The sequence below is a fragment of the Ranitomeya imitator genome, chromosome 4, assembly GCF_032444005.1.
Source record: "Ranitomeya imitator isolate aRanImi1 chromosome 4, aRanImi1.pri, whole genome shotgun sequence".
Classification (NCBI taxonomy): domain Eukaryota; kingdom Metazoa; phylum Chordata; class Amphibia; order Anura; family Dendrobatidae; genus Ranitomeya; species Ranitomeya imitator.
In genome coordinates this window covers 85,848,235-86,424,950 of record NC_091285.1, presented here as the reverse complement: position 1 = coordinate 86,424,950, position 576,716 = coordinate 85,848,235, and the positions used below count along the sequence as shown (strand labels likewise).

At 45.1% G+C, this 576,716-nt stretch overlaps 5 protein-coding genes across 6 annotated transcripts in view; 2 read left to right on the top strand and 3 right to left on the bottom strand.

Moving 5' to 3' along the window:
- Positions 1–7,112, bottom strand: part of LOC138675535 (A disintegrin and metalloproteinase with thrombospondin motifs 2-like) — a 705,150-nt gene extending 698,038 nt beyond the window's left edge. The window contains exon 1 of the mRNA XM_069763862.1: positions 6,701–7,112. Within this exon, the coding sequence (XP_069619963.1) occupies positions 6,701–6,944 (244 nt within the window). The 5' untranslated portion in view covers positions 6,945–7,112. The remainder of the gene's footprint in view (positions 1–6,700) is intronic.
- Positions 7,113–130,243: 123,131 nt separating this feature from the next.
- Positions 130,244–132,752, top strand: LOC138673955 (uncharacterized). The gene is made up of 4 exons (XM_069761968.1): positions 130,244–130,459; positions 130,966–131,075; positions 131,168–131,314; positions 131,787–132,752. The coding sequence occupies exons 1-4, from the start codon at positions 130,343–130,345 to the stop codon at positions 132,706–132,708; spliced, it is 1,296 nt and encodes a 431-aa protein (XP_069618069.1). The 5' UTR covers positions 130,244–130,342; the 3' UTR covers positions 132,709–132,752.
- Positions 132,753–133,552: 800 nt separating this feature from the next.
- On the bottom strand, positions 133,553–136,798 carry LOC138674458 (uncharacterized). The gene is made up of 4 exons (XM_069762298.1): positions 136,766–136,798; positions 134,692–134,833; positions 134,435–134,585; positions 133,553–134,351 (listed from the first exon to the last, which is right to left on the bottom strand). The coding sequence occupies exons 1-4, from the start codon at positions 136,796–136,798 to the stop codon at positions 133,697–133,699; spliced, it is 981 nt and encodes a 326-aa protein (XP_069618399.1). The 3' UTR covers positions 133,553–133,696.
- Positions 136,799–143,588: 6,790 nt separating this feature from the next.
- On the bottom strand, positions 143,589–253,386 carry CTNNA1 (catenin alpha 1). 2 transcript variants are annotated; one of them, XM_069763860.1, is made up of 18 exons: positions 253,262–253,386; positions 216,759–216,862; positions 212,494–212,689; positions 208,229–208,395; positions 208,006–208,125; positions 204,851–205,114; positions 203,481–203,684; positions 198,284–198,364; positions 189,964–190,116; positions 187,418–187,510; positions 179,419–179,575; positions 175,986–176,186; positions 173,432–173,583; positions 172,946–173,056; positions 155,314–155,495; positions 147,742–147,847; positions 146,825–146,959; positions 143,589–145,117 (listed from the first exon to the last, which is right to left on the bottom strand). In XM_069763860.1, exons 2-18 carry the CDS (start codon positions 216,858–216,860, stop codon positions 144,830–144,832), a joined length of 2,712 nt encoding a protein of 903 aa, XP_069619961.1. In that variant the 5' UTR covers positions 216,861–216,862; positions 253,262–253,386; the 3' UTR covers positions 143,589–144,829. The 2 variants fall into 2 exon arrangements, with proteins under 2 accessions (XP_069619961.1, XP_069619962.1); XM_069763861.1 differs by lacking the exon at positions 253,262–253,386 and adding an exon at positions 252,909–253,018.
- Positions 253,387–298,027: 44,641 nt separating this feature from the next.
- Positions 298,028–524,029, top strand: ANKHD1 (ankyrin repeat and KH domain containing 1). The gene is made up of 33 exons (XM_069763859.1): positions 298,028–298,408; positions 380,884–381,031; positions 386,956–387,109; positions 394,008–394,155; positions 401,672–401,819; positions 401,895–402,128; positions 412,305–412,399; positions 413,587–413,824; positions 413,944–414,135; positions 416,784–416,893; positions 427,938–428,025; positions 429,585–429,712; positions 436,188–436,331; positions 437,449–437,536; positions 439,836–440,543; positions 441,644–441,783; positions 441,870–441,981; positions 456,975–457,120; positions 457,289–457,431; positions 457,542–457,755; positions 459,870–460,045; positions 462,301–462,463; positions 462,983–463,078; positions 493,690–493,806; positions 495,182–495,344; positions 506,117–506,561; positions 507,285–507,428; positions 507,508–507,657; positions 508,703–510,153; positions 517,677–517,847; positions 518,178–518,420; positions 519,300–519,472; positions 523,412–524,029. The coding sequence occupies exons 1-33, from the start codon at positions 298,172–298,174 to the stop codon at positions 523,472–523,474; spliced, it is 7,170 nt and encodes a 2,389-aa protein (XP_069619960.1). The 5' UTR covers positions 298,028–298,171; the 3' UTR covers positions 523,475–524,029.
- Positions 524,030–576,716: the final 52,687 nt, after the last annotated feature.

Sequence of the window (576,716 nt, the reverse complement as noted above, 5' to 3'; positions counted from 1 at the left end):
TGCCGTCATAGAAAGTGAGTTCATGATATTTCTTCTCAAATATCCCACGATCGTCTGCAAGGATTCTTGAATAGTGGAAGGAACCACAGCATCTCAGCTACGAAGTGGAACGCCACGTAAACTAAGGGCTCCTTTTCACTTGCGAGAAATACGTGCGAGTCTCGCATGTTAAAACCCTGCTCTGGCACCGACACTTGGGAGCGGTGCGTGCAGCTCCATGTATTGCTATGCAGCTGCACTCTCCGCTCTGGAGTGCCGGCGCCAGAGCAGGGTTTTAACCTGCGAGACTCGCACATGTTTCTCGCAAGTGAAAAGGAGCCCTTAGGCCGGTTTCACACGTCAGTGGCTCCGGTACGTGAGGTGACAGTTTCCTCACGTACCGGAGCCACTGACACACGTAGACACATTGAAATCAATGCATCTGTGCAGATGTCATTGATTTTTTGCGGACCGTGTCTCCGTGTGACCTGGTGGTTAAGAGCACACGGAATGACCTGATAGTTACTGATAATAAAGGACGAGCTCTGGGACGTGGGAACTCTGCTGACCGCAATCCCTAATCCTATCAACCACACTAGAAGTAGCCGTGGATTGCTCCTAACGCTCCCTATGCAACTCGGCACAGCCTAAGGAACTAGCTAGCCCTGAAGATAGAAAAATAAAGCCTACCTTGCCTCAGAGAAAGGCAGCCCCCCACATATAATGACTGTGTAAAGATGAAAATACAAACACAGAGATTAAATAGATTTAGCAAAGTGAGGCCCGACCTACTGAACAGACCGAGGATAGGAAAGGTTGCTTTGCGGTCAGCACAAAAACCTACAAAAAGACCACACAGAGGGCGCAAAAAGACCCTCCGCAACGACTCACGGTGCGGAGGCGCTCCCTCTGCGTCCCAGAGCATCCAGCAAGCAAGACAACAATAAAATAGCAAGCTGGACAGAAAAATAGCAAACCAAAGAAATACAAGCAGGAACTTAGCTTCTGCTGGGAAGACAGGTCACAAGAACGATCCAGGAGTGAACTAGACCAATACTGGAACATTGACAGGTGGCATGGAGCAAAGATCTAAGTGGAGTTAAATAGAGCAGCCAGCTAACGAATTAACCTCGTCACCTGTGGAAGGAAGCTCAGAAACACCCACAGCCACCAGAGAAAGTCCATGGACAGAACCAGCCGAAGTACCATTCATGACCACAGGAGGGAGCCCGACAACAGAATTCACAACGGGAGACAGCGCTACAGTAAGCGCTGTTCCCCCCACTGGTGCTGAAGCCGCCATTGATATCTTCCCTGCAGCAGCATTTGCTGTAGAGAAGATATGAATACGGTATTCTTTTTTTTTTTTTTGTTTCTCGTGTTTAAAATAAATATCCATGTCCCCACACCCCTCCCCCCCCCTGTGCACCCGCCCGCTGTTCTTAAAATACTCACCCGGCTCCCTCGCTGGCTAGCGCTGCTTCCTGTCCTGGCCGCACCTTCTACTGTATGAGCGGTCACGTAGGGCCGCCGATTACAGTCATGAATATGCGGCTCCATCTCCCATAGGGGTGGAGCCGCATATTCATTACTGTAAATGAGCGGCCCCACGTGACCGCTCATACAGTAGAAGGTGCGGCCAGGACAGGAAGCAACGCCAGCGAGGGAGCCGGGTGAGTATTTTAAGAACAGTGGGCGGGTGCACAGGGGGTGGGAGGGGGGTGGAGACATGGATATTTATTTTAAACACGAGAAACGAGAAAAAAAAAAGAATATTCATATCTTCTCTACAGCAAACGCTGCTGCAGGGAAGATATGAATGGCGGCTTCAGCACCAGATGCAGGGGACAGCGCTAAACCTTAGCGCTGTCTCCTGCACGGTGTTTGTGGTACCCAGTGGGCACACGGGCGGCACACGTGAGCCGCACGTGTGCCACACTGATGTGCCACAGAAACGCACGGGCACACGGACACTGATTCCGGTACCGGAATTATCTGGACGTGTGAGACTGCCCTTAGAGTGAGGTCGCCAAGTGTTGAGACACAGAGCCCCAATCATGTTTTTTGATCTTGAAGCCACTTTTCTTTTTTTCCCCTTCTAATGTTGTTCTCGCTGATGTTTTCTTTCACCGAACTCTTCAAAACGGCACATACGATTCATAACATTTGGCACAAAAGCAAAACAGCTCTTTATTCTTGTCTTTAACCAGTTTATGTGACTTTTCCACCAACCAAAAATCACAAATGCTTTAAAAAGTCAGAAGTTTGTCAAAAAATGCACCAGATGGAAAACTTTGCCTAAGGCTTGGACTGGAGTGAGATGCACCCCACAAAAAAAAAAAAAAAAACATTTGTTAAAAGTCACATTTCAATAAGCTGGCTACCACATCTGGACAAAAATGGCAACCTAAAAAGATGCAGTATTCATATGGAGAATAAGGAGGAGCAGCACGGTGGCGCAGTGGTTAGCACTACAGCCTTGCAGCGCTGGGGTCCTGGGTTCTAATCCCACCCAGGACAACATCTGCAAAGAGTTTGTATGTTCTCTCCGTGTTTGCGTGGGTTTCCTCCGGGCACTCCGGTTTCCTCCCACATGCCAAAGACATACTGATAGGAATTCTAGATTGTGAGCCCAATCGGGGACAGTGATGATAATGTGTGCAAAACTGTAAAGCGCTGCGGAATATGTTAGCGCTATATAAAAATAAAGATTATTTATTATTAAGGAGCAAATTACTCCAGAAAACTGGAGCAACAGCAATAATGAACTGGGCCATTGTGCATAAAAGTTACCAACGTTCTGCTGACTATAACCTCCCAAGCCATTTAAGACTACTTTCACACTAGCATCGTTTGGGATACGTCGCAATGCATCGTTTTGGGGGAAAAAAAACGCATCCTGCAAAGTTGTCTGCAGGATGCGTTTTTTCCCCATAGACTAACATTAGCGACGCATTGCCACACGTCGCAACCGTGGTACGACGGTTGCGTCGTGTTGTGGCGGACCGTCCGAACAAAAAAACGTTGCTTGCAAAGTTTTTTTTGAGCGTCGGAACTCCGCCCCCACCTCCCCGCAACTCACAATGGGGCAGCAGATGCGTTGGAAAAATGCATCCGCTGCCCTTGTTATGCGGTGCTTCCACAGTATGCGTCGGTACGTCGGCCGAGTACGACGCTAATGTGAAAGTAGCCAAAGGGAACCTGTCACCCCTGCAGTGCGCAGGCGCCAGGAAAGGTCAGAGAGGCCCAGCACCTGCGCACTGCAGCACTTTACACTGCCCTCAACAGGGCAGACAAAGTACGCCTGTGCCGGAGCCGCAGCGTGAAGACAAGAAGAGGACGTCATCCTATGAAGATGGGAGGCCTCGGACCGCGATGCCCATCGAATTGGACCGCCCACCCAGGTGCGTATAATCTAACCTCTTTTTCTCATCTTTCAGGATACATCGGGGGCTTATCTACAGCATTCCAGAATGCTGTACATAAGCCCCTGATGCTGGTGGGCTTAGCTCATCTTCGATTTTGGGGGTGACAGGTTCCCTTTAACATCCGCACAAACTGGCATTGGCAGATGTACAGTGTGCAATCATTACTCCGCCAAGCATCAGATGGAGTGGAGTAACGCGCACCGCCACTGTACACTGGAGCAAAGGAAACGTGTCATGTACAATCCTGAGGAAGCGCACTTCTCTACCTAGCACGCGGATAGACAAGCATGGGTTTTGCAAATACCACAAGAATGTCATCTGCCTGACTGGTGGAGGAGGATTGATAACGTGGGGTTGTTTTTCAGGGGTCAGCATCGGCTTTTTAGTTACAGTGAAGGGAAAATAGCAAAGTTTTAGCAAAACACCATATTTTGGACAACTGTATACCTCCACCTTGGTGGCAATATTTTTGGGAAGGGCCTATTTCAGCATGACTGTGATTATGCACTGGGGAAAGGTCCATTAAGATATGGTTGAGCTGGATCCAGCTACCTTCACAACGACTGCCCCTCTGGACCCAGCTCCAGCTACCTTCACAACGACTGCCCCTCTGGACCCAGCTCCAGCTACCTTCACAACGACTGCCCCTCTGGACCCAGCTCCAGCTACCTTCACAACGACTGCCCCTCTGGACCCAGCTCCAGCTACCTTCACAACGACTGCCCCTCTGGATCGAGCTACAGCTTCCTTCACAACGACTGCCCCTCTGGACCCAGCTACAGCTTCCTTCACAACGACTGCATCTCTGAACCCAGCTACAGCTTCCTTCACAACGACTGCATCTCTGGACCCAGCTACAGCTTCCTTCACAACGACTGCATCTCTGGACCCATCTAGGATTCCTTCACAACGACTGCATCTCTGGACCCATCTACAGCTTCCTTCACAACGACTGCATCTCTGGACCCATCTACAGCTTCCTTCACAACGACTGCATCTCTGGACCCATCTACAGCTTCCTTCACAACGACTGCATCTCTGGACCCATCTACAGCTTCCTTCACAACGACTGCATCTCTGGACCCATCTACAGCTTCCTTCACAACGACTGCATCTCTGGACCCATCTACAGCTTCCTTCACAACGACTGCATCTCTGGACCCATCTACAGCTTCCTTCACAACGACTGCATCTCTGGACCCATCTACAGCTTCCTTCACAACGACTGCATCTCTGGACCCATCTACAGCTTCCTTCACAACGACTGCATCTCTGGACCCATCTACAGCTTCCTTCACAACGACTGCATCTCTGGACCCATCTACAGCTTCCTTCACAACGACTGCATCTCTGGAACCATCTACAGCTTCCTTCACAACGACTGCCCCTCTGGATCGAGCTCCAGCTTTCTTCACAATGACTGCCCCTCTGGACCCAGCTACAAATAAGTCTCTTGACCCAAATACAGCTCAGCACAGATGAAAATGCTCCTCTCCACATGTGGAAATAAGCATTTCCATGACCTGTCCACGCCTGTATGATGTCAGCTTCTTGTAATGTCTTCATAGGGAACACTAGCCCTTATCCCTCTGCTGGTAGCCACTTCCACACATCTCCAACTTATCACGCATGGCCCAACTTGAAGGGTTAACTTGTGAGCAGCATTACTTTGCATGACTGCATTGTCAGGTGGTGTGTTTTTAATAAAACGTCCAGCACACCTCAGATGTCCGCCCCCGGCACTCGCCCTGTAAGGGTATGTTTCCACGTTCAGGAAAAAACGCAGCGTCCAGATGTTACAGCATAGTGGAGGGGATTTCATGAAATCCCGTCTCCACTATGCAGTAAAAGACGCAGGCGGCAGATCCACAAAAAAAACGCACATGCGGCGCGCATCTTTTAAGAACGCAGCATGTAGAATGTAAGCCTGCAAGGGTAGGGTCCTCGCCCCTCTGTATCAGTCCGTCATTGTTAGTTTGTTTACTGTAAGTGATATTTGTAACTTGTATGTGACCCCTTCTCATGTACAGCACCGTGGAATCAATGGTGCTATATAAATAAATAATAATGTCCTTACATTGCAGAAACAACGCAAGCACAGCGCAGGTGACCTGCCAGTGACCTCAGGTGCAGATTTGGTCAGGATTTTACCTGCATAAAATCCTGACCAAATCCTGATGCAATCCTGAACGTGGACACATACCCTGAGATTTCACCATCCCAGCACTCGCCCGGTAAGATGTCACCCTCCGGCACTCGCCCGGTAAGATGTCAGCCCCCGGTAAGATGTCAGCCCCCCCGGCGCTCGCCCGGTAAGATGTCAGCCCCCCCGGCGCTCGCCCGGTAAGATGTCAGCCCCCCCGGCGCTCGCCCGGTAAGATGTCAGCCCCCCCGGCGCTCGCCCGGTAAGATGTCAGCCCCCCCGGCGCTCGCCCGGTAAGATGTCAGCCCCCCCGGCGCTCGCCCGGTAAGATGTCAGCCCCCCCGGCGCTCGCCCGGTAAGATGTCAGCCCCCCCGGCGCTCGCCCGGTAAGATGTCAGCCCCCCCGGCGCTCGCCCGGTAAGATGTCAGCCCCCCCGGCGCTCGCCCGGTAAGATGTCAGCCCCCCCGGCGCTCGCCCGGTAAGATGTCAGCCCCCCCGGCGCTCGCCCGGTAAGATGTCAGCCCCCCCGGCGCTCGCCCGGTAAGATGTCAGCCCCCCCGGCGCTCGCCCGGTAAGATGTCACCCCCCGGCGCTCGCCCGGTAAGATGTCAGCCTCCTTCACTCGCCCGGTAAGATGTCAGCCCCCGGCGCTCGCCCGGTAAGATGTCAGCCTCCTTCACTCGCCCGGTAAGATGTCAGCCCCCGGCACTCGCCCGGTAAGATGTCAGCCTCCTTCACTCGCCCGGTAAGATGTCACCCCCGGCGCTCGCCCGGTAAGATGTCACCACCCGGCGCTCGCCCGGTAAGATGTCACCCCCCGGCGCTCGCCCGGTAAGATGTCACCCCCCGGCGCTCGCCCGGTAAGATGTCACCCCCCGGTAAGATGTCAGCCCCCGGCGCTCGCCCGGTAAAATGTCAGCCCCCGGCGCTCGCCCGGTAAGATGTCAGCCTCCGGTCCTGCCCGTTATCAGCCTCCGGTCCTGCCCGTTATCAGCCGCATCTGTGTTGCTACAACTCGCTAGGACTAGTGCCGCCAAGTTTTGGCATCAGAAACTTTCCAAAGCTAGAAGCCGCGGGGCTCGGAGTGTTGCTGCCGCCCGCACCCTGCAGAATAGCGCTCGCAGTCGGGCACCGGGCGGCGCCACTCACCTTCGTCCCTGGAAATGTACAGACAACTGGCCGGCAGAACGAGCGTCCAGCACAGGGCGGCACAGGTGAGAATCCCAGTGACGGGCTCCATTGCAGCCGGGCTCCGGCTGAGCGCAGGAATCCAGCGCTGATGCGAGAGTCGGAGCTGCGGGCTACAGCCGTGTACTCCACCAGCGGCAGCTCCGTCTGCAGCGCACCTCCAGCTGTACACCAGTTCATCGCAAGTTGACTTGTCATCCGCCATGCGATTGGCTCTCCTGTCGGGGGCACGATTGGCAGTTGTAAAGCGTCCGCTGATTGGCCGCTGTCATTTCCCCTCCAAGTGGATGTGGCAGTGACTTGTGCGGCGCGGTCATTGCTCAGTGTGGAATTATCAGCTGCCACATGGACAAGTGATGCCTCGTGCCTGGCACCAGGGCACAGCGCTGCTCACCTTCTGGGGCACGAGGATTAACTCCTTAAGGACAGAGATTTTGTCCCTTCTCGCTCCCACATTTTCTGACAGCGCTTTATTATTTCATCGCTGTGACTTTCCTCGTTTTGCAGGGGGGAGCAGTCCCCTTTTATGCGCAGTGCCCCCTTGTAAAATAAGACATCACACACTGGTCTCCCCACACTTGCCGATCCAGCGATGGCGACTCGCCCGGGGCTCGTGTGACGTTATGCTACGTGAGCGCTGCTACCAATCAGTGAGGGCAGCAGAATAGTGACCACTGATTGGCTGCAGGGCTCACGTGGCACCATAATGTCATGTGACTCCCAGGGGACACGGCGCCAACATCGGAGGAATCAGTATACAGTGGGACTACTACATTTAACCCCTACACACATTGGCCATTTCCCGCTGCACCCCCACCCCCCTCTTGTTTTTTGTGGGATGAGGAACGAGGAAACCAAAAAATTCTAAGTGAGTTAAATTTGCAAAAAAAAGTGCAATTCCAGACAATTTTGGTCTTTTTTTATTTACCATTTTCATTATATGATAAAAGTGACCTGATACTATGATTCCCCAGGTCAGTGCGAGTATGCAGATACCAATCATGTATAGTTTATTTTTAGTGTAACCCCTTAATGACCATCGATGCGCATTAAAATGGCGGCTGCTAAGGGGCCTCATTGCCTCATAAGGGAATAAGGGTATTGCGCCCCCCAGAGTCTGAAATCTCCAGTTTTGCAGACCCTGGAGAACACAATCGGCCGTTTTTCTCCGGTCTCCAATCACATGAGCGCAGTTATTCAATGAATAACAGTAATCATGTAAGAAAATCATTTATCTCCCTGCTAATAATGTTAATACATAGCATTTCACATGACTACTTTACATCAGCAGAATTTTGGAAGTTTTTTTTTTGCTAGGACGTTATAAGGGTTGAAGGGAACCTGTCACCCCCAAAATCGAAGGTGAGCTAAGTCCACCAGCATCAGGGGGCTTATCTGCAGCATTCTGTAATGCTGAGATAAGACCCCCGATGTATCCTGAAAGATGAGAAAAAGAGGTTAGATTATACTCACCCAGGGGCATTCCTGCTGCGGTCCGGTCCGAGGCCTCCCATCTTTCCCGGATCCGAACCGGTGCCGGGCCCTCTGACCTTTCCCGCTGCCTGCGCACTGCAGTACTTTGCTCTGTCCTCAACAGGGCAGATAAGTACGCCTGTGCCAGAGCCGCGGCGTGAAGACCAGAAGAGGACGTCATCGTAAGAAGATGAAAGGCCCCAGACCGGACCGCCACACCCATCCGACTGGAACGCAACACCCATCGGACTGGAACGCAACACCCATCGGACTGGACCGCGACACCCATCGGACTGGATCGCGACGCCCATCGGACCGGACCGCCGCAGGACCGCCCCTGGGTGAGTATAATCTAACCTCTTTTTCTCATTTTTCAGGTAACATCGGGGGCTTATCTACAGCATTCCAGAATGCTGTAGATAAGCCCCTGATGCCGGTGGGCTTAGCTCATCTTCGATTTTGGGGTGACAGGTTCCCTTTAAGTGTTGACCAGCGATTTCTGATTTTCCCAACAAAATTTACAAAACCATTTTTTTAGGGACCAGATTTGAAGTCACTTTGAAGGGCACATATGACAGAAAATTCCCAAAAGTGACACCATTCTAAAATCTACACGCCTCAACGTGCTCAAAACCACATTCAAGAAGTTTATTAACCCTTCGGTTTATTCACAATAACTGAAGCATTATGGAAGGAAAAAATGAACATTTAACTTTTTTCACGGCTGGCACTATGGCAGGAAAGCCAGACACGGCTGGTGCTCTGACAGGACAGGTACTGACTAGGTAGGGACCGGAATAGAGGCAGGTATATGGAAACAGGTAGGGATTTGTTCAGACAGTAGGGTATATGGGAACAGGTATGAACCTGACCTGTAGGTTGCAGAATGGAAATGGAGCGGATGCAAAGCAGAACCACAGGAGGCGGAGCTAAGAGCAGAAATGTATGAGGCGGAGCTAAGAACAGAACCACAGGAGGCGGAGCTAAGAGCAGAAATGTATGAGGCGGAGCTAAGAACAGAACCACAGGAGGCGGAGCTAAGAGCAGAAATGTATGAGGCGGAGCTAAGAAGAGAACCGCGGGAGGCAGAGCTAAGAGCAGGACCACAGGAGGCGGAGCTAAGAGCAGAAATGTATGAGGCGGAGCTAAGAACAGAACCACAGGAGGCGGAGCTAAGAGCAGAAATGTATGAGGCGGAGCTAAGAAGAGAACCGCGGGAGGCAGAGCTAAGAGCAGGACCACAGGAGGCGGAGCTAAGAGCAGAAATGTATGAGGCGGAGCTAAGAACAGAACCACAGGAGGCGGAGCTAAGAGCAGAAATGTATGAGGCGGAGCTAAGAACAGAACCACAGGAGGCGGAGCTAAGAGCAGAAATGTATGAGGCGGAGCTAAGAACAGAACCACAGGAGGCGGAGCTAAGAGCAGAAATGTATGAGGCGGAGCTAAGAAGAGAACCGCGGGAGGCAGAGCTAAGAGCAGGACCACAGGAGGCGGAGCTAAGAGCAGAAATGTATGAGGCGGAGCTAAGAACAGAACCACAGGAGGCGGAGCTAAGAGCAGAAATGTATGAGGCGGAGCCAAGAACAGAACCGCGGGAGGCAGAGCTAAGAGCAGAGCTGAGGGAGGCAGAACAAGGGGCCGAAACGTAGGAGATGGAGCTAAGAACAGAACCGCACGAGGCAGAGCTAAGAGCAGAGCTGAGGGAGTGTAACGCTCGTGCCGAGACTGGTTGGTGCGGGCACCTGGGGGTGTAGCCCCACTGGACCACAGACCGAACTTCCCTGGAAGGGACATAACTAAGTAGCTTCCTAGGTGTTTGCTGGAGCCTCTGATGGTGAGGCCAGACTTGTGCAATAGGAAGCTACCAGGTACCACTCCAGGGTGGAGTCGGACTGTGGATGCTGATCCCATCGGGGACAAGACACGGGCAGGCAGGCACGGCTGTGACACTGGCTGACAGACGGGTATGGCAGAGGCCCTGACGGGCGGACTGGCTTGACGGAGATACAGGCAGACGGGCGCGGCTGGCACTCAGGCGGACACGGCTGGCACTGGCTGACAGGACTGATACTCTGGTAGGAACTGGTATTCAGATGGATGTGTGGAAGCAGGTAAGAACCTGTTCAGACTGGAGAATATAAAGGAACAGGTAGAGACCTGTATGGAAAGTTGCAGAATAAAGAAAGAGCAAGAGTGGAAGCAAAGCTGAATCGCAGGAGGCGGAGTACGAGTAGAAGGTGGAGCTAAGAGAAGAGAAGGAGAAGGCAGAGCAGAGAAGGAGAAGGCAGAGCTAGGACGGAGCCGCAGGAGGCGGAGCCAAGAGCAGAGACCCTGGAGGCGGAGCCAAGAGCGGAGACAAGAGCAGAGACGCTGGAGGCGGAGCCAAGAGAGGAGACGCTGGAGGCAACGCCAAGAGCTAAAGACGTAGAACCGCAAGGAGCGGTGCCAGGTGGAACCGCAAGGAGCGGAGCCGTAGAGCAAAGCCACAGAGCGGAGCAAGGTCAGAGAGCAGAGCTGAGAGACACAGAACCACAGGTTGTAGTAGAACTGAGCAGAGAGAAGCAGAGCCACAGACAGTGGCGAACAGAGCAGAAAGATAAGGCAGAGGTACACACAGCAGAGTGGGAAATGACTAATGACAAAGAAGGAGCAGGGACGGACATAGACCAGAGTACAGACAGGAACGGACACGGATACACAAACAGAACACAGATGAAGGCCTGCAATAGTGCAGCCCTCAGAGACAGGAAACACACGACCTGGCAGCTCAGTAGCAAATGCTAACTGAGGGGAATAGTTTGCTCAGGCATCCTCCAATGGGTGAGGATGCCTTAAGTATCAGAGGCCTCAAGGCTATTGGCCAGAAGCACCTTAGGGAGGTCCACACAGTCTCAACAAGAATCCGGAGTGGCTGGCGCCGCCCCCCTATGCACACAGCCAGGAAGTGTACACAGAGCAGGCCGCCATGAAGCACATGGCATGGAACCGGCAGCAGACAGATCTCACAGCATGGCACTGGGTGAGTGAGTAGATGTAACAGGCAGGTGGGGAATGGAAGGCCATGCAGTGATGCCGGCAGGGTTGTTACAGTACCCCCTCCTTTACGCCCCCTCTTCTTCAAACCCGCTAAAGTGATCCATAGAAGAAGAAAGAAACCACTCACAGTCCAAGTCATAACATTTTCAAAGTAGGATAAGGCAAACTTGTCACCAGGAATCTCAGAAGATAAAGTCTCTTTCTGCTCAACTGGGTTAGCTTCATCAGAAATCTCAGATAGCAAAGTCTCTTTGTACCCAATCAGGTTAGCCTCCTCAATGGACTGGACCATTTCCTCCGGGTAGACAAGAAGCAGGGACTTGGATGCTACTGGTTTGATATCTTCACCAGCCGGCCACTTAGAAGCCGAAGGAACACTCACAGGATATATCTTCTGCCTTATATCCAGAGACAAATTTTCAGGTAGCAGAGATGTCTTGAAATCTTCACCAGCCGGCCACATGGAAGCCGAAGGAACACTCACAGGATACACCTTCTGCCCGATATCCAGAGACAAACTTTCAGGTAGCTGAAATGTTCCAGAGCACTGAACACAGGAAAAATCACTGGAGCAGAGGGTGGACAATAATAACTCCACCGGATCAGGAAAAAATTGAGAGGAGAAAACTTCTGTTTTGGAATCTTCACCAACCGGCCATATGGACGATGAAGGTACCCACAAAGGAACCATTTTCTGCCTATTATCCAGAAAAAAACGTCCTAGAGGCGGAGGTATTTCCACGAACAGGTTACAGGTATAGTCATTAGAGTAGTGAGGAGAGATTGTCACCGCTTTTCCATCTTTGGTAACATCAGCACTCCTTGACTCGATGACTAACGGGTTCCTTGTATAGTCACTGGAGACGTGTGGAGAGATTGTCACCGCTTCCCCATCTTGGGTGACATCAACACACCTTGGCTCGACGACTAGCAGACCAGCTGAAGAAGAAGACAACACAGTTGACTGTCCTTGACGCATGGGAACCAGACACCTCTCATGACTAGGTAAATTCAAAGCATTTTGCAGGAACTCTTGACCAGAGCGAGTGGTAGAGTCCCAGGCTCAGAATGACCCATGGGCATAACAGACAGCATACGGTAGACAAACTTCTTCGTGTATAAGACTCCAACTTGGAGCTGTAGTTGTCCTTGCAGGACTAGACTGCTCTTGAGTAGGGCTTGACCAACTTCAGACAACGCCCTTACCGGGTTCTGGAGCTGTATGACAGAGACCACACACCGACTCCGAATGCTTGGCAACTTTACCACACCAAAGCTCCCGGAAAACAGAGACACAGTCTTTGATTTTAACCCCTTCATGACCGTGGGATTTTTCGTTTTTCCGTGTTCGTTTTTCACTCCCCTCCTTCCCAGAGCCATAACTTTTTTATTTTTCCGTCAATTTGGGCATGTGAGGGCTTATTTTTTGCGGGACGAGTTGTACTTTTGAACGACATCATTGGTTTTACCATGTCGTGTACTAGAAAATGGGAAAAAAATTCCAAGTGCGGTGAAATTGCAAAAAAAGTGCAATCCCACACTTGTTTTTTGCTTGGCTTTTTTGCTAGGTTCACTAAATGCTAAAACTGACCTGCCATTATGATTCTCCAGGTCATTACAAGTTCATGGACACCTAACATGACTAGGTTATTTTTTACCTAAGTGGTAACAAAAAATTCCAAACTTTGCTAAAAAAAAAAAATTGCACCATTTTCCGATACTCGTAGCGTCTCCATTTTTCATGATCTGGGGTCGGTTGAGGGCTTATTTTTTGCGTGCCGAGCTGGCGTTTTTAATGATTCCAATTTGGTGCAGATATGTGCTTTTGATCGCCCGTTATTGCATTTTAATGCAATGTCACGGCGACCAAAAAAACGTAATTCTGGCGTTTCGATTTTTTTCTCATTACGCCGTTTAGCGATCAGGTTAATGCTTTTTTTATTGATAGATCGGGCGATTCTGAACGTGGCGATACCAAATATGTGTAGATTTGATTTTTTTTTTATTGATTTATTTTGATTGGGGCGAAAGGGGGGTGATTTAAACTTTTATATATTTTTTATTTTTTTCACATTTTTTTTAACTTTTATTTTTTTACTTTTGCCATGCTTCAATAGCCTCCATGGGAGGCTAGAAGCAGGCACAACTCGATCGCCTCTGCTACATAGCAGCGATCTGCTGATCGCTGCTATGTAGCAGAAATGGAGGTGTGCTGTGAGCGCCGACCACAGGGTGGCGCTCACAGCCACCGGTGATCAGTAACCATAGAGGTCTGTACGACCTCTATGGTTACCATCCTGACGCATCGCCGACCCCCGATCATGTGACGGGGGTCGGCGATGACGTCATTTCCAGCCGGATGCGGTAGTTAAATGCCGCTGTCTGCGTTTGACAGCGGCATTTAACTAGTTAATAGCGGCGGGTGAATCGCTATTTCACCCGCCGCTATTGCGGGCACATGTCAGCTGTTCAAAACACCGCGGAGCCCTGCATCAAAGCAGGGGAGCTGACATCGGACGTACTATACCGTCCGATGTCAGTAAGGGGTTAATGGAGAGGAGGTACTCTCACCTAGGGCATCTTCTTCTGGCCCAGGGTTTTGGAGTTTTAGATCTACAGGGCAGAGACCGTCTGGATGTTCCTTGCACCTGCAGCGATACCGCGTTCCCTTCTTGCGGCTGGATTTGGGCTGCTGCTTTGCCAGCCCACTTTTATCAGCCTTCTGGGGTTTTGCTTGGGTAGCTTCTGGGACAGGTAGAAGAACAGGTGGGTCTTGGACGGACTTGGTCTGACGTGACGATTTCTTTGGGGGATTCGCTCGTCTAGACCGCCTCTGGGATCTGGTGAGGGAAGACTTTGCAGGAGTAGCAGGTTTAGGTGCTTTGAAGGCTTTAACCCCTTCCCGACCTTTGACGCATACGCTGCGTCATGAAAGTCGGTGCCATTCCGACCCATGACGCAGCATATGCGTCATGGCGGAATCGCGTTCCTGCAGGCCGGGTTAACTGTAATTTCACCCGGCGTGCAGGGACAGGAGGAGTTGTACTTTAGCCCAGGGGGGGTGGCTTCACCCCCCGTGGCTACGATCGCTCTGATTGGCTGTTGAAAGTGAAACTGCCAATCAGAGCGATCTGTAATATTTCACCTAAAAAACTGGTGAAATATTACAATCCAGCCATGGCCGATGCTGCAATATCATCGGCCATGGCTGGAAACACTGATGTGCCCCCACTCCACCCCACCGATCGCCCCCCCAGCCCTCTGATCTGTGGTCCGCTCCCCTCCGTCCTGTGCTTCGCTCCCCCGTCCTCCTGTCCGCTCCCCCCGTGCTCCAATCCCACCCTCCGTGCTCCAATCCCACCCCCCTGCACTCCAATCCACCCCCCCCCGCACTGCGATCCACCCCCCCACGCACTCCGATCCACCCCCCCGTTCTCCGATCCACCCCCCGTGTTACGATCCACCCCCCCCGTGCTCCGATGCCCCCCCCCCCCGTGCCCTGATCTCCCCCCCCCCCCCTTATACTTACCTAGCCTCCCGGGGTCCGTCCGTCTTCTTTCCTGGGCGCCGCCATCTTCCAAAATGGCGGGCGCATGCGCAGTGTGCCCGCCGAATCTGCCGGCCGGCAGATTCGTTCCAGAGTGAATTTTGATCACTGTGATAAAACCTCACAGTGATCAAAATAAAAAAAAAACAGTAAATGACCCCCCCCCTTTGTCACCCCCATAGGTAGGGACAATAACAAAATAAAGAATTTTTTTTTTTTCCCCACTAAGGTTGGAGTTAGAACTAGGGTTAGGGGTAGGGTTAGGGTTAGGGGTAGGGTTAGGGGTAGGGTTAGGAATGTGCACACGTATTCTGGTCCTCTGCGGATTTTTCCGCAGCGGATTTCATAAATCCGCAGTGCTAAACCGCTGTGGATTTATCGCGGATTTACCGCGGTTTTTCTGCGCATTTCACTGCGGTTTTACAACTGCGATTTTCTATTGGAGCAGTTGTAAAACCGCTGCGAAATCCGCAGAAACAAGTGACATGCTGCAGAATGTAAACCGCTGCGTTTCCGTGCAGTTTTTCTGCAGCATGTGTACAGCGATTTTTGTTTCCCATAGGTTTACATTGAACTGTAAACTCATGGGAAACTGCTGCGGATCCGCAGCGTTTTCCGCAGTGTGTGCACATACCTTTAGAATTAGGCTATGTGCACACGGTGCGGATTTGGCTGCGGATCCGCAGCGGATTGGCCGCTGTGGATCCGCAGCAGAGTTCCATCAGGTTTACAGTACCATGTAATCCTATGGAAAACCAAAACCGCTGTGCCCATGGTGCGGAAAATACAGCGCGGAAACGCTGCGTTGTATTTTCCGCAGCATGTCAATTCTTTGTGCGGATTCCGCAGCGTTTTACACCTGTTCCTCAATAGGAATCCGCAGGTGAAATCTGCACAAAAAACACTGGCAATCCGCGGTAAATCCGCAGGTAAAAAGCAGTGCCTTTTACCCGCGGATTTTTTCAAAAATGGTGCTGAAAAATCTCACACGAATCCACAACGTGGGCACATAGCCTTAGGGTTGGAATTAGGGTTGTGGTTAGGGTTAGGGGTGTGTTGGGGTTAGGGTTGTGGTTAGGGGTGTGTTGGGGTTAGGGTTGTGATTAGGGTTACGGCTACAGTTGGGATAAGGGTTAGGGGTGTGTTGGAGTTAGAATTGAGGGGTTTCCACTGTTTAGGCACATCAGGGGGTCTCCAAACGCAACATGGCGCCACCATTGATTCCAGCCAATCTTGTATTCAAAAAGTCAAATGGTGCTCCCTCACTTCCGAGCCCCGACGTGTGCCCAATCAGTGGTTTATCCCCACATATGGGGTACCAGCATACTCAGGACAAACTGCGCAACAATTACTGGGGTCCAATTTCTCCTGTTACCCTTGAGAAAATAAAAAATTGCTTGCTAAAACATCATTTTTGAGGAAAGAAAAATGATTTTTTATTTTCACGGCTCTGCGTTGTAAATGTCTGTGAAGCATTTGGGGGTTCAAAGTGCTCATCACATATCTAGATAAGTTCCTTGGGGGGTCTAGTTTACAAAATGGGGTCACTTGTGGGGGGTTTCTACTGTTCACAAACAGTGGTTTACCCCCACACATGGGGTATCAGCGTACTCAGGAGAAACTGGACAACAACTTTTGGGGTCCAATTTCTCCTGTAACCCTTGGGAAAATAAATAATTCTGGGCTAAAAAATTATTTTTGAGGAAAGAAAACGTATTTATTATTTTCACGGCTCTGCGTTATAAACTTCTGTGAAGCACTTGGGAGTTGAAAGTGCTCACCACATATCTAGATAAGTTCCTTTCAGGGTCTAGTTTCCAAAATAGGGTGAATTGTGGGGGGTTTCTACTGTTTAGGCACATCAGGGGCTCTGCAAACGCAACGTGACGCCCGCAGAGCATTCCATCAAAGTCTGCATTTCAAAACGTCACTACTTCAATTCCGAGCCCCGGCATGTGCCCAAACAGTAGTTTACCCCCACATATGGGGTATCACCGTACTCAGGAGAAACTGGACAACAAACATTGGGGTCAAATTTCTCCTGTTACCCTTGGGAAAATTTAAAAATTCTGGGCTAAAAAATTATTTTTGAGGAAAGAAAACGTATTTATTATTTTCACTGCTCTGTGTTATAAACTTCTGTGAAGCACTTGGGGGTTCAAAGTGCTCACCTCACATCTAGATAAGTTCCTTTCGGGGTCTAGTTTCCAAAATGGGGTAACTTGTGGGGGGTTTCTACTGTTCAGCCACATCAAGGGCTCTGCAAACGCAACGTGACGCCCGCAGAGCATTCCATCAAAGTCTGCATTTCAAAGCGTCACTACTTCACTTCCAAGCCCCAGCATGTGCCCAAACAGTGGTTTACCCCCACATATGGGGTATCAGCGTACTCAGGAGAAACTGGAAAACAACTTTTGGGGTCAAATTTCTCCTGTTACCCTTGGGAAAATAAAAAATTGCGGGCTAAAAAATCATTTTTGAGAAAATAATTTTTTTTTTTTATTTTCATGGCTCTGCGTTATAAACTTCTGTGAAGCACTTGAGGGTTCAAAGTGCTCACCACACATCTAGATTAGTTCCTTTGGGGGTCTAGTTTCCAAAATGGGGTCATTTGTGGGGGATCTCTAATGTTTAGGCACACAGGGGCTCTCCAAACGCGACATGGTGTCCGCTAATGATTGGAACTAATTTTCCATTTAAAAAGCCAAATGGCGTGCCTTCCCTTCTGAGCCCTGCCGTGCGCGCAAACAGTGGTTTACCCCCACATATGGGGTATCTGCGTACTCAGAACAAACTGGACAACAAAATTTGTGGTCCAATTTCTCCTATTACCGTTGGCAAAATAGGAAATTCCAGGCTAAAAATCATTTTTGAGGAAAGAAAATTTATTTTTTATTTTCATGGCTCTGCGTTATAAACTTCTGTGAAGCGCCTGGGGGTTTAAAGTGCTCAGTATGTATCTAGATAAGTTCCTTGGGGGGTCTAGTTTCCAAAATGGGGTCACTTGTGGGGGAGCTCCAATGCATAGGCACACAGGGGCTCTCCAAACGCGACATGGTGTCCGCTAACAATTGGAGCTAATTTTCCATTCAAAAAGTCAAAAGGCGCGCCTTCCCTTCCGAGCCCTGCCGTGTGCCCAAACAGTGGTTTACCCCCACATATGAGGTATCGGCGTACTCGGGAGAAATTGCCCAACAAATTTTAGGATCTATTTAATCCTATTGCCCATGTGAAAATGAAAAAATTGAGGCGAAAATAATTTTTTTGTGAAAAAAAAGTACTTTTTCATTTTTACGGATCAATTTGTGAAGCACCTGAGGGTTTAAAGTGCTCACTAGGCATCTAGATAAGTTCCTTGGGGGGTCCAGTTTCCAAAATGGGGTCACTTGTGGGGGAGCTCCAATGTTTAGGCACACAGGGTCTCTCCAAACGTGACATGGTGTCCGCTAATGATGGAGATAATTTTTCATTCAAAAAGTCAAATGGCGCTCCTTCCCTCCCGAGCCTTACCATGTGCCCAAACAGTGGTTTACCCCCACATGTGAGGTATCGGTGTACTCAGGAGAAATTGCCCAACAAATTTTAGGATCCATTTTATCCTGTTGCCCATGTGAAAATGAAAAAATTGAGGCTAAAAGAATTTTTTTGTGAAAAAAAAGTACTTTTTCATTTTTACGGATCAATTTGTGAAGCACCTGGGGGTTTAAAGTGCTCACTATGCATCTAGATAAGTTCTTTGGTGCGTCTAGTTTCCAAAATGGGGTCACTTGTGGGGGAGCTCCAATTTTTAGGCACACGGGGGCTCTCCAAATGTGACATGGTGTCCGCTAAAGAGTGCAGCCAATTTTTCATTCAAAAAGTCAAATGGCGCTCCTTCCCTTCCAAGCCCTGCCATGCGCCCAAACAGTGGTTTACCCGCACATATGAGGTATCAGCGTATTCAGGACAAATTGGACAACAACTTTCGTGGTTCAGTTTCTCCTTTTACCATTGGAAAAATAAAAAAATTGTTGCTGAAAGATCATTTTTGTGACTAAAAAGTTAAATGTTCATTTTTTCCTTCCATGTTGCTTCTGCTGCTGTGAAGCACCTGAAGGGTTAATAAACTTCTGGAATGTGGCTTTGTGCACCATGAGGGGTGCAGTTTTTAGAATGGTGTCACTTTTGGGTATTTTCAGCCATATAGACCCCTCAAACTGACTTCAAATGTGAGGTGGTCCCTAAAAAAAATGGTTTTGTAAATTTCGTTGTAAAAATGAGAAATCGCTGGTCAAATTTTAACCCTTATAACTTCCTAGCAAAAAAAAATGTTGTTTCCAAAATTGTGCTGATGTAAATTAGACGTGTGGGAAATGTTATTTATTAACTATTTTGTGTCACATAACTCTCTGGTTTAACAGAATAAAAATTCAAAATGTGAAAATTGCAAAATTTTCAAAATTTTCGCCAAATTTCCGTTTTTATCACAAATAAGCACAGAATTTATTGACCTAAATTTACCACTAACATGAAGCCCAATATGTCACGAGAAAACAATCTCAGAATCGCTAGGATCCGTTGAAGCGTTCCCGAGTTATTACCTCATAAAGGGACACTGGTCAGAATTGCAAAAAATGGCAAGGTCTTTAAGGTCAAAATAGGCTGGGTCATGAAGGGGTTAACAAAGGCTTCCAGGAAAGCCCCAAGGTCTGAAAGGATTGGATCCCTTGCTTCCCAGAGAGGGTTCATCCAATTCAATGCATCTCCTGCTAGATAGGACAAGATAAATCCTACCTTGAACTCATCAGAAGAAAATTCGGAAGGATTAGCTTCGATATACATCAGACTACGCTCCAGGAACTCCAGGAACTCCTCTGGATCCCCGTAGTATCTAGGCGGAAGCAGTTTTTCTCTACTGGCAATGTAATCATACAACTCTCTAGAGATTATGAGTGGACCACCAGGAGTAGGTGTAGGCAGATCTTTCAACTGAGTATAAAAACCTTCCGGGGGCCAATACAGGCTAGAAGAGAGTTAATTTCGCTCCAAGAGCAGCGGCTCATGGGACTCAGCGGGGACCATGGCCTGAGCAATCTGTAACGCTCGCGCCGAGACTGGTTGGCATGGGCACCTGAGGGTGTAGCCCCACTGGACCACAGACCAAACTTCCCTGGAAGGGGCGTAACTAAGTAGCTTCCTAGGTGTTTGCTGGAGGCTCTGATGATGAGGTCAGACTTGTGCAATAGGAAGCTACCAGGTACCACTCCAGGGTGGAGTCGGACTGTGGATGCTGATCCCACCGAGGACAAGACACGGGCAGGCAGGCACGGCTGTGACACTGGCTGACAGACGGGTATGGCAGAGGCCCTGACGGGCGGACTGGCTTGACGGAGATACAGGCAGGCAGACGGGCGCGGCTGGCACTCAGGCAGACAGGCGGACACGGCTGGCACTGGCAGACAGGACTGATACTCTGGTAGGAACTGGTATTCAGATGGATGTGTGGAAGCAGGTAAGAACCTGTTCAGACTGGAGAATATAAAGGAACAGGTAGAGACCTGTATGGAAAGTTGCAGAATAAAGAAAGAGCAAGACTGGAAGCAAAGCTGAATCGCAGGAGGCGGAGTACGAGTAGAAGGTGGAGCTAAGAGAAGGAGAAGGCAGAGCAGAGAAGGCAGAGCAGAGAGTAGAGAAGGAGAAGGCAGAGCCAAGGACGGAGACGAAGGAGGCGAAGCCAAGAGCAGAGACCCTGGAGGCGGAGCCAAGAGCGGAGATGCTGGAGGCGGAGCCAAGAGCGGGGATGCTGGAGGTGGAGCCAAGAGCGGATACGCTGGAGGCGGAGCCAAGAGCGGAGACGCTGGAGGCAGAGCCAAGAGCGGAGACGCTGGAGGCGGAGCCAAGAGCGGAGACGCTGAAGGCGGAGCCAAGAGCGGAGACACTGGAGGTGGAGCCAAGTGCGGAGACGCTGGAGGCGGAGCCAAAAGCGGAGACGCTGGAGGCGGAGCCAAAAGCGGAGACGCTGGAGGCGGAGCCAAGAGCGAAGACGCTGGAGGCGGAGCCAAGAGCAGAGACGCTGGAGGCGGAGGCAGAGCCAAGAGCGAAGACACTGGAGGCGGAGCCAAGAGCAGAGACGCTGGAGGCAACGCCAAGAGCTAAAGACGTAGATCCGCAAGGAGCGGTGCCAGGTGGAACCGCAAGGAGCGGAGTCGTAGAGCAAAGCCACAGAGAGCGGAGCAAGGTCAGAGAGCAGAGCTGAGAGAAAAGCTGAGAGACACAGAACCACAGGTTGTGGTAGAACTGAGCAGAGAGAAGCAGAGCCACAGACAGTGGCGAACAGAGCAGAAAGATAAGGCAGAGGTACACACAGCAGAGTGGGAAATGACTAATGACTAGTGTTGAGCATTCCGATACCGCAAGTATCGGGTATCGGCCGATACTTGCGGTATCGGAATTCTGATACCGAGTTCCGATACTTTTGTGGTATCGGGTATCTATCGGTATCGGATCCATAGTAATGTGTAAAATAAAGAATTAAAATAAAAAATATTGATATACTTACCTCTCCGGAGGCCCCTGGACATCACCGCTGGTAACCGGCAGCCTTCTTTGTTTAAAATGAGCGCGTTTAGGGACTCCCATGACGTCACGGCTTCTGATTGGTCGCTTGCCGCTCATGTGACCGCCACGCGACCAATCAGAAGCTGCGACGTCATTCTCAGGCCCTAAACTCCTCATTCTAGGAATTTAGGACCTGAGGAATGACGTCGCGGCTTCTGATTGGTCGCGTGGCGGTCCCATGAGCGGCACGCAACCAATCAGAAGCCGCGACGTCATTCCTCAGGTCCTAAACTCCTCATTCTAGGAATTTAGGACCTGAGGAATGACGTCGCGGCTTCTGATTGGTCGCGTGGCGGTTACATGAGCGGCACGCGACCAATCAGTAGCCGCGACGTCATTCTCAGGTCCTAAACGCGCTCATTTTAAACAAAGAAGGCTGCCGGTTACCAGCGGTGATGTCCAGGGGCCTCCGGAGAGGTAATTATATCAATATTTTTTATTTTAATTCTTTATTTTACACATTAATATGGATCCCAGGGCCTGAAGGAGAGTTTCCTCTCCTTCAGACCCTGGGAACCATCAGGATACCTTCCGATACTTGGTGTCCCATTGGCTTGTATTGGTATCGGGTATCGGTATCGGCGATATCCGATACTTTTCGGGTATCGGCCGATACTATCCGATACCGATACTTTCAAGTATCGGACGGTATCGCTCAACACTACTAATGACAAAGAAGGAGCAGGGATGAACATAGACCAGAGTACAGACAGGAATGGACACGGATACACAAACAGAACACAGATGAAGGCCTGCAGTATTGCAGCCCTCTGAGACAGGAAACACACGACCTGGCAGCTCAGTAGCAAATGCTAACTGAGGGGAATAGTTTGCTCAGGCATCCTCCAATGGGTGAGGATGCCTTAAGTATCAGAGGCCTCAAGGCTATTGGCCAGAAGCACCTTAGGGAGGTGCACACAGTCTCAACAAGAATCCGGAGTGGCTGCCGCCGCCCCCCTATGCACACGGCCAGGAAGTGTACACAGAGCAGGCCGCCATGAAGCACATGGCATGGAACCGGCAGCAGACAGATCTCACAGCATGGCACTGGGTGAGTGAGTAGATGTAACAGGCAGGTGGGGAATGGAAGGCCATGCAGTGATGCCGGCAGGGTTGTTACAGGGAGGCAGAGCAAAGGGCAGAAATGTAGGAGGCAGAGCTAAGAGCAGGACCACAGGAGGCGGAGCTAAGAGCAGGACCACAGGAGGCGGAGCCAAGAGCAGAGCTGAAGGAGACGGAGCAAGAGCTGAACCGCTGGAGCCGGAGCCAAGAGCAGAAAGGCACAGATCCATAGGTTGCAATGAGCAGAGCAGAAAGGCACAGAGCCACAGGTTGCGGCAAGCAGGACAGAGAGGCACAGAGCCACAGGTTGCAACGAGCAGAGCAGAGAGGCACAGAGCCACAGGTTGCAACGAGCAGAGCAGAAAGGCGCAGAGCCACAGGTTGCAACGAGCAGAGCAGAGAGGCGCAGAGCCACAGGTTGCAATGAGCAGAGCAGAGAGGCGCAGAACCACAGGTTGCGACGGGCAGAGCAGAGCCGCAAAGTGAGCAACAGAGACGAACAGAGTAGAGCTGCCACTTTGCCACAAGCAGAGCAGGAAGGCACAGAACCACAGGTTGTGGCGAGCAGAGCAGAGAGGCACAGAGCCACAGGTTGAGGAGAGTGGAGCAGGAAGGAATGGACACAAGGGAACGAACAGCTGAGTGGGAAAGGCAATAGACAAGGAAACAACAGGAGGCGATATAGACCAGAGTACAGACAGGGACAGGAACGGGACAAGGCACAAAGACAAGGATTCTGACCCGGGTACAAAGCCCCACTGGGTGGCTGAGACAAGACACAAGGTTCAGGCCAATGTACAAAGCCTCACTGGGTGGTTGAGACAAGACACACAGGTTCAGGCCATGGTACAATGCCCCACTGGGTGGCGGAGACAGGACAGGACCTGTCAGCTCAGTAGCAAGACACTGAGGGAGAAAGTTGCTCAGGCAATGGGTGGGGATGCCTTAAGTATCAGAGGCCTCCTGGCAATTGGTGGTGGACACCTTAGGAAGGTGCACACAGTCTCAATAAGAATCAGGAATTGCCATCGCTGCCCCCCTATGCACACAGCCAGCAAGCATGCACAGAGCAAGAAGGAGACATGAGGCACACAGTATGGAACCGGCAGAAGACAGAACAAATAGCATGGCCCGGAGTAGAGAGAAAGTTCATGTATCAGGCAGGTGGGGGATGGGAAGCCATGCAGTGATGCCGGCAGGGTTGTTACAGATGTCATGTCACAATTGGAGAGCCCCTAATGTGCCTAAACAGTGGAAACCCCCCACAAGTGACACCATTTTGGAAATGGTATAGTTAGCATGTTGAACTCACAGGTAAGACACAGAATTTGATAACATTAGATTGTCATATTGAATTGTCATAAGCGTTGCGCGCAAGTGCTCGCTGCTCCAATTTGCATTTGGTGCTCAGGTTTTTTTCCCAAATATCACAGGTGCTTGAGCGACATACTCGAGTCCCTGCTCCGCATATTTTGCAGCTGTTAGACACCCAAGAAAATGTGGGGATTCATAATAATCCGTGCATACCTGAGCGCAAACTTGAGTAACGAGCACTTACGCTCAACACTAGCTGTCATATTGTCATCATTTATTTTACTTTTCAAACAAAAAACAATTCTAACTCCAGCCCTAACACACCCTAACCCAAATCCTAACCCTCCCCTAACGCTAACCCCAACCTTAATTGCAAAGAATGGAAAAAATGTAAAAAAAAAAGAAATTATAATTTTTTATCTAACTTTGGGAGTACATATTTACATAGTTACATAGGTTGAAAAAAGACCTATGTCCATCAAGTTCAACCTTTCCCCACCAATAGTTTTCTTGTCACTAAGTTAACTATAATCCACAATGTGATGTGTACTGAGGAAATCATCCAGTCCTTTTTTAAAAGCTGTTATAATGTCTGCCATTACTACCTCTTGTGGTCGGCATTCCACATTCTGACTGCTCTAACTGTAAAGAACCCTTTCCAATTTAGCTGTCATAATTACCTTTCTTCCACCCGCAATGAGTGCCCCTGGGCCTTAGTATGGTCTTTGGAAGGAATAAGTCATCCGCCAGTCCTTTGTACTGACCCCTAAACGCAACATCTCTTGTATCTCTTGTCGCATCCCCTCTCGTACAGACTCAGGGACGCGGAAGGAGTTTTGTCGCAGAAGGGTCTGATCCTGGGTCTCAACCTTGTGTTGTGCCAGGCGAGTGTACCCTGGTCTCCCCGAAAACATCCTCTGTTGCTGCCTCAACAACTCCTCCGCCTGCTGTCTCTCCTGGGGGCCTAGGTCTTCACCCAAGTGTAACTGGTCCCATGTTTTAGACTGAGTCCTTTCCCCTAAGACATCCGGCAAGGGAAGTCCGGCTAAATCCTCTGCTTCAGGTGCACAGATGGCCACTACATCTTCAGGGCACTCTGTTGTGAATTCTGCTCTTGGGCTCCCTCCGGTGGTTATGAGTGGTAGTGCTGCGGTAGTTGGATCGCAGCATTTATCAGGTGTTTCTATTTTTTGCAATTTGGGCTGGGCTATTTAGTCCTGCTTTATCCTTTAGTCAGTGCCAGTTGTCCATTGTTTTTGGAGGATTCTCATCCATACCAGGTCTCTTCTGTTCTGCTGTTCATTTCATCAAAGATAAGTTCTGGCTTTGTTTTTGCTGTCCACCTGCTGTGGACCTTATAGTTCAGTGCATTTTCTTGTTTTGTCTAGTCCAGCTTTGTCTGTGAAGGATTTTTTGCAGCCAAGCTGTGTCTCTGGAGATGCAGATATATCCTCCATGTCTTTAGTCAGATGTGGTGTTTTGTATTTTCTGTGGTGGATATTTTCTAGTGTTTTAATACTGACCGCATAGTACTCTGTCCTATTCTTTCTTTTTAGCTAGTATGGCCTCCTATGCTAAATCCTGATTTCATGTCTGCGTATGTTATTTCCCTCTCCTCTCACAGTCAATATTTGTGGGGGGCTGTCTATCCTTTGGGGGTTTTCTCTGAGGCAAGATAGGTTTCCTGTTTCTGTCTTTAGGGGAAGTTAGTTCTTAGGCTGTGTCGAGGGGTCTAGGGAGTGTTAGGTACCCCCCACGGCTACTTCTAGTTGCGCTGCTAAGTTCAGGGTTTGCGGTCAGTACAGGTACCACCTTCTCCAGAGTACGTCTCATGCTGCTCATAGGCCACCAGATCATAACAGTACAACTGGCCAACAATGAGTTAATTGCATCTCAGAAGAAGGGAGGAAAGGTTTTGAGCCATTTTTTTATCCTTAGCCTGTTTTGTCTTTTCCTCCCTCTTAATCTCTGGGTGGCTACGGAACTTAGTAATAACATGGATGTTCAGGAGTTAGTTTCTCAGGTGGATCAGCTTGCTGCTAGGGTACAGGGTATTTCAGATTATATTATTCAGACTCCTGCCTTAGAACCTAAGATTCCCACTCCTGATTTATTTTTTGGTGACAGATCCAAATTTTTGAGTTTCAAAAATAACTGTAAACTGTTTTTTTGCATTGAGACCCCGGTCCTCTGGTGATCCCATTCAGCAGGTTAAAATCATCATATCTGTTATGAAAGGTAATTCAGTACCACAATGGACATAGAGGTCAGCGCACATACAGTGACCTGGCAATAACCCAAAAAACAAGAACGAGCTCTGAGACGTGGGAACTCTGTTGACCGCAATCCCTAATCCTCTCAAACCACACTAAAGGCAGCCGTGGATTGCGCCTAACGCTCCCTATGCAACTCGGCACGGCCTGAGAAACTAGCTAGCCTAAAGATAGAAAATAAGCCTACCTTGCCTCAGAGAAATACCCCAAAGGAAAAGGCAGCCCCCACATATAATGACTGTGAGTAAAGATGAAAAGACAAACGTAGAGATGAAATAGATTTAGCAAAGTGAGGCCCAACTTTCTGAACAGAGGGAGGATAGGAAAGGTAACTTTGCGGTCAACACAAAACCCTACAAAAACCACGCAAAGGGGGCAAAAAGACCCTCCGTACCGAACTAACGGCACGGAGGTTCACCCTCTGCGTCCCAGAGCTTCCAGCAAGCAGTAAAAACAAATTGACAAGCTGGACAGAAAAAACAGCAAACAAATAGCAAAGAGGAACTTAGCTATGCAGAGCAGCAGGCCACAGGAACGATCCAGGAGGAAACAGGTCCAATACTAGAACATTGACCGGAGGCCAGGATCAAAGCACTAGGTGGAGTTAAATAGAGCAGCACCTAACGACTTCACCACATCACCTGAGGAAGGAAACTCAGAAGCCGCAGTACCACTTTCCTCCACCAATGGAAGCTCACAGAGAGAACCAGCCGAAGTACCACTTGTGACCACAGGAGGGAGCTCTGCCACAGAATTCACAACACATATCCCTGCTGCGTGATGACCCACAGGATTGGGCATTTTCCCTGGAATCTGGCAATCCTGCTTTGCTTAATGTTGATTCTTTCTTTCAAGCATTGGGGTTATTGTATGATGAGCCTAATTCTGTGGATCAAGCTGAGAAGATCTTGTTGGCCCTGTGTCAGGGTCAAGAAGCGGCAGAATCATATTGCCAGAAATTTAGAAAATGGTCTGTACTGACTAAATGGAATGAGGACGCCTTGGCGGCAATTTTCAGAAAGGGTCTTTCTGAATCCGTTAAAGATGTTATGGTGGGGTTCCCCACGCCTGCTGGTCTGAGTGATTCTATGTCTCTGGCCATTCAGATTGATCGGCGCTTGCGCGAGCGCAGAGTTGTGCACACTGTGGCGTTGTCCTCCGAGCGGAGCCCTGAGCCTATGCAGTGTGATAGGATTTTGTCTAGAGCTGAACGACAAGGATTTAGGCGTCAGAATAGGTTGTGTTTTTACTGCGGCACTTCTGCTCATGTTATTTCTGATTGCCCTAAGCGTACAAAGAGAATCGCTAGTTCTGTTACCATCAGTACTGTACAACCTAAATTTCTGTTATCTGTGACCTTGATCTGCTCATTATCGTCATTTTCTGTCATGGCATTTGTGGATTCAGGCGCTGCTCTGAACTTAATGGACTTAGAATTTGCCAGACATTGTGGTTTCCCCTTGCAGCCTTTGCAGAACCCTATTCCTTTAAGGGGCATTGATGCTACACTGTTGGCTAAAAATAAACCTCAGTTTTGGACACAGCTGACCATGCGCATGGCGCCAGCCCATCAGGAAGATTGTCGTTTTCTGGTGTTGCATAATTTGCATGATGATATTGTGCTGGGTTTTCCATGGTTACAGCTACATAATCCGGTGTTAGATTGGAAATCTATGTCTGTGACTAGATGTCAGGGGGTTCATGGTCACGTTCCTTTGATGTCAATTTCCTCTTCCCCCTCTTCTGAAATTCCTGAGTTTTTGTCAGATTTCCAGGATGTATTCAATGAGCCCAAATCCAGTTCCCTTCCACCACATAGGGACTATGATTGTGCTATTGACTTGATTCCAGGTTGTAAGTTCCCTAAGGGTCGACTTTTCAACCTGTCTGTGCCAGAACATGCCGCCATGCGGAGCTATATTAAGGAGTCTTTGGAGAAGGGGCATATTCGGCCATCTTCTTCACCATTGGGAGCAGGTTTTTTTTTGTTGCCAAGAAGGATAGCTCCTTGAGACCGTGTATTGATTATCGCCTCTTGAATAAGATCACGGTCAAATTTCAATACCCTTTGCCTTTGCTTACTGATTTGTTTGCTAGGATTAAGGGGGCTAGCTGGTTTACTAAGATTGACCTTCGAGGGGCATATAATCTTATTCGTATTAAACAGGGTGACGAATGGAAAACTGCATTTAATACGCCCGAAGGCCATTTTGAATACTTTGTGATGCCATTCGGACTCTCTAATGCCCCATCTGTGTTCCAGTCCTTCATGCATGATATCTTTCGGAGTTATCTTGATAAAGTCATGGTTGTATATTTGGATGATATTTTGATTTTTTCCGATGATTGGGAGTCTCATGTGAAACAGGTCAGGATGGTATTTCAGATCCTCCGTAATAATGCTTTGTTTGTGAAGGGGTCGAAGTGCCTTTTTGGAGTGCAGAAGGTTTCTTTTTTGGGCTTCATTTTTTCTCCCTCATCTATAGAAATGGATCCGGTTAAGGTTCAGGCCATTCATGATTGGATTCAGCCCACATCTGTGAAGAGCCTTCAGAAATTCTTGGGCTTTGCTAATTTTTATCGTCGTTTCATTGCCAACTTCTCCAGTGTGGTTAAACCTCTGACCGATTTGACGAAGAAAGGCGCTGATGTGACGAATTGGTCCTCTGCGGCTGTTTCTCCCTTTCAGGAGCTTAAACGCCGATTTACTTCTGCCCCTGTGTTGCATCAGCCGGATGTTTCTCTTCCATTTCAGGTTGAGGTTGACGCGTCTGAGATTGGGGCAGGGGCCGTTTTGTCTCAGAGGAATTCTGATGGTTCCTTGATGAAACCGTGTGCCTTCTTTTCTCGGAGGTTTTCGCCTGCGGAACGCAATTATGATGTTGGCAATCGGGAGTTGTTGGCTATGAAGTGGGCATTTGAGGAGTGGCGTCATTGGCTTGAGGGGGCCAAGCACCGTATTGTGGTCCTGACCGATCATAAGAATCTGATTTACCTCGAGTCTGCCAAACGATTGAATCCTAGACAGGCTCGATGGTCCCTGTTTTTCTCCCGTTTTGATTTTGTGGTCTCGTATCTTCCTGTGTTGTGAATTCTGTGGCAGAGCTCCCTCCTGTGGTCACAAGTGGTACTTCGGCTGATTCTCTCTATGAGCTTCCGTTGGTGGAGGAGAGTGGTACTGCGGCTTCTGAGTTTCCTTCCTCAGGTGATGTGGTGAAGTCGTTAGGTGCTGCTCTATTTAACTCCACCTAGTGCTTTGATCCTGGCCTCCAGTCAATGTTCTAGTATTGGACTTGCTTCCTCCTGGATCGTTCCTGTGGCCTGCTGCTCTGCATAGCTAAGTTGCTCTTGTGTTATTTTTGTTTGCTGTTTTTTCTGTCCAGCTTGTTTATTTGTTTTTTTTTTTGCTTGCTGGAAGCTCTGGGACGCAGAGGGTGTACCTCCGTGCCGTTAGTCGGTACGGAGGGTCTTTTTGCCCCCTTTGCGTGGTTGTTTGTAGGGTTTTGTGTTGACCGCAAAGTTACCTTTCCTATCCTCGCTCTGTTCAGAAAGTCGGGCCTCACTTTTCTAAATCTATTTCATCTCTACGTTTGTCTTTTCATCTTAACTCACAGTCATTATATGTGGGGGGCTGCCTTTTCCTTTGGGGGATTTTTCTGAGGCAAGGTAGGCTTTTTTTCTATCTTCAGGCTAGCTAGTTTCTCAGGCTGTGCCGAGTTGCATAGGGAGCGTTAGGCGCAATCCACGGCTGCCTCTAGTGTGGTTGGAGAGGATTAGGGATTGCGGTCAGCAGAGTTCCCACGTCTCAGAGCTCGTTCTATGTTTTTGGGTTATTGTCAGATCACTGTATGTGCTCTGACTTCTATGTCCATTGTGGTACTGAATTACCAGCCATAACAGTACTGGAGGCCAAAAGTACTAATGATTCCCAATAGAGGGAAAAAAGAAGTTCTGAGACCATTTTTTCTTCTCTGCACTGTGTTTTGCCTTTTTTTTCCCCTAGACATTTGGGTGGTTCAGGACACAGGTGTAGCGATGGACATTAAAGGTCTGTCTTCATGTGTGGATCAGCTCACGGCAAGAGTACAAAATATTCAAGACTTTGTGGTTCAGAATTCTATGTTAGAACCAAGAATTCCTATTCCTGATTTGTTTTTTGGAGATAGAACTAAATTTCTGAGTTTCAAAAATAATTGTAAACTATTTCTGGCTTTGAAACCTCGCTCCTCTGGTGACCCAGTTCAACAAGTTAGGATCATTATTTCTTTTTTACGTGGCGACCCTCAGGACTGGGCATTTTCTCTTGCGCCAGGAGATCCTGCATTAAGTAATATTGATGCGTTTTTCCTGGCGCTCGGATTGCTGTACGATGAACCTAATTCAGTGGATCAGGCAGAGAAAAATTTGCTGGCTCTGTGTCAGGGTCAGGATGAGATAGAGGTATATTGTCAGAAATTTAGAAAGTGGTCCGTACTCACTCAATGAAATGAAGGTGCGCTCGCAGCTATTTTCAGAAAGGGTCTCTCTGAAGCCCTTAAGGATGTCATGGTGGGATTTCCTATGCCTGCTGGTCTGAATGAGTCTATGTCTTTGGCCATTCAGATCGGTCGACGCTTGCGTGAGCGTAAATCTGTGCACCATTTGGCGGTATTATCTGAGCATAAACCTGAGCCTATGCAGTGCGATAGGACTTTGACCAGAGTTGAACGGCAAGAACACAGACGTCAGAATGGGCTGTGTTTCTACTGTGGTGATTCCACTCATGCTATCTCTGATTGTCCTAAGCGCACTAAGCGGTTCGCTAGGTCTGCCACCATTGGTACGGTACAGTCAAAATTTCTTTTGTCCGTTACCTTGATCTGCTCTTTGTTATCTTATTCTGTCATGGCATTTGTGGATTCTGGCGCTGCCCTGAATTTGATGGACTTGGAGTATGCTAGGCGTTGTGGGTTTTTCTTGGAGCCCTTGCAGTGTCCTATTCCATTGAGAGGAATTGATGCTACGCCTTTGGCCAAGAATAAGCCTCAATACTGGACCCAGCTGACCATGTGCATGGCTCCTGCACATCAGGAGGTTATTCGCTTTCTGGTGTTGCATAATCTGCATGATGTGGTCGTGTTGGGGTTGCCATGGCTACAAGTCCATAATCCAGTATTAGATTGGAAATCCATGTCTGTGTCCAGCTGGGAATGTCAGGAGGTACATGGTGATGTCCCTTTTCTGTCTATTTCGTCATCCACCCCTTCTGAGGTTCCAGAGTTCTTGTCTGATTACCGGGATGTATTTGATGAGCCCAAGTCCGATACCCTACCTCCGCATAGGGATTGTGATTGTGCTATCGATTTGATTCCTGGTAGTAAATTCCCAAAAGGTCGACTGTTTAATTTATCTGTGCCTGAGCATGCCGCAATGCGGAGTTACGTGAAGGAGTCCTTGGAGAAGGGGCATATTCGCCCGTCATCGTCGCCATTAGGAGCAGGGTTCTTTTTTGTGGCCAAGAAGGATGGTTCGCTGAGACCTTGTATAGATTACCGCCTTCTAAATAAGATCACGGTTAAATTTCAGTACCCCTTGCCGCTGTTATCTGATTTGTTTGCTCGGATTAAGGGGGCTAGTTGGTTCACCAAGATAGATCTTCGTGCTGCGTATAATCTTGTGCGTATTAAGCGAGGCGATGAATGGAAAACTGCATTTAATACGCCCGAGGGCCATTTTGAGTATCTAGTAATGCCATTCGGACTTGCCAATGCTCCATCAGTGTTTCAGTCCTTTATGCATGACATCTTCCGAGAGTACCTGGATAAATTCCTGATTATATACTTGGATGATATTTTGATCTTCTTGGATGATTGGGAGTCTCATGTGAAGCAGGTCAGAACGGTGTTTCAGGTCCTGCGTGCTAATTCTTTGTTTGTGAAGGGATCTAAGTGTCTCTTTGGTGTTCAGAAGGTTTCATTTTTGGGGTTCATTTTTTCCCCTTCTACTATCGAGATGGACCCTGTTAAGGTCCAAGCCATCCATGATTGGACTCAGCCGACATCTCTGAAAAGTCTGCAAAAGTTCCTGGGCTTTGCTAATTTTTATTGTCGCTTCATCTGCAATTTTTCTAGTATTGCTAAACCATTGACCGATTTGACCAAGAAGGGTGCTGATGTGGTCAATTGGTCTTCTGCTGCTGTGGAAGCTTTTCAAGAGTTGAAGCGTCGGTTTTCTTCTACCCCTGTGTTGTGTCAACCAGATGTTTCGCTTCCATTCCAGGTCGAGGTTGATGCTTCTGAGATTGGAGCAGGGGCTGTTTTGTCGTAGAGAAGTTCTGATTGCTCGGTGATGAAACCATGCGCCTTCTTTTCCAGGAAGTTTTCGCCTGCTGAGTGAAATTATGATGTTGGCAATCGAGAGTTGCTGGCCATGAAGTGGGCATTCGAGGAGTGGCGTCATTGGCTTGAAGGAGCTAAGCATCGTGTGGTGGTCTTGACGGATCATAAGAACTTGACTTATCTCGAGTCTGCCAAGCGGTTGAATCCTAGACAGGCTCGTTGGTCGCTGTTTTCTGCCCGTTTTGACTTTGTGGTTTCGTACCTTCCGGGCTCTAAAAATGTGAAGGCGGATGCCCTGTCTAGGAGTTTTGTGCCCGACTCTCCGGGTTTATCTGAGCCGGCGGGTATTCTCAAAGAGGGAGTAATTGTGTCTGCCATCTCCCCTGATTTGCGGCGGGTGCTGGAAAAATTTCAGGCTAATAAACCTGATCGTTGCCCAGCGGAGAAACTGTTTGTCCCTGATAGGTGGACGAATAAAGTTATCTCTGAGGTTCATTGTTCGGTGTTGGCTGGTCATCCTGGAATCTTTGGTACCAGAGAGTTAGTGGCTAGATCCTTTTGGTGGCCATCTCTGTCGCGGGATGTGCGTTCTTTTGTGCAGTCCTGTGGGATTTGTGCTCGGGCTAAGCCCTGCTGTTCTCGTGCCAGTGGGTTGCTTTTGCCCTTGCCGGTCCCGAAGAGGCCTTGGACACATATCTCTATGGATTTTATTTCAGATCTTCCCGTCTCTCTAGAAATGTCAGTCATTTGGGTGGTTTGTGATCGCTTCTCTAAGATGGTCCATTTGGTACCCTTGTCCAAATTACCCTCCTCCTCTGATTTGGTGCCATTGTTCTTCCAGCATGTGGTTCGTTTACATGGCATTCCAGAGAATATCGTTTCTGACAGAGGTTCCCAGTTTGTTTCGAGGTTTTGGCGAGCCTTTTGTGCAAGGATGGGCATTGACTTGTCTTTTTCCTCGGCTTTCCATCCTCAGACTAATGGCCAGACCGAACGAACCAATCAGACCTTGGAAACATATCTGAGATGCTTTGTTTCTGCTGATCAGGATGACTGGGTGTCCTTTTTGCCTTTGGCTGAGTTCGCCCTTAATAATCGGGCAAGCTCGGCTACCTTGGTTTCGCCGTTTTTCTGCAACTCTGGGTTCCATCCTCGTTTCTCTTCAGGGCAGGTTGAGTCTTCGGACTGTCCTGGTGTGGATACGGTGGTGGACAGGTTGCAGCAGATTTGGACTCATGTAGTGGACAATTTGACCTTGTCCCAGGAGAAGGCTCAACGTTTCGCTAATCGCAGACGCTGTGTGGGTCCCCGACTTCGTGTTGGGGATTTGGTTTGGTTGTCTTCTCGTCATATTCCTATGAAGGTTTCCTCTCCTAAGTTTAAACCTCGTTTCATTGGTCCGTATAGGATTTCTGAGGTTCTTAATCCTGTGTCTTTTCGTTTGACCCTTCCAGATTCTTTTTCCATCCATAACGTATTCCATAGGTCATTGTTGCGGAGATACGTGGCACCAATGGTTCCATCTGTTGATCCTCCTGCCCCGGTTTTGGTGGAGGGGGAGTTGGAGTATATTGTGGAGAAGATTTTGGATTCTCGTGTTTCAAGACGGAAACTCCAGTATCTGGTTAAGTGGAAGGGTTATGCTCAGGAAGATAATTCTTGGGTCTTTGCCTCTGATGTCCATGCTCCCGATCTTGTTCGTGCCTTTCATATGGCTCATCCTGGTCGTCCTGGGGGCTCTGGTGAGGGTTCGGTGACCCCTCTGTTATGAAATGCAATTCAGTACCACAATGGACATAGCGGTCAGAGCACATACAGTGATCTGACAATAACCCAAAATAATAGAACGAGCTCTGAGACGTGGGAACTCTGCAGACCGCAATTCCTAATCCTCTCCAAACAACACTAGAGGCAGCCGTGGATTGCGCCTTACTCTGCCTATGCAACTCGGCACAGCCTGAGAAACTAACTAGCCTGAAGATAGAAAATAAGCCTACCTTGCCTCAGAGAAATACCCCAAAGAAAAAGGCAGCCCCCCACATATAATGACTGTGAGTTAAGATGAAAAGACAAACGTAGAGATGAAATAGATTTAGCAAAGTGAGGCCCGACTTTCTTAACAGAACGAGGATAGAAAAGGTAACTTTGCGGTCTACACAAAACCCTAAAGAAAACCACGCAAAGGGGGCAAAAAGACCCTCCGTACCGAACTAACGGCACGGAGGTACACCCTTTGCGTCCCAGAGCTTCCAGCAACAAATTAGACAAGCTGGACAGAAAAAATAGCAAACAAATAGCAAAGAAGAACTTAGCTATGCAGAGCAGCAGGCCACAGGAATGATCCAGGGAAAAGCAAGTCCAACACTGGAACATTGACAGGAAGCCAGGATCAAAGCATTAGGTGGAGTTAAGTAGAGAAGCACCTAACGACCTCACCAGATCACCTGAGGGAGGAAACTCAGAAGCCGCAGTACCACTTCCCTACAGAAGCTCACAGAGAGAATCAGCCGAAGTACCACTTGTGACCACAGGAGGGAGCTCTGCCACAGAATTCACAACAGTACCCCCCCCTTGAGGAGGGGTCACCGAACCCTCACCAAAGCCCCCAGGCCGACCAGGATGAGCCACATGAAAGGCACGAACAAGATCGGGAGCATGGACATCAGAGGCAAAAACCCAGGAATTATCTTCCTGAGCATAACCCTTCCATTTAACCAGATACTGGAGTTTCCGTCTAGAAACACGGGAATCCAAAATCTTCTCCACAATATACTCCAATTCCCCCTCCACCAAAACCGGGGCAGGAGGATCAACAGATGGAACCATAGGTGCCACGTATCTCCGCAACAATGACCTATGGAATACGTTATGTATGGAAAAAGAATCTGGAAGGGTCAGACGAAAAGACACAGGATTAAGAACCTCAGAAATCCTATACGGACCAATGAAACGAGGTTTAAACTTAGGAGAGGAAACCTTCATAGGAATATGACGAGAAGATAACCAAACCAGATCCCCAACACGAAGTCGGGGACCCACACGGCATCTGCGATTAGCGAAACGTTGAGCCTTCTCCTGGGACAAGGTCAAATTGTCCACTACATGAGTCCAAATCTGCTGCAACCTGTCCACCACAGTATCCACAACAGGACAGTCCGAAGACTCAACCTGTCCTGAAGAGAAACGAGGATGGAACCCAGAATTGCAGAAAAATGGCAAAACCAAGGTAGCCGAGCTGGCCCGATTATTAAGGGCGAACTCAGCCAAAGGCAAAAAGGACACCCAGTCATCCTGATCGGCAGAAACAAAGCATCTCAGATATGTTTCCAAGGTCTGATTGGTTCGTTCGGTCTGGCCATTAGTCTGAGGATGGAAAGCCGAGGAAAAAGACAAGTCAATGCCCATCCTACCACAAAAGGCTCGCCAAAACCTTGAGACAAACTGGGAACCTCTGTCAGAAACGATATTCTCTGGAATGCCATGTAAACGAACCACATGCTGGAAGAACAATGGCACCAAATCAGAGGAGGAAGGCAATTTAGACAAGGGTACCAGATGGACCATCTTAGAAAAGCGATCACAGACCACCCAAATGACTGACATCTTTTGAGAAACGGGAAGATCAGAAATAAAGTCCATAGAGATATGTGTCCAAGGCCTCTTCGGGACCGGCAAGGGCAAAAGCAACCCACTGGCACGAGAACAGCAGGGCTTAGCCCGAGCACAAATCCCACAGGACTGCACAAAAGCACGCACATCCCGCGACAGAGATGGCCACCAAAAGGATCTAGCCACTAACTCTCTGGTACCAAAGATTCCAGGATGACCAGCCAACACCGAACAATGAACCTCAGAGATAACTTTATTGGTCCACCTATCAGGGACAAACAGTCTCTCCGCTGGACAACGATCAGGTTTATTAGCCTGAAATTTTTGCAGCACCCGCCGCAAATCAGGGGAGATGGCAGACACAATTACTCCTTCCTTGAGGATACCCGCCGGCTCAGACAAACCCGGAGAGTCGGGCACAAAACTCCTAGACAGAGCATCCGCCTTCACATTTTTAGAGCCCGGAAGGTACGAAATCACAAAGTCAAAACGGGCAAAAAACAGCGACCAACGAGCCTGTCTAGGATTCAACCGCTTAGCAGACTCAAGATAAGTCAAGTTCTTATGATCAGTCAATACCACCACGCGATGCTTAGCTCCTTCAAGCCAATGACGCCACTCCTCGAATGCCCACTTCATGGCCAGCAACTCTCGGTTGCCCACATCATAATTTCGCTCAGCAGGCGAAAACTTCCTGGAAAAAAAAGCGCATGGTTTCATCACTGAGCAATCAGAACCTCTCTGCGACAAAACAGCCCCTGCTCCAATCTCAGACGCATCAACCTCGACCTGGAACGGAAGAGAAACATCTGGTTGACACAACACAGGGGCAGAAGAAAAACTACGCTTCAACTCTTGAAAAGCTTCCACAGCAGCAGAAGACCAATTGACCAAATCAGCACCCTTCTTGGTCAAATCGGTCAATGGTTTGGCAATACTAGAAAAATTGCAGATGAAGCGACGATAAAAATTAGCAAAGCCCAGGAACTTTTGCAGACTTTTCAGAGATGTCGGCTGAGTCCAATCATGGATGGCTTGGACCTTAACAGGATCCATCTCGATAGTAGAAGGGGAAAAGATGAACCCCAAAAATGAAAACTTCTGCACACCAAAGAGACACTTTGATCCCTTCACAAACAAAGAATTAGCACGCAGGACCTGAAAAACTGTTCTGACCTGCATCACATGAGACTCCCAATCATCCGAGAAGATCAAAATGTCATCCAAGTACACAATCAGGAATTTATCCAGGTACTCTCGGAAGATGTCATGCATAAAGGACTGAAACACTGATGGAGCATTGGCAAGTCCGAATGGCATCACTAGTTACTCAAAATGACCCTCGGGTGTATTAAATGCAGTTTTCCATTCATCTCCTCGCCTTATTCGCACCAGATTATACGCACCACGAAGATCTATCTTGGTGAACCAACTAGCCCCCTTAATCCGAGCAAACAAATCAGATAACAATGGCAAGGGATACTGAAATTTAACCGTGATCTTATTTAGAAGGCGGTAATCTATACAAGGTCTGAGCGAACCATCCTTCTTGGCTACAAAAAAGAACCCTGCTCCTAATGGCGACGATGACGGGCGAATATGCCCCTTCTCCAGGGATTCCTTCACATAACTGCGCATAGCGGCGTGCTCAGGCACGGATAAATTAAACAGTCGACCTTTAGGGAATTTACTACCAGGAATCAAATTGATAGCACAATCACAATCCCTATGCGGAGGTAGGGCATCGGACTTGGGCTCATCAAATACATCCCGGTAATCAGACAAGAACTCTGGAACCTCAGAAGGGGTGGATGACGAAATTGACAGAAATGGAACATCACCATGTACCCCCTGACAACCCCAGCTAGACACAGACATGGATTTCCAATCTAATACTGGATTATGGGCTTGTAGCCATGGCAACCCCAACACGACCACATCATGCAGATTATGCAACACCAGAAAGCGAATAACCTCCTGATGTGCAGGAGCCATGCACATGGTCAGCTGGGTCCAGTATTGAGGCTTATTCTTGGCCAAAGGCGTGGCATCAATTCCTCTCAATGGAATAGGACACTGCAAGGGCTCTAAGAGAAACCCACAACGCTTAGCATACTCCAAGTCCATCAAATTCAGGGCAGTGCCTGAATCCACAAATGCCATGACAGAATACGATGACAAAGAGCAGATCAAGGTAACGGACAGAAGAAATTTTGACTGTACCGTACCAATGGTGGCAGACCTAGCGAACCGCTTAGTGCGCTTAGGACAATCAGAGATGGCATGAGTGGAATCACCACAGTAGAAACACAGCCCATTCAGACGTCTGTGTTCTTGCCGTTTAACTCTGGTCAAAGTCCTATCGCACTGCATAGGCTCAGGTTTAAGCTCAGGTAATACCGCCAAATGGTGCACAGATTTACGCTCACGCAAGCGTCGACCGATCTGAATGGCCAAAGACATAGACTCATTCAGACCAGCAGGCATAGGAAATCCCACCATGACATCCTTAAGGGCTTCAGAGAGACCCTTTCTGAAAATAGCTGCGAGCGCACCTTCATTCCATTGAGTGAGCACGGACCACTTTCTAAATTTCTGACAATATACCTCTATCTCATCCTGACCCTGACAAAGAGCCAGCAAATTTTTCTCTGCCTGATCCACTGAATTAGGTTCATCGTACAGCAATCCGAGCGCCAGGAAAAACGCATCGATATTACTCAATGCAGGATCTCCTGGCGCAAGAGAAAATGCCCAGTCCTGAGGGTCGCCGCGCAAAAAAGAAATAACAATCAAAACCTGTTGAACTGGATCACCAGAGGAGCGAGGTTTCAAGGCCAGAAATAATTTACAATTATGTTTGAAACTCAGAAACTTAGTTCTATCTCCAAAAAACAACTCAGGAATAGGAATTCTTGGTTCCAAGAGCTGATCCACAAACGAAGACAGACTTCTAATGTCCATCGCTACACCTGTGTACTGAACCACCCAAATGTCTAGGGGAAAAAAAAGGCAAAACACAGTGCAAAGAAAAAAAAATGGTCTCAGAACTTCTTTTTTCCCTCTATTGAGAATCATTAGTACTTTGGGCTTCCTGTACTGTTATGAAAGGCAATTCAGTACCACAATGGACATAGCGGTCAGAGCACATACAGTGATCTGACAATAACCCAAAATAATACAACGAGCTCTGAGACGTGGGAACTCTGCAGACCGCAATTCCTAATCCTCTCCAAACAACACTAGAGGCAGCCGTGGATTGCGCCTAACTCTGCCTATGCAACTCGGCACAGCCTGAGAAACTAACTAGCCTGAAGATAGAAAATAAGCCTACCTTGCCTCAGAGAAATACCCCAAAGGAAAAGGCAGCCCCCCACATATAATGACTGTGAGTTAAGATGAAAAGACAAACGTAGAGATGAAATAGATTTAGCAAAGTGAGGCCCGACTTTCTTAACAGAACGAGGATAGAAAAGGTAACTTTGCGGTCTACACAAAACCCTAAAGAAAACCACGCAAAGGGGGCAAAAAGACCCTCCGTACCGAACTAACGGCACGGAGGTACACCCTTTGCGTCCCAGAGCTTCCAGCAACAAATTAGACAAGCTGGACAGAAAAAATAGCAAACAAATAGCAAAGAAGAACTTAGCTATGCAGAGCAGCAGGCCACAGGAATGATCCAGGGAAAAGCAAGTCCAACACTGGAACATTGACAGGAAGCCAGGATCAAAGCATTAGGTGGAGTTAAGTAGAGAAGCACCTAACGACCTCACCAGATCACCTGAGGGAGGAAACTCAGAAGCCGCAGTACCACTTCCCTCCACCAACAGAAGCTCACAGAGAGAATCAGCCGAAGTACCACTTGTGACCACAGGAGGGAGCTCTGCCACAGAATTCACAACAGTACCCCCCCCCTTGAGGAGGGGTCACCGAACCCTCACCAAAGCCCCCAGGCCGACCAGGATGAGCCACATGAAAGGCACTAACAAGATCGGGAGCATGGACATCAGAGGCAAAAACCCAGGAATTATCTTCCTGAGCATAACCCTTCCATTTAACCAGATACTGGAGTTTCCGTCTAGAAACACGGGAATCCAAAATCTTCTCCACAATATACTCCAATTTCCCCTCCACCAAAACCGGGGCAGGAGGATCAACAGATGGAACCATAGGTGCCACGTATCTCCGCAACAATGACCTATGGAATACGTTATGTATGGAAAAAGAATCTGGAAGGGTCAGACGAAAAGACACAGGATTAAGAACCTCAGAAATCCTATACGGACCAATGAAACGAGGTTTAAACTTAGGAGAGGAAACCTTCATAGGAATATGACGAGAAGATAACCAAACCAGATCCCCAACACGAAGTCGGGGACCCACACGGCATCTGCGATTAGCGAAACGTTGAGCCTTCTCCTGGGACAAGGTCAAATTGTCCACTACATGAGTCCAAATCTGCTGCAACCTGTCCACCACAGTATCCACAACAGGACAGTCCGAAGACTCAACCTGTCCTGAAGAGAAACGAGGATGGAACCCAGAATTGCAGAAAAATGGCAAAACCAAGGTAGCCGAGCTGGCCCGATTATTAAGGGCGAACTCAGCCAAAGGCAAAAAGGACACCCAGTCATCCTGATCGGCAGAAACAAAGCATCTCAGATATGTTTCCAAGGTCTGATTGGTTCGTTCGGTCTGGCCACTAGTCTGAGGATGGAAAGCCGAGGAAAAAGACAAGTCAATGCCCATCCTACCACAAAAGGCTCGCCAAAACCTTGAGACAAACTGGGAACCTCTGTCAGAAACGATATTCTCTGGAATGCCATGTAAACGAACCACATGCTGGAAGAACAATGGCACCAAATCAGAGGAGGAAGGCAATTTAGACAAGGGTACCAGATGGACCATCTTAGAAAAGCGATCACAGACCACCCAAATGACTGACATCTTTTGAGAAACGGGAAGATCAGAAATAAAGTCCATAGAGATATGTGTCCAAGGCCTCTTCGGGACCGGCAAGGGCAAAAGCAACCCACTGGCACGAGAACAGCAGGGCTTAGCCCGAGCACAAATCCCACAGGACTGCACAAAAGCACGCACATCCCGCGACAGAGACGGCCACCAAAAGGATCTAGCCACTAACTCTCTGGTACCAAAGATTCCAGGATGACCAGCCAACACCGAACAATGAACCTCAGAGATAACTTTATTGGTCCACCTATCAGGGACAAACAGTCTCTCCGCTGGACAACGATCAGGTTTATTAGCCTGAAATTTTTGCAGCACCCGCCGCAAATCAGGGGAGATGGCAGACACAATTACTCCTTCCTTGAGGATACCCGCCGGCTCAGACAAACCCGGAGAGTCGGGCACAAAACTCCTAGACAGAGCATCCGCCTTCACATTTTTAGAGCCCGGAAGGTACGAAATCACAAAGTCAAAACGGGTAAAAAACAGCGTCCAACGAGCCTGTCTAGGATTCAACCGCTTAGCAGACTCAAGATAAGTCAAGTTCTTATGTTCAGTCAATACCACCACGCGATGCTTAGCTCCTTCAAGCCAATGACGCCACTCCTCGAATGCCCACTTCATGGCCAGCAACTCTCGGTTGCCCACATCATAATTTCGCTCAGCAGGCGAAAACTTCCTGGAAAAAAAAGCGCATGGTTTCATCACTGAGCAATCAGAACCTCTCTGCGACAAAACAGCCCCTGCTCCAATCTCAGACGCATCAACCTCGACCTGGAACGGAAGAGAAACATCTGGTTGACACAACACAGGGGCAGAAGAAAAACGACGCTTCAACTCTTGAAAAGCTTCCACAGCAGCAGAAGACCAATTGACCAAATCAGCACCCTTCTTGGTCAAATCGGTCAATGGTTTGGCAATACTAGAAAAATTGCAGATGAAGCGACGATAAAAATTAGCAAAGCCCAGGAACTTTTGCAGACTTTTCAGAGATGTCGGCTGAGTCCAATCATGGATGGCTTGGACCTTAACAGGATCCATCTCGATAGTAGAAGGGGAAAAGATGAACCCCAAAAATGAAAACTTCTGCACACCAAAGAGACACTTTGATCCCTTCACAAACAAAGAATTAGCACGCAGGACCTGAAAAACTGTTCTGACCTGCTTCACATGAGACTCCCAATCATCCGAGAAGATCAAAATGTCATCCAAGTACACAATCAGGAATTTATCCAGGTACTCTCGGAAGATGTCATGCATAAAGGACTGAAACACTGATGGAGCATTGGCAAGTCCGAATGGCATCACTAGATACTCAAAATGACCCTCGGGCGTATTAAATGCAGTTTTCCATTCATCTCCTCGCCTTATTCGCACCAGATTATACGCACCACGAAGATCTATCTTGGTGAACCAACTAGCCCCCTTAATCCGAGCAAACAAATCAGATAACAATGGCAAGGGATACTGAAATTTAACCGTGATCTTATTTAGAAGGCGGTAATCTATACAAGGTCTGAGCGAACCATCCTTCTTGGCTACAAAAAAGAACCCTGCTCCTAATGGTGACGATGACGGGCGAATATGCCCCTTCTCCAGGGATTCCTTCACATAACTGCGCATAGCGGCGTGCTCAGGCACGGATAAATTAAACAGTCGACCTTTAGAGAATTTACTACCAGGAATCAAATTGATAGCACAATCACAATCCCTATGCGGAGGTAGGGCATCGGACTTGGGCTCATCAAATACATCCCGGTAATCAGACAAGAACTCTGGAACCTCAGAAGGGGTGGATGACGAAATTGACAGAAATGGAACATCACCATGTACCCCCTGACAACCCCAGCTAGACACAGACATGGATTTCCAATCTAATACTGGATTATGGGCTTGTAGCCATGGCAACCCCAACACGACCACATCATGCAGATTATGCAACACCAGAAAGCGAATAACCTCCTGATGTGCAGGAGCCATGCACATGGTCAGCTGGGTCCAGTATTGAGGCTTATTCTTGGCCAAAGGCGTGGCATCAATTCCTCTCAATGGAATAGGACACTGCAAGGGCTCTAAGAGAAACCCACAACGCTTAGCATACTCCAAGTCCATCAAATTCAGGGCAGTGCCTGAATCCACAAATGCCATGACAGAATACGATGACAAAGAGCAGATCAAGGTAACGGACAGAAGAAATTTTGACTGTACCGTACCAATGGTGGCAGACCTAGCGAACCGCTTAGTGCGCTTAGGACAATCAGAGATGGCATGAGTGGAATCACCACAGTAGAAACACAGCCCATTCAGACGTCTGTGTTCTTGCCGTTTAACTCTGGTCAAAGTCCTATCGCACTGCATAGGCTCAGGTTTAAGCTCAGGTAATACCGCCAAATGGTGCACAGATTTACGCTCACGCAAGCGTCGACCGATCTGAATGGCCAAAGACATAGACTCATTCAGACCAGCAGGCATAGGAAATCCCACCATGACATCCTTAAGGGCTTCAGAGAGACCCTTTCTGAAAATAGCTGCGAGCGCACCTTCATTCCATTGAGTGAGCACGGACCACTTTCTAAATTTCTGACAATATACCTCTATCTCATCCTGACCCTGACAAAGAGCCAGCAAATTTTTCTCTGCCTGATCCACTGAATTAGGTTCATCGTACAGCAATCCGAGCGCCAGGAAAAACGCATCGATATTACTCAATGCAGGATCTCCTGGCGCAAGAGAAAATGCCCAGTCCTGAGGGTCGCCGCGCAAAAAAGAAATAACAATCAAAACCTGTTGAACTGGATCACCAGAGGAGCGAGGTTTCAAGGCCAGAAATAATTTACAATTATGTTTGAAACTCAGAAACTTAGTTCTATCTCCAAAAAACAACTCAGGAATAGGAATTCTTGGTTCCAAGAGCTGATCCACAAACGAAGACAGACTTCTAATGTCCATCGCTACACCTGTGTACTGAACCACCCAAATGTCTAGGGGAAAAAAAAGGCAAAACACAGTGCAAAGAAAAAAAAATGGTCTCAGAACTTCTTTTTTCCCTCTATTGAGAATCATTAGTACTTTGGGCTTCCTGTACTGTTATGAAAGGCAATTCAGTACCACAATGGACATAGCGGTCAGAGCACATACAGTGATCTGACAATAACCCAAAATAATACAACGAGCTCTGAGACGTGGGAACTCTGCAGACCGCAATTCCTAATCCTCTCCAAACAACACTAGAGGCAGCCGTGGATTGCGCCTAACTCTGCCTATGCAACTCGGCACAGCCTGAGAAACTAACTAGCCTGAAGATAGAAAATAAGCCTACCTTGCCTCAGAGAAATACCCCAAAGGAAAAGGCAGCCCCCCACATATAATGACTGTGAGTTAAGATGAAAAGACAAACGTAGAGATGAAATAGATTTAGCAAAGTGAGGCCCGACTTTCTTAACAGAACGAGGATAGAAAAGGTAACTTTGCGGTCTACACAAAACCCTAAAGAAAACCACGCAAAGGGGGCAAAAAGACCCTCCGTACCGAACTAACGGCACGGAGGTACACCCTTTGCGTCCCAGAGCTTCCAGCAACAAATTAGACAAGCTGGACAGAAAAAATAGCAAACAAATAGCAAAGAAGAACTTAGCTATGCAGAGCAGCAGGCCACAGGAATGATCCAGGGAAAAGCAAGTCCAACACTGGAACATTGACAGGAAGCCAGGATCAAAGCATTAGGTGGAGTTAAGTAGAGAAGCACCTAACGACCTCACCAGATCACCTGAGGGAGGAAACTCAGAAGCCGCAGTACCACTTCCCTCCACCAACAGAAGCTCACAGAGAGAATCAGCCGAAGTACCACTTGTGACCACAGGAGGGAGCTCTGCCACAGAATTCACAACACCCCTCCTCAAGGGGGGGGGTACTGTTGTGAATTCTGTGGCAGAGCTCCCTCCTGTGGTCACAAGTGGTACTTCGGCTGATTCTCTCTATGAGCTTCCGTTGGTGGAGGAGAGTGGTACTGCGGCTTCTGAGTTTCCTTCCTCAGGTGATGTGGTGAAGTCGTTAGGTGCTGCTCTATTTAACTCCACCTAGTGCTTTGATCCTGGCCTCCAGTCAATGTTCTAGTATTGGACTTGCTTCCTCCTGGATCGTTCCTGTGGCCTGCTGCTCTGCATAGCTAAGTTGCTTTTATGTTATTTTTGTTTGCTGTTTTTTCTGTCCAGCTTGTTTATTTGTTTTTTTTTGCTTGCTGGAAGCTCTGGGACGCAGAGGGTGTACCTCCGTGCCGTTAGTCGGTACGGAGGGTCTTTTTGCCCCCTTTGCGTGGTTGTTTGTAGGGTTTTGTGTTGACCGCAAAGTTACCTTTCCTATCCTCGCTCTGTTCAGAAAGTCGGGCCTCACTTTGCTAAATCTATTTCATCTCTACGTTTGTCTTTTCATCTTAACTCACAGTCATTATATGTGGGGGGCTGCCTTTTCGTTTGGGGGATTTCTCTGAGGCAAGGTAGGCTTTTTTTCTATCTTCAGGCTAGCTAGTTTCTCAGGCTGTGCCGAGTTGCATAGGGAGCGTTAGGCGCAATCCACGGCTGCCTCTAGTGTGGTTGGAGAGGATTAGGGATTGCGGTCAGCAGAGTTCCCACGTCTCAGAGCTCGTTCTATGTTTTTGGGTTATTGTCAGATCACTGTATGTGCTCTGACTTCTATGTTCATTGTGGTACTGAATTACCAGCCATAACATTCCTGGTACTAAGAATGTTAAGGTGGATGCCCTCTCTAGGAGTTTTTTCCTGATTCCCCTGGGGTTCTTCAGGAATTTCAGGCTAATAAACCTGACCGCTGTCCAGTGGGGAAACTGTTTGTTCCTGATAGATGGACTAGTAAAGTGATTTCTGAGGTTCATTGTTCTGTGTTGGCTGGCCATCCTGGGATTTTTGGTACCAGAGATTTGGTTTGTAGGTCCTTTTGGTGGCCTTCTTTGTCGCGGGATGTGCGTTCTTTTGTGCAGTCCTGTGGGATTTGCGCGCGGGCTAAGCCTTGCTGTTCCCGCGCTAGTGGGTTGCTTCTGCCTTTGCCGGTCCCTGAGAGACCTTGGACGCATATTTCTATGGATTTTATTTCTGATCTTCCGGTTTCCCAGAGGATGTCGGTTATCTGGGTGGTTTGTGACCGGTTTTCTAAGATGGTTCATTTGGTACCTTTGCCTAAATTGCCTTCCTCTTCTGATTTGGTTCCGTTGTTTTTTCAGCATGTGGTTCGCTTGCATGGCATTCCGGAGAATATTGTGTCTGATAGAGGTTCCTAGTTTGTTTCTAGGTTTTGGCGGGCCTTTTGTGCTAGGCTGGGTATTGATTTGTCTTTTTCTTCCGCATTTCATCCTCAGACAAATGGTCAGACCGAGCGAACTAATTAGACTTTGGAAACTTATTTGAGATGCTTTGTGTCTGCTGATCAGCATGATTGGATGGCTTTCTTGCCATTGGCCTAGTTCTGCTACCTTGGTTTCGCCTTTTTTTTGTAATTTTGGTTTTCATCCTCGTTTTTCTTCAGGGCACGTTGAGCCTTCTGATTGTCCTGGTGTGGATTCTGTGGTTGACAGGCTGCAGCAGATTTGGGCTCATGTGGTGGACAATTTGGTGTTGTCTCAGGAGGAGGCTCAGCGTTTTGCTAACCGTCGTCGGTGTGTTGGTTCCCGGCTTCGGGTTGGGGATTTGGTCTGGTTGTCTTCCCGTCATGTTCCTATGAAGGTTTCTTCCCCTAAGTTCAAGCCTCGGTTTATTGGTCCTTATAGGATTTCTGAGATTATCAATCCAGTGTCTTTTCGTTTGGCCCTTCCAGCCTCTTTTTCCATCCATAATGTTTTCCATAGATCTTTGTTGCGGAAGTATGTGGTGCCCGTTGTTCCCTCTGTTGATCCTCCAGTCCCGGTGTTGATTGATGGGGAGTTGGAGTATGTGGTTGAGAAGATTTTGGATTCTCGTTTTTTGAGGCGGAAGCTTCAGTATCTGGTCAAATGGAAGGGTTATGGCCAGGAGGATAATTCTTGGGTTGTTGCCTCCGATGTTCATGCTGACGATTTGGTTCGTGCCTTTCATTTGGCTCGTCCTGATCGGCCTGGGGGCTCTGGTGAGGGTTCGGTGACCCCTCCTCAAGGGGGGGGGGGTACTGTTGTGAATTCTGCTCCTGGGCTCCCTCCGGTGGTTATGAGTGGTAGTGCTGCAGTAGTTGGATCGCAGCATTTATCAGGTGTTTCTATTTTTTGCAATTTGGGCTGGGTTATTTAATCCTGCTTTATCCTTTAGTCAGTGCCAGTTGTCCATTGTTTTTGGAGGATTCTCATCCATACCTGGTCTCTTCTGTTCTGCTGTTCATTTAATCAAAGATAAGTTCTGGCTTTGTTTTTGCTGTCCACCTGCTGTGGACCTTATAGTTCAGTGCATTTTCTTGTTTTGTCTAGTCCAGCTTTGTCTTTGAAGGATTTTTTGCAGCCAAGCTGTGTCTCTGGTGATGCATATATACCCTCCATGTCTTTAGTCAGATGTGGTGTTTTGTATTTTCTGTGGTGGATATTTTCTAGTGTTTTAATACTGACCGCATAGTACTCTGTCCTATTCTTTCTTTTTAGCTAGTATGGCCTCCTATGCTAAATCCTGATTTCATGTCTGTGTATGTTATTTCCCTCTCCTCTCACAGTCAATATTTGTGGGGGGCTGTCTATCCTTTGGGGATTTTCTCTGAGGCAAGATAGGTTTCCTGTTTCTGTCTTTAGGGGAAGTTAGTTCTTAGGCTGTGTCGAGGGGTCTAGGGAGTGTTAGGTACCCCCCACGGCTACTTCTAGTTGCGCTGCTAAGTTCAGGGTTTGCGGTCAGTACAGGTACCACCTTCTCCAGAGTACGTCTCATGCTGCTCCTAGGCCACCAGATCATAACAGCACTCACGTGGAACATGCGGATAATCCTGTGGTCGTCACAATCGGCGATATTATAGGTTGTGTCAGCTATTTTTCTCACTACCTGGTAGGGCCCCTGCCATGCAGCTTGGAACTTGTTCTGCCTAGTGGGCTCTAACACCAGGACCTTCTGTCCTATTTCCAAGGTGCGCTCTCTAGCCCTCCGATCGTACCATACGTGCTGGCACCGCTGGGTCGACTGCATATTCTCACGTACAGCCTGGGTCAGCTCCTGTAGGCGGTCCCGGAATTCCAGCACATAGGGTACAATACGTATCCCTTCTATGAGGCCCTCCCTTTCCCAGTGTCCTAGCAATAAGTCTAGGGGTCCCCTTACCCCTCTCCCGTATACCAGCTCGAACGGGGAGAACCCCGTGGACTCCTGGGGCACTTCCCGATACGCAAACAGGAGGTGTGGCAAGAATTTCTTCCAGTCCCTGTAGGTCCTGGTAAAAGTCCCAATAAGCTGTTTTAATGTCCCGTTAAGCGTTCACACAACCCATTGGTTTGCGGGTGGTACGGGGCGCTTCTGATGGACTTTACACTGCACAGCTTCCACAGTTGGTTGATCACCTCTGCTGTAAACTGGGTACCCTGGTCCGAGATAATCTCCCGGGGAAATCCAATCCGTGAGAAAACCTGGAGCAGGGCGGCTGCCACCATCTCTGCCAGTATGTTAGGTAACGCAACCGCCTCTGGATACCGTGTGGCATAATCTACCACTGTCAATATATACCTTTTCCTGACGGACTGGGTTTGGCTAACGGCCCTATCAGATCGACCGCTACTCAGCTAAATGGTTCCTCCACAATGGGGAGGGGGCGTAATTTGGCCTTGCATCGATCCGCCCTCTTGCCAATGCGCTGGCAACTGTCACAGGTCTGGCAGTACTGACGAACATCATAGGTTACCCCCGGCCAAAAGAAGTTTTGTGTCAGACGATGCCTGGTGCGACTGATGCCGAAGTGCCCGGCCAAGGGTATGTCATGAGAGATTTGCAGTATCTCCTGCCTATACTTCTTGGGAACTACCAGCTGTCGTTTTATAGTGGGGCTCGTCCCTGTGTGGTGCTGCTCTGTGATCCGGTAGAGGAGTCCCTGCTTCCATACAAACTGTTCCTATTCTGCCACCGATATATATGTGGATGATGTATCTGAGGGATGTGATCATGAATCGCTATATAAACAATGGCGGGTAGCGTTACTCGCTAACCTGTGCTCCTAGTCCTTATCAGCTGTGCGTGGTGATCCGGAAGGATGATGCAGTGATACATTCAACAGGTTTTATTTACAATACCTTGGTGAGATGAGGTGAGAGTGAGGACTGTAGGTTAGAGCTGTTATAGAATCACCAGATATATATATATAATAGAAGCTCCTGGTTAGAGGTAACAAGAGAATCCTTCTCCAGCTCTGCAGCACATGTGTATTCCAAGATGGCACGGAGTACAAAACAGGAAGAGAAGGAAAAAGATAGGAGGAGCTATGACAGAAAAGTATTGTGGGGAAGTACCATAACAAATATTACAGTGTAATACAGAAAAGTATAACAAATACAATAAATGATAGAACTAGGTATATTAGCATTACATAAATGTCCATGTATGACTGAAAGTCTATCAGAATAAACTGAACAGCACACTCCCCGTCTGAAATCCTTGGATTTTACTATACCATCAGTCTCGAATTGGGAGTGTTTAACAGAAGTGCATGGAGGGATACCTCAACCTGTTATATAAAAACAAGGCATGCAATGCAACAATAACATATTGTATAACAAGATAGACGAATGTCTATAACGAGTTTCTGAAGTAATCCAAAGAATAACCCATGTTCAGATTGGAGAAGCCGCGCTAGGCCATACTGTCTCCAACCCATTTGTAATGCAAAGGTTCAAGTTCCTTGAAAGAGTTCCTTCTGATTGGATGGATAATCAATCCTCAACCGGTATGAGTAAGATAATCTCTGATATAGGCCTAATAAATGAAAGATTTAGGGTCACCTTGCTTAGTAACTGTCACTTCTATCTTGCGTACCTTGCCATCGTCACTTGGAAAGGTTTTAGATATAAGTCCCATAGGCCATGCATTTCTTTCCTCCTTCTGGTCTTTCATGATGACAATATCTCCTATTTGTAAGTTTGGCTTTACTTGTTGCCATTTTCTTCGTTTTTGGAGAAGTGTCAGATACTCCCTCTTCCATCTATTCCAGAAACAATTAGCCAGACGTTGCACATATTTCCACCGTCTCTGATATTTGTTACCAGACACAGAGTCTTCAGGCGGGTTAGGAACAGTTCCAAGTTTCTGGGTGAGGAGAGTTGCCGGAGTGAGAATTGTAGGAGATTCTGGATCCGTAGATATGGGTACAAGACTTTACTATAGCAGAGACTTCTGCTAAGAAAGTGGTCAAGGTCTCGTGAGTGAGTCTTGAAAGATTTGAGTCCATCAGCATAGATTCCAGTATCCGACGGGTAATGCCTATCATTCTTTCCCATGATCCACCCATATGGAAAGTATGAGGAGGATTGAAGACCCAGGAACAGCCATTGGTTGTCAAGAAGTTCTGGACTGGTGTTGAATTCAGTTGTAGTTCTCGACAGGCACCTACAAAGTTTGTTCCACAATCAGATCTTAATTGTTTTACTGGTCCTCTGATGGAGAAGAATCGTCTTAGGGCATTAATGAAACTGGAGGAATCCATGGACTCTATCACTTCTATGTGTATTGCTCGTACACTCATGCACGTGAACAACACTGCCCAACGTTTACTTTCCGCGTGCCCGCCTCTGGTTCGACGTGCAGCGACTGCCCATGGACCAAAAACGTCCAAGCCAACATAGGTAAATGGAGGCTCTGTGCTTGTCCTATCAGCAGGCAAATCAGACATCTGTTGTTGTTGCAGTTTTCCTCTTGTCTTACGACACTGAACACAATGATGAATTAAATGGGAAACCGGTCTCTTTGCTCCCACAATCCAGAAGCCTGCAGCTCTTAAAGCTCCTTCAGTGAAGTGTCTGCCTTGATGTTTGATTTTTTCATGGTAATGTCATATTAGTAGAGTGGTGATATGATGATGACCAGGAATAATTAGAGGATTCTTTTCTGCCTCATCCAATTTAGCTTTGTTTAAACGACCACCAACTCTCAATAAACACCTCTCGTCTATTACTCGGTTCAGGTTGACAATGGGGCTGTTTTTAGGAACGTCTTGTTTTTTACGTATACATTCCAGTTCCTTGTGAAAAACATTCTGCTGCACATTGCGTATCACAATGAGTTCACTCAGAGCAATGTCTTCTGCAGAGAGAGGCTTATGGCAGATATGCCAACCGTGACAATCAGTGTTACTGTCCTTATTGCGATAGCATTGTACAATGTGTACTAACCTTGCAATGGCACGAACCAGCCTCGTCCATCTTGAGAAGCGATCAAAACGCCGACAGTCCAAGCCAACCTTCTCCTTGAATTTGGTGATGAAGGTGCTGATATCAGGACGGATCTCTGGGTCGACATCTGGATCCTGAAGGTTGAAGCTGTCTTCAACGGCAGTCTCTTCGCATTGGTCGTGAAGGAACTTGGTCCTTGTGTCCGTTTGAGCAGATCTGTGGCTTCTTCCGCTGTGGGCAGGGATTTAAGACCATCGTCCATGTAGAAGTCTTTTTCAACGAACTGTTGGGCATCCTTCCCGAACTCTGCTGCAGCATCGGAGGCAGTCCTACGTAAGCCGTATGTAGCGACTGCAGGAGAAGGACTGTTTCCGAACACGTGCACCTTCATGCGGTATTCGGCCATTTCCTTGTTGGTGTCGTTGTCTCGGTGCCATAGAAAACGGAGATAATTTCTGTGATCTTGTTGCACGATGAAACAATGGAACATTTGTTCGATGTCGGCGGTAATGGCGACCGGTTCTTTTCTGAATCTCATGAGCACTCCCACCAAGTTATTAGTCAGGTTCGGACCAGTGAGGAGAACGTCATTCAGAGATACGCCGTCATGTTTGGCGCTTGAATCGAACACCACTCTGATTTGTTTCGGCTTTCTTGGATGATACACTCCAAAGGAAGGTAGATACCAGCATTCTTCATCAGCTTGCAATGGTGGAGCTGGCTCTGCGTGATCATTGCAAAATATCTTGTCCATAAAAGCTATGAAATGTTCCTTCATTTCAGGCTTGTTCCTTAATGTTCTCTGCAGTGAGATGAATCTAGATAAGGCCTGTTTTCTGTTGTTAGGAAGCCTGGTCCTTGAAGCCTTGAAGGGTAAGGGAGCAACCCAGCGGTCAGATTCATTTTTTAAGAATCCACTGTCCATGATTTTAAGAAACTCCTTGTCTTCTATGGATAAGGCTACTTTGTTGCCATCTTTTGTTGTGTGAAACACTGTTCTCCCTAAGTAATCACTGTAGGGAGTGGGAATGATGTCAGGCTCCTGGATGCAATCAGAGAACCTTTCTTTCACTTCGTAGTGATGAGGGCATGGCTTAAAGTGAGTTGCGCGACCATTTTGGAGCACATACGTTTTACAGGCGTTGACTTCGGATGCCTTGTGACTCCTATCCAGACATACATCGCCCACGATTACCCAGCCTAGGTCGAGTCTTTGGGCATATCTATCATCGTCTGAGCTGTTGCATTGTTGGCGCACCTTGTGGATCTTCAGAATGTCCCTCCCGAGTAAGATTAGAATATAAGCATTCGTATCCAGAGGAGGAATTTCATTAGTCAGGTGCCTTAAGTGGCGATGATGAAGCGCAGCTTCCGGAGTGGGAATCTCCTCCCTGTTATCAGGTATCTGGTCACATTCAATTAGGGTTGGCAAGGGTATATGCACGTTTCCCTTGATTGAAGAGACTATGTACCCAGAGGATCTCCTGCCAGAAGTCTCAATACTAGAGCAGATGTTGAGGGTGTATGGAGTCGTTTGTCCCTTTATGGCGAAGATCTCAAAGAATTTGAGCCTTGCTAGAGATCGGTTACTTTGCTCATCTATTATGGCATACATTTTGGAGGCCTTGTCGGGTTGTCCTTCTGGATAGACCTTAACCAGACATACCTTGGCACAGCATTTAGGAACATTCCCTTCTCCACATACCTCAGTACATGAGGAGGAAACAGCAGTTGGGTCAGAGACTTGTGGCTCCCCGCCATGCTTTTGAGCAGGGTTGGATGCTGCAGAAGGTTGTGAGTTGTGTGGAGCTGGCGTGGGATGCATGGCTGTGACGTGTTTATCACTGCTGCATTCAGTGCACTTAATGGCGTCCTTACAGTCCTTAGCGAAGTGGTCTTATAACTTATAACATATCCCAAGCTCCTTGAGGGTATCTTTATGCTCCTGCAAAGTCCTTGCTCTGAATCCACGGCATTCTTTAAGTGGGTGAGGCCTTTTGTGGATAGGGCACATACGGTTACTGTCCATGACTTTAGGAGCAACATTATTTGTTTTAGTGAAGGCAGGTGTAGTAAGTTACATAGTTGCATAGTTACATAGTTATTAACCCCTTTCTGACATCAGACGTACTATCCTGTCGAGGTGGGATGACCTATGACCACCGACGGGATAGTACGTCATACGCGATCGGCCGATCGCGGCCGGGTGTCAGCTGCCTATCGGAGCTGACATCCGGCACTATGTGCCAGGAGCGGTCACAGACCGCCCCCGGCACATTAACCCCCGGCACACCGCGATCAAACATGATCGCGATGTGCTGGCGGTACAGGGAAGCTTCCCGCAGGGAGGGGGCTCCCTGCGGGCTTCCCTGAGCCGCCCGCAGCAACGCGATGTGATCGCGTTGCTGCAAGGGTCTCTGTTCCTCCCTCCCTGCTCCAGGTCCGGATCCAAGATGGCCGCGGCATCCGGGTCCTGCAGGGAGGGAGGTGGCTTCACAAAGCCTGCTCAGAGCAGGCACTGTGAAGCCTGCAGTGCTCTAAGTCAGATCGGTGATCTGACAGAGTGCTGTGCAAACTGTCAGATCACCGATCTGTGATGTCCCCACCTGGGACAAAGTAAAAAAGTTTAAAAATTTTTTTCCAAATGTATAAAAAAAAAAATTCCTAAATAATGAAAAAACAAAAAAATATTATTCCCATAAATACATTTCTTTATCTAAATTAAAAAAAACAATAAAAGTACACATATTTAGTATCGCCGCGTCCGTAACGACCCGACCTATAAAACTATATCACTAGTTAACCCCTTCAGTAAACACCGTAAGGAAAAAAAAAAAAAAAACGAGGCAAAAAACAACGCTTTATTATCATACCGCCGAACAAAAAGTGGAATAACACGCGATCAAAAAGAAAGATATAAACAACCATGGTACCGCTGAAAACGTCATCTTGTCCCGCAAAAAAACAAGCTGCCATACAGCATCATCAGCAAAAAAATAAAAAAGTTATAGTCCTGAGAATAAAGCGATGCAAAAATAATTATTTTTTCTATAAAATAGTTTTTATCGTATAAAAGCACCAAAACATTAAAAAATGATATAAATAAGGTATCGATGTAATCGTACTGACCCGAAGAATAAAACTGCTTTATCCATTTTAACAAACGCGGAACGGTATAAACTCCTCCCCAAAAAGAAATTCATGAATAGCTGGTTTTTGGTCATTCTGCCTCACAAAAATCAGAATAAAAAGCGATCAAAAAATGTCACGTGCCCGAAAATGTTACCAATAAAAACGTCAACTCGTCCCGCAAAAAACAAGACCTCACATGACTCTGTGGACCAAAATGTGGAAAAATTATAGCTCTCAAAATGTGGTAACGCAAAAAATATTTTTTGCAATAAAAAGCGTCTTTCAGTGTGTGACGGCTGCCAATCATAAAAATCCGCTAAAAAACCCGCTATAAAAGTAAATCAAACGCCCTTCATCACCCCCTTAGTTAGGGAAAAATTAAAAAATTTAAAAAATGTATTTATTTCCATTCTCCCATTAGGGCTAGGGTTAGGGTTAGGGCTAGGGTTAGGGCTAGGGTTAAGGTTAGGGTTAGGGTTAGGGCTAGGGTTAGGGTTAGGGCTAGGGTTAGAGTTAGGGCTACAGTTAGGGTTAGTGCTAAAGTTAGGGTTAGGGTTGGGGCTAAAGTTACGGTTAGGGTTTAGATTACATTTACAGTTGGGAATGGGGTTGGGATTAGGGTTAGGGGTGTGGTTAGGGTTACTGTTGGGATTAGGGTTAGGGGTGTGTTTGGATTAGGGTTTCAGTTATAATTGGGGGGTTTCCACTGTTTAGGCACATCAGGGGCTCTCCAAACGCGACATGGCGTCCGATCTCAATTCCAGCCAATTTTGCATTGAAAAAGTAAAACAGTGCTTCTTCCCTTCCGAGCTCTCCCGTGCGCCCAAACAGGGGTTTACCCCAACATATGCAGTATCAGCGTACTCAGGACAAATAGGACAACAACTTTTGGGGTCGAATTTCTCCTCTTACCTCCGGGAAAATACAAAACTGGGGGCTAAAAAATAATTTTGGGGGGAAAGTTTTTTTTTTTTTTTTCCACGGGTCTGCGTTACAAACTGTAGTGAAACACTTGAGGGTTCAAAGCTCTCACAACACATCTAGATAAGTTCCTTAGGGGGTCTAGTTTCCAAAATGGTGTCAATTGTGGGGGTTTCTACTGTTTAGGTACATTAGGGGCTCTGCAAACGCAATGTGACACCTGCAGACCATTCCATCTAAGTCTGCATTCCAAATGGAGCTCCTTCCCTTCCTAGCCCTACCATGCGCCCAAACGGTGGATTCCCCCCACATATGGGGTATCAGCGCACTCAGGACAAATTAGACAACAAATTTTGGGGTCCAATATCTCCTGTTACCCTCGGGAAAATACAAAACTGGGGGCTAAAAAATAATTTTTGTGGGAAAAAATTTTTGTTTTATTTTTACGGCTCTGCATTATAAACTTCTGTGAAGCCCTTGTTGGGTCAAAGCGCCCACCACACATCTAGATAAGTTCCTTAGGGGGTCTACTTTCCAAAATGGTGTCACTTGTGGGGGGTTTCTACTGTTTAGGTACATTAGGGGCTCTGCTAACGCAATGTGACACCTGCAGACCATTCCATCTAAATCTGCATTCCAAATGGCGCTCCTTCCCTTCCGAGCCCTCCCATGCGCCCAAACAGTGGTTGCCCCCACATATGGTGTATCATCGCACTCAGGACAAATTGGGCAACAAATTTTGGGGTCCAATTTCTCCTGTTACCCTCGGGAAAATGCAAAACTGGGGGCTAAAAAAATAATTTTTGTGGGAAAAAATTTTTGTTTTATTTTTACGGCTCTGCATTATAAACTTCTGTGAAGCCCTTGGTGGGTCAAAGCACTCAAAACACATCTAGATAAGTTCCTTAGGGGGTCTACTTTCCAAAATGGTGTCACTTGTGGGGGGTTTCAATGTTTAGGCACATCAGTAGCTCTCCAAACGCAACATGGCGTCCCATCTCAATTCCAGTCAATTTTGCATTGAAAAGTCAAACAGCGCTCCTTCCCTTCCGAGCTCTCCCACGCGCCCAAACAGTGGTTTACCCCCACATATGGGGTATCAGCGTTCTCAGGACAAATTGTACAACAACTTTTGTGGTCCAATTTCTACTCTTACCCTTGGGGAAATAAAAAATTGGGGGCGAAAAGATAATTTTTGTGAAAAAATATGATTTTTTATTTTTACGGTTCTGCATTATAAACTTCTGTGAAGCACTTGGTGGGTCAAAGTGCTCACCACACCTCTAGGTAAGTTCCTTAGGGGGTCTACTTTCCAAAATGGTGTCACTTGTAGGGGGTTTCAATGTTTAGGCACATCAGGGGCTCTCCAAACGCAACATGGTGTCCCATCTCGATTCCAGTCAATTTTGCATTGAAAAGTCAAATGGCGCTCCTTCGCTTCCGAGCTCTGTCATGTGCCCAAACAGTGGTTTACCCCCACATATGGGGTATCGGTGTATTCAGGACAAATTGTACAACAACGTTTTGGGTCCATTTTCTCCTGTTACCCTTCGTAAAATAAAACAAATTGGAGCTGAAGTAAATTTTTTGTGAAAAAAAGTTAAATGTTCATTATTATTTAAACATTCCAAAAATTCCTGTGAAGCACCAGAAGGGTTAATAAACTTATTGAATATGGTTTTGAGCACCTTGAGGGGTGTAGTTTTTAGAATGGTGTCACACTTGGTTATTTTCTATCATATAGACCCCTCAAAATGACTTCAAATGAGATGTGGTCCCTAAAAAAAAATGGTGTTGTAAAAACGAGAAATTGCTGGTCAACTTTTAACCCTTATAACTCCCTAAAAAAAAAATTTTGGTTCCAAAATTGTGCTGATGTAAAGTAGACATGTGGGAAATGTTACTTATTAAGTATTTTCTGTGACATATCTCTGTGATTTAATTGCATAAAAATTCAAAGTTGGAAAATTGCGAAATTTTCATAATTTTCGCCAAATTTCCGTTTTTTTCACAAATAAACGCAGGTACTATCAAAGAATTTTTACCACTATCATGAAGTACAATATGTCAAGAGAAAACACTCTCATAATCACTGGGATCCGTTGAAGCGTTCCAGAGTTATAACCTCATAAAGGGACACTGGTCAGAATTGTAAAAATTGGCCCGGTCATTAACGTGCAAACCACCCTTGGGGGTAAAGGGGTTAAGGTTGAAGGAAGACTATAAGTCCATCTAGTTCAACCCATAGCCTAACCTAACATGCCCTAACATGTTGATCCATGGGAAGGCAAAAAAAACCCATGTGGCAAAGAGTAAGCTCCACCTTGGGGAAAAAAATTCCTTCCCGACTCCACATACGGCAATCAGACTAGTTCCTTGGACCAACACCCTGTCAAGGAATAATATATATAACCTGTAACATTATACTTTTCCAGAAATGTATCCAGTCCCCTCTTAAATTTAAGTAATGAATCACTCATTACAACATCATACGTCAGAGAGTTCCATAGTTTCACTGCTCTTACAGTAAAGAATCTGCGCCTGTTATTATGCTTAAATCTTTTTTCCTCCAGACGTAGAGGATGCCCCCTTGTCCCTGTTTCAGGTCTATGATTAAAAAGATCATCAGAAAGGTCTTTGTACTGTCCCCTCATATATTTATACATTAAAATAAGATCACCCCTTAGTCTTCATTTTTCCAAACTAAATATCCCCAAGGGTAATAACCTATCTTGGTATTGCAGACCCCTCAGTCCTCTAATAACCTTGGTCGCTCTTCTCTGCACCCGCTCCAGTTCAGCTATGTCTTTCTTATACACCAGAGACCAGAACTGTGCACAGTATTGTAAGTGTGGTCGAACTAGTGACTTGTATAGAGGTAAAATTATGTTCTCCTCATGAGCATTATTTTATTTGCCTTTGTAGCAGCTGCCTGACACTGGCCACTGAATATGAGTTTGTCATCCACCCATACACCCAGGTATTTTTCATTGACGGTTTTGCCCAGAGTTTTAGAATTAAGCACATAATTATACATCTTATTACTTCTACCCAAGTGCATGACCTTACATTTATCCCCATTAAAGCTCATTTGCCATTTATCACCCCAAGCTTCTAGTTTACATAAATCATCCTGCAATATAAAATTGTCCTCCCCTGTATTGATTACCCTGCAGAGTTTAGGGTCATCTGCAAATATTGAAATTAATAATAATAATAATAATCTTTATTTTACTTTATTTTATTCTACTCTGAATGCCCCTGCAAGGTCATTAATAAATATGTTAAAAAGAAGAGGGCCCAATACTGACCCCTGTGGTACCCCACTGCTAACCGATACCCAGTCCGAGTGTGCTCCATTAATAACCACCCTTTGTTTCCTATCCCTGAGCCAGCTCTCAACCCACTTACACATATTTTCCCCTATCCCCATTATTCTCATTTTATGTATCAACCTTTTGTGTGGCACCGTATCAAAAGCTTTTGAAAAGTCCATATAGACTACATCCACTGGGTTCCCTTGGTCCAGTCCGGAACTTACCTCTTCATAGAAATTGATTAAATTAGTCTGACATGAACGGTCCCTAATAAACCCGTGCTGATACTGGGTCATGAGGTTATTCCTCTTCAGATACTCCAGTATAGCATCCCTTAGAATGCCCTCCAGGATTTTACCCACAGTAGAGGTTAAGCTTACTGGCCTATAATTTCCGAGTTCAGTTTTTGTCCCCTTTTTGAATATTGGCACCACATTTGCTATACGCCAGTCCTGTGGTACAGACCCTGCTATTATGGAGTCTTTAAAGATTAAAAATAATGGTCTATCAATGACTGTACTTAATTCCTGCAGTAATCGGGGGTGTATCCCATCCGGCCCGGAGATTTGTCAATTTTAGTGATTTTTAGACGCCGCTGCACTTCCTGCTGGGTTAAGCAGGTGACATTTAGGCTATGTGCACACGTTCAGGATTTCTTGCAGAAAATTCCTGAGAATTCCGGACATTTTCTGCAAGAAATCCGCAAGAAAACCGCATGCGTTTTTGCCGCGATTTTGCCGCAGTTTTGACGCTTTTTTGCCGCGGTTTTGACGCGTTTTTGCCGCTTTTTTTCCGGACACTTCCCAATGCATTTTGGAGTGGGAAATCCGCAAAAAAAAACGGAAAATTAATGAACATGCTGCGTTTTTTGCCGCGATGCGTTTTTTCGCGGAAAAAAACGCATCATGTGCACAAAACATGCGGAATTCATTCTAAATGATGGGATGCTTATTGTATGCGGTTTTTTTTTTGCGGTTTTATAGCGTTTTTATCGGGAAAAACTGCAAAAAAACCGCAAAAAAAACGCAACGTGTGCACACAGCCTTAATTGCGAATTTTTATCACTAGTCATTTTGTCTGCCATGGGATTTTCTTTTGTAACATAGTAACATAGTTAGTAAGGCCGAAAAAAGACATTTGTCCATCCAGTTCAGCCTATATTCCATCATAATAAATCCCCAGATCTACGTCCTTCTACAGAACCTAATTGTATGATACAATATTGTTCTGCTCCAGGAAGACATCCAGGCCTCTCTTGAACCCCTCGAGTGAGTTCGCCATCACCACCTCCTCAGGCAAGCAATTCCAGATTCTCACTGCCCTAACAGTAAAGAATCCTCTTCTATGTTGGTGGAAAAACCTTCTCTCCTCCAGACGCAAAGAATGCCCCCTTGTGCCCGTCACCTTCCTTGGTATAAACAGATCCTCAGCGAGATATTTGTATTGTCCCCTTATATACTTATACATGGTTATTAGATCGCCCCTCAGTCGTCTTTTTTCTAGACTAAATAATCCTAATTTCGCTAATCTATCTGGGTATTGTAGTTCTCCCATCCCCTTTATTAATTTTGATGCCCTCCTTTGTACTCTCTCTAGTTCCATTATATCCTTCCTGAGCACCGGTGCCCAAAACTGGACACAGTACTCCATGTGCGGTCTAACTAGGGATTTGTACAGAGGCAGTATAATGCTCTCATCATGTGTATCCAGACCTCTTTTAATGCACCCCATGATCCTGTTTGCCTTGGCAGCTTGTAAATACTGATGAAAAAAAGTCATTTAGCATATTGGCTTTCTCCTCATCCTCATCCACCATTTCACCCAGACTATTTTTAAGGAGGCCAACACTATCATTTTTTAGTTTCTTACTATTTATGTAGTTAAAGAATATTTTGGGATTATTTTTACTCTCTCTGGCAATGAGTCTCTCTGTCTCAATCTTTGCTGCCTTGATTTGCTTTTTACAGAATTTATTTAATTTTCTGTATATATTTAATGCCTCCTCGCTACCTACTTCCTTTAATTCTCTAAATGCTTTCTTTTTGTCACTTATTGCACCCCTTACAGCTCTATTTAGCCATATCGGTTTCCTCCTATTCCTAGTATGTTTATTCCCATATGGTATGTACTGTGCACAGGTCCTATCCAGGATGCTAATAAACGTCTCCCATTTTCTTTGTGTATTTTTATGTCTCAGGATATCGTCCCAGTTAATTGCACCAAGATCCTCTCTCATCCTTTGGAAATTTGCCCTCCTGAAGTTTAGTGTCCTTGTAACCCCTCTATTACACATCTTTTTAAAGGATACATGAAAACGTATTATTTTGTGATCACTATTCCCCAAGTGACCCCCAACCCTTATATTTGCTATGCGGTCTGGCCTGTTGGTTAATATTAGGTCTAGCAGTGCCCCCCTTCTTGTTGGGTCCTGAACCAGCTGTGAAACGTAATTGTCTCTCATAGTTGTCAAAAACCGATTACCTTTGCTGGAACTGCAGGTTTCTGTTCCCCAATCTATTTCAGGGTAGTTGAAGTCCCCCATAATAATGACTTCTCCTTGAGTCGCAGCTTCATCTATTTGCTTTACGAGGATATTCTCCATTGCTTCCATTATTTTTGGAGATTTATAACAAACCCCTATCAGTAATTTATTATTTTTTCCCCCTCCCCTTATCTCCACCCACAGGGATTCTACATTTTCATTACATTCACCTATATTATCACGCAGGATGGGTTTTAAGGACGATTTTACATACAGACACACCCCTCCCCCTCGCTTATCTGTACGGTTATTTCTGAACAGGCTATAGCCCTGCAAGTTAACAGCCCAGTCATGGCTCTCATCCAGCCACGTTTCAGATATCTAGATACCAGTGGCGCTTGCTATATTGGATTCCTGCAGCAGATAATGACACAGTACCACTTCTCTGCGTCGAAAGAAATTTTCTTTAAAAAATAAATAATCGTATATCCGCGCTGGAAGTAATCCCTCAGAGGGATTTCATAGAGGTAAAATTTCAATGTCGCTAGAAACTCTTTACCTCTTGTGGCTCAGTTAGCTCCTCCGTTCCTCAGTCTTTTTTCCAATAGTTCCTCATGCAGAAGATCAGGGTATTAGATCTTATTTCTTGGAAGCCGATGTATTCACGGTGAGAGTGCGGGTAGTGAGCACTGCCCCGGCCGGCGGCAGAACTCACCAAAGCCAGCACTTAGTCCTGTCAGCATGAAGAACTATTGGAAAAAAGACTGAGGAACGGAGGAGCTAACTTAGCCACAAGAGGTAAAGAGTTTCTAGCGACATTGAAATTTTACCTCTATGAAGTGTTTAAGGTTCTTAACATGCTATAATTGAAATGCATATGTATTTTGTTGATAGATATTTCATAATAGAACCGTATCCCTTAGCATATATAGAAGATCTGGAAGAGTTTAATGTGTATCATAAGGTAAATCTCAATATAGGACGTGTAATATGTGGTAGACCATAGTGGGTGTGCCCCTAAATATTAGCGGTAATAAAAGAGGGATTACTTCCAGCGCGAATATATGATTATTTACGTTTCAGATATCCCCACCATGTCATAATTATGCTCCAACAACATTAGTTCTAATTCGTCCATTTTGTTGGCGAGGCTTCTGGCATTAGTATACATGCACTTGATGTTCCTCTCTGTACCTCTATTCTTTCTTAAATTATTAACTGTTCTAACCCCACCCCCCATGCCACCGCCACCTCCAACTTCCTTATTTGTGCCCAGGTCTCTGTCTGCACTATCTTCCCCTCCTATAAAATGAATACCCTCCCCCCCAATTCCTAGTTTAAACACTCCTCCAACCTTCTATCCATTTTCTCCCCCAGCACAGCTGCACCTTCCCCATTGAGATGCAGCCCGTCCCTAGCGTAGAGCCTGTAGCCAACTGAGAAGTCGGCCCAGTTCTGCAGGAACCCAAACCCCTCCTTCCTACACCAATTCTTGAGCCACTTATTAGGCCGGCGTCACACACAGCGTATGAAAATACGGTCCGTATATTACGGCCGTAATACGCTGAAAAGTCCCGAAAATAGTGGTCCGTAGCTCCTCCGTAGGCAGGGTGTGTCACCGTTTTTTGCGCATGGCATCCTCCGTATGTAATCCGTATGGCAGCCGTAATGCGTGTTTTTATCGCAGGCTTGCAAAACCGACATACGGCTATACAAGGGATCCATGTGTAAAAAAAAAAAAAAATCCATATATACTGTATATATATATATATATATATATATATATATATATATATATATATGTCAGTAGACACATATATGTATATATATTAATATTTCATCCAGCGCGATATAGCACAAAGCCGGTAATTCAATTACCGGCTTTTGCTTTCTCCTTCCTAAACCCGACATGATATGAGACATGGTTTACATACAGTAAACCATCTCATATCACCATTTTTTTTGCATATTCCACACTACTAATGTCAGTAGTGTGTCTATGCAAAATTTGGCCGTTCTAGCTAGTAAATTAAGGGGTTAAATGGCGGAAAAAATTGGCGTGGGCTCCCGCACAATTTTCTCCGCCAGAGTAGTAAAGCCAGTGACTGAGGGCAGATATTAATAGCCTGGAGAGGGTCCATGGTTATTGGCGCCCCCCTGGCTAAAAATATCTGCCCCAGCCACCCCAGAAAAGGCACATCTGGAAGATGCGCCTATTCTGGCACTTGGCCACTCTCTTCCCATTCCCGTGTAGCGGTGGGATATGGGGTAATGAAGGATTAATGCCACCTTGCTATTGTAAGGTGACATTAAGCCAAATTAATAATGGAGAGGCGTCAATTATGACACCTATCCATTATTAATCCAATACTAGTAAAGGGTTAAAAAAAACACACACACATTATTAAAAAATAATTTATTGAAAAAATCACAAAGGCTGTTGTATTTATTTATTCTACTCTCAATCCACTCACTGAAGACCCTCGATCTGTAAATTTAAAAAAAATAATAAACCAACAATATACATACCTTCCGAGGATCTGTAAGGTCCAACGATGTAGATCCATCTGAAGGGGTTAAAATATTTTGCAGACACGAGCTCCGCTAATGCAGGCTGCTCATGTCTGCAATACCCTGGCGAATGAAGCTAAATATAGGTCAATGACCTATATTTAGCTTCATTTGCGGTGAGGCGCCCTCTGCTGGCTGTTCCTAGATCGTGGGAACTTACCTAGAAAGCTCCCTTGCTCGAGTTCATATGAGGACAACCAGCAGAGGGCGCCCTCTTATGATCTCGAGCCTGGGAGCTTTCTAGGAAAGTTCCCACGATCTAGGAACAGCCAGCAGAGGGCGCCTCACCGCAAATGAAGCTAAATATAGGTCATTGACCTATATTTAGCTTCATTCGCCGGGGTATTGCAGACATTAGCAGCCTGCATTAGCGGAGTCCGTGTCTGCAAAATATTTTAACCCCTTCAGATGGATCTACATCGTTGGACCTTACAGATCCTCGGAAGGTTTGTGTATTGTTGGTTTATTTATTTTTTTTAATTTACAGATCGAGGGTCTTCAGTGAGTGGATTGAGAGTAGAATAAATTAATACAACAGCCTTTGTGATTTTTTCAATAAATTATTTTTTAATAATGTGTGTGTTTTATTTAACCCTTTACTAGTATTGGATTAATAATGGATAGGTGTCATAATTGACGCCTCTCCATTATTAATTAGGCTTAATGTCACCTTACAATAGCAAGGTGGCATTAACCCTTCATTACCCCATATCCCACCGCTACACGGGAATGGGAAGAGAGTGGCCAAGTGCCAGAATAGGCGCATCTTCCAGATGTGCCTTTTCTGGGGTGGCTGGGGGCAGATGTTTTTAGCCAGGGGGGGCCAATAACCGTGGACCCTCTCCAGGCTATTAATATCTGCCCTCAGTCACTGGCTTTACTACTCTGGCGGAGAAAATTGTGCGGGAGCCCACGCCAATTTTTTCCGCCATTTAACCCCTTATTTTATTAGCTAGAATGGCCAAATTTTGCACATACACACTACTAACATTAGTAGTGTGGAATATGCAAAAAAAATGGTGATATGAGATGGTTTACTGTATGTAAACCAGGTCTCATATCATGTCGGGTTTAGGAAGGAAAAAGCAAAAGCCGGTAATTGAATTACCGGCTTTTCTCTCTAACAGCGCTGCGTATTCCTCGCAAGTCACACTGCTGGTCCGTGTGTAATCCGTATTTTTGGGGCTTCCATTGACTTTATTGACGTTTTATTTGCGCAATACGGTGACAAACGCAGCATGCTGCGATTTTCTACGGCCGTAGAAAACCGTATAATACGGATCAGTTTAATACGGCAGATAGGAGCAGGGGCATAGAGAATAATTGTGCCGTATTTTTTGCGAGTTTTACGGACGTAGTTTCTGCGCTCTTACGTCCGTAAAACTCGCAAGTGTGACGCCGGCCTCAACCTCCCTAATCTCCCGTTGCCTCTCTGGCGTGGCACGTGGTACAGGCAGTATTTTGGAAAATACCACGTTGGAGGTCCTTGCTTTCAGCTTGCGGCCTAATTCCCTGAAATCATCTTTAAGGACCTTCCACCTACCTCTAACTTTGTCATTAGTGCCAATGTGCACCATGACCGCTGGGTCCTCACCAGCCCCTCCCAGTAATCTGTCCACCCGATCAGTGATGTGTCAGACTCGAGTGCCAGGTAGGCAGCACACCGTTCGACGATCCCTGTCTTTGTGACAGATTGCCCTATCTGTTCCCCTAATAATTGAGTCGCCCACTACCAGCACCTGTCTGGCCTGCCCTGCTCTCCTATTTCCCACCTTACTGGAGCAGTCACTCCTCCGGCTTTCAGAGGACATGCCTGGCTGCAGCAGTGCTACCCCTGTACTGGCACCCCCCTCATCTGCCAACTTAGCAAACTTATTGGGGTGTTCCAGATCAGGACTAGCCTCCCTGGCACTCTTCCCTCTACCCCGCTTCCTAACTGTCACCCAGCTTGCTACTTCACCATCCTGCAGCTCCATCCTACCATCCCCCCCCCCCCCCCATCTGTCCCATTGAGTGTCTGCTCCGTGAGCAGAAGACTCCTCTCCATATTGTCTATGGATCTCAGTGTTGCCAGCTGCACATTTAGATTCAGAATCTGGGCTTCCAAATGCACAATGTGTTCACATCTCGCACAGCAGTATGCACCCTCGATCGGCTGATCAAGGACTGCATACATGTGGCAAGATGTGCACTGGGTGGCATTAACAATAGTGGAGCACATTTCCTAATGGGGATTGTACCTGACAGAACCGTTAAAAAATAAAAAATAAATGCAAAGTATTAATAAAACACAGACAGCAATTCAGTAATTCTTCCCTTGGAAACTCCTTGACTCCAAAGTCACTGAATCACAAGTCACACTTACCGCCGTTCACACTTACGCTCAGGTCACACTCAGCTTGTTCACACTCGCTATGCTGAAGATTTAGGCCGGCGTCACACTTGCGAGTTTTACGGACGTAAGAGCGCAGAAACTACGTCCGTAAAACTCGCAAAAAATACGGCACAATTATTCTCTATGCCCCTGCTCCTATCTGCCGTATTTTACTGATCAGTATTATACGGCTTTCTACGGCCGTAGAAAATCGCAGCATGCTGCGTTTGTTACCGTATTGTGCAAATAAAACGCCAATGAAAGTCTATGGAAGCCCCAAAAATACAGATTACACACGGACCAGCAGTGTGACTTGCGAGAAATACGCAGCGCTGTTACAGAGAAAAGCCGGTAATTCAGTGCGGTGTACAGTAAAATCACACTGACAGCTTACAGTAGAATAGGTAGAATAAATATGTACACATATATATACAGTATATATATATACCTATTCTATCAGATGTTTTTAGCCGGGGGGGCCAATAACCGTGGACCCTCTCCAGGCTATTAATATCTGCCCTCAGTCACTGGCTTTACTACTCTGGCAGAGAAAATTGCGCGGGAGCCCACGCCAATTTTTTCCGCCATTTAACCCTTTATTTTAAGAGCTAGAACGGCCAAATTTTGCAGATACACACTACTAACATTAGTAGTGTGGATTATGCAAAAAAAAAAATGTGATATGAGATGGTTTACTGTATGTAAACCATGTCTCATATCATGTCGGGTTTAGGAAGGAGAAAGAAAAAGCCGGTAATTGAATTACCGGCTTTTTGCTATCTCGCGCTGTATGAAGGAATAATATATATATATATATATATATATATATATATATACAGTATATATATATATATATATATATATATGTGTCTACTGACATATATATATATATATATATATATATATATATAGACAGTATATATGTTTTTATTTTTTTTTTAACACATGGATCCCTTGTATAGGCGTATGTCGGTTTTGCAAGCCTGCGATAAAAACACGCAGTACGGCTGCCATACGGATTACATACGGAGGATGCCATGCGCAAAAAACGGTGACACACCCTGCCTAAGGAGGAGCTACGGACCTCTATTTTCGGGACTTTTCAGCATATTACGGCCGTAATATACGGACCGTATTTGCATTCGCTGAGTGTGACGCCGGCCTTATAGATTTTTTTTTTCTTTTTCCCCTCAGCTGCAATCCACCTTGCTGCTCAATGCACTTCCAAAAAGGACTTGAGCCCCAAAGATAAAATTATTGGCGTCATTCAAAACTACAATTTGTCCTGCAAAAAACAAGCCCTCATATGGCTATAATGACAAAAAATAAAAAAATCTAATGGCTTTTGGAAGAAGGGAAAGAAAAGCAGAAATTGAAAAAAAACAAACAAACAGAAAATAGCCCCGTTGGTAAGGGGTTAAATATAACTGGCTTTGCACTAGACTTTTGCTTGTCTGATCCCGAACAATGTGCTATTTCAATAGCTAGAAAGTCAGAAAGTTGGGAGACTTAGTAATCTAGTGCTGAGTGCTGGCATAAGGATCTCTGAGATTGCCTTTTCCAAATTTTGAAAAGAATGGTCTGAGGGTGATGAATCCTCCCATACTGATGGCAGCGGGGATTATGCCACCTTTTGTTTCCTTGAACTTTTCATTGTTCTCTTGGATTGTGAATTATGAATATATTTGTCCATGCTGTTACCAATCAAAAGCTAATATACAGTTTTTGTTTGACTTTAATGAGTTTTGAGGATAGCAGTGCACTTACTTTGACTGAATTTCCATTACAGTTGTTGAGCTGTGGTCTCCTGTCAGGTTAAATAGACATGTTTATTAAAATTAAGAATTTTTTTGCATTGTAGATTGTGAGCCCTCGTGGGCAGGGTCCTCTCCTCCTGTACCAGTTGTGACTTGTATTGTACTTGTTTTTATTATGTATACCCCTCCTTACATGTAAAGCGCCATGGAATAAATGGCGCTATAGTAATAAATAATAATAATAATAATTTTTTAAGTTCAGAAATAGAGCAGGAGCTGTAATATGCTATTTGGCCACCAGATGGTGCTGCTTCCTTACAAATGGAAATCTCAAATCTGCTAAGTCACAAAATGGAGTTCATTCAGTGACAATGCAAGAGCATGAAATCCACCAAGGGCTTTTCCAAATGTTTCACCTCCAGTATGCAATAAGATATACAAATACACCTTGCAATGCGCCTCCAGTCGGCTCACCTCTCAACTTTTGAAGATCAGAAAGAGGGACAAATTATGCAAATTTTGGCCACTCCCCCAATGCATACCCATTTTGCATTTCTTTCTCCCCTGGCAGGAGGAGATGTGAGAGGGGCGCTGGCAGTGAGGGATATTCAGCAGACACCCAAGACTGCAGGGCGTAGACCCAAATCTGGAACAGTTGGGACTAGAGATGAGCAGATGGATTCCCAGGTCTCTGATCCAGATCAGTGGTACCTGTTGGCTGGACGGAGGTCGCGAATCTCTAACCTTCCGGCATCCCCAGCACGGCTTTTGATTAGCCAGGGCTGGTGCAACGTCATCTGTGCATCCTGATCATCTCTAGATGAGACCTAAGGATTTATTTTTTGTTCCTTCATTCAGGGTTGGAGCCGCCAGAACTTTCTCATCTTTCTGTGGCTTTTTGGTGTAACATAAATACTGCGTTTTTGCTTTCTGCTGGTGTCTGCGCCAATATACACAATAACAATCTTCTCTGATTATTGCATATTTGCTGCATTTTTTAGGCCTTTTGCCCTGATGCATTTCTGGTGCAGATGTGAAGAAATGTTTTAATGTGTTTTTCATAGTACAGAAAATCTTTGATTCTGCACAAAAAAGTAACTGCAGTTTTTTACATGTTTTTTTTAATGCTCCTTAGAAGACAGGAGAGAGGGAAAAAACGCACAGTTCAGCAAGCGTCTTTAAACCACAGGGGGCACAGTTTTCTTGAAATCATATACACTTTGCTTGGGCAGTGAAAACACAAAAGATATGTTCAAAAAAAGCAGCAGAAAAAAAACAGCATTTACATTACATGTCAACATGGTCTAAATGTCTACGCAAAGTGGATGTGAGTTCGTGAAATCTCCTCCCTCGGTGCGTCTAAAGATGCTGCTGATCTGTGCGGTTTTGAAGCTTTTTTTCTCTACAGGATTCTTCTGAAAAAACGCATGAAAAAAAAATTTTTACATTTTTAAGTGCAGTACCAAAGCTTTTCTCTGTACTATTAAAAAAGTGTTTTAAAAGTCTGCGTCATATCTGCACCAAAATCGCATCAAATAAGGGGGAAAACGCATAAAAAACAAAGCAAACTAATAATCAGAAAAGATTGTTACTGTGTCGTGTAATAATGTGGACACCTGCACAAAAGAAGCAGTAGAGAGAACGCAGCATTTACCCTAATTGTGAACACGGCCTCAGTGTTTTATTTGTATTACATTTTTTATGGGTTTAATGGAGAAAATATATCAATCACGCCATTGTTTTACGCCATTTAATGATCCCCGTAAATAATCTGATCGCGGTGTTTTGCGGGTTGTTACAATTACAGAGACATGAAATATGTCTGTTATTTGCTGATTTGTCATGTTTATTAATAAAAAAATAACCCATTAAAAAGGACATTTTTTTTATTATCAATTGCTTTTCATTATCATTTAGTAATGTTATAGGATGAAAAGATCTTTCATTCTCCCTCTAGAATCCAGGGACATAGAAATACTCTGCTTTATACAATGTATCAGCATAATATGCATGTGGAGTCAGAGCCTGCAATACAAATCAAGTGTACAAAATTCTCCCCATTACATCACCAGAGCCTGGGGCTCAGTAACCTTTGCTCCTGCATAGAATGTTGAAGTAACAAATGGTCATATGTGTAAAAAGGGATATGAACTAACACCAAAATCTACAGAAATACTCCCATAGAAAAAAATAATATGAAACAATTTTATTGAAACAATTAACAAATACATAAAAACAGATAAAAAAGGAGAAGTCATGCTGAGAAATAATCATAAGGTATGGTAAGTATATTTCTAATTAGTCCTAAACCACTCAAAAAATCAGTTGAACGTACATGTAAGCAGCTATATTGCATCTAATATGCCCATGTGGAAAGATAGAAATAATACTAATAAATAATAGCAGATTTAAACATATATATTTTTGTTTCCTATAAAAATACACATCTATATATTAGTATGCCATAATAGAAGATAAAACCTCATTATCCATATAAAAATTATTTTCAGAATACATATATGAAAAAGTGCATACAAGTGATTTATCAGATGGTGACCGTCACACAAAAATACAAGCAAAATAAAGTGACAGTGTATAAAAAAAAGTGTCCATAAAGTACATATGACACAAGGAATATGAACTGGTCACTGCAAAAAATAATCCCACAAAAGTAGGTGTAAGGGCAATGGGGTACTCAGTACCGGGTCCTTCAGTTCCCTCAGCTGGGATGTCACGGTGGCCCGACCCGGACCATGGCCCTATGAGGAGCGCCCAATAAAAGGGGGGTAGAGTTTGTAGATAACGGTAGTGTTCGTGACGCCACCTGTGGTATTCGGTCAGGCTGACCGATGCTGCTTAGGGGTCCGCTGGGTGATGGAAACGGCAGCTAGATGGTATACCTTCCCACAGGTGAAGTATGTCCCCAGGGCTTCCCAGAAGTGTAGATGGTGATGGTGGATGGTGCAAGGCGCGGGGAATAACGAGGACACAATGGGTGCAGTCTCTTTACCTTTACTGAAGGCTTCAGCATCCACAGTCCAGAGTGCCGGATGACAGGGTAGGCAGAGTCCGGCCGGTCTGATGGCAATTCCAGAGTCCCCTTATCCAGGTGGAAATCAGTAGCCTTCCCCTTGCGCACAGTAACGTAGTAGGTCCCTACGTGCATTAGCTCCCATAGGGTCCTCACTCTTGTTACTCTTCTCTCTGTCCCCCAGATGGATAGGACAAACCCGTATGACGGTGGTGGCCTGAGGCTATTTTATAGGGACCCTAGCGTCGCCCCTCCTCCGTGTTGCCACCTTGTCTGCTTAGGTTCTTAGGTCGGGCAGCCAACTTGGAATCGACTGTCCTGCCAGTCTCTGAAGTAAAGCGTAGAGTCTATTACTCCCTTGGTGTTTCGGCTACCGGATCTGCGCTCAGTGGGAGGCAGCCTGCTTCTAGCTGGTCTCCCACTGGTGTTTTACTCCTGTTGCTACGGCTTCTGTGCTCACTCACTATGGCACACTTCCTTTCTTGTCCTTTCTTAGGAGGCTGCCGCATGGGTTGCAGGCGCAGCTCCGTGTCCTTCTTTCCCTTCCTGGGCTGAGCCCAGTCTGCTCCTCTCCTCCTGACAATCTCCTTCTCTCTCCAGTCAGAACTGCCTGACTTCCTAACCAAACCCCCAGTTTTACCCAAGTGTGAGGAGTGGCCTAATAGATAGAACCTTTTGCTTCCCCTGGTGGCCGGCGTGTGATGTGTGTGTGTGTGTGGCTGTGATATCTGGCAGGGTGAACTCCTTTGGTGCCATCAGACGTAACATCGCTCCCCCTGGTGGAAGAACGACATTACTGCAATGACCAGGACTCTGGGGCGCTGCAGGTGCATGTGCAGTTAAAGTGACAGTGCGTTCCTAGACCCAGGTCTGCAGGACATATCTAGCATTAACCCCTTTACCCCCAAGGGTGGTTTGCATATTAATGACAGGGCCAATTTTTACAATTCTGACCACTGTCCCTTTCTGAGGTTATAACTCTGGAACGCTTCAACGGGTCCTGTTGATTCTGACATTGTTTTCTCGTGACATATCGTACTTCATGACAGTTGTAAAATTTCTTAGATGAGACTTGCGTTTATTTGTGAGAAAAACGTAAATGTGGTGAAAATTTAGCAATTTTCCAACTTTGAATTTTCATGCCCTTAAATCATAGTAACATAGTTATTAAGGTTGAAGGAAGACTTTAAGTCCATCTATTTCAACCCATAGCCTAACCTAACATGCCCTAACATGTTGATCCAGAGGAAGGCAAAAAACACCCATGTGGCAAAGCTCCACTCTTGGGAAAAAAATTCCTTCCCGACTCCACACAGATGTGTCACACAAAATACTTAATAAATAACATTTCCCACATGTCTACTTTATATCAGCACAATTTTGGAAACAATTTTTTTTGTTAGGAAGTTATAAGGGTTAAAAGTTGACCAGCGATATCTCATTTTTACAACACCATTTTTTTTAGGGACCACATCACATTTGAAGTCACTTTGTGAAGGAACAAATTATGAAAGATTCTCCATTTTGTGCTTTGACTCCATTTTGTTGTTGGTTAAAGATAAATTCTGTTATTTACTTAGGTAGAAGGTTACAGCTGCTATGAAATAACTCTGTCCTGTTTCTCACGAAGATAATATTTTGTTATTCAGCTAGTCTATGGTTCATAATTGGTATAAAGACCTTGAGTATTCTAACTCGAGTGAGCCAGATAAGAGTCTCGTGGGGGTATCGCTATACAAGACTGAGGTATCTGTTAATATGTTTTTCTATGCCAAAAAGACATGACCATATCTGTAGTTTCCATTTTTCCTGTATCCTCATGGGTTACGTTTTTCCTGTATTCTTATAGGTTAAGAACTGTGAACGTGTTCTTATGCTGATTGGTTGAAGTATAATTTCTATGACTATGAAAACTCATACACAATAAACGGGGGCCCAGAGATCTGCTCGATCCCCCACACAAAGGCACGAGTCTCCGTCTGGTCATTTTCAGTTGCCGGCAACGCCCTTTAGATTAATTTGGAAATCACTGAGTCAACCTTCAGGATCACTTTAGATCCTCCCTCAACAGCTTGGCGCCCGAAACGTGGGGCCCCAACCAGGAACGCCTCTGCCCCCCGGAGGACAACCAGACAAAGGACCCTCGGAGCGGACACGGGCACTGGAAAATTGGGACTGATCATCCCCCACAACAACCACGGTAAGTTGGCAGTTATACTGTCCAGACTGACTGTTTGGTGTGGTTTTCCTGTGTTTGTTGCTGCAAAGAGGATCTGAGGTTTGTCCCCGATGGTGGGTGATTTTTGGGTGGAATCATATAGAGGTGTAGTTCCGTTGGGAGCCCAGTGCTCGAACCGTACCTCATAAGGGACGGACACCCCGGATTGACCAGTAATGTAATTCTCTTTATAGTCAAAATATCCTGAATTCCTGATCATTGTTAGAATCAGGCGCGGTGAGGTGATCGAAGATTGGGTAGGATACGTAACTCAGAAATATATAGAAGTATACAGTATATATATCCAGAGGTATTCGGAGGGAAGTCTAAGACGCCCTCCTCCTTTCACTGAGTACCGCGTTTTTGGGTTGTCCCAGCGGGGGACAGAGAGACCCAGTGGAACAAACCGTAAAGGCCTCTCGGTATTGTGCACAACTAGATAAGGATATTTAGCTCTAAAGGAGAATCATGTTTCCATGGAAGTAAGAGAAGACTTTGAATTTGTGTGTTGAATCTGATACTGTTAGCCCAAAGATGAGGAAAATATTCTCAATCATTGGTTTTTCTAAGGTGTTCTGGCATATGAATTGTGTGATGAAGGTTTTGTAGAAATTAATTAAGTCTGAGAACTGCTGTATTCTGTTTCTGTGTAGATTTCTCGATGGGAGGGGTCAAACATCTGCGCTGTGTCTTTCTGCTTTCTGTGCTGAGGAATGCTGTAAATTCTTATCTCTGTGTCTCTGGTATGGAGGGGGCACAATGCCGCGTCCTCTCTGAATTTTCTATCCTTGTGTAGTATGTGCAATAGTACAATATTGTATTGAAGTAGAAAGAAATATTGTAAGTTTAAAGTAAAAAATGGCGCCTAGTTTTAGAAGGAAACTTGAAAGAGATGGTTATCAGTGTGATTGAAAGATTGGTAAAAGATTCACCTGCTTCAAGTTGAGTGGTTGATATATAGCAAATTAAGGATTAACAGAGAAAGTGAATTCGGATTTGTTTTTGTTACATTGAAAAAAGGAAAGTTGTCTATTACTATGACAAAAACTGGATGTTTGTGGTGCAAGAAAGAACTGAGAAAGTGATTGAGGGTAATGTGTTAGAAAGACAAACAATTAAAAATAATAATCTGAAACAGGGGGGCTCCCTGCTAGATGATAAGGTCCCTCCCCAGGAAATCAAGCCTCTTCTCCCGACTGTAAGCTCTGTGCCCCTTAACCCCAAAGCTCCAATATATCCTGGGTTGCCAAAACTTAGTGCGCCCCCACCCTATGATCCTGCCGGGTGGATTTGTGATGTATGCAGAGTTACTAATTCTCAGTGGAGAGACGTCTGTTACAGTTGTGAAGCAAGAAGATCCGGAGTTGTAGCCCCCACCTTTCCCTTGGTAAACGCTGACAGCTTATCAGCCAGAAACATCCCCCATGGCCTTCTATAGACAAATAGCAGCGAATCGAGAGATTTATTCCACTCCGGACGATGCATTAAAAGTAGTACAAAGTTTCCAGAAGAACTTAATCCATTCTGTATCAGCAGCTGCGCTCTCTAGCCCCCACCGCTCTCAGCCCCTTCCCCCCCCACAGCTGCAAGGACACAGCTCCCAGCTCAGTTCCTTATCAGTGGCCCAAGCTGAAGACTTCAGCTCCAGCCTCCCTCCCTTACACAAATCCAGTCTCATACTCCAATATTCATTTTAACCCTGTGTCTGGAAATCTCCCTTGCTATGTTAATTCTCAGATCAAGAGCTTGTTTTTATTAGAGTAGATGACAGACCCAATAAATATACTCTCACAAAACCCATCCCTGTGGGACCTTTCCCTGAAGTTACTGCTCAGTTTGTAATCTCTCCCTCATGTCCGGTAAATTTACTGGGGGCAATTTTATTATCACAGTTCCGCTGCAGAATACAATTCCAAGATGATGGTCAAATGGTATTTACGTTATATAACCCCTATGCAGATGAACATAATGAGATCTGTATCTTACACGTCCTTTCCACGGTTTTGATGGCCCTGATAGGCCCAGATTCACCCCAATAATACATGTAAAACCAGTAAAAGTGTTTCTCAAACCTGGTGCCCCTTTTCCCAAAGTCCATCAGTACCCTTTGAAACATGATCAGGAGCGGGGCCTCAAGGGGCAAATACAAACATTACTCGATAATGGTGCCCTGGTACCCTGTGTTTCCCCATGTAACACGCCCTTGTTTCCCGTTAATAAAAAGACCCCACCCGGCCAACCCCCTGTGTACCGGCTGGTACAAGACCTACGGGCAGTTAATGCAGCTACTGTTCTAGAAACTCCAGTGGTGCCTAATCCACATACTCTTGTCCCAGATATCTCAGGATGCTGCTTGGTTCACAGTTATCGACCTCGCCAATGCCTTCTTCAGCATTCAATTACACCCAGATTGCCAGATTCTGTTTGCATTCACTTATCAGGGATGACAATTGACGTGGGCAGTTATGCCACAAGGGGCCCAAAACAGTCCCAATCAGTTTGCAAAAAATATGGGCCAATGTCTTTTACCCTGGCAGTTAGAATATCCTTATGTCACGCTGCTTCAGTATGTGGGTAACCTTTTGTTGTGTGCACAGACAGAGCAGGAAGCCATTGTTGCCACTGTTAGCCTTCTCAAGTATCTGGCAGATCTGAACTGTCGGGTTTCGGCCTCGAAACTTCGGTTCTGCCTTGGTCAAGTGATATTTTTGGGTCACTGTCTCCTTCAGGGTGCCAGACACCTCACAGAAGAAAGAAAAATAGCAGTCAGCTCCCTTCCTTTCCCAAAAGATGAGACTGAACTCCAGCGTTTTCTTGGACTATGTACTTATTGTTGTCAGTGGATACCGGACGCATCCTGCATAATGCAATTTCTCTACAAGGCCCTGAAAGACTGTTCAAAATATGGTGATGATTTTAGCAGATTCCACACCGGATACGCTGTTACTACGGAAGACACTGTAGTGCACGCAGCTGCACTCCCTCCCTCACTGTCAGCACAAGAAGTAGAACTTCAGGCTCTGTCTACTGTATGTGTTCTGGCCAGAGACAGGCGGGCTAATATATACACGGACTCACAGTATGCATTTGGTATTGCTCATGATTTCGGAGCCCTATGAGCCAATCGAGGGTTTGTTACTACTGCCGGGACTCCAGTGAAGAATGCTGAAGCTGTTAAAACCCTTATGGACTCAATCAAATTACCTACTCAGGTGGCCATTATCAAAGTTAAGGAGCATGGTACTATGAAACAGTCCACAGACTGTTGGTAACACCTTTGCGGATATGCAAGCAAAAGCTGCTGCTCTTCTACCCGTTGAACCGCCCATACCAGCTATGGTGACCACACGCTCTCAGCGTAAACAGTTACAAGAAACACTGACTCTACAGGAACCTGATGATCCACGACAGACTGAGGTTTTCTGCCGAACTCTGCGAGACCGCTTAATGACGATGCAGAGAATGTCTCCAAAGGAAGAAGTGAAGCAGTGAAAGGCTGATGGAGCATGTATGGACAATGGCCTCTGGAAAAAGGACCAACTTGTGTGTCTCCCTAAGCGGATGTACCCTGCTATTGCCACGTGGGCACATGGGCCCACATATCGAGGAAAAAAAAAACAGGCCCTAGCCCTGGTACAAAAATTCTACTGGGCTCCAGGTATTTCTACAGTCCTGACAGCACTCAACCGTATATGTAATATCTGTCAGACCTGCAATCCCGGTCAACTTCAACGTGTACCCCCGAAGCACCTTGCTAAGCCCGACTATCCTTTCCAAAGGCTCCAGGTGGACCACATCACGTTGCCTAAGTCTGGAAGGTATGAATATTGTCTGGTGGTTGTCGACATATTCTCCAGTTGGCCAGAAGCATTCCCCGTTACCAACATGACTGCAAAGACCACAGCAAAGAAACTGGTGATGGAAGTTATATGCAGATATGGTGTTCCAGAAGTTGATGAAAGTGACCAAGGCCCGGCCTTTTCTTCTCATGTGTATCAGGAGGTTCTGACAATGCTTGGATCCACTGTAGCCCTCCATACTCTGTACCATCCACAATCCAGTGGGAAAATTAAGAGACTGAACGGCACACTGAAGGGACAATTCACCAAAATGATGCAGGAGACTACGGCTCCATGGCCAGGGCTCGTACACATTCGTACTACCCCTATTGCAAAACATGGCCTGTCCCCATATGAGATATTGTTTGGTGCTAGGCCCTCAGTTACAAATTTCCAGTCTCAGTAGTTATCAGAAGAAACTGACCGTGCTGTTCAATATGTTATTCAGCTTAGTAAAAATGTTGCTAACACCCATGTTTTAGTTTCTTCTTTCCTTCCAGATTCAGCAGAAACCGACACTTGTCACAATTTGAAGCCTGGTGGTTTTATGGTCGTGAAAAGCTATGTCAGAAAACACGGACCCTTGTATGACGGTCCCTACCAAGTCCTCCTCATTACTCCTATGTCAGTAAAGCTGGAAGGAAGGCCGACATGGATCCACGTATCGCACTGCAAGCTGGTCAAACAGACTAGTAGCAAATAAGGGGACATAATGTTTTGGTTTTTCATATTTCCATATAATAATATTGATAACCGCATGGGACAGCCTAAATTCTCCAACATCCTTGAATAATAAGTTTGTACAACATCATGAAAGATTAATAGTACAGATGGGTATAGCCAATAAAATTGTCAGTTCTATTTTCATTTACCCTATGATTACACAAATGTGGGATAAATTGCTTAGGGCCACAGATTATCCAGATGATCAAATTTGGGGATATATTGGATATACTTAATATTACTGTTGCTGTCCAAAACTAACTTATCATAGTCACTAATCAACACACTGTAGTACTGGATTACTTAACAGCAGTACAGGGTGGTATGTGTCAGATTATTGGACCCGCATGCTGTCATTATATAGAACCCAATAGTACAATAAAGTTAAAGTTAGAGGACATTCAAAGATTTAGAGATCAATATGATTAAGACAATGACCGTAATAAGGACAGTTGGTGGGCAGATATATTCTCCTTTCTTAATCCAGCCAATTGGTTTGAGGGACTTGGGGGCTGGATAGCTGGAATCTTACAAAGTTTGTTACACATCGCTGCCTTTATCCTTGTCATGTATGTAATACTAAAATTTGTTCTTTGGTGTATTTCTGTATGTATTAGGAAATTCTGCACTAAGACAACTAATGATGAAACCAAAAGCGTTGCCACCCCTGCTCTTCTCTACACCGATTTCACAAAGTTACCTGATGAAGATGTTGAAGCCAAGCGCATGGCTATCTTCAAAAGATCCCCACCACCATCATCAACAATTGTTATTCGTAAATTCTAGCATACAGGGGGGACGGGTACGCCGCAACAGCCATGGCTGGTAACATGGCACCAGTCATGTGAAGACCAGTACCCCTCGAGCTTATAGCTTGGGATAGTACCTCTGATGCTGGACATTAATTAACAAAATTTATCTAGGGGGGAATGTGAAGGAACAAATTATGAAAGATTCTCCATTTTGTGCTTTGACTCCATTTTGTTGTTGGTTAAAGATAAATTCTGTTATTAACTTAGGTAGAAGGTTACAGCTGCTATGAAATGACTCTGTCCTGTTTCTCACGAAGATAATATTTTGTTATTCAGCTAGTCTATAGTTCATAATTGGTATAAAGACCTTGAGTATTCTAACTCGAGTGAGCCAGATAAGAGTCTCGTGGGGGTATCGCTATACAAGACTGAGGTATCTGTTAATATGTTTTTCTATGCCAAAAAGACATGACCATATCTGTAGTTTCCATTTTTCCTGTATCCTCATGGGTTAAGTTTTTCCTGTATTCTTATAGGTTAAGAACTGTGAACGTGTTCTTATGCTGATTGGTTGAAGTATAATTTCTATGACTATGAAAACTCATACACAATAAACGGGGGCCCAGAGATCTGCTTGATCCCCCACACAGAGGCACGAGTCTCCGTCTGGTCATTTTCAGTTGCCGGCAACGCCCTTTAGATTAATTTGGAAATCACTGAGTCAACCGTGAAGGATCACTTTAGATCCTCCCTCAACAGCTTCGAGGGGTCTATATGATAGAAAATACCCCAAAGTGACGCCATTATAAAAACTGCACCACTCAAAATGCAAAACCACATTCAAGAAGTTTATTAACCTTTCTGGTGCTTTACAGGAATTTTTAGAATGTTTAAAAAAAATTAACATTTAACTTTTTTCACAAAAAAATTACTTCAGATCCAAGTTTTTTATTTTCCCAAGGGTAACAGGAGAAAAGAGCTCGGAAGGGAAGTAGTGATGTTTTGGAATGCAGACTTTGATGGAATGGTTTGCGGGAGTAATGTTGCGTTTGGAGAGCCCCTAATGTGCCTAAACAGTGGAAACCTCCCACAAGTGATCCTATTTTGGAAACTACACCCAAAGGAACTTGTCTAGATATGTGGTAAGAACTTTGAACCCCCAGGTGTTTCACTAAAGTTTATAACACCCTGGCGTGAAAATAAAAAAATCATATTTTTCAACAAACATAATATTTTAGCCCCCAATTTTTTTTATTTTCCCAAGGGTAACAAAAGAAATTGAACCCTAAAAGTTATTTTGCAATTTGTCCTGAGTACGCTGATATCTCCTATGTGGGGGTAAATTACTGTTTAGGCGCATGGCAGAGCTCCGAAGGGAAGGAGCACTGTTTGACTTTTTCAACGCAGAATTGGCTGGAATTGAGATCAGACACCATGTCGCGTTTGAAGAGCCCCTGATGTGCCTAAACAGTGGTAACCCCCTAGTTCTGACTCCTACCCTAAGGGTACCGTCACACAGTGGCATTTTGATCGCTACGACGGCACGATCTGTGACGCTCCAGCATCGTAACAATATCGCTCCAGCGTCGTAGACTGCTGTCACACTTTGCAATGTACGACGCTGGAGCGATAATTTCATGACGTATGTGTGATGTAGAAGCCGTTGGTTACTATGCGCACATCGTATACAATATCGTGCACACCTTTGTTACACCATGCGATCATGCCGCCACAGCGGGACATTAGACGACGAAAGAAAGTTTCAAACGATCTGCTACGACGTACGATTCTCAGCGGGGTCCCTGATCGCAGGAGCGTGTCAGACACAGCGAGATCGCTGGAACGTCACGGATATATCGCTGGAACGTCACAAATCGTGCCGTCGTAGCGATCAAAATGCCACTGTGTGACGGTACCCTAACCCTAATCCCAACCGTAACCGTAATCCTAACTTTTAGCATCAACCCTAAACCTAATATTTTGTTATTTTTCCATAACTAGGGGGGTGATAAAGGGGGTTTGATTTACTATTTATAGTGGGTTTTTATAGCTGATTTTTGTTTGGCAGCTGTCACACAGTAAAAGACGCTTTTTATTGCAAAAACTAGTTTTTGCATCACCACATTTTGAGAGCTATAATTTTTACATATTTTGTCTCAGAGTCATGAGAGGTCTTGTTTTTTGCGGGACGAGTTGCTGTTTTTATTGGAACCATTTTCGGGCACATGACATTTTTTGATCGCTTTTTATTCTGATTTTTGTGAGGCAGAATAAACAAAAAACAGCAATTCATTAATTTCTTTTGGGGGGGCGTTTATACCATTCCACGTGTGGTAAAACTGATAAAGCAGTTTTATTCTTCGGGTCAGTACGTTGACAGAGATACCTCATTTATATCTTTTTTTATGTTTTGGCGCTTTTATGCAATAAAAACTATTTTACATTAAAAAAAAATATTTTTTCATCGCTTTATTCTGACAGCTATAACTTTTTTATTTTTCCGGTGATGGAGCTGTATGTTGGCTTGTTTTTTTGTGGTACAGGATGACGTTTTCTGCGGTACCATGTTTATTTATATCTGTCTTTTTCATTGCGTTTTATTCCACTTTTTGGTCTGCATTTTTTTTATGGTGTTCACTAAAGGGGTTAACTAGTGGGACAGTTTTGTAGGGCGGGTCGTTATGGATGCGGGGATACCAAATATGTGTACTTTTATTGTTTAGATTTTTTTCACTCAAATATGTATTTATTGATAGAGTAAATATTTTTTTATTATTTTTTTCGTTAATTTCGTTATTTTTTTATTAAAATATTTTTACAATTATTTTTTAAAAAAAATTAAATTCTTTCTTAGTTTTACACTGTGTCCCACTATGGGACACTCATTTTTTGCAGGCTGATCGTTTCTATAACATGCAGATCTGTATGCTATAGAAGCTGTCAGCGCTGCAGCTTCTGTGCACTAACCTTAGAGACTTCCTTCTGCGCATGACAGGAAGTCTCATAGCTCTGGAGACTCGGATGTCATCTTGACAACATCAGGATTCCATGGCAGCGACCGGGACCCCGCGGCGTGCCATGGGGTCTCCGATCCAAAGGCAGAGGGGCTGTCAGCCCCTGTGCCGGCTCCGGAACCCTGTGATCATGTTTGATCACAGTGTTCTGGGGGTTAAAGTGTCGGGAGGGGTCCGCGACCACTCCTGGCACTTAGTGCCGGGTGTCAGCCGTGACGCACACGAATCCGCAACATGGGCACATAGCCTTAAACAGCAGAATTTCGGTGCAAAAAAGCATCAGAAATAATATAGCATTTACTCTCTATGTGAACACGACCTAAATGTTTAAGCAAAGTGGATAATTGGTAATAGGATAGGAGTACTAGTCTGGGCTTCTCTGCAAAAATCAAGAAATCTGGAAGGCATAGTGAGGGATTAGAACACGTGGTTTATTATTCTAGCATTGCACTGCATTATACCTATACTAAAAGCTTCTGACACCATGCTGTGAGCAGGGCGGCCACTAAGAATTTTAGAGCCCCATACTGGCAAAATTTGCGGGGCCTTCTTGAGAGTCCGCCAAGGCTCCACCCTAGCCATGCCTCCACCCCTCGACCTGTCCACAGTCCCACCACCCTTTCTTGGAAAAACTCCACTTCTGCACCACATCCTCACCAATCACACATTTACAGTTCCTATCACCACATACATAGCCAGCAGCTTTTGTTTTGGCCAAAAGATTTTTTTAATCCGCCACCATGACAAGGTAGACTCTTTTGGCCGGAGTCTACTGTAACTTACTGAACATTTGTTAAAATATCCAATACAATTTCGGTATATTTTTATTTATTTTTCAATTTTTAAAATGACAAATTATATCACAAACAAGGAACAAAACCACCGTACCATGACCAGACCACATATTACGACCACAGTGACTGAATAATACCACATACAAGGAACAAAAACCACCACACCATGACCAGACTACGTATTACCACCACATAGTGGCCGAATAATACTACATACAAGGAACAAATACCCCACATCATGTTCAGACCACATATTATCACCACAGTGACAGAATAATAGCATATACAAGGAACAAATACACAGGAGATCTGTGCTTCGTATGCAGTGTCAGTGTACAGGCAATATACAGTGATCACCGGTGACATTATACACAGGAGCTCTGTATATAGTATACAGTGTATAGTGTCAGTGTACAGGTTGTTATGATAAGGTAATTCAGTACCACGATGGACATAGAGGTCAGAGCACATACAGTGACCTGACAATAACCCAAAAACATAGAACGAGCTCTGAGACGTGGGAACTCTGCTGACCGCAATCCCTAATCCTCTCCAACCACACTAGAGGCAGCCGTGGATTGCGCCTAACGCTCCCTATGCAACTCGGCAGAGCCTGAGAAACTAGCTAGCCTGAAGATAGAAAATAAGCCTACCTTGCCTCAGAGAAATACCCCAAAGAAAAAGGCAGCCCCCACATATAATGACTGTGAGTTAAGATGAAAAGACAAACGTAGAGATGAAATAGATTTAGCAAAGTGAGGCCCGACTTTCTGAACAGAGCGAGGATAGGAAAGGTAACTTTGCGGTCAACACAAAACCCTACAAAAACCACGCAAAGGGGGCAAAAAGACCCTCCGTACCGAACTAACGGCACGGAGGTACACCCTCTGCGTCCCAGAGCTTCCAGCAAGCAGGAAAAAACAAAAAGACAAGCTGGACAGAAAAAAACAGCAAACAAAATAGCAAAGCGGAACTTAGCTATGCAGAGCAGCAGGCCACAGGAACGATCCAGGAGGAAACAGGTCCAATACTAGAACATTGACTGGAGGCCAAGATCAAAGCACTAGGTGGAGTTAAATAGAGCAGCACCTAACGACTTCACCACATCACCTGAGGAAGGAAACTCAGAAGCCGCAGTACCACTTTCCTCCACCAACGGAAGCTCACAGAGAGAATCAGCCGAAGTACCACTTGTGACCACAGGAGGGAGCTCTGCCACAGAATTCACAACAGTACCCCCCCTTGAGGAGGGGTCACCGAACCCTCACCAGAGCCCCCAGGACGACCAGGATGAGCCATATGAAAGGCACGAACAAGATCGGGAGCATGGACATCAGAGGCAAAGACCCAGGAATTATCTTCCTGAGCATAACCCTTCCACTTAACCAGATACTGGAGTTTCCATCTTGAAACACGAGAATCCAAAATCTTCTCCACAATATACTCCAACTCCCCCTCCAACAAAACCGGGGCAGGAGGATCAACAGATGGAACCATAGGTGCCATGTATCTCCGCAACAATGACCTATAGAATACGTTATGTATGGAAAAAGAATCTGGAAGGGCCAGACGAAAAGACACAGGATTAAGAACCTCAGAAATCCTATACGGACCAATGAAACGAGGTTTAAACTTAGGAGAGGAAACCTTCATAGGAATATGACGAGAAGATAACCAAACCAAATCCCCAACACGAAGTCGGGGACCCACACAGCGTCTGCGATTAGCGAAACGTTGAGCCTTCTCCTGGGACAAGGTCAAATTGTTCACTACAAGAGTCCAAATCTGCTGCAACCTGTCCACCACAGTATCCACACCAGGACAGTCCGAAGACTCAACCTGCCCTGAAGAGAAACAAGGATGGAACCCAGAGTTGCAGAAAAACGGCGAAACCAAGGTAGCCGAGCTGGCCCGATTATTAAGGGCGAACTCAGCCAAAGGCAAAAAGGACACCCAGTCATCCTGATCAGCAGAAACAAAGCATCTCAGATATGTTTCCAAGGTCTGATTGGTTCGTTCGGTCTGGCCATTAGTCTGAGGATGGAAAGCCGAGGAAAAAGACAAGTCAATGCCCATCCTACCACAAAAGGCTCGCCAAAACCTCGAAACAAACTGGGAACCTCTGTCAGAAACGATATTCTCTGGAATGCCATGTAAACGAACCACATGCTGGAAGAACAATGGCACCAAATCAGAGGAGGAAGGTAATTTAGACAAGGGTACCAAATGGACCATCTTAGAGAAGCGATCACAGACCACCCAAATGACTGACATCTTTTGAGAGACGGGAAGATCTGAAATAAAATCCATAGAGATATGTGTCCAAGACCTCTTCGGGACCGGCAAGGGCAAAAGCAACCCACTGGCACGAGAACAGCAGGGCTTAGCCCGAGCACAAATCCCACAGGACTGCACAAAAGAACGCACATCCCGGGACAGAGATGGCCACCAAAAGGATCTAGCCACTAACTCTCTGGTACCAAAGATTCCAGGATGACCAGCCAACACCGAACAATGAACCTCAGAGATAACTTTATTCGTCCACCTATCAGGGACAAACAGTTTCTCCGCTGGGCAACGATCAGGTTTATTAGCCTGAAATTTTTGCAGCACCCGCCGCAAATCAGGGGAGATGGCAGACACAATTACTCCCTCTTTGAGGATACCCGCCGGCTCAGATAAACCCGGAGAGTCGGGCACAAAACTCCTAGACAGAGCATCCGCCTTCACATTTTTAGAGCCCGGAAGGTACGAAATCACAAAGTCAAAACGGGCAAAAAACAGCGACCAACGAGCCTGTCTAGGATTCAACCGCTTGGCAGACTCGAGATAAGTCAAGTTCTTATGATCAGTCAAGACCACCACGCGATGCTTAGCTCCTTCAAGCCAATGACGCCACTCCTCGAATGCCCACTTCATGGCCAGCAACTCTCGATTGCCAACATCATAATTTCGCTCAGCAGGCGAAAACTTCCTGGAAAAGAAGGCGCATGGTTTCATCACCGAGCAATCAGAACTTCTCTGCGACAAAACAGCCCCTGCTCCAATCTCAGAAGCATCAACCTCGACCTGGAATGGAAGCGAAACATCTGGTTGACACAACACAGGGGCAGAAGAAAAACGACGCTTCAACTCTTGAAAAGCTTCCACAGCAGCAGAAGACTAATTGACCACATCAGCACCCTTCTTGGTCAAATCGGTCAATGGTTTAGCAATATTAGAAAAATTGCAGATGAAGCGACGATAAAAATTAGCAAAGCCCAGGAACTTTTGCCGACTTTTCAGAGATGTCGGCTGAGTCCAATCATGGATGGCTTGGACCTTAACAGGGTCCATCTCGATAGTAGAAGGGGAAAAGATGAACCCCAAAAATGAAACCTTCTGAACACCAAAAAGACACTTTGATCCCTTCACAAACAAAGAATTAGCACGCAGGACCTGAAACACCGTTCTGACCTGCTTCACATGAGACTCCCAATCATCCGAGAAGATCAAAATGTCATCCAAGTACACAATCAGGAATTTATCCAGGTACTCTCGGAAGATGTCATGCATAAAGGACTGAAACACTGATGGAGCATTGGCAAGTCCGAATGGCATTACTAGATACTCAAAATGGCCCTCGGGCGTATTAAATGCAGTTTTCCATTCATCGCCTCGCTTAATACGCACAAGATTATACGTACCACGAAGATCTATCTTGGTGAACCAACTAGCCCCCTTAATCCGAGCAAACAAATCAGATAAGAACGGCAAGGGGTACTGAAATTTAACCGTGATCTTATTTAGAAGGCGGTAATCTATACAAGGTCTCAGTGAACCATCCTTCTTGGCTACAAAAAAAGAACCCTGCTCCTAATGGCGACGATGACGGGCGAATATGCCCCTTCTCCAAGGACTCCTTCACATAACTCCGCATAGCGGCGTGCTCAGGCACAGATAAATTAAACAGTCGACCTTTTGGGAATTTACTACCAGGAATCAAATCGATAGCACAATCACAATCCCTATGCGGAGGTAGGGTATCGGACTTGGGCTCATCAAATACATCCCGGTAATCAGACAAGAACTCTGGAACCTCAGAAGGGGTGGATGACGAAATAGTCAGAAATGGGACATCACCATGTACCCCCTGACAACCCCAGCTGGACACAGACATGGATTTCCAATCTAATACTGGATTATGGACTTGTAGCCATGGCAACCCCAACACGACCACATCATGCAGATTATGCAACACCAGAAAGCGAATAACCTCCTGATGTGCAGGAGCCATGCACATGGTCAGCTGGGTCCAGTACTGAGGCTTATTCTTGGCCAAAGGCGTAGCATCAATTCCTCTCAATGGAATAGGACACTGCAAAGGCTCCAAGAAAAACCCACAACGCCTAGCATACTCCAAGTCCATCAAATTCAGGGCAGCGCCTGAATCCAGAAATGCCATGACAGAATACGATGACAAAGAGCAGATCAAGGTAACGGACAGAAGAAATTTTGACTGTACCGTACCAATGGTGGCAGACCTAGCGAACCGCTTAGTGCGCTTAGGACAATCAGTGATGGCATGAGTGGAATCACCACAGTAGAAACACAGCCCATTCAGACGTCTGTGTTCTTGCCATTCAACTCTGGTCAAAGTCCTATCGCACTGCATAGGCTCAGGTTTAAGCTCAGGTAATACCGCCAAATGGTGCACAGATTTACGCTCACGCAAGCGTCGACCGATCTGAATGGCCAAAGACATAGACTCATTCAGACCAGCAGGCATAGGAAATCCCACCATGACATCCTTAAGGGCTTCAGAGAGACCCTTTCTGAAAATAGCTGCGAGCGCACCTTCATTCCATTGAGTGAGTACGGACCACTTTCTAAATTTCTGACAATATACCTCTATCTCATCCTGACCCTGACACAGAGCCAGCAACTTTTTCTCTGCCTGATCCACTGAATTAGGTTCATCGTACAGCAATCCGAGCGCCAGGAAAAACGCATCAATATTACTTAATGCAGGATCTCCTGACGCAAGAGAAAATGCCCAGTCCTGAGGGTCGCCACGTAAAAAAGAAATAATGATCCTAACTTGTTGAACTGGGTCACCAGAGGAGCGAGGTTTCAAAGCCAGAAATAGTTTACAATTATTTTTGAAACTCAGAAATTTAGTTCTATCTCCAAAAAACAAATCAGGAATAGGAATTCTCGGTTCTAACATAGAATTCTGAACCACAAAGTCTTGAATATTTTGTACTCTTGCCGTGAGCTGATCCACACATGAAGACAGACCTTTAATGTCCATCGCTACACCTGTGTCCTGAACCACCCAAATGTCTAGGGGAAAAAAAAGGCAAAACACAGTGCAGAGAAAAAAAAATGGTCTCAGAACTTCTTTTTTCCCTCTATTGAGAATCATTAGTACTTTTGGCCTCCAGTACTGTTATGATAAGGTAATTCAGTACCACAATGGACATAGAGGTCAGAGCACATACAGTGACCTGACAATAACCCAAAAACATAGAACGAGCTCTGAGACGTGGGAACTCTGCTGACCGCAATCCCTAATCCTCTCCAACCACACTAGAGGCAGCCGTGGATTGCGCCTAACGCTCCCTATGCAACTCGGCACAGCCTGAGAAACTAGCTAGCCTGAAGATAGAAAATAAGCCTACCTTGCCTCAGAGAAATACCCCAAAGGAAAAGGCAGCCCCCACATATAATGACTGTGAGTTAAGATGAAAAGACAAACGTAGAGATGAAATAGATTTAGCAAAGTGAGGCCCGACTTTCTGAACAGAGCGAGGATAGGAAAGGTAACTTTGCGGTCAACACAAAACCCGACAAAAACCACGCAAAGGGGGCAAAAAGACCCTCCGTACCGAACTAACGGCACGGAGGTACACCCTCTGCGTCCCAGAGCTTCCAGCAAGCAGGAAAAAACAAAAAGACAAGCTGGACAGAAAAAAACAGCAAACAAAATAGCAAAGCGGAACTTAGCTATGCAGAGCAGCAGGCCACAGGAACGATCCAGGAGGAAACAGGTCCAATACTAGAACATTGACTGGAGGCCAGGATCAAAGCACTAGGTGGAGTTAAATAGAGCAGCACCTAACGACTTCACCACATCACCTGAGGAAGGAAACTCAGAAGCCGCAGTACCACTTTCCTCCACCAACGGAAGCTCACAGAGAGAATCAGCCGAAGTACCACTTGTGACCACAGGAGGGAGCTCTGCCACAGAATTCACAACAACAGGTAACACACTGACTCACCGATGACTTCTCTAGTTGAAGTCCTTCATCTTTGCTTTTCATCTTCATCCTGCGCACACTGCCAACACTTCTTCCAGCCAGGGCTCGTCTCTGCAGAAAATAAGTTATCTAGAGCACATTCCCCAATTTTTCCCCAACCTCTATATTATGCCAGATGAACAAAAACGTGACTGTGCAGGACCTCTCCTTCCCCACACTGAAAACAGTATCCTTAAAAATAATATCCTTTAATTAGCCCCTACAGTAATAATGTGTCACATTCTGGACCCCACGTCTGTTGTGAATTTTGCTCTTGGGTTCCCTCCAGTGGTTGTAGGTGGGAATGCAGTCGTCTCTGAGTCACAGTCCTGGCCAGGTGTATCTGCTGATTGCTGTTCTGACTGGGATATTTAAGTGTGCAGGATTCATTAGCCCTTACCAGTTGTCAATGTTTCTTCTGAAGTGTTGGATCACTTTTTGGCTTCTCCTGCTCGGCTGTCAATTCAGCAAAGATAAGTGTCTGGTTTTTGTTGCAGTGGCACACATGCAGTGTGCTTATATTCTGTGCTATTCATTGTTTTTTCTCTTGTCCAGCTTAGACTGTGTCAGTGTTTTCTCGGTCTTGTTGGATTCTCTGGAGATGCAGATATACGCTCCACATCTTTAGTTAGATGGTGGAGTTTTTGTATTTTCTGCTGTGGATATTTTTGGAAGGATTTTTAATACTGACCGCTTAGTATCCTGTCCTATCCTTTCCTATTTAGCTAGTGTGTGCCTCATTTGCTAAATCCTGTTTTCTGCCTACGTGTGTCTTTTCCTCTACTACTCACAGTCAATATTTGTGGGGGGCTGCATATCCTTTGGGGTTCTGCTCTGAGGCAAGGTAGAAATTCCTATTTCCATCTATAGGGGTATTTAGTCCTCCGGCTGTGTCGAGGTGTCTAGGTTTTGTTAGGTACACCCCACGGCTACTTCTAGTTGCGGTGATAAGATCAGGGTTTGCGGTCAGTATAGTTACCACCTACTCCAGTGAAAGTTTTCATGCTGCTCCAAGGTCATCTGATCATAACACACGTCCTCCCATTCTGCCTCATGTCTCTCCATACATCTCCTATGTCTCTCCATATTGCCCCCATAGTCATCCATGATAGTATAATATACCCCATACTCTTATAATGCAGCCCCATAGTAGTATAATTTACCCTATAGTCATAGTATAATTTACCCACATAGTAGTATACTGCACCCCCAGTCTTGTATAGTATAATGCACCTCCATAGCGATATAATACAGCCTCATAGTGTAATGCACCCCCATAGTGGTATAATGCACACTCATAGCAGTATCATGCACCCCAATAGCAGTATAATGCACCCCATAGTGTTAGGGGTCGAGTTCCCGCCTCTGCACAGGGGGAATCTCGAACCATCTCCGCTGCAGTCTCCCATTCTTCTCCAGCCAAGGTGGAGCCTGCTCAGCGGAGACATCGGTCCCAGCATCTGGCTCAGCCTGATACGGTGCGGATAATTACTGCTGCCTTTCCAGGCTCAGCTATTGTAGCCAGTACTGGTCAGCAAGCAGACGTCTCTGGGACTAAGTCCTGCTTTTCCCTTTCTGAGCATGCCCAGGGTAAGACCTCTCATTGACTCAGAGGTCGAGGGTCACATGCTCAGGTACTGCAGCAGCTCTCATTGGTCCTCTAGGAAGGTCCTGAAGTTGCTCAGGTACTGTAGCAGCTCTCATTGGTCCTCTAGGAATGTCCTGAAGTTGCTGCAGCTATAAATGGTTTGCATGGCCGCACGGCCATGCACTAGTAATAACCTAAGTTATGAGCTCAGCGCCAATGTGGTTATGCTTGCATGTTGTCAGGGTTCGGCTGAAATAAGCCCCTAGAATTCCGGCACCTCTGGTGAGGAGATTGTGTATGTGGATTCAGGGTTTGTCTGAAATAAGCCCCTAGAATACCGGCGAGGAGTTTTGTGTGTGCAATGCTGACTGCATGACCACTGTCGGCTCTATTAGGTAGCTGTTCCCCTGTGAGATTAACAGGGCACAGCGTTCTCTTTCTCAAGCAAATCGGTGAAGTAACAGAGTTCGCTTATACCGCCATATAGTACTGTCTTTTACTAGCAGCAGGTTCTCTCCTGCACGGTGGACCCCGGGTTGCGAACGCACCTACTACTCAATATATATGTATACTTGGTGCGTTCCGCCAACCCTAACACATAGTAGTATAATCCAGCCCTATAGTAGTATAATGCACCCCATAGCAGTATAATGCAGCCCCATAGTGGTACAATGCAGCCCCATAGCAGTATAATGCACCTTTATAGTAGTATAATGCAGCCCCATAGTACTATAATGCACCCTTATAGTAGTATACTACATGCCCATAGCAATATAATGCACCCCTATAGTAGTATAATGCACCCCATAGCACTATAATTCTTTACTGTTAGGGCAGTGAGAATCTGGAATTGCTTGCCTGAGGAGGTGGTGATGGCGAACTCAGTCGAGGGGTTCAAGAGAGGCCTGGATGTCTTCCTGGAGCAGAACAATATTGTATCATACAATTATTAGGTTCTGTAGAAGGACGTAGATCTGGGTATTTATTATGATGGAATATAGGCTGAACTGGATGGACAAATGTCTTTTTTCGGCCTTACTAACTATGTTACTATGTTACTATGTTACTATGTTACTATAATGCAGCCTCATAGCAGTATAATGCACCTTCATAGTAGTATAATGCAGCCCCATAGCAGTATAATGTGCCCCCATAGCAGTATAATGCATCTTCATAGTAGCATATTGCACCCCCATAGTAGTATAATGCATTCCATTGTAAAATGTACCCCCTTTGCAGTATAATGCGCCTCATAATATAATGCAGCCACCATAGCAGTATAATGCAGCCCCATAGCAGTATAATGCACCCCATATTATAATGCAGCCCCATGGCAGTATAATGTATCCTATAGTACTAAAATGCACCTCCATAGTATAATGCACAGTATAATTCATCCTCATAGCAAAATAATGCACCCCCATAGTATAATGCTGCCCCATAGTACTATAATGCACCCTTATTATAATGCACCCCACAGCATTATAATGCACTCCCATACCAGTATAATGCAGCCTCATAGTACTATAATGCACCCTTATAGTAGTATAATGCACCCCCATAGTATAATGCAGCTCCTTTCCTTCCCCCCACCCCCATAGTAGTATAAAGCACCCCCGTACCAGTATAATATGTCCCATACCACGGCTTTGCAAAAAAAAAATTTCCTTAACTGTTCGAGCTCCAGCGGTGGCCTTCTCTTCGATTCAGATGAGGCGCGCAGCGTCGTTCCGGCGTATGACATCAGGTGCCAGCCTGTGATTGGCTGGCGGCTGTTAACTGTTGCCATGCCAGGGGAATCTCCTGCACAGCAGCAGATTTTAACTGATTGTACATCAGAGGATACATGGGCCATTACTGAAGGGGCAGGATCCTGCAACTGGGGCCCGGTGAGCAGAACAGAGGGGGCCCACTGTGGGCTCATCGGGCCCCATATGCCAGTAAGGACAGTAATTCCCTCATAGCGGCCCTGGCTGTGAGAATGGTCTAAGAAGGTTTCCACAGCTTGGTGATCCAGGGCCAGTGGCGGCATTGACACCACTCCTGGCTGTTAGTGCAGAAGCTCAGCCACTGGCAGTGCTGAGCTGCTACACTGATCGGGCAAGAGGTGCTGAAATTTCAGCATCTCCTGCATGATGATGCTGTGATCAGTCACAGACTTGTCACTTAGTGTTTACACGCAGTTGCAGTGTAAATGCATGATGGACATAGCCCGTGGTGCAGGAACTAGCACCCAGCCTTGACAAGCTATGTCCGTCATTGGACGTTAAGGGGAATCTGGCAATAGAATTCATCCAGAAGTGTTCTTCACTGGCAGGAGTAGGTTTATTCCTTATCAAAAAGATGTAACTGTCTGGCGGCCTTGTATATATTATAAAGGTCTTAAATCTGAGATTAGTGGCAACAGATATTTATTTGATCATCCTAGTGGTGCAGGATTTTCACCAAGCTCAATCTGAAAGGAGCACACAACCTAATCCACATACACCAAGGAGATGAGTGAAAGACTGCTTTCAACACCTAAGACGGTCACTATGAGTACTGTGTTATGTCATTTGAGCTTAGTAATGTCACAGCTGTCTTCCAAGAGTTCGAGAATGACATAAACCGAGACCTTTTTGACTCTTGCATGGTGGTTTATCTTTGATATCCTGGTCTTCTCTCCAGATCTGCCTTCTCAAGGAGGAACATGTGCCAGGTCTTGCAAAGACTAAGAGAGAATCACCTGTATGCTAAATTTGAAAAATGCATATTTGAACAGTCATCTCTGCCTTTCCTAGGATATATAACCACAGGTTTGAAGATGGATCCTGAGAATGAGTCTTCAATTCTCAGTTGGCCACGTCCTGCTGGCATTAAGGCAATTCAGTGATTTTTAGGATTTGCAAACTATTACAGCTAGTTTATTCCTCACTTCTCTTCTCAGATTGCCTTCATTTCAGCGATGATCTGCAAGGGTGCCAATCGAAAGGTTTGGACTTCGGAAGCTGAGAATACATTTCTCTCCCTAAACTGGGTCTTCTCCTCCGCTCTTGTACTACATAGGCCTGTGATCAACCAACAATACTTCCAGGAAGTGGATACCTCATCCTCTGGAGCAGGTTCTCTTCTCACATAGAAGTCTTCCTCCGGTCGGATGGTCACCTGCGGTTTCTTCTATAAGAACTTCTCTACCCCTGAACGTAACTACTCCATTGGCAATAGAGTTATTTGCGATTAACATGGCTTTAGAGAAGTGGCATTACCTACTTGAAGGGAAAATTCACCTGGTGATTATATACCACAAGGCTTACCTGAAGTCCACATAAAGGCTGAATCTGCGCCAAGCTAGGTGGTCGCTGTTCTTCGACAGCTTTGAGTTCGTCCTACATGTTCGGTCGGCCGTCAAGAATGTCAAGGCGAATATGCTTTCTTGGTCCTTTCTACCTGCTGAACAAGAAGAGGAACCCCAACTTATTATCAAGTCTTCAAAGATGGTTACTGTGTCTGTTAAAATTTGTCTCAGATTCTTCCAGGGAAGACTTTAGTGTCAGAATTGGATAGGAAGCTGTAGGAGTGCTCTTCAAAAGTGGCTGGTTATGCCAATCAGAGAAAGACTTTGCAACTAATCTTGCATCATTAATAGTGGCTAATCATGTGTAAAGACATTGTCGACTTCGTTTTAGCCTGTTCTAGCTGTGGTCATAACAAGACTCTTAAGCATCTTCCATCCGGGTGACTTTTACCACTTCTGGTACCTTCGGCTCCCTGGCAGCACATTGCCATGGACATTATTACGGATCTGTATGTGTGATCTGGATGCTGTCTCATACAGGCGGTGGTAGACCACTTCTCGACGATGGATCACTTTACCTCATTGCCTGATCTTTCGTCTGCTCGCTGAGAAGTTTATTCAGCACATCTACTGCCTTCACAGGTTTCCTCTTCACATTGTGACCAATAGGGGCATCCAGTTCACATTAAAAATCCAGAGAACCGCTTGTAAACTTTTGAATGTGGTCTTCGACTTCTCTTTTGCGTGCCATCCTCAATCCAGTGGTCAAGTGGAGAGGGTCCACATAATTCTATCTAATTTTCTTTGGCATTTAACAAATGCGCACCACAACGTCTAGGTCAAGCTTTTGCCTTAGGTGAAGTTCTATAATAATCATGTAAGCAAGGCATCTGCAAAGTCACCATTCTTCATTGTCTATGGTCAACAACCTGGTATTCCTCTCCTGGTGTTGGTTGCTTCTGGCATTCTTGCAACCAATACACTCTAAAAATTTCTCCAAGATCTGGGAGGACACCAAAGCCACTCTTCCTTTCAGAAATTGTCCAAACGAATGAAAAGGCATGCTGACAAATGCCACATGGATCCACCATGTTTTCATGCAGGGGATAAGGTGTAGCTCTCCTTGACATACATCTGTCTCAAGGTCCCTGCTTACATGTTGGGTCCTCACTGCAAGTTGAACCTTCCAGCCTCGTTACGCCTGCCTAACTCTTTCCGCATATCTCTCCTCAAGCCAGCCATCTTGAGTAATTTCTTCAGACATCCCAGTTCCAAACACTGGCCTGCCCTGAGGATGTCTTTGATGTAAAGGGCATCTTGGCCATGGAGAAGGTGAGGAGTAAAACATTTTTCCTGGTGGAATGAAAAGGATTTGGTCCGAAGAGAGATTGTAGGAACTCAAGGAGACTATTCATGCCCCACTTTTCCTGAAGAGGTTCCTTTCGGGTTTGGAGAGAAGGGTGTGTAAAGAGGGGGGAATTGTAATGTGACATACTCACAGCGTCTCTTGCTCCGATCTATGCTTTCTGTCCCAGGTCTCATGCACATCGCGCAAATTTCCTGGAAACGCACTTACAGTGCACTCGCTCTCGACGCTTCAGGAATTGTGGCATAGGCACACTGCGACTCAGAAGGGCTTTGGGAATGCAAAATTTGGATATCTTTTGAGGGCGAAGAGCCATAGCGCTTTTCCAGAACCTTTGTGCTACCAGTAACGTGGAAGCCCCCTATATTCCCATTGAAAGATAATGGACCTGGGTGGGGACTTACTTTGTTTTGTAGATTAAGCTGAATCTTGGGAATATTTTACAGAACATTTTGGATCACATTTATCCTGCATTCTATCCTGCGCACTTAGGCTATGTGCACACGATGCGGATTTACTGCAAATTTTTCCACGCAGAAACGCTGCAGATCCACAAAGTGATTTACAGTACAATGTAAATCAATAGGATAAAAAATGCTGTGCTAATGGTGCGGAAAATTCCGCATGGAAAGCGCTGCGGATCAACAGAAGGAGCATGTCACTTCTTTTGTGCGGATCTGCAGTGTTTCTGCACCCTTCCATTATAGAAATCCGCAGGGGTAAAAAATGCATGAAATCCGCACAAAAAACGCATCAAATCCGCACCTGCGTTTTCTGCCAGGAGATGCAGATTTTGTGCAGAAAATTGTGCACCCCAATCTGCAACGTGTGCACATAGCCTTACAATGTAATTTCCAGCCAAATCTCTGAATGACAATTCAGATGAAACTGCTGAGGGATGCAACCACTATAATAAGGCGGGTGTATCACTCTGAAGTCCATCTGTCCTCTGATCAGCGGTGTCCTTCTTTTCAGAGGTCCACAAAACTGAGGCCGACCACACTTTTGTCATGTCGGTTGCTATTCACACTAGGGCGACCGACAGACAGCGGTAATTCTGCATTCGTCCACTATGCGCTCAGTGGCGCCGGCTAGATTTTATCTAGGTTGTCCGGGGTTAATCTAGCTGGTACTCGGATTGGAGGCTGGGGCACGCCCACGGCCTTTAAATAGTTCTTCTGAACTTTGGGCGTCGCCGATTATAGCTTGTGTCTTGTGCCTGGTGATCTCGGTTCGGAGTGGTGGTCTTGGAGTGGAAATATCATATCTGGTGGTGTATGATCCTTTGTCATATTTCTCCTTCCTATATTCGTGTTTTGTTTTGCCCTGTGCACATTATAGTGTATTTGCAGCGTGGTGCGTTTTTGGTTTTCCCTGTCTGTGCTTTCTGTAAAGGTTGGTGTGAAGATTATCACTGGGTGGAGGGTGGAGGTTTCAGTTTAGTACTGAATCAGGAGTCAGGGTCAGGCCTGGCGGCTCAGACAAGCACACCATCAGTGTAATCTCTGGGAGAGGGACAGACAGGGTGTAACAGGGTCTACCAAGCTGGGGTACCTCTTTCAGCACCCCCCGTGTTTCAAGAGGTCCACTCTGCTTTTGCTAGATTCTGAATGAAGGACGCTGGCAGGAATTTCTTGATTACATGAGAGCATATAAAAGCTGACTGCTTCTCCATGTATTTCCAGTCTAAGAACACCCTTTATTTACAGCACACAGAATATATAACACAGATACACAAGGCAGGCCAATAGGAAAACAGCAGGCCAGACATACATTACAATAGCCGCAGGGGGCCGGAGCCTGCCGATATTTACTGTGGGAATTACAAAGGTGGGGGGAGGTCAGAAAGAGAATATCTTGTCCAGGGGCGCAGCCTGTGGACTGATGCATTTCACATGGAAACTATTGTACATACATATACTGCATAACATTCTTGGTGCTGGGGCGTTCTGTAACACGGCTCCCCTTTAAAGCGACGCGATCAGCATACACAGTCTGATCCTTAACGGATCGGTTTGGGGATGACCGAAGTTTATGGCGTTGGTACGAGTTCCTTTTGTCGACTTAGTCCATCTGCATTACCGTTTTGTTTGCCGGGTCTGTAGTGGATGGTGAAGTCCAGAGGTTGTAGGGCTAAACTCCACTGCAGTAATCTAGCGTTGTCTCCGGAGACCCGATTAAGCCAGACTAGGGGATTATGGTCCGTTAGGAGGGAAAACTGTCGTACATACAAATATGGTTGTAACTTTTTGAGTGCCCATACTATTGCCAGGCACTCCTTCTCGATGGCCGCATAGCTCACTTCACGGGGCAGTAGTTTCCGACTCAGGTAAGCTACCGGGTGTTCTTGGCCATCCAGCCCGACTTGGATCAGTACTGCCCCCAATCCAAACATAGAAGCGTCTGTGTGAACCAGGAAACGTTTAGTTGGATCGGGTGCAGCCAATACAGGGGTATTGGTGAGGGCATCCTTTAGCTGGCGGAAGGCTTCCTCACACTCTGGGGTCCAGGTTACCTGGCGGGGTTGGTTCTTATGGGTCAGATCAGTGAGGGGCTTGGCTACGCTGCTGTAATTGGGAACGAATTTCCTGTAATACCCCGCTGTCTCTAGAAACGCCATGACCTGGGTTTTAGTGCGTGGGGTGGGCCATTTGGCTATGGCCTCAATCTTGGCTGGTTCTGGTCTCTGTTTCCCACTTCCCACCCAATGTCATAAATACTGAAGCTCTGCTTTGCCCACGTGACACTTGTTTGGGTTCAGGGTGATTCCGGCATTGTGGATCCTGTCTAATACTGTCTCTAGGTGATTTAGATGCTCTTCCCATGTCGCGCTGTAGATGGCGATGTCATCCAGGTAGGCACACGCATAGTCCTGGAGACCATCCAGAAGCTGGTCAGCCAGCCTCTAGAAGGTCGCCGGGGCAGTCTTCATCCCGAATGGCATAACTCGAAACTGGAATAAGCCAAACGGGGTGACAAATGCCGACTTGGGAATAGCATCAGGACTAAGGGGAATCTAGCCTTTGCATAGATCGATGGTGGTCAAATACTTTGCCCCTGCCAGCCGGTCTAACAAGTCATCCACACGCGGCATGGGATACGCATCCGTCACTGTTTTCTCATTGAGCTTACGATAGTCTACACAAAACCATGTAGTCCCATCCTTCTTGGGCACTAACACTACGGGGGATGCCCAGGGACTATCTGACTCTTCAATGACCCCTAAAGGCAACATCTCTTGTATCTCTTGTCGCATTCCTTCTCGTACAGACTCAGGGACGCGGAAGGGGGGTTGTCGCAGGGGGGTCTGATCCTGGGTCTCAACCTTGTGTTGTGCCAGGTGAGTGTACCCGGGTTTCCCCGAAAACATCCTCTGTCGCTGCCTCAACAACTCCTCCGCCTGCTGTCTCTCCCGGGGACTTAAGTCTTCACCCCAGTGTACCTGGTCCCATGTTTTAGACTGAGTCCTCTCCCCTAAGACATCAGGCAAGGGAAGTCCGGCTAAATCCTCTGCTTCAGGTGCACAGATGGCCACTCCCGATAGGGCTTCAGCATATTCACGTGGAACATGCGGATAACCCTGGGGTCGTCACAATCGACGACATTATAGGTGATATCGGCTATTTTCCCCACTACCTGGAAGGGCCCCTGCCATGAAGCTTGGAACTTGTCCTGCCTAGTGGGCTCTAACACCAGGACCTTCTGCCCTATTTCCAAGGTGCGCTCTCTGGCCCTCCGATCGTACCATACGTGCTGGCACCGCTGGGTCGCCTGCATATTCTCACGTACAGCCTGGGTCAGCTCCTGTAGGCGGTCCCGGAATTCCAGCACATAGGGTACAATAGGTACCCCTTCTATGAGGCCCTCCCCTTCCCAGTGTCCTAGCACTAAGTCTAGGAGTTCCCTTACCCGTCTCCCGTATACCAGCTCGAACGGGGAGAACCCCGTGGACTCTTGGGGCACTTCCCGATAGGCAAACAGGAGGTGTGGCAAGAATTTCTCCCAGTCCCTGTAGGTCCTGGTAAAAGTCCCAATAAGCTGTTTTAACGTCCCGTTAAGTGTTCACACAACCCATTGGTTTGTGGGTGGTACGGGGCGCTTCTGATGGACTTTACGCTGCACAGCTTCCACAGTTGGTTGGTCACCTCTGCTGTAAACTGGGTACCCTGGTCCGAGATAATCTCCCGGTGAAATCCAACCCGTGAGAAAACCTGGAGCAGGGCGGCTGCCACCGTCTCTGCCAGTATGTTAGGACATGCAACCGCCTCTGGATACCGTGTGGCATAATCTACCACTGTCAATATATACCTTTTCCTGACGGACTGGGTTTGGCTAACGGCCCTATCAGATCGACCGCTACTCAGCTAAATGGTTCCTCCACAATGGAGAGGGGGCTTAATTTGGCCTTGCATCGATCCGCCCTCTTGCCAATGCGCTGGCAACTGTCACAGGTCTGGCAGTACTGACGAACATCATAGGTTACCATCGGCCAAAAGAAGTTTTGTGTCAGATGATGCCTGGTGCGACTGACGCCGAAGTGCCCGGCCAAGGGTATGTCATGAGAGATTCGCAGTAACTCCTGCCTATACTTCTTGGGAACTACCAGCTGTCGTTTTATAGTGGGGCTCGTAACTGTGTGGTGCTGCTCTGTGATCCGGTGGAGGAGTCCCTGCTTCCATACAAACTGTTCCTATTCTGCCACCGATATATGTGGATGCTGTATCTGAGGGATGTGATCATGAATCGCTATATAAACAATGGCGGGTAGCGTTACTCGCTAACCTGTGCTCCTAGTCCTTATCAGCTGCGCGTGGTGATCCGGAAGGATGATACAGTGATACATTCAACAGGTTTTATTTACAATACCTTGGTGAGATGAGGTGAGAGTGAGGACTGTAGGTTAGAGCTGTTATAGAATCACCAGATAGATATAATAGAAGCTCCTGGTTAGAGGTAACAAGAGAATCCTTCTCCAGCTCTGCAGCACATGTGTATTCCAAGATGGCACGGAGTACAAAACAGGAAGAGAAGGAAAAAGATAGGAGGAGCTATGACAGAAAAGTATTGTGGGAAAGTACCATAACAAATATTACAGTGTAATACAGAAAAGTATAACAAATACAATAAATGATAGAACTAGGTATATTAGCATCACATAAATGTCCATGTATGACTGAAAGTCTATCAGAATAAACTGAACAGCACACTCCCTGTCTGAAATCCTTGGATTTTACTATACCATCAGTCTCGAATTGGGAGTGTTTACCAGAAGTGCATGGAGGGATACCTCAACCTGTAAGATAAAAACAACGTATGCAATGCAACAATAATATATTGTATAACAAGATAGACGAATGTCTATAACGAGTATCTGAAGTAATCCAAAGAATAACCCATGTTCGGATTGGAGAAGCCGCGCTAGGCCATACTGTCTCCAACCCATTTGTAATCCAAAGGTTCAAGTTCCTTGAAAGAGTTCCTTCTGATTGGGTGGATAATCAATCCTCAACCAGTATGAGCAAGATAATATCTGATATAGGCCTAATGAAAGATTTAGGGTCACCTTGCTTAGTAACTGTCACTTCTATCTTGCGTACCTTGCCATGCGTTTCTTTCCTCCTTCTGGTCTTTCATGAGGACAATATCTCCTATTTGTAAGTTTGGCTTTACTTGTTGCCATTTTCTTCGTTTTTGGAGAAGTGTCAGATACTCCCTCTTCCATCTATTCCAGAAACAATTAGCCAGACGTTGCACATATTTCCACCGTCTCTGATATTTGTTACCGGACACAGAGTCTTCAGGCGGGTTAGGAACAGTTCCAAGTTTCTGGGTGAGGAGAGTTGCCGGAGTGAGAATTGTAGCAGATTCTGGATCCGTAGATATGGGTACAAGAGGTCTTGAGTTTACTATAGCAGAGACTTCTGCTAAGAAAGTGGTCAAGGTCTCGTGAGTGAGTCTTGAAAGATTTGAGTCCATCAGCATAGATTCCAGTATCCGATGGGTAATGCCTATCATTCTTTCCCATGATCCACCCATATGGGAAGCATGAAGAGGATTGAAGACCCAGGAACAGCCATTGGTTGTCAAGAAGTTCTGGACTGGTGTTGAATTCAGTTGTAGTTCTCGACAGGCACCTACAAAGTTTGTTCCACAATCAGATCTTAATTGTTTTACTGGTCCTCTGATGGAGAAGAATCGTCTTAGGGCATTAATGAAACTGGAGGAATCCATGGACTCTATCACTTCTATGTGTATTGCTCGTACACTCATGCACGTGAACAACACTGCCCAACGTTTACTTTCCGCGTGCCCGCCTCTGGTTCGACGTGCAGCGACTGCCCATGGACCAAAAACGTCCAAGCCAACATAGGTAAATGGAGGCTCTGTGCTTGTCCTATCAGCAGGCAAATCAGACATCTGTTGTTGTTGCAGTTTTCCTCTTGTCTTACGACACTTAACACAATGATGAATTAAATTAGAAGTGGCCTCCTGTGCTAAATCTTGTTTCATACTACGTATGTCATTTCCTTCTCCTCTCACAGTCATTACATGTGGGGGGCTAATCTATCCTTTGGGGATTTTCTCTGAGGCAAGATAGTTTTCCTGCTTTCTTTAGGGGTAGTTAGCTCTTAGGCCGTGACGAGTGTTGTGAATTCCGCTCTTTGGCTCCCTCCGGTGGTTGTAAGTGGCACTTTTGTGAGTTCTGCTCTTGTGCTCCCTCTTGTGGTTTCTAGTGGTATGGCTGCTCCTTGGAGTTAGCTGTCATCAGCTGCCTCCACTTATCGTCCGCTATTTAAGTCTGGCTCTTTCTTCAGCCTGTGCCACTTGTCAATGTTTCCTGGCTGGATTCACATCTCTGCTTGGATTCTCCTGGTTTCCTGACCAGTTCTGCTAAGATAAGTTCTGGCTTTGCTCATTTCAGTCCACATGTTGTGGACTTATTGTTCTGTGCATTCTATATTTGTCCAGCTTTTCAGTATGGATTTTTTCTGTTAGCTGGAAGCTCTGGGAAGCAGATTTACCCTCCACACCTTTAGTCAGGTGTGGAGATTTTGTAAACTCTGTGTGGATTGTTTTGTAGTTTTTATACTGACCGCACAGTATCCTTTCCTGTCCTATCTATCAAGCTAGACTGGCCTCCTATGCTAATATCTGATTTCATTTCTGCCTATGTTATTTTCCCCTCCTCTCACCGTCAATATTTGTGGGGGGCTATCTTTCCTTTGGGGATTTTCTCTGAGGCAAGATAGGTTTCCTGTTTCCATCTTTAGGGGAAGTTAGATCTTGGGCTGTGCCGAGGGGTCTAGGGAGCGTCAGGTACCCCCCACGGCTATTTTTAGTTGCGCTGCTAGGTTCAGGGTTTGCGGTCAGTACAGATACCACCTCCTTCAGAGCTTGTCTCATGTTGTTCCTAAACCACCAGATCATAACAGTACAAGTGGCCAAAAATGAATTAAATGTATCTCAAAAGAAGGAAAAGAAAGTTCTGAACCATTTTTTTTTCTGTGCTTTGGTTTGTCTTTTTTTTTTCCTCTTGATATCTGGGTGGTTCAGGATATATGTTTTGGCATGGATGTTCAGGGTTTGTTTTCTCGTGTAGATCAACTTGCTGCAAGAGTACAGAGTATCCAGGACTATGTTGTCCAGACTCCGGCTTTAGAGCCCAGAATTCCTACTCCTGATTTGTTTTTTGGGGACAGATCCAAGTTTTTGAACTTTAAAAATAACTGCAAATTGTTTTTTTGCTTTGAAACCCCGTTCTTCTGGTGATCCCATTCAGCAGGTGAAAATCATCATATCCTTGCTGCGTGGTGACCCTCAAGACTGGGCTTTTTCTCTTGAAACAGGGGATCCGGCATTATTGAATGTAGATGCATTTTTTCAAGCGCTCGGATTATTGTATGACGAACCTAATTCTGTGGATCATGCAGAAAAAACCCTGTTGGCCTTGTGTCAAGGTCAGGAAGCGGCAGAGTTATACTGCCAGAAATTTAGAAAATGGTCTGTGCTCACTAAATGGAATGAAGAGGCTCTGGCTGCTATTTTCAGAAAAGGTCTTTCTGAAACCCTTAAAGATGTTATGGTGGGCTTTCCTACGCCTGCCGGTTTGAGCGAATCTATGTCTCTAGCCATTCAGATTGATCGGCGTCTGCGCGAGCGCAAAGCTGTGCACCATATGGCAGTATCCTCTGAGCATAGTCCTGAACCTATGCAATGTGATAGGATTTTGACTAGAACAGAGCGGCAGGAATTCAGACGTCAGAATAGGCTGTGTTTTTACTGTGGTGATTCGGCTCATGTGATCTCTGATTGCCCTAAGCGTACTAAGAGAGTCGCTAGGTCTGTTACCATTAGTACTATACAGCCTAAATTTCTCTTATCTGTGACCCTGATTTGCTCATTGTCGTCCTTTTCTGTCATGGCATTTGTGGATTCAGGCGCTGCCCTGAACTTAATGGACTTAGAATTCGCCAGGCGCTGTGGTTTTTCCTTGCAGCCTTTGCATAGCCCTATTCCTTTGAGGGGCATTGATGCTACACCCTTGGCCAAGGATAAACCTCAGTACTGGACACAGATGACTATGTACATGGCTCCTGCACATCAGGAAGATTGACGTTATCTGGTGTTGCATAACCTGCATGATGTTGTTGTGCTGGGATTTCCATGGTTACAGGAACATAATCAGGTGCTGGATTGGAAATCTATGTCTGTGACTAGTTGGGGTTGTCAGGGGGTTCATGGTCATGTTCCTTTGATGTCAATTTCCTCTTCCCCCTCTTCTGAAATTCCTGAGTTTTTGTCAGATTTCCAGGATGTATTCGATGAGCCCAAATCCAGTTCCCTTCCACCACATAGGGACTATGATTGCGCTATTGACTTGATTCCAGGTTGTAAGTTCCCTAAGGGTCGACTTTTCAACCTGTCTGTGCCAGAACATGCCGCCATGCGGAGCTATATTAAGGAGTCTTTTGAGAAGGGGCATATTCGGCCATCTTCTTCACGATTGGGAGCAGGTTTTTTTTTTGTTGCCAAGAAGGATGGTTCCTTGAGACCGTGTATTGATTATCGCCTCTTGAATAAGATCACGGTCAAATTTCAATACCCTTTGCCCTTGCTTACTGATTTGTTTGCTAGGATTAAGGGGGCTAGCTGGTTTATTAAGATTGACCTTCGAGGGGCATATAATTTTATTCGTATTAAACAGGGTGACGAATGGAAAACTGCATGTAATACGCCCGAAGGCCATTTTGAATACCTTGTGATGCCATTCGGACTCTCTAATGCCCCATCTGTGTTCCAGTCCTTCATGCATGATATCTTTCGGAGTTATCTTGATAAATTCATGGTTGTATATTTGGATGATATTTTGATTTTTTCCGATGATTGGGAGTCTCATGTGAAACAGGTCAGGATGGTATTTCAGATCCTCCGTAATAATGCTTTGTTTGTGAAGGGGTAGAAGTGCCTCTTTGGAGTGCAGAAGGTTTCTTTTTTGGGCTTCATTTTTTCTCCCTCATCTATAGAAATGGATCCGGTTAAGGTTCAGGCCATTCATGATTAGATTCAGCCCACATCTGTGAAGAGCCTTCAGAAATTCTTGAGCTTTGCTAATTTTTATCGTCGTTTCATTGCCAACTTCTCCAGTGTGGTTAAACCTCTGACCGATTTGACGAAGAAAGGCGCTGATGTGACGAATTGGTCCTGGCTGTTTCTGCCTTTCAGGAGCTTAAACGCCGATTTACTTCTGCCCCTGTGTTGCGTCAGCCGGATGTTTCTCTTCCATTTCAGGTTGAGGTTGACACATCTGAGATTGGGGCAGGGGCCGTTTTGTCTCAGAAGAATTCTGATGGTTCCTTGATTAAACCGTGTGCCTTCTTTTCTCGGAAGTTTTCGCCTGCGGAACGCAATTATGATGTCGGCAATCGGGAGTTGTTGGCTATGAAGTGGGCATTTGAGGAGTGGCGTCATTGGCTTGAGGGGGCCAAGCACCGTATTGTGGTCCTGACCGATCATAAGAATCTGATTTACCTCGAGTCTGCCAAATGATTGAATCCTAGACAGGCTCGATGGTCCCTGTTTTTCTCCCGTTTTGATTTTGTGGTCTCGTACCTTCCTGGTACTAAGAATGTTAAGGCGGATGCCCTCTCTAGGAGTTTTTTTCCTGATTCCCCTGGGGTTCTTGAGCCAGTCGGCATTCTGAAGGAAGGGGTGGTTCTTTCTGCCATCTCTCCTGATTTACGACGGGTTCTTCAGGAATTTCAGGCTAATAAACCTGACCGCTGTCCTGTGGGGAAACTGTTTGTTCCTGATAGATGGACTAGTAAAGTAATTTCTGAGGTTCATTGTTCTGTGTTGGCTGGCCATCCTGGGATTTTTGGTACCAGAGATTTGGTTGGTAGGTCCTTTTGGTGGCCTTCTTTGTCGCGGGATGTGCGTTCTTTTGTGCAGTCCTGTGGGATTTGCGCGCGGGCTAAGCCTTGCTGTTCCCGCGCTAGTGGGTTGCTTCTGCCTTTGCCGGTCTCTGAGAGACCTTGGACGCATATTTCTATGGATTTTATTTCAGATCTTCCGGTTTCCCAGAGGATGTCGGTTATCTGGGTGGTTTGTGACCGGTTTTCTAAGATGGTTCATTTGGTACCTTTGCCTAAATTGCCTTCCTCTTCTGATTTGGTTCCGTTGTTTTTTCAGCATGTGGTTCGTTTGCATGGCATTCCGGAGAATATTGTGTGCGATAGAGGTTCCCAGTTTGCTTCTAGGTTTTGGCGGGCCTTTTGTGCTAGGCTGGGCATTGATTTGTCTTTTTCTTCCGCATTTCATCCTCAGACAAATGGCCAGACCGAGCGAACTAATCAGACTTTGGAAACTTATTTGAGATGCTTTGTGTCTGCTGATCAGGATGATTGGGTGGCTTTCTTGCTATTGGCTGAGTTTGCCCTTAATAATCGGGCTAGTTCTGCTACCTTGGTTTCACCTTTTTTTTGTAATTTTGGTTTTCATCCTTGTTTTTCTTCAGGGCAGGTTGAGCCTTCTGATTGTCCTGGTGTGGATTCTCTGGTTGACAGGCTGCAGCAGATTTGGGCTTCTGTGGTGGACAATTTGGTGTTGTCTCAGGAGGAGGCTCAGCGTTTTGCTAACCGTTGTCGTTGTGTTGGTTCCTGGTTTCGGGTTGGGGATTTGGTCTGGTTGTCTTCCCGTCATGTTCCTATGAAGGTTTCTTCCCCTAAGTTCAAGCCTCGGTTTATTGGTCCTTATAGGATTTCTGAGATTATCAATCCAGTGTCTTTTCGTTTGGCCCTTCCAGCCTCTTTTTCCATCCATAATGTTTTCCATAGATCTTTGTTGCGGAAGTATGTGGTGCCCGTTGTTCCCTCTGTTGATCCTCCGGCCCCGGTGTTGATTGATGGGGAGTTGGAGTATGTGGTTGAGAAGATTTTGGATTCTCGTTTTTCGAGGCGGAAGCTTCAGTATCTGGTCAATTGGAAGGGTTATGGCCAGGAGGATAATTCTTGGGTTGTTGCCTCCGATGTTCATGCTGACGATTTGGTTCGTGCATTTCATTTGGCTCGTCCTGATCGGCCTGGGGGCTCTGGTGAGGGTTCGGTGACCCCTCCTCAAGGGGGGGGGGGTTCTGTTGTGAATTCTGCTCTTGGGCTCCCTCCGGTGGTTATGAGTGGTAGTGCTGCAGTAGTTGGATCGCAGCATTTATCAGGTGTTTCTATTTTTTGCAATTTGGGCTGGGCTATTTAGTCCTGCTTTAGCCTTTAGTCAGTGCCAGTTGTCCATTGTTTTTGGAGGATTCACATCCATACCTGGTCTCTTCTGTTCTGCTGTTCATTTCAACAAAGATAAGTTCTGGCTTTGTTTTTGCTGTCCACCTGCTGTGGACCATATAGTTCTGTGCATTTTCATGTTTGGTCTAGTCCAGCTTTGTCTGTGAAGGATTTTTTGCAGCCTAGCTGTGTCTCTGGAGATGCAGATATACCCTCCATGTCTTTAGTCAGATGTGGTGATTTGTATTTTCTGTGGTGGATATTTTCTAGTGTTTTAATACTGACCGCATAGTACTCTGTCCTATTCTTTCTTTTTAGCTAGTATGGCCTCCTATGCTAAATCCTGATTTCATGTCTGCGTATGTTATTTCCCTCTCCTCTCACAGTCAATATTTGTCGATGTCTGTCTATCCCTTGGGGATTTTCTCTGAGGCAAGATAGGTTTCCTGTTTCTGTCTTTAGGGGAAGTTAGTTCTTAGGCTGTGTCGAGGGGTCTAGGGAGTGTTAGGTACCCCCCACGGCTTCTTCTAGTTGTGCTGCTAAGTTCAGGGTTTGCGGTCAGTACAGGTACCACCTTCTCCAGAGTACGTCTCATGCTGCTCTTAGGCCACCAGATCATAACAGCGTCCGTCGTGCACTGGATCAGTTGTGTTTTGGCGGACCGTCGGCACAAAAAACTTTCAATGTAACTTTTTTTGTACGTAGTGTCCGCCATTTCTGACCGCGCATGCGTGGCCGTAACTCCACCCCCTCCTCCCCAGGACATAGATTGGGAAGCGGATGCATTGAAAAACTACATCTGCTGCCCACGTTGTGCACAATTTTCACAACGTGCGTCGGTATGTCTGGCCGACGCATTGCGACGGCCCCGTACTGACGTAAGTGTGAAAGAAGCCTAACCCTAAATTTAGCCCCAACCCTAACCCTAAATTTAGCTCCAACCCTAACCCTAAATTTAGCCCCAACCCTAACCCTAAATTTAGCCCCAACCCTAACCCTAGCCCTAGCCCTAACCCTAGCCCTAACCCTAGCCCTAGCCCTAGCCCTAACCCTAGCCCTAACCCTAATTTTAGCCCCAACTGCTCTTCTCCTGCCGGCCGTCAGATGGCGACAGATGGGGGGCGCACTGCGCATGCGCCCGCCATTTTCTTTTGCCATGAAGACACCGGCGGCCAGGAGGAGCAGCAGGAGGACCCAGGGACACCGGTAAGTATGACAGGGTCCCCGAATCCCCCTATTTCTCTGTCCTCTGATGTGCGATCACATCAGAGGACAGAGAATTACACTTTGCTTTTTTTTTTTTTTGCGGTCGCCGGTAAACAGTTAATTACCGGCAATCGCAAAACAGGGGTCGGTAAAACCGACCCCGATCATGTTCTTTGGGGTCTCGGCTACCCCCGGCAGTCGAGACTCCAAAGATTTTCCCGGTGCCGGCCGGCGGGCGCACTGCACATGCGCCCGCCATTTTGAAGATGGCGGCGCCCATCGGGAGCCACGAGGAGCACCGGGGGAGACAGGTAAGTATTGGGGGGCTACCTGGGACCCCATTTCTCTGTCCTCTGATTTGCGATCACATCGGAGGACAGAGAAATTAAAAAGAAATCGCGTTTTTTTTTTGCGATCGCCGGTAAACGGTTAATTACCGGCGATCGCAAATGCGGGGTCGGTAAAAAACCCCCCGAATCATGTTCTCTGGGGTCTCGGCTACCCCCGGCAGCCGAGACCCCGGAGAAAATCCGACTCTGGGGGGCGCTATTTACTTTTTCCACAGCGCCGTTAATTAACGGCGCTGTGGTTTAAGTACCCTTAGCGGCCGCCGTTAAAAGGCGTATCGGCGGTCGTTAAGGGGTTAAAGAAGCTGGAACAAATTCCTTCCTTTCTAATTGTTGCACATGTGACTACATGTGTTCTGTGCTCCTGCACGCCACATGCCCCTGCAGGTGAGCTGGTTGTTTTTCACAAATTTTTGCACAATACCTCATTTGTGCCTGCTTAGAGGAAGTAACTAGTTCAGCAATAAAAAAAAGTCCAATAAAAAGTGGCCAAGAACAGTAATACTGCATAATATGAAATAACCCATTTTTCAACAAGACCGTAGCCTGTCCAACGAACCGAAGGAAACCGGTCTCCTCCTATCACGATTATGCATGCCTCTACGAAAAAAACTTAACACTTGTCCAACAAAAATTCCTTCATTACCTCTAGCCCCTGCAACTTAAACAAAATTGCTGAGGCCACCACACACTGTGTCCTTGTCAACAATGATCTACCTCTGACAAAATTGTGGCCAACTACAGCCAAAAAAAAGAACTGATCCCTATTCAAGGAACCAACTTTCGCACTCATACCTAAAACTTCCCATATTTCTCTGTACCAGCACCACGTAGCGCTGCACACCAATTGTTTATTTAATGCAAAACTACCCTGTTTCCAGACTGCATAACCAGCTGAGACATTTCACACCCACATTGTGCACCCATGGAACCAGACTCCAAAGCCTGTTGAACTGAAAACAGAACAACCCACAGCTACCTCATTGGGCTTGAGCCCTGCTATGTGTAGCAGAACTGATCATCTGCTATAAACGCCAGCCACTGGGCGGTGCTCATAGCAGAGTGGCAATGACAATCACAGGGGTCTCAGTCAGACTCCAGGTTGTCATGCCAACATATTGGTGCATGGCGATCATGTGACTGGGGCACCAATGGGCAGAGAAAACTACCCGCTTCCGGCGCGATCATGTTAAATGCGGCCGTCAGATATTGACATCGGCATTTAACATGTTAACAGCTGCGGGTGGATCGGCTGTTATGAGAACATGCTGATGAAATGAGCTGTCATGTGTCAGAAAACATGCAGGCTCAGGGCTGGAGCCCGATTGGAATGCAAGGACATGACCTATGACATATGCATACATCATAGGTCACGTATGGGGTTAAATCTAATTTTTGGCCAATTTTGCTTGAAGAAAACAAGCTAATAATTCTCTACGCCTTGATAAAGGGTGTTGTATCCCTAGGCCACACCCTCCCTCATTAAGCAAATACACATCACCTGATTTGCTTCATCCAGTAATCAATCAAGTTTGTACAGCTCGCAGTTGGTAAATATGCAAAAGGTAACATCCACATGTTCAGTATTTGGTCCGTATTTCACATCACTATTTGATAGCCAAATTCAAGAGTGGGTGAAAAATACAGAAGTGATGCACGTTTCTATTATACTTTACCTGACTGTTCCACTCTTGATTTTAGCTTACAATTACGGATGTAAAATACTGACCCAATCCTGAACGTGTGAATGTGGCCTAAAAGTGATGATATACTAAAACTACAAAATTTTTCTAATAATTATACACACAGTGTAAAAAAGTAGTAATTATTGTGAAGGCCTGCTCCTGGTCTCTTACACAATAGATTTCGATCCATAGAAGATCAACTTTTGCTAGTTTGATACCTGGGACCTTAGCAGTGCCAGACTGGGACAAAAATGCAACTCTGCCTTACACAGGAATAGAGATGAGCTAACCTTTCAAGGTTCCTGAATGCCATTAGATTCAGCGGGAGGCCAAACCAAATGTAAAGCACAATATCTTAAGAGGTGACCAAAAGCTAAAATTAGGGGCAGACACCATGAAAAGTGGAATCAATTGAACCACAGTAGAAATTTGCAAATGACACAACAGCAGTCAGCCATGGGCCATGCATGAGGCATCAGGGTCTGGCCCTGTATGCCACCCTCCCATGGCACCTGCCTGTGTGACGACAGTCCGGAAACTTGAGATAGTTATACCTTCCGCATCCTCCCCTGCTTCCACATCATCCTCTACGGCCACCCCCTCCTCACGCAGAGTATTCAAAGTGTGATCCAGCATGTAGATGATAAAATAGTAATGCTGATGACGGCATAGTCAGCGCTAACCATCTTAGTAGCCATTTCGAAACTGTGCAGAAGTGTGCAGAGTTCCTTCATCTGTGCCCACTCCGCAATCTTGATTTGCACCACTTTCCTACTGCGTTGGCCCAGGCTATGCAAAAGGACATAGTGCACCAGGGCTTGTCGCTGCTGCCACAGTTGCGGCAACATGTGCAGAGTGGAATTTCAATGTGTCGGAACGCCACAAATCATACAGTTAACCTGTAGGCCAAAAGACCTCTGTAGTGATGCAAGTTGATGACTTCTGGGGTGCAATCACTTGAAATGAGCACACAGCGACCGTGCTTTCTGCAGCAGCACATCCAGGCCGGGATGGTGGAGAAATTGCTGTACCACCAGGTTGAGGAAGTGAGCCATGCAAGGCACGTGTGTGAGATTGCCCTGGCATAGGGCCGCCACCAGGTTTGCACCGTTATCGTGCACGGCCTTCCCTGGTTCCAAATTCAGTGGAGACAGCCATTGCTCTAACTCGGCATGGATAGCTGTCCACACCTCTTGAGCTGTGTGACTGCGATCTCCAATGCATATTCATTTGTAAACTGCTGGATTCGAAGACTTGTGGAGCAGCCCCATTACCGCCTGCACCCACCACCACCAGAGTCACCCAGTGATCAGTCAGTGATATGTAATGCCCCTGCCTGTTTGCTCGTCCAGGTGTCAGCAGCAAAATGCACCCTGGCAGATTTTTTTCAGGGAACAGGTGATGTTGTCTGCGACATACTGGTGTTTCGCAGGCACAGGTTTCTTAGGCTAGTTTCACATTTGCGGTTGTGTCCGCAGCGTTTGTGCCGCAATATTCCGCATGCGTCGTGTATTCCTATCTTTGACATTAGGGACGCAGGTGTCTGCGATTGGTTGCGTTTTGCAGCATTTGACGACGCATGTGTCATTTCATCGTCTGCAGCTTGGTGCGGTAAACGCTACATGTAGTAATTTTAGAGGCGTCAATTTGCCGCCTAGAAACGTATACAGTTGTTAGCGGAAGGAATGCGGCAAAAAAAAAAATGCATTATGTCTATGTGAACGCATGCGCTCGCAAGCACATGCGTTTGCTTGCGTTTGTGAACGCATGAGTTGCACCACAGGAAAACATGTCTAGACACTGATTAGCCACCCCCTACATACAAAGTGATAAAAGGAGGGAGTGGGCATTTGCAGTCCATAACTAAACAGACTGGGAACAAGAGCAGACAGACGCAGGAACCTGGGAGGAATCAACACTCTGAACAATGTGAGTATCAAAGCCAATGTCTTTATTTTCTATTTTCTGTCTCTATATGTCCTAATTTCTGCCATTTTTTTCTTTCTGCATGCATCAGAATGTCATCTTCTTCTTTTGGAGAGCAACGGCTTGGGCCTGCACAAGGGGAAAATGTCAGTGAAGTGAGTACTCCCCTCCTCAGATTGGTAAGTATTCACTGTCACATCTACACGTGACAAATTTGTTTTCCCTTTTTTTAGAGCAGTTCTTCCACTGCAGCAGAGGCTGAGCAGGAGCAGTGGGGACACGGTCGGGTGGCAAGCGGGCAGCGTGTACGTATACCTGGCTGACTGTTTATTGCATCCTGACTTTACAATTCTTGAATGTTCATTTCTTTACTTTCCTCTTTCTTTACCTTTTTTTTCTTGACTTTCAATATTCATGCAAGCTTTCTGTCTCTGTTTTCTTTCTTTTCCTTATGTTAATGTCTCCAACATTAACCCCTTAATGACAGCCAATACGCCTTTTAACTGACCTGACATATAAGAGAATAGCCTCCCCACACAGGTGACAATCCAGCAGCTGTCGGCTGTACACTATAGCTGACAACTTTCTGCATCAGCCATGATCAGTGTTTGCACCATCCAAACCTGTTTAACCCCTTAGATGCTGCTGTAAATTTTGACTACATCATTATATATGGTTAACAGAGTGTGGGGGTTTCCTCTTTACCCCAATTGGTGCCCTCAGATCATGATTGTGTAGTCCTGATGTTTGCCGTGGAAATTCATGACTAAATAGCGGCCTTAGAGTCTGCTTGCTGTTGTAATCTGTTCAGAAGTTAGAGGCATTTAGGTGTAAAAGTACACATTTTCATTTCTGTCATATCACTTTGCATTAATTCCTGTAAAGCACCTGAAGGGTTAATAAACTACCTGACAGCAGTTTTCGATATGTCAGGGGGTGCTGTTTTTAAAATGGTATCACGTTTGGGGGTTTCCCAATATATGAGACCCCTAAAGTCACTTCAAACATGGATAGTTCCCTAAAAAAATAAATTTAGTAAATTTCCTTGAAAAAATGAAAAACTGCTGCTACATTTTTAAACCTCCTAAAATGCTAACAAAATAAAATAACATTTTACAAATGGTGCTGATGTAAAGCCGACATGTGGGAAATGTTATTTATTAATGGTTTGCTGTGGTATGACCATCTGGATTAAAGGGATAATCATTCAAATTTCGAAAATTGCTAATTTTTTAACATTTTTCTTAAATTTTTGATATTTTTTTATAAATAAACACAAAACATATTGACCTAAATTTACCATTGTCATAAAGTATAATGTGTCACGAAAAAACATTCTCAAAATCACTCGGATTTGTTGAAGCGTTGCAGAGTTATTACCACATAAAGTGACACTGGTCAGATTTTAAAAATTTGGCTCCGTCACTAAGGGGTTAATGTCTTTATTTATTTTTTAGGTTCCAGAACGGAATGAGGACCTCATTAAAAATGACCTCCTAATCTCCCTGGTCCATGAGCGAGTCCCGTTGTGGGACACCCGGGTTCCGCAGCACTCGGACGTGACAATCCAGCGGCTATGGAATGAGGTGGCCAAAGCGATGTGGGATGGCTGGGACAACGCCCCGACTCGGGTCCGAAATGCATTTTGTAAGTATTGCAATGCGGTGTGCTGCAGCAGTGACCTTAGCCGGGATCACACAACTGTGTGTGATGAGAGATACTCTCAGGAGTTTCTCTCATCACACACAGTTGTGTGATCATGGTCAAAAGTGCATTGTCTAACCATTATATTTTTCAACAGTGCTCAAAGTGGTTAGCACTGCAGCCTTGCAGCGCTGTAGTCCTGGGTTCAAACCCACCATGGACAATATCTGCAAAGAGTTTGTATGTTCTCTCCGTGTTTGCGTGGGTTTCCTCTGGGTACTCCGGTTTCCTCCCACATTCCAAAGACATACTGATAGGGAATTTAGATTGTGAGCCCCGTCGGGGACAGCAATGATAATGTGTGTAAACTGTAAAGCACTGCGGAATATGTTAGCGCTATATAAAAATAAAGATTATTATTATAAAACACTTTGGCGTTCGATGAAGGATAGCTTCAACAAGGACCTTCGTCAAGAGAGCCGGGTTCCTAGTGGTTCTGGAGCAAAGATTCGCAAATACAAATATCACCGCATCCTTGCATTTTTGAGACCGGTCCTTGCCCAGAGAACGTATTTAGTAACATAGTAACATAGTTAGTAAGGCCGAAAAAAGACATTTGTCCATCCAGTTCAGCCTATATTCCATCATAATAAATCCCCAGATCTACGTCCTTCTACAGAACCTAATAATTGTATGATACAATATTGTTCTGCTCCAGGAAGACATCCAGGCCTCTCTTGAACCCCTCGACTGAGTTCGCCATCACCACCTCCTCAGGCAAGCAATTCCAGATTCTCACTGCCCTAACAGTAAAGAATCCTCTTCTATGTTGGTGGAAAAACCTTCTCTCCTCCAGACGCAAAGAATGCCCCCTTGTGCCCGTCACCTTCCTTGGTATAAACAGATCCTCAGCGAGATATTTGTATTGTCCCCTTATATACTTATACATGGTTATTAGATCGCCCCTCAGTCGTCTTTTTTCTAGACTAAATAATCCTAATTTCGCTAATCTATCTGGGTATTGTAGTTCTCCCATCCCCTTTATTAATTTTGTTGCCCTCCTTTGTACTCTCTCTAGTTCCATTATATCCTTCCTGAGCACCGGTGCCCAAAACTGGACACAGTACTCCATGTGCGGTCTAACTAGGGATTTGTAGAGAGGCAGTATAATGCTCTCATCATGTGTATCCAGACCTCTTTTAATGCACCCCATGATCCTGTTTGCCTTGGCAGCTGCTGCCTGGCACTGGCTGCTCCAGGTAAGTTTATCATTAACTAGGATCCCCAAGTCCTTCTCCCTGTCAGATTTACCCAGTGGTTTCCCGTTCAGTGTGTAATGGTGATATTGATTCCCTCTTCCCATGTGTATAACCTTACATTTATCATTGTTAAACCTCATCTGCCACCTTTCAGCCCAAGTTTCCAACTTATCCAGATCCATCTGTAGCAGAATACTATCTTCTCTTGTATTAACTGCTTTACATAGTTTTGTATCATCTGCAAATATCGATATTTTACTGTGTAAACCTTCTACCAGATCATTAATGAATATGTTGAAGAGAACAGGTCCCAATACTGACCCCTGCGGTACCCCACTGGTCACAGCGACCCAGTTAGAGACTATACCATTTATAACCACCCTCTGCTTTCTATCACTAAGCCAGTTACTAACCCATTTACACACATTTTCCCCCAGACCAAGCATTCTCATTTTGTGTACCAACCTCTTGTGCGGCACGGTATCAAACGCTTTGGAAAAATCGAGATATACCACGTCCAATGACTCACCGTGGTCCAGTCTATAGCTTACCTCTTCATAAAAACTGATTAGATTGGTTTGACAGGAGCGATTTCTCATAAACCCATGCTGATATGAAGTTAAACAGTTATTCTCATTGAGATAATCCAGAATAACATCCCTCAGAAACCCTTCAAATATTTTACCAACAATAGAGGTTAGACTTACTGGCCTATAATTTCCAGGTTCACTTTTAGAGCCCTTTTTGAATATTGGCACCACATTTGCTATGCGCCAGTCCTGCGGAACAGACCCTGTCGCTATAGAGTCACTAAAAATAAGAAATAATGGTTTATCTATTACATTACTTAGTTCTCTTAGTACTCGTGGGTGTATGCCATCCGGACCCGGAGATTTATCTATTTTAATCTTATTTAGCCGGTTTCGCACCTCTTCTTGGGTTAGATTGGTGACCCTTAATATAGGGTTCTCATTGTTTCTTGGGATTTCACCTAGCATTTCATTTTCCACCGTGAATACTGTGGAGAAGAAGGTGTTTAATATGTTAGCTTTTTCCTCGTCATCTACAACCATTCTTTCCTCACTATTTTTTAAGGGGCCTACATTTTCAGTTTTTATTCTTTTACTATTGATATAGTTGAAGAACAGTTTGGGATTAGTTTTACTCTCCTTAGCAATGTGCTTCTCTGTTTCCTTTTTGGCAGCTTTAATTAGTTTTTTAGATAAAGTATTTTTCTCCCTATAGTTTTTTAGAGCTTCAATGGTGCCATCCTGCTTTAGTAGTGCAAATGCTTTCTTTTTACTGTTAATTGCCTGTCTTACTTCTTTGTTTAGCCACATTGGGTTTTTCCTGTTTCTAGTCCTTTTATTCCCACAAGGTATAAACCGCTTACACTGCCTATTTAGGATGTTCTTAAACATTTCCCATTTATTATCTGTATTCTTATTTCTGAGGATATTGTCCCAGTCTACCAGATTAAGGGCATCTCTAAGCTTGTCAAACTTTGCCTTCCTAAAGTTCAGTGTTTTTGTGACTCCCTGACAAGTCCCCCTAGTGAAAGACAGGTGAAACTGTACAATATTGTGGTCGCTATTTCCTAGATGCCCGACCACCTGCAGATTTGTTATTCTGTCAGGTCTATTAGATAGTATTAGGTCTAAAAGTGCTGCTCCTCTGGTTGGATTCTGCACCAATTGTGAAAGATAATTTTTCTTGGTTATTAGCAGAAACCTGTTGCCTTTATGGGTTTCACAGGTTTCTGTTTCCCAGTTAATATCCGGGTAGTTAAAGTCCCCCATAACCAGGACCTCATTATGGGTTGCAGCTTCATCTATCTGCTTTAGAAGTAGACTTTCCATGCTTTCTGTTATATTTGGGGGTTTGTAACAGACCCCAATGAGAATTTTGTTACCATTTTTCCCTCCATGAATTTCAACCCATATGGACTCGACATCCTCATTCCCTTCGCTAATATCCTCCCTTAAAGTGGACTTTAGACAAGACTTTACATAGAGACAAACCCCTCCTCCTCTCTGATTTTTACGATCCTTTCTAAACAGACTGTAACCCTGTAAGTTAACTGCCCAGTCATAGCTTTCATCTAACCATGTCTCGGTTATTCCCACTATGTCAAAGTTACCTGTAGATATTTCTGCTTCTAGTTCTTCCATCTTGTTTGTCAGGCTTCTGGCGTTTGCGAGCATGCAGTTTAGAGGATTTTGTTTTGTTCCAATCTCCTCACTGTGGATTGTTTTAGAAATGTTCTTACCTCCCTTCTGAGTATGTTTTCCTGGGTCGTCTTTGATCGAGTCTAATGTTTTTCTTCCCGTCCCCATTTATTGTGGTATAATGGGTTGTGTTGGATTGCCTAATCTGTATTTTTCTATTCAACAGGAGTTGGCGCTTTAGTATTGTAAATGTTTTGTATTAATGTATTTTTTTCTTCTTTTTTTCACAGCACATGGAGCAGCACTCTTGACCCTGGTTCTGGAGCGGTCTTTCAACAGCCACGGACCCGTCCCAGCCTCCCAGCAGCACTGCAGCAAGTGGGCCTGCCACACAGGCTGGAGACCAGGAAGCTGGTCCATCAGGTGTTCCCCTGTCCCAGTCCTCTGCCTCTTTTTTTGGGGGGCTCTTCCCGGGAACGGCAGAGGGCCTCAGACAGGTCACTCATGCCCGAGCTTTTGCACTTGAGCTCGGTCTTTCATGATGGACACAAGGCGATGGGTGACCGACTGGATAGTGCCATAAACCTTATGAATACACTTTTCCAGGAGGTAACCAAAAGCCTTGATCAAGTGAAAGCCGACCTCCAGAGGCCAGCACATCATTTTTCAATCAAATAGAGATGGGCATGTTGGAACACCTTACTCCTGATCTCCAGCTTAGTGTCATGCAGGCCTGCAATGCTGCTTACGTGCAGGCTATGCAGCAGAGTCGGTATTTTCAGCAGACAGTGGCGGCATATCCACCTGTGCCAACACGGTCACGCTTGACCTCAATGCCGAGCTCTGCTGCATACCACTGCACAGCCACCTCCATTCCAAGCACTGACGGACACCACTACAGCACCACCACCATGCCGAGTGCTGTTGGACAGCCCACCGCCACCACGACAACTGCTGCTCCAGCTTGGACCTCATCCACTGCCACCACCATGTAGCAGCAGCACCCTGGCATGGCCTTCCGCTCCACTATCACCACGATGCAGCAGGACCCAAGCATGGCCTTCCCCACCACCATGCAGCAGCAGGACCCTGCTGCATGGCCTTATGCTCCACTACCATGCAGCAGCAGGACCCTGGCATGGCCTTCCGCTCCACCACCACCAAGATGCAGCAGGACCCAGGCATGGCCTTCCCCACCACCATGCAGTAGCAGGACCCTGGCATGGCCTTACACTCCACCACCATGCAGCAGCAGGACCGTGGCATGGCCTTCCACTCCACCACCACCACGATGCAGCAAGACCCTGGCATGGCCTTCCGCTCTACAAGCACAATGGACTCTGGCATGGCTGTCCGCTCTACGAGCATAATGGACTCTGGCATGGCTGTACGCTCTACGAGCACAATGCAGCAGCCGGACCCTGACAGGTCGCCCACCACGACCAGGCCGCAACAAATGAGCCCACCGAGGCTCCCCAGACCACGTAGATCCCAAAAAGGGAAAAAAACAAAAACAAAACAGCGTACTATCTGTATTCCTCCCCCATCACCTCACAATGTATCTGTAATGTCAGGTTTGTCTCACCCTTCCAGTGTGTCTCAGGCCTCTCATGTGTCAAGCCCCATTCCCGAACTCCCAGACCCCACTACTTTAATTGCCCCTTCTCCTGCCACCCCTGCATCGTCCACACTTAAGCAGGCCTCACAGCCCCCAGTTCTGTCACTCTACCCCAAGCAGGCGCAGTTATTATTTATTTTTCAACAAAAAAAAAATTAATATTTTTTGCCCCCAAAATGTTTGGTTATTTGTGTATTTTGCAGCCGGAAACACACACCGTGCGTCTAATAAAACACTGCGCCGCACACTATATTTTTTTGCCAACTCATAGCTCCAGTAGTTATGAAGTACAACACTGCAGCTTTGTGTTTGGTATAGAGCTATGAGTTGTCAAAAAAATATTACTTGTATTTTCTCCATAATTTAAGTCTGATTAATCTGTGTCGCAGACTGAAGAGAAAATGGCGGTAATACAAAGCAGAACTATACTCAACAGGTCATGTGTCATAAATAGTGAGTTCATGATGCACAAAACTCTGCGTCTTGAACTGATTATTTATGACACCTGACCTGGTGAGTAGAGAACTGCCTTGTACAACCTCCATTTTTTCTTCAGTGTACGTAATCTATTTCACACAAACTGAAGAGACGATGGAGGTTATACAAGGCATATCTATACTCACCTGGACATGTGTCAGAAATAGTGAATTCATGAGACTGTTATTTGTGCATCATGAATTCATTATTTGACACCTGACTTGATGAGTGTAGATCTGCTTTGTATTATACCTCCATCATCTCTTCAGTCTGCGTCCAATAGATACTGCAGAACACAATCAGGACGTAATTTCAACTACCTTATCACTAGCAACCTAAGTGGTTTTTAGAGGAAATACATAGGAGACGCGGTCAAGATATCAAAACACGAACAAAAAATATTGTAACATATAATATAGTAATTATAGTTATGTTTAATATGTTCACAGACTTTCAAGAACTCTGATATGGGCCAACGTGTGTATGTCAAAAATTTTAATTTTCCACTGCCACGACCTCTCCCCATAACAAATGGGATCGGTGGGCCTTGAGTGTTGGGGAGAGGTCGTGGCAGAGGAAAATTAAAATTTTTGCCATACACACGTCGGCCCATATCAGAGTTCTTGAAAGTCTGTGAGTCATTGCCACGGCCAAAAGCTCCAATGTCCACGGTGATGAAGCGACAGTCCGCATCTGCTATTGCCATGAGCACAACAGAAAAATATTTTTTGTAGTTGAAGTACTCCGATCCAGTTCTGGTGGGTTTGATAATGATGTGCTTTCCATCCACCGCTCCCAAACAATTGGGGAAATCACACACTCCAGAATTTTTCTGCAATTTCCATCCACATGTCCTCCGTGGGTAGGGGTATAAATTCATCCCAAAGAACGTTCCACAAAGCCCAGCAGGTGTCCGCAATTATTCCAGACAGGGTGGAAATTCCAAACCGGTACTGAAAGTGGAAGGATGATAAGCTCTCTCTGGTTGCCAGAAATCTGAAATAAAATAAAAAAAATAAAATTACAATCAATTCCATTTATGGTGGTGTTTAGCTAAAGACATAAAGGAAAATACAAATAATACATGGCAGACCAACAATACTGTAATTATGCCATCCATTTGTTTAGAATTATTACGTACCTTAATGTAACCAGGAGACGTTCCTCTGCTGGAATCGCTCTACGGAGCTGGGTGTCCTGTCTCCGGATGGCTCCTTGGACAGGACCAAGCAAATCCCTAAAAGAGTCTTGAGACATCCTGGTATATTCCAGGAATTTGTCCGGGTTGGCACTAAGCTCGCCATATAGCGTTGGATAGGCTCCACGGCTCTCTCGGACTTCAATAGTAGGGAGTCTCCAAAAACACCTACGCAGTGTCCTTCTCTGTCGTTCTCTATTTCTTTGTTCCTCCCAAGCAAATGCACAGGCAAGAAACAGCTTGATGCTTAAATCGGATACAGTAGCAAACTATTAAGAACGCCATGTTTTTTTAACCGTATGCGTGGATTTTCGCGAGTTTGAGGTTGCGGATTAAACGCTGCGGATTGTAAAGCAAATGTGAAACTAGCCTTAGAGAAGTAATTGCAACTGGGCATCTAGTCCTGGGGGTGTGCGACGGCCATCAACTTTCTGATACCTTCTGTATCCATCAGGCGGAAAGGCAGCATTTCCATGGCTAACAGATTGGAGATGGTGGAGTTCAAGCTCTTAGCTTTGGCATGTGTAGAAGGAAACATTCTTTTAAGTGACAACAACTGCAGGACCAAGGGCTGGTTGCTCTGCTAAGAGAGGGTGGATTTCGAAGGTCAGGACAAACTGCTGGACTGTGAGTGAGGTGCAGGCGAAGATGTTATTGTGGATTGAGAAATATGTGATGTGCTAGGTGACATAAAAACATCAGTCATGTTCACTTCAGAAGAGCTGACAGGCTCTCGCTCAGGGGGTAAAGAAGTGGATTTTCTGAGGCCGGAGACTTGTGTGACAAGACTTCGCATGGTGACGGAGGAAGAATCAGCAGATGGGGTTAATGGGGTGGCCAGTGGTTGGTGAGGCTCGCTAGTCCGTATTTTAGCGCAGTGAGATTTCCACACAGACATTTGCAGATGACACTAAACTCTGCAGGGTAATCAATACAGAGGAGGACAATTTTATATTACAGGATGATTTATGTAAACTAGAAGCTTGGGCTGATAAATGGCAAATAAGCTTTAATGGGGATAAATGTAAGGTCATGCACTTGGGTAGAAGTAATAAGATGTATAACTATGCGCTTAATTCTAAAACTCTGGGCAAAACCGTCAATGAAAAAGACCTGGGTGTAGGGGTGGATGACAAACTCATGTTCAGTGGCCAGTGTCAGGCAGCTGCTACAAAGGCAAATAAAATAATGGGATGCATTAAAAGAGACATAGATTCTCATGAGGAGAATATAATTTTACCTCTATACAAGTCACTAGTTCGACCACACTTAGAATACTGTGCACAGTTCTGGTCTCCGGTGTATAAGAAAGACATAGCTGAACTAGAGCGGGTGCAGAGAAGAGCGACCAAGGTTATTAGAGGACTGGGGTTTTTTTTTGCCTTCCTCTCAGTAGCGTAGCTACTGGGGGGGCAGAGGGGGCCATCGCCCCGGGCCCTGTCACATGAAGGGGCCCACCGGGAGCCAGGGCCACTTCTGTGACGAGGCAGAACACAGCATAGGAGCAGAGCAGTATAATGACTGCTCCTATCTGATGGAGACTCTGCAAGCTGGCTGGCACAGTGGCCGGCTGCAGTCTCCCCCCTGCAGTGAGTGGTGTCGCCGGTCTAACCTGATCATGAAGCTTTTCCCAGGCTGCAGTTTTCTTCACTCTGTGCACGTTGGGATTGGCTCAGGCACACTGGGTCCTAGTGCCCACATCTTGCATTTCACCTAGACACTTCCTGGTCCTGCCTGCAAACTTTATCAGTAAGTGGGGGATGGAACATTTTAGGTTTATTAAATACAGGTAGGTCACTGTGATGTGAATGTGAGACCATTGAGGTATTGTGGGGGCTGAAAGTGGGTGAGGGGGACAGGGTACTGGGGGGTGAATGTGAGGCCATGGGGGCATTGCGGAGGAGGGGAGACAGGGCACTGGGGGGTAAGGCTAAGTGCACACGTTGCAGAATTGCCGCGGAAATTTCCGCGGCAATTCTGTGCCTCCTGCCGTGGGTATATCGCATGCGGAATTGGCATGCATATTCCCGCAGAAAACTAGCGTTTTGCAAGCATAATTAGCTTGCAGAATGCTAGCGTTTTCCAAGCGATCTGTAGCATCGCTTGGAAAACTGATTGACAGGTTGGTCACACTTGTCAAACAGTGTTTGACAAGTGTGACCAACTTTTTACTATTGATGCAGCCTATGCCGCATCAATAGTAAAAGATAGAATGTTAAAAATAATAAATAATAAAAAAAAATGGTTATACTCACCTACCGCAAACAGCCGATCTCCTCAGCGGCTTCCGTTCCTACAGATGGTGTGTGTGCAGGACCTTCGATGACGTCGCGGTCATCTGACCGCGACGTCATCAACGTCATCGCGGTCATGTGACCGCGACGTCATCGCAGGTCCTTCACACACCATCTACAGGAACGGAAGCGGCCGCGTGCAGCGCTGAGGGGCAGGAAGACTCTGGGGGCCATCGAAGGTGAGTATATCACAATTTTTTTATTTTAATTCTTTTTTTCTAACAATTATATGGTGCCCAGTCCGTGGAGGAGAGTCTCCTCTCCTCCACCCTGGGTACCAACCGCACATGATCTGCTTCCCGCATGGTGGGCATAGCCCCATGCGGGAAGTAAGCAGATCAATGCATTCCTAGGTGTGCGGAATCCCCGCGATTCCGCAAATTTAATGAACATGCTGCGTTTTTTTCTGGAATGGGAATCCGCTCAGGAAAAAAATGCAGCATGTGCACAAAAAATGCGGATTGCATTCTATTAAATAGGATGCTTAATGTGAGCATTTTTTTTGCGGTTTTATAGCGTTTTTATAGCGAAAAACCGCAAAAAAAAATGCAAAAAATCTGCTACGTGTGCACACAGCCTAAATGTGAGACCATAGGGGTGTTGTGGGCGCTGAAGGTGGGTGAGGGGGGACAGGGTCTGAGTGGGTGGATGTGAGTTGATGGGGGCATTGGCTCTGAAATGGGGGAGGGGGGACAGGGCACGAATATTATGTTTTGTTATGATATTATATGTGCTCCATCACGTAATATTTGCTGTCTGGGGAGGCTGGAGATGGGGGGAGGGCAGGGGGCTTTTGATATGTACCACCTGGGTCTTTTATGAGTATTAGTATACGAAGCCCCCATACAGTAACCAAGAGCTGCATCACATTTAAAGCACCACTTCTGCATTTTTTTTAATTTCACTGCTGGAGCGGTGCTGAAAATCCAAGTCCCCTGCCCCCAGTCTCATAATCACCTTCTGGCTTCTTCATCTGTTTTAGTCTCTGCTCGGCTCCGTCTCCTGCAGTTTGTGAACTGTCCGCGGCCCGTGTTTCATGGAGCAGCGCAGAGGTCACTAATCAATGTGAGTCTATGGGAGCCTCGTTCTGGCCTCTTTCTCACTCTCAGGCTATGTGCACACAGTGCGGATTTGGCTGCGGATCCGCAGTGGATTGGCCCTGCGGATCCGCAGCAGTTTTCCATGAGGTGTACAGTACCATGTAAACCTATGGAAAACCAAAATCCGCAGTGCACATGGTGCGGAAAATACCGCGCGGAAACGCTGCGTTGTCTTTTCCGCAGCATGTTAATTCTTTGTGCGGATTCTGCAGTGTTTTACACCTGTTCCTCAATAGAAATCCGCAGGTGAAATCTGCACAAAAAACACTGGAAATCAGTAGTAAATCCGCAAGTAAAACGCAGTGCATTTTACCTGCGGATTTTTCAAAAACGGTGCGGAAAAATCAGTACACGAATCGGCAACATGGGCACATAGACTTAGGGTTAGGGAACTAGAGTTAGGGTTGAAATTAGGGTTAGGGTTGGAATTAGGGTTAAGATTAGGGTTAGGGGTGTGTTGAGGTTAGGGTTAGGCTTGGGATTAGGGTTGGTTGTGTGTTGGGGTTAGGGTTGGGATTAGGGATAGGGTTGGGATTAGGGTTAGGGGTGTGTTGGGGTTAGTGTTGGAGTTAGAATTGAGGGGTTTTCATTGTTTAAGCACATCAGGGGGTCTCCAATCACGACATGGCGCCACCATTGATTCCAGCTAATCTTGCATTGAAAAAGTCAAATAGTGCTCCCTCCCTTCCGAGCCCCGACGTGTGCCCAAACAGTGGTTTACCCTAACATATGGGGCATAAGCGTACTCAGGAAAAATTGTACAACAATTTTGGGGGTCTAATTTCTCCTGTTACCCTTGGAAAAAAAATGGGGGTTAAAAATTATTTTTGTGTGGAAAATAAAAGATTTTTTATTTTCACGGCTCTGCGTTATAAAATTCTGCAAAGCACTTGGGGGTTCAAAGTGCTCACCACACATCTAGATAAGTTCCTTGGGGGATCTAGTTTCCAAAATGGGGTCACTTGTGGTGGGTTTCTACTGTTTAGGCACATCAGGGGCTCTGCAAACGCAACGTGACGCCCGCAGACCATTCCATCAAAGTCTGCATTTCAAAATGTCACTACTTCCTGTCCGAGCCCTGACGTGTGTCCAAACAGTGGTATACCCCCACATATTGGGCATCAGCGTACTCAGGACAAACTGGACAACAAATATTGGGGTTCAGTTTCTCGTGTTACCCTTGTGAAAATAAACAATTGTGGGCTAAAAAAAATCATTTTTGAGGAAAAAAATGATTTTTAATTTTCATGGCTCTGCGTTATAAACTTTTGTAAAGCATTTGGGGGTTCAAAGTGCTCACCACACATCTAGATAAGTTCCTTGGAGGGTCTCGTTTCCAAAATGGGGTCACTTGTGGGGGGTTTCTACTGTTTAGGCACATCAGGGGCTCTGCAAACGTAACATGACACCCGCAGACCATTCCATCAAAGTCTGCATTTTAAAAAGTCACTACTTCCCTTCTGAGCTCTGCCATGCACCCAAACAGTGGTTCACCCCGACATATGGGGTATCAGCATACTCAGGACAATCTGGACAACAACTTTTGGGGTCCAATTTCCCCTGTTACCATTGTAAAAATAAAAAATTGTGGGCTAAAAAATAATTGCTCACCACACATCTAGATAAGTTCCTTGGGGGGTCTACTTTCCAAATTGGTGTCACTTGTGGGGAAGTTCAAATGTTTAGGCACACAGGGGCTCTCCAAACGCGACATGGTGACCGCTAACGATTGGAGCAAATTTTTCATTCAAAAAGTCAAATGGCGCTCCTTCCATTCCGAGCTTTGCCGTGTGCCCAAACAGTGGCTTACCTCCACATGTGAGGTATCAGTGTACTCAGGAGAAATTGCCCAACACATTTTAAGATCCATTTTATCCTGTAGCCAATGAGAAAATGAATAAATTGAGGCTAAAGGAATTTTTTTGTGAAAAAAAGTTCTTTTTTATTTTTACGGATCAATTTGTGAAGCACCTGGGGGTTGAAAGTGCTTACTATGCATCAAGATAAGTTCCTTGGGGGGTCTAGTTTCCAAAATGGAGTCACTTGTGGGGGGAGCTCCAATGTTTAGGCACAGAGAGGCTCTCCAAACACGACATGGTGTCCGCTAACAATTGGAGCTAATTTTTCATTCAAAAAGTCAAATGGCGCTCCTTCCCTTCCGAGCCTTGCCGTGTGCCCAAACAGTGGTTTACACCCACATATGAGGTATCGGTGTACTCAGGAGAAATTGCCCAAGAAATTTTAGGATCTATTTTATCCTGTTCCCCATGTGAAAACAAAAACTAAGGCTAAAAATTTTTTTTGTGAAAAAAAAGTACTTTTTCATGTTTACGGATCAATTTGTGAAGCACCTGGGGGTTGGAAGTGCTCTCTATGCATCTAGAGAAGTCCCATGGGGGGTCTAGTTTCCAAAATGGGGTCACTTGTGGGGGAGCTCCAATTTTTAGGCACACGGGGGTTCTCCAAATGTGACATGGTGTCCGCTAAAGATTGGAGCCAATTTTTCATTCAAAAAGTAAAATGGCGCTCCTTCCCTTCCGAGCCCTGTTGTGCGTCCAAACAGTGATTCCCCCCCACAGGTGGGGTATCGGCGTACTCAGGACAAATTGTACAACAACTTTCGGGGTCCAATTTATCCTTTTACCCATGGGAAAATTAAAAAAATATTGCTAAAAGTTCATTTTTGTGACAAAGTTAAATGTTAATTTTTTCCTTCCATGTTGCTTCTGCTGCTGTGAAGCACCTGAAGGGTTAATAAACTTCTTGAATGTAGTTTTGAGCACCTTGAGGGGTGCAGTTTTTAGAATGGTGTCACTTTTGGGTATTTTCAGCCATATAGACCCCTCAAAGTGACTTCAAATGGTCCCTAAAAAATATGGTTTTGTAAATTTTGTTGTAAAAATGAGAAATCGCTGGTCAAATTTTAACCCTTATAACTTCCTCGCAAAAAAAATTTAGTTTCCAAAATTATGCTGATGTAAAGTAGACATGTGGGAAATGTTATTTATTAACTATTTTGTCTCACATAACTCTCAGGCTTAACAGAATAAAAATTCAAAATTTGAAAATTGCAAAATTTTCGCCAAATTTCCGTTTTTTTCACAAATAAACGCAAAAATTATCGACCTAAATTTATCACTAACATGAAGCTCAATATGTCACGAAAAAAAATCTCAGAATCGCTAGGATCCGTTGAAGCGTTGAGTTATTACCTCATAAAGGGACACTGGTCAGAATTGCAAAAAATGGCCAGGTCATTAAGGTCAAAATAGGCTGGGTCATGAAGGGGTTAAACAAGGCCAGGCTAGGCAACCCTTGCTGCCCCTGCGAACTGCACACTTGCACTGATGCTGGCCACTGACAGTTGGGTCTGAGGATGCAGTGCTTGTTGTGGTTGCATCACTTCGTGTATGTTTGGGAAGCCACAACATAACCTTGTCTTCCTCCTCCTCTGCTGAGCTACTTAGCTGCGTACCTCTGGGTTTAGACCAAGTGGGATGTACAACCTCATCATCAACCACTCTGTTCTCACACTCCTCACTGAGTGACACCACAGTATGGTCTGCATGCGCCTCTGGTATCTGAGTCTCATCAAGATCACCTCCACCCTTGGAGGTTAACGTCTGCTGACAAGGGTCTGGATTCTGCTCCGACCTTACTTTGTCCAGCCTCAGATCCAACATGAAAAATGTTGGCATCAGTGCAGATGCTTTCCTCCTCTGTAGTCTGTGAATCTTTGGAGCAGACCCTGATGCCAATGGAATAGAATGTGCGAACAGCTCTGCAGAATGGCCTATATGAGGTTCCCCACAGTCAATTGGGCGTTTGGAAATTTTTGACGCTGGGGGAAACAAGAAGGGGGATTGGGGTGCCACCTCTGAGGATTGCACTGTGTGTGTGATGTTAAGATGGAGAAAGAGGGGAGGCCACTTGATGCAGCACTTGTCATCCACAGGAGCACATGCTCTTTCTGAGCCTCATCTACAAGGCGTACCGCTGACAAAGAAAGGGAGTTGAGTAACCCGTCCAGTAATAGATGTGGTCAATGGTCTTTGGATAGGACGAGATGGTGTTTGTTCAGTTGAGCTTTCATTTACACCTACCCCACGTACACATCTAACACTAAACCTATCTACCCCCCCCCCCCCCCTTCCACCACGAGCTCGTTTTTTCTCAAGCATGTTTGTATGTAGCCTTCTCCTCTTGTAACCTGCTGTTTCACAACATTAGGCCCACAGTGGTCAGTTACCTGACACTAAATGAGCAATCACTATTTATTTTCTTAGATAGGTGTAACAGTATTATTCAGACACTTATGTGGAAATCTGGCTTTCTGATTCATCACTGAAACAGTTTTATCACAAACGATTTGGATTAGGGTCATTCCATGTCAAGTGAATCAATGATTTTTACCACTATATTTTTAATTCTTTTGAGATTTTGCTATTTGGTAATAGTGTGTCAGAGAATACAAAATGTGAAGAAAAAAAATTTCTAGATTTTTTATTGATTTTCAAAGTTCGGAAAAAGTGCGAATTTCGGTGTTGCCTGCCTTTACATTTCTCCCCATAACTCAGGCTAGAAAAAAGATAGAGAAACAAAATAAACACCATTCTACTCAGAACTGTACAGGCTTTCACCACACATGTCACAAGAGTGTCTTTGATAATATTGTACCTATGCAAACGCAAAACTTTAAAACGCATTTCCGAAAAAAACGTTTAATGTAAAAATTTCAAAAACTGCACATGTGCCTGCTATGCTCCTAGCCACATCTGTATCAAAATACAAGCTGGGATCGTGATGGGATCATATTTTAAAAAATAAAACTATACAGTGTCAATTCGAAAATCTTGAATTCAGATGTGTTCAGCCTGTGGTCTAACAGTGTGGGGTCTGTATTTACCAAATAATCCATGATTTTTAGATATTACTGTATTATTTTATTATGTTACAGCTTAGAAGCAGGAGAGGACAGAAGAGAAAGCTTTGTTAGGGCTGAGAATGACCAGGGGTAGACAGTAAAAATGCAGAGCAGGTGACCGGCCGGAAGCTCCAGCCTCCAGAGGCCACATTCACACCAAATCTTACCACCCAGGAAACTCCTCAAATGGAGGGAGAAAAATATTCTTAACATCCAGTTCATGTATTGTACAAACCAGGACTATGAAGAGGAGGAGAGTTTGTGAAAACCTCGGTTACAGGAAGCAGAAATGGGACTCAGCAATACCGCACTGTCATTCCATGCAGTGAAACAGAAATAAAAACAAGGGTTTTTTCATTCAGCAAAGAGAGTGACGTCCATGACGTGGTAGAAGGCGGCACAAGATCGGCAATGGATGAAAGAACTGGTGATGTGACCTGTGAATATGATTGGCGCTGGTGGCGGCTACTGGACTCTCCAAAGATTGTGAAAATGAAGACGTAGAAAGGACTTTTCTGCAGCTTCTGGTCCAGCGCCGTCCTTTGTGTAGCCAAGAAAACCCGACATTGTAAACGTTAACAAAAATCAGATATAACTCAGGTGGAGCCGAGCACCATGACCGGCCGCACATACTCTGACACAGAAGGAAACGGCCACTGCTAGTAAGCGCTTATGGACAAGATGACATTTCACCCACTAGAAGGGACACATTGATGATAAAAGGCCGTGTAAAAACCTACCATTAATTGTTTGATTAGTTCATATTTTATAAAACGAGGATTTAATTACTGTACTATTCTTCTTAAACACTTCATAAATTACATGTTTAGTGATATATTAGAAAAAAAATTGTTACATGTATAAATAGGTGGTAAAAATATTGGTTCTTTTAATCTTGTTTTTAACATACTAGGATGAGACTGTATTTGGACAATCACACTTGAGGATATGATCACCTTTATTCTTTTGGCTTGTTCAATGAATTCAGGTTGAAAATGCTGAGCAAGTTGTGTTATGATTAAGATGTATTTATTCTGGCACTTCGGTATTTGTTTTTTTGCTTTTCTTTATTGTTGCATATAAATGTTGAATCCAATAAGTTGTAATTTGAAAAGAAAAAGGGAAGAAACTCACAAACATAAAATCAGATAACTCAAGGCTTAAAAAAAATAAATACAGATTTGATAGGTCCCAAGTTGAATCCCTGTACAAATATAAACAAGAACACAAGTAACACACATGCATGTTTTCACAATTTTAAAACATAAGTTTTTTTCGCAATTGCGCATCAAAATTTTGAATTTGATTTCTCCAAAACAAAATATCAAGAAACATAGTCTTGTGACATATCAAATGAAAGCTGGTACTGTTCTGAGAAAAATGATGCCTCTCCCACCTCTTTATCTTAATTCTAGCCCGAGATATGATAAAAAAATGTAAAGCCATACCAGACCAAAATCCGCACTTTTTCAAAACTTTAAAAATCTGTAAAAAATGAACTGATGAAGAAAAAAATTCTAAACTTTTAACTTGTAATTAAATAAAGTTGCACTTCAAAAAAAAAAAAAAAAAATCTAAAGACGTCAGGTAAAAAAAATTTTTATATTTGGATCACTTGATATGGAATGACCCATTAGCAAATAGAGCCTCTGAAGACTGCCACACCGTTCTTCCAGCATAACTAGATTGTGCAAAAACTATTTCACACAGGACAGGATCCTATCTAGCTAACTGACAAGTTCACTAGCCGGATTAGCTTCTCTGCACTGTGAGGGTATGTTCACACGTTCCTGATTTCCCTCCTTTTTTTTTCAGGACTGAAACCGCAGCTCTTTGCAGAAAACGCAGGTGCGGTTTTTGGTGCGTTTTTTGATGCGGTTTTTAGTGCGTTTTTTTGATGCAGTTTTCTCTGCAGATTGTCTGTGTTTGACACAAATAAAGCTTACTGCAGTGGGGGGAAAAAAAAAAAATGATGTAATTTCCTTGTCCAACCCTTTTCTTCTTCCATCCTCCATTTTGGAACTTACACATCAAAATGAGTGGACGTGCTGAGCGTAGGCCAGATGACAGCCCGCGGATCCAGCTCCGCACGCCACACCGGATTGCGATCCTGGGGTTGATGCTTCTAATCCTGAATCGACATGCACGTCAGGTAAGCCGATGTCTGTTTGTTATATATTGGGTTATGGGTACATGTCCACGTTCTGGAAACGCTGTATGTTTGGCGCTGCGTGTGGCCGCAGCGCCAAACATGCAGCGTCCACATGTAACAGCATAGTGGAGGTGATTTCATGAAATCACGTGTCCACTGTGTGTCATCCGTCAGCCCTGCGACTCCGGACATGCTGCGCGTCTTTTATGATCACAGCATGTCCGTGTTCCTTGTTGAGAAGCTGCGGCTCCGCAAGGAATAAAACAGGGCCCTATGCGTGGGGTGCGATGATGCCGGATTTGTACAATGAACACATCTGGCATCATTGCGTCCCAGAAGGGGGTGGGGCTTTGCACATAGCGGCTTTGGCGCTCCAACGATAACGACGGCCATCCTGAATGTGGACACGTACCCTTACATAATCCGCATTGCTTTCCAGGCATGTTTGATATTTTTTTCTCATTGTTGTGTTTTACAAAATATATATATATATTTTTTTACTTTAGAGGCAGCGGCGGCAGAGAAGACGTGCGCAGAAAAGGATGTGGGTGCACCCGCTTGTAGCAGACCGAACAGAGAAGGGGCACTTTTATGTGCTGTACAATGATTTGAGGAGGTAAGTAGAAATATATCGAATGACAAAGTTACATTTTTTTGCTAACAATACTTGTGAAGTAACCCTTTTTGTGTTTCTTTTTCAATTTTCAGATATCCTGAAAAATTTATCTCTTTTTGTCGGCTACCAATTATGGCATTTGACAGACTGCTCACCATCCTGGCACCCCATTTGACACTGCAAGACACTGTGATGAGGAAGTCCATCTCTGCAGAGGAAAGGCTGCTCATCACCTTGCGGTAAGTAACAATTTTTTGGGGGGAATGTCGTTAGGTCTCTATTTTACACGTCTCTGTGTCCAGTATGTGTGATTAAACCCACCCAGTCCTCCTGTTGGACGGGGGGCACACACACACACACACACTTGAGATACGGGTGAGTGTTGCATGGTAATCCCCGGCCCTGCCGCCTGCACTCTGGAGCAGAGTGTGCACCCACATACCAATACATGGAGCCGCACGCTCCACAAGGGAGTGCATGCAGCAGGTCCGGGGATTACCATGCAACACTCGGTCATATCTCGCATGCGTGTGTGCACAAGTCCCATCAGGCCTTTTATTAATGTTTTTTTACACCCTTTGTGTTGTGCTGGGTGTTAATGCCATCATTATTGAAAGGTGCTGGACGCCTATTATAGCGGCCTTAACTTGTGACATGTTGTAATTACCTTTTTGTGTGACATTTCTAATTTTCTTTTTTGTTTCTTTCCAGATTTTTGGCCACAGGAGAGAGCTGTACATCCCTGCACCTCCAATTTAGAGTTGGTAAATCTACCATCTCTAACATTGTGAGGTGTACATGTACCGTCATCTGGCAGAAGTTGCAGCCTATAGTGATGCCTTCCCCAACCGAGGAGACTTGGCTGCAGGTTGCAGCAGGCTTTCAGTCTGTGGCCAATTTCCCAAACTGCATAGGTGCAGTCGATGGTAAACATGTTAGGGTTCAGCAGCCCCCACGATCAGGATCACGCTTCTTTAATTATAAGAAGTATTTTTCAGTGGTCCTGATGGCGGTGGCTGATGCCCATTACAAATTTGTTGCCATTGATGTTGGTGCCTATGGTAGTACTGGGGATTCTCGGGTGTTGCGAACGTCACAGATTGGGATGCAAATTCTTCGAGATGGCGCCACGCTACCAGCCCCAAGACCTTTGCCGGGTTCCACACATCCAGTGCCCTTTGTGATGGTATCGGATGAGGCGTTTCCCTTAACGACAACCCTGCTGCGCCCATACCCACGAAGGGGACTGGATGCCCGACGGAGGATTTTTAATTATCGGCTGAGTCGTGCACGCAGATATGTGGAATGCACCTTTGGGATCATGACTAGTCAGTGGAGGATCTTTCACACTGCCATTCAGTTGGACACAGACACCGTTGATGCTGTGATAAAGGCTTGCTGTGTACTCCACAACTATGCTCGTGAGTACAACACTGACGTAGATGTGGAGTACCAGCAGCCAGTATTTAATCCAGTTGTCAACGGGGGTCTGGGCAGGCCGTCCAACTCTGGTGTGCGTGTAAGAGAATCCTTCACTGACTACTTTATGACTCCAGAAGGTGCCGTGCACTGGCAATACTCCTGTGCTGGTGTTGAGCTGCCTGACCTGCAGAGAAGGATGCATCTACACTGACCGTCCCCAAAAAGTTGCCGACATCGCTGCTAACAGTTTTGAAAACATCCCAAAGAATGATAAACGACAGCAATCAACACAAAACTTTTTTTTTTTTAATTTTTTTCATGTTACCCAAAAAAAAAAAAATTTGGTTGTAATATAAATAAAAAATTTATTTTGGTTTAATTTGTTTTGTTTTTTTGTATGTCAAAAAAATGGTTGGTGTTTTCATAAATTAACAGCAGTATGTATACAATAGTTAACACATCAACCCCTAAACCACTAATCGATAGCCCATAAACCCAAGACAGCGGCCTTGTCCCCATTGTCTAAAAAGAAGAGAATATTTTGTGAAAAATAAAATTTATTGTAGAGAACACAAATTAGTGGTAATTTTTACAAATGATTTTTCAATTTGAAAAAAAAAATATAAACAGCCCCTTTCAAATCCAACAGGCAACTGGAGCTAAAAAACAAAAAAAGCTCAGGTCCGGACACCATAGTCATAGAAAAAAACACAAGAAAACCACAAGAAAAAAGAAGTACATTATATCTCGGATAATCATTAAAATTGTCAGTTTTTTGTTGAATATTAAAAATGACCAAAATATGACAGAAAAACCGTATTAACTGAAATATTCGAATATTAGGGAACGGGTGCACCACAACATCCACTATCACATAACAGGAGGGGAGAAGGGCAGGAGTTGTCAAAGGAGTTATGTGTCCCTGTACATCTCTATTGAGACCTCCAGTGCCAGTACTCAGTTATATTTTTTACTCCTTTGACAACTCATGTCCTTCTCCCCTCCTGTTATGTGATAGTGGATGTTGTGGTGCACCTGTTCCCTATTATTTGAACACCAATACGGTTTTTCTGTTATATTATGTTTTGTTCATTTTTATTATTTTCAATAAACTGATAAGTTTAACGATTATCACATATGATGTACTTCGTTTTTCTTGTGGTTTTCTGTGCAACTGAAAACTTTTGCCCAATTCACGTTCAATTAAGAAAGGTGTACTCTGGAGAATAGAGGAAATTTGTTCCCTCAGTTTGATACGTTGCTCCCCCCAGCTGCTGCGAACTGCCTCTATCTCCAGAACTTCCTTGGCTGTTGGACAAATACAGGGGTCTTGTAGCTGGTGTTTCAGGTGTTCTGTGTCGGGGCCTGAAAAGTCCCAACACCCCCATCAGAACCTCATTGTATGGAGAAATAGGAGCAGGGTCCTCCAGAGCAGTGAGGGACATCTGGACCATAGACATAAAAAGAGATTGTCTATCCGGTGGCAGGGAGCGTGTTTTACTGGCGACAGTTAGTGCAAAGGAGTCGCAATGGTCATCGGTAGTTGATTTTTTTAATAAATCCAATGTGTCACAGGCAATTTGAACCGTTTGGTCCTCTTGGTGGTTCTTTGTTTTTTTCTCTGCTGCCACCGGATAGACAGCTCTCTTCTCCACTCTCACAGCTTCTACGGAATCAGATGCTTCAGCAGCTGCTGAAGCAGATGTTGATGCAGCAGCTGCTGAAGTGGATGTTGATTCAGCAGAAGCTGTGGGAATGGAGGGAGAGATGGTCCCTCCCATTCCAGAGGAACTGCCTGCTCCATCCTCTGTGTCGCTGTCCTCTAAATCAGCTGCAGACATGTTTCCTTCCGTCCTGTGGGGGGAAAAAAAAGATCATTAATACAATTGCACAACATATTATATATAAATAATCTTGTGGAGTGGATTTTAACTTACTTTCTCAATGTCCTGCTGGTCACAATAAACTGTAGCTCTTCACTGAAGGGGAATTTTGTTTTGCTTGGCGAAGAGCCACTCTTTGAGCAATCATTTAGAAATTTTGTGAATCGGTCTCTGATGGAGCGCCAACGTTGTCTCACATCTTTATCTACCAAAAAAAGGTTCCAAAAAAAACAAAACAATTTTTTAGAGATCTAAACAAATTATATTTTTAATATACTCAAGGTTTACTAAATAAATGTAATTATAATTACCTATTTTCTGCTGTGTTGCCCCAGGATATTTGTCCCAATCCGGGAACAAGTCGCAAACTATTTTGGTCCACGCAAGTTCCCTGAAGTACTTATCCTTATAGGATTCATCGGAAGGGTCCCACAGGGCCGGATAATCACGAACCTACAATGAATACAATAGTGTCATCTCATAATCTATAGCACGACCAAGTAATGTTACACAAATGCTTTTAAAAAGTTGAAATATATCAAAGTAACCCCTAATAAATGAACACAAGCACAAACTGAAAACACAAACACCAATAAAAACGTTCGTGTGCAGTTGTTTTACTACTAGCTCTGGCGCCGTCAATCCTGAGCGGTGCGTGCGCCAATCAAAAACATTAAGTAAAAAACACACTATAAAATGAAATAGTTAGGGTAGGGTTAGGGCTCATAACCCTAAGGACCCTACCCCTAAAGGGATCCTAACCGGAAAGGGATCCTAACCCTACCCCTGAAGGTATCCTAACCCTACCCCTAACCCTAAAGGGATCCTAACCCTACCCCAAACCCTACCCCTAAAGGGATCCTAACCCAAAAGGGATCCTAACCCTACCCCTAAAGGGATCCTAACCCTACCCCTAACCCTAAAGGGATCCTAACCCGAAAGGGATCCTAACCCTAACCCTAAAGGGATCCTAACCGTACCCCTAACCCTACCCCTAAAGGGATCCTAACCCTACCCCTAAAGGGATCCTAACCCGAAAGGGATCCTAACCCTACCCCTAAAGGGATTCTAACCGTACCCCTTACCCTACCCCTAAAGGGATCCTAACCCTACCCCTAAAGGGATCCTAACCTGAAAGGGATCCTAACCCTACCCCTAAAGGGATCCTAACCGTACCCCTAACCCTACCCCTAAAGGGATCCTAACCCGAAAGGGGTCCTAACCATAACGGGATCCTAACCGTACCCCTAACCCTACCCCTAAAGGGATCCTAACCCTACCCCTAAAGGGATCCTAGGGTTAATGATAGGGTTGCTATTGTAAGGTGGCATTAAGCACGGTTAATAATTGAGAGGCGTCAATAAGACGCCTATCCATTATTAATCCTATTAAAGGTTTACTATAATATATGTGGACCCCCTAAAAAAAAAAATACATAGGGTCCCCCTATATTTTTAGTCCGGAAAGGCTAGGCAGACAGCTGTGGGCCAATATTTGAGGCCCGGGAAGGGGTTAAAATACCCATGGCTGTTCCCAGGCCATGAATATAAGCCCACAGCTGTCTGCGTAACCGTTCTGGCACTAAAATATAGGGGGCCCCGAAAAAAAAAAAGTGTTGGGGTCCCCCTATATTTTTAGGCCAGAAAGGCTACGCAGACAGCCGTGGGCTTATATTCATAGCCTAGGAAAGGGGCCATGGATATTTGCCCCCCCTGGCTACAAATATAAGCCCGCAGCCGCCCCGGAAAAGGCGCATCAAAAAGATGCGCCAAATCCGGCACTTAGCCCCTCTCTTCCCACTCCCGTGTAGCGGTGGGATATGGGGTAATGAGGGGTTAATGCCACCTTGCTATTGTAAGGTGGCATTAAGCCCGGTTAATAGTTTACTGGCGGTCATTGACCCCGGCACTCTCGCTTAACGGCAGTGCTGCGTGGGAAAGTTCAACGCAGCTGTACTGCCGTTAACCGAGACGCCGGAGCCATTGAACTCCGGGACAGTACGCGATACACTGCTAGGAGCTTCGCTCCTGGCAGTGTATCGCCGGAGAGCAGCCGATCGGCGTGGGACACTCGTTTTATGGATTCTGCGGACAGGGAGTATGAATTTTATTTTGGGATTTTTTCCTGGAGGATCGAGGGCTTCGCCTACAAGTGTGCTGTTGGTGAGTATATACTCTATGTTATGTGTTGTATGTACTGTACTGTGTGTCATGTATGTGTATTGTGTGTAGGTGTTTTGTGTAACTTTACAATTGTGCTAAGTCGCCGGACACAGGGACAACTCTCCCATCCTAATACCGGATGAGAGTAGTAGTCCCATACGGCGACTTAGCACAATGGAGGCACTATCGTCGCATGGGGACACACACACACACACACACATACCAAATTAATCAGACGCCCGACATCGATCCCCATGCGACGGTATGCCTCCATGACAGTCTCTTCGGGAACGACACTCCGCCCACGCACTTCCGCCCACGGACTTCCTCCCGCTTCCCCGCACTTCCTGTAGCAGCGGTTCTGCACCACAAACCGCAATAAAACCCGCAGATATATTTTTGATCTGCGGGTTTTACTGCGGGTTTGACCTCACAATGGAGGTCTATGGGTGCAGAACCGCTGCTGTTTCGGAAAAAGAAGTGACATGCTCCTTTTTTACCGCAGCTATTCAGCGCGGCTTTTTATGGGAAATTCAGGATCATGTGCACAGCGGTTCCTGTTTTCCATAGGGTTACATTGTAATGTACCCTGCATGGAAAACAGCTGCGGAACCGCAGCGGCAAAACCGCTGCGGTTCCGCAGTAAAAAACGCACTGTGTGAACATGGCCTGACAATGAGGAAATGGCGCCAGCAAAACAAGATGTCCGCTTTTTATATGACCAGGGACATGTGACCTCGGCAGCCAATCACAGAAGACCTTGTATCATGAGGTTGTGGATGGTTTCTGCGCCCTGATGGGCTGTCAGAAGCAACACACAAACTTAAGGAAGGAGGGGGAATAAAAAAAAAAAAAATGCCGCCCCTCTAACCTCTCTCTTCAGCATACAGCACCACTATCATAGCCAAAGTGGTAACAAAAGCATTAGTGGAAATGCGATAACTTACTGAACTGTGATAATTTGTCCGACTTAAGACTAAAAATGTTTGTGAAAGCGAACATGAATCCGAATGTGCTACGTTCGTGCCGAATTTGAGATTGGCGAACGTTTACCGAATAAGTTCGCTCATCTCTCCACAGGAACACTTTATAAGGGCACGATCAATATCTGGAAAATATTTTACATCAGTATTTGTCAACAAAAGCAAGAGTGGGTGAAAAATACAGAAGTTATACATGCGTTCCTATTACACTTTTCCTCTGATTGTTCCATGCCCCATTTTGGCTTTCAAATACTATTGAAAAATACTAACCAAGTACTGATAGTGTGATCATGGACTTAGAGACCAGCTGCCAGACTTCTTAGATCTTCGGCAGCGACTGCTCTTCTAGTGAAAAAAAAAATCAACTTTTGGAAATCCAACAGACCAGGATCCTTATCTCCAATAAATATTATTCAGCACCAGAGTTTTGAAATCCTTATACCTTAAACCCTTCCCATTGAAGCCAGCTTTCATCTTCCTGACCAGCCCAAATATTTCAAATCTGACATGTCACTTTTTTACTATTTTGGGTGAGGTAGAATTAACAAAACATAGCATTTCCCAATTTTATTTTTTTCTGATTCATTGTGTGGTAAAAGTGATAAAGTTGCTTAATTCATAGGGTCAGTACAATTACAGTGATATTAGATTTATAAATGTTGTTTGTTTTGCTAATTTTAAATAATAATTTTATAGAATTCTGAGAACTTTAAACTTTCTAATTTTTCTGCTCACAAAGATGAATGAGTGCTTCTATTTTGTTGTGGGTTTTTTTTCGGGACAAGATGACATTTTTAGAGATTTCATTGTTCTTTACATATGACTTTTTGACTTTGTATATCAGGCCCAATGTGCACATAGTCCGGATTTACCATCACAGAGTGGCTTCAGAAATGTAACAAGGCCTGAAAGCCCTTTTTTCACATTAAGGATTGTGAATATGCATATTGTATACATGGCCATTGATCAGGGGTGATGTCACGACCCACAAGGGTTGGTCAGGCGGACGGAACAACAAACACCAACAACAGGGATGGAAAAAGGGAGAGGAAGGCCCTAACAGTAGGGAACGAAGGATAGGGCACCTTTTAACACAGCCTGTGCCTATCCCAGATCTCCCCTAATGTGCTATGGTCTTTCCCCTGCTATGTGCCTGATCCCTAGCTGTCCTTCACTAAACCCTGGCTAGTGCACTGGCCGGCAAGGACGCTAGCCTCACCACTGTAATGGTACAAACACTGGGTATAGTGACAATCACGAGCCACACACGGTAAATAAAAAAGCAACTTGGTTCCAGGCACCGCTGCCAAGCTCCACACCGCAGAGGACACAGAAGCAGCACATTCAGTGCTGACACTTAAGAGCTGCAACTCCAAGGATGGTCTAGATCGAAAATTATTACCAACAGTCAACTTATGTGTCATGTGACTATTTAATGGATGGTGGGAGTGGTCACTATCAGCTGACCTAGCTATAGCAACGCAGCAGCTTTCAGCAAGGAAAACGTACATTAACCCTTGCTGGCACGAAAGCAAAAAACGTTTAAATTAAAGCAGAGCCAGAGCTGTCACGAATCCAAAAATAGTTCAAGACAGGTGGACTCTAAGAACAAAGGGTTCATGTGCAAAAATTGTGTTTGGGTTCCCTCACTTATACAACACGTTAAGCAGGAAAAACATGTACACACAAACAACACAATCCACTAATCAGAAAATCACAGCACGCATGACAAGCATAATGTACATATCACAGAAAGTTTAAGGACCGAGCCACATTGTATGTTAATGACAGAGCCTCATTTTTTAAAATCTGACTAGCGTGTCTTTATGTGTTAATACCTCTGGGACACTTCAACAGATCCCAGTGATTCAGAGATTGTTTTTGTGACATGTTGTACTTCATGTTGGCTGTAAATTTTGCATCTGGGTTTTCATCTAAATCTACAAAATACGTGATTTGGATGAAATCCCAGAGGAATCCATTCACTATAATGAGACAGCAGAGTTACTCTGAACTCAGTGTGGCTTCCGATCAGCAGTATCTGGCTTTTTAGAGGTGCACAAAACTGTGGCCGACCATGCATTTATGCATACTTGGGATAAAAAAAAAAAGGAACTGCCAGATCATAGGCCAGACAGCAACCACAGTGCCTCCATCTGCCTCATTATAGGGAATCTTCCGCCGGGGATCCGTCTGATGAACAAGTATAATGGTGTGCACTCAGGTCAAGGACACGGAGGTGCTGGGGATCCGTCTGAATCACGTATTTCAGAGGTGTACATGAAATTAAGGAGACCGCACATAGGGCGATAAAAGTGATAATTTGGATGACAATACAAGGTAGGTGCACTCACCTTTAGAGGTTGTGAAAAGTCACAACCCCTTGCAGAATGTGAGAAGAAACAGTGGTCGCTGCAGACTCCCGTAGATAATGTGACAAACAACGAAGGCGAAGACCGGGTTTCTCAATGTATCCGCGCTGACCACACACGATGGAAATGTTTTTGAAAACTTTATTGTGCCGACGCGTTTCGTGGCAATCTGCCACTTCCTCAGGAACAAAGATTTTTTTGTAAAAAAAAAAAACTCTTGCAAAAAAACCTTGTAAAAAATAAATCTTTGGCCCTGAGGAAGTGGCAGATTGCCACGAAACGCATCGGCACAATAAAGCTTTCAAGAACATTTCTATCGTGTGTGGTCAGCGCGGATACATTGAGAAACCCGGACTTCGCCTTCCTTGTTTGTGACAGAGATTTACATGGAAATAATTTATATGGTGTAGGCGCTCAGTGCTGAGTGTAGGATAAATGTGAGCCGGGCCTTACTTTGATCTTTGGGAGGCAGAATAAACAAGTCAACAGCAGGAGAAGAATTGGTTTTATTTTTTTAACATGTTAACCATGTGGTATAAGTGATTCTTCGGGTCAATGTGATTTCAGCAATACCACATTTATAACTTCTTTATGTTTCGCTGCTGTCGCACACTTAAAAGAAGCTTTAAAAAAAAAAAAAAAAAGTTTTTGCAATGTCATAGTTTGACAGCTGCAATTTTTTCATATTTCATCCGACAAAGTAACGTTAGGGCTTGTTGTTTGCAGGAAGAGGTGATATTTTTATTGGTACCATTTTCGGGGACATAACATTTTTTAATCGCTTAAGATTATGATTTTTATGGAGGCAGAATGAACAAAAACCAGTATGGTAAAAGTCAAAAGGAAGCTTTATTCTTCTGGTCAGTACGAGTATAAAAGTGCCACGTCTTTTTTTTTTTATGCTTTGCCGCTTCTACACAGTAAAAACAATTTCATAGAAAAATATTGTTTTTGCATCTCTATATTCTGAGAGCCATAGTTTTCATTTATTTTTCCACAGATGGAGCTGTATGGTGGCTTATTTTTTGAGGGACAAGATGACATTTTCTGCGCTACCATTTTTCCTTATATTCATTCTTTTGATAGTTTTCGCCCACTTTTATCCAGCAGTATGATGAAAAATCATAGGTTTTGCCACTTTTTTTGTTTAATTGCATTCACTGTAGGAGTTAACTACTTTGCCAGTTTTATAGATTGCTTCGTTCCAAACACGGCAATACCAAATGAAATGGGTATTTTTGTTACAGAAATATCTGTATTTATTGGTGCAATATTTATTGTTCTTTATTTTGGGTTTTTGTTTATAATTTTTTTTTATCTATTTACTTTGTCCCTCTTTGGGACTCTAACACTTATTAGAGAAAACAATAGAGGGAAAATAATGAGGGGAAAAAAAAACGTCCGCTCATCTGTTGCAGCACCTTGCCGGATGAAGTAACATCGTGCGGAGCCGTCTCAGTCTTGGACGTTGGCGAAATAGAAAGGTGGGGGAAGAAACCTCCATCGATTAAATCAAGAAGGAAAGTTATATTTGTTTACATATATAAAAAAAAATTATGAAAACTTTTATTAGGTACAGTAGTACATTAAAAAAAAAAAAAAGACATGGATCCCGGTCATCACAACCTGGGTTGTTCATCCCAGGTTGTGGTGACCAGGATCGATGTCTTTTTTTTTTAATGTACTACTGTACCTAATAAACGTTTTCATACTTTTTTTTTTAATATATATATATTATATAATATAACTTTCTGTCTCGATTTCATCACTGGAGGTTTCTTCCCCAACCTTTTTCTAACTTTATTACTCATCACTGGTCTCATGCACTGCAATATAAGAGAACTGTGGTATTACACAGGCAGAATGCCTGTTGCACCCTACCTATGGCTGGGTCTATCAGACCACTGTACATGGCACACTAGGAGGTCATTGCTTGACCTATGGGTACCATGACAACCATTGGCTGCCGTGATTTCATTGTGAGGTGCTAATGGGGGTGAAATTGAGCCCCCTCCCAAATGTCATGATCACTATCAATTGCGGTATTTGAAGGCTTAATCTGTCGGTGGTGGTGCTGTCAGCTGAGTCAAGCTCTGGGCAGTGATTGCGCGGAAGGAAGTGCGGATATTTCAGATTTACTGACTGATCGCAGCAATCACAGAATGGAGACCACTGAAATGGGTCCCCACATCTCGGGACATGGCAGTCAGCTGTCAGTGACCGCTGTCGACACAGAGCTGTCACTCTGTGCATTCACACAGTAACAGCTTAAAGTCATAATGGATAAAGTACGTCATGATGCGGAAACTGACACCTTTTCATGATGCGCTATATCAGTCATTGGTTGTTAAGCAAATATAGCGCACGTCAGACAAAAGTTATGTATGCCTCTCATACAAGCAGAGCGCACACGCAAGACAAAACTATATATCTCAAATAAATAGAGTGCATATGTCACACTATTATAGCACAAATCATATTATAAACATGTCCAAAAGTGTCAGTCACTTATTATGCTTACTCACCTAAAACTCATAGTGGGAACTTAATTTTACAGGGTTACCATGACCTGATCACATCACAGGGTTGGTGAGCATAAACACTGTCAAATACCCCATTAATCCCCCTTGCAGTCAACAAAACTATACTTTGAAGTGCGATCATTTTGTCCTCACCATTGAGTACAGTTAAGTACTGCACTGCCTTAAGGTACCGTCACACATAGCGACGCTGCAGCGATACCGACAACGATCCGGATCGCTGCAGCGTCGCTGTTTGGTCGCTGGAGAGCTGTCACACAGACAGCTCTCCAGCGACCAACGATCCCCGGTAACCAGGGTAAACATCGGGTAACTAAGCGCAGGGCCGCGCTTAGTAACCCGATGTTTACCCTGGTTACCATCCTAAAAAGTAAAAAAACAAACGCTACATACTTACCTTCTGCTGTCTGTCCTCGGCGCTCTGCTTCTCTGGTCTGGCTGTGAGCGCCGGGCAGCCAGAAAGCAGAGCGGTGACGTCACCACTCTGCTTTCCGGCTGACCGACGCTCACAGCCAGAGCAGGAGGAGAGCAGAGCGCAGCGCTGGAGGACAGACGGCTGTAGGTAAGTATGTAGTGTTTGTTTTTTTACTTTTAGGATGGTAACCAGGGTAAACATCGGGTTACTAAGCGCGGCCCTGCGCTTAGTTACCCGATGTTTACCCTGGTTACCAGCAAAGACATCGCTGAATCGGTGTCACACACGCCGATTCAGCGATGTCTACAGGGAGTCCAGCGACGAAATAAAGTTCTGGACTTTCTTCCCCGACCAGCGATCTCCCAGCAGGGGCCTGATCGCTGCTGCCTGTCACACTGGACGATATCGCTAGCGAGGACGCTGCAACGTCACGGATCGCTAGCGATATCGTCTAGTGTGACAGTACCTTTAAGAACCATTTCTGTAAGATAACTGCAGGAGTCCAGCTGTAACCTCGGAGATCATAGGTAAATAAGATTACAGAAGCAGGCATGTGGATCCACAGCATTGTTGCAGATTTTCACTGTAGTTTACACCCATTTCAGTGTAGCAAGGGTGAAATCTGTAGTATATCCACATCAAAATTCACATTCACACTTCCTACATTTATTGTACAGTTTGCAGTAACTGGAAGCCAGATTAATGTGCATTTAAATAAAAATAAACAAACCCATCATAAATTAACTAAAAACTTTATTTTGCAGTAAAGTTTATTTTATTTGTAGAAGAGAAATCAGGTTTCTGGATTTATAATACATTTTCAAGCTTTTTTAAGAGTTATGAAATGTGCTTGAACAAACAATATAAATTAGAATTAGAATTATAAAAAGGAATGCGATACATGAAAGTTAAAAAAATAATTTGCTGGTTACATGGCAAAGCTTTCATAATCTAAAATCGGTTAGTATAAAGTTTTACCAACAGTGACATTTGCCATAAGAGATAAGATTTTCTCATTTCGAAAGGACCGCAGAGTCAGAAATGGTCAACATACCAAAATCAGGTTACAGCATATTCTATCCATATATCAAGAGACTATGCATCACTGAAGGATAGGAAAGTCATTAGAGCGTTTCTCCAATGAGACGTACTAGGGATCATGCAGGTCCGATAATGCTGAAGGATATGTACCAAACTTATCAAATAAAGTGGCTATATAATATAAGGACAGAAAGCTCGGTAGTACCCAAGGGCCAATGATGCATAACACCATATAGATTGTCTTGGCAGTGCTAGTAGAAAAAAAAGGCTACTGATTTGGCATTAGACTTTAGAAAATACCAATATATAAAAGAGTAAAATTTACCATTATCTAATCGAATCAGCCAAAGCACAAGGAAATATAAAAGAGGTAAACTGGTGGTGTATAAAGTGATTCAGTAATCCACCCTTAAAACCAATTCAGAATACCATTGGACCTCACACCACAGCTTGAAAATATAAAGACTTTGCTCAGTTTTGCGTTTAATAGTGTAGACCACGGTTTAATCTAAATATTACAAAAAATACTTTCCGAAAAGACAATTTTTTTGTGAATCTCTCACCAGATTTCACATTGCAAACCGCACACATTGTTAAACAGAGCTCCGAGACCTGATGAGGCTGGTGTACTCTGAAGATTCACACCAGAATGGCTACATGTATAAACCTGATATTAAGATGAATATTTTAATATAAGGCAGGAAAACTTTCAAAAAGGATTTTGGCAGATTTTCAAAGCAAGTGCACCAGGCTCATCAGGGATAAGAGATCAATTTACTAGAGCAAACAGTCTTGTGCTGTGAAACTTGGTGAAAGTCAGCTAACACCTAACATGTGCCCTAACGTATTGCTGCTGTCATAATGATTAATACAGATACAACGCTCTAATGATAGAAAAGTGAACAATGCAAAATATCACTTGTATGTCACATATACTTATATGCTGTCCATAACCTTAAATTCACTGAGCGCCTGCACAGGATTCACATGTTTCTTCTGAGATGCACGTTTTATTTTGGTTTGAGTTTCGTCCTGTTTTTCTCTCTTGACCAGGGGCTTTTTCTCTGGAGCTTTCATCTTCCAAGAAACTGCAGGCAGATTTAAGGAAGCCATTCCTTGAGATTTCTGGTACTTTGTGGAGGCCACGTAAGATGCTTTAACTGTTTGCACCACAGCATTCATCAAATTCTTGGCAGCTTGAATAAGGGACATGGCACTATCAACCTAAAATGTGAGAGCAGTTTGTAACAGTCATGTCACCGCGGTAAAGCCCTTCTAAACATCTGCACTATTGCATTATTAAACTGCAATTATCTCAGGCAAATCAATTCTATTACCATTACCGGTATCCACAGATCATTAGCATATATATCCAAAAATCAAACAAATCTGGAATGCTACACCAGCCTCATTATGTGACGGGAATCAGTGATGAATCTCTGCTGAGAAAGCAGGACTATCACAAATGAAGTCACAGTAAACCCTCCTTGCCAGGACTAATTTTGGTTTTTGCACTTTCTATTTTTACACCCTTTCTTCCAAGAGCCGTAACTTTTTTTTTTAATCAATAATAATAATAACCGCGAAAGGGTTTTTTCTGCAGTTTTAACCCCCTCACAACATCCGCCATATATGCACAGTGCAAGTCTGAAGCCTGTGCAAGAAGGGTGCGAGCCCGCCCCATACCCGGCAGATCATGGCTGTGTTACAACCAGGGCCTGCCTCTAACAATCACGGGTGGAGTGGACAGTGGCATTTAACACACACCAGCATGGGGACGAGTCATTCCATGTGCTTATCAGCGAGCCCATGACACTATATTTTACAGAAAAATCAGGGTAAAAAAATGTAATTGCGGTGAAAAGGCAAAGGGGGAGGGAGATTAAAAAAAAACAACTCCACCATTGTTTTGGGGTTTTATTGCAACAGTTGACCTATCAATTATTTTTTAGGTCCGTACAATGACATTTTTGTTTTTTGTTTTTACATGATATTAGTTGTGGAAAATTAGAAATCTGAAAAAAAAAATCTAAGAAAAAAAAACAAAAATTAATTGATTTGTTTGCCCATTTCCATAACTTTTATTTTTCTGTTCAATAAGCTGTGTGATGGCTTTTGATGATCTTTCAAGGTGCATATGATGATTCCATTGCGGTTTATTCCATTTTTTGTGGTCTAGTATTTAAAATAGTTTTAGCGGTTATTTTTGCTTTATGTTTATAATTAGGAGTTAAATAATTTTATATGTTGATAGACTTCTACAGTTGCAGCAATATCGAATACCGTATTTACAGTATTTCTTGTCCAATTCTAACGGAGGTAAACGGCTATAATTCCATTTTATACTAACAATACCTGTATATATATTTGAAAACTTTTTAACTTTCTTTTCTGATCACTTGTTCTATATACCTGGATACAACTGTGAGAGAGTGATGGGTGCCCATATAACACGCCAACATGACCTCGTGCCTTGATACGATTTTTAAATAACTGTCACGTGCCATCTTCTATGTCAGTAATGTAACAATCTGCCTTCACTGAATACAGATTTTACACGGGAATTGAGAATTTTGCAATTGAAAGATCAGTTCAGAAGGAGAAGGAAGCAGATTTCTCTGACAAGATATATTACAGAGGTTTTTATTTTCAGGTGTGCAATTGATTTATACAATAGGAATTAAAACCACTGTTATGCTTTAAGTACAGGCACACAGCCGGTATTTGCTGGGTGTGGTGAGGATTCACCTCTTAAGCCTGCTCCATGGTCCTGCACCATACAATCTCTGCCAATGTTGGCCAAATATGGACTAGTATCAGGACACCTGCATATAATTACTTACATGCACTACAAACCTATGCTTACCATTGATCTTTGTCTAGAAAAAAAATGTTAATACCTTGCAGGAAAAAACCCCACAATTTACTTACTCCAGAGACAACCAATTCGCCCCCAAGATTCTGAACTTCAGCTTTAACTTTACTGCAAATGTTCAGCTGGTGACAGTATAGAGCGATGCGCTGCAGATATGCCAGAAGATCCTGCTTACAAGTAGAATCTGGGCACTAGGAAATAAAACGAATGTTATGGTGAGCACATTGAATACTTACTAAACAGATATACAGTCATTGGGCCAGTTACATCAAGACCAACACTGTTCATCTTGATGAGTAGATGGGCCGGAGCACTTTTTCAATCGGATCATTTTTTATTGTGAAAAATATCAAGATACATTCATATTTTAATTTTGTTTTTAGAAACAATCAACACTAATTAAAAAACATACGTCATTACGAATCAAATAAAGAGAATCCGGCTCTTCTGATTCATGAAGAGGCATATGAATCAGCAGCACTGGATGAGTGGTGTATACCACTGTGTGCGCCTCGCCACACAACCTAATCCAATCCTAATCTGCTGAATACAGATTTGTGGCGTAGTGAATGCTACCGCTTGTCATGAATTTGGCAATAGCAGTCACTACACTCTCATCTCAATCTCAACTGGGTGAAAATGGTGTGAGATTGCCAAAAGTCGCACTAAAAATTATGAACTTTTCAAAGCTTTTTAAGCAAGACTACTGATGTAAACAATTTGATGAATCGTGCCCTATATATTTTTTCCTTCTACTGTCCGTTTCTAGTTTGCTGAAAAGGCAATCTTCATTTCTGTGATCCTAAAGCAACGCAATAAACTAACAAAAGGTAGCTTGGTTACAGTACATAAAATACACTTAGTGGATCTCTGTACATGTGTACGTACATATGATAAATAAGTGTGGACGTATAATGCTAATGTGGAAGCTGCCTTGAAAATATTGTTTTAAATATGAACTACAAATACTTACATGGTCAGCTATAGTACGCCCCAGTTTGTCCATACGTGACCCAGCTTCAGCAATCTTCTTTGCGGCGCTAATTACATCAGAAGTATTTTTAAGTGGTCCCTTTCCTCTGCAAAAAGAACATTTTAAAAAAAAGGAACAGAACACAAGATTAAAACATCTATGCCAGGATCACACAGTGTACATTTTAATGAGCTTGATCTGTGGCCATGCCGTTTTGTGCCACACTTGCAGCAAAATTATATTGCTTTGTAACAATTTATCAAAATCACAGCAAAACTGTTACGATTCTAATGAAGTAGAATTACATTATTAATGAAGTTGCGTTAATGCAGCTCCAGGTTATGTTTCCGCAGTTTTTGGATGTGGATGCACTTCAAAATCCACGTAAAGGTTATGTGCACACAACGTCTTTTCATACAGAGTCAGCTATGGAAACCCTAAAGACGATGCTCAAAACAACAAAAATATGCATTTATCCCATGAATCCACCGGGGCCCTATACGGAGGGACAGCATAGGCTGCTCCTTGAAGGAAGGTCTTAACCGGAGGCCGAGAAGCTAAAGCCTTCTGAAAAAGGATGGAAAGTGCAGAAACCTGGCCCTTTAGGGAACTCAGAGCAAAGCCCGAATCCAGTCCTGCCTGGAGGAAGGCCAAGATGGAAGGCAGGGAAAAGGACATAGATGAAACACGGTTGGACTCGCACCAACGGAAGTAATCCTTCAAGGTACGATAGTAGATCCTGGAAGACGAAGGATTCCAAGCCTGGATCATGGTGAGAATCACCCGATCCCAAAGGCCGGACGCTCTTAGAACTGCGGTCTCAACAGCCACGCTGTTAAACTGAGCGACCGAAAATTCGGGTGGCAGATCGGACCCAGAAACAGCAGATCGGGCCTGTCTCGAAGTGCCAGGGAGCGTCTGCGAGAAGGTTGACGAGCTCCGCGAACCAAGCTCTCCTCGGCCAATCCGTGGCGATAAGAATGACAGGCACCGCTTCCGCTTTGATCTTTTTCAACAGTTTGGGAAGTAATGGAAGGGGTGGGAACAGGTAGGGTAGCGCGAACTGTGACCAAGGATTGGCCAGAGCGTCGACGCCCACTGCAAGAGGATCGCGAGACCTGGAGACGAACTGCGGAACTTCCTGTTCATTTGAGACGCCGTGAGGTCCACATCCGGAGTCCCCCATCAAAGACAAATCTGATGGAAGACCTCCAGATGCAAGGACCATTCCCCTGCCACGAGGCCCTCGTGGCTGAGGAAGTCGGCGTCCCAATTGTCCACGCCGGGGATATGCACCGTGGATATCACCGGAACCGTTGCCTCTGCCCAGAGGATCTTGCACCGGGGATATGCACCGCGGATATCACCGGAACCGTTGCCTCTGCCCAGAGGAGGATCTTGGATAACTCGGCCAGGGCCAAGGAGCTCCGAGTCCTCCCCTGATGGTTGACATATGCCACAGCCGTGGCGTTGTCCGTCTGGATCCGGATTGGTAGGCCCCTGAGAATCCTTTCCCAGTGGCGGAGGAACAGAAAGATGGCCCGAATCTCGAGGACATTGATCAGCAGAGTTGACTCCTGCGCCGACCAACAGGTGGTGAAAAACCGTACCCCAGCCGAGCAGGCTGGCATCCGTCGTCACCACTTGCCAGTGAACTGGAAGGAAGGACCTGCCCTTGGAGATGAGAGGTGACGTTAGCCACCAGTTGAGAGACCGTTCGACCCGAGAAGAAAGTCGGATCGGACGATCCAGGGAGAAGACAGACCTGTCCCACTGAGACAGAATGGCTTGCTGAAGGGGTCGCGAATGAAATTGGGTGAAGGGAACCGCTTCTAATGTTGCTACCATCCTCCCCAGAACCTTCATGGCCAATCGGAGGGAGGCCGAGGACCCTGGAGCAAGCGTATGTCCCGATAAAGAGTGGATCTCTTGTCTTTGGGAAGGAAGACCTTGGTCTTGGTCTACGAGTGTCGAAGAGCATGCCCAGAAAGATGATGCGCTGAGAGGGAATAAGGCAGGACTTCTTCCGGTTGACCAGCCACCCGAAAGGGGCTAGGGTGTCGAGAATGATGGACAGACTTTCGTGAGCCTGAGAAAAGGACGGAGCCTTGATGAGGATGTCGTCGAGGAATGGAAACAGAACCAGGCCTCTGACCCTCAAGATGGCCATCAGCGCCACAATGATCTTCGTGAAAACTCTTGGGGCGGTTGCGAGACCGAACGGCAGGGCGACGAACTGAAAATATTCCTGGAGCACCGAGAGCGCAGGAATCGGTGATGTCCGGGGAATATCGGGACATGGAGGTAGGCGTCCTGAATATCTATGGAACACAGAAATTCTTCGGCCTCCATGGAAGCAATTTCTGAACGAAGGGATTCCATCCTGAAGTGTCTCAGATGAACTCTCCTGTTCAGCAATTTGAGGTCCAGAATGGGGCGAACCTTGCCGTCTTTTTTCGGTACCACAAAAAGGTTTGAATAGAAACCTGTGAACCGTTCTTTTTCTGGGACAGGAACGATTACCCCGGCTTTGAGAAGAGAAGCGATGGCTGCAAAGAAACCCGGAACTAGAGCAAGATCTCTTGGAGGTCAGGATTCGAAGAAACGATCCCGGGGTCGTGAAACGAACTCTATCTTGTATCCCCAGGATACAACTTCCCTGACCCATGTGACCTCTACTGAGGAGATCCAGACGTCCCTGAAGAGAAGACGGCCGCCCAACCTGGGAGGTGGGCTGGAGTCTTGCCGAGAGTCATGCCGAGGTGGATCTTCCAGTCCTGGAGGATCTACCCTGGGAGTAGCGAGGACGCCAGGACAGAGTGGGCCTAAAGGATACGGTCTTCTTCTCATGACGTGCCTGTGCCCTCTGGTGCTGCTGAGAAAAGGAGTTTGATGCCGCGAAGCGACGAAAAGGCCGAAAGGACCGAAATTGCCGTCTAGGAGGAGGGCGACGACGCTTAGCCTGGGGGAGAAGAGAACTTGTACCCCCGGTGGCGTCCTTAATGATTTGGTCCAGCTTGGAACCAAAGACGTGAGCCTTGAAAGGGCAGACTGGTAAGGGACTTTTTGGAAGATAAGTCCGCCTGCCAGGCCTTGAGCCAAACGGTCCGGCGGATGTCAACAGCATTGCTAGATGCCTGAGCGGCACAAGACACGGCATCCAGAGAGGCGGAGACTAGGTATTCACCAGCGTGGGAAATCTGGTTGGCAAGCTCCGCCAGCTGCACGGGTGGCCCCCGTCCAGGATATCTCGATGGAGTTCTTTGGCCCATTTGGAAATGGATTTCGAAACCCAAGTGGAAGCAAAGGCTGGGCATAGAGCGGCTGTAGCCGCTTCAAAAGCTGACTTCGCAAAGGATTCTAGAACTATCGTTAGAATCTTTCAGAGATGCTCTGCCGGACAGTGGAAGCACCATGTTGGTGGACAGCCTGGAAAAAGGGGGATCCACTGAGGGAGAGACCGTCCAATTGGCGGTAAGTTCTGGGGAAAAAGGATATAACACACCAAGGCGTTTTCCCCTCTGAAAACGTCTGGTCGGGTTCTCTCTTTCTCTGGTCATGATTTCCTCGAGTTCAGGATGAGGAGCGAAAAACTTGGAAGGAGGTTTAGCCCGTCTAAACAAAACCACCTGATCTGCGGGTTTCATAGAGGGATCCTTGATACCACTGGTTTGATTTATAGAACCAATGAGATTCTGGACCATATCCCTCATGATGGCGATTTGGTTTGAATCCAGCTCCGAAAAATCCTCCGAGGGCGCATCAGAGAACGCCTCGCCAGACTCAGGGGAGGAGGATCGGGAGGACGCCAACCGCAGAGGAGGGCCGTGTGGCGAGATGGAGCGGGAAGAGGACTCAGACCGTCGTTCCTGTCTGGACCTCTTGCGGCTTATCATGGAGGGCTCGAACGGAGGCTCCTGCGACCCGCTGGCTACTGCGGGGGTCTGCAGAGGTAATCGATCCATCACGGACACCAGAGTTTGAGACACCCGTGTTAGATCGGCCACCGATTGTGACAGAGAGGAAGCCCAGTCTGGGATGGGGGTATCACTCTCGGGCGGATCGGCCGGGGAAACCTGGGCGGTGGGAACAATCGGATTGCTGCAGGCCTGACAGAGCGGAGAAGACTGACCTGAGGGAAGTTTGCAGTTACAGGACGAACATGCAAAGTACTTGATTAAGGCAGAAGAGGAAGAAGTAGGAGGATGAGAGCGGCCCCCTTTAGAGGTAGACATATTGAAAAGGTCCCTGAAGAAAATGCCAGAGGGTTAGGGGACAGGGGAGCAGAGGGGGGTGTCAGTCTGCAGTGCAGAGCTACTCACGGCAGATGAGAAAGCGGACCGGCTTGCAGTGTGGATCTCTGGAGAGAGGTAAAGCTCCTGCTGCAATCTGCGCAGATGGTGATCGCTGAACGGATACCAGGTGGAGAAGGGCGCAGGTCAGGAATGTGCGCTCTGGAAAATGCGGAGCGCGACGTGTGGCGCCAAGCAGCGGCGCAGAGGAAGGGGTGGAGTCAGCCGAGATGGCGCCGGTACAAGACAGAGATTGTTGGGCGGGAGAAAGCCCGCCTGATGAAGACGGAAGTGGGCGGAGAGCGGCACCGGAAGTAGACCAGGGCCGAAGCCGGGGCCTAAATTAGAGGCCGGCGACCGCCAGAAGGAAAGGACCGCGGCGCCGGAGCAGTGTGCCGCAGTTAGAAAAACCGGCGCGGCAGCCTGCCCCGCTGGAGAAGATAAGAGCGGCCGCAGTGAAACCCGCGGAGCCAGAGCAGTGCGCCGCAGGGAGAAGCGGCGCAGCAGCCTGTCAGGGCTGTCGCGCTGGAGACAGTAGTGCGGCCCCATTAAAACCGCGGCGCCGGAGCAAGAAGCGGCACGACAGCCTGTCAGGGCTGTCTCACAGTGAGAAGGTGGTGTCCGTGAAAACCGCGGCGCCGGGGATAGGAAGTGGCGCGGCAGCCTGTAAAGGACCCGCGCCGGATAGGAGGCAGAGGGCCGCAGTTGGCATGGGGAGAAGAAACGCGCCTGCCTGCGAAGGCCACTGCACGATACAGCAATCCCGGGCTGTGCTGCTGCATCTGGATGCAAACGACGACCAGGTATTCTGGGAGCCCCTAGCAAGGCCCTCCTATGAGAGATCTGGGATGGGATGGGGAAATACTCACCTCAAACCTCCCACGCCGATACTAACCTGAAGAGGTATGAGACGTCCAGGGAGCTGGTGATGGACATCCTTGTCTCCGCAACCGACAGGCTCTGGTGGGCGAGTGGATGGGGGACAGAGCCAGGATCGTACTTCTGAGCACGCTTGTGTGCCAGGATCATGGTCCTGCTGAGGGATCTATGAGGATACGGGGTGGCAGTACACACCGTACTCATAGTCCGCCTTGTGGGAATACAGGTGTGACTGTTCACCCTGTAACCTCCAGAAAAACCTGAAAAGAAACAACGCACATTGAGGTAGATAAGGGTCTAATGAAAGACCCGTGTCCACCTCCTACTGACACTAAGCTAAACTGAAGAGTATAATGCCAGTCGGTGGGGTGTACACTGCAGAGGAGGAGCTAACTTTTTTATTTGCATAGTGTCAGCCTACTAGTGGCAGCAGCATACACCCATGGTTCCTGTGTCCCCCAATGAGAGGCGATAAAGAAATAAAAACATTTCCTGAAGCGTCTTCTGCTTGAAAAACTCAGTGGGTTCATCAAGTTGTTGTGTGCACATATCATAAAGACCACTTTATAAAATACTGAATATGACTCAAGTGGATTTTGTATCAGATCTGCTTCAAAGTCCACATGAAAAATATATGTGTAATAGAAATCATGCAAAGAACACACGAGCCAAAAGGGGTGGTCCACTACTGGATAACCCTTGCTTAATAAATTCAGTGCCACATGTATACTCAATATTTAAATTATAGCATCAAAAAAGAAAAGTCACGGAATTATGGAAATCACAGGATTAATAAACATGTTAATGATATGCAAATGATGAAAAAATGGAAATAAGATTTTCAAACCATCTCAATTTATTCAATATCAAGTATGAGCATCACAGGCAGAAATACATGTATACGTACTTACACACCTTGGCTGTTGTTTATGAGATATAATAGATGTTTTAGTAATGTCCTACCACACTAATTGAACTTGGGCACGAAAATCAAAGATCCGCTGCTAGCAGCTCCCACTGCAAATGCCAAAAGGCCATACTAGTACGATTAGGCCACACAGGCTGCTCACAGTAGCACAAGCAACATGTGGCCAGGATTGTCATGTTTAAAAAAAAAAAGCTCATTGACACTTTGGAGAAATGGCCACACCACTGGTTCCATTAACAAATCAATGTCATGCCAAACAGTTAGGCTTTGTGCACAGTTCGTTTATGGTGCATTTTCGCTAAGGAATCCTTTTGCCAGCTAATTCAATAAGAATCCTGGAGTGCTGTGCACATGGATCAGTAATTTTATTTTGAATATTTGCAGTGTGTGTTTTTCTGCAGCATGTCAATCCTTTGTGCGGATTTATAGCGTTTTTCACCCATTGACTTCAATTAAGTAAAATCCGCAGCAAAAGCGCAAGCATAAAAATGTTTGCGGATTTGCTGAATTTTTGCGAGCTTTCTATGGTGTTCCCCATGCTGTCATCTGTGTGACAACACAAAGGGGACGTGAACCCCAATACTATAACTTCACTTGCCATTGCCACAAGGCAAGTGGGAAGAGTGAGGCTCAGTGCCAGATTTGGAGCATCTTATGGATGCACCTTTTCTGGGGCGGCTGAGAGTTGATGGTTTTAGTCTGGGAGGGGCTAATCTCCAAGGCCTTTTCCTAGGCTGCTAATATGACAATGCAGCTGTCTGCCTAGCATTTGCTGGTTAGATTTGATAGGGGGACCCTACATAATTTTTTTTTGTTGTCCCCCTGAAAATTAGCCATTGAAAGCTAAGTAAACAGTTGTGAGCAGTTATTAATAGTCTGGGAACAGTTATGGCTATTGGCTCCTTCCCAGAATATTACCATCGACCCTCGGTTTTCCCTCTGCTGGTTATGAAAATTAAGCAGGAGCCTATGCAATTTTTAGGGGGAATGAAGACTTCTGGGGTCCAGGCTACTGTAAATGAAAAAGAAAAACTGGGACATGCTTGATATCACCATAATCATACGGACGTGAATCATATTGCAACGTCATTTTATCCACACAATGAATGCCATATAAACAAAACTCCCCCACCCCTCCAAAAACAAAATCGGAATTGCATTTTATTTTCCTAAAACTTCAGTGGATTTAGAGGTTTTTCCCCATTTTGTACATTGAATGGTAGAATGAACACTCTTATTTGAAAATACAATTTGTCGTCCATAAAATGGCCCCCACACATCTAAGTGATTGGAAAAGTAAAACACTTAACTCTCTTTGAAGAAGGATAGGAAAAAATAAAAACAAGCCAAGTCTGGAGGGGGTTCCTGGATACTCCAGTCTGTGATGTGTTCATTCACTTCAGTTTATCACTATTCTTTATTAATAAACATACAAATGAACATGGCAATGTTTTCCGGTTTAACATGACTTACCTGGTAAAATCCGTCATCTCCATCATTATCATACACATCTGCTTGGCCAGAACAATAATGTCATTTCCACTGTCATCCCATTTTGAAACTTCAGCATCAAGTTTACTTTTCTCTTCTTGAAAGCTTGCGACCTGTTCAGCAATTTTAGCTTTTTGTTCTTGTGGCAGTTGAGCCATAATTGCCTACAATATATAAAAAATGCTCTTTAGCACAACTTAACTCTGCAATCACGAATAAAGGCACAGCATTCAGCAATTCTGACACCTCTAGGAAATAATATTGATATTAGTAATGGGGAAACCTGGAAGTCATCATTCACCTCTGTTAGTGCACTAGAACCCTGAGCTCAGTGGCTACAAGGGAACAAAGCTAAAATATAAGGTTCCCCCTCTCGCTCTACAGCCACAAAAGGAAGTATATGCACGCTCTATAGTTATATCCCACTAAGCTACTGATGGGACACAGAATGGATCATTATTTTTTAACAATTGCATATTGTACATTACTTTAAGGGTAAGTGCAGATGACTGTAAAAGTCAGATGAGTGCTAGCCATCGTTTTGACCAAGGGCATTCGGTCCCATGTTATTTCCAGGGGGCTATGCATATGTCCATTTTTTTTTCTTCGGACTTAGGGAAAAAAAATCACAGCATGTATGATTTGGATGGTACTTGCCCATTGAATTCTATGGGTCCTTAAATTTAAAAAAAAAATCATACTGCACTCAGGTGACATCCAAGTGCAGTCCAATTTTCATGGATTTACATTATAGTGAAGGTGGAGAAACTTTCTTTTTTCCACCCACCTGTGAAAATGATCAGATCATAGAATGTTAGCAGGGACCTCCAGGGTGGTCATGCCCAACCCCCTGCTCAATACAGGATTCACTAAACCATCTCGGATAGTGTGTGATTAGAGTGTGATTAGCATTATCAGATTTTCTCGAATTTGAAGAAAACGGGCATCGGCATCTGCCCTAACAGAGGAATTTGTAAACCACCTGAAAAAACAGACTCCACTACTTCACCCAAAACCTGCAATCTCAGAAAAGTAACAGAAGACTAAGGCCATGTTCACACGTTCCTGATTTCCCTGCTGTTTTTTCTGCACTAAAAACCGCAGCTCTTGGCAGAAAACGCAGGTGCGTTTTTTGGTGCGTTTTTGGTGCGGTTTTTAGTGCGGTTTTCTCTGCAGAGTCTCTGTGTGTTTTCTAGGAAGTTTTTTTTAGGGTTAAAATGGCTGAAAATACCCTAACCCTACCCCTAACCCTACCCCTAACTGTAGTGGTGGGGGGGTGGGGGAAATAAATTCTTTATTTTATTATTGTTACTACCTATGAGGGTGATAAAGGGGGGGAAGGGTCATTTCCTTTTTTATTTTATTTTGATCACTGTGAGGTTATCACAGTGATCAAAATGTGCCTGGAACGAATCTGCCGGCCGGCAGATTCGGCGGGTGCACTGCGCATGCGCCCGCCATTTTGGAAGATGGCGGCGCCCAGGGAGAAGACGGATGGACGGACACCGGGAGGCCCGGTAAGTATAAGGGGGGGAGATGAGGGCACGGGGGGGCGTCGGAGCACGGGGGGGGGTGGCATCGGAGCATGGGGGGGTGGGATTGGGGCACGGGGGGGGGGGGACAGCCACACTCCGCCCACGCACTTCCTGCTGCAGCGGTTCTGCACCACAAACCGCAGAAAACCCGCAGATGTTTTTTTCGTCTGCGGGTTTTACTGCAGGTTTGACCCTCACAATGGAGGTCAATGGGTGCAGAACCACTGCAGTTCCGCACAAAGAAGTGACATGGTCCTTCTTTTTTACAACAGCTATTCAGCGCGGCTTTTTTAGTGAATTTCCGCAATGTGGGCACAGCGGTTCCTGTTTTCCATAGGGTACATTGTACTGTACCCTGCATGGAAAACAGCTGCGGACCCGCAGCGGCAAAACCGCGGCGGTTCCGCAGTAAAAAACACATTGTGTGAACATGGCCTAAAAGGTATAATAGGTAATCATGCACAATGAGCTGCACTGCAATATATGCTGCCAATCAGAGGCCGGCAGATTACCTCAGCGTGCAATGTTGTGAACAGGTAATTCAGAACCACAATGGACATTGAAGTTCAGAGCACACAAAGTGACCTGACAATTACCAAAAACAAAGGACGAGCTCTGAGACGTGGGAACTCTGCTGACCGCAATCCCTAATCCTAACACACCACACTAGAGGTAGCCGAGGATTGCGCCTAACGCTCCCTATGCAACTCGGCACAGCCTGAGAAACTAACTAGCCCTGAAGATAGAAAAATAAGCCTACCTTGCCTCAGAGAAATTCCCCAAAGGAAAAGGCAGCCCCCCACATATAATGACTGTGAGTAAGATGAAATACAAACACAGAGATGAAATAGATTTAGCAAAATGAGGCCCGACTTACTGAATAGACCGAGGATAGGAAAGATAGCTTTGCGGTCAACACAAAAACCTACAAACAACCACGCAGAGGGGCAAAAAGACCCTCCGCACCGACTAACGGTACGGAGGTGCTCCCTCTGCGTCTCAGAGCTTCCAGCAAGCAAGAAAAACCAATATAGCAAGCTGGACAGAAAAAATAGCAAACAAAAAATAACACAAGCAAAACTTAGCTTATGCAGGATAGACAGGCCACAGGAACGATCCAGGAGGAAGCAAGACCAATACTAGAACATTGACTGGAGGCCAGGATCAAAGCACCAGGTGGAGTTAAATAGAGCAGCACCTAACGACTTAACCTCATCACCTGAGGAAGGAAACTCAGAAGCCGCAGTACCACTCTCATCCACCAAAGGAAGCTCATAGACAGAACCAGCCGAAGTACCACTCTCGACCACAGGAGGGAGCTTGGCCACAGAATTCACAACAGTGCAAGCCCCCGACTGTTCAAAGCAGTGACGTCATGTGCTGCCCATCGCTTGCACACTGAAGTCAGCTTCTGCGCTTCTGGGGGGCAGGGGAGAAGAATTATTTATCCTTTTTTATATTTGTTGTAGAAGAGCCACAGAACAGGGTCATTATTACTAGAAGCAGCCAAGAATGGAGGACATCTTACCAGGATTGGGGACATACATTACTGAAAGGGGCGGAGGCTGGAGACATTATACCAGGATGGAGGATATTATTATAAGAAGGGGCCAGGATAGGGGACATTATTAAAGGAAGGGGCCGGATAGGGCAGATTATTACAGGAAGGGTCCAGGATAGGAGACATTATTACAGGAACGGTCCAGGATAGGGGACATTATTACAGGAAAAGTCCGGGATAGCGGACATTATTACAGGAAGGGGCCGGGATAGGGGACATTATTACGGGAAGGGGCCGGGATAAGGGACATTATTACAGGAAGGGGTCTAGGATAGGGGACATTATTACAGGAAGGAGCCGGGATAAAGGACATTAATACAGGAAGGGGTCCAGGATAGGGGACATTATTACAGGAAGGGGCCGGGATAGGGGACATTATTACAGGAAGGGGCCAGGGTAGCGGACATTATTACGGGAAGGGGCCAGGATAGGAGACTTTATTACAGGAAGGGGCCAAGATAGGGGACATTGTTACAGGATGGGGGTAGGATGGGGACATTATTACAAAAAAAGGGCACACACAGGATGAGGGACATTATTACAGGAAAGGGGCCAGGATCGGGGACATTTTTACATGAGAAAGCAAACATGTATGTCTAAACAATATCTGGAATACTAAAGGGCCCATTCATCTGAAAAACATGCAGGTGGGGACCCAGGTCCAAATTTTGCACTGGGCCTATTGGACTCAAGTTACGCCACTGGGCATACATACATACAAATTACAAAAAGTTGTTCACCTTTTTTTTTTTTTTTCTTAAATGCATTTAAGGCTAAAAATAATTTTTGCAATTGGATTTTATTATATATTTTGCACTGTTTGGGTTTTACAGGATTGGTTTCCCCGCACATTAAACTTTGATATGGTCATAAAACAGCTGAGAGGAGCACAGAAAAAGACAGTTGTCAGGCCATTATGGCAGGCTGAGTGATGGATTCTCAGTTAATTCATTCTGCAGCCAGTAATACACAGTGTAACATGGAGGCTGCAGAGGGTGAACAGTGCACAATTGTTAAAAGATATCTAGTCTCAAATACATGAATGTAAAGGTACCGTCACACTCAGCAACTTTTGAACGATAGCGATCCGTGACGTTGCAGCGTCCTGGATAGCGATCTCGTTGTGTTTGACACGCAGCAGCGATCTGGATCCTGCTGTGACATCGCTGGTCGGAGCTAGAAGGCCAGAACTTTATTTTGTTCAGCTTCCCGCACTGACTGAGCGCCGGCCGTAAAGCACAGCGGTGACGTCACCGCTGTGCTCTGCTTTACGGCCGGCCGGCGCTCACAGTCAGTGCGGGAAGCTGAAGGCGAGGGACGTGACAGACACCGGAATGTGAGTATGTAGTGGTTTTTTTTTTTTACATTTACAATAGTAACCAGGGTTAACATCGGGTTACTAAGCGCGGCCTTGCACTTAGTAACCCGATGTTTACCCTGGTTTCCCGGGGACTTCGGCATCGTTGGTCGCTGGAGAGCTGTCTGTGTGACAGCTCTCCAGCGACCACACAACGACTTTCCAACGATCACGGCCAGGTCGTATCGCTGGTCGTGATCGCTGGAAAGCTGATCAGTGTGAAGGTACCTAAGTTTAACCCCTTCACCCCAAAGCCTGTTTTCACCTAAGTGACAGGGCCAATTTTTACAATTCTGACCACTGTCACTTTATGAGGTCATAACTCTGAAACGCTTCAACGGATCCTGGTGATTCTGACACTGTTTTCTCGTGACATATTGTACTTCATGATAGTGGTAAAACTTCTTCGATATGACTTGCATTTATTTGTGAAAAAAACAAAAATTTGTCGGAAATTATGAAAATTTAGCAATTTTCAAACTCAGTTTTTATGCCCTTAAATTAGAGAGTTATATCACATAATATAGTTAATAAACAACATTTCCCACATGTCTGCTTTACATCAGCACAATTTTGGAAACATAATTTTTTTTTGTTAGGACGTTATAAGGGTTAAAAGTTGACCAGCGATTTCTCATTTTTGCAACAAAATTTGCAAAACCATTTTTTTACGGACCACCTCACACTTGAAGTGACTTTGAGGGGTCTATATGACAGAAAATGCCCAAAAGTGTCACCATTCTAAAAACTGCACCCCTCAAGGTACTGAAAACCACATTCAAAAAGTTTATTAACCCTTCAGGTGCTTCACAGGAATTTTTTGAATGTTTAAAAAAATTGAACATTTAACTTTTTTTTCACAAAATTTTTACTTCAGGTCCAATTTGTTTCATTTTACCAAGGGTAACAGGAGAAATTGGACCACAAAAGTCGTTGTACAATTTGTCCTGAGTACGCCGATACCCCATATGTGGGGGTAAACCACTGTTTGGGCACATGGCAGAGCTCGGAAGGGAAGGAGCGCCATTTGACTTTTCAATGCAAGATTTGCTGGAATTGAGATCGGAGCCCATGTCACGATTGGAGAGCCCCTGATGTGCCTAAACAGTGGAAACCCCCACAAGTGACACCATTTTGGAAAGTAGACCCCCTAAGGAACTAATCTAGATGTGTGGTGAGCACTTTGAACCTCCAAGTGCTTCACAGAAGTTTATAATGTAGAGCCGTAAAAAATTTTTTTTATTAATTTTCACAAAAAATTATCTTTTTGCCCCAAATTTTTTATTTTCCCAAGGGTAAAAGGATAAATTGGACCCCAAAAGTTGTTGTGCAATTTGTCCTGAGTACGTCGATACTTCATATATGGGGATAAACCACTGTTTGAGCGCATGGCAGAGCTCGGAAGGGAAGGAGTGCCATTTGACTTTTCAATGCAAAATTGGCTGGAATTGAGATCGGACGCCATGTCGCATTTGGAGAGCCCCTGACGTGCCTTAACAGTGGAAACCCCCCACAAGTGACCCCATTTTGGAAAGAAGACCCCCTAAGGAACTTATCTAGATGTGTGGTGAGCACTTTTAACCCCCAATTGTTTCACTAAAGTTTAGAATGTAGCATTGTGAAAATTAAAAAATCATTTTTTCTTTCCACAAAATGATGTTTTAGCCCGCAATTTTTTTTTTTCCCAAGGGTAACAGGAGAAATTGGACCACAAATGTTATTGTCCAATTTGTCCTGAGTACGCTGATACCCCACATGTGGGGGGGAACCACCGTTTGAGTGCATGGCAGAGCTCGGAAGGGAAGGAGCACCGTTTGAAATGCAGACTTAGATGGAATGGACTGCAGGTGTCATGTTGCATTTGCAGAGCCCCTGATGTACCTAAACAGTAGAAACCCACCACAAGTGACCCCATATTGGAAACTAGACCCCCCAAGGAACTTATCTAGATGTGTTGTGAGAGCTTTGAACCAACAAGTGTTTCACTACAGTTTATAACGCAGAGCCGTGAAAATAAAAAATATATTTTTTTCCACGAAAATGATATTTTATCCCCTATGTTTTTATTTTCCCAAGGGTAACAGGACAAATTGGACCCCAAAAGTTGTTGTCCAACTTGTCCTGAGAACGCTGATACCCCGTATGTTGGGGGGAACCACTGTTTGGGCACACAGGAGAACTCGGAAGGGAAGGAGCACTGTTTTACTTTTTCAAAGCAGAATTGGCTGGAATTGAGATCGGACGCCCCCTGATGTGCCTAAACAGTGGAAACCCCCAATTATAACTGAAACCCTAACCCCAACCCTAACCCTAGCCCTAACCCTAGCCCTAACCCTAGCCCTAACCCTAATGGGAAAATGGAAATAGCATTAAGCTACTTACTGGTAGCGGCATTTTTCGGAGGCCCATGACAGCACTACGAGAGAGGGGATCCGCCCTTCAGGAACAGGAAACCTACAGATATAAAAGGGCGGCACCTCTCCCTATGCATCAGTTGTATTTCAGAGCCTGAGAGGACTACCGCGGTTAGTAGCACACAAATATACATTATATACAGTTTATGTACAAAAATAATCCATCATATTGAACTATATACCACACGTGAGATCTATCTATCTCATTATATATACTATAGGAAGTGCAACCCCCACGTGAATAGGGAGGGAACTAAGGGTGCTGTCATGGGCCTCCGAAAAATGCCGCTACCAGTAAGTAGCTTAATGCTTTATTCGGATTCCCATGACAGCACTACGAGAGAATTACAGAGATGTAAACTACCTTAGGGAGGGACTATAGCCTGCAGCACCCTTAACCCGAAGGTGAGATCAGAAGAGAACCCCAAGTCCAACCTATAGTGCTTGAAAAAGGTGGAAGGGGATGACCACGTAGCTGCCTTACATATCTGGTCGATCGACACTCCAGATCTTTCAGCCCAGGATGTAGCCATGGCCCGGGTGGAATGTGCCCTCAGATTCTGCGGAGCTGGACCTCCACCTGCAGTATAAGCCAGAGAGATAGCCTCCCTAATCCACTTCGCTAGCGTGTACTTTGAAACTCTAAGACCTTTCCTGGGACCTTGGAAGGATAGAAACAACGCATCCTCTCTCTTCCAAGCATCAGTGACTGATATATATTCTAATAGACATCTCCTAACATCTAATGTATGGAGTAACTCCTCTTTGGAATTAGAAGGATTAGGGAGAAATGACGGTAACACTATCTCCTGAGATCTGTGAAAATCTGAGGCCACTTTTGGTAAATAAGCTGGATCTGGTCTGAGGACTACTCTGTCCTGTAGAAATTCTGTATAAGGGGACAGCCTAGAAAGAGCCTGTATGTCTCCTACCCTACGAGCAGATGTAATTGCCACCAAAAACGCTGTTTTGAGGGATAGTAATTTAAGTGAGGCTGAATGTAAGGGCTCAAAGGGTTCCTTAGTCAAGGCTGAAAAGGACTAGATTGAGATCCCAAGGCATTGACCTATTCCTGTGTATAGGTCTGGATCTACTAGATGCTTTGATAAACCTTGATACCCAATAATTACCCGCAATGTTACAAGAAAATAGAGCCCCCAGGGCTGATACTTGTACTTTTAGTGTACTTGTGGATAGATTTAGCTCTAGCCCCCTCTGCAGGAATTCTAGAATCCGGTTGATTGGTATACCTCTTCAATATTAAAATTTGAAGAGGCCAGAAACTTCCTCCAAGTTCTAGAGTAGATCTTAGTTGTTATGTTTTTCCTACTCTTCATAAGGGGTATCAATTAGGTTTGGAGAAAAACCTCTGCTTTTTAACAATGACCTCTCAAAAACCATGCCGTCAAATGCAGACCCTTCACTTGTCGATGGTTGATCGGACCTTGATGAAGTAAGTCCGGAATGTCCGGCAGCACCCAGGGGTCTTTCACGGACATGTTCCTGAGCCAGGAAAACCATGCTCTTCTGGGCCAGAACGGAGCGATCAGTATGACTCTCGCTTGATCCTCCCTTATCTTTCTGACCACCAGCGGCAATAGATTGAGCGGGGGGGAACGCATATGCCAATCGGAAATCCCATCTGATCAGGAAGGCATCCACTACCAGTGGATATTCCCTGGGATTTAAGGAACAGAAATTTATCGTCTTTCTGTTGTGCTTGGTGGCAAATAAGTCCACTTCTGGATGACCCCACATGTGGACAATCCGTTTGAAGATCTTTGTGTTCAGAGACCATTCTCCTTGTTTTAAGGTGCTTCGACTTAGAAAGTCTGCTCTTATATTCTCTCTCCCTCTTATGTGAACTGCGGATAAAGATAGAAAATGGTTTTCTGCTGTCTGGAGCAGGCGATCCGCTACTTCCATCAGGGACTTGGAGCGTGTTCCACCCTGGTGATTCACATAGGCCACTGCCACCTGGTTGTCGGAGAGGATTTTGACATGGTGACCCTGTAGATATACGAGGAGTTCTTTAATTGAGAATTCAATTGCCATCAACTCCCTCTGATTGGAAGAGGCTGATGTTTGGGGATCCCATAAACCCTGGACTACTACGTCACCCATGTGTGCCCCCCACCCCGTGGGGCTGGCGTCCGTCGTAATTACCCGAGTCACTTGAGTCACCCAGGGAACTCCTGCTGACAGATTGTCTTCCTTCAGCCACCATCTAAGAGATGTCAGAACCTCTGGACTCAACGTCAACTGACCCTGCAAGGAACCTTGTAAGACTCTATCATAATTCAGTACGTCAAACTGTAAAGGTCTGGAGTGGAACTGTGCCCAACGGACGGCCGGAATACAGGAAGTTAGGGAACCTAACAAAGACATAGCCTGTCTAAGAGTCATGGTTGGATTATTAATTGCTTTTAATACCTGTTGTTGGATATGGAGCAGTTTATCAGGTGGAAGACAGCATTGTTGGGACTCGGAATCTAACAGCAGCCCTAGAAATCTCTGGGTTTTTAGGGGTTGTAATCGGGATTTTTCATAGTTTATAATCCAGCCCAGATGTTCTAGTTTGGACATAGCTGTTTTTACCTGAGCCAGGCAATGGTCTGCTGAGTTTCCAACTATCAGGAAATCATCCAGATAAGGGATTATGAGGATATCAGATTCACGTAAGTGCGCCATGACCTCCGCAACAACTTTAGTGAATACTCGGGGAGACGTTGAGAGGCCGAAGGGAAGGGCTCTAAATTGAAAGTGTCGAACAATACCCCCCATAGACACCGCCACACGTAGAAACCTCTGAAAGTTTTCATGGATAGGAACATGATAATACGCATCTTTTAAGTCCACAACTACCATGAAGCAGTGTTTGAACAACATTTTTATTGCAGAGCTGATTGACTCCATTTTAAATGTGGCTTTAACAAGGTATTCATTAAGGTATTTAAGGTTAATAATAGTCCTAAATGACCTGTCTGGTTTTTGAATCAGAAATAGAGGAGAGTAGAATCCACTCCCTCTATCTGACTCTGGGACCTCAATCAGCACGTTCTTAAGGCATAAACTCACAACTTCTGCCTCTAAAGCCGTCTGTTCAATAGTGGAGGAGCGTAAGGGGGTTAACATAAATTTATCCCGAGGCCAGTGAATAAATTCCAATTTCAGGCCTTCTGAAATAATACCTCGGACCCAGTCACTATTTGAGATGTTAGTCCATGCGGAAGAGAAGGCTGACAATCTCCCTCCCACAGGGATTGCTAGTCATTGGTCCGGTTTCTTACGTTCTTTTGAGGAACGGCGGAACATGTAACCCGTACCTCTCCTGCGTCTATCCTCCCATCTAAAATTCTCTCTAGAGGGCGAGGATGCGCGCTTCCTTCCGCGACCAAATCTCCTCCTGTTGAATGGACGCCGATAAGAGGCTGATGACAAACTAGGGAATTTTTTCTTGTCATCTCCAGCCTTTTCAAGCAGCTCATCCAAGGTTGGCCCAAAGAGATATTCCCCTTTGCATGGAATAGCGCATAATTTGGACCTTGATTGAATGTCACCCGACCAACACTTCAACCACAGGGCTCTACAAGCCGCGTTGGAGAGTCCTGCTGCTCTGGCCGCCATTCTGACCGAATCGACCGACGCGTCCGACAGGAAAGCCGCAGCATCTTGAATCACCGGAAGCGCACTTAGAATAGAACTTCTGGAGGCGCCTTCTTTAAGCTGGGATTCCAACTGTTCCAGCCAGACCATTAGGGATCTGGCTGTACAAGTCGCAGCCACTGCCGGTCTCAAGGATCCGGCTGCCATCTCCCAAGTACCTTTAAGGAAGGTATCCGCCTTCCTGTCAAGAGGGTCTTTAAGGGATCCCATGTCCTCGAAAGGTAATGCGGCTCTCTTTGATGCCTTTGCCACCGCGGCATCTAATTTAGGGGCCTGGTCCCAGGTATCCACAGTCGTATCCTCAAAGGGATACCTGCGTTTTAAAGCTGGCGGTAATGAGCCTTTCTTCTCCGGTTTCTTCCATTCTCGGAGAATCAGGTCTTGAATTTTATCATTCACCGGGAAGGATCTACGCTTCTTGTGTTCCAAGCCACTGAACATTAGCTCCTGACGGGAAAGCTGAGTCTTAGGTTCTTCTAGGCCCATCGTACCTCTGACCGACTTAACTAATTTATCCACCCGGTCCAGAGGCAGACGGAATCGGCCAGATTCCTCTTCTGATGACGAGGAAGAGAGATTTGAGCCATAAGAACCTTCCTCTTTATCTTCCTCTGACGAATCAGAGATCACCGAGGCTCTCTGTTTTGAACTTCCCGCCTGGGACATAGACCGCAGGGATTCCCTTACTTCTGTACAGATCATCTCACGTAGATTAGCCGTAGAAGCAGATTCTTCCGCTACCTAGGGGAGGACAATAAGGGTGATACCATCTATCTAGCCTGATGTCACTCAACCCCTCCATTCCTGTAGACCTCACTGTCTGTTGTATACAGGAGGCGCATAATTTTTTAGTATAAGAATCTGGTAACGGGACTTCACACAGGGCACACTCCTTATGTTTCAACTTTGCACTTTTCTTCCCCTAGAATGACAAAGTATAAGGGGCCCGCGTCACTGAGTGAGCATTCACGTAGATCTCTTACCAGTGTACGCCAACAAAGGTACCGGAACACGAGGGGGTTCTTTGCCAGTCGATGCTCTAGATCCCTGCTTGGACGAGCTTTTACGGCTGGACTGGTCACTCCTGGCATGCTCCTTCTACGTGGGCTTTTGTCGCACCTCCTCCGACAGCTGAAGCTGCCGCTCACCATCACTCTCCATGATGTGGATGTGACCAAAGGCAGAGCTCTAAATCCAGCTCCTGCTTAAATCCCCCTCAGATCCGGTCAGCAGGCTGCCTGGCGCCACTCTCATTGGTTCCTGCTACAGCTGGGGGGTCAGCGCAGTGTGTGAGGAGTCCGGCGTTCAGGATCGATGGGCGCCGCCATCTTGGATGAACTGCGCATGCGCAGTTCCCCAGTGACCCGGAAGCGCCTGCTGACTCTGCCCCCTCGACGTCACTGCACCCGGAAACGCTCCAGCTAACGCTGAGAGCGATGCAGGACGCCGAAGAGCACGCAGTAGCGCTCCGGATAGCGTTCCCCTCCTGGCACCGCTACCTCACCACCGCGCTGCACCACCACATGAACCGAAGGAGCGCTATACTTACCGGCGCCGGCGCTGAAGGAGATCAGGAATCCTCCGGACTCTGCTCCCTGCTGTCTACGTCACTGACGTGCAGTCCAGCCAGGACCACCGTGACGTCTTCCAGGGGCTTCCGCACCGGCCGAGGTAGGAGACCCCCCCCGCTACCTGATTCGGTCCGGCCGGCCTGGGATCCATTACGAGATTCATCTGTAGGATCCTGTCCCTTCAGGAACAGGAAACCAACTGATGCATAGGGAGAGGTGCCGCCCTTTTATATCTGTAGGTTTCCTGTTCCTGAAGGGCGGATCCCCTCTCTCGTAGTGCTGTCATGGGAATCCGAATAAAAATACATTTTTTTACATTTTATTATTTTTCCCTAACTAAGGGGGTGATGAAGGGGGGTTTGATTTACTTTTATAGCGTTTTTTTGGCGGATTTTTATGATTGGCAGCTGTCACACACTAAAAGACGCTTTTTATTGCAAAAAAGAGTTTTTGCATCACCACATTTTGAGAGCTATAATTTATCCATATTTTGGCCCACAGAGTCATATGAGGTCTTGTTTTTTGCGGGACGAGTTGACGTTTTTATTGGTAACATTTTCGGGCAGATGACATTTTTTGATCGCTTTTTATTCCGATTTTTGGGAGGCGGAATGAACAAAAACCAGCAATTCCTGAATTTCTTTTAGGGGGGGCGTTTATACCGATCCACGTGTGGTAAAATGGATAAAGCAGTTTTATTCTTCGGGTCAGTACGATTACAGCGATACCTCATTTATGTAATTTTTTTTATGTTTTGGCGCTTTTACACAATAAAAACTATTTTATATAAAAAAATAATTGTTTTTGCATCGCATTATTCTGAGAGCTATAACTTTTTTATTTTTCTGCTGATGATAATGTATGGCGGCTTTTTTTTTTGCGGGACAAGATGACGTTTTCAGTGGTACCATGGTTATTTATATCCGTCGTTTTGATCGCGTGTTATTCCACTTTTAGTTCGCCTGTATGATAATAAAGCGTTGTTTTTTGCCATGTTTTTTTTTTTTTTTTTGCGGTGTTCACTGAAGGGGTTAACTAGTGGGATAGTTTTATAGAGCGGGTCGTTACGGACGCGGCGATACCAAATATGTGTACATTTATTGGTTTGTTTTTTTTTTTACATAAATAAATGGATTTATTGGGAAATGTTTTTTTTTTTTTTTTATTTGGGGATTTTTTTTTATTTTTTTTTACACATTCTATTTTTTTTTTTTTTACTTTCTAACATTGTCCCAGGGTGGGACATCTCTGTATTAGATCAGATCGTTGATCTGACACTGCATAGCACACTGTCAGATCAACGATCTGACAGGCAGCTTAGCTGGCTCTCCAGCGCCTGCTCTCAGCAGGCGCCGGCTAGCCAGGTCACTTCATGACCCGGAAGGAGTCCGGCGGCCATCTTGGATCCGGGGACTCCTTCCGGGTCACCGGAGCAACGCGATCTCATTGCGTTGCTCCGGTGGGAGAGCGCAGGGAGCCCCAGTCCCTGCGCGATCCCCCTCTATGCCGCTGTCACTACTGACAGCGGCATCAGAGGGGTTAAATGCCCGCGATCGGCGATAGCGCCGATCGTGGGCATTGCTGCGGGGTGTCAGCTGTCATATACAGCTGACACCCGCACCCGATCACCGCGGCGCTCAGCGCGAGACCGCGGTGATCGGTGCGCCGTACTAGTACTGCTGCTGGCACTAATGCAGTGCCGGCAGCGCAGTACTAGTACGGCGCATGTCGCGAAGGGGTTAAAGGGGTTAAAGGGAAGGTGCCACCAAAAAAATTTTTTTCAGAAATTGTAAAAATGTAAAGAATTAATGATTACATTTTCTTAAAAAATATTATCATTTGTTTATGATTTAGTAAAATATGAAAAATAATTTGAAAAGTTTTGGAATTTCCACTTTTCAACACCCCTTTTCAGAGGGAGCAGCTGCTGAAATTTCAGAAAAACCTAGTGTACAACTAGCTCACATTACTGCACTGCAGTAATTATGGGCGGAGTCTGCTGACCTGTGTGATGTCTCCTCTCCTCCCCTTATGGGTGTTTGCTAAGGGATTAGAGAGGATGATATTCAGGAACCCAGTGAGCAGCCATTTTGTTGGTGACTGCAGAGTATGGCTGCCGTCACACTAGCAGTATTTGGTCAGTATTTTACCTCAGTATTTGTAAGCCAAAACCAGGAGTGGAACAAATAGAGGAAAAGTATAATAGAAACATGTGCACCACTTCTGCATTTATCACCCACTCCTGGTTTTGGCTACAAATACTGAGGTAAAATACTGACCAAATACTGATAGTGGATGGCAGCCTTATACTGACAAGTAGACAGTCACCAAGGATGGCAGGCAGCAAGGATTCTGGGAGATATGTGGTGGAGGGAGCAGGGTGACAGCAGCACAGAGTATTTCAGGAGAGCAGTGTGCTGGTCTATGGGGACCCCCTGTTTGGTGCGTGGAGCAGCCAGGGATTGTACATAGAGCGCTGTCTTTTATACACATGGATGGACCGTCTGCTCCACAGAAATCCAGGAAACATTTCTGCGGATTGATGGCCTGGTCTGATCCAGACTTTGCATGCAGACCCCATTCCCCTCCTCAGATCCTGTCTTCCCCATCCTGTCCTGGCGATGTGTGAAAGCGAGGCGACAGGCGAAGTATGGGGTGACGCTGGGAAAGAAATGTAGCCATATAGTAACGATAAAAATGAGACCCCTCTCTTCAGCCGCCTCACCAGCCTTCCCCTGACTGCACCTAACTGGAGGTCACGCTGCCCCCTCTATTACCCCAGACCCGCGTGCAGGTGCTCAGCCAGAACCACCATAAAATGGGTCCGCTTTCTGAAGATAATACTGCCATAGTGTTCTCACATAATACCGCCATATAGATCACACATAATACCGCCAGTGTTCTCACATACCGCCATATAGATCACACATAATACCGCCAGTGTTCTCACATACCACCATATGCTTCTCACATAATACCGCCATATAGATCACCCATAATGCCGCCACATAGATCTCACATGTATTGTAAATAAAGACTCGGCCAGAATAAAGTCCTTTATTAATCTTTTTTATACCATACCGAACGCATAATCCTTGACTCCCTCATCTCCCACAACAAAAATAATAAACCACAATGGGGAAAGACACGCGGGGGGGGGGAGAGGAGTGCATAGGAGAGGTTTAGATACTGACTGCTTAGCCGTGTATCTAATCCTGTCCTGTGTGATACTGTGCTGCGCCGTGTATCTAATCCTATCTTGTGTGATACTGTACACAGGACAGGATTAGCTACACAGGACTAGATTAGCTACACAGGACAGAGGTAGCAGTGGTAGATGGTATATAGAGGCAGGCAGCAGTGGTAGATGGTATATAGAGGCAGGCAGCAGTGGTAGATGGTATATAGAGGCAGGCAGCAGTGGTAGATGGTATATAGAGGCAGGCAGCAGTGGTAGATGGTATATAGAGGCAGGCAGCAGTGGTAGATGGTATATAGAGGCAGGCAACAGTGGTAGATGGTATATAGAGGCAGGCAGCAGTGGTAGATGGTATATAGAGGCAGGCAACAGTGGTAGATGGTATATAGAGGCAGGCAGCAGTGGTAGGTGGTATGCAGAGGCAGGTGGCTGTGCTATACAGAGGCAGGTAGCGGTGCTATACAGAGGCAGGCAGCAGTGGTAGATGGTATATAGAGGCAGGCAGCAGTGTTAGGTGGCATACAGAGGCAGGTAGCGGTGGTATACAGAGGCAGGCAGCAGTAGTAGATGGTATATAGAGGCAGGCAGCAGTGGTAGGTGGTATACAGAGGCAGGTAGCGGTGGTATACAGAGGCAGGTAGCTGTGGTATACAGAGGCAGGTAGCGGTGGTATACAGAGGCAGGTAGCAGTGGTATACAGAGGCAGGTAGCGGTGGTAGGTGGTATATAGAGGCAGGTAGCAGTGGTAGGTGGTATATAGGAGCAGGTAGCAGTGGTATATAGGAGCAGGTAGCAGTGGTATATAGGAGCAGGTAGCAGTGGTATATAGGAGCAGGTAGCAGTGGTATATAGGAGCAGGTAGCAGTGGTATATAGGAGCAGGTAGCAGTGGTATATAGGAGCAGGTAGCAGTGGTATATAGGGGCAGGTAGCAGTGGTATATAGAAGCAGGTAGCAGTGGTATATAGGGGCAGGTAGCAGTGGTATATAGGAGCAGGTAGCAGTGGTATATAGGAGCAGGTAGCAGTGGTATATAGGGGCAGGTAGCAGTGGTATATAGGAGCAGGTAGCAGTGGTATATAGGAGCAGGTGGCAGTGGTATATAGGAGCAGGTAGCAGTGGTATATAGGGGCAGGTAGCAGTGGTATATAGTGGCTGGTAGCAGTGGTATATAGGGGCAGGTAGCAGTGGTATATAGGAGCAGGTAGCAGTGGTATATAGGAGCAGGTAGCAGTGGTATATAGGAGCAGGTAGCAGTGGTATATAGGAGCAGGTAGCAGTGGTATATAGGGGCAGGTAGCAGTGGTATATAAGGGCTGGTAGCAGTGGTATATAGGGACAGGTAGCAGTGGTATATAGGGACAGGTAGCAGTGGTATATAGGGGCTAGTAGCAGTGGTATATAGGGGCTAGTAGCAGTGGTATATAAGGGCTGGTAGCAGTGGTATATAGGGGCTGGTAGCAGTGGTAGATGCATAAGAAAATAAAAACTCTGTACTTACCTTCAGTCCTCTTCCAGGAAGTGCTGAATCATGTTCAGGGCAGAGCAGTGTGACGATCTCCCTGCTCTGCTCTGAACAGGTTGGCAGTGAGCAGTGATTGCAGCCTGTATTGTGATACTAAGTACAGGCTGCAATCACAGCTCCTGGCTGCAGATACTCACCCCGAACCTCGCTCCCAGCAGCAGCTTCTCCCTGGCAGCTCCTGCTATGATCGCACACACTGAGCTGTGTGTGCGATGACAGAGGAAAAAAACAAAATGGCCGCGATCTCCTCTCACAGCTGTGACGTAGCAGCCCAGGGGGCGTGCCCAAGTCACAGCTGAGAGGCAGGAGGAGCGGTCGGAGCCCGACTGTTGGCTCCTATGCCCATGGCTGCCGTAAGTGAGGTGTGCAAGTGTCGTGTCCAGACACTTACACCCACACTAATGAAAATGGCGGCCTCCAGTGGCAAAAGTAAAAATGAATAAATAAAAAAGTATTAAAGTAGTACATTTACTTTTGTATTAAAAATAATTGATTATATAATCAATAATTATTAATACAAAAACTAAAATCACGGCATCCTCCCTTTAAAGAAACAAATCCCCAGAAGGTAAGCAATCCCTTCAATGGTTTTAAAAAAAATGACAAATCCTTTGTACCAAAGATCAGTTGGAGACAAAGAGGAGAAACGTCAGAAGTTTGCCTTTAACAATTAACTTAGGTCTGTCATTTTCTAGAAGTACCAGATGAAGGCGAGCGGACTATAGATACATAGGAGAAGCTTTTGAAAGCAATTAAAGCTAACTTCAACAATACTAATACAACTCACTCTTGCACTCTGCCCAGCAATTAGTTGATCATCTTCGGTCTGGACACTGGTTCGGCTTCTTACATCAAAGTCTTCAGTCTCAAAATCTGAATCATCCAACTCTTCCGGAGTCTGAAATATTGATGTAAAGTGAGAACCAAATCTACAATCTTTACTTACTTGTGTAGACAGTAATGTTTACATGTAAGAACAAATGGCCATTTACAAGTATTTTTTCGTTCACTTCATAGACTATAGAATGAGGAAAGCATGGCTGTGAAAGTCAAGTGTGTACACAATATTCCAGCAGCATGCTCCTGGCACTACAGATATACATTCCTAATCCATAGTAGGTCTTCTTCCAGGTTAAACAATAAGTAGTTCCCATACTGACGTCTGGCCATGGCCGACCTACATAATGCACTGCACTTACAATTTCAATCTGTTACATTTTCTGCAATATCTGGTCTCTTGTCCAAATGTTATATAAACTCATGTAAAACCTACTCTGATCATCAGCACTGCCTTCCGGATATCACGAATCCCATCATAAACTAATCGAGATGCATCAATAAATTCATTTTCATCCATTGGCAGATTGGAGTCTCCACTGAGAGCTTCAACTGCTGCTTCAACTTGCTCTGTGAATCGCGGCATGACTGAAAAGTAGATTGTCTGGTTAATACATGTGGTAAAGCCATACTGCAATTGTGCAACTCAGCCAAACACTGCACTCCATCATCAGAAAGATCTACATTCGTGCGTAGGGCAGGACTAGGAAGGAGAGGGTCAATCCAAGGAGCGTTGGCTTGAAGTTCAATTTCCTCAAGATATAAATCAGTTACAGCACCTTAACAACAGTGGAGAAGGGGCCTTTTCATACTGTGTCCTAATTTTGCTACTAAAGAAAAGTCCACAAAGCAAGGTTTGTGTCTCACAGATCTGGATTGTTAGACGGGAAAGCCATAATGTTTTGTTTTTTAAGTCAAAAGAAAACTCTCCAGAATCCATACATTTAAAGACAACTGCTCACCTCACAAAGTGTGTTGTAAAATATATATCTTCTAGATGGAGGCCGGATGTTTCCGGGAGGGCGGTAATTCGCGATGGGGGCAGGCTTTGCAGCATTGAGAATCTCTCCCCCCATGTGCTCATCCACCTATCCCCTCTCTCTTTCCCCATGTGCTGACTTCTCCTGTCTGTGCTCTCTTTGACCTGTCTACCCCATGTGCTATCCCCCCCTGTCTGCTGTCTCTCTTTCCTGTGCTGTGTTCTCCCCTCATGTGCTGTCCCATTTGAGCGGTCTCTCTCTCCCCTGTGCTCTCTCCTTCCTCCATCTGCTGTCTTCTCCTCTCATGTCATCTCTTCTTTGACCTGTGTTCCCCATGTGCTCTCTAGCTCTCCCATGTTGGCATTGATATTTGGTTTTTAAAGGGGTTCTCCCATGAACGAAAGTTAATTTTAAAATATATCGTCTGTGTCTGACCGTGTACCGAACATACCACAGCTCATGGGCAGGGGAGGAAGCAAAAGACAATACTGACATTACAGCAGGAGATCGCAGAGCATACATTTTTGTGAGGTAAAATATTGTTTAATAACAGTCAGTGAAATATTTTACCAGACAAAATGAATCCCTGTGATCCCCTGCTATAATGTCAGTATTGTCTTTTGCTTCCTCCCCTGCCCAGGAGATGTGGAATGTTCCGTACACGGTCAGACACAGTCAATTTTTAAAATTAACTTTTGTTAGTGGGAAAACCCCTTTATTGTGACCAGCTTCCTCTGCCTGTAGACATGTCGCGCATCTGCAGCCAGGATCAGCCGATTGACTCACTGTGCTTGCGCGGAATTCGTGCAGGTGCAGTAAATCTCACCGCCACCATCTTTGTGCAGACAGATAGCGGTGGTCACATTAGAACTGTGCATGCGCTCCTCCTGTACAAAGATGGCGGCAGTCAGTGAATCATTCGCGACTGTGTTCCGCTGGTGGTACCGCGCAAGAGGCTGCGTACGGCGCATAGTGTGTGTGTGGTGCGTAAGGTGTATACAGTGTGTTTGCCTGCGTGCATACGGCTTATACAGTGTGTGTTGCGATGGTGTTCTGCTGTTGGTACTGCGCAAGAGGCTGGGTACGGCACATACTGGGTACGGCATATAAAGTGTGTGTGTGTTGCGTACGGCATATACAGTGTGCGTGTGTGCACGCGCGACCACCAAATCCTTTGGTAATCTCGGTAACCTGGAAACATAGAGCGCCCCCCCCCCCATAATCAGCTGTTCGCCGCCGCAGCTGTACGTGTCGCGGCTGGGTGACAATCCCAACACATGCATGGAGAGCTCAAAAAACCTTTGGAAAGGTGTTACATTTTGTCTGGACCATTTTTGGGGTTTTGAGTGAAATTGACCAGTTTGCCTTTTTTTCCATTTTTTTCTTTTTTGTGTTGTTCCAATATACACAAAAAAAAATATGGGTATAAGAAACCATGTATAATTGCAATAATTTTCTGGGATAAATACTTAATTTTCTGAAACAAGTTCAATGATGTCAACACTTTCAGCCATGACTGTATATAACAGGATGAGCCCAGGATAGGTGAAATATATACCCATATAGAAGACATATACACGAGGAAGGAGCCCAGGATGAGTGACATTACTACATAATGTAGAGGGGCAACTCATATGTCCTTACAAAACTTTGAATGCTAAAAGGACCGATACATTTGACCAACATGTGAGCGCAGATGGGTTGGCGGAATCAGGTCCAAATTATGCACTGGGGCCCATCCAACTCTACTACCTCCACTGCTTTGCACTATTGCATTTCATGGAGAATTTATTTGCTGGAACTCTGATTTTTGGGGAAAATACAGCAAAGCCAGTGAATTTGAATTTTAAAGGCTCTGCAGGAAGTGAGGGATTCTGCCTCCTGAGCAGCCATGTTCCAACAAGTCATCTGAGTGATGGGTGGCGGGTTCTGTACTTCTATACTAATCTGCAGGGTATTATAGAGACTGCCACATACTAAAACACATAAGAAAACATACATTAGCTTTACCTGTATTTGACAAAAGTTTGGTCGCTTCCAGTACTTTTTCTGTATAGACTCCAGGTTCATAATTATCCATCTCTGAAGTAACAACATAAATGACTCTAGCTGCACGCCCACGTATTGCACCCGCTGTGCGATCCAGTCCATCAACATCTTTTTCCTGAAGCGCTATGACGCATTTATTGACATCTTCCAAAATATGATTTTCTGCAATGAATAAAAAAATATCATTAAAATGAACATATTTTAAATTTCGTTACTCTAAACAATACGACTTTCTTTGCACACTGCAGGCCCAAGGTGACTAGGTAATAATTATACCAATATTGTTAATAAATTAAAGCTTGTTTGTTGTATCAAATTTCCATAAGCATCTTCTCTTAGAATATGCCCCTGAATACTGTTACAAAGCAGGGTGGCAAATAGAAATGGTGCATGTAAAGCAGCTCAACAGAATTCATGAATGAACCCAGGTAATGAGAAAATGCAGGTACAGCAGTGCATATACAGAGGGGAAAATAAGTATTTGATACACTGCTGATTTAACAAGTTTTCCCACCTTAAAAAAAAAATGAGAGGTCTAACATTTTTATCGTAGGTACACTTCAACTGTGAGAGACAGAATCAAGAGATACAAAACAGAAAATCACATTGTATGATTTTTACAGAATTAAATTGAATTTTATTGCATGAAATACGTATTTGACCATCTACCAACCAGCAAGAATTCTGGCTCTCAGACCTGTTAGACTACTTTAATACATCAGGTTTTTGCCGCCAGGCACAAGCCAGTGAGTTTTGAAAGAAAAAAAAAACGATAAGTTTTCTTCCGCCGGATCAGTTTTTTTTCTCATCAAGTTGTAATCGCACTGGATTGCGCCTGATGGCCACACGTTTCATCCGTTTTTTTGCAGGATCCATGAAAAATTATTTTTCCGGCGGACGGAGAAAACGTACAGAGGAACCTTTTTTCTGTCTGGTGAAAAAACGCACAGCGATGGTTTCAGCGATAAACGGATGAAACGTGAGGTGAAATTCTATGTCTATCTCTCTCTCTACAGGAAGTTTAAACTCTAGTTAACAAAAACAAATCCAGCAAAAAAAAATCCGGCGCATCAGTTTTTCACAATTTGCACCGTATCCGTTTTTTTCAAAAATAGCCGGATTATGCCTGACGGCAGAAAACTGATGTGTGAAATTAGCCTTAGTTTTTCTTTAAGAAGCCCCCCTACTCTGCACTCATTACCTGTATTAATTACACCCGTTTGAACTTCTCATTTGCATAAAAAACCTGTCCACACACACAATCAATCACACTCCAACCTCTCCACCATGGTCAAGGCCAAAGAGCTAAGGACACGAGGGACAAAGTTTTATAACTGCAAAAGGATGGGATGGGCTACATGATTCTGAGAAAGGTCAGGAATCAGCGCAGAACTACACAGGAGGACCTGGTCAATGACCTGAAGACAGCTTGGATCACAGTATCAAACATTACCATGAGTAACACACTACATCATCATGGATTAACCCCTTTACTAAGTTGGGTTTTTCTATTTGAGTTTTTTTTTTTTGCTTGTATTCTTTACAGAGCCATAACTTACTTTATTTTTCCATCAATATGGCCATGTGAAGGTTTTTCTTTTTTTTTGCAGGACAAGTTGTTCTTTTGAAAGACACCATTGGTTTTTCCATATAGTGTACTGGAAAACGGGGAAAAATTCAATGTGCGGTGAAATGGCAAAAAAAAGTGCAATACCACAATTGTTTGGTTTTTTTGTACCATGATCACTAAATGCTAACACTGACCTGCCGTTACAAGCTAGTAGATACCAAATATGTATAGCTTTTTCTTTATTTAAGGGGTGAAATAAAAAAAAAAAAATTGTCGACATTTTCCAAGACCCACAGCGTCTCCATTTCTTCAGCCTTGTTACGTGAGGCTAAAATGCTCATCTGCTATAAGCGCCAGCCACGGCGCTGTAGACCTCTGGTTCTCATGCCAACCCATTGGCAATTTGTGATCATGTGACATGGGCACCGATGGGTGGCGCTAATGACACACTTCTGGTGTTATGCTAAAAGCCGTATTCAGAGATTGACAGCGTCATTTAACATTAACAGCCACAGGTGGATCGCGATTCCACCCGTGGCTGCTATTGTTACATGTCATAGGTCTTAAAGGGCTTAAAATCCTGCAGGGCATGCAAGATCCCTCTACTCATGCTAGCACATGTCCAGGCCCGTTTGAAGTTTACCAATGTCTATCTGAATGCTCCAGAGGAGGCATGGGAGAAGGTCATGTGGTCAGATGAGACCAAAATAGAACTTTTTGGTATCAACCCCACTCGCCGTTTTTGGAGGAAGAAGAAAGAGGAGTACAATCCCTAGAACTCTGTCCCAACCGTGAAGCATGGTGGGGGAAACATCATACTTTGGGGATGCTTTTCTGCAAAGAGAGGCTGGCCAATAACCTCCTTCCTTCAGTATGAGCATTGAAGATTGATCGAAGCTCAGTCTTCTAGAATGACAATGACCCGAAACGCACAGCCAGGGAAACTAAGTGACTGCGTAAGACGCACTTCAAGGTCCTGGAGTGGCCTAGCCAGTGTCCAGAACTCAAACCAATACGAAATCTTTGGAGGGAGCTGAAACTTAATGTTGCCCAGAAACTACCTCGAAACCTGAAAGATCTGGAGGAAATCTGTATGGAGGAGTCCAAAATCTCTGCTGCAGTGTGTGCAAAACTGATCAAGAACTACAGGAAACATCTGACCTCTATAATTGCAAAAAAAAGGTTTCTGTATCAAATATTAAGTTCTGTTTTTCTATTGTATCAAATACCTATTTCATGCAATAAAATGCAATTTTCATTATGTAAAAATCATACAATGTGATTTTCTGGGATTTATTTTTAGATTCTGTCTCACAGTTGAAGTGTACCTACAATAAAAATTATAGACCTCTCCATTCTTTGTAGGCGGGAAAACTTGCAAAATCAGCAGTGTATCAAATACTTATTTTCCCCACTGTAAGTCCTCAATATAAAGAAGTAAAGGTCAAAATGCAAGGGAAAAAATGCTCCATCTAAAAGTACTGTCCTCAGTTTTTTTGCGTTTTGTTTTTTTTTTACAGTCAAATGGGAAATATTTAGACCAAGACACCCAGTACCCTCACTGATTAGCTCTGGTGACAGTGGGATGTAAACATTGAACAGCGCTGCACTGCACAGCTGCATCCAATAGGAGCTGTTCTGCAGCACTGGGCAGCTGCAGCTACCCACTGAATGGGACTGCTCAAAGTAGGTCTGTTCAGTGTTTACTTCTGGCCATCATCGGAATATGGAAGGAATGTACATCACACACAAGCACTTAACATATTTTAAATTGATTAAAGATTAGGTAGAAAAAAATATAAAACTAAAAATTTAGAGAGGTACCTGAAACAGCCAGGAAGTCATCGATTGATGTGATGTCATCAACTGCATCTGTCAATATACGAACTTGTTTCTCCCACTGTTCCTTGAAAAGATCCATTGTTTCTTGAGCTACTTTGCTATGAGGTTTAGCAGCAAGTGCCAATGCTGCATTTATAACCTTTATTATCAGAAAAACACAAAAGTATTGTTTGGTCATGCAATGTTAATATGCACATTACAACTAGTGCTGATTTTGCTCATGCATTGAAAAACTGATGTCACTTGCGGGGGCAATGCGGAGCTGGTCTCTGTCGTGCTTATGTGCCGGGTTACCTCCTTAAAATGGCCACTGAAAGCGCACTCTCTTGCCGGCTCGTGAAGTCTCATCAGAGTCAGTGACATTAAAACTGCACAGTGACAAGATTGCACTAAACAGGTCAGAATCGACAACAGGCACTTGCTTAGTAGAGCAGTGCTAGCCCAGCCCCTGAAACAGAAGTTTTTAACCTCTTCATGACCAAAGCTTTTTTCAGTTTTGTGTTTTCATTTTCCGCTCCCCTCCTTCCCAGAGCCATAACTTTTTTAGTTTTCCTCAATATGGACATGTGGGGGCTTATTTTTTGCGGGACAAGTTGTACTTTTGAACGACACCGTTGGTTTTACCATGTCGTGTAACAGAAAGCGTGAAAAAAATTCCAAGTTCGGTGAAATTGCAAAGAAAATGCAATCCCACACTTGTTTTTTGCTTGGCTTTTTTGCTAGGTTCACTAAATGCTAAAACTGACCTGACATTATGATTCTCCAGGTCATTATGAGTTCATAGACACCAAACATGTCTAGGTTATTTTTTTCCCCAAACTTTGCTTTAAAAAAGGGATTTTTGTGTACTCACCGTAAAATCCTTTTCTCCGAGCCATTCATTGGGGGACACAGGACCATGGGTGTTATGCTGCTGTCACTAGGAGGCTGACACTAAGTTGAGACAAAAAGAGTTAGCTCCTCCCCTGCAGTATACACCCTCATACTCGCTTCCAGAGACCCAGTTCAGTGCAAAAGCAGTAGGAGATTAATAACAATATATTACATAACATTAGAGTATAACATGTCAGAGAAAGTCAAGAACCAAAAAGGTAACGAGCCGTAAGGCTAACAGGGTGGGTGCTGTGTCCCCCAATGAGTGGCTTGGAGAAAAGGATTTTACGGTGAGTACACAAAAATCCCTATTTCTCCTTCGCCACATTGGGGGACACAGGACTATGGGACGTCCCAAAACAGTCCCTGTGTGGGAAACAATACAACCAAATAACTCCGTGTACCATCTGACTATAAACGCGCGACGGCCGCCTGCAGAATACGTCTGCCAAGGGCCGCATCCGCAGTAGATTGAATGTGGACATTGTAGTGCCTTGTGAAAGTATGCAGGCTAGACCATGTTGCGGCCTTACAAACCTGCTCCGCCGTTGCCTGGTGCCGGATGGCCCAGGAAGCACCCATCGACCGAGTAGAGTGTGCTCTAATCCCCGCTGGAATAGGACTGCCCCTGACTTAATAGGATTCTTGAATAGCTGAACAGATCCATCTGGCTATCGTGGCCTTAGATGCGGCTAAACCATTTCTGTGACCCTCCGGGAGCACAAAGAGGGAGACCGATTTGCGGCAAGGAGCAGTTCTAGAAATGTACCTCCTAAGGGCCCGTACCACGTCCAGGGTGTGAAGGGCCTTTTCGACCCTATGTTTTGGCTGTGGGCAGAAGGAGGGAAGAATGATATCTTCATTAAGGTGTAAAGATGAAACCACCTTAGGGAGAAAAGCCGGAGATGGGCGTAGGACTAATTTTTCCTGGTGGAAGGAAAGGAAAGGCGCCCGGCAGGATAGTGCGGCCAATTCTGAGACCTGCCTGATAGATGTTACTGCTACAAGGGAGGCCACCTTCCAGGAGAGGAAAGTCAGCGGGACATCCTGCAGAGGTTCAAACGGAGATTCCTGAAGAACACTCAGAACCAAATTGAGATCCCAGGTCTGTAACGGCATTCTGTAGGGAGGTACCACGTGGGAGACCCCTTGAATGAAGGTCCAGACTTGCAAGTTGGCAGCAATCTTACGTTGGAACAACACAGATAACGCTGAGATCTGACCCTTGAGGAAACTGAGCACCAGGCCGGAATCCAAGCTGGACTGGAGAAAATCCAAAACGGAAGGAATTGAGCAAACAAGCGGAGGGTGACCGCGGAGCCTGCACCATGAGAAGAAGGTTTTCCAGGTGCGGTGATAAATGCAAACGGAAGACGCTTTGCGAGCGCTTATGGTGGGAATGACCTGCTGGGAGAAACCGGCTTGAGTTAGAATCCAGGTTTCAACAGCCACGCCGTTAAACGTAGGGTCCCCTGAGCTCTGGTGGTAGATCGGCCCTTGGTGAAGCAGATCTGGGCGGTCTGGTAACTGCCAGGGGATGTCGGATATGAGCTGAATGAGCTCCGCTTATCATGCGCGACGTGGCCAATCCGGGGCGACAAGAATCACCGGAACCCCCTCCGTCTTGATTTTTCGGATCACTTTCGGCAGTAAGGGAAGTGGAGGAAACACGTATTGGAGTTGGAACCGATGCCATGGGGATATCAGTGCATCCACCCCAATGGCCTTGGGATCCCGAGAACGTGCTATGAAGCTGGGAACTTTGGCGTTCAGTCTGGACGCCATCAGATCCATGTCCAGCAAAGCCTGTTGTAAGGGGCGGAGATGGAGTTGAGCAAAGGGAACCGCTTCTATTGCGGCCACCATTTTTCCCAGGATCTTCATGGCAAACCGAATGGACTGCGGACAAGGACGACAGAGCATCCGAGCTCCCTGCTGAAGCTCTCGGGCTTTGGACCGAGGGAGCAAGACCAGCCCCTTTGACGTTTCCAGGATCTTGCTTAGGAAGGCGATCCGTCAGGTAGGAACAGGAGGACTTGTTCAAGTTGATTTAACAGCCCAGGCGCGAAAGAGAATCCAAGGTAATGCGGATGCTTGCCTCGCAGGCCTGATAAGACGGACCTTTTATCAGGAGGTCGTCTAAGTATGGCAACAAGACCACTCCTCGGGAGTGAAGAATGGCTATGACAGTCGCCATGACCTTTTTGAATACCCTGGGCGCAGTGGCAAGGCCGAAGGGTAAGGCCGTGAATTGAAAGTGGTCCTCTAGGATGGCGAAACGGAAGAACCTTTGATGTGGTGGGAAGATTGGGATCTGAAGATAAGCATCTTTGATGTCTATTGATGCTAGGAACTCCCCTGTCTCCATTGAGGAAATGACTGACCGGAGGGACTCAATCCTGAAGTGCCGAACTTTTACATACTTGTTTAGGAGCTTCAGGTCCAAGATAGGGCGTACCGTTCCATCTTTTTTTGGAACAACGAAGAGGTTTGAGTAAAAACCTCTGAATCTCTGGTGTTCTGGGACCGGAACAATGACCCCATTTAGGCGGAGGGAATCGATGGCGCAGTAAGATTAAGCCCCCGAACTTGGGAGACGAGAGGGGAAAAACCGTGCTAAAGGGGAGTCAGAGAAATCTATTTTGTAACCAGAAGACACCAGATCTCTGACCCATTCGTCGTGGACAACGGAAAGCCAAACTTGTTGAAAAAGAAGTAGGCGTCCGCCTACTTTGGAGGTGTCGACTGGAATACTCCCCGAGTCATTGTGAAGGAAATCTGGCAGGCCTGGATCCTCTGGTTCTGGGTTGTCTAGGTTTTCCTCGCCAGGACTGATTCGGCCTGTACGAAGGTCGAGTGTCTGTCTGTGCGTGGAGATCGTTCTGATCTGGACGAGGCTGTGGAGTTGGACCAGAATGGGCTACTGCGAAAGGGCCGAAAACAAAAATATTGTTGCCGCTGAAAGGCAGCTTTAGGCCCGTGTTGAGGGAGGAACTTGCTCTTCCCACCTGTAGCATCGGAAATAAGCTGGTCTAATTTTTCTCCAGAGAGACGTCCGCTCTGAAAGGGAAGGGAAATCAGAGACTTTTTTTGAGGAGGAATCTGCGCGCCACTCTCTAAGCCAAATTGCTCTCCTATTGACTGCCTCGATGAGGGAGTCAACAGTAGAGCTAAAGTCCGGAAAAACCGGATCCAAGGATGCATCAGATTCATACTCTGAGTCATGATCGCTGCGAACCCCTGGAGAGGGTGAGCGAGAAATGGAGCTACCAGAGCCTCAATGGCGTGGTAAATGCTCAGGAGAGGTAGTTCGGATCCGTTTTACGGATGACCGTACCTCCTTCCGGTGAGAGAGGCCCCTGCTGACCGACGATTCCTCTGTTATGGAGGGATCTCTTAACCCCGGAAAAAGAGTACCCCGCTCCCCAGAGGGGTCATGAAGGGATTTAATCGCTTTGGCTAAAGAATCCATGGACTGTGACAGTGACGCGGCCCACTCAGGGGGGCTAGATACACTGGGGTCGGTGGCGACAGGGGGCTCCTGGGTGCATTGGGCATCGCAGGCTGAGCAGAGAGGGGAACTTTGAGGCCGAGGAAGTGGACCCTGGCAGGTGGTACACGCAATAAAAAAGGTAGTATGCACCTTGGTGGTCTTTTTGGCCCTTGACTGCGACATGATGTACCCCAATATAAGTAACAGGGAACGCTGCTAGATGGAAACGAGGGTAACGCTGCAGGGAAGCACCTAACGTGGTCTCCTTACCCGGGTCCTGTGTCCCGCAAAGAGATGAGGTGGCGCTGATAGAAGAGAAGACCGGCGTCCAGAAGAAAAAATGCTGGCAGAGTTGATGGAGGTGCGGCATGTAGAGGAAGAAAGATGGCCGCCGGGAGTTGTGAGGGTAATCTCGCATAGAGTGAGAAGCGCCAGGTACGGGGGTGGAGCTGCAAGATGATGCGAGCAGTGGGCGGGGCCTATCGGGATGCGGCCCGCACTAGGCTGAAGCCGTGGACTAAATTTATGGCTTCAGCCCGGCGCGCAGCCGAAGACCGCTGGAAAACGCGCCTAGCAGCCCTGCGGGGACCCTGACAGATGAGCCCTCCAGAACCACCGGAAAAACCACCCCCTCCCCCCCCAGGTGGCACTTACCCCGTATGGAGGGGAATTGCGGAGCAGCTTGCAGCAGGTTAGCTGTGCCCGGGGTGGATAGGATGGTGCAGGGTTGGGGAAGCCTCTATTCACCATCCTCATAAAAGGGGGGTGGAGAGGAACCGTTCGCCTCCTTCCATCATCCGCTTTCTCAGTGGTGATGCAGTGGGGGCTGCACGGACGCCACAATGCAGAGAGCCTCTGAACGGCCGAGGGTAAAACCTGGTGGGCAGGGCAGAATGTCCGACAATAGGCCTGGCTGCAGAGGAGGATACATGGAGGACACTCCATGTGCTCGTCTGTAAGGAGGGGGGGAGATCGGTGCCCTTGAAGGGGCCCGTCGCCCCAAAAAATCAGCTCAGGCAGTGGCATCCCACATCGCAGGAGAGGATACGGAGAGGTAAAAACTCCCGTTCTCGCTTGTTGTTGGTTCGGGGAGATAGGAGCCTTGAAAGGTTCCGTCGCCCCTTCGTCTGGTAAGAAAAGGTTAAATCCAGTGTGCCTCCTACAGACACTAAGCTTGAACTGGGTCTCTGGAAGCCAGCATGAGGGTGTATACTGCAGGGGAGGAGCTAACTCTTTTTGTCTCAACTTAGTGTCAGCCTCCTAGTGACAGCAGCATAACACCCATGGTCCTGTGTCCCCCAATGTGGCGAAGGAGAAAAAAACGTTTCTAATACCCGTAGCGTCTCCATTTTTCGTGATCTGGGATCGGATGAGGGCTTATTTTTTTGCGTGCCGAGCTGACGTTCTTAATGATATTTTTGTGCAGATACGTTATTTTGATCGCCCGTTATTGCATTTTCAGGATATTTTGCAGCGAAAAAAAAAGTCAAAACAGCTGACATGTCCCGGAGCCCACATCAAAGCAGGGGATACTGCCATCGCCGTAACAGTACGTCGAATGGCAGTAAGGGGTTAATATTTAAAATAATTAAAAACAAAAAATGTTTTAAAAAAAATCTAAAATGTACACATTTGAATCAAATTTCTTTTCCACTGGGAAAAGAAGGCATCATTTGATATGAAAATATAAAATTAAAGATGTAATTAACCTGTAAGAGAAAAAAAATTTAAAAACACAAAAATTGGAGTTTTTCATTTGCAATACCACCCAATAAAAAGCAAACTCTCCGATGTACCCCAAATTAGTATCAACAAATCTGAAGTTATGGGTCTCAATTTTGTATTCACTATATAAAAAATAAACAAATTAAAAAAAAAACACGAAAATACTACACAATAAACACTGTAAAAACTAAACCATAAAAAGGATTGCAGAATTGTGTGTTTTTTTTCCTCCATTATTCAGTACATGCGATAGTAAAATTAATGGCGTCATTCAAATCTACAACTAGTCCTGACAATAAGAAGAAGCTCTAATATGGCTATGTGGGGGGGGGGGGGGGGGGATATTTAACATAGTAACATAGTTATTAAGTCCATCTAGTTCAACCCATAGCCTAACCTAACATGCCCTAACATGTTGATCCAGAGGAAGGCAAAAAAAAAACCATGTGGCAAATAGTAAGCTCCACTTTGGGGAAAAAAAAATTCCTTCCCGACTCCACATTCGGCAATCAGACTAGTTCCCTGGATCAACGCCCTATCAAGGAATCTAGTATATATATCCTGCAACATTATACTTTTCAAGAAAGGCATCCAGTCCCCTCTTAAATTTAAGTAATGAATCACTCATTACAACATCATACGGCAGAGAGTTCCATAGTCTCACTGCTCTTACAGTAAAGAACCCGCGTCTGTTATTATGCCTAAACCTTCTTTCCTCCAGACGTACAGGATGCCCCCTTGTCCCTGTCTCAGGTCTATGATTAAAAAGATCATCAGAAAGGTCTTTGTACTGTCCCCTCATATATTTATACATTAAAATAAGATCAGCCCTTAGTCATTGTTTTTCCAAACTAAATAGCCCCAAGTGTAATAACCTATCTTGGTATTGCAGACCCCCCAGTCCTCTAATAACCTTGGTCGCTCTTCTCTGCACCCGCTCTAGTTCAGCTATGTCTTTCTTATACACCGGAGACCAGAACTGTGCACACTATTCTAAGTGTGGTCGAATTAGTGACTTGTATAGAGGTAAAATTATGTTCTCCTCATGAGCATCTATGCCTCTTTTAATGCATCCCATTATTTTATTTGCCTTTGTAGCAGCTGCCTGACACTGGCCACTGAACATGAGTTTGTCATCCACCCATACACCCAGGTATTTTTCATTGACGGTTTTGCCCAGAGTTTTAGAATTAAGCACATAATTATACATCTTATTACTTCTAACCCAAGTACATGACCTTTCATTTATCCCCATTAAAGCTCATTTGCCATTTATCAGCCCAAGCTTCTAGTTTACATAAATCATCCTGTAATATAAAATTGTCCTCCTCTAAATTGATTACCCTGCAGAGTTTAGTGTCATCTGCAAATATTGAAATTCTGCTCTGAATGCCCCGTACAAGGTCATTAATAAATTTGTTAAAAAGAAGAGGGCCCAATACTGACCCCTGTGGTACCCCACTGCTAACCGCGACCCAGTCCGAGTGTGCTCCATTAATAACCACCCTTTGTTTCCTATCCCTGAGCCAGCTCTTAACCCACTTACACATATTTTCCCCTATCCCCATTATTCTCATTATATGTATCAACCTTTTGTGTGGCACCGTATCAAATTAGTATAGTTGTGGGTCTTGAAAGACAGAACAGAACAGAAGGAAAAAACCAAAGTGCAGAAAGAAAGTTGGCAGTGGCAAGAAAGGAGCTAGTTGGTGTCAGAGGCAGCAGGGAACTATGTGACACCGCAACTACCATGGATGAAGTGTGATTACTGTCATACACTAGCACCTTGGCAATGACAAAAGGGTTTAATTATTCACATGAGGAAATTAAAAAAGTTTATTATTTTCTCAAGAACGTAAAATAAACATTTCTGTGTGTGGACAGTGTTACCTGAGGACATAAAGCTTCCAGCTGACTTGCGGACATGCGAACGAGCTTTACACCTTCTTCATTATTGGATATGGAGCATGCCAAATTAGCCACCTACAAAAACAAGTTACAATTTTAAGTATACATGAAATTTGTATCAGAAGAAGAAACGTCTAAACATGAATGCAGCTTGTGGCATTAGTGGCCTCAAAATGCCACCAGCTGCTAAGCCCTCCACACACTGCCATTCCTGGGCTGATGGACTGTAAGCCATTTTACACTAAGGGGCTAACAAAATGTCAATTAAAAAACAAACGTCATCTACTAGTTAAATCTGACATTACATTTTTTATGGTGTTTACATTAACGTCCTACACATTCTTGAGGTTATTGCGATTCTGTAGATACCAAAAACTTGATCTATATTTTTTATGTAATATGTCCTCTTAAAGACCATAAAAGATCACTGGGGAACATCGTGATTAAGGCCAGTGTGGGACTGAAGATGTTTATTTTGGGTTCACGTGGGCATCTGGCTAAACATCTTTCCCTGTACATGGCTTGCCTGATACCATACATATTCTGTCTTCTTCTACATGGAACCACTTGGCTTTCAGACCTGTCTAAGAAATACTGCAAGTCTGGCCCAAATATATTTCTAAGGTGTGTTCATTTTCTATACGGTCAATGACCGACCATTTGGTTTTTCAGTCAAGTAAATAAGGCAGCACACTGCAGCGCTAAAACATGCAAACATGAAACACGAAAATTGAACTGCATTACTGCACTAGAAATATGAAAAATTAGAGCGTTTAGCGCATAAAAAATGGCCAATTTTATGTGCACCTGGTAGCCACTTTACGGCATCTCTCTTATACCAGGTCCTACACTTGCCTTTCCTCGCTGAGAATAAACGTCTCCATCTGAATGGGTACATGTGAAACCTCTTCTTAGACTAAAATGCTCTCTCTGTGGAGGGGTATTGGACCTAATGTAATTAAAACACCTGTGGCTAGGAGGCGGAGTGCTCGATCAGAAGGCTAAAGAATACATTTCAAAAAGCTGACCGTCACATCCAAACATAGACCAAGAGAGAAAAATGGCCAATTTTTTATGCGCTAAATGCTCTCATTTTTCATATTTCTAGTGCAGTAATGCAGTTCAATTTTCGTCTTTCATGTTTGCATGTTTTAGCGCTGCAGTGTGCTGGTATATTTACTTGACTATGTACGAGTTGGCGACTCTAGGTTCAGCACCTGTTCACAGAGTTGTTCTGAAGCTACTCCTTTGTTATTTTAGCTGTGTGCTTAGGGCCATTATCTTGTTGGAAGGTGAACCTTCGGCCAAGTCTGAGGTCCAGAGCACTGAGGAAGAGGTTTTCATCCAGGCTATCTCTGTACTTGGCCGCATTCATGCTTCCTTCAATGGCAACCAGCCTTCCTGTACCTGCTGAAAAACTCCTCCATAGCATGATCCATGATCCACCAGGTTTCACTTTCGAGATTGTATTGGGCAGGTGATGAGCAGTGCCTGGTTTTCTCCACACATACCGTTTAGAAATATTACCAAAAAATTCCATCCTCGTCTCATCAGACCAGAGAATCTGGGAGTCCTTCATGTGTGGGGTTTTTTTTTTAGTTAACTCTGTGCGGGCTTTCATATGTCTTGCACGGAGGAGAGGCTTCCATCGGGCCACTTTGCCATAAAGGCCCGACTGGTGGAAAGCTGCAGTGATAGTTGACTTTGTGGAACTTTCTTCCATCTCCCTACTGCATCTCTGGAGCTCAGCCACAGTGATCTTGGGGTTCTTCTTTACCTCTCTCACCAAGGCTCTTCTCCCATGATTGCTCAGTTTGGATGGACGGCCAGGTCTAGGAAGACTTCTGGTGGTCCCCAAGTTCTTCCATTTAAGGATTATGGAGGCCACTGTGCTCTTGGGAACCTTGAGGACTGCAGAAATTCTTTTGTAACCTTGGCCAGTTCTGTGCCTTGCCACAATTCTATCTCTGAGCTCCCTGGCCAGTTCCTTTGACCTCATGATTCTCATTTGGTCTGACCTGCACTGTGAGGTGCAGACAGTTACATAGACAGGTGTGTGCCTTTCCAAATCAAGTCCTATCAGTTTACCTAAACACAGCTGGCCTTCAATGAAGGAGTAGAACCATCTCAAGGAGGATCACAAGGAAATGGACAGCATGTGACTTAAATATGAGTGTCTGAGCAAAGGGTCTGAAAACTCATGACCATGTGATATTTCGTCTTCTCTTTAATACATTTGCAAACATTTCTATATTTCAGTTTATTTTTTTTTGCAGTCAAGATGGGGTACAGAGTGTATATTAATGTGAAAAAATTAGCTTTTTTTGAATTTACCAAATGGCTGCAACAGAAACAGAGGGAAAAATTTAAAGGGGTCTGAATACTTTCCATACCCACTGTACATAAAAGTCTATTAAATGCTCAAAACACCCACATTTTATAGGATTTCAACTTCAGAATTCTAAAGTAGAGATAGGAGAGGAGGAATCAATAGCTACTAATTAAGACTTCTGACTAATCATTTTTACCTCAATTAGCTTGTTTGCATGCTCACGAAACACCTGGGCATACTCTTTGACTTCCTTTTCATTTCCATTCCTTGCAGCTTCAATCAGAACAAGAAGTGGCACGTTGGTCTCCAGAAAGGAGTCAGATACGTGATCCATAACAGCTTTGCGCAGCTATACAAAATACAAATCACTCATTAAGACAAACAGACAGAAGACAACTGAACAAAAAATAAATGTGTTAATTCCTTTAAGTACCACACTGGGTTTTTTTGTTTTTAATTTCACCAACGGATAGGCATCAGTAATGTATGTTCTCTGTGTTTAGTAAAATACCTACTGGTCGTTGTCTTCTGCTCCCATCACTGCCCTGGTTCTCCTATGCACTATGTGACCAGAGCTGTGACTGGCCGGATTACTCCATTGTTTGCTGTATGGACCGGAAATCACTTGTCAGTGTACGTTTATGAGACTCTGATTGAGGTTCTCATTGATAGTGAGAGAGCGGTTGGCAGTGACTTCTGGCCAGTCAGAGTTGCAGTCACAAAATTACGGAGAGGGAATGGAGCAGGGCAAGCAACAGTAGAAGAGAGCCACCGGTAAGCATTTTACTAGAACATACAACACCTACCAAGTGGAGAAAAGAAACCAGAGTGATATTTTAACATGTCTTTCTAATATTACTCTCTCACCATAACGGACGTTGGGTGATACGGTTGTGGTGACCATAGCACTAGACCCAGGAAGTACAGGGCATCATATTTGCTAGTGTCGAACGGTTTTCAAAACTAAACTCAACTTGCAGATGCAGTTGTGTCTCTCTATGACCAATGTCAGATCAAGCAGCAGAGGAACAATGAAGACATATTTATTTAAAAAGAGTAAAGTAGCTAAACCTTTATAAAGCCTTTTCATTTTATGGACTCTTCTAATTACAAGCAGATTGGTGGGGATCCAGGTCCTGAGACCCCCACTTGTTACTCAAACCTGCCCGCCCTCTCCAGAGAGGTGTGCAGCTAAGTCGAAAGGAGCGCGTAGCTCCTGGCTAAGGGTGCACATGGTCTGGTGTACAGATTCAACAGAAGCAAATTCTACAAATTCTAATGCTTCTATCTGCAAATTGCCTCTTCAGAGAAAAAGAGGACATGAACTCTATAGCGCCACCTGTTGGAAGTAGTGATCCTTCAAGTCACAATCAACCCTTTAACGAGCCTGGCAATATGACTTAGGATAAAAGCCAAATCAGTATCTCAATTCACAGACACTGTTTCGGGCTGTTGGCCCTCGTCAGTTTGAAGAATGAGAGCTGATGTGGCTAGGTGAGAGGCTCTGGACGAGGTCTAAGGGGTAAGGTTTCTCCTTGTGGAGAGTGACATACCAGCTCTGGCTTGTCAAGGTAAGGAGGCTTATTCGCTGTGCAATGCTCCTCCTCTTTTTCTCTGAAGAGGCAGTTTGCATATTAAATTTCCCAAAGGAGCATTGCACAGCGAATAAGCCTCCTTACCTTGACAAGCCAGAGCTGGTATGTTACTCAACAAGAAGAAACCTTACCCTTAGACCTCAGTCCAGAGCCTCTCACCTAGTCAAATTAGTTCTCGTGCTTCGCACAGACGAAGGCCAACAGCCCGAAACACAGTGTCTGCAAATTGAGATACTGGTTTGGCTTTTATCCTAAGTCATATTGCAAGACTCATTAAAGGGTTGATTGTGACTTGTAGAATCGTTACTTCCAACAGGTGGCGCTATAGAGTTCAAGTCCTCTTTTTCTCTGAAGAGGCAATTTACATATTAAATTTTCCGGAGGAGCATAGCACGGCGAATAAGCCTCCTTACCTTGACAAGCCAGAACTGGTATGTCACTCTCCACAAGAAGAAACCTTACCCCTTAGACCTCATATGCTTCTATAGAAATTAAGCCCCATTCTGTGCTGTCTCCTGTTTCACCTCTCGGGTAAGTAGGTTTGAGCCAAAGGGTGGGTGTTTTAGGACCCTTATTTATCTGCTTGCAACTAAAAAGCATTGACATATGACAAAACCTTTTAAAGATTTAGTTACCATACTCTAAATATTTTCCTGTTTACACCTCATCTCTTTTTTGGTCCATGTGTTATCCGTATGAAATCAGCACAGGGATGACAAATGGACGGCATTTGAGAACTATCCATTTTTAAAAAAAACAGGATTTTTGGTTGCTTACCGTAAAATCTGTTTCTTGGAGCCTCCATTGGGGGACACAGGAACCATGGGTGTATGCTGCTGCCACTAGGAGGCTGACACTATGCAAATAAAAAAGTTAGCTCCTCCTCTGCAGTGTACACCCCACCGACTGGCATTAAACTCTTCAGTTAATGAGAAAGCAGTAGGAGATAAATAACAAGGTTGAAAACCATAACCACAAACTTGAGAACTATAAACATAAGTAAAGTCATAGAACATAAAACAACAGAAACTGAGAAACATTGGGAGGGTGCTGTGTCCCCCAATGGAGGCTCCAAGAAACAGATTTTTACGGTAAGCAACCAAAAATCCTGTTTTCTTTATCGCCTCTCATTGGGGGACACAGGAACCATGGGACGTCCCAAAGCACAGTCCCTAGGGAGGGAAAAACAGACTTCCATCAGGTCAGAAAACTCACCACTGCCGCCTGCAAGATCCTTCTGCCTAGGCTGGCGTCTGCCGAAGCGTAGGTATGGACCTTGTAAAATTTGGCGAACGTGTGGATGGAAGACCAAGTTGCCGCTTTGCAAAGCTGTAGGGTGGAAGCCCTGTGGTGCACCGCCCAGGAGGCGCCGACTGCACGGGTAGAGTGAGCCTTTATCCCAGGAAAAGCAACTCTATTGTTGACCCGGTAAGCCTCCAGAATTGCCGTTCTGATCCAGCGAGCAATAGTCGCCTTAGAAACCGGTAGTCCTCTGCGTGTGCCATCAGGAATGACGAAAAGAGAATCTGTCTTCCAGAAAGTGGACGTTCTATCCAGGTAGATCCTCACTGCCCTGACGAGGTCCAGCTTGTTCAACGATTGCTCCAGAGGATGAGTCGGAGCTGGACAAAAGGTAGAACGATGTCCTCGTTGAGGTGGAAGGTGGAAACCACCTTAGGAAGGAAGGAAGGCGGAGGCCTGAGGACCAGCTTGTCCTGGTGAATGACCAAGAACGGAGGTCGGCAAGACATGGCCACCAACTCGGAAACGCGGCGGATAGAAGTGATGGCCACAAGAAAGGCCACCTTCCAAGATAGAACTGAACTCTCCCTGAGAGGCTCAAAGGGGGAACCTCTCAGAACGTCCAGCACAAGATTAAAATCCCATGAATCCACAGGGGCCCTATGCGGAGGGACAGCATGGGCTGCTCCTTGAAGGAAGGTCTTAACCTGTGGCCGAGAAGCTAAAGTCTTCTGAAAAAGGATGGAAAGCGCAAAAACCTGGCCCTGGAGGGAACTCAGAGCAAAGCCCGAATCCAGTCCTGCCTGAAGGAAGGCCAAGATGGAAGGTAGGGAAAAGGACATAGATGAAACACGGTTGGACGTGCACCAACGGAAGTAAGCCTTCCAGGTACGATAGTAGATCCTGGAAGACGAAGGCTTCGGAGCCTGGATCATGGTGAGAATCATCCGGTCCCAAAGGCCGGACGCTCTTAGAACTGCAGTCTCAACAGCCACGCCGTTAAACTGAGCGACCGAGAATTCGGGTGGCAGATCGGACCCTGAAACAGCAGATCGGGCCTGTCTGGAAGGCACCAGGGAGCGTACGCGAGAAGTTTGATGAGCTCCGCGAACCAAGCTCTCCTGGGCCAATCCGGGGCAATCAGAATGACCGGCACCCCTTCCGCTTTGATCTTTTTCAACAGTTTGGGAAGTAATGGAAGGGGTGGGAACAGGTAGGGTAGCACGAACTGTGACCAAGGAAAGGCCAGAGCGTCGACGCCCACTGCAAGAGGATCGCGAGACCTGGAGACGAAATGAGGGACCTTCCTGTTCATTTGAGACGCCGTGAGGTCCACGTCCGGAGTCCCCCATCAAAGACAAATCTGATGGAAGACCTCCTGATGCAAGGACCATTCCCGTGCCGCGAGGCCCTCGCGGCTGAGGAAGTCGGCGGCCTAATTGTCCACGCCGGGGATATGCACCACGGATATCACCGGAACCGTTGCCTCTGCCCAGAGGAGGATCTTGGATACCTCGGCCAGGGCCAAGGAGCTCCGAGTCCCCCCCATGATGGTTGACATATGCCACAGCCGTGGCGTTGCCCATCTGGATTCGGTTTGGTAGGCCCCTGAGAATCCTTTCCCAGAGGCAGAGGGACAGAAAGATGGCCCGAATCTCAAGGACATAGATCGGCAGAGTTGACTCCTGCGCCGACCAACGGCCCTGAACCGTCAGGTGGCGAAAAACCGCACCCCAGCCGAGCAGGCTGGTGTCCATCGTCACCACTTGCCAGTGAACTGGGAGGAAGGACCTGCCCTGGGAGATAAGAGGTGACGTCAGCCACCAGTTGACCCGAGAAGAGAGTCGGATCGGACGATCCAGGGAGAAGACAGACCTGTCCCACTGAGACAGAATGGCTTGCTAAGGGGGTCGCAAATGAAATTGGGCGAAGGGAATCACTTCTAATGTTGCTACCATCCTCCCCAGAACCTTTATGCCCGATCGGAGAGAGAGGGAGGCCGAGGACTCTGGAGCAAGTGTATGTCCCGACAAAGGGTGGATCTCTTGTCTTTGGGAAGGAAGACCTTGGTCTGACGAGTGTCGAAGAGCATGCCCAGAAAGATGATGCGCTGAGAGGTAATAAGGCAGGACTTCTTCCGGTTGACCAGCCACCCGAAACGGGCTAGGGTGTCGAGAACGATGGACAGACTTTCGTGAGCCTGAGAAAAGGACGGAGCCTTGATGAGGATGTCGTCGAGGAATGGAAACAGAACCAGGCCTCTGACCCTCAAGATGGCCATCAGCGCCGCCATGATCTTTGTGAAAACTCTTGGGGCGGTTGCCAGACCGAACGGCAGGGCGACAAACTGAAAATGTTCCTGGAGCACCGCAAAGCGCAGGAATTGGTGATGTCCGGGGAATATCGGGACATGGATGTAGGCGTCCTGAATATCTATGGAACACAGAAATTCCTGAACCTCCATGGAAGCAATTACTGAACGAAGCAATTCCATCCTGAAGTGCTTCAGACGAACTCTCTTGTTCAGTAATTTGAGGTCCAGAATGGGACGAACCTTGCCGTCTTTTTTCGGTACCACAAAAAGGTTTGAATAGAAACCTGTGAACCGTTCTTCTTCTGGGATGAGAACGATTACCCCGGCTTTGAGAAGAGAAACGATGGCTGCGAAGAAACCCAGAACTAGAGCAAGATCTCTTGGAGGTCGGGGTTCGAAGAAACGATCCTGGGGTCGTGAAACGAACTCTATCTTGTATCCCCAGGATACAACTTCCCTGACCCATGCGTCCTCTACTGAGGAGATCCAGACGTCCCTGAAGAGAAGACGGCTGCCCAATCTGGGAGGTGGGCTGGGGTCTTGCCGAGAGTCATGCCGATTAGGTTTAGCCTGGGGGAGAAGAGAACTTGTACCCCCGGTGGCGTCCTTAATGATTTGGTCCAGCTTGGAACCAAAGAGACGTGAGCCTTGAAAGGGCAGACTGGTAAGGGACTTTTTGGAAGATAAGTCCGCCTGCCAGGCCTTGAGCCAAACGGTCCGGCGGATGGCAACAGCATTGCTGGATGCCTGAGCCACACAAGACGCGGCATCCAGAGAGGCGGAGACCAGGTATTCACCCGCGTGGGAAATCTGGTTGGCAAGCTCCGCCAGCTGTACGGGTGGTGCCCCGTCCAGGATATCTCGACGGAGTTCTTTGGCCCATTTGGATATGGATTTCGAAACCCAAGTGGAAGCAAAGGCTGGGCATAGAGCAGCTGCAGCCGCTTCAAAGGCTGACTTCGCAAAGGATTCTATAACTATCGTTAGAATCCTTCAGAGATGCTCCGCCGGACAGTGGAAGCACCGTGTTGGTGGACAGCCTGGAAACAGGGGGATCCACCGAGGGAGAGACCGTCCAATTGGCGGTAAGTTCTGGAGAAAAAGGATACAAAACACCAAGGTGTTTTCCCCTCTGAAAACGTCTGGTCGGGTTCTCTCTTTCTCTATTCATGATTTCCTCAAATTCAGGATGAGGAGCAAAAAACTTGGAAGGTGGTTTAGCCCGTCTAAACAAAACCGCCTGATCTGCGGGTTCAGTAGAGGGATCCTTGATACCACAGGTTTGGTTTATAGCACCAATGAGATTCTGGACCATATCCCTCATGGTGGCGATTTGGTTAGAATCCAGCTCCAAAATATCCTCCGAGGGCGCATCAGAGAACGCCTCGCCTGACTCAGGGGAGGAGGATCGGGAGGACGCCGATCGCAGAGGAGGACCTTGTGGCGAGATGGAGCGAGAAGAGTACTCAGATAGTCGTTCCTGTCTGGACCTTTTGCGGCTTATCAAGGAGGGCTCGGACAGAGGATCCTGCGACCCGCTGGCTACTGCGGGGGTCTGCAGAGGTAATCGATCCAGCACGGACACCAGAATTTGAGACACCCGTGTTAGATTGGCCACAGATTGTGACAGAGAGGAAGCCCAGCCTGGGATGGGGGTATCACTCTCGGGCGGATCGGCCGGGGGATCCTGGGCGGTGGGAACAATCGGGTTGCTGCAGGCCTGACAGAGCGGAGAGGACTGACCTGAGGGAAGTTTGCAGTTACAGGACGAACATGCAAAGTACTTGACTAAGGCAGAAGAGTAAGAAGTAGGAGGACAAGAGCGGCCCCCTTTAGAGGTAGACATTTTGAGTAGGTCTGAAGAAAATGCCAGAGGGTTAGGGGACAGCGGGAGCAGAGGGGGGGGTGTCAGTCTGCAGTGCAGAGCTACTCACGGCCAACGAAATTCCAGACGGAAGATGCAGCCCAGGTTGTGGTCCCTCAGGGAAGATTGGAAGGAATGCGATCTGAAGCAGTCCAGCCAGGGAAATCCGAACCCCAGTAAGCCCCTGCAGCGCACAGATATAAGGGACGTGCGTGGCTAGGAGTACTAAGATGGTGCCGGTGGGCGGAGCAACGCCTCATGCTGAGGTGGGGATGGCCGGAGAAAAACCGCGGTGCAGGCGCTGCCCGGCTCAAGAGGCGCGGCAGCTGCAAGGCCGCCGCATAGAAGAGGGAGCACTGCCGCCGGTGAGCTTGTCGCCGGGAGTAGGCCCCGGGAAAAGCCGGGGCCTAAATTAGGAGCCGGCGACCGCCAGAGGAAAACCGCGGTGCTGGCGCTAACTGGCTGGAAGGTGAGCGGCACGGCAGCCAGCGAGGCCGCTGCAAAGAAGGGGGGGAGCGCTGCCGCAGGCAGGAGCGACGCCGCAAGTAGGCCCCGGGGGAAGCCGGGGCCTGAATTAGGAAAACGGCGACCGCCGGAGGGCCGCGAGCCAGACAGGACCACCGCGCAGAGAACGGAGAAAGTGCTGCATATGCAGCGATGACCCCTGCTGAATCCTGGGACCCTTTAGGAACGCCGACCAGGCCAAAAGGTGGCCTGGAACACTGAAAACAAGGGACCCCCGGGACTAGAGGAATACTCACCTAAAAACATCCCACGTCGTCTGTTACTAACCTCAAACCTTGGGGAAGGTGTCAGACATCCATGGGAGCTGGTGATGGACGTCCTCGTCTCCTCCAACCGATAGGCTCTGGTGGGCGAGGGACGGGGCCAGGACCGGACCTCTGAGCACGCTTGTGTGCTAGGCTCTTGGTCCTGGAGAGGGATCTATGAGGATACGGGGTGGCAGTACACGCCGGACTCATAGTCCACCTTGTGGGAATACAGGTGTGACTGTTCACCTTGTATCCCTTCCGGAAAAACCTGAAAAGAAACGAAGCACATTGAGGTAGATAAGGGTCTAATGAAAGACCTCCTACTGACACTAAGCTAAACTGAAGAGTATAATGCCAGTCGGTGGGGTGTACACTGCAGAGGAGGAGCTAACTTTTTTATTTCCATAGTGTCAGCCTCCTAGTGGCAGCAGCATACACCCATGGTTCCTGTGTCCCCCAATGAGAGGCGATAAAGAAAAATCTATTCCCTTGAATGGTCTTCGTTAATCTACAAATCGGATCAAAAACGGTTATTTTTTTTGTTTGCGGACAGTCTACAAAAAAAATGGACATGCACATGTAAGCATGCCCATATACCAACTATAGTCTATGTTCTTATTGTGAAAAACAAGGATAGAACACGTAAGAGTAGCAGTCGTTTGAATGAGGCCCAATTCAAAAAGACACTTTGTACACATTGATATATGGGTTATTCTTAGAAAACTTACTTGTCGACGCAAGTCTCGTGTTTTTCGTGTCATCTTGTCTATTGCGGTGTTTAAGGCATCGCTTCTTTCCTTTCGTCCAGTCTAAAAAGAGAGTAATCAAATAACAGAAAATGTATAAAGCGTGGATGGATTTATGTGTGATATATCTTTTGTGTTGTCAGAGAAGGAGGCGTCTTTTGGCAACTCTTAACTGTACCGCCAAGTAACATGCAAAAGTCTTGTTATTGCTTATGGTGTTGGGACCTAAATTGTACATAGTCCCTGAAACACTTGCCAAGCAATTACCTGCCTCAGTAGTTAACCCTTTAGTGACAGAGACAATTTGGTCCTTAACCCCAGGAGCTTTTTTCGTTTTCGTTTTTCGCTCCCCTTCTTTCCGAGCCATAATTTTTTTATTATTCCGTCAATATGGCCATGTGAGGGCTTACTTTTTGCGGGAAGAGTTGTACTACTTTTGAACGATACCATTGGTTTTACCATGTCGTGTAACAGAAAACAGGAAAAAAATTTTCAAGTGCGATGAAATTGCAAAAAAAAGGGCAATCCCACACTGGTTTTTGGTTTGGCTTTTTTGCTAGGTTCACTAAATGCTAACACTGACCTGCTATTGTGATTCTCCAGGTAATTACGAGTTCATAGACACCAAACATTTCTAGGTTCTCTTATCTAAGTGGTGAAAAAATATTTCAAAATTTGCTAAAAAAAAAAAAAAAAAAAAAATTTGCGCCATTTTCCGATACCCGTAGCGTCTCCATTTTTTGTGATCTGGGCTTGGGTGAAGGCTTATTTTTTGCATGCCGAGCTGACGTTTTTAATTATTCCACTTTTGTGAAGATATGTTTTTTTGATCGCCCGTTATTGCATTTTAATGCAATATCGCGGCGACCAAAAAAACGTAATTTTGACGTTTTGATTTTTTTTTCTCGCTACGCCATTTACCGATCAGCTTAATCTTTTTTTATTGATAGATCGGGCGATTCTGAAAGTAGCGATACCAAATGTGTAGGTTTGATTTTTTTTATTGGTTTATTTTGATTGGGGCGAAATGGGGGTGATTTAAACTTTTATATTTTTTTAATATTTTTAAACACTTTTTTTGGCATGCTTCAATAGCCTCCATGGGAGGCTAGAAGCATGAACTTCACGATCGCCTCTACTACATAGAGGTGAAGCACAGATCACCTCTATGTAGCAGAAATGCAGCATTGTTTTGAGCGCTGACCACAGGGTGGCGCTCACAGCAATGTGCCATCAACAACCACATAAGTCTCAAGGAGACCTCAGTTTGTTATGGCAATGCACCGCTGACCCCCGATCATGTGACGGGGGTCAGCGGTGAGAGCGCTTCCGGCTGCGCGTCCGGCAGCGCTTGTTAAATGCCGCTGTCAGAGTTTGACAGCGGCATTTAACTAGCTAATGGGCGTGGGCGGATCGCGATTCCGCTCGCGTCCATTGCGGCCACATGTCAGCTGTTGATAACAGCAGACATGTCGCGGCTTTGAGGTAGGTTCACTGCCGTAACCCACCTCAGAGCGGGGGGAGTCTGCCACCTGACGTACTATCCCATCAGCTGGCAGAAAGGGGTTAATGACCAAGCAAATTTTTACAATTCTGACCACTGTCACGACAGGGTACAGAGGAGAGAGAGCACCGTTTAACTTTTTTAACGCAAAATTGGCTGGAATAAATGGCAGGCGCCACGTTGCGTTTGGAAACCCCCTAATGTACCTAAACCGTGGAAACCCTCCAATTCTAACTCCAACCCTAACACAGTCCTAACCCCAACCCTGGCTATAACCCCAACCCTAGCTATAACCCCAACCCTAGCTATAACCCCAACCCTAGCTATAACCCCAACCCTAGCTATAACCCCACACTAGCTATAGCCCAAACCCTAACCCCATCCATAACCCTAGCCCTTGCCCAGCCCTAACCCTAGCTATAACACCAACTGTAACCCTAACCCTAGCATTAACCCCAACCCTAACTCTAGCTATAACCCAAAATGTAACCATATTATTCAGCCTAACCTTATCCCCAACCCTAACCCAATCCTAGCTCTAACCCCAGCACAAACCCTAGCCCAAACCTAGCCATAACCCTAGCCCAAACCCAACCTCCAACCCTAGATCTTAACCCAACTCTAGCCCAACTCTAAACACTAACTATAACAGCAACTGTAACCCTAACCCTAGCATCAACCCTATCCCTAGCTTTAACCCCAACCCTAGCTCTAACCCTAGCCCTAACCCTAGCTATAACGACAACCCAAACCCAAGCCTTTAGCCCAAACCCTAAATGTAGCCCAAAGCCTAACCCTAGCCCAAACCCTACTGTAACTGTAACCCTAACACAAACCCCAACCCTAAGCCAAGCCCAAGCCCCACCCATAACCCAAACCCTAACCCTAGCTTTAACCCCAACTGTAACCCTAACCCTAGCCCCAAACCTAACCCTAGCATTAACCTCAAATGTAACCCTAACCCTAGCCCCAACGCTAGCTCTAACCCAGGCCCCAACCCTAGCTTTAAGCCCCAACCATAAACCTAAAAACCTTAGCTATAACCCTATCCATAACCCCAACTCTAATAGCCCCAACCCTAACTCTAGATGTAACCAAGAATGTAACCCTAACCTTATCCCCAACCCAACCCTAGATCTAACCCCAGCCCAAACCTAGCCCTAACCCAACCTCTAACCCCAACCTTAACCCTAGATCTAACCCCAACTGTAGCTCAACTCCAACACTAGCTATAACACTAACTGTAACCCTAATCCTAGCCAACACTATCCCTAGCTTGCACCCCAATCCTAGCTCTAACACCAACCCAAGCCCTAGCCCAAACCCTAACCCAAACCCCAAGCCTAACACTAGCCCCAACCTTAACCCTAGCTTTAACTCCAACTGTAACACTAGCCCAAACCCTAACCCTAGCCCCAAACCCTAACCCAAACCTCAAGCCTAACACTAGCCCCAACGTTAACCCTAGCTTTAACCCCAACTGTAACCCTAGCCCAAACCCTTACCCTAGCCCAAACTCTAACCCTAGCCCAAACTCTAACCCTAGCCCAAAACCCAAGCCTAACCCTAGCCCCAAGCCTAACCCTAGCTTTAACCCCTACTGTAACCCTAGCCCAAACCCTAACCCTAGCCCCAACGTTAACCCTAGCTTGAACCCCAACTGTAACCCTAGCCCAAACCCTTACCCTAGCCCAAACTCTAACCCTAGCCCAAACTCTAACCCTAGCCCAAAACCCAAGCCTAACCCTAGCCCCAAGCCTAACCCTAGCTTTAACCCCTACTGTAACCCTAGCCCAAACCCTAACCCTAGCCCCAACGTTAACCCTAGCTTGAACCCCTACTGTAACCCTAGCCCAAACCCTAACCCTAGCCCCAACGTTAACCCTAGCTTTAACCCCAACTGTAACCCTAGCTCAAACCCTTACCCTGGCCCAAACTCTAACCCTAGCCCAAAACCCAAGCCTAACTCTAGCCCCAAGCCTAACCCTAGCCCCAAGCCTAACCCTAACTTTAACCCCAACTGTAACCCTAGCCCAAACCCTAACCCCAATGTTAACCCTAGCTTTAACCCCAACTATAACCCTAGCCCAAACCCTTGCCCCAACGTTAACCCTAGCTTTAACCCCAACTATAACCGTAACCCCTAGCCACAACGTTAACCCTAACCCAAACCTTAGTCCAAACCCTAAACCCAACCCTAGCCAATGTTAACCCTAGCTTTAAAACCCAACTGTAACCCAAACCCTAACGCTAGCCATAACCCTAACTTTAGCCCCAACGCTAGCCCAAACCATAACCCTGGCCCAAACCATAACCCTAGCCCAAACCATAAACCTAGCCCAAACCATAACCCTAGCCCAAACCATAACCCTAGCCCAAACCATAACCCTAGCCCAAACCATAACCCTAGCCCAAACCATAACCCTAGCCCAAACCATAACCCTAGCCCAAACCATAACCCTAGCCCAAACCATAACCCTAGCCCAAACCATAACCCTAGCCCAAACCATAACCCTAGCCCAAACCATAACCCTGGCCCAAACCATAACCCTGGCCCAAACCATAACCCTGGCCCAAACCATAACCCTGGCCCAAACCATAACTCTGGCCCAAACCATAACCCTGGCCCAAACCATAACCCTGGCCCAAACCATAACCCTAGCCACAACATTAACCCTAGCTTTAACCCCAACTGTAACCCTAACCCCAACCCTAGCTTTAACCCCAAATGTAACCCTAACCCTAGCCCCAACTGTAAGCCCAAACCCTAGCTGTAAGCCCAACCCCTAACCCCAATGGAAAAATATCCTTATTAATTTTATTATTTTTACCTAACTAAGGAATTGATAAAGGGGGGTATGATTTACTTTTTTTTTTATTTTGATCACCAACCCATCATGTGATCAAAATGAACCAATAGAAAAAAATCACCTATTGCTGCAAGGTGACGGCCGGCAGATCTCTGTGGTCACACTGTGCATGCTGCTGTCATTTTTTTTCCCGGAAGAAGACGCCGAAGGGACCGGGGGACACCGGAGGTACTAGGGGAACCTCATTTCTCTCTCCTTTGCTAGATCATATCAGAGGAGAGAGAAATAAATATGAAATCTGAATTTTTTTTTTGCCTTCGCCATTATTCTGTGAATAACGGCAATCGTAACACTGGGGCCGGTTAAAACCGACCTGAATCATGTTCTCCAGGTCTCAGATACCCCGGAAAGCGAGACCCTGCAGATATTCCGACGCTGGGGGGTACTATAACCTTATTTCTCAGCACCGTTAAAAAGTGGCACTAAGGAATAAGTACCCTTAACTGCCGCCGTTAAAAGGCGTATCGGTGGTCATTAAGTGGTTAAATGACTATGGTAGGTCAAATTTTCAACCAAAATTTTGCAAACTCAAATTAGATAAAGGAAAAGACAAAATGTGTACACACAATAATCCAGAAGTGCATCATTTGGGGATTTGTGGGGGCTTACAAAAAGAATGACTATGTGAAGGACAAGTCATGCAAAATAAAAAAGCAGGGCTCTGACAGATGTTTCTATACGTCAGCCCATCTATTCCTTTGCCATTGGATATGTTCCCATTTAGTTATTTCATAAGTGTTCTATAATTGCTTGACTTCATTTACTTCTATTTATTTGTGACCCACAACCAGTGAATAGTGCTTACATTTCCCATGTATTCTGAGAGAAGATCCTGCAAAGCTTGCCGAACGGAATTACACTCGGCTACTATTCGTTCCCGGCGGTCATCACGTGTGCAGGAGGAATCAGCCATGAGAGCAGCTCCACTGATGATACTTTCCAATCGTTCCTCCAAGGATGGTCTAAATCTCTCTTCACTGAAGCCTTGAGGATCCACGATGATTTGTTTCTAATTGAACACAACAGATAATTATTGTGCGTTCAGAATAGATATTCACCTTTATACCGCGCAGAGTGCGCAAAGGACAACAAGTTTAATGAAATTGTTATTTTTCTATAAAAATGTTGACATTCTGAGCTGCTTCTCATTTGGATTGAAGAAACAGATACACCAGGTAACGAAGGTCCACAGAACTAAGGAAGCTCAAAGATCTGCTAAAGAAACTTCAAATCAGAGGTCCCCAACCTGAGGCTCGGGAGTCACATGCGGCTGATGGGCCATGACGTGTGGCTCACAGCGGTTTCTGATAGCTTCTTGCATTAGCACCACGTCTAACAGATTGGCGTCTCCAGATGGTGAGTTTTTTGAGTATCTCCATACAGAAAAGATCTGGATATGTATATAGTGTATTCTGGATGGAGAGATAAATATGGTAAGCTGGAGATAAAATGATACTGCTAGTTAGAGGGTTGCATGAAGCTGAATGCGATAGCATAGTGGCAGTGCCTGATGCAAGAATACTGAATGGGGGTAAGGTGGTAACCCCTGAAAGTAATCTGCGTATATGAGAGGGTGCCACAAGGTCTTGGTTTGATTTTTGTGCCAAAGCTTTGGCCATCTTTATAGAGGTAATGAGGGGTTCTAGTTATCTCTACTGTGAGGGGAAGTGGATGTTGCCACTCGGGCGCTCTATATGTTGCTTACGACCGTATCTCAGAGCTGAAAGTGGCTGTTTAAAGGTAAGAAACTGGGTACCACTGCTTCAGATAAACGTGAATCTTCCCATGAGATGTACATACACAGTAAGCAATATGGAATAGAACTGTGAAAAAGAACAAGTGGAAGAGCAAAAGATAAAAGTGGGGTGGGACATGAAAACTTCATGACACAACCTCTAGAAAAGTTGTATGTGAAGGAATTGAGAGAAATTGAGATTGTCACTGCACAGCAGAGATCCAAACCTCCCACTGGGCAGAAATTGTTGGTGCTGATCTACTAAATGAACCTCTGAAGGAAGCATAGCACTGTGGACACTTCATTCACAGAAATAGTGGCGGTCTGAGCAATAAGCCACAAACCAATCAGAAAGTGATGGCAATTCCTTACAATACGTCATTACTTTCCGGAATAAGAAAACCAAGGAAAAAACTGGTGAATACAAAATGAAGTCTTACATCAAAATTGTTCAGCGCAATAGCCAGCTCCCCTCCTCCGTGCTGTGCAGCGATTTCCTCCGATGCAGTGGCCTGTGCTGCGTTAGAGATGCCAGTCACTGCTTGCTGCAGCTGTTTATAGATCAAGTCTCTGTTTGCTTTGTACGCGGCTACATCAGGATGTTGCAGACATGCTTGGGAAGCCGTATACAGAATTGGAATATTCTTCTGCAAAATTCCCCGAGCTGCGGCCATTTGATCTCTGTGTCCCACATCTTTCAACTCCTAAAAGAAAAAAAAAAAAAAAAAAAGTGAGTGTTATTCAAGTGACAAGAAAAAAAAAATGGACACATGGACCCACAGGGTTCTGTTGATCAACACAAACATCAATTAAAGCGATTCTGTGTGTCTGAACAGCAAGACTCTGGTATGTGCTGTTCTCATCTGTTATGTGGGTACTATAGGATTCTGTATAAAACAAGAGTTCCATCCCGGTAGATTAAAAAAAAAACTTCTGTTTACGTACTTCAGTTTTTAAAAACGGATAAGAAAAAAATTGATGCAACATGAGAGAAAGTAAGTCCATTAATCATGGACGTAAAAACTGACAAAGCTGAGTTCACAACTTTGCTAAGGAAGTTGTTTATTGTCTGCATGAAGGCAAAGGATAAGACACACTCATGACAGATCCCATTATAGTCAGCTGAATTTATCAGTTTCTGACATGGCATTTATTATTTTGCCAAAGGAAATATTAATGCCTGATGCAGTAAAAGTGTCAGAATCTATGTTGCAGGCAGAGTTGCAGATGTGAACAGAGCCTTAGCTCCTAAGGTATGTATATATTCCTCATCTCCCTAATTAACCTTTTCAATGATGGCCAGATTCCTCTGTGTATACTCCAGTACTACTGCTATGAGCACAATATATGTTTGCTATCACCCAATCCTGTCTCAATACATTTCCAAATGGATTTTAAAATAGGAGCACATCTTCAAACAATACGTATCTTAATATCAGCATATACTCCCCCAATACCCTAGTCAAATGGTTGCCCAGGACTCTAATGTTGATGACTTATCCTCAGGATATTTGTAATACAATCTACCGTGAGGTCCAGCAAGTCTTTAAAGATAAAAATGTTTCTTTATTTCATTCCCCCCAGAAAAAGGTAGAAATACAGACAGACATACTGGCAGTTTGTTCTCCAGGGGGGCATGGTAAGAGTCAGATGTTCTAGATTCAATAAGAGGTACACGCTACTTTATGAATATGTGGAGAGTGATGAGAGGGGAACACCTTGCTAAAAGTCTTACTCCAATAATGTGAATTAAAAATATATTTTATAAACTTTTTATTGTATTATTAAGGGTATGTGCAAACGGTCAGTAAACGCTGCGTGTTGGACACTGCGTACTTGTGCAGCATCCAGATGTCACAGCATAGTAGATGAGATTTTAAGAAATCCAATGTCCACTATGTGTCCAGAAACACCCGTAGATCACCAGTGCAGACGGACATGCGGCGAGTCTCTCCAGACAGCAGTATGTCATTTTCTCTTGCGTTCAGGTAGCACCTTGGACACATGGACATGTTCTGCATCGTAAGCGCTGCCAATACCTGGTTGTCTGCACATACCCTTAGTCCCCTGCGACTGTTTGATCACTTGTGCCATGTACACCAAAACCACATTACTGTTGTATATAGAAAAATGATGGGCTCCTATGAACGCTAGCTAGGGCCTAACTTTCACAGGATTTTTCTGCTGTATTTTTGAATTTGTGGAGGATTTTTAGTCCTCTTTTGTGGCTTTGCTACTAGTTTAGTATTAGGACTCACAAGCGTGAGGACCCTTGACGTTGGGTTGCGAGCTTGCATATCTTGGCCAAAATATCGACCAATACCTTACAGTTACTATGTATTTTGTGCACTTTATCTTTCAGGGAGCAGCCAAGCCCATCACATTGGGTCTTGTATACAGGGGTATTCACATGGGATGCATTTAGAGAGTTCTGGCCAGCCCACCTAATCGAATAGTAGGGTGTGACTAATAGGCCGAGGACCAGACACTATGCATTTCCTTTATATGAACAGCGTCCTATACAGGCCTTTATTGTGCAATTGTATACTAAGCAGTCACCCCCTCCATGAATGGGTAGGTGGGGAGTAGCTGTCTATTTAGTATTTTGCACATGTGTTGCCAACATCTTTGCTACATGGGCTGCTGCATCCTGTAGTGCATTTGTTCAGAGATCTAGTAAGGTAAGCGGTGCTGCCTCTTTTTCTGCTGTACTTTCACAGGATTACCCTAATGACAGGCACGAGGGTCTTCAGCAGATACTCAAGCTGTCAAGGAAAACCATCGGTGGTTAGAACAGCAAACCCTGCCAGGATGCATACGGTAAATGCTGCTGTCACAGATCGACAGGAACCGAATCTTTTTTTCTTTTCTTTTTTTATATAGCGCTAACATATTCCGCAGCGCTTTACATTTTGCACACATTATCATCACTGTCCCCGTTGGGGCTCACAATCTAAATTCCCTATCAGTATGTCTTTGGAATGTGGGTGGAAACCAGAGTGCCCGGAGGAAACCTACGCAAACACGGAGAGAACATACAAACTCTTTGCAGATGTTGTCCTTAGTGGAGTTTGAACCCAGGACTCCAGCGCAGCAAGGCTGCAGTGCTATCCACTGTGCCACCGCCCCGCCACCGTGAACCCGCATCAAAGTTAAGGATGTAATTATGGTATACGTCATATGTCGGTAAGGGGCTAAAAAGAATCTATCAAATTCCAGACAAGTCTGTTTCAGTGTACACTGTTTAATCCCCATGAATAATAATTCTGGATAATCTTTTCTTAACTCTGCATTGTTTTGTTCCCATTATTCCTGGAATGTATGAATAGAATAACTAGACATCACCGATTCCATGGTCAATGGAGAAACTTGCTGCACATGGGCACACTGTCAGCACAGATTGACCAGTGTCAGGCTTAAGTAAGGTCACTAAAGGGGCACTGGATAATAAGTGATCAGTGCATTTATACGTTCTGCAGTAAGGCTTTAGCTCTGTATCGTGAAAATTACATCAGAATCAGAGAGTTGTAGATGCAACTCATTTACAAAAGACAGTACAGACCAAAGATTAGAATTATTATTACACAAGGCTTACCTGTTGCCGTTTTGCAGCCATTAAATTTAGCTTGTCTACCTCAGCTTTTAATGCTTTGTATTGTATTCCCAAGTCTTGCTCGGTGCCAGCATTTCTTAGTTTAACAATTCCTTCTTCCACCTTAAAATAATAAATGTACTCCATGACTATTGGGGAACTTGAATTGCACTAATGTCATCTCATACTGGACAGATGTTTTAACACATAAAAAAGTATAAATTACCACTTTCAGCTGAACAAGCAGTTTGTAGACATCAGCCATATCAGCCAATATCAGCAACCTTGTAACTGCAGACAGCAATGCACGTGCGGCTCGCACCATGTTCCCACGTTTCACAGAAGAGCACGGATCATCAGCAAACTCTCCAGAGCCGCTTCTCATCACCTCTCCTGTAAATAAATAGCTGTCAAATGAGATACAGAGTAGAAAACAAAAGATATGTAATCCTTTCATGACATGTGACATAAATGACACTGGTGGGGTCCCTGTATTGGGAGCAGGCTCATGAGCAGAGCATAAACCATACCAGGGAGATGCTGATTTCTTCCTGTAACAACAGCAGCAACCAGTGTCAGCTCTGATCGCTGCTGTGTAACTATTTAAAAGCCAGTGACAGCTCTGATCACTGCTGTGTAACAACGTCAGTGACAGCTCTGATCACTGCTGTGTAACTAAATGTCAGTTACAGCTCTAATTACTGCTGTGTAACAACGTCAGTGACAGCTCTGATCACTGCTGTGTAACAACGTCAGTGACCGCTCTGATCACTGCTGTGTAACAACGTCAGTGACAGCTCTGATCACTGCTGTGTAACAACGTCAGTGACAGCTCTGATCACTGCTGTGTAACAACGTCAGTGACAGCTCTGATCACTGCTGTGTAACAACGTCAGTGACAGCTCTGATCACTGCTGTGTAACAACGTCAGTGACATCTCTGATCACTGCTGTGTAACAACGTCAGTGACAGCTCTGATCACTGCTGTGTAACAACGTCAGTGACAGCTCTGATCACTGCTGTGTAACAACGTCAGTGACAGCTCTGATCACTGCTGTGTAACAACGTCAGTGACAGCTCTGATCACTGCTGTGTAACAACGTCAGTGACAGCTCTGATCACTGCTGTGTAACAACGTCAGTGACAGCTCTGATCACTGCTGTGTAACAACGTCAGTGACAGCTCTGATCACTGCTGTGTAACAACGTCAGTGACAGCTCTGATCACTGCTGTGTAACAACGTCAGTGACAGCTCTGATCACTGCTGTGTAACAACGTCAGTGACAGCTCTGATCACTGCTGTGTAACAACGTCAGTGACAGCTCTGATCACTGCTGTGTAACAACGTCAGTGACAGCTCTGGTCAATGCTGTGTAACAACGTCAGTGACAGCTCTGATCACTGCTGTGTAACAACGTCAGTGACAGCTCTGATCACTGCTGTGTAAGAACGTCAGTGACAGCTCTGATCACTGCTGTGTAACAACGTCAGTGACAGCTCTGATCACTGCTGTGTAACAACGTCAGTGACAGCTCTGATCACTGCTGTGTAACAACGTCAGTGACAGCTCTGATCACTGCTGTGTAACAACGTCAGTGACCGCTCTGATCACTGCTGTGTAACAACGTCAGTGACAGCTCTGATCACTGCTGTGTAACAACGTCAGTGACAGCTCTGATCACTGCTGTGTAACAACGTCAGTGACCGCTCTGATCACTGCTGTGTAACAACATCAGTGACAGCTCTGATCACTGCTGTGTAACAACGTCAGTGACAGCTCTGATCACTGCTGTGTAACTAAATGTCAGTTACAGCTCTAATTACTGCTGTGTAACAACGTCAGTGACAGCTCTGATCACTGCTGTGTAACAACGTCAGTGACAGCTCTGATCACTGCTGTGTAACAACGTCAGTGACAGCTCTGATCACTGCTGTGTAACAACGTCAGTGACCGCCGCTCTGATCACTGCTGTGTAACAACGTCAGTGACAGCTCTGATCACTGCTGAGTAACAACGTCAGTGACAGCTCTGATCACTGCTGTGTAACAACGTCAGTGACAGCTCTGATCACTGCTGTGTAACAACGTCAGTGACAGCTCTGATCACTGCTGAGTAACAACGTCAGTGACAGCTCTGATCACTGCTGTGTAACAACGTCAGTCACCGCTCTGATCACTGCTGTGTAACAACGTCAGTGACCGCTCTTGATCACTGCTGTGTAACAACGTCAGTGACCGCTCTGATCAATGCTGTGTAACTAAATGGCCTTGGAGAAGGCCTTATAACTTTTACCTTTAACATGTTTGTCTATAATTTTCTTTCTAATCTCCTGAGACAACTCTTTCCTTCGCTTCCTCTGGTCCATGTTGAGTGTGATACACACCATGTCACCAAGCAGCACAGTGAGTATCTGTAGCCCTATATACATTTTTTTCCTCAAAAATGATTTTATAGGCCGCAATTTTTCATTTTCCCAAGGGTAAAAGGAGAAATTGGACCCCAAAAGTTGTTGTCCAATTCGTCCCGAGTACGCCGATACCCCATATGTGAAGGTAAACCACTGTTTGGGCGCACAAAAGCTCTGAAGGGAGGGAGCACCACTTGACTTTTTGAAAGCAAAATTGGCTGTAATCATTGGTGGCACCATGTCACGTTTGGAGAGCCCCTGATGTACCTAAACAGTGGAAACCCCCAAATCTAACTCCAACCCTAACCCCAACACACCCCTAACCCTAATCCCAACACACCAAAATCTTGTTTTAGCCTCAGATTTTACATTTTAACACAAGAAGTGGGTAAAAATAGCAACAAAATTTGTCCCACAATTTCTACTTATCCAGAGTTCTACACTGAGCACTTATATCAGGGTTTTCATCGAAATCTTGGAGTGACACGATTCAGATGAAACCTCCAAGGGATTCGTTCACTATAATGAAGCAGCAGATTTACTCTGGACTCCGTCTGGCCTCTGTTCAGCAGTGTCCTTTCCAGAAGTGCACAAAACTGTGGCCGATGGCACATTTATGCAATCCTTAAAAGACGGACACCGCTGGATCACAGGTCAGACCATGTCCACAGTGCCTCCATCTGGCTCATTACAGAGAATCTTCCGCCAGAGGTTCTGTCTGAATCACATATTTCAGAGATTCACACGGATAGTTACAGGAAAAATGTGCACCGAGCCTTACTGCCATCTTTAGGAGGCAGAATGAAAAAAGCAACAGCAGGTGAAGAATTGGTTTCATTTATTTTTTGCACCGTTCCTCATGCAGTATAAGTAGTTAGGCGACTTTATTCTTTGGGTCGGTGCGATTATGGCGATACCAGATTTATATCGAGGTTTTATGTTTGGCTGAGGTCACACACTAAAATATGCTTTTATTGCAGTAACTAGTTGTTTGCATCACCATTTTTTGTTTTTTGAGAGATACTTTCTCTATATTTTGGCCCACAGAGTCATGTAAGGGATTGTTTTATTCTTTGGGTCAGTACTATTACAGCGATACCTCATTTATATAGTTTTTCAGTTTTGACGCTTTTACACTAAACTATTATAGAAAAAAAAAATATTTTTGCATCGCTTTATTCTAAGACCTACAACATTTTTATTTTTCTGCTGATGGAGCTATATGGTTGCTTGTTTTTTTGTGGGATGAGATGACTTTTTAGAGGTACAATGTTTATTTATATCAGTCTTTTTGATCGCGTTTTACTCCAATTTTTGTTTGGCAGTATGATGATAAAGCATTGTTTTTTGCCTTGTTTTTTATTTATTTTTAAGGTGTTAAGTAAAGGGGTTAATTTTTTTTTTTTACTTTGTGCCACTATGGGACTATCATTTTTTGCAGGCTTATCACTTGTATAACATGTGGATGCAGTAGCATCCCTAATCTATACAAACTGTCAGCTCTGCACTGACAGATAAAAGTTGCTGATCATGATCTAGCAACTTTACTAGCTCTAGTGACCCGTATATTGTCATGACGACATCAGGTCACCATGGCAATGATTGGGACCCCGAGTCATGCCACGGTGTCTTCAATCCAAGGGCAGAGCCTGTCATCCTTCTGCCGACTCATGGAATGCTGCGATTGCGTTTGATGGCAGCATTTAGGGGCTTAAAGGGCCGGGTGTCAGCTGTCAGAATCAGCAGACATCCGGCGGTGATCGTGACACAATAATAATGCATCCCGCGTCAATAAGGCCTAGGACACGTGGACGTATTATTACTGTAAATGTCAGAAAGGGGTTAATGATACTTACCCCACTTAAGACTTTAAAAATAAAAAATAAAAGTAGAAAAACATGGGGGGTAACAAATAATTCTTTCCATTTTTTGTTTACTTTTTAAATTTTCTATTGATATGCTAAAAATATAAAAACTAAAAAAAGTGACAAAAAATTTGGCGGCTTCCACATACCACGGGGAGGAGGAGGGCATGTTTGAAAATCAGTGATTGCAGAGTTACCTTTTATTATACAGAACATACCTTGCTTGCGAACATCCTCAACTGCATCTATTAACTCTTGCTTCAGAAACTGGCTTTCCTTGGCTATCTTGTCTCCTTTCTCCAGAAAATTTTGAGTCGCTTGCTCAACAGATGCAGCCAAAACATGAGCTTTCTTAGAGCGGCCTTTCTTCTTATTTGACGGTCCTTTATTGCTTGTATTAACTAAGGTTGTTACCTGCATATGAATTACATTTCTACAATTATGAATATAAAAAGAACTAGATCTTACTCATTTCATTGTATGTCTTTAGACATCGGTGTCGCCGCAGTCTTGTCCTATTCTGCCCTGCACAGGCATTAAATGGCTTGCATATACTAGCGCACAGGGCGCCATGGTCCCTTGACTAGGCTGTGGGAGAACATCATATAGTGCAGGGGACCATCATACTATATTAAGGAGGGTTGTGCAGAAACAGTCATACTGTGTTGGGGCACTCAAACTATATGGAGGCCTGTGGGGGGGGAGGACCATCATACTGTATTGGGGATACAGGAAGTCCATCATATTATATGGAGGGCTGTGGGTGGGGACCATCATACTGTGAGATCATCATACTCTATAGATGTCTGTGGGATGACCACCATATTGTATTGGGGCGGGAAGTGGCGGAGGGGGTGCAGTGGTGACCATCACAATGAGTGGGGTTTGTGGAGCCATCATACTGTGTTGGTGGAAGAATGTGTAGACACAGTTCTGTATATGGGCATTTTTGGCACATCATACTCTATGGTGGCTATGGAAGCGGTGTCTTAAGTGAGAGAGAACACTGAGGGGCTTCAAGAGGAGCAAAATAACGAAGTTCAACAATACATATCCCTCTTTGTCTCTTGAAAAAAATGTTGGGAGGTATGCTTTTCTGTGATTGCACCTTGTGCAACGGACCCCGTGATTTGTGTGTATGCCCCTGCTATGGGGAATTATTACAATAGAGGGACCATGGGTAATCATTATTATAGAGGAAGCACCGGAGGCATTATTATTATTAGAAAAACAGGGGGGGGGGTTATTAGTATAAGGAGGTACAGGTCATTATTATTATAGAGGATCAAAGGAAATTATTTTAAGGAGGTACAGGGGAGCATTGATACTACGAGGACAAACAGAACATTACTGTGTAGCAGCACAGAAGGGTCGCTGCTATTCTGTGGGACACAATAGGAGAGTAAGTACTACTTACAGTATTATAGTGCCCAAAGGGGCATTTTTACTGTGTAGGCCACTGGTTACACAGTGCCTTGCGAAAGTATTCGGCCCCCTGAAACTTTTCAACCTTTTCCCACATATCATGCTTCAAACATAAAGATACCAAATGTACATTTTTTGTGAAAAACAAAGTGAAACACAATTGTGAAATTGAACAAAATTTATTGGTTATTTTAAATTTTTGTGGAAATTCAAAAACTGAAAAGTGGGGCGTGCAATATCATTTGGCCTCTTTAACTTAATTTTGTTGTGCCACCTTTTGCTGCGATTACAGCTGCAAGTCGCTTGGGGTATGTCTCTATCCGTTTTGTACATCGAGAGACGGAAATTCTTGCCCATTCTTCCTTGGCAAACAGCTCAAGCTCAGGGAGGTTTGATGGAGATCGTTTGTGAATAGCAGTTTTCAGCTCTTTCCACAGAGTCTCGATTGGATTGAGGTCTGGACTTTGACTTGGCCATTCTAATACCTGGATACGTTTATTTGTGAACCATTCCATTGTAGATTTTGCTTTATGTTTGGGATCATTGTCTTGTTGAAAGAGAAATCTCTGTCCCAGTCTCAGGTCTTTTGCAGACTCCAACAGGTTTTCTTTAAGAATGGTCCTGTATTTGGCTCCATCCATCTTCCCATCAATTATAACCATCTTCCCTGTCCCTGCTGAAGAAAAGCAGGCCCAAACCATAATGCTGTCACCACCATGTTTGACCGTGGGGATGGTGTGTTTAGGGTGATCAGCTGTGTTGCCTTTACGCCAAACATATCGTTTGGCATTGATGCCAAAAAGTTCGATTTTGGTTTAATCTGACCAGAGCACCTTCTTCCACATGTTTGGTGCATCTCCCAGGTGGCTTGTTGCAAACTTTAAACGACACTTTTTATGGATATCTTTGAGACATGGCTTTCTTCTTGCCACTCTTCCATGAAGGCCAGATTTGTGCAGTGTACGACTGATGGTTGTCCTATGGACAGACTGTCCCACCTCAGCTGTAGATCTCTGCAGTTCATCCAGAGTGATCATGGGACTCTTGGCTGCATCTCTGATCAGTCTTCTCCTTGTTTGAGATGAAAGTTTAGAGGGACGGCCGTGTCTTGGTAGATTTGCAGTGGTATGATACTTCTTACATTTTAATGTGATCGTTTGCACAGTGCTGCTTGGGATGTTTAAAGTTTTGGAAATCATTTTGTATCCAAATCCGGCTTTAAACTTCTCCACAACAGTATCACGGACCTGCCTGTTGTGTTCATTGGTCTTCATGATGCTCTCTGTGCTTCAAACAGAACCCCGAGACTATCACAGAGCAGGTGCATGTATACGGAGACTTGATTACACACAGGTGGATTATATTTATCATCATTAGGCATTTAGGACACCATTGGATCATTCAGAGATCCACAAAGAACTTCTGGAGCGAGTTTGCTGCACTGAAAGTGAAGGGGCCGAATAATATTGCACGCCCCACATTTCAGTTTTTGAATTTCCACAAAAATTTAACATAACCAATAAATTTCGTCCAACTTCAGAATTGTGTTCCATTTGTTGATTATTCACTAAAAATTTACTTTTGGTATCTTTATGTTTGAAACATGATATGTGGGAAAAGGTTGAAAAGTTCCAGGGGGCCGAATACTTTTGCAAGGCACTGTAGCACTATATGGTTTGTGGAAAGGTGGGGGATGTGAAGAAAGTCCTGAAAAAGAAGTAAGCCAAAGAGGCCTTTGTGTTACATTTTGCAGGTATGAGTTATGGATGAAAGAAAAGGTCATGGAAATCTTTGCAGAATGGAAGAGAAAAGGGAAAATGAAAGACGACGATCATTAATAACTTAATAGGAGAGAATTAGTGATGAGTGAACGTGCTTGGATAAGGTGTTATCTGACCATGCTCGTGTGCTAACCGAGTGTCTGTCGAACAGCTTCGAAACATGCAGCCACTGGGATTCTAACATTTTTCAAGCATGCCACAGACACTCGGTTAGCACAAGAGCGTGCTGGGATAACACCTTATCCGAGCATGTTTGCTCATCACTAGTGAGGATCTACAAAGTACACAGACATATGGACTACAAAGCACTGGTGTAAAAATGATACTACCGTTATACGGTCACTGTACGGTGGGGTAATATCAGTCCTAGTAGAGAGGATTTGGTTAATCTTTATTGTGGTATCATCACTACTGTATATGCAGGTCATAATTGGTTATGATCTGGTATTTGTTATGTTGTAATATTATTTCAGTAAATCTAATCTTGATTTCCTGTAAGCAGGGTAATATAACAGACCCCCACCTCAAGAAGAGGATGGTGCCGCCATTGGATGAAGGGCTTTCAAATGCCAGGGCTGAATTTTAGTCCCAGTCTATCCCTGTAGGGAGAACCATCACTCCAGGGAAGCAGTGGGGGAGAATCCACCGGGAAACTGTCTTTTCAACTAATCACCCTCGTAGTTTGTTCCCCGACGGCCTTTAATGCCATGTTTAGGGGCCAGTTGTACCTCAAAAGCATACAGTTGTAATGATATGCTTAAGGGCCAGTTGTAACCCGAAATATCTCCTGCTTGTGGATTCTCACTGGATATATGTTTTTAACTTAAAGGGTATATCCGCGACTTTACAAAAAAAAGCACTAACAGGCAGCAATTAAGCTTATAATTTAGCTCATGCTCGAAAAGTCAAAGAGCCCTGGCGCATGGACACTGCAGCACATTGCTCTGCCCTGGTCAGGGAAGAGAAGTACGTCTGCACAGGACCACGATGGCAGGGAAACTGTGTGGATGACAGAGGACACGTCATCCACATGACGCAGAAGAGAGGAGGGCGGCGATCTTAAGAAGAAGGGAGACACCAAAGGCAGCGATGCCCATTTGACTGGACCACCCCATAAGTGAGCATCATAAAAGGTCTTTTTCCTGTCCCGCAGGCCAGATTGGCTGCATATATACAGCATTTTAAAATGCTTGATAATCAGGGCTGAAAGGTGGTGGCTGTATCACACATGGGACATATCTGGTGACAGTTTACCTTTTAAGATCAGTCTTACATACCTGAGTAACCAGTGGTTCAAGAAGCCTCTCAACTGCAAGGGTTCGAATTTCCAGACTTTTTGGGTCCCACTTGAAATTAATATTCCCTGCATTTAGAGTCATTTCTGTGAGAAAAGAAAAAACAGTTGGCATTGGTTGATTTCACATTTACACCACAGTCATCCTACCTAGAAGCCTTCAGCAGTTCATTATGAAAGCTGGGTCATGAAGCTAAAGGTGATGGTGCACAGAACATCTACATTGTAAAGGTCCAGTCAAGGACATTGGAGGAATAACTGTTGCTCAAGGCTGAAGATCCTCAGGTTTCTGCTCCCCACAAACCTTTAACGCAACAGTACAAATTCAATTTGCACATTCACTTTCATTTTTCACTCGAGGTCTCATTGATATAATAACTAGTTATGTGAAAATCTAATAAAGGAGGCGGAAACAAAAAGTATTATAGCAGCACAAAATATGAAAAGGGAAAGTTTAGGTGCAGAGCCCACACCTTAATTGTAGAAATCCAAAAAATGGAGGCAGCACATTTTACCCAAGATGCGCTAATAAAAGTACCGTAACTCCTTTTTTACCCCACTGAGAATGGTGTGCTGCCTCCATTTTTTGGATTTCTAATAAAGGAGATATGGACATAAAGCTCCAACTTGAGACTAAAACTTTAGCAACTACTAGTTATTTAAGGCACCAATACTGACAATGCTCCTTACATATAAAAATCAGAAAGCACTACCAAAACTATTCTTCCGTGTCATGTGCAGCACATAAGGTGTGCAAAATAGAGGTATAACTTGAAGATCATGAGCCCCAAAGGAAAAACAGTAAAAGTACCTATCACATGCTGTGGTAAATTGCAGAGAATACTCTAGCACTACAACCAAACTCCCACTTCTACCTCTACACACTGTTTAGCTATGCCAGTGTTACAAGAAAAATGAAATGGAGCCTGTGCTTGTATCCAGGTGAGAGGTAGAGGGCGGTACGGTACTTTATCTTACAGGTGATACCAGACACGTCAGTAAGGCAGCACCCACAGAGCACTCGGCTTCCTTCAGCCCCACAGACACTGAATGAAGGAGTAGAGCATGTGTACACTTCAGCCACGTCAGTCATACAGGCATTAGTGGCCATACTAGCATCAAATTCATCACCTCTCCCATGGATAGGTATTACATATCCACTGTAGGAAAGCCCCTATCAGAGATAGGAAATACAAGTAAGTCCAGATAAGGAAGCTCTTCCTGCAAATGGATTCATTACTATATAATGGACAACATCTGCAAAGAGTTTGTATGTGGGTTTCCTCCGGGCACTCCGGTTTCCTCCCACATTCCAAAGACATACTGATAGGGATTCTAGATTGTGAGCCCCATCAGGGACAGTGATGATAATGTGTGCAAACTGTAAAGCGCTGCGGAATATGTTAGCGCTATATAAAAATAAAGATTATTATTATTTATTATATAATGGTCATCGGGTTGCAAACCATCCAAGAATTCCAGTCTGTAAAAATAGGACTCTTTTTTTGCTCTGTCCATAAGACAAATTTGAAGAAACATACACAGATTTTGCTTACTAATTAGCATTGTTTTACAGTTTACAGAGGATGCAGCTGATTTGGTCATATCAGAATAATGAGCTGTATACATTAATCACTGACAAATCTTTGATTACTATGACGTATCAATGCGTCAGTAAAAACATTATCTGTCCATGATTTTTGAAAACTTGGCCAAAAAAAAAAAAAAAAGAAAAAAAAAAGAAAATAATAAAATTGGCAACTCTCACGGCCACATAAGCTGTGCCCAACACAAAGACTGCAGTAGATTGGCCTTTATGACAGCAGAGCTCTGGCAAGTAAATCCAGGGACAGATCCTGGCTGTGTAACCCTCTGCAGATATTAAGTGTGGCATCTAGTTGGTTGTGACAAGGAGGCGGCCCCCTCATTCACTTTGTTGGCCCATGCGTATATCAATCGTGGTTTAACAACGGCTGTTATGGCAACGGCCTCAGGTTCTGCCAGTTATGGAGGCTTTTTAGGCCCGGTGTCAAACTGACAGGTCTGATACATAAGTATTGCAAAGTATTAGACCACTGATCAGCTCATGAATGTTCAAATTCCACAATGAGATTAAGTAAAAAGATTTGAAAAATAAATTTAATATTCATTAACCCCTTTACCCCCAAGGGTGGTTTGCACGTTATGGACCGGGTTAATTTTTACAATTCTGACCACTGTCCCTTTATGAGGTTATAACTCTGGAACGCTTCAACGGATCCCGGTGATTCTGACATTGTTTTCTCATGACATATTGTACTTCATGATAGTGGTAAAATTTCTTTGATATTACCTGCGTTTATTTGTGAAAAAAACGGAAATTTGGCGAAAATTTTGAAAATTTCGCAATTTTCCAACTTTGAATTTTTATGCAATTAAATCACAGAGATATGTCACACAAAATACTTAATAAGTAACATTTCCCACATGTCTACTTTACATCAGCACAATTTTGGAACCAAAAATTTTTTTTTGTTAGGGAGTTATAAGGGTTAAAAGTTGACCAGCAATTTCTCATTTTTACAACACCATTTTATTTTAGGGACCACATCTCATTTGAAGTCATTTTGAGGGGTCTATATGATAGAAAATACCCAAGTGTGACACCATTCTAAAAACTGCACCCCTCAAGGTTCTCAAAACCACATTCAAGAAGTTTATTAACCCTTCAGGTGCTTCACAGGAATTTTTGGAATGTTTAAATAAAAATTAACATTTAACTTTTTTTCACAAAAAATTTACTTCAGCTCCAATTTGTTTTATTTTGCCAAGGGTAACAGGAGAAAATGGACCCCAAAAGTTGTTGTACAATTTGTCCTGAGTACGCTGATACCCCATATGTGGGGGTTAACCACAGTTTGTGCGCATGGCAGAGCTCGGAAGGGAAGGAGCGCCATTTGACTTTTCAATGCAAAGTTGACTGGAATTGAGATGGGACGCCATGTTGCGTTTGGAGAGCCACTGATGTGCCTAAACATTGAAACCCCCCACAAGTGACACCATTTTGGAAAGTAGACCCCCTAAGGAACTTATCTAGAGGTGTGGTGAGCACTTTGACCCACCAAGTGCTTCACAGAAGTTAATAATGCAGAACCGTAAAAATAAAAAATCATTTTTTTTCACAAACATTATCTTTTCGCCCCAAATTTTTTATTTTCCCAATGGTAAGAGAAGAAATTGGACCACAAAAGTTGTGGCACAATTTGTCCTGAGTACTCTGATACCCCATATGTGGGGGTAAACCATTGTTTGGGCGCATGGGAGAGCTCGGAAGGGAAGGAGCGCCGTTTGACCTTTCAATGCAAAATTGACAGGAATTGAGATGAGACGCCATGTTGCGTTTGGAGAGCCACTGATGTGCCTAAACATTGAAACCCCCCACAAGTGACACCATTTTGGAAAGTAGACCCCCTAAGGAACTTATCTAGAGGTGTGGTGAGCACTTTGACCCACCAAGTGCTTCACAGAAGTTTATAATGCAGAACCGTAAAAATAAAAAATCATTTTTTTTTCACAAAAATTATCTTTTCGCCCCCAATTTTTTATTTTCCCAATGGTAAGAGAAGAAATTGGACCACAAAAGTTGTGGCACAATTTGTCCTGAGTACTCTGATACCCCATATGTGGGGGTAAACCATTGTTTGGGCGCATGGGAGAGCTCGGAAGGGAAGGAGCGCCGTTTGACCTTTCAATGCAAAATTGACAGGAATTGAGATTGGACGCCATGTTGCGTTTGGAGAGCCACTGATGTACCTAAACATTGAAACCCCCCACAAGTGACACCATTTTGAAAAGTAGACCCCCTAAGGAACTTATCTAGATGTGTGGTGAGCACTTTGACCCAATAAGAGCTTCACAGAAGTTTATAATGCAGAGCCGTAAAAATAAAACAAAATTTTTTTCCCACAAAAATAATTTTTTAGCCCCCAGTTTTGTATTTTCCTGAGGGTAACAGGAGAAATTGGACCCCAAAAGTTGTTGTGCAATTTGTCCTGAGTGCGCTGATACCCTATATGTGGGGGAGAACCAGCGTTTGGGCGCATGGGAGGGCTCGGAAGGGAAGGAGAGCCATTTGGAATACAGACTTAGATGGAATGGTCTGCAGGCGTCACATTGTGTTTGCAGAGCCCCTAATGTACCTAAACAGTAGAAACCCCCCACAAGTGACCCCATATTGGAAACTAGACCCCCCAAGGAACTTATTTAGATGTGTTGTGAGAACTTTGAGCCCCCAAGTATTTCACTACAGTTTATAACGCAGAGCCGTGAAAATAAAATAAAAAATTTCCCCTCAAAATTATTTTTTAGCCCCCAGTTTTGTATTTTCTCGAGGGTAAAAGGAGAAATTGGACCCCAAAAGTTGTTGTCCAATTTGTCCTGAGTGCGTTGATACCCCATATGTGGGGTGAACCAGCGTTTGGGCGCATGGGAGGGCTCGGAAGGGAAGGAGCGCCATTTGGAATGCAGACTTAAATGGAATGGTCTGCAGGCGTCACATTGCGTTTGCAGAGCCCCTAATATACCTAAACAGTAGAAACCCCCACAAGTGACCCCATGTTGGAAACTAGACCCCCCCACGAACTTATCTAGATGTGTTGTGAGAACTTTGAGCCCCCAAGTGTTTCACTACAGTTTATAACGCAGAGCCGTGAAAATAAAAAATCTCTTTTTTTCCCACAAAAATTATTTTTTAGCCCCCAGTTTTGTATTTTCCCAAGGGTAACAGGAGAAATTGGACCCCAAAAGTTGTTGTCCAATTTGTCCTGAGTACGCTGATACCCCATATGTTGAGGTAAACTCCTGTTTGGGCACACGGGAGAGCTCGGAAGGGAAGGAGCACTGTTTTGCTTTTTCAGCGCAGAATTGGCTGGAATTGAGATTGGACGCCATGTCGCGTTTGGAGAGCCCCTGATGTGCCTAAACAGTGGAAACCCCCCAATTATAACTGAAACCCTAATCCAAACACACCCCTAACCCTAATCCCAACGGTAACCCTAACCACACCTCTAACCCAGACACACCCCTAATCCTAATCCCAATCGCAAATGTAATCCAAACCCTAACCCTAACTTTAGCCCCAACCCTAACTGTAGCCTTAACCCTAACCCTAGCCCTTACCCTAGCCCTAACCCTAGCCCCAACCCTAGCCCTAGCCCTAACCCTAGTCCCAACCCTAACCCTAGCCCTAACCCTAGCCCTAACCCTAGCCCTAACCCTAACCCTAGCCCTAACCCTAGCCCTAGCCCTAACCCTAGCCCTAACCCTAGCCCTAACCCTAGCCCTAATCCTAGCCCTAACCCTAGCCCTAACCCTAGCCCTAACCCTAGCCCTAACCCTAGCCCTAACCCTAGCCCTAACCCTAGCCCTAGCCCTAACCCTAACCCTAACCCTAACCCTAATGGGAAAATGGAAATAAATACATTTTTTTCATTTACTTTTATAGCGGGTTTTTTAGCGGATTTTTATGATTGGCAGCCGTCACACACTGAAAGACGCTTTTTATTGCAAAAAATATTTTTTGCGTTACCACATTTTGAGAGCTATAATTTTTCCATATTTGAGTCCACAGAGTCATGTGAGGTCTTGTTTTTTGCGGAACGAGTTGACGTTTTTATTGGTAACATTTTCGGGCACGTGACATTTTTTGATCGCTTTTTATTCCGATTTTTGTGAGGCAGAATGACCAAAAACCAGCTATTCATGAATTTCTTTTGGGGGAGGCGTTTATACCGTTCCGCGTTTGGTAAAATTGATAAAGCAGTTTTAATCTTCGGTTCAGTACGATTACAGCGACACCTCATTTATATCATTTTTTTATGTTTTGGCGCTTTTATACGATAAAAACTATTTTATAGAAAAAAATAATTATTTTTGCATCGCTTTATTCTGAGGACTATAACTTTTTTATTTTTTTGCTGATGATGCTGTATGGTGGCTCGTTTTTTGCGGGACAAGATGACGCTTTCAGCGGTACCATGGTTATTTATATCCGTCTTTTTGATCGCGTGTTATTCCACTTTATGTTTGGCGGTATGATAATAAAGCGTTGTTTTTTGCCTCGTTTTTTTTTTTTTTTTCTTACGGTGTTTACTGAAGGGGTTAACTAGTGGGCCAGTTTTATAGGTCGGGTCGTTACGGACGCGGAGATACTAAATATGTGTACTTTTATTGTTTTGTTTTTTTTATTTAGATAAAGAAATGTATTTATGGGAATAATATATATTTTTTTTTTTTCATTATTTAGGATTTTTTTTTTTTTTTTTTTTTTTTTTTTTTACACACTTGGAAATTTTTTTTTTTACTTTTTTACTTTGCCCCAGGGGGGGACAATACAGATCGGTGATCTGCCAGTTTGCACAGCACTCTGACAGATCACCGATCTGTCTGAGAGCAGTGCAGCGTTACCAAGTGCCTGCTCTGAGCAGGCACTTGGTAAGCCACCTCCCTCCCTGTAGGACCCGGATCCGCGGCCATTTTGGATCCGGGACTTACTGCAGGGAGGGAGGTAGGAGACCCCCGGAGCAATGCGATCACATCGCGTTGCTGCGGGGGTCTCAGGGAAGCCCGCAGGGAGCCCCCTCCCTGCGCGATGCTTCCCTGCACCGCCGGCACATCGCGATCATCTTTGATCGCGGTGTGCCGGGGGTTAATGTGCCGGGGGCGGTCCGTGACCGCTCCTGGCACATAGTGCCGGATGTCAGCTGCGATAAGCAGCTGACACCCGGCCGCGATCGGCGGCGCTCCCCCCGTGAGCGCGGCCGATCGCGCTGGACGTAATATTCCGTCCTTGGGAATTAAGGCCCACCCCACATGGACGGAATATTACGTCCAATGGCAGAAAGGGGTTAAAAATTAATTTACAAATTTGTAAATATTAACTAAAAAAAACAATCACAAACAGAAAAACATTCTGCCATTTAGAACACTTTTTTAAGTAAAAAATTAAACAAAAAAGGCAGAATGTACTGAGCTATAAAACAATTACTAATGTACATGAAAAAGCAATTTTTATCATACTGCTACATAGAACAGAAATATAATGAAAATAAAAAAGCTGCATGTAAAGCAAAATGATATTACAGAAAACAAACTCATCTGCAAAATACAAGCCCTGATACTTAGAATTGGTACAAATTGAAGGTCAACGTCTAAGTCAGTAATCTGACTGGATGGGAGCCTCGAAACCCACCTTGTATCCCCTGGAATCCGCAGCTCTTCTTTTGATTAGCCAGCCTGGCACGATGTCACCCCGCAATGATGATGTCACACAAGGCTGGCTAATCAAAAGAGTCATAGACGCCAGGAGCTAGGAAGCAATTCTCAGGGCTCCTGTCCAGAGGCCAAACATTAGCGATGTGGTCAATGGGCCGGGTCCTGCAAATCAATTTGCACCAAAAATAATGGTAACTAATGTGACAGATTTTTTAGATTGGTTTGATCCAGATGTGGTAATATCAAATGTGTGTACTTTTTTTTTGCTTTTCTTTTGTTTTTGCAGAAAAACAGCATTTTTACTTGCAAAACATTTTTTCTATTTTTCTTACCTTCACTTATTTTTGTACTCAGTTACAGTATGGAACATCAACTTTCCCTGCTGGTCTAATACTCTGCCCCTCGGGTACTTATTTAGTCTCCCATAGGTGTCAGTCACCTTCAATAATGTGCAACACATCGACCTTTAGCTCTCATAAAGGATAAAAATCTCTGATTTCTGGTATAATCCATCTCGGAGTGATATAGCATCCATGTAGTGTTTGTCTAGTGTTTTTTAGGGTACCAATCTCCACGACCAGGTAGGGTCTTTATTTAGGGCCATACAAAGATATAGTGGTGGTGATCCTGCCATGCTTTTATATTTTGTTTGGGAAGGTGCCGTGATTTTACGTTTTGTATTAATAACTAATAAAAATAAATATAAATGGTGGCGCAGAATGTGAAAAAGCTATCAATCCTTGCTGCGATACCAAACCAACCTCCACACTTGATTGGTAAATGAATGAATAACCCAATAAAATTATGCACCTAGGTACAAACTGGTACACGCTTGATAATAGCCAGTGAAATATTTACGATAGGGAAAGGAGTGGAATGACCAATATGGATAATAAAATATAGCGTAGTTTAATATATCCACCAAAAACTACCCTTGTTAACACCAGTGGGTGTACCCTGAAGAAGGAGACAGCAGTCTCAGAAACGCGTCGATTGATTGACCCTCACTGCGTTCCGTACTCACTCCCGGGCTCCGGTAACGGTCACGTGACCAGATACGTCACGCAGGTCCTGCGCTTCACCAGGACTTACCGCTCTCACACCACGCGGCGTCTGGCATCACAGGACCCCGTTTCAACCCGGAGGTTAGTTTGAGGTGGCTGCTACCGGCCGGGGCAGCCACCAGTTTGGACTTTGTATTAGCACTCTGTACCTGGAGTTCCTTGGAAACACAGCGGCAGTACTGCAGCTTCTCTATTCATCGCGGACTTGTCACTGGAGGTAGGAATATTCATGCTCATTACTCTTCCTACCGACCACTGGTGTTAAGGGTAGTTTTTGGTGGATATATTGAGAAACTACGCTATATTTTATTATCCATATTGGTCATTCCACTCCTTTCCCTATCGTAAATATTTCACTGGCTATTATCAAGCGCGTACCAATTTGTACCTAGGTGCATAATTTTATTGTATTAATAACTAGCTGTACTACCCGGCTTCACCCGGGTTAATAACTGCTGTTCGCAAAATAGAATGTGTTAACAAAAATGTATTCTGCACACAAAAACCACAAAACAAATAGATAGAAATCTAATTACTAAAAGGCAAAAACTAAGCTAATAGAAGCATTTCACAACATATTTCAACACCAGAGATATTCCACACAGATTTAACTAAATTGGCCAAGTAATGTGAAGTAATCTTCTACTACTTATTCGAGAGCCTTTTGATAAACAACATTCTTAGTTTTTCCTTCAGGTGCAAAGACGAACAGATTTTTGGCTGCTCCAACTCTTGAACAGGCCACATAAAGTTGACCATCAGAAAAGCATGGAGATTGTAAATCGATTCCCACTACTTTCAAGGACTGTCCCTGAGCCTTGTTGATGGACATAAAAAATGCCAGTCGAACAGGAAACTGGAGGCGTTTAAAATCAAAAGGCAAATCAGATGGAATGAGAGGAATTGTTGTAATGAAAACATCTTCTCCTGGGGCACATCTTGTCAAAATGGTTGCCTCAATTACATGTGGAAACAGGTTCTTAATCAAGAGTCTTGTTCCATTACACAGCTTTGTGGTGGATCCAAATTTCTCAATAGCAGAATAAGTGATCCAGGTTTTAGAAAGAGGTTGTGGGGAGGAAGTCCTTGTGGCTCCAAGGAATTGAGGAACTCAGTTGGATAAAATAATGCTTGAGCCGGGTCTATTTCTGTATCCACTGACTTGTAGGTTGTGCACACAACTGGAAGGAGATTTAGAATTTGAAGATTGATCTTGTTGACGCTGTTATTTTTGGGAGCTAGAATAGCCCTTTCACACAGCCAGAATTTTTGAAGTGGAGTTGAATGTTTGGAAAAACCTTTGCTTTCAACTCCTCAATGGAAGTCACAAAGCAACAAAAGTTGCTTGGGAAGGTGATCTGTCCAGTGGTTGAGTTTACTGGTGCCTTGCCATCTCTAACAGTCAACAGCTGGCTCGAAAACAGTCCAGCAGAAACATCGCCTGTCATGTAGACCCTCACGTTTGTGTTCAGTGACATTTTCTTTACTAGTCACCTGCTAAAACAACAACTACTCCTCCCATTATATATTTGTTGCTATGCAGGTCTTGAAGCAGTCTGTCCACTGCTTCCAGAGCCCTTTTATGTGACATGGTGTATTCATCCCAAATGATGGCACTGCATTTTTGAAGCAATTTGGCCAGTCCTGATCCCTTGGCAATATTACATAGGGGGCTGTCACTATTAGACAGGTTAAATGGTAGTTTGAATGTCGAATGTGCTGTCCTGACACCTTTTAAAAGCGTAGCTGCAATTCCAGAAGATGAGTTGCTGAGGATTTTCCACTCTAATCTGCATAAGGATGTCCTCACTGAGATCAGTTTTGTACATTGTCCAAATCTCTAGAGAATTTGAAATGCTACAGGTTGTTAGAATAATAGCAAAGAGGTGTCTTAGTCGCTTTGGGGTTTGTGTGGCTGCTGCTTCACTGAGGGTCATGTCCCAGTGTCCATCATTTTCCAGAAGTCCTTTTCTTTGGCAAGCTTCCCTGAATGTTTCACACACATGGCCTCCGACGGTCTTCAGGTCAGAAAATGATGTAGGGCCTTTGACAACATGAAGTAACATGCACAGGTAGAAGCACTCTGCATTTGATGGATGAATAGTGTAGACGCGACCAAGAGTATCAGTTGCTTTCACCCCTGGATAGCCTTCAATATCAAGCCCCCGTTTCCTCCGTTCTAGTGTTTTTCTGGAGGCATTCCAAGTGTAGTACTTTGGTAAATCACAGTAGAGAATTATTTTTGCAAAAGGGTCTTGTTGACAGCTCAAAAAATGCCAAGAGGGTGGTTCTAGGTGGTGATGTTAGGAGCTGCTGCTGCAAGTTTGCTGGGTTAAAGTAAATTCTCTGTCCATTTTCCAAGTGCACACTCAGATGCACAACTGGTGGGTAGTGCTCATGAATGGAGAATCCTAGTATTCTCCAAACAGCGTCATTGCTGCTTATGTACCTGCCCATCTGGAATGCCTCCACTTCATCAATAATAGACCAATTTTTCTGGAGTTCAAAAACTGCTCGATTACTTCCTTTGTGGACATATTTGCAGATATACTTGATTGATTTCATAGAGTGGCAAGATTCGACATTTATGTGGGCCTGGAAGATTTTTGAGGACAAAGGGTTGTAAGGCACTACTCACCTGTTGTCAATTTCTATCTCTTGGAGTGATGATCCAACACGCATTTTGAGCTTTGCTGTCAAACCACCATCCCCTGGCTTTCTTCGGTAGACTGGATATCCATCTTGTCCTGTTTGGGTTTCTTGGATCAGGGATCGTGGGCAATGCTTTGAACACCTGCCATCAATCATACTGAGAGAATTTTTGTTGAGACTCCCACACGGACCACGGATCATGTTTTTTGTGATGGTGTAAAACAGCAATGGGTCAATCTGAAGGTCTGGCAATTCGGCACTGATGATATTATCAATTTCATAGGCAATTTCGGTAGGCTGTATTTTTTGCTTCAGCCAGATCAAGATGTGGGCGTTAGGAAGGCCTCTTTTTTGCCATTCAACTGAATACATCCAGCACTGCGTCTCACCATAAATATGTGATTTTGTGATGAGATTAGTCATTTTTGAAAGTTTATGTTTGAAAACCCGAGCAATAAGGTCATAGCGATTCACTGTTTTTTGGCCCAGCAACAGGTGCCCTCCAATTTCCTCCCAGGCAGGATTGCAAGTAAAGGTGATGAAAAGATCTGGACGGCAATACTTACTCACATAAATCATTGCATCCTGTGTGTATTCATGAATGTGTCGTGGGCTTCCAGTGACAGTTGATGGAAGAATAAGGCTAGGTTCACATTGCGTTAGTGCAGTCCGTTTAGCGTATACGCTAACGGACTGAGTTAACGCAATTGCTGAAAAAGGATCGCGTTATATGATCGCACTAGCGCAGATGCTCTATCTGCGCTAGCGGGAACTGACCCAAAAACGCTGCAAGCAGCGTTCGAGGGTCCGTCACAAAATAACGACACATCACTAACGCATGCCAATAATGGCATGCGTTAGCGATGCGCTACATAATTGCGGTCAATGGGTGCACTATCGGATCCATTACATAGCGTTAGTGCCGCTATGAAACGGATTCCGTCAGCGGACACCCACTAACGTAATGTGAACCTAGCCTAACCATTTTCCCCAACTCTTCTGGATCAGCATCATTTGCAACAGCATCTCTAAGGTGAATATATTCCTCTGCCCTTGGCTTCTTTTGATTTAGTCGGAAATATAAAAGGCGTTCACTCTCAATCTTTGCATACATGTCAACAATAAATTGGTGGAAGAGGTGTTTGCATTTCAAGATGTGATTTTCCTCTGCAAATCTTGTCATGATCCTATATGCATAGAAGTCCATGGCAGACACTTTTTTCCTGAAGGGTTGCCTGTTGTAGGATCTGTCTAAGGTATTCCAAAGTGATAGCCATCCTGTCCCTGCCAAAAGATGATTGGATATTGCAGTGCATCATAGGACCTGTGAGTTTCTGCTACTCGTTGCAAACGATTGTTCCTTTTCTGAATCACAATGTCACAGCTTTGAAAATCATTACCTACAATCAAGATGGCTACCTCATCAAATGTGGGAGCATTGAAATGTTGCTGATGTTCACCTTGCGGTGTTTTGTCAGCTCGAATGACATCCTTGCAATCGTCATTTGGCATGCATTCAAGTGCAGTCTTGAAAAGTTGAACATATGGATTGTTGGAGTGAAGGAACTGCTGCATAAAGTGACAATATCAAGGCAAGTGTTCGGAATTAAAGAGCATCTCCGCTGAGCCTCTGCTTCTGTATTTCCCATGAAGAAGAGTTGAAGAAATTGAGGTTCTTCTCCTTGTAATGGAAGCAGTGAGCCAATTGAGTGGTAAACCTGTCCTTGAACTTTAAATGTCGGCATAAATCCTGTTGTAAATATTTCTTTTGTTGCACCAAATTATGTCATTTGGAAGCAGGAGTTGTACTTCCTGATGTTGTTCAAGAAATGCTTTGATATTGTACTGGTACCTGTCATCAGAGACTTTAGGGGATCTGGTAGTGACAGGAGAGGTGGAAGTTTTATCTTGCCATTTGCACATCATAAACCTGGCGGTTCATCTTTCCACTTCAGGGCACTGCAGTACAAGCAGACCGCATCCATTTTTCCTATCTGAACTTTAGGATTATCCTGATTGTTTATGTCTGACTGGTAACAAAAGGCAGCATGTTTCAAATCTCCAACCATTTCCTGTGCCCTGGTGGAAGAAATAGCAATTCTCTTAGTGGCAAGTCAGCCTTCTCTCTGCTGAGATGGCTCATTGGCCCTTGAAGAAGCAGCTCTTCTCTTATCTGCAAGTCTGGCTTCTCTCTCCTCAGAAAGTTCATTGGCTCTTGAGGAAGCAGTTCTTGTTCTCTTGTCTGCAAGCCTCGTTTCCCTCTCCTCAGAAAGTTAATTTGCCCTTGAGGAAGTAGCTGCTGTTCTCATGTGTGTCAGCTTTGTTTCTCGGTCTTCACATTTTTCATTGGCCCGTAATATAGCTTTTCTTTTCGCATCAGCTGACATTCGTGCCATGGAATTCCTTTTATGAGGCATTATTGTGGTAAAAATAGTCTGTAACTGGCAGTTTCTATATCCTCTCACATAGAGGTAATGTGACTGGCATCAGCCTTTCCACCAACACATCCTAACTGACATGCTATTACCTCACACAAGCTTCGTTATACTGAGAATGTCCTTTGTTGCTTATATTAACCAATCAGAGCGCAGATTAACTGTATATAAACTAAAAAGAAACAAGGATCCCTAAAAAATAACTTTTAATAATACATCTAAAAAGACCATTCTTTATCAAAATTTAAGATAAAATAGTATTAAATGTACCTATTCAGACCCTCAACAGCTCCTTTATTTTGTGTGTGGCTACCTACCCCTGATGAACCCCCGTCATTCCCTATGGGGGGGGGAAACGCGTCGGGCACTGCTTGGGGACAATATGACAACAGCTGACTTCGGCTACTTGTATGGAACCGTCTGAAATTCTGGTAGCTTTGTGATCTACACCACGGGAGACTCCAGTGAATAGATAAGTACATTGGTGGCTATATATCCTGTTGCTTATCTAACTGTACTAATTGGATGATTGAGTCCTTTTTATTTCATCATATGTATATATTGAAGAGTCTCTCCACATATGTATTGGGTGTGATCCTTTGGTTTGCTACCTGGAATTTCCTGTTATCTAGTCCACTTTTTGTGTAATATCTAACACTGCTATATTAATATAGTGAGATTAGTGCGGACATTTGTCTGCTACTTTGATACTCCTGTTGTCCATTTTTTCATGGTTATTGACTAAGTATATTATATCTAATCTGGAGGACATGTATTAGTCCACGTTTTACATCTAACACTGACATATTAAGACAGTGTGATAAGTTTGGACAATATCTAAACAAGATAAGTGTGGACGTTATTTAACAAGATATAGGAGTGTGTACAACGATATCTTATTGTTTATTATAGGCATCAATATGCTTTTTTATCCTATTTGGACAAAATATATATCTTTTCTGGACTCCATGTACCCGTTGGTGGGTTTAATCATCTGACTGTACTTCATTAGGTGGGCATGGCTTTTTTAGTCATTGTACTTTACAGTGCACCTGCTCCTGCACTCAGATGAAATACATTTATCCATATTACTGTGAGGGAGGCGTTGCTTTGTAGATATTGCACTTTTCATTGCCCCCTCTGGTACATTGACAAATTTTTTATATATATATATATATATATATATATATATATATATATATATATATATATATATATATATATATATATATATATTTTTATTATGTGTTTTTTTTCTTTCTTTTTTTGGGTTATTTTTTGCATTTTGTTTTGTTTTTTTCTCTCACGGGTATTGGAGTTGTATGTGGGACAAAATCTTTTGTCTATCTCTTTATTTAGGGATTGTTAGGGACCCTAGGGTCAGCCGTCGTTGAGTGGGGGCGCCTACCGCAGTAAATTAGGGTGCCAACCTCCACTGTCAGGTAGTTGTTAATTTGCAGGTTCATATAGGGCTCACCAGCCTTTTTCCTCATTATAGGTATTTCTCAGGGCATGGTAGGGTGAGCCGTTGAGGAGTGGGGACTCCTACCGCGGTAAATTAGGGTGCCAACCTCCACTGCCAGGCAGGACTCATTGTAGTTTGATGTAGGGTCTGAATAGGTACATTTAATACTATTTTATCTTAAATTTTGATAAAGAATGGTCTTTTTAGATGTATTATTAAAAGTTATTTTTTAGGGATCCTTGTTTCTTTTTGGTTTATACTCTCTTCTGGGATTCAAAAGTATTGCAGTTTGGTTTTGTTTTCGCAGATTAACTGTAGCAAAATAGAAGCTGAGCTGTGATTGGTTGCTATTGGCAGTCTGATAAATCCCCAGTCAACAGAAAGCCCTCTTCCCCCCGGCAGGATATATTAGCTCACACATACACATAATAGACAGGTCATGTGACTGACAGCTGCCGTATTTCCTATATGGTACATTTGTGACTCTTGTAGTTTGTCTGCTTATTAATCAGATTTTTATTTTTGAAGGATAATACCAGACTTGTGTGTGTTTTAGGGCGAGTTTCATGTGTCAACTTGTGCGTGTTGAGTTGCGTGTGACAACATGCATGTAGCGACTTTTTGTGTGTCGAGTTGCATGTGACAGGTTAGTGTAGCAAGTTGTGTGCAGCAAGTATTGCGCATGGCGAGATTTATGTGTGGTGCGTTTTGAGTATGTGCAAGTTTTGTGTGAGGCAACTTTTGCATGTGTAGCAGATTTTGTGCATGTGGGAATTTTTACAAGTGTGCAAGTCTTGCGTGTGGCGAGTTTTCCATGAGGTGAGTTTTGCAGGTGTGGCGAGTTTTGCGTGAGTCTAGTTGTGCATGTGGCAAATTTTGCGTGTGGCGAGTTTTGAGTGGCGACTTTTGTGTTTCGACTTTTATGTGGCGAGGTTGGTGTATGTGTGGTGAAATGTGTGCTGTGGGTGGTATATGTGTTCAAGCACGTGGTAGTGTGTGGCGCATTTTGTGTGTGTTCATATACCCGTGTGTGGTGAGTATTCCATGTCGGGGCCCCACCTTAGCAACTGTACGGTATACACTCTTTGGCGCCATCGCTCTCACTCTTTAAGTCCCCCTTTTTCACATCTGGCAGCTGTCAATTTGCCTCCAACACTTTTCCTTTCACTTTTCCCCCATTATGTAGATGGGGGCAAAATAGTTTGAAATGGAACGCGCGGGGTTAAAATTTCGCCTCACAGCACAGCCTGACGCTCTCGGGTCCAGACTTGTGACTGCAAAATTTTGTGGCTGTAGCTGCGACGGTGCAGATGCCAATCCCGGACATACACACACACACATACATACATACATACACACACACACACATTCAGCTTTATATATTAGACTAGATGGTAGCCCGATTCTAACGCATCGGGTATTCTGGAATATGTATGTAGTTTATTTATAAAGATTTTAGAATAATACATTAAATACACAGGATTTGGCCGGCCGCGACCAATTAGCGATTGTTGATTGTTCGCGGCCGGCCACATAGTATATAGCACAGCCACGTAGTATATGCGTAACGCCTAATCCCCGACTCCCTTGTCTGCTGCAACAAAAATAAAATAAACCAACACATACTCCCTGTCCGCTGTAGTCCATTTAATACCAAGTGTCCCACGGCGATCTCGCGTGTAGAACAGTCACATAAGGAGATGTGACTGCTCTACCAGGCCTCCGGCGATACACTGACAGGTGGTTATGGCTCCCGCAGTATCGAGTTCACTGGAGTTCATCAGCTCCGATGCTCTCACTTACGGCACCGCTACGTGGGAACGCTCACACAGCTGTGCCATAAGTGAGAGCACCGGGGCTGATTAACTCCGGTGAACTCTCATGGCAGATCCGATAAACTGACAGGAAGCAATCGATCCTGCAGTTTATCGCCAGACCGGGTAGAGCGGTCACATATCCCGATGTGACTGTTCTACACGTGAGATCGTTTTGGGACACTCGGTATTAAATGGACTACAGCGGACAGGGAGTATGTATTGGTTTATTATTTTTGATTTCTTACAGGAGACGCGGGTGTCGTGGATTATGTTTTCAGTGAGTATGTATATTGTATGTGAATATGTACAGTAAATGTGGTGTGTCCAAACTTTTGGTATGTAAAGATTTTTCTGTATTTTCATGACTATGAAAATTGTACATTCACACTGAAGGCATCAAAACTATGAATTAACACATGTGGAATTATATACTTAACAAAAAAGTGTGAAACAACTGAAATTATGTCTTATATTCTAGGTTCTTCAAAGTAGCCACCTTTTGCTTTGATGACTGCTTTGCACATTCTTGGCATTCTCTTGATGAGCTTCAAGAGGTAGTCACTGGAAATGGTTTTCACTTCACAGGTGTGCCCTGTCAGGTTTAATAAGTGGGATTTCTTGCCTTATAAATGGGGTTGGGACCATCAGTTGTGTTGTGCAGAACTCTGCTGGATACACAGCTGATAGTCCTACTGAATACACTGTTCGAATTTGTATTATGGCAAGAAAAAAGCAGCTAAAAAAACAAAATGATGAAATTTAAGAAATGAAGTTCAGTCAGTCCGAAAAATTGGGAAAACTTTGAAAGTGTCCGCAAGTGCAGTTGCAACAACCATCAAGCCCTACAAAGAAACTGGCTCACATGAGGAGCCCCAAAGGAAAGGAAAACCAAAGAGTCACCTCTGCTTCTGAGGATAAGTTTATTCGAGTCACCAGCCTCAGAAATCACAGTTTAACAGCAGCTCAGATTAAAGACCAGGTCAATGCCACACAGAGTTCTAGCAGCAGACACATCTCTACAACAACTGTTAAGAGGAGACTTTGTGCAGCAGGCCTTCATGGTAAAATAGCTGCTAGGAAACCACTACTAAGGACAGGCAACAAGCAAAAGAGACTTGTTTGGGCTAAAGAACACAAGAAATGGACATTAGACCAGTTGAAATCTGTGCTTTGATCTGATGAGTCCAAATTTGAGATCTTTGGTTCCAACCACTGTGTCTTTGTGCGACGCAGTAAAGGTGAACGGATGGACCCTACATGCCTGGTTCCCACCGTAAAGCATGGAGGAGGAGGTGTGATGGTGTGGGGGTGCTTTGCTGGTGACACTGTTGGGGATTTATTGAAAATTGAAGGCACACTAAACCAGCTTTGGCTACCAAAGCATCTTGCAGCGGCATGCTATTCCATCCGGATTGCGTTTAGTTGGACCATCATTTATTTTTCAACAGGACAATGACCCCAAACACACCTCCAGGCTGTGTAAGGGCTATTTGACCAAGGAGAGGGATGGGGTGCTACGTCAGATGACCTGGCTTCCACAGTCACCAGACCTGAACCCAATCGAGATGTTTTGGGGTGAGCTGGACCGCAGAGTGAAGGCAAAAGGGACAACAAGTGCTAAGCATCTCTGGGAACTTCTTCAAGATTGTTGGAAGACCATTCCCAGTGACTACCTCTTGAAGCTCATCAAGAGAATGCCAAGAGAGTGCAAAGCAGTCAACAAAGCAAAAGGTGGCTACTCTGAAGAACCTAGAATATGAGACATAATTTCAGTTGTTTGACACTTTTTGTTAAGTATAAAATTCCACATGTGTTAATTCATAGTTTTGATGCCTTCAGTCTGAATGTCCAATTTTCATAGTCATGAAAATACAGAAAAATCTTTAAATGAGGTGTGTCCAAACTTTTGGTCTGTACTGTATGTAATACTTGGTGACCGTCTACTTGTCAGTATAACTTTGCAGTCACCAACAAAATGGCTCCGCACTGTGTTCCTAAAAGTCATCCTCTCTTATCTCTTAGCAAACACCCAGAAGGGGAGGAGATCAGTGACATCAGACACGTGAGCAGATTCAGCCCATATGTACTGCAGTCGTAATGTGAGCTAGTTGTACACTAGGTTTTTGTGTCAAATTTCAGTAGCTGCTCACCGTAGTGTTTAAAAGTGGAAATACCAAATCTTTTAAAATTATTATTTATATTTTACTAAATGATAAACAAATGCTAATATTTTTTAACAAAATGTAAACATTCTTTACAATTCTTCAATTGCTGGAAAAAAAAAAGAATTATGGCACCTTCCCTTTAAGTGGACAGCCTTTTCTCCATATGTGGTGATACTTACCAATTTCAGTATGTATGACTTTTAAAAAAGTTGTTCACTCCATGTTTGGCCCCATTAAAATAAAAAAAAGTTTATAATCACCTTCGGTCAGCACTCGCTCTTCTGTGCCTCACGTGAGGTTGATATGCCATGTGAGTCTGGCACCCAGTCAGTGCTGGCGTCACTCTCCCCACCTTAAAACAAAAGTACCGTATATACTCGAGTATAAGCCGAGATTTTCAGCCCAAATTTTTGGGCTGAAAGTGCCCCTCTCGGCTTATACTCGAGTCACGGTAGCGGTGGGGTCGGCGGGTGAGGGGGAGAGGGCGCTGAGGCATACTTACCTGTTTCCAGCGATCCTGACGCTCCCCCTGCCATCCCACGGTCTTCTGTGCTGCAGCTTCTTCCCCTCTTCAGCGGTCACGTGGGACCGTTCATTAGAGAAATGAATAAGCGGCTCCACCTCCCATAGGGGTGGAGCCGCCTATTCATTTCTCTAATCAGCGGTGCCGGTGACCGCTGATAGAGGAAGAGGCTGCGGCACAGAAGACCGTGGGACGGCAGGGGGAGCCGGACGTCGGGACCAGGTAAGTATCTAATATTCACCTGTCCGCGTTCCAGCCGCCGGGCGCCGCTCCATCTTCCCGGCGTCTATCTGCGCTCTGACTGTTTAGGTCAGAGGACGCGATGACGCATATAGTGTGCGCGGCGCCCTCTGCCTGATCAGTCAGAGCGGGGAGACGCCGGGACCGGACGCTGGGAGCTGCAATCAAGAAAGGTGAGTATGGCTTTTTTTTTTTTTATTGCAGCAGCAGCAGCGACGGCACAGATTTATACCGAGCATCTATGGGGCAGTATGAACGGTGCAGAGCACTATATGGGGCAGATATGGAGCAATATGAACAGTGCAGAGCACTATATGGGGCAGATATGGAGCAATATGAACAGTGCAGAGCACTATATGGGGCAGATATGGGGCAATATGAACAGTGCAGAGCACTATATGGGGCAGATATGGGGCAATATGAACGGTGCAGAGCACTATATGGGGCAGATATGGGGCAATATGAACAGTGCAGATCACTATATGGGGCAGATATGGGGCAATATGAACAGTGCAGATCACTATATGGGGCAGATATGGGGCAATATGAACGGTGCAGAGCACTATATGGGGCAGATATGGGGCAATATGAACGGTGCAGAGCACTATATGGGGCAGATATGGGGCAATATGAACGGTGCAGAGCACTATATGGGGCAGATATGGGGCAATATGAACGGTGCAGAGCACTATATGGGGCAGATATGGGGCAATACGAACAGTGCAGAGCACTATATGGGGCAGATATGGGGCAATATGAACGGTGCAGAGCACTATATGGGGCAGATACGGGGCAATATGAACAGTGCAGAGCACTATATGGGGCAGATACGGGGCAATATGAACAGTGCAGAGCACTATATGGGGCAGATATGGGGCAATATGAACGGTGCAGAGCACTATATGGGGCAGATATGGGGCAATATGAACAGTGCAGAGCACTATATGGGGCAGATATGGGGCAATATGAACGGTGCAGAGCACTATATGGGGCAGATATGGGGCAATATGAACGGTGCAGAGCACTATATGGCAGAGCTATGGGGAAATATGAACGGTGCAGAGCACTATATGGCAGAGCTATGGGGAAATATGAACGGTGCAGAGCACTATATGGCAGAGCTATGGGGAAATATGAACGGTGCAGAGCACTATATGGCACAGCTATGGGGCAATAATGATCTATTTTTATTTTTGAAATTCACCGGTAAATGCTGCATTTCCACCCTAGGCTTATACTCGAGTCAATAAGTTTTCCCAGTTTTTTGTGGCAAAATTAGGGGGGGTCGGCTTATACTCGGTCGGCTTATACTCGAGTATATACGGGTAATTGAAAGTTAGCGGCCAGCTGCAGTGCTCACTACCTGTTAATTACGTATACATCTGAAAGCAGGAACAGTGATGCCAGCGCTGATTGGATGCCAGGCTCACTGGCCTCAGAAACATGAGTGCCAACATTCCTGGAATGGTGCTGGCGTGGGAGGGGAGTATAAGTGTTTACTTCAGCAGGGCCAAACACTCAGATCAGAGGTTATCCAAGTAGTGGACAAAACCTTGTATATAAGGTATATGCATAAAAGTATTTAATTAGGGGGGGGGAATTTTTTTTTTTTAATTGAACTGAATCCTTGAATACATTAGTAATTACTATTAGGCAATGCTCTCTGAGCTAAAAAATGAATGAAGAACAGGAATCCCTGTCTGTATGCTGTATCTGGCAGAGCTCACGGCAGCCTGTTTCCTATCCCCAGTTCCCAGTGGACTGCAAACTAGAGAATGGGCAAGTAGAAGGGAATCCTCTATCACAAGTCATATGATGGGTGGTTATAGCGTTAATCCTTACGTACACACACAGGACAGCTTATTCTGAAAGGGTCCCTTAAAGTATGCTATTGCTTACCCTTTAAGTGCATGTTTAAAATCACAGAACAAACAAATACTAGAAAATGTGGGTAACAAAATGCCAGAATACTGAAACACAGCTCCACCTTGTTGTTACAAGCCCGCCTGTACTGTAATGGGAGGAATTTCCCACTGTACTCACTCCCATAAAAACACTTGGAGAGCGTCAGCCTGTGCTCAAATGTACCTTGGGACCTCTGCCACAGATTCACCAATCCTTGCTTTTTCCGGGGAAGATAAATAGAAGGCGCCTTATTTCAAGGTGACCAGAAACTGCAGATGACAAATGTTTTGATTTCACAATAAAGCAATGCATTGCTGATAGGTTACTATGGAAATTGTCTTTCCAGAGAGGAAGAGGACTAGAACTCTAGTGCCAACTATTGGAAGTAGCAAACCTAAAAGTCAAAGTCGACCCTTTAACGAGCCTTGTCACATGGCTTAGGATAAAAGCCAAACCAGAATCTCAATTTGCAGACATTGTGTTTCAGAGTACTTGTCAGTGCAAAGTGGAGATCTGGTTTGGCTGAGTGAGAGGGTCTGACCGATATCGTAGAAGTATCGTTTCTCCTTGCGGAGATTGACATGCTAAGCATGTCGAGGTGAGGGGACTTAGGCTATGTGCACACGTTCAGGATTTCTCGCAGAAAATTCCTGAGAAAAACCGGACATTTTCTGCAAGAAATCCGCAAGAAAACAGCATGCGTTTTTCCTGCGTTTTTTCCGGACACTTCCCAATGCATTTTGTAGTGGGAAATCCGCAAAAAAAACGCAAAATTAATGAACATGCTGCGGTTTTTACCGCGATGCGTTTTTTCGCGGAAGAAAACGCATCATGTGCACAAAACATGCAGAATTCATTCTAAATGATGGGATGCTTATTGTATGCTTTTTTTTTTTGCGGTTTTATAGCGTTTTTATCGGGAAAAACCGCAACAAAACCGCAACGTGTGCACACAGCCTTAAAGCCGCAATGCTCCTCTGGTTATTATGGAGAAATTCTTCCAGAGGGTACGACGACCCTCCTCAGGATCCATAATGGGCAGACAATTTATACCAGTACAGTATTACAATTTTCTGACTGCTTCTCTGTACAGTGCACGTAAACGGAGGATTTACAAAATGCACTTTCCTTGTATGGCCACATTCACACATAGAAGAGTCATGGACCCCCATTACTGAACAAGTCATGTTTCTCCAGGCTTAAAAGCAACGGCCTCGTTGTCATATAGAGTGCCTTGATAAAGTATTCATACCTCGTGACCTTTTCCACATCTTTTCACGTTACACCCACAAACCTAATGTATTTTATTGGGATTTTACGTTATATACCAAGTATTTGTGAAGCGTAAAGGAAATTACACATTGTGTTCTAATTATTTTAAAAATTAAAATCTGAAAATTACGACGTGGATTTGTATTCAGCCCGAGTCAATACTTTGTAGGATTTATAAAATCTGCAGCTCATTCATGATTCAGTGGTGATTTTTTTATGTAACTTGTTAACCCCTTTCCAACATTGGGCGCAATAATACGCCGATGTCGGTATCCTTCCCTTTGATGTGGGCTCCGCCAGTGAGCACACATCTTTCCAGACACATGTCAGCTGTTCTGAACAGGTGAAATGTGCCCGGGGACAGCTGCAGGTGGAATCGCCATCTACCCTCGGCTAATAACCCATTAAACGCCGCCGTCAAACTCTGACAGCGGCATTTAACAGGCGATTCAGGCGAGGCGGAAATCCGTCTATCGGTGACCCCCGATCGGTGATCGCAGGTCACTGATGGGTTGGCAAGACAACCAGAGGTCTCCTGCAGACCTCTATGGTTGTCACTGCCGAATGCCACTGCCCGGTGGTCGGCAATTCAGCTAGGTATAGGCGATCTGATCATCGCCTGCATGTAGCAGAGCCGATCGGGTTATGGCAGCTTCTAGTCTCCCATGGAGACTATAGAAGCATGCAAAAAGTAAAAACAAAAAAAGTTTTAAGAACATAAAAAAATATAAAAGTTTAAATCACCCCTTTCCCAACATTCAAATAAAACAATGAAAAAAAAAAAGTCAAACATATTTGGTATCACCGCGTTCAGAATTGCCTTATCAATATAAAAAAAAAAAAATTTACCCGATCGCTAAATGGCGTAACGAGAGAAAAATTCAAAATGCCAGAATTTTTTTGGTCGCTGCGACATTACATTAAAATGCAATAATTGGCGATCAAAAGATCGTATCATTAAAAAACGTCAGCTCGACACGCAAAAAATAAACCCTCACCCAACCTGAGATCACAAAAAAATGAAGATGTTACGGGTATCGGAAAATGTCACAAATTTTTTTTTTTTTTACAAATTTGGGAATTTATTTTACCACTTAAATAAAAAAGAACCTAGACATGTTTGGTGTCTATGAACTCGTAATGACCTGGAGAATCATAATGGCCGGTTCAGTTTTAGCATTTAGTGAACCTACCAAAAAAGCCAAACCAAAAACAATTGTGGAATTGCACTTTTTTAATAATAACTTTATTTGCAATTTCACCGCACGTGGAATTTTTTTCCCCGTTTTCCAGTAACTAGTCCTGCAAAAAATAAGCCCTCACATGGCGATATTGACCGAAAAATTAAATAAAGTTATGGCTCTGGGAAGAAGGGGAGCAAAAAACTAATACCTCCGGTCATGAGGGGGTTAATGGAGGTTAAACAGTTATTCCCGATGTTTCAAGGTATGCCCTATCCAAAGAATAGGGGATAACTTATTGATTGCTGGGGTCCGACCGCTTGTTCAGAAGAGATCCTGATAAAAGGGGTTTGCAGACATGTAAACATTGCATAGCCAATTTTGAAAAGATTTAACATGTGCATACCCGTTCTCTACTCCTGTCATTGACTATGGGACAGCTGGAAATGGCCAAGCACTGAACGCTGCTTCCTCTTACGGTATGTGCAGACATTAAGTATTTGAACCATTTCTGCATCTTTTGGCAGGAAAAATGCAGCGGCAAAAATGTTTTTGCTGCACATTTTTCCCCTACTCATAATATGGGTGAAATCTACAGCAAAAACGCTAAAAGAATTGACATGCTGCAGATTTATCTGCAAGTCACAAATAAGTAACGTGCGCGCCGGGCACCGCCTCCCCTTGCAGCATTATCATCCCCTGCGCATTAAGTTTTTTTTTCGGGCATGCACAGTTGCGCTGCCCTTCGTACTTACAGCGCAGGCGCCGGGGACGATAATGCAGCAAGAGGAGGCGGCGCCCACAGGCCCGGAGTGACGGCTGTGCTGCGTCTGATTAGGAAGGAAAGTCCCGCCTCTGGGACAGTTTCACAGTATGAGGGGGCACATGTTATAACTAAAAGAGCCACCTTGTCAGAATGCCGCATTAGTGCTGTACAATTGGCTCTTTTAGTTACAAACGCCTGAGGGGGGGGTGACAGGTTCCCTTTAATCACTTGCATTCCCAGCAAAATGGCTGCAGGATTCTGCTCAGATTTGGGTGTGGAACTTCAATATGCAAACAAGGCCTAACACTGTGACCTACTTTCCAACTACTTTTGAGTCACATATGTAAATTAATTCACGGGAACTAATAATATTTGAGAGAGTTTAATGTGGCAGAACCAAATTCACATCTATGCTGAATGTTCTGTTAGGTTCCACCACACTATTTTGTCTGGCAAAATGATGGACTCAATGGCAGCACCAATAAGTCAACAGGCATCAATTTTGCTTTTTTACAAATCAACAAGGTAAAATGTGAAGAGAATTGTCCAGTGAGACGTAAGAGGCAGCACTCACCGTTCCTGGCACAATCCTTTATGCACGATCGGTTAAAACATAGCGGCATGGAGGAGAGGTGGAACAACAGACGGACTACAGCAGTTTCACGCAGCGTTTGTTTCTACAGGTCCAAGGTCCCGTAGAAGCGCACGCAGAGCAAAACGGCCATAACCCATCTGAAGTTCCACCTCTCCTCCTTGCCGCTATGTTTTAACCCCTTTACCCCCAAGGGTGGTTTGCACGTTAATGACCGGGCCAATTTTTACAATTCTGACCACTGTCCCTTTATGAGGTTATAACTCTGGAACGCTTCAATGGATTCCAGTGATTCTGACATTGTTTTCTCGTGACATATTGTACTTCATGACAATGGTAAAAATTCTTTGATAGTACTTGCGTTTATTTGTGAAAAAAACGGAAATTTGGCGAAAATTATGAAAATTTTGCAATTTTCCAAATTTGAATTTTTATGCAATTAAATCACAGATATATGTCCCACAAAATACTTAATAAGTAACATTTCCCACATGTTTACTTTACATCAGCACAATTTTGGAACCAAAATTTTTTTTTGTTAGGGAGTTATAAGGGTTAAAAGTTGACCAGCAATTTCTCGTTTTTACAACACCATTTTTTTTTAGGGACCACATCTCATTTGAAGTCATTTTGAGGGGTCTATATGATAGAAAATGCCCAAGTGTGACACCATTCTAAAAACTACACCCCTCAAGGTGCTCAAAACCATATTCAAGAAGTTTATTAACCCTTCTGGTGCTTCACAGGACTTTTTGGAATGTTTAAATAAAAATGAACATTTAACTTTTTTTCACAAAAAATTTAATTCAGCTCCAATTTGTTTTATTTTACCAAGGGTAACAGGAGAAAATGGACCGCAAAAGTTGTTGTACAATTTGTCCTTAGTACACCGATACCCCATATGTGGGGGTAAACCACTGTTTGGGCGCATGACAGAGCTCGGAAGCGAAGGAGCGCCATTTGACTTTTCAATGCAAAATTGACTGGAATCGAGATGGGACACCATGTTGCGTTTGGAGAGCCCCTGATGTGCCTAAACATTGAAACCCCCCACAAGTGACAACATTTTGGAAAGTAGACCCCCTAAGGAACTTATCTAGAGGTGTGGTGAGCACTTTGACCCACCAAGTGCTTCACAGAACTTTATAATGCAGAACCGTAAAAATAAAAAATCATATTTTTTCACAAAAATTATCTTTTCGCCCCCAATTTTTTATTTTCCCAAGGGTAAGAGAAGAAATTGGACCCCAAAAGTTGTTGCACAATTTGTCCTGAGTACGCTGATACCCCATATGTGGGGGTAAACCACTGTTTGGGCGCATGGGAGAGCTCGGAAGGGAAGGAGCACTGTTTGACTTTTCAATGCAAAATTGACAGGAATTGAGATGGGACGCCATGTTGCGTTTGGAGAGCCACTGATGTGCCTAAACATTGAAACCCCCCACAAGTGACACCATTTTGGAAAGTAGACCCCCTAAGGAACTTATCTAGATGTGTGGTGAGCGCTTTGACCCACCAAGGGCTTCACAGAAGTTTATAATGCAGAGCCGTAAAAATAAAACAAACATTTTTTCCCACAAAAATTATTTTTTAGCCCCCAGTTTTGTATTTTCCCGAGGGTAACAGGAGAAATTGGACCCCAAAATTTGTTGTCCAATTTGTCGTGAGTGCGCTGATACCCCATAAGTGGGGGGGAACCACTGTTTGGGCGAATGGGAGGGCTCGGAAGGGAAGGAGCTCCATTTGGAATGCAGACTTAGATGGAATGGTCTGCAGGTGTCACATTGCGTTTGCAGAGCCCCTAATGTACCTAAACAGTAGAAACCCCCCACAAGTGACACCATTTTGGAAAGTAGACCCCCTAAGGAACTCATCTAGATGTTTTGGTAGAACTTTGAACCCCCAAGTGTTTTGCTACAGTTTATAACGCAGAGCCGTGAAAATAAAAAATCTTTTTTTTTTCCCACAAAAATTATTTTTTAGCCCCTAGTTTGTTTTTTCCCAAGGGTAACAGGAGAAATTGGACCCCAAAAGTTGTTGTCCTATTTGTCCTGAGTACGCTGATACCCCATATGTTGGGGCAAACCCCTGTTTGGGCACACGGGAGAGCTCGGAATGGAAGGAGCACTGTTTTACTTTTTCAACGCAGAATTGGCTGGAATTGAGATCGGACGCCATGTCGTGTTTGGAGAGCCCCTGATGTGCCTAAACAGTGGAAACCCTCCAATTATAACTGAAGCCCTAATCCAAACACACCCCTAACCCTAATTCCAACGGTAACCCTAACCACACCCCTAACCCTGACACACCCCTAACCCTAATCCCAACCCTATTCCCAACTGTAAATGTAATCTAAACCCTAACCGTAACTTTAGCCCCAACCCTAACTGTAGCCCCAACCCTAACTGTAGCCCCAACCCTAACCCTAGCCCTAACCCTAGCCCCAACCCTAGCCCTAACCCTAGCCCTAGCGGGAAAATGGATATAAATACATTTTTTTAATTTTTCCCTAACTAAGGGGGTGATGAAGGGGGGTTTGATTTACTTTTATAGCGGGTTTTTTAGCGGATTTTTATGATTGGCAGCCGTCACGCACTGAAAGACGCTTTTTATTGCAAAAAATATTTTTTGCGTTACCACATTTTGAGAGCTATAATTTTTCCATATTTTGGTCCACAGAGTCATGTGAGGTCTTGTTTTTTCGGGACGAGTTGACGATTTTATTGGTAACATTTTCAGGCACGTGACATTTTTTGATCGCTTTTTATTCCGATTTTTGTGAGGAAGAATGACCAAAATACAGCTATTCATGAATTTCTTTTGGGGGAGGCGTTTATACCGTTCCGCGTTTGGTAAAATTGATAAAGCAGTTTTATTCTTCGGGTCAGTACGATTACAGCGACACCATTTACATCATTTTTTTATGTTTTGGCGCTTTTATACGATAAAAACTATTTTACGGAAAAAATAATTATTTTTGCATCGCTTTATTCTCAGGACTATAACTTTTTTATGTTTTTGCTGATGATGCTGTATGGCGGCTCGTTTTTTGCGGGACAAGATGACGCTTTCAGCGTTACCATGGTTATTTATATCCATCTTTTTGATCGCGTGTTATTCCACTTTTTGTTCGGCGGTATGATAATAAAGCGTTTTTTGCCTCGTTTTTTTTTTTTTCCTTACGGTGTTTACTGAAGGGGTTAACTAGTGGGCCAGTTTTATAGGTCGGGCCGTTACGGACGCGGCGATACTAAATATGTGTACTTTTATTGTTTTTTTTTTTTTTATTTAGATAAAGAAATGTATTTATGGGAATAATATTTTTTTTTTTCATTATTTTGGAATTTTTTTTTTACACATTTGAAAAATTTTTTTTTTACTTTTTTACTTTGTCCCAGGGGGGGACATCACAGATCGGTGATCTGACAGTTTGTACAGCACTCTGTCAGATCACCGATCTGATAGGAGTGCAGGCTGCTTCACAGTGCCTGCTCTGAGCAGGCTCTGTGAAGCCACCTCCCTCCCTGCAGGACCCGGATCCGCGGCCATCTTGGATCCGGGCCTGGAGCAGGGAGGGAGGGAGGTAAGACCCTCGCAGCAACGCGATCACATCGCGTTGCTGCGGGGGGCTCAGGGAAGCCCGCAGGGAGCCCCCTCCCTGCGCGGTGCTTCCCTGCACCGCCGGCACATCGCGATCATCTTTGATCGCGGTGTGCCGGGGGTTAATGTGCCGGGGGCGGTCTTTGACCGCTCCTGGCACATAGTGCCGGATGTCAGCTGCGATAGGCAGCTGACACCCGGCCGCGATCGGCGGCGCTCCCCCCGTGAGCGCTGCTGATCGCATATGACGTACTATTGCGTCCTTGGGAAGTAAAGCCCACCCCACATGGACGCAATAGTACGTCTAATGGCAGAAAGGGGTTAACCGATCGTGAATAAAGGATGGTGCCAGGAACGGTGAGTGCTGCCTCTTACTGGACAATTTGTTGTACTGCATATTCGGTAGCACCCAAGTTCCTCCTTTTTTTAACCAGACTTCGAAGGAGCTATCAAGCAAGGAATATCAAGACCAGCATACCAGCCCCAATGCTGGGTTATTTCTCGTGCAGATTAAAATGTGAACCTGACAACCTTGTATACAGGTTCTTAAACTGGTAACATCATGGAACAATGTCCGCAGAGCTGAATAAGACAGTCCCATCTCCATTGTTGGAAATGGTAGCTTGTAAAGTATAGATTACTAATAAGCAGATATAAATAAAATCGATAAACTCGCCCTCCACAACAGCTACAATCTAACATGTGGCTGATTGGGAAATTTAATTGCTCATCCCTGTTCTATGGTTACTGACATACAATTACCATTTCATATGTTTTTACACTTTTATTGACAAATACATCAAGTTATGTAAAAGCCTGAATATTTCCAGTGCTGAGACTTCTTGTACAAGACTTCTGCAATTTGCCCTGGCATCTGAATATCAGCTTCTGGGCCAAATCCTGACTGATGACCGTCTACTCTTACCTAATCAGTGATTGCAGATTATCACAATTTCTGTGTTTTGGTTGACCGCCCACTTTTTGAGCAATGTCAATGTTTTGTACAGGGAGCCACTTACGTTATAACTTTCACCTTGTGAGGTGGTGCCCTATCACACTGGAAAAATCATTGGGTCATCACCAAATTATTCCTGGATTATTGGGAGAAGTTGCTCTTGGAGGAGGATTAGATACCATTCATTATTAATTGCATTGTTCTTACGCAAGGTTGTGAGTGGGCCCACTCTCTTGGATAAAAAAACAACCTCAATGAGTGGTCTCAGGATGCTTCACTGTTGGCATGACACAGGACTCACGTAGCGCTCACCTTTTCTTCTGAGAACAATCATTCTGCCACATGTCCCAAAGTATCTGAGGAATGCTTCAAAGAAAATAACTACACCCCAATCCTCAGCAGTTCTTTGCCTGGACATCCTACAAAGTTATTTTTTCCTAATGAAGCAACGTTCAGACTTTTTAAGGTTGCATTTTATCCATGGGGATGAAGACACTTATTGTCTTTGACTAAAGACACTGCCATGAATGAAGATGGGTATCTAAAACATCCTCCAAGGGCAAGGTCTGCCAAGAATCCAGGAATGATTTGGTGAAAGATAATAATTTTTATTTATATAGCGCCAACAAATTCCGCAGCACTTTACAATTAAGCGGGGACATGTACAGACAATAAGTTCAGTACAAGTTAAGACAATTTAAACAGTGACATTAGGGGTGAGGTCCCTGCTCGCAAGCTTACAATCTACAAAGATCAATGCTTTTCCCAGTATGATGGTGCACTAGGTAACAAGGTAAAAGGGACAGGGTGGCTAAGTGAACAAAACATTGAAGTTTTGGGTTCATGGCCAGGAAACGCCTAGATCTTAATCCCCTTCAGAACCGGTGGTCAACCCTCAAAAACACAGATATTGTGATTAATCAGTGCTTCTCAGCGCTTGGAGTCTGTCAGGAATGAGCTATCGTTAGTCAGTATTTGGCCCAGAAGCGGATATCCAGCAGCCAGGACAGAAGTCCTGTAAAACATGGCTCAACCTTGTAAATATGAGTCTTTCTACAAACTTGATGTAATTGTCAACAGAAGTGTAAAAAATTAAGAAATGCTTAGAACTGTACTTCAGTAACCAGAGAACATCTAACTACAAAATGTCAAAACACCAAAGCAGCAAACTTTGTGAAAATCAACATTTTTGTCAGCGACGCGTCACAACTTTTGGCCACACCTGTGGTCTTAGATATTGCATTTCAGCAGATCACACTTGCTAGGCTTAGATATGACAGCTAAACCACAAATAATTTCTATAGTGCCAAAAACTTGTAGCCTCTAGCCACAACTGCACACTGAGGAACAGAAGTCATAGGTACAGCGAAGGAACAAAATGGACCAGATAACTCAGGGACACAGTAACAGGTAAAAATAATAATAATAATAATAATAATAATAATAATGTCAGTGCCATTCACCTCATGTGCATTACAAACAGGCCCCATGAGGTCTCTGTCTACATGTGTGCATAGATCTGTCACTCCAGGGAAGCGGGCTAGCAGACGCTGCTGGGGACACATCTGTCTGACTAATCTATAGCAGGGTCTCAGTCCCTGGAGGCTATAAAAGAAGTTGCCCACTACTTGACAACTTCTCATATCCCTTGCTTAAACCAGGGCTGTGGAGTCAGTAAGCCACAGTTGTGACTCCGACTCCTGGATTTTATCAGGTTCTGACTCCGGCTCCTTCATAAATGGCCAATTCATAACAATAAATTTACTGTTGTCTAATATTAACATCGTGCTTATTCAGTTTCTCACCATCATATAAGTAATAAGACCACTTAGAGCAAAAACTATATTTATTAGAATACAATTAGAATATAGCAAATAACTTTTCTAACCTTTTCTAAACTCTTGTAAGTAAATATGCAATAAACACTTATGCAGTTAATAAGAAGAAATCTATAAATTTGTCCTCAGAAAAAGTATTGCCTCTGTCAGATCCTCCTTCATGGATGCCCTCAAATCTGATCTAATTATTTTGAGAGGAGAGAACAACCTCTCTACACTATCTTGGGTTGGTGGCAAAGCAGTAACCACTCGGGCAACATCTCTGACAATGTCAGGATACAGAGGAATCGCTTGTTGCACTGTTATTTTTGATGAACGGTCAAATTTCTTAATTTCTTTTAGTGCACATGAAAAATTCTGCTGAAATGTACTGGCTGTGTTCTTTGATGGGGATGACTTTTCTATGCGGGAACGCTTTGCACGGTCCTTGTGATCCCAATATTTTTCGAAATTAAATTCTGTTAGTCCTCATGTACTCACAGTTAACTGATGCAAAGTTTGTTGAGAGGATAATACTTCTTACAGTTTTCCTCTTCTGAGTAGCAGCTGTGAGATGCTTGGAAGATGCACACCAAACATCTAGTCTAGAGTAGGAGCTTTACTACTAAGAATTTGCAACACATTTTCACTTTCAGTTTCATACATTGTAAGTAGGGGGTTTGGGGCAGCAGGAGGTTAACCAAGTATAAGATTAGATAAGGGCAGTGGGGAACAGTGACACACAAGAAGTAAAGGTACCTTCACACAACGATATTGTTAACGATATCGTTGCTTTTTGTGACGTAGCAACGATATCGTTAATGAAATCGTTATTTGTGACAGCGACCAACGATCAGGCCCCTGCTGGGAGATCGTTGGTCGCTGAATAAAGTCCAGAACTTTATTTGGTCGCTGGACTCCCTGGAGACATCGCTGGATCGGCGTGTGTGACACCGATCCAGCGATGTCTTCACTGGTAACCAGGGTAAACATCGGGTAACTAAGCGCAGGGCCGCGCTTAGTAACCCGATGTTTACCCTGCTAAAAGTAAAAAAAAACAAACACTAGATACTTACCTACCGCTGTCTGTCCTCCAGCGCTGTGCTCTGCACTCCTCCTGTACTGGCTGTGAGCCGGAAAGCAGAGCGGTGACGTCACCGCTCTGCTTTCCGGCTCCCAGACAGTACAGGAGGAGTGCAGAGAAGCAGAGCACAGCGCTGGAGGACAGACAGCTGTAGGTAAGTATCTAGTGTTTGTTTTTTTTTACTTTTAGGATGGTAACCAGGGTAAACATCGGGTTACTAAGCGCGGCCCTGCGCTTAGTTACCCGATGTTTACCCTGGTTACCGGCATCGTTGGTCACTGGAGAGCGGTCTGTGTGACAGCTCTCCAGCGACCAAACAGCGACGCTGCAGCGATCCGGATCGTTGTCGGTATCGCTGCAGCGTCGCTAAATGTGAAGGGGCCTTAAGAAATGTCTCTTATCTCCAGCAGAGCTGCTTATCACTGTTGTTCATAGTTTGATAGAACATATATATTAGAGTAACGTTTAAAAAAATTCATATGAAAGTTCAATTATGAAATATTACATTTTTTTTTTTTTTTTTAAAGCTGGAGTCGGTACATTTCTACCGACTCCAACCAAAACTACCTCCGACACCACAGCCCTGGCTTAAACCCCATAAAATAATAAAGCCTATACTCGCCTCCAGTGCTGGTGCCATTCCCACGGTGTAGACACGCCCTCTCCCCGGGACCCCCGTGCTGTCGTTGTGACATGTGACGCCTATGCCAAATCATTTCTGGTGTCCCTGTCTCTGCCTTCTGTCGAATTGAGCAGGAAAAGGAAGTCTAAAGGTACCTTCACACTAAACGATATCGCTAGCGATCTGTGACGTTGCAGCGTCCTGGCTAGCGATATCGTTCAGTTTGACAGGCAGCAGCAATCTGGATCCTGCTGTGCCATCGTTGGTCGGCGCAGAAAGTCCAGAACTTTATTTCGTCGCTGGCTCTCCCGCAGACATCGCTGAATCGGCGTGTGTGACGCCGATTCAGCGATGTCTTCACTGGTAACCAGGGTAAACATCGGGTTACTAAGCGCAGGGCCGCGCTTAGTAACCCGATGTTTACCCTGGTTACCAGCGTAAACGTAAAAAAACAAACACTACATACTTACATTCCGGTGTCTGTCCTCTCCGGCGCTGTGCTTCTCTGCACTGTGTAAGTGCAGCGGCCGGAAAGCACAGCGGTGACGTCAGTGCAGAGAAGCAGAGCGCCGGAGAGGACAGACACCGGAATGTAAGTATGTAGTGTTTGTTTTTTTACGTTTACGCTGGTAACCAGGGTAAACATCGGGTTACTAAGCGCGGCCCTGCGCTTAGTAACCCGATGTTTACCCTGGTTACCAGGGGACTTCGGCATCGTTGGTCGCTAGAGAGCTGTCTGTGTGACAGCTCTCCAGCGACCACACAGCGACGCTGCAGCGATCGGGATCGTTGTCTAGATCACTGCAGCGTCGCTTAATGTGACAGTACCTTAAGATCAGCTGCAGTCCAGAATACTTCATGTTTGATTTGTCCAAAGGTGGAGTCATTCACATCAGTGCCAATTGTGTGCTGGCGTCACAACAACCAGACGGGAGCCCCGCCCCAGGGAGAGCGAGGGCCGGCACCGCAGGAGACTAGCATAAGCTTTATTTTATGAGGGCCAAACATCCAGTTGTGGACAAAAGTATTTAAAAGTATGTTTTTCTCTGAAGCAAAGCTGTCTCTCCACGTAGCGGCATGCTCGACCCGCCGCCGGGCTCTCCACTCTGCGGCACGCTCGGCCCACCGCCGGGCTCTCCACACTGCGGCACACTCGACCCGCAGCCGGTCTCTCCACTCTGCGGCACGCTCGACCCGCAGCCAGGCTCTCCACACTGCGGCACGCTCGACCCACTGCCGCTCTCTCCACTCTGCGGCACGCTCGGCCCACCGCTGGGCTCTCCACACTGCGGCACACTCGACCCGCAGCCGGTCTCTCCACTCTGCGGCACGCTCGACCCGCAGCCAGGCTCTCCACACTGCGGCACGCTCGACCCACTGCCGCTCTCTCCACTCTGCGGCACGCTCGACCCGCAGCCGGTCTCTGCACACTGCGGCACACTCGGGCCGCCGCTGGGCCCTCCACATTGAGGCACGCTTGACCCTCCGCCGGGCTCTCCACGCTGCGGCACGCTCAGTCCGCCGCAGGGCTCTCCACACTGCTGCATGCTCAACCCACCGCCGGGCTCTCCACGATGCGGCATGCTCAGTCCGCCGCAGGGCTCTCCACACTGCTGCATGCTCGGCCCACCGCCGGGCTCTCCACACTGTGGCACGCTCAGTCCGCAGCAGATCTCTCCACACTGCTGCATGCTCGGCCCACCGCTGGGCTCTCCACACTGTGGCACGCTCAGTCCGCCGCAGGGCTCTCCACGATGCGGCACGCTCAGTCCGCCGCAGGGCTCTCCACGATGCGGCACCCTCAGTCCGCCGCAGGGCTCTCCACGATGCGGCACACTCAGTCCGCCGCAGGGCTCTCCACGATGCGGCACACTCAGTCCGCCGCAGGGCTCTCCACACTGCTGCATGTTCGGCCCACCGCCGGGCTCTCCACGATGCGGCACGCTCAGTCCGCCGCAGGGCTCTCCACACTGCTGCATGCTCGGCCCACCGCAGGGCTCTCCACACTGCGGCACGCTCATTCCGCCACAGGGCTCTCCACACTGCTGCATGCTCGGCCCACCGCCGGGCTCTCCACACTGTGGCACGCTCAGTCCGCCGCAGGACTCTCCACACTGCTGCATGCTCGGTCCACCGCCGGGCTCTCCATGATGCGGCACGCTCAGTCCGCCGCTGGGCCCTTCACATTGAGGCACGCTTGACCCTCCGCCGGGCTCTCCACGATGCGGAAAGCTCGGCCCGGTACAGGTTTCATTGCTTTGTTACGGAGTTGGGTGAAATCAACACGTTCACACTAGCGTTGTGCGCCGCTGCGTCGGCGCCGCAACGCACAACGCACGCAAAAACGCTGCGTTTTGCGACGCATGCGTCGGTTTTTGCCGAAAATCGGACGCAAGAAAAAGGCAACTTGTTGCGTTTTCTTGGTCCGACGCTTGCGGCAAAAAAGACGCATGCGTCGCACAAACGCAACAAACAAAAACGCCTGCGTCCCCCATGTTAAATATAGGGGCGCATGACGCGTGCGTCGCCCGATGCTAACCCAACGCACACTAGCATAACGCTAGTGTGAACGTAGCCTTACACATGCAGATGCTGTCAGCAGAGTCATTGTGCACTTGTCACTGGACTTTTCCACATGTGACTATGGCCACACCATCTTCACTTCTGCAGTCTCCCCAGATCTCCAGCAGAAGTGACTGTCAGCAGTGGCTTTATCCCATGGATTACCTATAGATGAGCCTGGACTTCATGCGGTCAGGAACCTCCAGCTGTGAGAGCCGGACAAGTGCAGGTCTGACGGCACCAGCGACACATGGAGGAACCGAAAGACGGAGTCACACAAGTTCACCGTGCGGACAGTGACGGGAAACCCCGAGCCGTGCGCGGACAGGGCGTGGTGCTGGAGGGTGCGAGCATTCCTGCTCAGGAGGACACGGCACGGCTCCATGCCCCCCGCACAGTAATGACGCGACCACCGCTCCGCGGACACAGGTGACCCCGCATGAAAACTTCCAGAAGTTCCGCAGAACTCGCAGCGCCCCCCTAGCGACAACATGGCGCCTCCTCCTGACGGGACTCACCTGCAGCGGTACCTCAGCGACAGGACGGCGGGGCCACAGCCCAAGGCAAATTCCACTTCTCCCAGGTCCGAGGACTGTTAGTAGGAAACAGGATGAGCCGGGCAGTTCCTGTGCGCAGACTCCTCCCAGGGCGCGGGCTCATTCCACAGGCGTCATGTGAGCCGAGGAGTGGGCGCTTCACCTGCCGTGGACCGTGTCCCGTCCACAGCTCGTGCAGCAGGACTCTGTGGGCGCCTGTGCCCAGGTCTCCTGGCATGGGAGCCTTCTGGGCTGTGTGGCGGCTGAGGACAGCCGGTCAGCGAACCGCAGCAATGCCGCCTACCCCGGGACCGGTGCACACGCAGCGCTAGTTCTAAAATCTCGTTCACACAGGTTTTTTTTGCAGTTTTTGATCTTGTGTGTGTCTGTATATAACGAGGCTGAAGTTGGTTTCTTATTCGGCAATTTTTTCTTTATAGGTTAAATAACAAAAAAATCATCACAATAATAGCATACAATGCAGCGAGGTGCCCTGATGTGAATACACTTAAAAACAGCTTCAAAATGATAAAACTGGCACAAAAAATAGGCATCAAAGTGGGCACCAGAGGGCGTTAAAGGGTTAAATGACCTTGGGCCACTGATCTCACACTAAGGCTACTTTCACACTTCCGTCGTTTTGGAGAAAAAACGCATCCTGCAAAGTTGCCTGCAGGATGCGTTTTCTCTCCATAGACTTGCATTTGCGACGTATTGCCACACGTCACATCCGTCGTGTGACAGATGCGTCGTGTTTTGGCGGACCATCAGCACAAAAAAAAGTTCCCTGTAACATTTTTTTTGTGCGTTACGTCTGCCATTTTCGACCCCTCCTCCCCGGACTGCAGAATGGGCAGCAGATGCCCACGTCGTGCAGTTATTTTCACAACAGCCGTCGGCTTGCGACAGCCCCATAACGACGGAAGTGTGAAAGTAGCCTAAGAATACACAGATAGTCATGTGTCACATCAAACCCAGGTCCCTCCAGCCTGGCACAAATGGGTTCTGGGCATCAGAATTGGCATCAAATTGGGCAAAAAGGCAATTTTCACAGATATTTGAATAGGTAACTGATGTTTTTAAGGGGTTAAATGACTTCGGGCCACTGATCTCACACAGATATTGATGCCCTGTATCAAACCCTGGTCTCTCTAGAATGGCCCAAATGGGTTCTGGGCATCTGAATTGGCATCAAAATGGGCAAAGAGCCGATTTTCACAGGTGGGGTGAGATCAATGACCCAAAGTCGTTTAACCCTTTAAAAACATCAGTTATTCAAATCTGTGAAAATCGTCTGTTTGCCCAATTTTCACAGATCCTGATCCAGAGTTGCGATTGTGACCGTCACAATTGATATCATGACTGGGTCACCAGGCTACGGCAAACAGCTGAGAGCATGCACAGAGCACAGTCTCAGGGGCTTGTGTCAGTGCAGCTCCTGAATAGCAATGGAACATAACAGTGATCAAGCTGCTGAAAGAGAAAGTCCCATAGTGGGACAAAGTAAAAACAAAAAATTGAAACACTATATAAAAAAAAAAATCAGAAGATAAAATTCAGTGCTTAAAACAATAAAGGGAACACTTAAACAACAGACTATAACTCCAAGTAAATCAAACTTCTGTGAAATCAAACTGTCCACTGAGGAAGCAACACTGTTTGACATGCTGTTATGCAAATGGAATAGACAACAGATGGAAATTATTGGCAATTATCAAGACACACTCAATAAGGCCGGTTTCACACGTCCGTGGCTCCGGTACGTGAGGTGACAGTTTCCTCACGTACCGGAGACACTGTCGTAGACACATTGAAATCAATGTGTCTCTGCACATGTCAGCGTGTTTTCACGGACCGTGTGTCCGTGTGCAAAACACGGAGACATGTCAGTGTTCGTGGGAGCGCACGGATTACACGGACCCATTAAAGTCAATGGGTCCGTGTAAAACACGTACCGCACACGGACGTTGTCCGTGTGCCGTGCAGGAGACCGCTACAGTAAGCGCTGTCCCCCCCACATGGTGCTGAAGCTGCCATTCATATCTTCTCTGCAGCAGCGTTTGCTGTAGAGAAGATATGAAAAATCCTTTTTTTTTGGTTTCTCGTGTTTAAAGGGACTCTGTCACCTGAATTTGGCGGGACTGGTTTTGGGTCATATGGGCGGAGTTTTCGGGTGTTTGATTCACCCTTTCCTTACCCGCTGGCTGCATGCTGGCTGCAATATTGGATTGAAGTTCATTCTCTGTCCTCCATAGTACACACCTGCACAAAGCAATCTTGCCTTGTGCAGGCGTGTACTATGGAGGACAGAGAATGAACTTCAATCCAATATTGCAGCCAGCATGCAGCCAGCGGGTAAGGAAAGGGTGAATCAAACACCTGAAAACTCCGCCCATATGACCCAAAACCAGTCCCGCCAAATTCAGGTGACAGGTTCCCTTTAAAATAAAGATCCCTGTCCCCAAACCCCTCCCACCCCCTGTGCGCCCGCCCGCTGTTATTAAAATACTCACCCGGCTCCCTCGCAGTGTCCTATGGGAGGTGGAGCCGCATATTCATAACTGTAATGGGCGGCCCCACGTGACCGCATACAGGAGAAGCTGCGGCCAGAACAGGACACTGCGAGGGAGCCGGGTGAGTATTTTAATAACAGCAGGTGGGCGCACAGGGGGTGGGAGGGGGGTGGGGACATGGATCTTTATTTTAAATACGAGAAACAAAAAAAAAAGGATTTTTCATATCTTCTCTACAGCAAACGCTGCTGCAGAGAAGATATGAATGGCGGCTTCAGCACCAGATGCAGGGGACAGCGCTTATCTCTAGCGCTGTCTCCTGCACGCTCCGTGTGGTACCCAGGCGGCACACGTGTGCCACACTGATGTGCCACAGAAACGCACAGGCACACGGACACGGATAATTCCGGTACCAATTTTTATGGTACCGGAATTATCTGGACGTGTGGGACTGCCCTAAAGGAGTGGTTCTGCAGGTGGGGACCACAGACCACATCTGAGTACCAATGCTTTCTGGCTGATATTTTGGTCACTTTTGAATCTTGGTTGTGCTTTCACACTCGTGGTAGCATGAGATGGAATCTACAACCCACACAAGTGGGTCAGGTAGGGCAGCTCATCCAGGATGGCACATCAATGAGAGATGTGGCAAGAAGGTTTGCTGTGTCTGTCAGCATAGTGTCCAGATGGTGGAGGCGCTACCAGGAGACAGGCCAGTACACCAGGAGACGTGGAGGGGGCCGTAGGAGGGCAACAATCCAGCAGAAGGATCGCTACCTCAGCCTTTGTGCAAGGAGGAACAGGAGGAGCACTGCCTGAGCCCTGCAAAATGACCTCCAGCAGGTTAAAAATGTGCATGTGTCTGCACAAACGGTTAGAAACCGACTCCATGAGGATGGTCTGAGTGATCGACATCCACAGATGGGGGTTGTTCTCACAGCCCAACACCGTGCAGGATGCGTGGCATTTGCCACTGAACACCAGGGTTGGCAAATTCGCCACTGGCACCCTGTGCTCTTCACAGATGAAATCAGGTTCACACTGAGCACATGGAGACGCCGTGTAGAGCGATCTCCTGCCTGCAACATCCTTCAGCATGATTGGTTTGGCAGTGGGTCAGTAATGGTGTGGGGTGGCATTTCTTTGGAGGGCGGCACAGCCCTCCATGTGCTTGTTAGAGGTAGCCTGACGGCCATTAGGTACCGAGATATATATATATACTTTTATATACTTTTCTTTACTGATAAATTTCAATTTTTATGTGAAAACAAAAAAAGTACACGTTCGTTATCGCCACGACCGCAAAGACCCCGCCCATAAAACCGTCCTTTAGTGAACACCGTGAAAAACTGAAAAACCATGCTTTTTCATCTTATCGCTGAATAAAAAGTGGGATAAAACGCAATCAAAAATACTAATGTAAATACAAATGGTATCTCTGAAAATATTTTCTCCCGCAAAAAAACAAGCCGCCATACAGCTCCATCAGTGGAAAAATAAAAAAGTTATAACTCTCAGAATAAGGCGATGCAAAAATAATACTTTTTTTCTATAAAACAGTTTTTATTGTGTAAAAGCGCCAAAAAATAAAAAAAAACTATATAAATTAAGTATCTCTGTAATCATACTGACCCAAAGAATAAAACTGCCTTATCAATTTTACCACACACGGAACAGCATAAACACCCTCCACCCAAAAAAAAAAAAAATCCTGAATTGCTGGGTTTTATTCATTCTGTCTCCCAAAAATCAAAATTGAAAGCGATCAAAAATGTCATGTGCTCAAAAATAGTTTTTACTGTTTAAAGGTGCTGAAATATAAAAAATAATTTAATGTGGTATCGCTGTAATCATACTGAATAAAGCTGCCTTATCAATTTTACCACACATGCTGGTTTTTGTTCAGTTCCCAAAAATCGGAATAGAAAGCGATCTAAAAATGTTATGTGACCGAAAATGTGAAAATCTGAACTCCAATATAGCGCTTCTTCCCTTTGCACTGTACATCAAAAGTAGTTTTTGACCACACATGGGGTACCTGTGTACTCAGCCATGGAGTCAAAATCATCACTACACCTGTAGATAAATTCCCAAAGGGGTATAATTTAAAAAAATGGGGTCACTTGAGAGGGTATTCTGGTCATCTAGCACTTACAGTAGGTGCTCTGTATATGTAGTCCACAAACTCTTTTAGGAAAATCTGCGCTCCAGGATGAAAATAGCACTCTCTATATGACTAAGCAATACTGTACAGCTACATATGGGGTATTTCTACATTCAGCAGAAATTGCACAACACATTTTGGGGTCCATTTTTTCCTGCTATCCTTGTGAAAATGAAAAAAATGAGGCTAAAACAATAGTTTTACGTAAAAATGTTTTTCATTTTCACAGAGCAACGTTTTAAAATTCTGTAAAGCACCTGGGGATTCAAAGTGTTTACCACATGTCGTGATAAATTCCTTGAGGGGTCTAGTTTCCAAAATCGAGTCACTTGTGGGGGATTTCCACTGTTTAGGCACAGCGGGAACTCTCAAACCCGACATGGCGTCCGTTAATTATTCCAGGTAATTTTACATTTGAAAAGTCAAATGTCGCTCCTTCCATTCTGAGCCCTGCCGTGTGGCCAAAAAGTAGTTTTCCCCCACATATGAGGTATTGGCATGCTCCTGAAAAATTGCACAACAAAATCCGGTGTCCATTTTTTCATGTTATCCTTGTTAAAATAAAAAAAAATTGCGGTCTAAAGTAAAATTTTTGTAAAAAAAAAAAGCTAAATGTTAATTTTTTTCCCTTCCACATTCTAAAAATTCCTGTGAAGCACCTGAAGGGTTAATAAACTTCTTGAATGTCGTTTTGAACACCTTGATTGGTGCAGTTTTTAGAATGATGTCACCTTTGGGTATTTTCTGTCATATAAGCCCCTCAAAGTCATTTCAAATGAAATGCGCTCCCTAAAAAATGGTTTTGTAAATTTTGTTGAAAAAATTAGAAATTGCTGGTCAACTTTTAATCCTTAAAACTTCCTAACAAAAAAATATGTTTCAGAAATTGTGCTGATGTAAAGTAGACATGTGGGAAATGTTATTTATTAGCTATTTTGTATGACATAACTCTCTGATTTAAGGGCATACAAATTAAAAGTTTGAAAATTGCAAAATTTTCTCCAAATTGCTTTTTATGCAAATAAATACAAGTCATATCGGAGAAATTTTACCACTATCATTAAGTGCAATATGTCACGAAAAAACATTCTCATAATCAGTGGGATCCATTGAAGCAGTACAGAGTTATTACCTCATAAAGTGACACTGGTCAGAATTGATAAATTTGGCCTGGACATGAAGGTGCAAACAGCCTGAGGCTACTTTCACACTAACTAGCGTTAACTGCAATCCGTCACAATGCGTCGTTTTGCAGAAAAAACGCATCCTGCAAAAGTGCTTGCAGGATGCGTTTTTTCCCCATAGACTTGTATTGATGACGGATTGCCACACATCGCATCCGTCGTGCGACGGATGCATCGTGCTTTGGCGGACCGTCGGCACAAAAAAACGCTACATGTAACGTTTTTTTGTGCGACGTGTCCGTCTTTTCCGACAGCGCATGCGCGGCCGGAACTCCGCCCCCTCCTCCCCGCACCTCACAATGGGGCAGCGGATGCGCTGAAAAGACAACGCTAGCGTCAGTAACCTCGGCCCGAGGCACTGCGATGGACCGAGCCCGACGCTAGTGTGAAAGTAGCCTCAGGGCAGTCCCACACGTCCAGATAATTCCAGTACCGGAAAAAATCGGTACCGGAATTATCCGTGTCCGTGTGCCCCTGCGTTTATGTGGCACATCAGTGTGGCACACGTGTGTAGCCCGTGTGCCCACTGGGTACCACACGGAGCGTGCAGGAGACAGCGCTAAAGTTTAGCGCTGTCCCCTGCATTGTGCTGAAACCGGGATTCATATCTTCTGTGCAGCAGCGTTTGCTGCAGAGAAGATATGAATAATCCATTTTTTTTGTGGTTTTTCGTGTATAAAATAAAGGTCCATGTCCCCACCCCTTGTGCGCCCCCCCGCTGTTCTGAAAATACTCACCCAGCTCCCACGTTGGCTGTCGCTCCTTCCTCTCCTGGCCGCACCTTCTACTGTATGCGGTCACGTGGGGCCGCTCATTTACAGTAATGAATATGCGGCTCCACCCCTATGGGAGGTGGAGCCGCATATTCATGACTGTAATCGGCGGCCCCACGTGACCGCATACAGTAGAAGGTGCGGCCAGGAGAGGAAGCAGCGGCAGTGGTGGACATGGACCTTTATTTTATACACGAAAAACCACAAAAAATAGATTATTCATATCTTCTCTGCAGCAAACGCTGCTGCACAGAAGATATGAATCGCGGCTTCAGCACCATGTGGGGGGGACAGCGCTTACTGGAGCGCTGTCTCCTGCATGGCACACGGACTGCACACGGACAACGTCTGTGTGCGGTAAGTGTTTTACACGGACCCATTGACTTTAATGGGTCCGTGTAATACGTGCGCTCCCACGAACACTGACATGTCTCCGTGTTTGGCACACGGAGACACGGCCCGCAAAAAATCAATGACATCTGCACAGATGCATTGATTTTAATGCGTCTACGTGTGTCAGTGGCTCCGGTACGTGAGGAAACTGTCACCTCACGTACCGGAGCCACTGACGTGTGAAACCGGCCTTAGGGGGTAAAGAGGTTAAATGTAAAAAAAAAAACGGTCCATGACTGATCTGTGTTTATTTGTGGGAGAAAAAAAAAACTAAAATTTGGCGAAAATTCGGAAAATGTATGAATTTTCCGACTTTGAATTTTCATTCCCTTAACTCACAGAGATATGTCACACAAAATAGTTAATAAATAATTTCCCACATGTCTACTTTACATTAGCACAATTTTGTAACAATTTATTTTTTTTGTTAGGAAGTTATAAAGGTTAAAATTTGACCAATGATTTCTCATTTTTGCAACAAAATTTACAAAGCCATTTTTGTAGGGACCACATCACATTTAACCCCTTCACCCCGGTGCTTTTTTCGTTTTTGTTTTTCGCTCCCCTCCTTCCGAGAGCCATAACTTTTTTATTTTTCCATCAATATGGCCATCTGAGGGCTTATTTTTTGTGGGACGAGATGTACTTTTGAACGATACCATTGGTTTTACCATGCCGTGTAACAGAAAACGGGAAAAAAATTCCAAGTGCGATGAAATTCCAAAAAAAGTGCAATCTCACACTTGTTTTTTGTTTGGCTTTTTTGCTAGGTTCACTGAATGCTAAAACTGACCTGCCAATATTCTCCAGGTCATTATGAGTTCATAGACACCAAACATGGCTAGGTTCTCTTTTGTCTAAGTGGTAAAAAAAAATTCCAAAGTTTGCTAAAAAACAAAAAAAAACAAAAACATTGCGCCATTTTCTGATACCCATCGCGTCTCTAATTTTCATGATCTGGGGTCGGGTGAGGGCTTATTTTTGGCGTGCCGAGCTGGCGTTTTTAATGATATCATTTTGGTGCAGATACCTTCTTTTGATCACCGGTTATTGCATTTTAATGCAATGTCGCGGCAACCAAAAAAAACCTAATTTTGGCGTTTTGATTTTTTTTCTCGCTACGCCATTTAGCGATCAGGTTAATCCTGTGTTTTTCTTGATAGATCGGGCGATTCTGAACACGGCAATACCAAATATGTGTAGGGTTGATTTTTTTTTATTTTATTTTGATTGGGGCAAAAGGGGTGTGATTTGAACTTTTATATATTTTTTATTTTTTTATATTTTAAACACTATTTTTTTTAATTTTGGCATGATTCAATAGCCTCCATAGGAGGCTAGAAGCATGCACTACACGATCGGCTCTGCTACATAGAGGTGAAGCAAAGATCACCTCTATGTAGCAGAAATGCAGGTGTGCTTTGAACGCCGACCAGAGGGTGGCGCTCAAAGCAATCGGCCATCAACAACCATAGAGGTCTCAAGGAGACCTCTGGTTGTTATGGCAATGCACCGATGACCCCCGATCGTGTGACGGGGGTCAGCAGTGCGAGCACTTCCGCCCGCGCGGCCGGGAGCGCTTGTTAAATGCCGCTGTCAGCGTTTGATGGCGGCATTTAACTAGTTAATGGTGCGGGCGGATCGCCATTACGCTCGCGCTCATTGCGCGCACATGTCAGCTGTACAAAACAGCTGACATGTCACGGCTTTGAGGTGGGCTCACTGCCAGAGCCCACCTCAAAGCAGGGGATCTGCCAGCTGACGCACTATTCCGTCAGCTGGCAGAAAGGGGTTAAAGTAACTTTGAGCCCTATTTGACAGAAAATAACCAAATGTGACACCATTAAAAAGCTGCACCTCTCAAGGTGCTCAAAACCACATTCAAGTAGTTTATTAACCATTCAGGTGTTTAACAGGAATTTTTGGATTGTGGAAAAAAATGAACATTTAACTTTTTATCACAAAAAATTTACTTCAGATCCAATTTTTTTTATTTTGACAAGTGAAACAGGAAAAAATTGACCCCAAATTTTGTGTAATTTCTCCTGAGCATACAGATACCCCATATGAGGTAGAAAACCACTGTTTGGGAGAACGGCAGAGCTCAGAAGGGAAGGCGCGCCATTTGACTTTTTGAATGTAAAATTTCCTGGAACAATTGGCAGACGCCATGTCGCGTTTGTAGAACCTCGGATGTGCCTAAACAGGGAAAATCCCCCACAAGTGACCATTTTGGAAACTAGGCCCCTCAGGGAACTGATATAGATATGCCGTGAGCTCATTGAACCCTCAGGTGCTTTAGAGAAGTTTATAATGTTGAGCCGTAGAAGTAGAAAAAAAAAAAAAAAGGTCCCCACAAATATGTATATAGCACAAAATATTGCATTTTCATAAGGGTAACAGGAGAAATTGCACCATGCAATTTGTTGTGCAATTACTCCTGAGTACACTAATACCCCATATGAAGGAGAATACTACTGTTAGGATGTATGACAGAGCTCGGAAGGGAAGGAGCGTCATTTCACTATTTGAATGTTAAATTTCCTGGAACAATTGTAAAGGTATGGTCTGAATCTATTAGATCCATGCAGTGTGGCTTTTATGCTGCGGGTTCACCATTGTAATACATGCTTGAATAAGACACCTATATAACTCAGCCCTCGCATCTTTCGTACCTACTCACATGGAGTTTTCCTAAGTTTAATATTTATTGAATTACTTTTACAATATATATATTTCCACTACCTCTACCAGTAGCACTTTATACCAGCACATCGCACTTTTCTATGCTTTGATATGATATACATTTTGTGCATCAGGTATAAGTCCTAGTGGTTCAATCACTAACCTAGGTATACCGTATTCCTTTTTTGGTCCCCTATATATTTTTTATGCAATAATACTGTGTGTCTCCCTCGCTTTTTAGAGGTTTTCTTTGCCCTGTCTTTTTAAGTATTTTATTATGGTTTTATTCTATTTTTATAAATAAACATTTAATTTTAAATATAATATTCTTTAGTTGGAATCTCTTCTTGTCTAGCGGCTACTCACCGCAATAGACTTGTTGATGTAATTGAACCTAATACATAGAACCAGAACTAAATGAATTATGCTACTATCTACCGATGCGGAGAAGGCGTTTGATAGAGTTAACTGGGTATTTATGACTGAGACCCTTCAGAGACTAGGCCCAAAATCCAACATCTTACGCTGGATATCAGCATTATACTTAACCCCTTAATGACCACCAATACGTCTTTTAACTGACTTGAGATATAAGAGAATAGCCTCCCCATACAGTTGACAATCCAGGAGCTGTCGGCTGTACACTATAGCTAACAAAAACTGCTGCATCAGCCATGATCAGTGTTTGCACCATCCAAATCTGTTTAACCCCTTAGATGCTGCTGTCAATAATGACTACATCATTTAAATGGTTAACAGAGTGTGGGGGCTTCCTTTTTATCCCAATTGGTGCCCTCAGATCATGATTGTGTGGTCCTGATGTTTGCCATGGCAATTCACAGCCAAATAGTGGCCTTAGAGTCTGACGGCTGTTGTAACCTGTTCAGAAGTTAGCGGCATTTAGGTGGTAAAAATACACTTTTTTATTTCTGTCATGCCACTTTGCATTAATTCCTGAAAATCACCTGAAGGGTTAATAAACTACCTGACTGCAGTTTTCAATATGTCAGGGGGTGCTGTTTTTAAAATGGTATAACTTTTGGGGGTTTCCCAATATATGGGACCCCTAAAAGCACTTCAAACATGGATAGGTCCCTAAAAAAATCAATTTTGTAAATTTCCTTGAAAAAATGAAAAATGACTGCTACATTTTAAAACCTCCTAAAATACTAACCAAATAATTTTTTTTTTTACAAATGATGCTGATGTAAAGCAGACATATGGGAAATGATATTTATTAATGTTTTGCTGTGGTATGACAATCTGGAATAAAGGGATAATCATTCAAAGTTTGAAAATTGCAATTTTTTTTACATTTTTCTCAAAGTTCTGATATTTTTTTATAAATAAACGCAAAACATATTGACCTAAATTTACCATTATCATAAATTATAATGTGTCACGAAAATACAGTCTCAAAATCACTGGGATATGTTGAAGCGTTCCAGAGTTATTACCACATAAAGTGACGCTGGTCAGATTTTAAAAAATTGGCTCGTCACTAAGCCAATTGTCAAAGTAAAAGTGAATGGAGTACTCTCCAAGGAGTATGTTATAAGCAATGGTACACGTCAGGGATGTCCATTATCTTCTGTCATCTTCATTCTTACATTAGAACCATTTCTGAGGAAAATACGGTCTAATAAGAATATTGAGGGTCCTTGAGTTCGGGGCTCTCCATGTAAAATTGCGGCTTATGCAGATGATCTGCTTTTTTCATTAACAAACCAGCCAAATCTTTGCCTGCTCTAATGGCGGAGTTCAGTACATATAATGACATCTCTAATTTTAAAATCAATTTTGCCAAATTGGAAGACCTGAACATCAATAACCCTCAGTCTACAGTGGCACCCCTAAAAGCAGCGTTTAGTTTTAAATGGACCAAGACAGCAATAAAGTATCTAGGGAAATTACTTAAGTGATACAAAATTGACTCATTCCCTTAGTTTCCCTATATTGCTCAAATCAGTACAATAGAATTGTTCAAGATGGACGAGAAATGCCTTTACGTGGTTCGGCAGAAATGCGATATTTACAATGAACATTCTCCCTGGAATCCTGTACGTTGTCCAGGCCCTCCCAATCGCTGTCCCCTCATCCTTCTTTAAAGATCTTGCAACGGCTCGGATGAAGTTTGTCTGGTCCAGTTAACCACCCTGTGTAGCAAGGAATACATTGCCTGACCACTGTACTGAAAGTGCAGCTCATGGGAAAAAAATGGACTTTATTCATCTCAGGAACCGCCGACTTTCAGTCATTCTTGTGTGCACGAACGTTTACAGTTGCTGCTCATAGCACTGTGAGTGGCTGCTGTAAACACGCCCCGGCACTTTCACTCCTGGTGCAGTGCATCACTGCAGAGCCAGCTGTCAAAGTACCAGGGCATGTTTACTGCAGCAACTCACAGTGCTATGTTCCTGCCTGACTGATGGCTCCTTTGCCTGAAGTCAAACAGTGTAAAGGCTCAGACAAACAGGAGGCGGAGGTGATGGCGGGAAGTAAAACTAGAGACAGGTCAATTCAACCATAGCCCTTCAGCCTCATTTACTTATCAGTTCAGATGCTGATTTCTCAGTAATGGAGGAGCAGACTGGCCTTATAATGGTATTACTGTAGCTTTCTCTTTTTTACATGCATATATATAGTTTGGGTGGATGAAATCCTGCTGACAGATGTAAATCTTACTTTAGAAGAAAAAAATACAGAACAAAAACGAATGCCACTTCCTATACGAGACATTTTAGATTTTTTCTGGTGGTGTTCACTTTCGCCCCTCCCTGATTCTGCTAATCACAGTGTCTGAAACTTCTAGATGAGCTGCTGAGCTGTGATTTGCAGCATATGGGAGAGAGAATAATCTGAAGAAAAAAACAATTGAAGCACAAGAAGAGAGTTAGCAAAATGTGCCCAAAAGCAACTATTGTGAATATCTCTTTTTTAAATTCTAAGTGGGAATTACTAGAGAGATTTCACTGGGGGTGTGTACGACTTCCTGTTTCTGACATTGAACAATCATAAGCAGGCAGTGACATACTGGAGAAAGAACACCACACCCTGTAACGGATCCCTACTCCGTGGTGTAACTAATTCATCACGTGCCCGCTCTCAGCACGTGATCTGGGTTGTGCCTGCAAGGGTTAATCTATCTCCCCACTCTGAGTCCAGCATTCAACCTCTCTTCTGTGCTGAGAGCATGGGAGCATGAATCACACACCGACCCAGGCCACACACCCGCTCATACACGCTGCCACCACTCACCGAATACACGGGCGACAAGTCCCAGAAATATTAATACTAATAATATCTACCACTCATAAGGCTCACACACCTTAGGCTATGCATTCTTTTAAAACATTCAAGGTTCAACTTGTTAAAGTTGTATACTTTAATACAAAAAGGTTCAGTGCTTATAGTAAGAAAAGGTATAAAAATATGATAATAAAAAGACGTACAACTTATGCAAAACAGTATAAAAATAAACAGGAGAAACTTACAGAAATCATCTAACTGGTAGTTTGCTTTCTGCTCCCTGAGGGGGGTGAATGGAGGTGGTGGAACACATCAGCGTCTCAGGCTGCCCTCACATGTGAACACAATTCTAGGTATACAGGTCTAATTTATAGCTTGGTCTGGAGGTCTGGTTTCTAGACCAGCCCCTCAGGTTATTATCATAATTGCTTGTTTTTTGATTGGACCACGGCCACGCCCCCCAATGAATATATCATTTTCTCTTGAGATCCTTTGTGTAAAAGTTCTCACAGAGATACTATCAAGCCGTAATTAACATCTCTCTTCCAAGAGCTAGGAGCTGTCAAATGTTACCTTTCTTCTTGGCTTCCAGCAGGACCCCCTGGTGAGATTGGAGACAGAAGTCTACTTGTCTCAGGAAAATACATATTATCACCTGGGTGCAACCTGCAGCTTTTCAAGACTGATGTTACATTATTGCCAGTGACACAATAAAGATTTAGAAGAAGTCATAGTCATACATAGTCCACTGCACACACACATATATATATATATAAACATATTTCACCACACCTCCCTTCTTATGAACGTGCGTGGGGGTTGACTTACAGGTCAGCTCCCGAGCACAAATTTGGTTCCGCCCCACCTTGGCGAGATAGGCCATTAGCATTGCCATGATTGACTCCCTTCTTATGCTGAATTGTGAAATCGTATTGCTGTAATATCAGACCCCATCTAAGCAATTTCCCGTTGTCCCCAGCTACTCTGCTGAGCCAACTCAACGGGTTATGATCTGTGATCACGGTGAAGTTGCGCCCATAGAGGTATGGTTGCAGCTTCTGCAGAGCCCACACAGTTGCCAAACATTACTTTTCATGTGTGGCATAAGCCACTTCTCTGGGCAGGACTTTCCAGCTTAGGTACAGAATTGGGTGCTCCTCCCCTTGTTGGTTCACCTGGCTGAAAACCGCACTTAGCCCATAGGTGCTGGCATCTGTCTGCACTACAAACCGGCAAGTGAAATCTGGGGCCTGCAGGACGGGTGAATTAACCAATGCCGACTTTAGGGCAGAAAATGATTCCTCAGACTGAGGACTCCAGGAGACAATTTTAGGAAGTCTCTTCCTGGTCAGATCAGTTAACGGTCTGGCCAGAGCACTGTAGTTTGGTACAAACCTCCTACAGCAGCCAGCCATACCCAGGAAGAACAGTACCTGCTTCTTGGTTCGTGGGGTGGCCCAGGCTGTAATGGCTTCTACCTTCCCTGACTCAGGTTTTAGCCATCCTCCCCCCACCCGGTGTCCTAGGTATTGTACTTCCCGCATGGCAACCTGACACTTCCCTGGCTTAACAGTAAGACCTGCAGTTTTAAGCCTTTGCAATACCTGCAAAAGATGTACGAGGTGTTCCTCCCAAGAATCACTAAAAATTGCTATATCATCAAGATAAGCAATGGCAAAATCATCACATCCTTCCAATAAGTAATTGACCAACCTCTGGAAGGTGGCAGGGGCATTCTTCATACCAAATGGCATCACCAGAAACTCAAACATCCCAAATGGTGTTATAAAGGCAGTCCTCTCCTGAGCTTCTCTGGTCAGGGGTATCTGCCAGTATCCCCTTCTTAGGTCCATGATGGTGAGGTACGATGCTTTAGCTAGCTGCTCTAACAGCTCGTCTATCCTCGGCATGGGGTAGACCTCACATGAAGTCAATGCATTTAATTTCCTGTAGTCTACACAGAACCGGGTAGTACGGTTCTTTTTTGGGACAAGGACCACAGGCGAGGCCCAGGCACTCTGGGATTTTTGTATCACCTTGAGGTTCAGCATCTCCTCTACTTGTTCCCTCATGTGTGTCTTCACCTCTGCTGACACAGGGTATGCAGACTGCCGTACTGGGGGATTAATACCAGTGTCCACATGGTGAGCTGCTAAGTGCGTCCTCGCAGGCTGCCCTGTGAAGACTTCGGTGAACTTGCTGAGCTCCACAATCAGCTCACACCTCTGACTGTGGGATAGCTCAGGGTTAAACTCTGCTGATTCCAGGGACTCCATGTACTGAGTCCCAGCCCCCACATCTAGTAACAGATCAGCCTCCCCCTCTTCTGGCAGGCTACATACAGGTAATACACAGGTCTCCCTGTCATGATGAGCCTTCAACATATTTACATGAAACACTTTCTGTCACTTTGCATGCTCATCTAGTGTCACCACATAATTAACATGATTTAGCCTCTTGTGTACAGTGTATGGTCCCTCCCATGCGGCCTGTAATTTATTCTGTAACACAGGGACCAACACCCAAACCTCCTGTCCTTCCTCGTAGGCCCTCAGTCTGGCTTTACGGTCATACCAGACCTTCTGGTTGATTTGGGCCTGCATCACATTCTCATGGGCCAGGTTTCTCAGTTTTTGCATTCTCGCTCTGAGCCGCAGTACATATTTGACCACTGAGACTCCAGTAGTTCTGGAGTCGACCTCCCAACAGTCCTTAATCAAATCAAGTGGCCCCCCTGTGTTGTGAATTCTGTGGTCAAGCTCCCTCCTGTGGTCATGAGTGGTACTTCGGCTGGTTCTGTCTATGAGCTTCCTCTGGTGGATGTGAGTGGGGCTGCGGCTTCTGAGTTTCCTTCCTCAGGTGACGAGGTTAAGTCGTTAGGTGCTGCTCTATTTAACTCCACCTAGTTCTTTGTTCCTGGCCTCCAGTCAATGTTCCAGTATTGGTCTTGCTTTCTCCTGGATCGTTCTTGTGGCCTGTCTGCCCTGCATAAGCTAAGTTCTGCTTGTGTTACTTTTGTTTGCTATTTTTTCTGTCCAGCTTGCTATATTGGTTTTTCTTGCTTGCTGGAAGCTCTGAGACGCAGAGGGAGCACCTCCGTACCGTTAGTCGGTGCGGAGGGTCTTTTTGCCCCCTCTGCGTGGTTGTTTGTAGGTTTTTGTGCTGACTGCAAAGCTATCTTTCCTATCCTCGGTCTATTCAGTAAGTCGGGCCTCACTTTGCTAAAATCTATTTCATCCCTGTGTTTGTATTTTCATCTTACTCACAGTCATTATATGTGGGGGGCTGCCTTTTCCTTTGGGGAATTTATCTGAGGCAAGGTAGGCTTATTTTTCTATCTTCAGGGCTAGCTAGTTTCTCAGGCTGTGCCGAGGCGTCTAGGTCTGGTCAGGAACGCTCCACGGCTACCTTTAGTGTGGTATGATAGGATTAGGAATTGTGGTCAGCAGAGTTCCCACGTCTCAGAGCTCATCCTATGTGATTAGCAGCTATCAGGTCATTTTCTGTGCTCGTAACCACCAGGTCCATTGTGGTTCTGAATCACCTGTTCATAACACCCCTGACCCTCCTCCCATAAACCAGTTCAAAGGGGGAGAATTCAGTAGACGCCTGGGGTACCTCTCTGTTGGCAAACAGATGGGGGAGGTATGCTCCCAGTCTCTCCCTTCAGTCTCCACCAGCATTTTGAGCATTTGCTTTAATGTTCCGTTAAAACACTTACAGAGTCTGTTGGTTTGGGGATGATAGGTGCTGGCCACAAAATGCTGTACTTGTATTCTTTCACAGAGGCTATCCATCAGATCGGACATGACCTGGGTTCCCTGATTGGGTAACATTTCCCTGGGAAACCCACACAAGAGAACACAGTCAGTAAAGCATCCGCCACTTTGCTCGGATGGAGGACAGTGCCACAGCTTCCGGGTATCGTGTAGCATAGTCCACCATTGTGAGGATGTACTTTTTGCCAGAGCTGCTAGGGATTGCAAGTGGCCCTATGATATCCACAGCCACTCGCTGAAAAGGCTCATCTGTTGTGAATTCTGTGGCTGAGTTCACTTCTGTGGTCACAAGTGGTATTGCAGTCTCTGGGCTTCCTCCCTCAGGTGTTTTGGTGAGCTCGTTGGCTGCCTTGCTATTTAGCTCCACCTGAGTCTGTCTTCCTTGCTCCTTGTCAATGTTCCAGTGTTGGATCTGAGCTACTGCATCTTTCCTTGGGCCTGCTGCTCTGCTAGATAAGTGCTTCTAGTTTGTTTTCTGTTTTTTCTGTCCAGCTTGCTATTAACTTTTGCTGGAAGCTCTGAGAAGCAAAGGGGTGCACCGCCGTGCTGTTAGTTCGGCACGGTGGGTCTTTTTTGCCCCTTTGCGTGGTTTTCGTTTTAGGGTTTTTTGTAGACTGCATAGTTCTCTTTGCTATCCTCGCTCTGTCTAGAATATCGGGCCTCACTTTGCTGAATCTATTTCATTCCTACGTTTGTCTTTTCATCTTGCTAACAGTCATTATATGTGGGGGGCTGCCTATTCCTTTGGGGTATTTCTCTGAGGTAAGTCAGGCTTGTATTTCTATCTTCAGGCTAGTCAGCTCCTCAGGCAGTGCCGAGTTGCATAGGTAGTTGATAGGCGCAATCCACTGCTGCTTCCAGTTGTGTGAGGATAGATCAGGTACTGCAGTCTACAGAGATTCCACGTCTCAGAGCTTGTCCTATTGTTTTTGGTTATTGCCAGATCTCTGTATGTGCGCTGATTACTGCACGCTGTGTTGCCTGATTGCCAGCCATAACAGTACAAGGAGCCACACCAATGATTCCCAATAGAGGGAAAAAAGAAATCCTGACATCATTTTTTTTTCTTAGCTCTGTCTTCAGTCTTTTTTTTCCCCTAGACATTAGAGTGCTTCAGGACACAGCTGTGGACATGGATATTCAGGCTCTGTGCTCCTCAATGGATAATCTCGTTGTAAATGTACAAAAGATTCAAGATACTATTGATCAGAAATCGATGCTAGAACCAAGAATTCCGATTCCTGATTTGTTTTTTGGTGACAGAACTAAGTTCCTGAGCTTCAGAAATAATTGTAAGCTATTTTTGGCCTTGAAACCTCATTCTTCTGGTAATCCTATTCAACAGGTTTTGATTATTATTTCTTTTTTGCGCGGCGACCCACAGGACTGGGCGTTTTCTCTTGCACCAGGAGATTCTGCATTGAGTAATGTTGATGCATTTTTCCAGGCGCTGGGATTGCTTTACGATGAGCCTAATTCAGTGGATCAAGCTGAGAAAAATCTGCTGGCTTTATGCCAGGGTCAGGATGATGTAGAAGTATATTGTCAGAAATTTAGGAAATGGTCAGTACTCACTCTGTGGAATGAATCTGCACTAGCGGCTTTGTTCAGAAAGGGTCTCTCTGAAGCTCTTAAGGATGTAATGGTGGGATTTCCTATGCCTGCTGGTTTGAATGAGTCTATGTCCTTGGCCATTCAGATCGGTCGTCGCTTGCGCGAGCGTAAATCTGTGCACCATCTGGCGGTATTGTCTGAGAGTAAACCTGAGCCTATGCAGTGCGACAGGACTATGACTAAAGTAGAACGGCACGAACACAGACGTCTGAACAGACTGTGTTTCTATTGTGGTGATTCTACTCATGCTATTTCTAATTGTCCTAAACGCACTAGGCGGTTCGATAGCTCTGCCGTTATTGGTACTGTACAGTCCAAATTCCTTTTGTCCATTACCTTAATGTGCTCTTTGTCATCATATTCTGTCATGGCGTTTGTGGATTCAGGCGCTGCCCTGAATCTGATGGATTTGGATTATGCTAAACGTTGTGGATTTTTCTTGGAGCCTTTGCGGTGTCCTATTCCGTTGAGAGGAATTGATGCTACACCTTTGGCCAAGAATAAGCCTCAGTACTGGGCCCAGCTGACCATGTGCATGGCTCCTGCACATCAGGAAGTTATTCGCTTTTTGGTACTGCATAATTTGCATGATGTGGTCGTGTTGGGGTTGCCATGGCTACAAACCCATAATCCAGTATTGGATTGGAACTCTATGTCGGTAACCAGCTGGGGTTGTCAGGGAGTACATGGTGATGTTCCATTTTTGTCTATTTCGTCATCCATTCCTTCTGACATCCCAGAGTTCTTGTCGGACTTTCAGGATGTATTTGAAGAGTCCAAGTCTGATGCCCTACCTCCGCATAGGAATTGTGATTGTGCTATCGATTTGATTCCTGGTAGTAAATTCCCTAAGGGTCGTTTATTTAATTTGTCCGTACCTGAACACACCGCTATGCGCAGTTATGTGAAGGAGTCCCTGGAGAAGGGACATATTCGCCCATCGTCGTCACCATTGGGAGCAGGGTTCTTTTTTGTAGCCAAGAAGGATGGTTCGCTAAGACCGTGTATTGATTACCGCCTTCTTAATAAGATCACTGTTAAGTTTCAGTATCCCTTGCCATTGATTTCTGACTTGTTTGCTCGGATTAAGGGGGCTAGTTGGTTTACTAAGATTGATCTTCGTGGTGCGTATAATCTGGTGAGAATCAGGCAGGGAGATGAATGGAAAACGGCATTTAATACGCCCGAGGGTCATTTTGAGTATCTGGTGATGCCGTTCGGACTTGCCAATGCTCCATCTGTTTTTCAGTCTTTTATGCATGACATTTTCCGTGAGTATCTGGATAAATTCTTGATTGTTTACTTGGATGACATTTTGATCTTCTCAGATGATTGGGAGTCTCATGTGAAGCAAGTCAGAATGGTTTTCCAGGTACTGCGTGCTAATTCCTTGTTCGTGAAGGGATCAAAGTGTCTCTTCGGTGTGCAGAAAGTTTCATTTTTGGGGTTCATCTTTTCCCCTTCTACTATCGAGATGGATCCGGTTAAGGTTCAGGCCATCCAGGATTGGACTCAGCCGACATCTCTAAAAAGTCTGCAGAAATTCCTGGGCTTTGCTAATTTTTATCGTCGCTTCATCTGTAATTTTTCTAGCATTGCCAGACCATTGACCGATTTGACCAAGAAGGGTGCTGATTTGGTTAATTGGTCTTCTGCTGCCGTGGAAGCTTTTCAGGAGTTGAAGCGTCGTTTTTGCTGTGCCCCTGTGTTGTGTCAACCTGATGTTTCTCTTCCGTTCCAGGTCGAGGTTGATGCTTCTGAGATTGGTGCAGGGGCGGTTTTGTCACAGAGAGGTTCTGGTTGCTCAGTGTTCAAACCATGTGCTTTCTTTTCCAGGAAATTTTCTGCTGCTGAGCGTAATTATGATGTGGGCAACCGAGAGTTGCTGGCCATGAAGTGGGCATTCGAGGAGTGGCGTCATTGGCTTGAGGGTGCTAAGCATCGCGTGGTGGTTTTGACTGATCATAAGAACCTTACTTATCTTGAGTCTGCCAAGCGCTTGAATCCTAGACAGGCCCGTTGGTCGTTATTTTTTGCTCGTTTTGATTTTGTGATTTCATACCTTCCGGGCTCTAAAAATGTGAAGGCGGATGCTCTGTCTAGGAGTTTTGTGCCCGACTCTCCGGGGTTATCTGAGCCGGCGAGTATCCTCAAGGAAGGAGTCATTGTGTCTGCCATCTCCCCTGATTTGCGGAGAGTGTTGCAGAAATTTCAGGCTAATAAACCTGATCGTTGTCCGGCCGAGAAACTGTTCGTCCCTGATAGGTGGACTAGTAAAGTTATCTCTGAACTTCATTGTTCGGTGCTGGCCGGTCATCCAGGAATCTTTGGTACCAGGGAGTTGGTTGCTAGATCCTTCTGGTGGCCATCTCTGTCACGGGATGTGCGTGCTTTTGTGCAGTCCTGTGGTATTTGTGCTAGGGCTAAGCCCTGCTGTTCACGTGCCAGTGGGTTGCTTTTGCCCTTGCCGGTCCCGAAGAGGCCTTGGACACATATTTCGATGGATTTCATTTCTGACCTTCCCGTTTCTCAAAAAATGTCGGTCATTTGGGTGGTCTGTGATCGCTTTTCTAAAATGGTCCATCTGGTGCCCTTGGTTAAATTGCCTTCCTCCTCTGATTTGGTGCCTTTGTTCTTCCAGCATGTGGTTCGTTTACATGGCATTCCTGAGAATATTGTTTCTGACAGAGGTTCCCAGTTTGTCTCGAGGTTCTGGCGAGCCTTTTGTGGTAGGATGGGCATTGACCTATCTTTCTCCTCGGCCTTCCATCCTCAGACTAATGGCCAGACCGAACGAACCAATCAGACCTTGGAAACATATCTGAGATGTTTTGTTTCCGCTGACCAGGATGATTGGGTGTCATTTTTGCCGTTGGCTGAGTTCGCCCTTAATAATCGGGCCAGCTCGGCTACCTTGGTCTCTCCATTTTTCTGCAATTCTGGGTTCCATCCTCGTTTCTCTTCAGGACAGGTTGAGTCTTCGGACTGTCCTGGTGTGGATTCTGTGGTGGACAGGTTGCAGCAGATCTGGACTCAGGTAGTGGACAATTTGACCTTGTCCCAGGAGAAGGCTCAGCTTTTCGCTAATCGCAGACGCCGTGTGGGACCCCGACTTCGTGTTGGGGATCTGGTTTGGTTATCTTCTCGTCATATTCCTATGAAGGTTTCCTCTCCTAAATTTAAACCTCGTTTTATTGGTCCGTATAGGATTTCTGAGATTCTCAATCCGGTGTCTTTTCGTCTGACCCTCCCAGACTCCTTTTCCATACATAATGTATTCCATAGGTCGTTGTTGAGGAGATACGTGGCACCTATGGTTCCATCTGTGGAGCCTCCTGCCCCTGTTTTGGTGGAGGGGGAATTGGAGTATATTGTGGAGAAGATTTTGGATTCTCGTGTCTCTAGACGGAAACTCCAGTATCTGGTCAAATGGAAGGGTTATGCTCAGGAAGATAATTCCTGGGTTTTTGCCTCTGATGTCCATGCCCCAGATCTTGTTCGTGCCTTTCATGTGGCTCATCCTGGTCGGCCTGGGGGTTCTGGTGAGGGTTCGGTGACCCCTCCTCAAGGGGGGGGTACTGTTGTGAATTCTGTGGCTGAGTTCACTTCTGTGGTCACAAGTGGTATTGCAGTCTCTGGGCTTCCTCCCTCAGGTGTTTTGGTGAGCTTGTTGGCTGCCTTGCTATTTAGCTCCACCTGAGTCTGTCTTCCTTGCTCCTTGTCAATGTTCCAGTGTTGGATCTGAGCTACTGCATCTTTCCTTGGGCCTGCTGCTCTGCTAGATAAGTGCTTCTAGTTTGTTTTCTGTTTTTTCTGTCCAGCTTGCTATTAACTTTTGCTGGAAGCTCTGAGAAGCAAAGGGGTGCACCGCCGTGCTGTTAGTTCGGCACGGTGGGTCTTTTTGCCCCTTTGCGTGGTTTTCGTTTTAGGGTTTTTTGTAGACTGCATAGTTCTCTTTGCTATCCTCGCTCTGTCTAGAATATCGGGCCTCACTTTGCTGAATCTATTTCATTCCTACGTTTGTCTTTTCATCTTGCTAACAGTCATTATATGTGGGGGGCTGCCTATTCCTTTGGGGTATTTCTCTGAGGTAAGTCAGGCTTGTATTTCTATCTTCAGGCTAGTCAGCTCCTCAGGCAGTGCCGAGTTGCATAGGTAGTGATAGGCGCAATCCACTGCTGCTTATAGTTGTGTGAGGATAGATCAAGTACTGCAGTCTACAGAGATTCCACGTCTCAGAGCTCGTCCTATTGTTTTTGGTTATTGCCAGATCTCTGTATGTGCGCTGATTACTGCACGCTGTGTTGCCTGATTGCCAGCCATAACAGAGCTCGTTAACTGCTTCATTACTTAACTCCGCCTGATGCTGCTATCCTTGCTCCTTGTCAATGTTTCAGTGTTGGATCTGAGCTTCTCCTGATTGTTCCTGTGACCTGCTGCTCTGTATAGCTAAGTGGTTTTTGCTTTTTTTGTTGCTTTTTTTCTGTCCAGCTTGTCTTTTGTTTTGCTGGAAGCTCTGAGACGCAAAGGGTGTACCGCCGTGCCGTTAGTTCGGCACGGTGGTTTTTTTTTGCCCCCTTTGCGTGGTTTTGCTTTAGGGTTTTTTGTAGACTGCAAAGTTCGCTTTGCTGTCCTCGCTCTGTCCTAGAATATCGGGCCCCACTTTGCTGAATCTATTTCATCCCTACGTTTTGTCTTTTCATCTTACTCACAGTCATTATATGTGGGGGGCTGCCTTTTCCTTTGGGGAATTTCTCTGGGGCAAGTCAGGCCTATTTTTCTATCTTCAGGCTAGCTAGTTTCTTAGGCTGTGCCGAGTTGCCTAGGTAGTTGTTAGGCGCAAACCACAGCCGCTTTTAGTTGTGTTTAGGATAGGATCAGGTGTGCAGTCTACAGAGTTTCCACGTCTCAGAGCTCGTTCTTGTATTTTTGGGTATTTGTCAGATCACTGTGTGCGCTCTGATCGCTAAGCACACTGTGTTTCTGGATTGCCTTCATAACACCTGTCATTAGCAAACATAACAGTACAAGGAGCCAAAACTAATGATTCTCAATAGAGGGAAAGAAAAAGTTCTGACATCATTTTTTTTTTTTCCTGCTCTGTGTTCACTTTTTTTTTTTCCCCTAGACATTTGGGTGATTCTGGACACAGGTGTGGACATGGATATTCAGGGTCTGTGCTCTTCAATGGATAATCTCGTTATAAATGTACAAAAAATTCAAGATACTATTGATCAGAAATCTATGTTAGAACCAAGAATTCCTATTCCTGATTTGTTTTTTGGAGATAGAACTAAGTTTCTAAGTTTCAAAAATAATTGTAAGCTATTTCTGGCCTTGAAACCTCATTCTTCTGGTAATCCTATTCAACAGGTTTTGATTATTATTTCTTTTTTGCGCGGCGACCCTCAAGACTGGGCATTTTCTCTTGCGCCAGGAGACCCTGCATTGAGTAGTGTCGATGCGTTTTTCCTGGCGCTCGGATTGCTGTACGATGAGCCTAATTCAGTGGATCAGGCTGAGAAAAATTTGCTGGCTTTGTGCCAGGGTCAGGATGATATAGAAGTATATTGTCAGAAATTTAGGAAATGGTCAGTACTCACTCAGTGTAATGAATCTGCGCTGGCAGCTTTGTTCAGAAAGGGTCTCTCTGAGGCTCTTAAGGATGTCATGGTGGGATTTCCTATGCCTGCTGGTTTGAATGAGTCTTTGTCTTTGGCCATTCAGATCGGTCGACGCTTGCGCGAGCGTAAATCTGTGCACCATTTGGCGGTACTGCCTGAGGTTAAACCTGAGCCTATGCAGTGCGATAGGACTATGACTAGAGTTGAACGGCAGGAATACAGACGTCTGAATGGTCTGTGTTTCTACTGTGGTGATTCCACTCATGCTATTTCTGATTGTCCTAAGCGCACTAAGCGGTCCGCTAGGTCTGCCGTCATTGGTACTGTACAGTCCAAATTCCTTCTGTCCATTACCTTGATATGCTCTTTGTCGTCGTTTTCTGTCATGGCGTTTGTGGATTCGGGCGCTGCCCTGAATCTGATGGATTTGGATTATGCTAAACGTTGTGGGTTTTTCTTGGAGCCTTTGCGGTGTCCTATTCCATTGAGAGGAATTGATGCTACACCTTTGGCCAAGAATAAACCTCAATACTGGGCCCAGCTGACCATGTGCATGGCTCCTGCACATCAGGAAGTTATTCGCTTTCTGGTGTTGCATAATCTGCATGATGTGGTCGTGTTGGGGTTGCCATGGCTACAAACCCATAATCCAGTATTGGATTGGAATTCCATGTCGGTATCCAGCTGGGGTTGTCAGGGGGTACATGGTGATGTTCCATTTTTGTCGATTTCGTCATCCACCCCTTCTGAGGTCCCAGAGTTCTTGTCTGATTATCAGGATGTATTTGAAGAGCCCAAGTCCGATGCTCTACCTCCGCATAGGGATTGTGATTGTGCTATCAATTTGATTCCTGGTAGTAAATTCCCTAAAGGTCGATTATTTAATTTATCCGTGCCCGAACACGCCGCTATGCGCAGTTATGTGAAGGAATCCCTGGAGAAGGGACATATTCGCCCATCGTCATCACCACTGGGAGCAGGGTTCTTCTTTGTAGCCAAGAAGGATGGTTCGCTGAGACCGTGTATTGATTACCGCCTTCTTAATAAGATCACTGTTAAATTTCAGTATCCCTTGCCATTGTTATCTGACTTGTTTGCTCGGATTAAGGGGGCTAGTTGGTTCACTAAGATTGATCTTCGTGGTGCGTATAATCTGGTGAGAATCAGGCAAGGAGATGAATGGAAAACTGCATTCAATACGCCCGAGGGTCATTTTGAGTATCTAGTGATGCCGTTCGGACTTGCCAATGCTCCATCTGTGTTTCAGTCTTTTATGCATGACATCTTCCGTGAGTATCTGGATAAATTCCTGATTGTTTACTTGGATGACATTTTGATCTTCTCAGATGATTGGGAGTCTCATGTGAAGCAGGTCAGAATGGTTTTTCAGGTCCTGCGTGCTAACTCTTTGTTTGTGAAGGGATCAAAGTGTCTCTTCGGTGTGCAGAAAGTTTCATTTTTGGGGTTCATCTTTACCCCTTCTACTATCGAGATGGATCCAGTTAAGGTCCAAGCCATCCAGGATTGGATTCAGCCGACATCTCTGAAAAGTCTGCAAAAGTTCCTGGGCTTTGCTAATTTTTATCGTCGCTTCATCTGTAATTTTTCTAGCATTGCCAAACCATTGACCGATTTGACCAAGAAGGGTGCTGATTTGGTTAATTGGTCTTCTGCTGCTGTGGAAGCTTTTCAGGAGTTGAAGCGTCGTTTTTGTTCTGCCCCTGTGATGTGTCAGCCAGATGTTTCTCTTCCGTTCCAGGTCGAGGTTGATGCTTCTGAGATTGGAGCAGGGGCGGTTTTGTCACAGAGAGGTTCTGATTGCTCAGTGATGAAACCATGTGCTTTCTTTTCCAGGAAGTTTTCGCCCGCTGAGCGTAATTATGATGTGGGCAATCGAGAGTTGCTGGCCATGAAGTGGGCATTCGAGGAGTGGCGTCATTGGCTTGAAGGAGCTAAGCATCGCGTGGTGGTATTGACTGATCATAAGAACTTGACTTATCTCGAGTCTGCCAAGCGCTTGAATCCTAGACAGGCCCGTTGGTCGTTATTTTTTGCCCGCTTCGACTTTGTGATTTCGTACCTTCCGGGCTCTAAAAATGTGAAGGCGGATGCTCTGTCTAGGAGTTTTGTGCCCGACTCTCCGGGTTTATCTGAGCCAGCGGGTATCCTCAAGGAAGGAGTCATTGTGTCTGCCATCTCCCCTGATTTGCGGCGGGTGCTGCAAAAATTTCAGGCGAATAAACCTGATCGTTGTCCAGCAGAGAAACTGTTCGTCCCTGATAGGTGGACAAATAAACTTATCTCTGAACTTCATTGTTCGGTGTTGGCTGGTCATCCTGGAATCTTTGGTACCAGAGAGTTAGTGGCTAGATCCTTCTGGTGGCCATCTCTGTCACGGGATGTACGTACTTTTGTGCAGTCCTGTGGGATTTGTGCTAGGGCTAAGCCCTGCTGTTCTCGTGCCAGTGGGTTGCTTTTGCCCTTGCCGGTCCCAAAGAGGCCTTGGACACATATTTCGATGGATTTCATTTCTGACCTTCCCGTTTCTCAAAAGATGTCAGTCATTTGGGTGGTCTGTGATCGCTTTTCTAAAATGGTCCATCTGGTGCCCTTGGCTAAATTGCCTTCCTCCTCTGATTTGGTACCTTTGTTCTTTCAGCATGTGGTTCGGTTGCATGGCATTCCTGAGAATATTGTTTCTGACAGAGGTTCCCAGTTTGTTTCAAGGTTTTGGCGAGCCTTTTGTGGTAGGATGGGCATTGACCTATCCTTTTCCTCGGCTTTCCATCCTCAGACTAATGGCCAGACCGAACGAACCAATCAGACCTTGGAAACATATCTGAGATGTTTTGTTTCTGCAGACCAGGATGGTTGGGTGTCCTTTTTGCCGTTGGCTGAGTTCGCCCTTAATAATCGGGCCAGCTCGGCTACCTTGGTTTCTCCATTTTTTTGCAATTCTGGGTTCCATCCTCGTTTCTCTTCAGGACAGGTTGAGTCTTCGGACTGTCCTGGTGTGGATTCTGTGGTGGATAGGTTGCAGCAGATCTGGACTCAGGTAGTGGACAATTTGATCTTGTCCCAGGAGAAAGCTCAACTTTTCGCTAATCGCAGACGCCGTGTGGGTCCCCGACTTCGTGTTGGGGATCTGGTTTGGTTATCTTCTCGTCATATTCCTATGAAGGTTTCCTCTCCTAAATTTAAACCTCGTTTTATTGGTCCGTATAGGATTTCTGAGGTTCTCAATCCTGTGTCTTTTCGTTTGACCCTCCCAGACTCCTTTTCCATACATAATGTATTCCATAGGTCGTTGTTGCGGAGATACGTGGCACCTATGGTTCCATCCGTTGAGCCTCCTGCCCCGGTTTTGGTGGAGGGGGAATTGGAGTATATTATGGAGAAGATTTTGGATTCTCGTGTTTCTAGACGGAAACTCCAGTATCTGGTTAAATGGAAGGGTTATGCTCAGGAAGATAATTCCTGGGTTTTTGCCTCTGATGTTCATGCTTCCGATCTTGTTCGTGCCTTTCATGCGGCTCATCCTGGTCGGCCTGGGGGCTCTGGTGAGGGTTCGGTGACCCCTCCTCAAGGGGGGGGTACTGTTGTGAATTCTGTGGCTGAATTCACTCCTGTGGTCACAAGTGGTACTGCAGCTTCTGAGCTTCCTCCCTCAGGTGTTCTGGTGAGCTCGTTAACTGCTTCATTACTTAACTCCGCCTGATGCTGCTATCCTTGCTCCTTGTCAATGTTTCAGTGTTGGATCTGAGCTTCTCCTGATTGTTCCTGTGACCTGCTGCTCTGTATAGCTAAGTGGTTTTTGCTTTTTTTGTTGCTTTTTTTCTGTCCAGCTTGTCTTTTGTTTTGCTGGAAGCTCTGAGACGCAAAGGGTGTACCGCCGTGCCGTTAGTTCGGCACGGTGGGTTTTTTTTGCCCCCTTTGCGTGGTTTTGCTTTAGGGTTTTTTGTAGACTGCAAAGTTCGCTTTGCTGTCCTCGCTCTGTCCTAGAATATCGGGCCCCACTTTGCTGAATCTATTTCATCCCTACGTTTTGTCTTTTCATCTTACTCACAGTCATTATATGTGGGGGGCTGCCTTTTCCTTTGGGGAATTTCTCTGGGGCAAGTCAGGCCTATTTTTCTATCTTCAGGCTAGCTAGTTTCTTAGGCTGTGCCGAGTTGCCTAGGTAGTTGTTAGGCGCAATCCACAGCCGCTTTTAGTTGTGTTTAGGATAGGATCAGGTGTGCAGTCTACAGAGTTTCCACGTCTCAGAGCTCGTTCTTGTATTTTTGGGTATTTGTCAGATCACTGTGTGCGCTCTGATCGCTAAGCACACTGTGTTTCTGGATTGCCTTCATAACACCTGTCATTAGCAAACATAACATTCAGGTACCCCCCACGGCTATTTTTAGTTGCGCTGCTAGGTTCAGGGTTTGCGGTCAGTACATATACCACCTCCTTCAGAGCTTGTCTCATGTTGTTCCTAAACCACCAGATCATAACAACGGAGTCAGAGTACAGCAGTCTTCTGTCTCCTCTTTGTCGCGGTACACCCGTGACAGCCAGCTGGAAGAGACTGTTTGTTGCTTTCATGAGGGAGTGGGGTCTTATTCCTCCCCTGGTGGTTGATATACGCCACCGTAGCCAGGTTGTCCATCATGACTCGAATGTAGCGACCAAGGAATAAGCTTTCTAGAGCTCTTCCTACAGCCCACAGTTCTTTCAGGTGTGACATCTGATCATTCTCTGAGAGTGTCCAAGACCCCTAAATTGTATGATCCCTCAGGTGTGCCCCCAACCTGAGTTGCTTGCATTGGTTGTATGTTGTTTACCAGCCTCACCCATTGGACCCCTGATGTTAGGTTTGCCCTGTCTGCTCACCATAAGAGGGAGTTTCTGACTTTCAAGGAAAGTTTCACTTTCCCTTCTAAATGCCCTTAGCAGCCTTTGACCAGAGAGGATTTCCCATTGCAGATGCTTTGTGTGGAGCTGGGCTCATCTGGCAGCTTGGACGCAAGATATCAAGGTTCCTATCTGGGACATTGCCTTGCTTAGGGCCATTTTTTTAAGGTCCATTGCTGCTAAGGCGAGGTTCACTACTTTGTTCACTTTGTACTTGAGTGAGAGACAAGTTTGAAGCTCAGAATTTAGAACAAGTCCCAGGAAAGTCTGTACGCTTACTGGTTTTAGTCTTGATTAGTGATGAGCGAATATACTCGGTAATCGAGACTTGCCAAGCACGCTCGGGTGTCCTCCGAGTAATTCTAAGTACTCGGAGATTTAATTTTCAGCGCTGCTGCTGAATGATTTACATCTGTTAGCCAGCATAAGTACATGTGGGGGTTGCCTGGTTGCTAGGGAATCCCTACATGTAATCAAGCTGGCTAACAGATGTAAATCATTCAGCTGCGGCGCTGAAAACGAAATCTCCGAGTACTTTGAAATACTCGAAGGACACCCGAGCGTGCTTGGGAAATCTCGAGTACCGAGTATATTCGCTCATCACTAATCTTGATTTGTGAATGTTCACCATCCAGCCTAGATCTTCTATAACAGCACTAACATCTTTCAACTGTGTTGCACAGTGGTCTTCTGATCTCCCTGTTATGAGGAAGTCATCTAGGTAAGGGACTATAAGGCTGCCGTCACACTAGCAGTATTTGGTCAGTATTTTACATCAGTATTTGTAAGCCAAAACCAGGAGTGGAACAAATAGAGGAAAAGTATAATAGAAACATATGCACCACTTCTGCATTTATCACCCACTCCTGGTTTTGGCTTGCAAATACTGATGTAGAATACTGACCAAATACTGCTAGTGTGACGGCAGCCTAACTGTGTTCCGGATGCAAAGAAAGTAACTGAGATGACAGTCTATCTTCGTGAAGACCACCGAGCCAACGACAGCCCAAATGCAAGCACAATGAATTGGTAATTTTTTTACCTACCCCTGTACATACAGTGCTACCCTAATCGTATCTCTGATGGTCTGGATGAATCCGGATGTGGTAATAAGCATCCTTTAAAATCGATGACCACCAAGAAACAATTGTGATGAAGCTAATTTATGGTCGTGCTGACAGATTCCATGTTGAAAGTGTTATTTGTTATCCATCGATTTTCTTCAGATTGATGATGGTCCGAAATATACCATCTTTTTTTTTATTTTTATCAAAAAGAGGGGGGAATAGAAACCCCTTTCTTTTTGTACATCTGAGACCTCACACAGAACCTGCTTCTCTACCAGGCTCAATATCTCTAGGGCTAGCTGTTCTTTCATTGACTTTCTGGCGGGCGTCATTACAAAAGTTAGGTGCGGCAGATTCAAAACTATCTTCGTCCCTTCTGTCACGGGGTTACCGTGACAGTGTGGAGCCAGAAAACTGCAGCGTCTAATTGCTCCTACTCTGGCGCTGAGAAGAACTTTTTCATGTTAAATGTGTTTATTCTGTCTAGCGAACAGGGGTTAATCGGCCATGTTGGAAATCCCACTGCTCACAGCTGTGCTCTGTTAGCCTCTCTGGATCGCCCCCAGAGTAGGGCAATGGGGTACTCGGCACCGGGTCCTGCGGTTCGGGGGATTTGGATCGCCCCCAGAGTAGGGCAATAGGGCAATGGGGTACTCAGCACCGGGTCCTGTGGTTCGGGGGATGTCACGGTGGCTGACCCGGTCCGTGGCCCTCAGGGGTGTCCAGTAACAGAGTTTATATATGGGCAAGGTGCAGTAAAGAATGAGGAGACAGGTTTGCAGTCTTTTACCTTGTTTACTGAAGACTTCAGATAGTATCCTCAGCCCAGAGCGCCAGATGACAGGGCAGGCAGTCCGGTCAGTCTGAAGGCAATTCCAGAGTCCCCTTATCCAGGTGGAAATCAGTAGCCTTCTTTCTAGCGTCTGTGTGTTGTAGTACCTCCCTGCTGAGCTTCTCGGTAAGGTCCTCACAACTCTTGTAGATATTCTATATGTTATTTCTTTCTCTCTGTCCCCCAGATGGTGTGGATAGGATAAACCCGTATGACTGATGGCTGGAGGCTTGTTTATAGGGACCTTAGAGACGCCCCGACACCCACAAGTTGCCACCGTGTCTTCTTAGGTATTATGGTCGGGCAGCCAACTTGGAATTGACTGTCCTGCCGGTCTCTGGAGCAAGGCTGAGACAGTTGCTCCCTCGGTGTTCCTGGCTACCGGCTTCTGCACCTCAGAAAGGAGCAGCTTGTTCCTGGCTGATCTCCCTCTGGTATTTCTCTCCTGTGCTCTGCTTTCCTGCACACTCTCTGCAGTATGTTCACCCTTTTGTGTCTTTTCCCAGGATTTGCAGCACGTCATGCCAGCAGAGCTCCTCTCCTTCTCACTGCCTGACAGGAACTGAACTCCTTTTCCCTCCAGATCAGGATGTAAATAGGGGAGCTCTCCCTAAACAGGCTTAGAGCTCCCCCTTCTGGTCTGGAGTGTGAACATGTTGCATGTGTGTGATACCGGAATGTGGTTGTCTTTCATTGCCTTCAGACATGACATCACTTCTCCCCTGAAAGGATAATGACATCACTTCGACGACCAGGACACTGGGGTGCCGCACTCCCCCCGTTAAATCCAGTACTCCGGGACTGGGAAAAGAAGAACAATACATGTTAGCAAAAGACATACAATTTTGAAATGCTATAAACAACTTGTGCAAAAGTGGTGCTTCCCTTTATGGGAGGTGAGGACACTTGAACATTGCAAAAGTCTTGGTCATGCACAGTTCATGACTCCAGAGTTCGGCGAGTACAAACTTGAAACAAGGATCCCGGGTAAACAAAGGGATCCCTTTTAAAAGTATAACGAAAGTTTTTGAGTAATTCACTGTCCATTTTAAACCTGTAACAAAGATATATATACAGACATTTTCAAGCAAACAGCAGCAACCATTAATATTTCCAAGTTTTGTAGCGAATTGATTTTTGGTGCTACATGTAGACCTCCGCAGTACAGGGGTTGCTAGTGACCCAACAGGGTCTGCGGTGCTTGCTATCGCTGGTGTAGTGCACTGTCTTTTGGCTACACTTCTAGTGAGTCTAGGTAGCACTGGTATGCTGGAGCTCTCAGGACTGCTTCTACTAACTGTAGGCATGGCAGATTCACCGATAGCAGAGGGTGGACATGCCGATTCAACTATTGGCATGGCGTCCTCTGTTGGAGTCTGCTGTTGTTGAGTTATGGCTGGGATCACATCGGCTGTTGGAATTTGTTGGAGCAGAGTCTCTCTTGGCTCAAGATGATCTGGCATCACATTTGGTTCCGGCAGTTTCGGCTGATGAAACGTCAAAACAGGATCACGATGGCCTGATTTATTTGAGTCCAAGACTGGGGAAAATCTCCAAGAACAGTGTGTATCACCTTCTCTTCCACGGGTGGAGATGTTCTTGGGTCTGTTTCTCTCTCAACTTGTCAGGGCATACTTTGAGGTGGTCTCTGGATACTGCTGTTGATGTTTCTCCTCCATCTTTGCTGATGAGACAGACTTTTGTATTGTCAAAGTTGGATGGCAGGATGGTATATGGTTCTGCTTCCCATTGTTCGTCAAGTTTGTGTAGTCTCATTTTCCGTTTGAGTACTTGCTCACCTGGTGACAAAGGAATTGCAGGAGCATGCTGGTTGTAGTCCCTTTCTTGTTTTTGTCTGGCTTGGGCTAGACTTCTTTCCACGCATTCCAGTACTTTGCGATACTTTTGCTGTCTTTCTGTATCCCAATCTGCATCTGGTGAGATATCTTCTGGGGTTAGGACTCCCATGTCTAGATCAACAGGTAACTTACAGGATCTTCCTCTCATCAGGTATGCTGGGGTACAGTTGGTGGAATGTTGTGAATTCTGTGGCAGAGCTCCCTCCTGTGGTTACAAGTGGTACTTCGGCTGGTTCCCTCTGTGAGCTTCCGTTGGTGGAGGAAGGTGGTACTGCGGCTTCTGAGTTTCCTTCCTCAGGTTATGTGGTGAAGTCGTCAGGTGCTGCTCTATTTAACTCCACCTAGTGCTTTGATCCTGGCCTCCAGTCAATGTTCTAGTATTGGACCTGTTTCCTCCTGGATCGTTCCTGTGGCCTGCTGCTCTGCATAGCTAAGTTACTCTTTGCTATTTGTTTGCTGTTTTTTTTCTGTCCAGCTTGTTAATTTGTTTTTACTGCTTGCTGGAAGCTCTGGGACGCAGAGGGTGTACCTCCGTGCCGTTAGTTCGGTACGGAGGGTCTTTTTGCCCCCTTTGCGTGGTTTTTTGTAGGGTTTTGTGTTGACCGCAAAGTTACCTTTCCAATTCTATTTCTGTTCAGAAAGTTGGGCCTCACTTTGCTGAATCTATTTCATCCCTACGTTTGTCTTTTCATCTTAACTCACAGTCATTATATGTGGGGGGCTGCCTTTTCCTTTGGGGTATTTCTTTGAGGCAAGGTAGGCTTATTTTCTATCTTCAGGCTAGCTAGTTTCTCAGGCCGTGCCGAGTTGCATAGGGAGCGTTAGGCGCAATCCACGGCTGCCTTTAGTGTGGTTGGAGAGGATTAGGGATTGCGGTCAACAGAGTTCCCACGTCTCAGAGCTCGTTCTTGTTTTTTGGGTTATTGCCAGGTCACTGTATGTGCGCTGACCTCTATGTCCATTGTGGTACTGAATTACCTTTCATAACAGTGGAATTCACTGAGATGTGGTTGTACATGTCTACCAAGTCGGGCAACTTTGCTGGCCATAAGTTCCGTTCCTCCACAGGCAAGGTCTTCAGTAAGGCGATTACCACTTGGTTCATCTTTTCACACATCCCGTTGGTTTGTGGATGATACTGTGTCGTTCTGATCTTTTTACACCAGTATAAATTGCAGAATTCCTGGAACACTTCCGCTTCAAGGGCTGGTCCTTGATCAGTCAGTACCCTTTCCGGGTACCCGTGTGGTCTACAGAAGTACTGCTGAAAGGCTTTGGCTGCTGTCCTTGCTGTCAGATCTTTGACAGGCACAACTACCAGAAATCTAGAGTAGTGGTCCACGATGGTTAGGGCGTAGACATAGCCTGACCGGCTGGGTGATAGCTTCACGTGATCTAGCGCGACCAGTTCTAGCGGTCGTTTGGTGATGATGGGCTGCAGAGGAGCCCTTTGGCTGTCACGGTCCTTCCTGCGTAGGCTACATGGGCCACACTCTCGGCACCACTTTTCGATGGCTTTCTTCATGCCAACCCAGTAGAACTTTCCACGAAGCAGACTCTCCAACTTCCGCCATCCGAAGTGTCCTGCTCCATCGTGGTATGCTTCCAGAACCATTGGCGCATCCTGCTTTGTGACTACTATCTGCCATACCAACTCATGGGTGCATGGGTCGATGCTTCTTCGGCACAGCTTACCATTGTAGATAAACAGCTTGCCTCTCTTCTTCCACAGTTGTTGTGTCTCTTGTGGATCATCCGGGCCAGGGTGTGAACCTGCCTGCGTCAGGAGTTCTTTCACCCGACGGACCGCGGCGTCACTGTCCTGGGTCTCTGCCCATCTTTGGTGGGGAAGGGGATTCAGCGTGGCGTCCTGCTTGTTCCTGCACCCGTTCCTCACATGATGGGAATACTGAGTGGCCTTGGGGCGATGGAAAGCTGGCAACTCTTTTTCTTCGAGTGCTTCCGAGTCTTCTCCCGTTTCTGGCAAGTTGGGCATCCTGGACAATGCATCGGCATTCGCATTCTTGTGCCCTGCCCGGGACTTGATGGTGAAATCATAATTGGACAACCCGGCCCATCCACCGCTGCTCCAAGGCACCAAGTTTTGCTGTGTCCAAGTGTGTCAGTGGATTGTTGTCCGTGAAGACGGTGAATTTTGCTGAGGCCAGGTAGTGCTTGAACCTCTCCGTCACTGCCCAAACGATGGCGAGGAACTCCAGCTTAAAGGAACTGTAGTTCTCAGGGTTCCTTTCAGTGGGACGAAGTTTCCTGCTGGCGTAAGCAATTACCCTCTCTTTGCCTTTCTGGACCTGGGACAATACGGCTCCCAGCCCCATGTTGCTGGCATCCGTATACAGCACAAACGGTTGGTCATATTCAGGGTAGGCCAGTACCTCTTCTCTTGTCAGCGCCAACTTCAAACAAGTGAAGGATCCCTCCAGTCCGTCGCTCCAGTCAAATGGGGTATTCTTACCCTTGGTTTTCTTGGATTGGCCCACTAACAGGTCTTGCATTGGCGTAGCTTTCTTGGTGAAGTCCTTGATGAATCTTCTGTAATAGCCTACCAACCCAAGGAACTGCCGGACTTCATGGAGGTTGCTGGGCTTCGGCCAGTCTCTGATCACAGTGACCTTGTCAGGGTCTGGGGCCACTCCTTCAGCACTCACCACATGGCCCAGGTACTGCACTTTCGGCTTTAATAGATGACAATTGGACGGTTTTACCTTTAGGCCAAAGTTGGACAGAGCTTCGAACACCTCTGCCAGGTGCTTCAGGTGGTCCTCATAGGTTTTGGAGAAGACGATGACATCGTCCAAGTACAGCAGGACGGTTCGAAATTCTTGTGTCCCAGACAGCACTCCATCATCCCCTGGAACGTTCCTAGGGCATTGCACAGTCCGAATGGCATGTAGTTGAATTCAGAGACTCATCGGTGTGGTGAAGGCCGTCTTTTCCTTGTCCGCCTCTGCTACGGGAACCTGCCAGTACCCACTGGTGTGATCCAAGGTAGAGAAGTAGTTAGCAGATTTTAAAGCAGCCAAGGACTCTTCTATTCTGGTATGCATCTTTATGTGTAATGCGGTTTTATCTGCCTATAATCAACACACATCCTCATCGTGCCATCCTTCTTCCTGACGAGGACTAATGGAGCTGCCCAGGGGCTACAACTCTCTCTAACTACCCCAGCCTCCTTCATCTCTCACAACATGTCTTTGGCACACTGATAATGAGCTAGGGGCACAGGACGGTATCTCTCTTTAATGGGTGGATGATTTCCCGTGGGGATATGATGTTGAATCCCTGTTAGCTGCCCAAAATCTAGGGGGTGCTTGCTGAATACTGTTGTGAATTCTGTGGCTAAATTCACTTCTGTGGTCACAAGTGGTATTGCAGTCTCTGGGCTTCCTCCCTCAGGTGTTTTGGTGAGCTCGTTGGCTGCCTTGCTATTTAGCTCCACCTGAGTCTGTCTTCCTTGCTCCTTGTCAATGTTCCAGTGTTGGATCTGAGCTACTGCATCTTTCCTTGGGCCTGCTGCTCTGCTAGATAAGTGCTTCTAGTTTGTTTTCTGTTTTTTCTGTCCAGCTTGCTATTAACTTTTGCTGGAAGCTCTGAGAAGCAAAGGGGTGCACCGCCGTGCTGTTAGTTCGGCACGGTGGGTCTTTTTGCCCCTTTGCGTGGTTTTCGTTTTAGGGTTTTTTGTAGACTGCATAGTTCTCTTTGCTATCCTCGCTCTGTCTAGAATATCGGGCCTCATTTTGCTGAATCTATTTCATTCCTACGTTTGTCTTTTCATCTTGCTAACAGTCATTATATGTGGGGGGCTGCCTATTCCTTTGGGGTATTTCTCTGAGGTAAGTCAGGCTTGTATTTCTATCTTCAGGCTAGTCAGCTCCTCAGGCAGTGCCGAGTTGCATAGGTAGTGATAGGCGCAATCCACTGCTGCTTATAGTTGTGTGAGGATAGATCAGGTACTGCAGTCTACAGAGATTCCACGTCTCAGAGCTCGTCCTGTTGTTTTTGGTTATTGCCAGATCTCTGTATGTGCGCTGATTACTGCACGCTGTGTTGCCTGATTGCCAGCCATAACAGAATACCCGCTCATACTCATGAACCACCCTGTAGGCCCCTTGTTTTTGGTGCGATGGGGTAGAGTCAGTGCCCACGTGTAATTTCTGACACCAATCTTCCGTTTGTCCTGCAGAGCCATTGTCCTCCGCCTGGTTGCACGGGACCAAGGGTTCTGTTGCCTGGATCACATTATTATCAACAGCGAACAGTTTGGCAAGTGTGGCATATCTCGTTAGGTGGACCTCTTCCTCTCCACAGTTAAGGACACGTACTGGCACCCTCCCCTTGCGGACTTCAACCACCCCTCTGGCTGTCAGGAGGGTGGGCCTACTATCTGAATACACAGGTTCTACCAGGGCTTGGTAATCCTTACCTCCGAGGCCTATTGCTCCCCGAGACCATATTAACATTTCACTCCTGGGGGGTATTGCAATGGGGATTGAATCACTCACTGTTACACGGCCAATTTCTGCACCAGTCAGTTCTACCTGCTGTCTCTGCATCAGAGCTCTGATTTCTTTCTGCAGGGCACGTTGTTCACTGTAACCAGCTGTTTCTGCCACCTGCCGTAACAAGACAACAACCTCGGACAGACAATTTTCAATAACATTACTGCCAATGGTCATCATAGGGTTACATTCATGGCGATCAATATCAACAATCATGATCCCTTGGGACTGTAAATCTACCTGTCCCACTTTAATGGTGACCTCTTTGTACCCCACTTGTGGCAATGGCTGGCCGTTACTGGCTATTATGGTGAAATCATCATCAGGGCCACGAGTAATGTCGGTGTCTTCCCAATAACGTTTATAAAGGATGTAAGGCATAGTTGTCACCTGAGAACCGGTGTCCAGAGTGTTCATGGGGATACCGTTGACCACAATGGGGAGAACAGGTCATCCTCCAATGTACTTGGCTCTCCAGTTTTGCGGGCCTGGACGTACTACTCCTGGGGGTCGGCCCTCTGCCCCAGGGGTTGCTCGTTTAAATGACAGTACCTTGCAATGTGGCCTGCTTTATTGCAGCGGTGGCAAATGGGTCGTCCGTCCTGATGGTAGCGACAGTCGTCTCTCCCTCTGGTCGGCGGGATCCGCTTCTGTCATCGCCAGGGAACATCCTCCGGTCCGGAAGCCAGCTTGATCTTCTCCTTGGGGGCCTCCTTTAAGGACTGCATGGTCCGAGCTAAGGCAGCAATGCTCTTGGTCAGCTCTTGGCATTTGGAGGCGTAGTCCTGTAGGGGAATCGTCTTCCAGGATCTGGGCATCGGCCTCGGCAGAAACTTGAGGATCTGGCGCCACCTCCTGGTGGTACGTGAGGGCTTGACGCCTAGGAAGTACTGCACAGCTGGGCTGTCGCTCCTATAGCACTTGGATGGCCTTGTTTTTAAATTGCGCAAAGGTCAGGTCAGGATTCTGTATGGCCAGGAGGTGCAGTTGGGCCCTTTGGTAATTGCACAGGAGCCCCTCCATGAACCGCTCCTTTAAGAGTTTATCCTCATCTTGCATGCTGTTTGGATCATCCTGCTTGATTGCCCGCAATGCCTCCTGGAGATTAAGGGCATAGTCCCGTAAGCTATCCTGCGGCCTCTGCTTGCACCCATAGAACGTCAATTTAATTTCTGTAGCGGTGCGGGTGTCAAAGGTGGTTTTAAGCTTTGCAAAGACCTGCTGCACGGTCCCTTTATCCGCAGCGGGCCAGGACTTCACTTCTCTCCGAGCCGCTCCAAATAGTTGGCCCGTTACCATGTGAACCTTTTGAGGCTCTGTCAGGGGATAGAACTCAGGCAGGCTGCAGATCCCTTCTTTAAAGTCAGTTAATGTATGCGATTCTCCAGAGTATCGCGGGAGCCAGGCTGCTCCAGGTATGTATGCCATGGAGAAGGGCATTATGGCCGCTGTAGCCGTGGCGGGTGTCCAGCTGGCTGATGGAAGCGGCAAGCTCTGCGGGACCCGGCGGTGGTACAAGGCCCGCGGCTGCGCCTATTGCGGGACCTGGAGACGCTTCTAGGTCTGCGGCTGCGACCGCTGCTACTTCCCTTCCCGGATCGGACATGGCTGTTCCTCCCCTCTGCTAACCTGGTGGAAGTTGGGGCTCCTCTCCGGAATCGGCACTTTGCAGCGTCTCTTCTGGCGGCTCTGCTGCACGGCGTCTCCACTTCCGGCTTTTCAGGCAGCAGCACGGCACCCGCCTTCTTGCTTCGCGCTCTTTTTGGCTGGCTCCGCCCACGAAGGTATGAACCCTCCCCTCGCGCTCCACGCGGCGCGGCAATGGCGGATTTTGGCGGCAAATCACAACACACAGTCTTTAAGCAAATCACAAATACAGTACGTAGGCGCACATGACCCGATTTTCAGGCTTAAGTAGATCCTGTCCGTGATGCCAAATTGGATCGCCCCCAGAGTAGGGTAATGGGGTACTCGGCCCCGGGTCCTGCGATTCGGGGGATGTCACGGTGGCTGACCCAGTCCGTGGCCCTCAGGGGTGTCCAGTAAAAGAGTTTATATATGGGCAAGGTGCAGTAAAGAATGAGGAGACAGGTTTGCAGTCTTTTACCTTGTTTACTGAATACTTCAGATAGTATCCTCAGCCCAGAGCACCAGATGACAGGGCAGGCAGTCCGGTCAGTCTGAAGGCAATTCCAGAGTCCCCTTATCCAGGTGGAAATCAGTAGCCTTCCTTCTAGCGCCTGTGTGTTGTAGTACCTCCCTGCTGACCTTCTCGTTAAGGTCCTCACAACTCTTGTAGATGTTCTATATGTTATTTCTTCCTCTCTGTCCCCCAGATGGTGTGGATAGGACAAACCCGTATGACTGATGGCCGAAGGCTCGTTTATAGGGACCCTAGAGACGCCCCGACACCCACAAGTTGCCACCGTGTCTTCTTAGGTATTATGGTCGGGCAGCCAACTTGGAATTGACTGTCCTGCTGATCTCTGGAGCAAGGCTGAGACAGTTGCTCCCTCGGTGTTCCTGGCTACCGGCTTCTGCACCTCAGAAAGGAGCAGCTTGTTCCTGGCTGATCTCCCTCTGGTATTTCTCTCCTGTGCTCCGCTTTCCTGCACACTCTCTGCAGTATGTTCACCCTTTTGTGTCTTTTCCCAGGATTTGCGGCACGTCATGCCAGCAGACCTCCTCTCCTTCTCACTGCCTGACAGGAACTGAACTCCTTTTCCCTCCAGATCAGGATGTAAATAGGGGAGCTCACCCTAAACAGGCTTAGATCTCCCCCTTCTGGTCTGGAGTGTGAATATGTTGCATGTGTGTGATATCTGAATGTGGTTGTCTTTCATTGCCTTCAGACATGACATCACTTCTCCCCTGAAAGGATAATGACATCACTGCAACGACCAGGACATTGGGGCACCGCATCTCCTTTTCCCCTTATAATCTGGACTCTGATACTAATCCTTGTCAGAGCTAGCTTTATTGCTGCATTGCTTGCGGAGGGGGAGTTCGTATGAGAAGGAGAGTTGAAGGAGTCATTAATGACTGTTGCTGAGTTTGTATGCGTGGTAATTCCTTATCTTTCTTTGTTTTGGTTTATTCCCCTACCTTCACACCACGATGCATTCCTCTGTTATATTTGAGTGAATGTTTTATATACCTGGAGTATCTTATCCCACAGGGTTTTGTTCATGAGTTGTTCCTCCACTTGCTGTTGCTAAATCATAAGGGAACGGGCAGTACAAGTTCCGGCAATTGCCGGTTTCAGACCCCCACTGTCACTTTCCATGTGTGCTTCAGATATCCATCCGCTTTTTTATCTAACGGATCTCTTAGAACTCCAAAATCCTCAAAGAGTAGGGCTGACCTCTTGGAGGATTTTGTACGGCCCCCATCAATTCTATGGACCTTATCCGATAATTCTGTGTTCTCCTCAAAAGGATATTTCCTTTTTGCAGATTAGGGCAAAGCACCGGATCTCTCCAATCCTTGTCAATAAGCTCCTGGATACTGTTAACCTTAAAGGTGCGCTTCTTTTTCAGCTTTAACCCTCCGAACATCACATCTGCCAGGGACTTATAAGTCTTCTCCTTAAGGCCCATTGTTGATCTAATGGCCTTAACGAGCCTAACTGTATCCTCCACCAGAAAACATGGTCTGCCTCCCATGTCACTATTTGAGGAGGATGAGGATGAAGACTCACTGAGGTATTGCTCTTCTGATACTGGAGAGGAGTCAGTGGATACTTCCCTAGGTCTTTTCTTCCCTTTCGTTAATAGGGTTTTAAGGGAGCAGATCTAAGTCTTGCTCCAAAGTTTTGGGTTTCTTCACTGATTTAGCAGATTTTTCTGACAGTCCACTGCTTACGGGGTCTTACATAGCGCACTCTCCCTGTTCCTATTCTTAGCACTAGCTTTTTTTAGGTCATTCCTAGTTATTTAATCAAACAAGGGGCGTATTAAAATAGTGACATTAATGAAGATCTCTCACCACCCGCTGTCAATTTAAGGGTACCGAACATCGAGGAGTACTGACACTTTGCTCCTCTGGCTGGGACGGCTGCTGATCCTGCCCCCTTTACGGTGTCCATGCTATTGGTGAGCTGGTGGTGGCTACTGCTTTTGCATGGTGGCCGGGTTGAGCAGGATCCTAAGCAGTCTCTCTGTGGACTGTTCCCTTTTTAAGAGGGGTCTACAACTCCATCTTCCTTATTCGCCTCCTCTGGTCCCTTAAGAAATTGCTCCTCCAACGAGAACCAACCAGGGAGCTCTTCTTGCATGCCCTGGCCAGTGCCATTTTCTTCTGGTGCGTTCCCCGTGATGTCACTCAGGCACGCCCATTCCAAGCATGCCATGTGCCCGTGATGTCAGTGGAGTGCGCCAACACCAGGCAGCCTTCCCGGCGTGGCGGACCGAGACATGCTATAGATCTCCTTCTCTGCCACCCGCACATCCATCAGAGTCCCCACTGAACCCGTGAACGACGTTTCCAGATGCCTGAAGGCCGATGCCACAGGCATGTAGTCTGCTTTTCCAGATAGCAGGACAGGGATGGGTATGCTTCTCCTTTACTGCAGAATTCAGCAAGGGTTCCCATCAAGGACAGGAAAACAAGGTACCGCCCTTTTATTTCAGTATGTTTCCTGTCCGTGGTGGGCAGGTCCCTCTATTAGGTGTGCTGTCATGGGTGAAGGGAAAATTCAGCTTTTGGCTTGCATGGCAGAGCTGACTGGATGTCCTAGATCCCATCGTTCACATGACCGATGGGTCCAGAAGAGGAAACATTGAAAGTGCTTGCTGAGCACCGAGTATAAAATGATCAGTAAGACAGAAATTGTAATAAACCCTGCAGCTGTACAATCACGTGCCAGAAACTTACTTTGCATTGTGGTTTCAGGAAGTCTGTTAAGAGTAAAGTGTGGACCACACTGACATTGAAAGTCTATGGGCAGTCTGAAAGTAGTTAATAAAACCAGCAGAAATTTCTTGGCTAAGGAAGCAATGCCAATAGATTTTTATGCCCTAAAGCTGTGTAAATGTGTATGTAATGTAGTGGAAGTACGTCAATATACTCACCCGTCAGTCTTTTCCATAGTTTCCAGCGTCGCTCCAATTCTCTTCTTGATTATGCAACTGAAATTCTGCCTTTATTATACTTTATGGAGACGGGGAGTAGATGGAAGGAGCACTGAGCACAGTGGTGACTGGCAGAACAAACTCCAGCTTCAAGCAACTGTTTTACCTTATTTCAGTGCTGGATTAACAGACATACTGCGGTGTAATGTTCTCCATGCTGCAACAGCTTGGAACCAGGGTGCAATAGAATTACAAGAGTATAAATGAAAAAAAAAAAAGTCAGATCGGTCACTTTATGGTTGTATTTTGTCATCCACATTTTGGTAGCAATTCTAGGCTCAACCAATGATCTTTTGAGAACAAAAAGAGAAAAAAAGCCAGCTCACGTAATGAAACACCGGTGCACGGAGGGCCATCCTGGTCAGACGTGAATACATGGTAAAGACTGAAAAAATTCACCTCCAGCTCCTGGGATAAAATTTCCAAATTTATTTATTCGAAAAAACATTAAAATTCCATTGAGGATTCCGGGACAGAAAAACATCAGACAGATGAAAGAGCGACGCGTTTCGATCAACACAGTCCAATGATTTCTTTTTTCAAGAACATATTGGGTAATCTAGCCTAAACATGTTATCACCTATCCTCCACACACTTATCACGTTGGATAACGCAATTAACCTGTAGATACAGGGTCATTCTGCAGGTTAATAGCGTCAGGAAGGAGGAGTCTGGCTGCTGCAGTTAAACTTTTTTCCTCCTGACAGAAACTGGTTTTCAGTCATACCGGTGTGCTGGCACGGCTAGTCACCACTCACATAACCTTTCAGACAATTCATGCTGCTCAGAACACAGGTAGCATGAATTGAGATCCAGGCCTTTCAGAAAAAATATACTTTTAAAATTTGGCTGGGAGCCAGAGCTGGAGAGCAGACTAGTCCGGCTCTTCCCAGCATGCCGGTGATTGACAAGTCTCTCCACCATGTGTATACAGGAAGAGATCTGTCAGTCACCCAGAGCGACGCAGGAAGAAGCCAACTGGGGGCAGAACCGGATCATGTAAGCATATTTTCTCAGATACACCAGATCATAGTATACCAGGCTGCAATCGTGCAGCCGGGATCCGATTCATGCTGCCTCTGGATTGGGCACCACGAGTTGCCAGACAGGCACCCATTATAGGGATTTTCCCCAAAATCCAAATATACCCCTTAGGCCTGAAACACACTAGCGTAGAATACGGACGAGTGCTATGCGAGAAAACATCACATGGCACTTGGACCAGTGTTAATCTATGGGGCAGCTCACATCACCGTTTTTTTTCTCTGGCATATTCAACGTGTGAGTGAAATAGCAGCATTACGCCCTAAATATACCAATACAAGCCTATGGGTGCGAGAAAAAAAAATCTGACATCACACGGACCATCAGTGTGATATGTGACAAATACACACACATTTCCTCATTTCAGCCATTAAATTGGGGAAAAGCAGTGAGAAATGTAAAGCCATACGGATACATAGATGTGAGGAAATCACATAATCGCATTGCAAACGGATTACACACGGATGACCATACTGAGAACACTGGTGTGACTCTCGGCAGGGAGACTCTCGGCAGGGAGCCTCGGACCGATTTTTCATACATTGTGACGCCGGCCTTATCTGCAATAGGCCTGACACGGAGATGATTGTGCTCGGTCGCCGCTCCAAGGATTGTCACTGGGACTGCTGGACATAGCGGAGCGCTGTACTTTCTCCAGCAGTCCCATACAATACTTGGCCAGTCCCATCACCGCCGCCCCAGTCTGCCGGTCCTGGGGATAACTGGGGGTGTGGGAGAAAACACCTTTGACTGATCCATCGCTAAGCGACAAGTTACTTTCACCTCCATCAGTGTCAAAAACAGGCAAAAAAAAAAAAAGGTAACAGCTGCAAAATGGAATCCACTTGGGGAGAACGATGTGTGAACTTGTCCTAAATACCTGCGGTTTTTACCACTTCACCAGTCTTAGTAGTGTGGACAGACAACGGCCAGTATTACCTGATAAGACCCCACAGGTGATAAAGAGGTGGCCAGAAAGCTCATGCCAGTGACGGCTCTAGCATAGAGGGCACATGGCGCCCATACTGAGGACGGGGTCAACGCAACCAGCGCGCTGCGAGGTACACAGGCAGCACTGGGCACAACTCAAGCAGCCTCCTCACTGACGCGCACATGCGCACTGCCTCTACAGCCCTGCGTGACTAGTTTCCGCGGATCCGGCCCCGCCCCTAGGCTGTCACGCAAGCGTTACCTGAAAGACTTGCAGAAATGCCGTACGCTCTGACGTCACGTGATTGGCGTACCTTATCCGCATGTCATTCAGGAAGAGGGGCGGTACCCCAGGGGATGTAAGGGCAGTAAACTCAGGCTGAAAGCGAGGCTGACTTTATTATGAGTGACAGGCTCCTCGGCCAATCGCAAGCTGAATGCCTCTGATCGCCACCAATCAATGAGCACTTTGCAGCCTAGGGGCGGTGCTTACAGAACAGCAAGATAGTGTGGCAGAAGTTCATGGGGAGACGTTTTAGGATTTTTTTTCGCGAACTTCCAATGTGTTGTGTGTCGGGCTGTGTGTAGCGGGCCCCGGAAAGTGATCGTCGGTGCGCTGCGCTCCAGACACGGCGCCATGCAGAATCCGGAGCTCGGCACGGGAATGCTCACCGGCGGCTACGAGCATGAGATAGACTCGGTGACTCCGCTCTCGCCCCTCGGCATAGAGGCTGAAGTTTTCCTGCCCGGAAAGAAGGTGCATTTCCTCGCCGACCTGCCCGCGGGAGGGGACACGCTGGACTTTAAGCTGGCGGCAGCCGCCGTGCTGTCCTCCGGTGCGGGCTCCGGCAGCGACGACGACGAGGTCTCTGAAGTAAGTGGCGCCCAGCGCTGCCTGCGCCGTCTCCTCTTGGCCTGCTCCGCGCACTCCTAGATTTGGCAGCCACCGCTGCGCTGGTGGAGCCCAGTGTAAGTTGTGCTGGGACCTGGCTGGCTCCCAGTGCCTAGGCCTGAGTGTGGCAGGGCTGCTCCCTGCTGGGTGACACCGGGGGCCCGCAGGAAATCCGCCCCCATCACCAGGGTTTTCCTTGTTTGCCTCTTCCTCCTGGGGAAAGGGGGAAACCTAAAATCCCAAGGAGCCGAAGTCCTTGACGCGACCTCTTCTGACAGGTTCTACAAAACCTAATTCGCCCTTCTTATTCCGCCACATTGGTTTTCTAAAAAAAAATAAACCGGATTCATCAGATCAGTCTGCTGCCCCTCCAACACTGCCGCCCTGGTGGTCCCCACTGCTCCATGCGTCCAATCCCAGTTCTCAGCAGTCAGGTGCCTTATATGCCGAGATCTGCACTGAGGCCATTGGTCTAGGGTGCGTGAGGGTGGAGTAAGGCGCCCCCAATACACGTACCGTCATCAGATCAGCCTGCTGCCCCTCCAACACGGCCGCCCTGGTGGTCCCCACTGCTCCATGCGTCCAATCTCAGTTCTCAGCAGTCAGGTGCCTTATATGCCGAGATCTGTACGGAGGCCATTGGTCTAGGGTGCGTGAGGGTGGAGTAAGGCGCCCCCAATACACGTACCGTCATCAGATCAGTCTGCTGCCCCTCCAGCACCACCGCCCTGGTGGTCCCCACTGCTCCATGCGTCCAATCCCAGTTCTCAGCAGTCAGGTGCCTTATATGCCGAGATCTGTACGGAGGCCATTGGTCTAGGGTGCGTGAGGGTGGAGTAAGGTGCCCCCAATACACGTACCGTCATCAGATCAGCCTGCTGCCCCTCCAACACGGCCGCCCTGGTGGTCCCCACTGTTCCATGCTTCCAATCCCAGTTCTCAGCAGTCAGGTGCCTTATATGCCGAGATCTGCACTGAGGCCATTGGTGTACAGCATGTGAGGGTGGAGTAAGGCCCCCAATACACGTACCGTCATCAGATCAGTCTGCTGCCCCTCCAACACTGCCGCCCTGGTGGTCCCCACTGCTCCATGCGTCCAATCCCAGTTCTCAGCAGTCAGGTGCCTTATATGCCGAGATCTGCACTGAGGCCATTGGTCTAGGGTGCGTGAGGGTGGAGTAAGGCGCCCCCAATACACGTACCGTCATCAGATCAGCCTGCTGCCCCTCCAACACGGCCGCCCTGGTGGTCCCCACTGTTCCATGCTTCCAATCCCAGTTCTCAGCAGTCAGGTGCCTTATATGCCGAGATCTGCACTGAGGCCATTGGTCTAGGGTGCGTGAGGGTGGAGTAAGGCGCCCCCAATACACGTACCGTCATCAGATCAGCCTGCTGCCCCTCCAACACGGCCGCCCTGGTGGTCCCCACTGCTCCATGCGTCCAATCTCAGTTCTCAGCAGTCAGGTGCCTTATATTCCGAGATCTGTACGGAGGCCATTGGTCTAGGGTGCGTGAGGGTGGAGTAAGGCGCCCCCAATACACGTACCGTCATCAGATCAGTCTGCTGCCCCTCCAGCACCACCGCCCTGGTGGTCCCCACTGCTCCATGCGTCCAATCCCAGTTCTCAGCAGTCAGGTGCCTTATATGCCGAGATCTGTACGGAGGCCATTGGTCTAGGGAGGGTGAGGGTGGAGTAAGGTGCCCCCAATACACGTACCTTCATCAGATCAGCCTGCTGCCCCTCCAACACGGCCGCCCTGGTGGTCCCCACTGTTCCATGCTTCCAATCCCAGTTCTCAGCAGTCAGGTGCCTTATATGCCGAGATCTGCACTGAGGCCATTGGTGTACAGCATGTGAGGGTGGAGTAAGGCCCCCAATACACGTACCGTCATCAGATCAGTCTGCTGCCCCTCCAACACTGCCGCCCTGGTGGTCCCCACTGCTCCATGCGTCCAATCCCAGTTCTCAGCAGTCAGGTGCCTTATATGCCGAGATCTGTACGGAGGCCATTGGTCTAGGGTGCGTGAGGGTGGAGTAAGGCGCCCCCAATACACGTACCTTCATCAGATCAGCCTGCTGCCCCTCCAACACGGCCGCCCTGGTGGTCCCCACTGTTCCATGCTTCCAATCCCAGTTCTCAGCAGTCAGGTGCCTTATATGCCGAGATCTGCACTGAGGCCATTGGTGTACAGCATGTGAGGGTGGAGTAAGGCCCCCAATACACGTACCGTCATCAGATCAGTCTGCTGCCCCTCCAACACTGCCGCCCTGGTGGTCCCCACTGCTCCATGCGTCCAATCCCAGTTCTCAGCAGTCAGGTGCCTTATATGCCGAGATCTGTACGGAGGCCATTGGTCTAGGGTGCGTGAGGGTGGAGTAAGGCGCCCCCAATACACGTACCTTCATCAGATCAGCCTGCTGCCCCTCCAACACAGCCGCCCTGGTGGTCCCCACTGCTCCATGCGTCCAATCTCAGTTCTCAGCAGTCAGGTGCCTTATATTCCGAGATCTGCACTGAGGCCATTAGTGTAGGATGCGTGAGGGTGGAGTAAGGCCCCCAATACACGTACCGTCATCAGATCAGTCTGCTGCCCCTCCAGCACCACCGCCCTGGTGGTCCCCACTGCTCCATGCTTCCAATCCCAGTTCTCAGCAGTCAGGTGCCTTATATGCCGAGATCTGCACTGAGGCCATTGGTGTACAGCATGTGAGGGTGGAGTAAGGCCCCCAGTACACGGACCTTCATCAGATCAGTCTGCTGCCCCTCCAGCACTGCGCCCTGGAGGTCCCCACTGCTTCGTGCATCCGATCCCAGTTCTCAGCAGTCAGGTGCCTTATATGCCGAGATCTGTACTGAGGCCATTGGTGTAGGGTGCGTGAGGGTGGAGTAAGGCCCCCAATACATAGACCTTCATCAGATTAGTCTGTTGCTCCTCCAGCACCACCATCTTGGTGGTCCACACTGTTCCATGCGTCCAATCCCAGTTCTCAGCAGTCAGGTGCCTTATATTCCGAGATCTGCACTGAGGCCATTGGTGTACGGCATGTGAGGGTGGAGTAAGGCCCCCAGTACACGGACCTTCATCAGATCAGTCTGCTGCCCCTCCAACACCGCCGCCCTGGAGGTCCCCACTGCTTCGTGCATCCGATGACAGTTCTCAGTAGTCAGGTGCCTTATATGCTGAGATCTGCACTGAGGCCATTGGTGTATGGTATGTGAGGGTGGAGTAAGGCCCACAATACATATGAGAGAGAACGTTGGACCTCAAGCTTCGTTTTCAGGTCATCTGTAACAGGCTGCAGCTTTCTCCTCTCCCCCTTGAAAGCACATGAATGTCTGGCTGAGCCAAGCGCCCGTGTGTTGCGGAGTCGGAAGCAAGCTGTCTGCAGGCCCGATGTTCTTGTGTACTGCCATCTTCAGCCCTGCCCGACACCTCTGGTGGCTTATCTACAGGTAGAACCAAAGGATCAGTCTGTAAATCAACATGCCCAATCCTTGTCTCCATGGACGTTCTCAATTGGAGCAGAGTAGAAAGGCCACCAGGTACAGCATGTGGTCAGCTGTTTTGGCAAGCCTCACTGTAAATAGGCTCTTTAGACTGCACCATTCAGCACCCACATACAAGTGATCCGAAAGGGATCCTGTTGGCCAAAATGCGCTAAGTAAAGGCAGGGTGATGCAGGGCTCGGAAATTCCTTTGTAGTGAAGTGCATGTAATGGCAGTATTGAACGCACAGAATATTATAATTTCCCTTTCCTGCTCTATTCTAGTCATCTGAGTGGGCACTACGCAGTCACTGTACACTGTTCTGCGCCCTGTAACTTCATTGTCATTCTGTTCACCCTGGAATTGTTGAGCTGAATGTCTGTTGAGTTATATCTTTAAGATTTTCTGTTTGACTTTGCGTGGGGGGCTTTAGAATTTCAGAATGGGTTGTCTAGTAATGGACATGCTTTTAAAGCCTAAAGTCCCTCAGGAAAAATTGTACTCTCCTCCCGAACCGACGCTATTCCAGCGACGTTGGTGTTGGCTCTCTCTCTCGCTAATGTGACTGCTACAGTCCATCAGCGGCCACTGATCGGCTGCAGCGGTTTAAGAGACATGTCAATATCACGTGATTGTCAGGCAACATGGCTGGAGCAGGCTTGATCTGGTAGATGATTGTCTTTCTTTCAGCCACTTGTCATTTAACAATGGGTGGTGCAGTAGTGGACCCCCTTTAAGTTGCCAAGTTGGAACAAATTCTTTATTAGGTATGTATAGGAAATGATATGCTAATCACCGGGGGTCCTCACCACTGGGTCCCCAACTAGTCTAAGAACAGGACTCTGAACTCCTACACTAGAATGGGAATATATTCCAATGGGACATTTCTGAGCCAATTTTTCAGTTGGGACAACCCCTTTAACCCATCTGTGTACAGCTAAACCCAGATAAGTGGGTGATGTTAGGATTGGCTGCTGTTGCTGTAGTCCATCTGTAATCTGAGCCCATTTGCATTGATACTTTGTGATATTCCTACAAGCAGTTATGGTTACACATTACTTTATTAAGTATTTGCATACATTTTGTCAATTGTGGTCATTCTTTTAAATAGAAATACTAATATGAATGTTTTCTTGCAACCCATATTGACAGGAGTCGGCTGTGCACCCTTGATGGTAGTTTCAAAGCTGGGTCTTAAGGTACCTTCACACATAACGATACCGTTAACGATATCGTTGCTTTTTGTGACGTAGCAACGATATCGTTAAGGAAATCGTTCTGTGTGACAGCGACCAACGATCAGGCCCCTGCTGGGAGATCGTTGGTCGCTGAGGAAAGTCCAGAACTTTATTTCGTCGCTGGACTCCCTGAAGACATCGCTGGATCGGCATGTGTGACACCGATCCAGCGATGTCTTCACTGGTAACCAGGGTAAACATCGGGTTACTAAGCGCAGGGCTGCGCTTAGTAACCCGATGTTTACCCTGGTTACCAGCGTAAAAGTTAAAAAAACAAACACTACATACTTACCTACCGCTGTCTGTCCCCGGCGCTCTGCTCTGCTCTCCTCCTGCACTGGCTGTGAGCGTCGGTCAGCCGGAAAGCAGAGCGGTGACGTCACCGCTCTGCTTTCCGGCCGCTGTGCTCACAGCCAGTACAGGAGGAGTGCAGAGCACAGCGCTGGAGGACAGACAGCGGTAGGTAAGTATGTAGTGTTTGTTTTTTTTACTTTTACGCTGGTAACCAGGGTAAACATCGGGTTACTAAGCGCGGCCCTGCGCTTAGTAACCCGATGTTTACCCTGGTTACCCGGGGACCTCGGGATCGTTGGTCGCTGGAGAGCCATCTGTGTGACAGCTCTCCAGCGACCAAACAGCGACGCTGCAGCGATCGACATCGTTGTTGGTCTCGCTGCAGCGTCGCTGAGTGTGAAGGAACCTTTAGGTGAAGTGGGAGTTCCTGGTATTGCGACTGTACATTAAAGGGAATCTGACAGCTGATGCATGCTGGCCGATCCAAGGGCAGCATGTATTGGACACTGGCGGTATGATTTCAGCCATGTATGTTTGACTCTAAAATGTTGTGATGTTTCAGAGGTAAAAACATACTATAAAACTGCAGACCAACATGAGAAAACCGACTGCAAAAATAAGTCACAAAATAGCATTTTATTTCAATATTTATAAACGAACAGCCATAAATAAGACACAGAGCACTCCTGAAAAAGGTGGTGCCAGCATACATGGGAAAAAAACTTAGCAGAGAATTATTTCATATATGGATTTTACATCAGGGCCTTTCTATATTATGGCCTCTAACCAAATACCCCTAGTCAAAGAAAAGAGGAACTATGACTGTTGCTAAAAATTAGTCTAATATTTACATTAAAGATGGTTTGTGAATGTACCGGGTAGAGTGTACATGTGCTGGCCCACCAACCCCAACGCACGCTGATGAAGCCTTGGGTGAAAAAAGCATTGGGGTTGGTGGGCCAGCAAATGTACACTCTACCCAGTACATTCACATACCATCTTAAATGTAAATATTAGACTTAGAAGATTGTTCAATCTAAAAATTGTTTAGCACAGTCATAGTTCCTCTTTTCTTTGACTAGGAGTATTTGGTTAGAGGCCATAATGTTCATAGGCCCTGATGTAAAATCCATATATGAAATAATTCTAAGTTTTTTTCCCCCATGTATGCTGGCACCACCTTTTTCAGGAGTGCTCTGTTTGTGTCTTATTTATGGCTGTTCATCTATAAATATTGAAATAAAATACTATTTTGAGACTTTTTGCGCTCTGTTTTCTCATGTTGGTCTGCTGATTCACTTTAGAGTGTGGCTCTTGTAAAGAGGTTGTTGCATATATATATATATATATATATATATATATATATTTTTTTTTTTTTTTGTGGTGTTCAATACTATAAGGCTATGTGCACACGATGCGGATTTTGCTGCGGATCCGCAGCGTTTCCGCAGCTGCGGATCCGCAGCAGTTTCCCATGAGTTTACAGTACAATGTAAACCTATGGGAAATGAAATCCGCAGTGCACATGCTGCAGAAAAAGACGTGCGGAAGCACAGCAGATTATTTTCCGCAGCATGTCAATTCTTTGTGCGGAATCCGCAGCAGTTTTACACCTGCTCCAATAGTAAACTGCAGATGTAAAACCGCAGCAGAATCCGCAATAAATCCACAGTAAAAACCGCAGCGGTTTTCCAATGCAGATTTATAAAATCCGCTGCGGAAAAATCCGCAGAGGATCTTACTACGTGTGCACATAGCCTAAAACTGACCTGGCGGCTAGTTTTACAAGTGTGTTTCTGGCAGCCTCTCCCGGCCACTTCCCCCTTGTGACGGGTCTCTCTCTATACATACAGGCAGGAAGAGACCTGTCACTCCATGGGAGCGAGCAGGAAGAAGCTGCTTGGGACCCACCGTTCCGACAAGTCAACAACTTGGCTCGATCACCTGGATCGGCATTGTGAAGAGCTGGCCTTCGGGGTGCAGCTAAATTGGCCTTGTTCCCAGTCATATCTCTTAATGTAGATTTCCTCTGAAACATTGGGAGTATTTTTTTTATTTTTTATTTTTTATTTTTTTAGAGCAAAATATACAGGGCATGAGCATGCTCTGAACAGGGAAATGTTCACTGTGAAGGGAGGGGGAGCAGGTGAACTGTGACATCACCAGTTGTGAATTCTGTCTCCGGTGAGATCTGTTGGGTAGAGCCTTTTATTTGTAATCCTGTCTATGATGGTTACCATTGAGTCTGAAGAGGGGGATGACTGTTGTAAGTCTGAAGTTTTAAAGGAATTGTCAGGGATCTCACATATTGTTGTTATCTATAGGCTAAGTCTTCAGTGTGAGATCATTTGCACTCCACACCGATCAGTTAATATCTGCATCAGCAGCAACCGGATTGAACTTTAAACTGGGAGAAAAATAAAGTGCTCGTCGAGTTGTCAGTGACCATTAGAGTATAGCGCTCTGGTGTTCCATGACTTGCGTCACTTACATCTGGGGTTCCCAGAGCAGATAACAGCTTATTGATTGTTGAAATCCGACGATCTATAGATATGTCATCAATATTAGTCCTGAACTATCCCTTTAATTGTTTATCATTGTATCAGTGAAATACTAACTTTCCAGGACATTTCTTCTGACGTTGCAATAGGAGGATGACTATCCCTGTCTCTGTAGGGACACATGCAGGTTAAAAGGCCCCTCCCGCCTCCACCCTGCAGGTTTTTTTTTCCTGTCTCTATAGAAGACAGATGCACGAGAGGTCGTGCTTGGGGTTTTTGAGAAGTTAACTACATCTATATATATATATAATTGTCTAAGGGTTTTTCCGTCTCTCTGTCTGTCTTTCTGTCTGTCCTGGAAATCCCGGCTCTCTGATTGGTCGAGGCCTGGCGGCCTCGACCAATCAGCGACGGGCACAGCGACGATGATGTCATAAAGGACGTAGACATCCCGCGTCTCTGATTGGTCGAGGCCGCCAGGCCTCGACCAATCAGACGGGCACAGCGATGATGTCATGGTTGCCATGGTGATGATGATGTCATAAAGGTTGCCTCGACCAATCAGCGACGGGCACAGTCTGCCGCGAATTCTGGAATCATCATTGTCCATATACTACGGGGACATGCATATTCTAGAATACCCGATGCATTAGAATCGGGCCACAGTCTAGTACTTTATAATTTTCCATAGGTGATTAAATGGTTCAAGTCCTGAGTGAGGATCGAAGTTTCTGCCTCCCCTCCCAGTCTTTCATTGGACTTGGCTTGCTCCTCTCTAGTAATGGGTTCGCTAGGTAGTAATTGGCCGATACATTTTTAATTTGGAGATCCATGTGGTTGTGGCAAAGCTTTTCCAGTTTGGAGTTCTGGGTAGATTCCACTATGCTTCTTCACCATAGGCCTGTAGTCACTGCATCTTGCTTCTGCTATCAGCAGTCACTTGATGTGAACTGTTTCCTAATTGTCGTGCACAGTGTTCACCATTCAGTTCTGGTGCATACCAATTGTCTAAGGACTGCAGATGGAAGTACTTGTCCCTATCCCATGGGAGCACAGTAGGTATGTGACCAGAAAGACCGCATCCATGCAGAGATAGCTGGGCTGCCTGAGTGAACACTGATGAGACCAGATTAACAATTGTATAGTGTGTTGTAAATTTATGGCTACATGAAAGTAACAGCTATGTGAGGGAATATTTGAGAACTTGGATCCTGGAATCAGTGTGTTTGTCTTAGAGAATCAGGAAGTGGCAGCGCTTTAGGCGTAGCACATGTCCGCTGTGTCCAAAGCGCTATCGGCTATCGAACGCAGGTGATTCTGCATGTTTTAATTGAATCGTGTGAAATCACTGTGCCCTATTCATTGTACGGGTGGCATTTACCTTGCGGAGATTCGCGTCTCTGCAAGATAGACATGCTGCAGTCTGGGAAGATGCGCCGCATGTCCATCTCAGCAGGTGAGCCGCAGGCGGATGCTCACGCCCAGTGGGCACGGGATTTCTTCAAATCCCATCCACTACGCTGTAATATCTGGATGCTGCCCAAGTACCCAGTGTCCAACCCTCAGCGTTAACTGATCGTATGCACATACCCTAAGGTAGCTTTCATATTATGTTTTGTCACATGTTCTTCAGTCCCGTCAGGGCTTCTTCCCCGCAGTCTACTATTTTGGTGTCCGCCTCCAGTAGGCATACATTACAAACCGAAAGTTTGGACACGCCTCATTTAAAGATTTTTCTGTATTTTCATGACTATGAAAATTTTACATTCACACTGAAGGCATCAAAACTATGAATTAACACATGTGGAATTATATACTTAATTTCAGTTGTTTCACACTTTTTTGTTATGTCTTATTTTACCCTTCACCATGACAGCACCCACTGGAGAGATGGGGATCCGCCCCAAGGAACAGGAAACCTACAGAAGCATAAAAGGGGCGGTCCACCTCTCCTCCTCAGTTTAGGTTTCCTGTTCCCAGGGGACAGGATCTCTGGATTCTCCGGATTTGCAGAAGACCATACCTGGGCCAGGGGCATCTGTGCGGTCTCTGCGGGAACGGCAGGGGATGCAGTCCAGATGCAGCGTCGGGGGAGATTCCGTTAGACGGCTCCCCCCTCGTCTGACAGACACAGTGAGAGCAGGATCCGGAGAAGCCACCCGGTCTCTCTGACGATTGCTGCGGTAAAGGTGCGGGCTATGAAGAGCTTTGGGACGCCGGACAACATATGAAGGTCTGGGGGTCCGCCGCACAGTCACCAGGTGCAGCAGCAGCCAGGAGCGCCGCTCCATAGCGTGGGCCGAGGTGAGACGCGGCCGCGCATGCGCACACCGGCAAAAAGCTCCATTGCCACCCGGAAGTGATCTTGGCACTTCCGGGGCACACAGCACAGCGGTGGGGAAAAGTGCGGTTTTGCTCATGCGCAGTACACCGCTGAGAAGAAAAAAAAACCCACAACGGATATTCTGCTTAAAAGGGGGATGGTTGCAGGCGCACAGGTGATGCAACATGTCATCCCCAGGCAAGACAGTGGACCCAGCGGGTGATTCAGCCAGCAGGAGGTCCTCGGACGTCAGCCGTAAAAGTGAGGCCGCGGATTCAAGGTCCAGAACGGCGCTTCGGCCACCTGATCCGGTACCATACAGCTTCACTGGGTGAGTGTAAAAAACCCTCTACCTATTAAGCTGACACACTTTTCCACAACATTTTCCCCCAGGCCAAAAAGAAACAAATCTAAACATAAACAGTGTGCATTGTGTGATCAACCCCTCCGACTCCTATCCTAAAAAAACTCTGCAAGCAATGCATTAGTGAAACCATGCAGGGACCATCCATGTCCGTTATGGATATACAGGCCATAATCAGGGAAGAGTTGCAGGCCATCAAGCAAGCACACCCCCTAAAAAAAACTAGTAGCGGAAAAAGTGTCTAGCTCTGAGTCCGATGATGATGGCGTAATCTACTCGGACTCTTCACATGCATCATCCTCATCTTCAGCACCGTCTGACATTGAAGGTTGGTCTTGTTTTCCCCTTGATGGGGTTGACAACCTAGTAAAATCAATCAGAAATTCAATAGGTTGTGAAGATACAAAGGATGACCAAGCAACGCAAGATATCATGTTTGCAGGGTTAGCGGAGAGGAAAAGGAGAGCGTTTCTGGTTATCCCTGCCGTTAATGCATTGATAAAGAGAGAATGGGAAAAACCAGATCAGAAGGGTTTTCTCCCATCAGCCTCCAAAAGGAAATACCCGTTTAGCGATGATGAGCTTACATTATGGACTAAGATTCCAAAAGTGGATGCAGCATTCGCTTCCACTTCAGCTTTACCAGTAGAAGAAGCATGCCTACTTTCTGATCCTTTAGACCGGAAAGCAGAGTTGACATTAAAAAGAACATGGGAAGCTTCCACAGGCATATTTAAGCCAGCTATTGCCAGCACATGTACTGCTAGGTCAATGCTTGTCTGGATTGATCAATTGGATCAACAGGTAGAACAGAGAGTCTCTAGACAAAAATTGCTGGAGGCAATACCATTAATTAAAGGGGCTGCAGCCTTCATGGCTGACTCATCAGCTGACACTGTACGTCTTGCAGCAAGATCAGGAGGTCTGGTAAATAATGCCCGACGAGCCCTATGGATGAAGATTTGGAAGGGAGATATGCAGTCAAAGACAAAGATCTGTGCTATCCCATGTGAGGGTGAGTTTCTTTTCAGAAAAGCCCTGGATGACCTCCTTAAAAAAGCCAAAGAAAGGATAAAAACCTTCCCTGACCCCTCAATTCCTTTTTATAGGAAGACTTTCAGAAGAAGACCATTTGGTAAAAGACAAAATGAAAGACCATCGCGGTGGGCTACAAAGGAAGAAAAACAAAGGGGTATTATGTTTAAAGGCCCCCCCTTCCGTAGAGACAATAAATATTAAAACCCTGGTCACCCCGGTAGGTGGTAGGCTAAAACTATTCCTCCCTCAATGGCAAAAGATAACATCAAATTCGTGGATTCTAAATATTATTAGAGATGGAATTAAGATAGAATATGTAACAAAAAAGAAAAGCATTACTGCAAAAATACGCACTCCATCAAAGAATACAAACAAAATAAATAAGATAAATAGACTGATTTTATTAACAGATCAAAAAAACACACTACAAAACGATAAAAACACAATTAAAAACAAGTAGACAACATCACAACAACACAGGTGATAAAGACCATACCTAGATGTAATAAGGCGACTAAACACAGACCAATTGGCTCATGGGGTATATGCGCTAGTAATGCCTAGAAAAAATCAAAAAATCGTGCCATATAGGTCCCTAAAGAACCAATCAAAAAATAGTGAAAATAAGGCACAAAGATTTAATCTATAACAATAAAAATAGGCAAGATATGAGCCAAAGAAAGGGCTGAGAAGCCACCAATATACAATATCACTAGATATTTAAAGCATAAATAGGAGGAAACCCCCCATAGTAATACAACCTGGTGGTACGATGTCCCCACGCGTATCGCCTGGCAGACCAGGCTTCGTCAGGGTATGGCATCCTCGTGGACAGAGAAAGTGAACATCTGCATTGACTTTATATGTAAGGCTAGGTTCACATTGCGTTAGTGGGTGTCCGCTGACAGAATCAATTTCATAGCGGCACTAACGCTTTGTAACGGATCCGTTAGCGCACCCATTGCCCGCAATTATGTAGCGCATCGCTAACGCATGCCATTATTGGCATGCGTTAGTGATGTGCCGTTATTTTGTGACGGACACTCGAACGCTGCATGCAGCGTTTTTGGGTCCGTTCCCGTTAGCGCAGATGCTCTATCGCGATCGTATAACGCGATCCCTTTTCGGCAATTGTGTTAACGCAGTCCGTTAGCGTAAGCGCTAAACGGACTGCACTAACGCAATGTAAACCTAGCCTAAGGCCGCAACCTGGTCGACACCTTCAACTTTCTACAATCATTATAGGCTTGACCTGTCTTCATCTAACTTGGCTTTTGGTAGCGCTGTCCTCCCACCCATGTGACAGTTCTCTGCCAATCTCTCGTGGGTGCTGTCGTGGCGAAGGGTAAAAAGCCAGATTACTTACCGGTAATACCCTTTTAATGAGTCCATGACAGCACCCACTCTCTACCCTTCCTAGTCAGATATATTATGAATAGAATAATGGTCGGTGGAGTTATCCAAAAGGGGGTAAACATCCTTGTCCCCCCCCAACATCGGCAGTCCCCTGAGAAGCAATGACTGCTCTCCTGTCGTGGTCGACTCTGGTTTCCTCGACCAGTGGCAGGCCATCTCCACAAACAAGTTGGTCCTGCGTTCCATAAGGGACGGCTTGAGATTGCAATTCGAGAGTCCTCCCCCTCAACTCCTGATGACAGTTACATCCCTACAGTCTCCACATCTTCGAGAATCCTTGCTGTTGCATTTCCAGGGTCTGCTTCAGGCAGGGGTGATTTTCCCAGGTACCACATCAGGAAATAGGGGAAGGTCACTATTCTCAACTATTCTTGGTAAAAAAAAAAAAAAAAAAAGCTCTCAGGGAAACATCGGATCATCATAAACCTGAGACTCCTGAATCAAGTGATCAAATATCGAAGATACAAAATGGACCTTAAGAGACTCAATGTCAATTCTAGGCTCGTTGGCGTCATTGTCACGCTCACGACCTGACTGGTGGGCGCGAGCTCGGGGGGGGGGGGAGTTTTGTGGCCCCACTGTGCCACGAGCAAGACTACCCTGGAAGGGGCGTAACTGACAGCTGCCTTGGTCTTCACTGGAGCCTCTGATGGTGAGGTCTGGCTGCTGCCTGTTGCACAAGCCTGGTGCTACTCCAGGGTGTTGTCTGGCTGTGGCTGCTGATCCCACTTGGGAAGCAGGAACACCAGGATTGGTGCGGGCATCAGGCAGGACTAGCAGATGAGCACGGATGAGATTCTGACGAGTAGGCTGGCACGGCAGAGACACAGGGCTGGCAGGCACGGCAGAGACACAGGGCTGGCAGGCACGGTTGGTGTGTATGAAGGAACAGGTAGGAACCTGTTCACACAGGAGGTGCAGGTACGGATATGTAGTATGAAGGAACAGGTTGAGACCTGTTCACACCGGAAGAGAATCGCAAGGCTGTGGATAGGAATGGTAGAGCAGCAGGAAATGGAGCAGCAACAGAAGCAAAGCAGAGTGAAACCGCAAGGAATGCAGAGAGGAGCTGCAGCAGGAGATTACTGCAGCAGCAAAGCAGAGCAGAACCACAAAGAATGCGGAGAGGAGCTGCAGCAAGACATAACTGCAGCAACAGGAGCAGAGTAGAACGGAGCAGAACCACAGGAGTGCGGAGCAGAGGTAAAGCCATAATGGTACAGACCAGACAGAGCCGCAAGAGTGCGAAGCATAAGCAGACTGAGAACACATGGAAAGACACAGCAGGGAAGGAAGCCACAGACAAGGAGACCGAAATAAGACTAAGTTCAGACAAGGTAATAGAACAAGACAAGTAACAAGAACAAAGACATGGGGACCAGCATATTCTGCCTCCTGGAGGGCGGACAACAAGATCAAGGCAAGAACACTGAGAAAAGCCTACAGAGAGGGAGTAACACAGAGCAAGGCCTGGCAAACTCGGAAGCTAAACACAAACTGAGCTAACACATTGCACAGGCCCAGTCCATTGGGTGGAGCTGCACTAAATACAGGAGGCCTCTTGGTAATTGGTCAGGAACAGATTAGACAGGTGCACCTGATTCCTATAAGAACCAGAGCGTACAGGCGCCGCCCCCCTATGCACACAGCCAGGAAGCATGCAGAGAGTAGAGGCACAGAATATGGAGCTGGCAAGAAACAGAAGCCACATCATGACCTGGAGCAGTGGGTAAGATAGTGTGAGAGATGAGAGGCCATGCCGTGATGCCAGCAGAGTCATGCATCCAGTTAGTCTCCTGGGCTCAGGCCCACAAAAGGGTCCTTCAGTCTCACGTCTTGCTACATTCAAAATGACATCAGAAAGCACTGACCAAGAAGATTCCCTTTCCCGGTCATGTGAAATCGTCCCATTCATGATGGCTGAACTATCAAAACCTTCCAACGGGGAGAAAGCTATGATCAACTTGAATGTGCTCACATCAGACGCCAGTCAGAGGCTGAGGCGCTGTAGTAGACGGATCTCATTTCCATGGGTTGTGGTCCCCCTAAACATCAGGTCCAGATGCTCAAATCTGAGGGAATTGAAGGCGGTAGAGGAAGAGTTAAAAGCTGCATCTGTCCTCATTCAGGGTCACCACGTACGTGTCTTCTCTGACAATACAACCAAAGTGGCCTATCTCCGGCACCAGGGAGGCACTGAAACTAACCTGCTGCAAGCATTTTTTTTCCTGGACGGAAAAACATCTTCTGTCTATCACAGCAGTGCATATAAAGGGATAGACAATACCCAAGCGGACATCCACCCGGGGGAGTGGTGTCTAAACCAGAATGTCTTCTTGTCCCTTGTTTTGAGGTGGGGTGTACAGAGTGATGTATTTCAAGTGTGTACCATATATACTTGTGTATAAGACGAGATTTTCAGCACTTTTTTTTTTTTCTGCTGAAAACACCCCTCTCGGCTTATACACAAGTTATTGCCAGAAAGCTGGCGGGGGAGCAGCGGTGGCTGTGACATACTCGCCCTCCTCGCGTGGTCCTGCACATCCCTGCATCTCCTTTGTCCCGGCGCTGGCAGCTCTCCTCTGCTCAGAGGTCACGTGGTATCGCACATTAAGGTAATGAATATGTATACGTCTCCACTCCCATAGGCGTGGAGCGCATATTCATTACCTTAATGAGTGGTACCACATGACCGCTGAGCAAAGGAGAGGTCCCGGGACAACGGAGATGCAGGGACATGCAGCGACCGCGCGAGGAGGTTGAGTATGACGGGAGAGGACGCCGAGCCTTGCATACAATACTCTGGTATGTACGGTATTTCTGTTAATGTTGATTATGGCTTACAGCCAATGAAAACCCAAAAATCATTAGCTCAGTAAATTAGAGTACTTTATAACACCAGCTTGAAAAAAAGTTATTTTAAAATCTGAAATGTTGGCCTATTGAAATGTATGTTCAGTAAATGCACTCAATACTTGGCCGGGACTCCTTTGGCATCAATTACTGCATCAGTGCGGCGTCGCATGGAGACGATCAGCCTGTGGCACTTCTGAGGTGTTATGGAAGCCCAGGTTGCTTTGATAGCAGCCTTCAGCTCATCTGCATTGTTGGGTCTGGTGTCTCTCCTCTTCCGCTTGACAATACCCCATAGATTCTCAATGGGGTTGAGATATTTTGAGCCAAATAGTGTGCAAAAACATTTAATGAAATACAAAAACGTTATCTGTGGATGACGCTCTGTTATGGGGGATCTGTATATTACACAACAGTGCCTGCAGTCCTGTATATTGTGACTACCACCCCCCTTCATCCTCGGGAATACACCCAATTACTGTATACATGGATATATTCTGAAAGATGAGGGAGATGGTAGTCACATTTGTAATAAACACTTTGGACACTACATCGGTGTATATTTACACTAAAAATGACTAAAACCCCCATCATCCTTCAGAATATACTATATCAATGGGTATATTCTGAAGGATGATTGGGGGTTGTTTGCTAACCTTACCTCAAAGGATCTTTCTGACTTGTGAGTACCGCAGTTGTAACATTAATGTGCAGGGACAGATATGTGATTGGTGGAGGCAGCTCAGCAACAGTTCCCCTCCACCAATCACTATCCATTCCTGCAGAGGAGGAGGAGGAGAATCGCTCTTCTCTCCCTCCTCAGCTTTAGGCCTTTCACATGTCCGTATCTGCGGTACATGTGGTGAGTTTGCCCGCATACGTAGACCCTTTCAGATGAATGGGTTTGTGCCCATGTCAGTGTTTCCACGGACCGTGTGTCCATGTGCACTACACATGGACCTGTCCGTTTTTTTCCGTCAGCACGGGCGGCAAAACGTTCCGCACATGGAGAACACGCATGGATATCATCCGTGTGAAACGCATCGGCGAAGTGCTACAGTAAGCACTGTTCCCCGGTGCTGAAGATGGCTCTTATCATTCTCCTCTGATCGGCACGAGCAGAGGAGAATGAGTTATATATTAAAGTCAGAACAATGACAGCAGGTGGGGGCTTTTTGGACTAATACCCCCATCAACCTACACCTGCTGCCGCTAATAACAGTGACAGCAGTAGCAGATGATAGGGGTATTCCTCGCCCACCCCCGGCAATATAACTAAATGAATGAAAAAACCCACTGTAGGTTTCCCCATATTTTCTATAACCAGCCAGGCAACACTTAAAGCTGGAGGCTGCAACCCTCACCTGTCAGTTTCAGCAAGGTTGGTTATCAAGAATATAGGGGTCCCCGTGCCTTATTTTTAATTATTTAAATAAAACGATTGGGGTCCCCATTTTTGACAACCAGCCTTGCTAAAGCTCACAGCTAGTGGAAGGTATTCTCAGGCTGGTAAAGGGCCATGGATATTTCCCCCCCGCCCCAGCCTTAAAAATAGCAGCCCGCAGCTGCCCAGAAAAGGCGCATCTATTAGATGCGACATTTCTGGCGCCTTGCCCTGTAGCGGTGGCAAGTGGATTTCATATTTGTGGAGTTGATGTCGCCTTTGTATGGTCAGGTGACATCAGTGCCACTGCTTATTGATGGAGAGACGTCTATATCCTATAGTTGTATGGTAAATAAAGACACATCCAGAATAAAGTCCATTAATTGAAAAAATTACACCGACTCCTTTATTACTCAATTAAACCATACTTACGACCTCGCCTAATTCCACCAAAGCCCTCGATCTCCTGTAATAAAAGTAAAATAAAAAAAAGCAATAAACCATTCCTGTCCGCCGTTCTTTCCCACGCCATATTCCATGTCTGGGGAAGAAGCCGTTTTCAACCTGGACGGTGCCAAGATGCAACCATCCAGGCTGAAAACCACTGGTGAATCATTGACCAGTGGTGACGACATCAAGGCTGGGCCGAGAGCTCCATCTGTTCCTGCGACGCATCGGCTGCCATATTCTTGGATACATCTCATAGAGGCAGGCGCGGATGGAGATCTCGGCTTTCCTCCAGCTGCACCGATTGAAAAGCCGGACCCCGGAAGAATGGTGGCCGCCATATGCCACCAACACAGGATCACTGCTCTCCGCTGTACCCACACCGCAGGACCGCCGCACCACCATCGCATTACCCCCAGCTCCAGGCCCGCAGCAACGGTATGAAGTGTTCGGTTTATAAGATGCACCCCCATTTTCCCCCTAATTTTGGGGATCATAAAAGTGCATCTTATAAAACTAAAAATATGGTAAATGTTTTTTTACTTTCCACATAACAAAAATTCCTGTGAAGCACCTGAAGGGATTATAAACTTCTCAAATGTGGTTTTGAGTACCCTGAGGGGTGCATTTTTTTTTATTTTTTTTTTTTAGAATGGTGTGATTTTGGAGTATTTTCTGTCATAAAGGCCCCTTAACCCCTATCTGACCTTGGATGGGATAGTACGTCCAAGGTCAGATCCCCTGCTTTGATGCAGGGCTCCGCGGTGAGCCCGCACCAAACCCGGGACATGTCAGCTGTTTTGAACAGCTGACATGTGCCCGTAATATGCGCGGGCAGAATCGCGATCTGCCTGCACCTATTAACTAGTTAAATGCTGCTGTCAAACGCAGACAGCGGCATTTAACTACCGCTTCCGGCCGGGCGGCCGGAAATGACGTCATCGCCGACCCCCATCACATGATCGGGGGTCGGCGATGCGTCTGGATGGTAACCATAGAGGTCCTAGAGACCTCTATGGTTACTGATTGCCGGTGGCTGTGAGCGCCACCCTGTGGTCGGCGCTCACAGCACACCTGCATTTCTGCTACATAGCAGCGATCAGCAGATCGCTGCTATGTAGCAGAGCCGATCGCGTTGTGCCTGCTTCTAGCCTCCCATAGAGGCTATTGAAGCATGGCAAAAGTAAAAAAAAAAAAAAAAGTTGAAAAAAATGTTAAAAAAATAAAAGTTTAAATCACCGCCCTTTCGCCCCAATCAAAAAAAATCAATAAAAAAAATCAAATCTACACATATTTGGTATCGCCGCGCTCAGAATCGCCCGATCTATCAATTAAAAAAAGCATTAACCTGATCGCTAAACAGCGTAGCGGGAAATAAATTTGAAACACCAGAATTACGTTTTTTTGGTCGCCGCGACATTGCATTAAAATGCAATAACGGGCGATCAAAAGAACGTATCTGCACCGACATGCGATCATTAAAAACGTCATTTCGGCACGCAAAAAATAAGCCCTCAACCGACCCCAGATCACGAAAAATGGAGACGCTACAAGTATCGGAAAATGGCGCAATTTTTTTTTTTTTTTTTTTTTTTTTTTAGCACTTAGTTAAAAAATAACCTAGTCATGTTTGGTGTCTATGAACTCGTACTGACCTGGAGAATCATAATGTCAGGTCAGTTTTAGCATTTAGTGAACCTAGCAAAAAAGCCAAACAAAAAACAAGTGTGGGATTGCACTTTTTTTGCAATTTCACCGCACTTGGAATTTTTTTTACCGTTTTCTAGTACACGACATGCTAAAAACAATGATGTTGTTCAAAAGTACAACTCGTCCCGCAAAAAATAAGCCCTCACATGGCCAAATTGACGGAAAAATTAAAAAGTTATGGCTCTGGGAAGGAGGGGAGTGAAAAACGAACACGGAAAAATGAAAAATCCCATGGTCATGAAGGGGTTAAAGTCACTTCAAATGCAAAGTGGTCCTTTAAAAAAAAAAAAAAAATTTTTTTTGCAAATTTTGTTGTAAAAATGAGAAATTGCTGGTCAACTTTTAACCCTTATAGCTTCCTAACAAATAAGTTTCCAAAAATTGTGCTGATGTAGTCATGTGGGAAATGTTATTTATTAACTACTTTGTGTGACATCTCTGATTTAAGAGCATAAAAATAAAGTTTGAAAATTACTAAATTTTCAAAATTTTTGCCAAAGTTTATTTTTCTTTAACAAACGCAAGTCATATCAAAGAAATTTTACTACTATCATAAAGTACAATGTCACGAGAAAATAGCCTCAAACACCAGGATCCGTTGAAGCGTTCCAGAGCTATAACCTCGAAGTGGTTAGAATGGTAAAAATTGGCCTGGTCAGGAAGGTGAAAACAGGCTTCGGGGGCAAAGGGGTTAGAGACTAAAAAATGACATGACCCCTTCCTCATCTGACCCAAACTCTATTTAGAACTTGTGGACCCTTCTTAGGCCGGGGTCACACCCAGCGTAGGGAAATATGGTCCGTATTTTACATGTGTAATACACAGAATTATTCCCAAAATAGTGATCCGTGTGGCAGCGTATTTTACGCATGTTTACCTCCGTATGCCATCCGTAATGCTTTTTTTTTTTTTTTTTACGCAAACTCAAAAATTGGACATGTTAACGGTTTTGAGGCCTGAAAATAATTTAAATCCACTGCCTAACCCTATTTAAAAAAATATTTAGAATTGAGTCCTCAGTGGTTGATACCTTTTTAATGGCTAACTGAAAAGATGGTAACAAATTGCAAGCTTTCGAGACTACACAGGTCTCTTCATCAGGCAAAAACTAAAACAAATTCTGAAGAATCGCATATTTATGCACAACATAGCACAGAGATAAAAACAAAAACAAAACAGGACACAAACATCCAACATCAGTGCCCAGGAGAGAAAGGCTATACAGTCTCTGAAAACCAACAAAGAAATCCTCATCAACCTGCTGACAAGGGAGGTGCAATAGTCATGATGAACACATCAGACTATATGAAGGAAGCAAACAGACAACTTATGGACACGCGCTACTACAAAAAATTGGAGTCGGATCCTACACAGGATTATTACAAGGAACTAAACAAGTTGGTATCTTGTCTGCCCAACAAATCCATAAGAGCCAATGACCTGATACCAGAAAGTCCAAGAACAGGGACATTCTACATGCTTCCCAAAATCCACAAATCTGGAAACCCAGGAAGACCAATTATCTCATGTGTGGGCACCCTTACTGAGCAGGTATCTGGATGGGTAGAGGGTATTCTTAAACCCCTGGTCAAGGATACACCCAGCTTCATTCAGGACACTACTGACCTATTGAATAAACGATCAGCCATAGGTCCTCTACCAGAAGGAACCATCCTGGCCACCATGGATGTGGAATCTTTGTACTCCAATATCCCACACCAGGATGGAATAAATACCTGCAAATTCTTCCTGGAAAACACAGGGACTGATGAAAATTCTGTGGTGAAACTTATAAAATTCATCCTTACCCACAATTACTTTGAATTTGACAAAAAGATCTATCTACAGGAGACTGGCACAGCTATGGGAAGTAAAATGGCCCCACCGTATGCAAATCTTTTCATGGCCAAGCTTGAAAGTGACTTTTTGACCTCATGTCCCATCAGGCCTCTGGCCTACTACCGCTACATTGATGACATTTTAATCATCTGGACGGAGTCTGAGCCACAGCTAAAGACGTTCCATGAACAGTTTAATCAATTTCATCCTACCATCAACTTGACACTCAACTACTCCTGCACTGAAATTAACTTTTTGGACACCATCATTAAGCTGCAGAACAATAAAATAAACATCCCTGTATCAGAAGCCAATCGACCGTCCATCGACCGTCCAACATACCTTAAATGGGACAGCCTTGGTTGGTTTTGGGTGGGAAGGGGTAGAGGTGTAGGCACACGTGGAGGGGGTGCTTCAAATACTTGTTGATCATGCACCTGGTGAGATGATGGAATGTGCAGGAGGTTACGTGATGAGAGCTGCCACCTCTCAATGATCTCAAACAATTCATATCGATCATTTGGAGGGGTGCATGAATCAATAAGTATTTGAATACACCCTCTCACACATAGCCTTGCCTCACGGGGTATGGGACGGAGGTACCGGGCCAGGCTCCTCACAAAGGCCTCCTCACCATCATCCTGTGCAGCCCTTTCCAAATAATTTAGGACCCCAGTGTCAACATTCCTGCGACTTTCTTGCAGCTCTCTCCTCCTGCGGCCACGACGGGAAATGACAGTAGGCTGTGGGGATGTCTCCAGAGGAACAGTAGGGCTGCTACTGTTTCCGGCTTCCTCCTGGCTTCCTGGATGTGGTGCTGCTGTGGGTGGTGGTGCAGTTTCTTGTCCAGTTGTTGCCTGATCTTTAGTTGCTACTGAAGATATTGCAGGAGGGAGGACACTGGAAGGATGTGAAGATGGGCCAGCCACCTCTTCCCCAACCGGATCTATGATGGCCTCTGAGTCCGAGCCGGTCTCCCTCTCAGTGAGGTTGGACTGTGTTCTGGTAAAGTATGAGAATAACTAATTTAATTTTTAACTTTGACCGTAAAAAAAATATGTAATGTGTTTTGATGTTTTTACTTACGGTCTCAGATCCATACTGGGATCCAAAAAGGAGAGTCGGTCGTAATAAATATATTTGCGCTTTTTGGCAGGCGCTGCTGACCCACTCCTGGCCCTCTGCGGTCTTTCTCTCCTATACTGGTTGCATATGCTGCGCCATCGTCTCATAACATCTTCCACTGCAATGAAACATCAAAACATAATGGATAAGGTCATTGTGCACAGTGGTAACACAAGGCGACAGTGATTTTACAGATTTTAATGTGGCCTAGTAACCCGCATTTCTTAAATAAGATCATCCATATAAATATTGTCAACACAAACAGCACACTATGATCTGATGCAAAATACCAAGAATTTCTGGCCATAAAGACAGGGTCCTCTTCCCTCTGTAGCAGTATGTCATTGTAAATTTTGTTAATGTAAACGACATTTATAAACTGAACGTAACCCCTTACTCATGTCCAGCAACATGTAATTAATGGTGCTAGATAAATAAATGATAATTTTAATGTAAAATACAGTAGTCAGCAAATCATGAAGGTAATGCAGTTTGCAATATTAATCAACAGATAAACATGAGTGTACTTACTCATTTGATTCTGGACCTCACGTGGCCGCTGGTCATATTCTGGGAAAAGGATCCCACAAATGCTCCTCCAAGCAGCCTCTTTCCTAGCCCTGTTGGCATAATTAGCATCCTGTTGGTTCCAAATTTCGGGCCTTTCCTGGACCAGGAGCATATCGACATTTATAATGTTTGCCATGCTGCTTGCAACTCCGTGGAGGCGAGTGCCAGACTTCCGGGATGCCTGTCTGGCTTTTTCAGCTAATTAGCACGTCTGAGCTTCCTGATTGAGGGCTTGGTACATTTCCTTGCACCTGGAGATGTCTGGCATATTTCTCGCAAGTCACACGCATGGTCCGTGTGTAATCCATATTTTTCTCACCCAATCGACTTTCATTGGCGTATCTTTTGCGCAATACGCTGACAAACGCAGCATGCTGCGATTTTCTACGGCCATACAAGACCGTATAATATGGAAGCGTAAAATACGGCAGATAGGAGCTGCCCCTTAGAAAATCATTGGCCCGTGTGCAATGCGTATTTTTTGCACCTCTCATACGTCTGTAAAACTCGCTAGTGTGACCCCGGCCTTAAATGGGAGATTTCTAGTGATGGAAAACAATGCAACGCTCTGAACAGTGTCTGGGAGACGGTTAGTGCCGCCCAAAAAGTTGATCTCCAACAAATAAAGTGGCATACTCCGTGGATGGAAGGCTTAGGACATTATTGAAAAGGGCAGCTATATTTGTCACTGTTTTATTTCAAATACATTTTTGTAGATTTTGAGTTTTTCTTATTCTTGCTTAAACAGATGAAAATAAACAATTGAGATTGGAAAACGTATGTTTTTTTTTTCTTGCATAATAATTCTGCACACACTTGATATTCTAAGAGAAAAGTGAGACCTTACCTCATTTTAACTTTCTAAAAGGGGGTTTTCTCACAAAGTGCATTTTAATTAATAGATTTTGGAGTAAAAAGAAGTTCCACAATTGGATGTGTTTTAAAAAAACCGAATGTCCCTGTGCTGAGATAATCTTTTATAAATGTGCCCCTGCTGTGTACTGTGTAATGGCTGTGTCTGACCGTACAGGGATATGGTCTGATCATATCACAGCTCCTGGGCAGGGGAGGAAGCAATTGGAGGATACAGACATTACAGCAGGGGATAACGGCTGACTTCTTGTGAGGTAAAACATTTCATGACTTTGCTTAAAAAAAAAAAAATGTCTTGCCTCCAAAGAATCAGCTGCAATCTCACACTGTAATATCTGTATACACTTTCATCCTGCCTGCCCAGGAGCTGTTCCTGTGCAGTCACACGGCCATTAAAATTACTTTCTTCATGGGGAAAACCCCTTTAAATTTTTATTTATTTTTTTAACCTTATTATATTGACTAACAGCTCTGTAGTTTTTCAATAATACAATTAATGTTCAAATAAACAAATTGCGTAATATTTATGTACAGTGTGCATGTCCTGATTTTTGTTGTTTTCATTGGCTGTAAGCTATAACCATCAACATTAACAGAAATAAACACTTGAATTAGATCACTATTTGTAATGACACTATAGGAGTTTCACTTTTTGTATTGAAGAACTGAAATTTTGATTTTCTAACTTGGTGAGAAACACCTGTACATAGCAGTATAATGTGTGGTCACTACAGAGGCAGTTTGCAGTTTTCTCTCTGCAACATCCACTGCTGCTTGTTTCTGGAAAACTACCATGGAGTCAAAATCTTCACTACACCTATAGGTAAATTGCCAAAGGGGTGTAACTTCCAGAATGTGATTACTTGATGGGGGATTCTGCCCTTTTAGCACTTAAGTGCTCTGCATATGGAGTGCGCAAACTATTCTAAGAAAATCTGCGCTCCAGGAGGCGAATAGTGCCCTGTCGCTTCCATGTCTCGCTGTATGTTTAAGCAGTTCAGTAAGCCACATAGAGGGTATGGACCCATTCAGTAGAAATTATGGGACAAATTTTGGTGCCATTTTTACCCATTTTCCGGTGTAAAAAGGTAAAATCTGTGGCTAAAACACAATTTAGGTGGTAAAAATGTAGTTATTTTTTCTTCACTGCGCAATGGTATAAAATTCTGTGACCCTCCTGTGGTGTCAATATAATCACTGCACCCCTAGATAAATTCATTAGAATGTTTAGTTTTTTTAAGGACTAGTAGGAAAAAAAAAACATGTTGTAAAAATTTTCTCCTGAGTGCGCCATACCCAACATGCAGTCGGTAAATACTTTTGAGGCACATCGGAAAGCTCGGAAAGTGTGGATCTTACTGTTTATAGTTTGCGGGTGCCAGATTGGAATTCAGATTTTGCTGTAATGGTTTGAGGTGCCAGAACGTCTCACCCCCCTCCCCCCCCATAAGAGGCCCCGTTTTGCAAACTACACCTCAGTTAAAGGGAATCTGTTAGCTCATTTTGCCGCTGTATACTGCGACCACCACCGTTAGGGGCTTACCTACAGCGTTCTGTAATGCTGTAGATAAGCCCCCGATGTAACCTGAATGATAAGAAAAACAAGTTAGATTATACTCACCCAGGGGCGGTCCTGGTTCGGTTAGGGTCCGATGGGCGATCACAGGTCCGGGTCCGGCGCCTCCCATCTTCATGCGATGACGTCCTCTTCCTTGCATCTGTTGCGGCTCCTGCGCAGAAGTAATTCCCTGCCCTGTTGAGGGCAGCGTAAAGTACTGCAGTGCGCAGACGCCGGGCCACTGACCTTTCCTGGCGACTGTGCACTGCAGTACTGAGCTCTGCCCTCAACAGGGCAGAGAATTATGCCTGCGCAGGAGTCGCGACAGAAGCAAGGATGAGGACGCCATCGCATGAAGATGGGAGGCGCCAGACCTGCGACTCCCATCGGACCAGACCGCCTCTGGGTGAGTATATAATCGAACTTGTTTTTCTTTCAGGTTGCATCGGGGCTTATCTACAGCATTACAGAATGCTGTAGCTAAGCCCCTAATGGCGGTGGCCGCAGTTTCTAGCGGCAAAATGAGGTGACTATTCCCTTTAACCCCTTCATGACACAGCCTATTTTAACCTTAATGACCTGGCCGTTTTTTGCAATTCTGACCAGTGTCCCTTGTGACATATTTCGTGACATATTGGGCTTCATGTTGGTGGCAAATTTAGGTCGATTATTTTTGCGTTTATTTGTGAACAAAATGGAGTTTGGCGAAAATTTCGCAGTTTTCAAATTTTGAATTTTTATTCTGTTAAACGAGAGAGTTATGTGACACAAAATAGTTAATAAATAACATTACCCACATGTCTACTTTACATCAGCAGAATTTTGGAAACATTTTTCCAGGACGTCCCCCTGACAGCACTCTGGAGGGCCTCCTCCTCCTCCTTGCAGGGACAGGAAAGACAACACAAGAGGTTAAAAGATCCCACTCCGCCCCCTTTCCTTCAGTGTTTTTCCTGTCCCTGCATGGAGGGACACACGAGTCTCAAGCTCAGAAGCTTACTGGATCCGGAGGGCTCGGGGATCGTGCAGCTGGTCCAATATCTTTCCCCCTCATTGGTAGCCCAGGGCAGAGACTTCCCAGGTGGGAGTCCCTCTGCCCCAGAGATCAGTCGAGCGGACAAGGTCCTGGGTAGAGCCGCTTCCTCCCGGTGGGGGGCTCTCGGCTCGGGCGCCAGGCAGAAGAGGCGCAGGGACCCACGTGTTCCATAATGAACATGGCGGGGTCGAAAGAGCTTCTGAGGTCATCGGACGTCATTTCCGGTGACTGCAGCAGAGCGGATCAGCGTGCATTCCACTGCGTGGAACGTGGAATTAAGTGCAGGGTAGCCGAGCGTCGTTTCCGGTGACGTCAGCGGCGTATCCCAGGGAGAGACAGTGTGGAACGCTTAACAGGCATAATAGCCGAGCAGGGATCCAGCGTTCCACAACGTAAGAAACAGCAGGCGCCAAAGTTTGATTAAACTGGCGCAGGTTGCGGTTACTCAGTCCAGAGTCACGAGGTGGGGATAAAGGACTGGAGCAGAGGTTCTGCAATGAGTGCAGCGACGGCTGCCGTGGCCCTTTTTTTTGTCAGAGGATTACATTTACCCACTCCTGATTTGTCTTTTTAACTGAGGATATGGAAGTCAGGAGTGAGGATGCTGGGGTAAGTGCGCATAGCGCAGATATATCTACACACACATATGTAGACGCTAAGCAGTACCCATTCTTATGTATAGGATAGGGATGTCCCGCAGACACCCCTCCCAACGACTAAAAAGCCAGGCAAGACCTCGGTGAAGTCTAAGCGGTGCTCCATATGTAATGTAAAGCTGCCAGAAGCATACAAAAAAGATCTTTGCAACTCCTGTATTTCCAAGGTTCTAAGAGAAGAACAACCAACATTCTTATCAAAAATAAGGAGTCTAGTTCGGGAAGAGATACAAAGTTCATTTGCTACTATGACACCGCAGTACCCTTCCAATCCAGGTCTGAGTCGCAAGAGACCGAGAATGGACCCAGAGCAAAGGCGTTTGGATATTTCTTCAAAGGAAGAATCGGACTTTAAGAGTTCGGATCAGGAAGAAGGAGAGCTGCCTTTAGAAGAACAGGATCAGGGAAGGAAGTTTCTCTTTCCTGTGGAAGACACGGAAGAGTTAGTTCAAGCGGTGAGAAATACGATGCAGATGAAGGAGGAGCCGCGTCCAAAACCCAGACAGGACTTGATGTTTGGGGGTCTTACATCTCAAAGACAGACGGTGTTCCCGGTGAGCGAACACATTCGACTTATGATATTGCAAGAATGGAAGGATGCAGAGCGTAGACTGGTGATGTCCCGAGAATTTAAAGGCCGTCTACCGTTTGACCCAGAGGATATCAAGACATGGGAAGAAATCCCGAAAATCGATGTTCCAGTGGCCAAGGTTACAAAGAAGACAGACATCCCCTTTGAGGATTCATCAAGCCTCAAAGACGCCATGGACCGCAAGGCAGATATTCTCTTGTCGAGCTTTGGAAACATCGGCAGCTTTGATAAAGGCTAACATAGTTGCTACATCAGTAGCCAGGTCCATGTACTTGTGAATGGGACAGTTAGAAGAACATTTGGTTAATAAGACCCCGCGGGCCTACCCATTATAAAGTCAGCCACGGCCTTCATGGCGGATACTTACCGTATATACTCGAGTATAAGCCGACCCGAGTATAAGCTGACCCCCCTAATTTTGCCACAAAAAACTGGGAAAACCTATTGACTCGAGTATAAGCCTAGGGTGGAAATGCAGCATTTACCGGTGAATTTCAAAAATAAAAATAGATAATTTCCCCATAGCTCTGCCATATAGTGCTCTGCACCGTTCATATTGCCCCATATCTGTGCCCTGTATGCTCTGCACCGTTCATATTGCCCCCATATCTGTGCCCCATATAGTGCTCTGCACCGTTCATACTGCCCCCATATCTGTGCCCCATATAGTGCTCTGCACCGTTCATACTGCCCCCATATCTGTGCCCCATATAGTGCTCTGCACCGTTCATACTGCCCCCATATCTGTGCCCCATATAGTGCTCTGCACCGTTCATACTGCCCCCATATCTGTGCCCCATATAGTGCTCTGCACCGTTCATACTGCCCCATAGATGCTCCACATAAATCTGTGCCGCTGCTGCAATAATAAAAAAAAAAAGCCATACTCACCTCTCTTGCTTGCAGCTCCCGGCGTCTCGTTCCGGCGTCCGGTCCCGGCGTCTCTCTGCGCTGACTGATCAGGCAGAGGGCGCCGCGCACACTATATGCGTCATCGCGCCCTCTGACCTGAACAGTCAGAGCACAGATAGACGCCGGGAAGATGGAGCGACGCCCGGCGGCTGGAACGGGGACAGGTAAATATGACATACTTACCTGGTCCCGACGTCCGGCTCCCTCTGCCTGTCCCACGGTCTTCAGTGCCGCAGCTTCTTTCTCTATCAGCGGTCACCGTTACCGCTCACTAGAGAAATGAATAGGCGGCTCCACCCCTATGGGAGGTGGAGCCGCTTATTCATTTCTCTAATGAGCGGTCCCACGTGACCGCTGAAGAGGGGAAGAAGCTGCAGCACAGAAGACCGTGGGACGGCAGGGACAGCGCCAGGATCGCTGGGACTAGGTAAGTATACCTCAGTGCCCTCACCTGCCGACCCTGCCACCCACCTTGACTCGAGTATAAGCCGAGAGGGGCACTTTCAGCCCCAAAATTTGGGCTGAAAATCTCGGCTTATACTCGTATATACGGTACTTCAGCTGAATCAGTGAGATTTGCAGTTAGAAATAGTTCCTTATCTAATGCAACTCGTAGGGCTATATGGCTTAAATCTTGGTCGGGGGATAATGCATCTAAAAATAAATTGTGCCATTCCCTTCGCACGATCCAGGGTGTTTGGACAGGCATTAGATCACATTTTAGAGTTTGCATCTGATAGTAAAAAAGGTTTTCCTGAGGATAAACCTAAGAAATTTCAGCCATTTCGGAAAAGACCTCTACCTCGCAAACAACCTGACTATAGAGAGCAGTGGAGATCCAATAGAGGGGCCTATAAAGGATCCTATGCTCAGAACAGAAGGGGAAGAAATTCCCTTTTTGGGTCAAAATCTAGACCTAGAAGGCAATGACGCCATAGGTATAGGGGGCAGACTGAGTCGGTTCCTGATCAACTGGAGGCGGATCACAAAAAACGCACATGTCCTCAATATAATATCCGAAGGCTACAAAATAGAGCTTACATCTCCCGCGCCACAAAGGTGTATCTCACCAACACCAACTGTTAGGGCAGTGAGAATCTGGAATTGCTTGCCTGAGGAGGTGGTGATGGCGAACTCAGTCGAGGGGTTCAAGAGTGGCCTGGATGTCTTCCTGGAGCAGAACAATATTGTATCATACAATTATTAGGTTCTGTAGAAGGACGTAGATCTGGGGATTTATTATGATGGAATATAGGCTGAACTGGATGGACAAATGTCTTTTTTCGGCCTTACCAACTAGGTTACTATGTAACATCTGTGGCAAACAATTCTCCAATGTTTTCAGACCTTCAGAATCTTTTCAGATCTCAGGTCATAGTTCGGGTTCCCTCATCGGAAATAGGCACAGGTCACTGCTCTTCCCTATTTTCAATCCTAAAACCATCAGGAGAAACACGCACGATAATAAACCTAAAACCTTTAAATGTATTCGTCAAATACAAAAGGTTCAGAATGGAGTCAATAAGGTCAACCATCCACCTTATAGACAGAAATTCTGTATATTTTTTTTTTTTTTTTTTTTTAGGCACCACCTCACATTTGATGTCAGTTTGAGGGGTCTATATGGCTGAAAATACCCAAAAGTGACACCATTCTAAAAACTGCACCCCTCAAGGTGCTCAAAACCACATTCAAAAAGTTTATTAACCCTTCAGGTTCTTCACAGCAGCAGAAGGAACATGGAAGGAAAAAATGAACATTTAACTTTTTAGTCACAAAAATGATCTTTTAGCAACAATTTTATTTTCCCAAGGGTAAAAACAGAAACTGGACCCCAAAAGTTATTGTACAATTTGTCCTGAGTACGCCGATACCCCATATGTGGGGGGAACCACTGTTTGGCGCATGACAGGGCTCGGAAGGGAAGGAGCACTATTTGACTTTTTGAATGAAAATATTATCTCCATCGTTAGCGGACACCATGTCGCGTTTGGAGAGCCCCTGTGTGCCTAAACATTGGAGCTCCCCCACATGTGACCCCATTTTGGAAACTAGACCTCCCATGGAACTAATCTAGATGTGCAGTGACCACTTTGACCAAGTGCTTCACAGAAGTTTATAAAGCAGAACCGTGAAAATAAAAAATCATTTTTCTTTCCTCAAAAATTATTTTTTAGCCTGCAAGAGTAACAGGAGAAATTGGACCCCAAAAGTTGCTGCCCAGTTTGTCCCGAGTACGCGGATACCCCATATGTGGGGGGGGGGGGGGGGACCACTGTTTGGGCGCACGTCAGGGCTTGGAAAGGAGGGCGCACCATTTGACTTCTTGAACGCAAGATTGGCTGGAATCAATGGTGGCGCCATGTTGCGTTTGGAGACCCCTGATGTGCCTAAACAGTGGGAACCCCTCAATTCTAACTCCAACACTAACCCCAACACACCCCTAACCCTAATCCCAACTCTACCCATAACCCTAATCACAACCCTAAACCCAACACAACCCTAACCCCAACACACCCGTAACCCTAACCCTAATCCCAGCCCTAACCACAACTTTAACCCCAACACACCCCTAACACTAACCATAACCCTATCCACAAGCCTAATCTTAATCCTTTTTCCAACCCTAAGGCTTTGTGCCCACGTTGCAGATTCGTGAGATTTTTTTTCCGCACCATTTTTGAAAAATCCGCAGGTAAAAGGCACTGCGTTTTACCTGCGGATTTCCAGTGTTTTTTGTGTGGATTTAACTTGTGGATTCCTATTGAGGAACAGGTGTAAAAGGCTGCGGATTCCGCACAAAGAATTGACATGCTGTGGAAAATACAATGCAGCATTTCCATGCGGTATTTTCCTACCATGGGCACAGCTGATTTGGTTTTCCATAGGTTTACATGGTACTGTAAACCTGATGGAAAACTGCTACGACTCATGGGTGTTTTCCAGAAACAAGCAGCATTGGGTATTGCTGAGTGAAAATTGTAAACTGTCGTTGTAGTGGCCAGTAAGTTGTAGTGACCAGTACATTATGCCCAGCTCATGCTACCGAAGAAACCCACTCATAAATTAGGCGGGCTCTGATCACTACAGAAATGTCAAACATGTGGACGCTAAATGTAGTGCTCAGAAGGGAGTCGGTACTATTACATCCTACTGTATAGACTGTTAGCTGCTTTTTTTCTTGCCATAATACAAATTCTAACAGTCTATTCAGTAGGACTATCAGTTGTGTATCCACCAGACTTCTGCACAACACAACTGATGGTCTCAACCCAATTTATAAGGCAAGAAATCCCACTTATTAAACCTGACAGGGCACACCTGTGAAGTGAAAACCATTTCCGGTGACTACCTCTTGAAGCTCATCAAGAGAATGCCAAGAGCGTGCAAAGCAGTCATCAAAGCAAAAGATGGCTACTTTGAAGAACCTAAAATATAAGACATAATTTCAGTTTCACAGTTTTTTTAAGTATATGATTCCACATGTGTTAATTCATAGTTTTGATGCCTTCAGTGTGAATTTACAATTTTCATAATACAATATACAGGGGTTGGAGAAAATAATGGAAACCTCAACAAAAGTGGGTTCACCTTTTGCGGCGATTACAGCCTCAATTCTCCGAGGTATGGATTCATACAAGGTGTGATTTGTTTCCAAAGGAATTTTAGTCCATTCTGCAGTTAAAACACCCTCCAATTCTTTGAGTGACGATGGCGGCGGAAATCGACATCTAACTTAAATCTTTAAAATCGACCATAAATGCTCAATGTTGAGGTCTGGGAATTGTGGGGGCCAGATGAGATGCTCAACTTCATTAGAATGTTCCTCGTGCCATGCTTTAACCCCTTCATGACCTTGAGATTTTCAGTTTTTCCTTCCCAGAGCCATAAATTTTTTATTTTTCCGTTAATATGGCCATGTGAGGGCTTATTTTTTTTGCGGGACGAGTTGTACTTTTGAACGACATCATTGGTTTTAGCATGTCGTGTACTAGAAAATGGGGAAAAAAATTCCAAGTGCCGTGAAATTGCAAAAAAAGTGCAATCCCACACTTGTTTTTTGTTTGGCTTTTTTGCTAGGTTCTCTAAATGCTAAAACTGACCTGATATTATGATTCTCCAGGTCATTACGAGTTCGTAGACCCCAAACATGTCTAGGTTACATTTTCTCTAAGTGGTGAAAAAAATTCCAAACTTTGCTAAAAAATTTTTTAAAAAATGCGCCATTTTCCGATACCTGTAGCGCCTCAATTTTTCGTGATCTGGGGTTGGTTGAGGGCTTATTTTTTGCGTTCCAAGCTGATGCTTTTATTGATTCCACTTTTGTGCAGATACGTTCTTTTGATTGCCCGTTATTGCATTTTAATGCAATGTTGCGGCGGCCAGCAAAACGTAATTCTGGTGTTTCTATTTTTTTTTTCTCGCTACGCCGTTTAGCGATCCGGTTAATGCGTTTTTTTTTTTTGTTGTTGATCGGGCGATTCTGAACGCGGCGATACTAAATATGTGTAGGTTTATTTTATTTTCAATTTTTTTTTTCACTTTTTTTTTTCACTTTTTTTTTTTTAAACTTTTGCCATGCTTCTAAAGCCTAGAAGGCTAGAAGCTGGCACAACTCGATCGGCTCTGCTATGCAGCAGAAATGCATGTGTGCTATGAGCGCCGACCACAGGATGGCGCTCAGCCATCGGGGATCAGTAACCATAGAGGTCTCAAGGACCTCTATGGTTACAATGCAGAAGCATCGTTGACCCCCGATCATGTGACGGGGTCGGCGATGCGCGCATTTCCGGCCGCATGGCCGGAAGCCGTAGTTAAATGCTGCTGTCTGTGTATGACAGCAGCATTTAACTAGTTAATAGCGGCGGGTGAATCGCGATTTCGCCTGCCGATATTGCGGGCACATGTCAGCTGTTTTGAACAGCTGACATGTCCCGGCTTTGATGCGGGCTCACCGCCGGAGCCCGCATCAAAGCGTGGCTTCTGACCTCGGACGTACTATCCCGTCCGAGGTCAGAAAGGGGTTAATGATTCTAGCTGTATGAATTGGTGTATTTTCATCCTGAAAGGTGGCGGTCCCCTCCGGGAACAGTGCTTGAACCATTAGATGCACTTGGTCGCCCAAAATGCCTAAATAATCTCGGCTGTTAATTCTTCCATGAAGGGATATCATTGGCCCAGTGAATCTCCATGAAATAGCACCCCAGATCATCAAAGAACCTCCACCATGTTTTATGGTTGGGAGACGGCAGTCTGGATGGAATGCTTCTTTCGACTGTCTCCAAATGCACACTCGGCCGGAGGTCGGAAATAGGGTAAACGATGATTCGTCTGAGAATATCACATGTTTCCACTGCTCGAGGGACCAATTCTGGAGGTTTCTACACCACTCTAAACGCTTGGAAACATTTGTCATTGAGAGCAGCGGTTGTCTAATTGCAGCTCTTCCATGGAATCCAGATTTGTGCAGCTCCCGATGAATAGTTTTCGTGGAAACTGGGTTCTGTAGGTGTTCATTGAGCTCAGCAGTGATTTTCAGAGCCGTGGATTGCGATCCTCTCACAATTCGCTTTAGAGTCCCGATGGTCTCTCTGTCAACTTTGACTTTCGACCGGACCTGTGCTTTGCTGCGGACGTTTTTCCTTCTCTTTCAAACGCAGTCATTAATTTGGAGACAGTACCTCTTGACAGGCCAAGCATTTGGGCACTTTACACTAGCGCCTGCCATACAAGCACCAACAATTTGGCCTCTTTGAAAATCCGAGAGGTCTGCCATTGGTATCAGGTTCTCATCAATGTTCTTACAATTATGCAAAACAAACAGTTAATTTACATACGCATATCACAAATAACTCCAAAACATTATCATATGTCACTGTTTGCATGTTTATCACATGTTTGAAGATTATGATGCCAAAGCGTTCAGTGTTTCCATTATTTTGTCCAACCCCTGTGTGTATTATATGTATAATTTTTTATATTTTTTTCAGATTTGAGTTGTATGGATGCTTGTTTTTTTGTGGGACAAAATGACTTTCAGCTAAGCCATTGTTTTTTTGTTTTTTATTTGACTTTTTTTTTATTCTACTTTTTGTTTGGTATGATAAAGCATTTTTTGCCTTTGCTTACTAAAGGGGTGAACTGGTGGGACAGTTCTATAGGTCAGTTTCTGATGCGTCTATACTGAATGTGTACTTTTATTTTTTTCCTCTTAAATATGTTTAGTGGTACAATACATTCGGTAGTTCAGAAAAAAAAAATGTACAGGTTTTTTTTTGTACTTGATCTCCCTATGGAACTTTCACTTTCTGCGGTGTGATCGCATGTATAAGGTATAGCAATGTTTCTGCATTCCTATACCTTATTGCCTGTCAGTGCTCCAAGATTACGGTATCTCAGTACAGGGACATTCAGGAGATAAAGTAGTTTTTAACTTCGAAATCTTTAAATTAAACCACTACCTTTCTATCAAATCCTACCTGGATCGAAGTGTCTCTTCAGCAGCGTGGAAACTGTACATAGAAATCCTTTCACCTTTGGTTAAGTTCACACAGGGCGTTTTTTTTTTTTTTCTGCCTCAAAACCTGATCTTGGCAGGAAAGAAGCTGCATCAGGTGCTTTTTTTTTTTTTTTTTTTTGGTGCGTTTTTTTTTTGTCCATGCTAAAGTGCTTGGATTTTCAGCAACAAAAACGCAGCAAATGATACCTGCGTTTTTGCTGCGTTTTTTTTTTTCAACACCCATTCAAGTCAATGGGTGAAAAAACGCAGCAAAAACGCTGAAAGAAGTGACATGCTCTGTGTCCAAAAAAACGCAACAAAGCACAAAATACTGATCAAACAAAAAACCAAAGTGTGTGCATGAGATTTCTGAAATCTCATGGGCTTTGCTGGTACTGTAAAAAAGCAGCTGAAAATTAGCATAAAAAAGCAGCAAAAACGCCCTTTGTGAACTTACCCGAATATTTAAACTGATGGCTTATGACAGGTCGCTGATCCCTCAGTGACCCTACTCCCTGTTTCACATACTGAATATAATATAATATTGGGAAAAAATAAATCCCATTCAACGGGCGCCTTGGCTCAAGCATGATCACATCTATAATGTGCATTAAATTATTTTATTTAGGGATATACATTTATTCTGTAAAAAAAAAAAAATCTTTCCCAAAATGGCGTTGGCCTCACCTGCGCAGTAGCATTTATCAGCGATCCAGTAGATGCTACTGTGCCGCCACCACCATCTTTTTTGAGACTTTGTTTTTTAGCAGCCTTTCCTTTACATGGGGCTGAGGGCTCATATGGGGTGAGAGTGGAGGTGCCATTGACTCCGTCTGTTTAGGGCATCAAAGTACCTTGTCTTGACCCTGTGTTCATTGGTGGCCATATGCGTGTTCCTGTGGATGGATCAGTTGGCAATGACTAAGCCACATGGAGCATATAACGCAAAAGTGGTGTAGACGTGTACGAGGTTAGTGTGTGTCTGTTTTCATGAGGAGCAGAGTAGTCGAGCTGTGTGTAAACTCTAGTAGTGCTACTAGCTTACATCTGCTGTAGAGCAAGCAGCCTTCTAGTGCCAAGTCCTGATGGATGACTCTGGAGAAGGGAAGATGGACTCGCACTGTTTTGGATCTGATCTGGATATGACAGTCAGACTAGCATTTGAAGTGACTGCTGGCATTGCTGCTTTTGAGCTACTTGAGTGGGAAGATGATGGGAGGTGCAGGAAAGGGCAAAGCACAATCTTTAAAGGGAAAAAAAAAAACATTTTTTTTTTCTTTTGACAGTCATTTTGTAGATTCATGGACAATTGACTACTCTAGATCAATTTGTCCACTGTTCCATCACAGAGAGATCCCGTGATTTTGATTGAAAAAAAAAAAAAAATTCCCATGGATTTCTAGACTGATTCTTAGGGTATGTGCACACGTACAGGTTTTTTCGCACTAAAAACACTATAAAAACTCATTAAAAACGCATACATTATGCATTCTATCATTTAGAATGCATTCTGCATGTTTTGTGCACATGGATGCGTTTTTTTCCGCGAAAAAAACGCATCGCGGTAAAAAAATGAGCATGTTCATTATTTTTGCGGATTTTCTGCGTTTTTCCCGCAATTCTATGCATTTGGGAAAAACGCACCAAAAACGCGGTAAACGCATGCGGATTTCTGGCAGAAATTTCCGTTTTTTTGTCAGGAAAATTTCTGCAAGAAATCCTGACGTGTGCACATACCCTTATTGGTGGGTAACAGGCTGTTCCATGTGTCTAATCGGGCAACCGAATTTCCCAGTAGTGCGTAAGTCTACTTCTGCTTTCTCATTGCTATATAGAAGCAGAAAGATTCACATTCAAAGAAACCTACATACACCTGCAAATATAGTAAAGAAGAAAATATAGCAAAGATATATAAGCCATTAGTGACAGAGCCAATTTGGTACTTAATGGCCAGGCAAATTTTTACTATTCTGACCACTGTCTCTTTATGAAGTTATATCTCTGGAACGCTTTAACGGATCCTGCTGATTCTGAGACTGTTTGTTTTTCCTGGCATATTGTACTTCATGTTAGTGGTAAATTTGTCAAAAACATTGCAAAATTTTCTATTTTCAAACTTTTGTACCCTTAAATCAGAAAGTGGTGTCACACAATAGTTAATAAATAACATTTCCCACATGTCAACTTTACATCGGCACAATTTTGGGAACAATTTTTTTTTTTTGGTTAGGATGTTATAAGGGTTAAAAGTTGACCAGCAATTTATCATTTTTCCAACAAAATTTAAAAATTTTTTTTTTATTTAGGGACTACATCACATTTGAAGTGAGTTTGGTGGGTCAATATAACAGTAAATACCCTAAAGTGACACCATTCCCAAACCCCAATATACCCATAACCCTAACCGCAATTCTGACCCCCAACCCCCCAAAATAAAGGGGAATTTGATATACTATTTTATTTATTTTGATCATTGTGATGGGGTCTATCACAGTGATCAAAATGAACCAATAGGACAAATTTCCTATTGTTGCCAGGTGCTGGCCGGCAGATCTCGGCAGGCACACTGTGCATGTGCCCACCAATTTCTTCCCTGAAGAAAATGCCGGAGGACATCACTGGGGGGGAGCAGGAGGGTCCAGGGACACCGGAGGTAGCGAGGGGGGCTCGGGAGATCCCATTTATCTCTCCTCTGATGTGCTAGATCATATCAAAGAAGGGAGAATTTTTTTCTGTTGCTGCTGCTTTGTGACTAACGGTGATTGCAACACTGGAGTCTGTCAAACAAAACAAAAAAAAGTCCCAAATCATGTTCTCCGGGGACTCTGCTACCCCCTGTAGCCGAGATCCCGGAGAATTTCCGGTGCTGGGAGGTTCCGTTCTACTGTATAACCTTATTTCTCAGCGCCTTTAAAAAGCAGCACTGTGGAATAAGTACCCTTAACCGCTACCGTTAAAAGGCGGTTCGGAGGTCGTTAAGGGGTTAATAAAGAATATAATGTAAGAAATTAGATTAAAAACCTACAAACCCCCATTGTATTTAGATAGGCTATATGGGTTATACCATCTGTAAAATACGGGGTGAGGCACTCAAGTAGAACAGCTCATATAGCAAATTGATACAAAATGGCACAATAGTAAAGCAGTAGCAATATAAAAAAACATAAAATATTAAATGCAACAAAATAGAGGTAAAAAAAAACAGCAATGCGTATAGTTATATAACAAAAATGTTTTTGGATAAAAAGTTGATTTCTGATAAACATTTGGCTTTATAGGAAGTGTTTTGTTTATTCCATACAGAAAGGCCTGTTGTTCCTCTGTTCCTTCCCAACTTCAGGGAATTGAGTCTGTGTAAATACAGAGAGATTGAGATTCAAATGAGGTGGAGATTATTTGCTGCCATTTTGACAGTGCAACTTGATTAAGTCCCATAAGCCGTTTGTCACCTGGAAAAAGTGCTGCAGATCGATCAAATGGCCTTCAATCCAGGGCTGTGGAGTCAGAGTTAGTTTTGGTTGGAGTCGGTAGAAATGTACCGACTCAGACTCCAGCTTTAAAAAAAAAAAAAAATATAATATTTCATAATTGAACTTTCATATGAATTTTATAAATGTTACTCAAATATATATGTTCTATCAAACTATGAACAACCGTGATAAGCAGTTCTGCTGAAGATATTTCTTACTACTTGTGTCGCTGTTCTCCACTGCCCTTATCTAATCTTATACTTGGTTAACCTCATGCTGCCCCAACCCCCCCCTACTTACAATGTATGAAACTGAAAGTGAAAATGTGTTGCAAATTCTTAGTAGTAAAGCTCCTCCTCTAGACTAGATGTTTGGTGTGCGTCTTCCAAGCATCTCACAGCTGCTACTCAGAAGAGGAAGACTGTAAGAAGTATTATCCTCTCAACAAACTTTGCATCAGTTAACTGTGAGTACATGAGGAATAACAGTATTACTGACCACTATACCAGTTGTACGACCTGGCAATAATTTTGTACAATTGTTTTTAGGAAAAACAATTGTCATTTGGATTGTGAATGCAGAACATTGTCTGTCAGTGTATGACAAATGATCCAGACGAAAACAAATGCTGTGAAGCCAAGATCAGTGCATATTCAGGCAAAGATAAAAATGCTCCTACCAGAGCTTCTAATCTAAAGAGACATTTACAGCGCTTACATCCAGAAGTACTGAAAGCCGTGGATGAGAAAGACTGCATCCAAACCAATGAACCAGTGCCCAGCTCTTCCAGCCAAACAAAGGAGCAGAGAACTTTGCAGCCATCACTTGCAAGATATTTTGTCAGTGACAAAGTTACTGTGACAATGACAGTAGATACATTTAAAAAACATATCATAGAGCTTGTTGTAAAGGATACTGTGCCTATTTCATTATTTTCACGACCAGCTTTTGTGTCTGAATGGGGAAATGGCCCGCAAGCTTGGTGTTTCTCTGGAGAGAGAATTAGAAAATTAGTAATCAAAGAAGCTTTTAAACAAAAGGAAGAACTTAAGAAAACTCTCAAAGGATGCTTTCTGTTTCTTAAAATGGATGCCTGCACATGTCACAGAGTAAACTATTTTGCCATCAATGTCCGATTTGTTTGTGACAAAAATGAAATAGTTACCAAGACATTGGCAGTAAAAGACACCAAAGCTCATCACACCAGGGAGTTTCTCCAGGTCTTGGTGGAAAAGGTTCTGCAAGACTATTAACTTAAAAAAGAGCAAGTTCTTTCTGTCGTAACCGACAATGCTTCAAATATGATGAGTACCGTATATACTCGAGTATAAGCCGACCCGAGTATAAGCCGACCCCCCACTAATTTTGCCACATAAAACTGGGAAAACTTATTGACTCGAGTATAAGCCTAGGGTGGAAATGCAGCAGCTACCGGTGAATTATAAAAATAGATACCAATAAAAGTAAAATTAATTGAGACATCAGTAAGTTAAGTGTTTTTTTGAATATTTAAAAGAAAACATTAAATTAGCACTGTAAGTGGAAAAAAGGGTCAACAAAAACAATACGGTAACAACAATAACTTTAAAAGTACAAAAACCATAGATCAATCAGCAACCAAGCTAAACACAAGTTAAAATCCTTCAAATTCACTGGATTCATCATCTGTATCTCCAAACAGAGCCTCAAATTCAGCTGGTAAGAGGTTATCAGCATAGACGTTGTCATCATCACGGAGTTTGTCATCACCGTCACTGCTGTCATTCTCATACAAAGCGTTGTCTTCACTGCCATCCATAGCGTTACTAATGCCACACTTCTTGAAGGCCCGTTGCACCATGTCCTCTGGAATCTCTTCCCATGCATCACGAACCCACTTTGCTATTAATTCTATTTCCGGCTTCATCAGATTTCCAAGTTTTGTCAGTCGGGCTTGACCAGATGACATCCATTCATGCCACATCCTTCGCACACGGTCCTTGAAAGGTTTATTTAAAGGGAACCTGTCACCCCGTTTTTTCAGATTGAGATAAAAAATACCGTTAAATAGGGCCTGAGATGTGCGTTACAATAGTGTATTTTGTGTACCCTGATTCCCCACCTATGGTGCCGAAATACCTTACCAAAGTCGCCGTTTTCGCCTGTCAATCAGGCTGGTCTGGTCATATGGGCGTGTTGACATAGCTGTTTCTTCCCCCAGATCTTGCTCATCTTTCCGTTGGTGGCGTAGTGGTTTGCGCATGCCCAACTGCTGAATCCACTGATGCGAACTCGGCTTCAGGAAAATGACCACCGCGATCTCCATCTGCGCACGCGCGGCATCCCGCGGCCATTTTCCTGAAGCCCCGGGCAGCAGAGCACTCCATCTGCGCACGTGCAGCCTCATTAAGATGGCCGCCCCCACCGATCACCAGGGAAATACTGCCGATCGCGTGTTTTTTCTTCACCTGCGCAGTGGATTCAGCAGTTAGGCATGCGCAAACTACTACGCCACCAACGGAAAGATATGTAAGATCTGGGGGAAGAAACAGCGATGTCACCACGCCCATATGACCAGACCAGCCTGATTGACAGGCGAAAACGGCGACTTTGGTAAGGTATTTCGGCAGCATAGGTGGGGAAACGGGGTACACAAAATACACTATTGTAACGCACAGCTCAGGCCCTATTTAACGGTATTTTTATCTCAACCTGAAAAAACGGGGTGACAGGTTCCCTTTAAACACACATCTAGGGGCTGCAATACAGATGTAAGTCCACCTGGAATAACCGCCAGAGTAACTTGAGAAGACTTTGCTAGTTTTTTTTTATGTCATCAGATGTGTGTGCTCTGAACATATCCCAGACTAGTAATGATGGTTTTTTTTCTTTAAGTTTGCTCCTGGTCGTCCATTCCAAATTTCTTCCAGCCATTTTTTTGTTCCATCTTCATCCATCCAGCCTTTAACATGCGCGCGCACTGTAATTCGTGGTGGAAATTTGACCTTTTTAGACAAGGTCTTTCTTTTAAAAATGACAGGCCGCTACTTAGTTCTATTAGCTAAACATGAAAGAATGACTGTGAAGTGTTTTTTTTTCATTTCCTGTGGTTCTGAGTAAAATAGTTTTGTCTCCCATATTTGCCACAGTTCTGTTGCTTGGAAGATCAAAAGTCATAGGTGTTTCATCCATATTTCCAATATATCCCAGGTCATAGTTATGGATCCTTCTTTGTTTTATGATGAATGAATGGAATGACATCACTTTTTCATCAAGGTCTTTTGGCAACTTCTGTGAAATCTTTGTTCTTTGCCGCAAACATAGGCCAAATCTACTCATGAAGCGGGTACACCATCCTGCTGATGCAACAAAATTTTCAATGCCTGGTGCTTTCAATTTGTCGTCTTTAGCCATTTGAAGAGCACGTAAGCGAATTCCCATGCGTGTTACGCAGTAACCATTTTGACGACACTCCATAACCCACTTATGCAACTCAGTCTCTAGAGCCTCATATGACGTCTTCAAACCACGTCGAGCTTTTTTTGCCTTTGGAATCGTTACCAAGTCAGCTTTCATTTTCCGCCACTCTCTCACTTGTTTTTCGTTAACACAAAATTCCCTACTTGCTATACTGTTATTGCTTTCTTCTGCTCTTGACACAACCTTAAGTTTGAAACCAGCTTCGTATGACCTGCGTTTTTGTTTTGGTCCAGGATCAGAAGTATTGGGATCCATCTCTAACGGGATAAAAAAAAAACGTTAAAAAAAAAAACCATACTATAGCGATTAATGTTATGACCTGGTGGTCAGGACAATAATGGACCTGGTGGTTAAGAGCACACGGAATGACCTGATAGTTACTGATAATAAAGACGAACTCTGGGACGTGGGAACTCTGCTGACCGCAATCCCTAATCCTATCACGCACACTAGAAATAGCCGTGGATTGCTCCTAACGCTCCCTATGCAACTCGGCACAGCCTAAGGAACTAGCTAGCCCTGAAGATAGAAAAATAAAGCCTACCTTGCCTCAGAGAAATTCCCCAAAGGAAAAGGCAGCCCCCCACATATAATGACTGTGAGTAAAGATGAAAATACAAACAAAGAGATGAAATAGATTTAGCAAAGTGAGGCCCGACTAACTGAACAGACCGAGGATAGGAAAGGTTGCTTTGCGGTCAGCACAAAAACCTACAAAAAGACCACGTAGAGGGCGCAAAAAGACCCTCCGCACCGACTCACGGTGCGGAGGTGCTCCCTCTGCGTCCCAGAGCTTCCAGCAAGCAAGACAACAATAAAAATAGCAAGCTGGACAGAAAAATAGCAAACCAAAGAAAAACAAGCAGGAACTTAACTTCTGCTAGGAAGACAGGTCACAAGAACGATCCAGGAGTGAACTAGACCAATACTGGAACATTGACAGGTGGCATGGAGCAAAGATCCAAGTGGAGCTAAATAGAGCAGCCAGCTAACGAATTAACCTCGTCACCTATGGAAGGAAACTCAGAAACACCCACCAGAGGAAGTCCATGGACAGAACCAGCCGAAGTACCATTCATGACCACAGGAGGGAGCCCGACAACAGAATTCACAACAGATTAAATTCTCAAAATACTGTATATCCAAAACCACAGACCACGTAATGCTCCATAAAGTTCATAATGGGCCCATAAGATGCTCTATATAAAAATGTGCCACACATAATGCCCCATACAGTTCATTATTGCCCCATAGCTGTGCCATATAGTGCTCTGCACTGTTCATATTTCCCCATAGCTGTGCCATATAGTGCTCTGCACTGTTCATATTTCCCCATAGCTGTGCCATATAGTGCTCTGCACTGTTCATATTGCCCCATAGCTGTGCCATATAGTGCTCTGCAGCGTTCATATTGCCCCATAGCTCTGCCATATAGTGCTCTGCACTGTTCATATTGCCCCATAGCTGTGCCCCATATAGTGCTCTGCACCGTTCATACTGCCCTATAGCTGTGCCCCATATAGTGCTCTGCACCGTTCATACTGCCCCATAGCTGTGCCCCATATAGTGTTCTGCACTGTTCATATTGCTCCATAGCTGTGCCCCATATAGTGCTCTGCACCGTTCATATTGCCCCATAGCTGTGCCCCATATAGTGCTCTGCACTGTTCATATTGGCCCATATCTGTGCCCCATATAGTGCTCTGCAGCGTTCATACTGCCCCATAGCTGTGCCCCATACAGTGCTCTGCAGCGTTCATACTGCCCCATAGCTGTGCCCTATACAGTGCTCTGCAGCGGTCATACTGCCCCATAGCTGTGCCCCATACAGTGCTCTGCAGCGTTCATACTGCCCCATAGCTGTGCCCCATATAGTGCTCTGCAGCGTTCATATTGGCCCATAGATGCTCCACATAAATCTGTGCCGCTGCAATAAAAAAAAAAAAAAGCCATACTCGCCTCGCTGCTTGCAGCTCCCAGCGTCCGGTCCCGGCTTCTCTCCGCACTGACTGATCAGGCAGAGGGCGCCGCGCACACTAGTGCGTCATCGTGCCCTCTGACCTGCACAGTCAGAGCGCAGAGACGCCGGGAAGATGGAGCGGCGCCCGGCGGCTGGAACGCGGACAGGTGAATATTACATACTTACCTGGTCCCGGTGTCCGGCTCCCTCTGCCTGTCACAGCTGTCTTCGGTGCCGCAGCTTCTTTCTCTATCACCGTTACCGCTGATTAGAGAAATGAATAGGCGGCTCCACCCCTATGGGCGGTGGAGCCGCCTATTCATTTCTCTAATGAGCGGTCCCACGTGACCGCTGAAGAGGGGAAGAACTGCAGCACAGAAGACCGTGGGACGGCAGGGACAGCGCCAGGATCGCTGGAAGCAGGTAAGTGTACCTCAGCGCCCTCACCCGCCGACCCTGCCACCCACCTTGACTCGAGTATAAGCCGAGAGGGGCACTTTCAGCCAAAAAATTTGGGCTGAAAATCTCGGCTTATACTCGAGTATATACGGTACTATTAAGAGTAATGAGAGTAATGGTGGTGACCAGCAGCTAGAAGAACATTCTGGGTCCACAGACACAGAAATGTTTGAAATAGAGGAACACAGTGTTGTAACTGAGGAGCACACTGAAGTTGCTTCAGATGAACAGCAATATGATAGTTTGATCTTGTTGAAACTGTCAATACGTTCTTTCATTCATCACATGCGCTGTGTTGTGGATACACTACAGCGGCTATATGAGACAGTCTGCAAGAAGGACATGCTGCTGCACTGATTGGCAAGGTGAGAAAATTGGCTACTGTTGCTAGAACGCCTAAAGTTGACTCAATTTTGAAGAGACGTGCTGGAAAAGGGGCAGTTATTGATCAAGCCACACGATGGGGCAGTACTTAATGATTCAGCGCTTGGTTGAACTTAACCTTTCTTGTAGACATGGCTAACCCTCAACTGACGCTAAATGAAAGTCAGTGGAATCAGGTGACTGAGCTGGAAAAATTGCTAAAGCACCCATTTACAGTGACTAAAAAAATTACAAGCAGAGGACTTAACTCCAGGTATTTTCTTAAAGGAGTGGAAGAACCTGATGTTTCGCCTGTCCCAAAGAGGGTTAATTGCAAGTGGCATTGCTACATCAATGAAACGGAGAGAGGAGCTACTATTACAAAATAACATTCTTTTGGCAGCTGTTTATGTAGACCCAATGCATGGGATTCTTCTAGATGATCAACAGCTAACTAAAGGAAAAGAAGCTCTGTTTGAAATAGCAGTAAGGATGAAAGTGTTGCAGAACAGTCAGGAGGAACAAGAATTTGGTCGTCCTGCCACATCTTCACCCTCATCAACTGATGAAGAATTTAATTTCGAAAAATATTTGGATCACAAGGACCGTGCAAAGCGTTCCCGCATAGAAGAGTCATCCCCATCAAAGAACACAGCCAGTACATTTTAGCAGAATTTTTCATGTGCACTAAAAGAAATTAAGAAATTTGACCGTTCATCAAAAATAACAGTGCAACAATTGATTCCTCTGTATCCTGACATTCTCAGAGATGTTGCCCGAGTGGTTACTGCTTTGCCACCAACCCAAGTTAGTGTAGAGAGGTTGTTCTCTGCTCTCAAAATAATTAGATCAGATTTGAGGGCATCCATGAAGGAGGATCTGACAGAGGCAATACTTTTTTGAGGGCAAATTTATAGATTTCTTCTTAGGCTACTTTCTCTGATCGCCCATGACGGCACCACGGAGAGAGGGGATCCGCCCACCAAGGACAGGAAACCTACGGATAAAAAGGCGGTACCACTCTCCTGCATCAGTTGGCTTCCTGTCCTTGATGGGAGACCTACGGACTTACCAGTTCGACGTTGGAATTCCGGGGCCAACCAGTCCGACTCAGGCAGCTGGGGTCCCTCTGCCTCGGCTAGGGTGGTGACCCGAAGCGCCACCGCTGGGAGCCAGTGGGCCGACAGGGTGTGCGGGGGAGGTGACAAGGAGTTCGCGGTCATCTCCCCAGGTAAGATGCAGCAGCGGCAACATCCAGGGGGTCCCTCTGTGGTTGCAGGAGGTGCAGCGCGACCCTCCCTAAAACAAGCATCAGTCTGCATGCTGCACTGCCATCGGGCGTGCAGAGTAACGCGCTATAGGGACTGCATAGGACCGGGGGTGCCGGTCAGCAGCGCCATATCTACTTTCCGGGCGCCATCTTGAAAGTTCGGCGCATGCCCGGGATCTAGGCTGGTCTCGCGAGGTTGAAGGACGCTTCCGCGCAGGCGCCAGCGGTTCGCCGCTCGAGCGCTTGGCGCGGTCTGCGCAGGCGCCAGTGGGGTTGCCGCTCGGGCGCTTGGTGCGGTCTGCGCAGGCGCCGGCAGGGTTGCCGCTCGGGCGCTTGGCGCGGTCTGCGCAGGTGCTGGCGGGGTTGCCGCTCAGGCGCTTGGGGCGGTCTGCGCAGGCGCCGGCGGGGTTGCTGCTCGGGCGCTTGGAGCGGTCTGTGCTGCTGATGCGCAGGCGCCGGCGTTCGGCGCTCCTCACCGTGGACAGGCGCTACTGCGCAAGCGCAAGAAGAAGAAAAAAAAAAAAAGCGGCGGGAGGGTTTAAATAGGAGAATCCACATCCTCCCAGTGGCTCTGCAATAATAGGCAGGAGCCTCGAGCTAATAGTCGCCGCAGTGCCAGCTCAGCTCGAGTATCAAGGCAGCATCCGCAGACCAGCAGCAGTAAGAGCGACCCGGCATCACCTTTGCCCGAATCACCTCCACCTGTAGCGTCGCCGCAGCAGCAGCAGCAAAAAAGGCGACAGCAGAAAGGGCACCAGGACACCAGCAAAGAACGCCAAAGGTCCCAACACAGTAAGGAGTCCAGTACGGCGTCGGGGGGAAAAAGCCAGAGGCAGAGAATCCCCAACCAGTATTTATGGGTCCTGGAGGTGGTAAGTGGATCTTCGTGAAAGTCAGAGACAGTAAGATTGTTATTTGTCTCTTTTAGGGGAGGAAAAGCGTAGGTAAAACCTAAGCACAAAATTTGTGCCATCTGTAGAGAGGATCTTCCACCTACCTGGGAGAAGAGACTATGCAATACTTCCATTCAACAGACTGTATCTGAAAACCTTCCTGGGTTTGCAACAGATCTAAAAAGCCTGATTAAGGAGCAAGTGGAGGACACCTTTAGATCACTAAAAAGTGGAAAAAAAAGGAGAAAGACCAGACACAGGTCCCCATCTCCAGTCTCAAAATCAGAAAGCGATAATGAGAGTTCAGTGTCCTCCGACTCCTCCTCCGCATCTTCATCGTCTACTTCTTCCTCGGGGGGACATAACTGTTTCCCACTAGAGGATACCGATGGCCTAATAAAAGCTGTGAGAAGTACCATGGGTTTGGTAGACTTCCACCCTAAAAAATCGGTACAAGACATCATGTTTGGGGGCCTGGAACAGAAAAAGAGAAGAGCTTTTCCGCTTAACGAAGCAATAGCAGCCTTAATTAAGAAAGAATGGAAAAAACCCATGAGAGACTCTTAACTCCAAAAAGGAGATACCTCTTCGAGGAGGAATCCTACTCCTTTTGGGAGAAGGCCCCCAAATTAGACGTAGCAATTGCTAAAGCCTCAAAAAAATTCGCTCTCCCGTTTGAGGACATGGGGGTCCTAAAAGACCCTATGGACAAGAAGACAGATGCCTTTCTCAAAGGCTCCTGGGAGGCAGCGGGAGGAGGCCTGAAGCCGGCAGTAGCAGCAGCATGTACTTCACGCTCCCTGATGATTTGGATGAACCAACTAGAGGGTCAATTAAAGGGGAAAACTTCCCGTGACTCAATGCTCAATACATTACCAGTAACGAGGGGGGCCGCGGCTTTCCTAACTGACGCCTCGGCCGACTCCATCAGGCTATCCGCCAGAGCAGCAGTGTTTGCTAATGCGACCAGGCGCGCCCTCTGGCTTAAGAATTGGCCAGGCGACCTGCAAACGAAAACAAAACTATGTACCATCCCCTGCGAAGGAGAATTTCTGTTCGGTTCTACCTTAGATGACATCTTGGAAAAAGCAGGGTACAAGAAAAAGTCCTTCCCCTCTCTGGGTCTCCCCTCTTACAGGAAGCCCTTTCGGAACAAGAGGTTTTTCCGTAAGAACCCAGGGAGAGGCCAGGGGAAATGGGAAGATAAGAAGAACAAAAATAAGGGGTTTATCTTTAACAAAAACCTCAATGACAACAAAAAACCTTCACAATGAAGGTTCGCCCCAGGTGGGAGGGAGATTATCTCTCTTTCTCCCAGCCTGGGAAAAGATTACCTCCAGTCAATGGATACTAAACATGATAGAATCAGGACTGAGGTTAACATTCAAGAGGTGCCCTCGTCCCTCTTTCAAGATAACATCTACAAGATCCTCGGCAGAAGAGCAGTTGACGCTAGAAAACGAGATTGTTGGGTTAGTAAAAAAAGGAGTACTCCTGGAAGTTCCCCCTCAAGAAAGGGGGCAAGGGTACTATTCCCCTCTATTCCTGAGAAAGAAGCCAGACGGTTCCTTCAGGACCATTATCAATTTGAAAAACCTAAACAACTACCTAGAGGTTCAAACATTCAAGATGGAAACGATAAAGTCATCTATCAAAATGCTGTTTCCTCAATGCTTCATGGTGGTCCTGGACCTGAAGGACGCATATTATCACGTCCCAATACACAAGGATCACCAAAGATTCCTCAGAATGGCGGTCCACATCAAGGGAGTCCTAAACCATTTCCAGTTCTCAGCTCTACCATTTGGCCTAGCAATAGCCCCGAGGGTTTAAACAAAGCTGGTCGCGGAGGTAATGGCTCACCTCAGGGAAGAAAACACCCTGATCGTACCATATCTGGACGATTTCCTGGTGATAGGCTCCTCCCCGCAACATTGCAAGAATCAACTAGATTTAGTGATTCATTCTCTAAAGGATCTGGGTTGGCTAATAAACCTAGAAAAATCCAGACTGGTGCCTTCTCAGGTTCAGGAGTACCTAGGTCTCACTCTAGACTCCAAAAAAATGGAATGTCGGCTCCCAGAGAGCAAAATACAAAAGATAAAAAGTTTAGCGTCAAGAGTACAATCTCTCCCCTCCATAACACTCCGTCACGGCATGTCCCTATTAGGCTCTATGACCTCTTGCATCCCTGCGGTCCAGTGGGCCCAACTACATTCAAGAGATCTCCAATGGCAGCTACTGTCAGAGCAAATCCTTCTAGGAGGGCATTTAGACGGGCGGTTAACATTGTCTCCTCGCACCAATCACTCTCTGACTTGGTGGACATTGCAGGAAAATCTTTCCCAGGGAGTCCCATGGGTAATCCCGATCTCGAAGGTCCTAACTACGGACGCAAGCCCCTCAGGGTGGGGGGCTCATCTGGGCGACCTAGTAGCCCAGAGCATTTGGTCTCCGTCCCTTGCAAACAATTCCTCCAATATGAAGGAACTCCTGGCAGTAAAATTTGCCCTTCAGGAATTCTTGGGAGTCCTTCAATCTCACCATGTAAGGGTGATGTTGGACAGTCGGGTGGTAGTATCTTACCTAAATCACCAGGGGGTACCCGTTCCAAAAATCTAATGGAAGTGACCAACTCGATCCTTTAAATAGCCGAGAGCAACCTTCTATCCCTGACAAGCCTGCACATAAAGGGAGTAGACAATTACAAGGCAGACTTCCTCAGTCGATCCAGCCTAAAACAGGGGGAATGGGAACTAAATCCAGTGATATTTACCCAGATCACACAAAAATGGGGTGTTCCCAAAATAGATCTCTTTGCGAGCCATTTAAACAAAAAAGTAGCCTCCTTTTGCTCCCTATCTCCCCTGGGGAAACCAGTAGCTGTGGATGCTTTCCTGATTTCTTGGGGTCACCATCTGGTCTATGCCTTCCCTCCTCTCATTCTGATTCCAGCAGTGCTGAGGAAGATTCGGGAGGACGGGGCGTTGGTCATCTTAATTGCCCCGTTCTGGCCGAAGAGACCTTGGTTCTCATGGATGAGGAAGATGTCAATATCCGACCCTTGGGTATTACCAGACCTCCAGGATCTGTTGCCACAGGGCCCAGTCTGTCATCCACGAGTCAAGAACTTGCACTTGACAGCCTGGCTCTTGAGAGGAAAATATTAGAAAGCAGAGGGTTCTCTTCGGGGTTAATCTCAACTCTGTTTAAAAAGTAGGAAGCCGGTTACAACAAAACAGTATGGCAAAATATGGAAAAAGTTTCTGTCTTCAGGTGCAAAAATAGGGAAAGAGATTCCCATTAATTCCATATTAGAGTTCCTACAAAACGGGTTGGAGATGGGTTTAGCCACTAGTACCCTAAAAGTTCACGTGGCAGCATTAGGAGCCCTATTTAATTTTGACTTAGCTTCAAATAGGTGGGTCTCTAGATTCATCAGGGCGGCAGGAAGATCGAGGCCTCTGCCAGTAAAAGTGGTTCCTCAATGGGACTTAAACTTGGTCCTTAAAGCCCTGACTAGTCCTCCATTCGAACCATTACAAGAATCTACAATAAAAACGCTATCTCTCAAAACAGCTCTATTAGTCGCCCTCACTTCTGCCCGTAGGGTTAGCGACTTACAGGCTCTCTCAGCCAACCCTCCTCACACACAATTTCTAGAGGATAGGGTCGTTTTAAAAACAGACCCCAGCATATCTCCCGAAAGTGGCTTCAAAATTTCACAGGTCTCAAGAGATATCTCTCCCCTCCTTCTGTCCCAACCCTAAAAACAAGGAGGAACAAACATTACATACACTAGATGTAAGAAGATGTCTCTTACATTACCTAGAAGTCACTAGAGAGTAGGGAGGATTCCTCTCTGTGTGTTTCCAGGGTCCCCGGAAGGGGAAAAAAGCATCTAAAGCCACCATAGCAAGATGGATCACAGACGCCATCAGTCTCTCATACTCGGCAAGTGGGATGTCCGTTCCCGGGGAGGTTAAAGCTCACTCAACAAGGGCAGTAGCAACTTCCTGGGCGGAGAAGGCCGGAGCATCCATTGACCAGATATGAAGAGCTGCTACCTGGTCCTCACCATCCACATTCTATAGGCACTATAGATTGGACCTAATCTCCTCTTCAGACCTTACTTTCGGTAAAAGGGTTCTGGAGGCGGTGGTCCCTCCCTGAATGTACTATCTATGCAATTCTCTCCGTGGTGCCGTCATGGGCGATCAGAGAAAAATATAGTTCTTACCGATAACGGTATTTCTCTGAGCCCATGACGGCACCCGTACATTCCCTCCCTTCACTTATGGGTGCACACATTAAAATAGTGCCATAGTCTATTTATAGTTTAAAGTCACGCGGTATCTTATTATGCTAAACAGTTAAAATTTACAAATGTCTTAGTCTCCCATCGTTCTCTATGTAAACAAACTGATGCAGGAGAGTGGTACCGCCTTTTTATCCGTAGGTTTCCTGTCCTTGGTGGGCGGATCCCCTCTCTCCGTGGTGCCGTCATGGGCTCAGAGAAATACCGTTATCGGTAAGAACTATATTTTTCACACTAGCGTCGGATTCGGCCTGTCGCATTGCGTCGGGCCGAGATTCCGACGCTAGCGTTTGTTGTGCCGCACAACGGAGGCAGCGGATGCATTTCTCCGCTGCCCCATTGTGAGGTGCGGGGAGGTGGGGGCGGAGTTCCGGCCGCGCATGCGTAGTCGGAAAAAGCGGTCGATCGGCTGCAAAAAACGTTACATTTAATGTTTTTTGCTCCCGGCGGTCCGCCACAACACGGCGCAACCGTCGCAAGACGGTTGCGACTTGTGTCAATACATCGCAATGCGTCGGTAATGTAACTCTATGGGGCAAAAACGCATCCTGCAAACAACTTTGCAGGATGCGTTTTTTTCCCCTAAACGACGCATTGCGACGTATTAAAAAAAGCCAGTGTGAAAGTAGCCTTACGAACTGCACAAGTGTTTATTGCATGTTTACTTACAAGAGTTTAGAAAAGTTTATAAGTTATTTGCTGTATTCTAATAAATATCGTTTTTGCTCTAAGTGGTCTGATTACTTGGTCATGGCCAAAAGTATTGACACCCCTGCAATTCTGTCAGATAATACTCAGTTTCTTCCTGAAAACGATTGCAAACACAAATTCTTTGGTATTATCTTCATTTAATTTGTCTTAAATTAAAAAATACAAAAGAGAATGAAGCAAAAAGCAAAACATTGATCATTTCACACACAACTCCAAAAATGAGCCAGACAAAAGTATTGGCACCCTCAGCCTAATACTTGGTTGCACGACCTTTAGCCAAAATAACTGCGACCAACCGCTTCCGGTAACCATCAATGAGTTTCTTACAATGCTCTGCTGGAATTCTAGACCATTCTTCTTTGGCAAACTGCTCCAGGTCCCTGATATTTGAAGGGTGCCTTTTCCAAACTGCCATTTTTAGATCTCTTCACAGGTGTTCTATGGGATTCAGGTCTGGACTCATTGCTGGCCACCTTAGAAGTCTCCAGTGCTTTCGCTCAAACCATTTTCTAGTGCTTTTTGAAGTGTTTTGGGATCATTGTCCTGCTGGAAGACCCATGACCTCTGAGGGAGACCCAGCTTTCTCACACTGGGCCCTACATTATGCTGCAAAATTTGTTGGTAGTCTTCAGACTTCATAATGCCATGCACACGGTCAAGCAGTCCAGTGCCAGAGGCAGCAAAGCAACCCCAAAACATCAGGGAACCTCTGCCATGTTTGACTGTAGGGACCGTGTTCTTTTCTTTGAATGCCTCTTTTTTTTCTCCTGTAAACTCTATGTTAATGCCTTTGCCCAAAAACCTCTACTGTTGTCTCATCTGACCAGAGAACATTCTTCCAAAACATTTTAGGCTTTTTCAGGTAAGTTTTGGCAAACTCCAGCCTGGCTTTTTTATGTCTCGGGGTAAGAAGTGGGGTCTTCCTGGGTCTCCTACCATACAGTCCCTTTTCATTCAGACGCCGACGGATAGTACGGGTTGACACTGTTGTACCCTCTGACTGCAGAGCAGCTTGATCTTGTTTGGATGTTAGTCGAAGTTCTTTATCCGCACAATCTTGCATTGAAATCTCTTGCCAATTTTTCTTTTCCGTCCACATCTAGGGAGGTTAGCCACAGTGCCATGGGCTTTAAACTTCTTGATGACACTGCGTACGGTAGACACGGGAACATTCAGGTCTTTGGAGATGGACTTGTAGCCTTGAGATTGCTCATGCTTCCTCACAATTTGGTTTCTCAAGTCCTCAGACAGTTCTTTGGTCTTCTTTCTTTTCTCCATGCTCAATGTGGTGCACACAAGGACACAGGACAGAGATGAAGTCATCTTTAATCCATGTCAACTGGCTGCAAGTGTGATTTTAGTTATTGCCAACACCTATTAGGTGCCACAGGTAAGTTACAGGTGCTGTTAATTACACAAATTAGGGAAGCATCACATGATTTTTTGAACAGTGCTAATACTTTTGTCCACCCCTTTTTTATGTTTGATATGGAATTATATCCAATTTGGCTTTAGGACAATTTTTTTTGTGTTTTTTTCATTTAAAGACCAATTAAATGAAGATAATACCAAATAATTTTGTGTTTGCAATCATTTTCAGGAAGAAAATGAGTATTATCTGACAGAATTGCAGGGGTGTCAATACTTTTGGCCATGACTGTATATGATGGTGAGAAACTGAATAATCACGATAATATTTAACAGCAGTAAATTTATTTTTACGAATTGGCCATTTATGAAGGAGTCGGAACCGGATAAAATCCAGGAGTCTGAGTCGCAACTGTGGCTTACCGACTCCACAGCCCTGCTTCAATCTTCAGACTCTTCTTTTTTTTTTTTTTTTTTTTTTTTTTTTTAAATTCGGGAATTTTTGCAAGAAGAAATTGTAATCTTTTTGTTGTTGCATGATTTAAGTACAGATGTCAACAGATTCTTTGCGCCATTCATAAATTAAGAACTTAATTATAACACCATTACAGGCATTAAATCTTTGAAGAGGAAATAAAAATGACGATTATCTAAAACTTTTAAAGGGAACTTGTCATTTAACAAAACTATATTAATCTGAAAAGAAAATTAAATGGGGTACAAGTTGGTACGCATGCAAAATAGCATGTTCACATTGGCCATTAAACAGACAAAACCTGATACATAAGCAAAATAATGATATACCCTGCTGTAAGTAAATAAGTAAAAGCAATAGTTCATATAAAAACATTGCATACTTGGTAAATACAGTTTAAAAAAAAAAGTAAAAGCCATTCCAAAGGGTCAAGGTGTAACCAAATTTGGGATGGTCCTAACCTATAGTATTTGTAGCTCTCTGTGCTTTGCATGCGCCTGCCATTTTCTTCCCAGAAGATGATGCTCAGGGACCGGGAGGGTATGGCGAGGGCTAGATCATATCAGAGCAGAGAGAACTAAATGGAAAATCTGATTTTTTTTTTTTTTTTTTTTCCGGTAACTGTTATTCGGTGAAAAACTGAGATCGCAGCACTGAGGATGGTAAAAACTGACTTGAATCATGTTCTTCGGGGTCTCCCCCGGTAGCTGAGACCCTGGAGACCTATTGGTGGTCGTTAAATGGCTAATATAAAAACTCTGGAGGATAGAGGCAGTTGGTGTGATGGTTTTTTTTTTCTTTTTCTTTTTTTAATCCTTTTTCTGTTCCTACATGGGTGGAGAAAGACGTACTCTATGGTTCTGTTATGGTGACCTGCTGGAAACCTAATTAATTGCTGGTAATACAAAGACTACATTCACCTATATTTGTTTTTCTATTTTTGCATCTTTTGAATCTGTTATTGCCAAGACCTTGTGTGTAGATCTTTTTTTATATACATTGTATATACATTTTTTGCACGTCTGTATATTTTATAAAAATGATTCTGAAATATTGCGGCTATTCACAATAGCCCCTAAGTAGAATTAAGTGCAATTAGGCTACGTTCACATTAGCGTTTTGCGTGTTTGCGTCGGGCGACGCAGCGGCGACGCATGCGTCATGCGCCCCTATATTTAACATGGGGGACGCATGGACATGCGTTGTGCTGCGTTGTGCGACGCATGCGTTGTTTTTGCAGCAAGCGTCGGGTGCAGAAAACGCAACAAGTTGCATTTTTCTTGCGTCCAAATTTCGGCAAAAAAGGACGCATGCGTCGCAAAACGCAGCGTGTTTTGGTGCGTTTTTATTTGCGTTGTGCGTTGCGTCGCCGGCGCACAGCGCAAATGTGAACGTAGCCTTAGTTTGTGAAAACAGGTTACAACAAAAGAATACTCTATTACCACAAAGAAATAGACTTGAGAAAAATATTTGGTTAGGACCGAGTTAGTTGTCTTTTTGTACAGTTCTACATTAATCTGCTTTTACCTGTGTGCATCTTAGTTGTGATTGGACATTTTGCCAATTTTGGGTGTTTTACCACTGGATGCTCATGGTCCATCAAAACCCATGCGTCTGGGCAGTAGGAGGGAAGAGTTGCCTCAGCCGAACAATCTCCTTCCCTCGCCCTCAGAACTGATCTCGATATGGCATTGGGTAGTTATGGTACTTCTCTTCAGCCATAATACATACTACTGTAAAAATAAAAATATTACTTTATAAAAATGGATCTAGATAGATTTTTATAGTCTTGTTAAAATTGCAACAGCATTGTGAAGACTTTAAACTACACAAGTAAAAGTTTGAGGTTCTTCGCACTCATCTGACCAAACTGTGAGCCCATCTGCCAATGGTCGTGGACAGAGACCACAAGTTTTTTAGATGGAACCCTAATGTACAGTCTCCACTGTTCCTGTTAACTGCCATTTCTTAACATTTTGAACTGAGGAAAGGGCAAATTAAAAATGCTTTGCTATCTTAGTCTTCTCCTGCTTTGTGGACCTCCACCATTGTCATTTTCAGAGTGCTAGGCAGCTACTTAGAAGAATCCATAGTTGCTGTTTTTTGGCACCAGGTCAGAAGAGTCTCGGTTTTTATAAAGGTGGGAAATTTGCATCACCTGGCCTTTCCTAAAGATGATGGTGAAGAAGCCACAACCCTAAGAGGCTAACTAAGGTCTGAAACCTTGGTTAAAGTTATGCACACACAAATCTCCAAGGTTGCTCAAACATTTGCATCGGCCCATTTTCCTTTTTGTAATTTTTAAGATGTAGAAGATGAGCATATATAATTTTTTTTTTCTTTGTGTGTGTGTGCCTAAAATACAAAGGAAATGTCATCTTTAACCTTAGGCCTTTTTGACGTCCCTCCATCTTCAACTTGCTTAACTGTTCACAATAACAGTATTTTTGATCAGGGTTGCCTAAATTTTGCTTGCCGTTGTACTTATCACATTACATTGTTTAGAAGGCCATGTGTTTTCACAGTAATGAAAGATAACTTTTTTGTGTCTTTAGGCCTAAGAATCTTCATTCTTTAGGGGATAAACGTTGTGGAACTCTAAAAATAATAACCTTTTTGTCGACAGTAGGTTAACAAAAATAAGGAACAGATGAAATGGAGTAGCACATGACAGAAAGCTTGTGTACCTATGCATTCGTGTGATTCTCTCCTATATCACTTGTTGTTCTGCTGTGTCCTTGATGTTGCATCATTCTTAATTTGGCGCTAGCACTTTTTAAAGCTTTTGTTCTTCTACTGTTACAGCCTGGTCATAATGAGGTGTTCTGTATTTATAGGCCAGTAAACCTAAAGCAAGAATGGTTTACTTTTAAAGAGTGATTCCACCCTGTATACATATTTGCACCATTGACTTACCAGTTTAAAGCTTTTTAATCCTTTCTTGCATTAGGGCGTTCTAGTATGTTGCAGGGTTCTGACCTATCTAGGATGTTATGGTGCATTGTTATGATGGCTGTTTCTTTATCAGTCACAAACTAGTTTGCTTGTATTACCACTGCGAAATTGCAGTCTGTATTTGCCACAGCATGTAAGAGACACATGAGGGTAGGTGCTTAAGGTACCGTTACACTAAACGAATTACCAACGATCACGACCAGCGATACGACCTGGCCGTGATCTTGGTAAATCGTTGTGTGGTCACTGGGGAGCTGTCACACAGCTCTCTCCAGCAACCAACGATCCGGGGAACAACTTCGGCATCGTTGAAACTGTCTTCAACGATGCCGAAGTCCCCGGGTAACCAGGGTAAACATCGGGTTACTAAGTGCAGGGCCGTGCTTAGTAACCCGATATTTACACTACATACTTACATTCCGATGTCTGTCACATCCCTCGGCGTCAGCTTCACTGCACTGTGTAAGCGCCGGCTGTAAAGCAGAGCAGTGACGTCACCGCTGTGCTCTGCTTTACGACCGGCGCTGACAGTCAGTGCGGGAAGCTGACGCCGGGGAACGTGACAGACATCAGAATGTGAGTATGTAGTGTTTTTTTTATTTTTTTTATTTTTTACTTTTACTATGGTAACCAGGGTAAATATCGGGTTACAAAGCGCAGCCCTGCGCTTAGTAACCCGATATTTACCCTGGTTACCAGTAAACACATCACTGGATCGGCGTCACACACGCCGATTCAGCGATGACAGCGGGTGATCAGCGACCAAAAAAAGGTCCTGATCATTCCCCAACGACCAACGATCTCCCAGCAGGGGCCTGCTCGTTGGTCGCTGTCACACATAACTATTTTGTTAACGATATCGTTGCTACGTCAGAAAAAGCAACGATATCGTTAACGAAATCGTTGTGTGAAGGTACCTTTAGTCTGTCATCACATCAGCTTGAGGGTTAATACTGCAATCTAGGGCCAAATGCCTTTCATTGGCCAAATTCCTCTCATTTACCAAATGTTAAATGCTTTTGGTGCTGTATCATCTACTATATAATTGTCTAAGGGTCACTTCCGTCTTTCTGTCTGTTCTTCTGTCTGTCACAGATGTTCATTGGTCGCGCTCTCTGTCATGGAATCTAAGTCGCTGATTGGTTGTGGCTGTTTTGCCGTGACCAATCAGCGACGGGCACAGTCCGGAAGAAAATGGCCGCTCCTTACTCCCCGCAGTCACTGCCAGACGCCCGCATACTCCCCTCCGGTCACCGCTCACACAGGGTTAATGCCGGCGGTATCAGACCGCGTTATGCCGCGGGTAACGCACTCCGTGACCGCCGCTATTAACCCTGTGTGTCTCCAACTTTTTACTATTGATGCTGCCTATGCGGCATCAATAGTAAAAAAAAAAATGTAATGTTAAAACTAATAAAAAATACAAAAAACCTGCTATACTCACCGTCCGTAGTCCGTCGAGCTGCTTGCGCCTGCCGCCATCTTCCGTTGCCAGCGATGCATTGCGAAATTACCCAGAAGACTTAGCGGTCTCGCGAGACCGCTAAGTCATCTGGGTAATTTCGCAATGCATCCTGGGAACGGAAGATGGCAGCAAGCCGCGCACGCATCGGGACAGCTTCGCTGGATTGGATCCCGGCGGGTGAGTATAGAACAATTTTTTTTTTTTTTTTTTTTTTAAATGTTTTTTAACAGGGATATGGTGCCCACACTGCTATATACTACGTGGACTGTATTATATACCGCGTGGCTCTGTGCTGTATACTACCTGGCCAGTGTTGCATACTATGTGGGCTGTGTTATGTACTGTGTGGGCTGTCCTAGATATTACATGGCCAGTGTTATATACTGTGTGGGCAGTGTTATATACTACGTGGCTGTGCTATATACTACGTGGCTGGGCAATATACTACGTGGCTGGGCAATGTACTACGTCACTGGGCAATATACTACGTGGACATGCATATTCTAGAATACCCGATGCGTTAGAATCGGGCCACCATCTAGTAAGGTTTATAAATGCAAGTGAGAGATCATAGGCTTAAGTTTCTTTCTTTATTAAAAAAAAAAAAAAAAAATTCACATTTAAAGGGACACTGTCACCTGAATTTGGAGGGAACAATCTTCAGCCATGGAGGCGGGGTTTTTGTGTTTTTGATTCACCCTTTCCTTACCCGCTGGCTGAATGCTGGCTGCAATATTGGATTGAAGTTCATTCTCTGTCCTCCATAGTACACGCCTGCGCAAGGCAAGATTGCTTTGTGCAGGCGTGTACTACGGAGGACAGAGAATGAACTTCAATCCAATATTGCAGCCAGCATGCAGCCAGCGGGTAAGGAAAGGGTGAATCAAACACCCAAAAACCCCGCCTCCATGGCTGAAGATTGTTCCCTCCAAATTCAGGTGACAGTGTCCCTTTAAGTTCACATTAGACTTTTTTTTTTCTTGCGGTTTTGCGGAGGTTTTGGCATGCTAGATTAGTCTCTTGTGCATGCTGATAAAGTTTAGTGTTGGAAAAAAAAATCCAATCCCATAGAATTCGGTTTTGGCACAAAAAAGCAGCAAAACCGCATACCTGTATTTTTGGGTGCATTTTCTTTCACCACCCATTCAAGTCAATGGGTGAAAAATGCTGAAAGTGACAAGCTCAATATCCAAAAACCATGCAAAGCATAAAATCTTGATGACAAAAAAACAATGTTTTGTGCATGAAATTTCTAAAGTCTTATAGGCTTTGCTGGTACTATAAAAAGCAGCTGAAAATTAGTATAAAAAACACAGCCAAAATGCTTAGTGTGAACTTAGCCTTAAGCAAAATTTAATTAGATTGATAGGGGAAAAAGGCCGCCTCTCTTTGACTTGAACAGTATGTTATTGTCCTTTTTCTCCCATACCAACAGCCAGACCCAGTCAGTACCTTTAGTACAACCTAATGTAAAAAATATATGCGCCTGACAGCGTGCACCTAGCCTAAAGGTACCGTCACACAGTGGCATTTTGATCGCTACGACGGCACGATCCGTGACGCACCAGCATCGTAACAATATCGCTCCAGTGTCGTAGACTGCTGTCACACTTTGAAATGTACGACGCTGGAGCGATAATTTCATGACGTATGTGCGATGTAGAAGCCGTTGGTTACTATGCGCACATCGTATACAATATCGTGCACACCTTTGTTACACCATGCGATCATGCCGCCACAGCGGGACACTAGACGACGAAAGAAAGTTTCAAACAATCTGCTACGACGTACGATTCTCAGCGGGGTCCCTGATCGCAGTAGCGTGTCAGACACCGCGAGATCGCTGGAACGTCACGGTTATATCGCTGGAACGTCACAAATCGTGCCGTCGTAGCGATCAAAATGCCACTGTGTGACGGTACCCTAAGAGTTTGCTCACAGGTTCAATGAGGGGACTATGGCTACAATTGACAACTGCAACTTTTGTAGTAATTTTTGGTATCGTGGAAACCTCTGATCTACTGAATCTGACCCATTTTGATGTTGAGGTTAATACGGAGAGTGGCATAATAGGGGTAGATCTTGCAGGGGTGACTTTGAGCACCACATGCACAGGCTAATATATTTTCATATACTCTCCTTTCACAGAAAAAAACCCATTCTTACAATACTTGTTCACAATACCAATCTAGTGCAGGTTGTCACTAGCTTTGGTGACATCGACCCTTTCACGATGGGAGGCTCCCTGTGTACAAATTCTAGATGTGGCCCGGTGTAATGTAGTAGTAGTAATAATAATAATAATAATAATAATAATAATAATAATAATAATAATAATAATAATAATAATAATAATAATAATCATCTTTATATAGCGCCAACATATTCCTCAGGGCTTTACAGAGACAGTTTCAAACACAACAGTCATAAGTAACAAAGTAGGCATTACAATAATTAACGTAAAATAAGACGACCCTGCTCGTGAGAGCTTACAATCTACAATGAGGTGGGGGAGATGCAAGGTACAGGTGTGTATTTACAATGATGGTCTAGCCATCTTCAGGGGGTGGGGGATAGATGGAAATAATGAATGGGCTACACATACACACAAACATAAAATGACTTTGATTAGTGAACGTGATAGGCCGCTCTGAACAAATGTGTTTTGAGCGAGTGCCTAAAACTATGCAAATTGTGGATGATCCTAATATCTTGGGGTAGAGCATTCCAGAGGGTTGGTGTAGCACGGGAGAAATCTTGGAGTAGGGAGTGGGAGACACGGATTAGTGCAGAGGTTAGTCGAAAGTCGTTTGCAGAGCGCAGTGGTCGGTTAGACCGATAGAAATGAGAATGGAGATGTAAGGGGGCGCCGCACTGTGGAGAGCTTTATGGGTGAGAACAAGTACTTTGAATTGTATCCTGTAATGAATAGGCAGCCAGTGTAACGACTAGCGAAGAGCGGACATGTCCGAGTAACGATTAGCTAGATGGATAACCCTGGCTGCTGCATTAAGGATAGATTGGAGAGGGGAAAGTCGAGTAAGGGGGAGGCCAATTAATAGAGCATTGCAGTAGTCCAGGCGGGAGTGGATCAAGGCGACAGTGAGGGTTTTTGTTGTTTCAATGGTGAGAAAAGGACACATTCTAGAGATGTTCTTTAGGTGTAAGCGGCGCAAGCAGGCAAGAGATTGTATATGGGATGTGAAGAAGAGATTGGAGTCAAACATAACACCCAGACAGCGCGCCTGCTTCCGGGGTGTTATGGTGCCACCCATGGAGAGGGAAATGTCAGATTTAGAGAGATTAGTAGATGGCGGGAGCAGAAGTAGTTCAGTTTGAGAGGTTGAGTTTCAGATAGAGAGCGGACATGATGTTGGAGACTGCAGACACAGTGGCGTTCTGTAGTACAGCGGGGGTAAGGTCAGGGGGTGATGTGTATAGTTGTGTGTCATCGACATAAAAATGGTACTGAAAACCAAATCTGATGGTCTGTCCAATTGGGGCTGTGTAAAGGGAGAAGAGTAGGGGGCCAAGGACTGAGCCCTGAGGTACCCCGAGAGTGAGAGGAAGAGGAGATGAAGTGAAGCCAGAGAACAGAACACTGAAGGAGCGGTCAGAAAGATAGGAGAACCAGGAGAGAGCAGTGTCCTTAATGCCTAGTGACTGGAGCCTAGAGAGTAGGAGAGGGTGGTCAACAGTGTCGAAAGCTGCAGAAAGGTCAAGTAGAATGAGCAGAGAGTGGTCACCGTTACATTTTGCTGTCAGGTCATTGGTCACCTTGATAAATGTTGTTTCTGTCGAATGTAGGGGAAGGAAAGCAGACTGTGAAGGGTCTAGGAGGTAATGAGTGGAGAGGTAACGGTTAAGGTGGGAGTAGATCATGCGCTCGAAGAGTTGAGATGAAGGGGAGATTGGAGACTGGTCTGTAGTTATTTGTGCAGAATGGGTGGAGGGCGGGTTTCTTTAGTAATGGAGTAATGATAGTGTTTGAAGGAGGAGGGGGAAAATGCCAGAGGAGAGGGAGAGATTAAAGATTGTAGTTAGGTGAGTTGTGACGACTGGAGAGAGAGAGACTGGAGGAGATGTGAGGGAATGGGGTCAGTGGTGCATGTAGTCGGACAAGAAGAGGAGAGGAGCTTGTAGACTTCTGTTATGGGAATGAATGTGGAGAGTGAGCCAGGGGAAATGCAGGGATGGATGGTAGTCGCTGCGCTTGGTGTCTGGGAGCGGATTTCCTGACAGATGTTACCTATTTTCTCTATAAAGTGGGAGGCCAGGTCATCAGCACAAATGTCTGTGATGGGGGCTTGTGCTTTTGGCCTGAGGAGGGAGTGAAAGGTGTCAAAAAGTTTCTTGGGGTTCTTGGATAGTGAGGAGATCAGAATGGTGAAGTAGGTCTGTTTGGCGATGTGAAGGGCAGAGTTATAGGTTTTTAACATAAATTTGAAGTGTATGAAGTCTTCTGGTGTGCAAGTTTTCCTCCATAAACGTTCAGCCCTCCTAGAGCATCGCTGTAGAAACCGGGTTTGCGATGTGAACCAGGGCTGTTTTACTCTGTGCTTGGAGGTTCTGAGGGTGAGGGGCGCTACTTGGTCCAGGGTGCTTCTGAGTGTCATTGTAGTGATGTACAGCCAGATCAGGACAGGAAAAAGAGGAAATTGGGGACAATGATGAGAGTAGGGAGTCTAAAAGTGTGTGAGGGTTGATGGCATGTAGAATTCTGAATGTGTGGTAGGTAGGAGGGTGCTGGGGTGGGTGAGGAATTGTGAGTGTGAAGGAGAGAATGTTGTGGTTAGAGAGGGGTAGTGGTGTTATCTAGGTAGGAGATTGAACAGAGTCGGACGAAGACCAGGTCAAGGGTGTTACCGTCTTTGTGTGTTTGAGAGCTGAGAGGCCTAGGGAAGTGGTTAGTGATAGAAGCTGGGTTGCAGATGTTGAAGTGGGGCTGTTAGTGAGGATGTTGATATCTCCCAGGATAAGGGTTGGTAGTTCTGAGGACATGAAGTGGGGCAGCCAGGCAGAGAAATGGTCCAGGAAGTGGGTGGGTGAGCCTGGGGGCCGGTATATGACCGCTACTCTGAGGGAGAGGGGACGAAAGAGCCTGATGGTGTGGACCTCAAAATAAGGGAATGAGTGATGGAGCTGGGGGATGACCTGGTAAGTGCATTGTGGGGACAGGAGTATGCCGACTCCACCTCCATGTCTGTTTGTGGGTCTTGGGGAATGTGAGAATTGTAATCCACCTTGGGAAATGGCAGCAGGAGAGACCGTGTCAGAATCCTGAATCCAGGTTTCCGTGAGGGCCAACAGATTAAGAGAGTTTTTCAGAAAGTAATTGTGTATGAAAGGAAGCTTGTTGCATACAGACCGTGGATTCCAAAGGGCACAATTAAAAGGAGTGCAAATAATATTAGTAAGATTAAGGTTTTGATGTGAGGTAGGGTAGGGGTTGAGTCTGGGGGATGGTGGACCAGGGTTGGGGGAGATGTCCCCTGAAATCAGTTGGAGTAGGAAGATAAAGAACAAGTAGTTTTTTGGAATTGTATGAAGTTTTTTTTGTGCAGTGTGTTTGGGCAAGATGGGCTGAAGTTTTTCTGGAAGGTGAGAAGCGCATGGCAGCTGTACATGGGAGAGGGAAGGCGTGAGGAGCTGATGTATATGAGCTGTGATGGAGGGGGTATTAGGCGGTGAATGTGGATTGCAAGGAAACATAGGAGGATAGGAATAAAGCACATGGATAGAAGGGAGAGCAGAGTGTGGGTTACGTGACTCCTGCCCTGACTAACTGCCATGGAATAACTGCTGTATCATGACGCTCATCTTCGTGATGCTTTGCTTCTGGATGCTTGCGTGCACCCCCACATGCGTGCACCCCTAAGGATGTTTCTAAATTTATTGTCCAGAATGCTGGGTCAGAAGAGATGGATTGTGGGCACTGGTTAGGGATAATTTGGCAGCTGGGGCTGAAGTGAGAATTCTCTGTCCATTAATGAGATTCGATTACATTACAGAATGATGTCCCTCAGTGGTGGAATCAGTCTTTCATGAATTGCTGGGACTGTGAAGGTGATTGGTCTTCCAAAAGTCCTTCTTTGTGCTTGTTTCTTATAAAAGTGGCCATCAATGTGCAGTGCATGTACCCTAGCATATCACAAAGTACCCCAAAAAATTATGAATTCCTCTTATGTGGTGAAAGAAGTTAAATAAATTGGAAAACTCAAAATATCATCTAAAGCTTAAAGGGGTTATTGAACATATCAAACATACATCCAATGTCGGTTGTGAGTGTATGGAGCTAGCTCAGAAAGTAAACTTGTGTTATACAAGGCAAGTGCTGGCAATGGGTTACACTGCCAGAATCTTCTTCATCAGCAGAGATTCCCATCTAGCTCTGATCTCCGCACTTTGAGACTTGGCGCGGGGCTGCACTAATGGGACATTGTCAGATTTTCCTGTGATACGATGGGGTCTTTGTGAGGGTTGAGGTTATGGGTTGCCATGGCAGCTAGAAGGCTCCTTTCATTGCCATAATTGTACTCCCATCATCCCTGCATTTTCCTGAGCTTTATAGTAAATCTCTGTTTCAACTATCTACAGCAGTACTGACATATTCCAGTTCCAGTGTATTGTACAAACAATAGCAGGTTTCCTATGGGGGCTAAAAAAAAAAAAAAAAAAAAAAGGTTCTGATTTACAACTTGTAATGGTTTAAAAAGAGACCTAAGATAATAGTGTAGCTGACATGAGCTGCTGAAATCACTAAGGCTATGTCTCCACGTTCAGGATTCCCTGCGCTTTGAACGCAGTGGATACCCTGCGCTGCCCCTTGTTGTACGCGCGGTGATTCCGCATGTTTTCATAGACTGGGTTATGTATCTTGCAGAGACTGAGCGTCTTCGCAAGATAAATGGACATGCTGCGGTCTATAAAGACGCGTCACATGTTCGGTTACGCAAGGCTGCCAGCTGCGGCCCTGCACGCATACTAGAGATGTGATTTCATAAAATCCCCTCCACTATTCTCCAACATCTGGATGCTGCGGATTGGACGCTGCGGCCTTATGCAGCGTTCAATCCGCAGCAAATCCTGAAGGTTTCCTGACCATGGATTAATAGCCATACTGGCTACAGTGCTGTCAATGCTGCAGAGATCAAGGCAGCAGTGCATCTGCTGGACCTGGCAAGAGTAAATACAATGGCTTGCAAATGTGTTCAGCCCCTTCCCGGTATTTTTTTGTTTTGCTACCTTACAATCTGGAATTTAATTTTTTTTTGTGTGTGTTTGCATCTGTTCATGTAAAGAACACACCTACAACTAAACATTTAGTTGTGTTTTTATTGTGAAGCATACAACAAATAAGCCAAAATTTATTGAAAACTTCAGTGTGCATAACTATTCACCTCTAAAGTCAGTACTTCATAGAGCCTCCTTTTGTGACAATTACAGTTGCAAGTCGCTTTGGATAAGCCTCTGAGCTTTCCACTTCTTGCCACTGGAACTTTTGCCCATCCCTCAAGGCAAAACTGCCCAAGCTCCTTCAAGTTATTGTGCCATTTATTTCTTGGTGCTTTACAAGTAATAAGGGGTATACCTACAAAAAAAAAATACAATAATCTTGAACAAAACTAGTCACCGACAGGTACAGAAGGAGAGGACACTGCCCATGAGGGCTCACAATCTACAAGATTGCTGTTCACCAGAGGAAACCAAATATTGTCAAGTCTGACTACAGATTCTCATTTGGATTAAGCCACTTGTGTTGTGTTATACAGTATGCTTTGGTTCATTGTCTTGTTGGAAGGTGAACCTCCATTCCAGTCTCAAATCACTGACAGACTGAAAAAGGTTTTGCTCAGTAATTTCCCTGTATTTTGAACCATCCATCTCCCCCCTCGACTTGGACCAATTTTCTTTTCTCCAGCTGCAAAAAAACCTCCCAACATCATGATGCTGCCGCCACTACAGTGTTTCACTGTTTAGACTGTATTCTTGGGGTGATGTTAGTTTGGTGCCTGACATAGTGTTACCCTGGTTGCCAAAAAGTTTAATTTTGGTCTCATCTCACTTTCCAACATGTCTATTGGCAAGCTCAAAATGAGCTTTAAAATTTGAGTATGCTTTTTTTTCTGCCCACTCTTCCATAAAGGCCACCCCTGTGGAGTGTACAGCTTATTGTGATCATATTGACAAATACTCCAGGAATCACGCCATGAGTGGGAGGATGACTAAGGTCGTATCTGGTAGGCTGGAAGGTTCGTGAGAGATTTCACAAAATCAATGAGTACTAGGAACTATCTTTTCAGGTGACATGATAGTTTACCCAACCCCCGCCAAGGAGATTTGTTCTAATGGACTCCCAGTCCCTGACCGTTGCCTCCCCTATGTGAACAAATGTTCAAAACCATCTAAAAATAGAACTATAGTCGAGGTCCCCAAGGGACAAAGATTCAGGGGCCATTAATTGAGTCTGTTTTTGGTCAGAAGACCCTCTGGGGAAGGCCGTACGATGATCAATCTAAAGTCCCTAAATCTCTGGGTAAGTCACAGGAGATTTCAAAATGGAGTCACAGGTCCACAATTCCTCTGATAGACAAGCATGCAGTGATGTGCACCCTAGGTTTAAAGAATGTTTTATCACGTTCCCATCCATGTCTGCTGTCAACAGTACCTGAGAATTGCAAGGAAGGTCCAAGATCTGGTCCTTCATTATCAGTTTTTTTTGCCTTCCCTATGGTCCAGCCTCATCACCTCGAATGTTAAATAAGCTGGTGGCAGAGGTAGTGTCCTATCTGGGGAGGTTAGATATTGTCATAGTCCCCTACGTGGACGACTTCCTAATTATAGCCAGCAACAGAGGAGAGCTTATGAAGCATCGGCAAACTGTGTAAATTGGGAGAAATCAGATTTTGCGCCAGGAAGAAATTCCTAGGGGTTCTCCTGGACTCTAATCCAAGAACTTCTTTCCTACATGCAGAAAAGCAGGCTTCAATAAAGGACAGGAGCCGTCAATTTTCCGAGAACAGTTTCTTCATCAGAAGGACAATAAGGATCCCGGGGGTAATGATGTCCAGCATCATAAGTGCGGTGGAGTCAGTTTAATTCGTGAGAGCTCCAGGAGGCCATTTTATTAACCTGGAACAGACGTCAAGTATTCCTGGATGTCGTAATGTGCCCCTCTCATCACCAGACTAAGGAGTTCTTTACTGGACTATTCCAGAAAACCTCCAGATGGGAGTCTCATGGATTCTCTTGCCCTGCATGGTGGTTACCACTGATGCGAGTAAGGTAGGTTGGGGCGGTCATCTGAAAGGAAGATTCTTCCTGGGAACATGGATTCATGGAACATGGACGAAAAGATCTTTCAGTGAGCAGAGAAGATTCTGTCCGTTTCGGCGGGTCACCTTAAGGGGGGTCCCAGGACCAGGTGGCAGACTACTTAAGCAGGCAGAGAATATCTCCCACAGAGTGGAAACTGAATGGAGAAGTGTTCCACATGTTGCGTCAATGGTGGGGGATCCCACGAATAGACCTGTTAGCAACCAGGGAAAATGCGAAGGTCAGAAGAATATTTTGATCAAATCCTCTAGACAGTCCTGCAGGGATCGATATGCTATCCAAGACCAGGAGTGAAGAACTGGCCTATGCCTTCCCTTCGCTACCCTTTATTCCAAGGGTGCTGGGGAAGGTGCAAGAGGAGTGGGCAAAAATACTAATAGTGTCTTTCTGGCCAAGAAGGTGCTGTTTTTTTTTCCCCTGTTAAGAAAGATGTCCGTGGGAGAGCCTGTACTACTTCCACAGAGGGAAGATCTTCTCTTCCAAAGCCCAGTTTTTCATCAGAACATAGGCAGGTTGCACCTTTTGGTGTGGATCCTGAACGGCAGGTCCTAAGATCAAGAGGATTGTCTGAGTTAATATCTTCCATTCAGGCAAGCAAGAAGCCAGGGTCATCGGTCACATATAACAAAATCTGGAGACTATTCTAGACAGAGTGTGGGAAATCATCGGTAGATACAGCACAGCCAGATATACAGAGAATCCAAAATGGGTCACTTTTTGGTAGTTTCCACGGATTAGGCACATCTGGGGCTCTCCAAATGCGACATGGCGTTCCCTTTTCATTCCAGCCATTTTTTGCATCCAAAAAGTCAAACCGGACTCCGAGCCCCGCCTGAAGAGTAGTTTTCCCTCACATGTGGGGTATCTTTGTACTCAGGAGAAAATGGACAACAAGATTTCTTGTGCAATTTCTCCTGTTAGGCTGTGTGCACACGTTGCTGATTTTTTGCGTTTTTTTTGCTATAACGCTATAAAACCGCAAAAAAGCATACATTATGCATCCCATCATTTAGAATGAATTGCGCAATTTTTGTGCACATGATGCGTTTTTTTTTCACACAAAAAACGCATTACGCTAAACGCAGCATGTTCATTAATTTTGCGAGTTTTTTGCGGATTTCCCACTATATAATGCATTGGGAAATGTCTGGAAAAATCCGCAAAAAAAAAAACGCAAAAAAACGCATGCAGATTTCTTGCAGAAAATGTCAGGTTTTTCTCAGGAAATTTCTGCAAGAAATCCTGAACGTGTGCACATTGCCTTACCATTGTGAAATAAAAAAAAAAAATGATGCTAAAGTAAAATTTTTGTGTGGAGGAAAAAAAGTGAAATGTTTGGTTAATTTCTCCAAAGTGGTTTTGAGAGGCTCAGTTTTTAGAATGGTGTCATATAGCACCCCCCCCAAGTAACTTCAAATGTGGTGTGGTCCCCAAAAAAGGGATTTTTATAGATTTTGTTGGAAAAATCAGAAATTACTGATCAACTTTTAACTCTAAAAACAATTTTTTGTTGTTGGAAAAGGGAACCTTTCACCCCCCACTTTCCCCCAGGCCTATTAAGGTAAAAGACCCACCTTCTGCAGCACTAAGGCTGCATTCTGTGAAGGTGGCTCTTAAGTTTTGGATCCCTAATAACGGTGAAATATTCACTATTATAAATTGAGTGCCATACATCTATTGAGTCGGGGGTACGTTTTCTCCCTCTGACTCAACCGCCTCGCAGCCGTCCATCATCCCTTCAGTGCACTGGGCCTCGCCTCCTCTGTTTCCTCACATCACCGGCGCCTGCGCTGATCTCTCATTTTTGGGGCATGCGCTCTGCCCTGGAACTCACATCAGCTGATGTACTGATATCTATAAAAGTGAATATTTCAGCGTTATTAGGCTACTTTCACACTTGCGTTGTGTGACGTACGTCACAATGCGTCGTTTTGGAGAAAAAAACGCATCCTGCAAATGTGCCTGCAGGATGCGGTTTGTCTCCATAGACTTGCATTAGCGATGCATTGTGACGGATGGCCACACGTCGCATCTGGATGCGTCGTGTTTTGGCTGACCCTCGGCACAAAAAAGCAACTTTTTTGTGCGTCGAGTCCGCCATTTTCAACCGCGCATGTGCAGCCGAAACTCCGCCCCCTCCTCTCCGGACATTACAATGGGGCAGCAGATGCGTTGAAAAACTGCATCTGCTGCCCCCGTTCATTTCTTTCACAACGTGCGTCGTACTGACGCATGGCGACGGCCCCGTAACGACGCTAGTGTGAAAGAAGCCTTAGGGTTTGTTTCCACGGTCAGAATTGCATCAGGTAAAATCTGCACCTGAGGTCACTGACAGGTCACCTGCATTTTTACATGCGGTTTTGATGCTTTTTTCAAGCTTGAGAAAGGTTCCTGTTGGGACCGAAACGTCGCTTTCTGAACTGATTAAATAGCTCCTTTTCACTACAAAACGGTGTGCTGCCTCCAATTTTTCTAAATTTTTTTTTTTTTTTTTTAGATATATCAATAGATACGATAGATGATACAAAAACCAATGTTTAGTAATAAATATAATAAAATGGTACATAAAGAGTTAGGCACCTCAATACCCGACACTGCCGCCGACACGCGGGACCGGAGTGTGCGGCTGCATGTATTTCTATGTAGCTGAACACTCTGGTCCGAGTGTTGGCGGCAGTGCTGGGTATTGAGGTGAGAGACTCATGTGAGTTTCTCGCAAATGTGACCCCGGCCTTAAAACAATGTTTAGTTTAAAAAAAAAAAAAATTTGAAAAAAAAAAAAAAAAAAATGGCGTGGGCTCCTGCGCAATTTTCTGCACCAGAGCGGGAAAGCCAGTAACTGGGGGACCGATGTTTGTAGCCTGGGAAGGGGTTAATACCCATGGAGCTTCCCAGGCTATGAATATCAGCCCAAAAATATCATAAGAGAAAACAAGAGCCTAAACTCCCAAATGTAACCATATTGTACTCAAATACCATTTGCCATACAAATAATTTTAGAAAGATGTATATGCAACTTTATTAGTAATATAGTACAAAAACAGGCAAACAAGTGCAAAAATAAAATCAAAATCACTGGACAGGTCAAACTAACGATGATGCAAACAGGCAGTGACCGGCTATCCAAGCAACCCAGGGTATCCCATAAGTTTAAAAATATCAACACATTAATAGTAATGAGTAGCCTGAGAATAAATATTAGAGGTGGGTAAGGAAAGTATAATAGAGAACAGCTACCTTACCAATGGGTGTGCAGTACAGTAGCGTCATCAGACCAATAATATAAAATCAGTATATACATACACCCATAAAGGAAGGGGCTGAAATGGAAAGCATGTGCAATCGGAATATCTCCCCCGGTCGCCACACCGATACCCCAACGCGCATTTCGCTGCTGCTTCTTCGGGGGACAGTGTGCAAATGTGCTAGACCCTGAACTTAAATACCCCACTGAGCACCCAGTAACAGGTGAAACGCATGATAAGAAAATTACCTCCAGCCGTGTTGATGGAGTGCATGTGGGCGGGGCCACACACCACCCCGTCATCACGCTCGGCGTCAGGATGCGATGCAGCATGGGAATAGTATTCCCATGACAACACGTGAATGCATCACCCACAGAGACGCCTCATGAGATGAGGGACGGAGGCGGCAACCGTGCGCATGCGCAACCCACGGCAGGAAGAGGCATTTCAGCCATGTTAACTAAGGGCGACCGCCAGACTATATGGGCTGCAGGTAACCTGTATAAACAGTATAACAGCTGAATCAACGCTGATAGGAATAACATAATACAATAATTTTGATGCAGCCTTAAAGAATTATATATAAAAAACACAATTGTACAGCTTATGGAAGTCACACAAAGTACAATGTCATATACACATGGCATAGATGTAATGGGTGCGCGACTTGTCTGTATGGTGCTGATCATAGTTGGGGAATTATATTATTTCAAGATCCAAGAAACTTCGTACAAGAGAAAACACTAAATAAAAATAAGTGCGAAAAAAGCACAAACAAACACAAGTTAAATAACATAATATAAACAACGACTCCAGATAAGCACAACATGAAACCATCGCTAGATGGCAAAACGGGATCTCTGGACAAACGCATCGGAATATCAGCCCGCGACTGTATATTTAGCCTTTACTGGCTATAAAAAATAGGGGGACCCCCCCAAAAAAATGACGTGAGGTCCCCCTATAATTTATAGTCAGGTTACGCAGACAGCTGCGGGCTGATATTGATAGCCTAGAGAGGGGCTATGTATATTGGGCCCCTACTGGCTACAAATACCAGCTGCCCCAGAAATGTTGCATCTGTAAGATGCGCAAATTCCGTCACAGCCTCTTCCCACTCCCGAGTAGCGGTGGGATATGGGGTAATAAAGGGTTGTAAGGTGACATTAAGCCGGCTTAGTAATGGAGAGGCGTCAATAAGACACCTACCATTACTAATCCTATAGATGTTAAAGGGTTAATAAAACACACACACATACAAAAATGTTGTTTCCAAAATTGTGCTGATGTAAAGTAGACATGTGGGAAATGTTATTTATTAACTATTTTTCGTGACACATCTCTCTGATTTAAGGGCATAAAAATACAAAGTTTGAAAATTGCAAAATTTTAAACGTTTTCGCCATATTTCCGTTTTTTTCATAATCACAAGTATTATCGAAGAAATGTTACCACTAACATGAAGTACAATATGTCACGAAAAAACAGTCTCGGAATCAGCGAGATCCGTTAAAGCGTTCCAGAGTTATAACCTCATAAAGTGACAGTGGTCAGAATTGTAAAAATAGACATGCATAGTAAGCTGCCTTTACTCAGTTACTACACATGTCACTAATCATTAGATGTGATTTTACCGCATCTAATGATTATGGGAAATTTACGGTGCAGCGACTGAGTGTTGCCGCATTGTAAACAGACATGCTGCGTTCTGAAAAGATGCGCCACATGTCCGTTTCCGTGGGTCTGCCGCATGCGTGTTTTAACGCATAGTGGAGACGGGATTTCATGAAATCCCCTCCACTATGCTGTAGCATCTGGACGCTGCGTGTTTGACGCTGTGGCTCTACGCAGCGTCAAACACGCAGCGTTTCCTGACCGTGTAAACACACCCTTAGGGATCAAAAACATAAGAGCCACCTTCACAGAATGCAGCCTTGGTGCTACAGAAGGTGGCTCTTTTATCGTAATAGGCCCTGGGGTGGGGGGTTACAGGTTCCCTTTAAATTGTGCAGACATATGGGAAATGTTATTTATTAAATATCATAAGCCTCTGGTTTAAGGGCATATGAATACAAAGCTTAAATTCTGAAATTTTTGCCAAATTTCCGATATTTTCACAAATAAATGCAAGTTAAATCGAGCAAATGTTACAAGTATTATGGAGTACAATGTCAAGAGAAAACACTCTCAGAATCAGTGGGATCCGTTGGAACTTTCCAGAGTTATCACATAAAGTGACACTGGTCAGATTATAAAAAAGAAAAAAGGCTTGGTCATTAAAATGTGAAGTGGCTCAGTCCTTAAGGGGTTAATCGTGTTGCAGCCTCTGTGGCCTTTCAGAAAAGGTGTGCATGTACTGACAGACCCTGTGACACTTAGATTGCCCACAGGTGGGCTTCCTGTCACTGTGTGTGCCTTATGGAGGTTATTGCTTGCACCAGAAATTTTAGAGGCTTCATAGGAAAAGGGGTGACTACATATGCACATAGCAATTGTATTCTCACTTCACTTCATCTTGGACTGTTCAGTGCTGATGACACACAAATCTGATTACAGCAATATTTATACACAGGTAATGTAACAAAATGGGTAAAAAGCCAAGGCGGCGAGTATTTTCACAAGCCTCTGAAATACTTGTGTGGGCAATGATGTTAGGCAAAAAATAAGATACCATAATTGCAGCTTTTTTACTTGCCCCAACTCCCCATTCCAATTTTTTTGTTGTTGCAGAAGCCCAAAATTGATAGCAATCAAGTCCTTTTTACCGCAACCACGGTCACTGTAGACCCAACCCCTCTATTCAGTTCCGCTACTGGTTTATCTGGTGTCACTCCCTCCTGCAGGCTTACATGTGACCATTGCAGCTGGGATATGCCATGCTACCATCATGGGTGCAATGCCATTAGTGCCAGGGATTTCTTATTTAGCAGAAGCTATGTTTAAATTAAAAAAATTGCTTTGGATAGCCCCATTTTAAATAAGCAAACTAAAATGTGTATGCCAGAATGGTGCCCTTACAAAGTAATGATTCAAGCAAAAAAAATGGTCTCATTTAACAATACTGGGAGGCCCCCCATATCCAGTAATTGATGTCTGCACCAGCAAAATTCAATCATTCAGCTTGTGCCAAAAGTGGTGGTCTGTGTACAACAGCAGAATCTTGTACTAAAAACAGAGTATTACGCTTTTCTTTGACACTGCTCCAAATTAATTTTTCATGGATTACCATCTTGTAAAGATTACCCTGAATAGTGGAGGGAAGAGACCGGATTAAACAAAGCGCTTAATGATGGAACACACAATGTTTTGCAAAAAGAAATTGATGCCTGAAGATGAAATCTGGTTTCAAAACACAGTGCAAGTTTTATCCTAATGTGCTTTTTTTTTTTTTTTTTTTTTGTAAAAGATGGTGTACTCCGTGTTTAGCGCCCGTTTATTCCAGCCACTTCCTGCACTGTTCAGCATCAGACCGTCAGTGGGACGTCCTTGTCCGTGTTGTGCCTGATACACGCACAGCTTATACTGGACCGCCAAACATTGTTATAGCGCCTAGATATCGGCCATGTGGTCTTACACTGTGGAGCGCTCTTTCATATTTAACCATGTAAAGAGCGTAGTCTAAACAAGGTTGAGAAGAAAATGCATGGAAGGTTCTAAACCTGTGCGGTAATCTTATTTGTAAGTGTAGAATCCAACATTGAAGGGTTTGTAGCTGCTCAAACATTCATTGCGTATTCTGTTCTCACCCCCATAAATGTCCCCGAAAGGAACGCATCTTTACAGCCTCCTGATATTGATCAGCTATCTTAACCCCTTCATGACCCAGCCTATTTTGACCTTAAAGACCTTGCCGTTTTTTGCAATTCTGACCAGTGTCCCTTTATGAGGTAATAACTCAGGAACGCTTCACCGGATCCTAGCGGTTCTGAGATTGTTTTTTCGTGACATGTTGGGCTTCATGTTAGTGGTAAATTTAGGTCAATAAATTCTGCGTTTATTTGTGAGAAAAACGGAAGTTTGGCGAAAATTTTGAAAATTTAGCAATTTTCACATTTTGAATTTTTATTCTGTTAAACCAGAGAGATATGTGACACAAAATAGTTAATAAATAACATTTCCCACATGTTTACTTTACATCAGCACAATTTTGGAAACAAAAATTTTTTTTGCTAGGAAGTTATAAAGGTTAAAATTTGACCAGCGATTTCTCATTTTTACAACGAAATTTACAAAACCATTTTTTTTAGGGACCACCTCACATTTGAAGTCAGTTTGAGGGGTCTATATGGCTGAAAATACCCAAAAGTGACACCATTCTAAAAACTGCACCCCTCAAGGTACTCAAAACCACATTCAATAAGTTTATTAACCCTTCAGGTGCTTCACAGCAGCAGAAGCAACATGGAAGGAAAAAATGAACATTTAACTTTTTAGTCACAAAAATGATCTTTTAGCAACAATTTTTTAATTTTTTTCCCAATGGTAAAAGGAGAAACTGAACCACGAAAGTTGTTGTCCAATTTGTCCTGAGTACGCTGATACCTCATATGTGGGGGTAAACCACTGTTTGGGCGCACGGCAGGGCTTGGAAGGGAAGGAGCGCCATTTGACTTTTTGAATCAAAAATTGGCTCCAATCTTTAGCGGACACCATGTCACGTTTGGAGAGCCCCCGTGTGCCTAAAAATTGGAGCTCCCCCACAAGTGACCCCATTTTGGAAACTAGACGCCCCAAGGAACTTATCTAGATGCATAGTGAGCACTTTAAACCCCCAGGTGCTTCACAAATTGATCTGTAAAAATGAAAAAGTCCTTTTTTTCACAAAAAAAATCTTTTCGCCTCAATTTTTTCATTTTCACATGGGCAATAGGATAAAATGGATCATAAAATGTGTTGGGCAATTTCTCCCGAGTACGCCGATATCTCATATGTGGGGGTAAACCACTGGGCACTCGGCAGGGCTCGGAACGGAAGGCGCGCCATTTGACTTTTTGAATTTAAAATTAGCTCCAATTGTTAGCGGACACCATGTCGCGTTTGGAGAGCCCCTGTGTGCCTAAACATTGGAGCTCCCCCACAAGTGACCCCATTTTGGAAACTAGACCCCCCAAGGAACTTATCTAGATGAATATTGAGCACTTTAACCCCTTCGCGCCAGCCGCCGTACTAGTACTGCGCTGCCGGCACTGCATAAGTGCCAGCAGCAGTACTAGTACGGCGCACCGATCACCGCGGTCTCGCGCTGAGCGCCGCGGTGATCGGGTGCGGGTGTCAGCTGTATATGACAGCTGACACCCCGCAGCAATGCCCACGATCGGCGCTATCGCCGATCGCGGGCATTTAACCCCTCTGATGCCGCTGTCAGTAGTGACAGCGGCATAGAGGGGGATCGCGCAGGGACGGGGGCTCCCTGCGCTCTCCCACCGGAGCAACGCAATGAGATCGCGTTGCTCCGGTGACCCGGAAGGAGTCCCCGGATCCAAGATGGCCGCCGGACTCCTTCCGGGTCATGAAGTGACCTGGCTAGCCGGCGCCTGCTAAGAGCAGGCGCTGGAAAGCCAGCTAAGCTGCCTGTCAGATCGTTGATCTGACACTGTGCTATGCACAGTGTCAGATCAACGATCTGATCTAATACAGAGATGTCCCACCCTGGGACAATGTTAGAAAGTAAAAAAAAAAAAATAGAATGTGTAAAAAAAAAATTTAAAAAAATCCCCAAATTAAAAAAAAAAACATTTCCCAATAAATACATTTATTTATGTAAAAAAAAAAAAAAAACAATAAATGTACACATATTTGGTATCGCCGCGTCCGTAACGACCCGCTCTATAAAACTATCACACTAGTTAACCCCTTCAGTGAACACCGCAAAAAAAAAAAAAAACAAGGCAAAAAACAACGCTTTATTATCATACAGGCGAACAAAAAGTAGAATAACACGCGATCAAAACGACGGATATAAATAACCATGGTACCGCTGAAAACGTCATCTTGTCCCGCAAAAAAAAAGCCGCCATACAGCATCATCAGCAGAAAAATAAAAAAGTTATAGCTCTCAGAATAATGCGATGCAAAAACAATTATTTTTTTATATAAAATAGTTTTTATTGTGTAAAAGCGCCAAAACATAAAAAAATTACATAAATGAGGTATCGCTGTAATCGTACTGACCCGAAGAATAAAACTGCTTTATCCATTTTACCACACGTGGAACGGTATAAACGCCCCCCCTAAAAGAAATTCAGGAATTGCTGGTTTTTGTTCATTCCGCCTCCCAAAAATCGGAATAAAAAGCGATCAAAAAATGTCATCTGCCCGAAAATGTTACCAATAAAAACATCAACTCGTCCCACAAAAAACAAGACCTCATATGACTCTGTGGGCCAAAATATGGATAAATTATAGCTCTCAAAATGTGGTGATGCAAAAACTATTTTTTGCAATAAAAAGCGTCTTTTAGTGTGTGACAGCTGCCAATCATAAAAATCCGCCAAAAAAACGCTATAAAAGTAAATCAAACCCCCCTTCATCACCCCCTTAGTTAGGGAAAAATAATAAAATGTAAAAAAATGTATTTATTTCCATTTTCCCATTAGGGTTAGGGCTAGGGTTAGGGCTAGGGTTAGGGTTAGGGTTAGGGCTAGGGCTAGGGTTAGGGTTGGGGTTAGGGTTTCAGTTATAATTGGGGGTTTCCACTGTTTAGGCACATCAGGGGCTCTCCAAACGCGACATGGCGTCCGATCTCAATTCCAGCCAATTCTGCTTTGAAAAAGTAAAACAGGGATCCTTCCCTTCCGAGTTTTCCTGTGTGCCCAAACAGTGGTTCCCCCCAACATATGGGGTATCAGCGTTCTCAGGACAAGTTGGACAACAACTTTTGGGGTCCAATTTGTCCTGTTACCCTTGGGAAAATGAAAGCATAGGGGATAAAATATCATTTTCGTGGAAAAAAATATATTTTTTATTTTCACGGCTCTGCGTTATAAACTGTAGTGAAACACTTGTTGGTTCAAAGCTCTCACAACACATCTAGATAAGTTCCTTGGGGGGTCTAGTTTCCAATATGGGGTCACTTGTGGGTAGTTTCTACTGTTTAGGTACATCAGGGGCTCTGCAAATGCAACATGACACCTGCAGTCCATTCCATCTAAGTCTGCATTTCAAACGGTGCTCCTTCCCTTCCGAGCTCTGCCATGCACTCAAACGGTGGTTCCCCCCCACATGTGGGGTATCAGCGTACTCAGGACAAATTGGACAATAACATTTGTGGTCCACTATCTCCTGTTACCCTTGGGAGAAAAAAAAATTGCGGGCTAAAACATCATTTTGTTGAAAGAAAAAATGATTTTTTAATTTTCACAATGCTACATTCTAAACTTTAGTGAAACAATTGGGGGTTAAAAGTGCTCACCACACATCTAGATAAGTTCCTTAGGGGGTCTTCTTTCCAAAATGGGGTCACTTGTGGGGGGTTTCCACTGTTAAGGCACGTCAGGGGCTCTCCAAATGCGACATGGCGTCCGATCTCAATTCCAGCCAATTTTGCATTGAAAAGTCAAATGGCGCTCCTTCCCTTCCGAGCTCTGCCATGCGCTCAAACAGTGGTTTATCCCTATATATGAAGTATCGACGTACTCAGGACAAATTGCAAAACAACTTTTGGGGTCCAATTTATCCTTTTACCCTTGGGAAAATAAAAAATTTGGGGCAAAAAGATCATTTTTTGTGAAAATTAAATATAATTTTTTTTTTACGGCTCTACATTATAAACTTCTGTGAAGCACTTGGAGGTTCAAAGTGCTCACCACACATCTAGATTAGTTCCTTAGGGGGTCTACTTTCCAAAATGGTGTCACTTGTGGGGGTTTCCACTGTTTAGGCACATCAGGGGCTCTCCAATCGTGACATGGGCTCCGATCTCAATTCCAGCAAATCTCGCATTGAAAAGTCAAATGGCGCTCCTTCCCTTCCGAGCTCTGCCATGTGCCCAAACAGTGGTTTACCCCCACATATGGGGTATCAGCGTACTCAGGACAAATTGTACAACGTCTTTTGTGGTCCAATTTCTCCTGTTACCCTTGGTAAAATGAAACAAATTGGACCTGAAGTAAAAATTTTGTGAAAAAAAAGTTAAATGTTCAATTTTTTTAAACATTCAAAAAATTCCTGTGAAGCACCTGAAGGGTTAATAAACTTTTTGAATGTGGTTTTGAGTACCTTGAGGGGTGCAGTTTTTAGAATGGTGTCACTTTTGGGCATTTTCTGTCATATAGACCCCTCAAAGTCACTTCAAGTGTGAGGTGGTCCGTAAAAAAATGGTTTTGTAAATTTTGTTGCAAAAATGAGAAATCGCTGGTCAACTTTTAACCCTTATAACGTCCTAACAAAAAAAAATTGTTTCCAAAATTGTGCTGATGTAAAGCAGACATGTGGGAAATGTTGTTTATTAACTATATTATGTGATATAACTCTCTAATTTAAGGGCATAAAAACTAAGAGTTTGAAAATTGCTAAATTTTCATAATTTCCGACAAATTTTTGTTTTTTTCACAAATAAATGCAAGTCGTATCGAAGAAGTTTTACCACTATCATGAAGTACAATATGTCACGAGAAAACAATGTCAGAATCACCAGGATCCGTTGAAGCGTTTCAGAGTTATGACCTCATAAAGTGACAGTGGTCAGAATTGTAAAAATTGGCCCTGTCACTTAGGTGAAAACAGGCTTTGGGGTGAAGGGGTTAAACCCCCAGGTGCTTCACAGAAGTTTATAACGCAGAGCCATGAAATAAAAAATAATTTTTCTTTCCTCAAAAATGATTTTTTAGCCTGGAATTTCCTATTTTGCCAAGGGTAATTGGAGAAATTGGACCCCAAATGTTGTTGTCCAGTTTGTCCTGAGTACGCTGATACCCCATATGTGGGGGTAAACCACTGTTTGGGCGCAGGGCTCGGAAGGGAAGGCACACCATTTGGCTTTTTAAATGGAAAATTAGCTCCAATCATTAGCGGACACCATGTCACGTTTGGAGAGCCCCTGTGTGCCTAAACATTGGAGATCCCCCAGAAATGACCCCATTTTGGAAACTAGTCCACCAAAGGAACTAATCTAGATGTGTGGTGAGGACTTTGAACCCCCAAGTGCTTCACAGAAGTTTATAACGCAGAGCCATGAAAATGAAAAAAAAAAATTATTTTCTCAATAATGATTTTTAGCCTGCAATTTTTTATTTTCCCAAGGGTAACAGGAGAAATTTGACCCCAATATTTGTTGTCCAGTTTCTCCTGAGTACGGTGATACCCCATATGTGGGGGTAAACTACTGTTTGGGCACATGCCGGGGCTCGGAATTGAAGTAGTGACGTTTTGAAATGCAGACTTTGATGGAATGCTCTGCGGGCGTCACGTTGCGTTTGCAGAGCCCCTGATGTGGCTAAACAGTAGAAACCCCCCACAAGTGACCCCATTTTAGAAACTAGACCCCCAAAGGAACTTATCTAGATATGTGGTGAGCACTTTGAACCCCCAAGTGCTTCACAGACGTTTACAATGCAGAGCCGTGAAAATAAAAAATAATTTTTCTTTCCTCAAAAATGATGTTTTAGCAAGCATTTTTTTATTTTCACAAGGGTAACAGGAGAAATTGGACCCCAGTAATTGTTGAGCAGTTTATCCTGAGTATGCTGGTACCCCATATGTGGGGGTAAACCACTGTTTGGGCACACGTCGGGGCTCGGAATTGAGGGAGCACCATTTGACTTTTTGAATACGAGATTGGCTGGAATCAATGGTGGCGCCATGTTGCGTTTGGAGACCCCTGATGTGCCTAAACAGTGGAAACCCCTCAATTCTACCTCCAACACTAACCCCCCCCACACCCCTAACCCTAATCCCAACTGTAGCCATAACCCTAATCACAACCCTAACCACAACACACCCCTAACCCTAATCCCAACTGTAGCCATAACCCTAATCACACCCCTAACCACAACCCTAACCCTAAGGCTATGTGCCCACGTTGCGGATTCGTGTGAGATTTTTCAGCATCATTTTTGAAAAATCCGCGGGTAAAAGGCACTGCGTTTTACCTGCGGATTTTCCGCGGATTTCCAGTGTTTTTTGTGCGGATTTCACCTGCGGATTCCTATTGAGGAACAGGTGTAAAACGCTGCGGAATCCGCACAAAGAATTGACATGCTGCGGAAAATACAACGCAGCGTTTCCGCGCGGTATTTTCCGCACCATGGGCACAGCGGATTTGGTTTCCATATGTTTACATGGCACTGTAAACCTGATAGAACACTGCTGCGAATCCGCAGCGGCCAATCTGCTGCGGATCCGCAGCCAAATCCGCACCGTGTGCACATAGCCTAATTCTAAAGGTATGTGCACACGCTGCGGAAAACGCTGCGGATCCGCAGCAGTTTCCCATGAGTTTACAGTTCAATGTGAACCTATGGGAAACAAAAATTGCTGTACACATGCTGCGGAAAAACTGCACGGAAACGCAGCGGTTTACATTCCGCAGCATGTCACTTCTTTGTGCGGATTCCGCAGCGGTTTTACAACTGCTCCAATAGAAAATCGCAGTTGTAAAACCGCAGTGAAATGCGCAGAAAAAACTCGGTAAATCCGCAGCGGTTTAGCACTGCGGATTTATCAAATCCGCAGCGGAAAAATCCGCAGAGGACCAGAATACGTGTGCACATACCGAAACCCTAACCCTAACCCTACCCCTAACCCTAACCCTATTCTAACATTAGTGGAAAAAAAATAAAATTCTTTATTTTTTTTTTATTGTCCATACCTATGGGGGTGACAAAGGGGGGGGGGGGGGGGGGTCATTTATTATTTTTTTTATTTTGATCACTGAGATATAATCTCTCAGTGATCAAAATGCACTTTGGAACGAATCTGCCGGCCGGCAGATTCGGCGGGCGCACTGCACATGCGCCCGCCATTTTGGAAGATGGCGGCGCCCGGGAGGAAGACGGACGGACCCTGGCAGGATCGGTAATTGTGATGGGGGGGTGATCGGAGCATGGGTGGGCGGATCGAAGCGCGGGAGGGGTGGAACGGAGCACGGGGGTGGGGAGGGTGCATTGGAGCATCGGGGGGTGGATCGGACTGCAGGGGGGATGGATCGGAGTGCAGGGGGGGTGGTTGGAGCACGGGGAGGGTGATTGGAGCACGGGGGGAGCGGACACGAGCACGGGGGGAGCGGAGCACAGGACGGAGGGGAGCCGGAGCAGTGTACTGGACAGATCGGGGGGCTGGGGTGGCGCTCGGTGGGGTGGGGGCACATTAGTATTTCCAGCCATGGTCGATGATATTGCAGCATCGGCCATGGCTGGATTGTAATATTTCACCCGTTATAATAGGTGAAATATTACAAATCGCTCTGATTGGCTGTTGAAAGTGAAACTGCCAATCAGAGCGATCGTAGCCACGAGGGGGTGAAGCCACCCCCCCTGGGCTAAACTACCACTCCCCCTGTCCCTGCAGATTGGGTGAAATGGGAGTTAACCCTTTCACCCGATCTGCAGGGACGCGATCTTTCCATGACGCCACATAGGCGTCATGGGTCGGATTGGCACCGACTTTCATGACGCCTACGTGGTGTCATGGGTCGGGAAGGGGTTAAGGATAAATCATCTGCGTGGTAAAGCCAAAGAACCAAGTTGTATTAAAACTGTGTATAAAGACTTTGTATCTCGCCACTCCCCACCTAACTGTATCCCAGTCTGGCCCTGGTATATATCGTGCCAGCCAGTGCCGTGCACTGCATCATTGAGCTATTGGAAAGGACTTGATGCACTACAAGCTGTCATCTAGATCAGGGGGCAAAGCTATATTTTACAAGAGGTAGTGTATAGACCAGCACTATCCATCCATACCAATCCATGCAGAATGAAAATAACCCTTTGCATATATTTGATTTCTTCTGTTGCTGTGTTTTTTTTAAAGATAATTTATTTTTCCCCTCCAATAGGTGGAGTCATTTATATTGGACCAAGAGGACAATTCCGTTTTGAAAACCGCATCAGAACTTTTTTTATCAACTGCCGCAGAAGTAGCTGACCTGAGAACCGTTGATCCAGCAACACAAGCGCGTTTAGAAGCTTTACTTGAGGCAGCAGGTATGCACAAACATGCAAAGAACAAAAAAAGTGGATTATCACCTCTTTATATCAGAGCTTCAAGGTTTATTCATTCAAACTTAAAAACAGACCACCATGACAGCGAGTAAAAACGAGCTGTCACTCTGCGTTCATAACATTGAAGTGGCTAGAACACTGTTGCATGAGGTTTTTTCTTTTTTTTTTTTTTTTTTTGTGTTGACTTATGCACTGACCTGTTTTACTCTTTTGTGCAAGTGAATAACTCTTAGCACAGGCATAGTTTGGGCAATGTTTTAACCTCTTACCGCCATCTGTTGTACATGCACGGTGCAAGTCTGTAGCACGTGTATGGAGTGGGCTCACGGGGTGAACTAGCCCCATACTCTGGAGGTACCGTATTTTTCGGACTATAAGATGCACCGGACTATAAGGCGCACCCAGGTTTTAGAGGTGGAAAATAGGGAAAAAAATATTTGAAGCAAAAAAATGTGGTAAAATATTTAATAACATAAATAACATACTATTATATGTGGTGTTATTATATATAATAGTATGTTATTATGTTGGAAGCTGCGGGACCAGTGTGGTGTCTGTACAGTACTATATGAAGATGCTGGAGGGTGAGTATAAGAATGGGGGCACAGGGCTTATATTGAAAGCACCACTCCAGCACTGCAAAATAACACTGGAGTGCTGCTTTAAAATCCCATGGGAGAACTAGAACTCCCAGCATGTCCTGCAGATCCTATGACATGCTGGGAGTTATAGTTCACCAAAGGAGTGGCAGAGTGCTTTATTGTGTTTTGTAAAGACTAACCTCTTAAATGTGGCAGCCAGCCACACTGTGGTGAGGTAAAAGCATCCCATGACTGCACACAGAGCCCTCCCTCGTTTCCTTTCCACAGCACAGGTTATGAGGAAGCTGCAGATTCTAGTGGAGAGCCTGAAGGACCTGTGATGTCAAGAAGAGGGAAGGGCTCTGAGCTGCCATGTGATGCTCCAGCCCGCCCACTCCTTACATCAAACAGGTCCTGTTTGTGCACAGCACTTGACATCCAGCCCAGGCATGGCAGGCAGGTATGCAGCGATCTCCTCTCTCCTCTGACCCCTGCTGCTGCTGCCTTCTCCTCCCCCGGACACACAGACCTCCCCAGCTGCTGCAGGAATCAGCGCTGGAGAAGCCATGTGTGTCCCTGCTTAAGTGCAGTATTGATTTGCTGCTCCGGCTCACCGTTCAGCTGATAGGTTTCCCCAGCACTGATTCTGGGCAGTGGGGACATCCTGAAGTGGCATAACCGTGCGATCCCACTCACTGCTGCCCCCTCGCCACATGCTACATCCGTACCATAAGACGCACCCACACTTTCCTCCCAAATTTGGAGGACAAAAAGTGCGTCTTATGGTTGGAAAAATGCGGTAATAGCTGGGTTACAGCCGGGACCTGCCTCTAACACTCCCCCAATTGTTAAACTGTTGAATGCCGCTGACAATCGGACAGGGGAATTAACAGCACATTGGTGTGGGGGGGGGCTTCATTCTAAGTGTCGATCATCACACACGTGACGTAATGGCATGCCACTGATAAGTTGCTGTTGCTGCTGGGAACCAGTTGCTTATCTCGGTGTTTGTCATTAAGGCGCTAGCTTGAAACCATACCTGTTGCTGGGCATAAAAGTAGACCCTGATTGTTGGCCTTATACACGAGTATATATGGTAACGTGCACACGTCAGGATTTCTTACAGAAATTTCCTGAACAAAATCAGACATTTTCTGAAAGAAATCTGCATGCGCTTTTTGCGCGTTTTTTTTTTTGTGTACATTTTTTGCGTTTTTTTTCTGGAGGTTCCCAATGCAATAATATAGTGGGAAATCCTCAAAATTAATGAACATGCTGCGTCTTTTACCGCAATGCGTTTTTTTTTTTTCTTCTGCGAAAAACATGCACAAAAATTGCGGAATGCGTTATAAATGATAGGATGCATATGTATGAGTTTTTATAGCTAAAAAAATGCAAAAAAAAAAGCGAAAAATCCTGAACGTGTGCACACAGCCTAAGTCAACCTGAGTATAAGCCAAGGAACCTAATTTTGCCACAAAAAAAACTGGGAAAACTTATTGACTGGAGTTTAAGCCTTGTCCCCTCATCCCTATCCTGGTATAATAACAATATAATAATAATAATCTTTATATAGCGCCAACATATTCCGCAGTGCTTTACAGCTTAACAGTTTCAAACACAACAGTCATAAGTAACAACGTTAGCAATACAATAATTAAAGCAAAATAAGGCGACCCTGCTCGTGAGAGCTTACAACCTACAATGAGGTGGGGGAGATACAATGTACAGGTGTGTATTTACAATGATGGTTCAGCCATCTTCAGGGGATGGGGGATAGATGGAGATAGTGAGTGGGCTACACACACAAACATAAAATTACTTTGATTAGTGAATGTGGTAGGCCGCTCTGAACAAATGTGTTTAGAGCGAGCGCCTAAAACTATGCAAATTGTGGATGGTCCTAATATCTTGGGGTAGAGCATTCCAGAGGGTCACATGGTATCGCTCATTACAGTAATGAATATGCGGCTCCACCCCTATGGAAGTGGAGTGGGGTCCATATTCATTACTGTAATGAGCGGTACAATGTGACCACTCACTACAAGAAGAAGCTGCCAGGGACCCAGGGACACCGCGCCAGGAGCAGGTGAGTATGATTACACAGCTGCTGCTCCATCTCCAATGCCGACCCCTGGGTATGACTCGAGTATAAGCCGAGAGGGGCAATTTCAGCCTTGTTCAGCATTAGAGGTTCCTCTAGTATAATATTGATGAGTGTCTTAGATTAGGACATCGGTATCACATTGGTGGGCTCCGACACCAGGGGCGGACACTGACTGCTTGGCACCCATGTGCAAGAAATATGTCTGGGCCCCCCTCCCTGCCGGGCATGCCACTTATGATGACAATCTGGCCATAGGACCCCCATAGCTTTGACCCCAAGCAACAGGCTAGATTGTCCTTATTATTACTGCCCTGCTAATATATAGATACACATACTGGGACCCCCAGCAATCCTGAGAACAGTACTCTGCAGCTCGGCCCTGAATGTACTGGAGTGGTGCATGCTTGACTTCTGCTCTATTCATGGTCTATGGAAATAGCCAATCGCAGCACTCAGCAGCTCTATAGATAATGGAGAGAGCAGAGGACAAGCATGAACAACTCTGCTCCATTCAGGACGAGGCTGCAGACCCCTGTTCTCAGAATCTGAGGAATAGGCAGTGGTTGGATCCTGTGGATTAGAGAACTTGAATATTTGGTGAATAAACCTTTAAAGAGCCTGGTTGACTTCCTATGCTTAACATTATCATGCATGAAATGAAAACAAATCCGGGTATATATTTGCATATAGCACATAGTAGGTGTACACGCTGTGGTGCGGTGACCCACATTACAGCCAGGGGGCGCCATGTGTGCGCTTCAAGATGCGTTTGGAGGCATAAATGAGACAAAGTCCGGCAGGAGTGTAAATGACCGGTGTGTGTGTTGCAGAGGTGATCACTCTGCGCTGTCAGTCTGAAGCTAAGCTGGTGTGCTGGGACCTGTAGTCCCACAAAGTGATTGCGTAATGCTAATGGGAAACTGGCAGGGCTAGTTATGAGAGATGGGAGGGTCAAAGTAGCCACACACACCCACACTCCCACCCAGGGGAGTGGTTAAAGGTTTGTAATGTGACCAGGGTGTGGGTCACATGGTTCCTGTGTGTGGATCTGTTTGTTCCATGTGCAAGGTCCTGGACGGTTGGTGTTGGAGTCTCCTGGCAGTGGAGAAGTCCTGCAAGCACCTGAGTCCGTGGACTGGTCAGTGTTGGATTGTCCTGAAGTGGGCTGGAGTCCTGTAAGCACTGCTGAGGCTATGGACTGAATGCTCGAGGGTGTTGGATTGTCCTGAGATGGGCTGGAGTCCTGCAAGCACCTGGTAAGAGTGTGAGTCCTGGAATGGTCAGAGTGTTGGATTGTCCGCGGATGGACTGGAGTCCTGTAAGCACTTGGTAAGATCATGGACTGATGGCCTGTGTGTTGGAAGTGCCTGTGATTGGACTTCCTGGAAGCGCATGGAAAGGCTGCATCTACAGAGCCTGAGACTGTTTGTGTGTTGGGGAAGCTACAGTTCCTACTGTGGGTCTGGACTATCCGAGGTGCCCTTGTCACAAGGACGGTGATCCCAGTGAGGTAGTTTCCCTGTGAACCAACTCTGGCAGGAGTCAGTGTGTGGAGCCGAAAGTAATCCCTGGTATGTGAAAAAACCTGTAATATACGGCAGAGACATATCTGCCATTGAAACACTGTCGGGGTTTAATATGTTCCGTTGATGCATGTAATGTAATAAAGAGAAGACGTGACTACCGAATGTTTTGTGAAGCCACACGTGTTAAAGTAACACTGTGTGTAACCTGGCTTACAGGGCGGTTTATGACGCTTTAATGAACCGGAACGGACTGAATTTGTGTGAGAAATCGTGCCTGTATGCGTTATTCCCGTGCAAAGCGAGTGTCTCCCAAGACCCGAAGTAAAGGAAACGCTACAACGCACACACATGCGCGCACACACAGGGCCGGCTTCAAGTTTTGTGGGCTCCTTTAACACATACCACTATCCATGATGCACAGATGTGGCAGAAAAACATACGTATAGTAAAATGTCGAAGATTTCACTTACTACTAACATTACATGAGTGATGTCTATTGTAAATTCTAGAATACCATACAGGAGTGGGAATTCAGGTGATCGAGGGTCCACAGGTTTCAGGCTTTCAGTATCTGTAGTATTAGAGGTAAACGGGATATTGATAAATGTACCCTACCAGTAGAAACTGTCCTCAGCAGTGTACACTAAACAAAAGTCAATTTCCTCCTGTATAGTCCTCCATACAGTTTTATGAGCACCGCCGCACAGGCCTCCATACAGTCTTATTGGCACTGTCACAGTCCTCCATACAGTCTTATTGGCACTGCCACAGTCCTCCATACAGTCTTATGGGCACCACCACACAGTCCTCCATACAGTCTTATAGGCACCACCACACAGTCCTCCATACAGTCTTATAGGCACCACCACACAGTCCTCCATACAGTCTTATGGCCACTGCCACACAGTCCTCCATAAGGTCTTATGAGGACCGCCACAGTCCTCCATACAGTCTTATGGGTACTGCCACACTGTCCCCTCTACAGTGTTTTGGGCACCGTATAATGTTTGATACATAAAAAAATTTAAATTATAATCAAATACTTAAATCTCCTTCCTCCCGCCGCAGGGCCGGTCTACTCAGCGACATTTGTGTCTCTGCAGTGCTCAGGACAGAGGATGTGACGTCATTGCGCCCTCTGTCCTGAGATGTCACAGAGCCAGAAATTTAGAAGTGAGAGGTAAGTATTTCAAATAGTTTAAAGCACTGACCCCCGGTCCCCCTCAGCCAGACGCATTGGCCCCATAGCGTGCCGGTGTCCCCGATCGTGAGTGGGCCTTCAAGAGCACCCCTCCACCTCCAGGCCCCAATCCGGCCCCACCTCCGCTGACCAGCCAGCTTTATTCCTCACATAAACTGTACAGAGCAGAACGGCACAGCTCCGCACACTATAGAGGTACTACCAGACAGCGGTCTCTAAACAGTGTGCCGTAGTTTTGGTGTTCTTTCACTGTTTACGTCTAGCCATTCATTACTGAAGCTGGTCAAAGCTGATCAGTGGAGGTTTCGGACGCGCACAGGTGTGATATTCATGACCTATCCCTAAGTAAGGTCTTTACTTAGGAAAACCCTAATAATAGTTTTGGATGGGGATGGCCTTCTTAATTAAAGGTACAGATAAGTCCCTCTTTTGTTAGATTTTGCTAAATTTGTTTCTTTTTTTTCTTGACCTGATTTCACTGTATAATATAGGGATTGGAAAACTGTCTACTGCTGATGGAAAAGCCTTTGCGGATCCTGAAGTTCTTCAGAGATTGACCTCATCAGTTAGCTGTGCTTTGGATGAAGCTGCTGCTGCGCTGACTCGGATGAGGGCGGACAACATTCATATGGGACAAGTGGACAAGTATGTGTCAGTGCTCTGTAGCATCCACCATGCATCAAGAACACTTTAAATTTAGATGTTTAAAACATCCACTACTTTCTTTATCGATGACACGGGTGCTTAGCAGTGAGTGAAAGCTTATAGCAAATGTGTTTTTGACAGAAAACGAAAATGATTCTGAGAAATGTGGCAGAGGTCTAACAACTAAAGGTACAGCTAGTGGTTGCCAGTTACAGCAGACTTTTTAGCTACTTTGTATAGCCATCTTACAGTGGTTTTCATATGAAAGATCTTTATCCCCTACGCCCATGTCGAGGCCCTGGCAATCGATCTGAAGATCCTGAGTCCCTGTTTCTCCTCACTTGGAGGACCTGTATCTCGTTTAGAAAATTAAATACCTTGTGAAAATCCCTGGGTTGCCCTGTTTCTGTTGCTCTTTTCCATTTTATACTTCATTGTTCCATTGCAGAGATAATCACATTTTGTTTCTTCTGGAACTCTGGATGTGAAATCCTAGTTTGCAGTCCAACCAGGTGTTTCGTCAGAGATTTCACATACTGATCCCCAAAAGCAATGAATGTGAATCTCTGCAATGGAGCGACGCAGTGTAAAACTGAAAATCAGAATCTAGTGAGCTCAGGGATTTTTACACAGTATTTAAATCAACTTTTTGTGCAACTGCCAGGTCCCCCCCCTTGAAGGAGCAGCATTGATTGTGCTTTAAAGCTGCTGCTCTATCAAAGTTTGTAACGCACAGAGATTTTTTGTTATTGGAAATCTGATAACTCTCTGAAGAATCTGCCCCTTAGTTCTACCTGATTTGTTTCTTCTGCAGGATGCTCTGCCGCTAGCAGGGTGGTGTATTCTATACCTACCAGTAAATAAATGTGGAAGCTCCAAGCCCAGTACATAATCTGTACTAAAATAAAGATTATTATTATTATTAAAAGGGTAAAGCAGAAATGAAAACCAAATATATTCCCATCTCACTTGTTTATTTTCACCAGGTAAACCAATATCACTGCACAAAATCCAGAAATAAATATTTCTGACATGCAAAAACCCCCGCTCAAAAAAAACCAATATAGCCACCTTTCTTTATGATGACACTCGGCAGCCTTCCATCCATAGATTCTGTCAGTTGCTTTATCTGTTTACGATGAACATTGCGTGCAGCAGCCACCACAGCCTCCAGACACTGTTCCGAGAGGTGTACTGTTTTCCCTCCCTGTAGATCTCACATTTTATGAGGGACCACAGGTTCTCTATGGGGTTCAGATCAGGTGAACAAGGGGGCCATGTCATTTTTTTTTTTTTTTTTCTTCTGAGAACTTTACTGGCCAGCCACGCTGTGGAGTAGTTGGAGGCATGTGATGGAGCATTGTCCTGTATGAAAATCATGTTTTTCGTGAAAGATACAGACTTCTTCCTGTACCACTGCTTGAAGAAGTTGTCTTCCAGAAACTGGCAGTAGGTCTGGGAGTTGAGCTTCACTCCATCCTCAAGCCGAAAAGGTCCCACAAGTTCATCTTTGATACCAGCCCATACTAGTACCCCACCACCACCTTGCTGGCGTCTGAGTCGGAGTGGAGCTCTCTGCCCTTTACTGATCCAGCCTCTGGCCCATCCATCTGGCCCATCAAGAGTCACTCTCATTTCATCAGTCCATAAAACCTTTGAAAAGTCAGTCTTAAGATATTTCTTGGCCCAGTCTTGACGTTTAATCTTATGTTTTTTGCTCAAAGGTGGTCGTTTTTCAGCCTTCCTTACCTTGGCCATGTCCCTGAGAAACGCACACCTTGTGCTTTTTGTTACTCCAGTAACGTTGCAGCTCTGAAAAATGGCACAACTGGAGGTAAACGGCATCTTGGCAGCTTCACGCTTGATTTTCCTCAATTCATGGGAAGTTATTTTGCGCCTTTTTTGCCCAACACGCTTCTTGCGACCCTGTTGGCTATTTGCCATGAAACGCTTGATTGTTCGGTGATCACGCTTCAAAAGTTTAGCAATTTCAAGACTGCTGCATCCCTCTGCAAGACATCTCACAATTTTGGACTTTTCAGATCCCGTCAAATCGCTCTTCTGACCCATTTTGCCAAAGGAAAGGAAGTTGCCTAATAATTAAGCACACCTTATATAGGGTTTTGATGTCATTAGACAACACCCCTCCTCATTGCAGAGATGCACATCACCTTGTTTACTTAATTGGTAGTTGGCTCTCAAGCCTGAACAGCTTGGAGTAGGACAACATGTATAAAAAGTATCATGTGATCAAAATACAACTTGCCTAATAATTCTGCACACAGTGTAAAATATGCTCCATATAATGCTGCTGCCATTAAAAGTAAAAAAAAAAAAAAAAAAATGAAAAGAAAAAAGACATACTCGCCTCTCGTCGCTGCCCACTGCTCCTCAGCGTCGCAGGCTGTCTGCAGTGACTGTTCAGGCAGGGGGCGCGCACTAACCACGTCATCGCGCCCTCTGACCTGAACATCACAGCCAGAGGACCTGGAAGACACAGCGCGGCGGTGGAACGGGGCAGGCGAATATCGCATGGCTCACCCTCCCCCAGTCCTACTCACCCTCCTGGCCCTGCATATGTCACTGCATCTCGGGCACCGGCATCTCTCTTCCTGTGCTGAGCGGTCAGTGATACCGCTCATTAAAGTAATGAGCCGATGGGAGTGGAGACGCGTGCATATTCATTACTTTAACGAGCGTTACCATGTGACCGCTCAGCACAGGAAGGAAGACTGGAAGAGAGATGCCGACGCCCGAGATGCAGTGACTGATATGCAGCGATGACACCAGGAGGGTGAGTATGATGTCTTCTGCTCCTCCACCACTCCTCCCCCGCCGGCAGTGACTCGCGTATAAGCCGAGAGGGGCATTTTCAGCACAAAAGAATGTGCTGAATCTCGGCTTATACAAGAGTATATACGGTAACTGATACCTTGCTGATTTTGTAAGTTTGTTCACTGAAAAACACATGAACAGTCTATAATTTTAAAGCTATGTTAATTTTAACAATGAGCGAGAGAATATCAAAAATGAAATCCAGAAAATCACATTGTATACATTTTTATATAAATGTATTTGCATTTTGCAGTATTTGATCCCCCTACCAACCATTAAGAGTTCTGGCTCCTACAGACCAGTTAGACGCTCCTAATCAACTCGTTACCTGCATTAAAGACAACTGTCTTACATAGTCACCATTATAGAAGACTCCTGTCCACAGAATCAATTAATCAGTCAGATTCTAACTTCTAGAGTCTTTATTCAAACATTTAAATAACTCCCACCTAATGTGATGACTGGAATGAGTTCTCTTTGGTGAGGCATACAATGTTGGGAGGTATTGATGATGTTGCTACTCGCAACACTGGGTCTGAGGTATACAGCATATGGGTGGTATACGGGGTCTGAGGTATGCAGTACATAGGTGGTACACAGGGCCCGAGGTATACAGCACATTGGGTGGTACACGGGGCCTGAGCTATACAGTACATAGGTGGTACACGGAGTCTGAGATACACAGCACATGGGTGCATGTATGTGTATAGCACGTGTGTGTGTGTGTATAGTGTGTATATGTGTAATGTGTAGTCTATGTATGTATGATGTGTGCATACTTGCCCTGTGTTGGGTATGTATGCTCCTGTGTCCTCGCTCCCCCTGATATAATCGGTGCCTGCAGTTGTACCCAGTAAAGCAGAGCTGTGTTTGTATCCTGCCCACCTTATACTACACAAAGGACAGCAGGTAGACCCCCTGCTTTCTGCACACTGCAGCCGCACAGGAGGACGCAACACGCTCTGTTCTTCTACCTCTGTGTGTACATGGGTGGTCTCCCCATCGCTGGGCACTCAGCAGTGACGGTACACCCCCCTGTGGATGGATCGGGGGCAGTGGCTCAGGTCAGGGGTGGTTCCTGTGCGCGGAGTCGGCGTCTCCCTGGTCCAGGCTCTGACAATGTAGCAGGAGACGCATCATCAGCGCTACCTCCGCACAATCTGCCGAACCTTCTATACCGCTTGTGTTTAATCGTCCCCATGTCTCTAACCCCACTACCCACCTGGCTTACAACTTGTCTCACACCTGGATCTGATCTGCAAGATTCTCCCCACTGAGCAGTGATGGAAAGAGCACGTCGGACACAATACCGCGCGCACCTCTGAAGAATTAAAGGGCCCGTGGCCAAAAAATGGGCACCGTAGCTGCGGGCTGCACTAGATGATATCACAGGCCATATGCAGGCCAGATTTTTTTTGTCCCTGCTCTACAACATTGGAAAGACCTAAGAGCTTTCTAAGGATGTCAGGGACAAGATCATAGACCTGCACAAAGCTGGAATGGGCTACAAAACCATAAGTAAGAAGCTGGGTGAGATGGAGACAACTGTTGGTGCAATTGTAAGAAGATGGAAGAAATACAAATTGACTGTCAATCGACATCGATCTGGGGCACCATGCAACATCTCCACTCGTGGAGTATCCTTGCTCATGAGGAAGGTGAGAGATCAGCCTAAAACTACACGGGGGAACTTAGTGGTATCAAGGCAGCTGGGACCACAGTCACCAAGAAAACCATTGGTAACACATTACGCCTAAAGGTTTAAAATCCTGCAGTGCCAACAAGGTCCCCCTGCTCAAGAAGGCACATGTGCAGGCCTGTCTGAAGTTTGCCAATGAACACCTGGATGACTCTGAGTGATTGGGAGAAGGTACTGTGGTCAGATAAGACACAAAATTGAGGTTTTTGGCATTAACTCAGCTCGCCGTTTTTGGAGGAAGAGAAATACTGCCTATCACCCAAAGAACGCCATCACCACTGTCAATCATGGAGGTGGAAAATTATGTTTTGGGGTTGTTTCTCTGCTAAGGGCACAGGGACTACTTCACTGCATCAATGGGAGAATGGATGGAGCCATGTACCGTAAAATCCAGAGTGACAACCTCCTTCCCTCCGCCAGGACATTAAAAATGGGTAGTGGTTGGTTCTTCCAGCAAGATAGTGACCCAAAACATACAAGGAGTGGCTCAAAAAGAAGCACATTAAGCTCATGGAGTAGCCTAGCCAGTCTCCAGACCTTAATCCCATAGAAAAGTTAAGGAGGGAGTTGAAGCTCCGAGTTGCCCAGTGACGGCCTCAAAATCTTGATGATTTAGAGATGGTCTGCAAAGAGGAGTGCACCAAAATTCCTCCTGACATGTGGGCAAACCTCATCAACACCCCCAAAAAAGTGACTGCTGTGCTTGCCAACAAGGGTTTTGTCACCAAGTATTAAGTCTTGTTTGCCAGAGGGATCAAATACTTGTTTCTCACTGCAAAATGCAAATTTATATATTTATACAATGTGATTTTCTGGATTTTATTTTTGATATTCTATCTCTCAATGTTAAAATTAACCTACCCTTAAAATTATAGATTGTTCCTGTCTGTCAGTGGGCAAACTTACAAAATCCGCAAGGGAGCAAATTCTTATTTTCCCCACTGTATAATAACTACTGTATTTGGTTAGAAGGAAGGATGATGCCTCCAATAAGCCTTCTTTTATAACTGTTAATCGAAAACCATAATTTACCCCTGCTCACACCTACGGCTACCAGCAATTCGGACTAAACTTTCCCTCTGTTACAGCGGTTGAACATATAAAAAAAAAATCACCAACATGACTTGCTCCATATGTATAATTCCCTGGTATTGCCACTTATGTGCCAGAGAAGGACACGCATGATGAAGAGCCCAGAGCCTTCTTCCTGTAGCCTTCCTTTTATAAATAGTGATTTCACATATTACCTGTGATGTGCTATGACCGCACAGGCTGTCCCTGGAGGCATAGTGTTTCCTCACTGCTACGGTCTCTTGACCGGTACTACACGCTACACCTGCTGCACCCCACAACGTGCACATTCAAGCCGCATTCCAGGAGGGTGTGCGGGGCACGTCACATGGTGACAGAACCAGCAGAGGGTGAAGTCCACTGCCACAGGAAAGGACACATGACTGTGTAGCAAGTGTGCAAACAACCTCGGAACAACCTTCTATCCTGCCCGTTCTGTGCTGGCAGCATCCTTGTTTCCAGCTCACTGCTCTAGTTCATTCATGAAATGTGTCCTCTGGGCATTAAGGTGGTATCCAGGACACTGGCTCACGTTGTCTACTTGTGCTGGTGGCAAAGGTAGCCATCAACCCTTCAGATGTTCATTTTTTTTTGTTTGTTTGTTTTTTCCCTTGTTTCCTTTTAAAGGGTAACTAAGAAACTTTTTTAATCTGCATTTGCAAAGTTTTTTTTATGATTGTTCATTGTTGGTGCTGAACGATATGTGCTCCGATTTCATCAAAGTATCTTGGGCGTGCTCGGATAATGAGTCCCTGCGGCTGTTAAACCGCTGCAAAACATGCAGCTGCAGTCACTCTAACATATTATCTGAGCACGCCCAAGATACTCGGATAACAAGCTATCCGAGCACGCCTGCTCATCACTGTTCATTCCATTATTTTGCCACCTTTCCTTCTAAGCACCGTGCTGTAGAAGTGTCGTAACTGCCTAGTTTTACTTCTGCAACTGGAGGAGGTGATTGATGCCAAAGCCGCTTGGGTCCTGCTATCCGGCCAGTTTCAGAGCAGTGCTTGCAGGCTCTAAGGCAACGGGCTTACAAGCACACGTTCCTCCCCTTGGAAACTGCCTCCTCTTATGCACTGCAGAGGTGGTCGGTAAACAAGCTGTAAACTCCAAAAATGAAAATCCCTCTGTTCTCAAGCAGAGAACCTTCTTAATGAGAGGTAAATTGCAACGGCTTTTTTTTTTAACTGTAGAAAGTCAGGCTTGTTACTGATTTCAATAGAGAATGATTACAAATAAAACATTAGGTTTTTATAACCAAATTACAAATACGTTGACATTGTTTTACAGTCGCAGTTTGGCTGAAGCTTGTTCAGATGGAGATGTAAATGCTGTCCGCAAACTCCTCAATGAAGGTAGAAGTGTAAATGAGCATACTAAAGAAGGCGAAAGTCTTCTCTGCTTGGCTTGTTCAGCTGGATATTACGAACTGGTACAAGTGAGTATATGACAAAGAAAAAAATTGTTTTTCTCCAATGTGTGTTTTTTTATCGAATGTTCTGTAGATGTCTTCAATTTAATGAATGGCTAAAATGTTAAATTCTTAATTTCTTATTGGGCAGTTTCATTCCAATCAACGCCTCATTATGGCTACATTTGTCATGGAGCATGTCAAAGACTTTGTAGTGTGCCCAGAGACTGAGCCTGCTCCTGATCTCTGCCTGTAATAGCAGCCACTGACGTTCCCGCTGATCGCTGATATTAACCTGAAATCCCACTGCCTATTGCTGACAGCGGCGTTTAAGCGATACAGCCCGGACGTCAGTTCAGGCTGCCATCTGCTTCTCAATAGCAGCGAACCAATGGATTGCTATGACAGCCAACGGCAGGCTGGACACCTACAGGTTTGTAATGTCTTCTCTTCTGCGACCTCCAGCCTGCAGCTTGGTGTCAGTTATTTATACTATATACAGCGATACTATGGTATTGCATTATATAGTCGAAGCGATCAGACAATCGAAGGTTAAGTCCCAAAATGGACTAAACATAGTGTGTGTATATAATATTTACAAATTCGTACCCCTCCCCCTTTCCCCAGTTTAACGATAAATGGAAAAAACAAAAACATAATGTACGTGTTTGGTATCAGTGTTCAGAAAATCCATGATTGAGGATTTTTAGTTGCTGCAAATTCACAAAAATGCATTAAGAAGTGATTATCCACTTCCCGATATATATGCCGTATATGCAAGTTGCTGCTGGAGCTGCCTTTCCGCAAACCGCTGTACATACACTTCTTCTTGATCACACTGAGCGCCTCCGTGAGTAAGGCTTCTTTCACACTTGCGTCGGTACGGGGCCGTCGTAGAGTGTCGGCCTGACGTACCGACGCGAATTGTGCACAAAGTGGGCAGCGGATGCAGTTTTTCAACGCATCCTGTGCCCAGTCTATGTCCCGGGGAGGAGGGGGCGGAGTTCCAGCCACGCATGCGCGGTCGGAAATGGCGGACGCGACCTACTAAAAAAAAGTTACATTGAACGTGTTTTTGTGATGATGGTCCACCAAAACACAACCGATCCAGTGCACGCTGGACGCGACGTGTGGCCATCCATCGCGATCTGTCGGCAATACAAGTCTATGGGCAAAAAACGCATCCTGCGAGCACGTTTGCAGGATCCGTTTTTTGCCCAAAACAAAGGATTGCTAAAAACGCAAGTGTGAAAGTAGCCTTAGGCTGGGTCACACTTGCGAGTGTAATGCGAGAAACTCGCGCGAGTCTCTTGCCTCAATGCCCGGCACTCCCGCCAGCACTCGGGACCGGAGCGTTCAGCTGCATATAAATACATGCAGCCGCCCCCTCCGGTCCTGAGTGTTGGCGGCAGGGTATTGATGTGGGAGACTCATGCGAGTTTCTCGCTTTGTAGTCACAAGTGTGACCCCAGCCTTAGGTTGTCAGCTGTATATGAAAGCTGACGCTCTGTAGCAACGCCCGCAATTAGTACTTGCACTGACTTCGGATGTTTAACCACTCTGCTGCTGTCAATAGTGACAGCGGCATCGAGAAGCATCGCAGAGGGAGTGAGCTTTAACATAGTAACATAGTTAGTAAGGCCGAAAAAAGACATTTGTCCATCCAGTTCAGCCTATATTCCATCATAATAAATCCCCAGATCTACGTTCTTCTACAGAACCTAATAATTGTAAGATACAATATTGTTCTGCTCCAGGAAGACATCCAGGCCTCTCTTGAACCCCTCGACTGATTGTTTGCTCCCGTCAGCACAACGCAATACCGCGTTGTGCTGATGGTTTCCATGGTGACCCCGGGCCACAAGATGGCCTCTGCTTCATTCAGAGAAGGTGACTAGTGAGCACCCGCTTGGAGCATGAGCTGACATGCCTCCGCCCTCTTGTCAGATGCTGCTCTGATGCCCAGTGTGAAGATGATGTCCCATAGTAGGACAATATGTAAAAAAAAAAAAGTAAAAAAGGTTGTTAAAAATTGTAAAATGAAATAAACAAGAAAATATATTCCAATGAATACATTTTATGTTAAAAAAACAAACAAAAAAAAAAACACAAAAGTACACATTCGGTATTTCCGCAACCAAAACGACCCAACCTATAAAACTGTCCCTCTAGTTCACTGAAGAGGTTAACACCGTAAAAAAAATTTAAAAAAGAAAATGAAGCAAAAACTATGCGTTATCATACCGCGAACAAAAAAAGGGGCTATAAAATGCTATCAAAAAGGCGAATGTAAAAAATTCTTTTTCTGAAAACGTCAGCTTTTCCCGCAAAAAACAAGCTGCCATACAGCTCCGTCAGCGGAAAAATAAGTTAAAGTTCTCTGAATAAAGCGATGCAAATTTTTTTCCATAAAATAGTTTGTGTAAAAACAAAAGAAAAATTATAAATGCTGTAATAGTACTGACATGAAGAATAAACCTCCTGATCAATTTTGCCATATGAGGAATGGCATTTAAAAAAAAAACAAAAACCCAAAAAACAATTACTGCCTTCCAATAATCGGAATAGAAAGTGTTCTAAAAATATAATGGCTGAAAATGTTACCAATAAAAGCGTCAACTCGTCCTGCAAAAAAAAAAAAATGGTCACACGATTGTCAGCTGAAATATGGAAAAATTAGTTTTCTAAATACGGCGATGCAAAACCTAGTTAATGCAATAAAAAGCGTCTTTTAGTGTATGACAGCAGCCAAACATAAAAACCTATTTATAAATCTGGTATCTCTGTAATCGCATCGACCCAAAGAATAAAGTCACCTAATCACTTATACCACACGAGGAACAGTGTGAAAAATATATATAAAACAAATTCTTCACCTTCTGTTGATATGTTTATTCTGCCTTCCAAAAATCGCAGTATGTCTCGACTCACATTTATCTTGCACTCTGTGCTGAGCGCTTGCATCGGGATTTCCATCTAAATCTCTGAAATACATGATTCATGCAGAAGCCCTGGTGGAAGATTCCCTCAAACGAGGCAGATGCAGACATACTGGATGCCGTTTTAGGGGTGCATAAAATCGCAGCCCATCAGTTTTATGCACTTCTAATCTGTCACGGCACTCAGAGGATTAGATGGAAACCACAAAGTAAGTGCTGAGCGTAGGACGACAAATAAGTGTGATATCAAACGTCATGTAAAATGTTCCCAATAAAAGATTGAACTTAGTCCACAAAAGAAGCAAGGCCCCACTCGGGTCTGTCAACCGTTAACAGAAATATTGGGTGCTTCCACGTTAATGGTAGTACAAAGGCTATAGAAAAGCAAAATGTCCCTGGCCCTCCAAACGAAACTCAACAAATTTTGTGCTCCCAAATCCAAATGCTCCCTTTCCTAGCCCCAGTGTCTAAGGCTAGGTTCCTATTGCGTTAATGGGACCGCGCTAACGGACAGCGTTGCACGGCGAAATTAACGCCCGTTAGCGCGCCCATTAACAGCAATGGGGACGCGCATCACTAGCACGTGCCATTTTCCATTCCCCGCTCTCGCCGATCTGCGAGAGCGGGGACGTTTAACGCGACCCCTTTACAACACATTGCGTTAGCGCAATCCGCTAGCGCTAGGCGCTAAACGGATTGCACTAACGCAATCTGAACCTAGCCTAAGCCACATTAAGCATCCACATTTCTGTAGCGATGATAGTCAACCTAATTTACAGGTGCGTGTCTCCAGATGCACAAGCTGGGCACTACAATGGCAGTTCTCAATTTCAAATCGGCAACATCCACTGCTTCTCGTTTCTGGGAAACACCCATGGTGTCTAAATTGTCACTACATCTGTAGATAAATTCCTATAGGGGTATAATTTCCAAAATGGGGTCACTTGAGGGGGATATTCTGCTTTTCTAGCATTTAGGGGCTCTACAAACTATTCTGGAAAAATCTGGTTCCCAGGAGGCAAATAGAGCTTTTTGCCCCCCGAGTCTCACATTGTGGCTAAGCAGTACTGACTGTACAGACACCTTTCTACATTCAGCAGAAATTGTGGGACAAATTTTGGTGCCATTTTTCCCATTTATCAGTATGAAAATGTAAAATCTGGGGCCAACACAAAATCTTGGTTGTAAAAATGTAATTAATTTTTCTTCACTGTCCAATGGTATAAAATTCTGTGATGCACCTGTGGTGTCAATGATCACTGCACCCCTAGATTACCGTATATACTCGCGTATAAGCTGACCCGAGTATAAGCAGAGACCCCTAATTTTGCCACAAAAAACTGGGTAAACTTATTGACTCGAGTATAAGCCTAGGGTGGGAAATGCAGCAGCTACTGGTAAATTTCAAAAATAAAAATAGATCCCAATAAAAGTAAAATTAATTGAGACATCAGTAGGTTAAAATGTTTTTGAATATCCATATTGATTCAGGAGCCCCATAATAATCCTCCTAAGAGGCTTCATACAAAAATATGCCCCATATAATGCTGCACAAAGGTTAATAGCCCCATAAGATGCTCCATATTAAAATATGCTCCATATAATGCTTCGCAAAGGTTAATGATGGCCCCATAAGATGCTCCATAGAATATTATGCCTCTTATAATGCTCCATAAAGGTTGATGGCCCAATAAGATGCTCCATAACATAATATGCCCCATATGCTGCTCCATAAAGGTTGACAGCCCCATAAGATGCTCCATAACATAATATGCCCCATATGCTGCTCCATAAAGGTTGACGGCCCCATAAGATGTTCCATAGCATAATATGCCCCATATGCTGCTGTGATTTAAAAAAAAAAACAAAAAAAAAAACATACTCACCCCTCATCGCTGGGCGCCGAGTGCCGGTGTCCTGAGCAGGCAGGGACACTGGTGCGCTATGGGGACCAGGGGCCGGAGTCGCCGCTGTCTCAGGCCCCCGGTCCTTGCGATATTCGGCTGTCCCCGTTCCACCGCCGCGTGCCTCTGTGTCTTCCGGGTCTCTGCAGTGACTGTTCAGGCAGAGGGCGCGTACTAAACATTCATCGCGCGCCCTCTGACCTAAACGTCACGGCCAGAGGGTGCGGAAGACACAGCGCCGGCGGTGGAACGGGGAAAGGTGAATATCGCATGGCTCACCCTCCCCCGTCATACTCGCCCTCTCCTCGCGCAGTCTCTTCTCAGATGGTCTCTGGCGCACGCCGGCAGCTTGTTCCTGTGTTCGATGGTCACATGGTGCTGCTCATAAAAGTAATAAATATGCGCTCCACGCCTATGGGAGTGGAGTCACGTCTTTAATGAGTCATTACTCATTTACTCAGTAAAGTCATTACTTTAATGAGCGGTACCACGTGACCACTGAACACCGTAACGAGCTGCCGATGCCAGAGACCATCTGAGAAGCAGGGACGTGCAGAGACGAGTCAGGTGGGGGTGAGTATGATGTGACAGCTGTCGCTCCTCTGCCGACCCCCTGGGACAATAACTCGAGTATAAGCCGAGGGGAGCACTTTCAGCCAAAAAAAAATGGGCTAAAAATCTCAGCTTATACTCGAGTATATACGGTAATTCATTAAGAGGTGTAGTTTGTAAATTGGGGTCACTTATTAGGGTTTTGCTGGTCTTGCACCTCAGGGGCTCTACCAATGTAACATGGCTCCTCCAAACCAGTCCTGCTAAATCTGAACTTCAGTATGGCGCTGCTTCCCTTCTGAGCGTTGCACTGTGCCTCAAAAGTAGTTATCGACCACATATGGGGGATCTGTGTACTCATGAAAAATTGCTCAACAAATTTTGGGGTCCATTTTCTCCTTTAAAAAAAAAAAAAAAAAAAAACCTTTGTGGGAAAAGCATGAACATATTTTTTTTTTTTTCATGTTTCAACATAATACACTTCTGTAAAGCACCTTGGGTTAAAGGTTCTCACCACTCATCTAAATAAGTTCTCTAAGAGTTCTACTTTCCAAAATGGTGTTACTTGTGTCCACATTTTAGGCACATCAAACGAGAGATTGTGCCCGCTAATTATTCCAGCAAATTTTGCATTCAAAAAGTCAACATGGCACGAATTCCCTTCTGAGCTCTGCTGTGCGCCCAAATAGTGGTTTCCTCCTCGTATGGGCTATCTGTGTGCTCAGGAGAAATGACACAACAAATTTTGGGGTCCATCTTTTCTGTTTACCTTGTGAAAGCATAAAAAAATAAATAACTAAGTCATATCAAAGAAATGTGACCACTATCATGAAGTGCAATATGTCGCTAGAAAACATTCTCAGAATCCGGGGGATCTTTTGAAGCGTTCCAGAGTTACCACCACATAAAGTGGCCCTGGTCAGATTTGAAAAAATTAGTCTCGTCATGATGGTGAAAACGGGCTTTGGGTAGAGGGGTTAGAGAGTCTTATTTACCCCAAAATAGTATCAATAAAAGCATCAGGTGTTAGATGCAAAAAATGAGCCCTCACACCTCTCCATGGACAGAAATATATTAGTCCTCGAGTGTCCTTGGTCTAATTTGGACTGAGTTCACAAGTTTAGTCTTAGTCTTTGGGCATCGAAATGTATGCAAGATAAACGTTTGTTGCAGTGAACAGAGAACAGTCTGAGGATGGACTGATCATGCTCGACTTTCCGTGTCCCACTTATCAGATGGATCGGCACAATGCTATGCACTTTGAGCAACTGGTGGCTCCATCCTATAAGTACCTGTTACCGGCCTTCACAATATCAGCATTACTTCTCTGGTTCAGGTGTATGGAGCAGAGTCATCCAGCATCTGACTAACAGCCGCAGTTAAGTGGCACAATGCTGGTGGACCACCAATTTGTCTCTTCTCACCATCCCACACCCCCTTACCGATGATGAAACTGCAGGTTTGCTGTGCAGCCAGGGTGACTAATGATGGCACCCTTCTCCACCCTCTTTCTACCCAGGCTGGCCTTCAAAGGAGTTTAGTTTACACTCTACACTGCAATACCTTATACACACAAGAAGGTTCAGGTTCCTTTAGGGGATTTACGGATGCTTGAATTGCTCCTTAACTTTATAAATGCTTATTTATTTATTTTTGCCGTGTCTGCAGAAGTCTGGTTTAATAAAATCGAATAACTGCTTCCAATCTGTGTAGCTACGGAAGCACGGATCTGGTTGTCAGACAGGCGGAGTCACCCGAGGGAAGGCACAAGACCGGTCATTACGTCAGGGCCTTCTCCATCCCTGAATATACAGTGCTAAAAAAGAGGGGAGGGAGGAAACAATGAGTGCAAATGTGCAAACTGACTATGGGAAAGGGTTAACCGCATGTAAATTGCAACTCTTGTTTTTTTTTTTTTTTTTAATGTGGAGTGGATTAGATGGTATGGGGGACCAACCTCTCACTGACCCTGAGTAAGCCTGAGTAAGCCTGTGCAGAGCGCTGCAGAGCAGTGGCAGGTACTGCAGGGGTCCGTTATTCTGAGACTCTGTATTGGGGCAGCGAAGTACAAGCCACAGAATAGAAGACTTGTTTGTTGTGCTGGTACAATCTTCCAACAGTAAGATTATAATTTGAAATGTTTTCCAGGTTTTACTAGCAATGCATGCGAATGTTGAAGACCGAGGCAATAAAAATGACATCACTCCTTTAATGGCGGCAGCTAGTGGCGGATTTGTGGATATTGTGAAGGTTCTCCTCCTGCATTCTGCCGATGTCAATGCTCGCTCCTCAACTGGTGGGTAACTCGGGGCTCTGGCTCTTGGTAAATGTCAATCACTATAACCGATCGCCACAATTCTTTTCTTTCTAGGAAATACAGCGTTAACCTATGCGTGTGCTGGAGGGTTTGTGGACGTAGTTGAAGTTTTGTTGGAAGAAGGTGCCAATATAGAGGATCATAATGAAAATGGCCACACCGCATTAATGGAAGCTGCCAGTGCTGGTCATGTTGAGGTGGCAAAGATTTTGCTGGATAATGGAGCTGGCATTAATACTCATTCAAATGAATTTAAAGAAAGTGCACTGACATTGGCATGCTATAAAGGTTAGTATAAAAGAGAAGATAAGCACTAGCTATGTCTGCAATGATGAACTTTGTGGTTGTCCATTGGAACAATAACCCACATGAATTCATAATAATAATGTATGCTTTACTTCAACATTTTTTTGAGTTTCCAGCAGCTTCACTTCTAGTTTATATGCTTGGCAGTGGAGTGTTTGGTGTGTGTGGCTTGGCATTATAGCCATGCCAGCCCATATCTGTAACGACTGAGTCATAGCACAAGAATTGGGGTGGCTTAGGGTACTTTCACACTAGCGTTTTTTTAAATCCGTCACAATGCGTCGTTTTGCAGAAAAAACGCATCCTGCAAAAGTGCTTGCAGGATTCGTTTTTTCCCCATACACTTCTATTGACGACGCATTTGCACACTTCGCATCCGTCTTGCGACGAATGCGTCGTGCTTTGGCGGCCAATCGGGAAAAAAAAACCCTACATGTAACGTTTTTTTCTCCCGACGGACCGCTTTTTCCGACCGCGCATGCGCGGCCGGAACTCCGCCCCCACCTCCCCGCACCTTACAATGGGGCAGCGGATGAGCCGGAAAAATGCATCCGCTGCCTCCATTGTGCAATGCAGCAAACGCTAGCGTCGGAATCTCTCCCCGACGCATTGCGACGGGGAGATTCCGACGCTAGTGTGAAAGAAGCCTTAGCTGTAGAAATGAGCCAGCCAGCCCCATTCACAGAGCTGATGGCGTGCCAAAGCCAAGACGGGGAATGGAGCTTCTGGGACGGCCCCACTCAGGCCTCTGTTAGAAATACATTTGAAGCATAGTCATAAATTCAGAATACGCCGGCTGTGTGTACAAGGAATGAAGCAATTACCCCTTTGCACATTCAGTCCAGCTGTCATTTTCCCTGGGTGATGACTGACCGCCGATGACGTTTGCCTTACACTGGGGAGGAGAACCTACTCTCTGTGAAACGCACATATTTAGGCAACGCTCGAAGCTGCAGCCTCTGCCCCATCTGTAAACTTCTATGGGCAGCAGCTTGATTCTTAACTATACAGACTGGTGTACGGATTTCAGCTGTAAATCCGAATACGTAACTAGTGTTTGTATAATTGAGATATTAGTAACATAGTAACATAGTAACATAGTTAGTAAGGCCGAAAAAAGACATTTGTCCATCCAGTTCAGCCTATATTCCATCATAATAAATCCCCAGATCTACGTCCTTCTACAGAACCTAATAATTGTATGATACAATATTGTTCTGCTCCAGGAAGACATCCAGGCCTCTCTTGAACCCCTCGACTGAGTTCGCCATCACCACCTCCTCAGGCAAGCAATTCCAGATTCTCACTGCCCTAACAGTAAAGAATCCTCTTCTATGTTGGTGGAAAAACCTTCTCTCCTCCAGACGCAAAGAATGCCCCCTTGTGCCCGTCACCTTCCTTGGTATAAACAGATCCTCAGCGAGATATTTGTATTGTCCCCTTATATACTTATACATGGTTATTAGATCGCCCCTCAGTCGTCTTTTTTCTAGACTAAATAATCCTAATTTCGCTAATCTATCTGGGTATTGTAGTTCTCCCATCCCCTTTATTAATTTTGTTGCCCTCCTTTGTACTCTCTCTAGTTCCATTATATCCTTCCTGAGCACCGGTGCCCAAAACTGGACACAGTACTCCATGTGCGGTCTAACTAGGGATTTGTACAGAGGCAGTATAATACTCTCATCATGTGTATCCAGACCTCTTTTAATGCACCCCATGATCCTGTTTGCCTTGGCAGCTGCTGCCTGGCACTGCATATTATGTTTATCTGCACTGCTATTATTTGTGTGTGTGTCACTAGGCAATGGACCTGGGGATGGGGAGTAAAGCAGGGGTAGGGAAGAGGAGGTTGTGTGAGCCAATAGTTTCTAAAAGAAACAACCTCTTTTTAAAGCAATTAAAAAATGAAAAGATTTGGAGCAGAAACTGATCAATGAAATGTCTGTGATCATTGGGACTCGGGCTATTGTTTCTATAGAACATTTTTTTCTCTCTCATGTTTCTACTGGGTGGTGGGGCAGAATAAACGTAAGTTCAGATTATTTTATAGCAAACTGTACCTTGAGAGGAAGATTTTCTGAAAGTGGACAACCCCTTGTGATTACTGTGTTTTGTTTTTAATGCCTGCAGTCATATTGGATGAAAAGTCAAACAGCTGCACTCTGTGGTGCTAGTGGATATTTAATAAGTAAAATAGTGACACCATATATAACGTAGAGGGCACAGAATCCAGAAGCATGACGTTTCAACTCTTTGAAGAGTCTTTTTCAAACACTAGTTGTAGATTCTGTAGGGCCTACAGGGTAATAGACATACAGTGCAAAAGCACAAAATATGCAGAGGTATTTGCAGTCCGGGAACGCTGTCACTGTGCGCGTATTGCAGCGCAGCCATGTTGGAGGCAGAACCTGTACTGCTCTGTTAGCGCTTCTATAATTGTGAGCTCGGAGAGGAGACTGAAGCCTGACGGGGAATGTGTCATCTCAGATAAGCAAGCTTAGCAGAAGTTGTCAGGTGTCACAAGATGCAGGCTTTGGGAGATGTCACCAAAAAGGTCATCCATTTAAAATAACCCTTGCTTTTTTTCTGGTTGCATCAGTTTTTCAAGTATTGAACTAAACTTTTTCACTTTAAAATGGTAAATAACGGCCTGCACAAGGACGTCCGCGTGCCATCCTCTTTGTTTTTGTTCATGGGGAGATGCTTTAGGACAAGCTGGATCTTAAGCTGCTTTCACACATCAGTTTTTTGCTGTCAGGCTCAATCTGGTGGCTCGACAGATCTGTCGTAAATTTTGAAAAACTGATGTGACTGATCCGGCAAAAAAGGATTTGTCGCATCAGTTTTTCATCCGTTTCGTCAAATTTTTTTTATCTGTTTTACAACTGATTATGACGGATCCGTTTTTTAAAAATGCCCATGGGAGGCTCCCAAACAAAACACTATGTTTAGAAGTTCTGTCTTCGATCTTGTTTAACACAAAGTATTGGACCTGGTTGGGTTTTACCCAAAGTCTTAAGAAAAAAAAAAAAAATGCGCGCGCACACACACACACACACACACACACACACACACACACACACACACACACACACACACACACACACACACACACACACACACACACACACTGTACATATATTGTATATATATATGTATATATTATAATATGATATACACACACCCCCTTGGTGTTTTGTTGACCTATAACTTCCTAATAGTGGTAAAATTTGTTCGATATGGCTTCTGTCCATTTGTGATGATAGATAGTGATAGATCTCTCTCTCTCTCTCTCTCTCTCTCTCTCTCTCTCTGTATATATATATATATGTGTGTGTGTGTATGTATATATGTACATTTTGTGCTTTTTTTTTTTTTTTTTTTTTTTTTTTTTTTTTTTTTTTTTTTTTTTTTTGAAAGTGCATTTGAACAGCAAAGTTGATTGCTGTTGAGGGGAACTAGGAAAAAAAAAAAAAAAATCTCTATAAATCTTCAGCAGAGCGAGTGTGAGCGAGCTGAGTGTGACCAGAGCGTAAGTGTGGACGGCGGTAAGTGTGACTTGTGATTCAGTGAAGAGGTATTTGGAAAGCCTTTAACAAATACCTGTGTGAATTGGTGTGAGCTGCTGAATTGGGGGTAGCTATATTCATAAGGGTTAACTTAGGGTGGGGGCTCATAGTTAAGGGTTTATAAGGGGCAGCTGTTTGGGGCTCAAGTCCTTTTTGAAAGTGCATTTGAACAGCAAAGTTGATTGCTGTTGAGGGGAACTAGGAAAAAAAAAAAAAAAAAAAAAAAAAATCTCTATAAATCTTCAGCAGAGCGAGTGTGAGCGAGCTGAGTGTGACCAGAGCGTAAGTGTGGACGCCGGTAAGTGTGACTTGTGATTCAGTGACTTTGGAGTCAGGGAGTTTTCAGGGGAGGAATTACTGAATTGCTGTCTGATTTTTATCAATACTTTGTATTTATTTTTTTTTTTTTATTGAACTGTTCTGTCTGGTGCAATCCCCATTAGGAAATGTGCTCCACGATTGTTAATGCCATCCAGTGCACATCTTGCCACATGTATGCAGTCCTTGAGCAGCCGATCGAGGGTGCATACTGCTGTGCGAGATGTGAGCACGTTGTGCATTTGGAAACCCAGATTTTGACTCTAAATGTGCAGCTGGCAACACTGAGATCCATAGACAACATGGAGAGGAGTCTTCTGCTCACGGAGCAGACGCTCAATGGGACAGATGAGGGGGGGGATGGTAGGATGGAGCTGCAGGACAATGAAGTAGCAAGCTGGGTGACAGTTAGGAAGCGGGGTAGAGGGAAGAGTGCCAGGGAGGCTAGTCCTGATCTGGAACACCCCAATAAGTTTGCTAAGTTGGCAGATGAGGGGGGTGCCAGTACAGGGGTAGCACTGCTGCAGCCAGGCATGTCCTCTGAAAGCCGGAGGAGTGACTGCTCCAGTAAGGAGGGAAATAGGAGAGCAGGGCAGACCAGACAGGTGCTGGTAGTGGGGGACTCAATTATTAGGGGAACAGATAGGGCAATCTGTCACAAAGACAGGGATCGTCGAACGGTGTGCTGCCTACCTGGCGCTCGAGTCCGACACATCGCTGATCGGGTGGACAGATTATTGGGAGGGGCTGGTGAGGACCCAGCGGTCATGGTGCACATTGGCACTAATGACAAAGTTAGAGGTAGGTGGAAGGTCCTTAAAGATGATTTCAGGGAATTAGGCTGCAAGCTGAAAGCAAGGACCTCCAACGTGGTATTTTCCGAAATACTGCCGGTACCACGTGCCACGCCAGAGAGGCAACGGGAGATTAGGGAGGTTAATAAGTGGCTCAAGAATTGGTGTAGGAAAGAGGGGTTTGGGTTCCTGCAGAACTGGGCCGACTTCTCAGTTGGCTACAGGCTCTACGCTAGGGACGGGCTGCACCTCAATGGGGAGGGTGCAGCTGTGCTGGGGGAGAAAATGGCTAGAAGGTTGGAGGAGTGTTTAAACTAGGAATTGGGGGGGAGGGTATTCATTTTATAGGAGGGGAAGATAGTGCAGACAGAGTCCTGGGCACAAATAAGGAAGTTGGGGGTGGCGGTGGCATGGGGGGTGGGGTCAGAACAGTTAATAATTTAAGAAATAGAAGTACAGAGAGGAACATAAAGTGCATGTATACTAATGCCAGAAGCCTCGCCAACAAAATGGACGAATTAGAACTAATGTTGTTGGAGCATATTTATGACATGGTGGGGATATCTGAAACGTGGCTGGATGAGAGCCATGACTGGGCTGTTAACTTGCAGGGCTATAGCCTGTTCAGAAATGACCGTACAGATAAGCGAGGGGGAGGGGTGTGTCTATATGTAAAATCATCCTTAAAACCCATCCTGCGCGATAATATAGGTGAATTTAATGAAAATGTAGAATCCCTGTGGGTGGAGATAAGGGGAGGGGGAAAAAATAATAAATTACTGATAGGGGTTTGTTATAAATCTCCAAAAATAATGGAAGCAATGGAGAATATCCTAGTAAAGCAAATAGATGAAGCTGCGACTCAAGGAGAAGTCATTATTATGGGGGACTTCAACTACCCTGAAATAGATTGGGGAACAGAAACCTGCAGTTCCAGCAAAGGTAATCGGTTTTTGACAATTATGAGAGACAATTACCTTTCACAACTGGTTCAGGACCCAACAAGAAGGGGGGCACTGCTAGACCTAATATTAACCAACAGGCCAGACCGCATATCAAATATAAGGGTTGGGGGTTACTTGGGAAATAGCGATCACAAAATAATAAGTTTTCATGTATCCTTTAAAAAGATGTGTAGTAGAGGGGTTACAAGGACACTAAACTTCAGGAGGGCAAATTTCAAACGGATGAGAGAGGATCTTGGTGCAATTAACTGGGACGATATCCTGAGACACAAAAATACACAGACAAAATGGGAGACGTTTATTAGCATCCTGGATAGGACCTGTGCACAGTATATACCGTATGGGAATAAACATATTAGAAATAGGAGGAAACCAATATGGCTAAATAGAGCTGTAAGGGGCGCAATAAGGGACAAAAAGAAAGCATTTAGAGAATTAAAGGAAGTAGGTAGCGAGGAGGCATTAAATAAATACAGAAAATTAAATAAATTCTGTAAAAAGCAAATCAAGGCAGCAAAGATTGAGACAGAGAGACTCATTGCCAGAGAGAGTAAAAATAATCCTAAAATATTCTTTAACTACATAAATAGTAAGAAACTAAAAAATGATAGTGTTGGCCCCCTTAAAAATAGTCTGGGTGAGATGGTGGATGAGGATGAGGAAAAAGCCAATATGCTAAATGACTTTTTTTCATCAGTATTTACACAAGAAAATCCCATGGCAGACAAAATGTCTAGTGATAAAAATTCCCAATTAAATGTCACCTGCTTAACCCAGCAGGAAGTGCGGCGGCGTCTAAAAATCACTAGAATTGACAAATCTCCGGGCCCGGATGGGATACACCCTCGAGTACTGCAGGAATTAAGTACAGTCATTGATAGACCATTATTTTTAATCTTTAAAGACTCCATAATAACAGGGTTTGTGCCACAGGACTGGCGTATAGCAAATGTGGTGCCAATATTCAAAAAGGGAACAAAAACTGAACTCGGAAACTATAGGCCAGTAAGCTTAACCTCTACTGTGGGTAAAATCCTGGAGGGCATTCTAAGGGACGCTATACTGGAGTATCTGAAGAGGAATAACCTCATGACCCAGTATCAGCACGGGTTTACTAGGGACCGTTCATGTCAGACTAATTTGATCAGTTTCTATGAAGAGGTAAGTTCCGGATTGGACCAAGGGAACACAGTGGATGTAGTGTATATGGACTTTTCAAAAGCTTTTGATACGGTGCCACACAAAAGGTTGATACATAAAATGAGAATAATGGGGATAGGGGAAAATATGTGCAAGTGGGTTGAGAGCTGGCTCAGGGATAGGAAACAAAGGGTGGTTATTAATGGAGCACACTCGGACTGGGTAGCGGTTAGCAGTGGGGTACCACAGGGGTCAGTATTGGGCCCTCTTCTTTTTAACATATTTATTAATGACCTTGTAGGGGGCATTCAGAGTAGAATTTCAATATTTGCAGATGACACTAAACTCTGCAGGGTAATCAATACAGAGGAGGACAATTTTATACTACAGGATGATTTATGTAAACTAGAAGCTTGGGCTGATAAATGGCAAATGAGCTTTAATGGGGATAAATGTAAGGTCATGCACTTGGGTAGAAGTAATAAGATGTATAATTATGTGCTTAATTCTAAAACTCTGGGCAAAACCGTCAATGAAAAAGACCTGGGTGTATGGGTGGATGACAAACTTAAATTCAGTGGCCAGTGTCAGGCAGCTGCTACAAAGGCAAATAAAATAATGGGATGCATTAAAAGAGGCATAGATGCTCATGAGGAGAATATAATTTTACCTCTATACAAGTCACTAGTTCGACCACACTTAGAATACTGTGCACAGTTCTGGTCTCCGGTGTATAAGAAAGACATAGCTGAACTGGAGCGGGTGCAGAGAAGAGCGACCAAGGTTATTAGAGGACTGGGGGGTCTGCAATACCAAGATAGGTTATTACACCTGGGGCTATTTAGTTTGGAAAAACGAAGACTAAGGGGTGATCTCATTTTAATGTATAAATATATGAGGGGACAGTACAAAGACCTTTCTGATGATCTTTTTAATCATAGACCTGAAACAGGGACAAGGGGGCATCCTCTGCGGTTGGAGGAAAAAAGGTTTAAGCATAATAACAGACATGGATTCTTTACTGTAAGAGCAGTGAGACTATGGAACTCTCTGCCATGTGATGTTGTAATGAGTGATTCGTTACTTAAATTTAAGAGGGGACTGGATACCTTTCTGGAAAAGTATAATGTTACAGGGTATATACACTAGATTCCTTGATAGGGCGTTGATCCAGGGAACTAGTCTGATTGCCGTATGTGGAGTCGGGAAGGAATTTTTTTCCCCAATGTGGAGCTTACTCTTTGCACATGGGGTTTTTTTGCCTTCCTCTGGATCAACATGTTAGGGCATGTTAGGTTAGGCTATGGGTTGAACTAGATGGACATATAGTCTTCCTTCAACCTTAATAACTATGTAACTATGTAACTATGTAACTATGTATGTATGTGTGTATATATATATATATATATATATATATATATATATATATATATATATATATATATATATATATATATATATATAGAATCTTATATATGTGTATGTATGTGTATATATATATATATATATGTATGTGTATATATATATGTATGTGTATATATATATGTATGTGTATATATATATGTATGTGTATATATATATGTATGTGTATATATATATGTATGTGTATATATATATGTATGTGTATATATATATGTATGTGTATATATATATATATTCTATCCGTATATACTCGAGTATAAGCAGACCCCCCTAATTTTGCCAACTTATTGACTCGAGTATAAGCCTAAGGTGGAAATGCAGCAGCTACCGGTGAATTTCAATAATAAAAATAGATCATTATTTCCCCATAGCTGTGCCATATAGTGCTCTGCGCCGTTCATTATTGCCCTATAGCTCTGCCCCATATAGTGCTCTGCACCGTTCATTATTGCCCAATAGCTCTGCACCGTTCATTATTGCCCTATAGCTGTGCCCCATATAGTGCTCTTGCACCGTTCATATTGCCCCATAGAAAGCTCTGCCCCATATAGTGCTCTTGCACCGTTCATATTGCCCCATTGAAAGCTCTGCCATTGTCGCTGCTGCAGTAAAAAAAAACAAAAAAAAAACACATACTCACCTTTCTTGCTTGCAGCTCCCGGCGTCTCGTTCCGGCGTCTCGTCCAGGCGTCTCCGCTCTGACTGATCAGGCAGAGGGCGCCGCGCACACTATATGCGTCATCGCGCCCTCTGACCTGAACAGTCAGAGCGCAGAGACGCCGGGAAGATGGAGCGATGCCCGGCGGCTGGAGCGCGGACAGGTGAATATTACATACTCACTCTGCACTCCTCCTGCACTGGCTGTGAGCGTTGGTCAGCCGGAAAGTACAGCGGTGACATCACCGCTCTGCTTTCCGGCCGCTGTGCTCAGTCAGTGCAGGAGGAGTGCAGAGAAGCAGAGCGCCGGGGACAGACAGCGGTAGGTAAGTATGTAGTGTTTGTTTTTTTTACTTTTACGCTGGTAACCAGGGTAAACATCGGGTTACTAAGCGCGGCCCTGCGCTTAGTTACCCGATGTTTACCCTGGTTACCCGGGGACCTCGGGATCGTTGGTCGCTGGAGAGCTGTCTGTGTGACAGCTCTACAGCGACCAAACAGCGACGCTGCAGCGATCGACATCGTTGTCGGTATCGCCGCAGCGTCACTGAGTGTGAAGGTACCTTTAGTCTCACAGGCAGAATGGTGGAAGATGGAACAATGCTGTATGCAGTGAAATCAAGACACCATGGGGGGAGTGAGGGGAGAAAGAGCAGCTACGTGATGTGGCCTTTGTGTGACATTTCAAGCCCTTTGTGTGTCCAGGTCAGAGAGCTGGCAATAACAGCCAAAGCGCTAGATGTGGTGCGCAAGCCGCAGTGTGCCCAGGTCTCATCTCTTTAGTAACCTATAGAGGCATTCTGGTGATGGTGCGCTCACACTGGCGAGTGTCAGTCGTGTGAGAGGATCGGGTACTATACGCAAATGACCCTCGGCTCAAACTGTGCTGCAAGCGGGAGCCGAGTGTCAGTGCGCTGTGATCTGAGTGTCTCGCATAAGAGAATCGCCGCTCAGGTGCAAGGACGCAGCAAGTAATTTCTCCATCTTCTCCATTGCCGGCGATCTCAGTAATCGCACTGTACTCGGATGACATTCACTAGATTCACATTCACCCATAGACTTGTATGGGACATGTTACCTGATTCTCTGATACATTCACGGCATGCTGCAATTGTTTTTCTTATGCCAAATCGCCATGAGAAAATAATCACAGATCTCCACTGCCCCAAAAAACATCAGATAGCACTCGGCCATGTTATACTGCAGTGTGAGTGAGCCCGAATACGTGCTTTTGCTTTTTTAAATCCTAAATGTAACTTTTTATTTATTTTTCTTCCCCTTCCTCCATAGGTCATCTAGAGATGGTTCGTTTTTTGTTGGATGCTGGTGCTGATCAAGAGCATAAAACTGATGAGATGCACACTGCCTTAATGGAGGCCTGCATGGTATGCACTTAGGCACTTGTATAAGATCACACACCTTATTTACTTGCGCAGGCGTGTACTATGGAGGACAGAGAATGAACTTCAATCCAATATTGCAGCCAGCGGGTAAGGAAAGGGTGAATCAAACACCCGAAAACCCTGCTCCCATGGCTGAAGATTGTTCCCTTCAAATTCAGGTGACCGAGTCCCTTTAAGTGATATTTTGTGCTATTCTATTAGAATACTTCTGACTCCTCTATGGCAGACTCTGTGGATATGCCACACACATCTATCTTCAGCAGGAGGTCCCCTGATGCCTCATTAGGACTACTTCCCTGGCCACAGAAATAAAATGTTTGTACGTGTGCTATGATATAGCTGTGAATGGCGCCACCTTTTGTCATGGCATCACTTTGGCACAATCGCAATGGGAGATCGGGGAACCCCGTCGAGAAAATCAAGGAAAGTTCTACATGGCTCTCAATTCAATGTAGGGCATCAGTCCAGATATCAGGGGGGACTCGTGAAGATGGATGTAGGTCCCATATGTGGAATTTACATCCATAGCATATGGATATGGCATGTCTGTCAGATAAACCCATTAAAGGGGTTATCCGGGACTTTACAAAAAAAAAAAATCACAAAATGTATCTAAGCACTAACAGGCAGGTAACTGCAACTTGCTTATCTGTTGTGCATGGCGCCGTTCTTCCCCGGCACAGAGCGGTCACATACCGATTATGCTGGGGATTCAACTGCCTCTGACATCATATCTACAGAGTGGAGGCTTCTTTTTCTCCCCGCTCTGTTGACAGGGTGCGACTTCAGAAATCATTCTTAACAGCCGGATCCCCGCTGCCAGAGAGGCGGCTGTCAATCAGAATGACCTCTGAAGTCCCACCCCGTTGCGTCAGCAGACGTAACTGAATTCCTGGCAGAAGCGATCTGTGACCGCTCGGTGCTGGGGAAGAACAGCGCTGGGCACAACTATTTGGCAAGTTGCTATTACCTGCGTGTTAGTGCTTAGATACATTTTTATTTTTTGGTAAAGTCCTGGATACCCCTTTTAATTATGGTGCAGAGTTATACAGACTAGCCATTCACAATGCATGGGTAGGATTCTGAACACTTGGGCTTACAGCTCTGTAAATACATCTGTAAACCCTACTCTATGACTTTGATCTCTACCTTACATTTTGTGTTTTTAGGATGGACATGTTGGGGTAGCGCGCTTACTACTTGATAGTGGAGCTCAGGTCAATATGCCTGCAGATTCCTTTGAGTCCCCTCTCACGTTAGCTGCTTGTGGTGGCCATGTAGAGCTAGCAGCTCTTTTAATAGAAAGAGGCGCCAATCTTGAAGAGGTGAATGATGAAGGTTACACACCTTTAATGGAAGCGGCGCGAGAAGGACATGAGGAAATGGTGGCACTACTTTTAGCACAAGGTAATTTTATGGCTGCTCGGTTTTCTATAGATGGTGTACAGTTAAATTTTTCCAAATACTCCCATGTTTTGAATGTGAAAATTGTCACCACTGCATGCTGATAAAACTTAATATTGTAGGTGCTAACATAAATACTCAGACTGAAGAAACCCAAGAAACCGCTCTTACTCTGGCATGCTGTGGAGGGTTTGCTGAAGTTACAGATTTTCTCGTGAAATCCGGGGCAGATGTAGAGCTTGGTTGCTCGACTCCTCTCATGGAAGCATCTCAGGAAGGACATCTTGAACTAGTGAAGTATCTTCTGTCTGCTGGTATGTGTTTCATTACTTTAGGCATGGGGTATTATTTTTCCCCTGGACATGAATGTGTTGTCCACTTCTATATCATACGTGCCACATAACCATGTCCCAGCATATGTTAAAATATCAGTGTTACAGGTTCTCCTTCTGCACAGCTATTCAGTCTCAAAAATGGCTGCTGGTGGAGAAGCGTATGACCAGTCAATCGGCCTCCTCCAATCAAAACTCATTCTATGTAGAAGAGCGGTTTTACTATTTGAGGAGGCTGATGGTAATGTTCCTCCATAAGAAGGCATTGTATGGGCTGGCTAGCTGTGCATCTGTGAGGAAAGACTAACAAGTGCACCACATGTTAAAGGAAAGGCGGCCGGTGCCTTTAACCCCTTCACGACCTTGACACTTTTTTTTTTCTTTTTTTCCTGGTTTTTCCAAGAGTATTTCCACACAGTATTTCCTGTGTTCACTATATAATAAAACTGACCAGGCAACATAATTCTCCAGATGCCAAACATGTATAGAGTTTTTTTTTTTCTTCCTTTTGGTGAGAAAATTCATAAATTTGTAGACATTTTTACTGATACCATTTTTGGATAGATACAATGTATTGGTCGCCTTCTATTGCATTGTATTTCAGTGTTTTGGCAGCCAAAAAAACATTTTTTTTTCTTCATGTGGTTTACTGATCAGATTAATTTATTTGATATATTGATAGCTCAGACTTGTACAAACGCAGCATTACCAAATGTGTTTTTTTTTTAATGTTTCAAAAAGGGGGGTGATTGAACTTTTGTATTTTTTTTTTTTTCCTCACTTTTTACCGTTAGTCACCTTGGGGACTGACAGTGGGACTTAATGCGTAGATCTCCACTCGACCCACGGCATATGCTGGGAAAGATGCAGGCTCACTGTGCAAGCCCAAATCAAAGGCAGGCACAATGCTTTTTATATCAAAGCACATCCCCTCATAGATAAATATTAGGAAAAAAAGAGGATCCATTGCAAAAGCTTGAAATTAAAATTAAAGATTTTTTATTAAATCAATTTTAAAATAATTCTTAAAAATTCAAGCAGAACGTAAAGTAATCCACCACCCCCTTGCTGCACCAATGCTTAAAGGCACAGGGCACTTTGTAAGTATCTTTGCTTTGTGTTTTAATTTACTTAACCTTGCACCTTATACCAGTACTTGTAAGCACTTTATAACTTCATATAGCCTCTTGAATTAAGCACTTGCACTTTATATCAGGCTTGAAAATACTACATCTCTATGGTAAAATCGCTTCATTGTATGGTATTTTGGGGTGGTGGAAGCAGGATAAGTGCAATTTTGAATACTATGCCCTACTAAGAAGTATACACGCATTGTATTAATTCCTGTTCAGCAAGCCACTACTGTTCTGTCTGCTTGAATTTATAAGAATTATTTTAAAATTGATTTAATAAAATTATTTAATTTTAATTTCATTCTCTTGCAATGGATCCTCTTTTTTTCCCAATATTTATCTGTGGGGATGTGCTTTGATATGACATATTTAGAGGCACTTTTATGCTCTATCAAATTATTATTTGGATTGTTTCAAACAATACTTTTGATGTACATGTACGTCAGATGTTGTGAAGGGGTTAAAATAATGGTCGGCATAATTTCTGAATAGTTAAACATATATACAAATGCATGCATTTATATGGCTGTCCATGGTGTACATAGAGCTAGTATATTGTGGGGTGATCTATAATGGCACATACAACCCAAGGACAACTTCTAGAAGAAAGGCTTACCGTTTATACTCGAGTCATACCCAGGGGTGGGGAGGGGGAGCGGAGCTGTGTAATCATACTCACCTGCTCCTGGTGCGGTGTCCCTGGTTCCCCGGCGCCAGCAGCTTCTTCCTGTAGTGAGCGGTCACATGGTACCGCTCATTACAGTAATGAATATGGACTCCACTCCTATAGGGGTGGAGCCGCATATTCATTACTGTAATGAGCAGTACCGTGTGACCGCTCACTACATGAAGAAGCTGCTGAGGCCGGAGAACCAGGGACACCGCACCAGGAGCAGGTGAGTATAACGCAGTGCGCGATATTCACCTGCTCCCCGTTCCACCGTCGGCACCGATGTGTTCTCTGCAGTGACGCTCCGGTCAGAGGGCACGATGACGCAATTAGTGCGCGCCGCCCTCTGCCTGAACAGTCAGTGCACAGGACGGGGAAGACACAGCGGCGGCCGTCGGTGGAACGGGAAAAGGGAGTATAGCAATTGCCGGGGGCCTGAGAGGTGAGTATGTGATTTTTTTTTTTTTTTTTTTTTTTAATTGTTTTAATCACAGCAACAGCATATGTGGCAAACATCTGGAGCAGCATTATATGGGGGCAAATATCTGTATGGAGCATCTTATGGGGCCATGTGCAGCATTATATGGGGCAAATATCTGTATGGAGCTTCTTTATGGGGTCATAATCATTTGTGCAGCATTAATAATAATAATAATAATAATAATAATAATAATAATAATAATATTGTAGCAAAATTAGGGGGGTCGGCTTATACTCGAGTATATACGGTATTTTTTTTTTTTTTTTATTCCTTCACAAACCCTTTAATCTCCCACTAGATATACTGTATATTGCAGACACCAAACTCTGATGTTTTTTACTTTAAGGTGCAAATGTCCATGCCTCCACGGCTACAGGAGACAAAGCGCTAACATATGCTTGTGAAAATGGCCACACAGATGTGGCAGAAGCATTGCTTCAAGCTGGAGCTGATCTGGTAAGTGTGATCAAAACAGATAGGTTTTAATCAATGGTGAGGCCACATCTAGAATATGGGAACCAGTTTTGGGCTCCACCTTATAAAAATGACATTCAGAAGTTAGTCAGTTTAAAGTTGGACAACTAGATTATTACACAAAATAGAAGGCTTCTCATATGATGAGGGGTTGGAAAAGTTGAGCTTGTTTAGCTTAGAGAAAAAAAAAAGACTCGAACAGATCTCATGTATGTGTATAAATATACAGTGGTGTGAAAAATTATTTGCCCCTTCCTTATCTCCTATTCTTTTGCACATTTGTCACACTTAAATATTTTAGATCACCAAACAAATTAAAATATTAGACAAAGAAAACACAAGTAAACACAAAATGCAGTTTTAAAATGAAAGTCTTTAATAAATAATAATTTATTATTTAAAAAGCAAAAATCCAATGGGAAATCAGGAAGGCGGCAAACACTTTTTCACACGACTGTATGTGTGGTTAGTACAAGTGACTTGCACATGACTTATTCCTTCCAAAGATCGTAATAAGGATCAGGAGACACTCATTACGGGTGGAAGAAATTAGATCCCGGCAGCTAAACAGGAAATGGTTCTTTACAGTTAGAGCAGTCCGACTGTGGAATGCCGACCACAAAAGGTAGTAATGGCCGACACTATAACCGCTTTTAAAAAAAGGGCTGGATGATTTCCTCAATACACATAACATTGTGGGTTATAGATAATTTAGTGACTAATGTACAATTGGTGGAGAAAGTTTAAACATATGTAACTTATTACAATGCAATATATTATTAAAACTTTGTACAATATAGGTTTTTTGATAACTTTAGCGATTTTTATTTCTATATAAATTTAAATCAGTCGTGAACACTAAATACCGAAACCTTATTCCACCAGGGAAACTTATGCATATCTGGAGCATATGAACATTTTTCTTTTCTTTTTGTAAACTGACACAAATATAAATGAAACAATAATTGCATTTATCCCCCCACAATGTAGCAATGACCTTTCTCTTTGGTTACATGTGGCCAGCACATGACAGCCACAGTCTCTTGTCGGCTGCAAGAAAATGAAGACTGGGAGCACTGCTGAACTGCATCATTGCTGGGGAAAACCGGCAGCTACTTTTCATTTTCTACGCATGCATCGGTTTGAAGCTTCACCGACTGCAACAAAATCCTAACGTGTTGCGTTTGACGGCGGCAGTGTTTCAGCTCTGAAAGGCGGTGGCCGTGTCTCATATCGGCCAAACCTGGTGACAGGTTCCCTTTAATATCTTTAAAACATGTGTAACAGAAATAAGAGAAGATCATGCCTTTGTTTATTCTCTGTGACCTTTGCTGCTGTAGAGTAGGGGAGATCTGTGAACTGAGACACACTGACCAGCTCACCCAGTGAAGGGGGTTTGAGCCAGCCTCCGAAAGAAAGCAGATTTTATGGCATTAAAACTCAAGCCAGAGATCAGACTCTCTCCACGCAATCTCTGTAAAAAAAATAAAATAAAAAAAAAAAACTGGAAGGAGGAGAAAGCCTAATAGGGTTTTAACCGCGAAAAACAATAGTGATAAAACATGAAAAATTGCTCACCTGGTTCGGTTTGTGTACCCACAACCACATATGACGCTTTAAAAACGGCTGCCGCAGACTCACAAGAAGGAGAGATGAACGCTCAAGGGAGGAAAGGGGTTAAACCTGCGCTGCCTAATAGATGTGTGGATTCAAAAATTGGGTGAGGTAGGCAAGTTTACTGTCAACACATACTTAAACCAAAACTATTTTTCAGGACAAACTGCAGAACAATAAAAAAAAAAAATGGCTGCACAAAAGAGGTAGACACAGGAACACGATATCTCTTTAAATCTTCTACTGGTTTATTAAGAGTACTGCATAAACCAGTGCAAAATAAGCACTGCCTTCCTGGCCTAACAGGCGATCAAAAACATAATGTATGGCAGTCATTTTTGCTACAGGTATCGATCTGCTTCAGGAACAAACACTGGGTTCAGTTTACCTTAACATGAAAACACCGCTCCAAAGCTTGCACCTCCGGGCCCACACCACCCTGAATACTCTAGAAGGCTGGGTATTTATCCCCTGGACTTCTCCCACTCTGCAGCTGTTCAATCAACCTACCACTAAACATGACTGATAAACCCCTTACTTGGTGCGCTGGAGCAGTTGCTAGATTATGATCACTGAAGCGAATAACCTTAGTGAAACATGCCACCCCTACACTACTTTGCCAGTGAGTTTGTCACAATATGCACTGCTCAAAAAAAGAAAGGGGGCACTTAAACAACACAATGTAACCCCAAATCAATAACACTCCTGTGAAATCAACCTCTCCAGTTATGAAGCAACACTGATTGTGAATCGATTTCTCCTGCTGTTGTGCAAATGTAACAGACAACAGGTAGAAATGATAGGCAATTGGCAAGACAAAACCCCTATAACGGAGTGGTTTGCAGGTGACCACAGACTATTTCTGTTATCATCCTCTTTTAGCTGTTGTTTTGGTCACTTTTGCATTTTGTCATTGCGCTTACCCCTAGTGGTACAGCAGCAACCCATAGAAGTTCCTCAGGTAGTGCAGCTCATCCAGGATGGCACATCAATACCACGAGATGTGGAGGGAGCTGTAGTAGGGCAACAACCTAGCAGCAGGGCAACAACCTAGCAGCAGGACTGCTACTTCCTCCCTTATGCGCAAGGAGCAACAGGAGGAGCAGTGCCAGAAGCTTGCAAAAAGCCCTTCAGCAGGCCACTAACATCCATGTATCTGCTCAAACTGTCAAAAACAAACTTCATGAGGGTGGAATGAGGGCCCGACGTCCATGAGTGGGCATTCTGCTTACTGCCCAACACCATGCAGGGAGATTTGGCATTTGCCAGAGAACACCAAGATTGGCAGATTCAACTATGGTGCCCTGTCCTCATCACGGATGAGAGCAGGTTCACACTGAGCACATGTGATAGACATGATAGAGTCTGGAGACGCTGTGGAAAGTGTTCTGCCTGCAACATCCTCCAGCATGTCAAATTGGCAGTGGGTCAGTAAAGATGTGTGGAGGAATTTCTTCGGAGGTCCACACAGCCCTACATGTGCTAGCCACAGGTACCCTGGCTGCCATTATTTACCGGGATGAGCTCCTCAGAACCATTGTGAGAATATATGCAGGTGCAGTTAGCCCTGGGTTCCTTCTAATGCATGACAATGCTAGGCCTTGTGGCTAGTGTCAGCAGTTCCTGAATGATGAAGACATTGATGCTATGGACTGGTCTGCCTGTTCCGAAGAATTTAATCAAGCACATCTGGGACATCATGTCTGGTTCCATCCACCAATGCCACTTCGCACCTCGGACTGTCTAGGAGTTGGTTGATGCTTTCATCCAGGTCTGGGAGGAGAACATCAAGCACTGTAGGGAGGTCATACAGGAATGTGAAGTCCATACACACTACTGAGCATAATTTCCTATTCTTGAGGCATTTCCACTGAAGTTGGATCAGCTTGTAATTTTGATTTTACACTTTGATTTTAATTTATGTGGATAATTTTTGTTTTATTGTTCTCAGCACATTCCACTATGTAAGGAATAAAGATTTTTCAACTGGAATATTTCATTCAGTGATATCTAGGATATGATTTTTTTGTTGTTTTTGAGCTGTGTATGTGTGTGTATTATGTATGTATATATTTTAGACACACACACACACACACACACACACACACACGTGTAAAAGTTTGTGCACCCCTGGTTAAAATTAATGTTATTGTGAACAATTAAACAATAGAAGATGAAATGATCTTTAAAAGGACTAAAGTTACATTTCCATTGTACTTTAGGCAAAAAAATTATATTATTCCCATGGTCCTAATAAAAGAGGCTGGCACTTCATAAATATATGATCAACATAATATATTATGGTAAGGTGCTCTATAGATAACAAGTGGTAGGAAACAACGTGTTGATAAAAGAATATCTTCATTAAATAACAATGGTATAAAAACAAATTTAAGAAAGACATGGCAGAAAAAGGGGCCTCCAAAATGGTGAGGGGGGAAAAAAGCAGCAGCTGGTAATAAGGTGCACAGTGCAGGTTAAAGAGTATGATACAAACACCTTACCACAGTAGATTATGTTTATCAAAATTATTATATTGTCATTTTTTAAATTTTAAAAATTACAAAAGGAAGATTGTGTCGCAATACAAAAGTATGAAAAGTTTGGACACCCTTGGAAATTTGTGTGCTCAGATAACTTTGACCAAGGTTTAAGACCTTAAAGGGGTTGTCCACTACTTTCATGTAACCCCCCAATGTATCCCCCCAGGGCCCCTATTGAATTGTGTAAATACCTTCTGTTGCCGTTTTCGCCTGTGAGCGGCGCTATGGCTGGGTACGGGTCACATGACCCCCAGGCTGCAGCCGCCGCTTATTTCCGCCGACGTCACGTCAATTTCCAGACTCTGGAAATTGACGTGACGTCAGCAGCAGGCGTGACCATCCCCCACAGTCAGCAGTCACTCAGCAAGAGTGAGTGGGCTGTGGGCGGGGCTGGGGGCTGCCTGCAGGGCTGTCCTGGGGGCGGGCAGGGCTGTGCTGGCGGCGGGCGGGGCTGTTCTGGCTCTGCTGGGGTGATTGTGTGGATGCCTGACGCCGGGGTCTGGGTGACGGTATGTGCCGCTCGGCGCCGGGGTTTGCTGTGCCGCTCGGTGCCGGAGTCTGCTGCGGGGGGTTGTCGTGTGTGTGTGTGTGTGTGTGGTCGTGTGTGTGTGTGTGCAGGCATCGTCCGATGGGACTACAAGTCCCATCGGGCTCTGCCTGCCTGCTACACTGACAGTGACTGGCACATTAGCCAATGATGGGACAGTTGTAGTCCCATCATCCGGCTAATGTGTTGAATGAAAAAAAAAAAACTCAATACATACATACATACATACATACATACATACATACATACATAAGAATATTAAAACACTTTTTTCCAAATGTGTGCGTGTTTTATTAACCCTTTCTTACTATTGGATTAATAATGGATAGGCGTCTTATTGACGCCTCTCCGTTATTAACCCGGCTTAATGTCACGTTCCAATAGCAAGGTGACATTAACCCCTTATTACCCCATATCCCACCGCTACTCGGGAGTGGGAAGAGAGGGGCTAAGTGCCGGAATTGGCGCAGATGTTTTTAGCCAGGAGGGGGGGGGGGGGGGGGGGGGTGCAATAACCATGGACCCTCTCCAGGCTATTAATATCTGCCCTCAGTCATTGGCCTTACCATTCTGGCGGAGAAAATTGCGCGGGAGCCCACGCCAATTTTTTCCGCCATTTAACCCTTTAATTTAATAGCTAGAACGGCCAAATTTTGCATATACACACTACTAACATTAGTAGTGTGGAATATGCAAAAAAATGGGGATATGAGATGTTTACTGTATGTAAACCATGTCTCATATGTCGGGTTTAGGAAGGAGATAGCAAAAGCCGGCAATTGAGTTACCGGCTTTAAAGCTATCTAGCGCTGTATGAAGTAGTAATATATATACATATATGTGTCTCACTGATGTATATGTATATATATATACCCTATGTGTACACATTTATTCTACTGTAAGCTGTCAGTGTGATTTTACTGTACACTGCACTGAATTGCCGGCTTTTCTCTCTAACACCGCTGCGTATTTCTCGCAAGTCACACTGCTGGTCCGTGTGTAATCCGTATTTTTGGGGCTTCCATAGACTTTCATTGGCGTTTTTTTGCGCAATACGGTGAACAACACAGCATGCTGCGATTTTCTACGGCCGTAGAAAGCCGTATAATACTGATCAGTAAAATACGGCAGATAGGAGCAGGGGCATAGAGAATAATTGGGACGTTTGTTAGGTGAGTTTTACGGACGTATTTTATGCGCTCATACGTCCGTAAAACTAACTAGTGTAACGCCGGCCTAACGACGGCCCCGTACCGACGCAAGTGTGAAAGTAGCCTTACATCTGAATTTGCTGAGTATAATGCAGCCACCCCAGAGTATAATGTAACCCCCCAAAGAATATAATGCAGCCCCCCATAGAGTATGATGCAATCACCCCTCATAGAATATAAATATAATACAGCCCCCCATAGAATATAATGTAGCCCTGAATAGAATAGAATGCAGCCCACCTCTCCATAGAATATAATGCAGCCCCATCAAAGAGTATGATGCAATCATCTCTCATAAAATCTAATACAGCCCCCCATACAATATAATGCAGCCCACCTCCCCATAATATATAATGTAGCCCCCATTGAATATAATGCAGCCCCCCATAGTATGTAAGACAGCCTCCCCCATAGAATATAATATACCCCACATAGTATATAAGACAGCCTCCCCCATAGAATAGAATATACCCCCACAATAGTATATAACACAGCCACATAGTATATAACATGGCCTCCCCCATAGAATATAATATACCTCCCATAGTATATATCGAAGCCCGCATATAATAGAACACAACTTGCATAGTATATAGCACAGCCTGCATAATATAGCACAGCCCGCGTAGTAGTATACAGCACAGCCCGCGTAGTAGTATACACAGCACAGCCCACACAGTGGTGTATACACAGCACAGCCCACACAGTGGTATGTACACAGCACAGCCCACACAGTGGTATGTACACAGCACAGCCCACACAGTGGTATGTACACAGCACAGCCCACACAGTGGTATGTACACAGCACAGCCCACACAGTGGTATGTACACAGCACAGCCCACACAGTGGTATGTACACAGCACAGCCCACACAGTGGTATGTACACAGCACAGCCCACACAGTGGTATATACAGCACAACCCACACAGTGGTATGTACACAGCACAGCCCACACAGTGGTATGTACACAGCACAGCCCGGGACACAGCAGGTGTGCGATGATATGACGTCATTGCGCACCCGCAGTGTCAGAGGCAGAGCGGGGAATGATGGGAGAGGGAGCGTCAGCGGACGCTCTCTCCTCCATCATTGCATTGAACTATACCGGCGTCATAGACGCCGGTATAGTTGAATGCGGCGGCGGCGCTGGCGGGAGTAGGGGGGAAAGAGTGCAGCGGCCCACTACTGGCACCGGCCCTTCTGGCATTTGCCAGAAGTGCCCGATGGCCAGTCCGGCCCTGGTCGCGGCCCACACACTTCCCTCCTCCTGAACTGCAGCGTTTCTCTGACCCACATCCGCAGCAAAACTGCAGATATTTTTTACATCTCAATGAAAGTCTAAGGCCGGAGTCACACTACAGCGAGATACGGCCGAGTCTCGCAGGTTAAATACAAGCTCTGGCACCGGCACTCCGGAGTGGAGCGTGCAGCTCCATGTATTGCTATGCGGCCGCACGCTCCGCTCCAGAGTTTGGTTTTAACCTGCGAGACTCAGCCGTATCTCGCTGTGTGTGATCCCGGCCTAAGCGTGCAGAAACGCTGCAGTTCAGCACAAAAGAAGTGACATGCTGCGGAGAAAAATAAAAGCTGCGTTTTGGTGCGGCCTTCTCCGCAGCATGTGCACAACAAGTCTGTGGCTCCCATAGACTTACATTGGTTGTGCACTACACTGCGGATTTAATGCAATTCCGTACTGCAAAAAACGCTGCGGATCTGCAATCAAATCCACAACGTGTGCACACAGTCTTAGCATTTAGTGAACCTAGCAAAAAGGCAAGCAAAAAACAAGTGTGGGATTGCACTTTTTGCAATTTCATCGCACTTTGAATTTTTTTTCACATTTTCTGTTACACGACATGGTAAAACCAATGGTGTCGTTCAAAAGTAGAACTTGTCCCGCAAAAGATAAGTCCTCACATGGCCATATTGACGGAAACATTATGGCTCTGGAAAGAAGGGGAGCGATAAACGAAAAAAGCTCCAGGGGTGAAGGGGTTTCGAAACATGGATATGGACATATCTATGGAAATAGATACATACAGATATCTATATATCTATCTATCCCATATCTATCTAATTCTATCTGTCTGTGTCTATCTATCCCACATCTATTTATCTAATATCCATCTAATATCTATCTATCTAATATCTATCTAATATCTATCTATCTAATATCTATCCATCTAATATCTATCCATCTAATATCTATCCATCTAATATCTATCCATCTAATATCTATCCATCTAATATCTATCTATCTATCCTAGATCTATCTATCTATCCTATATCTATCTATCCTATATCTATCTATCTATCTCTGTGTGTAATGGAGTGTGGGTTGGACAAATGTAAAAGAGGAGGTTGGATAGAAATGACATCACAAATCTTTTTGAAGAGAGAGGGAGGGGTTTGGGTGTGTTTTTGGAGTGGGTGTGCTAGGTTCGGGCTCAGTGGCAGTGCAAAGCATCATGGAACTTGTAGTATTAGAGCACAATAACTCAGGAGAAAGGAAGTTGTCGATTAACCCCATGAGAGCTGGATCCAGCACTGAAGATGTGCTGCTACAGCATGATAACAGCTAATATTGCTAAATAAACACAGTAGATGTTTTCAGTGGCACATAATAGCAAGATTTATGAAAAAAAAAAAAAAAAAAACTTTATAGTAGTGGACAACTTCTTTAATTCGCCTGTTAGGCCCCTTTCACACGTCAGTTTTTTTCCATCAGTCGCAATCAGTCGAATTTTGAAAAAAAAAAAAAAACAGATTTGGTGACTGTGCCGCTGCATCCGTTTTTTTCTCAGGCTTGTATTGGCGACTGATGGCCTCACGTTTCATCTGTCGTTCGCCGGAGCCGTCGAAAATTGTTCGTCCGGCGGCCGGAAACAATGGATAAGTAACGTTTTTTGTGTACGTTAAAAAAAATAACAGCAGTGACAGATCCTTCCCCATCTGTCATTTGCTAGAATGGAAGCCTATGGCAGGGGTGTCAAACTGCATTCCTCGAGGGCCTCAAACCATGCGTGTTTTCAAGATTTCCTTAGCATTGCACAAGGTGCTGGAATCATTCTCTGCAGGTGATTAAATTATCACCTGTGCAATGCAAGGAAATCCTGAAAACATGATCTGTTTGCAGCCCTCGAGGAATGCAGTTTGACACCCCTGGCCTATGGCACCGGATCCCTCAAATGATGGAATCCGGCGACTGATTCCTTTTTTTTAAATGGAGCATGCTCCGATCCAATTAGCCAGATCTGCTAGTCGGATCCATTAAAAAAAACGGATCCGTTGCATCAGTTTTTCACAATCTGCGACGGATCCGTTGAGCCAACGGATTGTGACTGATGTGTGTGAAAGGGGCCTTAGAGGTTTGGCTTGTTCACCATCATCCTTGATTTATAAAAACCCAGCCTCTAATCTTGTGCAAAAAACAGCAACCATGGGTCTTTCTAAACAGCTGCCTAACACTCTGAAAATTGAAATGGTGGAAGCCCACAAAGCAGGAGGTGGCTATAGGATGGCAAGTGTTTTCAAGTTGCCCTTGTCTCAGTTCTAAATTTAATTAAGAAGTGACTGTTAACCGAAACGGTGGAGGACAAGATAAGGTCTGGAAGACCAAGCAAAGCTTCAGTGAGAGCTGCTCGAAGGATTGCTACAGAGGCAAAGTCAAGACCCTCATTTAACTGCAAAAGGCCTTCAGAAAGATTTAGCAGACTCTGGAATTGTGGTACATTGTTCTACTATTCAGACACCTGCACACATGTGGCACCAAGAATAAAATGTTGTGGAATTATGGATATCGCAGGATGAATACACGTTATTTATGTTAAATTATGAAAAACTGAACCAAAATTTTCACTCTACCTTGATTCATTCCACTTTAAGTATGAGCACCATGCCTTAAGGCTATAAATGCATTTATTAATGGTTATCTGAGGAATGTTCTGTTACGCTGAATTCACTTGGGCAAATCCTGAAGATCAGCTTCTGCTGCAATTTCTAACAAATGACATCTCGGATCGAGCACATTTGAGAGAAGTCTGGAGACTCTGCAGGCCGTGGCAATACCTTTAAGCCACGCTGCTTACAGTAGGATGAGTAACATGTAAATTTGCATGGTCTTGTTGAATAACTGCTCCAGGGTCACACTGAAGAAATGGCTTTATCACTGGTTCCACCACCAAATCAATGTAATGCCAAGCTGGTAGTGTGTACCTGGAATGAAGGCTATGGTGGTCCATCTACTGTACATTATGCCACCACACTCCATAATTGTGGGAGAAGGACTGGTGTGACAGTCCCTCGTGAAGGTCTCTGGTCAGGAAATTGCATGGTCTCCAGACTAATCTACAGCTACTATTGCATCCAAGGCGAAAGCAGGACTTGTTGAAAAGATTGGACCTCCATTCCAGCCTCTCTTGCTGCTTTGCTTAACACAATGGTGCTTTTGAGATTGGTGGCATGAGGTCTATAGAAAACTTATAGCTGGACTCTTGGTCTGTAGCCCAATGTCATGCAAATGCCTTCTGATTTTGTGTAAGCACTATTGAGGCTTGGCTTGTGATGTCTAACTTCACATGCAATACAGACTTGATCAATCATGGATCCGATGGTACAGCCATTTTTCCAAAGCGTCAAGGAGCCAGTTTTCAACACAACGCCAGGCTGCATGTTGCTTGTGCTATTGCGAGCAGCTTGTATGGCTCCAGACTTGTCCCCTATCATTTGGTCAGCAATTGCCAAAGCACAGATTGCAAAAAGGCAGCAGAATCCATTTTGCTCAGGTACTTTTACTAAGTATTTTTAAGTCCCTTTATTTATTTAGTTATTTTTAAAACAAATTAGGAGAAGTGGAGTCCTATCTCAGTAGTGGGAAAGTCTGTATTCACTGAATACAGATTATAGCGCAAAATTGAGAGTTTTGATAACGAACAATTCTTGCGGAGAGAGAGCAGATTTTCTCTGGTAAGATACCGTATATTACAAAGTTTCTTATTTTACGATGGTTACTTTTTCAGCTTTTAATTATTAGTATATGCTGGAAAAATTTACATTAATCTTAGGTCTGTGAGGATACCGATATATAAAATGTAATTTTTCCTCTTTGGTAGGAACATGAATCTGAAGGAGGCAGAACGCCTCTGATGAAAGCTGCTCGAGCTGGGCACTTGTGTACTGTTCAGTTTCTCATAAGCAAAGGTATGTCTTTATAAAAATATCTATCTCAATACTTCTATTTTTTAAAGATTATAACTTGGATTATAAGCAAATTTTGAGGACACAAATCGCAGAAATTAAATGTAGCAGATTTTTTTTTCTGTAGAAACTACCAACAAAAAAAAAAATCTGCTAGGTGTAAAGATACCTCTCACTGATTATTTATTTTCTCATAAACTGACACATACTCTTTATATTGTTTCTCCTCTCCTAAAAATTATATAGCCTTTTCAGCGCCTACCTGACTGCTCCAGCACCACTGTTGGTGGAATTTTCACTTCATCTGTCCATAGCGGTTTTATACGCATGATCTTCGCTGCTGCTGAAAAAACGGAGATCGATTGTGTTATGTGTTTAGTGTAGACTATGGGCTACTACATGTGCGGTTCCATCTGTTAGACCAGGGGTGCCCAACTCCAGTCCTCAATGCCCACCAACAGGTCATGTTTTCAGGATTTCCTTTGCATTGCACAGGTGATGCAATTATTGCCTGGGCAAGACTAAGGAAATCCTGAAAACATGACATGTTGGTGGGCCTTGAGGACTGGAGTTGGGGACCCCTGTGTTAGACAACCTCTATCCAATTTACGTAGCTGTTCCTAGCTTCTAATATCACTGATGTAATTGATAACATCCAGCTAACCGCTTTACTTAGGCTTACCTTTCATAAGGCTGGATCATACATCAACTTTCAGCGACAAAAATAGTTTTTAAAATTCTTACTGAAAGTCCATGAAGTAAAAGAAAGCCATTGACATGCTTGGCGATCCCATGTCATGGTTAATCATAAGGAAGGAAGACTAGCGGCTGGTTTAGTCCCTAAAATATGGACTATAGATGTTAGTTGATGTAAGATTTTAATGATTGTATCCTCCTTTCATTTCCCCATGACTTGATGTCAGACATGTTTGTGCAGTCTGTGTATAAGCATCGTTGACATTTATGCAATATGTATTTTTTTTGTGTATACATTATAATTTGTGTTGCTGATGGCATTGGGCCCTTTCTGTGGACGTAAGAAGAAGCTGTTAAAGCACCACTGTGTGTTTTGTAGCACTGGGCTGGTGCTACTGAATGAAGGTCCCACACCCCTGTCTCATACTTACCTGCCACCGTCTTTACCTTTTTTTTTGGCTCAGCTCCACTTCTGCTGCGCCATCTTGTGACCATGAATTCTGACTGGCTGGAAGTCAGAAGCTACGTCACAAGCTCGCGATGGAAGTCTGAGAGCCGGAATGAGGCGGTCTATAGACTTCTGTTGAGTTGTGACCTCCGGCTTGCTGCAGCAAACATTGGTGATGAAAGCTGGAAATGTCTGTGGTCAGGGAGGGTGGTTAGTAGCCTGCTCATGTGCTGGTCAGGGAGGGTGGTTAGTAGCCTGCTCATGTGCTGGTCAGGGAGGGTGGTTAGTAGCCTGCTCATGTGCTGGTCAGGGAGGGTGGTTAGTAGCCTGCTCATGTGCTGGTCAGGGAGGGTGGTTAGTAGCCTGCTCATGTGCTGGTTAGGTGTTCTTATTTTTGTGCTTTTTTCCCACCTTCTAGGAGCCAACATTAATCAAGCTACTGCCAATAATGATCACACCGTTGTGTCCCTCGCATGCGCCGGTGGACATCTTGCTGTTGTTGAGCTGCTGTTGGCAAAAGGAGCAGATCCAACGCATAGGCTTAAAGTGAGTTACTGATCCTACCGCGGCAGTGCAACCGTTAATGACTGGATTATAGAAATTGCACCCAAGGAACGCCACTTGCTGTGGTACTGCTGTGGTGGTGTACATGGAATAGTGAGCGGACTCCAAGGGGAGCAGCTGAGGCGACAGTCGAAATCTGAGAATTGGACTTCTGAAGGAGACGTAAAGAAACCCCGTTTATCTGCTTCTAGTTCCTGTGAAGAAATAGAGGCTCCAGCATTCCAATAAACCTTGAGTTGTACAATCCAAGCAATATAAACACTGAATACAATCTTGCATGCTTGTCTTATCGGAATGCTGGAGCTTGTTGTTCTTCTTTGATCATATTTCGTGTGCTTCCTATGGCATTTCGGTGGGCGGTGCTGCATTACCATGAAGAAAGTTAGCCTTGGTCATAGAGACGGCTTGCAGATAATGTTTCCTATAGTAGGCTGGCATTCTACCTTTTGGGGCCCACTGACAGATACATTGGCATCTTATAGTGGCTCACATTACAAACATTCTGCTCATCATTTCCACATTCATCAGTGTTATACCCCGTCCCAGCCATCAACATGATGTAAGCCTGCACAGCCCCAAATGTGTACCAGGTGCCATGATGTACCGTTCAAGCTAATTCATACATGGTGTCTGGAGAAATCAATGTGCTGCGTTTTATGACCACAAGAACTGACCTTATCCAAGTTGTTGAGCCCTAAGTTTAATTTATAAAGTTTCAGGATAGACTATTTTATGTATCCTTCTGCAACTAGATGTTTTGGACAATGAGGGCATGCGTGCTGAGAAGACGTGCGAGTCTAAGTTCTGTTTACATGGCCTGATCCAGGCCATCATACCACCGTTAATTGGCGGTTGTTTACTTGCTTTTTTACACTGATGGAGGATTTAAAAAAAAATCATTGCACTCAACAAACAAGTGTTTTGCTGGTTTCTTAAGTGTTTGCCAGCCTGTTTGGACAGGCCTATAGTCGGCGACATGGATTTTTACAAACACTCATTCCTTGATTATTGGCATATCTAAACGGACCATAAGGGTTGTGTTTACTTCAGTCTTGTAATAAAAATGTAGTATCATGCTGAAATATCAAAGACCAAGTTCCTGATCACTTTTTGCTTTGTTTCTGTGCTAAGTCCCTCCAAAACCATGGCACCCAATTCATTAAGACTAGTGTTTCGTATGCCAGCCTCGTATGGACTGGAGTAACGTTTGATGTTAAATACGCCAGTACTTTGAAAAAAATATTATGTGAGGGTTTAGCAACCTACTTTTGCGGGTGAGACCACCCAATTTTGGCAGGTGCAAAAGTGTTTTCTGGCATAACTTTGATGAATCCGGGACCTTTATATACTGTGCTGCCCAGTAAAACCACAGTATGAGCACAATGCAGGTACTCGTCGGAGACCGAACGTGCACCTCATTGAGAACTTGGCAATGTGCTGCTTCTGCACACTGCTGTCTGATCCTGGCTGTCTTGGTCCCCTCCATTTTGGGAGAGGATGTCTAGTGGCCACGGATTGACTGAAACTGACACTCCATCTGAACTAGAAGAGCGCAAGGAGACTGTCAGAATTGTATCAGTAGCGATGATTGGTCACTGATCACGTGACCTCTTTTTGAGACCAGTAGAGGACATGGTAGCTGGTGCCTAAGAACTGAGGCTCCAGTAGGAAGGAGAGCATCTATTTATTTTAACCCCTTCCCGACCTGTGACACAGCGTATGTGTCATGAAAGTTGGTGCCAATCCGACCTGTGACGCATATGCTGTGTCACAGAAAGATCGCGTCCCTGCAGATCGGGTGAAAGGGTTAACTCCCATTTCACCCGGCCTGCAGGGACAGGGGGAGTGGTAGTTTAGCCCAGGGGGGGTGGCTACGATCCACCCCCCCGTGGCTACGATCGCTCTGATTGGCAGTTTCACTTTCAACAGCCAATCAGAGCGATTTGTAATATTTCACCTAAAAAACTGGTGAAATATTACAATCCTGCCATGGCCGATGCTGCAATATCATCGGCCATGGCTGGAAACGCTTATGTGCACCCACCCCACCCATCGCCCCCCCAGCCCTCCGATCTGTGGTCCGCTCCCCTCCGTCCTCCTGTCCGCTCCCCCGTGCTCCAATCACACCCCCCGTGCTCCAATTAAACCCCCCCGCACTCCGATCCACCCCCCCGCACTCCGATCCACCCCCCCGCACTGCGATCCCCCCGTGCTCCGATCCCCCCACCCCGTGCTCCAATCCCCCACCCCGTGTTCCGATCCACCCCCCCGTGTTCCGATCCACCCCCCCGTGCTCCGACGCCCCCCCGTGCTCTGATCTCCCCCCCTTATACTTACCAAGCCTCCCGAGGTCCGTCCGTCTTCTTTCCTGGGCGCCGCCATCTTCCAAAATGGCGGGCGCATGTGCAGTGCGCCCGCCGAATCTGCCGGCCGGCAGATTCGTTCCAAAGTGAGTTTTGATCACTGAGATAGGTTATATCTCAGTGATCAAAATAAAAAAAAATAGTAAATGCCCCCCCCCCCCTCCCCCCCCCCCCTTTGTCACCCCCATAGGTAGGAACAATAAAAAAAAAATAAAGAATTTTTTTTTTTTGTTCCACTAATGTTGGGGTAAGAACTAGGGGTAGGGTTAGGGGTAGGATTAGGGTTAGGAATGTGCACACGTATTCTGGTCCTCTGCGGATTTTTCCGCAGAGGATTTGATAAATCCGCAGTGCTAAACCGCTGTGGATTTATCGCGGATTTACCGCGGTTTTTCTGCGCATTTCACTGCGGTTTTACAACTGCGATTTTTTTATTGGAGCAGTTGTAAAACCGCTGCGGAATCCGCAGAAAGAAGTGACATGCTGCGGAATGTAAACCCCTGCGTTTCCGTGCAGTTTTTCTGCAGCATGTGTACAGCGATTTTTGTTTCCCATAGGTTTACATTGAACTGTAAACTCATGGGAAACTGCTGCGGATCCGCAGCGTTTTCCGCAGCGTGTGCACATAGCCTAATTCTAAAGGTATGTGCACACGGTGCGGATTTGGCTGCGGATCCGCAGCAGTGTTCCATCAGGTTTACAGTACCATGTAAACCTATGGAAAACCAAATCCGCTGTGCCCATGGTGCGGAAAATACCACGCGGAAACGCTGCGTGGTATTTTCCGCAGCATGTCAATTCTTTGTGCGGATTCCGCAGCGTTTTACACCTGTTCCTCAATAGGAATCCGCAGGTAAAACGCAGTGCCTTTTACCCGCGGATTTTTCAAAAATGGTGCGGAAAAATCTCATACGAATCTGCAACGTGGGCACATATAGCCTTAGGGTTAGGGTTGGAATTAGGGTTGTGGTTAGGGTTAGGGGTGTGTCGGGGTTAGGGTTGTGGTTAGGGGTGTGTTGGGGTTAGGGTTGTGATTAGGGTTACGGCTACAGTTGGGATAAGGGTTAGGGGTGTGTTGGAGTTAGAATTGAGGGGTTTCCACTGTTTAGGCACATCAGGGGGTCTCCAAACGCAACATGGCGCCACCATTGATTCCAGCCAATCTTGTATTCAAAAGGTCAAATGGTGCTCCCTCACTTCCGAGCCCCGACGTGCGCCCAAACAGTGGTTTACCCCCACATATGGGGTACCAGCATACTCAGGACAAACTGCACAACAATTATTGGGGTCCAATTTCTCCTGTTACCCTTGAAAAAATAAAAAATTGCTTGCTAAAACATCATTTTTGAGGAAAGAAAAATGATTTTTTATTTTCACGGCTCTGCGTTGTAAACGTCTGTGAAGCACTTGGGGGTTCAAAGTGCTCACCACATATCTAGATAAGTTCCTTGGGGGGTCTAGTTTCCAAAATGGGGTCACTTGTGGGGGGTTTCTACTGTTTAGGCACACCAGGGGCTCTGCAAACGCAACGTGACGTCCGCAGACCATTCCATCAAAGTCTGCATTTCAAAAGTCACTACTTCCCTTCTCAGCCCCGACGTGTGCCCAAACAGTGGTTTACCCCCACACATGGGGTATCAGCGTACTCAGGAGAAACTCGACAACAACTTTTGGGGTCCAATTTCTCCTGTAACCCTTGGGAAAATAAAAAATTCTGGGCTAAAAAATTATTTTTGAGGAAAGAAAACGTATTTATTATTTTCACGGCTCTGCGTTGTAAACGTCTGTGAAGCACTTGGGGGTTCAAAGTGCTCACCACATATCTAGATAAGTTCCTTGGGGGGTCTAGTTTCCAAAATGGGGTCACTTGTGGGGGGTTTCTACTGTTTAGCCACATCAGGGGCTCTGCAAGCGCAACTTGACGCCCGCAGAGCGTTCCATCGAAGTCTGCATTTCAAAACGTCACTACTTCACTTCCGAGCCCCAGCATGTGCCTAAATAGTGGTTTACCCCCACATATGGGGTATCCGCGTACTCAGGAGAAACTGGACAACAACTTTTGCAGTCAAATTTCTCCTGTTACCCTTGGGAAAATAAAAAATTGCAGGCTAAAAAATCATTTTTGAGAAAAGATTTTTTTTTTTTTTTTTTCATGGCTCTGCGTTATAAACTTCTGTGAAGCACTTGAGGGTTCAAAGTGCTCACCACACATCTAGATTAGTTCCTTTGGGGGTCTAGTTTCCAAAATGGGGTCATTTGTGGGGGATCTCCAATGTTTAGGCACACAGGGGCTCTCTAAACGCGACATGGTGTCCGCTAACAATTGGAGCTAATTTTCCATTCAAAAAGTCAAAAGGCGCGCCTTCCCTTCCGAGCCCTGCCGTGCGCCCAAACAGTGGTTTACCCCCACATATGAGGTATCTGCGTACTCAGGACAAACTGGACAACAACATTTGTGGTCCAATTTCTCCTATTACCATTGGCAAAATAGGAAATTCCAGGCTAAAAAATCATTTTTGAGAAAAGAAAAATTATTTTTGATTTTCATGGCTCTGCATTATAAACTTCTGTGAAGCACCTGGGGGTTTAAAGTGCTCTGTATGCATCTAGATAAGTTCCTTGGGGGGTCTAGTTTCCAAAATGGGGTCACTTGTGGGGGAGCTCCAATGTTTAGGCACACAGAGGCTCTCCAAACGCGACATGGTGTCCGCTAACAATTGGAGCTAATTTTCCATTCAAAAAGTCAAAAGGCGCGCCTTCCCTTCCGAGCCCTGCCGTGTGCCCAAACAGTGGTTTACCCCCACATATGAGGTATCGGCGTACTCGGGAGAAATTGCTCAACAAATTTTAAGATCCATTTTATCCTATTGCCCATGTGAAAATGAAAAAATTGAGGCGAAAAGAAATTTTTTGTGAAAAAAAAGTACTTTTTCATTTTTACGGATCAATTTGTGAAGCACCTGGGGGTTTAAAGGGCTCACTAGGAATCTAGATAAGTTCCTTGGGGGGTCCAGTTTCCAAAATGGGGTCACTTGTGGGGAGCTCCAATGTTAAGGCACACAGGGTCTCTCCAAACGTGACATGGTGTCCGCTAAAGAGTGCAGCCAATTTTTCATTCAAAAAGTCAAATGGCGCTCCTTCCCTTCCAAGCCCTGCCGTGCGCCCAAACAGTGGTTTACCCCCACATATGAGGTATCAGCGTACTCAGGACAAATTGGACAACAACTTTCGTGGTTCAGTTTCTCCTTTTACCATTGGGAAAATAAAAAAATTGTTGCTGAAAAATCATTTTTGTGACTAAAAAGTTAAATGTTCATTTTTTCCTTCCATGTTGCTTCTGCTGCTGTGAAGCACCTGAAGGGTTAATAAACTTCTGGAATGTGGTTTTGAGTACATTGAGGGGTGCAGTTTTTAGAATGGTGTCACTTTTGGGTATTTTCAGCCATATAGACCCCTCAAACTGACTTCAAATGTGGGGTGGTCCCTCAAAAAAATGGTTTTGTAAATTTCGTTGTAAAAATGAGAAATCGCTGGTCAAATTTTAACCCTTATAACTTCCTAGCAAAAAAAAATTTTGTTTCCAAAATTGTGCTGATGTAAAGTAGACGTGTGGGAAATGTTATTTATTAACTATTTTGTGTCACATAACTCTCTGGTTTAACAGAAAAAAAATTCAAAATGTAAATTTGCGAAATTTTCAAAATTTTCGCCAAATTTCCGTTTTTATCACAAATAAACACAGAATTTATTGACCTAAATTTACCACTAACACGAAGCCCAATATGTCACGAAAAAACAATCTTAGAACCGCTAGGATCCATTGAAGCGTTCCTGAGTTATTACCTCATAAAGGGACACTGGTCAGAATTTCAAAAAACGGCAAGGTCTTTAAGGTCAAAATAGGCTGGGTCATGAAGGGGTTAAGGCCCATTTTTCACATGAAATAAACTTACCCCTATAATACAACCAGGTTGCAAAAAACATTAGGATGCTATAGACTGTGTTAAAAATCTAATTCCCACAAACCGTGGCACCATTACATTTTAGATTTGTTTGTGTTGGATAAACTTTGAGGAGTTATTTATGTTTTTCAGGATGGATCCACAATGCTGATAGAAGCTGCAAAAGGAGGCCATACAAACGTGGTTTCTTATTTGTTGGATTACCCCAAAAATGCGATGTCTGTTCCCCCTACTGATATCAGTCAGTTGACCTCTGCGCTCCAGGATCCCTTTGCTGTAAGTTACGTTTCCTATGCAGTGTATTTGTGTTATTTTCTTGCCATTTTCTTGTATTTTCTCCAATGCATACCTCTTAGTTGGAAACTGTTTCTCGTTTTACATAAACGTCAACAAAATTTTCATATTTAATTAATGTTTTCATTTTCTAGAACTTTTATGCAGATTTAATGTTTAGTGCTTTTTCGCTCTGTTTTTTTTTTTTTTTTTTTTTTCCCTCACGCAGTTCTCAAGGTTAAAAAAAAAAAAAAAAACAACCCTGCACTTTACAATACCAGCAAAGTGAATGTGACTTGTGAAATCTCATACACTTGCTGCAAATTTCTCCTTTCTGGATTTGAGCCATCAACATTTTTTTTCTGCAACATGTAAATTCTTTCAGTGTTTTTCACCTATTCAAATGAATTAGGAAAAATGCACGTAAAGAAGCATCTAAACATGTGTACTGTTTTTCCTTCCAACACTCTTGTTTTTGGTGCTGTGTGCACATAACCTTACTGTGGTGCCACTATTATGGTGTCCGTTATGCCAGATCATGTTAGACCAATGTAAGGATCTGAGCCGAAGAATAAATGTTTGCACTTTGCTGGATACTTCTTAGGAGTCTCTACAAATACAGGTGCAACTCTGTTGAAACTTGACATGTTATTGGTTTGTGGCAGTTTTAGGCTCAAAAGAAGAGACTAAAGTAACCACCAAGACGGGCAGTGGGGAGAAAACCTCAATGAAACTGCCAGTATGATAAACTTGGCACATCTACTGTAATTGCCAAGTGTGTGTTATGCTGTCACAATGTCAGAATATTGGTAAATCTGACCATCTCCCAATTATTAATAATATAATATTTCTTTAAAGAAATGGGACAAGTGACAAGCAGTATGTGCAGCAAAGAAAATTCAGAATTTAGACTTAGTTTTCAATTTCCAGTGTAATGGGTGTCTTGTGTCTGCTGTAAAGTGAGCAGCTATTTGGGGATAATGGGGTTTGACACTGTTAAAAATTTGAAATGAAAATAAGGATGTTACATATAAATGCAATCTAATTCTTAATTAAAATCTATTTGATTCAAAAGTTAGCAGCTATGACCTGACGTTGTCACTCCTTTATGTTGCTGTAGATCTCTTGTGTACCAATGCATACGCTTGCAATGGTGGTGCCACCTCAAGAACCAGATAAGCCTCCAGACCAGATTGATTTGGGGAAAGGTAAGCACTTAAGTTGTCACTGGCCAAAATGGTATTGATTTTCTAACATGGACAATTGTTCCAAGAAATCTTTTTTTGTGAGACACACTTTGATGTTGAATGTGTAAGTCTTCGAGGGGTCCACACTTAACGCCAGTGCAGACCATTGTGCACATGGTATCTCCGCTTGGTACTCGGGCCCTGCTGCATAGCGATCCAAAGCTGCTTTAAGGCCCCTTCACATTTAAGCGACGCTGCAGCGATACCGACAACGATCCGGATCGCTGCAGCGTCGCTGTTTGGTCGCTGGAGAGCTGTCACACAGACAGCTCTCCAGCGACCAACGATGCCGGTAACCAGTGTAAACATCGGGTAACTAAGCGCAGGGCCGCGCTTAGTAACCCGATGTTTACCCTGGTTACCATCCTAAAAGTAAAAAACAAACAAACACTACATACTTACCTACAGCCTTCTGTCCTCCAGCGCTGTGCTCTGCTCTCCTCCTGTACTGTCTGTGTGAGCACAGCGGCCGGAAAGCAGAGCGGTGACGTCACCGCTCTGCTTTCCGGCTGACCGACGCTCACAGCCAGTGCAGGAGGAGAGCAGAGCGCAGCGCTGGAGGACAGACGGCTGTAGGTAAGTATGTAGTTTGTTTTTTTTTACTTTTAGGATGGTAACCAGGGTAAACATCGGGTTACTAAGCACGGCCCTGCGCTTAGTTACCCGATGTTTACCCTGGTTACCAGTGAAGACATCGCTGGATCGGTGTCACACACGCCGATCCAGCGATGTCAGGAGGAGTCCAGCGACGAAATAGTTCTGGACTTTATTCAGCGACCAACGATCTCCCAGCAGGGGCCTGATCGTTGGTGGCTGTCACACATAACGATTTCATTAACGATATCGTTGCTACGTCACAAAAAGCAACGATATCGTTAACAATATCGTTATGTGTGAAGGTAGCTTTATGCACGATGAATTACACCTCCATACAAAGACCCTTTCTTGCATTTTCTTTATGCTAAATATCAATTCCAAACTACACATGATTCTGTCATGTAAATGTTAGAAAATGGGGGAGATGGAATTAATCCATTTAAATGAGATGTAGAAGGCTCCAACTTTACCATATTCTCCTGAGGCTACGTCCAGGTGTCCTCACCTCTTGTGACTGTAAAGCAAGTAATAATAAACCAAATCGAAATGCCTGAATTGCCGTCTTTCGGTCTTCACTCCTATGGAAACAAATGTAATTAAAAGTAATCAAAACATTGTATTTACTCCCCCCCTCCCACCCCCCCCCCCCCCCCAAAAAAAAAAAAAAAAAAGTCAGCTTTCATTGCAAAAAGCAATTGCTCACACATCCCATCATTGGAAGACTAAAATTTGTTTTTTGTCACCATTTTCTAAGGCGTTTAATTTTTTCAAATTTTATTTTCAATACAAACTTCTGAACTTTTTTTCACCACTAAATAAAAAAAAAAAAAGACATTTGGTATCGCCATAATCATGGTGATCCAAAGAATCCTATTTACAGGTCATTTTTATCACACAATGGCCACCTTAAAATCAAAACCTACACCAATTGAGGAATTAAATGGGAGTCCTAGGGGGCGATTTCACCACACTTTGAATCTTCAAAGCTACAATTCATCCTGCAAAAACAAGCTCCTAATACAAATATAAATATATATAATATAGAAACAAAGGGAAAGGAGAAACAAAAGTACAAACACAAAAACTGGCTGTGGTTTAAGGGATAAAATGGACGGCTTCTAGGCCAGCAATATAAGCTTATATTGGCACTCAGTCTGATTGTGTGAAGAGGATGCGGAGAAGCAGCACCGCGCAAAAAGGGTTAATACGATAACCTTTGTGATTGGGGCATGGCCCTCTATAGACTGATCGGTGAATGGTTAGGAGAATGCTATTGCCTGGTTAGTTGCAGCTTTTACACCAGAATCCCCACCCCTGGTGTTGGGTCTCAGTCTACATGTGTGGGACATTAGAAGTATTGACGTGTTCTCGAAGATTGGTCTGTTTTTCCAAGAAATGTTTCCTCTGCTGTCTATAGACTGTCAGAATAAGGCTGCCCTGCAATATCAGACCGGTAAATCCTAATCACCACTTGTGCTTTGGCTATGCCAAAACCGAGTTGAAAAGAACTCTTTAAATCCTAGCTGATCTGAGCATAGTTCACCCTCATGTAATTTGTCTTGTAAATTTCTTTGTCTTGCAGTAACGCTGGCATACAAAATGGCTCTACTCTGATCAAGAATATGAACATTGTAGAAAAATGTATTCTTTTTTTTTTGTACAGGTGCATCCAAGAGGACTCCTTATAATCTCCACTCTTCAGACACCGAAACAAGATGTCCTCTCCAGCAATATCAACCCCCCGATTGCACAGTGGAGGAAACGGAAGGAAAGCTCAATGAACTTGGTCAGCGGATTAGTGCTATTGAAAGAGCACAACTAAAATCATTGGAACTGATTCAGGGCGAGCCATTAAATAAAGATAAAATTGAGGAATTAAAAAAGAACAGAGAAGAACAGGTTCAAAAGAAAAAGAAAATCCTGAAAGAACTTCAAAAAGTAGAAAGGCAATTGCAGATGAAAACGCAGCAGCAAGTTGGCAAAGAGAACTTGGAAGATGCTCCTGACCCAGAAACTGTTGTTTTCCCCCCTTGTTCGCTACCTAGCAGTTCTACGTTAATAGTTGAAGAGGTGATTTTTCCCGATGAGAAATGTCAAGACTTGGATCAATTAAGTACAGTTTGCAACACAGTACTTCTACAGTCGTGTGAAGGAGAGAGGGTATTGCCACCCATGGACATGGCGCCAAAATTATCGAATGACCTCGGCCTTTCAGGAATAGGTTCTAGTGAACCGGTCATATCTTGCAGTAATGTCGTCCTGGAACAGACACTTGACAGTAGTAATATCATGTCTGCTCAAGTTGCGGAAAATTTAATGATCGCGTCTCCTGCCCAAATGCTAAATGATACTCTTGATGACATTATGGCAGGTAAGAACGGACAAAAATGAACCAGTCTGTATGGAATGCTTAAGTGGTAGGAGTCAAGTGTCTGGTCATGTCAAATTTGTGTGGTGTGAAAACGAGTTGAAACACAACAATCTGCAGGTAACAATTGGCGATTTTCCAGCATCTGCACTTTTGTGGTAGTGGGTCACGGCATGTGATTTACAGAAATATCCTTGGAAGCCTCATTAGAAATCTAGTGTTTGCTCTTACGACCCAGTTTGTCCATATGGGAGATTGTAGATAAGAGAAATGAAAGCTATATATGATGTCTGCCTTTTGTAACTAGTTTTTACTTTTGTTGTTCCAATGACTTTATATTTGTAATGCCAGTTTGCTATTGTTTGTACAGAACAATTTGCATCTTGTATAGAGTTAATGGAGTCTAATTCTGAAGCCCATCTGTCCTCTACTTCTCAAATTCATTCTGTTGTTTAGCAAAAAGTTGGTGACAGATTTTGAGTACGACTGCAGGATCAGACTACCCTTGGTTATCGTGTTGTCTGTTACTATGGAGACTCGTACCTGTGATTACGACAGGAAGTCAGAAACATTACTTGTTTCTGGAATTGCAAAAAAAAAATGCAGCACTGCAATTCATCTGCATGGTTTTATTACTGTAAAGGTTGGTAAAACAGATTGAAACTTGGAGGTATTCCCATCTCCAAGATCCTATATGTAGTAGATGTAATAATATTAGCAAATACCTCTAATTAGAAATGTTGTATAGTCCTTCTGATTAACTGTTACCTAACTCCTGTGCAGGCATTGTAGTAGCTTCGGTATCCATGGTTTCTACCACTAAGCACTTCGTCAGTATACGAATGTTAACCATGACTACCTAAGCTACTACAATGCCCCACATGAGATAAGTGACATAGCGAATCAGAAGAACTATACTATATTTCTAATTGGAGCTATTTGCTTATATTATTCCTACTACATATTGGGATAGGATCTTGGAGATGGGAATACCCCTTTAAGTCATAAAGAGGTCCTCATAAGATGAGGGTTTTCAGGTTTGTCTGCATTTATCTGTACATACCAATGTACATTTTTTTTTCTTTCTTTTTTTCCCCATTTAGGTGTATCCGACAAAATATTTTCAGTGTCTGGTAGTGACCCATCTACAACAGTTTCTTCTTCTGTACTCCAGCCAGCTTCAACAAATGGAGATCAAGATGCTTTGCTACCAGCCTTTACTTCAGTGGACATAGATGCACACGTAATTACAACCCAAATTTTGTATACTCCTGTAGATTGGGTTGAAATGTGACAGTTTCCCCCCTCCCTTTTTTTTTTCCTCTACAGACTGAAAGCAATCATGATACTGCATTAACGCTCGGCTGTGCTGGAGGCCATGAGGAGCTTGTATCTGTCCTAATAACTCGTTGTGCTAATATTGAACACCGAGACAAAAAAGGTACTTGCATTAAATCATTGACCAAAGCTACCTACACTAAGGCTGTGTTCACACGTTCTGGTTTTTTCGCGGTTTTTCCCGATAAAAACGCTATAAAACCGCAAAAAAAACCCACATACAATAAGCATCCCATCAGTTAGAATGAATTCCGCATGTTTTGTGCACATGATGCGTTTTTTTCCGCAAAAAAAAACGCATCAGGCACAAAATCCGGACATGCTCTATCTTTTTGCGTTTTTTTTGCGGATTTCCCACTCCAAAATGCATTGGGAAGTGTCCGGAAAAAACCGCGGCAAAACCGGAATTGTCAGGAATTTTGTGCATGAATTCCTGAACGTGTGCACATAGCCTAAGGCTCACTCACCTGCAGAGGTGAATAAATGCAAGCAATTGCAGTAATACTGGGGGATTGCCAGCAAAGCTCTAATTTGCCCCTCATGGGGATGTGGTTATCCACTGCTTACCCTTCTTCACTGTGGGACCCTAACTGAGTCTTTTGTGATACGAGTGACGCTGAAGTCCACAAAATTAAATACCAATCAGTGTATTATTTTGTTTGCTTCTGTAGCTAAAGGTACCGTCACACTAAGCGACGCTGCAGCGATACCGACAACGATCCGGATCGCTGCAGCGTCTGTTTAGTCGCTGGAGAGCTGTCACACAGACAGCTCTCCAGCGACCAACGATGCCGGTAACCAGGGTAAACATCGGGTTACTAAGCGCAGGGTCGCGCTTAGTAACCCGATGTTTACCCTGGTTACCATCGTTAAAGTAAAAAAAAAACAACCACTACATACTTACCTACCGCTGTCTGTCCCCGGCGCTGTGCTTCTCTGCTCTGGCTGTGAGCGCCGGTCAGCACAGCGGTGACGTCACTGCTCTGCTTTCCGGCCGCTGTGCTCACAGCCAGTACAGGAGGAGTGCAGAGAAGCAGAGCGCCGGGGACAGACAGCGGTAGGTAAGTATGTAGTGGTTGTTTTTTTTACTTTAACGATGGTAACCAGGGTAAACATCGGGTTACTAATCGCGGCCCTGCGCTTAGTAACCCGATGTTTACCCTGGTTACCAGCGAAGACATCGCTGAATCGGCGTCACACACGCCGATTCAGCGATGTCAGCGGGAGATCTAGCGACGAAACAAAGTTCTGGACTTTCTTCCCCGACCAGCGACATCACAGCAGGGGCCTGATCGCTGCTGCCTGTCACACTGGACGATATCGCTAGCCAGGACGCTGCAACGTCACGGATCGCTAGCGATATCGTCTAGTGTGACGGTACCTTAAGGGTATTGTAAAGATAACCTGTTGGGCAAAAAAATGCTATTTGCCTGTAGCTTTGGTGCTAATCGGCAGGTAAATACAGTTTAAAATATGAGGCTTTCTAGTTCAATGTTCAGCTACAAGGAGAGAATTAAATGCTAGGGGCTGCAAAGATTAACTTTTCTGTGATATGGTGTAGCTGGAGTTTTTTCGGCTGTATTCAAATTGCAATTACACGTTTTTTCCTTAATGCACTAGAAAGCAGCAGCAAGTCATAGGAAGAAAAAAATCTGAATGTGCTCTCATGGTGCTGTTAGTGTGGAAATAGATGGATTCGATCAGTGTTGGCAATGTTGTGAAAGTAGAGGTATTAGTAGTGAGGCACCACTCTACTTTACTGCCCTTCCTATACAGGGACATTAGTGAGGAGAGCAGATTGGTGTCATTATATGTCTCACACACAGGTCTGACATACTCTCTAGGCGTGTTTTATCTTTATCCCTGTTTGATCCATTACATTATCAAAGGCTTCAAGGTCATCATGCAAGGGAAGAAGTCAACGCTACCAAAGATGAATAACTGATAACACCCCCTTTAAAAAAAAAAAAAAAAAAAAAAGTTTTATTCAGCTTGGCAGCCATCATCCCATGATATGGCCAGTTTAACATGCTAAAACTACTGAACGATGCACTTTAAAAGCTGTCACAAACGTAATGTACTTTATTTCTTTTTATGGTCTTGCTGAAAATGCATGTATGCATATATTTCTACAGAACCTAATAGCCACGGAGTAGTATACTAGCCAAGTAATTGGCACCCGCTTGTCTTGTATCCAGTGTCTTCGACTTGGCAAGTGGATTTGATGGTGTACATATTGCTTTTTTCTTGAAAGGCTTGGGGAGCCAAAAACCAAGCTTGCTTCAGTAACCATGTGGCTTGGTTGGAGGGCAGGAGAAACTTCTGGTTTGCTATAGAATTGACCAAAGGTAATAGCAAGAGGAAGGTCATTAGCTGGCTAACATGGCCAATAGGTTGTGTAGAAACACATGTATGTATTTTCTGCAAGACCATAATAAACAAATAGCCCGACATAAAGATGTTTCTCCGGAATTCTGGCATACTTTGTAAATGATGCACAATTTCTCCTTCGCCAGGAGGCTGACACTAAGTAAACTTGAAAAAAAGTTAGCTCCTCCTCCATCGTATACACCCTGACACTGGCTACCAGAGACTCCAGTTTATGCTTAGTGTCTCAAGGAGGCACATCTCTGGGTCCTGGATTTTTGGACCCGACTTTCAACATTTTGGATTGAGGGGGTGACTGACCTTTTTGAGGGTCCGATCTCCCCAAACCATCAACGGGCAAGCACGTGCGATATTCTCCACGTATCCTTCCCCGCTACGTGGGATTTTTCACTGGACTTGGCCCTGACCACCCTGAGGTATCTAGACCCCAGGCTGTACAGGTGCACCTAGACGTCCGTGTGTTCCCCCCTGATTTCTACACCCCTGCGCGGGGTGTTAGCTGGGGTGGAGGACGGTCCCTCTCCTTATCCTGGGGATAATGGAGTTTGGGTTCCTGCACCGTCATTTATTTCCACCCCTCGCTGAGTGTGGTGTGACTAAGGGGGGCTCCTGGCACCAGGTTAGGTTACCTGTTGCGGCATCTCCGGGTGAGGCAGGCGTCCTGTTTGTGTGATGGGCGGCGGCGCTGCGGTTTGATCCGGCGCGGCGTTAGAACAGCGGCGCCGCCGCATTATCCTGAGCGGCGCCGCGGCGTTAGGTCAGCGGCGCAGCAGCGTCTTCCGGAGCGACGCCGCGGCGTTGGAAGCGGAGATCGGCGCTGCTGTTCATCCAGAGTTTTCGGCCCTGCCTGGCTTCCTGCAGGCGTGGGGCTGCTTCCTGGAGCCTGGGACTTCCGTCCAGCAGGCCGCGCTGCGGGGCTCCGCCCCTTCCGGCGCGTCACGTCCGGTTCCGGCTTCTCCTTTCACTGAGGGGGAAAATGGAGGCCCCGGCTTCGGGCCTACTCTAGGCTGCAGCATAGTTTGGCGGTCCCTCCCCCCTATAGCCTGCTGGACATATAAGGCAACACATTTGGGCTCCGTATCGTGCTGTCAGGATCCATCTCTGTATTCGTGGGGACAGAGGACTGGGGTAAGTGCTTCTCCCCCATCTGGCTGAAGCATTCTTTTTTTTCCCAGTCTCTGGCCCTGGGTATAGCATTACGGATCGTTATGTCTAGAAGGGTTAAGACTCACACGGTTCTTTTTACCAGTTGTGTATCTTGTAGTGCCCTTTATCCGCACGCCCAAAGTAATCGCCTCTGCGAGGCCTGTGACTCTGAACGCGTCCAGGAGCCCCCCCTGCCAGTTCTCCAGTAGTCTCTCCGGTCCCTCAAGCAGATACTGGGGTAGCTCCACCGGAATGGGTCACGTCCTTGTCACAATCCATGGCGTCCCTTACTGAAGCGATCAAATCTCTGCAGACCCCGGCGGTCGGGACCGGTAATCCACCTGTCTCAGAGAGGGCCTCGGAGTCTCAGGAGTCTTCGGCCTGCAGGGGCCGCGCTCTCACTCGACAGACGCATGGAAAGCGGATTCGCAAAGCGTCGCCCAGGCACTCAGGTGCTTCCGCATCCTGGAGTTCCGTATCTCGCTCTCCTTCCCCTGCAGAAAGCGGGGAAGTTGAGACTGACTACGAGTCGGAAGTCTCTAAATTTTGATAAACCTGGGTTTCAGGAGTCAGTAGACAGCCTAATTGAAGCTGTCAATCAGTCTTTGGGGATAGAAGACGAGCTCGCCTCTTCCTCTGATCATAAGGTCTCATTTAAGCGGACTAAACGGGCCCATAGGGTCTTTTCCTCTCATCCTGAGTTCGAGGACCTGATTCGACGCAATCGGGAGCATCCGGACAAACGCTTTTCAGGGCAAAGAGCTCTGAAGGCTAGGTATCCCTTTGCTTCGGAACTTTGTAGTGATTGGGCAGAAAATCCTTCTGTAGATCCTCCAGTGTCCCGTTTAGCCTCTAACACGTTGCTATCTCTCCCTAATGGTTCATCGATTAAGGATCCTACGGATCGTCTTATAGAGAGTTTGGCTCGTTTCGTCTTTGAGGCCTCAAGCTCAGCACTTTTTCCTTCCTTTGCAGAATCTTGTGTTGCCAGGGCTATGATATCTTGGTCAGACTCGTTATCTAAGGCTCTCCAAGAAGGTAATGTGTCAGCGGAATTGGCTGAAATGTCGTCTCAGGTAGCTATGGCTGGTAGCTATCTGATTAACGCATCTCTGGATGCGGCAGATTGTGCTTCTTCGGCTGCGTCTAATGCTATTGCCATCAGAAGGGCCCTTTGGTTAAGGTCATGGCGGGCTGATTCTACCTCTAAAAAATCTCTTACATCCCTGCCGTATCAGGGTGGTCGTTTGTTCGGAGAAAAGCTGGATCAGCTAATTTCTGACTCCACAGGAGGGAAAAGCAAGTTTCTTCATCAGCAGAAGGCTAGACAGCCTTTTCGGCGCCAATTTCAGGCCCGTTTTAGAACCTTTCGCTATGTCAGATGGGCCCCAGCATCAGGCTCTCCTGCGCAGGGTCGGCCCAATCAGGACCGAGACGGTCGGATCTCTTATACGGCCAGCCAAGGGGGAAGAATGCGTCCCCAGTCTTCTAGATCCAGAGGATCTAGGACTCAAAGATTTTCGGCCAAGTGACTGGAGGCCTCCTCCGGGTGTCTCCAAAAAAGTAGGCGGACGTCTACTTTTATTTCGCCAGGTCTGGCTTCAGGTAATTCACGACCAGTGGGTGGCAGAGCTCGTATCTTCAGGTTACAAGATAGAGCTGGTCCGTCTTCCTCCTCCCCGGTTCTTCCCATCCAGTCTTCCCAGGTGCAAATCTCTCCGTCAAAGTTTGTTCAATTCCATAGAGTCTCTCCGTATCAGCGGTGTCATTTCTCCTGTTCCAAAGGAAGAAAGGTTTCAGGGCTTTTATTCCAATATTTTTTTTTAGTGCCCAAAAAGGACGGAGCAGTGAGGCCTATCCTAGATCTCGAACTCTTAAACAGGTTTGTCCGCGTTCGACACTTTCGGATGGAGTCTCTGCGGTCGGTCATCGCCTCTCTGGAAAAGGGAGAATTTTTGGCCTCAGTAGACATTCAGGATGCTTATCTTCATATTCCCATCTTTCCGCCTCATCAAAGATTTCTCCGGTTTGCCGTAAACAATCTACACTTCCAGTTCACGGCATTACCTTTCGGACTGGCCTCCGCTCCCAGGGTGTTCACAAAAGTCATGTCGACTGAGGTGTCCATTCTGCACTCCCGAGGTATAGTCGTCTTGCCATACCTAGACGATCTGCTGATCAAGGGACCGACATTTCAATCTTGCAGGGAAAATGTCGGCATCACTCTGGACACCCTTTCCCGTCTAGGTTGGTTGGTAAATTTAAGGAAATCATCCCTACAGCCGTCTCGGAAAATCTCTTTTTTAGGCATGATCTTCGACACCTCTCAAGCCCTATCTATCCTTCCCCAGGACAAGGTCCTAGCCCTTCGGCGGGAAGTGAGGAATCTTCTACAACCATACCCTCATACGATTCGGTCCAGGATGAGGGTGTTAGGAAAGATGGTTGCAACCATAGAGGTGGTTCCGTTTGCACAGCTTCATCTTCGACCCCTCCAACGAGCAATCCTATCAGTGTGGAACAGAAATCCTCTCTCTCTCAACCGCAGATTTCGGTTGTCTTTCCAGATCAAGCAGGCTCTCTTGGTGGCTAAACAGCTCATCTCTACTCAGGGGGAAGCCCTTTCACCCAACCAATTGGCTAGTGGTCACAACAGATGCCAGTCTCCTGGGTTGGGGAGCAGTGTTCTTCCATCACACAGCTCAGGGATGCTGGTCTCCTCGGGAATCAGATCTCCCCATCAATATCTTAGAGATTTGAGCAGTTCGGCTAGCCTTGTTACGTCTTCTGGCGGGTCGCCCTGTCCGAATTCAATCGGACAACGCCACAGCGGTAGCTTACATAAATCACCAGGGGGGCACCCACAGCAAGGCAGCCATGCAGGAGGTAAAACAGATTCTACTCTGGGCGGAGAGAAATCACTCTGTGATCTCAGCGGTCCACATTCCGGGCGAAGAAAACTGGGCGGCAGATTTCCTAAGCCGTCAGGGTCTAGCCTCCGGGGAATGGTCTCTCCATCCCGAGGTTTTTTTGCAGATATGCCATCTTTGGGGAACTCCAGACGTGGATCTAATGGCGTCCAAGGTGAATGCCAAGGTGCCCAGTTTTGTCTCTTGGCACCGAGATCCCCAGGCTATCGCCGTGGATGCGCTGGTACTGTCTTAGAACCAATTTCATCTCTCTTATCTGTTCCCTCCTCTGGCACTGCTCCCGAGGGTAATCAAGAAGATCAAATCGGAGAGAGTGCCGGCTATCCTGATCGCCCCGGATTGGCCTCGACGAACCTGGTATGCAGACCTGGTACAACTTCTCGCCGGGGTTCCATGGCGGCTCCCCGATCGTCCGGATCTTCTATCTCAAGGGCCGATCTACCACCAGAACTCAGGGGTCCTGTGTTTGACGGCCTGGCCGTTGAATCTTGGGTTTTAACTCAGGCAGGGTTTTCTCAAAAAGTAGCTGATACCATGATCAGTGCACGTAAGCCCGTCTCGGCCAGGATTTACTATCACACTTGGAAGGTTTTCCTTTCCTGGTGTAGAGTGCGCGGGCTGCCTCCTCTGCGTTTTTCCATTCCTAACATTCTAGCCTTCCTTCAAGCAGGCCTTGATTCTGGGCTTGCTCCAAGTACCCTTAAAAGGCAGATTTCGGCTTTATCGGTCCTTTTTCAGCGCAAGATTGCTACTAATCGTCAGGTCAGGATTTTTTTCCAGGGAGTCGCTCATAAGGTCCCTCCTTATAAGACTCCTTTGGAAGCTTGGGACCTTAATCTGGTCTTAAGGGCTTTACAGAACGCTCCTTTTGAGCCCCTGCAAGATGTTTCTTTGATTTTTCTTTCCTGGAAAGTTGTATTTTTAGTGGCTATAACATCCATTAGACGGGTATCGGAGCTGGCAGCTCTTTCTTGTCGTCCCCCTTTTCTGCAATTTCATCAGGACAAGGTAGTTCTCAGACCGGCACCGTCCTTTTTGCCAAAGGTTGTTTCATCTTTTCACATCAATGAAGATATTGTTCTGCCCTCTTTTTGTCCGGCACCTACGCACCGTATAGAAAAAGCTCTCCATACGTTGGATCTGGTGAGGGCGCTGAGGAGTTATATTTCCCGTACGGCTCCTTTTCGCCAGACAGGTGCTCTATTTGTCCTTCCGCAGGGTCGCAGGAGGGGATGCGCTGCTTCAAAATCTACCCTGGCCAGGTGGATAAGAGCGACCATTCAGGAGGCTTATCGCACCATGGGCATGACTGTTCCGGCCGGAATCAAGGCTCATTCAACAAGAGCGGTGGGGGCTTCCTGGGCCGTTCGGCACCAGGCCTCAGCAGAACAGGTTTGCAAAGCTGTGACCTGATCTAGTCTGCATACGTTTGTCAAACATTATAATGTCCACTCCCAGACCTCTGCAGATGCAAGTCTGGGTAGAAGGATTCTTCAAGCGGCAGTGGCACATTTATAGGAATACCATTGTCTGGATGTCTTTTACTGGCGAGTTATCTTTCCCACCCAGGGACTGCTTTAGGACATCCCACAGTCCTGTGTCCCCCAATGAGGCGAAGGAGAAATAGGGATTTTTGTGTTACTCACCGTAAAATCCTTTTCTCAGAGACGCTCATTGGGGGACACAGCTCCCTCCCTGGTAGCCTTTTGGCGGCTTTGGTTTTATCTGATTACATTAGTCAGTAGGATCTTTTCTAGACATAAGTTTTCTGTACATATGCTGTTATATTATTTTTTTTTTGTGTGTTTTGTTCTCCTACTGCTTTTTGCACCAAACTGGAGTCTCTGGTAGCCAGTGTCAGGGTGTATACGATGGAGGAGGAGCTAACTTTTTTTCAAGTTTACTTAGTGTCAGCCTCCTGGCGGCAGAAGCATACACCCACAGTCCTGTGTCCCCCAATGAGCGTCTCGGAGAAAAGGATTTTACGGTGAGTAACACAAAAATCCCTATTTTTACACAACTGTGCACAAAACTTTGTGACCTACAGCATTTTCACTTCTGTTGTAAGTTCTACCAACTTTGAGAAAAGTGGAGAGGATGGGAAGTCACCCTGCTGCTTTATGACAATTTACGCCACCAAAGTTGATAAAAATATACTTCAGTAACCAGACTGGAGTAAAAATTTCTGGAGGTGGCTCACAGCATTTGAAAGCTGCACCAAATTTACTGAGGCATGCACCTGTTGACCGCTCGGGACCCCAGGGTCCTGCAAGCTCTGTGCAGAGTGGTAGCGCTTTCAGGTTACCTCATCGGGACCAGGACCTGATGGTATCAGGTCCCATAGATGCCGCGATCATTTAGAAAATAGCAGCACGGTGGCTCAGTGGTTAGCACTGCAGCCTTTCAGAACTGGGGTCCTGGGTTCAAATCCCAACAAGGACAACATCTTGCAAGATTGTATGTTCGCACTGTATTTGCGTTGGTTTCCTCCGGGTTCTCCGGTTTCCTCCCACAATCCAAAGACATACTGATAGGGAATTTAGATTGTGATGCCCATTGGGGACAGTGATGATAATGTGTGCAAACTGTAAAGCGCTGCAGAATATGTTAGTGCTATGTAAATAAAAAGATGATTATTAGATCTGCAAGTGTCAAACTGGCAGGTCTCATACAATGCAATACGATCAGAGATCAGTGATCAGAGAAATAAAAATTGAAGTCCCATACCAAGACTAGTGAGAAAAAAAAGTAATAAAAAAAAAAGTTCTATGGTTTAAAACTATTGAAAAAACAATAAAACCCCCACAAATTTAAAAAGCGAAAAAATATTAAATCAATAAATACGTACGGTATATTTATGTATAAATAGGGTTAACTATTGCGACCTTTAAATCTGTCACACCAGATAACCCTTTGGTGCACGCCTTAAAAAAAAAAAAAAAAAACAGTGAGAACCTTTGCTTTTCTCTATAAAATGGTTTTTTGCCGATTTTACACAATAAAAACTATGTAAATGGAGTATTGCTGTAATCATGCTGACCCAAAGAATAAAGCTGCCTTATCAATTTTGCTACCCGTGGAACGACATAAAAAAATCCTAAATTTTTTCTTTCTGCCTCCCCAAAATCGGAATAGAAAGCGATCAAAAAATGTCTTGTGCCTGAAAATCGTACCCATAAAAACGGCAGCTCGTCCCGCAACAAAATAAGCTGTTGCATGATTCTTTCGGACGAAATATGAAAAAAATTATAGCTCTCAAAATATGGTGATTCAAAAACTTGTTTTTGTAAAAAAAAAAAAAGAAAAAAAGTCTGTGTGTGACAGCAGCCAAACAAAAAACCTGATATAAATCTGATATCGTTGTAATCGCACAGACCCGAAGAATAAAGTCGCATAATCACTTATACCACACGAGGAACTGCGCAAAAAAATAAATTAAATTATATTATGCAAAATGTTCCCAGTAAAAGAGTCAACACAATCTGGAAAAGCGCTATGTTCCCCCCCCCCCCCCCCCAAAAAAAAAAAAAAAAACCTGCGCACGCAAATCCAAGTGCCCCCCTCTGTTCTGAGCCCCATAACGCATTAGGCACTACAACGTACTGGTCACTACAAAGGCAGATTGCAATTTTCGCTTAGCAACATCCACTTCTGCTTGTTTCTGGAAAACACCTATGGAGTCATAATCATCACTACATCTATAGATAAATTCCCAAAGGGTTGTAATTTCCAAAATGGGGTCACTTGAAGGGTGATTATGCTTTTTTCTTCACTGCCCAATGGTATAAAATTCTTTGACTTCCCAGTGGTGTCAATATGATCACTGCACCCCTAGATGAATTCATTGAGGTGTAGTTTGTAAAATGGGGTCACTTATGGTGGTTTCTGCTGTTCTGGAACCCTAGTGGCTCAGCCAGTGTGACATGGCCCCCTCAAACCATCTGCACTGTAATGTGGTGCTTTTTCCTTTCTGAGCTTTGCACTGTGCCTCGAAAGTAGTTTTTGACCACTTATGGGGTATTGATGTACTCGAGAGAAATTGCACATCAAATTATGTTCATTTTTTATTACCCCTTTTGAAAATTGCAAACTTGGGGTCAGATCAACATTTTAGTGGAAAAAATAGTAATATTTCATTTACTCAGGCAATTCACAAACTTGTATAAAATTGGCAGAATTTGAAGAATACTCCCTACTTCCCTAAATAAATTCTTCGAGAAGTGTAGCTTACAAAATAGGATCACCTGTGGGAGTTTCTTCTGTTTTGGCATGTCAGGAGCTCTTCAAATGTGACATGGTATTCGCAACCTATTCCAGCCAAAATAGCGCTAATTCCCTTTCCAGCCCTACCATGTGCCCAAGCAGTAGTTTTTCAACAAACATGGGGTACCTGTGTCCTTTGGATAAATTGCACGACATACTTGGGCTTCCATTTTCTCCTGTTACCCTTGTAAAAAAAATTGAGGCTAAAATAACATTTTTGCTGAAAAAAATGTGTTTTTAATTTTCATGGCTCAACATTATAAAATTCTATGAAGACCCTGAGGGTTCAAGGTGCGCACCACTCATCTTGAGGGATCCAGTCTCTTAATTGGGGTCATTTGTGGGGGTTTACACTTTTTAGGCACCTCAGGGGCTCTCCTAAAGCAACATGGTGTCAGCTTTTGATTCAAGACAATTTTGTCTTCTAAAACTCAAACTGTGCTCCTTCCCTTCGGAGCCCTGCCATGCACCCAAACAGTAGTTTTCCACCAAATATGGGGTATTGGCATATTTAGGAGAAATTGCACAACAGATTTTATGGCGCTAAAGAAATATTTTTATGGGAAAAAAGTTAAATGTTTTTTTTTCCTTCCATATTCCATTAATTCCTGTGAGGCACCTGAAGGGTTAATAAACTTCTTAAATGTGGTTTTGAGTACTTTGAGAAGTTCAGTTTTTAGACTGGTGTTACTTTTGGGTATTTTCTGTCATATAGGCCCCTCAAAGTTACTTGAAATGTCAGGTGGTCCCTGAAAAAACTGTAGTAAATTTTATGGAAAAATGAGAAATCGCTTGACAATTTTTAACCCTTATTACTGCATAACAAAAAAATTTGTTTAAAAAATTGTGTTGATGTAAAGACATGTTCGTCATGGGTCCTCTTGTTCATTCTTTGGGCTTCACCGATGGGGATTTACAATGCGCAGGACCTAACATGTGACCCACAGGTCCTACACACTGTACCTCTTATGCGCATGCGCTGTTTCGTCTTTACTATGCTATTATGCGATCGCGGTGAATTCAGATGCGCATTTACGCCATCCAGCGTGTGCCAGGAAGTGATCTCTTCTTCACTTCGTACTTGCTGTTTCTGGACGCCATTCTACCTCAACACACCTGCCTCATAGGTAATTTATTTGACTACATAAGTTTAACATACAACCTTCCCTCTTTACTTTCCCCTGAGGGAGCCATGATTTGTGGCGATACGCGTGGGGCTCTTTCCTCTGTATATCGTGGTGTGACCGAGCGGTCTTTACTTGGGATTTTTTTTGTCCTTCTATAGCATGTGTTTATATCCTCTATATCATCTAAAACCACTGTCTGGGAGCTCAAAAAGGCTTGAAAGGGAAGAAACGCCATTTGACTTTTTAATCCAAAATTTGCTGGAACAATTGGCGGACGCCATGTCACTTTTGGAGAGCCTCTGATGTGCTGAAACAGTGAAAATCCCCCAAAAGTTACACCATTTTGGAAACTAGACCCCTCAGGGAACAGATCTAGATATGTGGTGAGCACATTGAACACTCAGGTGCTTCGCAGAAGTTTATAACGTTGAGCCGTGAAAATAAAAACAAATCACATTTTCGCCACAAATATATTTTTAGCCCCAAATGCATATTTGGAGAGCTGTAATTGTTCCATATTTTGGCCGATAGTCGTGTGAGGGCTTGTTTTTTGCGGGACGAGTTGACGTTTTTATTGGTGCCATTTTTGGGAGACAAAGTGAACAAAAACCAGCATTTCGGGATTTTTTTTTTTTCTTTTAAAGGGTGGGGGGGCGTTGTCATGCTGCGTATGGTAGAATTGATAAGGCAGTTTTATTCTTCGGGTACGATTACAGCTATATATATAATTTTTTTTTTTTTCTTAAATGTTTTGGTGCTTTTACACAATAAAAACTATTTTATAGAAAAAATTGTTTGCATCACTTCATTCTGAGATATAACTTTATTTTTCAGCTGATAAAGCTGTATGGCGGCTTGTTTGCAGGACAAGAGGTCGTTGTCAGCGGTACTCTATTTGTTTATACCCTTCTTTTTGATTGCGGTTTATTCCACTTTTTGTTCAGTGGTATGATGATAAAGCATTGTTTTTATGGTGACCAGGTCGTTCAGGACACGGCTATATCAAATGTGTACTATTTATTTTTTCATACAAATATTTATTTATGGGTACAATCTTTTTTTTTTTTAAATATATTTTTACAATTATTTTAGCATCCCTATGGGTAAGTTCACATTTGTGTATATGTGCGCAGCGTATCATCTGCATGCTTACACAGCGTTTTTTTTATCCGCATCAGCTTACACATGATTGCAAAAAAGCGCTGCGTGTGCATGCGTTTGTATGCATTTTTTTTGCCTACGTTTGCGTTTTTTATGCGCATGCGTTCGATATTTCCAGGAGGGCATGTCTCAATGGGCATGTCCATGCGTATGCCATGGCCATGTCCATGCGTACGCCATGTTAAACTCATGATGCATGCAGATCTGTGCAGATGATACGCTGTGTACAGACGCAAATGTGAAACCAGCCTATGCTATGCAGCGGTCAGCTCTGCACTGACAAATAAAGCTGCTGACAATGCTCTGAGCATGATCTAGAAACTTTACTAGCTCTGGCGACCCAGATGTCGTTCTCGGGTCAGCATGGCAATGATTGGGACGTGCTTCACGTCGTGGTGTCTCTGATCCAAGGACAGAGGGGCTGTCATCCCTCTGCCTGCTCCCAGAATGCTGCAATCACCTTCGATTGCAGCATTTAGGGGGGTTAAAGTCCCAGGAGTGGTGCGGGACTGCTACTGGCACTGAGTACCGGGTGTCAGCTATCAGAATCAGCTGACACCTGGCGGCGATCACGCGTTCACAGCTTGAGTGCGTGCACGATCACATTGATGTAATAATTAGTCATGAATGAATATACTCGTTACTCGAGATTTCCCGAGCACGCTCGGGTGTCCTCCAAGTATTTTATTTTATTTTTTTTTTAGTGCTCGATGTTTTGTTTTTCCTCACCTCAGCTGAATGATTTACATCTCTTAGCCAGCTTGATTACATGTGGGGATTCCCTAGCAACCAGGCAACCCCCACATGTACTTATGCTGGCTAACAGATGTGACTCATTCAGCTGCGGCCATGAAAACTAAATCTCCGAGCACAAAAAAAATGCATGCTCAGGAAATCTCGAGTAACGAGTATATTCGCTCATCACTAGTAATAATCTGTTCTGAGTCGGTAAGGCCCAGGTTATATCCAAGAAATTTTACCACCATCATGAAGTACAATATGTAACGAAAATTTAGTCTTGGAATCACTGAGATCTATTGGAGAGTTCCAATATATATTACCACATAATGTGACAGTGGTCAAAATTGTAAAAGTTGGCACAGTCACAAAGGCAAAAGCATGAAAGGGTTAAGGATTTTTGCTCCTCCTACTGCAGCGCACAGTTTATCAAAACTGTCATAAGAAACATAGTAACAGTTAGTAAGGCCGAAAAAAGACATTTGTCCATCCAGTTCAGCCTATATTCCATCATAATAAATCCCCAGATTTACGTCCTTCAAACCTCAGCTACAGATGTACGCCTCTTACACAAGGCCTGTCCTTAAGATATGAAATCATTTTCAGATTGATTCTGTGTTGGACCCCCAACAATCACCTGTTGTCACCGTTTTTTGGAGCAGAACGCACTGTGCTGTACTTTGAGTTTAGCAGCCACAACGAAGACTAGCAGCTTTGCTCACATTCAGTTACTGCAAGTCCATGTGAGTTTGCGTTACCATCTGAGAGAAATGACTGCTTCCTGCCCTCCTCCTAACATGTCATGCTAGTTGTATCTCTCACCTTTTTTTTCTGCTAGGCTGTCTGACCGATTTATCCATTGATTCTTAACTGGATCCATTAAAGATAGATGAAACTTAGATGGAACTCTGTGGTACAAAGTCAGTCATCCTAGATTCATTGGTCTCACGGATCCACATACACTTCAGTAGCCAAATCTGATCCACAAAACAGAACATCACAGACCGGAGACTGGGACCCATTCTTAACACTGCTGTGTGTGGATAAGAGAAACTCAATGGGTCCGTGTCTGAGAAAAGATCAGCTAGTAGCAAGACGTGGTCTTGGGTGCATGGACAGGCAAGACATATTTGTTAATGGGCCTAAGCCTCTGAAAAAGTAGCATTTTACATGAAGAAGCTATGCTTTAGGGTGGGCACAGTAAAGCAAGTCAGTCCTCCCCATTGTCCATGTAATACTGAAGCCTTGCATACCCCTATTGCTAACAGGCGACCACTCTTATTGAAGTGTAATAACTACATTTTTCGCCATGTGCCATTTTACATTTTTGCATTGTGTTTCAGGTTTCACGCCTCTGATTTTGGCCGCTACAGCGGGACATGCAGGAGTTGTTGAAATCCTTTTAGATAAGGGCGCGGATATTGAGGCACAGTCTGAACGCACCAAGGATACACCTTTGTCTCTATCGTGTTCTGGGGGCCGGCAAGAGGTGAGTCAGGAATCTCTTCCCTGGTGCTCTGCATGTAGTTTGGCCTGATAGGGTCATCCATTAGCAGTCATACAGTTATGTCATGGATTTTAGAAACTTCAACTGTTTAGTCTTGTTAAGAAGTTGTCTTTTAACCAAGAAATGCTTTTTTTCTGTTGCAATTGACAGGTTGTTGAGCTGCTTTTGTCTCGAGGAGCCAACAAAGAGCACCGAAATGTCTCAGACTATACACCGCTCAGTTTGGCTGCATCCGGTGGATATGTCAATATTATCAAGATTTTGTTAAATGCTGGGGCAGAAATTAATTCTAGGTAATTGTTTGCCTGCATGTTACGGTTTTACAAGTGCTTCTATTTCCATGTTCATTCTCTGCTAATGGTGTGTCTTATGAGTTTTGTGGGTTTTTTGTTTTGTTTTTCAGGACTGGTAGTAAATTGGGCATTTCTCCCCTAATGTTGGCTGCTATGAATGGCCACGTTCCTGCAGTTAAACTGCTTCTTGATATGGGGTCGGACATTAATGCTCAGATTGAGACCAATCGCAATACAGCTCTCACATTAGCATGCTTTCAGGGACGAGCTGAAGTCGTGAGTCTTCTCCTGGATAGGAAAGCTAATGTTGAACACCGAGCCAAGGTATGTCATATGTTCTAGAAAAGTACAAATGTCTTAACCTGCCTATTATGTACAGCTTTTGTAAGTTATCAAATGTTGGTAGATATAAGCGAATGTGAAAAATCTGCTCCCCCAGCCTTTTGCCAAGGAACAACTTTCCTATTACTGAAACAAATATTTTTACATATAAGATATTGGTAGAAATGGAGTTCTGTAGTAAATGATCACTGTCCCTTTCAGAAAATGTTCTCATTGCATAGATCATACACTAAATGACAAAAAGTGGGATTTTCTGCACTTCTGTCTGTCCAAAATGCATACAGGTATAACAAAGACAGGCTTTTCAGCAGGGGCTCCCTCATATAAGCGTATTATACCGCAGAGTGGTATGCAATGTTTTATCGGATAGCACTTGGCCCAATGTTGTACTATGGAGCAGTACAGATCTGATTATTTTTTCATACCGATTTGGCATGAGAAAACAAATGCAGCACGCTGCGAGTGGCTCCGATTATTCCTATCACGTGCACCCATACAAGTCCATGGGTGCAGGTGAAGCATCGAACTGCGCCCGGATGTTATCCTAATTCAGAGACAATGGAGAAATGAAGTCCTCCATTGTCTCCTCACCTGTCGTGTAATTCTCTCATGCAAGAGAATCTGATCTCCGTAAGATCAGAGTCTTACTGCCAGAGACCTGACTTGCTCCTAGATTACTGGAGCTTTGACTCCTTATTGTAAACCTACAGTAGAGCAGGATTTAAAGCTCTGGACTAAGCCTCATAAATTCATGGTTATCAGGTAAATATTGTGAAGGATAGGAGTGTAAAGGCCATTCTTATCTACTGGTTTTGTATGAAAGAACAAGTATTAACATAGTTAACATAGTTAGTAAGGCCGAAAAAAGACATTTGTCCATCCAGTTCAGCCATACGGAGACCAGAACACCCATCTTTTCATCTTTTTGGGGAAAGAGATCACTCTTGAGTCTGGCGCCTTAGACCACTCGGCCATCCTGACTAACTATGATGTGGAACCTTGCCTTCCTACACAGCAGGGAAATATGGCTCCATAATAGAGAATGTTCACATTGCGGGCATAGCAAAATCATTCCTACACCGCAGGGAAATATGGCTCCATAATAGGGTTCACATCGCGGGCGTAGCAAAATCTCAGCTGTTCACTAAACTAGATTTAATCTCCTTTCATTGATGGCTACAACAATCTTGCTTCTAAAGCTTTAGTAAACAGTTGCATGTTGTTCCAAGGCACTGGTGAATTAGGAACTATGGTTGGGTCCATAGTTTAGGGCAGGATTTTCATAATGGAATCCCTGTACGCCAGTATAACAAAGCCATCAGTCTGTGATTGATTGAAATGTAGACTTCCATCTTAACTCCAAGGAGGTTTACACAATTATTGCAGCTGCTGGTCACACAGTTCCTCCATTTTCCGTGTCTCAAAAGTACTTTGACAGTTGACTAATAACTGTTTCATAGTCTATGTGGACTTTACTGAAATATTTATTGACAAATTTAAGAAGGCATTCAATGGCAATACCAAAAGGCCAACTATAGTGGCAGCATCTAGCCAAGTCACAAAAGGGGGACATCCTGAAATTAATACCTCCAACAAATTCATTGTTGTGATCAGGCGTTCACATAATTTAAGCAACATATTTTTTGAAAGTCTGATTTAATATTGGCATTGGAGCTCGAAACCTTACCACCCTAAAGAAACTGGTATTTGTTGAGGTGCAGTGGCTCCATTTGAGCGTAGAACAGTGATGATCTACTTACTTTTAAGACTTCGTTGAGACTTCAGATAAGGTCTTGACTCCAAGAAATGAATTCACATTTCCATATTTTCTTGGGATAGGTTGGGGTCCTGGCAGTCAGACTGCCACCAACCTTATGACATATCTAATCTGAGAAACTATGGTCATGATGCATATAGAATATTCTCAAGTTGAGCATTCCAAATTATACCATCTTGGTTCCACAATCTTCAAGTTGTGATTACTCTTTTCACCACTGATAAGTTGCACAGTGGCCACAGGTTGATCCTCTTTTCAGATTCTTATTTCACACTTGTCGTCTGACAGGTCCTCCTAAACCATTTATTGTTTTTAATAGACCGGTCTTACTCCTCTGATGGAAGCTGCTTCTGGAGGTTATGCTGAGGTGGGCAGAGTGCTATTAGACAAAGGAGCAGATGTCAACTCTCCACCCGTGCCTTCGTCAAGAGATACTGCTTTGACAATAGCTGCAGATAAAGGACATTACAAATTCTGTGAGCTTCTTATTAATCGGTGAGTGTTACTGAATTAAAATAAAACTTCTACTTTATTGGACCTGTCACGTTGTATCTGCAGTCAGCTTTGTGGACAGAATGGTATAGAGATGGAGAAGCTGAGCAGAATGGTATAAAGGTTTTTATGAAAAATTCAGTATAACTTTTATTTTATTAATTGAACCCCCTGGTGATTGTATATATGAGTCAAGTGGCCGTTCCCACTGAATAGGACCACCTATTTGACTCATTCATACAAACACCTGGGATTTCACTGAACAAAATACGTTTTTTTTTTAAATTTTTCTAACAAAAATAACAACGATCTGTTCAGCTGCTCATCTCCATAACATCTAGCTTGCAGATCAGATACTATCAGAGTGACCGACGGTTCCCTTTATAGAGGACTTGTCAACTCTCCTGACATGTCAGTTGTAGTACATTTGTTCTCATTATAGAATTTGGCATCATGTTAACTTTGAGGTTGTCCTTGAGAAAACTTCCACGAAACTAATGAATGCATTCATATTTTGAGTTACCATTCTTTGTCAGAGGTGTGCCCATACATGGCTTAAATGGAACCTGTCACCTGAATTTGGCGGGACCGGTTTTCGATCATATGGGCGGAGTTTTCAGGTGTTTGATTCACCCTTTCCTTAACCGCTGGCTGCATGCTGGCTGCAATATTGGATTGAAGTTCATTCTCTGTCCTCCGTAGTACACGCCTGTGCAAGGCATCTACATAGAGGCAAAAACCGTATAAAATATACTACAGATGAGTCTTACCAATTGGATCCGTGAGCGCTTGATAGTAGTACTATTGTTGGTTTCTCTGCTGCATGTGTATTGTACATGTATAGCTTTACATCATGCACATTATGCACACACTCTGCTACAAAGTCTTCTTGTTTTGTGATAACCACATCAATTGTGACAATAGCGCCTTGATGAACTAATGGCGTGTATATAAAGGCTAATTAAGGCTGAATAAATCCTTACCATTCTATGGAGAAATCTTTTTTGCGGTTCTAGAGAAATCCATAGTTGTAACTGTAAACTAATGATTGTATGGGCAGTGCACGGGCATAACACGACCAGCTTACTGCCTCTCTGGCTTATCCCAGCTTACTGCCTGCCTCCTGTCTAACAGATCGCTGAAACATGGCTGACCTGTAAGTCATATAGACAGGAGGCGGGCAGGGAATAGGGAGACGCAGGAGAGCTGGAAGTATAATGCCCACCCACTACACTTACAGCTTAAACTTTTCTCTTTGAGAAATGTGTAGTTTGTATTTCACCAAAAAAGGTAAGGATCTAATAAGCCTTAAAGCAGCTTTATATACGTGCCATTAGTTTGGGGTATAAAATCCTGCATACAAAATAGCGAAATAAGTCTCTAGAATTGCAGAATTCCATCACAAGTTCTTCAAGTAGCTGTTGCCACAATTGATGTGGTGGTTATAAAATAAGACTTCTTGTTCTGAAAGGGAACATTTCAGTGAACGGATAAGTTCACACAAGATGTTTTTGCTGTGTTTTTTTTGTGCTAATTTTCAGCTGCTTTTTACAGTACCAGCAAAGCCTATGAGATTTCAGAAATCTCATGCACACACATTGGTCTTTTGTATGATCAGTATTTTGTGCTTTGCTGCGTTTTTTTGACATAGAGCATGTCACTTCTTTCAGCGTTTTTGCTGCGTTTTTTCACCTATTGACTTGAATGGGTGTTGAAAAAAAACGCAGCAAATACGCAGGTATCATTATTTGCTGCGTTTTTTGCTGCTGAAAATCCAAGGACATTAGCCTGGACAAAGAGGAAGAAAAAAAACGCACCAAAAAACACACCTAAACCTGTGTTTTTGATGCAACTTCTTTCCTGTCAAGATGATCAGGTTTTGCTGCAGAAAAAAAGCAGCAAAGACGCCCTGTGTGAACTTACCCAAAGAGTGGCAGAGCTTAATGCAGTTTGGATGAAATTCTGGCCGCGCTGTTACATCACGACCTGGGCATCTTACTGTAGACACAATCGGCATTCACATGACTTTCACAGTCCCTGCAATAGGTGTACTGCCAGGTACAGTCTGTAGACTGGTTGGTTCTGATTCTTGGCTCTACCCACCTCCACCGTAAAGTTATGCACTATCGGCAGATGATTACGGCACTTTGAACGTATGCATTTAAGATGTTTCCTCTGGTTTGTTTGTTTGTTTGTTTGTTTGTTTTTTGCTTTGCCAAATATAGTATGCCTAATTTTTTCATTTTCTTTATTTTTAGAGGTTCACATATTGATGTGAGAAATAAGAAAGGGAACACGCCTACTTGGCTTGCAGCTAATGGAGGCCATTTTGACATAGTTCAACTCCTTGTTCATGCTGGTGCAGATGTTGATGCTGCTGATAATCGTAAAATAACTCCTTTAATGTCAGCATTTCGTAAGGTAAAGCATTTATTCTTACTTTTGAGAATTTAAGCATGTGTTTAAAGTGAGCGTCACAAAATGTCGATTTGAAATTTTTCTTTTTCCCCCTTATTTGCAACCAGAAGGATATTTTTTAATTTCAAGGCTTTGCTAACATTTTAGCTACCAAATAAAACCCTCACAGCTTGTATGTGACATGTCAAGAAGCGTGGAAGAAGTGCATGAACCATAAAGTGCCACAAGAAAGCTGTGAAGGATCGGGGAGGAAGGACTACCTTGTCAGTGCTTGTAACCATGCTGCGTTCCTTCACAGCTCTTCTGTGACCTAGAAGCACAACCGTACAAGACGTGAGCTGGAGGGTAGGGCCATCAAACTCACCCACAGCCTGTGATAAGGTTTGACAAATGGGCTCTTGAGTGTTTTCCAAGTTGGGATGCTCATTGAGAGCTTGTAAAAGATTTGATAGATTGGAGTTATTTTTATTTATTTATTTATTTTTAGATTTACAGATGTTGTTTCTTTTTCTTTTTTTAAAGGGTCATCTAAAAGTTGTACAGTTCTTGGTAAAGGAAGTGAATCAGTTTCCATCTGATATTGAATGCATGCGATACATTGCAACAATAACAGATAAGGTGAGTATTTCTGTGATCCATTGGGCTGTAGGAACTGTGCAAATACAGTTAAGTTTTCTGATGTTCATTTTTAGGATATCATGTCTGCATTCTTTTTAATACACATATATGAAACAGATTAAAGTAGCACTGTTTTATAAAGGAACTGTATGGCAGTAGCAACTTCATTTAGTAGGTTACATCATGGTAACCGATATTAATGGTACACAAAGATGAGCTCTTGTAAAAATGCCAGGAAATATATTACAAATAGTGTCCACCCCTTTGTCAAAGAGAAAAAATAAATGTGGTTTTGAATGCACCGTATTGCATTAGAAGGATTGACTGCAGCACCAAGAACAGCAGGATTCCACCACCCATCCTATAATTTGAGCTCCCATGCCTCAACGTCTGTACTCTACAACCTTTTTAGCTTCAAGTTGCGACCAAACGAATAAAGGACATGCTTACTGACTCACACATATTGGTGACCTATGTGTAGGAGTTTGTTGGAGGTCCCACACTCCTATTTGCTCCAGTATCTGCTGGACATAAGAGATGTACAGAATGGACCACTGCTGCTGTATTTCCTATAGCCATAGGGTTTCTATTTGGTAGTATGCCATTTATGTGAATACGTTTTCTCACCTCGGTATGCTGGAGTTGGGCAGAGGTAAATGGAATGTTCTACAGGTTTGTGAGCACTCCTAGTTGTAGCATAACAGATATCATCTAACCCCTAATTTTTTTGCCCCACCCTCAGGCCACATCTAGTCTCCCTAATCTCTAATGATATCAAGTCTGATTTCTTTCTGAACTCAGTCTATACACCAGCTCAGAATCATGGTGCCCAAACCAAATAGATGTAAATAAATTCTGCCAACGAAAATTGATATTAAGCTCTTGGCGAAAATCTTAGCTAATGGACAACTCGTTCCTTTAATGCTTTAATACAAAGAGATCAAATGGGCTTCATCCTGCAACATCTAGTGATAAGTTGTCCATTTGCCACACTTGGCCTGGCCTTCGTTGTTACTCTCAAGATATCGCTAAATCTTTTGTTTCCTTATCGTGGAATTACATATATTGTACTCTTTAAAATCCAGGTTTTATAATAAACTTTCTGATTTGGGTCTGTGCTCTGTACACAAATCCTACTGTGATTGTGCAGTATATCAGTTATAGATCTTTTCTTTCTCGCTTCATTGGGGGACACAGGTAACCATGGGTGTATGCTGCTGACACTATGCAAATAAAGAAAAGTAACTCCTCCCCGGCAGTATACACTGTTATGATAAAGTAATTCAGTACCACAATGGACATAGAGGTCAGAGCACATACAGTGACCTGACAATAACCCAAAAACATAGAACGAGCTCTGAGACGTGGGAACTCTGCTGACCGCAATCCCTAATCCTCTCCAACCACACTAGAGGCAGCCGTGGATTGCGCCTAACGCTCCCTATGCAACTCGGCACAGCCTGAGAAACTAGCTAGCCTGAAGATAGAAAATAAGCCTACCTTGCCTCAGAGAAATACCCCAAAGGAAAAGGCAGCCCCCACATATAATGACTGTGAGTTAAGATGAAAAGACAAACGTAGAGATGAAATAGATTTAGCAAAGTGAGGCCCGACTTTCTGAACAGAGCGAGGATAGGAAAGGTAACTTTGCGGGCAACACAAAACCCTACAAAAAACCACGCAAAGGGGGCAAAAAGACCCTCCGTACCGAACTAACGGCACGGAGGTACACCCTCTGCGTCCCAGAGCTTCCAGCAAGCAAGAAAAAACAAAATAGACAAGCTGGACAGAAAAAACAGCAAACAAAATAGCAAAAGCGGAACTTAGCTATGCAGAGCAGCAGGCCACAGGAACGATCCAGGAGGAAACAGATCCAATACTAGGACATTGACTGGAGGCCAGGATCAAAGCACTAGGTGGAGTTAAATAGAGCAGCACCTAACGACTTCACCACATCACCTGAGGAAGGAAACTCAGAAGCCGCAGTACCACTTTCCTCCACCAACGGAAGCTCACAGAGAGAATCAGCCGAAGTACCACTTGTGACCACAGGAGGGAGCTCTGCCGCAGAATTCACAACAGTACCCCCCCCCCCCCCCCTTGAGGAGGGGTCACTGAACCCTCACCAGAGCCCCCAGGACGACAAGGATGAGCCATATGAAAGGCACGAACAAGATCGGGAGCATGGACATCAGAGACAAAGACCCAGGAATTATCTTCCTGAGCATAACCCTTCCACTTAACCAGATACTGGAGTCTCCGTCTTGAAACACGAGAATCCAAAATCTTCTCCACAATATACTCCAACTCCCCCTCCACCAAAACCGGGGCAGGAGGATCAACAGATGGAACCATAGGTGCCACGTATCTCCGCAACAATGACCTATGGAATACGTTATGTATAGAAAAAGAATCTGGAAGGGTCAGACGAAAAGACACAGAATTAAGAACCTCAGAAATCTTATACGGACCAATGAAACGAGGTTTAAACTTAGGAGAGGAAACCTTCATAGGAATATGACGAGAAGATAACCAAACCAAATCCCCAACACGAAGTCGGGGACCCACACAGCGTCTGCGATTAGCGAAACGTTGAGCCTTCTCCTGGGACAAGGTCAAATTGTCCACTACATGAGTCCAAATCTGCTGCAACCTGTCCACCACAGTATCCACACCAGGACAGTCCGAAGACTCAACCTGCCCTGAAGAGAAACGAGGATGGAACCCAGAGTTGCAGAAAAATGGCGAAACCAAGGTAGCCGAGCTGGCCCAATTATTAAGGGCGAACTCAGCCAAAGGCAAAAAGGACACCCAGTCATCCTGATCAGCAGAAACAAAGCATCTCAGATATGTTTCCAAGGTCTGATTGGTTCGTTCGGTCTGGTCATTAGTCTGAGGATGGAAAGCCGAGGAAAAAGACAAGTCAATGCCCATCCTACCACAAAAGGCTCGCCAAAACCTCGAAACAAACTGGGAACCTCTGTCAGAAATGATATTCTCTGGAATGCCATGTAAACGAACCACATGCTGGAAGAACAATGGCACCAAATCAGAGGAGGAAGGTAATTTAGACAAGGGTACCACATGGACCATCTTAGAGAAGCGATCACAGACCACCCAAATGACTGACCTCTTTTGAGAGACGGGAAGATCTGAAATAAAATCCATAGAGATATGTGTCCAAGGCCTCTTCGGGACCGGCAAGGGCAAAAGCAACCCACTGGCACGAGAACAGCAGGGCTTAGCCCGAGCACAAATCCCACAGGACTGCACAAAAGAACGCACATCCCGCGACAGAGATGGCCACCAAAAGGATCTAGCCACTAACTCTCTGGTACCAAAGATTCCAGGATGACCAGCCAACACCGAACAATGAACCTCAGAGATAACTTTATTCGTCCACCTATCATGGACAAACAGTTTCTCCGCTGGGCAACGATCAGGTTTATTAGCCTGAAATTTTTGCAGCACCCGCCGCAAATCAGGGGAGATGGCAGACACGATTACTCCCTCTTTGAGGATACCCGCCGGCTCAGATAAACCCGGAGAGTCGGGCACAAAACTCCTAGACAGAGCAATCCGCCTTCACATTTTTAGAGCCCGGAAGGTACAAAATCACAAAGTCAAAACGGGCAAAAAACAGCGACCAACGAGCCTGTCTAGGATTCAACCGCTTGGCAGACTCGAGATAAGTCAAGTTCTTATGATCAGTCAAGACCACCACGCGATGCTTAGCTCCTTCAAGCCAATGACTCCACTCCTCGAATGCCCACTTCATGGCCAGCAACTCTCGATTGCCCACATCATAATTTCGCTCAGCAGGCGAAAACTTCCTGGAAAAGAAGGCGCATGGTTTCATCACCGAGCAATCAGAACTTCTCTGCGACAAAACAGCCCCTGCTCCAATTTCAGAAGCATCAACCTCGACCTGGAATGGAAGCGAAACATCTGGTTGACACAACACAGGGGCAGAAGAAAAACGACGCTTCAACTCTTGAAAAGCTTCCACAGCAGCAGAAGACCAATTGACCACATCAGCACCATTCTTGGTCAAATCGGTCAATGGTTTAGCAATACTAGAAAAATTGCAGATGAAGCGACGATAAAAATTAGCAAAGCCCAGGAACTTTTGCAGACTTTTCAGAGATGTCGGCTGAGTCCAATCATGGATGGCTTGGACCTTAACAGGGTCCATCTCGATAGTAGAAGGGGAAAAGATGAACCCCAAAAATGAAACCTTCTGAACACCAAAGAGACACTTTGATCCCTTCACAAACAAAGAATTAGCACGCAGGACCTGAAACACCGTTCTGACCTGCTTCACATGAGACTCCCAATCATCCGAGAAGATCAAAATGTCATCCAAGTACACAATCAGGAATTTATCCAGGTACTCTCGGAAGATGTCATGCATAAAGGACTGAAACACTGATGGAGCATTGGCAAGTCCGAATGGCATCACTAGATACTCAAAATGACCCTCGGGTGTATTAAATGCAGTTTTCCATTCATCTCCTCGCCTGATTCGCACCAGATTATACGCACCACGAAGATCTATCTTGGTGAACCAACTAGCCCCCTTAATCCGAGCAAACAAATCAGATAACGGCAAGGGGTACTGAAATTTAACCGTGATCTTATTAAGAAGGCGGTAATCTATACAAGGTCTCAGCGAACCATCCTTCTTGGCTACAAAAAAGAACCCTGCTCCTAATGGCGACGATGATGGGCGAATATGCCCCTTCTCCAAGGACTCCTTCACATAACTCCGCATAGCGGCGTGCTCAGGCACAGATAAATTAAACAGTCGACCTTTTGGGAATTTACTACCAGGAATCAAATCGATAGCACAATCACAATCCCTATGCGGAGGTAGGGTATCGGACTTGGGCTCAGCAAATACATCCCGGTAATCAGACAAGAACTCTGGAACCTCAGAAGGGGTGGATGACGAAATTGACAGAAATGGAACATCACCATGTACCCCCTGACAACCCCAGCTGGACACCGACATGGATTTCCAATCTAATACTGGATTATGGACTTGTAGCCATGGCAACCCCAACACGACCACATCATGCAGATTATGCAACACCAGAAAGCGAATAACCTCCTGATGTGCAGGAGCCATGCACATGGTCAGCTGGGTCCAGTACTGAGGCTTATTCTTGGCCAAAGGCGTAGCATCAATTCCTCTCAATGGAATAGGACACTGCAAGGGCTCCAAGAAAAACCCACAACGCCTAGCATACTCCAAGTCCATCAAATTCAGAGCAGCGCCTGAGTCCACAAATGCCATGACAGAATACGATGACAAAGAGCAGATCAAGGTAACGGACAAAAGAAATTTTGACTGTACCGTACCAATGGTGGCAGACCTAGCGAACCGCTTAGTGCGCTTAGGACAATCAGAGATAGCATGAGTGGAATCACCACAGTAGAAACACAGCCCATTCAGACGTCTGTGTTCTTGCCGTTCAACTCTGGTCATAGTCCTATCACACTGCATAGGCTCAGGTTTAAGCTCAGGTAATACCGCCAAATGGTGCACAGATTTACGCTCACGCAAGCGTCGACCGATCTGAATGGCCAAAGACATAGGCTCATTCAGACCAGCAGGCATAGGAAATCCCACCATGACATCCTTAAGGGCTTCAGAGAGACCCTTTCTGAAAATAGCTGCGAGCGCACCTTCATTCCATTGAGTGAGTACGGACCACTTTCTAAATTTCTGACAATATACCTCTCTCATCCTGACCCTGACACAGAGCCAGCAAATTTTTCTCTGCCTGATCCACTGAATTAGGTTCATCGTACAGCAATCCGAGCGCCAGGAAAAAAGCATCGATATTACTTAATGCAGGATCTCCTGACGCAAGAGAAAATGCCCAGTCCTGAGGGTCGCCACGTAAAAAAGAAATAATGATCCTAACTTGTTGAACTGGGTCACCAGAGGAGCAAGGTTTCAAAGCCAGAAATGGTTTACAATTATTTTTGAAACTCAGAAATTTAGTTCTATCTCCAAAAAACAAATCAGGAATAGGAATTCTCGGTTCTAACATAGAATTCTGAACCACAAAGTCTTGAATATTTTGTACTCTTGCCGTGAGCTGATCCACACATGAAGACAGACCTTTAATGTCCATCGCTACACCTGTGTCCTGAACCACCCAAATGTCTAGGGGAAAAAAAAGGCAAAACACAGTGCAGAGAAAAAAAAATGGTCTCAGAACTTCTTTTTTCCCTCTATTGAGAATCATTAGTACTTTGGTCCTCCAGTACTGTCATGATAAAGTAATTCAGTACCACAATGGACATAGAGGTCAGAGCACATACAGTGACCTGACAATAACCCAAAAACATAGAACGAGCTCTGAGACGTGGGAACTCTGCTGACCGCAATCCCTAATCCTCTCCAACCACACTAGAGGCAGCCGTGGATTGCGCCTAACGCTCCCTATGCAACTCGGCACAGCCTGAGAAACTAGCTAGCCTGAAGATAGAAAATAAGCCTACCTTGCCTCAGAGAAATACCCCAAAGGAAAAGGCAGCCCCCACATATAATGACTGTGAGTTAAGATGAAAAGACAAACGTAGAGATGAAATAGATTTAGCAAAGTGAGGCCCGACTTTCTGAACAGAGCGAGGATAGGAAAGGTAACTTTGCGGTCAACACAAAACCCTACAAAAAACCACGCAAAGGGGGCAAAAAGACCCTCCGTACCGAACTAACGGCACGGAGGTACACCCTCTGCATCCCAGAGCTTCCAGCAAGCAAGAAAAAACAAAATAGACAAGCTGGACAGAAAAAACAGCAAACAAAATAGCAAAAGCGGAACTTAGCTATGCAGAGCAGCAGGCCACAGGAACGATCCAGGAGGAAACAGATCCAATACTAGAACATTGACTGGAGGCCAGGATCAAAGCACTAGGTGGAGTTAAATAGAGCAGCACCTAACGACTTCACCACATCACCTGAGGAAGGAAACTCAGAAGCCGCAGTACCACTCTCCTCCACCAACGGAAGCTCACAGAGAGAATCAGCCGAAGTACCACTTGTGACCACAGGAGGGAGCTCTGCCACAGAATTCACAACAATACACCCTCCGACAGGCACCAGGCAACCAGTTTTTGCTTAGTGTCTGTAGGAGGTGGTCCTGGATCTCACACCAGATCCGCATTTCTTTTTCTTTCAGGGATTGTGTGTGTTTATTAATCTTTTTCCCTTTTGTTTCAGATACACTCTTGGGGGTTACAGGGTGCAGTTCTTCTTACCCTGATTCCCCACATTAAGCGACCAAGAGAGCAGTGTGGTATCACCCACATCGCACCCTCTCGGATCTGCTGGGCAGGACTTTGTTTCATTTCACCTTGGGGTGTTAATGTTGACTTTCAGTGGCCAGTCCTTGCCTTTTTTCCCCCCTCATCCCTCTCCTCGGAGTGGGCTGAGAGAAAGATGGTGGTCACCTGCTGTGACATCCCCTTTTTAAGGGGTTGACGCCGTCTTCTGCGCCGGTTGATAAAGCGCGGGAAGGAGGACCACATCTCCCAGGACCCTTTCTGCCATCAAGGGATCCTGATGCGTTCCTCATCTTCAGGTAGGAAGATCTTCAAGCAACAGCAGCCCCTGTTCCCGCATCGTCGCAATCTCCATGCAGGGGCACTTAACCTTATTATCCAACGGCATTCGCCGCTGCACGGACGCTCCGTTCCTGGGCTAGAGGGTTCGGGGGCCATCGGGCACTCTTTTTTTTTTTATTTAAATCTCGCGCCCATTTCCTCGCGCGCTTTTTCCACCATATTCCTTTCCGGCAAGTTTCTGCCCTGGGAGTCCGCGCCCCTTCTTCCTCGTCCCCAGCTCTGGACAACCTCGCCTGCAGCCCAGCGCTGTTATTGGCTGCGCTCCGGCGGGCCACCCCCCCCCCCCCCCTTTTCCCTGCTGGCCTATCGGGCGATTGGTTTCTCTTCAGCAGCCACACCCCACTGTTTGGCGCATTCTCTGCACGAGCAGATGCTTGCAGCCTACGCTTTCCCGGCCAGCTGCCTCCTGTGCATCGCGTACTCTGGAATACCTCTCCATAGGTGGGGGACACAGATGAGTGCACTCCCCCGGAGTGGGTTGTTGAAATGTCTGTCAGTCTCTGACCTGACTAGACTGTCTCAGTCCCTGGTTCAGGGACTAGAACGTATTCCACTGCTGACTACTGCCACGAATGCTTCTCACAGCGATTCGCTCGCACCTGTCAAAGACCCTCACAGGAGCAGACTTGAGAAAAGAACCAGAAAGCGTTTTCTGTCTAGTTCTTCTTCCACTTCTTCGGATCCAACTGCGTCAGCCGGAATACCGCTCTCTACCCGTTCCCCCTCTTCAGGTGCCCCCGGACTTCGGGTCAGATGTATCCTCTGTCAGATTCTGACTCAGATGCAGATCAGACTTCCGCAACGCAGGATATGGTTGACAGCCTTCTCAGCCATTATTCAAACGCTTGAGCTTAAAGAGGAAGAGGCAGCTTCTCAGGACATCTCCGTTTCTTTCAAATGGATGAAGCGTCCTTCTAGAGTTTTTCCCAATCATAAGGAATTTGATAACACTACCTCTAGACACCCTGGTAAACGTTTTCCAGGTAGGAAACGTTTACACATTTTATACCCGTTTGCTGCAGACCTTGTTACATATGGTCCGAATCTCCTAAGGTAGATCCACCGGTGTCTAGATTATCCTCCCAGACAGTCCTGTTCATTCCTGACGCGGCGTCTCTAAAGAACCCCACGGACAGACAAATTGAGGCTCTAACCAAATCAGCTTTTAAAGCTTCTGGTACCTCTCTCTGCCCCAATTTCGCCTCTACCTGGGTGGCGAAAGCGGTGTCAGCCTGGGCCAAAACCCTACGCAGAGGCATTGTAGCTTCGGCTCTCGCATAGCGGATTTAGCAGATCAGATTTCACTGGAAAGTACCTTCTGAATGCTTCTCTGGATGCGGCTGCTTGCTCTGCAAGGGGAAACAGCAATATTGTCACCATTCGCCGTGTCCTCTGGCTGAAGGCGTGGAACGCAGATCCCGCTTCCAAAAAAAAAAAAATCTTTCCAGTGATCCAGGGTCTTTGGAGCGTAGCTAGACCAAATGATCTCGGACGCCACGGGCGGTAAGAGCACTTCTCTTCCGCAATCTAAGCTTAGGCGCCCCTTCAATAGAAAGGGACCCCATTCCTTTCGCTCCTTCGCCTCCTCAGGTGGTGCCTCTCAGCATGACCAGTCTTCCACTCAAAGGGACCGAAGGAAGCCTTCTTTCAGGCCTACCCCTCACTGGAGAGCTAAAGGCCGCTCCTCCAACTCTTCCAGTTCTCGCGACCACAGATTTTCTTCCAAATGACGGGTCACTCCCACCTGGAAATATTTCCAGGGTGGGAGGCAGGCTTCTTCTGTTCACAGAGCCTTGGCTATCGGTGGTCGACGACGCCTGTGTCATGGAGATTGTCACATCAGGTTACAAAATAAAATTTTCGTCGCCTCCAGGAAAAAAGTTTTTTTCCTCTCCCACCCACCCAAACAGCCCTCCCAAGTCCCAGGGCTTTTTTCAGGCGGTCGATTCCCTTCTCGCCTTAGAGGTAATCGTCCCTGTACCTTCCAACCAGCGGTTTTCCAGCTTTTACTTAAATCTATTTGTAATTCTGAAAAAAGACGGCTCTCTTCATCCGATTTTGGACCTCAAACGGTTGAACTGCCAACTCCGGATTCGGCACTACACGATTAATCGCCTCCATGGAACCGGGAGAATTTTTGTGTTCTGTGGACATTCGGGATGCATATCTGCACATTCCGATTTGTGTTCAGCATCAGAGGTTCCTTCGTCTCACGATCCAGGACCAACATTTCCAATTCACGGCTCTTCCTTTCGGCTTGGCGTCCGCCCCTAGAGTCTCTACGAAGGTAATGGCGGCTGTCATGGCCATCCTTCGGTCGAAGGGGATTCTCGACGATCTCCTCGTAAAGGGTCCGTCTCGCCGCGATTGCAGTCAGTCTCTAGATCGCTCTGGACACGTTAACCCGCCATGGTTGAATAATCAACGAACAAAGGTCCACCTTGATTCCGACACCATTCAAGCTCAGGTCTTCCTCCCAAGGAAAAAAATTCCTCTCTTCAGAAGGGCATCAAAGCCCTAAGGCGTCCTACCCCTCTACCTCTACGGCTCGGCATGAGGGTTCTGGGCAAGATGGTCGCTTCCATGGAAGCGGTCCCTTATGCTTTGTTCCACTCTCGCCCTCTCCAGCTGGCCCTTCTGTCAGTTTGGGACAGGAATCCACTCTCCTTAGACCACCCAGTTTGCCTCCCTCTCCATGTGAGACAGTCTCTCACTTGGTGGACGCTATCCACTTCCATTCTGCGCGGGAGATCATTTCTCCCCCTCCACTGGCAGGTCATCACCACCGATGCCAGTCTCCATGGGTGGGGTGCGGTCTTTCTCCACCTCACTGCCCACCGCACTGCTCAGGAGGCACGCTTCCCGATCAATCTCTTGGAAATCAGGGCTATTTTTGTAGCCCTCCTCCGTTGGCAGCCCCTCCTCTCGGGAAAACCAGTCTGCATTCAGTCGGACAACGCCACAGCTGTGGCTTACATAAACCATCAGGGAGGGACCTGCAACAAGCCGGTCATACGGAGGTGGCAAAAACTTCTGCGGTGGGCAGAGAACCATGTTCCCTTTCATATCAGCTGTCCACATTCCAGGGTGGACAATTAGGAAGCTGAATTTCTCAGCCGTCAGGGGCTCATGTCAGGCGAGTGGGCTCTTCTCCCCGCTCTCTTCAGCCACATTTGCCAAAGGTGGGGCGTGCCGGACGTCGACCTAATGGCCTCCCAAGCAAACCATAAGGTTCCCCAGTACTTATCCAGATCCCGGGATCCGAGGGCCGTCGGCTGCGACGCTCTCGTGATCTCGTGGGCCCAGTTTCAGATGCCTTACCTGTTCCCGCCTCTTCCCTTACTTCCAAGGGGCATAAAGAAGATAGTTAGAGGGGGTTCCCACTCTTAGTAGCTCCAGATTGGCCCCGCAGGGCCTGGTACGCGGAGCTAGTGATCATGTTATCGAACGTACCTTGGAGGCTCCCAGAACGTCCGTATCTTCTATCGCAGGGCCCCCTCTTCCACCCAAGTTCTTGGTCTCTGAATTTAATGGTATGGCCGTTGAGGCCGCAATCCTGAAGGACGCAGGTTTTTTTCTCAACGTGTCATACAAACCATGATAAGAGCACGTTAAAGGGTCAGGTTTCTGCCTTGTCAATTCTTTCAAAGAGACATTGCTTCTCTCCCCCAGGTGAGAACCTTCCTTCAGGGGGATGCTCATGGTGCACCTCCTTACCATCCTACGGTCATTCCTTGGGACCTCAACCCTGTGCTCGGCGCCCTCCAGTGTACGCCTTTTGAACCGATTAGGGACATCTCTTTTTTGCTTCTTTCCTGGAAAGCTTTTTTGGTCGCCATCACCTCGATCAGGAGACTTTCCGAGTTGGCGGCGTTGTCCTGTCGTTCTCCCTTTCTGGTCCTTCATCAGGACAAAGTTGTCCTTCGGCCTGTCCCTTCTTTTCTGCCAAAGGTGTTTTTGGCTTTTCTCATCAATGAAGACATCGTCCTTCCTTCTTTGTGCCCTTCCCCAGTTCATCCTTTGGAGAAGTCTCTCCACAATTTGGATGTGGTCAGGGCTATCCGAGTGTACCTTGCCAGAACTGCTCTTTTTTTCGTCAGTCCGACCCTCTGTCGTCTCGGAAGGTCGTCAGAAGGAGCTCCCCGCCTCTAAGTCCACAATTGCTCGGTGGATCCGTTAGGCGGTCCTGGAGGCATACCGTGTTCAAGACAGTCTCCCCCAGGGGTGAGGGCTCACTCTACCCAGGCTGTGGGAGCTTCTTGGGCAGTTCGTCACCAAGCTACGGCCTCGCAGGTTTGCAAGGCTGCAACTTGGTTGTCCATCCACACCTTTGTGAAATTTTATAAGGTGCACACTCGGGCTTCTGCGGATGCTGGCCTGGGTAGGAAGATACTGCAGGCAGCGGTTTCGCAACGGCCGACCTAGTTCTCTATTCTTATTATCCCGTCCTGGGGACTGCTTTTGGACGTCCCATGGTTACCTGTGTCCCCCAATGAAGCGAGAAAGAGGGATTTTTGGTTCTTACCGTAAAATCTTTCTTGACGCCTTCATTGGGGGACACAGCACCCTGCCTCTATGTTGTACCGTATTGGCCAATGTGCCGTTGTTGGTTGGTACATAGGTTGAGTTCTTTATACTTGTTCCTACTACTGCTTTTGCACCAACTGAGTTGCCTGGTGCCTGTCGGAGGGTGTATACTGCCGGGGAGGAGTTACTTTTCTTTATTTGCATAGTGTCAGCCTCATTGCGACAGCAGCATACACCCATGGTTACCTATGTCCCCCAATGAAGGCTCCAAGAAAGATTTTACGGTAAGAACCAAAAATCCCTCTTTTTATTCCACATAGAGATAAACAAGGCAAGAGTATCCCATCTTGTTAGGGAACCTGTCAGCAGGATTGTGCACAGTAAACTACAGACAGTGTCAGGTCGGCGCCATTATACTGATTACAATGACACCTGAGTGGTGTAATCCGTCTTGTGGTTGTTGTTTAACCTTTATTTTCAGTTTTGAGTTAATGACAGGCTTGTGCTCCAAGGCAGCCTGTGTGGTGGAGGGGGGTCTCCATGTGGTGCTCTGATTAGGTATACATCGGTATGGTTTCTGACAGGTCACTGATTTCTCAGTCACCTGCCCCCTAGTTTGCATACTGTGTTTTTTTTTTTGTTGTTTTTTTTCAATTCCATTCATCATTTAGGCGCCGGCGCCTTTTTTTGTTTCCATCTAGCAAAATGGCGCCGACACAGTAACATCTATTGCGTTTCTAATTGTGCTACTGCGCAGGCGCGGCTGGCGCCATTTTGAGGGAGATTGTTGTTTTTTTTTGTTTGTTTTTTTTTTCCCTAAAGAAATGTGACTAAATAAAATAAAAATATGCATATTAGAGATCTGATAATGCTCCAGCGCAGGTGCCGCCACCGGCATGATGAATGTATTTTTTTTTTCAAAACAATATATAATGTATGTAAAATAGGGGTCAGGTCAGTGAGGGATCAGTGACCTGTGATAAGCCATACAGATGAATGTGTAGGCAGAGCACCACAGAAAGAAGATATGCTCATTAAGAGATAATGAAGTCCTGTTGTAAAAGAAGTGGGTTAATAGGTAGTAAAATAGTTTTTATAGCAATACAACCTATATCAGACATGTGACATTTATGTTAACCCCTTTACCCCCAAGGGTGGTTTGCACGTCAATGACCAGGCCAATTTTTACAATTCTGACCACTGTCCCTTTATGAGGTTATAACTCCGAAACGCTTCAACGGATCCTGGTGATTCTGACATTGTTTTCTCGTGACATATTGTACTTCATGATAGTGGTAAAATTTCTTTGATAGTACCTGCGTTTATTTGTGAAAAAAACGGAAATTTGGCGAAAATTTTGAAAATTTCGCAATTTTCAAACTTTGAATTTTTATGCAATTAAATCACAGAGATATGTCACACAAAATACTTAATAAGTAACATTTCCCACATGTCTCCTTTACATCAGCATAATTTTGGAACCAATTTTTTTTTTTGTTAGGGAGTTATAAGGGTTAAAAGTTGACCAGCAATTTCTCATTTTTACAACACCATTTTTTTTTTAGGGACCACGTCTCATTTGAAGTCATTTTGAGGGGTCTATATGATAGAAAATGCCCAAGTGTGACACCATTCTAAAAACTGCACCCCTCAAGGTGCTCAAAACCACATTCAAGAAGTTTATTAACCCTTCAGGTGTTTAATAGGAATTTTTGGAATGTTTAAATAAAAATGAACATTTAACTTTTTTACACAAAAAATTTACTTCAGCTCCAATTTGTTTTATTTTACCAAGGGTAACAGGAGAAATTGGACCCAAAAAGTTGTTGTCCAATTTGTCCTGAGTACGCTGATACCCCATATGTGGCAGTAAACCACTGTTTGGGCGCATGGGAGAGCTCGGAAGGGAAGGAGCGCCGTTTGACTTTTCAATGCAAAATTGACAGAAATTGAGATGGGACGCCATGTTGCGTTTGGAGAGCCACTGATGTGCCTAAACATTGAAACCCCCCACAAGTGACACCATTTTGGAAAGTAGACCCCCTAAGGAACTCATCTTGATGTGTTGTGAGAGCTTTGAACCCCCAAGTATTTCACTACAGTTTATAACGCAGAGCCATGCAAATAAAAAATATTTTTTTTTTCCACAAAAATTATATTTTAGCCCCCAGTTTTGTATTTTTCCAAGGTTAGCAGGAGAAATTGGACCCTACATGTTGTTGTCCAATTTGTCCTGAGTACGCTGATACCCGATATGTGGGGGGGGAACCACCGTTTGGGCGCATGGGAGGGCTCGGAAGGGAAGGAGCATCATTTGGAATGCAGACTTAGATGGATTGGTCTGCAGGCGTCACATTGCGTTTGCAGAGCCCCTAATGTACCTAAACAGTAGAAACCCCCCACAAGTGACCCCATATTGGAAACTAGACCCCTCAATGAACTTATCTAGATGTGTTGTGAAAACTTTGAACCCCCAAGTGTTTCACTACAGTTTATAACGCAGAGCCATGCAAATAAAAAATATTTTTTTTTCACAAAAATTATATTTTAGCCCCCAGTTTTGTATTTTCCCAAGGGTAACAGGAGAAATTGGTCCACAAAAGTTGTTGTCCAATTTGTCCTGAGTACGCTGATACCCCATATGTTGGGGTAAACCCCTGTTTGGGCACACAGGAGAGCTCGGAAGGGAAGGAGCACTGTTTTACTTTTTCAACGCAGAATTGGCTGGAATTGAGATCGGACGCCATGTCGTGTTTGGAGAGCCCCTGATGTGCCGAAACAGTGGAAACCCCCCAATTATAACTGAAACCCTAATCTAAACACACCCCTAACCCTAATTCCAACGGTAACCCTAACCACACCTCTAACCCTGACACACCCCTAACCCTAATCCCAACCCTATTCCCAACTGTAAATGTAATCTAAACCCTAACCCTAACTTTAGCCCCAACCCTAACTGTAGCCCCAACCCTAGCCCCAACCCTAGCCCTAACCCTAGCCCTAACCCTAGCCCTAACCCTAGCCCTAACCCTAGCCCTAACCCTAGCCCTAACCCTAGCCCTAACCCTAGCCCTAACCCTAGCCCTAACCCTAGCCCTAACCCTAGCCCTAATGGGAAAATGGAAATAAATACATTTTTTTTTATTTTTCCCTAACTAAGGGGGTGATGAAGGGGGGTTTGATTTACTTTTATAGCGAGTTTTTTAGCGGATTTTTATGATTGGCAGCCGTCACACACTGAAAGACCCTTTTTATTGCAAAAAATATTTTTTGCAATACCACATTTTGAGAGCTATAATTTTTCCATATTTTGGTCCACAGAGTCATGTGAGGTCTTGTTTTTTGCGGGACGAGTTGACGTTTTTATTGAAAACATTTTTGGGCACGTGACATTTTTTGATCGCTTTTTATTCCGATTTTTGTGAGGAAGAATGACCAAAAGCCAGCTATTCATGAATTTCTATTGGGGGAGGCGTTTATACCGTTCCGCGTTTGGTAAAATTGATAAATCAGTTTTATTCTTCGGGTCAGTACGATTACAGCGATACCTCATTTATATCATTTTTTTATGGTTTGGCGCTTTTATACGATAAAAACTATTTTACAGAAATAATTATTTTTGCATCGCTTTATTCTCAGGACTAAAACTTTTTTATTTTTTTGCTGATGATGCTGTATGGCGGCTCTTTTTTTGCGGGACAATATGACGCTTTCAGCGGTACCATGGTTATTTATATCTGTCCTTTTGATCGCGTGTTATTCCACTTTTTGTTCGGCGGTATGATAATAAAGCGTTGTTTTTTGCCTCGTTTTTTTTTTTTTTTTTTTCTTACGGTGTTTACTGAAGGGGTTAACTAGTGGGACAGTTTTATAGGTCGGGTCGTTACGGACGCGGCGATACTAAATATGTGTACTTTTATTGGTCTTTTTTTATTATTTAGATGAAGAAATGTATTTATGGGAATAATATTTTTTTTTTTTTTTTCATTATTTTGGAATATTTTTTTTTATTTTTTTTACACATTTGGAAAATTTTTTTTACTTTTTTACTTTGTCCCAGGGGGGGACATCACAGATCAGTGATCTGACAGTTTGCACAGCACTCTGTCAGATCACTGATCTGACATGCAGCGCTGCAGGCTTCACAGTGCCTGCTCTGAGCAGGCTCTGTGAAGCCACCTCCCTCCCTGCAGGACCCGGATCCGCGGCCATCTTGGATCCGGGGCTGGAGGGAGCAGGGAGGGAGGTGAGACCCTCGCAGCAACGCGATCACATCGCGTTGCTCCGGGGGTCTCAGGGAAGCCCGCAGGGAGCCCCCTCCCTGCGCGGTGCTTCCCTGCACCGCCGGCACATCGCGATCATCTTTGATCGCGGTGTGCCAGGGGTTAATGTGCCGGGGGCGGTCCGTGACCGCTCCTGGCACATAGTGCCGGATGTCAGCTGCGATAAGCAGCTGACACCCGGCCGCGATCGGCCGCGCTCCCCCCGTGAGCGCGGCCGATCGGCTATGACGTACTATCCCGTCCAGGGTCAGATAAGCCCACGGCACCTCGACGGGATAGTACGTCTAAGGTCACAGAGGGGTTAATGGAGATCGAAAACCAGGCCTTAAGAAGCTGGCCACGCACATTAGAGGGCTGTTGGCTGAATGAAGCTTCGGTCGATTGTTCAGCCGACAGCCATCTTGGCCGACTCTCCAATATACAGCACGGCTCCTTTTGGCTGAGTGCTTTTGTTCTGAGAAAGCCGTCACCAGATATGACTGATGTCTCAAGAAAAACCAAAGCGATCGGCAGCAGTTTGATTAGGAAGTTTCAGAAGGCTGTCAACACTGGACACTTGCAGAAGTTCTGGGTTGACGGGAGGCTCAGTCGTCATCAGGAGATGCTTGCAGCTACAGCTATGGAAGACACCTAGGGATGCAGTGGGAAGGTGATCTGATGAGGGGAGGTGATATTCTCTGGGTGTTCTGATTCTTCAACCTGTCATTTTGGAGAGACTCTTAAAGATTTGCACAAAAAGCCGTAGGTTCACGGTTAATTAAGCACTCCTCCCATCAAAGTTTCTGTCCTCTTAATATACTGCAGTCATCATAATCTATATTATGTAGCACTGTGTACTTACAATTTCTCATTTTATCTTTCCCCCAGTTAATTCTTCTCTATTCTCTGCTCTATGTAAAAACAGTGTCTCTTCCCTGCATGATTCATTTCCCTCTCCAACTCATGACCAAGCTTCTCTGCTCCTCTCCCTGCAAGGAACTATTGTGATATGTTTCCACGGTCTGTAAACTTTGCTGGTTGGACACTGCGTACATCTGCAGCAGCCAAGTGTTACAGCATAGTGGATGGGATTTTATGAAATCCCATCTCCACTATGCCTGCACGGACGAATCTGGCTTCCCTGCGTATACGCACATGTGGCGCGTCCTTCCAGACCGCATGTCAAGATATCTTGCGGAGAAGCTCAGTCTACACAAGATAAATATCACAGTCCAAAGTATAGGGCGCAGTGATTCCACATGATTCAGTGAGCACATGTGGAGTCACCGTGTGTACAAAAGCCGGCAGTGCTTAAGATGGAGCGGACATGTGCTGCATCCATAAGCGCTACCAATTACTGACCGTGGAAACATAATCTTGCAGTGACTTATGACTCATTCAGGGAAAATTGAGCTCCTGTTTCTACATGGAGTTTAAAAGGGTTCAGCTAGTCAGTTTTTAATCATATGCTGTAATGTCACAGACCTAATGGAAAGGGAAAAATTAGCTGGATAGAAAGGCAAAATGAGTAATTGTAAGTACATAGTGCTGTATAATATAATCAGTAAGAGAATAACAACAGAGTTCTCCCTTATGTATGATGAAGGCGACAAAGATCTGAGCGCTAAGCAAACCTTTTTTGCAGTACTTCTGTGCCTTTTTAAAGATGTGTTAAACTGCAGACCCATTAATAGTGCTAAAATATTAGCCTGCCTTGAGATATAAAATATCCAAAGCACAGTAACTGAGCAGTGTCTCTACACTGCTGTCGCAAGGCTTTCACTGCTACCTGCCTTGGTCCTGACACGCCAGTAGGTGATGTGGGTGTACGGAATGTGTTATGAAGAATCTGTGGGGTGGTGTTGGCTGTCCTAAATACCAAAATGCCAGTCTTGTACAGGGAGTGAAGATCTGTCGCACGTTATCAGCCATGCAAGTCCATGACTTCACTAGGTCTTATAGGCCACACTCATAAATGGCATCTGAGTTCATCCCAAATGTACTTGGCGGATTCCTTTCATTAAGGGTAGGGGAGCTATGGATTACATGACATGAGATCGTTGGGTACAGCCGGGACCAGCTGCTTGGAAAGCATCACCAAACCAGGGATTCAAGCTTGAGGAGGCTAATTTGCATATTCCAGGTGCCTTCTGGGAAAAGCGAAGTCTCCCTAAGCTAGAAGATCGTTGGGTACAGCCGGGACCAGCTGCTTGGAAAGCATCAATTTTTGCCTGTAGGACATTATTGCAAGAGAGCTTGGCTGAGTAGATTACACAAGAAGGAAAACACACAGCAAGTCAGCAGGATCTAGGAGCAACATGGCAGATGTGACAGCCTACATGGTGAGCTGCAGCATGTGCTACATGTTCACAGATCGACCAGAAGAAGAATCAAATTTCACCTGTCAGAAGTGTAGACTAGTGGCCCTTTTAGAAGAAAAGGTGCGGGGTCTGGAAGAAAGAATAGCAACTTTGAAACTCATCAAAGAGAATGAAGACTTTTCAGACAGAACAGAAGCATCTCTACTGGTCACAGAAGGTGAAAAAAGTGTCAGAGAACCTCCAAAAGCAGACGAGTGGAAGCATGTGACCAAAAGAAGCAAGAAGACCATGGAGAAATCACCAACCACACAACTGAAGAACCAATATCAAATCTTTGTAGAGGATGAAGATGGCACACCTAAGGATGAAGCAATACCAGCAAGCAAAAAAGAAAAGGGCACACAGCAACAAGTGACAGCAAAAAGTACAGCCAAGAAGCAACGAAGAGTGGTGGTGGTGGGAGACTCACTACTGAGAGGCACAGAAGCAGCCATCTGCAGACCGGACATAACTGCAAGAGAAGTATGCTGCCTTCCAGGTGCGATGATCAAGGATGTGACCGATAGGATACCAAAGCTCTTCAGCTCCAAGGACGTCCACCCATTTCTTCTGATACATGTTGGCACCAATGACACGGCAAGGAAGGACCTACCGACAATCTGCAAAGACTTTGAAGAGTTGGGGAAGAAAGTAAAGGAACTGGATGCACAGGTAGTTTATTCTTCTATCCTTCCAGTAGACGGGCATGGCACCAGGAGATGGCACAGGATCCTTGATGCAAACTGGCTAAGACGATGGTGCAGACAACAAGGATTCGGATTCCTGGACCACGGTGTGAATTACTGGTACGATGGACTCCTCGCCAGAGACTGACTACACCTCAACAAACCTGGGAAACACACATTCGCCAGAAGACTCGCTACACTCATCAGGAGGGCGTTAAACTAGAAGAAGAGGGGACGGGAAGAAAAACATTAGACTTGAACAAAGAAGACCCAGGAAAACATACTGAAATGGGAGGTAAGAACATTTCCAAAACAATCCACAGCGAGGAGATTGGAACAAAACAAAATCCTCTAAAGTGCATGCTCGCAAACGCCAGAAGCCTGACAAACAAGATGGAAGAACTAGAAGCAGAAATATCTACAGGTAACTTTGACATAGTGGGAATAACCGAGACATGGTTAGATGAAAGCTATGACTGGGCAGTTAACTTACAGGGTTACAGTCTGTTTAGAAAGGATCGTAAAAATCGGAGAGGAGGAGGGGTTTGTCTCTATGTAAAGTCTTGTCTAAAGTCCACTTTAAGGGAGGATATTAGCGAAGGAAATGAGGATGTCGAGTCCATATGGGTCGAAATTCATGGAGGGAAAAATGGTAACAAAATTCTCATTGGGGTCTGTTACAAACCCCCAAATATAACAGAAACCATGGAAAGTCTACTTCTAAAGCAGATAGATGAAGCTGCAACCCATAATGAGGTCCTGGTTATGGGGGACTTTAACTACCCGGATATTAACTGGGAAACAGAAGCCTGTGAAACCCATAAAGGCAACAGGTTTCTGCTAATAACCAAGAAAAATTATCTTTCACAATTGGTGCAGAATCCAACCAGAGGAGCAGCACTTTTAGACCTAATACTATCTAATAGACCTGACAGAATAACAAATCTGCAGGTGGTTGGGCATCTAGGAAATAGCTACCACAATATTGTGCAGTTTCACCTGTCTTTCACTAGGGGGACTTGTCAGGGAGTCACAAAAACACTGAACTTTAGGAAGGCAAAGTTTGACCAGCTTAGAGATGCCCTTAATCTGGTAGACTGGGACAATATCCTCAGAAATAAAAATACAGATAATAAATGGGAAATGTTTAAGAACATCCTAAATAGGCAGTGTAAGCGGTTTATACCTTGTGGGAATAAAAGCACTAGAAATAGGAAAAACCCAATGTGGCTAAACAAAGAAGTAAGACAGGCAATTAACAGTAAAAAGAAAGCATTTGCACTACTAAAGCAGGATGGCACCATTGAAGCTCTAAAAAACTATAGGGAGAAAAATACTTTATCTAAAAAACTAATTAAAGCTGCCAAAAAGGAAACCGAGAAGCACATTGCTAAGGAGAGTAAAACTAATCCCAAACTGTTCTTCAACTATATCAATAGTAAAAGAATAAAAACTGAAAATGTAGGCCCCTTAAAAAATAGTGAGGAAAGAATGGTTGTAGATGACGAGGAAAAAGCTAACATATTAAACACCTTCTTCTCAACGGTATTCACGGTGGAAAATGAAATGCTAGGTGAAATCCCAAGAAACAATGAAAACCCTATATTAACCCCTTTACCCCCAAGGGTGGTTTGCACGTTAATGACCAGGCCAATTTTTACAATTCTGACCACTGTCCCTTTATGAGGTTATAACTCCGAAACGCTTCAACGGATCCTGGTGATTCTGACATTGTTTTCTCGTGACATATTGTACTTCATGATAGTGGTAAAATTTCTTTGATAGTACCTGCGTTTATTTGTGAAAAAAACGGAAATTTGGCGAAAATTTTGAAAATTTCGCAATTTTCAAACTTTGAATTTTTATGCAATTAAATCACAGAGATATGTCACACAAAATACTTAATAAGTAACATTTCCCACATGTCTCCTTTACATCAGCATAATTTTGGAACCAATTTTTTTTTTTTGTTAGGGAGTTATAAGGGTTAAAAGTTGACCAGCAATTTCTCATTTTTACAACACCATTTTTTTTTAGGGACCACGTCTCATTTGAAGTCATTTTGAGGGGTCTATATGATAGAAAATGCCCAAGTGTGACACCATTCTAAAAACTGCACCCCTCAAGGTGCTCAAAACCACATTCAAGAAGTTTATTAACCCTTCAGGTGTTTAATAGGAATTTTTGGAATGTTTAAATTATTGCAAGAGAGCTTGGCTGAGTAGATTACACAAGAAGGAAAACACACAGCAAGTCAGCAGGATCTAGGAGCAACATGGCAGATGTGACAACCTACATGGTGAGCTGCAGCATGTGCTACATGTTCACAGATCGACCAGAAGAAGAATCCAATTTCACCTGTCAGAAGTGTAGACTAGTGGCCCTTTTAGAAGAAAAGGTGCGGGGTCTGGAAGAAAGAATAGCAACTTTGAAACTCATCAAAGAGAATGAAGACTTTCTAGACAGAACAGAAGCATCTCTACTGGTCACAGAAGGTGCAAAAAGTGTCAGAGAACCTCCAAAAGCAGATGAGTGGAAGCATGTGACCAAAAGAAGCAAGAAGACCATGGAGAAATCACCAACCACACAACTGAAGAACCGATATCAAATCTTTGTAGAGGATGAAGATGGCACACCTAAGAATGAAGCAATACCAGCAAGCAAAAAAGAAAAGGGCACACAGCAACAAGTGACAGCAAAAAGTACAGCCAAGAAGCAACGAAGAGTGGTGGTGGTGGGAGACTCACTACTGAGAGGCACCGAAGCAGCCATCTGCAGACCGGACATAACTGCAAGAGAAGTATGCTGCCTTCCAGGTGCGATGATCAAGGATGTGACCGATAGGATACCAAAGCTCTTCAGCTCCAAGGACGTCCACCCATTTCTTCTGATACATGTTGGCACCAATGACACGGCAAGGAAGGACCTACCGACAATCTGCAAAGACTTTGAAGAGTTGGGGAAGAAAGTAAAGGAACTGGATGCACAGGTAGTTTTTTCTTCTATCCTTCCAGTAGACGGGCATGGCACCAGGAGATGGAACAGGATCCTTGATGCAAACAACTGGCTAAGACGATGGTGCAGACAACAAGGATTTGGATTCCTGGACCACGGTGTGAATTACTGGTATGATGGACTCCTCGCCAGAGACGGACTACACCTCAACAAACCTGGGAAACACACATTCGCCAGAAGACTCGCTACACTCATCAGGAGGGCGTTAAACTAGAAGAAGAGGGGACGGGAAGAAAAACATTAGACTCGAACAAAGACGACCCAGGAAAACATACTCAGAAGGGAGGTAAGAACATTTCTAAAACAATCCACAGTGAGGAGATTGGAACAAAACAAAATCCTCTAAACTGCATGCTCGCAAACGCCAGAAGCCTGACAAACAAGATGGAAGAACTAGAAGCAGAAATATCTACAGGTAACTTTGACATAGTGGGAATAACCGAGACATGGTTAGATGAAAGCTATGACTGGGCAGTTAACTTACAGGGTTACAAATCTGTTTAGAAAGGATCGTAAAAATCGGAGAGGAGGAGGGGTTTGTCTCTATGTAAAGTCTTGTCTAAAATCCACTTTAAGGGAGGATATTAGCGAAGGGAATGAGGATGTCGAGTCCATATGGGTTGAAATTCATGGAGGGAAAAATGGTAACAAAATTCTCATTGGGGTCTGTTACAAACCCCCAAATATAACAGAAAGCATGGAAAGTCTACTTCTAAAGCAGATAGATGAAGCTGCAACCCATAATGAGGTCCTGGTTATGGGGGACTTTAACTACCCGGATATTAACTGGGAAACAGAAACCTGTGAAACCCATAAAGGCAACAGGTTTCTGCTAATAACCAAGAAAAATTATCTTTCACAATTGGTGCAGAATCCAACCAGAGGAGCAGCACTTTTAGACCTAATACTATCTAATAGACCTGACAGAATAACAAATCTGCAGGTGGTTGGGCATTTAGGAAATAGCGACCACAATATTGTGCAGTTTCACCTGTCTTTCACTAGGGGGACTTGTCAGGGAGTCACAAAAACATTGAACTTTAGGAAGGCAAAGTTTGACCAGCTTAGAGATGCCCTTAATCTGGTAGACTGGGACAATATCCTCAGAAATGAGAATACAGATAATAAATGGGAAATGTTTAAGAACATCCTAAATAGGCAGTGTAAGCGGTTTATACCTTGTGGGAATAAAAGCACTAGAAATAGGAAAAACCCAATGTGGCTAAACAAAGAAGTAAGACAGGCAATTAACAGTAAAAAGAAAGCATTTGCACTACTAAAGCAGGATGGCACCATTGAAGCTCTAAAAAACTATAGGGAGAAAAATACTTTATCTAAAAAACTAATTAAAGCTGCCAAAAAGGAAACAGAGAAGCACATTGCTAAGGAGAGTAAAACTAATCCCAAACTGTTCTTCAACTATATCAATAGTAAAAGAATAAAAACTGAAAATGTAGGCCCCTTAAAAAATAGTGAGGAAAGAATGGTTGTAGATGACGAGGAAAAAGCTAACATATTAAACACCTTCTTCTCCACGGTATTCACGGTGGAAAATGAAATGCTAGGTGAAATCCCAAGAAACAATGAAAACCCTATATTAAGGGTCACCAATCTAACCCAAGAAGAGGTGCGAAACCGGCTAAATAAGATTAAAATAGATAAATCTCCGGGTCCGGATGGCATACACCCACGAGTACTAAGAGAACTAAGTAATGTAATAGATAAACCATTATTTCTTATTTTTAGTGACTCTATAGCGACAGGGTCTGTTCCGCAGGACTGGCGCATAGCAAATGTGGTGCCAATATTCAAAAAGGGCTCTAAAAGTGAACCTGGAAATTATAGGCCAGTAAGTCTAACCTCTATTGTTGGTAAAATATTTGAAGGGTTTCTGAGGGATGTTATTCTGGATTATCTCAATGAGAATAACTGTTTAACTCCATATCAGCATGGGTTTATGAGAAATCGCTCCTGTCAAACCAATCTAATCAGTTTTTATGAAGAGGTAAGCTATAGACTGGACCACGGTGAGTCATTGGACGTGGTATATCTCGATTTTTCCAAAGCGTTTGATACCGTGCCGCACAAGAGGTTGGTACACAAAATGAGAATGCTTGGTCTGGGGGATAAATGTGTGTAAATGGGTTAGTAACTGGCTTAGTGATAGAAAGCAGAGGGTGGTTATAAATGGTATAGTCTCTAACTGGGTCGCTGTGACCAGTGGGGTACCGCAGGGGTCAGTATTGGGACCTGTTCTCTTCAACATATTCATTAATGATCTGGTAGAAGGTTTACACAGTAAAATATCGATATTTGCAGATGATACAAAACTATGTAAAGCAGTTAATACAAGAGAAGATAGTATTCTGCTACAGATGGATCTGGATAAGTTGGAAACTTGGGCTGAAAGGTGGCAGATGAGGTTTAACAATGATAAATGTAAGGTTATACACATGGGAAGAGGGAATCAATATCACCATTACACACTGAACGGGAAACCACTGGGTAAATCTGACAGGGAGAAGGACTTGGGGATCCTAGTTAATGATAAACTTACCTGGAGCAGCCAGTGCCAGGCAGCAGCTGCCAAGGCAAACAGGATCATGGGGTGCATTAAAAGAGGTCTGGATACACATGATGAGAGCATTATACTGCCTCTGTACAAATCCCTAGTTAGACCGCACATGGAGTACTGTGTCCAGTTTTGGGCACCGGTGCTCAGGAAGGATATAATGGAACTAGAGAGAGTACAAAGGAGGGCAACAAAATTAATAAAGGGGATGGGAGAACTACAATACCCAGATAGATTAGCGAAATTAGGATTATTTAGTCTAGAAAAAAGACGACTGAGGGGCGATCTAATAACCATGTATAAGTATATAAGGGGACAATACAAATATCTCGCTGAGGATCTGTTTATACCAAGGAAGGTGACGGGCACAAGGGGGCATTCTTTGCGTCAGGAGGAGAGAAGGTTTTTCCACCAACATAGAAGAGGATTCTTTACTGTTAGGGCAGTGAGAATCTGGAATTGCTTGCCTGAGGAGGTGGTGATGGCGAACTCAGTCGAGGGGTTCAAGAGAGGCCTGGATGTCTTCCTGGAGCAGAACAATATTGTATCATTTGTATTGTAAATAAAAATGAACATTTAACTTTTTTACACAAAAAATTTACTTCAGCTCCAATTTGTTTTATTTTACCAATGGTAACAGGAGAAATTGGACCCAAAAAGTTGTTGTCCAATTTGTCCTGAGTACGCTGATACCCCATATGTGGCAGTAAACCACTGTTTGGGCGCATGGGAGAGCTCGGAAGGGAAGGAGCGCTATTTGACTTTTCAATGCAAAATTGACAGGAATTGAGATGGGACGCCATGTTGCGTTTGGAGAGCCACTGATGTGCCTAAACATTGAAACCCCCCACAAGTGACACCATTTTGGAAAGTAGACCCCCTAAGGAACTTATCTGGATGTGTGGTGAGCACTTTGACCCACCAAGTGCTTCACAGAAGTTTATAATGCAGAACCGTAAAAATAAAAAATCATATTTTTTCACAAAAATTATATTTTTGCCCCCAATTTTTTATTTTTCCAAGGGTAAGAGAAGAAATTGGACCTCAAAAGTTGTTGTCCAATTTGTCCTGAGTACGCTGATACCTCATATGTGGCAGTAAACCACTGTTTGGGCGCATGGGAGAGCTCGGAAGGGAAGGAGCGCCGTTTGACTTTTCAATGCAAAATTGACAGGAATTGAGATGGGACGCCATGTTGCGTTTGGAGAGCCACTGATGTGCCTAAACATTGAAACCCCCCACAAGTGACACCATTTTGGAAAGTAGACCCCCTAAGGAACTTATCTAGAGGTGTGGTGAGCACTTTGACCCACCAAGTGCTTCACAGAAGTTTATAATGCAGAACCGTAAAAATAAAAAATCATATTTTTTCACAAAAATTATATTTTTGCCCCCAATTTTTTATTTTTCCAAGGGTAAGAGAAGAAATTGGACCTCAAAAGTTGTTGTCCAATTTGTCCCGAGTACGCTGATACCCCATATGTGGCAGTAAACCACTGTTTGGGCGCATGGGAGAGCTCGGAAGGGAAGGAGCGCCATTTGGAATGCAGACTTAGATGGAATGGTCTGCAGGCGTCACATTGCGTTTGCAGAGCCCCTAATGTACCTAAACAGTAGAAACCCCCCACAAGTGACACCATTTTGGAAAGTAGACCCCCTAAGGAACTCATCTTGATGTGTTGTGAGAGCTTTGAACCCCCAAGTATTTCACTACAGTTTATAATGCAGAGCCGTGAAAATAAAAAATCTTTTTGTTTTCCCACAAAAATTATTTTTTAGCCCCCAGTTTTGTATTTTCCCAAGGGTAACAGGAGAAATTGGTCCACAAAAGTTGTTGTCCAATTTGTCCTGAGTACGCTGATACCCCATATGTTGGGGTAAACCCCTGTTTGGGCACACAGGAGAGCTCGGAAGGGAAGGAGCACTGTTTTACTTTTTCAACGCAGAATTGGCTGGAATTGAGATCGGACGCCATGTCGTGTTTGGAGAGCCCCTGATGTGCCGAAACAGTGGAAACCCCCCAATTATAACTGAAACCCTAATCTAAACACACCCCTAACCCTAATTCCAACGGTAACCCTAACCACACCTCTAACCCTGACACACCCCTAACCCTAATCCCAACCCTATTCCCAACTGTAAATGTAATCTAAACCCTAACTTTAGCCCCAACCCTAACTGTAGCCCCAACCCTAGCCCTAACCCTAGCCCTAGCCCTAACCCTAGCCCTAGCCCTAACCCTAGCCCTAACCCTAGCCCTAACCCTAGCCCTAACCCTAGCCCTAACCCTAGCCCTAACCCTAGCCCTAACCCTAGCCCTAACCCTAGCCCTAGCCCTAACCCTAGCCCTAATGGGAAAATGGAAATAAATACATTTTTTTTTATTTTTCCCTAACTAAGGGGGTGATGAAGGGGGGTTTGATTTACTTTTATAGCGGATTTTTATGATTGGCAGCCGTCACACACTGAAAGACCCTTTTTATTGCAAAAAATATTTTTTGCAATACCACATTTTGAGAGCTATAATTTTTCCATATTTTGGTCCACAGTCATGTGAGGTCTTGTTTTTTGCGGGACGAGTTGACGTTTTTATTGAAAACATTTTTGGGCACGTGACATTTTTTTATCGCTTTTTATTCCGATTTTTGTGAGGAAGAATGACCAAAAGCCAGCTATTCATGAATTTCTATTGGGGGAGGCGTTTATACCGTTCCGCGTTTGGTAAAATTGATAAATCAGTTTTATTCTTCGGGTCAGTACGATTACAGCGATACCTCATTTATATCATTTTTTTATGGTTTGGTGCTTTTATACGATAAAAACTATTTTACAGAAAAAATAATTATTTTTGCATCGCTTTATTCTCAGGACTATAACTTTTTTATTTTTTTGCTGATGATGCTGTATGGCGGCTCTTTTTTTGCGGGACAATATGACGCTTTCAGCGGTACCATGGTTATTTATATCTGTCCTTTTGATCGCGTGTTATTCCACTTTTTGTTCGGCGGTATAATAATAAAGCGTTGTTTTTTGCCTCGTTTTTTTTTTTTTCTTACGGTGTTTACTGAAGGGGTTAACTAGTGGGACAGTTTTATAGGTCGGGTCGTTACGGACGCGGCGATACTAAATATGTGTACTTTTATTGGTTTTTTTTTTTTATTTAGATGAAGAAATGTATTTATGGGAATAATATATATTTTTTTTTTTCATTATTTTGGAATATTTTTTTTTATTTTTTTTACACATTTGGAAAAAATTTTTTTTTACTTTTTTACTTTGTCCCAGGGGGGGACATCACAGATCAGTGATCTGACAGTTTGCACAGCAAACTCTAATAAGCTCTAAGCAGGCTCTGTGAAGCCACCTCCCTCCCTGCAGGACCCGGATCCGCGGCCATCTTGGATCCGGGGCTCGAGCAGGGAGGGAGGTGAGGAGACCCTCGCAGCAACGCGATCACATCGCGTTGCTGCGGGGGGCTCAGGGAAGCCCGCAGGGAGCCCCCTCCCTGCGCGGTGCTTCCCTGCACCGCCGGCACATCGTGATCATCTTTGATCGCGGTGTGCCAGGGGTTAATGTGCCGGGGGCGGTCCGTGACCGCTCCTGGCACATAGTGCCGGATGTCAGCTGCGATAAGCAGTTGACACCCGGCCGCAATCGGCCGCGCTCCCCCCGTGAGCGCGGCCGATCGGCTATGACGTACTATCCCGTCCAGGGTCAGATAAGCCCAGGGCACCTCGACGGGATCTAAGGTCACAGAGGGGTTAAGGGTCACCAATCTAACCCAAGAAGAGGTGCGAAACCGGCTAAATAAGATCAAAATAGATAAATCTCCGGGTCCGGATGGCATACACCCACGAGTACGAAGAGAACTAAGTAATGTAATAGATAAACCATTATTTCTTATTTTTAGGGACTCTATAGCGACAGGGTCTGTTCCGCAGGACTGGCGCATAGCAAATGTGGTGCCAATATTCACAAAGGGCTCTAAAAGTGAACCTGGAAATTATAGGCCAGTAAGTCTAACCTCTATTGTTGGTAAAATATTTGAAGGGTTTCTGAGGGATGTTATTCTGGATTATCTCAATGAGAATAACTGTTTAACTCCATATCAGCATGGGTTTATGAGAAATCGCTCCTGTCAAACCAATCTAATCAGTTTTTATGAAGAGGTAAGCTATAGGCTGGACCACGTTGAGTCATTGGACGTGGTATATCTCGATTTTTCCAAAGCGTTTGATACCGTGCCGCACAAGAGGTTGGTACACAAAATGAGAATGCTTGGTCTGGGGGATAAATGTGTGTAAATGGGTTAGTAACTGGCTTAGTGATAGAAAGCAGAGGGTGGTTATAAATGGTATAGTCTCTAACTGGGTCGCTGTGACCAGTGGGGTACCGCAGGGGTCAGTATTGGGACCTGTTCTCTTCAACATATTCATTAATGATCTGGTAGAAGGTTTACACAGTAAAATATCGATATTTGCAGATGATACAAAACTATGTAAAGCAGTTAATACAAGAGAAGATAGTATTCTGCTACAGATGGATCTGGATAAGTTGGAAACTTGGGCTGAAAGGTGGCAGATGAGGTTTAACAATGAGAAATGTAAGGTTATACACATGGGAAGAAGGAATCAATATCACCATTACACACTGAACGGGAAACCACTGGGTAAATCTGACAGGGAGAAGGACTTGGGGATCCTAGTTAATGATAAACTTACCTGGAGCAGCCAGTGCCAGGCAGCAGCTGCCAAGGCAAACAGGATCATGGGGTGCATTAAAAGAGGTCTGGATACACATGATGAGAGCATTATACTGCCTCTGTACAAATCCCTAGTTAGACCGCACATGGAGTACTGTGTCCAGTTTTGGGCACCGGTGCTCAGGAAGGATATAATGGAACTAGAGAGAGTACAAAGGAGGGCAACAAAATTAATAAAGGGGATGGGAGAACTACAATACCCAGATAGATTAGTGAAATTAGGATTATTTAGTCTAGAAAAAAGACGACTGAGGGGCGATCTAATAACCATGTATAAGTATATAAGGGGACAATACAAATATCTCGCTGAGGATCTGTTTATACCAAGGAAGGTGACGGGCACAAGGGGGCATTCTTTGCGTCTGGAGGAGAGAAGGTTTTTCCACCAACATAGAAGAGGATTCTTTACTGTTAGGGCAGTGAGAATCTGGAATTGCTTGCCTGAGGTGGTGGTGATGGCGAACTCAGTCGAGGGGTTCAAGAGAGGCCTGGATGTCTTCCTGGAGCAGAACAATATTGTATCATACAATTATTAGGTTCTGTAGAAGGACGTAGATCTGGGGATTTATTATGATGGAATATAGGCTGAACTGGATGGACAAATGTCTTTTTTCGGCCTTACTAACTATGTTACTATGTTACATGTTGTCACCTCGGAGGATTGCAGTGAATTTACTAGGTGTATATATGGCATGGAGTTTGCACACACCATAACACAAGGTCCTTCATATATTGATTAGTTTTTCTATGTTAATGTACATTAAGTCTGATTCTTGTATATTCCAGGATCTTTTGAAGAAATGTCATCAGTGCATGGAAACAATAGTTAAAGCAAAAGACCAGCAAGCTGCAGAGGCAAATAAAAATGCCAGCATTCTTTTGAAGGAGCTTGACCTGGAAAAGGTAACAGATCACAACTGATGCAGATGGTACAAGACTGTAGAATACACTACTGCTGCTACTAAAATCTTACTTCACAAAACCAAAGTGTAGGGTGCAAGAACAAACAACACAAATCATGTGGTGTACGTGGAGGCTAGTCTACCTAGTTGCTACATAAATATTCCTGACAATTGGTATACTCCACACACGATACCTTTTACAGGAATCTATAAACACCAACGACAGTATAGAAATCGGAGGCGGGTCGGGGTGTCTCAAAGAGCATCGTGTATTTTTATTTTTTATTTTTTTTACCACATTATGTGCAAGAGTACCTACTGTATATATGTTTTATAGTACCAAATCGGATCATAATAACAGAAGAAAAAAAACTCCATTTCTCTCTGACATGTATACAAAGACATATATTTGCACATTAGTATGTATTATGTCCTAGTAACAAAGATTTTACTTAATAATGTTGTTAGACATACATACTGCTAGTTTGGCCTATGGTGAGTGGTGTCCGAAATCCTTTGACCACCATATATAGTTACCATATTGAGGCTACATTCATGATACGGCATAGAAAGATATGGAAAGGTCTCCCCAAAAGCAGAAGGCGATAAACATCACTCAAAAGACTCATCCTTCCTAAAGGTATGGAATGGTGGACACACTCCCCTGTGCACCCGACGCGTTTTGTTAATACTTATCAGGGGAGTGCTGTGGGGCATATGCGACCATGTCATATGACAGCAGTTGCTCTACTACTGCTGCTATCCTGCTGCTTTTTAATCACTACTCTCATTGTATTCCCAAATCTCCACTACTCCCTTAAAATGATCTTGGAAACTACATAGAGAAAAGTGAAAATTTGTTTAAACAGGTAATTTCATCCACTGGACTGGAAAGCAATCTGCCAGATTCTGGCTCCTACTAATAACACTATAGACTAAACTCACAGAAATCTTAAGACCCTGTGTGACAGCAGACTGTCGAGTCGTGGCTGCTGTAGCAGTATTGAGTGGTGCGGATGAGAAGCTAGTAGCCGTGTGACCACCCACTCCACTGGAGAGAAATGGATAGTGCTGGCTATATGTGCATTGCATACGATCACTATTCAGCAGTCTGCAGCCCTAGAGTGAGTGCAGAAATTTCTGCTGAGCCTGGAAAAGGAAAGGAAATAGACCTATGCTGCTAGAGTAGTCGGGGCATGGAAGAGCTTCTACATGCAATCAACCCAGAAAATGGACTACTATGTGGGATGGATGAGGGAAATGATAATTTAAATAGTTATTTACATAAATCAATGTCATTACGGTATATAATGTAATATATCCAAATAATTAAGTTTACTACATTAAGATTTTTTTTTGTCTTGTTTCAAAATAAGTCAAGAGAAGAAAGCCGCAAACAAGCTCTTGCTGCTAAAAGAGAGAAACGAAAAGAGAAAAGGAAAAAAAAGAAGGAAGAGCAAAAAAAGAAACTTGAAGATGATGACTGTAAACTTTCAGAGACATGTGAGCTAGGTGCTGAAGATGCCCCGAGTGGTGAGGGTAAGGTTTTCTTAGGAGTTGGTATTTGTAGTGTTTGCAGGAGAGTTGAGTGGATTTCTCTGGAATAAGATATCAGATTGCAGAAATCGAGGTATCGTTTTATTCATCTTCCTATGACATACAGTGCTTCTCACAAAATTAGAATATCATGAAAAAGTAATTTTTCTTTCTCGCTTCATTGGGGAACACAGGTAACCATGGGGTGTATGCTGCTGTCGCTAGGAGGCTGACACTATGCAAATAAAGAAGCAGCTCCTCCCCGGCAGTATACACCCTCCGACAGGCACCAGGCAACTCAGTTTTTGCTTAGTGTCTGTAGGAGGCAGACCTGGATCTAACCCCAGATCCGCATTTCTTTTACAGGGATTTGTTGTGTTATTAATCATTTCCCCCTTTCTTTTTCAGATACTTTCTTCAGGGTAACAGGGCGCAGTTTTCTCACCCTGTTTTCCCCATTTTGAGTGACCGAGAGCAGTGTGGTTTCACCCACATCGCACCCACTTCGTCCCCTGTCACCCCTTCGGGTGTTTCAGGGTGACTTTTTTTTCGGTGGCCAGTCCTTGCCCGTTTCCCGTCCCCCCCCCTCAAGATGTAAACAGCACGCACTCTCACGGAGCACTCCCGCAGCGTTCCTCCTTACTGTAATCGCCGCGGCTCTAGCGCTCTTTATTAGGACAGCAGGGGATCCTAAGGCGCCGCGCGCCTGTGGTTATTTGAATCATCGTGCCGTTTCTTTTTTTTTTTGTTACCGGCGCCATCTTTCAGGCACGCACGCGCCGTTCTTCCTTCTTTCGGCGGCCTTTTTTGGTGCCCGACTTGCCACGCCCCCAGCGCCTTTGACCTGCCTTGCGTCCTGAGGGCACACCCTCCTCTGGGTCCAGCATTGTCGGGGGGGCGCCTTTTCTCTCTCATACGTGCCTGGCCACGCCCACTTCCGACGTGTGTCTTCCCGCGCCGAGAGAAGCCGACTGCCTCCTTCAGCCTAGTCTCCTTCACGTCGCGTGGGGCCCGAGGATCCCTGGGGGACACAAACTCCCGCAGCTGTCGCTGGGTTTTTTGGTAGGCTTGCGCTGCTCCTTTCTCTGGCTGTACTCTCCCCTGCAGTATTGTCTCTGCACCTGCATCTATTGGTTCTACCTCTACCTATGTTCGATCCCGCAACCACTACGGTCGCCAACTACGCCTGCGCTCACTGTAAGAAGAAGTGGGCCTCCGGTCAGCCATCTCCTTTCTGCCCGTCCTGCATCCCTTCCATAATGTCCGTCCCTCAGGAAGCTCCTAGGTCTAGGGATGAGTGCAACCCCCCTCCCCCAGAGTGGGCTGTTGCAATGTCTCAGTCAGTGTCTGACTTGACTAAAGTGTCTCAGTCCCTGGTCCAGGCACTTGAACGTATCCCACTTCTGTCTAATGCCACCAGTGCCACGAACGCCTCACACGGCGATTCACTCGCACCTGTCCAAGACCCTCACAGAGGCAGACTTGAGAAAAGAGACAAAAAGGACCCTATCTAGATCCTCTTCCAGTTCTCCGGACCACACCGGGATACCCCTATATGCCCGTTCCCCCTCCTCGCAGGCGGACGTCGGGTCTGACTTAACCTCTGTCGGAATCTGACTCTGATGCAGATCAGACTTCCGGAACAAAGGATATGGTCGACAGCCTTATTTCAGCGATTATTCAGACGCTTGAACTTAAGGAGGATGAGACACGCTCTCAGGACGTCTCCGTTGCGTTTAAACGGATTAAACGTCCCTCTAGAGTTTTTCCTAATCACAAGGAGTTCGACAACACTATGTCTACACACTGGGAAAACCCTGGAAAACGTTTCCCTAGCAGGAAACGGCTAGACGTTTTATACCCCTTTCACTCCGACCTTGTCCGCAAATGGTCCGAGTCTGCTAAGGTTGACCCGCCTGTGTCCAGACTTATCCTCTCAGACTGTTTTGTCTATTCCGGACGCGGCTTCTCTTAAGGACCCACAGACAGACAAATTGAGGCAATAGCCAAATCGGCATTTGAGGCTTCTGGAGCCTCCTTCTGTCCTAGTTTCACCTCCTCATGGGTAGCGAAAGCTGTGTCAGCCTGGGCCGAAACCCTGCGCAGAGGCATTTTGGCTTCTGCTCCTGCTGAGGAACTGTCTGATTTAGCGGATCAGATTTCTCTTGTGGGTAAATAACTCATGAATACATCCCTTGATGCGGCAGCCTGCTCGGCAAGGGCGAACAGTAACATTGTGGCCATTCGCCGGGTTCTTTGGCTCAAGACGTGGAACGCTGATCCTGCTTCTAAAAAATCCCTCACTGGTCTGCCCTTCCAGGGTTCTAGACTCTTCGGCACACAGCTGGATCAAATAATGTCGGACGCTACGGGTGGTAAGAGTACCTCCTTAGCCCAGTCCAAGCCTAAACGTTCCTTCAACAGGAGGGGCCCCCAGTCCTTTCGGTCCTTTACCTCCTCAGGAAACCCCAATCAGGACCGCTCTTCCTCACAAGGAGACCGGAGGAAGCCTTCTTTCAGGTCTCCCCCGCGCTGGAGAGCAAAGAGCCACCCCTCAAAACCGTCTGGGCCTCATGGCCACAGACTTTCTAATAAATGACGGGTAGCCCCCACCTGGAAACCCTTCCAGGGTGGGAGGCCGGCTTCTTCTGTTCTCAGAAGTTTGGCTATCGGTTGTCGACGACGCCTGGGTCAGGGAGATCATCACTTCAAGCTACAAGATCGAATTTTCTTCGCCCCCAGGAAGACGTTTCCTGCTCTCTCGTCCTCCCAAACAGCCCTCCCACCTCCCAGGGCTTCTCCAGGCCGTCGAATCGCTCCTCACCTCAGGAGTCGTAGTTCCGGTTCCTTATCGCAAGCGGTTTTTGGGTTTTTACTCTAACCTGTTCGTGGTTCCAAAAAACGACGTCTCTCTCCGTCCAATTTTGGATCTCAAGCGTTTAAACCGCCGTCTCCGAATTCAGCTCTTCAGAATGGAATCACTACGCTCGGTGGTCACGTCCATGGAACCTGGATAGTTTCTGTGTTCCGTGGACATTCGGGATGCGTACCTACACGTCCCGATTTGCATACGGCATCAGAGGTTCCTCCGGTTCGCGATCCAAGAACATCATTACCAGTTCACGGCTCTCCCTGTCAGCATGGCGTCTGCTCCCAGGGTCTTTACGAAGGTCATGGCAGCAGTCATGGCCATTCTGCGTTCAAAGGGGATTCTGGTAATCCCATACCTCGACGACCTCTTGATCAAGGGTTCGTCCCGTCGGGATTGCAGCCAGAGCCTCCTGCTTACCCTGGACATTCTTATTCGCCTCGGCTGGATAATCAACTACCAGAAGTCGTCCTTGATTCCAATCGAACGTCTGGAGTTCCTGGGCATGAAATTCGACACCTCTCAGGCTCAGGTCTTCCTCCCCAAGGAGAAGTTCCTTTCTCTTCGTCGGTGTGTCAGAGCACTAAAGGGCCCGAACCCTCTGTCCCTCCGCCTCGCCATGAGGGTTCTGGGGAAAATGGTCGCTTCTATGGAAGCGGTCCCCTATGCTCCGTTCCACTCTCGTCTGCCTGGGACAGGAACCCGCTTTCCCTGGACCGCCTGTTTCGCCTCTCTTCCAAGGTGAAGCAGTCTCTCTCTCTCTTGGTGGACGCTGTCCACCTCCATTCTGCGCGGGAGGTCATTTCTCCCTCCCCGCTGGCAGGTTATCACCACCAATGCCAGCCTCCAGGGTTGGGGAGCGGTCTTTCTCCACCTCACGGCCCAGGGCCGCTGGACTGTTCAAGAGGCACGTCTTCCTATCAACCTTTTGGAAATCAGAGCCATCTTCCTAGCCCTCATCCGCTGGGAGTCTCTCCTCTCGGGAAAACTGGTCCGCATTCAGTCGGACAACGCCACAGCCGTGGCTTACATAAACCATCAGGGAGGGACTCGCAGCAGACAAGTCATGACGGAAGTGGCAAAAATGCTGCATTGGGCGGAGAGCCACGTTCCCTCTCTATCAGCCGTCCACATCCCAGGGGTGGACAATTGGGAAGCCGACTTTCTAAGTCGCCAAGGCCTCATGGCAGGCGAGTGGTCACTCCTCCCCTCAATCTTCAGCCAGATTTGTCAGCGGTGGGGCGTTCCAGACGTCGACTTAATGGCCTCCCGGGCAAACCACAAGGTTCCCCGGTACGTTTCCAGATCTCAGGATCCGATGGCCGTCGGATGCGACGCTCTTGTGATCTCGTGGGCCCATTTCCATGAGCCCTATCTGTTCCCACCCCTCCCCTTGATCCCAAGTGTCGTAAAAAAGATCAAGTCGGAAGGGGTCCCCGTGCTCTTGGTAGCTCCAGATTGGCCTCACGGGGCCTGGTATGCGGCACTAGTGAACATGCGATCGGACGTTCCATGGAGACTACCGGATTGTCCGGATCATCTTTCGCAGGGGCCCCACTTCCACCCGAATTCTGTCTCTGAATTTAACGGTATGGCCGTTGAGGCCGCGGTCCTGAAGGACGCGGGCTTTTCACACAGCGTCATCCATACTATAAGAGCGAGAAAGCTGGCTTCCTCGCGTATCTACCACAGATGTTGGAAGGCCTTTTTCCGATGGTGCGAGGACAACAGTCTGTTTCCTGTGACCTTTTCCCTTCCATCCCTTCTCAGTTTCCTTCAAGCAGGTCTCGATTCGGGACTTTCCCTTAGCACCTTAAAGGGTCAGATTTCCGCTTTATCCATCCTTTTTCAAAGAGACCTGGCCTCCCTTCCTCAGGTGAGGACCTTTATTCAGGGGGTCGCTCATATAGCTCCCCCTTATCATCCTCCTGTCGAGCCTTGGGATCTCAACCTTGTGTTAGACGCCCTCCAGCGTGCGCCTTTTGAACCGATTCAGGACATTTCCTTCTCGCTTCTATCTTGGAAGGTAGCCTTCTTGGTCGCCATCACCGCCATTTAAGAGTGTCGGAGCTGGCGGCATTATCCTGTCGTTCTCCCTTTCTAATCCTGCACTAGGACAAGGTGGTTCTTCGACCGGTTCCTTCTTTTCTACCAAAGGTAGTTTCTGCCTTTTACATCAGAGGACATCGTCCTCCCTTCCTTGTGCCCTTCCCCGATTCATCCCTTGGAGAAATCTCTTCACAAGTTAAATGTGGTCAGGGCTATCCGGATTTATCTTTCCAGAACTGCATCCTTTCGTCAAGCCGATCCTCTGTTCATCGTCTTGGAAGGGCGTCGAAAGGGGCTCACCGCCTCCAAGTCCACAATTGCTCGTTGGATCCGTTCGGCGGTTCTGGAGGCATACCGTGTCCAAGACAAGTGGCCCCCTTCTGGGGTAAGGGCTCACTCTACCCGGGCTGTGGGAGCTTCCTGGGCAGTTCGTCACCAAGCTTCGGCCTCACAGGTTTGCAAGGCCGCAACGTGGTCATCCATTCACACCTTTGTAAAATTCTACAAGGTGCATACTCAGGCTTCTGCGGACGCGAGCCTGGGTAGGAAGATACTGCAGGCGGCGGTTTCTCACCGGCCGACTTAACTCCTCTTTTTCTGCAGAATATCCCACCCTAGGGACTGCTTTTGGATGTCCCTTGGTTACTTGTGTCCCCCAATGAAGTGAGAAAGAAAGAGGGATTTTTGGTTCTTACCGTAAAATCTTTCTTGGAGCCTTCATTGGGGGACACAGCACCCTCCCTTGAAGTTGTACCGTGTTGACCAACGTGCCGTTGTTGTGGGTTGGTACATAGGTTGAGTTTAATTCTACTTGTTCCTATTACTGCTTTTGCACCAACTGAGTTGCCTGGTGGCTGTCGGAGGATGTATACTGCCGGGGAGGAGCTACTTCTTCTTTATTTGCATAGTGTCAGCCTCCTAGCGACAGCAGCATACACCCCATGGTTACCTGTGTCCCCCAATGAAGGCTCCAAGAAAGAGACTTTACGGTAAGAACCAAAAATCCCTCTTATTTCATTTCTTCAGTGCAAAAAGTGAAACTCATATAGTCATTACAAACAATTTCAATTGTTTCTCTGTTAATGTTGGCGATTATGTCTTACAACCAATAAAAACCCCAAAGTCATTATCTCTGTAAATTAGAATGATTAACAAAAAACACCTGTAAAGGCTTCCTAAAAGTTTAAAAAGGTCACTTAGTCTTTTTCAGTCGGCTCCACAATCATGGGGAAGACTGCTGACTTGACAGATGTCCAGAAGGCAGTCGTTGACACACTCCACAAGGATGGTAAGCCACAAAAGATCATTGCTAAAGAAGCTGGCTGTTCACAGAGTGCTGTATCCAAGCATATTAATGGAAAGTTTAGTGGAAGGAAAACGTGTGGTAGAAAAAGGTGCACAAGCAACCAGGATAACCGTAGCGTTGAAAGGATTATTAAGAAAAGGCCATTAAAAAATTTGGGGAAGATTCACAAGGAGTGGACTGCTGCTGAAGTAATTGCTTCAAGACCACCACACACATGTATTCAGGACATGGGCTACAAGTGTCGCATTCCTTGTGTCAAGCCACTGATGACCAATAGACAACGCCTAAAGCCTCTTACTGGGCCAAGGAGAAAAAAAAACTGGACTGTTGCTCAGTGCTCCAAGGTGTTTTCAGATGAAATTTTGCATTTCATTTGGAAATCAAGATTCCAGAGTCTGGAGGAAGAGTGGAGAGGCCACAATCCAAGCTGCTTGAGGTCTAATGTGAAGTTTCCACAATCAGTGATGGTTTGGGGAGCCATGTCATCTGCTGGTGTAGGTCCACTGTATTTTATCAAGAGCAAAGTCAGCACTGCCGTCTACCAGGAATATTTAGAGCACTTCATGCTTCCCTCTCCCGACAAAAGTTTGAAATTTAATTCTCTAGCAGGACTTGGCACCTATTCACACTGCCAAAAGTACTAATACCTGTTTTAAAAACAACAGTATCACTGTGCTTGATTGGCCAGCAAACTCTCCTGACCTTAACGCCATAGAGATTCTATAGGGTATTGTTAAGGGGAAGATGAGACACTAGACCTAACAATGCAGACGAGCTTCCATAACACCTCAGCAGTGCCCTTGGCTGATCACCTCTATGCCATGCCGCGCCGCATTGATGCAAAAGACGCAACCACCAAGTATTGAGTGCATTTACTGAATATACATTTCAGTAGGCCAACATTTCAGATGTTAGAATACTTCATAACACCAGCTTGAAAAAGTGATTTTAATTTACTGAGATAACATTTGTGTTTTCATTGGCTGTAAGCCATAATCATCAACATTAACAAATAAACACTTGTAATAGATCACTCTGTAATGACTCTATATAATGAGTTTCACTTTTTGTATTGGAGAACTGAAATCAATTAAAGGGAACCTGTCACCCCGAAAATCGCGGGTGAGGTAATCCCACCGGCATCAGGGGCTTATCTGCAGCATTCTATAATGCTGTAGATAAGCCCCCGATGTTACCTGAAAAAGGAGAAAAAGACGTTAGATTATACTCACCCAGGGGCGGTCCCGCTGCTGGTCTGGTCAGATGGGCGTCTCCGGTCCGCTGCGGCGCCTCCTATCTTCTTTCCATGACGTCCTCTTCTGATCTTCGGCCACGGCTCCGGCGCAGGCGTACTTTGCTCTGCCCTGTTGAGGGCAGACAAAGTACTGCAGTGCGCAGGCGCCGAGCCTCTGACCTTTCCGGCGCCTGCGCACTGCTGTACTATCCTCTGCCCTCAACAGGGCAGAGCAAAGTACGCCTGCGCCGGAGCCGTGGCCGAAGATCAGAAGAGGACGTCATGGAAAGAAGATAGGAGGCGCCGCAGCGGACCGGAGACGCCCATCTGACCAGACCAGCAGCGGGACCGCCCCTGGGTGAGTATAATCTAACGTCTTTTTCTCCTTTTTCAGGTAACATCGGGGGCTTATCTACAGCATTATAGAATGCTGCAGATAAGCCCCTGATGCCGGTGGGATTACCTCACCCCCGATTTTCGGGGTGACAGGTTCCCTTTAACTTTTTGATATTTTAAATTTTGTGAGAAACACCTGTATGTGTCCATATAGACAACTTATGATGGTTGATCCTACTAACAGATTCCCCTTAAATTGTTCCCAATAATTGTGCTGTGTGTGTTTTATTTGTGTGTGTCCACCTTTAGCAGAAACTTTCTCTAACTGTTTACAATTTCATCCATGCAATGTTTTGGGAATCTTGCATGGGTGATCACTTCAGGACCCCATTTAAAATAGAAAAAAAAACTACTCCTCTTCCTCAGTGGAACCTTTCTAGTGATGTTGGCACTGCTATTGCCAACTGGTCATGTCCGCTCTGACAAATCTTATCAGCTGCAGCCTTCATTTCATCAGAACAGATGTCCGCCACAATACTCATGAGCTACAGCTGATCAGCAGCTGCTAATTGGCTGCAGGGGTCCTGGACAACCCCTTTTAATTCTAAAATCCTAAGCATGAAGGACAACCGCTAAATATTTTGCAATGTGTCAGAGTATTCATCATAATATGACTTGGGTCCAAATATCAATAACTAAAAAAAAGTTTACATTATTAGGAAAATGGATGAAAGTGATGCTCACTCCACCCCTTCTAAAGTTAGTCTTGTGAAAATCACTATTAGGATAGATCCACACAGATTTCTCAAAAATTGTTCAGAGTTTGTTCCAGAAAAGTGGGATAATTTTTCTCACTAGCCATCCTTGTACTGTTTTTTACAGTAGCAACTATTGCAGCATCACTTCAGCATTTTTTTTTTTTTATTATTACACCGCTGGAGTTGTTATAAATGTAGTTTCCCTGTGTCATCATAGATTTCCAGCGTTGCTCCTCTATCGGTCTCCTGCATAAAGTGGCGTGCTGGCTGCTCCAATGTTTCATGGTGCTGTGCGGAGGTCCCTTTACAAGGCCGAGAGCCTCGTTCTGGCCACATTCTGCCTCTCATAGTCTTGCATTGAGAGCCTGTGACGTAACTTCTGACTTCCTGCCAGTTAGAAGCTGCGCTCACAGGATGCCGATGTGGTACCAGAGCGATGCCAAAAACGGGGGAGTGTTAGTATGTGTCGGGGGGGCAGGGGACTTGCATTTAAAGAATCGCCCCAGCGGTGAAAAAAAAACAAAACTGCTGGAGTGGTGCTTTTAATAATTCGCAAGACCATTTACAGATTCCTATGCCACAGAATTGCAACTTATCCATAAGTATCAGATGCTATACTGTATGGCATCCAATTGTTTTTTCACGCACCCATATATTGGAATGGGTGAGTCTCATCCATGTTTACAGGCTGCAATTTTCCCCCACAGGTAAATTTGGTCTGTGAAAAAAAAAATGTTCATCTGTACTACCTGATTCAAGAGCACTTCTCAGTGCTGTATTTTTTATTTTTTTTGACTGAAAATCAGGCATGTGAACAAGCCCTTACACAAGCTGTTCTCTTGAAGCCTCTGTAAGGAGCTGCCTTCACTTAGGGTACCGTCACACTAAAACGACGCTGCAGCGATACGACAACGATGTCGATCGCTGCAGCGTCGCTGTGTGGTCACTGGAGAGCTGTCACACAGACAGCTCTCCAGCGCCCAACGATCCCGAAGTCCCCTGGTAACCAGGGTAAACATTGGGTTACTAAGCGCAGGGCCGCGCTTAGTAACCCGATGTTTACCCTGGTTACCAGCGTAAACGTAAAAAAAACAAACACTACATACTTACATTCCTGTCGCGTCCCTCGGCGCTGTGCTTCTCTGCACTGACAGTGAGCGCCGGACAGCACAGCGGTGACGTCACCGCTGTACTTTACGGCTGGCCGGCGCTCAGCAGTCAGTGCGGGAAGCTGAAGGCGAGGGACATGACCAGACACCGGGAATGTAAGTATGTAGTGTTTTTTTTTGTTTGTTTTTTTTTTACATTTACACTGGTAACCAGTGGCCTTGCGCTTAGTAACCCGATGTTTACCCTGGTTACCAGTGAAGACATCACTGAATCGGCGTCACACACACCGATTCAGCGATGTCAGCGGGAGATCCAGCGACAAAATAAAGTTTCAAACGATCTGCTACGACGTACCATTGTCAGCGGGGTCCCTGATCGCAGTAGCCTGTCAGACACAGCGAGATCGTAAGGATATCGCTGGAACGTCACGGATCGTGCCGTCCTAGCGATCAAAGTGCCACTGTGTGACGGTACCCTAAGACACTTATTGGTCTCTGAAAAGAGGGCCTCACTGGATTGTTACTTAAACAGTCTTTCTTCTTTGCCCCTCTGTTCCAAAGTTCTGCCTCCTCACAACCCACAACACCCCTCCCCCCCCAGAGGTGTGCACTGCTGAACCAAGATAATGAGGATTTACACTTTCTTTGTGTTAACAGATATTTTAAGTATCATATCTCCATTCTGTTTGTTTGGCACCAACAATTGAATTAGGTTTGAGCTTGCCAGTGGTAGGAAATTTTTTGTAGGTATTTTGTGAATTACTACACTTAATAGAATGTCTGTCTTTATTCTGTGATTTTTATAGCAAATTGGGATTATTGTAATCATGCACCAAAGAATATTGGCTCAAAAATGTTGGCAGGTGTTTTCTTTCTGCTTGCCTGACATAGGGAGTAGAGCGACCCAACTGCACATTGGGCACCCTGGTTGTTGAGGTAACTGTCCGCTCAGCAAGTACTGTGCGTCCTAAAAATCAGGCTAGGACTCCTGCATGATATGCCTGTGTTGGGCACCTGATATGGCAGTTCGTTCTCCATGTCCATGCCAGATCTGAAGGAAGAGAAGCCTACACAACTTTCAGTTATTGCTCTCACTTTATTTTTCTTACTATAGAGGAAGATGACGTTCCCCTAGAGCCACCAAGTGCAACGACAATGACTACAATTGGCATCTCTGCAACGTCTACTACGTTTACAAATGTGTTTGGCAAAAGGAGCAATGTAATAATTACACCAATCGCTAATCAGAAAAATAAAAAAAGCAAAATCAAGGACCTCCCTTCAAACATGCAACTTATTGACCCTGACCAGCATATGTCTAAAGTGCGGCAAAAATCTGCTAAAGATTTGGATGATGAAAATGAAGATGAAGCTTCTAGAGGGGTTATCTGTGACTTTGTCATCTTGGATCCTAATGATTGCACCAGTGAAGTCCAAGTTCATAATGGAAGCCAAGAACTTAACTGTGAAATGAACACGCCTAGAGTGAAAAAGTGCTCATTACTGCTCAACAAGTGGGAAGAAAAGCCCAAAGTAGGAGCAGCTAAGATTTCCTTAAGGTGACGTTTGTTTTTTATTTCATTACTTTTTAAGATGCGATTGCTGCTTTCATGGCCTATTTCGGCTATGTACACAAGGCCTTACAACCACATTCATTATATTGGTTTTTGGCAGAATAAATGCTTATACAGGGGCGATCCACTGTAACAAAACTAGTCCCGAAATGCTTTTATACATGTAAAATCAAACACAGAAGGTACTGTCCCTCCGGATGTCACAACTTCACCACTGAGCTTAGAAACTCCGCCATCTGCATCGGCAGAGCCACAGCGCTCAGTGATTGGCTGTAAGCTGTAGTCGTGACATTGCCGCCGCAGCCATAACACAGAGATCAGAGCAGTGGTGGACAGCCAGTACCGGATCCTAGGACAAGGAGTACCTGCTAGGTTTATTTTAGATATATAGGCGTTTTGTGACTAGTTTTATTAAAGATGAAAACCGCTTTAACTTGCTAAGTGACATCAATCTACAGCACCACTCCAATTGCAATTTATAGTGCACCACTTTTCCTTATGCTTCTGACTTGAAAGATCACATAGCTAAGAATTTTACTTTTTTAGATCATCTAAAATTCCTGTTTATAGTTTAGAGTTGATTGGTGACTGTTCTAAGACTGTATTGTTTTGTGCAATCAGGACCTAACTAGTAATATACATTTAGGTCTAATGTAGAAATGATTTACACTGAACCGCTCCTAATTTTAATAACTTGCATACATATAGAAGTGAAAATGATATGAGCAATAGGCCGCCCTCATCATCCAATTACAAGGCCCCTCCACTTACATTACCAAGTCTGAAGCTGAATGCGTGTAGCCCTAAAAGAGGACAGCGAAGAGAAGAAGGTTGGAAAGAAGTTGTCAGGAGGTCAGTGACTTGTCATATTTATTAAAAAAACAAAAAACAAATTTGAGTCCTTTTAGTAGACCTTAACTTCTCTTTACAGATCAAAGAAGCTGTCTGTTCCTGCTTCTGTAGTATCTCGTATAATGGGGAGAGGTGGCTGTAATATCACTGCAATTCAAGATGTCACTGGTGCCCATATTGATGTTGATAAACAAAAAGATAAAAATGGAGAGAGAATGATTACTATAAGGTATTTATGGTGGGGTGTTACTATGTATTATATATAATGCTTCAGAAGTGTACAGTGGTCATTGACGTTACCATGTTAGTATTGAAACACACATTGCAGATGAAACTTTGTAATGCGAGACCCAAAGTGTAAATTTTTTATTGCTTCCAAAGCTCCCTAAACTTCAGCCTAAAATACAGAATAGGATTATTGAATAATAAGCAGGTAATATAGATAAATGTGCTTTGCATATAAAAATTAAAGCTGCTTAGATCTCTAAATGACTTCTGTAGAGGACATGGGCTTCTTAGGGGTCTTGTATGGAAGACCTCGTATAGGAAAATGGAGCTTTCCTAGCTCTGGCTAAAGTACTACACTGAACGGTTGGACCACACCATACGTACTTGTTTTGTCACTGTTGCGTCTTCATATAATATGATGACTGCAATATATTAATAGGATAAAAAATTTGATGGGAGAAGGAGGAGTGCTTCTTTAAAAAATATAATCGAAAATAAAATATTTAAAGCCAGTTTCTGATATGACTGTAAATTTAGTTTGTCATGTCATAAATGAATATTTTTAGTCAGCTAGACTTATTTTTTACCTGTAGGATATCTAGTGGCTGTAAGCAGCCACCACCTCCATCCCATCAGCTATGGAGGCCATGCAAGTCATACTTACTTTCATGCTATTGCTTCCTTCTGGTGCCCTTTAGAGGTCAGACTGTTAAGGCATGTAGTGTTGGATTCTGGATTGGGCAAAAGTTCTAGTTATATAAAAAAATAATCTGAAACTTTACGTGTATAAAATTTCTAAAATGCAGTTATGTGCTAATACTGATCTCTCTTCTAAAATGCCAACGTAGTGCTTACCTAATCCTAACCTTGGGACACTGTGTCAATTATTCAGAATTATGCCTGAAGCAGAAAATATCTCATGTGGTTTCTTTATTGCTTTCACATCATGTTCAGAGCCTGATTTTATAAAAGATGGGTGACTTACAGTGAGGTTTTTTTTATATGGATACTTTGTGTTTTAAACTGTTTTTTTTCCCCAACATCAGAGGTGGTACAGAATCGACAAGATATGTGGTACAACTGATTAATGCCTTGATTCAAGATCCTGCAAAAGAACTTGAAGACTTAATACCAAAGGGACTGATTCGTACGCCAAAGACACTAAGTTCTTCATCTGGGACTGGCAATGTGTCTACCAACAAAAGTCCTTCTTTCGTGTCGAACAACGCAACATCTTCGATGTCTAGAGTTCTGACCGCCTATCAGTCCCCAAAACAGACCAAAAACATGCAGGAAAATTTGCACCTCCCTTTGCATGGACCACTTCCTATGTCTTCTAGCCATCCACAATTTGCGCTGCTAACAGCCCAACCCATGCAGCCAATCAGACACCCTCACTTACCATTTACACCGCTTGGAGGCTCTTTTCGGCCATCTCCCAGTACATGGGGACCATTTCCTGTGAGATCAAGTAGCAAAATTATTTCTCCAAAACACACATTGCAAGAAACTGATAAATCTGCACAGACTGATGAATCTTTATTTGGAAGTTCAATTTCTACCTCAAAGTTAACTGATATTTCTCAACATTCAAGCGTTAGAGACAGCCCTTCATCCATCAGGAAGCAGCTATTTTCTTGCAACCCGAAAACCAGCAATGGCATGCCCATATCCTCTAACACAACAAACAAATATACTCCAGTTTCTTCCATGTCATCTACAACCACAAATAATGTGGTAAATACTAGTGCAGTCTTTGAGGGGCAAGCAGAAAACAACTCTTCTACAAAAGGTGTTTCTACAGTCCAAAGAACAGTGCACCCATTGGATAAGTCAGCAGAAATCCGCTCCTCATCTGGGGTGAATTGGCCCGATAATTGCTCGTTTACAAGTGACCAGACACCATTTTGTCCCTCATCTGCACACAAAGGTATAAAGGAGGAGAGCTTTTCGTGTACCCTGTCAGATAGGAATGAACCAAAGGTTGCTGTTTATATGAATGAAGCTGCTGCAGAACTTGATGATAATTGCAGAGTTCCCCAGTTTTCTAATAAGCCATATGCATTGCATAGGATGCAATATAGGAGTCAATTAAACTCGATGATCCCCTCAAAGCTCATTCACCAGGATGAACACGCTCTCTTTGTTACAGATTCTCAGTCCGGTAATATCCAAGATTCTCTCCCACAAGCAAACCTCATGTCGACCCTTTCAGCTCCGTCTATAAACAGTTCCCAAGTACATTTGAATTTGGCAAGTACACAGTTGCCACCACCATTCGGTCCTGCACTTAACAATCAGTTTTCCAGTCACATTAACCAGGTATCAAGCGGTCAAGGTTGGGGAGGATGTCATTCATCTGGAGAAACAACTAACCAGTTCCTAACTGACCAAACAACTGGTCCAGATAACACCGTGCTTGAAAATTTTCATTCTTTAATTGTGAATAATCCACCTGGTTTTAGATCTCCACAAAGACGCTCATCTGGATCAGTGGGTAAGATTTTATATCTACTAAGAATTTCCATTTGTCACTCAGCAATTTTAACAGCAAACTTAGATGTATGCCATAGATTTGTAATGAGATTATTTTTATCACAAAATTATAGTTTAAATGATTCTTAACATTTAATGTAGTAAATAGTCATGGCCAAAATTGACACCCCTGCAATTCTGTCAGATAATACTCATTTTCTTCCTGAAAATGATTGCAAACACAAATTATTTGGTATTATCTTCATTTAATTTGTCTTAAATGAAAAAACACAAAAAGAATTGTCCTAAAGCCAAATTGGATATAATTCCACACCAAACATAAAAAAAGGGGGTGGACAAAAGTATTGGCACTGTTCAAAAAATCATGTGATGCTTCTCTAATTTGTGTAATTAACAGCACCTGTAACTTAACTGTGGCACCTAACAGGTGTTGGCAATAACTAAATCACACTTGCAGCCAGTTGACATGGATTAAAGTTGACTCAATCGCTGTCCTGTGTCCTTGTGTGTACCACATTGAGCATGGAGAAAAGAAAGAAGACCAAAGAACTGTCTGAGGACTTGTGAAACCAAATTGTGAGGAAGTCCATCTCCAAAGACCTGAATGTTCCTGTGTCTACCGTGCGCAGTGTCATCAAGAAGTTTAAAGCCCATGGCACTGTGGCTAACCTCCCTAGATGTGGACGGAAAAAGTGACAAGAGATTTCAACGCAAGATTGTGCGGATGTTGGATAAAGAACCTCGCTTAACATCCAAACAAGTTCAAGCTGCCCTGCAGTCCGAGGGTACGACATTCTCAACCTGTACTATCCGTCGGCGTCTGAATGAAAAGGGACTGTATGGTAGGAGACCAAGAAAGACCCCACTTCTTACCCCGAGACATAAAAAGCCAGGCTGGAGTTTGCCAAAACTTACCTGAAAAAGCCTAAAACGTTTTGGAAGAATGTTCTCTGGTCAGATGAGAAAAGTAGAGCTTTTTGGGCAAAGGCATCAACATAGAGTTTACAGGAGAAAAAAGAGGCATTCAAAGAAAAGAACACGGTCCCTACAGTCAAGCATGGCGGAGGTTCCCTGATGTTTTGCGGTTGCTTTGCTGCCTCTGGCACTGGACTGCTTGACCGTGTGCATGGCATTATGAAGTCTGAAGACTACCAACAAATTTTGCAGCATAATGTAGGGCCCAGTGTGAGAAAGCTGGGTCTCCCTCAGAGGTCATGGGTCCTCCAGCAGGACAATGACCCAAAACACACTTCAAAAAGCACCAGAAAATGGTTTGAGAGAAAGCACTGGAGACTTCTAAGGTGGCCAGCAATGAGTCCAGACCTGAATCCCATAGAACACCTGTGGAGAGATCTAAAAATGGCAGTTTGGAAAAGGCACCCTTCAAATATCAGGGACCTGGAGCAGTTTGTCAAAGAATGGTCTAGAATTCCAGCAGAGCATTGTAAGAAACTCATTGATGGTTACCGGAAGCGGTTGGTTGCAGTTATTTTGGCTAAAGGTTGTGCAACCAAGTATTAGGCTGATGGTGCCAATACTTTTGTCTGGCCCATTTTTGGAGTGTTGTGTGAAATGATCAATGTTTTGCTTCATTCTCTTTTGTGTTTTTTCATTTAAGACAAATTAAATGAAGATAATACCAAATAATTTGTGTTTGCAATCATTTTCAGGAAGAAACGGAGTATTATCTGAAAGAATTGCAGGGGTTTCAATACTTTTGGCCATGACTGTATATAGTTAACAATATAATACAATATTTTTTCATAGCCATATTTACGTTGCTGTTTAGAGTGTTTTGTGTCATGACTGACGCATCTCCTTTTGGAAGATGTGTTTTTTTGTGTTCACAGTAGTGAATGGGCTCTTTAGGTTTCAGAGGGCACCCATTATAGATTTCATTACCTATACCAAGATCTATTAGCGAAGCTATCAGAGTTGGCAGATTGCTTGGCAACAGAAGACTTGACTGTATGCATACCATGAAAAAATGATTAACCCCCAAACTTAGAGGAAGTTCACCCAGCTTTTTTACTTCATGCCAAATTTAAAAACCAGGAACATGATGAAAAACCATGTTCATTTAACAGGCAAACACTTTGCTCCACAAAGAAATGTAAAATATTTAGTAGGCTTTAATTAAAAGGAACTTGCCGCCAGCATTGTGCCCAGAAACCTACACACAGTGTCAGGTCGGCGCCGTCATACTGATTAAATCGATACCTTGGTTGATGAATTCAGTCTTGTGGTTGTTGTTTAATCTTTATTTGTAGTTTTGAGTTAATGATATGCTCGTGCTTCGGGGGCGGTCTGTGGGGGTCTTCATGTGGTTCTCTGACTAAGTATTCATGTGTATGGCTTCTGTCAGGTCACTGATCTGTGACCTGCCCGATATTTTACATACTGCATATTATGTGTATTGAAAAAAAAATCGCAATCTGCTGCGCTGCAGCATGATCGCATGTATACTATGCATTTAATTATTTTATTTGATAGAATTTTTTTTTCTGAATAAATTTATGTCTCAAAATGGTGCCGCCATCTTGGTAGAGACCATTTTTCCCCCTCTAGCAAGATGGTGGCGCCTGCGCAGTACCATCCATCGGATCACCAATAGATGCTACTGAGCAGGCGTCGCTGGTGCGGTTTTGAGACAGAATTTTTTTTCCGGAATAAATTTATATCCGCAAATAAAATATTCAAATGCATATTATACATGCGATCATGCTGCAGCACAGACGCCTGCCTGCTGAATGTGATTTTTTTTTTTTTTTTTTTTCTTTTTTCCAATGCATATAATATGGAGTATGTAAAATAGAGGGCAGGTCAGTGAGGGATCAGTTACCGGTCATAAGCCCATACAGATGCATGCCAAAGCAGAGCACCACATGAAGATGCCCCCCACAGGCCGCCCCGGAGCACGAGCAAATCATTAACTGAAAGCTGAAAATAAAGATTAAACAACCACAAGACAGACTTCATCAACCAAGGTATCATGTTAATCAGTAAAATGGCACCGACCTGACACTGTCTGTAGGTTACTCGGCACAATGCTGCTGACAGGTTCCCTTTAAACTATTGAACTGCTTAGCTTCCACAGCCTCTGTCTGTCACTGTTCAAATCAATAGACCAGGCCGTAAAACGAGCTGACTGATTCTGTTTTACACTGTAATTAATATAGCCTGTAGAATCTAAACTATTAATTTTTTTTTTTTAATGAAACCCATATGCAAAAAAATATCAAATACCGTATATACTCTAGTATAAGCCGAGATTTTCAGCCCACTTTTTTGGGCTGAAAGTTCCCCTCTCGGCTTATACTCGAGTCATACCCAGGGGTCGGCAGGGGAGTGGGAGTGGGGGCTGTGTAATTATACTTACCTGCTCCTGGCACGGTCCCTGCAGGTGCCTGCTTCTTCCAGCGCTGCAGTTTCTTCCTGTACTGAGCGGTCACATGGTACCGCTCATTACAGTAATGAATATGCGGCTCCACCTCCCATAGAGGTGGAGCTGCATATTCATTACTGTAATGAGCAGTAACGGTGACCGCTCAATACAGGAAGAAAATGCGGCGCCGAGGAACAGATCTGCAGCGACAGCGCCAGGAGCAGGTAAGTATGATGCGGGACAGTGCGCGATACTCACCTGCTCCTCGTGCCACCGTCAGCGCCGCTGGGTCTTCCGCGTCCTCTGCAGTGACGCTCAGGTCAGAGGGCGTGGTGACACGATTAGTGCGCGCCGCCCTCTTCCTGAACGTCGGCGCAGAGGATGGGGAAGACACAGCGGCGGTCAGCGGTGGAACGGGAAAGGCGAGTATAGCAAGTGTCGGGGGCCTGAGAGGTGAGTATGTAAATTTTTTATTTTTTTTAATCGCAGCAACAGCTTTTGGGCCAAATATCTGTATGGAGCATGTTATGTGGCCATGTGCATCATTATATGGGGCAAATGTCTGTATGGGGCATTTTATCCGGCCTTGTGCAGCATTATATGGGGGCAAATGTCTGTATGGGACATCTTATTTGGCCATGTGCAGCATTATATGGGGGCAAATGTCTGTATGGGGCATCTTATCCGGCCATGTGCAGCATTATATGGGGGCAAATGTCTGTATGGGGCATCTTATCCGGCCATGTGCAGCATTATATGGGCAGTTATCTGTATGGAGCATCTTATGGGGCCATAATCAACATTTGTGCAGCATTATATGGGGCATATTTTAATATGGAGCATCTTATGGGGCCCATCATAAACTGTATGGAGCATTATATGGGGCTCCTGATTCAATATGGATATTCAAAAACACTTAAACTACTGATGTCTCAATTAATTTTACTTTTATTGGTATCTATTTTTACTTTTGACATTTACCGGTAGCTGCTGCATTTTCCACCCTAGGCTTATACTCGAGTCATTAAGTTTTCCCATTTTTTTGTGGCAAAATTAGGGGGGTCGGCTTATAGTCGAGTATATACGGTACATTCATTTAAGTGAAAAAAGTACCCTGACACTCTATAGTGCTTAATCCTTTCAATTTGAGTCCGTTTCCATTTTTTACGCTTTAGTTATTTCCTCCTCCTTCAAAGAGCTATAACATTTTTTTTCCTGTCAACATAGCCATATGAGGGCTTGTTTTTGTGGGGTGAGTTGTAGTTTTGAACCACATTCATTTTCCCACATAACATTGGAAACAGAAAAATACATTTCTCAACATTGTAATTGCAACACAAACAAGGAAAAATTGGTAAAGCAGAAATCACAGGAACAATATACCTGTTCATGATCTGCACATGATTTTACGTTTTCAAAACTTCCCTTTTTTAGCAGAGAGTAGGAGTACCACATGCAGAAATACACACTCGCCTTGGCATGATATCAGGGAGATTAATAGTTGTCTAAGGAATTTCTTGCCAGGCTCAATGCACTTGGATACACAAATCCACAAGATCCACCTCTCGCAGCTCCCTTTTGAAATCACCAACCAATGACATCTCAGATGTGCTCGATGGGAGACAAGTCCAGAGACTCTGCTGGCCTTGGTAACACGTTAAGGCCATCCAGACTGTGCACAGCAGCACCAACAGAATGCGACCTAGTGTTGTTGTGTTGAAAAATGACTTCTAGGACACTTTGGAGAAATGGCTGTAGCACTGGTTTCGCCACCAAATTACTGTACCGCCGAGCTTTTAGTCGAACCACTGAAGTCTTCATTTCAACAGCTGACATATGTTCGCAATGGGCACGAGCCGAATCGCAATCCGCCTGAGCCCATTAACTAGTTAAATGCCGCTGTCAAACTCTGACGGCGGGATTTAACAAGAGCTGCCGGCCGTGCGGCCAGAACTACGCACACCGCTAATTCCAGTCACATGATCGGGGGTCATCGGTGCGTTGCAATCACAACCAGAGGTTTCCTCGTGACCTCTATGGTTGTCGATGGCAGATTGCTATGAGCGCCACCATGTGGTCGGCGCTCATAGCAAGCCTGTAATTCTGCTGTATAGCGATGATCTGTGCATCACCTCTAGTAGTGCATGCTTCTAGCCTCCCATGGAGGCTATTGAATCATGCCAAAATAAGTGTTTAAAAATATAAAAATTCAAATCGCCCCCCTTTTGCCCCAATCAAAATAAAAAAAAAAACCTCCACATATTTGGTATCGCCGCGTTCAGAATCGCCCGATCTATCAATAAAAAAATAAATAACCTGATCGCTAAACAGCGTAGCGAGAAAAAATCAAAACGCCAAAATTGTTTTTTTTTTTTGGTCGCCGCAACATTTCATTAAAATGTAATAACGGGCGATCAAAAGAACGTATCTGCGCAAAAGTGGTATAATTAAAAACGACAGCTCGGCACACAAAAAATAATCCCTCCCCCGACCTTAGACCATGAAAAATGGATATGGCTACCGGTGTTGGAAAATTTCACAATTTTTTTTTTTTATTTTTGTAAGCAAATTTCGGCTTCGCTCCGAGAACTCCGTACACACACAGCTCTGCTCCGTACACCTTGTACACACGCGTCTCTGCTTCTTACACCTTGTACACACGCGTCTCTGCTTCTTACACCTTGTACACACGCGGCTCTGCTTCTTACACCTTGTACACACGCGGCTCTGCTCCTTACACCTTGTACACATGCGGCTCTGCTCCTTACACCTTGTACACACGCGGCTCTGCCCCTTACACCTTGTACACATGCGGCTCTGCTCCTTACACCTTGTACACATGCGGCTCTGCTCCTTACACCTTGTACACACGCGGCTCTGCTCCTTACACCTTGTACACACGCGGATCTGCTCCTTACACCTTGTACACACGCGGCTCTGCTCCTTACACCTTGTACACACGCGGCTCCGCTCCTTACACCTTGTACACACGCGGCTCCGCTCCTTACACCTTGTGCACACGCGGCTCCGCTCCTTACACCTTGTGCACACGCGGCTCCGCTCCTTACACCCGCGGATCCGCTCCGTACACCTCACATACACAGCTCCGCTCTGTACACTCCATACACATGCTTCTCCGCTCCGTACACTCCATACACATGCTTCTCCGCTCCGTACACTCCATACACACGCTTCTCCGCTCCATCCACCCCGTACACCTCTTAAACACGCAGCACCACCCCATACACCCCATACATACACGACTCCGCTCACCTCTTTCACCCTCGGCTCAGCTTTGTGCACCTCGTACACACCTGACTCTGCTCCACTACACACATACACGGCTCCGCTCTGTTACATCCACACTGTAAACCCCTCCTGACCCCACACATAAACATCCCCTCATTCAGCACCATGACAATCAAACACAGCAGAGTCCTGCATACACTGAGGCCACTGATCATGTGACTCCTCCCCTCCTGTGACCTCATCACAGGTCGTGTGTGTGTGTGTGTGTGTGTGTGCGTGCGTGTGTGCGCGCGCGCATGTGTCAGGTGTAGTTAGGCACTTTACAGCCGCGACTGCACTTCACTCACCAGCTGCTGCCTTCCATCTCTGTCAAGCTTCAGTGACACGCCCAGCCCTTCTGCTATGTCACATGTCCTTCACGGACACGCCCACTCGCCACACACTGCTGGAAGTCTGGGGAAGCTGGCCGTTGTGGGCGTGGCCAGCAGGGTGCTAGTGCTACTTGTTTGCTGGACTGGGCGGGCCTCTAAACACTCCGGGCCCAGTCGCAGCTGCGACCGCAGTTGTTACGCCCCTGCTCCCTCCCTTTGCATGCCTGTTAAATGCTGCGATCAATATCGCACTGCCCCTGATAGTTTCTGGGGTGTCAGCTGTCAGAATCTGCTAGGGATAGGTCATCAATGTCTGATCAGTCTGGGTCTGGCACCCCCACCGATCAGCTGCACTTTGTAGTGGCAGCCAGTAATGCTCAATTGCGTAGCTGCTCCATCTTTTGATGGTGGCCGCAGCAGGGTACTGCACATCCACCTCCAATTCACATCAATAGATAGGAATTTGAACATCAGTTTTTCTGTAAATGTGGTTTTGTTAGCTGTTTATTCTCTTTACAGCATCCTTTGATTCTGACAACTCTTCATTGCCCATTTCGGCACCATCAATGAACAGCTTGGAAACCAATCTCTATGCAAGTCAAGCTTTTTTGCAAGGACATAATGTTTGCTCCCCTAATTTTGGTAGACAACACTTTTCACCGCATCCTTGGACTAGTTCTTCAAATGCATGTATGTATTAATTACATTAACTTCATTCTTTTTATTTACATAAATTATAAAACCATATTTAAAGGAAACTTGTCATTAGATTCATGTTGCCAAACCAGAAAAAAAATAAAAAGCAGCATGAATCTGAGCCTCGCTGTGCAGCTTGGAATGTTTTACTGTAAAGCCCTGGGTTTTTAAATCTACCTGGTACAATCGCACATTCAGGCTCGGATTCATGCTGCTCGTAGTTTGGGCAGCATGAATCCGAGAGGTTCCCTTTTTATGATTAAATTATTGGATCTGCTAGTAGACCTCTCATCTAGCTACATTTAAGAATCATCTATATTTCAGGTCACTCTCTTGGTCCTTCAGCTTTGTCTGGTTCTACATCTCCACTGCCATCGTCAACTGATCCTCAGTTGTCAGGCCCAATGCAGCCAATAAACTTTACGAATGATCGCAAAATACCACCTCCTATTGGAACAGAGCGGCTAGCACGAATTCGACAGAGTGGCTCTTGTGCTGTTGGGAACACCTACTCCACTTCTGTTGGACAAAATGGTATATGGTCATTTGGAGTCAACAGTGAGCCAGGTATGAATTTGGACAGTTACATTTTTTTTTTTAAGTTAATAGCTTAAAAAAAAAAAAATGCAAATATTAAAAGCAAAAAAAATGACTTTGCTTGCCTCTTTTCTTTATTGATGGGCTGAGATGGTTCAGTAGTTCTCTTAGGCTTTGTTTCCAGATGGCAAGAATTTGCCCGCTACAGTGGTCAAGTGCCATATTTATAGCGCCTATTGCAGAAGAATTCTCGTGGATAACTGATGAAGATGTGCAACAATTTTACGACATCACATAGTTGGGAAACAATGTTTGATTTTTGTTATTTACACCAGGTGTAGCAACTCTTCTGTGGTGGTGAGCAAAGAGGGTATGTGGTTGAGCGTGGCCAACAAAATCATAGTTTATTCTACTATCGTGGCATAAATTTGATAGAAATTTACTCCAGTCTCCAGTACATCTTACTCCAGCCCTTCATTTAGACTGGTGTGTAAACCGGTCTTAATGAGTTTGTGCTGTTGTAATACCTGGTGTAGGTTCTAAACACGAATGCGTGACACAGGGAATCTTAGTGAATATTTTGTCATGTACTGACTTTTCAGAATCCTTCTGCTTTAAATGATGGCTCGTGTTCATTCAGAGACCGGAAGAGCCACCAGCAGAACGCGTGTGGCACTGAGGGGTTAATACAGGAAATCTAACAACTTACTCGCCCTTCCACTGTTGTTAGTTACCTTACGTCTGAAGAGTTGGCTATTTTAATGCCTTCAACTTGATGTACGGAAACCAATGATTTTTGGAGGAGTGATTGTTGTTAAAGTTGTAAACCAGACATTCTGTGGAGTTGTAAAATATAAAATCTTTAATGCATGTTTGCTGAAATTAATTTTTTTTTTTTTTTACCTTTAGAAGTGTTATCTGGGTGGTCTCAGCCAGTCATGAATGCCCAAATATTCCATCAACCTCAACCAGAAAACTCTGTGTTTTCACTACACCAGTATATGGAAAGGGATGAATACGGAGTGTTACATCCTTCCACTGGGTTCCATCGACCAACATCAAGCACTGTTGACTTTTCCAAAGTAAGTTAATTTCGTAAGTTTTCCCATGGACCATGTGAAAACAGATATTTCACCAATAAAGATAATTAGAAATACAAAATAGTAAGCTTTTATATTCAAATCAGACAGCCCCTTCCCTACTACCACTGAATGTAGAGGGTACAATGTGGTAACCATTGCTGAAGCATTTCAAATATGGGTATTTTGTTGTAAATCTCTTCGAAAAGTTGCAAATACTTTGCTCAATCCGGGGTTGTGAGTCAAAAAAAATGTTCATGCCACTTTCATTCAGCTCTGCCAAAATGGCTGGATCTAGCTGCAGTGTTCCATATGCCACAAATTTTACTGCAGTTCCCACCTCTTAATGAATCGGGAACTTTTGACTCCAACATGCCTCATCAAGACCAGGCGTGAACAAACGTCATATGGTTTTCAGATGGGAGTCTCTACAACTTTATGCTGAGCATTTTATTTATTTTAATTGTTCCACAATTTGTAGATTCCGTTTTGAACAGATTAATGAACCTCTGACTATACTGGCTTCTGAGAGACTCTGCCTCTCTAACATGCTCTTTTGGTAAATTGACCCTCGCTGGGTTTTTATTTTTTTGTACCACTTACCTTTCCCACCTTTTGTTAGCCATGACCAAATTGTTTGAGATGTGTTGCTGTCAACAATTTCTATATGATGGTGGTGATGATTTTTTTTTTATTATTATTATTTTTTATCGTTATAGCGCCATTTATTCCATGGCGCTTTACATGTAAGGAGGGGTATACATAATAAAAACAAGTACAATCTTAAACAATACAAGTCATAACTGGTACAGGAGGAGAGGACCCTGCCCGCGAAGGCTCACAATCTACAAGATATATATAGACAAAATGGAAATACTTCTAGCCTTTTGATGTGTTCTTTGTTCTGTTGTGAATAAAAAAAAATATGGCTTTAAGATTTCCAAATCATTGCAATCTTATTTTATTTACATTTTCCACAACACCCCAAATTGGGAATTGTTAATGTTTTAAAGGGAACAGGCCATGTCCCCAAACGCTATTAACTTGCAGATATGGGTTTAATCTGCAGGTTAATCTAACGCTGTGCAGCTGCCACACTGAAAGCTCATCTAATGGGATGAAGTAAGCTTTATTCCTCTCGGCAGCCTTCAGCTTTTAGTCATAGAGGTTCAACTTCAATCTCAACTCCGTACAAAGTCAAAGTGGGCGGTGGCTGTAACCAACCCCCCAGCAATGGCTGACAGCAGACTGTGCTGTGCATCAGTGCTGAGACGACTATCAGTCAGTGCCGGGCTGTGGTTACAGCCACCGTTCACTATGTACTGAGCAGTGACTGAAGCTGCGCTTCTGACTAAAAGCAGGAGGCTGCCTGGAGTAATTTAGTTATTTCCTCCCGCTGACTGAGCTTTCAGTGCTGCAGCCACACAATATTATAGTGCTATTAACCTGCAGATTAACACTATATCTGAAGCTTAATAGCATTTTTTTGATTTGACAGATTCCCTTAACTATTTTTTTTAGCCAATATGGTATGTTCCCATCCAAACATACATTCTTTATATCCTCTTTTGTGACAGTTTTTTTTATACGGTCACATCATATGTGATAAGTATGTACATTTGAGCATCTTATATATACATATAATGTATGTGTGTATGTATCAAGCCATGCCCACTCCACATAGCCCCGCCCACTCCGCATGGCCTCACTCACGCCACACACAAAGCCCCGTCCACACGGACGGAGACACATTCACTTTGAAAGCCACCCTGCAAAACTCACTGGCTGCGACATCCCAGCCGCTGCGAGCTACAATCGGGGCCACCGCCTTCAGAGTATCCGTGCGCGGCAGGCTCAGACCACATCTAGCTCCGTCGTTTCTAGAATAGAGTTGCTCCTGTGAGGCGTGACGTCAAGGGAAAGGGAGGAGCCTCATGGATGACACCGCTGTGCTCATAACAGGAAGTTGCTGTGCACGTTTGAGGGGAAGAGAAGTAAGGGGGAAATGAGGGGGGCAAATGAGGAGTGAGGGGGGAAAAGAAATTCTGTAGTGTTGAATATATGATGTGAAATATTCTTATGTGCAATATACCGTATATACTCATATAAGCCGACCCGAGTATAAGCCGAGACCCCTAATTTTGCCCCAAAAAAACTGGGAAAACTTATTGACTCGCGTATAAGCCTAGGGTGGGAAATGCAGTAGCTACTGGTAAATTTCAAAAATAAAAATAGATCCCAATAAAAGTAAAATTAATTGAGACATCAGTAGGTTACGTGTTTTTGTATATCCATATTAAATCAGGATCCCCAGATAATGCTTCATAGAGTTCATGATGGGCCCCATAAGATGCTCCATACAAAATACACCCCTTATAATGCTCCATAAAGTTCATGATGGCCCCATAAGATGCTCCATACAAATAATAAGCCCCATATAATGCTCCACAAAGGTTAATAATGGCCCCATAAGATGCTCCATATTAAAATATGACCCATATAATGCTCCATACAGTTCATGATGGGCCCCATAAGATGCACCATAAAGTTTGATGGCCCCCATAAGATGCTCTATAGAATAATATGCCCCATTTGCTGCTGCTATTAAATAAAAAAAAAAATGACATACTCCCCTCTCGTTGCTGGGAGCCAGGTTCCAGTGTCCTGAGCAGACTGGGACACCGGCACGCTATGGGGGCCAGGTGCGGTGCCGATGTCACCGCTGGCTCAGGCCCCCGGCACTTGCGATATTCACCTCTCCCCGTTCCACTGCCGCACGCCGCTGTGTCTTCCGAGTCTCTGCAGTGACTGTTCAGACAGAGGGCGCGCACTAAACACGTCATCGCACCCTCTGACCTGAACGTCACAGCCAGAGGACGCGGAAGACACAGCGCGGCGGTGGAACGGAGGCAGGTGAATATCGCATGGCTCACCCTCCCCAGTCATACTCACCATCCTGGCGCGGTCTCTGCTTCTCCGATGGTCTCTGGCGCCGGCAGCTTGTACCTGTGTACAGCGGTCGCGTGAAACCGCTCATTAAAGTAATGAATATGCTCTGTGCCTATGGGAGTGGAGAAGCATCCATATTCATTACTTTAGTGATCGGTACCATGTGACTGCTGAACACAGGAAGAGCTGCTGGGGCCAGAGACCATCGGAGAAGCAGGGACGTGCAGAGACTGTGCCGGGAGGAGGTGAGTATGATGTGACAGCTGCTGCTCCCCCGATCCCCTGGGACAATGACTTTGAGTATAAGCCGAGAGGGGCACTTTCAGCCTAAAAAAATAAGCTGAAAATCTTAGCTTATACTCGAGTATATACGGTAATCATTATAATTTGTTATAACTAACCACAGTTACTATGCCCGGGCAACGCTAGGCTCTTCAGCTAGTGCCCTATAAACTTCCTTGTATGGTTGGAGCTCAAGTGTGAGGAATGACTGCTGTGGGCATTCAGCATTGCATTCCCTACTAATGGTTTATGATGCAGGGAGGTTTATACATTCCCTGTATAGGTATCCCCACATTAGATTGCGAGTAGTGATGAGCGAGTGTACTCGTTGCTCGGGTTTTCCCGAGCATACTCGGGTGATCTCCGAGTATTTGACTGCTTGGAGATTAAGTTTTCATCGCCTCAGCTGAAAGATTTACAGCTATTAGTCAGGCTGAGTACATGTGGCGGTTGCCTGGTTGCTAGGGAATCTCCACATGTAATCAAGCTGGCTAATAGCTGTAAATCTTAACGGCTGCTACGATGAAAACTATATCTCCGTACACTAACAAATACTCGGAGATCACCCGAGCGTGCTCGGGAAAACCAGAGCAACGAGTACACTCACTCATCACTAATTGTGAGGAATGTTTATCAATTTTTTGTTTTACAAATCACCTGAAATAATTTTTGTGACTAAACTTTTTCTTTCTTTTTTTTTTGTCCTCTTAGGCCATGCCAGGAACATGGACATCACCGCCTCTTGGAACTGCACATCTAAAATATGTTAATTAATACAGCTGAACACCATTTAAGACTTGAATTGGGATGCCCGGAACAATTTAAAATACTTGTCTACTGCTTGGACAACCTATTCTTAAATGCAAACACTTTCCTCCTACTGATGGGCTGCAGCATTCATGTGACATAAGGTCATGTGTGATAAAGCAGATACAGCGCCTGCACCAGAACAGCATCAGTCTGAGAGTAGAGTTTTGCCCTTCTCCCCGTACCCCTCATTATTTTACGATTGAAGACGTATAGCATTTAAGAAGGGTTGTCCAAATAGTCGACAACCCCCTTTCATGTTTTCTCAGTTACGGTTATTTGTTTTCTTAAATGCCACTTATGTTAGGGACATTACATTGTAAAAGCAAATTTCAGCCTTACTCTTCTCTGATTGAAAAATCACTTCATGCAATCCTATTTAAAAGAAATGGTAATGGTATACCTTTCCATTTTTACATACACGGGCTATAATGTCTTTCAGTTGAATTTAAGTTCTTGTTTTATGTTCCTCTTGTTAAAATGACCATTCATCCCAAATATTTAATAAAACGTTTCTTCATAGTTTGTGTTGTCAATAAATTAACATAAGTTGAATACATATACTAACTCAACATCACTCCTGCAATATACCTTCAGGGAAAAGCTATATTATTTAGGCCAGGGGTATCCAACCTTACGGTGTTCCCGGGCCACATCGGAAGAACAGTTGTCTTGGCCCTAATATGAAATAAACACTAATAAAAGCTTATTGGCAAAAAAAAAAAAAACATGAGTAATGCTCTTGATTTCTGCCACCACAGAGAGGGAAAAATTTCCTTGCATTGTGTAGGTGCCCATCAGGAAAATATATTAAAATCTATAAGCAAGTCCAAAGATTGCAAGTACTAGTATAGAAAATCTAGAATAATGCACTACACGGAGTCTGCTGAATATGATACATTGAGACTGCTGTATACCCATCACGGACATGAAGATCCTGCTATTTATAATCACATATGAGACACAATGAGACTGCAGTATACAAGACAGTCAATCTTGAATATAGAATCTCCCAGACTCTGGAGATACATAGCCACAGGAGCTGTGAATAGTGGACAGGAGGGCAGAGCTTGCGAACAACCTGTTGTTGGCGCTTCAGTGTCTAACTTAATCCAGTCTTCTGTACGTGGCGGCGTTCATTGCAGTATGCTGTGTGCACGTGCACACAGTTCTGTTGACAATAGTTCAAGGGCCAGCAATCTAAAAAACTGCTGGTGGCCCAATATGCATTTAAGCATTGCAGTTTGCTGAAAAGAAGTCTTGGGCCACATTAACAGCCATCCTTGGCTGCAGGTATGACTCCCCATATTTAAACCCTTCACGTCTGAGCCTGTTTTCACCTTCCTGACCAGGACAAATTTTTCAATTCTGACCAGTGTCCCTTAATGTGGTAATAACTCTAGAACACTTTAACCCCTTTCTGATATCGGAGGTACTATCCCGTCGAGGTGGGGTGGGCCCCTATGACCACCGACGGGATAGTACGTCCAGCGCGATCGGCGGCGCTCATGGGGGGATCGCGGCTGGGTGTCAGCTGCCTATCGCAGCTGACATCTGGCACTATGTGCCAGGAGCGGTCACGGACCGCCCCGGCACATTAACCCCCGACACACCGCGATCAAACATGATCGCGATGTGCAGGGAAGCATCGCTCAGGGAGGGGGCTCCCTGCGGGCTTCCCTGAGCCCCCCGCAGCAACGCGATCACATCTGCATACCTCCCTCCCTGCTCCAGGCCCGGATCCAAGATGGCCGTGGCATCCGGGTCCTGCAGGGAGGGAGGTGGCTTCAGAGCCTGCTCAGGGCAGGCACTGTGAAGCCTGCAGCGCTCGGTGATCTGACCGAGTGCTGTGCAAACTGTCAGATCACCGATCTGTGATGTCCCCCCCGGGACAAAGAAAAAAAGTAAAAAAAAAAAAATTTCCAAATGTGTAAAAAAAAAAAATATTCCTAAATAATGAAAAAAATATATATATTATTCCCATAAATACATTTCTTTATCTAAATAATAATTAAAAAAAAAACAAAAGTACATATATTTAGTATCGCCGCATCCGTAATGGCCCGACCTATAACACTGGCCCACTAGTTAACCCCTTCAGTAAACACCGTAAGGAAAAAAAAGAGGCAAAAAACGCTTTATTATCATACTGCCGAACAAAAAGTGGAATAACACACGATCAAAAAGACAGATATAAATAACCATGGTACCGCTGAAAACGTCATCTTGTCCCGCAAAAAAACGAGCCGCCATACAGCATCAGCAAAAAAATAAAAAAGTTATAGTCCTGAGAATAAAGCGATGCAAAAATAATTATTTTTTTCTATAAAATAGTTTTTATCGTATAAAAGCGCCAAAACATAAAAAAATGATATAAATGAGGTATCGCTGTAATCGTACTGACCCGAAGAATAAAACTGCTTTATCAATTTTACCAAACGCGGAACGGTATAAACGCCTCCCCCAAAATAAATTCATGAATAGCTGGTTTTTGGTCATTCTGCCTCACAAAAATCGGAATATAAAGCGATCAAAAAATGTCACGTGCCCGAAAATGTTACCAATAAAAACGTCAACTCTTCCCGCAAAAAACAAGACCTCACATGACTCTGGACCAAAATATGGAAAAATTATAGCTCTCAAAATGTGGTAACGCAAAAAATATTTTTTGCAATAAAAAGCGTCTTTCAGTGTGTGACGGCTGCCAATCATAAAAATCCGCTAAAAAACCCACTATAAAATCCCCCTTCATCACCCCCTTAGTTAGGGAAAAATTAAAAAAATGTATTTATTTCCATTTTCCCGCTAGGGTTAGGGCTAAAGTTATAGTTGGGGTTTAGATTACATTTACAGTTGGGAATAGGGTTGGGATTAAGGTTAGGGGTGTGCCAGGGTTAGAGGTGTGGTTAGGGTTACTGTTGGGATTAGGGTTAGGGGTGTGTTTGGATTAGGGTTTCAGTTATAATTGGGGGGTTTATTAAGGCACATCAGGGGCTCTCCAAACGCGACATGGCGTCCGATCTCAATTCCAGCCAATTCTGCGTTGAAAAAGTAAAACAGTGCTTCCCTTCCGAGCTCTCCCGTGTGCCCAAACAGGGGTTTACCCCAACATATGGGGTATCAGCGTACTCAGGACAAATAGGACAACAACTTTTGGGGTCGAATTTCTCCTCTTACCCTCGGAAAATACAAAACTGGGGGCTAAAAAATAATTTTGGGGGGAAAGTTTTTTTTGGTTTTTTTTAATTTTCACGGCTCTGCGTTACAAACTGTAGTGAAACACTTGGGTGTTCAAAGCTCTCACAACACATCTAGATAAGTTCCTTAGGGGGTCTAGTTTCCAAAATGGTGTCACTTGTGGGGGGTTTCTACTGTTTAGGTACATTAGGGGCTCTGCAAATGCAATGTGACACCTGCAGACCATTCCATCTAAGTCTGCATTCCAAATGGAGCTCCTTCCCTTCCGAGCCCTCCCATGCGCCCAAACAGTGGTTCCCCCCCACATATGGGGTATCAGCGCACTGAGGACAAATTGGACAACAAATTTTGGGGTCCAATTTCTCGTGTTACCCTCGGCAAAATACAAAACTGGGGGCTAAAAAAATAATTTTTGTGGGAAAAAATTTTTGCTTTATTTTTACGGCTCTGCATTATAAACTTCTGTGAACCACTTGGTGGGTCAAAGTGCTCACCACACCTCTAGATAAGTTCCTTAGGGGGTCTACTTTCCAAAATGGTGTCACTTGTGGGGGGTTTCAATGTTTAGGCACATCAGGGGCTGTCCAAACGCAACATGGCGTCCCATCTCAATTCCTGTCAATTTTGCATTGAAAAGTCAAATGGCGCTCCTTCGCTTCCGAGCTCTGCCATGTGCCCAAACAGTGGTTTACCCCCACATATGGGGTATCGGCATACTCAGGACAAATTGTACAACAATGTTTGGGGTCCATCTTCTCCTGTTACCTTTGGTAAAATAAAACAAATTGGAGCTGAATTAAATTTTTTGTGAAAAAAAGTTAAATGTTCATTTTTATTTAAACATTCAAAAAATTCCTGTGAAGCACCAGAAGGGTAAATAAACTTGAATATGGTTTTGAGCACCTTGACGGGTGTAGTTTTTAGAATGGTGTCACACTTGGGTATTTTCTATCATATAGACCCCTCAAAATGACTTCAAATGAGATGTGGTCCCTAAAAAAAAAAATGGTGTTGTAGAAATGAGAAATTGCTGGTCAACTTTTAACCCTTAACTCCCTAACAAAAAAAAATTTTGGTTCCAAAATTGTGCTGATGTAAAGTAGACATGTGGGAAATGTTACTTATTAAGTATTTTGTGTGACATATCTCTGTGATTTAATTGCATAAAAATTCAAAGTTGGAAAATTGCGAAATTTTCATAATTTTCGCCAAATTTCCGTTTTTTTTCACAAATAAACGCAGGTACTATCAAATAATTTTTACCATTGTCATGAAGTACAATATGTCACGAGAAAACAATGTCAGAATCACTGGGTTCCGTTGAAGCGTTCCAGAGTTATAACCTCATAAAGGGACAGTGGTCAGAATTGTAAAAATTGGCCCGGTCATTAACGTGCAAACCACCCTTGGGGGTAAAGGGGTTAATAAATCCAAGTGATTCTGAGATTTTTTCGTGACACATTGTACTTTGTTAATGGTAAATTTTGTTCAATTTTTGGGGGGTATTTATTTGTGAAAATATCGGACTTTTTGCAAAAAGTTTGAAAATGTCGCAATTTTCAATGTTTATATCCTTAAGCTAGTTTGTCATGCTGTACAAAATAATTTCTAAGTCTCCCATATGTCTACTTTACACCTGCATCAAGATTGCCTTGTGCAGGCATGTACTACGGAGGACAGAGAATGAACTTCAATCCAATATTGCAGCCAGCATGCAGCCAGTGGGTAAGGAAAGGGTGAATCATACACCCAAAACCCCACCTCCATGGCTGAAGATTGTTCCCTCCAAATTCAGGTGACCGTGTCCCTTTAATGTGTCTCAGCGTCAAGTACAAAGAATTAAAAAAAGATTTGAAGAGACTGGAGATGTGTTTGACAAGCCCAGGTCCGGCAGATCCCGGAAGACAACTGCTCAGGAGAAACGTAGGTTAGAAAATCCAAAGCAAGCCCCTCTTCCACTGCAGCAGAGCTCCAACAGACCTGGTCACCTCAAGTCCCTGTGTCAACTAGAACAGTTTGTAGGATTCTGTCTCGAAATGGCCTTCATGGTCGAATCAGTGCCCAGAAGCCAGCACTAAAAAGGCAAATAAAAAACAGTGGCATTTGCAAAGTCCCACAGCCTGCTAAACAAATGGACACTGGAAAAGTGGCAGAAGGTGGATTTCTCTGATGAATCTTCCGTAGAATTACACCATAGCCGCCGCAAATACTGCAGGAGACCTACTGTAGCCCATATGGATCCAAAATGCACCCAGGAAACCGTTAAATTTGGTGGTGGAAAGATCATGGTCTGGGGTTACATTCAGCATGGGGTGTGCGAAACAAGGCAAGGTGGAAGGCAATATCGATAGCCTAAAATATCAAGAAGTATTAGCTACCTCTTGTATTCCAAATCATAAAAGGGGTCAAATTCGGCAGCAGGATGGTGCTCCATCTCATACATCCATCTCTACAACAAAGTTCCTCCAGGCAAAAAAGATCAAGGTGCTCAAGGACTGGCCAGCCCAGTCACCAGACATGAATATCATTGAGCATGTTTGGGGTAGGATGAAAGAGGAAGCTTGGAAGACAAAACCAAAGAATCTAGATGAACTCTGTGAGGCATGTGAGACTGCATTCTTTGCTATTCCTGATGGCTTCATTAATAAATTGTATGAATCATTGTTGAACCACATGGATGCAGTCCTTCAAGCTCATGGAAGTCACACAAAATATTAAATATGACCACAACTTCATTCACCAATCTTATTCAACATATGTTTGTATTTTAATTTAATTATTTGTTTGAATGTAACATTACTTTCTTCGGCGACAAAGCTTTTGTCTTGCCAAAATCTGACCATTCTGTGTTCATTAAATGATCAATATTTCTGCATTGATGCCAATTTATTTTCTTTAACCTAAACCACATTTCGGAGGGTTTCAGCTTTCAAAAGAATAATTTATACAACCAATGGATGAATTTAATGTCAGGTTATAAGCTTTTATTTACAAAACATGGATAAGCGATATAACTTCTGTAAGGGAGTGTAGAATAGTTTGCAGACTTCATATACAGAGCCCCTGAGTGGTAGAAGCAGAATCCCCCCTCAAGAGACCCCATTTTGGAAATTGCGGCCCTCGGGGGTGGGGGGGGGGGTGATCATCTGAATCAAGTCAATCAGTGGCTAAGTTGTGAGTGCTCAGCATCGAGCACAGGAAAAATATGATCTCAAATTACAAATATAGTGATTGGATCACTCGGTCATTTCATCTGAATCACGTCAGGTGGAAATTTAGATGCGAACCACGATGTAAGTGCTCAACTTAGAGCAGAGGATAACCGTGAACAAAAATGTTCCCAATAAAAGCTTCAACTCGATCAAAAAAAGTCCTCTTTAGGCTATATTCACACTTTGCGGATTTTGCTGCGGATCCGCAGCGGATTTGACCGCTGCGGATCTGCAGCAGTTTCCCATGAGTTTACAGAACAATGTAAACCTATGGGAAACAAAAAACGCAGTGCACATGCTGCGTAAAAAAACGCGCGGAAACGCTGCGGATTACATTCCGCAGCATGTCACTTCTGCGGATTTTCACCTGCTCCAATAGAAAACTGCAGATGAAAATCCGCAGAAGAAACCGCAGTAAAAACAGCTATAAATCCGCAGTAAAAACCGCGACGGGTTTTCACTGCGGATTTTGGAATTCTGCTGCGGAAAAATCCGCAGTGGAATCTGCAAAGTGTGAGCATAGCCTTAAGGTCCTGTCGATGGAAATATGTTGGGCTTCCACGTTGCTGGCAGTACAAAGGCTCTAGAAAAATGCTATGGCTCTACACCCTCCAAAAGAAATCCACCCCTCTTTCAGCCCCACAGTGTGAAGAAATCGCAGTTAGCATCCAATTCTGGAATTTCTGTACAGATAATAGCCTGCCTAATTTACAGGTGCGTATCTCCAGAAGCACTAGCTGGGCATAATTTATATGGCTTCTACAATGTGTGAGCTCTACAATATACTAGGCGCTACACTTGCAGTTTGCCAGAAACTAAGCAGCAGTGGATGTTGTTGAGTGAAAATTGCAAACACCCATGGAATAAAATTAGTCACTGCACTTGTAGATAAATTTTCAGAGGGATCCATTCACTATAATGAGGCAATAGAGTAACACGGTAATACTTCAGGCCTCTATTCAGCTTTGCCCTTCTTTTCAGTACGCTTCAAAAGACTGAATGCTGGATCATAGATCAGACAGAGTTCAAAGTGTCTCAATCTGTCTAATTATAGGAAATCTTCAGTCGGGGGTTGTCTGAATCACATATTTTCCTTACACCCATGACAGCACACCGGAGACGGGGATAAACCCAGCTAGGATAGGAAACCTGAAATAAAAGGTTGGTACCGCACCCCGCTTCAGTTGGTTTCCTGTCCTGAAGGAGAACACTCATGCTGAAACCCGAAGTGAAGAAGTTTCCTTGTACTTACCAACTCCTGTCCCGATACTGGAAGAGCCTTCAGGTGATGAAAGCGCCATCCAGGTGGAGCCTTAGTCTACATACGTACAGGCAGCACAGATGTTATGCTTTGCATGTCTGAATCAGCCATGCTGCTCCCCCTCCATCTTCCGGCCGCAGTCTCCGTGGTGAATCAGGCTGCCGGGGGTGTGCTTCGTTGGTGTCATGGGTAAAGGATGATGGGAATGGGCGTGCCCGGGTGAGGTCAGAGGGGGTGCGCCAGAAGCAAGATGGCGCCCTCGGCGAGAATGCCGGCTGGGATGTGTGGGGATTCGGCGTGTCCTGGCTTGAGGAGGGATGTTTTTTCGGGACCGATGGAGGCAGATCTGAGGAGAAGAGCTATGGATCCCAAATAAAAGGAAGGGATGAGAGCAGAAGAAGGCTTTTATGTCTAAAAGCTTTCTCCATCATGGAGGACTTAAGAAGACAGCAGCAGACACTGTGGCAGCAGCATTCACCACTACCAGTGCCTGTTCACCAGCATAGGCATACTAAAGGGAGAAGCCACTCAAGTGTCAGGAGTGGCAGTCGTCCCAGTCATAGGAGTGAAAAATCACAGGACTCCTCGGTATCCAGAAGAGTTGTCATACCCCTTTAAATTTTTCACTCTTTGTTTCATTGCAGCCATTTGGTAAATTCAGAAAAGTTCATTTTTTTCTCATTAATGTACACTCTGTACCCCATCTTGATTGAAAAAACAGAAATGTAGTAATTTTTGCAAATGTATTAAAAAAGAAAAACTGAAATATCACATGGTCATAAGTAATCAAACCCTTTGCTCAGTATTGAGTAGAAGCACCCTTTTGAGCTAGTACAGCCATGGGTCGTCTTGAGAATGAAACGGCAAGTTTTTCACACCTGGGTTTGGGGATCCTCTGCCATTCTTCCTTGCACAACCTCTCCTGTTCCGTAAGGTTGGATGGTGAATGTTGGGATGCTCAATTAGGTTTAGGTCAGTGCTCTGGCTGGGCCAGTCAAGAATGGTCACAGAGTTGTTCTGAAGCCACTCCTTTATTATTTTAGCTGTGTGCTTACGGTCATTGTACTGTTGAAAGGTGAACCTTCAGCAAAGTTTGAGGTGAAGAGCACTCTGGAAGAGGTTTTCATCCAGGATATCTCTGTATTTGGCTGCATTCCTGTTTCCTTCAATGGCAACCAGTCATCCTGTCCCTGCAGCTGAAAAACACCCCCATAGCATGATGTTGCCACCACCATGTTTCACTGTTGGGATTGTATTGGGCAGGTGATAAGCAGTGCCTGGTTTTCTCCACACATACCGCTTAGAATTATCACCAAAAGGTCTCTCTTCATCTCATCAGACCAGAGAATCTAATTTCTCATTGTCTGGGAGTTCCTCGTGTTTTTTAGCAAACTAATGCGAGCTTTCATGTGTCTTGCACTGAGGAGAAGCTTCCGTCGGGCCACTCTGCCATAAAGGCCCGACTGGTGGAGGGTTGCAGTGAGAGTTGACTTTGCGGAACTTTCTCCCATTTCCCTATTGCATCTCTGGAGCTCAGCCACAGTGATCTTGAGGTTCTTCTTTACCTCTCTCACCAAGGCTCTTCTCCCACGATTAGGGTATGTTTCCACGTGCAGGAAACGCTGCGTGTCTGACGCTGCATAGAGCCGCAGCGTCAGACACGCAGCGTCCAGATGTTACAGCATAGTGGAGGGGATTTAATGAAATCCCGTCTCCACTATGCGTGGTAACACGCACGCGGCGGCCCTGCGACTCCGGACATGCTGCGCGTCTTTTCAGATCGCAGCATGTCCGTATATCTTGCTGCGTCGCCGCAAGATATAGCACAGGGCCCTATGGTGAGGAGCGATGATCCCGGATGTGTGCTATGAACACATCCGGCATCATCGCGTCCCAGAAAGGGGGCGGGGCTTACCACAGAGCGGGTTTGCCGCTCCGACGATACTGCCGGCCATCCTGAACGTGGACACGCAGCCTTATTCAGTTTGGCTGGACGGCCAGGTCTAGGAAGACTTCTGGTGGTCCCAAACTTCTTCCATTTGAGGATTATGGAGGCCACTGTGCTCTTAGGAACCTTGAGTACTGCAGAAATTCTTTTATAACCTTGGCCAGATCTGTGCCTTGCCACAATCCTGTCTCCGGGCTCCTTGGCCAGTTCCTTTGATCTCCTGATGCTCATTTGGTCTGACATGCACTGTATGCTGTGAAGTCTTATATAGACAGATGTGGCCTTTCCAAATCAAGTCCTATCAGTTTAATTAAACACAGCTAGACTCCAATGAAGGAGTAGAACCATCTTAAGGAGGATCACAAGGAAATTGACAGCACATGACTTAAATATGAGTGTCTGAGAAAAGGGTCTGAATACTTATGACCATGTGATATTTCAGTTTTTCTTTTTTAATAAATTTGCAAAAATTTTGTACATTTTGTGTTTTTTTCAGTCAAGATGGGGTGCAGAGTGTACAATAACGAGAAAAAAATGAAGTTTTTTTCTAATTTACCAAATGGCTGCAATGAAACAGAGTGACAAATTTAAAGGGGTCTGAATACTTTCCGTACCCACTGTAGTCCTCCCCCCGTATCTCATATGGCCCTTGCCACTTGGCCATGAGTTTACTCTCTGTGGTTGGCACTAGTACCAACACCCGGCCCCCTTTTTAAAGGACCTGACTGTGGCTCTTTTAGTATGTGTGTGGCTCTGCGCAGCCTGGGCATCCATCAGATGCTCTTTCACTATGCCGCAATCCGGTACTGCATGCTTGCCACGTGCGCGATCAGACTCTCAGCCCTCTCAGATGCCTGCCATACAATGTCTCAAAAGGAGAGAAACCTGTGGTACCTCACGGACAGGGCCGCCATCAGGGCATTACTATCCTGACTGGCGTATGGAATAAAAGGTGATAAAAGACTAATGTAATTAGTATCGCTAGTATTGGTATCGCTGAAACCGACATCTTGTCCCACAAAAAACAAGCCACGATACAGCTTCATGAGCTGAAAAATGAAAAAGTTATAGCTCTCAGAATAAAGCGATACAAATTTTTTTTTCTATAAAATAGTTTCTGTGCAAAAGTGCCGAAACATAAAAACATAAATAGAGTTTGGCTGTAGTCATACAGACTAGAAGAATAAAGCTGCCTTATCAATTTTACCATATACGAAATGGCATAAAAAAAAAATCTGAATTGTTGGTTTTTGTTCATTCTGCCTCACAAAAATCAGAATAGAAAGTGATAAAAAATGGCATGACCAATAAATGGTACCAAACACCAACTCAGCCTCCAAAAAAACAAGCCCTCACTTGACTTTTTTTTATTTTTAAATTTGCTTATTAACCATAAAATAAAGAAATACAATATACACATTTGTATTCGTTATTTTGCACATAATACAGAGCATATGTTGTTTGCATAAAGTAGGGTGTTTACCCTTATTTATATCCAGAATGGGATTTATAACGACTGTGTATATCAAGTCATTTACATCACGTGAACCATTTAGATAGAAACATGGAACTAAAAATATACAAAGTTCCTAAACTACAACTAAAACTATACAGTAACTACTACTATTCCGTCATTTAACACTATACTTTATATTTTTCTCCTATTATTTATACACAAGGAGAACACCGACTAGGAAACCCATATATAATTAAAATATTCTTTTATTCGAAACATTAATAAATCAATATAAAATTTGGAATGGGTGGGAACAAAAACACAGAGCAGAGGGACGCATACTACTTACGGACCAAAAATTATGTGTAATAAATCATGTAAAAAAATATATATGAAAAGAACTTTTTTAAGAATATATAATACATTATTTGATGAATTATGTATAATATACTGTAAACCCCATAACAACAGGTAAAGGAGAATGAATTTTTGTACTAATGAAAATTAGGAGTGGCATATACTCCTATAAAGTGACAGTGCATATGTCAGTGCATATCAAATAATTGCAGCGAAAATATTCACGATATGTGCATATGATATGATCAAGATCAGGGCCGGACTGAGCTTCGGGCAAATGCCAGAAGGGCCGGTGCTTGTAGTGGGCCGCTCGATCGGCGCATGCTGGCATAGTGGCAAGTACCAGCGTCAGAGAACAGTGGCAGAGAACAGCAGCACGCAAGCTGAAAGGTAATAACTGCCTGCGAAACTGCTTCCACAGCTCTCACTGGAAGCACACTGTCAGCGCGGTGACATTATCTCCTGCTCTGATCTGCTTTCATTCCCTGCAGAGAAGGAGAGACCGGGGGAGGTTCCGGGACAGAGCTGCTGCTGCTGTCTGTGAGCAGGAGGACCTGAAGAGCTGCACATGGACATCAGCCTGCTCTGCACCACAGAAGTTGTGTGTGTGTAATACATGAGTGTATGGTATGCATAGCGTGTGTGTAATGTGTGTGCGGTATCTGTAGTGTAATACTTGTGTGTGCGGTATCTGTAGTATGTGTGTGAGTTATCTGTAGTGTGTGTGTAATGTGTATGCGGTATCTGTAGTGTGTGTGTGTAATGTGTGTGCGGTATCTGTAGTGTAATACTTGTGTGTGCGGTATCTGTAGTGTGTGTGAGTGTGTAATGTGTGTGTGGTATCTGTAGTGTAATACTTGTGTGTGCGGTATCTGTAGTGTGTGTAATGTGTGAAGTATCTGTAGTGTGTGTGTAATTTGTGTGCGGTATCTGTAGTGTAATACTTGTGTGTGCAGTATCTGTAGTGTGTGTGTAATGTGTGCGGTATCTAGTGTGTGTGTGTAATGTGTGTGCGAAATCTGTAGTGTGTGTGTAATGTGTGTGCGGTATCTGTAGTGTAATACTTGTGTGTGCGGTATCTGTAGTGTGTGTGTAATGTGTGTGCGATATCTGTAGTGTGTGTGTAATGTGTGTGCGGTATCTAGTGTGTAATGTGTGTGCGGTATCTGTAGTGTAATGCTTGTGTGTGCGGTATCTGTTGTGTGTGTTTAATATGTGTGCGGTATCTGTAGTGTGTGTAATGTGTGTGAGTTATCTGTAGTGTGAGTGTGTAATGTGTGTGCAGTATCTGTAGTGTTACACACACTATAGATACTGCACACACATTACACACTCACACTACAGATAACTCACACACATTACACACACTACAGATACCACACACGTGTGTGCGGTATCTGTAATGTGTGTAATGTGTGTGCGGTATCTAATGTGTAATGTGTGTGCGATATCTGTAGTGTCATACTTGTGTGTGCGGTATCTGTAGAGTGTGTAATGTGTGTGAGTTATCTGTAGTGTGAGTGTGTAATGTGTGTGCGGTATCTGTAGTGTAATACTTGTGTGTGCAGTATCTGTAGTGTGTGTGTGTAATGTGAGAAGAAAAATGATGCAGCACTCACCCTTGCACTTCTTCCAAGTGTGCTCTTTATTCAGCAAAACATACTATACATAGTATGAACCGGCATACGCAGTGATCTGTGAGGGAGCGGGAGTGAGGAGAGACCAGACGACGGCCGTTTCGCGTTACGGCGCTTCTACGGGTCTCATTATATGGTCTTGTACAAAACTCTGACGACTGCATAGCACCACCCGCAGCTCACAGTAAGGGAGACCTCATCTGTCCTTCTGAAACAGATCGTTTAAGCGAATCTCCAATTGCGCTATAGTGAAGCTCTGTGCCGATCATCTTTCTGTTTCTTGGTATAACGAAGTGTGTGTGTAATGTGCGTGGTATCTGTAGTGTTTGCGTGTGTGTAATACTTGTGTGTTTGTGTGTAATACATGTATGTGTTAAGGCTAGGTTCACATTGCATTAGTGCAATCCGTTTAGCGCATATGCTAACGGAATGCGCTAACACAATGTACAAAAAGGGATTGCGTTTAGCAATCCCGCTAGCGCAGATGCCCGATCTTCACTAGCGAGAACAGACCCAAAAACGCTGCAAGCAGCGTTCGAGGTCCTTCAGAAAATAACGGGACATCGCTAACGCATGCCAAAAATGGCATACGTTAGCGATGCGTTACATACATTGCGGTCAATGGGTGCGCTAACGGATCCGTTACATTGCGTTAGTGGCGCTATGTAACGGATTCCGTTAGCAGACTGCCACTAACGCAATGTGAACCTAGCCTAATACTTGTGTGTGTGTGTAATAATGAGTAATGTGTAGGTAATGAGCCTGTGTTGTCCACCATGTGTGCTGTGTACATGTATGATGTGTGTGTCTGTGTGACTATATCAGGTGTATGTAATGAGTCTGTGTTGTCCACCATGTGTGCTGTGTACAAGTATGATTTGTGTGTCTGTGTGACTATATGAAGTGTAAGTAACGAGCCTGTGTTGTCCAGCATGTGTGCTGTGTACATGTATGTGTGTGTCTGTGTGATTATTTGATGTGTATGTAATGAGCTTGTGTTGTCTGTTGTGAATTCCGCTCTTGGGCTCCCTCCGGTGGTTGTAAGTGGCACTTTTGTGAGTTCTGCTCTTGGGCTCCCTCTTGTGGTTTCTAGTGGTATGGCTGCTCCTTGGAGTTAGCTGTCATCAGCTGCCTCCACTTATCGTCTCTTCTGCTCTGCTATTTAGGCCTGGCTCTTTCTTCAGCCAGTGCCACTTGTAAATGGTTCCTGGTTGGATTCACGTCTCTTTGGAGTTCCCTGTTATCCTGACCAGTTCAGCAAAGCTAAGTTTTTGCTTGCTCTTTTCTGTCCATAGATTGTGGACTTATCCATTCTGTGCTTTCTATGTTTGTCCAGCTTATCAGTGTGAATTAATTCTGTCTTGCTGGAAGCTCTGGGAGGCAGATTTGCCCTCCACACCTTTAGTCAGGTGTGGAGATTTTTTTGTAAACTCTGCGTGGATTTTTGTAGTGTTTTATACTGACCGCACAGTATTCCATCCTGTCCTATCTATTTAGCTAGACTGGCCTCCTGTGCTCATCCTGGTTTCATTCTGTGTATGTCTTTTCCCTCTCCACTCACAGTCATTATTTGTTGGGGGCTAATCTATCCTTTGGGGATTTTCTCTGAGGCAAGATAGCTTTCCTGCTTCTTTCTTTAGGGGTAGTTAGTTCTTAGGCTGTGACGAGATGCCTAGGGAGAGTTAGGAGCATTCCACGGCTACTTCTAGTGTTGTGTTGAGCTTAGGGACTGCGGTCAGTACAGTTACCACTTCCTTCAGAGCTCGTTCCATGTTGCTCCTAGACCACCGTATCATAACAGTTGTCCAGCATGTGTGCGGTGTACATCATATATGAAGTGTATGTAATTCATTGTATGTGGGCTGGTTAATTTTTTTGTGCCAGGGCTGCTTTTTGGTCCCAGTCCGGCTCTGATCAAGATGATAGGATATACTCATATAAAGTGACAGTGCATATATAATAACTATCACAAGGATGTTCGCATAGTATGTGCATATGATCAGATGATAAAGATGGTGAAACATCTCAAATTGTTGTTATGAGTAATATATACCTGTGATAAGGGTAACATGGTAATCAGCTGTCCAGAAGATGCGTCCACCCCGATGTGCGTTTCGGCGATTGCCCTCGTCAGGGGGTTATATTTTTCTCCGTGCGATGTCCTCAGAACAAAAGCCAAATCCCTTGTGTTGATACTCAATCATTATGAATTTATAGAGTAAGGTGGGAGGAGTTCCATCTATCTCAGATTTTACCAAATTTACCCAGACATCCTCTATTTTGATGCAATGTGTGCCCGTATTTCTCATGTACGACTGAAAGGCTGATCTCAGTTGTAAGTAACGAAAAAATTGAGATCTCGGGATGCCGTGTTTAGCCTGCAATTGTTCCAAAGACAAGAAAATCCCCCGGTCATACAGATCACCCACCGAGGAGACATCATGGAAGATTCAAAAATCAGTGGACGGGTGGTTTAACAGCACCGGAAAGTAATTGTTTTTCCATAATAGCATTTCAGCTATAATATCTTTAAATCCAACAACTTTTTTAATTTGTCTCCAAATTGACCGAGCCAGTCGAATCAGAGGTAATAAACGAGGGACATTAATTTTCTCTGATTCCAGGAAGCTCAATGGACATTCGGTTCGGGCAGAGTGAAGTAAATGAGGTTCAGAATTAGGGAGATAGTTATTAGGCATCCATTTACTTATTGCTTTAGCCTGTCCGGCCAGATAATACAGAAAGAAATCCGGTAGTCCCGCTCCACCCCCCTGTTTAGGTCTCTGTAGGGCAGATAGCTTATGCTTGGGCCTAGTTTTCCCCCATATGAAAGAGGTAATTTGGGAGTTTACATTTGTAAAAAAGGATTTAGGTATTATTACTGCACTATGTTGAAAACAATAGCTAAGCTTAGGGAGTAATATCATTTTAATTAAATTAATGCGGCCTGCAACGGATAGCGGGAGTTTGCTCCAAGATGTAAATTTAAGTTTAACTAGTTCCAGTAATGGATAAACATTGAGTTGTAAATCCAAATCAGTGTATCGAGACATGTAGACACCCAAATACTTAAAGTTAGAAGCAATAGATAACGAGGAAAGAGTATCAAGATTGGACTTTGGGGCATGAGGTAATAAAGCAGACTTATCCCAATTTATATATAGGCCGGAGAATTTACTAAATTTATCTATAGTGGCAATCACCCATGCCAGTGTTTCCTCTACCTTGTCCATGAAAATTACCATGTCATCAGCATATAAACCAATGGTATCTACAAGACCCGCTATATCTATACCCTTAATATCAGGGGAAGATCTTATACGTATTGCCAATGCCTCTATCGCAAGGGCAAAAAGAGCTGGAGAAAGGGGGCATCCCTAACGGGTCCTTCTATATAACGAAAAGGGTTCGGATGTGGAATTGTTTACAATTATGCGGTTTCATGTATAGTATTTTAACCCCCTTCTGCCATTGGACGTACTATTCCGTCCATGTGGGGTGGGCCCTAATTCCCAAGGACGGAATAGTACATCCAGCGCGATCGGCCGCGCTCACGGGGGGAGTGCGGCCGATCGCGGCCGGGTGTCAGCTGCCTATCGCAGCTGACATCCGGCACTATTATTATTATTATTATACATTTTTATAGCGCCATTTATTCCATGGCACTTTACATGTGAATACGGGGCAAATATAGACAAATACATTAAACATGAGCAGATAACAAGGCACACGAGTACATAAGGAGGGAGGACCCTGCCCGCGAGGGCTCACAGTCTGCAGGGGGTGGGTGAGGATACACTAGGAGAGGGAAGAGCTGGCTGTGCGGCTGTTCAGTAGGTTGAGGATCACTGCAGGCTGTAGGCTTGTCGGAAGAGATGAGTCTTCAGGTTCTTTTTGAAGGTTTCTATGGTAGGTGCGAGTCTGATGTGTTGGAGTAGAGAGTTCCAGAGTATGGGGGAAGCACGGGAGAAGTCTTGGATGCGGTTATGGGAAGAAGAGATGAGAGGGGAGTAGAGAAGGAGGTCTTGGGAGGATCGGAGGTCGCGTGTAGGTAGGTACCGGGAGACCATGTCACAGATGTATGGAGGAGACAGGTTGTGGATGGCTTTGTATGTCAGTGTGAGGGTTTTGAACTGGAGTCTCTGGGCGATAGGAAGCCAGTGAAGGGCTTGACACAGGGGAGAGGCTGGGGAATAGCGGGGGGACAGGTGGATTAGTCGGGCAGCAGAGTGTAGGATGGATTGGAGTGGTGCCAGAGTGCTAGAGGGGAGTCCAGAGAGTAGGAGGTTGCAGTAGTCGAGGCGGGAGATGATAAGGGCATGCACTAGCGTTTTTGCAGTGTTGCGGTCAAGGAAAGCACGCATCCGGGAAATATTTTTGAGTTTGAGACGACAGGAGGAGGCAAGGGCTTGGATATGTGGCTTGAAAGAGAGGGCAGAGTCGAGGATCACCCCGAGGCACCGGGCGTGTGGGACTGGGGATAGTGAGCAGCCATTGACATTGATGGATAGGTCTGGTGGAGGGGTAGAGTGAGATGGGGGAAAGATGATGAATTCTGTTTTGTCCATGTTCAGTTGTAGAAAGCGAGCAGAAAAGAAGGCTGAAATGGCAGACAGACAGTGCGGGATTTTGGTAAGCAAGGAGGAGAGGTCAGGTCCGGAGAGGTAGATCTGCGTTTCGTCAGCGTAGAGATGGTACTGCATACCGTGGGATTCTATGAGCTGTCCCAGGCCAAAAGTGTAGATGGAGAAGAGTAGGGGTCCCAGAACAGAGCCTTGAGGAACACCGACTGACAAGGGGCGAAGTGAGGAGGTGGTGTGGGGGAGGGAGACACTGAATGTTCGGTCTGTCAGATATGACGAGATCCAGGAAAGGGCCAAGTCTGTGATGCCAAGGGATGAGAGGATTTGTAGCAAAAGGGAGCGGTCTACAGTGTCAAAGGCAGAAGACAAGTCCAGGAGAAGGAGGACAGAGTAATGTCGCTTGCTCCTGGCAGTTAGTAGGTCATTGGTGACTTTAGTTAGGGCAGTTTCAGTTGAGTGAAGGGAACGGAAGCCTGATTGTAACCGATCAAAGAGGGAGCAGGAGGAGAAGTGGGAGGACAGTTCAAGATGGACGTGTTGCTCCAGCAATTTGGAGGCATAAGTGAGAAGAGATATTGGGCGATAGCTAGACACAGAGGATGGGTCGAGGGAGGGCTTTTTGAGGATGGGTGTGATCTTGGCATGCTTGAAGGATGAGGGAAAGACACCTGTTGTGAGTGAGAGGTTGAAGAGGTGCGTTAGGGTTGGGATGAAGACCGTGGAAAGGTTAGGGATGAGGTGGGATGGGAGCGGGTCAAGCGTGCAGGTGGTGAGGTGTGATCTTGACAGGAGGGTGGAGAGCTGATCTTCTGTCATGGTGGAGAAGCTGGTTTTGGAGGAGCAGGGTTGAGCAGCTAAGAGGGGCAGTGGGCGCTGTGGGCCAAAGCTTTCTCTGATCGTATCGATCTTCTGTTTAAAGAAAGAGGCGAAGTCATCAGCAGAAATGAGGGGGGAGGGAGGAGGTGCGGGGGACAGAGTAGAGAATTGAAAGTGTTGAAAAGCTGTTTAGGGTTGTGGGACAGGGAGGATATGAGGGATGGGAAGTAAGATTGTTTTGCGGCAGTGAGCACAGACTTGAAGCTGGCGAGGGACTGCTTGTATGCAGTGAAGTGGTCGGCAGAGTGGGATCGCTTCCATCTCCGCTCAGCAATCCTGGAAGCCCGTCTCAATTCTTTGGTCAGGCTGGTCAGCCAGGGCTGCCTGTTAATTGTACGAGTTTTACTATGCATGAGTGGGGCGGCCAAATCGAGTGTTGCTGTTATTGTGGTGTTATAAAAAGTGGCAGCAGCATCTGTGTCATGAAGGGAAGCTATGTCTGTGAGAGGGAGAAGGGACTCAGAGAGTGATTGTAAGTTGAGATGTTTGAGATTTCTGCGAGGGTGAGTGAGTTTGTGGAGTGGGGGTTGCACACTAGGAGAGGAGAGGGACGAGAATGTCAGTAGGTTGTGGTCAGACAGGGGGAGGGGTGTGTTAGTGAGGTTAGTAAGGGAGCAGAGGCGGGTGAAGATGAGGTCCAGCGTGTGGCCATCTTTGTGAGTGGCCTCAGAGGACCATTGAGTGAGGCCGAAGGAGGCAGTCAGTGATAAAAGTTTAGAGGTAGCTGAGGTGAAAGTGTCAATGGGGACATTGAAATCACCCATGATGATAGTGGGGATGTCAACAGAGAGGAAATGAAGTAGCCAGGTGGTGAAGTGGTCGAGAAAGGTGGAGATGGCTAGTTCTGGGGGGCGGTAGATGACAGCCAGCTGGAGGTTGGAGGGGGAATAGATGCGGACAGAGTGCACCTCAAACGAGGGAAGAGTAGCGGAGGGTGGTAGCGGGATTGGAGTGAAGGAGCAGGTGTCGGACAGGAGCAAGCCAACTCCTCCACCGCGTTCGTTGCTGGGGCGAGGGGTGTGAGAGAGGTGGAATCCGCCATAGGAGAGCGCAGCTGGAGAGGCCGAGTCAGAGGGGGTGAGCCAGGTTTCGGTGAGGCCGAGGAAGGAGAGTTTGTTGGTGATGAAGAGGTCATGGATAAATGGCAGTTTGTTGCAGATGGAGCGTGCGTTCCATAGTGCTCCAAGTAGTGGGGGCTGGATGAATGGGTATGAGGTTGTCGTGGTTGGGAAAACGTGCGGAGGATCGTGGCAGGGGGTTAGAAACGAGTGTGGGGATGAATTGGGGAGGGCCGGGATTTGGGGATATGTCACCAGCAATGAGGAGTAGCAGACAGAACATTAGAAGGTGGGAGCAGGATAGGACATGATGCGGCCGTGTGTGTCTGGATAAAAAGGATTGTATGTGGAGGAACAGTTCTGAGGAGAAGGTGAGATGGCTGGGGAGTATGGAGGAAGAAATGACTAGTTCCTTACTAGGTGGAGGGATTTCAGGAGATTGTAAGAATGAAAGTAGTATGGGGGTGAAAGAGAAAAGAAATCGAAACATTGTAGTGGTTGGTATTGTGTTACCTTCCAGTCAATTCCAGTCCAATTCAGTCTAATTCAGAATCATAATTAAAAAGATGTAATTTAAAAGATGGAAGTTAAAAGATGATTTGCAGCAGACTGAGTCTGTAGCAGACTCCTGCATGTGAATATATCCCCAGTTAAGGGCAATCAGGTGTGAATGAGGGGGTGGCTGGGTATGGGAGACCAGATGTAGAGAGTTAAGCAAAGGTCATAAAGTGAGGGAGGGGTAAGACTGACCACTCAAAGAGGTGCCAGGATCACACAATGAGATACATGAAAACAGGTCATGGAAACAAGCTGATAGGTAAGAAAGCATACTAAAAGGATTATATGTGCTGCACCAAGACACTCATATCCAGGGGAAGCATAGAAAAGTCAGTGCAATATATAGAGACATTCAGAAGCCAGGGAGAGCTGGGTAAAGTCAGTGCATACCATGGAAAATCAATGCAGTATACAGAGACATTCGGGAGCCAGGGAGAGCTGGGTAAAGTCAGTGCATACCATGGAAAATCAATGCAGTATACAGAGACATTCGGGAGCCAGGGAGAGCTGGGTAAAGTCAGTGCATACCATCACGGACCGCCCCCGACACATTAACCCCCGGCACACCGCGATCAAACATGATCGCGATGTGCCGGTGGTATAGGGAAGCATCGTGCAGGGAGGGGCTCCCTGCGGGCTTCCCTGAGACCCCCCCAGCAACGCGATGTGATCGCGTTGCTGCGAGGGTCTGCTCACCTCCCTGACTGCTCCAGATCCGGATCCAATATGGCCGCGGCATCCGGGTCCTGCAGGGAGGGAGAGGTGGCTTCACAGAGCCTGCTCAGAGCAGGCACTGTGAAGCCTGCAGCGGTGATCTGACAGAGTGCTATGCAAACTGTCAGATCACCGATCTGTGATGTCCCCACCTGGGACAAAGTAAAAAAAAAATTTCCACACATGTAAAAAAAAATTTAAAAAAATAAATAATGAAAAAAAAAATATTATTCCCATAAATTCATTTCTTTATCTAAATAAAAAAAAAACAAACAATAAAAGTACACATATTTAGTATTGCCGCGTCCGTAAAAGACCCCACCTATAAAACTATATCACTAGTTAACCCCTTCAGTAAACACCGTAAGAAAAAAAAAAAAAAACGAGGCAAATAACAAAGCTTTATTATCATACCGCCGAACAAAAAGTGGAATAACATGCGATCAAAAAGACAGATATAAATAACCATGGTACCACTGAAAGCGTCATCTTGTCCCGCAAAAAACGAGCCACCGTACAGCATCATCAGCAAAAAAATAAGAAAGTTATAGTCCTCAGAATAAAGCGATGCAAAAATAATTATTTTTTCTATAAAATAGTTTTTATCGTATAAAAGCGCCAAAACATAAAAAAATGATATAAATGAGGTATCGCTGTAATCGTACTGACCCGAAGAATAAAACTGTTTTATCCATTTTACCAAACGCGAAACGGTATAAACACCTCCCCCAAAAGAAATTCATGAATAGCTGGTTTTTGGTCATTCTGCCTCATAAAAATCGGAATAAAAAGCGATCAAAAACTGTCACGTGCCCGAAAATGTTACCAATAAAAACGTCAACTCGTCCCGCAAAAAACAAGACCTCACATGACTCTGTGGACCAAAATATGGAAAAATTATAGCTCTCAAAATGTGGTAACGCAAAAAATATTTTTTGCAATAAAAAGCGTCTTTTAGTGTGTGACGGCTGCCAATCATAAAAATCCGCTAAAAAACCCGCTATAAAAGTAAATCAAACCCCCCTTCATCACCCCCTTAGTTAGGGAAGAATTAAAAAACTTAAAAAATGTATTTATTTCCATTCTCCTATTAGGGCTAGGGTTAGGGCTAGGGTTAGGGCTAGGGTTAGGGCTAGGGTTAGGGTTAAGGCTACAGTTAGGGTTGGGGCTAAAGTTAGGGTTTGGATTACATTTACGGTTGGGAATAGGGTTGGGATTAGGGTTAGGGGTGTGTCTGGGTTAGAGGTGTGGTTAGGGTTACCGTTGGGATTAGGGTTAGGGGTGTGTTTGGATTAGGGTTTCAGTTATAATTGGGGGGTTTCCACTGTTTAGGCACATCAGGGGCTCTCCAAACGCGACATGGCGTCCGATCTCAATTCCAGCCAATTCTGCGTTGAAAAAGTAAAACAGTGCTCCTTCCCTTCCGAGCTCTCCCGTGTGCCCAAACAGGGGTTTACCCCAACATATGGGGTATAATCGTACTCAGGACAAATTGGACAACATCTTTTGTGGTCCAATTTCTCCTGTTACCCTTGGGAAAATACAAAACTGGGGGCTAAAAAATAATTTTTGTGGGAAAATAAAGATTTTTTATTTTCACGGCTCTGCGATATAAACTGTAGTGAAACACTTGGGTGTTCAAAGTTCTCACAACACATCTAGATAAGTTCCTTGAGGGGTCTAGTTTCCAATATGGGGTCACTTGTGGGGGGTTTCTACTGTTTAGGTACATATGGGGCTCTGCAAACGCAATGTGACGCCTGCAGACCAATCCATCTAAGTCTGCATTCCAAATGATGCTCCTTCCCTTCCGAGCTCTGCCATGCGCTGAAACGGTGGTTCCCCCCCACATATCGGGTATCAGCGTACTTAGGACAAATTGGACAACAATACTTAGGGTCCAATTTCTCCTGTTACCCTTGGAAAAATACGAAACTGGGGGCTAAAAAATAATTTTTGTGGAAAAAAAAATATTTTTTATTTGCGCGGCCCTGCGTTATAAACTGTAGTGAAATACTTGGGGGTTCAAAGCTCTCACATCATATCTAGATGAGTTCCTTAGGGGGTCTACTTTCCAAAATGGTGTCACTTGTGGGGGGTTTCTACTGTTTAGGTATATTGGGGGCTCTGCAAACGCAATGTGACGCCTGCAGACCATTCCATCTAAGTCTGCATTCCAAATGGCGCTCCTTCCCCTCCGAGCCCTCCCATGTGCCCAAACGGTGGTTCCCCACCCACATATGGGGTATCAGCGCACTCAGGACAAATTGGACAACAACTTTTGGGGTCCAATTTCTCCTGTTACCCTCGGGAAAATACAAAACTGGGGGCTAAAAAATAATTTTGGTGGGTCAAAGTGCTCACCACACATCTAGATAAGTTCCTTAGTGGGTCTACTTTCCAAAATGATGTTACTTGTGGGGGGTTTCAATGTTTAGGCACATCAGTGGCTCTCCAAATGCAACATGGTGTCCCATCTCAATTCCTGTCAATTTTGCATTGAAAAGTCAAACGGCGCTCCTTCCCTTCCGAGCTCTCCCATGCGCCCAAACAGTGGTTTACCCCCACATATGGGGTATCAGCGTACTCAGGACAAATTGTACAACAACTTTTGGGGTCCAATTTCTTTTCTTACCCTTGAGAGAAAATAAAAAATTGGGGGCGAAAAAATAATTTTTGTGAAAAAATATGATTTTTTTAGTTTTACGGTTCTGCATTATAAACTTCTGTGAAGCACTTGGTGGGTCAAAGTGCTCACCACACCTCTAGATAAGTTCCTTAGGGGGTCTACTTTCCAAAATGGTGTCACGTGTGGGGGGTTTCAATGTTTAGGCACATCAGTGGCTCTCCAAACGCAACATGGCGTCCCATCTCAATTCCAGTCAATTTTGCATTGAAAAGTCAAATGGCGCTCCTTCGCTTCCGAGCTCTGTCATGCACCCAAACAGTGGTTTACCCCCACATGTCGGGTATCATCGTACTCAGGACAAATTTTACAACAACGTTTGGGGTCCATTTTTTCCTGTTACCCTTGGTAAAATAAAACAAATTGGAGCTGAAGTAAATTTTTTGTGAAAAAAAGTTAAATGTTCATTTTTATTTAAACATTCCAAAAATTCCTGTGAAACACCTGAAGGGTTAATAAACTTCTTGAATATGGTTTTGAGCACCTTGAGGGGTGCAGTTTTTAGAATGTTGTCACACTTGGGTATTTTCTATCATATAGACCCCTCAAAATGACTTCAAATGAGATGTGGTCCCTAAAAAAAATGGTGTTGTAAAAATGAGAAATTGCTGGTCAACTTTTAACCCTTATAACTCCCTAACAAAAAAAAAATTTGGTTCCAATATTGTGCTGATGTAAAGTAGACATGTGGGAAATGTTACTTATTAAGTATTTTGTGTGACATATCTCTGTGATTTAATTGCATAAAAAATCAAAGTTGGAAAATTGCAAAATTTTCAAAATTTTTGCCAAATTTCCGTTTTTTTCACAAATAAACGCAACTATCATGAAGCACAATATGTCTCAAGAAAACATTGTCAGAATCACCGGGATCCGTTGAAGCGTTCCACAGTTATAACCTCATAAAGGGACAGTGGTCAGAATTGTAAAAATTGGCCCGGTCCATAACGTGCAAACCACCCTTGGGGGTAAAGGGGTTAACCCATGGTAAGAATTTATCCCCAAAACCATATCTTTGCAAACATGCCAACAGAATGGGCCACTCAAGAGAGTCAAAAGCCTTAGCCGCATCCAGAGATGCTAATGCCCAGTTATTGTCTGAAGCTAAAGAAATATACTGGATTATAGACTGGACTCGTCTGATGTTAATAGAAGTGCTCTTACCAGGCATAAAGCCAGTTTGATCTAGATGAACAAGATCCAATATAATTGAATTCAGTCTGATGGCCAAAATTTTAGTAAAAATTTTATAGTCTACGTTTACTAACGATATGGGGCGATAAGATCCGCATTCTCAAGGGTCCTTTCCCTCTTTTTTAACAATGATAATATTTGCCTCATAAAAGGTGTCTGGCATACATCTACCCCTCCCCCATATACCCCGAAATACCTTCAGTAAGAGTGGTGCTAATATATCCCGATATTTTTTATACAACTCAATGGGAAACCCATCCGGCCCAGGAGCCTTCCCAGAAGCCATGTCCGCTATGGCATACTCTATCTCCTCCAAAGTGAACTCAGCATCCATAAAGGCCCGCTGGGTAGGACTCAATGTGGGAAATGTTATATCTGATAAATAATCTAAACATTTTAAAGTATCGAGGCCGCTCTTAGACTTATATAGCAATCTATAATAATCATGGAAGCAATTAAGTATTGCTTCAGTTGTGGATGCAAGTGAACCTTCAGATGTACGCATCTGTAATACTGTGTTAGATGTGGTATGTTGACGTACAAGTAAAGCCAAAAATGTACTTGCTTGGTTTCCCAACTCAAAATAGGATTGACGTGTGAAGAACAATTTACACTTAGACTTATTGTCTATATACTGGGCATGTAATCTTTGTGAGGTTAGCCACTCAATTCTATTACCATTAGTTTGGTTAGACATATATGCGGCCTCAGTATCTTTCAATCGCTGCTCCATCTCGTCGTCCTCCTTCGAGTTCAACCTTTTGACGTAAGAAATTGTAGAAGACAAACATCCCCTCAAATATGCCTAAAGGGCATCCTAAAATAAATCAATGTTCTGAGGTTCTGGGTGGGATAAAATGAAACAATTCAACTGGTCCGCCGTTATGTCGTTAGAATCTATTAATTTCAGCCAAAAGGGGTTCAGCTTCCAGACAATACTGTTATTTGATTGCCCATATTTAAGTTTAATTACAATCGGGCTATGATCTGAGATTCCTCTATTGCGATGTTCTATGCTATCTACCCACATTGCCAATCCGCTAGATACGAATATGTAATCTATGCGAGACAGAGAACGCCTAGTGGACGAGTGGCAAGTACAGTTATATGAAAAAGTTTGGGCACCCCTATTAATCTTAAGCTTAATGTTTTCTAAAAATTGTTTTTTTTTTGCAACAGCTATTTCAGTTTCATATATCTAATAACTGTTGGGCACAGTAATTATTATTATTATTATTTATTTATATTGCACCATTAATTCCATGGTGCTGTACATGAGAAAGGAGTTACAGGGTTATAGATATCGATTACAGTAAGCAGTTTACAGTGACAGACTGGTACAGAGGGGAGAGGACCCTGTCCTTGCGGACTTACATTCTATGGGATAGTGGGGAAGAGACAGAAGGTAGGGACGAGGCGGCGGCTCTGGCGATGGCGAGGCGGTGGCTCTGGCGATGGTGAGGCGGCAGAATGGTTATTGCAGGCTGTAGGCTTTCTTGAAGAGATGGGTTTTCAGGTTCCGTCTGAAGTAGCCGAGGGTGGTCGATAGTCGGACGTGTTGAGGCATGGAATTCCAGAGGATGGGGGATATTCGGGAGAAATCTTGGAGGCGGTTGTGTGAGGAACGAATAAGTGTGGAGGAGAGTAGGAGGTCTTGGGAGGATCGGAGATTACGTGAGGGAAGATATTGGGAGATTAGTTCAGAGATATAGGGAGGGGACAGGTTGTGGATGGCTTTGTAGATCAGTGTTAGTAGTTTGAACTGGATTCGTTGGGGAATGGGGAGCCAGTGGAGGGATTTGCAGAGGGGAGAAGCAGGGGAGAGAGGTGGATTAGCCGGGCAGCAGAGTTGAGGACAGACTGGAGTGGTGCAAGAGAGTTAGCGGGGAGGCCACAGAGGAGGGTGTTGCAGTAGTCGAGGCGGGAGATGATGAGGGCATGCACAAGAGTTTTGGTAGATTGTGGGCTGAGGAAGGAACGGATTCTGGCAATATATTTGAGTTGGAGGCGATAGGAGGTGGCAAGAGTTTGGACGTGCGGTTTGAAGGACAGGGCAGAGTCGAGAGTTACCCCGAGGCAGCGGATTTCAGGTGCGGGAGAGAGCGTGATGCTGTTTACCATAATAGACAGTAATGTTTCTGCCTTGAAATGAGGTTTATTGTACTAACAGAAAATTTGCAATCTGCATTCAAACAAAATTTGACAGGTGCATAAGTATGGGCACCCTTATCATTTTCTTGTTTTAAATACTCCTACCTACTTTTTACTGACTTACTAAAGCACTTTTCTTGGTTTTCTAACATCATTGAGCTTTGAACTTCATAGCCAGGTGTATGCAATCATGAGAAAAGCATCTTAAAGTGGCCACTTGCAAGTTGTTCTCCTGTTTGAATCTCCTCTGAAGAGTGGCATCATGGGCTCCTAAAAACAACTGTCTAATGATCTGAAAACAGTAGCGTAGCTACCAGGGGGGCAGAGGGTGCGATCGCCCCAGGCCCGGAGCTCAGAGGGGGCCCACCTGGAGCTACGCTACTCTTAACTATATTAGCTTGCTGTGCACACCAATATAGTTGAGCTCTCCGGTAGAGCAGGGACAGAATCTCCTTGCTCTGCTGCGGTCTGTTCTGTAGAGGAGCATGTACCCGGGGACGCTGGGTGCCGGCACTGTACCTGCTGCCTCCAGCAGAGCATACTGCAGACACGCACACATTGCCAGCTGTGTGGTGTCTGCTGAAGAGAAGAGACTTCAGGACACTTCTTCCCTCCCTGAGCCCTGCACACAGGAGCAGCCGGACAGGAGATAGGACGACGTAGGAGCTCAGGCTGCTGGAGGTGACTGCACTGTGCAGTGAGGAGGAGGCAGGACACTGTTCCCCTCCTGACAAGTCCTTGAGGTTTCTTGCATCCGTTTTGCTCTGTCTCTGTCAGTCTCTCTTAGTCTCACTCTCTGTCTCGCTCTCTGTTGCTCTCTGTCTCGCTCTCTGTCGCTCTCTGTCTCGCTCTCTCTGTCTGTTACTCTGTCTCGTTCACTCTGTCTCTCTCAGTCTCTCTCTGAGTCTCTGTCTCTCAGGGTCAGTCTCTCTCTGTCTCTCAGTCTCTGTCTGTCTCTGTCTCGCGCTCTCTCTGTCTGTCTCGCTCTCTCTGTCTCACTCGCTCTCTGTCTCGCTCACTCTGTCTCGCTCACTCTCTGTCTCGCTCACTCTCTGTCTCGTCCTCTCAGTCTCTCTCTGAGTCTGTCTCTCTCAGGGTCAGTCTCTGTCTCCCTGTCAGTCTCTGTCTCTCACAGTCTCTCTGTCTCAGTCTTTGTCTCCCTCTCTCTCTGACTCTCTGGCAGTCTCTGGCAGTCTCTCTCTGGCTCAGTCTTTATCTCGCTCTCAGTTTGCCTCTGTCTTTTGTCTCGCTCTCTCTCTGTCTCGCTCTCAGTCTCTCTATCTCTGTCTGTCTCTTCAGTTTCTGTCTCTTCAGTCTCTGTCTCTTTGTCTGTCTCTCTCAGTCTCTGTCTCTCTCAGTCTCGCTCTCTGTGCCTTTCTCTCTGTCTCAATCTCTCTCTGAGTCTCTGAGATTCTAATTGAAGAAAAGGACAGCGCCACACCAGGAAGTGACAAGCAGCTACACACTTTATTCTGCCTCCTGCGGCAACGTTTCGGTCCGAGGACCTTTAGGACCTTTAGGTCCTTTGCAGCAGGAGGAAGAATAAAGTGTGTAGCTGCTTGTCACTTCCTGGTGTGGCGCTGTCCTTTTCTTCAATTTGAATCTTGGATCTTTCTACTGGGATGGATTCCCTGGTGTGGACGTGCGCACCGATGTCCATAGAGACAATGTCAGTATTGGGTGCGGTCTGACTAACTTTTGTTGAATCTCTCTGAGTCTCTGTCTCTGTGTCAGTCTCTCTCTGTCTCTCTCAGTCTGTCACTCTCTGGCAGTCTCTCTCTCTGTTTGTCTCAGTCTCACTGTCTCTGTCTTGCTCTCACTGTCTCTCTGTCAGTCTCTTTGTCAGTCTCTCTGTCAGTCTCTCTCTGTCTCAGTCTCTCTGTCTATCTCTCAGTCTCTCTCAGCATCTCTCTCTCTCTGTCTCTTGTAATGTGGTCCTGTAGCCGGGGTCAGGGTCCTATCAGTCCAATGTGTCTCCTCTCATATCAGAAAATACAAGGTAACAAACATGAAAATGCCATTTATATAAACAATAAAAATCCCTATAAAGTTGAGGATAAATATATATGATGTAAAGCCAAATAGAATAAAAATGGGAACAGCCAGTAGGTGAGTATAGATAATCACAATCACATATAGATGCATATGTATCCTCAGTCTGAATTACATGGCCCACAAATGGAGAAGGGAAAAAAAGAAGAGATGACATACAGGGGGCGCACTTTCTTCTTTCATTGTGTGATATTTTACCTTCCCCCCCCCCCCCCCCTTCTTCTGCTTTCCTCTTTCTTTCCATTCACCTCTTTAGGGTCTTGTCCAGACAAGAGTATTCTTTTTAGGGTTACCTTGATTCATTCAGGGACCTATTCCCATATGGTGGACTCTATACGCATTTACTGGTTGTTTTTATCTGCAATTTGCAGCCCACAGAAAGGGACAGAGACCAGAATCCAAGGGAGATACAACGTGGGGGCTAATGCGGGGGCCATTATACATTTTCAATTACAGCAGGATCATCTGCTGAGGTTCCCCCTATACCCATGATTAAAGTGTGCCACCATAGTTGTAATCAAGGTTTAGGGGCCCACTCAGATGGTTCGCCCCCCTGAGATGAACCCCTAGCTACGCCTGTCTGAAAACAAAGATTATTCAACATAGTTGTTCAGGGGAAGGATACAAAAAGCTGTCTCAGAGATTTAACCTGTCAATTTCCACTGTGAGGAACATAGTAAGGAAATGGAAGAACACAGGTACAGTTCTTGTTAAGGCCAGAAGTGGCAGGCCAAGAAAAACATCAGAAAAGCAGAGAAGAAGAATGGTGAGATCAGTCAAGGACAATCCTCAGACCACCTCCAGAGAGCTGCAGCATCAACTTGCTGCAGATGGTGTCACTGTGCATCGGTCAACTATACAACGCACTTTGCACAAGGAGAAGCTGTATGGGAGAATGATGCGAAAGAAGCCGTTTCTGCAAGCACGCCACAAACAGAGTTGGCTGAGGTATGAAAAAGCACATTTAGAGAAGCCAATTTCTTTTTGGAAGAAGGTCCTGTGGACTAATGAAACCAAGATTGAGTTGTTTGGTCATACAAAAAGGCGTTATGCATGGCGGCCAAAAAACACAGCATTCCAAGAAAAACACTTGCTACCCACAGTAAAATTTGGTGGAGGTTCCATCATGCTTTGGGGCTGTGTGGCCAATGCCGGCACCGGGAATCTTGTTAAAGTTGAGGGCCATATGGATTCCTCTCAGTATCAGCAGATTCTTGACAATAATGTTCATGAATCAGTGACAAAGTTGAAGTTACGCAGGGGATGGATCTGTTAGCAAGGCAATGATCCAAAACACCGCTCCAAATCTACTCAGGCATTCATGCAGAGGAACAAATACACTGTTCTGGAACGGCCATCCCAGTCCCCAGACCTGAATATCATTGAACATCTGTGGGATCATTTGAAGAGGGCTGTCCATGCTCGGAGACCATCAAACTTAACTGAAATGGAATTGTTTTGTAAAGAGGAATGGTCAAAAATACCTTCATCCAGGATCCAGGAACTCATTAACCCCTTTACCCCAAGAGTGGTTTGCACGTTAATGACCAAGCCAATTTTTACAATTCTGACCACTGTCCCTTTATGAGGTTATAACTCTGGAACACTTCAACGGATCCTGGTGATTCTGACATTGTTTTCTTGTGACATATTGTCTACTTTCCATCAACACAAATTTGGAACCAAAATTTTTTTGTTAGGGAGTTATAAGGGTTACAAGTTGACCAGCAATTTCTCATTTTTACAACACCATTTTTTTTAGGGACCACATCTCATTTGAAGTCATTTTGAGGGGTCTATATGATAGAAAATACCCAAGTGTGACACCATTCTGAAAACTGCACCCCTCAAGGTGCTCAAAACCACATTAAAGAAGTTTATTAACCCTTCAGGTGTTTCACAGGAATTTTTGGAATGTTTAAATAAAAATGAACAGTTAACTTTTTTTCACAAAAAAATTACTTCAGCTCCAATTTGTTTTATTTTACCAGGGGGAACAGGAGAAATTGGACCCCAAAGGTTGTTGTACAATTTGTCCTGAGTACGCTGATACCCCATATGTGGGGGTAAACCACTGTTTGGGCGCATGGAAGAGCTCGGAAGGGAAGGAGTGCCATTTGACTTTTCAATGCAAAGTTGACAGCAATTGAGATGGGACGTCATGTTGCGTTTGGAGAGCCCCTGATGTGCCTAAACATTGAAACCCCCAACAAGTGACACCATTTTGGAAAGTAGACTGTTGTGAATTCCGCTCTTGGGCTCCCTCCGGTGGTTGTAAGTGGCACTTTTGTGAGTTCTGCTCTTGGGCTCCCTCTTGTGGTTTCTAGTGGTATGGCTGCTCCTTGGAGTTAGCTGTCTTCAGCTGCTTCCACTGATCGTCTTTTCTGCTCGGCTATTTATGCCTGGCTCTGTCCTTCAGCCAGTGCCACTTGTATATGGTTCCTGGTTGGATTCACATCTCTTTGGAGTTCCCTGTTATCCTGACCAGTTCAGCAAAGCTAAGTTTTTGCTTGCTCTTTTCTGTTCACAGTTTGTGGACTTATCCGTTCTGTGCTTCTATGTTTGTCCAGCGTTATCAGTATGAATTAATTCTGTCTTGCTGGAAGCTCTGGGAAGCAGATTTACCCTCCACACCTTTAGTCAGGTGTGGAGATTTTTAGTAAACTCTGCGTGGATTTTTGTAGTGTTTTATACTGACCGCACAGTATTCCATCCTGTCCTATCTATCAAGTTAGACTGGCCTCCTGTGCTCATCCTGGTTTCATTCTGTGTATGTCTTTTCCCTCTCCACTCACAGTCATTATTTGTGGGGGGGCTAATCTATCCTTTGGGGATTTTCTCTGAGGCAAGATAGTTTTCCTGCTTCTATCTTTAGGGGTAGTTAGCTCTTAGGCGGTGACGAGGTGCCTAGGGAGAGTTAGGAGCACCCCACGGCTACTTCTAGTGTTGTGTTGAGCTTAGGGACTGCAGTCAGTACAGTTACCACTTCCTTCAGAGCTCGTTCCATGTTGCTCCTAAACCACTGCATCATAACAGTAGACCCCCTAAGGAACTTATCTAGATGTGTGGTGAGCACTTTGACCCACCTAGGGCTTCACAGAAGTTTATAATGCAGAGCCGTAAAAATAAAAAAATCCGCAAAATTTATTTTTTAGCCCCCAGTTTTGTATTTTCCCAAGGGTAACAGGAGAAATTGGACCCCAAAAGTTGTTGTCCAATTTGTCCTGAGTACGCTGATACCCCATATTTGGGGGGAACCACCGTTTGGGCACATGGGAGGGCTCGGAAGGGAAGGAGCGCCATTTGGAATGCAGACTTAGATGGAATGGTCTGCAGGCGTCACATTGCGCTTGCAGAGCCCCTAATGTACCTAAACAGTAGAAACCCCCACAGGTGACCCCATATTGGAAACTAGACCCCCCAAGTTGTTGTCCAATTTGTCCTGAGTACGATGATACCCCATATGTTGGGGTAAACCCCTGTTTGGGCACACGGGAGAGCTCGGAAGGGAAGGAGCACTGTTTTACTTTTTCAATGCAGAATTGGCTGGAATTGAGATCGGACGCCATGTCGCGTCTGGAGAGCCCCTGATGTGCCTAAACAATGGAAACCCCCAATTATAACTGAAACCCTAATCCAAACACACCCCTAATCCCAATGGTCACCCTAACCACACCCCTAACCCTGATACACCCCTAACCCTAATCCCAACCCTATTACCAACCGTAAATGTAGTCCCAACCCTAACTTTAGCCCCAACCCTAACCCTAAGTTTAGCCCCAACCCTATCTCTCTCTCTCTCTCTCTCTCATGAAGGGGGTTTTTTATGATTGGCAGCCGTCACACACTAAACGACGCTTTTTATTGCAAAAAATATTTTTAGCGTTACCACATTTTGAGAGCTATAATATTTCCATATTTGGGTCCACAGAGTCATGTGAGGTCTTGTTTTTTGCAGGACAAGTTGACGTTTTTTTTTGTAACATTTTCGGGCACGTGACATTTTTTGATCGCTTTTTATTCCGATTTTTGTGAGGCAGAATGGCCAAAAACCAGCTATTCATGAATTTCTTTTGGGGGAGGCATTTATACCGTTCCGCTTTTGGTAAAATTGATAAAGAAGTTTTATTCTCCGGGTCAGTACGATTACAGCGATACCTCATTTATATCATTTTTTTATGTTTTGGCGCTTTTTATACGATAAAAACTATTTTATATAAAAAATAATTATTTTTGCATCGCTTTATTCTGAAGACTATAACTTTTTTATTTTTTCGCTGATGATGCTGTATGGCAGCTCGTTATCTGCGGGACAAGATGGTGTTTTCAGCGGTTCCATGGTTATTTATATCAGTCTTTTTGATTGCGTGTTATTCCACTTTTTGTTTGGCAGTATGAGAATAAAGCGTTGTTTTTTGCCTCGTTTTTTTTTTAAGGTGTTCACTCAAGGGGTTGACTAGTGATATAGTTTTATAGGTGGGGTCGTTAAGGACGCGGCGATACTAAATATGTGTACTTTTATTGTTTTTTTTATTTAGATAAATAAATGTATTTATAGGAAGAATATTTTTTTTTGGGGGGGGGGGGGATTTGTTAAAAATTTTTTTTTACACATGTGAATTTTTTTTTTTTTACACTATAACATTGCCTCAGGGGGGGCATCATGTTATAGTGTAAGATCAGCGATCTGACGTGCACTTCTCCTGGCTTCCCGGCGCCTGCTCTGAGCAGGCGCAGTGAAGCCACCTCCCTGCAGGACCCGGATGCCGCGGCCATCTTGGATCCGGGCCTGCTGCAGGGAGGAGGAGGTAAGAGACCCTTGCAGCAACGCGATTACATCGCGTTGCTCCGGGGGTCTCAGGGAAGCCTGCAGGGAGCCCCCTCCCTGCGCGATGCTTCTCTATACCGCCGGCACACTGCGATCATGTTTGATCACAGTGTGCCGGGGGTGGTCCGTGACCGCTCCTGGCACATAGTGCCGGATGTCAGCTGCCTTAGTCAGCTGACACCCGGCCGCGATCGGCCGCGCTCCCCCCGTGAGCACGGCCGATCACGTATGACGTACTATCCCATCAGTGGCCATACGGACGCACCCCACTTCGACGGGATAGTACGTCTTATGTCAGAAAGGGGTTAAAAGCTACAGGAAGCGACTAGAGGCTGTTATTTTGGCAAAAGGAGGATCTACTAAATATTAATGTCACTTTTCTGGTGGGGTGCCCATACTTATGCACCTGTCAAATTTTGTTTGAATGCAGATTGCACATTTTCTGTTAGTACAATAAACCTCATTTCAAGGCAGAAACATTACTGTGTCCAACAGTTATTAGATATATGAAACTGAAATAGCTGTTGCAAAAAAAATCCGAAGGACTGATGTACTAGCCAGAGGAGGGTTATAAACACACAATATGACATATTCACGAGAATTAATTAGTGCGTGTAACAAAAACAAAACGACCCTCAGAATCTTGTCGGGCCTCTCGAGCCTCCCATATAACATCTCTGTGTATTAGCAACGAGACCCCTTTCGAATAGCTAGTGTGGAACGCGTGGATGTACCATTGTACCCATGGTTTTTGTACGCATTTAGCCATGTCCCTGGTCAGTTGTGTCTCCACCAAAGCCACGATGTGGGGATGATGGCATCTAATCTGTGAAAATACCTTAATTTTCTTCCGGGGGGATTTAATACCCCTTACATTCCAGGTCATAGATATTATTTCAGATTCCATACTTACTCATCAAAGTATAATATACATTATCACTCAAATAAAGTTCAAAGGCAGCACACAGAGAGTAGGAATACTGTTGGCGGCAGATTCTATATAAACAACAAATAACACCCATGTAAGAGAAAAAAACGGATCAAGAACCAAACAGTATAGGAGCAAAGTCCTATGCTCCTAATGTCAAACAAGTAAGGGGATACCCCCGCTGAAATCAGCGCCCGGTATTGTTGGTAAACGATGCCCATAGAGAGAGCTCTACACATAAAAGCATTAAAAGAATACTGCTTAATCAGGAACATATTAGGATTCCTTTGCACTGGACATCCCATGGGACCGTAGCCATTCAGCCGCCTCCGCTGGATCCATGAAAAATATAGAAGAGCCTTCGTAGACAACTCTGAGTCGAGCTGGATAGATCATGGAGTATATGACATTCCTATCTCTGAGTTGCTTCTTAATCTCCATGAACCTTGCCCGTTGTTTCTGAAGTTCAATAAAGAAGTCTGGAAAGATTGAAATTGTAGCATTGTTGACCTTAATGGGGCTTGTTTGCCGTGTCAATTGTAGAATAACATCTCTATCCTTGCAATTGAGGATGCGAGCGGAAAGGTCTAGGCGGGGCCACGGGAGGGAGGGGCCTTGTAGGAACTCTATGAGCTCTTTCCCCAAGAACATTGGAGAAAATTAATCTCCCAAAGGAGCCTTCTAGAAATTTCTCAGGTTGCTGACCTTCTGAGCGTTCTGGCAGACCAATGATTCGAATATTATTCCGACGTAGTCTATTCTCTAAGTCATCTGCTTTTTGTTTCCAAGCATTTATAGAGCAAGCGACTTTGGCCAATTTTGCCTCCATGGGTTTAATGGTGTCTTCTATTTGAGACACTTTTGTTTCCACCTCTGTGATGCGCCCCTTCATGGCCTGCATATCTTGCCGAAGACATCCCACCTCAGTATGTACATCCTCTATTTTTTTCGGAGAGGGATGTTCTGGTTAGGGATATAGCCTGCATTAATTGTTCAGAGGCCTGTTTAAGAGTCAACTCTTCCTGTTCGTTCTCCTCAATACTATCAGAAAGGCGATTTTTGCGTTTAACTTGTGAAGGATTATTTTTAAGGGACCATGTACCATCAGAGGGGTCCACTCTGGCAAATTCTTTTAATTTATTGGCAGCTCCTGATCCCTTGGAGCGATGCATGGCTAGCAGCTATGTGGCACAGCAGGAGAACTATTTGTAAGAGTTCCACACAAGCACAGCAGGGCAATTGTAGTGGAGTTCCACACAAGCACAGCAGGGCAATTGTAGTGTGTTTATGTCATATAACAATTTTGTGGCCAAGAGTTGTAAGTGCGACTGTCCAGGATTTTCACCAGGGTGTCACATACCAGTAAGGACTCGCGGCGTCCGTAGTGGTAGCAGCAAGGAGGGGGTTCCAAGAGCCCTCCAGAGTAATGGTGCTGACAGGTCAGATGTCTAAATGATAGGGGAGTGCAGGGCCCAATTTTCCAGAGCACACACACCGCACGTCCCCTTGATATGTTTAAGATGTGTGCTCACCCCCTGCACAGCACTGCATGTATAATAAGCAGCGTTCGCGTCTCTTCCTGTCAGAGCGCGCACTCTAGAAATGGCCGCCGCCCACACTCCCGCTGGTGAGAGTCATTTCAGCTCCCGGCACATCAGAGTCCAGCGGCTCCTACCCGCAAGTGTCCCGAGTCCTCCGAAGTCCAAGGGGAAACCCAGCCCCAGCGAGAGCCGGCGCCACGCTTCCTCCAACAGAGCGCTCCCCTGGAGGATGGCCGCCACCTACGTGGAGCTCCCCACTCGTCCAGGGCTCCTCCACTCCCGGTACCTCCGGATCACTACAATGTTCCTCCACTGGAGCCGGCAGCCTCCCAGAGCCCAGGGGTCCCGAACAGGGATTTTACATGCAGGATAATTGCAGGATCCCGGGAGCTCTCTCACTCCTCTGCTACATAGCCACACCCCCCTCACATGACTTTGTCAGCAGAAATGTGGAAAATTTATAGCTCTCAAAATATGGTGATGCAAAAACTAGTTTTAAAAAAAAGAGTATCTATTAGTGTGTGACAGCAGCCAAGCATAAAAACTTGATATAAATCTGGTATCGCTGTAATCACACCCACCTGAAGAATAAAGTTGCCTAATCACTTATACCTCACGAGAAACGATGTAAAGAATAAATAAAACCTATTCTTCATCTGCTGTTGATTTGTTCATTCTGTCTGCCAAAGATCGCAGCAAGGCTCAGCTCACATTTATCCTGCACTCTGTGCTGAGCGCTTACATCGGGGTTTCCATGTAAATCTCTGAAGTACATGGTTCATACAGAAGCCCTGGAGGAAGATTCCCTATAATGAGGCAGATGGGGGAACTGTAAATGCCATTGGACCTGTGATCCGGCAGTGTCCATCTTTTACTCGAGTATAAAAGTGCTGTCGGCCACAGTTTGCAACTTCTGACAAGAAGCACAACGCTAAACAGAGGCCAGAAAGACTCCAGAGTAACTCTGCTGCCTCATTATAGTGAATGGATTTCTCAGGGAATTAATGTGTCATGTCAATTGGAGATTAAGATGGAAACTTAAAAGTAAGTGCTCAGCGTAGAGCGTCAGATACATGTGATCCTAAATGTTATGCAATATGTTCCCAATAAAAGCTTCAACTCAATCCACAAAAAAAGCAAGTCTCCACACAGGTCTATCTTCTGTCAATGGAAATATAGGGAGCTTACACGTTACTGGTAACACAAAGGCTCTGGAAAAAGTTAAATGGCTCCTTGTCCAACAAAAGAAACTCAGCAAATTCTGCACTCCGAAATCCAAATAACCTTCTGAGCCCCAGTGTGACTAAACCACATGTAGCGTTCACATTTTTGGTATTTCTATAGTGATGAGAGCCCACCTAATTTACAGGTGCTGGTCATAATGTACAGGTCACTACAACGTACTGGTCACTTCAACATACAAGTTACTACAATGACAGGTTGCAATTTTCACTCAGTAACATCCACTACTGCATGTTTTTAGAAAACACCCATGGAGTCAAAATCGTCACTACATCTGTAGATAAATTCCTAAAGGGGTATAATTCCAATCTGGGGTCCATTACTAATCCGTTTTCTTGATGTCACCGGACGATACAAAGGTGACAGCAACCCCACAAATATGAACCCTACTTGCCACTGCCACAGGGAAGTGGGAAGAGTCAGGCAAAGAACCAGAGTTTGTGCATCTATTAGAGGTACCTCTTCTGGTGTGGCTGCGGGCTGCTATTTTTAGGCTTGGGAGGGCCAATATCCAAGACCCCTTACCAGCCTCCGAATACCAGCCCCCAGCTGTCAGCTTTAGTTTGTCTGGTTTTCAAAAATGGGGAGGACCCCACACTGTGGTGTCAATATGATCACTGTACCTCTAGATGAATTCATTGAGAGATGTAGTTTGTAAAGTTGGATCTCTTATGGAGAGGGATGGAGGTTCTGCTAATGTGACATTGGACCCTCAAACCAGTCTAGCAAAATGTGAACTCCAATATTTCACTTCTTCCCTTCTGACCTTTGCACTGTGCCTCAAAAGTAGTTTTGGACTACATATGGGGAATCTACATACTCAGGGGAAATTGAACAAGAAATTTTGGGGTCCATTTTCTTCTGCTATCCTTGTGAAAATAAAAAAAATTGGAGCTAAAAACATTTTTGTGGTTAAAATTAGATTTTTTTTATTTTCACGACTGTTATAAACCTCTGAAGCAGCTGGGGGTTCAAGGTGCTCACTACACATCTACAGGGTGAGCCATTTATATGGATACACCTACATAAAATGGAAATGGTTGGTGATATCAACTCCTGTTTGTGGCACATTAGCATATGGGAGGGGGGAAACTTTTCAAGATGGGTGGTGACCATGGTGGCCATTTTGAAGTTGGCCATTTTGGATCCAACTTTATTTTATCCAATGGGAAGTGGGTCATGTGACACATCAAACATATTGAGAATTTCACAAGAAAAACAATGGTGTGCTTGGTTTTAATGTAACTTTATTCTTTCATGAGTTATTTACAAGTTTATGACCATTTATAAAATGTGTTCAAAGTGCTGCCCATTGTGGATTGTCAATGCAACCCTCTTCTCCCACTCTTGACACACTGATAGCATGGTTGATGTTCCTGGACACGTGCTGGTACAAGGTGGGGACACCACACCAGGAGAAAAAAAGGTTGCAGGAGACCGAGTACCAAGGGACAGCTGTTGCCATGAGATGACGAAATCCTCCATGTCTACCAGCTTAAATGACAACATTTTCATGGTACACAGCCTGGACATGTGTCCGCTTAGCATTTGGGTCTGTGGGTGGCTGGGAACTTTCTTTTTTGTTCCAATGCCTGGGGAAGGGACAGCTGAACGCTAGGCTGGGAGAAGGATTTAGAAGTCACTGATGATACAGTAAGTCAGGATGTATAAGGATAGATTCAGGGCAGAAGGCATCTGCATCAGTGTTTTGGACAGAGGATAGGGAAGCACCTAGCACGGGGGAAGATGCAGTGGTATCACCTGATGGAACTGAACCCAAGCATTCTGCCCACCAAGTCGGGTGCTTACATGACATGTGTCTGATCATGCTGGTGGTGATTAGGTTCTTAGTGGTCAGGTCACTGCTGATCTTTGCATGGCAAAGGTTGCAAATAGCCATTTTGTCTCAGAACTCTCTTTAAAAAGTCCCAGACTGGAGAACACCTAACTCTTTGATGGAGAAATTAAGGGCTGTCAGTGCTCTGTGGAACAATTGCCCGCCTTCTTCTTCTGGTCACCCCACTTCCTCTTCCTGTTTGTTTTGGTGCTGCTGATCTCTTCCCCCTCAGCACTGCTGGCCTCGCTCTACATGCCAGCTTCCCAGAGTGGGTTGTTGACTTCGTCATCCACCGCCTCATCTTCCACCGCAGCCTGGTCCAAATGACTTCATGACTTAACAACAACAAGACTTAACAACTGTGTATCATCATCATCTTCCTCCTACTTATCCCAAATTTGTCGCTCCCCACCATCATGTTCTTGTGGCCGTGACTGCTATAACTTTTGTGCATTAGTAAACAGCATGTTGTTCTGTCCTTCTTGGAGCATGCAACTTGAGGGGCCATAATCAAGAAAAGTAGTAAACAGCTCCATGGAGTATCCTAGTGTGGGATAACAAGTGTAACAACTCTGCTGGCATCACAGCATGGCCTCACATCTCTCACACAATCTTACCCACTGCTCCAGGCCATGATGTGCTTTCTCTTTAATGCCAGCTCCATGCTCTGTGTCTCTGCTCTGTACATGCTTCATGGCTATGTGTATAGGGGGCCGACGCCTGAACTCTCTGGTTCTTATAGGAATCAGATGCATCTGTCCAATCAGTTCCTGACCAATTACCAAGAGGCCTCCTGTATATAGTGCAGCTCCACCCTGTGCTCTGGGCCTGTGCAATGTGTTAGCTCAGTTAGTGTTTAGCTGCTGAGTTTGCCTGGCCTTGCTCTGAGTTACTCCCTCTCTGGAGGCTTTTCTCTGTGCTATTGCCTTGTTCTTGTAGTCCGCCCTCCAGGAGGCAGAATATCCTGGTCCCTGTGTCTTTGTCCCTGTGTCTTGTTCTATTGCCTTGTCTGTACTTTGTCTTTTCTCGGTCTCCTTGTCTGTGGCTTTCTTCCCTGCTTTCTTTCCTTGTGTTTTCTGTCTGCTTACACTCCGCACTCTTGCGGCTCTGCACTCAGATCTTGCTTCGCACTCTCTGGCTTTGCTCTGTGGTTCCGCTCTTTGCGGTTCTATCTGGCTCCGCTCTTTGCGGTACTATCTGGCTCCGCCTCCTGTGTTTCTGCACTTTGCTCCGTCTCTGCTCTTGGCTCCGCCTCCAGCATCTCCGCTCTTGGCGTTACCTCCAGCGTCTCCGCTCTTGGCTCCGCCTCCAGGATCTCCACTCTTGGCTCCGCCTCCAGCGTCTCCGCTCTTGGCTCCGCCTCCAGCGTCTCTGCTCTTGGCTCCGCCTACAGCGTCACCGCCCTTGGCTCCGCCTCTTGCGGCTCCATCCTTGGCTCTGCCTTCTCCTTCTCTTCTTAGTTCCACCTTCTACTTGTTACTTGGTCCTTCTGTGTGTACAGGTCCCTACCTGTTCCTTCATTCTCCTTTCCTTCTGGCTTGTTTCCGTACCTGCATCTTCTGTGTGTTCAGGTCTCTACCTGTTCCTTCATCACACTCACAATAGGACTGCACTCGGGTGTCATCAGAGTGCAGCCTGATTCATACATCACATCAACCCGTCCTGTGTATCCTGTGTTCCTGCCAGTCCTGCCGTTCCTGCCCTGCCTTTCAGTCCTGTGTTCTCAGCAGTGCCTCCCAATCCTGTGTTCCTGCCAGTCCTGCCGTCTCTGCCCTGCCTTCCAGTCCTGTGTTCCTGCTGTCCTAGCCAGTCCTTTTTCCTGCCGTGTCTCTGCCAGCCCTGTCTCAGCCGTGCCAGCCTACTTGTCTGTGTTCCAGCCGTGCTCTTCTGCCAGTCCTGCCTAATGCCCGCACCAATCCAGGTGTTCCTGTCTCCCAAGTGGGATCAGCAGCCACAGCCAGACACCACCCTGGAGTAGCACCTGGCAGCTGCCTGCTGCACAAGCCTGTCCTCACCATCAGAGGCTCCAGTGAAAACCCAGGCAGCAGTCATAGTCACGCCCCTTCCAGGGTAATCTGGTTTGTGGCCCAGTGGGGCCACAAACCCCCCGAGCTCACGCCCACCAGTCAGGGCGTGAGCGTGACAGTTTGCACAGGCCCTGGCCTCCGCTGTATCCCATGTCCGACCGCTCTCAGAGCATGATGAACTTTCTGTCTACCGGTATGAGCAAGCTGAAGAATTTGTTCAGCCCTGTGTCGTTCCAATTGAGGAGACCTCGGGCCCAATCATAATTTCTAACGCTCTCTACGATCAACTCCGGGCCTATGAGGAGGAGCACGACCCAGCTGACCCACCTAGGTTCTATGGGAATCCAGAAGAATGCCAAAGCTTCCTGGAACAGTGCTTGCGCTACATCCTGCAGAATGCAGCTTGTTTTCCCTCTGACCGGATTAAGGTGGCCTACATCATGTCCTACCTAGCAGGAGATGCTTTATTATGGATTTGTCCCCTCTGGGAAGCAGGGGATCCTATCGTCTTGAGTCTTGGGGCCTTCCTGGTGGCCTTCCGTAAAGTCTTTGACAAGCCTCGTCCTGCTGCTCCTGTGAAGTCTTCCCCATTTAGATCCGAGAGGCGCTCCAGACGGGCGAAACCTGTGAGGAAACCTCCACGTCAAGCCTTGACCGTCTGTGATCCTCCAGTTCCTCTACCCGTTAAAGCAGCTACTCTAATAGAACCCAAAAAGACTGTCAAGAGTGGACTGGCAAAGCATCGGTCTAAGACCAGTCGTAAGAAGGGCTTACTATGTCGCTGCTGTTGTGAGGAACACCTGGAAGACCTCTGTCCAGGGGATCTAAAGCTCCAAAACCTCGGGCCAGTAGGAGAGACTGCCCTTGGTGAGAATAACTCCCTTCCGCTAAAGTCTGAGTCTGTTCCAGTGCCTCGTGGGAGCTTCGGTCCTGCAGATGTGTTAAAGCTGCTAACCAGACAGAGTCTAAGTGTGATTCCTGTTCCACTGCTCCAGAATCCTGTGAAGGTGTTTGGTGATTGCCGAGTCCTACTTATGAACAGTCCAGTGTTGAAGGGACAACTACAGCTCCAAATCGGAGCATTGTATGCGGAGAGATTTGTTTTCCACTTGTTGACCAGTCCGCCCGTCGGTCGTTCTGAACCGGATACTCTGCTGCCCGTTCCGGTCCAAAGACCCAGCGTGGTTCTGCGTTTGGAACTATCAAGTCTCCAGAAGTTTCTTGTTCCTAAACTGCTAGGTCAACCTACAGTGTTGATATCTTCTCCACCCAATCAGCTGGCTATTGAGTCACGGTGTGCTGACCTCACTGAAGTAAAGAAAGCAGTGGCGTCCTCTCCGCACACCTCCAGTGACAATACCAGTGACCAGTTCCCAGGAACATCCCTGTCACTTAAAAAAATTTCTATGAACTTTGGGAAGAAGATGCTTCCTGTAATGATGCCTTCGGATTCCATGTGGCAGGTGGATGAAGAAATTGAAGCTGAAGCTCTTGCATCTCTGTTCTTCACCAATCCGGAGGAAGAAATGGTCCAGTCTTGTCAGAGCAACTGGCTGATGGGTCTTGCTAAATGTATGTCTTCTGCTTCCAAGTGGCTACTTGCTGATAATACTAAGACAGAGACTTACTCATCCTCTAATCTTGAAGAGGAGGTCCAGTTTTTTCAGGGTACCAGGTTGAAGATGTTTTCTATATGTATGCCACCAGTTTCCATCTGGCTATCGGGCGAAGATCCCAAGACTGAAGTGTTCTCATCTCTGCTTCCCACCGGTCTAAAGGAGGAGGTCCAATTTTCTTGTAATGATGGACTTAAGTTGGATCCAGTGAAGGTGTCTTCAGTGTCCAAAGAATCAGACTATGTTGTGGTCAAATCACAAGCTTCCAAGTCCCTGCTTTCTGTTGACCAGGTGAAAGAAGTCCTGTCCCTTGTATCTTCTGAGTGGGAGGCTGATCTTACTGGACTCAAAGAGACTGAGCATCCTGAGATCTTTAATGTCTCAAATACCTCATTCTACGAGAGGAATGTTGTGATGGTTATGACTATGTGTCCTCCTGTCCTCCTTCTACAGGTTGTTCTGGCGGGCTTGAAGAGGAGGGGCCGTAAAGGGGGGGGGGGTACTGTAACAACTCTGCTGGCATCACAGCATGGCCTCACATCTCTCACACAATCTTACCCACTGCTCCAGGCCATGATATGCTTTCTCTTTAATGCCAGCTCCATGTTCTGTGTCTCTGCTCTGTACATGCTTCATGGCTATGTGTATAGGGGGGCCGGCGCCTGAACTCTCTGGTTCTTATAGGAATCAGATGCATCTGTCCAATCAGTTCCTGACCAATTACCAAGAGGCCTCCTGTATATAGTGCAGCTCCACCCTGTGCTCTGGGCCTGTGCAATGTGTTAGCTCAGTTAGTGTTTAGCTGCTGAGTTTGCCTGGCCTTGCTCTGAGTTACTCCCTCTCTGGAGGCTTTTCTCTGTCCTATTGCCTTGTTCTTGTAGTCCGCCCTCCAGGAGGCAGAATATCCTGGTCCCTGTGTCTTTGTCCCTGTGTCTTGTTCTATTGCCTTGTCTGTACTTTGTCTTTTCTCGGTCTCCTTATCTGTGGCTTTCTTCCCTGCTTTCCTTGTGTTTTCTGTCTGCTTACACTCCGCACTCTTGCGGCTCTGCACTCAGATCTTGCTTCGCACTCTCTGGCTTTGCTCTGTGGCTCCGCTCTTTGCGGTTCTATCTGGCTCCGCTCTTTGCGGTACTATCTGGCTCCGCCTCCTGTGTTTCTGCACTTTGCTCCGTCTCTGCTCTTGGCGTTACCTCCAGCGTCTCCGCTCTTGGCGTTACCTCCAGCGTCTCCGCTCTTGGCTCCGCCTCCAGTGTCTCCGCTCTTAGCTCCGCCTCCAGCATCTCCGCTCTTGGCTCCGCCTCCAGCGTCTCCGCTCTTGGCTCCGCCTCCAGCGTCTCCGCCCTTGGCTCCGCCTCTTGCGGCTCCGTCCTTGGCTCTGCCTTCTCCTTCTCTTCTCTTAGTTCCACCTTCTACTTGTTACTTGGTCCTTCTGTGTGTACAGGTCCCTACCTGTTCCTTCATTCTCCTTTCCTTCTGGCTTGTTTCCATACCTGCATCTTCTTTGTGTTCAGGTCTCTACCTGTTCCTTCATCACACTCAGAATAGGACTCCACTCGGGTGTCATCAGAGTGCAGCCTGATTCATACATCACATCAACCCGTCCTGTGTTCCTGCCAGTCCTGCCGTTCCTGCCTTTCAGTCCTGTGTTCTCAGCAGTGCCTCCCAATCCTGTGTTCCTGCCAGTCCTGCCGTCTCTGCCCTGCCTTCCAGTCCTGTGTTCCTGCTGTCCTAGCCAGTCCTTTTTCCTGCCGTGTCTCTGCCAGCCCTGTCTCAGCCGTGCCAGCCTACTCGTCTGTGTTCCAGCCGTGCTCTTCTGCCAGTCCTGCCTAATGCCCGCACCAATCCAAGTGTTCCTGTCTCCCAAGTGGGATCAGCAGCCACAGCCAGACACCACCCTGGAGTAGCACCTGGCAGCTGCCTGCTGCACAAGCCTGTCCTCACCATCAGAGGCTCCAGTGAAAACCCAGGCAGCTGTCATAGTCACGCCCCTTCCAGGGTAGTCTGGTTTGTGGCACAGTGGGGCCACAAACCCCCCGAGCTCACGCCCACCAGTCAGGGCGTGAGCGTGACAACAAGTTTCCTCAGACTCAACATGGTAGGAGGAAGGAGGATCAGGGTGAGGATTAAGTGATCCAGACTGTAGGCTGGTGAGACTGGACAATGTAGTAGACTAGGTAAAGCTGCCAAGCAAGCTATCCAACCGACCACCTGTTTGCACAGCTCTGGTTTCAGAAGTAGTGTACTATGCCTCATTGCAAAGTGGAACAGGAACCTTTGTGCTTTGGATAGGTGTGTTTCTTGTGCTCTAGCAACAGGTGTAGTCGCACCTACTCCACATCCTCAGCATCTGCGTGCACCATCATCAGCACTTCCACTTCCTCATCCCTTAATGCATGCCTTACACATTTTTTAAGTGCTAGGTTTCTTGAAACCAAGTTTATTTTTAAGAAAAGAAAAAAGTGGCCACCTGCAGCAATCAAAGCGATTTTTGTGAGTTTACTCCACCGTAATGTAACAGAAAGAACGCAAAAGTGTATGGATGACAATAAAATTCCATTAAGAAAAATGTTTTAATGCTTTTTCTAAGTTTTAGAGAACACAGAAATGTATGTCTGAGAAATTAAAGCCTACATTTTTAAAAGCTTTTTAGCAGTTTTAAAGATCACAGAAATGTTCACAGACCACATAACACTGTACATCTTAGAAAAGGGAGCCTACAATTTTTTTAAAAGCTTTTGTTCATTTTTAGAGACTATAGAAATGTTCATAGACCAGGTAACACTTTATGTCTGTGAAATGGAGGCCTACAACATTTTTTAAAAGCTTTGTTCACAGAAATTTACTCCACACTATGGAATAGGGTATGGCTGAAAAATGTAGCCCAGGAAAACGTTTCAATAATTCAACAATTTTTGGGTGTGTTATATAACACAAAAAAAAGGACTTCAAAGCATATACAGTAAAACTTGACAGATCAAAATATATTAAATTTTTCCAGTACTCAAAAAACTGCAGCTATATATTTGCCAACGAACTGCACATGCCTAATAACTGCCTACAGGCTGGATTCTGTCACTCTTCCTGCTCCTGCGACTCTCTCTTTCTAGGCTAAATGCAGATTGTATGAGCTGCAAGCAATTAGCCCTTAGAAGGGCTGTTAGTATGATGACTCAGCTTCAGCACCACGATCAACATAGGACTCTGATTCATTATACTGCGCACACAGGCCTTGACAAACATTCTCTTCCTCCAATACGAAGTGTCACAGAGATGTGCAATGGCATCAGTGTGCCGAGCCAGGCGGCGACTGTCCTTTTATAACCTCTAATGATGTCACACGTCCAGCTAATCACAGTAATGTCACAACCAAGATGGCTATGGCATTACAGTGACTCACAGGCAATCCCTGCATGCTTATTGGCTGTGTAACCGGTGCCAATATGCAGGGCGGAGAATTGAGTTTTATATTGAGCAGGATTCCAGGATTTTAGATTTATAATAAAAGTTATATTTTATAAGGGAGACTCTCCTAGCTATACTTTACCTGTTATCCATGAGAGTATTATTATAGTGAAGTAATTCTTACACTATAGCTATGGTATTTTGTACCATTTTCTCCTTTTACCCTTGTGAAAATAAAAAAAAATTGTTGCGAAAAGATCATTTTTGTGACCGAAAAGTTAAATGTTAATTTTTTCCTTCCATGTTGCTTTTGCTTCTGTGAAACACCTGAAGGGTTAATAAATTTAATTTATGTGGTTTTGATCAGCTTGAGGAGTACAGCTTTTACAATGGTGTCACTTTTGCGCATTTTGTCCATATAGACCCCCTGAAACTGACTTAAAAAATGAGGTGGTCCCTGAAAAAATGGTATTGTAAATTTTGTTGTAAAAATGAGAAATTGCTGGTCAACTTTTAACCCTTATAACTCCCTAACAAAAAAAAAATGTTGGTTCCAAAATTGTACTGATGTAAAGTAGACATGTAGGAAATGTTACTAAAGGTACCGTCACATTAAGCGACGCTGCAGCGATCTAGACAACGATCCCGATCGCTGCAGCGTCGCTGTGTGGTCGCTGGAGAGCTGTCACACAGACAGCTCTCCAGCGACCAACGATGCCGGTCCCCTGGTAACCAGGGTAAACATCGGGTTACTAAGCGCAGGGCCGCTCTTAGTAACCCGATGTTTACCCTGGTTACCAGCGTAAACGTAAAAAAAAACAAACAGTACATACTTACATTCCGGTGTCTGTCCTCTCCGGCGTTGTGCTTCTCTGCACTAAGCGCCGGCCGGAAAGCACAGCGGTGACGTCACCGCTGTGCTTTCTGGCCGCTGCGCTTACACAGTGCAGAGAAGCACAACGCCGGAGGACAGACACCAGAATGTAAGTATGTAGTGTTTTTTTTTTTTTACATTTACGCTGGTAACCAGGGTAAACGTCGGGTTACTCAGCGATGTCTGCGGGAGTCCAGTGACGAAATAAAGTTCTAGACTTTCTGCACCGACCAACGATGGCACAGCAGGATCCTGATCGCTGCTGCCTGTCAAACTGAACGATATCGCTAGCCAGGACGCTGCAACGTCACGGATCGCTAGCGATATCGTTCAGTGTGACGGTACCTTTATTAAGTATTTTGTGTGACATATCTCTGTGATTTAAGGGCATAAAAATTCAAATTTGGAAAATTGCCAATTTTCAACATTTTCGCAAAATTTCCATTTTTTTCACAAATAAACACAGGAAATATCAAAGAAATTGTCTCTATCGCCTCATTGGGGAACACAGGAACCATGGGTGCATGCTGCTGCCACTAGGAGGCTGACACTTTGCAAATAAAAAAGTTAGCTCCTCCTCTGCAGTGTACACCCTACCGACAGGAAGTAGGATATTCAGTTTAGCTTAGTGTCAGTAGGAGGTGGACACGGGTCTTTCATTAGACCCTTATCTACCTCAATGTGCGTCGTTCCTTTTCAGGTACCACGGAGGGATACAGGGTGAACAGTCACAACTGTACTCCCAAAAAGAGACTATGAGTACGGCGTGTACTGCCACCCCGTATCCTCATACGTCTAGTCGGCAGGACCCCAGCCCCTAACACAGAAGCGTGTTCAGGTGATTCGGACCCGGTCCTGCCTCCGTCACCCACCCACTCGCCCACCAGAGCCTGTCGGTTCGAGGAGACGCAGACGTCCCACTATGCTGGATTATCGGACGTCCAATCTTGGATGGGGAGGTACTCTCTCTCTCTCCCCCCCCAGGTACAGAGATAAGAAGATCAGGGGAAAAAATAAATAAAAATAAAAAAATTTCCTTTATTTTAATAGTTTTAATTCAGGTTACCTTTGCAGCAGTTTTAGGGCTCTCCTCAACACTTCCCCCGTGCTCCGGTGGTCATCTGATGTAATCTAGGTCCCGGCCTCTTCCAGGCCTAGCTGCAGAGTGGGACATCAGGGGTCTTTTCCCCTTTAATTTTGGGGGTATTTGGGGCTGCAGGCATTGTTTTGCAGCGTTTTTTAATCCTCCGCGCCACTCCCCCATCCTCCGGCGGTCACCAGCTCTAATTTAGGTCCCGGCTTCACTCGGGCCTAGCTGCAGGGCTGGCTCTGCCCCTCTTCTTCCTGCTTTTCTGGCGGGCTTTTTTCCCGCCTATCTCTTAGTCAGCTCCTTCCTGCTGGGACTTAGCTCCGCCCTGACACTTGGCTCCGCCCCTGGTCCCACTGCTTAACTCCGCCCACTTTCCCCTGTCTCAAAGCTGGCTTTTCAGCATGTGTCCCTTTCAGCATGTGTCCCTGCAGTGGGCGCTTTTTAACTCCTGGACCTGGACACCCTCTTGTGACTGCCATTTTTCCTCTTGGTGGATCCAGATTGTACCTTTTTCCTGTGGAGACTCCTCTTCCTGGCACAGCAGCCCTACAGTCTGGAGCGGAATACAGGATGACTGCACGTACTGTGAGTAGCTGCTCTGCAGCCCGACACTCTCCTTGGCTCTCCTGTCCCCTAATGTTCTGGCATCAGTTAATGGGTCTGCTCATCATGAACCCACCGTCCAGGAGTTCCTACCCTGGGTGAGACCGAGGCCCCTATCCCTGGGTGGGCTTTCCTTCTGTCTCAGTCTGTGGTGGACCTCACCAGGATGTCACGACCCTGGTTTCCGTACTTGACAGATTGTCCCTCCCAGCCCCCTGCAGTTGCCAGTGGGTCACAGGATTCTCTGTCTGGCCTTTTCAACACAGGCCACAACAGATCCAGACAGGAGCGAAATTCTAAGTCATTTTCCCGCTCCATCTCGCCCTCCGGTCTGGCACGGTGAGATCCCTCTCCCAGATCCTCCTCTCCCGAGTCAGACGGGCGTCCTCTGTCATGTTTTCAGAGGAAGATTCAGACTTGGCCTCTAGCATGAGTGATAGGGTACAAAGCCTTATTGTTGCAGTCAATCAGACCTTAGGCATCATGGATACCTCTACGGAACCCGCAGAATAGGCGGTTTCGTTTAGATGGTCAAAACCAACTTCCAAGGTCTTTGCCCCACACACTGAATTTGTTGTGGTACTTGCCATGGGAAAGGTGAACCATACCAGATGCTTTCAGACAGGGAAGCGTCTCGGCATCCTATATCCCTTCTCCCTTGAGCTCATCGCTAACTGGACTGATTCCTCGACAGCGGACTCGTCAGTCCCCAGACTGTCCACCAACATGGTCCTTCCACTTTCTAATGCAGCATCCCTCATGGATTCCAAGGATACAATTATAGAATCGCTGGAAAAATCAGCCTTTGAAGCGGCTGCTTCTGCTTTGTGCCTCGGCCATTGCCTCTACCTGGGTCTCAAGGACCACAGCTAGATGGACCAAACAGCCTTGTAAGGGCACCCTGGCTGGAGCTCTTCCGGGGGAGCTGGCCAACCTGACGGACCAGATTTCCTATGCAGGGAAATTGTTGTGGATTCTGTTTTTGGGCTCCCTCTGGTGGTTACAGATGGTACTGGGTGACTTGTGTTTTCTGCGGTCTCTGGTGTCCACCTGTTCTATCAGGATATGGGAGTTTCCTATTTAACCTGGCTTTCTTGTCATTTCCTCGCCGGCTATCAATGTAATCAGTGTGTCTTGTTACCTCTGCTTCCCGCTTCTGTAATCTTCAGGACAAGCTAAGTTTTTGATTTTCCTGTTCCACGTTTTGCTTAATTTTTGTCTTAGTCCAGCTTGCAGATTTGTGATTCCTTTTTGCTGGTTGCTCTAGTGGGCTGATATTACTCCTCATGTTCCATGAGTTGGAACATGAGTTCAAGTAATTTCAGGATGGTTTTTTGTAGGGTTTTTCGCTGACCGCGCAGTTCACTTTTGTATCCTCTGCTATCTAGCTTTAGCGGGCCTCATTTTGCTGAATCTGTTTTCATAACTACATATGTGCTTTCCTCTCATTTCACCGTCATTACATGTGGGGGGCTGCTATTTCTGTGGGGTGTTTCTCTGGAGGCAAGAGAGGTCTTCTAATAGGGGAAGTTAGTCCTTCGGCTGGCGCGAGACGTCTAGGAATCATCGTAGGCACGTTCCCCGGCTACAGCTAGTTGTGTGTTAGGTTCAGGATCGCGGTCAGCTCAGTTTCCATCACCCTAGAGCTTGTTTTGTTTTTTGTGCTTGTCCTTTTGTGATCCCCTGCCATTGGGATCATGACAGTATAGCCGGCCAAAAGTGGTAATCGTATTGGCTGAAGTAGGAGGAAAAGTAGTCTGAGGAAGTTTTTTTTTTTTTTTTTTTCCCTCAGAGTTTGCTGCCTAGCCTTAATTGCAGCCTGGCTGCGTCTTACCTCCTCTTAATCCCTGAATGGCTCTGACCTCAGCTGTTTATCATGGACGTCCAGAGTTTGGCTTCCAGCCTGAATAATCTTGCTGCTAAGGTTCAAAATATACAAGATTTTGTTGTACATGCTCCTATGTCTGAACCTAGAATTCCTATCCCAGAGTTTTTTTCTGGAGATAGATCTAGTTTTCTGAATTTTAGGAACAATTGCAAGTTGTTTCTTTCTTTAAAATCTCGCTCCTCTGGAGACCCTGCTCAGCAAGTCAAAATTGTTATATCTTTCCTGCGGGGTGACCCTCAGAATTGGGCATTTGCATTGGCACCAGGGGATCCTGCGTTGCTCAATGTGGATGCGTTTTTTCTGGCATTGGGTTTGCTCTATGAGGAACCTAACCTAGAGATTCAGGCTGAAAAAGCTTTATTGGCTCTCTCTCAGGGGCAAGATGAAGCAGAAATATATTGTCAGAAATTTCGGAAATGGTCGGTGCTTACTCAGTGGAATGAGTGCGCCCTGGCTGCAAGATTCAGAGATGGCCTTTCTGAGGCCATTAAAGATGTTATGGTGGGGTTCCCTGCGCCTACAGGTCTGAATGAGTCTATGACTATGGCTATTCAGATTGATCGGCGTTTACGGGAGCGCAAACCTGTGCACCATTTGGCGGTGTCTTCTGAACAGGCACCTGAGACAATGCAATGTGATAGAATTCAGTCCAGAAGTGAACGGCAAAACTATAGGCGGAAAAATGGGTTGTGTTTTTATTGTGGTGATTCAGCTCATGTTATATCAGCATGCTCTAAACGCACAAAAAAGGTTGATAAGTCTGTTGCCATTAGTACTTTACAGTCTAAGTTCATTCTGTCTGTGACTCTGATTTGTTCATTATCAGCCATTTCCGTCGATGCCTATGTGGATTCAGGCGCTGCCCTGAGTCTTATGGATTGGTCATTTGCCAACCGCTGTGGGTTTAGTCTGGAGCCTCTGGAAGTCCCTATTCCTTTGAAAGGAATTGACTCTACACCTTTGGCTATGAACAAACCTCAGTACTGGACACAACTGACCATGCGTATGACTCCCGTTCATCAGGAGGTGATTCGCTTCCTGGTACTGTATAATTTACATGATGTCTTAGTGCTTGGTCTGCCATGGTTACAAACTCATAACCCAGTCCTGGACTGGAAAACGATGTCTGTGTTAAGCTGGGGATGTCAGGGGGTTCATGATGATGCACCTCCGATTTCTATCGCTTCATCTATTCCTTCTGAGGTTCCTGTATTTTTGTCTGATTATCGGGATGTTTTTGAGGAGCCTAAGCTCAATTCGCTTCCTCCTCACAGGGATTGCGATTGTGCTATAGATTTGATTCCTGGCAGTAAATTTCCTAAAGGACGTTTGTTCAATCTGTCAGTGCCAGAGCATACTGCTATGCGGGATTATGTTAAGGAGTCCTTGGAAAAGGGACATATCCGTCCATCTTCGTCCCCTTTGGGAGCAGGTTTTTTTTTCGTGGCCAAAAAAGATGGTTCCTTGAGGCCTTGTATAGATTACCGTCTTTTGAATAAGATTACAGTCAAATATCAGTATCCTTTGCCATTGTTGACTGATTTGTTCGCTCGCATTAAGGGGGCGGTTTTGTCGCAGAGAAGCTCCGATTGCTCAGTGATGAAGCCATGTGCGTTCTTTTCTAGAAAGTTTTCGCCCACTGAGCGGAATTATGATGTTGGTAATCGGGAGCTTTTGGCCATGAAGTGGGCATTTGAGGAGTGGCGTCATTGGCTTGAGGGTGCTAGACATCGTGTGGTGGTCTTGACTGATCACAAAAATCTGATTTACCTTGAGTCTGCCAAGCGTCTGAATCCTAGACAGGCTCGTTGGTCACTGTTTTTCTCCCGTTTCGATTTTGTGGTTTCATACCTGCCAGGTTCAAAGAATGTGAAGGCGGATGCTCTTTCTAGGAGTTTTGTGCCTGACTCCCCTGGAAATTCTGAGCCCACTGGTATCCTTAGGGATGGGGTGATTTTGTTGGCTGTCTCCCCAGACTTGCGACGTGCTTTGCAGGAGTTTCAGGCGGATAAACCTGATCGTTGTCCGCCTGAAAGACTGTTTGTTCCGGATAATTGGACCAGTAGAGTCATCTCCGAGGTCCATTCTTCTGTGTTGGCAGGTCATCCTGGAATATTTGGTACTAGAGACTTGGTGGCCAGGTCTTTTTGGTGGCCTTCCTTGTCGAGGGATGTGCGTTCTTTTGTGCAGTCTTGTGAAGTTTGCGCTCGGGCTAAGCCTTGCTGTTCTCGGGCCAGTGGATTGTTGTCACCTTTGCCTATCCTGAAGAGGCCTTGGACGCACATTTCCATGGACTTTATTTCGGATCTCCCTGTCTCTCAAAAAATGTCCGTCATCTGGGTTGTGTGTGACCGCTTTTCTAAGATGGTTCATCTGGTACCCTTGCCTAAGT

Excerpts from the sequence above, each read along its gene's own strand:
- LOC138673955 (XM_069761968.1), top strand. The coding sequence starts at position 130,343 with ATGAGTGGACGTGCTGAGCGTAGGCCAGATGACAGCCCGCGGATCCAG. Across the intron at positions 130,460-130,965 it reads TGAATCGACATGCACGTCAG|AGGCAGCGGCGGCAGAGAAG; the intron begins GTAAGCCGATGT and ends TTTTTACTTTAG. Across the intron at positions 131,315-131,786 it reads AGGCTGCTCATCACCTTGCG|ATTTTTGGCCACAGGAGAGA; the intron begins GTAAGTAACAAT and ends GTTTCTTTCCAG.
- LOC138674458 (XM_069762298.1), bottom strand. The coding sequence starts at position 136,798 with ATGGGGATCGATGTCGGGCGTCTGATTAATTTG. Across the intron at positions 134,586-134,691 it reads GGCAACACAGCAGAAAATAG|ATAAAGATGTGAGACAACGT; the intron begins GTAATTATAATT and ends TTTTTTTGGTAG. Across the intron at positions 134,352-134,434 it reads ACCAGCAGGACATTGAGAAA|GACGGAAGGAAACATGTCTG; the intron begins GTAAGTTAAAAT and ends TTCCCCCCACAG.
- CTNNA1 (XM_069763860.1), bottom strand. The coding sequence starts at position 216,860 with ATGACTCTAAATGCAGGGAATATTAATTTCAAGTGGGACCCAAAAAGT. Across the intron at positions 212,690-216,758 it reads TTGAACCACTGGTTACTCAG|GTAACAACCTTAGTTAATAC; the intron begins GTATGTAAGACT and ends ATTCATATGCAG. Across the intron at positions 208,396-212,493 it reads TGAGGATGTTCGCAAGCAAG|GAGAGGTGATGAGAAGCGGC; the intron begins GTATGTTCTGTA and ends ATTTATTTACAG.
- ANKHD1 (XM_069763859.1), top strand. The coding sequence starts at position 298,172 with ATGCAGAATCCGGAGCTCGGCACGGGAATGCTCACCGGCGGCTACGAG. Across the intron at positions 440,544-441,643 it reads TCTTGATGACATTATGGCAG|GTGTATCCGACAAAATATTT; the intron begins GTAAGAACGGAC and ends TTCCCCATTTAG. Across the intron at positions 462,464-462,982 it reads TAATGTCAGCATTTCGTAAG|GGTCATCTAAAAGTTGTACA; the intron begins GTAAAGCATTTA and ends CTTTTTTTAAAG.